Source organism: Colias philodice, chromosome 24, assembly GCF_061535455.1.
Source record: "Colias philodice isolate Cphi_HAF_F1 chromosome 24, ilColPhil1 Martin Lab GWU primary, whole genome shotgun sequence".
Lineage (NCBI taxonomy): Eukaryota > Metazoa > Arthropoda > Insecta > Lepidoptera > Pieridae > Colias > Colias philodice.
The window spans coordinates 4,838,105-5,396,133 of record NC_143109.1 but is presented as its reverse complement, the minus strand read 5'-3'; the positions used below and the strand labels follow the sequence as shown (position 1 = coordinate 5,396,133).

Genomic DNA, 558,029 nt, shown 5'->3' with positions numbered 1-558,029 from the left:
TATAGCTGGTTAAATGAAGTTCAAATACAAGCAAATTTTACAAACTATCATCATCCAGCAGTTCTTACTTCGATAAAAACGAATAGGTATGTTACTTCAGGTTATAATAATATCTTTCTATAAAACAAATTTCACAAAATCTCTTGTTTTTTAGTAATATTTAAAGCAATCATATTGAGACAGGTTCAAACTAAAAAGTATAAATTGTTTTATATATTTTAATTCTCAAGATAATCTTTATAAATCTAATCTATGCGACACAAAGTTATCCAAGTCATCCTTACAATATTATAATTATGCGAAAGTAACTCTGTCTGTTTGTTACGCTTTCCCGCTTAAACCTCTCAACCGATTTTGATGAAATTTGGCACAGACAATCTTTAGACCCTGAGAAAGAACATAGGCTACCTTTTATTGCGAAATATGTACCACGGGCGAAGCCGGGGCGGACCGCTAGTATTAACAGTAAATTTAACCCATATTGAAAGATTATATCGAAGAATAGATGACGTCAGTATGCAACCCCCTTATCAGAGACGGAACCGGGTGGTACCATTATAGTGTGAACTTATGCGTTGAATTTAAAATAGACACTAGATTCTTGTGACCTATTTAAGTGTAACCACAGTGCTTTGGTTCGACTTTCAAGGGGGAAAGGTTATTGTTATACCTTTTACGATTATATAATATGATTTGATATCAATTTATAGATTTTTTAAATGTTTTACACGAATATATAAACAGTTAGTCCACAGTAGAATTATGATCTAAATCCTCATATTATATTATGATGTCGTTACAAAATCATAGATATTTCCAAAAATTACCTTATAGTCTAGATCATATTATATAAAAATTATAAAATAGCCTAATTAACAAAATATTAACATATTTCAGGATATTGGAATCATAGAGAGGAAAACAGGAGATCAAAAACAAATGCGAAGTACATGCAGAACTACATGCCTCATACGTTTATTTAAAACTAGCGACCCGCCCCGGCTTCGCACGGGTGCAATGCTGATACTAAATACACTACAGAAAAATTGTGAACGTTGTATAGGTATAAAAATATAGCGGGGCCCGCTCCGGCCTCCGGCATCGCACGGGTATAAAATACATAGCCGAGCGGCCGCAAACGCTACGTCCTGCAATTTTTAAATCTGTAATATCTTCGAAAATATTCACTTAAATCATACGGTGTAAAGGGCCATATAGATCTATATTAAATGAAAAATGTATCCATGGTATTTAATTGGTTAAGGATTAATGCTGTATTGGTTAAAATCGCTTCGAAAATTAGCCATTATTTGTCGTAAAAAGTAAATGACAAAAAAAAGTTATTGTGGGTTATCCATAAGAGATAGACATATACCATCGCGGACTTTTCTGTAGACCTTTTCAATGTGTATAATACTTAGTACATTATTTTGATAAAACTCGTAGGGTTCAGCCTGCGTTTGCAATGTAAGCGGAATAAATGTAATTTTTTACGACATCACATTAGAAACCTCAAAAATAACAGTACTTCTCCACTACTTAATGGATCTTATTATACATATAAACCTTCCTCTTGAATCACTCTATCTATTAAAAAAACCGCATCAAAATCCGTTGCGTAGTTTCAAAGATTTAAGCGTACAAAGGGACATAGGGACATAGGGACATAGGGACAGGGAAAGCGACTTTGTTTTATACTATGTAGTGATGATAGTGATGACAAGCGGTCCGCCCCGGCTTCACCCGTGGTACATATTTCGAAATAAAAGGTAGCCTATGTTCTTTCTCAGGGTCTAAAGATTATCTGTGCCAAATTTCATCAAAATCGGTCCAGTAGTTTATTCGTGAAAACCATACATACATACAAACCTTTCCTCTTTATAATATTAGTATAGATGTCGTGGTCATATCGTAGATTTGCTCATTTCATGATATGATCGATCATTTCGTGAAATGGTCGCATTTCATGAAATGCTCGAATGTCTATTGGCCACATCATGATGTGGTTTGGGCAGATCAATGATAAGAAATCGTTTCTCGATATGGCCAACTAAACGCGCGGTTTTTTCATGAAATGATCAAAATTATTTGATCATATCGTAAAATAGTTACATTAATTATTGGTAGAGGCGCTGCAAGCGCTGTGTTTATGTGATAAGATGGCGGCCGCTGGCGAAAATTTAATTATTCGCAGTTTAAAACTTCATAGTTCATTTTATTACAATATGAAGAAAGTCATAGCAAATAATTTACGACGAAGAGGTTCGAGTACTATGGAAAATGCGGATATCTTATATTGAGAAAAAATGCGTCTAAAATCCTTTACATAAATATATTTATATATCCTATGTTATTATAATTGTTCCTTTTTTAAAAAGCGATTCGCTTCTGGCACTCGCCGGCCGCTACCGCGGCACGCTCGCTTTGCTCGCTCGGCTCGTGCGTTCTTTATTAAAGTCTAACCTAACCTAACCTAAATGTTTTCTATTGCAAAAACCATTCGCTTCTGGCATTCGCCGGCCACTGCCGTGGCACTAACTTATATGACAATAAACAAGTTCTAAAAATATTCAGAATTTTTTAATGTTTTATGGACTTTATATATTTTATACGATCTGGCCAAATGTGGATGACCATATCGTGAAACGTTGACGATTTAACGATCTGACCAAACCATGTTGGCCATTTCATGAAATGCGACCATTTCGTGAAATGGCCACTCATATCATGAAATGATCAAATCTACGATATGACCACGACATAGATACCACTACGGACATCCATCATTACTCTAACCACGCTGAAATTTGCTTAACCTGCAGATTGTTCAACAACCCTCGAGTGCAACTGATTGCTGAAAAGAAAATCCGCTGTCGCTGAAAATACGCTTACAGGAAAAGCAATAGAATACAAAGTATCGTAAGTTAAAGTTAAACCGTAAGTTTCACTAAGCTGTAACTTTATGCTCGTGGGTGTTGCCGCCGGAACCGGGTTTATAGTCTACTCTAATCGTGGAAAAGCAGGTAGAATAGCAACAAAAATAGACGCGTTTCCGTTGGTGTGTGGCGCAAGGTGCGAGCGAAGCGGTTTGGTAGCAGTGTAAGCAGGTTAGTAGAGATTAAACTTTATTTTGAGTATTATTGTTTAAAGATTAATATCTAAATGGTAGTAGTTACTTACAAACTGCTCTAAACAGTATAGTATTTGGTACCGAAACAAAAAAAAAATATTTACAGGATATCACAACCTTTCTTTTATTATTTCTTCAAAACCTTTATTTTGCCACATTACGTGTATAATAGTCCATCGAATGAGTCCCTCCAAGGGGGGTCTAGAGTGCGTGAGTTAGTAACGTAAGATGTTTCTTCGGAAACATGTCAAGAGTCCCTAGGTAATAAACATACTAAAACCCCGGGACACTAGGAGGAGCCCCGGAGTGGGGGGAAGGGGGAAAAGGACCATTTTTTTTCATTTTTCGCTTAAATCTCAAAAGCGGTACATGTTAGAGAAAAACTTTCAAGGAAAAGTTGAAAGGCCATAAAATTATCTACAAGTTGTACCTAGATCATTTTTTTCTATTCGCAGCCGTTTTCGAGCTACATCCCATGAAATGTGAAAAATTCGAAAGCTTTTTATTTTACCTAACTACTCTAATAAATTCAATACCTCCTAAACGCCTCCATGGTGGAATCTGTTTTTTTTATCAATGATAGACCTAATTATGAGCAATCTATCTGAACCGGTATCAAGTTGCACTTTTGAGTTTTTTGGAAGAAAAAAATAAAAAGATCAAGTTCAGTAACTCAAACTACCCTAATAATATAATATTTTGACAATTGATTCCTCCTAAAGGCTTCCATGGAGGAATGTGTTTATTTTACCAATCATAGACCTAATTAAAAGCATTCTATCAGTACTGGTCACAAGTTGCACATTTGAGTTTTTTGGAAGAAAAAAAATAAAAAGTTCAAGTATCGTAACTACCCTAATAAAATTCAATTCCCCGTAAAGGCCTCCGTGGTGGAATCTGGTATTTTTATCAATGATAGACCTAATTATGAGCAATCCATCTGTACCGGTCACAAGTTGCACTTTTGAGTTTTTTGGAAGAAAAAAATAAAAAGATCAAGTTCAGTAACTCAAACTACCCTAATATAATATTTTGACAATCGATTCCTCCTAAAGGCTTCCATGGAGGAATGTGTTTATTTTACCAATTACAAACCTAATTAAGAGCAATCTATCAATACCGGTCACAAGTTGCACATTTGAGTTTTTTGGAAGAAAAAAAATAAAAAGATCAAGTTCAGTAACTCAAACTACCCTAATATAATATTTTGACAATCGATTCCTCCTAAAGGCTTCCATGGAGGAATGTGTTTATTTTACCAATTACAAACCTAATTAAGAGCAATCTATCAATACCGGTCACAAGTTGCACATTTGAGTTTTTTGGAAGAAAAAAAATAAAAAGATCAAGTTCAGTAACTCAAACTACCCTAATATAATATTTTGACAATCGATTCCTCCTAAAGGCTTCTATGGAGGAATGTGTTTATTTTACCAATTATAGACCTAATTAAGAGCAATCCATCTGTACCGGTCACAAGTTGCACTTTTGAGTTTTTTGGAAGAAAAAAATAAAAAGATCAAGTTCAGTAACTCAAACTACCCTAATATAATATTTTGACAATCGATTCCTCCTAAAGGCTTCCATGGAGGAATGTGTTTATTTTACCAATTACAAACCTAATTAAGAGCAATCTATCAATACCGGTCACAAGTTGCACATTTGAGTTTTTTGGAAGAAAAAAAATAAAAAGATCAAGTTCAGTAACTCAAACTACCCTAATATAATATTTTGACAATCGATTCCTCCTAAAGGCTTCTATGGAGGAATGTGTTTATTTTACCAATTATAGACCTAATTAAGAGCAATCTATCAGTACCGGTCACAAGTTGCACATTTGAGTTTTTTGGAAGAAAAAAAATAAAAAGTTCAAGTATCGTAACTACCCTAATAAAATTCAATTCCCCGTAAAGGCCTCCGTGGTGGAATCTGGTATTTTTATCAATGATAGACCTAATTATGAGCAATCCATCTGTAACGGTCACAAGTTGCACTTTTGAGTTTTATGGAAGAAAAAAATAAAAAGATCAAGTTCAGTAACTCAAACTACCCTAATATAATATTTTGACAATCGATTCCTCCTAAAGGCTTCCATGGAGGAATGTGTTTATTTTACCAATTATAGACCTAATTAAGAGCAATCTATCAGTACCGGTCACAAGTTGCACATTTGAGTTTTTTTGGAAGAAAGAAATATTTTTTGATCGTATGGGGAAATTGTTTGAGCCAAAATTATTTTTTACTGCGTGTAACTCAGAAACGGTAGGATATAGGAAAAAATGATTTAGGTACAACTTGTAGATAATTTTATGGCCTTTCAACTTTTCCTTGAAAGTTTTTCTCTAACATGTACCATTTTTGAGATTTAAGCGAAAAATGAAAAAAATGGACCTTTTCCCCCCTCCTCCCACTCCGGGGCTCTTCCTAGTGTCCCGGGGTTTTAGTATGTTTATTACCTAGGGACTCTTGACATGTTTCCGAAGAAACATCTTACGTTACTAACTCACGCACTCTAGAACTTTTTATTCAATGGACTATAATTCATTATTGAATTTATATTTTTTGGTTTTATGGCATTCAAATGCTTTATAAATATAAATTTATAAAGAATAGAAAAAATTCGATCACGAGGCGGGACTCGAACCCGCATCCTTCGCGCCATTCCGGGGCGGATGCCTCACCAACTCAGCCACTCGTGACCCGCCCGAGTGATCGAATTTAGTCATCCGCCCCGGAATGGCGCGAAGGATGCGGGTTCGAGTCCCGCCTCGTGATCGAATTTTTTCTATTCTTTATAAATTTATAATTCATTATTTTTAACAAGTTTCAGCCCACATTGGACCAGAATAACCTTGCTTTTAACGTACCAGAAAGTGATCGGTGAAAGATAATATGTGTCCGTCTGTTTAGATACATGTTTACTTCTCTGGAAAAAAATATTGATTGTAAAAGAATATGCTGTTGCAGACGATTGATAAAACCGCTTATCGCTCACCGCCCCGCTGCAGCCTATAACTCGGACCAACAGGTAAAGACTACGCCCAGTGTAAGGTGCGGCCTGCATACACTGTTACTAATGGATTGCTTTTCATGCCCTTTATTATCGTCGCAGATTATAAATGCCTGTTCCATTACATAAGGGATGGACTGATACATTGTGTTTTTATGGATTTTGTAGGCATTTTTGGAAGTGATAATGAAGAAAAAGGAATAACAAGTGAGGATACTAGCATAGTATTATAGTATCCGTGGTGTCGGGGAAGGTTTAAGGAAAACTACTGAAAGAATGAACGCGTACATTTTATGATTTGGTTATAACGAAAGAGTTATTTTAAACCTATCTCGAAAACTACTATTTCCAAACTGTTTTAGATAATATAATAATTCTAACATAGTCTTAGAGGTTAATTACAGAAATTAACATAGTCTGTAATGAATATTAATATGACGAAACAACTATTTATATCAGTAGTCTTCGTTACTATTTGTTTTTGATGAACTTTTAACGAGTCGAAAAATTATAATCTATCCTACTCAGACTACAAGCCCGCATAGGAAAAAAATATGGGTCAATTGAACCACCAGTGGACATATCTAGAACGATAGAAGAGCATAAGATAATAAGATTCATCACTATGCCGTCACTTGTAAGCTGTCCAACTGAGTGCAGATGAGAATTCAAAAGTACAGGTAGACTCGGTAAATTTTGGTCATATATTTTTGTACGGCATTCTTAACCATCGATAGATCCATTAAAAATAATAAGAAACCGCTCAGTGCCGTACAAAAATGGTGGTCCACAAAGTCGGAATTTTTATTTAATTTCCGAGAGTTACCGGGGGTAAATTTGGTCATTTGACCATGTACGGCATCTGTGTCATACTATTTCTATACTGCTTTTAATCCATTATTCTGTATGCATACATGCAAACATAGCCATCCGTTTCTATATTATGTATTATGTGACTACTTTACCAACCTCCAAAAAAGAATAACCAAAATTATTTTAACAATTTCCTTTATAACAGATATTTAGCAATAGGACGGGATTAAAACGGTTTCAGGAGTGAAGACTGAATAATTTATCATTTTAATGTAGGATAATATCGGGCTGAGAAAATTCTCTAAATCTATATACTAATATTATAAAGCTGAAGAGTTTGTTTGTTTTAACGCGTTAATCTCAGGAACTACTGGTCCGATTTGAAAAATTCTTTCGGTGTTAGATAGCCTATTTATCGAGGAAGTCTGTAGGCTATATTATATCATCACGCTAAGACCAACAGGAGCAGACCAGTGCGGATAAAACCGCGGAGCACGGCTAGTATTCTATAAAATACGAATGCTAATCAGATTAGTGTGTTTTATTAAGCGGCATTATGAAGGTATACTTTTATTATTCGAACTAATACAATTCGTTTTATACCATGGAATATTTTTAGAATCATTTAGTTCTTAAGTCTGAAAATATTTATTGATTCTTAGTAGAAGTTTTATGCAACGCAGTACTTAGGTACCTATTCTCAAATCCATACGACATCGATGGATGGTCGGATCATACCATTTATTTACCACTTTAATATCTGTACAAACAGGAAAGCTTAGAGCTACTTACAGAAAAAACAGAGTACAACTAATTTGGTGGCCTTATAACTTACTAGCAGTCCGCCCCGGCTTCGCCCGTGGTACATATTTACGTTTTCTCTACGTAAAAACCATCCTCGTACTTCAAGGAATATAATAAAAAAAGAATTATCGAAATCGGTTCAGCCGTTCTCGAGTTATGCGCTTACCAACACATTTTGCGATCCATTTTTATATATAAGAAGATTAGTACTCTCTTCCAGGCAACCACTATACCATTACCATTATTCTGGTGAAGAAATTTTATACAAAGCATAAGTACCTACGTAAGATACGTTCTAATAATTACAGGCTATGTATGAGGATCTTTAATGATTACTTCTAGAAGAAATTTCTTACAACGCGGTATGTTAGTTAGAATATCAAAGTGTTAAATTAAATTGTAGTGTAAATTTCTTGTATTTATAAGTAAAATGGAAGTACATTTGTAAAATGGAGCTACATCTGCCAACAAACTGTTTTACAGTTTGGCAGAGTATTGTGATAATATGTATATGTGTCTTTGGTTCTGAAATGAAAATAAATAAATAATAAAATAAATGTACTTAGGTACCTATTCTCAAATCCATACGACATCGATGGATGGTCGGATCATACGCCCCTAAATCAGGTTTACGGCGCTCGTTAATTCCTTCATTAGTTAAGGTAATGTGTTGTTCAATGTCATTATGGGAAAGGTAATATGTTAGGGGAATTTAACATTGTTTTTCTTTACACTGTGTGTAAATGTAATGATTTCTATAGTCAGATAACAGTCAGAAATAGGATTTTGTATATTCGGAATGATTTATATAGAGTATAGTCTGATAACTCAAATATAACGGTAGCTAATACTATGTATCTGTCAGCTGTAGTATTACTGATTTTAAATATTCTTTCAGCAGGTGAAAGCCATATGGTCGCGGAAGAATTCCAACCAATACCCGCGGCCCCATCATTAACACAGTGGGGTTTTAGTCGGAAAGAATCCGACATAACCCACGGCTCATTCCCCGGGGCCGTATCTTTGGAAGATTTCCCCACTTTAAAAAAAAAAGGTGAAGGCCATATGTATTCCTAAGTAGTGATCGATATTATAAGGCTTTAGTATTTGCAAGGCCAAAGATTTATAGGTTTTTTTTCGTCTATTTGCAAAGCTTCAGACAGATAAAAATCTGAATAAACGTATAAATCTGCTACCTATCTATGTTATAAATCCCCTATATTTTTTTTAATAATTCAGGTAAATTCATATTATTAAGATTTATCGTTATAGATACGATAAATCGATACAAGTACAGATAACAAAAGTCTGTGCAACACAGCTGCAAAATGCATCTGCTTCTTCCCCACAACAAAACTTGAGTCCTACTAATATTATAAATGCGAAAGTTTGTGAGGATGTGTGTGTTTGTTACTCTTTCACGCAAATTCTACTGAACCGATTACAATGAAATTTAGTACACATATAGAGGGTAACTTGGATTAACATATAGGATAGGTTTCATCCCGGAAATCCCACGGGAACGGGAACTATGCGGGGTTTTCTTTGAAAACGCGGGCGAAGCCGCGGGCGGAAAGATAGTATTTTAATAAATTAGCTCTGGTTTTTGTATCTTATTTAATTAATAAATTAAACATGCAACATTTTAATACTGTTATAAATCTTTTTGCAACGTTTTTGCATGATTTCCTTATTTTATTACTTTATTATAATATAATAATAATAAATTCTTTATTTAAGAGTAACAGAGACTCATTTTACATACAATACACAAAAATCACTAATACACATATAAAATTAAGCTCACAATCATAAAATATAAAATTAACATGTCACAAATAATAATAATCAATACATAAAATCACAGAAAAATTAAATAAAAATAAAAATTAAAATTAAATTACGCAATAAATAATTAATCTAAAAATACAAATTATAAAATTGACATGTCAGAAAATATAATAATAATCAATGAAACATACATAAAATCACAGAAAAATTAAACAAAAAATAAAAATTAAAATTAAAATACGCAATAAATAATTAATCTAAAAATACAAATTATTAGGTATACAATTTAAAAAACTTCACGTCTCACCAACACATTAATAAAATGTTCGTGTATTGGTGAGTCTATTTTTTGCGATAATGTATTTAGTATTTCGTTGGGACTTGCACGTAACCGTTGGAGTATTGAAGCTGTCTTTTTTCGCAAAATGGCATGAAAATCATTAGTGTGAGCCTGCGCAAACATTTCAGACGCTGAACAATGCCTCGGCAAGCCCATCAGCATCCTAAACCCATTATTATATTGCAAATTATTGTAAATTATTTATATTCTTGATCCGTATTAAATGCTGTATTTGTACAGTTAAAAGGATAATATAAAGGTTTTATCATTTTTAGAGAAATTGTTAGTTTTAAACTTAAAGCATGCATTGCTGAAACTCTTGGCAAACATTTGTGTGGATGAATTTACGCCCGTAGCACACCTCCGCTGCAGAACTGTAACAGCGGAACCGCAGTAGTTTCGCTCTGTCTTGTCCCGTGTACGAGAAGCGAAACAGTAGCGAAACTGCCTGTTCTAACACATACATTTAACTATTTTTTATCTCTTTCTTCGCGCGGTTTCGCCGATCTCTTCTAACGCCAGCCACACTACCGCGCTCAAGCCGCTATTTGTTTGCGGTGCCGCATTGTTTTCGCGCGTGTTTGTCAAAACCGACAAAAATAAAACGCGGAACTACATTGTTTTTGTAAAAGAGTATGTAAATCATCAAAACTCTGTGGGGTCATTCTAAAAATACATATGTATATGTATAGAAACGATCTTCATGGGACTCGAGTTCTTTACATAGTAGGTTTTCTCCTAATTTCTTTCTTTTTTTATTAATCTCATGCACCCAAATTCTACGAGTTTTATGTCTTTTCAAAGTTAAAGTCCACAATAATATTTCTTCTTCCTCTGACTCCGATAACGACGACATTTCGCTTTGATCGTTGCTTCCGGACTGACTCGCATGAGGTTTCGCCGATGCCGGTTCCGCTACTCAAACTACACTTGATCACAGCGGAATTCATCTAGCGGTTCCGCGGTCATGGTTTCGCAGCGGAGGTGTGCTACGGGCGATAATCTTTTCCGTTCATACTTATGCTCTTTATTCGTGGATTAATACGTAGTACATATATTATTATTAGTCTGTGATTAAACATATAACTTTAATACCTAAAACAAAAAAATATATAATTGCAATGCCTCAATCCTACTATACTATTATAAAGGCGAAAGTTTGTAAGTATGGATGTATGGATGTTTATTACTCTTTCACGCAAATTCTACTGAACCAATTACAATGAAATTTAGCACACATATAGAGGGTAACTTGGATTAACACATAGGATAGGATTTATCCCGGGAATCCCACGGGAACGGGAACTATGCGGGTTTTCCTTTGAAAACGCGGGTGAAGCCGCGGGCGGAAATCTAGTAGTTTTATAATTACCTATACTTCAATAAAATAATCATTGCATTTTCATTGTAGAAGATATTTAAAATATTGTAGAAAATTTGTTCAGATAAGTGTAGGTACCTATCATTGAGCATGGTGACTCTTCGTTGCCCACTATTTTCAGTTATTTACTCTTTCTTAAAAATATTTAGATTAAAACGTGGAATAGCAATATACGAATATCACAGAGCATAAAAGGTAAGTTTTTCCAAGCTTTATGGATATTATTATGTTTCCCAAAAAGGCTCAAATAGTAATTTTAGACTGTTATTTTAAAGCAGAAACTTAATCATTTAACTAGGTTATTAGTGCATTTGGAATATCTCAAGAGACAAGAATACTTTTTGAATAGATATAAATTAACATTAAAGGATATGAAAGTATACATAGTCTTTCTTTCCACCACTATATTATAATGCGTGAAAAAATAAAATGCTTCACTCTAATAAATGCTTTTATATCATGCTAACTTTCTACATTATCTTCTATAATATAAAAATGAATCCCAAAATGTGTTGGTAAGCGCATAACTGGAGAACGGCTGAACCGATTTCGATAATTCTTTTTTTATTATATTCCTTGAAGTACGAGGATGGTTCTTATGTAGAGAAAACGTAAATATGTACCACGGGCGAAGCCGGGGCGGACCGCTAGTCTTATATATAAAAATGAATCGCAAAATGTGTTGGTAAGCGCATAACTCGAGAACGGCTGAACCGATTTCGATAATTCTTTTTTTATTATATTCCTTGAAGGACGAGGATGGTTTTTATGTAGAGAAAACGTAAACATGTACCACGGGCGAAGCCGGGGCGGACCGCTAGTAAATTATAAATATCTTCCTAGTTGCTAGTTCTCTGCAATTTTGCTTGTGTGTTCTTTGCCTTATCGTGCGTCATCACCATAACCACAGATTAGGTACTAATAAAATATTATAAATAATTAAATACGTAACTATAACATGTTATTCATACCATTCATGCCCTATTTATCCTGGTATCTATATTCCTATTCCAAAAGATACATTGTCCTCAAAATCCATAGCACAATAAAACAATGTCTACCCGACTATCCAACCAAGGCAGTTATAACATTCACTATTGCGCGTGCGTCAAATGACAGCCGCTATCGTATTTCAAAATGTATAATATTCTGATCAATAACACTGTATAAATAATAATCTCTCATAATGAGATCGTGAAACGTTTTTAATTGACAATATTCGTGAGTTTAACGGCTGTAAGTGTCAAGACGGATAGATAAAACGCTTAACCCTACAGTAGTCGCGTGGTCTACAGGTGTAATCCAGTGATACAAAATTGCAAATTTCTAAAAATCTAATAGCTCCAGTTTTCTATCATTCGTGTACTCTAAGTTGAATAATTGTCGCATGCACTCAGTGCAGCGCGGAGAGTCGGGTGCGTATGGTTGTGCAACAGGAGCTCCGTAAAATTCACGGCTTGGTTAGCCGAAGACCATTGTCGTGATGATTTTGGTGGCGACTTGTGAAGTTCAGATAGTAAAGAAGACCATGTAGAGATGCAGCAGTAGATGCCTATACTGGAGATAAATTGAAACCGGAAATAATATCTCCCTATAATCGCACTAAAATGAATTTAAGTGCCATGCAAGTGCCACGCAAGTGCCATGCAAGTGACATGCAAGTGGTTTGTTGATTATTTTAAATAGAAAATATATATTAATGAAGATTAATAAATAAATGAACAGATTTTATAATTTATTTGTGTTCTTTTTCTTGATTTAAAATGGTATACCCTTGTATACCACGCGACCTCACACGTCACTTTTAGATATACGCGACTATACTGTAGGGTTAACCGTTCAACTAATGCTTTGTTAGAGATAACGAATTATGCTATTGTTTTATGATTGACCTAGCTGTTGCCCGCAGCTTCGCCTGCGTGGAAAAGAAAAATTTTCATTGTACAAACTTTCATCCCCTATTTGATCCCCTTGGGGGATGAATTTTCTAAAATCCCCTCTTAGGGGACGCCTATGTTATGACATCTACCTGCATGCCAAATTTCAGCCCGATACGTCCAGTGGTTTGGGCTGTGCGTTGATAGATCACTATATCAGTCACCTTTGAGTTTTATATATATATATATGTATATAGATATGTAAATAGACACATTTATGTTGATTCGTTCGAACTAAAAATTAACTTTTTACGCAGCATAATAACACAAATAATAATAATGAGATGTGAAGATTATCCTTTAATGCACTGCAGCAGCTGAAGGTTTTTTACAAAAAAAAATCAAATCTCCCATTTCTAAAGTCGGTTAAGCATCTAACAAGAGATCAAGTGACACCAGCATGTGCGTGGAACATTCAATGTTACATTTGGTACAGTCACGGATGTACTATCAAGGTAATGCCCGCCGTGAGACATGACGTGGCATGTGTCCATTGTCACACGGTTTTGGACAAATCAAATCAAATCGATTGATTTGTCCGAATTAATTGGAAAATTTGTTAGCAGATAATTAATTTTGAAACGAAGGGTGAAAGTACACTGTAAAAGGTCTTCTATTTCAACCAAGTGAAGGAGAATTGACTGAATGGAATAGCATACATTTTTACGACGCTACACGTGGATGCTACATTTGAAAGTTACATATCGCATGCGCCTCTAAACATTTAATAAAAGACCCCTGTGCCCCGTAATTTGTCTTTTGATGTAAATTAAATCTCATAAGGTAAATGATAGAGATTTCTATTTTTGGTTAAATCGCAGAAAGAAAACAAATATACTTTTTATCATTGTTCAAAATGACAGTATGTTTATTAGGTTTTGGTATATAAATTGGAATCAAAAGTACACAATAACGTAACACAGTATTGTAAGTTCTATCTAATATTACGACAGCTACAATCATTTTATTGAAGTTAGAAGTACCACAATACATACAAAAAGTCTTGAATTCAGAAACATTATTACACAGCCTTCTCTAGATACAACGTAAGTATTTATACACCTCATGACTGTATTTCTAGCAAAATAAAAATGCACTACTACTTAGTTAAATAACTGCGTCTCGGAAATCCGATAAGTACAATAGCGTGACTCACTGTTACACATTGAAGCCGTTAAATCGCATTAAAATTGTTCAAGTGCTTATGCTAAGCCCGTAATATGAATTAATTTCTTTTGTATGAACTAGGACATGTGGAATATTGTAATTTCTGAGTTAGATTATCAATTGTTCGTTTGGTAAACGTGTTTCAATTAGGAGAAAGTTTGACGGTTAAAATGAGCAAACGAGCTGGCATACACCGGACTGAAATATATGCATAATACTTACTTACTTACTTACTTACTCCTCTGGCGCTGAAACCCCAAAGTCGGTCTTGGCCTCTGAGACGAGAACTCTCCATCTTCCCCGGTCCTGAGCGGTCAAATATATGCATAATGATATATATGTATTATAATATGTGAGATTAAATATTTAAGACGTTATAATAATTTGCACTTACTTTATGTATTACCCGAACTTATTATAATAACTTCTCACTAAATACTTACATTGAAATTGAATTTCGGTTAAATAAATAAAAACACATTTTTTTCTTAACGATTTTTATTTCAGCAAATATAGAACAGATACGATTTTTATTTCAGTAAATATAGAAGAGATTATTCCGTATAGATACGTCACAAAAATCGTGACGTATGTCAACGGGAACGAGCACAAAGCAGTTGAACCGTGGACCCAAATACAATAAAGTTCATTGGACTAAAGCTAGACGATCGGCTGCCTTCACTGTATAATCTGAATTATCATCGTGATACTGCTCTATTTAAATATTTTTGAGAGCAAATACGCTGATTACCTTAAGTCACTTTGTGGAGTATCGATAAAACCATAAGTCCCCATGGGGTTATGGGACGCTTTTGAATGTGCTTTTATTACGTAGATACTCTATAGGGACCATGTTTAGATTTTACGATTATGTGTTGTTTAAAGTTTCGTGTTTGTAATCTGTACAGTGTACACGATTATGACCAATTTTTGAGTCAATGATTTAAAAAATCCTAGAGAAAAAAATAGTTTTTAATTAGTACTGATAAAATGAATGAAAGACGAAAGTGTGTTTTTTTGTTTGTCTTTCTCTCATGTCGCACCCTAGGGACTTTGTGATATAAATTTTGTTTCTAGCGACAGTTGAAATGTATAAAAATAAGCGTAAAAGCTTAGGCGTAAAATGCGGATTATCTAATTAAGTTCCAACAATCATAATAATTTAACACGACTTTATTACATTAATAATTTGATAATACATATTAAAACTATCTCTTGACTCTGCGAACTTTGACGCCTTAGTTTGACCACGTTTGACACAGTAAACTTCGATCCTGGATTCACGAACTCCCATCACTTAACCCGAGATAAAATCAACCATTAAAGCTCTAAAAAAAGCTTTTAGTTCAAAAAATCGATTAATTAGTTTTTTAATTCATCTCTTCTTTGAGTAGTTTATTTAAACATAAAATGCATTGAAGTTTTTCCTATTAATAAAAATAGGATAGACAAAAATATATTTAAAGCTCAGTGATTGTACATTTTACTATATTCTATACACTAGGATATAGTTTAGGATATATAAAACTAATTACATTTACCGTCGTGACGTAGTAACAAGGTCAGATTCTAACGGATAACTAGGTGATTCATAACCTTGAGTGTATGACGAAATTATCGGATTTTTAACCGGAAAAATTCGCAATGAGGTAAGTGTTTTCCAATTGTTTTTGTATTGTGAAATATTATGAGAAGAAAAGAGACATTCAAAGTTCTCATGTATCAAAAAATTCAAATATATATTTGTTTCGTAATTTTGCTCTTTCGTACGTAAACTGCTACACATATTGAAAGAAAGAAAGGAAGGAAGGAAAAAAGAAAGAAAAAGTTTTTATTTAACGGAAATAATCACTTTAACATAACAATAAATAAACTACTGCATAATATTTATTGATATAACGAATGGTACCTAATAGAATACATAAACTATTATTTAATACGTTAGCAAAACCACGGAATGTAGCTAGTATTATTATATAAGATAAAAAGGTCCCCTGAGCTTTAGCTTAGCCGGAGGGAACGACACTCTGCAGACCTAGATAATAAAACAGTACTGTAGATGTATAAAATAATATAATATTTTTTATCAAATCATACTAGGGTATTGTAAATATTACTCAAGAACTATTTGGTTTGGTGTTTTAAACAAACTTTTCTGGCTACTAAGATTCATATTCTGGGAAAATAATTTAGGTGCCAGTTGCGAATATGATTACAGATGAAAAGTTATTTTGTATGTTATTTATTTAGGTAACTAATATCATTAAATATTTCTAATAGGTATTATTACAGGTATTCTCTAGGTAATATTATGTATATTTTATACGTTTATATTGGTCCGGGAGCCAGCAGCAGATTTTATGACCAAGTTCCTCTCAAGCGGTAATTAGTAAAATGCATCAAAGTATAGTATTATGAAGCCTCGTGAACGTCAGCTGGAGCTCGGTTGGGGGGAAGAGCGGTTGTAGCCTCCCGTATCAGCTGACGGTTTTTCCACCAAGATACAGCCAGCTGACATATATATTTATCCACAGTTACATATAAGCTATCATCAGGTAAATTTTTGTTTGAGAGGAAATAACGGAAAATAAATTTTTCTTTAAATTTAACTTTCATGTTCGAGACACCAGCTGACGTATAATACACCATGTTGTAACCAGCTGACTATTTTTTTTCGTTGAGATATTGGGTTAGCTACAATTTGACAAATTTTTAGCTGAGAGGAAATGAATGAATGAATGTAATTTTTTTCCTATGTGCGTGGGAGGCTACAACCGCTCACCCCCCCAACCGAGCGCCAGCTGACGTTCACGAGGCTTTATAATACTATACTCTCATGCGTCTGACGAATTATCTCTTGAGAGGAAATAATGAACCAAATTTGCACCTGGCTCCCTAACCATATATAATAACGTCATTGACTAACTTCAATTCTGTCAATTTCAGCTGCAAGTCGTAGTTAGCGGTCGTAGTTGAAAACCAGCGTTGCAGAAAGTTCCAGAAAGTTCCACAATACATGCTTATGTGAACATTTCGGCTTCTCTATAATAATTGGTTTAGTTGTATCATTAATATTAACTTATTCGTTACTAAGCTTTAGTAACGAGTGAAGACTTATTACCCGCAGTATTTATATCAGTTTTTGAACAGCTACGATGTTGGGACCTTAATCAATTCATAGGTAATATAAATAATAATGTTTTAAAAATCTGTTTACGAAGATAAACAATCATGAACTTATTGCATTCATTATTATTGCATCAACGATCTTTTTTAAGTGTACAGAGGGAATAACACAAACAAACAGGTGAAGAATAAACATGTTAAAATAATAAATATATCTTTAAAAACCACAAAATTACCTAAAACATCATTAGTGTTTTAGGCAGCTGTATAAGTGTAGTGCACACACCAGGTGACCTAAATTATCTTTATATTATTGTTCTGCCAAATACTCTGATTCTTATACTGTACCACAGATAACTTAATATTATAAAGCTGAAGGGTTTGTTTGTTTGTTTCAATGCGCTAATCTCAGGAACAAATGGTCCGATTTGAAAAATTCTTTCGGTGTTAGATAGCCCATTTTTCGAGGAAGGCAGGCTATACATATATAACATCACGCTAAGACCAACAGGAGTGGAGCCATGCGGGTGAAACCGCGGGGCGCAGCTAGTAGGTATTACATGAAAGTCTTTGTCTACGTTCTTCCATATTTAATCAATAACCTTTTGTAGTAAAAATTATCGCTATGAAATCAGCGCAATGCAGTAGAGAGTAAATAAACTTGTTAGTTGTGTTTGTGCACGACTAGAAAATATTTATCACTTAAGTTTCCAATAAAACTTTGATTTATTTTCTTTCATATTTCCGTACGCTTTTATTGTATTCGTTGCATTATTAGAACCAGTGACATTACTCATATAACTTTTCTTTATAATTCGATTTTTTATTATTATTCATTGAATTATGATAACCGCTCGTGACTAATGTTTGTGATTTATGAAATGTATTAAAATTTAAGATTGCAGTTGGAATTATAAAATATATCTATCTACAGTAATGAAAACGTGAGCTTTTCTGAATTTTTGTATGAGTAACGTAAAGCTTTGTTACAAGATTGGAAATTTATGTTGTTTTAGATATAGGTATACTATGGTTCATGGTTACACCAAAATGTCTAATGAGATTAGAGTTAAATTTTTTTAAATATACATAGTTATGACATTACACTTAAAATTTTTTAAATATACATAGTTATGACACAGGTAGGTCTTTTATTATTACCCATACTTGTTGTTGTGTATACATGTACATATATTATGTTGTGTGTATTTATTAATGAAATCTGTACCTTTATTTAATAAATCATTCCCAAAAATTATTAGAAATGCCGTCTTTATATTCTCAATGAACAAAAATTGCAAAAGAATCGTGTCCACGTCATGTAAAATGATCCAAGATGGCGATCGTCGTGTTAATTTCAATTATGGCAGTGCCAAGGTCTAACTAGAATCTCAATTGGCACAATGGCTCTTTGAATCATGTGTCTACTGAATATGTGGGTATTTGTGTCGATAATTTTGGATTTATTAGCTTTGTAGACCAAGTGTGAAGGTAAAGAAAGAGTACCTAGTGTGATTAAGGAATCCATACTAATATTATAAATGCGAAAGTAACTCTGTCTGTCTGTCTGTTACTCAATCACGCCTAAACTACTGAACCAATTTGCATGAAATTTGGTATGGAGATATTTTGATACCCGAGAAAGGACATAGGCTACCTTTTATTGCGAAATATGTACCACGGGCGAAGCCGGGGCGGACCGCTAGCAACTAAGAAATGGATTATGATAGTTAATTCTACTTATCAAAACTTTTTGTCTCTACATCGACAATTTCATTATCTGTTTAATAAATTGTTAATTCGATTAACTTTGCGCTATATATCTAGAAATAACAAACAAACATACTTTATTGTGCACCAGGAAATAAAAATTACATAAGCAAATATATAAAAATAAATAGAAGAATAACTTCATTGATAGGTAAGTATATTATATTGAATTGTGAAAATAAAGTTCATTAATTTGTTTCATTCAGTTCTATACAATTTCTTTTTGAGTTTCTAGCACGTTGATAACCAATCAAATCAAATCAAAATCAAATCAACATATGAATATCGCAAATTTAACTTATCCAACATATATGTATAACGAAGCAATTGGACTTAGCAAATAAATATTTATTAATAACTAGCGGTCCGCCCCGGCTTCGCCCGTGGTACATATTTACGTTTTCTCTACATAAAAACCATCCTCGTACTTCAAGGAATATAATAAAAAAAGAATTATCGAAATCGGTTCAGCCGTTCCCGAGTTATGCGCTTACCAACACATTTTGCGATTCATTTTTATATATAAGAAATAATTATTTTAGCGTTTAGCATGAAAGTTTAAATAAGAGCTTACTTTGTAGAACATTTTATAATTTTGTTTATTGTTATGTTAGCTTTTCAACACTGAAAAGTAAAGGTGATAAATGAAATTATCCTTTACTATAGATACATGTCAGTTTAAATTCATTTTCATCTGTTAATAGAATTTGCTTTTGGCACCGTACATAAACTAATGGAAAAACGTAGTTTATCAATTTATAAAATCTCATCGAAAGAGACGTGTGTTTTATTTTAAAACAATGTTGTAATTTTCACTTATAATACCACAAGAGCTTCAAAATTATCGGGTATTTTCCGATAGGTTCGTTGCAAACAAATGAAGGAGTCAAGTTTTTAGTCAAGGTTAAAAAATCACGAGCGCGAAGCGCGAGTGATTTTTCCTGAAAAACTTGACGACTTTATTTGTTTGCAGGGAACCTTGAGGGAAATGCCAGATAATTTTGAAGCTCGTGTGGTATTCGGGAGATTAATTTTCCGTCCCAAATGTCGGCCAATAATTTCACAATTGAATTGAACCTGTCAGTTTGACGTCAACGACCAGAGAAAATTTTCAAAAAATTATCAGTATAATACCATGTAGGTTGTACCACGTGACGTCGAATGGTGCAATTCTATTGGTCGATATTTGGGTCGGAAATATAATCAACAGTAATCTTAAACCTTTTCCTAAGTATCTCTCATATGAGAATAATATTATTCTCACACAGCATTCTTATGGATTACTTCTTATCTCGAAATACAGTTAAAAAAATAAAATATTAATCTATAGATGGTTTGTTTGTTAAATCTCAGGAAACACAGTTTCGATTTGTGAAATTATGTTACTGTTAGATAGTTCATTTACTGAGGAAGGCTCTATGCTGTACATCATCACGCTTAGACAAATAGAATCGGAGCACTGGAGGTAAAACCGCGGGGCACAGCTAGTTTCTTATATGGTGAAAGTATTAGTAAGTATAAAGGCTATAATAATTATGAAATAATTCAAACAACGTATTCTTAAAGGTTTATCGCTCCACAAAGAATTCATAACAATCAGACCACCCAAAACTTAAGAATAAGCTGTTTATAGAAATTTGAGTCGTTATACTTACTCGATAAGATATTATTTAGCTTGGTTGAATTATATCAAATATTTTTTTTAGTTTCATCTTATTGTTTGATCAGCATTGCTATTATTATGGTCACAGGCCATTTTTATAAGGATTTGTACATTGTTTGCATTTATAGTATGAAAAAGTTGAGAATTTTTTAAAGTCTATACTTATTTCTAATATTATAAAGCTGAAGAGTTTGTTTGTGTGAACGCGCTAAACCCAGGAACTATTGGACCAATTTGAAAAATTATTTCGGTGTTAGATAGCCCATTTATCGAGAAAGGCTAGGCTTTTTAATTTAGCAATTTTAATTATATAATATAATATAATCACGCTAAAGACCAATAGCAATGCGGGTAAAACGGCGAGGCACATCTAGTGAGAAAATAAGTCATTGTGGGGCGGCATTCGAATCTACGTCATTCGTAATTATTATTGATAACATAGGTGTAGTACAGGTATATTAAGAAGAGCTGGAACGTCAACACATTTACACATTGCACATGTTAGGCCGGGAGATACTGACACAAAATTTCGGGTCATTTGTAACAGGATGGCGGTCTAGAGGGGTCTTAGTACGCAATGACAAAAAGAAAAATGATGGTCAGAACGCTGGTACCGGCGGACTAGTCGCGTGGGCGTTAGTCACACTCGTCGGATAAATAGCGAAAGTCCAACGATTTGTAAAACAAAAATTTTAGAATTTACCGATAGCCCTTAACCCTTAAAGCTTTTCTGTCACTTTTTTAGTACATGTACTTATAGCCGTGTAAATCTTGAACATTCCAAAAAATCTAGAAAATTGACTACGTTGGAGAAAGTACGATAACAATCCTTTATTTTTCTCCTACATGCCAATTATAGAGAACATTTGATTCGTGTGCTAGGTGACTGTTGAATTTAGGGATTCCCGGAATTAGTGATGGTTTGTGTTTCTGGTCAATAATAGCTTTAATGAAATAGTTTCCGTGTTTGATTTCTATTGATTTAACTTTCAGGTGAGATAAACTGTAGTTTTTGCTCTAAAGATTATCAAATATTCAAAAAATTCTATAACAAAATATTCGAAATATAGCTGGTCCGTTTTTTCGGACAGTGCCGTAGATACAGGTAACTAAGAACCATTTGGAATGTCCCAAGAAACGGACGTTGCCATGATTCGTACTATAATAAAATATCACTTTTATGGGATTTTCTTGCTTTAGAGTCTTTAATTATATGTAGAATTATTTTTAATTAAGTTCAAAATGACGAATATAATCTAAGATCACTTAAATCTGTTGGGTCTACAATAGAACCGGGAGTTCCTCGACCTCCACATGCATTTCGTCTAAATGTCCTAATCATCGGCCAAATATCACTTCACATTTAGAAAAACCATTATTATCTGTATTACATGAAACCAAAGGTTGCTTGACACGAAATAATAAATTTTATTTAACATTCCATAAAACTAAATAGTGTGATTGAGCTCGAGAGGGCTCAGTTATCATTTGTTAGGTATTTAGTTAAAATTGAAGATTTTTTTGTTATAATAGATAGTGAAAATACTGCGATACAATAAAACAATAAAATGCTACTTGAAATTGTTTTCAATTGTGTTATATTAAGTGAATATTTTTGTTTTTCATTTTTATTTTATAAGCTGTATTACAGCGTTGTCCGTTTTTTGAGACAGCAATGAAGACGGGGTTCTTGGCAAAGGCCGTTTTAACGGACATCCTGAAAAACCTACTTACAGAAAATTTGTTTTATTTTTTTCTCTACTATAGTATTTTTTAATCAATAACTATCACTAAAACCAATTCTGAAATATCTGGGTACATTATATCAGGGCTTGCCGTGTTAAGGGTTAAAAAAGATGTAGGCGGTAGTGTCATGCCATACAGTTACGATGTGACTTACAGTCCGCCATACCGACGTGAATGCGTTGATTTAAAAAAAACAATTCAACCATTTGTACCGGGCTCACTTTTGCACAGGTAACCATCGTCGTGCAGCCATTTACTAAAATCGCCATGCCATACTTTTCGGACGATTCCAAATGGTCGCCATACCGCGGAAAATCTGCAAATTTTTGAATTTTTTTTTCTCGCCAAACGATTTGTACCACCCTACATTTTTTTTTTCAACAACTCCTGAATGATTATAAATAGAAGTGTGATAATGCCATACCTGTGGGAGGTGGCGAATGTGTATAAGATTTTTTTCTTATTGTAAGATTTTATTCGTAGTTTGAACGATTTGTAGCAGTATGGCACTAATTTTTCCCTCTATTAAAAGTGTGGCAAATATAATAATGGTCACGTTGCATCATATACTTTCCAAAAATGCCGTACTGGTACAAATCGCCAATTCTTTTCATTTTTTTTTACGTCTTGGCTTAAGTCTTACAATCATCCGCCCCATGTTTGCAATCTGCGATATTTTTTTCTAGGTAGAATTGTATACAAACAAACAGAATATAATGATCCCATACCGTAAAAAATTATTTTACGTATTGTACAGTCGTATTTTTGAAACGTGACGAATAAATTAATTTTCAAGTATGGCAGCACTTTTTCCCCCTACTAGAAGTATGGCAAATATAATAATGGTCACATTTTATCAAATACTCTCCAAAAATCCAAATGCAATACTGGTACAAATTGTTTGGCGAAAAAAAATTTTTTTTTGCAGATTTTCGGCGGTATGGTGGCCATTTGAAATCGTCCGAAAAGTATGGCATGGCGATTTTCGTAAATGTCTGCACGATGATGATTACCTGTGCAAAAGTTAGCCTGGTACAAATGTTTGAATTGTTTTTTTTTAATCAACGCATCGCGTCGGTATGGGGGGCTGTAAGTTACACCGGAAAAGTATGGCATGACACTACCGCCTACATCTTTTTTATGGGCTATCGGTGAATTCTAAAATTTTTGTGTTACAAATCGTTTGACTTTCGCTATTTATCCGACGAGTTCGACTAACGCCCACGCGACTAGTCCGCCGGTACCAGCGTTCTGAGTTCTGACCATCATTTTTCTTTTAGTCATTGCGTAATAAGACCTCTGTAGAACCGCCATTCTGTTACAAATGACCCGAAATTTTGTGTCAGTATCTCCCGGCCTATGTATGTGTCATATTTTGCAATTGTTTATAAATACAGGGTGATGTAATTGGTGTAGTACGAATATCTAAAAATCTATGAAGAATTTTGTGATACAGTAAATGGAAGAATTATAGACTATTTTACAGTATTTAATAAAATCATTTAATTTTTTGTTCATTTTCATTAGAAATGTCAATTTTTCTCACCAAGGTGGAAATTTGGATGATAAGGATCTTGTTAGAAAAATATAAATTTTGACTAAAATCGGCATTTTTTTTCAAAAATCAAATTACTAATTAATAATCAGAGTTATCACATTATTAAAAAAAATAAGCCAAACTATACACAATTTTTACCTACTTGATGCAATCCTCAAAGATCATGGACATAGTGTATTGCGCCTTCCACCATACCATCCAGAACTCAACCGAATAGAGTTACTATGGGGCATAATTAAAGGGCAAGTAGCATCACAAAATGTGAACTTTAACTTGAAAACTGTGGAAGAATTATTTAGAAAGGAAGCAAATGCTATTAGTCTGGATATGTTTAGTGACGTTTGGAGAAAGACGCGAGAACATGAGGAAAAATATATTCAATTAGAACCAAAAGTAGATAATTACACTGACTCATTTATAATAACATTAAGAAATTCCGACAACGAAACATCGAGTTCTTCGAGCGATGAAAGTTACAGTGAAGTAGAAGATTACGATTATGATTAAATAGATTCGTCTTCTTCTCTATAGATACTGCTTTCTGAATTGGTGGTAAATGTTAAAACTGTTAAACTGTTATGACGATTCAAAAGTGCTTCTAGAAGAAGTCTAATTGTATAAATGTTTGAGTTTGTGTTTAAAACCAATAGTGTGAAAATTATACAATAAACATGTAACACATATTTGTTAGCGCGTATTGGTAGGTATTACGTACTTAAGTACTACAAATATAATATTTCTTAGATAATATCTTTACTCGACCAAAGTCAGGAATTTAATTATTATTTGATTTAAATTGAATGATTATTAATACTTTTATCCAATTGATTATTATTAGAATAAATAATTAACTTCATCAATTGATTTACTTTTAAATTATAATTTTACAGGTAAATTATGAGAGCTTTCATAAGTAATTATATTTGCATATATAATATCTACAACGCACCCATTTTACAATTCAAGTCTAAAATGAAACTAGAGTCGCATTTATTTTTGAACATACTGTAAGTGATTTTGCATAAGTGTGAGTACTGTGAACATGCCAGCTTTCCCTAATTGACCGATATGGTTACTGTATGTACTTATTCGTTTTCCATTTGCTAAAAATAATATACAATTTTTAAATACTTACCTATTGATATCTTGCTATAAAATAGAGCTAAATTTTTTTGTAGAATTGGAAAGAGGCTTTTTGAGGCTTATGAAATTTTTTTACCATCAGCTTCTTTCTGTATGTCGTATGTGCATGAATAAAGTATAAAGTTTGACTAGGAAAAAAAGGAAGTTGACTAACTTTCAAAACCTTCGTAAAACACTATACCTAATATTATATTAAATGCCAAATATTTTGCTATAAGTAAATTAAGAATGGGGATATTTTTGTAAATTCGATACACAAAACAACTGAATCAACTGATTAAAATTTTTCATTGATAGTTTAAATAAAAAATATATTAATGATACAAGTAATTTAAGACAGACGGCGCCATACGAACTAAGTAGTGAAACTTAATCACTGCTAAGTACATAGCTTATTACTTAAATACAAGGGCATACAAAACGAACCATTAGCCTTGTAACATACATACATGCACACATCTATTTTATATACGGAGTAGTTCTGTCCGTCGGTTTGTAACAATGCATGACATCATCAACGCTAATCGTGATTTGAATCTATGGTCTCGTTCTATGTTGTAGCTAAAGTTGGAAAATTTGTCATTTTATAAAGTGCTTGTAATGTTTATCCGATGTATGAATCTATCGCAATCAGGTTTAAAATTTCAGCTAGTGTCACAATATAAGAACCATCCTCGTACTTCAAGGAATATTATAAAAAAAGAATTATCGAAATCGGTCCACCCGTTCACGCGTGATGCCGTGACCAAGGAAAACAAGGGTTTCATTTTTATATATGTTACAGTCATAGTGATTAAGTAGCTATTATTCATAATGACTGGTCATTATACATAATACCCAAATTGACTAGATAATATGATAAATTAATCACTTTATGCAGATATTATTCATAATAGCTGGTCAACGTTAGCCAAAGTAATAAATACGGTATAAAACCGACTTATTACCCCTCTCGAGTCTCGCTCTTCCGCTGCGTCGTGGCGTGAGTTCATTGTCTGCAAAGAAAGTAAGAAACGTTTATTACAACTGATATCATTCCCCAACATGAAGTTACCATCAGGGAATGTGCAAAAAAAGAGCCACATCTTGGTGGCCAAGGATTTCAGCATTGCAACTGTACTGGAGAGTGCGTTTCTAATAAGTGTAAATGTAAAAAGTCAAACCTTATGTGTAACTCAAAATGTCACAAGAGCCTTACTTGTAAGAATAAATAATAATTATGACCCAGTTATTTTAATTCAGTCAGTTCATTTTAATTTTTTAATTTTATTAAGCTTTAAATTTACTTTATAAGTGAACAGTTTAATAACTCTATAACATTGTTAATTAACGTAGGATTATTATCTATGAAAATGTTATTTTAATTCTTAAAATAATCTTTATAATTGTTACATTTCAAATAAGAGTATAATATTGCTACACATGTAGTTAGGTATGCTTAAGGCAAATTGAAATATAATTTTATAATCTTTACCTACTTGTTTTATTGCATTATCCAAGTATTTGAAGATATTATATAAAATTGCTAGTTAAAGTGATTAATTATGTGTCAATTATCACTTTATCTAAATTGGATAGACATTATAAATAATGGCTAGATAATATATATAATATCCAGTTTTATTACTTTGGCTGTAACATATATATAAGATTACAGCAAGCCTAAATAAAATAATATTTGGGAAGGATTTTCACGAAGATTTTCAATACCTTTAAGACGCGTCTTCTCTCATATTGTAAAGTATTCGAAAAAAAAAAATAGTCTAGTTTTATTCCAGGTAAATAAAGTAATGAAGTACCCGAGGCAATATGAAGGAAAAGTAGGTAAATAATAAATCACGTAATATTTAAACATTTATTTACTACAACCAAAAACCACATACATACAAGAACAATTTAAATAATTATACCATATTATAACTATTTACTAAAAAGCAGACATTGTTCAAAAAGCCTGTAAATTATTAACTACAACTAGAGGTCCGCGCCGCAGTCCAAAATCCCAGCGGCGGCGCGCCGGGTGCGGCACCCGGCGCGGCGCGGCGTCGCCGGCGTGGGCTAGTTATTTTTAAAGTTATTAGGGGGTGGGCGGGCAGTAGAAAAATCTCTCTTTAAGTTTAATAAAAAAAAATATTTTTATTAAAATCAAGTAGCTTAACTATTTAGTGATGAACATGATAATTATAAACATTGCCAATAATTTTATTGGCAATGTTATGTCAGAGCAAGCAAAGGAGCAGGTGGGCCACCTGATGTTAAGTGGTCACCACCGCTCATAAACACTTGTAACACTAGAAGTGTTACAGGTGCTTTGCCGGCCTTTTATGGACAAATAAGCTCTTTTCTTGAAGGCCCCAATGTCGTGTTATTCGGGAACACCGCAGGTGGCAAATCGTTCCATAGTTTCACCGTACGCGGAAGGAAGTTGCGGGTGAAGCGGACAGTGTTGGAGCGCCAACCATCCAGATGGTGCGGATGGAACTGGTTTTTACGGCGTGTGGTCCGGTGGTGGAACTGTGCGGCTGGTAAAAGGTGGAACAATTCCTCAGAGAACTCCCCATAGTAGATTCTGTACAGTATACAGAGAGACGCAACGTCTCTTCGCACTGACAGTGGATCGAGCCTATCGGAAAGCCTACGGTCATCGACAATTCGAGCTGCTCGACGTTGGATGCGGTCAAGAGGAAGGAGTTGATACTGTGGGGCTCCGGCCCAGAGATGAGAACAGTACTCCATATGCGGTCGCACCTGAGCCTTGTACAGCTGAAGTCGGTGGCCGGCTTGAAGTACTGTCTCGATCTACTGAGCACACCAAGTTTTTTCGAGGCTAATTTAGCCTTCGCTTCCAAATGACTGCGAAATTGAACGTCGCTCGAGATTTCAACTCCGAGGATTCCGATTTTCAGCGATATACTAAGGGGAGTACTCTTAAACCGATGTTCTACGACAAATGGGGTCTTTTTAGCGGTGAACGAGCAAACCTGTGTCTTTAGGGGATTGAACTCGACAAGATTAAGTTCGCCCCAATCCGAGATTTCTTGGAGAGAAGACTCGACTTCAGACACAAGTTTGTTTCGACTCTCATTGAGGCTTTCCTTTGAGGTGTTTGCACGGCTGGGATAAAGAGCATCCCCCGTACTGTCGTCTGCATAGCAATGAATGTTACTGATTTGTAACAAATCATGTTTATAATTATCATGGATAAAAATAATTTTGTTAACTTTTGCAGGATTTAGACGCGATCTCTTCGCAGTTAAGACTAGCCCAGCTACAGAAACAACCCTTTCATCTGGCGTGCTTGTAGCTGAGATAGATAGAAGCGATCGCGCTAATCCGGCAAGCCAAGGAAAAACAACTTTTTTTGTTCCCAGAACTTAAGAATGTTGTCCTCTACATCTCCTAAATCTGAAGGGTTAGCCGTAGCCAAATATCTCCAACACTCTTGAGCGACGTCGTCATCCTCATCAATAAATCTATTGGAGTGTTTTTTGGCTAGCTTTTGGAGTAAAACATCTGGCATCGATATAGTAGACATTGTCTACTATATCGATGTGACGTTTGTTGCCGTGTTGTAGAATGTAGACAACAACGCGTTCGTGACACATGGTTCGCGCGCAAAATTTGAACTCGGCGCCAATTTTTCTGTGACCCGGCGGCGGCGGCGGCGCGCCGGGGTCTCTCGGCGGCGGCACGCCGGCGTGGCGCGGACCTCTAACTACAACATACATTATTACACTAAGATTATCTGCTTGCAATTTTAATTTAGCATTATGTACAGGAAGTCGCTTGCATAGCCTGTTATATACATTTGTTTTACGTATGTATTGTACTATTGTATACCAATTATATCTATACTAATATTATAAAGCTGAAGAGTTTGTTTGTTTGAACGCGCTAATCTCGGGAACTACTGGTCCGATTTGAAAAATTCTTTCGATGTTCGATAGCTCATTTATCGAGGAAGGCTATAGGCTATATATTATTACGCTACGATCAACAGGAGAGTAGCCACGGGGGTGAAACCGCGCGGAGCAGCTAGTATATAATAAAATTGAGGAAAAGTGTGTCAGTTGTTTGATAAACAATTAATAGATGATAAAGTGTCCATATAGATTTAAAATTATAAGAATAGAAGGTTAATACAATATAGAAACGAATGATATCGTGGGTAGCCACGATCCTAAGCAGTTCTAGCGGTCTTTATGGTCAGTCCAACAGTATCAGTCTAATTTAAACATAATTTTAGTATTAATTCTCAGCTGTACTTACATGGTACCCTAGTTTAAATGTATACGAAATAAAAAGCGATCTAAAGGTACATTTTTAATACACACATTACGGTTTAGACTTCGATATTGAAACCCAACGTTAGGTAAGGTGAAGGCGAAAGTTTGATCGATATCAATTTCGATTTTATGAGAATCACAAAATATAAAAAAAACGATTATCCGCTTAAAATTTTGTGTGTTAGCCACAGAATAGAACAAATATTGAATTAGATAAAAGATTTAATTATATAAATTTGATGATAAAGGCATTTAAATTGTGATTAATACTAAAGAGGACACTACGACAAAAATGTTAAAAATTTAAATCAATAGGACTGTCCTAAGTATATAACAAAACTTATAAAAAAAAGATATTACACTCATTATATTTTACTGCATTAAAGCTTTTTTTGCAATTCATTCGTAATTGGCGATAAAATTTATTCAGCCATCAAAAGAACCTGTCATAACTATGTCATAGATCATAAACCAATGCAGAAAGGGTATTTCTTTGATGGTCCAACCCGAGTTTACTGCCTATTAGAGACGGCCTCTCGAAATTGTCATATTATATATCGGGTCATTGCTTTCCTTGTGTTGTCGCTCGGAAAAGGGCACAATGGTCCCTTCGTATTTAATTCACCCGTGGTTTATTTATTGACCTATTTTCGTGTTTATTTATATCATATAAGAGAAGGGCTTACTGCCTCAGTTCCTGAAATTGCGAGACCTTTAGAGCTTATGGGCATAATGCGGTTATAATGGTTTTGGCACGTTTTATTGGATGAAAAATTACAGTTTTTGTTTTTGCGGTTGTTTTGAGTTGACGTTAAAACTTTTGCATTTATTGACTTGCTCGACCCCCGTTGTACTTCAACGAGCTAAGTTACATACAATTTAGTAGGTATATAGACTTCAGAATATAACTGAAACTTTACAAAACGAATGCCCATTAATTTATGAATTATTTATTTGTGAAAATACTCTGTAATAATTGTACATTTTTAAAGATCGTGATGACTTCTAGCGAAGGTGACCTTCTCCTGGGAGAGTTTACACTTGCAGTTTTTACAACAAGTTTACACTTTTACAGAAAAAAATTAACAACTTCTGTCTACTTACACGTACAGAGAACTCCTTTAAGCCTTTAAATAATAGTATAATTCCTAATCTCGACCATGAAATATCTTTATTAAACATGTTCCTATAAGTAATAAATAAGATGTGTCACGTCTGCATAAAATCCGAGTCTATGACACATCAGCGCGGTCATAAAATGCTGCATCGTAATATTCATTTCGCCCATAAGGAACCCGTACGTTTTATGAATGAAAATATAATATTATAGTACATTCTAGGCATTTTATGGCACCCATGGCCCCGTTTGAAATATTAAAATTGTATTGTGGTGGATCGTTTTACAACACACTTTATGTTTAATTCATTGTTGTATGGGGTCGGTGAAATATTTTCGATTTTTGATGACATATTTACTAGTGATAGGCTCAGATAACATAATAACTTACTATCTATTTTTTTAGTAGAGTAAATGGAATTGAAAGTAGTATTTGTCATTTCGGGAGCTATATCACATATCAGAATCTTATAAATTATGTAAAAACTAAGAAACTCATTTTTTCGTACGATAAAAACAGATATATAATTTAATACAATAGGTGCATTATATAAAAATCAACAATCAGTTCAACCTATGCACACTAAGTGTTTGCTTTTGGCAAAACTATAAGATCAATTATAATAACATTGTGTAAAATTTTAAAATACCTCTTGTTACTAACATATAATAAATAGTATTACCATTTTTAACTAAAACAATTAAAACTAACTCAGAAATGCGTCAAGCATTGCACATTTTATAGCTACACATTAAGTACCCTCTCGGAGTTCTTCTCTATTTCTATTTATTCTTGCACATGTCTTCGAATTCCTTTCTTCTCTGTTTATCTCTTCTTTTATATGGTTTGATGAACAGACGGCACTAACACACCTGAAAGTTTGCTCACCTAGTGTTAATACAGGTTAGAGCAACAATTCAGGCCCATCAGTGTACCGAACTTCTTCTTTCTTCTCTTCTTGTATCGAACTTCTTCTGTTCTTCTCTATATCTTCTATTTGTTGCCATGAGCCGTCACAGTGACGACTGCGAAGACGCTAAACAAATGAGCGATGATTATCAGATTCATTGACAAATATTTAATAATATAAATATCTAATTATTGCTATATGCTAAATAAACATACGAAAAACAATATTATGTTTACGTACACATAATTATTACAAAGACCTCACATGCGAAACTATAAGAAACAATAAAAATAACAAGAACACTCATAAAATTAACAAGCTCACAACGATCATGTTCCAAACAGTCGTAAAACTAGGCAGTATTATGCCATTACAATAAAGCAGTTTGTCCAATCGAAACACGAGTGTCTATCTAAAAACTGAATCTACATTATTACGTTGAGCAAGCATCGCGGCGCGTAAAATGGCGCGAAAACGCCTCGCGATTTGACAGCTGTCAATTAGAACGGCGGGAAAAGAGTGATAAACGACGTTTCGATACACGGCCGGGTTCTTTTCGTCGGACCGTTAGTTTTATCGCGTTGACAGAAAGACAATCGTCTCATAATTGGATGTTTGTTACGTTAACAGCGAAGTTGTCACGTGTCTCGGACGTTTTATTTGTTGTAAATTAGTCAAACTTGTGTCAGTCTCAGCTGTTTATTTAACGAATCGATTGTGATTGTTTCTTTTGTTATTTGAAAGGAAATTGCTTTTTTAATTTAAAATGTATTTTAAAAGTTGCTGTAGTTAATTTTAAATTCTGTAAATTCGCATTTTTTTAAGACACCACATATAATTTGTGATGATAAAGATATATTTATGGTAGGTATTAAATATTATCTAGTATTCAGCTAAAGATCAAAGAGATATATAAATTAGTTAAATAAAATGATTCAGTTCTCAGTGGACACATTTAATTTGATTTATAAGGTACACACATATATTTTTTAATTTAGAAATTGAAGGATCTAAAAATTGAAAGACCCATCAGTGTAACTGTGTACCGTATAAAATATGTAAGAAATTTATTTATTTAAATTAAACACACACAACAGATCACGATCTTGTTGGGCGCAAGAGCGTAATTATATCCTTTCTTAAAATTTTTTATATATTTTCCATCTCTTCATTTCAATATATTTGGCGTATACATTTCAAATTATTCATCGATTTATTTCAATTTTATCAAGGAATCGGTAAAGTCGAATGTTTCACCGTCTAAACGCGGGAAATGAAAACGATGAGTGTGCCAAAATGGTTGCCAATAACATTCAGTTGGTTCCGTTACAAAACGTTATTAGAAATGGGAGATTTATTTTGAATATGTTTCTAAGAACCGTTATTCACACAAAATTTAGATTTCAATTTTATATTCAACTAGCTTACCGCCCGCGGCTTCGCCCGCTTTGTCTAAAACCTAATAAATTATATACTTAAACCTTCCTCTTGAATCACTCTATCTATTAAAAAACCGCATCAAAATCCGTTGCGTAGTTTTAAAGATATAAAATACATAGGGACATAGGGACAGAGAAAGCGACTTTGTTTTATAATAAGTACCTAGTGATACTGATTTCTAGTTCAATATCTTAACACATCAATAAAAAAAAAGATTTACTTTATTAAGAACATGTTAAAATATATTCCACTTAACTTTTTATGATACATTTAAAACAATGTTTATATTTCGTAATTCATGCATATTTATGTTTTGTAATGACCTATATTTGTGAACGTTTCATAAATACACCATATTTTGTATAATCTGTGTAAAATATTATGTAAAACAATTCGTTGGCAAGCTGCTCCAATGATGGAGGAGATCGATATTTAATATGGTTTATTTTGTACAAATTTATTGAATTAAAATCTGAGTTTTATTGGTGAATTTTATATTATGATTTATCAATAACGTCGTAATTGTAGCTGAGATTACGTTAGATTCATACATAAAGGCTTTGGATTAGGTTTATTTAATAAAAAATAAAAGTTAATTCATTTTGAATTTTTAAAAGTGTATGATTATTTTTGTATGTGTGTCAGTCTGTACACATGAAATTCATAAACTTTTATCTAAATTTGATTATATACGGTGTATAATATTATCAAGTAGATATGTGCACTTATTCTTCACTGCTTATCCTTTGATTTATGTAATCCTCAAAAGCATACTTTATAATTACTTATTAAAAGTATTATTATCATCACCCACTAGATAAATCCACTTTACCTTCACGAGCTTTTTATTTTTAAGACGTGTGCCCTGGTCAATGTCACAATATAAACTAACTTCCCTGCTACAGTCAATGGGGTAATTCAATCAAAATTAATTACATAATATACCCGCATACTTCTAAATTACTATCTATCATCTATTTCTACATTATAAGATATCTGCTATCCTAATTTAATTAGAAATTTAAGACAAGCAACAACGCCCGCTTTGAAAGCTTTAACCATGGTACTTTTGGGGTGCTATACACCAATAATGTGGGAGGATGTGTTTGTAAAGAACCAATCATATTGCTTCATTTAGTTTGAAGTTTGAAGTGTTTAGATTTTGAAGCGATACTATTGGCTATTTACAAACATGTTGTTCGCTACACGTCCTCGCACATTAATAGTGGAAAAGCACCCTAATTCTCACACATTTTACAAATTTTATTTTTACAGAAATATTTTTAATGATCTGATTAGTAGTTTAACGGGAATGCATAAATTCTATGTTTCTAAAAAAATGTATGCGTGTACTAGAGTACACACGTAAGAAGTGAAACTTCTTTATGACCTTAAAAATGTCACGAGTATGGCGTAACGCAAAAATGTCACGCGTACGGCGTAACGCAAAAATGTTACACTAAATTTTTGTCCAACCCCGATAAAGAAGTTTCACTTCAAAAATATATTTTCCCAACCTGTTGTACTGCATAAACACACTGTCATAATTAAATGTATCATTTAGTACTGAATCATTGCATCCGTACAGTCACGTGGTCTCCTCTGAAAATCAGTGCAGGGATACATTTTAAATACCTAAAGGTTGCTGCTTTACTGACGGGGAGTCCTTTTTACAACCATTGCTATCTTTTTTTCTGTTTTGAGTGTTAGATTACTAAGATTTATATTTTTATTATGGTGGCAAATAAAACGCTTTCTAATAACTCATAGATTTAGCAAGAAATACACGTGGCTTATTCTAAAATGTCAAATTTAGTTTAAAACTCGTTTCATACCTACCTTTTTATTTTTCAATCGCGCGCGACCGTGAACCATTTTGTTTTTTGTTTTCCAAACAAAATATGCGAAACATTGTTTGTTAAACTGTATAACGATTGTTTGTAAAATGTATTCCAATGTTCTGGAAACTTCTAAGTGTAATGTGTATTTGTTTTTCGTTGCTCTGTATTCGAATTCAGTTTCAATTGGATTGAAAATACATGTTTAAAGTGAGCTTTTAGTATTCGTATGTAAAAGTAGATTTATATGAGTTTTAGATAACTAGCGGTTCAAACCTGAGATAGGTATTATCATTTTCTATTTTAGTCAGGGTCTTAATCTATCTGGATCCCAAAAATACTAAAAGTTATCAAATGCTTGTCTCTTTTGAATTTTCTTTTCTGAAATAAGCATTGCCATCTATCTGTCTGTAAATGATATTCGGTTAAAATATACGTGTAAAGGATTTCAGGAGGTTTTTTTGCAATTCTTGGCTAATACCATGCTATGCCACATTGTAAAATCTAATACCAATTACCATAGATCTAAAACTTTTCGACAGCACCTACCTTTCTGGCTGTTTATATGTTTGTGTTTGTGTTCATGTATATATGTGTGAATGTGTGCATAAAATGTGAAACGTACTAATAAAAGTGGGATTTGATACCTACTATTAAAATATTCTCACCATTAATTATTAAATATCATAACTTACTCCTAATATGAATGCTAATTATTCTAGTAAGTCATGTCGCGCAAATTGAATTAAAATGACTCGAATGCATGTTATTTGGTGAATGTTTTCCATAGTTCAGGGCTCTGGGAATGGACAAGTGGTATTTGTAGTAACTACTGATTACGAAATGCAACTTTAATTTGGAATTTGTCAAATAATATTACGATTTTTAACCTTTGGTAAAAGGAAATGTCGATGTTTAAATAATAGAGGCTTGTATGCCGAGCACACGTGTCAGAAGTGAAACTTCTTTGGCAACATTCAAAGATACCATGACGTGATGGCATTGCCATGACGCGATCATGAAATTTTACTTACAACGCGCCTAAAGAAATCTCATTTCAAAAAATATAATAGTTGCATATTATTCCATTATCCTAATTCAAATCAAATTATTTATGTGCAAGACATGTGATTACAAAGATTCACAGACTTTTCCTTTGTAACGAAAAACTTACTTACGTAATTGATTCACTTCATGAAAATACATCTCAAAAAATTTCAGTTGACCTACTAAATTGATCAACGAAGCCAGTAGCTATCGCTAGTGTACATAAAAAATGCATAAAGTAAATTACATTCCCTTCCTATCGCGTGACTCAACTAATTCAATTACTGTATACAATATCATTTATTAGCGATATAAAAACTGCACTTCGTGAACCCAATCTTTTAGCTTACATTTTATCTTTATTACCGCTTTAATCAATTGCTTTTACTATCTTTTGCACGCAACTTCTTGGTTTCCCATACGGTTTCAAGAGACGCAGAAATACTAGTTGAAAGTATTCTATACCTATCTATTATGTATGATGTTACTTATAATTAAAATGCATACGTTTTTATACGTTCATCATTCTGTGTAAAAATCGGCAGGGGAAATATTGTACATAAATAAGATCGTGGCTTTCTATAGACAGAAAAATGCCTTATGTTTTGCATACAAAATCCACTGAAGATTTGGATACAATTGTAATAATATTTCTAACTAAGACAACTCTCCTAGTTTTAAGCCAAATAAAACGACAAATCACTCCACTTTGTGTAGGTTACGTGTGTGATTAGTATTACCCTTGAGAGCCTTTTACATTTTTATTTTTTTCACAAATAAATTGTAATTTTTGCCCACTAGTTTTAAAAAGAGATTATATATCCAAGAACATCTGTTTACTAATATAATTAGTAATTACCCTGTGCAATTTGCTTGAATTATAACTGCACTTAAGAAAAACGCATTTTTCCATTAAAACAACGAGAAAAACAATTCGCAAAGATTGTTTTGCCCTAGAAATCAATTAACAATACACTTGCCAACCAACAGCAGATGATCGTGACTCAGCTTTATCTGTGAACAAGAGATATATATATATATATAATAAATAAGATGATATGTATTATCTTCTTATATATAAAAATGAATCGCAAAATGTGTTGGTAAGCGCATAACTCGAGAACGGCTGAACCGATTTCGATAATTCTTTTTTTATTATATTCCTTGAAGTACGAGGATGGTTTTTATGTAGAGAAAACGTAAATATGTACCACGGGCGAAGCCGGGGCGGACCGCTAGTTATATATGAATATATGTATATTATCTATAGACTATATTATGTAGGTTTTGTTGGTGGTTTGTCATGTACTTATGTGCTAAATGGTCATAATGTAAGATATAGCTAAATTACAAATATGTTTACGTATATCATGTAAGTATAATAGTTGTAATTTACGAATGTAATGATCAGCCTGGTTATAAAAATGAAGATATTTGTAATAGTTAAGTTTTCAAATAAAGTTCAACCTATTTCGTTCCTAACAATCTTCTTATATTATAAATCCTAAAACAGGTCATTGATAATATAATGTAAATAAGGGTTCCTTGTCGAACTACGGAACCCTAAAAATTGTATAAATTTGCAACACAAGGACATAAGATATATTAAGGTATATTCCCGTGGTACATGTTTACATTTTCAATAGCCATCCCCAAACTTCAAGGAATATTATAGAAAAAATAATTAACGAAATCATTCATTTTTATTACTTACTAGCGGTCCGCCCCGGCTTCGTCCGTGGTACATATTTGCGTTTTCTCTACATAAGAACAATGCTCGTAGTTCAAGGAATATAATAAAAAAAGAATTATCGAAATCGATTCAGCCGTTCTCGAGTTATGCGCTTACCAACACATTTTGCGATTCATTTTTATATATAAGATATAAAGAAGATTAATTGAAAATGAGATAAAGCATAATCTGTGAGCTTTTTTTCCATTCAGTGCCTACGTATAATTGGGAAAAATGACAGGAAAAATTTAATTCGATAATCTTTGTGTTTACAGCAATTTTCCTAATAAATTAATTTCAGGAAGATGGGTAGAGTCTTTAGATTCTATTAGTCCATGGTAGAGTTTACTAACACTTTTATAAATTTGCGAAGATTTATAATATACGGTGTACATAATGATAGGCAGGTAAACAATGAAGTCATATCATATGATATCATAATATAAATATTGTTGCTTTGACCATTTTCGTGTGATGTATTTAAAACTTAATGATTTTATGCTAAGTATAAGAGTGTGTTTTCACCATAGATGTGCGAGGATGCCTAGCGAGGGATGTGTTTGTAAAGAACCAATTTATCGCTTCAAACGCTAAATGAAGCGATATGATTGCTGCTTTACGAACACACATCAACATCTCTGGTGGAAAAGCACCCTTAGTACTAGTATAAGTACCTACATATTATATTATTTTCTGTGGTATTAGTTTTGAAACCAATCATTTATAAATTAATCTATACTAATATTATAAAGCTGACGAGTTTGCTTGTTTGAACGCGCTAATCTCGGGAACTACTGGTCTGATTTGAAAACTTCTTTCGGTGTTAGATAACCAATTTATCAAGGAAGGTTATAGGCTATATATCATCACGATACGACCAACAGGAGTGGGGCCACGGGGGTGAAACCGCGCGGAGCAGCTAGTACTTCATAAAATAGTTTATAATCATAAAACCTCGTACTAAATACTAGTAGTAGGTACTAAATAATACTAAATCTAAAACTACCCACATAACATAAAACACAAGAAAAACTGCTATAAATACAAAGTTTGTAGTTTCATTTAAGATAAATCCAATTTGTCGAATGATCCTCTCTAACGCCAGTTTTCTGACGAAGCGTTTAGTGAAATAGGTCAAAAGGCTATTACGTGGACTTGCGCCTAACTAGACGTTGTTAGTTTAAAATTCATATACCTATATAGTATTTGATAGAGTTTTATTTAATTTTAAAGAGTGATTGAATTTAAGTCACTTGTCATTATTTTTATTTTTTGTGAAACATATGTTAGTAATCTCACGGTTCATTTTTGGTATCATCCGTAGGTACTTATAGTTTTTTTTATTTTTGAAAATTTATCCAACATCGAATATCGTAAACCAAAATTTAGTAAATTGCCTGACTTTTGACATTAATTTGCAAGTGACTTAGGTATTCATAATATGGGCCCTGAAACTATAGATGAATAATAGATATAAGTAATAACTAATAAGTATATTGTTTTCTATTTTACTGAATAACAAAGTCTTCGCTCTTACACAAATCCAATAAGCGAATAATATTTTCCCGATATATGACTAAAGACGTGTCGTATTTTGCGACTTATAAATAAACTAAGAAAGGATACTAAAATAAATACCTGTTTCTTTTTGGTTGATCGAATTTATGGTAATTAAGATTATCTAGTGGACAAAATTCAATTCAATTTTCTTTCCAACGACACATAATATTATGTTACACTGTATACATATCACGATTAAATTCGTAAATTCTTATTTATTTTACAAAATATAGAATACATAAACAATATTTAATATCTGCAGTGAGTCTATGGTCTGTGCTTTCATTGTAAAATGCTGAGCGGCTTTCCTTTTAGCTAGTAGGTTTTAGTAAGTAGGTACATAGTTTGTAAGTACACAGATTGTTAACTTTAATGTACCTAGCCTGCTTGCTAAGATTTTATTATTATTATTTATTATTAACTAGCTTTCTGCCCGCGGCTTCGCCCGCTTTGTCTTAAACCTAATAAATTATATACTAACCTTCCTCTTGAATCACGTTATCTATTACAAAAAACCGCATCAAAATTCGTTGCGTAGTTTTAAAGATTTAAGCATACATAGGGACATAGGGACAGAGAAAGCGACATTGTTTTATACTATGTAGTGATGATGATATATCATTTCGATACATGCAGACATTACTCTAAATACGAAGACGACCCGCACACTAAAATCTTAATAGATATACATACATTATGATTTTAACATTCCGATAATAGTTGAATCACACAGCATAAATAATTGAAACGTATTCATAGCAAAAGCTTGAATATTCCGATCGGCTCTAAATCTTAATATCTCACTGGGCGGTTAAAATAAATACGCGGTTTGACGGACACGCGCCAGAACTGACGGTTTATGATGCGTTTTAAGTTATAAGCTCACAGCGATATATTTTAAAATGTGTAATCCTAGGCAAATCTTTCCTACAATACAAATCTATCTCTTCGGATTCAATATCTATAAAGTTAATAAATGTCGTAGTAATATTTTATTGCGTTTAAATAAACTGTTGCAAGAGAAGGGCATTCATGTCAGCCGCACAAAACAGAAATATGCTATAGACGTACAGCTGCATAGTGATGCCACAGCTGGAAGACGAATGATTATAACATTAAACCTCCCACGAATTCAATTTACAAATTTATAAGTAAAGCATTTCACAATACCGTTATATTTAAAACAGCAACACATTAGTGGTTATAAAATTATCAATATTACGTATGCTCTTAACACATCAGTGAGACATCAGTGCCTGCGCAACGTCATATTAATCAAGTTAAAACACAGACAAATGACAATTATTTACGTACCTAGTTACCTTCCAAAGAAGCGATTTTTCTCGCAAATATAATAGATTATAATATGTATAGGTAGAGTGGACTCTACCTTCTACTGAAAGTTCAGTCTATCCAGAAATTCTACATTTAAAGAGAAAAATATAAATTTTTTTTCGTGTCTCATACAATGTAAACAACTATAAGCACTTGAGAACACTTATTTTTACATAATAGACTCCCATCATTTTTAATATCCATGAATATAAATAAAGCTTTTAGCATTACAATAAATACAATTGCTTCATGATTCACGGGAAGTTTTATATCGGCTTATCGTCAATCGCTCTTAACTTACACCACAGATAATGTAAGCCGAATTGAACTTCCATTAAATTTATTTCTGGAGCAAGATTAATATTTTTTGGCTGAAACTCAAAGAATCTATACGAAAGTATTATGAATTGATACGTATATTTTCAACGTTAGTATATCAATCAGCTGTATTAATAGTTTATTTCTTATAGATCTGAAATAGATTATGAAATACTCATAAATTCGAGAAAGCTCATGCCTCAAGATATTGTTTCGAAATGATTATTTATTATATCTTAGTTAAAAGTTTTTGCATAAATTTTCTTAGTAATATACATGCCAACCACAATTCTAATGAACTCTCACATAACCACGTATGACTTACATCAAATTAAAAGGTAACCTTTTCCCTATTGTTATATTATCTGCAAAGTTTTTGTAAATAGGTAGTATCATCTTTCTGTTTTAAATCGTCAAAAAAACACAAAATTTTCTGTATATTATAAATACTTATTGGAATATAGGTTATATATGTAACAAATAATAAAACTAATAAGAAGTAGTGAAGTGAAAGCAGTTTAATTTATTTAAAATTATTTATATTATTACGAAGTAACTCTACAAAGTATGATACTTATTATAATTTCAAAACTATATTGAAACTGTTACGAACTTGCATACATAATATAACTAAATTTTATGATCCGTTAATAAATACTTTTTTTCACTAGCAACCCTAAAAATACTAATTATAACGATTATAAATAATATCTAGCGCACTGGAGGCCGAGGTGTTGCCAAATTAAAAAGCAGTAATTGACAACCTTGGCATTTCTCCTAGCTCTTTGATACCAAGTGATTCAAACCAGACCTGTTTAAAAGTACTCAGTCTTTTGGTATGAAAATGTATTTGCTAGACTTCTTTAAATATTTATGCGTGTGCTTTGAAGATGAAATTGTTTTTTCCGTCTAACATTACTTTACTAGCGTTGAAAATTGAAATGGGATAGAGAATTGCTAAATACTTATCCAAGATGTATCTATAAATAATCTTTAGGGTCGCATTTTTAATATTCGTTCAGTTATTTTCACTAAAAACAATACTGCTCTACAAACTTAAGTATCTAAATCTAAAAACTATTATGATAAAGTTTATTTAAATCTATACAAATATTATAAAGAGGAAAGGTTTGATTTTTTGTTTGTTTGTTTGTATGAATTGAATAGGCTCCGAAACTACTTGGCAGATTTGAAAAATTCTTTCACTGTTGGAAAGCTACATCATTTCTGAGTGACATAGGCTAGGTTTTATCCCGGAAATCCCACGGGAACGGGAACTATGCGGGTTTTTTTTTTGAAAACGCGGGCGAAGCCGCAGGCGGAAAGCTAGTATAATAATAAAAGCGTCTGGAGATATAATTTACATGCATCTTATAATATCACTAGAATGATAAGGATTTTCCTTCCCTCGAGGGAGAATACGACAATGTTATAAATGTCTTCCATTAAGCCTAAGCCTAAGGATGTTGATAAAATATAATCTATATGCAATGACATTAGTGTGATATTAACAAGGTTTGAAATCGTTTTTCATTTCGTATAGGACAAAATTTATTATTAAGGATGTACTGGTTGCTATACCTTACCCTTGCTTAATAAATAATGTAATTAAAAATTTCATCAATTGAAAATTTCATTGATATAATCTTAATAATATAAATTGGATTGTATTTTCACAAATAAATCTATAACTTGCATTTTCATACCAAATTTCTTCTCATAAAACAATTATTACCTAATAGATACAAGATCTTGTGCCAATATAATAATAATTATCAAATTAACGAATACAAATGCAAGGTATAAAGATCACGATAAGTTAGTACGTATTAGGAAAGGTCAGATTAGATTCAGTCGTGGGCGTGAGACTGGGAGCTTGTAAGAGAATTATCTATTACTGAATATTTAATAGGTAAGAGCTTATATGTGCAATTTATGATTACTGAATTAACTAAGAATAAATATATTATAAGAAAAAGCTTTTTGGTGAATAAAATATATATGACGGAAGAAGGGCCCAAAGGCTATTTTTAAAAAGGGTGACGTCAGCATTTCTGACGTCCCCATCATCAGAGCAGACGCTCATACTCGGAGTAGAACGCCCGTGGGTATTTTTACTGCCTTTTTAATCTACGTGGAAATTATAGTGAGAGCTCCGAACGCTCCGACGGCCGGCGAGTGAATGTGCTCTGTGCCGTCGGTCGCTCGTATTTAAAGCAAACAATGACTCACAAGAATTAGTTTGCGTGTTGCCACTCGAATTTTTACAATGAATTTTCATCAGTTTTAACAAACATTAATTATTTCGTTAATTTAATTATTTCATTAGTGGTTGATTAATGAATCAACCACTTATTTAAAAAGATCAAAGTAAACTTTAGCTAGTTATAATTATTTAGTAGTTTGAGGGTAGTCGTTTATCGTCGTTGCGCCGACACGGCCATACTGACAGGCGGTGCGCGCTCTGCACCAGCCTCGTTGTAAATGTCTCGTTGTAAAAGCAGGTCACTAATGCGCTGGACTGACCAAGTGAAATCTGCTATAGGAATTTGTGTATCAGACTGCACCAGACAGTCTAGTAACAGGAAGACATGGCGGGAGATCGTGCGGAAAGCTGTGTCCGCCTCCACTACCAATGTGGATGTCTCAACGTGACCACGACCACTCTGCCAAGAGTGAATCGACAAAGAAGAAGAGAACGATTCTCGGCGTATTTTGTGTCGGTTCTCGGAGAGTCTCGAAGGTTCTCGTAGATTTCTCGGAGGTTCTCGTAGATTTTAAGTCTAACACGGCCATACTGACAATCGTACGTCCTCGTACGCCTTTTCTCGTATTACAACACTACGGTAGTTCATCTCGGGATTTCAAAAACACACTGCCTCGGCCACACTGACCTTTCAGAATACTGAACACTCCACATGACAGACACAGTCCGTTCGCGTATCATGTGATCAACACCTACTCATTTGTGATATAGGCAGATTCTCGAAGGTTCTCGTAGATTTCTCGGAGGTTCTCGTAGATTTATGCTTATCACAAAGAGAGGCGCAGCTCAGATAACACACACAATTCCTTCGATGAACTACACTCCCGTTACAATTATCCACGTAACAAACTTTTACTTTACACAACGCACGAAAAAAACACAAACGCCAGTATGCCGTTACAAAACTACGTAAACGTTAAAATTTAAAAATAGAGAGCTTGAATTCTATCCAACTTCTGATGACGGAAGAAGGGCCCAAAGGCTATTTTTAAAAAGGGTGACGTCAGCATTTCTGACGTCCCCATCATCAGAGCAGACGCTCATACTCGGAGTAGAACGCCCGTGGGTATTTTTACTGCCTTTTTAATCTACGTGGAAATTATAGTGAGAGCTCCGAACGCTCCGACGGCCGGCGAGTGAATGTGCTCTGTGCCGTCGGTCGCTCGTATTTAAAGCAAACAATGACTCACAAGAATTAGTTTGCGTGTTGCCACTCGAATTTTTACAATGAATTTTCATCAGTTTTAACAAACATTAATTATTTCGTTAATTTAATTATTTCATTAGTGGTTGATTAATGAATCAACCACTTATTTAAAAAGATCAAAGTAAACTTTAGCTAGTTATAATTATTTAGTAGTTTGAGGGTAGTCGTTTATCGTCGTTGCGCCGACATATATGTATTTATTAAATGTTTTCTTAAATATATTTGTTACATTTTCAGTATTTTACAGAGCAGTTAGAATAAGTAAAGAAGAATTACTTATACTCATTCAAAAAACATAGTAAAAATATAGGTAACTAGCCGCTCCGCGCGGTTTCACCCCCGTGGCTCCTCTCCCATTGGTCGTAGCGTGATGGTATATAGCCTATAGCCTTCCTCGATAAATGAGCTATCTAACGCCGAAAGAATTTTTCAAATCGGACCAGTAGTTCCCGAGATTAGCGCGTTCAAACAAACAAACAAACAAACTCTTCAGCTTTATAATATTAATATAGATTTAATACAATTTAATTTTAAACTGACATTTTTGCAATCGAACTTAAAACTTTCCATACTTTCTTTTTTATTTAACACATTGGTAACTTATCGTACATATACAGATAAAATATTTATTCATATCTACAAGTATTAACGATACCTTACTAATTTGAATTTTATAGACATTTTTAAACCCCCATAGTTCAAAATCAAAACAAACTATGTAACTACATAATAATTCCAAAGTTGATACAATAGCTAGTCGTGTACGTCTACAATGGCGGCCATTTGTCACTGCCATGTACCGTCCGCAGAAAACGGACAAATTGCCCGATCTACAGTACCTTATTCATGTGTCACTGGCGAATAGAACTTCAATTTAAGTTTAAATTTAATTTGGTTAATATCTTGCATTTTTAACTGACTTCAAAAAAGTTTCTATGTTCGTCTGTGTGTATTCCGTTGTGTAATAATGGTATTTGCGGAAAACGTTAATAAACGTATAAGTAATACATAGCATAAAGTTTTACATGAGTGCAAAAATACGGTTAAAAAACAGTAGATAGAAAATTTCATCAAAATATGTTTAGTAGTTTTCTTTGAATACATGATGCACATAAATCAGTGGATCGTAGCAAGGCTTCTTGACCCTTTTCTAACCGACACCACAACCGACACGGAGGCGGTCAATTGCGGTCACCCATCAAGAAATTGACCGCGCCTTGTAGTACTTTCCTTATTAAAAATTAAGGATGTTTTTTTTTAATTATTATGATGTCCTTATTCAATTACAGTTTGTGACAAATTTAAAAGAACAATAAAATACAACAATAAAAAAGGTAATAATGACAATACTAAAAATAATTGTAAAAAGAGTACTTCAAAATCATCTTTAAAAAATGTCGAATTACAAAGATATCTAAAAACACACAAGTACCTACTTGAGATTTATTTCGGGATACTTGAATACGTAAAATATCTTTGAGGTAAGAACGCAACTTTTATTTCCCTAAGGAAGGAAAATTATGTATATTTTTCTCGTGTGGAAATACCATACGGTCTACATTCGTATTTATTTATATGAATATATATTTTGTAAGGGTTAACGTATTCGTATCCTTAAAAACCACATTTTTACAAATTACATAAAAAAGATACCAATTACAATTCACTTCGCTTGCTCTGACATAAAATAAATAATAATATGTAAGTAGTTTAAAAAAACTAAAAAAACACGCTTTTTATAGAAAACCGAACTAAAAAATAGAAAATTTTTATCAAATTAGTGTATTGTCATCGGTCCTCAATAAATCTACAAAGTTTGAACGAAATCTGGCCGTTTAAAGTGGGTCAAAATCGCGCCCAAAGAAGTCGGTTACAAACATACAAACATACAGGTGAAGCTAATATAAAGCGTGTAAAAAGTATAATTGATATTTAATACCATCCATCCTCTACAATCTACGGCATCCTAAAGCTAAGTAAAAAAAAATTGACTGCGTTGTGCTCATAAAAATAGCCCGTAATATATTATTTTAAACATTAATATGCAAACCGAATTTCAAGAAAATTAATTTAGTCGTTACTAGCTGTTCCTAGCGGTTTCACCCGCATTGCTTCACTCCGGTTGGTTTTAGCGTGATGATATAATTTAGCCAAAGTATAGCCTTCCTCGATAAATGTGCTATCTAATACCGAAAGAATTTTTCAAATCGGACCAGTAGTTCCTGAGATTAGCGCGTTCAAACAAACAAACAAACTCTTCAGCTTTATAATATAAGTATAGATATACCTTTATAATATATACAAGAAACAGGAAGGAAATGTATTATTTTCGGCATCGAATCACTATTAAAATGCTTCTTTAGTATTAAAAATCTAAGGAATAAATAACACACTATTCTTAATTTCATAACTTTTTCAATAGATTAATTCATATAACCAACATGAAAAGTTTGAAACTCGAAAATTACTTCCATCGAAGACGATATATTGCTAAACTTAGTTTAACTTAAACGACGATTAATGCTCTTAATTAACGTGAGTTTACAAACAAAACTTATAAATATTGCAAATGTTAGCTCTACTTCTTCGAATTAAAATAATATAAAGGCATTTCTATTTATTTCAATCTGATAATTCTGTTTTCTTCAAGAAAAATAGTGCGACGAATAATAATAAGTTGCAGTAACTGTAAAAAACTTTTATATATTATAACTAGCTTTCAGCCCGCGGCTTCGCCCGCGTTTTCAAAGAAAAACCCGTTCCCGTAGGATTTCCGGGATAAAACCTATCCTATGTCCTTTATCAAAATATGTATCTCTATACCAAATTTCATGCTAAATGGTTCAGTAGTTAAGGCGTGATTGAGTACTTTCGCATTTATAATATTAGTATGGATTACATTTTTTACACTTTAAATAATACCAAAAAATCTTTGTTTAAACAACCTCCTGTATAATTGATCCTCACTAACTTTCTCGTAAAATAAAACTCCTAACAGGCAATATTTATGTTGATACAAGTTAATCAAAATTTTTACCCAATACAATGACATAAGAACAGCGCCTCTAGCGATCGCAACTTGAAACTAATTTTCTGTTTGTAATAAAATAATAACAAGTAACCAATTTTTTGTTTGTAAAATTTTATCAGTTAATGAACCTTCCATGGACCTTAAGGATCACGCACAGAGTTAAATTATCCAAATTGGTAGAGCTATTCATGAGTTATGCACTTAACAACATTCATTATTATTTAAATAGATAAATATCCACTACTATATTCAGCCCGCGGCTGCACTCGCTTGGTATGCGGAAAAACAGAAGCCTTATACTTATTTATAGACTAATACCTATTTGTTGAAGAATTAAATGTGCGAATTAGTAATTCTCAGGAAATCGACCATAAGAAAAATACATTGATTGTACACAATCACAAGCAAATCTTTAATGATGAAAAAATTGTAATTGTAATTGTACCTTATTTTTAAGTCAAACTTTGTAATAATTGTTATCTTTGTGCGTGTTGGTATGTTTTGTACTGTAAGTCAAAGATGAATAAATAAATAAATAAATAAATAAAACCTTCTTAAAATTGATAAACGCTTCTAAGAAATAGTTACATAAGTCATAAGTCTTCGTAAGGGCAACTTGAACTGAAACATTTTTAGGGACTTCCCCTAGTATTGAATTAGAATAGATAGATAAATACTGCTTTCCGAATCGGTGGTAAATGTTAAAAATATGTTATGAACTTATGACGATTCAAAATCAGATTCAGAAGAAATCTAATTGAATAAATAAATGTTTGAGTTTGGAATTTATTGCAGCAATAGCTTAAAGATAATGCAAAATGCATTGTTGGTGGCCAAATTATGGAGAAATGTTTTTCTCTTTGAAGCGTTTAGTCGCACCAGCTGATCTACTTCATTGAGGGTACTTTTAAGATTAGGCCCAGTTACAATTTACTTGAATTTAAAAACTTTAGTAATGATTTGCATACAAGTCTATCTAATAAACAACAAGTACCAGTCTATTAACAAAACAACGGGACAAAGTTGAAACTTAAAAGAAAAATTAAACTTACCATCGTCTTCCATATTAAACCAACATAAACTGAATTTAAAAGTAAGAGAATCAACTCCAACTCGCGAACTAAATGTTTGAACTTCATTAACAGACGCAAGTTAACCTAAAACTCGGAGCCCACGCTAGAAACCGCGTCTAATTAACGAGCGTAGGCGAGAGCGGGTGAGTCACACGCGGACACGGCTACCGATCCTCCTTCCCCCACACCACGTGTGATACTGACTACCAAATAGGAATGTCACTTCTTATAAGGCCAGTCATGGGGTGCGCGCGCATAGACAATAAACTTAAATGCTAACTCGCCCCATAAAATATCCTCATTAGTGAAAGGGCGCGTCAGGGTTTGTACACACGCCTTATTGCAGGTATGACGTCCCGGCCCTCATTTGGCGAATCATGTGTTTATTTTACTTTAAGGTCGTTTTCTTGTTTTTCTTTATCGGAGGTAATAACCGTGGATGGGGTCGCGGTAATAGAGCTATATGGGACCGCACCCCGTTCAAGTAAATGTCGAAGAAATAGGATGGTTCTGTTTATGGCGAGGCGCGGTTAGGTGGGGCCGGTCTAGATACGCCAGTGATTTATCAAAGCGAGTAATTTGTGTGGTATTGGTTTCAACCCTGTCTTTAATAGTTTGTCCATCGTTAAGATTGTGTGCACATAATCGTTGCTTTTTGGGAAATTGAACGCCGTTTGTCTTTCAATTAGACGAACGGTTCCAATAAACGGAATGGTATCTAATAAAGTTTACTGCTAACTTATTTTGGTATATTGTTATTTTCTACTTTACTCTACCTTGTTCCAATTCAGTTGTTTGAATCTCTTTATCTCATGATATAAAGAGATCTTTCCTGAAAAGATTATTGGTAACGTGTTTACCTTATGCCTTACAAAATGTTCAATATTTTCAATACATACCGACTTTCCCAAAGCAACAGCAGGTTCTCAATTTGTTCCGTTTTTTGTGGCTTTGTTTGTTACTACTCTTCAAAACCAATACATTTTTAGTTTTAGACACGGTCCAAAAAAGACAAAACACACGAATCCATAAATTTAAAATGTAACAAAAAACCTCACGAATCGTTTCATGTTTGACTTCCTCAAAGCTCCCTTTCTTTATATAACTTAAACTTTTAAACACACAATCATTATTATTTCTACACACAACAACATTAGAGCAACAATAATTCCATTCTCACCCGGGAGTCGAACCACGAACCGCGCTCCATTAGACTAAAACAATCAACGTCTATTAAAATTACTAACAGTTAATGTGTGGTACAAGGGATAAACTGATAGCGAGTATTAGAAAACTGCTGTATCTAATGGACTTTATGGACGTTATGCAAGTCAGGATGTCGCTATATATTATAATTTCTTTGTAAAATTATATTCAATTCTGTACGAAATTTTAATTAGTGATCTTAGAACTTATGCTCTGAGGCAGGCACAAAAGGCATTTTCTTTAATATGAAACGAAAGTTTCCAATTTGCCTGAAATTTGATATGTGGAAAAATCAATTATAAATCGCCAATGAAGTCATAGCCATAGGTTAATTTATAAGTAAAAAAATGTTGTAACATTGTATTCATCTAACATTAAACTTTTTAAGATATTATGTACTCTAATCACAATTCATATGACACAATAAACTTCCAATAGCACACTGCTCCGAATTATTTTGCGCATATATTTTAATAGCATTGCTTTTCTAATCGAATTCATAAATTCACACAGCTACAAGTTGTAAATTTACACGTGTTTTTGAAAATAAAAAACGCTCCAACCTGTCGCGAATACCACAAAAACCTGATTAGTTCGATATTTGTCCATGACTCACGCTCACAATAGGCTACGTTTCCACTGTTACACGTCACTATTGTTAGGCCAAGTCACGTCCAAAAATTGTTTAGTCTATGCCTATGAAAACTAAACTGAACCACTTTGAACTACTGGAAAATTCTCTAGTGAAATAAAAATTTTGCTGTATTACGTTTTTACCAGTTAATTCATTTCACTAGGTTTAATTTAGTCTAACGATATAACTTAACAAGAATATTCAACATTTTCCGATAGATCCCTAAGGATTTCGAGATATCTCTGATATCCACATTTTCCTGCGACATAATATTGACAATTGTGTATGTTTTGCTTTTAAATAGCTAAAAAATAATATAGCAATATTATTATTGAAGTGAAACTTCTTTATCGGGTTTGGAAAAAAATTTAGTGTAACATTTTTTCGTTACGCGTGACATTTTTCCGTTATGCGCCATCTTTTTCTTATGCCTACCACGCGTGATTCGACGTATTTCTGTAAAGTTGCATATAGTAAATTATTTTTAGAAAAATATGGTCATAAAGAAGTTTCACTTCTTACGTGTGTACACTAATACACGCACACATTTTTATTTAACGTATAGTCAATAGTGCGTTTTCATAATGACTATTTTGTGTAAAAAAACATCGCTAATACGTTTTATTCGAACGATATTTTCATATTTTATTGTATGATTTTTATCCTTATCCTTCAGATCCTGCTATTTCTTCAGAAAAACATATAGAATCACTAAATACCCCTGAGATGAAAATCTTAAAGTTTCCAACGAAAAAAAAACCTCCAGTTAATTGAAGGAATCATTGAAATTTATAAAGGATCCATGAATGCTAATTAATAATGGCTTTAAGGTAAAGTGAAAAGATAGGATTAATTGGATTAATTGAGAGTTGGGTTCAAAGTTAAACCTTGAATTGTTACGGTTTAAAATCGCCTTTTAAACTACATACAAAGCTTAAACAGGTTTTGTTTTTATCTGATATATGTTTATTTTACGATTTAACAACCACTTACCTATCACCACCACTATGAAAACAAGCTTACCGCCCGCGGCTTCGCCCGCTTTGTCTAAAACCTAATAAATTATATACTAAAACCTTCCTCTTGAATCACTTTATCTATTAAAAAAAACCGCATCAAAAATCCAAATTTTTATATATGTATATTTATAATTAGGATATATCGACTGGGTTGCCAGTCAAAATTTGGCCGCAAGCATTTTTAATTATTGCACGCCTCATAAGCGAAGCGTTGAGGTGGGTACTACTGTCACTTCGCGCAAAACATTTGATTTTTCAAACTTAAAATGTCTTTATGTATCATACATTGCACTTGTAAGATAATACATACACACAAATATTAAGGAAAAACACTATTAAACACTTGACCGTAATTTGAAGCTTACTTCATTGAGAAGGTACCTAGCTTTTTCCACCTATTTTTCCCTCTCTTTCCGTTGTATATATGCTATCTCTCTCGCACACCTCTCCACCAGGTGGCGGGGCGCACGATAATGTCGGGCGCTGGATGTTTTTCATTGGCGTCTAGCTTCCGCCGCGAGAAGGTTGTCTACAAGACTACAACCTTGGTGCTATTAAGTATTAAGTATTGCTTAAAGCAAGTGCTAAAAGTGTTAAAAAGTGTATCCCGTCGGATCGGTACAGTGAGTTATTTTTACATCTATTCTAATAATATTTTACTTAAAAATGAGTAAAAATCTTTAAAGTCAACGGTATAATCGTTGGACTTTATTTAAAATGCTGAGGTTTTTAATGAATCCTTCAGCAATAGTTTATTTTTCAATATGCTTAAATACTTAATAGCATGAATAAAGATATTTAAAATTAACGATACAACCGTTACATTTTACTTGAAATAGTAACTTTTCTTTTGAAATATTTCATTATGCAATATGTACTAATTAATATTTGAATTTTTAATACTGTGAGTAAAGCTATTTTAACGGTGTTACCGTTCGGCTTTACTCGAATCGTTAATATTACTTTTGTGATTATTTGATATTACTAGATATATCAAATACCCTCTCTTGTATATAGATATTTTTAATATTTTATTTCATTTTTAATAATGTGTTTTTATTACAAGGGTACAAGTGAATTTTTCGTGGAAAAATTACAATTAATACTTAGTATGGATATGAGCCAACTCAAAGCTTACAGGCATACAATCCATTGCTACGACTTTATTACATTGTCGTTATTTCGGAATTCCTATCATAGTTTATTACTAAAAATTATCGAACGAGATGAGTCAGCTCCAAGAAGTCACGACATGTCAGAACACGTTGTGATATTATTTTATAAAATATTATTTTATATAAATCGTACGGGAGTTACCGCTCAACTGAATAATGATGGAATTCGCTCATGTATAGTAGATACGTACCATGAATGTTCCACACATTCAAAACTATCCGTAGTCTATACGTGTCCTTTTATGAGTATTATTCTGATCCGTTTTTATGTGAAAATAGACATATTACACACGGCTAATTTGATTGAAAATTACGTTTCCTATGTTCAAATGATGCAACTTTTTTGTTAAAACGAGTAAGTACCAAAATTTTACAATTAAATTCTTTGGTTTACTGAACTTGTGCTGAAAGGGTTATCGTATAATAATTATCGAGATATCTTAATATAAATTAGATTTAGATACACTTATTTCAAAGGATTTACAATTCACTTCTAACGTTTTAGAATAATATTATAAACTTGTACACCTTGACAAAAAGTAAAAAATTGCGGGTGAGTGGAGATTATTTTGTGCAATTAAATATAACGTCCTACGACGGTATGGTTGCGTTCGTAAGGAATGTTAACGGATATAAAGCAACTAAATGTTACATCGATTGCATGAACAAAAATAAATATGAATCGAAGTTCATTTTAAAATTTAGTGAATTGATTTGAATTATGAATTTATTAAATGTCGCTAACATTGGAAAATAAGTTAAAGGACCTTGTTAATTGCTATATTATTTAAATGATTATTTACTGCTATTTTTATATTAGCACTAAGGTGTATTCTTGCTCGAAGCAGAATACATAAATGTGGCCACTACTCCTCGCAGGGGTTAGCCAGGTCAAATTCACCCTCGCAGGGTGTCTCTTAAGCATTTTTTGGCAGGCCCTACTTATTTCTAGTTACAAACATCCCTCGCGCAGCTGTCGCTCGCAGGGAAATGGTGCAAATATATATCGGCCCTCGCGGGGCTTTGATTACAATCGTCCCTCACGGAAAAGATGGTGCGAATATATATCAGCCCTCGCGGGGCTTTGATTACAACCGTCCCTCATGGAGAAATGGTGCAAATATATATCAGCCCTCGCGGGGCTTTGATTACAACAGTACCTCACGGAGACATGGTGCAAATATATATCAGCCTTCGCGGGGCTTTGATAACAACCGTCCCCACGGGGAAATGGTGCAAATATATATCAGCCCTCGCGGGGCTTTAATGGCGATTGGTGCAAATATACAAAGGATTGATCATTAAAATGATCATAGATATTTGCTTTTGTCAACGAGGACCCACGAAAGAAGTTTTGGATATGACCGTATCGGATCTTCACTCTTCTAAGGTAGGTAGAAAAAGGTTTTGAAATCTACTTCACAGTGGGCAGTATAGTAAATGACCTAATAAATACAATAAAGGTTAGATACGTCAAATAATGGGCGCATGAAATTGATACTTCGTATCCTAAAAGTTTACGCTTCAGGAATCAGGAAACCACCATTGGTTTACCAATTATGGAAATTGGAATTGAACAAATTGTATTTACCAATGCAAAGCCTAATCACAACAAAGGAAGGCGAGTCGGATCAAATATCATCTCGCAGATGATTTGTGGCGGTGGTTTCGAGGATTGTCACCAAGCCTTGTGTCAACGGTATGTTTGGTATCGTAATTAAATGGCACTAGCCGACCAATTTACATATACAAACATCGGAAGAGATTTTTTAATCGCAAAGCGATTGAATGTAACAAATGACGATTGATTACGTATAGTTGACCTCTCATAGGCCTATTTTAGTTGCCCGGTCTTGTAGGCAATTTATTTGACTCGTTTTTCAACCCATTTGACCTCATTATTGCACCCATGAGATTTTTCTTCGGGGCTCAAACAATAAATCGCTGAGGGATTAGGATAATCGTTTGTTAGACAAGTTTTTTGTCATCCCACCAGGATTATTATATTGTATAATAAAGTTATATACAACTATTAACGTAAAACGTTTAAGTACTCAACGAATGCTGAGAATACTGACTGTTGAGTTACATAGGATAGAGGATAAATAACGGAAAGTCAATCTTTCCAAACAAAAGCCTCTTATTATTAGATATTACTTGGAACCCCTACCCTTAACGAGAAAGCTCTGCCAAATGACTTCTCATTTCTTTGCTTTGAGGGGGGGGGGGGGGCAATAAATGAAATGTACAGGCTATACGGCTTTTAAAATATAAGTCTGGTAAGCGAACTAAACTTTGCTGGTTTAGTTCTTGCTATATCGCTATCCGTGCCTGCTTCTCGTGTTTACGGGTGAATTAAGTTTATCAATAGTCATAAATGCAATGCTATTCAGAGGATATACTGCATTTAAAACATGACAAAGTCTGGTAAGCGAACTAAACTTTGCTAGTTTAGTTCTTGCTATATCGCTGTCCGTGGCTGCCTCGCGTGTTTACGGATGAATAAAGTAATGTCCTGTCTTCGCATCCACAGCTAACTGTCCTATACTGTCATAATCTTAACACAGATTCATTCGACATAGCTCCCCACGAGCTCAGTTCTTCATTTTTGCACTCGCACAACTGTGGACAACACAAGAGCAATGCCTCCATTGGTAGCAGTTACAATCAAGGGATAACTAACCTTAGGCTAGCCATATTACGGATGTTGGAACAACCGACTATATTCAGGGCAATTTTCTTTGTTCAGTGTAACGTTTAGACTGTCGTAGCATTCCTACGGAACAAAGATGGGATCAGATCTGCATCCTTAATGCAGTTAATCGAAAGGAGATACTTTCAGACGACGATAGTATTCAAAACCCACCATATTCCTTAACATAATATTGCATAGTTAAGCTTATAATCTCTCTTGCCATTATCCTGCAGCAGAATTCCTTGGCGATAATTTATCCTCGTTAGAACGAGCGAGGGTTGTTACGATAATATGAGAAATCCTAGTCAGTTAGAGACCTGAACGACGCGATAGAGTACCGCTATTTCAGTAGTAGTAACACCTAGAAGGGTGAAGGTATTCTGGAAAGCGGAACTGAAGGCCCGGTCAGCAGCATCAGCCACCTAATAGACAGTGTTCAGTGCTGCACCACTATAATCTGCAAAATGACTCTGACGGTATGAAAATGTGGAGTACATTTTCAAAATATCAAATGATATAGTTGGAATAAAAATCCTATTTGCCTCCGTCTATCCAAAAGACATACGGAGTAGCTAGTAGTAGTTGGTTGAATTAGAATAAAGTAACTATAGTTAAAATCCTTTGTTACTGACTGGATAAATTTGGCTCTTTTCCTATCTGACGTTCATATAGCTGTTGACTGCCTAGTGTTGTGCACAAACACTATTATTATAAACTAGCGGTCCGCCCCGGCTTCGCTCGTGGTACTTACGTTTTCTCTACATAAAAACCATCCTCGTACTTCAAGGAATATAATAAAAGAATTATCGAAATCGGTTCAGCCGTTCTCGAGTTATGCGCTTACCAACACATTTTGCGATTCATTTTTATATATAAGAAGATAAGTCACGTTATGTAGTCCCGAGGCTTTCGGTATATAAGTTCTTATGTAAATCATAATTATATCTTAAAACCGAATTGATTAAAAGTTCTTGGCTGTAGTAATTGCAGTTTTGGGACACAGATAAGCTCCTTATCATTTTAGTCTCTTAAGAGTTAAGTTCAGTATATTTGTTTCCAGTACAGAGTTTATGACCTATCAGTTTTAAATAAATAATTCATGCATTGTACTGAAAGTACTAGCCATGTTTAGATTATGATTGGTGGCGTTGGCTCTAAACATTAATAGATACCGCACGGTTTGGTTTGATGTTAAAAATCTGTATTATAATTAAAACCGTTTACCTGTTTTGATATTTTATTGCCTTATTCAAGGGGTGACCTTTTAAATTTATTTCTGACCCCAAAAGTAAGGACCAAGTTCTCTTCTTGTCCGCTTGTAGCAGGTTGGGTTAAAACTGTGTGAGTTGAGACAGGTGGTAATTCTATGTAAAGATGATTCAATTGTGCTTCTACAGAGTTCTAATTGAATAAATAAAGGTTTGAGTTTGAGGTATTTTTGCCTCGTCGGGATCAGCTGTTGCTTCATTTTGTAAGTAACATCTAAATGCGTAATTGAAAGTCGTTACTGGACCTTTCGCAGATTTACGCTAAAGATAGTGAAAATTGTAGTAACTTTAACTTTTCAAGCCCAAAAGGTTAACTAAGGTATGCTTGAAACAATCTCATAAGTTCTAATACTTTTAATCATTATGATTAACTTTTTGGTTCTTATTTGATTAACTTTTCATCTGGGATTGTTAATATATTATATAATATAAAAATTTGTGTGATTTATTGGTAGGTATACTATCTGCACACCTTACTCTTTCAAATAAAGAAATAAGTAATTACTTATGTATTCAAATTCACATTGGCGTCCATATATTGTACACCAGGTGGGTAACAAACAGGTCTCAATGAAGTAAGCTTCAAATTACGGTCAAGTGTTTAATAGCTGTGTTTTACCTGAAAATAAAACACATATTAAATACTTACCTATATTTGAAGCTTACACTTAACGTCCACCTGTTGTGGATTTCGACTCAATGAAAAACATCCAGCGCCCGACATTATCGTGCGCCCCGCCACCTGGTGGAGAGGTGTGCGAGAGAGATAGCATATATACAACGGAAAGAGAGGGAAAAATAGGTGGAAAAAGCTAGGTACCTTCTCAATGAAGTAAGCTTCAAATATAGGTAAGTATTTAATATGTGTTTTATTTTCAGGTAAAACACAGCTATTTTTAACGTTCATGATATTTTTGATGTCATTTTTGTTATTTAAACTAGTTAAAAAACAGTTTAAAAAAGTTCTGTCTTGGACGTCCGTGTGTCTGTATGTGCGGATCCTTTTTCTTGTTAACACGATAGCGACCGAAATACTTTACTAATCGAGTCTTTTTTTTTCTCTTACGCTTGAGTATGCTCAGGAATAGAACCCTTTCATTTTTCAGGGTCTGATTCGATGTGGTTTAATTGTTATTAAATAAACAAAAATAATAATTAATAAATATTTATTAAAAAAAAATTATGAGGCGTGCACTTTTGGATTTTCCAAATTATTTTTTTTTATAATCGATTTTTCGGAAAACATTACGTTCACTTGTGATGAAAAAGGGGATGAAAAACAACCATAGAACAACACATCGACCACACAACCACTGGTTGTGTGGTCGATGGAACAACACGAGCGGAACACAAGGTAAGAACTAGTCTACAAGAATTATGTAGCAAGCCACGGGGTGCCAATAATATAATTGGTTCATACCGAGCCAGCAGCGACAGCACAATTACTAGCAAATTGCTTCAAATTGATCTCTTGCATAATATACTTCACTTTCTGTGGCTGTAGAACTGTGGATTTAGCAATTTGAACAAATAGTAACCTATGTAAGGTTGTAGATTTATCCGTTTGTAGATAGAACTACTAGCTAACTACTAATAAACCCTGTTTTATGTGGTAAAAGATATTATGTATGCCTGTATTGCAATCTATACTAATATTATAAAGCTGAAGAGTTTGTTTGGACGCGCTGATCTCGGGAACTACTGGTCCGATTTGAAAAACTTTTTTCGGTGTTAGATAGCCCATTCATCTTGGAAGGAATTGAAAATATAGCCTATAGCTATATATCATCTCGCTAAGACCAACAGGAGCGGAGCACTGCGGGCATAACATAAAGATACCAATCATCACATCAGCCTATTCCCGTCCACTGCTGAACGTAGGCCTCTCCCAGATCTCGCCACTTTTCCCGTTCTTCTGCATATCGCATCCACCCAATGCCGGCCACCTTCTTTAAGTCGTCAGTCCAACGCGCCGCAGGGCGTCCTACACTACGCTTGCCTGTACGTGGTCTCCATTCGAGTACATGCCGACTCCATCGACCGTCTGTTCTTCTACACACATGGCCAGCCCACCGCCACTTCAACTGCGGTCACCAACACGCCTGCCCAGCGCGGTGACTAGGGCATATCCTCCCAGATATCATAAGAAAAAGATACCAAGATAGAAGAAAATCGGGTGTATTTTGAGCTAAATCGTAAGAAAGAATCAAAAGTAGTTTTGTAACTTCGTAAAGATAAGAATTTCAGAAATGAATCGATTATTCTTTCAGCTAAATCAGAAGATACAATCAAAGAGAGCATCAATACTTCCTCTTTAAAGGTAATGCGTTTAGGTAACTCTACATTTTGGTCTAGGTATATATATAGATGTAGGGAGTATCTATTTACTTAAAATATGTCTATAATTTAATTAAAAAGTTTAATTGTCCCTTGACCTTTCTATAAACACATACTATAAAGAGAATAGATAAATAGCGAATCTATGGTGTTTCAGATTCAACATTTTATATAAGCACGAATCAGCCATGGATTTTGCGTCGGGAGATAGCCACCTCAAAGGATTATGCAAATATATGTATTCATTTAAATCAAAGCTTGACCCCATTAATCCTCAATAAGGAGAAAGTGTTTACTGAAAATCAGTGAGAAACATAGTTAACTAGCTTGAGTAGGGCGAACTGATGTTTAAATTATTTTCATAAGGATACATATTATGTACTACCAAGTACAAATTCGTATTGGTATCCTACTAATATTATAAATGCGAAAGTTTGTGAGGATGAGTATGTGTTTGTTACTCTTTCACGCAAATTCTACTGAACCGATTACAATGAAATTTAGCACACATATAGAGGGTAACTTGGATTAACACATAGGATAGGTTTTATCCCGGAAATCCCACGGGAACGGGAACTATGCAGGGTTTCCTTTGATAACGCGGGCGAAGCCGCGGGCGGAAATCTAGTAAGATATAAATACAAGGTAAACCTTAGATCCTTTTCTTAAAGGTCATTTGAATTCGTAACAACTAGCAGCTACTTATTAATTTTACCAAAGCACGTTTTATTTAAGTACTTAATACAAAATTACAAATACAGGACAGGACTCCTGTCAGTTCTTTGGCATAATATTATGATAATATAGAGTTACATATTTTGTAAAATTAAATTGTAATACTGATATGTTTAAAAAGAGCAACTATGGAGTTTCTTGCCGGTTCTTCTCCATAGATACTGCTTTCCGAATCGGTGGTAAATGTTAAAAATATATAATGACGTTTCAAAAGTGCTTCTCAAAGAAGTCTAATTGAATAAATAAATGTTAGAGTTTGAGTTTGAAAATATTATATTTTCCTTAATCACGTATTCTACAAACAAATACAATATCTTTCCTTTATAATCAAAACATCAAGACATATTACACGATCTTTTGTATACAAAAAATCCTTTATTATTAAAATATAATGAAAAAGAACGAAACATATTTAACAAGAGGCAGGAAATTAACTTTTCTACTCGTAAAACCGCAGTGACGTCACGTTACCTTTGTTACAATTTATATTTAACTTTCGAATAAGAAAAGTTTGAAAAAGGATAGAATTTTAAATTTAAATTAAATATTTTATGAATTCTTGGACTGGTTGGATATGTAAAACCAGATCGGTCAATAGATATTTATTTATCTTCGCGGATTTTTAGTTATTAGAGAACGAAGTGTGAACTATTTTTAATTCCTAATTTTAACTGGTTTGTTTCATTATTTAAAAACTATATATTACAGCTGTTATAGTCAGGTAAAGCGTCAACTTATATATATGTAGGTATCTAGTTATTTTGTTGAGGTAAGAAATTTAAGATATTCATATAAAGTTTAATTCATATTATTGATTAACTTACGTATTTTAGTACCTATATGCCAGCCACCATTTCTGGATCTGATATAAAAATAAACGATCTTTGAATATAAATCTAATAAAAACCAAAATATTTCCACAAATTTCGAGAACGACAAAACGAATGCTTTGTTAATTATAAAACAGTTCACGTATCACAAATCGGTCGAACCATTCAGTTTTGTTGTTTTTTTTTTTTAACTAGATGACGTAATGTCATTAATTTTTCTTTGTCTGTTCTCATTTAAAATGTAGAAAATCGTATGTACTTTAAAATTGATAGTCTATTATTTATTACAGTCTATCTATACTAATATTATAAAGCTGAGGAGTTTGTTTGTTTGAACGCGCCAATATCAGGAACTACTGGTCCGATTTGAAAAATTATTTCGGTGTTAAACAATAGCCCATTTATCGAGGAAGGCTATAAGGCTATATTATATCATCACGCTAAGACCAACAGGAACGAAGCAACGCGGGTGAAACCGCGGGGAGCAGCTAGTTTTCAAATCCTAATTTAGGATGATATAACCAGAAAATATAAAAGTAAAAAAAACCCTTGATTTTGATTGGCTATTTGAAAATCTAGTCGAAATTTTTTCGATGATGATGTGAATCCAAAAATATCTTTGCGAATAGATTATTAACTTTAATTTTAAGTTATTTATTGCAACAATAATAGCTTAAATGTCAATATTGACAGCTTACTTAGTCATCGGTTACGTAAAATAGATCATAATATTGACAAATTATATTTGATGTCTGTTTAGTGATTACTTATATGTAGTTTTATTTCTATTTTATGTGAAGAACGTAGATAATCATTCTTATTTTTTTTGTATGCCATCAGTTATCAATAATAATGTTTAGGTGATATTTTTTTACCTATTAAGTACTATTATTTAATTTCGGATGAACTTATTAAAATTAGAATTCGTTTAGATGAAAATAAATTTAATGAAGTAGGTAAACAGTTAACAAATTTTATGATTTTAATGTTATTTAAGAACATTACCATTCTTATTACGCACAACCGCACAAACTCGGATAAGTTCGGAAAAAAGCAGCCAAATCCATTTAAAGAATTATGTAAATATAAAACCATTTAAGGAGTTAGAATAATCAAAACAAAGAACATTAAATCTCTTTTCTGCGTGTAATTAAAACTCATTATGTAACCCCGATATGGTGAAGTCGTCAAGAAAATTTATACTCGACATTTGTCCTATGACCAATTTTGACAACTGTAAAAGCAATTATTGTAGCACTCTATGCCGTTGATATAAAGCTCATTTTCGTGTACGTAAAAAAAATAGGCGGCAAAAGAATTTTGGAAGCGTAACAGATGTAGAACATAGCGTTAAGTCCAGATAAGCAAGACCTGTCAACTCCTTTGTGTTGCTTCAAATTTGTCTAATTTCCTTGAACGGTGGGGTTCATGGGAGGTCAAGCTGGTTTGGGCGTATGTGATTTATTCTTTCTTTGTTTGAAAAAGAACGCCGTATAAAATGTTGACTTTTTTAATTCGGTCACTTCGTTTGACGATGAATTATCGTTCGTTCTACGCTGGTTCGTTGAAGGCAATAAATGGTTAATTTTTAAAACCATTTAAAGCGTGAACTTGTATTTATAATTTATGTTGGAGATAATAAAATATGTAGTTAAATACAGAGTTTTCTTGATGACTTGTAGCAATACTTTAAAAACTTTTGTTAGAAAAATCTTATCATACTTTTTAGAAATGTTTGCTTAAATATACAGTAAGTATAACGAAATTTAGGCGTAATTCAAATGGTACCTAGTTAAGAAAAGTTTGACGGAACATAAATGGATTAGATTAACATAAGGATTTTTCTTACTCGTTAAGTAAAAGCTTAACTAAGTAAGCTTATAAATGGTTAAAATATATAATGTTTCATGTTAGATACCTACCCAATTATCTAAAAAAAATTAAATCAAGCAAAAATTGTCAAGGTTTATTTATATGAAGTTGAATAAATGTATTACTCACAAGCTTTTTTATGTAAGTGCATAATAATTGTATACTGATAAATGTTTTGTCACTCATGTAAGACATAGTTCAAAAAAGAGAAACCGAACATATGTAATGTTCGGTTTTAAGCACTCATTTCAAAATCTAGTACCTACCTGATTATAGATATTATCACTTCAACAAACACTTCTACACATTGCAGTAAAATAATAATTATTACTTACTTATAATACGACCTAAAAGTCACAACGTACATGACTACCCAACTGTGCCTTACTTATTTAGTCTGTTATTATTCCATACAGATAATACTTCATTTGTGCAATGAAAGACTTCATTTATTATCAACAACCCATTCTTTAAGATCCTCCTCACTCGAACGTCACAGATAATTATCGAGTACAACCTTATTTCCTCCCACTAAGGTCGATATTTCATTAAAAACATTCCTACTCACATGCAGGAAATCTTTGCCCCATTGATGTTATAAGTATATACTTTATTCCGTTGCAATAAGATTTATTTTTCCTTATCCAATTAAAAAGACCGGTAAAGGGCTAGCTGGCAGGCAACAAAGCACTACATGGATAAATTATGTAATCTGTATTACGTGGTGATATGGTTTGTTTTTCTTTAAACATTTGTGAGCGCGGCAAAGAAGCGTTTGAAAAGAGAACACGTGCGAGCGGCCCAGTTGCGTTCGGAAACGTATGCAAATCCCTTTGTTGTCTGAGAGTTGCGTCAGTATCCTAACGGGACTGGGTTATAGAACGTGCCTGTTTTGAAAAAAGAACGTTCTTTGGAGGCTAATTCTATTTGAAAAGGATTATCATGAAAATGGAAGACGCCATTTTGAATATAAGATTGGTTCTAGATACTAACTAACATATTAAAATGACAATAAAATTTAATTGAAAGATCTTACCTATAAGAAGAAAAATATTGTAAGTAACGGTTTTAACTTTTAACTATCTTTGTTTATGAATCTCAGTATTAGCCTTCTGTTTACTAAAATGCCTTAAAATATTTATTGCCTTATCAATCGACCCAATTAAAATTTTCGTGTCATAAATTACCTGTTATCAATACTATAATTGTGACAAAACTCGGTCAAATAGTTATATTATATAATAAGCCATAGACAACCGTTGTGTATCATTTCGTTGTCATGGCAACAACGACAGTCAACAATTAACATTTAAATTGAAATACTTCTTCCCCAAGGTCTTCAAACAACTGAATCAGTGTAGTTACATATGTGGTAATATTGACAAGTAAAATAAGGCTGCTGCTGCATAGACGACAGACACATGCGATTATTTTGTCGCATGTCGCAAGAAAGTTACCAAATTGAATACTGCGAGCGTAGAGGTACATAACAACTTTGTAAGTAGCATTATAAATTAAATTTAGTCGCTTATATTATGTCAAGCTCATTATAAACTTAACATTTATTTGCACATTGCTTAAAAACAACGACTACAGTATATTAAGCAAAATATCGATAAAAGCTAGTATCTCGCACAAAAAGTTTGATGACATGTGACATCTATCAAGCCTCACTCGCCTGATGGATTATAGCAAACCCACAGAGACCCTTGTCCTGCAGTAGTTTATAATATAAATATAACACAAAAGCATAAAAAGTATTAACCACATTTGTTTGTAAAAGATAAAACAAAAGAGCAATACTTATTAATAATATTATGTACCCTTCTTTGCAAAGAATTTTAATTAGGTACTTATTTGAAAATATTACCAAAAATATTTTGTATAAGTATCCATAGAAATTTCCTAAGGAAATTACGGTTAGTTGCCAGTAAAAAATCTGCCTTAGATTCTCAAATATCGTAAAATAATATTAGATTTAGGTGTTTAATCAAGGCATTGTCTGCGCAAATCTTATTTTTCCACAATTGAGGATAATACCACAGATAATACCTTTAAAATATGTAATATGTAAGTTTAATTTTCATTTTTCGTTTACGTAAGGAAATTTACGTAATTCGTTTAAAAACCTTATACGGAAGGATAAATGAAGATAATAAATATTAAAGAAAAATGCACTTACAAATGTATGGATATTCCAATAATAAAAATATGAAAGTAATAATTGCACGCCTCATAAGCGAAGCGTTGAGGTGGGTACTACTGTCACTTCGCGCAAAACATCTGATTTTTCAAACTTAAAATGTCTTTATGTATCATACATTGCACTTGTAAGATAATACATACACACACATATTAAGAAAAAACACTATTTTTAACGTTCATGATATTTTTGATGTCATTTTTGTTATTTAAACTAGTTAAAAAACAGTTTAAAAAAGTTCTGTCTTGGACGTCCGTGTGTCTGTATGTGCGGATCCTTTTTCTTGTTAACACGATAGCGACCGAAATACTTTACTAATCGAGTCTTTTTTTTTCTCTTACGCTTGAGTATGCTCAGGAATAGAACCCTTTCATTTTTCAGGGTCTGATTCGATGTGGTTTAATTGTTATTAAATAAACAAAAATAATAATTAATAAATATTTATTAAAAAAAAATTATGAGGCGTGCACTTTTGGATTTTCCAAATTATTTATTACTACAATCGCGCCCTCAAAAAAACACAACTCTTATTATAATATATTAGTAATACGATACGAACATAGCTGTACTTTAAAAATAAACATTCGGACGAGGAATATTTCAAGCGTTTTATTTGCTGAGCCACGTCCACACTGACCGAGCTGCTTCGCGCAGCAATTGCTTCGCAAGGCTGCACGCTCTGTGTGGACCCGCCTAACATAAAATGACCCAAGTCCTGATACCTTAGTGTTTGTCCAATACCAACAGAATTAGGGGCCGTCGTACGTCGTCGTAACACTAGATTTACAGCCTGGATTAACTTCCATCGGATAGAGATAAAAAGGTGATGTAATGTGTATAGTTTACAAAATAGGTCTTTAGTTTAAAGCTTATAGTGTCACTTGATGAGTTAAATTAAATCCCTTGTACAGTGTACCGACAATCCAAATTGGAATATTTTTATCGGAACTAAATTTATAATCTTTTTCGTAAAATCATTTCAATTTATAGAAAAATAAACAGATTATTATAATACTTACAATATTATTAATGCGCTACGCCCTTCCAGTTAATCTGTAAATGAAAAATATAATTTAGTATTTCACACTTAAAATAATTTAAATGCCTCTTAAAAATAATACAAAAATAAAAAATTGGCCATAAACTAAAACACAAAAACAAAAGTAACTAAATAAATTCCAAATTCGTTAAATTTTTTTTTTCGAAATTAATTAATTGCCATCTGCTCAGGCCATCTGTCATTAAAAATCACAGACTATAAAACAGCCTACAAAAGTATAAAATACATATTTATAGTCTGTTTAATTTCATGCATATTCATTCGTAATTAAGAATCAAACATACAAATACGATTTACAAAATGATTATTTCCTACAAAAAACAATCAACATGGAGTCATGAATGTAACTCTAATTTGTTAGTACTTAGCCAAGATGCACAAATTGTCCTTAATTCAATACTAATGGTTATTCTAGGACTAGTTGACGTAATGCATCAGATATGTACACTTTAAGTTCTTCTTTGTGGCAAATGATAATATTTTATAAACTGGCAACATTTAATTTTTTTTTCAAATTTTGACGTCTATGGAAATATAGTCTATTTTACCCGCGGTAATTTCTTTTTTATTTTATTATAACTCTTTCAGTTTTATTTTTTACATAAAAAATCGTGTGGGTGTATATGTTAATAAGATAACAAGCATAATGTCGATTTTTATAACATGAAGACAGCATTTCAGAAATATGATATGTAAGTAATTCATAAATTAACTGGATACCATACAGAGTTCATTACATTGCCCCAAATTATTTTAAATTCATTTCAATTTTCAATATTATAAAGCTACTAAGTTATGCATAAGTGTAAACATTTATGCATAACATCGCTTTCGACATAATTTTAACTAAATTGACTAAAACAATATGAAGAGGATTGTCAAACGATTCCTTTTAACTGCCCATAAACAATCTTATGACTGTTCTAAATATTTTAAGTATTTCTCCGATTGTTTATACCTACTTTGAATAATTGTTATAGTAGGTACTGCCCGTAGTCTAATTTGTTAGATCTGTACTATAATGATTTCAAAACACAAATGATATTCTGTTTAAATTCAATATTAAACACTTGACCGTAATTTGAAGCTTACTTCATTGAGAAGGCACCTAGCTTTTTCCGCCTATTCTTCCCTCTCTTTCCGTTGTATATATGCTATCTCTCTCGCACACCTCTCCACCAGGTGGCGGGGCGCACGATAATGTCGGGCGCTGGATGTTTTTCATTGGCGTCTAGCTTCCGCCGCGAGAAGGTTGTCTACAAGACTACAACCTTGGTGCTATTAAGTATTAAGTATTGCTTAAAGCAAGTGCTAAAAGTGTTAAAAAGTGTATCCCGTCGGATCGGTACAGTGAGTTATTTTTACATCTATTCTAATAATATTTTACTTAAAAATGAGTAAAAATCTTTAAAGTCAACGGTATAATCGTTGGACTTTATTTAAAATGCTGAGGTTTTTAATGAATCCTTCAGCAATAGTTTATTTTTCAATATGCTTAAATACTTAATAGCATGAATAAAGATATTTAAAATTAACGATACAACCGTTACATTTTACTTGAAATAGTAACTTTTCTTTTGAAATATTTCATTATGCAATATGTACTAATTAATATTTGAATTTTTAATACTGTGAGTAAAGCTATTTTAACGGTGTTACCGTTCGGCTTTACTCGAATCGTTAATATTACTTTTGTGATTATTTGATATTACTAGATATATCAAATACCCTCTCTTGTATATAGATATTTTTAATATTTTATTTCATTTTTAATAATGTGTTTTTATTACAAGGGTACAAGTGAATTTTTCGTGGAAAAATTACAATTAATACTTAGTATGGATATGAGCCAACTCAAAGCTTACAGGCATACAATCCATTGCTACGACTTTATTACATTGTCGTTATTTCGGAATTCCTATCATAGTTTATTACTAAAAATTATCGAACGAGATGAGTCAGCTCCAAGAAGTCACGACATGTCAGAACACGTTGTGATATTATTTTATAAAATATTATTTTATATAAATCGTACGGGAGTTACCGCTCAACTGAATAATGATGGAATTCGCTCATGTATAGTAGATACGTACCATGAATGTTCCACACATTCAAAACTATCCGTAGTCTATACGTGTCCTTTTATGAGTATTATTCTGATCCGTTTTTATGTGAAAATAGACATATTACACACGGCTAATTTGATTGAAAATTACGTTTCCTATGTTTAAATGATGCAACTTTTTTGTTAAAACGAGTAAGTACCAAAAATTTTACAATTAAATTCTTTGGTTTACTGAACTTGTGCTGAAAGGGTTATCGTATAATAATTATCGAGATATCTTAATATAAATTAGATTTAGATACACTTATTTCAAAGGATTTACAATTCACTTCTAACGTTTTAGAATAATATTATAAACTTGTACACCTTGACAAAAAGTAAAAAATTGCGGGTGAGTGGAGATTATTTTGTGCAATTAAATATAACGTCCTACGACGGTATGGTTGCGTTCGTAAGGAATGTTAACGGATATAAAGCAACTAAATGTTACATCGATTGCATGAACAAAAATAAATATGAATCGAAGTTCATTTTAAAATTTAGTGAATTGATTTGAATTATGAATTTATTAAATGTCGCTAACATTGGAAAATAAGTTAAAGGACCTTGTTAATTGCTATATTATTTAAATGATTATTTACTGCTATTTTTATATTAGCACTAAGGTGTATTCTTGCTCAAAACAGAATACATAAATGTGGCCACTACTCCTCGCAGGGGTTAGCCAGGTCAAATTCACCCTCGCAGGGTGTCTCTTAAGCATTTTTTGGCAGGCCCTACTTATTTCTAGTTACAAACATCCCTCGCGCAGCTGTCGCTCGCAGGGAAATGGTGCAAATATATATCGGCCCTCGCGGGGCTTTGATTACAATCGTCCCTCACGGAAAAGATGGTGCGAATATATATCAGCCCTCGCGGGGCTTTGATTACAACCGTCCCTCATGGAGAAATGGTGCAAATATATATCAGCCCTCGCGGGGCTTTGATTACAACAGTACCTCACGGAGACATGGTGCAAATATATATCAGCCTTCGCGGGGCTTTGATAACAACCGTCCCCACGGGGAAATGGTGCAAATATATATCAGCCCTCGCGGGGCTTTAATGGCGATTGGTGCATATATACAAAGGATTGATCATTAAAATGATCATAGATATTGGCTTTTGTCAACGAGGACCCACGAAAGAAGTTTTGGATATGACCGTATCGGATCTTCACTCTTCTAAGGTAGGTAGAAAAAGGTTTTGAAATCTACTTCACAGTGGTATAGTAAATGACCTAATAAATACAATAAAGGTTAGATACGTCAAATAATGGGCGCATGAAATTGATACTTCGTATCCTAAAAGTTTACGCTTCAGGAATCAGGAAACCACCATTGGTTTACCAATTATGGAAATTGGAATTGAACAAATTGTATTTACCAATGCAAAGCCTAATCACAACAAAGGAAGGCGAGTCGGATCAAATATCATCTCGCAGATGATTTGTGGCGGTGGTTTCGAGGATTGTCACCAAGCCTTGTGTCAACGGTATGTTTGGTATCGTAATTAAATGGCACTAGCCGACCAATTTTCATATACAAACATCGGAAGAGATTTTTTAATCGCAAAGCGATTGAATGTAACAAATGACGATTGATTACGTATAGTTGACCTCTCATAGGCCTATTTTAGTTGCCCGGTTTTGTAGGCAATTTATTTGACTCGTTTTTCAACCCATTTGACCTCATTATTGCACCCATGAGATTTTTCTTCGGGGCTCAAACAATAAATCGCTGAGGGATTAGGATAATCGTTTGTTAGACAAGTTTTTTGTCATCCCACCAGGATTATTATATTGTATAATAAAGTTATATACAACTATTAACGTAAAACGTTTAAGTACTCAACGAATGCTGAGAATACTGACTGTTGAGTTACATATAGGGCATGCAGAACCGAGTCCGGTTCCAAGTTTCTGAAACCCGGTTCCAAATCGAACTCAGAACCGGGTAGAACCGGGTTACCCGGTTCTTTTATAATACTTCGGAAAAAATACGAAATTAAACAAAAGTAACTGTAAAAGTACCTGATGGACCTTTTATTTTACGCGGCAATTGTGTCTTATTTTATTAAATTAATAAAGAAACAAAATTTCAATACTTCTCTTTATTTATCAGTCTTATAAAAGTACCTTGTTATCATAATATCACATATAAACTTAAACCTTATTCATTAACTGCAAACTGTAAAGCAAAAAACCGGCCAAGTGCGAGTCGGACTCGCGCTCCGAGCAAACCTATTTTTGATAATCTTATAACTGTAAAATTTTATGTTTCTAGCAATTTTACCTGTATCTGTGTTATAAGACGTTACTTTTACCAAATTTAAAGGCTCTGTGTTCATGAAAAGTACCCAGCTGTAGGTTTTGAGTCCCATGCGAATGTCGAAATTAGCGAAAATTTTCAGCATTTACGGCTGTATCTTTTGATGCGTTGGCTTATGAGTTCGACTTAAAAGGGACCGAAGACTTGAGTATTCGATATAAATTTCAGCTTGATACCAAAAACAAAAACATGACTGGATCATTATCTGTAGCCTAATTTTTGTCAATTTCGAAGCCTAATTTTTTTTTTTGGTAATACACCCGTAGGAAACTTATAGCATTTAGGGTTAGACAACCAATCAGAGCCACTTAGACCGGACTCTCAGTGGAGTTTCGTTTGCAAAAATACCGGACCTAAATCTGACTTCTGATATATATTGTATAGATCCCAGACATCCTATAGACAGATGTTGCCAACCAGTTTTGTGGTCCCCCTCTCCCCACAACGGTAATTAAATATGGCATACAAAGAAAAAAATAAAAATTTCCAAAACATGCCGCGTGGGGTATCAAATGAAAGAGCTTATTGAGTAGATCACGAATATATAGCATACTATAACATTTCTTACACTTTCTCTAAGATTTTTTAGAAAATTTACGAAAATGGTCCATTTTTGAGTTAATTCTTTAAACCACTATAGATTGAATACTCATGAATATATTTTTTAAATTATTATTTTAAATAATTAACAATAGTCCATTGTTTACGATTCAATAGTTCGTACAGTGAAATAGTTGCATGGGGGAGTGGGGGGAGCATTCAAAGATGGCGAGTATATTTTCAAGTTTAGAAGAGGCTGATGAAGTTGAGGCTGATTCAAGAATGTTCTGCCATATTTTTCATTCTGTCAAACACAACGACAGTGCAGAGATAATTATTCTAAGCCCTGACACCGATATTTTTGTATTAGGCCTTTATTTCTGGCATAAACTTGAAAATATAGTCGCCATCTTTGAATGCTTCCCCCACTCCCCGATGCAACTATTTCACTGTACGAACTATTGAATCGTAAACAATGGACTATTGTTAATTATTTAAAATAATAATTTATAAAATATATTCATGAGTTTTCAATCTATAGTGGTTTAAAGTTAACTCAAAAATGGACCATTTTCGTAAATTTTCTAAAAAATCTTAGAGAAAGTGTAAGAAATGTTATAGTATGCTATATATATTCGTGATCTACTCAATAAGCTCTTTCATTTGATACCCCACGCGGCATGTTTTGGAAATGTTTATTTTTTTCTTTGTATGCCATATTTAATTACCGGGGTGCGGGGAAGGGGACCACAAAACTGGTTGGCAACATCTGTCTATAGGATGTCTGGGATCTATACAATATATATCAGAAGTCAGATTTAGGTCCGCTATTTATGCAAACGAACATCTCCTTGGAGCCTGCTCTAACTCTTGAGGCGTGGCACGAAAATTCGCGATGCACGTGAGTCTGACGTTGCCAGATACAATAAATTTGTTAAAATAATGCAGCAAAATATAAATAATACTTTATATTTTAATATTTTGGTCGGAACCGGGAGAACCGGGTTTCATACTATTCAGACCCGGTTCTCAAGATCATCAAAAAACCCGGGTTTACCCGGGTTTTTCGGAACCGGGTAAACCCGGGTGCATGCCCTAGTTACATAGGATAGAGGATAAATAACGGAAAGTCAATCTTTCCAAACAAAAGCCTCTTATTATTAGATATTACTTGGAACCCCTACCCTTAACGAGAAAGCTCTGTCAAATGACTTCTCATTTCTTTGCTTTGAGGGGGGGGGGGAAATAAATGAAATGTACAGGCTATACGGCTTTTAAAATATAAGTCTGGTAAGCGAACTAAACTTTGCTGGTTTAGTTCTTGCTATATCGCTATCCGTGCCTGCTTCTCGTGTTTACGGGTGAATTAAGTTTATCAATAGTCATAAATGCAATGCTATTCAGAGGATATACTGCATTTAAAACATGACAAAGTCTGGTAAGCGAACTAAACTTTGCTAGTTTAGTTCTTGCTATATCGCTGTCCGTGGCTGCCTCGCGTGTTTACGGATGAATAAAGTAATGTCCTGTCTTCGCATCCACAGCTAACTGTCCTATACTGTCATAATCTTAACACAGATTCATTCGACATAGCTCCCCACGAGCTCAGTTCTTCATTTTTGCACTCGCACAACTGTGGACAACACAAGAGCAATGCCTCCATTGGTAGCAGTTACAATCAAGGGATAACTAACCTTAGGCTAGCCATATTACGGATGTTGGAACAACCGACTATATTCAGGGCAATTTTCTTTGTTCAGTGTAACGTTTAGACTGTCGTAGCATTCCTACGGAACAAAGATGGGATCAGATCTGCATCCTTAATGCAGTTAATCGAAAGGAGATACTTTCAGACGACGATAGTATTCAAAACCCACCATATTCCTTAACATAATAATGCATAGTTAAGCTTATAATCTCTCTTGCCATTATCCTGCAGCAGAATTCCTTGGCGATAATTTATCCTCGTTAGAACGAGCGAGGGTTGTTACGATAATATGAGAAATCCTAGTCAGTTAGAGACCTGAACGACGCGATAGAGTACCGCTATTTCAGTAGTAGTAACACCTAGAAGGGTGAAGGTATTCTGGAAAGCGGAACTGAAGGCCCGGTCAGCAGCATCAGCCACCTAATAGACAGTGTTCAGTGCTGCACCACTATAATCTGCAAAATGACTCTGACGGTATGAAAATCTGGAGTACATTTTCAAAATATCAAATGATATAGTTGGAATAAAAATCCTATTTGCCTCCGTCTATCCAAAAGACATACGGAGTAGCTAGTAGTAGTTGGTTGAATTAGAATAAAGTAACTATAGTTAAAATCCTTTGTTACTGACTGGATAAATTTGGCTCTTTTCCTATCTGACGTTCATATAGCTGTTGACTGCCTAGTGTTGTGCACAAACACTATTATTATAAACTAGCGGTCCGCCCCGGCTTCGCTCGTGGTACTTACGTTTTCTCTACATAAAAACCATCCTCGTACTTCAAGGAATATAAAAAGAATTATCGAAATCGGTTCAGCCGTTCTCGAGTTATGCGCTTACCAACACATTTTGCGATTCATTTTTATATAAGTATAAGAATAAGAAGATAAGTCACGTTATGTAGTCCCGAGGCTTTCGGTATATAAGTTCTGATGTAAATCATAATTATATCTTAAAACCGAATTGATTAAAAGTAACGTAAGTACTTGGCTGTAGTAATTGCAGTTTTGGGACACAGATAAGCTCCTTATCATTTTAGTCTCTTAAGTTCAGTATATTTGTTTCCAGTACAGAGTTTATGACCTATCAGTTTTAAATAAATAATTCATGCATTGTACTGAAAGTACTAGCCATGTTTAGATTATGATTGGTGGCGTTGGCTCTAAACATTAATAGATACCGCACGGTTTGGTTGGATGTTAAAAATCTGTATTATAATTAAAACCGTTAACCTGTTTTGATATTTTATTGCCTTATTCAAGGGGTGACCTTTTAAATTTATTTCTGACCCCAAAAGTAAGGACCAAGCTCTCTTCTTGTCCGCTTGTAGCAGGTTGGGTTAAAACTGTGTGAGTTGAGACAGGTGGTAATTCTATGTTAAGATGATTCAATTGTGCTTCTACAGAGTTCTAATTGAATAAATAAAGGTTTGAGTTTGAGGTATTTTTGCCTCGTCGGGATCAGCTGTTGCTTCATTTTGTAAGTAACATCTAAATGCGTAATTGAAAGTCGTTACTGACGCTTTCGCAGATTTACGCTAAAGATAGTGAAAATTGTCGTAACTTTAACTTTTCAAGCCCAAAAGGTTAACTAAGGTACGCTTGAACCAATCTCATAAGTTCTAATACAGTTAATCATTATGATTAACTTTTTGGTTCTTATTTGATTAACTTTTCATCTGGGATTGTTAATATATTATATAATATAAAAATTTGTGTGACTTATTGGTAGGTATACTATCTGCACACCTTACTCTTTCAAATAAAGAAATAAGTAATTACTTATGTATTCAAATTCACATTGGCGTCCATATATTGTACACCAGGTGGGTAACAAGCAGGTCTCAATGAAGTAAGCTTCAAATTACGGTCAAGTGTTTAATAGCTGTGTTTTACCTGAAAATAAAACACATATTAAATACTTACCTATATTTGAAGCTTACACTTAACGTCCACCTGTTGTGGATTTCGACTCAATGAAAAACATCCAGCGCCCGACATTATCGTGCGCCCCGCCACCTGGTGGAGAGGTGTGCGAGAGAGATAGCATATATACAACGGAAAGAGAGGGAAGAATAGGCGGAAAAAGCTAGGTGCCTTCTCAATGAAGTAAGCTTCAAATATAGGTAAGTATTTAATATGTGTTTTATTTTCAGGTAAAACACAGCTATTTTATAATTAATTTGAATCACGATAAGTTCATACAACATCTAATTACATCAATCTTAACATACGATTGTTTTTCACTATTTAAGCTTAAAAATTATTTTTTTTGTAATGAACAGATTTGATTAAAAACAACTCAAATATAAGCTATATTCGTCTTTTTCTTGGTTCAACCCGGACGAAGCCGGGAAGATAAGCTGGTCTTATATTCCTCAATAATTGTATCAATTGTCAATACGTTTAAAAGTGTGAAAAAATTATTGTACTATTGCAATTTTCCATGCATAAAAATCACAATGCTAAACAAACACTAGGTACAATAAAACTATAATTTAACTATTACTCACACACCACGTAATACAATGAGTAATGTACTAATGTGTCTTACGCAATATATTTATAATGTTTTATAATAATATTATTTACGGCAACATCAGTCGATATAATATTATCTTCATAGGAACATGTGTTAACTGACCATACATTGATGTATCAGTTATAAATAAGTTATGTTATATAAATAATATAGAAACAATGAAGAACAAGAGAACTTATAATCCATTTAACTTTAATTCGTAGTCAATTTACGTGGAGCTTGAACAATTCTAGGGATAGTAAAGGAAAGATAGAAAAAAGACGTGTGGCACTCGGTGACTGCCGCGGCAAAGCTATTGCATAGCATGCCTTCAAGCCACACCTCCGTGTCCGTCGGAGTGGAGAGCGTGAGGTTTTTTCGTTACGGAATTTCTCGATTCGGTCCCCGCGCTCAAGGCCCGCGATAGAAGCTATGCAATAGCTTAAAAATACAGAATCTTATGTTACTTTCGTTTCTTTTTCAAGACCAAAGCATTGTTTTACATTTCCTAATTTTCCTTGTGTCTACCACAGTTATATGTAGATATTTACTGTGTATCGTTGGTTCAGTGTCACGCTACGGTAAGTCATCAATATGCTGACTGCGCCTTAAGCTGTTTCACCTACCTATACCAAAGACTATAACCACAGTATTACAATATTATTTCCTAGTAAGGAATCGCCTTTGATGTCGCGCGATGCCGCCGCCAGCGTAGGTACTTATGGCTGGTTCACACTTTGATTAGTGCGAGTGCAGGTGATGAGTAGTACTACGTGTGGACAGCGACTGTTTAGTGCGAGTGTTTAGTAGGCTGTGTAGTAAAGTGAATAGAAGCGTATTCTATTTTTTTGCGAGTGGACTGCGAGTAGCCACGTCCCGCGCGCCCTCCCTTCCCCCTCACTCGCAGTGTGCCTGCCTAAACACGTCTGGACAGGAGTGTTTAGTGTTTAGTGTTTAGCGTAGTGTGTAGCGTCGCGAATTTCACCATTGTCCTGCACTCGCACTAATCACCTGCACTCGCAGTTGAATTGGACACTACTCGCACTACACACCTGCACTCGCACTAATCACCTGCACTCGCACTAATCAAAGTGTGAACCAGCCATTACCCTGCCACACGAAAATACGCTAGGGTTGCAACAAATGGGAAATAAAACAATTGTGATTATTAATATTATTATGAAATCATTTATATTCATATGTACATTCAAAATAATTGCGACTATTAAATCTGATGTAATTATTTGTTCATTCATAAATATATAATTACAGATATTGCACTGCTAAATATTATTTCAAACTCAAACTCAAACATTCATTTATTCAATTAGACTACTATTTAGTAGCACTTTCGAATCGTCATTACATAGTATTTTTAACATTTACCACTGATTCGGAAAGCAGTATCTATGGAGAAGAATCGGCAAAAAACTCCATAGTTGCTCTTTTAAAATAATGTCAATAAATTTACATAATATGTAACTTATATCTAACTACATAATATGCCAAAGAACGTGGACACTTTATTTTTGGATGTTCTGAATTGTATATTATAACATTTAACTAAGTATATGCATTCACATTGGGATGTACAATCTGATTAGAAAATAATGAGGACAACATATACATATACATAGCTTTGATTTTAATTCAACAGATACAATTAATACAATCTTTCTGAAATATTCTTTCCTTCTGGGATTTCAATGTAGATTTACATCCGTAAACGGAACAGTTTGTGCGCGCCATAATAGAATATGTAAGTACCTATGTATAATAAAATTATTACACAAAAAATACGACTGCGTCGTCCTTTCGCGCTAGGTAAGGCAAACTAAGCGTGTTTGCCTTACGCGGCCCGCGTCGCCCGACCCCCCGCCAGTTCCCCTCCGTTTCTCTGCACAAGTACATTCGCTTCTGTACTGTATAGATATTGTAATACTGTGCTATAACTACTAACATACGGTTCAATGCAACTAGTCAGAAGCATACGATCGAATCCCTCTCTCTCTCTCTGTATAGTTAGTACTTAGTATTATAGTTATAGTTTATGTAGATGCAGAAATCCAAAACCGTTTATCTCGTAACGCTAAAACAATTCCGCTTTTATAATTTATAAAAACTTTGTATAACCAAAACATTATTAAAATTGCGTATGAATTCAAATACGCTTAAAATAATTAAAAATAGGTACTCTAAACTTTTTTAATTTCCATTAAATTACGTGAATATGTTGAACAGAATAACAATGCTTAATTCCTAGCTCGAAGCGGCCTAATTATTGGAACAAACAGCGCTCTTTTAACATTAAGTGGATAATTTAATGAGATAAACTGCGCCTTAAGTGCGACAGAGAGGGCGGTATCTATCTCTTTCGCACGAACAGCTGGGTTGGCAGTTCATTAATGATTTTACGCCAGAAGTTTATATCTATATAAGTTACTGAAATTATTATGAGCGTAATCCTAACCTGGTATTATACTTTAAGCTTAATTGTATTGTGGGTATAATTTAAGAGAATAATGTAGATGTCTAAACCAGGTTATGGCATTTAAAGATCGATGCACAAAACGGAGGGTAGATAATTTCTTATTTTCGTAAATAGCACGATGAACATTTAAAAAACTCCGATGTTTTATTTGTTACATTAATTATTATAGATGTAGTTAATTGGATTAGAAGAAAAAGACAAAGGAGTGTTTATCACTTAATTTCACTTCAAACTGTATTCAGTTCGCTTTATTACTCCTATTAAATTGGACTTTTGTACTAAGTACTTATAGGATAAAATTATTATTTGCTAATCTGTAGTAGTAATATGTATAAATTTTTATTTTTTTAATTTCATATGCCTTGACAGGCAGGATAAGGCAATATTCATGAATACTTGAATATTTGAATTTTAATTTAAATATGAATCAATAAAACACATCAGAACATTTCTCATCATATTTTAATAGATTATCTATATATATGTTACCGGAAATGTATGTAATCCGTCATTGTATACAATTCCTAGGAAATGTATACAATTCCTAAAATCGCACGGAAATGTGTGAAATAAATTATTTAAACACATTTCCTAGGAAATCTATACATTTCCTAAATAGCTATCGGAAATGTAAAACATTTAAGATATTGATATGTCGCAGGCAAATTGTATATAATCTGGCCGTTTACAAACGGTCGGCATTTTGTAGTAACTATGCCGATAATTCGTAATCAGAAATTTTTGGTTTGAAAAAAATATTAAAACAGCTAGCCGTAATGTAATACGGCGGATTATACAATCCGACTGCGCCAAATATACGCGGGGACAGCGGAACGAGGGGACTGATTACTTGCCAAATGAAAATTTGATTTTATAAGAATAAATATAAGTTGATTTTGTGATATTTACGTTAAAAGTTAGATAGTTGATTTTTAAAATGTTAATTAGTAAGATAATAATATGAACATAATATTATTACAATTTTACAGTATGACTGTTACCCGATTGTATCAATAAGAGCTATAATAAAAAAAAATAACAACGTGTTTTATTACAGAAATCATTTACTTTACACATTTCCTAATACGATATTGGAATTGTATACAATTCCTAGGAAGTTTATACATTTCCTAGGATATGCATGCATTAAATAGTTTTTTAAACAATATTTTATACATTTCCTAAATGGTATCGGAATTGTACACATTTCCTAGGAATTGTATACAATTCCTTGATTTCATACATTTCCGGTAACATATACAGGGTGTAATCGTTAAGTGTGCACAGGCGATTTTTCCGTAAGTATTACAGATAACAAAAAACTTTAAACTGATATCGAAAGTACTTAGCCTAATGAGTAAAATGGCCGTAATAAATTTTTAAAAATAAATCGAGAAATATCAAAAAAATTATCTTTAAACCCTCCCATACATTAAGTATGAAATATGAATATCCCGTATACATTTAATATGAAAGATTTTTAGCTTTCTTTTTCTTTTTTGGTTTTCTGCTTTAATTACTTCGCAAATTTGAAGTGGCATTTTCACGCTTTTTCCGGACATTTCCACGCATTTTCCGGATATTTTCCAGACATTTCCCTGGCATTTTCCGGTTATTTTCCGGTTATTTTCCGGGATTTTCCAGACATTTTCCGGGAATTTACCAGGCATTTCCGGGGATTTTCCGGATGTTGCCCAGACATTTTCCGGACATTTCCCTGGCATTTTCCGGCAATTTTCCACGGATTTCCCAGGCATTTTCCGGACATTTCTCAGGCATTTTCCGGGGATTTTCCAGGCATTTTCCGGATATTTTCCGGATATTTTCCGGGAATTTTCCAGGCATTTTCCGGACATTTCCCTGACATAGCCTGTAACACTTCGGGGAATGTGCAACGGCGCGGAGCTGCATAATCTCATTCCACCCTCCCCTTTCCACCACAGAACATCTCGACGCGCGCTTGGCTTCCATCCCTTCGTAGTTGATGTACCTTTTTTGCGCACAAAACGGTTTCAGAACTCTTTTATAAACCGAACAGCGAGTGACTGGAACGCCTTGCCCGCGTCTGTCTTTCCAGAAACCTATAATCCGGATCTGTTCAGGGTAAAAGTGAATAGGCTCTTTCTAGGCAGGCATGCTCATTCATAGACTGCATCACTACTTACCATCAGGTAGGATGCAGTCAAATGCCTGGCTATTGTTAATAAAAAAAAAAAAAAAAACATGCTCGGAAAATCCCCGGAAAATGCCTGGGAAATGCTCGGAAAATGCGTGGAAATTTCCGGAAAATCCCTGGAAAATGCCAGGAAAATATCCAGAAAATGCGTGAAAATGTCCGGAAAATATCCCGTATATGCGTGAAAATGTCCGGAAAATGCCTGGAAAATCCCCGGAAAATGCCTGAGAAATGTTCGGAAAATGCCTGGGAAATTCGTGGAAAGTCCCCGGAAAATGCCAGGGAAATGTCCGGAAAATGTCTGGGAAACTTCCGGAAAATCCCCGGGAAATGCTCGGAAAATCCCCGGAAATGCCTGGGAAATTCCCGGAAAATGTCTGGAAAATCCCGGAAAATAACCGGCAAATGCCAGGGAAATGTCTGGAAAATATCCGGAAAATGCGTGGAAATGTCCGGAAAAAGCCTGGAAAATGTCGAGAAAATGCTCGGAAAATCCCCGGAAAATATCCGGAAAATGCGTGAAAATGTCCGGAAAAAGCGTGGAAAATGCCACTTCAAATTTGCGAAGTAATTAAAGCAAGTAACCAAAAAAGAAAAAGAAAGCTAAAATCTTTCATATTAAATGTATACGGGATATTCATATTTCATACTTAATGTATGGGAGGGTTTAAAGATATTTTTTTTGATATTTCTCGATTTATTTTTAAAAATTTATTACGGCCATTTTACTCATTAGGTTAAGTACTTTCGATATCAGTTTAAAGTTTTTTGTTATCTGTAATACTTACGGAAAAATCGCCTGTGCACACTTAACGAATTACACCCTGTATAAAACTCAAAGGTGACTGATATAGTGATCTATCAACGCACAGCCCAAACCGCTGGACGTATCGGGCTGAAATTTGGCATGCAGGTAGATGTCATAACGTAGGCATCCCCTAAGAAAGGATTTTAGAAAATTCATCCCCTAAAGGGGTAAAATAGGGGATAGAAGTTTGTATGAAACTTTTTATTCCTTGGATGTATTTGCATGAAATTTAGCACACATAAAGAGGGTAACTTGGATAAACACATAGCATAGGTTTTATCCCGGAAATCCCACGGGAACGGTAACTATGCGGGTTTTTCTTTGAGAACGCGGGCGAAGCCGCGGGCGGAAAGCTAGTAACATATAAAAGGTATTCTAAACCAAATTCTTAGCACATTACATAAAAAGGATCATATTTTAGTAAAGGATTAACTAATACATAAAAACAAAATGGCCGCCCGATACGCGTGAAATGTCATTGACTGATGTCTATGGCTGTCACTAATTATTGTTAACTTTCAACTGTCACGCATCCCTTTTTGTGCGTTTAATTTAGAATAATATTATCTACTAGGCTGAAGATATAATAGATTATTTTATACACACTTACGTATTAATGTTATAATGGTTTTTAATGCGTATACTCTTCTTTTACTTTAAACCCAAGTAAATTATTTATAATTATGTTCGTATTTGATAAAAAAACTTAAATAATAGATTTTTTATCACCAAATGTCACATACATATAGGAAGTAGGAACCCAGCGCTAAATTAAATTCAATAATAGGTAATGATATTTTAAAATAACAAATGTTTTAATACCAACTCTTTAAGGTTTAAGTGAAAATTTATTCGCTAAAAATAAGACTGTTTGAAGAAAATTAAGATCCTAATAAAACAAGATTACATTATGAGATCTCTAAGTGTTGTTCTGTAAGAAATAAAACAAACGAACTTTACATAATTATATTCCACTGTTGTCCATAACTAGCTGTGCCTCGCGGTTTTACCCGCATTGTTTCAATCCTATAGGTCTTAGCGTGATATAATATAGCCTATAGCTTTCCTCGGTAAATGGGCTAACTTACAATGAAAGAATTTTTCAAATCGGACCCGTGGTTTCTTAGATTAGCACGTTGAAACAAATCGTTCGAATTGTGTGCTACAAAAATATGAAAAAATCAACATAACAATATTATCAATTCAACTACATTATTATGAAAGTAAATTTTATCATTTGTTCAAAAGATAAATTATAACGTGATTTGCTTACAAACTACCAAACTTAATTTGAGACATTACAATAAAAGAAACGAGAAAATTCAAATTAATATTATTATTTATGTACCAAATGTAAATTTAATTAGCCGTGGCGTAAAACAAATGGCTGCCATTCGCTCCACTTGAGAATAATATATTGTTTCGCTACGTTTTATTATTATTCCGTTATATGGGTTATGATGGACATTTCGACATTCACTTTGAATTTTGCAAGAGGTAGTTAATGGTTCAGTAGTGATAGGCGTACAAAGAGTCTGCGGTTCGAGTCTACCAAAAAATATGTAATTTAAAACAAAAAAATTATCCGTGATAGTGGTAATAATGTCAACAGATGATAAATTCTCTCCATAAGTGTTAAATGTACATAAAGTAAAAATTACAATGTTCGAATATTCCAAGAAATTGGTCAAAAAATACTTTCACACTGATTATACAAATGCTATTTACGTCACAGTTAAAAAATAATATAACATACTAACACGGGTAAATGTAATAATTACCGCATACGTCATTTCACTCATTATCTAAATTGGAATGGAGCTTGTATCATTGTGTACACGGCTTTATCTGATATCGCGTGTGTGCACAGCCTTAGTCCAGGTGGTTAACAACGGCCTCATAATTTGGTATTTTTATAACCTGTGTGTACCTGGTTTTAAGGACTTTGGTCAGATTTTGGGGGGAAAACTTACCGTCTTACCACAAAAACCTTTAGCTAAACTTTAAGCGCAGGTTCTTTTTAATCTAATTTGTCGTATTTCTCATAGACAACTATTAAAGTGACAGATCCCTGGTTTAAAGTTAAACTGTGTTTAAATTGTTTTTATATGAAATTTGGTTTGATTCAGTCACTTCAAGTACAAGTATTAGACACCTACAGAAAAAAATGCAATAATTTCGTTCCATTTTAGTAAAATATCAATATAATTTACTAATTGTGATTCATGTAAATAGTTTACAGAAACACAAAAATGTTTGCCTCCACGTACATTTTTATAGCAAATATAAATTAAATTATTAAATAATACCCGATAATATTTAAAACGATAGCCTTTGAACTATACGCATTACGCATAACTTATATTTCCTGTCAATAATTGGTATACTGTTTAATTAAACGAATGTAAAAATTATAGGCATTATATAAATAATAAAAATGCATAAATAACTAAAAATCTAAAAAAATAATTTCACTGAATTCTACATTTTGTCTAAAATGTGCAATAAGTCTATTTTAAAGTTTACTTGAGAATTCACGATGGAATTTTAAGAACTTGCAACTTTTACAAGTAGGTAGACACAATTTTCTTTTCGCTATTTTCAGAAACATAAAACTGTGTTATAAGAAATTAACAGACACTACACTGGCTAGTCTACAAACTGATTAAAACTTAAGAATTTTAAAATCGCTTAGCTTACAGTTTTATTCAATTAAAAGTTCACTTTTTATACGCGACTTTTTTTTGCAAAATCTCTTCAAGTACAGCCACTATCCTTCATAATAACGAAACAGGGTCCTTAGTAATATTGCAAACGTTAACTTTTTTGTAGTTCATAAACACATACAGTTATTTCCTAGACGCCGCATTAATAATTAATAGAAAATAACACTCTTAATGTATTTTTAAAAATATGTAACATGTATATTGCAACATGTATATTGTAAACGAAAAACACTTCTAAGTTCACTAAATTGTTATTCAACTGAATATCAATAAAAAGGCCACAAATCAAAATACAAGAAAGACAAAATTACATTTACCAATTCAAAACTAGTATATAAGCACAATATATATAGATATATTTGTAGAAATACAGTAATGAAAAGGGTGGTTATCAGGCGAAATATCGAACGATCCCGCATCGCACGATAATTGTTCACTATCAGTGTATTTAGATAAATTAAACTATTCCATTATTATTAGTAGGTACTTTTCCGTTTTTGTTAGTTTGGTAATCAATTTGTGTATTTAGTTTTTCTGTATGTACATCATCATCCATACTAATATTATAAATGCAAAAGTAACTCTGTCTGTCTGTCTGTTACTCAATCACGCCTTAACTACTGAACCAATTTGCATGAAATTTGGTATAGAGATATTTTGATACCCGAGAAAGGACATAGGATAGGTTTAATCCCGGAAATCCTACGGGAACGGGTTTTTCTTTGAAAACGCGGGCGAAGCCGCGGGCGGAAAGCTAGTTTACTATATTTTAACTTTTTAGGTATGGGGTTACACTATAATTTACAATGGTGGCCAGGAGTAACTGTTAAATACCTATATATAAACTGTCATAATATTTAAAGATATAAAGTCGGATATTACTGCAAACCAACAATAATTTGAAATAATTTTTTAACAGAAGGTTGCCTGGCAGAGATGGCTTTGAGCCATAAGGCCGCCATTTGTACATTTTGAATGGTTTTGTTGTACTTTTATTTTATAAGACTCTTGTACAATAAAGAGTAAATAAATAAATAAATAAATAAATAAATTTTCCATTATATTATGCACTTCAATAAAACCCATTACTTTGATATTACCACAGACCTTATAAAGATTACAGGTAACAGAGATAGAATTATTATAACTACAAAATATAATTTGTTACTATAAAGTATAAACCACAGAGAGTTCAGCCTACATCAATTCTACAACTTATTATGATGTTAAAGCTTATGGTAATGCCGACTTGCACCCACATTGAAAACAGGCTTTGCTTGCGTATTTGTTATCTAAATTGAACATTATTGCACGCCTCATAAGCGAAGCGTTGAGGTGGGTACTACTGTCACTTCGCGCAAAACATCTGATTTTTCAAACTTAAAATGTTTTTATGTATCATACATTGCACTTGTAAGATAATACATACACACACATATTAAGAAAAAACACTATTTTTAACGTTCATGATATTTTTGATGTCATTTTTGTTATTTAAACTAGTTAAAAAACAGTTTAAAAAAGTTCTGTCTTGGACGTCCGTGTGTCTGTATGTGCGGATCCTTTTTCTTGTTAACACGATAGCGACCGAAATACTTTACTAATCGAGTCTTTTTTTTTCTCTTACGCTTGAGTATGCTCAGGAATAGAACCCTTTCATTTTTCAGGGTCTGATTCGATGTGGTTTAATTGTTATTAAATAAACAAAAATAATAATTAATAAATATTTATTAAAAAAAAATTATGAGGCGTGCACTTTTGGATTTTCCAAATTATTTTACTCTGCAAGAATATAGTTAAATTTATGTGGTAGTTAATTCTAATTTCTAAGTATAATATCGTCGGGAACTTAAGATAATGTATATATATTTAAATAAATCTAGGAAGCCTAAATGTAGGCTTAGCACTTATTCTGTGCTCTACGTTTTATTTATATTATTGTGGTATTAAAACTCAGATATTGTTTGTTATAGGAAGTATATTTTAGAATTATAACTATATTACTAAATAGTAATTACCTTAAGGTAAAAGTTTCTTCTCACTTTCAAATACTGCAGCTTTCTTCTGGTCAAAAATTTTTCGGAAACGCTTAAGTATCTCGGTTATTATATCGATTATGAAACTTTTTAAATACAGTTTTGATATTATAGATGATAATTATATCAAATAACATTACATATATTAAGAGTTAAGAAATATACAGTAATATCAATAAATCAGATTCTTACTTTAGAATAAAATAAAAATAGCTATGCAAACATGCACTCAATAACAAATCACGTCCATGATTTTGTGCTTAATCATCAGGGTACAAAGATAAAATTTGCATAGCAAATTTTTCGTCAAAACAGTGCTCATAATTCCTTCATAGGTCAAGGTATACGTCTTCATAAAATCTTCAAACTTTTTTTCTTTAGAACAATGTATAATGCACTATTAGATAAAGATATTCCAAAAGAAAACCATAAATTATCGATGGGGAAATCAATTTAATACAACAGTATGTCATTTACAAGTACACTTATCTATATAATACAAAAAAGAGCATCAAAATACTTCAAAAACGTTCAATCGTTCGTAACATCAAACAATTCAAAGGTCGATATCAATAAAGTTAGTGGAATTCAGTAACTTCCCAACTTGTATAGCGGCTCTGTTCGTTTCCTCTATGGCCCTTATCGAGGAACTTTCAACAGTTTCTAAGCGGCAATGATCAAAAGTTATGTAGGTATTGTTCGTAAATTTTTGAAGGGAAAAAAAATATCGTAGACGGGCTTGGATTGGAAGTTTGAATCGTAGCGATTAGAACCTAACAATTATTTTTTTCGGGCCGATTTTTCAATCCTTAGATAAAACTTATTCATCGAATAACAAACATTTTAAATATGTGTTACTTGCCCACCTTTTGACAGTTTTTAGGTGACATCTGTATATTATTGTACGTAATACTTTATTGGACGGATAAGATTTAACCAAGGATTGAAAAATCAGCCCTTAATTGGAAATAGATATTTATAAATTGCATTAATGCTACCTTTTTATCTCGTTGAGTTACACTTTTGAGTGATATTTATAACTCGTTGTTAGGGAATGTATATATTTTTATACATCGGTGTTTAATATTCCCTCCACGAGAAGATAAATCGTTGTTTTCTCCTTACAATGCATATTTTTCGAATGTTTATTTTGTCTGTATGCATTACGCAGGTGAGAGTTCGAATATGGATAACTTCAACCACCTGATGTTATTAATTACAAGATTCATTATTTATTCACTAAGTTGTATTTATTATCTACACATACAAGTAATCAATACAAAGTATTATAGTTGAGGTATTGTATAACCATGCCATATAGACTCTATTAAATCTATACTAATACTAGCGGTCCGCCCCGGCTTCGCCCGTGGTACATAATTACGTTTTCTCTACATAAAAACCATCCTCGTACTTCAAGGAATATAATAAAAAAAGAATTATCGAAATCGGTTCAGCCGTTCTCGAGTTATGCGCTTACCAACACATTTTGCGATTCATTTTTAGGGTTCCGTAGCCAAAATGGCAAAAACGGAACCCTTATAGTTTCGTCATGTCCGTCTGTCCGTCTGTCCGTCTGTCCGTCTGTCACAGCCGATTTACTCGGAAACTATAAGTACTACAGTGATGAAATTTGATGGGAATATGTGTTGTATGAACCGCTACAAAAATATGACACTAAATAGTAAAAAAAAGAATTGGGGGTGGGGCCCCCCATACATGTAACTGAGGGATGAAATTTTTTTTTTCGATGTACATACCCGTGTGGGGTATCAATGGAAAGGTCTTTTAAAATGATATAAAGTTTTCTAAAAAACATTTTTCTTAAAGTGAACGGTTTTTGAGATATCAGCTCTCAAAGTCGTAAAAAGTATGTCCCCCCCCCTCTATTTTTATAACTACGGGGTATAAAATTCTAAAAAAAATAGAGGTGATGCATGCTAATTAACTCTTTCAACGATTTTTGGTTTGATCAAAGTATCTCTTATAGTTTTTGAGATAGGTTGATTTAACTGTAATTTATTATATTTGCTGCTACGGAACCCTTTGTGCGCGAGCCCGACTCGCACTTGGCCGGTTTTATTATATATAAGATTATAAAGCTGAAGAGTTTGTTTGAACGCGCTAATCTCAGAAACTACTGGTCCGATTTGAAAAATTATTTCAGTGTTAGATAGCCAATTCATCAAGGAAGGCTATAGGCTATATATCATCACGCTAAGACCAACAGGAGCGTAGCCACGCGGGTAAAACCGCGGAGCGCAGCTAGTTTAAAATAATCATTGCAAAATCTATAACATTTTAAAATACATTCATCTCAAAGTATCCAGTCCGGTTTGTTTCCTATTTACATTTGATTTATATCTCCAATCGCATAAGTAAATAATTCATTTGTAAGCAATATTTTATGTTAATGTGACGGAATAAGATCATTAGAAATAAGTTAAATAATAGATAATGGTAAATCAATCAACGTATTACATAATATAATCTGATTTAAATATACAATTTTTCGTTCATTTACATAATCTATAGCACAAAATACTTAATAGTGGCTAACTATAGGTTATGTTATAATGGCGGCTTCTTCTTCCTTTTTGATTAGGGCCTTCGGAACATTATAATGTCTATCTGTAGCCAAAAAATAATACGTTACAATTATTCATACAATAAATACTATGCTTTCTCCTTCGACCGCCTCCTTGGTACAGTGGTTGGCGCTTGAGCGTAGAACCGAGGGGTCCTGGGTTCGATTCCCGGTGGAGACGAAGAAAAAAAAATGTCTCGGTCTGGCAGGACACAGAAGGCTGATCACCTACTTGTCCCTAAAGAAAATCGATCAGTGAAACAGATGTATGAATAATGCATCTGCCCCTTACCCCACTATGGGGACACGGGACTTCACACTTTCTCCTTTAATATTTGATAAAAAAAATTCTTTCAATAAAACCATATAGCATTTGTATGAAAATTATTATTACAAGTACCTACTGAAATCCTATATCTAAATATTATGAATACCTATGTGGTTAGCTAACACACCTTTACAGTTTCGCGGTTTATAATGAAATTTGACAGCCCGAGAGACCATTATGATAAAATATTATACCTACACAATTTTATTAATATTATTTATATTTTACACCGACATCTAAAACGTCCCACGTTCAAAATCTAGAAATATATTCAAGAATGTATTTTATAAAGAAAAAACTAAAACTAAAACGAGGTTAATCCAAATTTGGAAATTCAATTCATTCTCTAATACAGAAAAATGATTTCAATTTCTACTCATCTTCTATTAATAAAACAATATTTGTACTTATAGTGTCTCTCTACACTGTAGAGAGACACTATACAAATATTGTTCCTGTAGAGTCTACAGGAAATGTTAGACCTATTTCATTCATAATCGAAACGGCAACGTTAGTTATGACTTAACGTTAACTATTGCGTCAAGTGATATATTTCATATTTGACTTTTAACAGAAGGTTACCTTAGAAAGGAAGACAAAAATAAAACTATTTGACTATCAAATATCTTAAATTCTAGGTCAAAGTCAACATGCTAGCAAATATCATATTATATATGTATTATATTCAAAATTGCAAAAAGTATTTCGTAAAATATTATTAATTTTTTCACGTGACTGTACACAAAATGTGTTAAGTTCTTTCACCTTTGCATTTACAACAGATGTTTTCTAAACTGTTAAGCTATACCATACATTGTTATATATTTTATTTATTACGGTACTTAATCCAAAAGGTAAAATAAAAGAAATACCTAGTGACAATATGATAAGAAATAATGATACCTTCAAAGTTGAAAAATGTAATAAGTTTTAAAGATGTATATAATTTAAATCCCACTCGTATTAAATGTTAAAAAAATACATTAGTCTTCAAGTCGTACAATTATAAGCATATTTCGTATAAAAACAAACAATCGTGTTTGTTTCGTGGTGTCCATTTTCATTTATAGTATTTTTCTAATTTAAAATAAATACTTACTACGCCTTGAATACGCCCAGCTACTAATTATGAAATAGGTTTGATAAAATTAACCTCTGACCCACGGAACCCCACGCCGATGCCACAGCAGATGTGCAGCGGCAGGACACGCGCGCGCTGACTCATGACTTGCGCGGGCGCAGGTATAGTTGCGTACGGAAGTGCGTTTGGTTTTATTTTGTGATGTTTTTTTTATAGGTGGTTTTTGTGTATATGGGGGTTAAAATAAAAAGGTACAGCGAAATTTTAATTCAACTTTGGAACTTGCTTTGTTATATAAAATAGCGATAAATTCAACTTTGTTCAACTTTAGGAAAACACGACCTTTGTTCGTACACTTTCTATAATTTTATTATCTATCAACTTTCGAACTTTACAGTTATGCAAGATATAACATTATCTATTGCAACATAAAACATACAATGTTATAAAACTGAGAGTCTAGAACACGCTTCAAAAACTAAACCTAAGAAAAAGATACTTATATTCCCGCAGCTATCTGTAATCTTTCTTAGAAGGAAATGTAAATTTAAAAGGTGTAATTAAAGGCATGAATGCAAAGCTATCTGTACAATCGTTTCGTTATCTATTTACATAAAGCATATTATCTCTTTTATCGAGATGTAAACTCGACTCAAGGTTCCCGAACGAATGAAACAGTACATTATTCTCATATTATAACAGTTATATGATTTTAACAATTTTGGTTTATGCAGCTGCAAAATAAGTTTGCAGAAACAGCTGCGGGTTTAAGGGCAAACAACATCTGACAAAAAATACATCCGATCAAGAAAATAGTAAACCTAGGCAATAACAGTTATATGATTTTAATAATTTTGGTTTATGGAGCTGCAAAATAAGTTTGCAGAAACAACAGATTTAAGAGCAAACAACATCTGATAAAAAAATACATCCGATCAAGAAAATAGTAAACTGCCTAGGCAGGGAGTTATAGTGTTGTTTTTAAGAAAACAACTTTTGCTACTACAGTACCGTACCATGATGTTTTAGAGCAGTATTATTGTCTGTATGTATAATTAATACAGCGCAATATTGGTCGTCAAACGCTATCGCTTTCCCACCATGGAAGTAATATATCATGGTGATGTCTTCATTTCTTCTTTTATATTGTTCAACTATTGTCTTTCTTCCTGCATTCAAGTAAAAGTGAATATAAAAAACTTATGTTTCTTGTTACATTATTGCTCAGGCACGTCTGCAGTTTGATTGATCATTGCCACAATTAGGCAAACAGGATATTATCAGTATTCAGATCTACATTGAGATAATCTGTTGTTACAAAACGACAACAGGAAGAAAACGTCAATTAGGAACTAAAGCTTTAAATCATTTATTTAATTGTGTGTCACAAAGGGTAGTAATAATTAAAATGTTAAAGGCATTGACACATTTGTAGTGAATGGATCAAATAAAAATAGGTGCTGTGATATAAAACTGATTTATTCGCGGATTTCCTGTGCAGTTCCTATGCAGTTCCGGCATTCCATGCGTCTTTAAGAAAATTTACGAAATATATTAGATTAACACCTATGTATCATTCACACTTTATATTTTGAAAAAAGTTCAATAAAGTTAACATCAAAAAACTAACTCCATATTTTAATTTCTAGGATTTGGTTATAAACGAAAACTCTATGACCAAATAAATTTAAAATTTAGTAAAATATTCAGAAATAACTTGGAACCTGTCTCAGATTCTGCACTTATACATCGTGCATTGTATCACGTCCCACGCTTATAATATTGCACCCATTACATTTTTTAAAGCCTAATCTCGACAAATCCCCACCATTGTTCGCACGTCACGTAAATGCACTAACTTATGTTCAACTAGCTTTCCGCCCGCGGCTTCGTCCACGTTTTCGGAGAAAAACCCGCATAGGTCCCGTTCCCATGGGATTTTCGGGGTAAAACCTTTCCTATGTGTTAATCCAAGTTACCCTCTATATGTGTGTTAACTTTCATTGTAATCGGTTCAGTAGTATTTGCGTGAAAGAGTAATAAACATACATATATACACATCCTCGCAAACTTTCGTATTTATAATATTAGTAGGATTATTCTCATAATAAATTCATAAATTATTTCAGTAGCTGAATACCTATTCCATTCTAGTGTCTAATGAGTCTGCATTCCCATAATAGTTTTAAGACAATTACCTTCAAATTCCATTAGATATCAGACAATTTGAATAATTAATCTTGTCGGCGGCGTAACAATCGTTATTTATTTAATTAGTATGCAAAAATTGTCGCCATTATCTTAAATAACGATTTGTTATTGTTATAGTTGGACATTAAAACCTGCGCTACCTTAAACGGATGTTGCATTATCATAAGGTATTATTGTAATTAACAATTACAGTTTCTGTAATAAAGCTGAAAATTTATAACAAAGCATTAAGAATTTATCAAATAGGTTAACGAATAAATGTGTAATAACTAACAATGACCACGTACTAATCGAAAGCGTTTACTTTGAGTTTTCTTCATCCATTTTCAAATACAAACAAAAAACGAATTAAGCACAGTTATTTAACGGCATATCCGTAATTCCCTAACAAACTTGTGTGCGCGACTGTACTCGCCCACAGGCCTCTCGGCGCCTGCTGGTCGCATCACATCCCAGTAATAATTATACTATGTAGGTCGAACGCCCACTGACGTACAACATGACCAGTTATACTGACCTCCCTTGCCCCCCTCCACACGAGTATACGCTACAACTATAGAGGAAGTAGGTACATCGCCAGGGGTCTGATTATACTGGCGTTCGTGACCTCGGGACAAAGCGTTCTTCTTTATTCAATTCTAGAATGTGATGTAAATTGGCAATATGGTTTTTTTATCTGTCAAATCGAATAGATGTAGATTATAGTGGCAAGTTGTGTGGTATTGGTACGAATGTGTTTTTAAGGTAGTTGGTAACTTTTGTGAATATCCAGTTTAAACTCGATGTAACCTTTTAGCATAGTTCTCTATGCTTTTAGTAAAGCAATGTATTTTCTTACTGTTGATCTCACATTTATTGTTATTTCATATGCATAGAATTTATAAGAACCTAACTTATTTGCAAATATGCGGATCGTTGTTTTATTACAGTTAGTTATAAAATAAATAAATACTAAGAAAAGAAAACAAGAGTAATCTCAACAAGCGTATTTTCTACTTTCAGCTAATCGGATTTAGGTTGAAAATATGTTTTTAAGATGTTTCTGCCAACACTTACATCTTCATAACAGGGACATTTATTATCTGAAGTCTGCCTAGAACAAAAAGGCCTTTGTTGGCGCCTAACAAGCATTTTACTTAATATTTATGAGCGGTCCGCGCTATACGTATAGAATTGTAACCTAATAACCTATAATTACTGCTACACTAGTACGGTTCTGTGACTTCGTTTGTATACTTGGTATTAAAAAATGTTAATGATTTGGTAGCTTAAGAAAAAAGAGGATTTGTAAGTAAAAAGATTAAATCGTGTTAAAATTAATATTATAGTAATACAGATTAAGAATACTTACTTTATTTTTAACACATTATTCTGTCACTGGCTTTCCGCCCCGTCTTTGCTCGGGTGCACTTCATTTTCCCGATACAAGTTTTTTTCTCCCTTAAATTTATTTAACGTTTTATGATTGTGAAAATAATATGTTTAGAAGTTAGAACCTTTTCCAAGGTTCTGTCTATTTATCCAAATTCAACAAAATTCATACACCAGTTTAGATTTAGAATGGACGTTACAAACAGAATAACTTTCGCATTTATATTTATTTATTTATTTATTTATTGCACGCCTCATAAGCGAAGCGTTGAGGTGGGTACTACTGTCACTTCGCGCAAAACATCTGATTTTTCAAACTTAAAATGTCTTTATGTATCATACATTGCACTTGTAAGATAATACATACACACACATATTAAGAAAAAACACTATTTTTAACGTTCATGATATTTTTGATGTCATTTTTGTTATTTAAACTAGTTAAAAAACAGTTTAAAAAAGTTCTGTCTTGGACGTCCGTGTGTCTGTATGTGCGGATCCTTTTTCTTGTTAACACGATAGCGACCGAAATACTTTACTAATCGAGTCTTTTTTTTTCTCTTACGCTTGAGTATGCTCAGGAATAGAACCCTTTCATTTTTCAGGGTCTGATTCGATGTGGTTTAATTGTTATTAAATAAACAAAAATAATAATTAACAAATAATTATTAAAAAAAATTATGAGGCGTGCACTTTTGGATTTTCCAAATTTTTTATTTATGTAGATACTTTATATGTAGATACTTTTTAAATAATTATGTCCCAGTAGCATGTCGTGCTTGCACCTATTTATTATATAATTTATTTATTTACACAGTAAACTGAGGTATATTTTAAATAATTGTCTACAATATCCTAGCCATATTTAACCAAGCTATATGTAAGACTACGTCATTAGCTAATATATTTGTATTTTTGCACTGTATATAAGTACTAAACGTATGCCTATAGAGGCGCAAAAAGAACTATTTAACTGTAAATCATTGGCTACAGACGAAATTTGGGTGATTAATTTTTTTCCTTATCACATAGACGAACAAATTTAGATGTTTTTTGGCACAGAGATAGAAGATTTTCAAAAGCATAGGATTTTTTATTATTATAAATGAGACCGACCGACGCATGCAAAAAATGCTCTAAACAATATGATGTTAAAAAAAATCGCCAAAGCGTAAAAGTCGAGAGCTCTCTTTTAACGTTTTAGATAAGGCACAAGGAAGGTTCTTATGGTGAGCAAACATGAAAAAGGGGCAATAGAACAACGTCTGTCGGGGCATCTAGTTTCAAATATGGATGTGTTAATTCATTCATTAACTTTAATATAATAATAGAGTAAAAGAGAGCTAAAACATTTTTCACAATACACCAATAAAACCTTGTAAAAATAGATACAATATCTTGTACAATCAGACGAGCTTTACGAAACTAGTTTTGTTAAACGTTCGCCACACAATGGAATCAGAGCAGTCTGTCAAAACCGTATCATAAAGGCTTACTGACTGACAAATGTTTCGGCTGACAGCCGTCATTTGTCATAGCTGGATGTTATTAAATCTTATTGTTTTCAATATATTGCGCTTATTATATTTAGGAGTCGTTTTCAAAATAATTGTACATTACTACAAAATGTTTGTCCCCCTAAAAAATCTTCGAAAAAAATATGGTTACGACTGAAATAAATCATTGTTAACGTTTTACAGACTAAACTTAAGCATACTGCATATCATTTCTGATAAAAAGCAATGAATTGCGATTCAAATTCTTACATAAATTTAATGTGAAAATAAAGTAACAAAAAAAGCTCCATACATTTTTTTATTGTCCCCTATGTGGACGACAATGAAAACCAATATTTTTATCAGAATTTTTGTATGAAACTTCCTATTTTTTTTGTATCATAATTAAAAAGCAATGTTTGAAGTGTTATATCTGATAGATTAAACTATTTAAATTCCTTAAATAAACGAAGAATTACATATTATAAAAATGTCCCTATCAATCGTTACAGTTTCGTGACACTGATTTATTGACATAATTAACCAACTTCTTGTATCACAAAGAAGAGGAATCTAACTCTAATCATTGGCAACACTGGTCATGTCACGAAAAGTAAGGTCACATTAACGCGCCGCCATTTTGTTCGTCGTCCAGACATGGAAGAAGTCCAGTAGTGTGCTGTGCAAAAAATTTAGTTACAATTTCCTAACGACGTATTCTCAACAAAAGTAAGTACATTTTGAAGAATTCACCTACCGCAATTGTAATATACTTAAATTATGACTAGAGTTCTGATTACACTTTCAATCTAATGGTAAATGTGATTATGTTTTGTGTAAAAGTATTTCTTAGGTTATTTTTTACATGTTACTGACGAACAATTTTTCTTGAAAAATGGCTGTTCGTTACAAAAATGTAAATGCCATACCAATTAAGACGATACAATAAAATACCTTAGTTTGTGTATTTGTGTTACATATTTTATAAGGGTCGGTTAAGAATATATTCAGGTTACTTGGCTGTTTCTTTTCAGTACAATACCTACCCTGATATTAAAAGTATAATGGTGATTATTTGGGTGTACAGTAGTAGGATTTATTCATTACATAAGAAATTTAGAAACTGTAATTGGAATTGATGCCGGTGCATTATATTGTCCTTTAAGTCAAGTGATTAACTAATAACTTAATAAGTAAATTTTATACCTACAACAAGAATCGATCCAAAAACGCATAGGTAGGTAGGTAGGTACCTAGTGTCATTCGCAATCCACTTACCAAACGGAAAGATAATTTTAATAAATAAAAAATAGAAGTAGGTAGGTAGGTATTTTCAAGTTTGCTTAGTTTGGGATCAGATCGTGCCGTGTATGAAAATTGTCCTGAAAAAAATATTTATTTATTTATTATGTCAGTAAATATTTCAATCAGGATATCCGAAACCGCAATATAAATTATCAAAATTTATCTCAAGCAATCTAAAAAAGCTTCGTATCGGAAAGCGCAAAGCACATTACATAAAAAAATCGCTCTCATTCATAGAAGAAATCCAAACGGAAGTAACCTACCTATATTTCTATTTCTTTACTCATTCTACAAATTTAAAACCACAAGAAATCTTTTGTAGCGACGACAAGCCAATTTATGAATATTAATTACATACGATAAATATATGTAGTTAACGAAATATAACCTTTGCGTAGTTATTTCATCTTTTATTACACCCGCACATAATAAGCCCCTACACTTTCAAACTAAATACCCAGTATCTATCTACCTATAATAAAACTTTTTCCGAACATTTTTGCGACAAAGATTACTTACCTACTGCACGAACAATTTTAATATTTGCCCTACTTTTTCCGTGTACAAAACTTTTCGAGCAAAAAATTAATACGTTCAAAATGAAATTTAAAAAAATACTTTAACGTATTGTATGACAACGTTGCCACAAAGAGTATTGTTTTTTACAGTTTTTAATCGTTTTCTTAAAAATGGCTCTTAGAGCACAATGCGAAGAGTTACAGCGAAGTCAGACAAAGATCGTTTTTGTACTTTTAACTTTGCAGCGATTTCCTGGCAAAGTATAAAAAATCGATAAGCAATGAATGAAAGCTTCTTACACTGGCAAAGAATAAAAATTGATAAACCCCACTCTTTACAAGCATCATTTATACCACAAACGGCTGTCATTTCTCAGAAACAATTTAATATTTATAGGTTTTATTAGTTTCGACCACAACACACAATACATCGTTAAATTAAAAAACATTTTCACCTTAACTATAAATTGCGGTTTAAACATAAATATATTTATTGGAGCTTTTATTAAACCCAAAAAGAAAAAAATATCGAACCATTTTCATACGTAAAAAAAAATGTAGGTAACTTACTTTTCGCGCCTTCCGCTCCGCTGTCAGGAAATTAAAAAGAAACTGCACTAGAACTGAAAGCACTTCGTAATACGCGTTTCCGAACGGATGGCGACTGAAAGGACGCGAGCGTTCCACGTCCCGCATGCAAGCTACTGATCTAATTCCGAACGAAGTACGAACCGCTTCGAGTGACGTAACGCCAGGCCGGCCATGTTGCGCCCCGCGCCCCGCAGCCGCGCCTAGCTTCCGCCGCTGGAAAAATGCACTATTTAATCAATTTCAGACGTTGAGTGGCACGGAATGTCGAAGCTTTATGGCTGGGATCTGTCGCTTTTCCACGAACTGACGAACGGAATCACTCTTCACATTATGCGGGCTTAATGTCCCGATTTTGATAGGTTTATCGCGCCTTCGGAGTGGTTTTGCAATGTTCGGTTTGAGCTCTTTTAATCTCTGTTTCTCGGTACATAACTGTTCCAATTTTTCAAGTTATTAATACTGATTTCCAATAGATAGATGTAAAATGGATCGTTTTGGATTCTAAATGTGTTGTTGAAAACAAAATTTCTATCGAGAGCAAGAATAAGGGAATCTACAGAAACATAATATTAGAGCCTCATAAAGATGACATCACATTGACTTTTTGATCCTGTATAATTTACGGGTATATATACCTATTACGGATCCTGTATAGATATTGCTGGGCAGGAAAGGCAAATATTTGATAGGGTCGTACTTAAGCCTCTATCGTACTAAATACGATAGAGGCTCTATCTCTAACCGTCATGTGAAGCATGCCCTGAATTTTTGCGTAATTTTTCTCATTGCCTTGAACATTCCACAAAATTACTGTATTATGTAATTTGAACAATTTCTTTCTGAACTATTAACTATTAATATTTATTATTTTTATACAAATATTGTGGTTTCGTGATTATTGAAAATAGATAAATTTCGCATACACTGAAAATAAGTTGGGAATCTAAGTATAAGAATATAGTTGTGCTTAAATAGTAATATGACTTAGTGCACTTCTCTTGTGAAAATATGCAGAATGCAGGATTTGCGTTTCATACTTTAATTAATATTCTCTTTCTTTTAATGCACAACTTTCTTATAATAGAGGCAGATTTCTAAAGTCCCTCGCCGAATATCCTTTCAACTAATAATACACAACGATAAGGTTGGATAATCTTTAAAAAGTCTGGATACAAAGTTTGTTATATAATGAAGCTATTTCAATAAAATATTATTTCTTTATTTTAACTATTAATTATTTATTTATTATTATTTTTTACTATTATTTTTTATATCACTAGCAAATCGGGCGAACTCCGTTTCCCCACCAGAGACACCTTTTCTTTGCTATAAACCTTACGAGACCTTTCCTATTATTTTACAAGTTACATTTTTTCATCTATAAAGTGCAGTAAATCTTAAATATATATGAGAATATCAGCCTCCGAAAAGCCAAAGTCACGGAGCGCCAAACGCTACGCAGCTACATAAAGGGAAATTTAATAACATCGAAATCAAAGAAAGCGTCTCAATTTATAAACTACTAGCTTTCCACCCGCAGCTTCGCCCGCGCATTCAAAGAAAAACCCGCATAGTTTCCGTTCCCGTGGGATTTCCGGGATAAAACCTATCCTATTTCCCGGGATAAAAAGTAGCCTATGTCCTTTCTCGGATATCAAAATATCTCTATACCAAATTTCATGCAAATTGGTTCAGTAGTTAAGGCGTGATTGAGTAACAGACAGACAGACAGAGTTACTTTCGCATTTATAATATAAGTATGGATAAATTATCAAACGCACAATGATCTAAATGATACGCTAACTGTTATAAATGATGGAATCCCCACGATCTAAGTTCTCAGTATTCATTCAATCTTCATCAGGTACTTATAGACCAATTTCCTTTATTATATTGTGTTTATTTTATTATTCAAAGTTGATGAAGCTGTTGATATATTCTAAGAATTGTCGCCTAATATTTATGAATTATTCTGTGTTTTATATTTACCTACCTACCTACATTATTAGTGATTCTTAATTTATCCATTATTTATTATTCAGTTATAGCTGTTGAAATATTCCAGGAATTCATTCTGTCGTCTAGACAATATTTAAGAATTGTTCTGGATTTCATTTAACATTTGTGTATTAATATGGGTATTAATTAATATGCTTAATTCGACTGACCGGTTGTCTTGGTCGGTAGTGGCCCTGCCTTCAAAGCCAGAGGTCATGGGTTCGATTCCCACCCGGGGCAAATATTTGTGTGATGAACATAGATGTTTGCTCTGTGTCTGGGTGTTAATTATCTAAGTATGTAAGTATTTATTTAAAATTATAAATGTATGTTTATCAGCCATCTAACACAAGCGAAAGCTTAGTACCTATGGGATCAGATCGTGCCATGTGAAAATTATCCTGAAATATTTAAAAAAAATTAACTCGTTTTTCAGTTTTAGACATGATATTATTCTATGCTTTAAAATAATGCATACTTTGCTCAGATTTTTATTTCGATATTCCACTGGTCTGACATCTTCTTTGAAGGGACACTGTGAAGTAAGTATATTAGTTATCCGATAATTATTAATTTTAATTGAAAATTTAGGAGTAATTTACTATTATCCGAACCACTCAAGGAACAAAGTAAAGCATTAAATAAATAAAAAGCTATCAGCTGAAAAAACGTAGCTGTTATTCAAAATTCAATATAAATAATTAAATATCGTGTTAAAATACGACTACCAAATCAACAAAAGCCGTAACATAAAAATCAGTTGCACTAATCCCTCCGTAGAGTACAATCGCATAGAAAATTGCTTTACAATTATAGGCAGAAACATGTAGAAACGGAGGGTATGGAAAATAACGTCAGAGCAATCAGCCAGTGATTACTCTCCGCCTACTGGCGTCTTATTGTATTGATTGAGTTGCATATACTATGGTGCAATATGTCTTTGTATTCTGAGTGTATGAAATTAGTTTTGTTACTTTAGCGATGTTTTAGCAATGTTAGCTGTATCTAATAGGTCTCTTTAATTTATATTTAGGGGAAATGGATTTTAGAACCACTAGTAGAATTATTTAGGCAATAAATATGCTATTTATTGAACAATCGTTCTTCAATTGGGTTTAAAATGAAGTACTAGATATTATTTATCTATGCAGTCGTGATTTCCCTATTTTTTATGTTTTCCAAATTAATGCACTTGTATTTATCTTCCAATTAATTTTATATTATGTTGGGAGATTCCATATAATAAGTATACCGTACAAAATTATAATCACACTATATCAATTTACTAGTTGATCTGTAAAACATGACTCATTTGAATAACGTCAAAAGCGGGCGCCATGATGCAAGATGGCGCTTGGATAAGGCGGGAAACGCGTAAATTGAAAACACGTGATGTAGCTAATGGTACATTACTTTCCCTCAGTTTGATTATTCGTGGAAATTGAAAAATGAAGAAATAAGACGTATTGATTGGTTACAGAAATATTAGTATTGTATTGAAAGAATTACCGCGGAAAACTGAAAACGTGCCTACTAATAACAATATTTTTAATGTTTTGACATCAGTAAATAATATTTAAACAACAACATAAATATAATACTTATTAAAATTATTTAAAAACCTTTAAAACAATGTTAGTAATCCCGAAACATATTAAAAAGTTTAAATAACTTTCTAAAGTAGGGCACAAAATATTCTCGATAGTGCAAAGAATACCAGGAATTTTAGCCACATAGCATGCGCTTTCAAAAATACCCTACACGCCACCAGGGGATACGAAATCCACTTTTAATTTCATCTCTAAAAGGCTTTTCATCGTTTAAGCACAGTAATATCGTTAAACCTTTCCAAGGAGCCTTTATAAAATCGGACGTTAAAAGTAAATTGGGCAGCCAAGAATTTCGAGGAAACGAGGGAATTTTCATAGAGTTGTTTAAGTCTTAATGGATAAAATACGGAGCCGAGTTGCGAAAATATTCCTTATTAGACTTTTTCGGCGATTCAATATGAGCTTAAGATTTTAGATTTAGGTATTAAATTGAATAATTATTTTCAGTTAAAGGACACAATACCTGCAGTAATTGATTTTTAGAATTGATAATAATGTTAAATGCCAGGGATCCATATACCTACCTACATGTTTTTGTGATTGGCTGCAATAAAACTGCTAATGCATATAAATTTTAGAACCAATTGCCAATTTTATGACTGTAGATAGTATAAGTATATCGTTGTAATTATATTCCGGAACCTTTAAGGGCTGATTTTTCAATCCTTGGTTAAAACTTAACGTCTTAACGTTATCAACTTAACGTTTTAAACTACCATTTCAAAAATGTATTCTAATTGTCCGTATTTGACAGTTTACAGGTGACATTTTAAAATGTTCGTGTAATACTTTATTAGACGAATACATTTTAACCAAGGATTGAAAAATCGGCCCTAAATGGATGATATCCTGCAGTATTAAATCCAAAATTTCCAGCGTGATATGTTTTAAACAAAACTTTAATAAAATAATGCTGTTCTTCCAATTTGCCCATATCCATTGCCCTAAACCTAATCCTGGCCACTTTACAGTATAAAACGAACCACATTGAGCAGTAGCTATAGAAGATAGTTGAACAAGTACTTTTAATACATAATGCAGTACTTCCAATTTGTCTCTATATCCCCTGAACCTAATCCTAACCTTTACACTTTACAGTTTAAAACGATCCACATTGAGCAGTGGCTACGGAACATTGCATCCTCATTATGTTCGCTCGTTATTGTCTTCCGCTCCACATACAATCCGTTCCTAGAGTGACCTTGCTGTTTTGATGAAACGTGTGAAATTGAATGATAACATTAATCTGGTGATTTAATACTAGTTTGAGAATTGTGAATATAAATTTTGAGAATGTAGAGAAAATAAAATATCAAAACTTTAGGGTACAAATCCAGATTTGCAGACTTCTCTAGATTAAAAAGTTACGGTTAATATATAAAATTAACGCATCAAAACTGATTTGAATTATTTTAAATTTAATAGACTACTGGTAACATCAATAAGAATGCATAATAATTTCAGATTCTTTCAATTTTCAGGTTGACTTAATGCGTGTACTTACGACTATTTGAAGAGTAGAAGTGAAGGTTAACTAATGGTTGCAATTACAAATACCACGTGTAAACAAATAGTAAGTTCAGAAACTGAAATCTTTAATGCTATTATAACCTATTAAAAGTGGCACAATGACCATATACGAATTATAAAAGACAGTTTAAGCCTACTGTAAGTTTTCCCCACTTAGATTGATCAGCAATACAATTTATAAGCACCATTAAAAAGCCTTTATTGCATCACTAATCAACCATTTTATAGACACTAAACAATACTTACATTTACTATGTACTTCACAGTTTAAATCCGTTTCTAGGAATGTTAAAAAAAACTTTTTAACTACCCCAGAGCGACGGCCTCGTAAATTCCGTTGGATTGCTACCAAGTCGCTTTACTGTTGCTATTATAGGATTAGAATTTATGCCTTGACTATATAATGACATGGAAAACTTGATACTGAAAATTGTTATTCTATAAAGTTGACCCTTGGGACGTATAATAATGCGAGTAAGGATAGTGGTTTTACATGCGGTTTTCTGGTAGCATCTAAGAAGACTTTAAAAAATGGAGGAGGTTCTCAATTCGTCGGATTCTTTTTTATGTAGGTATGTTCCCCGATTTCTCTAATACGCCTGAGACCGATTTAGAAATTCTTGTTTTGATTAAAAGAGTTATTTTTCATAGAAACCTGGAAAAATCGAAGGAATTCTTCATTTATTTGAACGTTCTAGTTCTAACAACTTGAAGGCGGTTTTTAGTGTTTTGTTTAAAAATAATTATCCGGTAGCATAAAACTTCATTTGTTGTTTAAACATAACACATTTTTTATATAACTCTGGGTCAGATTTAGAAACGGGTAGGACGAATTTGGGAAAGCTGATGTATGAATAATGTAGGAGTTAATTTTCGCTACCCTCTGATTCCATTTTTAGCTGTACAAAACGTAGTGATTTTTAAAATACTTATCACCAAGGGTAATTTCTGATTATGTTCTTTCTTATATTGTCTTGGTACATACATCTATTTTGATGGAGTAAAAAGAACAATAACAATCATATTTCATACCCAGCTTATTAGGCACTAAGCTGTGTAGTGTTTACCCTTCACAGATTTTGCTAAGGGATGTGATCTTATCTTCTTAAATAATAAATTGTGCTAGATATAAGCTCGTGAATAAGTATTTGAAATGCACATTGATGATTTTGTTAAAGGCATTAAAAGGGAGGGATTTAAATATAGATACAATTCAGGGCAAATTTTTCAATCCTTGGTTAAAACTTATTCGTCGAATAACGTATAAAACTACCATTTCAAAATGTATTCTTATTGCCCGCAATTGACAGTTTACAGGTGAAATTTTAGTATTATAGTGTAATTCTTTATTGGACGGATAAGTTTTAACCAGGGATTGAAAAATAAACAAATTAAAAGTATCTATCTCCAAAATTCAATCATGGAGGAAAACTTTTTAAATTCTCAGTCCATTAAAGTCTAATGTTTAAAAAGATGTACATATATCTCACAATGCAATAGTCAAACTTTTAAACTAAATAATGTTTTTAAAATAAAAATAAAGTTACATAAAACGCCATAACTCATAAAAAACAGATGTGACTCAAATCGTTTTTATTAAGTGCGGCTGAGAGTAATATTTCATAAATGATTTAGTGTGTGTAATATCAACGAATTTCCCAATGAAGTGGTTTCAATTTCATATAGTATTCCTGCTTCTGCATCTATTTAAATGAAGAAAGATGGTAATACCATTTCTAAATTGTCAATTGTCAACTCAAGAGAAGTTGAATGGATTTTAATCAATTCTGGATTAGGATTCTTAAGCATGCCTGTATTAGGATAATTGTAAAATAAAATTAAAACATAAACAGTTGTGGAAGTTAGCTGGTATTAATAAATAAACTTTATAAGTCTTTGTAACTACTATAACTTTCATAGACGACAATATACAGTTATCTTACTATAAACGAAAATCGAAAGATATATCAAATTTCCTATAAATAATAATAATAAATAAATAAATATACTTTATTCAGCACCATGTAAATACACGTAAAAAAGAAACAGACAATATGATTATAAAGCTAAAAAGGCGGCCTTATCGCTACTAAGCGATTTCTACCAGGCAACCTATGGGTAGGATTTTTAATTATAAGAAAGAGGTGAAAACAATAGGTGGTGCAGCAATGAAAATGAATTACAGTATATTTAAACCATATAACTACTTATATTTTAAATACATAATAATATGTAATAAATATAATTTAAGAATACCTTCTTATACATTAGAAAGAAAGAAAGAAAGAAAGAAACATTTATTTGACTCCACAATATAAAATTTAAATTAATAATGAAAACACAGATAACAAGCAGTTTCAAACAAATAAAACTGTTAAATAAACGATAAACAAGTAAACAATTAAAATAACAATAGGTAACAAATTAACAATCTTATCTCCATTACATACATATTAATATATACGTACACGGTACACATAATATACAATACATACAATACATAATATATATACCTATACAATACAATTATTAAATAAAATATAAGGATACTAACAATTTATTTGGGAGAAGAAATGGTTGAAAACTAAATTTTTAAATATGTTCAGCGATTTCGCACGTCTGATTTCAATTGGCAGAGCGTTCCAAAGAAGTATCGACTGTATATGGAAGGATATGTGGTAAAATTTTGATTTATGGGGAGGAATTTTCAATAGCAAATTGCCATATAATACAATAATTCATTCATTCCTAAAATGCCGATTATAAGATTTAGAATTATAATTCATTTCTTATTCTACTACCAAAGACGTCAAATACAAAACAAATGACATCGCTAAATCGACGCAACCGTTGTATAAAAAATAAATGTGGCTGAATTTTCTTTTTCATACAGGGAAATGAAAAGTGGAGTACCTATATCACTTGGCCGCAAAATTATTTTTCCACAGGCGCCGTATATTGAAAGGATTCTAAATAGCGGCGTCTGCGTAAAAATATTATTTTTCTCGCTTGCTATATTACCTCCTATTTTATTGAGATGCTTAGCTAGAGAATCATACTCGGTTTTGTTTTTTATAGTATTTGTGTAAAGGTTTTTTTCTATGTAACTATGTACCTATATGGTACAATGTATACAAATATTCCACATAGTTTTCAGTTTAATTTTATCAAAATTGGTTCAGTAGCTGGTACCTTACTTATATTGTCTTTTCTTTCTATGAACCCATAAATCCAATTAAAATATCATTCAATACTTATTTAAATTAATGTTAATAGGCTCTCATATCAATAGCACAGACTAATAATAATATACTACGTCAATAGGCACTTATATAACATAATCATCACCTCACCTCATCGCCTCATACATAAAACTCAAGAGCTAAATACAAAGTAATTGTATAATAAGTTTGGTCCCGCGGCTTCGCATACCTAACTGGATAAATGCTCAAAGTACTACCTATAATACTGTATAGTGTATCTGTATCTACAATCCTGCCACAATGCCTGCCTGCTACTGTAACTGTAACACATATCCATCCTCTCAACATTTAAAGTATAACAAATAAATTATATACATAAATTTGGCATAAGCAGACCACTCTCAATGAAAAAGGGAACTCAAATTTCACAAAAACATGGGGAATAAGGTTCTACATCTCACCAACATAAGGTATATAATTGAATAATCTAAACATAAGAAAACAATAGTTCTTCATTTTACTAACCAAATTCACTTATTTATCTGTAGCAAAAAATAATTCATTACCAGTACTAAATAGCATCTCCATTATAAAAAAGCGACTTATCCTTTTCAATTTCACATCAAGATTCCTTGGCTCGCCCCACTTTCTCTGATCACTTTAACCCCATGGGATCTCTCCTCCAATGAGAGATATTCTGAAATGCATGCAGTCATTTTCGCTTAGGAAATTCCTTTGAAAAGAATATTCCTGTGAACTATGTGAAAACTTTAGTTTTTGTACGTTTTTCATGCTATTACAATCTATCTTTAGTAAATGATATACATATTATAATATTATATTTAATCTGTTTTGATATAACATATTCTTTTATTTTAATGTATTATAATGTTTATCATTACATTTCGCAAAGATTGCAATGTCTAGAATGATATTATATCAATATTTAATAACACTTCTTGTCTTCGCTGAAGCTATTTAGAACGAACGACATGTTTTATTCCTTCCAATTTGGAAAAAACAGATTCAAGAAATTAAAACTTATAAAAATTGTACACTGAGTTACTGACGAGTAATTATTAAAAATTTCTAAGTCTTATTCGCTAGACCTCATTCCTCGAATGTCAGACATATAATTAAGTTCAAAACTTTTATAACTGCTCGACAATTTGACCCGTGATATAACCTAATAAAATATAGCCCATGTCACTCAGGATTAATGTAGCCTTATTCCAGTTAAATAATTTTAATGATAATTAATATTATAGATTTAGAAAATGGAAAGACACGCTTAAGCTATTGAAATTTTTGTATTTTCACGGATCCTTGGTAAGCCTACAAATTTTGAATTAAATATGTCCATTTAAAGTGTGTGTAAGTCAAGTCTAAAAGAGCCATATAAACATACATATGAAGCTAATAAAAGCATGATAAAAAGGTCCCTTTAGGAGTTAGATTTTAGATCTTAGAAAACTCATAAACTTGATAACTTTTCCTTAATAACATTAGTTAGAAACACAAATTATCGACCCTAATGAAATAACAAAGAAAACAACTGTAACCGATACATAAAGACGTATACACACAATTCAATCAATAAAACGTTGAATACAGAAGCACTATCGTAAATAATAAATTGTAAAATCCAACATGGCCGTCTGACACATGTTATTTCCCTCGTTTTTCTGCTATTATTACGTTCAAAATTATATATTTCACATTGTTGTTAATTCAAGAAGGTATTTAAAATAATTTTACATTCTTTCTTTGAAAAACAATTGTTTTATTTTAAAGATAAAATTGTAAAACATAAATTAATGTGAAAGTTGTTTCTGTTCTAAAAAAAATAAAAAACATATGGGTAGGTAACTGATATGCAGTTTCTACTGTAGTATATAATAGTATATAAAATACCTATATATGTAATAGTATATATGTAATAGTATATATGTAATAGTATATAAAAAGCTATCCTATAATTCTTTTATTTCCTAAACTGTCACAAATAGCGTTTCTATGTAAAAAGACGTAAAAAGCAACATGGCGGGAAAACGCGGGTAGTTTACACCCGACTGGGGAATACGGGATTGTACTATCAGCTTCACGCGTGACAGGTGATCCACTTAGTCGGAGCTCTAAAAGAATCAACAAAATAAAATATAAAAGACAAATGTATACGAAAAGGTAATGTAATTATTACACGTAAAAATGCAAAAATCGTTTATCTGATGGCGGAAATGTAAGTATAGTGCTCTCGAAATGCACTTATTTTACTAATCTTTTATTGGTTTACGATAGTTGAATCATGCCAGTACTTACTTTAACATCTAATCGTGTGTGCGTTATTGTGCCGTTTTTGAAGATCGAATGTTATGTTGGTAACTTAATTACACCTTTTTACTATTAGTCTACAATTTACAGCTACAATCTATAGGTACTTATTCTGTACAACAGAACCATAAAATTTGCTACACAAGCTTATAAAATAGCCCTGCATTCACGTTATAATATCTGTGGACCTTCTTCACAATGGGCAGAGTTGGGCGATTATAGGCAATCACGACAGTGTGATCGGCCGTTATTGTAGACGTTTATAATAGCCATAATGGCGGCAAGCATCGACGAACAATTGTTGGGCCAACGCTGCCAATTGTGAAAATGGCTCATATAGCCATCATGAGGGTCATTTATCATAAACGTCGAACCCGCCCTGAAAACTAATCATCTCTTATGTCGGCTAATTGACGGGATCATATTTACATAATAAGATAGATGGCACTTTTCAAGTGTTTAGAACCTTATCTGAATATTGGTTGTGCTTCGCGGTTTTGTTTGACGTTTTAGAAAGACGGATCAGATCCTGGAAATTAGCATTTTAATTTATAGTAGGTTATGTAATTATTACATTGAATAAACAGTTAACAATTGTTATTTTAACACATGGTGTGTTGCTAGTGTTGAAAAAAAAAATTAGTCAAAATGACCTATTTTGTTGAGTTATTTCATCTTTTTAGTACCTAATAAATATCATGAAAATAAACATAAAAACTAAATGCGTGTTAAAAATGTGCTTAATTTTAAAATATTTTTGTACAAACTTTTCACTAAAATCAGCATTAGAAAACATACAAACCTTACTTCCTTGCTCCCAAGTAGAGGAACCATCGCTTATCTAAATTCCATTAATCTTAACCTATAAAATTAATGAAACAATACAAACAACTAGCTTTATTACTAGGTCATAACAAAAAATAATTAAAAGGACGTCATGTTGTACCGGGGTGCGGCTTTAAGGCGCGATCATAATGGACTCCTTTGTTGAATTTGGATCGATAGCTGGCGTTTAAAAGTTGGCTTGAAAGTTTTATAGCAAAGGCTAGGTTGGATAAAGAAAGGTGTGTGTGTAGAATTTCGTTGAATGGATAGCTGAAATAAGCTGTTTTATAATTTTAGACATGAACACAATGGTGTTCCACTTTGTGACAAGGTTTGGATTAATCGTGCGTTTTACGGCGTCATACCTCATCTAAATTGTACATTGAACTCCCAATAGATGCAAAAGCTTATTGGATATGATAATATTTGACGCTCTTTCATATAAACAAACACAAACACAACTTTAGCACTATTAAGAGAAATAAATCTATAAAAAACTGCTGGTATGTAATTTGGTAAAAATGTATCTTTCTAATGGTGAAATTATATTTTAAATCGATCTTCAATATCTCCAACTTTTTCAGTCAAAAAATACAAACAAAATATTTCCTCTTCACAAATGACCGACACACAACAGATAATAATTATAATACATAAAACATTATAAACGCACCCGAATCGCTAAATGATGGGCGCGCCGGGAAGTGGGTGCGTACTCCAGCAGACAGTAGGTAACTGATGAAGCGGACATGTATACCCATTTTATATATATTTTGCACAATATTGCCCTGTTTTAAGTATGTAAAGCTTTTAAATTTAAATCAAAAGCTCTGATACTATAACATACTTGTTATGGTATGATTTATTAATGAGTAAAAAGTCCTGTTGACTTGATAATTTTCGCGTATCATCGACTTGTATCATGTTTGCTAGTGTGGACGCAAACATCACGATCATGATACACGTGTCGTAAATAATACTTATAATAATATATAATGTAATATCGTATATCGTAAGATACGGTACTTATGGTCAAAATGGGCGTCCACACTAATTAGGATACGTATAGGTACTCGATATGATACTTGATGAGTGTAATAAATTTTGAATTAAATCCGCCAGATTAAAGTGAATATCAATTGAGTCTAAAGGAGTCGGTAACATTCAAGCACACAGACATACTGATGAAGCTTATAAAAGCGTGTTAAAAACTGTTTCTGCTTAAAACTTTTTAAATTGAAATTTAAAAAGTTGAAAAATTAGTTACGTAGTTGTTTTTCTAGCATCTAAATAAATCATAGTACACTAGATTACCGATTAGCACTCCATTTTAAATTTTAATTAAATAATGAATTAAATAATGAACTGTAACATAAAAGTTTCCGCCTCCGATATTAGAAAAGTTTAATGAACAGCAGTACAGCTCCATAACTTGGTATTTATTTATTAGCCGCTGAAATCGATTCTATAGCCGATGTAAGAATAACCTGCCTATAGAAAAAAAGAACGTGTGTGCCGAGAACACGTGTCAGAAGTGATACTTCTTTGGCATTTGATGTAGTATTCGAATCTAGGCCGAAATTATCTACAAAAAAACGATTTTCGATAATAGCTTTTCCCTTTTGTTATGTTTACGTTTAGTACTTAAATACTTTTTTTTTTAAACAAAATTTTAAACATAACAAGACGTATTAAACGTGGATGCCTATACGCGCGACGTATACTATTTCGTTATTTTATATCACATGACATTTCCTGCCTATTTTCATCCCAAAAAGGATATTCATTACATCCTATTAAAATCCTTTAAATGCACACAAGCTATTAAATAATATATTTATCTTATAAACCTGCCATAAAGCAGTATGACACCTAAATCTTCTTTATCCCCTTTAAGAAAATTCCTTACTAAATTACAAAGGTATAATCGCAAAATTAAAATAACGTCTAAGTCATCATTCATGCTGATTGGCTTATTTCTTGTCAAAACTGAAACGACGTAACTCACTTCTTAGTCGAATCAATTTAAAGCTTATTTTAATGTTATTAGGGGATATTTTTGGTTGCGTGTGAAAAGTTTTATATGGTTCTAACGATTTACTTCAGGCATTTGTCAAGGGCGGGAGGAATTAATTAATTTGAAGGTAAGTAAGGGTGAGGCGTTAGTTTTATTGTGTGCTAGTGTTTACTGTTGACGACATTTCGTGATGAAACTTGTGATTGTAGATCGAGTCAGATAGTAAAACATGCGATCCCCTTGTAATTGAGAAAATGTGTGTATGGAACAAATGAAAGGGCAAAAGTTTAGTTATTACCACGTATTACTTCGAAATGTTGCTAATTTTATACAAATTACGGAAAAGTGGTTTGCATGCCATTTTCAACCCAAAACGTGGTTTCAATTAACTCACACAATTCTATATTTTACCTGTTAACTACACCAACATACTTGGAGAGATGAGTTAAAAATTATAATCATTCATCAATTATAATTTACGCTTTACACATTTCATGTAGTTCAGTAATTCTTAAATTGAACCATACCAATGTACATACCAATTTTATTTTTCAGTAAAAAACTATATTATTTCATAGTTTAATTAAAATATTATCTAAAGATCATAGAAATATACAAATAAATTCATCCCCACGGACAACATATAATATGGCCATTAAAAAATAACGCAAAAAGACTGCGCTGCGGTAACATACATCACTCCACGTCAAACATAAAAAAAGTTGAACGGAACAACATGATAGTCATTAGTGGTAATTAAACAACATCGGTACAAAAGCTATACTTACACCCGAAAACAAAACACGAACACTCTCAGCCTTAACGTAAACGACTTAAAAACTAATACGCAATCAATAATTACACGTTTCTGAACGCAGTGGCCGTTGACAGATCATTCGTCACCTCTGATTGGCTGAGCTAAGTTGCCGCCAAAAACGTTCGAATGACATATGACAGCTGTCAACTTAAACCGCCCGCTGATTTGTTATTTGACATACTTGACTCGGTTTTAAATAAACTGTGATTCATTAAAGCTTATTTTATACTCAAGTTCTATTTCAGATTTGAGTCTTTCATTCATACGTTTTCATTGTTGGTTTACTATCAGTTTTATATTATTAACCATTGAGTGTGTCACATAATTAACTCACTTCTCTGCAAATAAGGTACCAAGTGATTGAATTAAAATAAACAGAGTACGTTTATACAGTAATTATATTTTAAAAATGTCTTAATAGAATAATATCTATGAAAACTAATACTGTGCGGACTATAACCCTTCTAATTCTTTTATAAACAGTCCAATATTATTAAGTGTTTATATTACAATGAATGTCTTTTGGAATTTCTAGAGATTTCTTTTTTCTAAGAAAGCTCGGGCAATAAATTTTCATTTGTGTCCGTTTATTGTGAGCCGTTTCGTAGTAATTCAAATATAAACTGAAAATCCTCTTTGAGAATTAAAATTGATCTGGCTGAGCGGATGTAACTTGTAATTATTTATTTAAACGTTTTTTTATATATATTTTCAGCAAAAAGGAGTTTGGTATGTAGCTAGTTTATGGAACATGAAGTTACTGAAGTTGTAACTGGTTTTGTTTTAGTAAGTACATATTTATTATTTATTGTTATGCAAAAGTTCTAACCTAATTAAGCTTTATTTTCCAAAATGTGAAAATGTTGCAAAGATGCAGCACTGTGATATGGTAGTTGAAAGTACAACCACTCCAACTGAAGAATAAGCTGTTAATAGCATGAATACCTAGTTTATTTTAAGTTTTTAACAGTAATGCTATAGAAATACCTATTTGCTTTTGCAGGTTCGTCCGCAAAACCGTGCGCCACAGCTAGTATGAAATAAGCTCAAATACTACTTCTACTTGTCTGACTATATCTACGCTATACAGGGTGTAATCGTTAAGTGTGCACAAGCGATTATTCCGTAACTATTGCAGATATCAAAAAACTTTAAACTGATATCGAAAGTACTTAACCTAATGAGTAAAATGGCCATAATAAATTTTTAAAAATAAAACGAGAAATAACCAAAAATGTTACATTAAACGCTCCCATACAATTTATTTCCCATACATTTTGTATTCATAGTAGATTTTCGAAGTGACGTCCTTATTGTGCAATACAATGAGGAGGTCTATTTACAGTTTCTAAATGAACTTCCCTCCAAATTTGCGAAGTAATTAAAGCAGAAAACCAAAAAAACAAAAAAAAAGCTAAAATCTTTCATATTAAATGTATAGGTTGCTCCAAAAGTAATGATAATTGGGTATTTCCTGTGCACATAAAAATATAAAATAAATGTTTTATGCTTGCTCATGTAATCACTAAGTTATCACAGAAAAATTATATCTACAGGCCAGGTTTCCAAGTATTTACATTAATTTTAATGTGAACAGTGCGAGCCAGAATGTTTCCCGACGAAAAGAAGAAACAACGATTCGACATTTAGAGGGTGAATTTCTAAATTTTTAATGAGATCAGGATAATTTTTTGTCACGATTTGTGACCATGGGCGTTACCTGGGTTCACCATGTTTATGCTGAAACCAAGAAACAATCAATGGCCTGGATGCGAGCTTCCAAAGTGACGGTGAAGATTTTCAAAGTGAAAATTAGTGGGATAGATTAAAGCCGTAGTTTTTTGGGACGCTGAAGAAATGTGGAATATTTTAAGAAGGTAGCCACTACTACACAGGGCTCTTACTACACAGACCAAATTAAAAGATTGCGGGTAGGTTAGTAAGAAAAAGAGACATGGCAAACTTCGGTCTTGAATGTTGGTTCACCAAGACAACGCACCAGATCACAAAGCGTCAGTTGCGATGGCTGCCAATCAAAAATCGGCATTGAAAATGCTTGAACACCCACCCTGTTTTAATGTAATTGTATAGAATTTATCCTCCCAAATGTAAAAAAGGTGAAAAGGAATATTATTTTAAACGGGGAGGTATTATACCCTGTGGAATCGACTGTTTTTCTTGGTTTGACATTAGATGAGAAGCTTCAATGGGGGGCCCATGTTACCACCACCGCTGCCAAGCTCAGCTCAGCTGCATATGCAGTTAGAAGAATAAGGCATCTCACCGATGAAGAAACGGCTAGATTGGTTTACTTTAGCTACTTTCATAGCATAATGTCCTATGGAATTCTGCTATGGGGCAGGGCTGCAGATATAGAAACTATATTTATATTACAGAAAAGAGCCATACGCTCTGTATATAATTTGCGTGCTCGAGACTCACTAAGAGATCTCTTTAAGAATACTGGTATCCTTACTGTACCGTCGCAGTATATATTTAATAATATTTTATATGTACATAATAACGCTTACTTACACACAAAAGTAGGAGATAGACATTGTTATGACACAAGAAACAGAAATAAAATTGAAATGCCATTTTTCCGGCTAGCTAAAGTTAAAAATTCATTTATGGGCCAAGGTATACGCTTTTACAACAGAATTCCTCATAATATTAAAGAGTTTAGTAGTTCTAAAGGAGACTATTTTTTGTGGGCCCACCAAGACTCGGTAGCGTATAGTAATAAAAAAAAATGCGTAAAAATATAAAATTATATTATGAATTTTGAAGCTTCGTTGTTTTACAAACGAAACCGGAATCATGAAATCGAATTAAAAAGCCTTATTTTGATATCATCCCTGCTGTAGTGCTGTCAACAAACCAAGAACAATGGCCAACATTTAAAAAAAACTGGAACGAAACGTTTTTATCGATAGAATGAAAATAAAACCAAAAAGCGAAAAAATTGCCTTCAATAAACCACTTTAGAAACTGTTTTTATTCTTATTTATATGGAAGAATATGATTGATAGCGATTTTAAATCCTGTCATTTATCAAATAAAACAATTTTTTTCTACTCAGCTAAAAAAATCCGTGTAACGAAACGTTATATCTATTGGCTGCTTTGATGGAATATGTCAGATTCCTCCTGTCGTAGCCCCCTGCGTCAATGTTTGCAATGAATGTAAACAATGTTTTTTTTACCTATTTTAAAATGAAATTGCTACAACTTAAGAGCGTTTAATAATACAATTGAACATGAATAATAGAATAGCTGTGCAAATGGATACCTATCCTAATATTATGTACCTACTCCTAGTCATAAAATATCACGTACCTAAATACCTACCTACTTAACTAATAATTTCTTATTGAATCAGTTTTCCCAATCGCTAAAATCGCATCAAGGTCCAGTAACTTGAGGTACACCCACTTATATCTATTTTCTATACTACATATTTATAACCAAATCGGGTCTCTGTTTTTGCGGTACCTTCGTTGTGTCCGATTTCCGAGCTTGGAATCGTGACAATGTACCTATATGATGTTTTCTAATATTTATTTATTCATTTATTTAAATATAATATTGTACCCAATGATTCGGATGGGTCACACAACTTCACAAGACAAATCGCTCATTATCAGTTAGTTTTTATGTAGTAATGAGGTGAATGTTTGCACACGTATTTCTAAAGATTCCGGTTAAATCATGTGAAAGTAATGTCACCACTTTAATCTGGGGACTTCAAGGAACAAATTAACACACATTTCATTAATATACGCTAAGAAATTGAGGTGGGCCTATTCTCCAAACAAAAAAAATTGTCTCCTTTAAATCTTATATAAAAAATGTACTTGTCAAGAGAGCCTATTACAGTATTAAGGAATATATGGAAGATAAAAACCCATGGAGGGTTGTCGCGTGAAAACCACAGGACAGTTCTTTGGCATATTATGATAATATATTATGATATTACTTAGGTAATTTGTAAAATTGTAAATCTGACATGATTAAAAAGAGCAACTATGGAGTTTCTTGCCGATTCTTCTCCGTAGATACTGCTTTCCGAATCGGTGGTAAATGTTAAAAATATGTACTTAATGACGTTTCAAAAGTGCTTCTAGAAGAAGTCTAATTGAATAAATAAATGTTTGAGTTTGAGTTTGAGTTTGAGTTTGAGTTCTGTTTGTAAGATCTAGCTCCTAGTTAATTCTATCTCTTACCTCGGCACAAGAAACACCGTCGATATAAGAAATTTTAAGACGACAGCGAAGTGATGGCCGATTTTGAGGGGTTTTTGTAGATGAAGTCAAAGTTTTTTTTTTTCTAAGTTAAGGAAAAAAATATCGAAGTATTATCTAGTTAGAAGACTATCTAGAGAAATTCATAATTATTTTAACTGTAATGACCTTGTTTAATATTGATTATCATTACTTTTGGATCAACCCATGTACATGGGATATTCATATCTCATACTAAATGTATGGGAGGGCTTAAAGTTAATTTTTTAGATATTTCTCGTATTATTTTTAAAAATTTATTATGGCCATTTTACTCATTAGGTTAAGTACTTTCGATATCAGTTTAAAGTTTTTTGATATCTGTAATAGTTACGGAATAATCGCCTGTGCACACTTAACGATTACACCCTGTATACGGAAACATAAACAGAAACAGAAGATTTGGTTAAAGGAGACTATTTTTTGTGGGCCCACCAAGACTCGGTAACGTATAGTAATAAAAAAAAACGTGTAAAAATATAAAATTATATTATGAATTTTGAAGCTTCGTTGTTTTACAAACGAAACCGGAATCATGAAATCGAATTAAAAAGCTTTATTTTGATATCATCCCTGCTGTAGTGCTGTCTAGAAACCAAGAACAATGGCCAACATTAAAAATAACTAGAACGAAACGTTTTTATCGATAGAATGAAAATAAAACCAAAAAGCGAAAAAAAACTGCCATAAACAAACCATTTTAGAAACTGTTTTTATTCATATTTATATGGAAGAATGTCATTGATAGCGATTTTAAATCCTGTTATTAATCAAATAAAACAATTTGTTTCTACTAAGCTAAAAAAACCGTGTAACGAAACGTTACATCTATTGGCTGCTTTGATAGACGTCAGATTCTTCCTGTCGTAGTTGTAATGTTTTTAACTGTTTTTATTTCCTATTTAAAAATGTAATTGCTACAACTTAAGAGCGTTTAATATTACAATAGAATATGAATAATAGCATAGCTGTGCAAATGGCTACCTATCCTAATATTATGTACCTACTCCTAGTCATAAATCACATACCTACCTACCTACTTTACTAATAATTTCTTATTTAATAAGTTTTCCCATTCGCAAAAACCGCATAAGGTCCAGAAACTTGAGGAACACACACTTATATCACTTATTTTCTATACTATTTATAACCAAATCTCAGGTCTCTGTGTTTGTGGTAACTTCGCTGTTTCCGATTTCCGAGCTTAGAATCGTGACAATGTATGTGATGTTTTCTAATATTTATTTATTCATTCATTTAAATATATTGTACCCAATGATTCGGATGGGTCACACAAGACAAATCGCTCATTATCAGTTAGTTTTTATGTAGGAATGAGGTGAATGTTTGTACATCGTGTTTCTAAAGATTCCGGTTAAAACATGTAAAAGTAATGTCACCAATGTAATCTGGGGACTTCAAGGAACAAATTAACACACATTTCATTAATATACGCTAAGAATTTAGGTGGGCCTATTCTCCAAACAAAAAAAATCGTCTCCTTTCAATGAATTCTCGCAGGGGGATGACAAATTACGTGTTCTACATTATATATGTATTTAAAAAAAAATTTGGTCGGTTACCATGCTTCCTAATACTAAAAAAGCTTCAAAAGTAAATTCAACATAAAAAGTTTTTTCTGACCAATCAAACGCGACAGGAAACTTGTTTAGGTATATCCCGCTAAAAATTATAATCTAAATTACTTCTAGGCGTTAAAAATACCACCTACATCTTTAACATTGTCTGAAAATTTTGGTAACAAAAAATCAGATTTTAATTAAAGTGAACCGCTATATTAAAAACATCATTTGTTTTGTCGCATGCCTTCGACACCCTACGATCGGAGTAGGTACACTAATCAAGAAACCTTACATTTCTAACAAATAATTCGTCAAACTTGTTTGCAACTCGTGATTGCTTGCCTAATGAACGTACAGATAGACGTTCCTATTGTTTCCGTACTAAATTAAATTCGCCCTTACAGAAAAACAACACGTATTCTAAAGCAGGAAGGGACAAATTAGCGTACACAGATAATCCTGCCCTAAATGTATTAATTTCCTTTCTTCAGCCAATTCACCTATTGTTTCGTTTTTAAATTGAGTTATATACAGAATAAACAATTAATTTATTCGTGGACATTTGTTACTTTTGACGCTTAATCAAGCTTTTGTCTCACATTGTGTTTAAACTCACAAAATGTTGATTATTCCAAAATAATTAATTCTTAGACACAAAGTGACAGGACAATTGGCATGCAATGTTTTGAATTGTGGAAATAACTTAATTGAACAGAATACGAATCAATTTATTACGTTATCTTTGTATTGAAATAAAGGACGATTACGAAACCTTTTATGTAACTTGAAATATTAGAAGTAGTATAGTAGTAGTAGATACCCAATTGTATTCTTGAAAAAATATATCAATAAATTAAGCTCTCTCTCACACACAGTGAAATACGCACATATTAACCAATTATAAGTCTTGATAATATTTCAAATCGAAAAAACATAACAATATCCGTGTATAAAATATTAAATTAAAAGGCGCAATGAAAATATTTTCTTCACAAACATTCACCTAGAGCCATAATACTAAAATCGCATTACGACGGCTTTACTCAAATAGAATCGATTAGCGCCGTTTAAGTGGAAATAATAACATTTTACATCAATTACGAATACTTTGGATTCCTTTGGAAGTAGTGAAAGTTTTGAAATCAAATCTTTATTTGATTGCTAGATTTTGTTAGTGGTTGAGATAACAAATAGTGTTATTACTTACTAACATTTTAATTATCATGCCAGAATACGAAGAAAGTTTGAAAATAGGTAGTTTTTGCAACTACCCTCCAATTTAATAGCTCTGTCTGATCTTTTAACACGTTAGTTTATTATTTTTTTTTTTCGTTAGATTCTTACAAACCAATAGTGGAATCGAATAGGCAAACGACAAAAATATTGCATTTGATGAAAGTCTTATAGGCATAATGTAAATTAGGTTTACATTCATCACATGTAAACTCAGGTTAATAACATAAAAAATTACATATTTTTCCCAAATAATATCTATTCTAACTAAATTATAATTACATACAGACTAAAAAAACCACAATTGCGCCAATTCAGTGTAGTGCCTTGTCTAAATTGCGTGACAGGAGTCCGAGTGCGATGGTGCAATTTGTCCTTCCCCTAGTGCGAGAGAGATAGGGCGATCGTTAGCGGGACATCACTTAGAGCTGCTTGACCCAAGGGAGGTGTTATTTTCCGGCCAAAATCGATTCAAACAAATGGAACGAATCGTAATTTGGAATTTTCGTAGCACATGACTATGCAAAAATGTTGTATATTTTTGTCTCTATATTTACTTTTCAATACATACCTTATTTTTCCTACGCAAAATATGACATAGCATAATGTTAATTTTCCCTAAAGGTAAGAATTTCAGCATACCTATTTTTTGATAAACTTTTTCTTCGTCAACTTGTACGTACTCTATCATCGACTCAATTGCTTTATGTTCAAATTTAACTACAATATAGTTGTGCCTTGGAAAAAGATCTGGTTAGTATTATGGTACATATTTATTTTAGATATGTTATGAGTACCTACACATAAATAAATATGGATTTTTTCTTACAGGATAAGTACTTCACTACACGTGTAAGAGCGGATCCTACAATTGACCTCAACTGACCTAAGTACCTACCTAAGTACCTACATGTTAATATGGAGTTCAAATTTTCCAATATAATATTCTATAATCTTTCCTATAAGTAAAATTACTTGCCAAAAACTGACGAGATTCGGTAAAAACTGGTTAAAACTAATTTTAATAATATTTATACAGCCCTTCTAAAAGAAGTCTGTTTAAGTGAGTAAATGTTTGAGTTTCAGTATAAAATAAAATAAGTCACCTGCGTCCACTGGACGTAAAATATTAAATTTAATTTACTACATTTAGGCGTTATCAATTATTACTAGTTTCGAATTATATTTTAACAGCAATCACACATATGATAAAATCTTTTCGTATGAATAATTATGTTCACCATTATTCATTGAGATATTGATTTATTATTAACAATATCAATGTTTATATTATGTTGAAAATAAATGATTAGAATATTGGGTTATTTACCTTACTTTTACTATACAGAAGGATATTAATTTTATTTGTTTGGTTGTGATGATTTAGCTGAAAAATTACTTGATCGATGTTAAAAAATTCTTTACCATTAGAAGCTATATTTGTAGTAATCATATAGCTAATAAAGGCTGATTTTGTTTTTTTTAATCCCGTGTTAAACCGGGCGATCCCAAGCAAACCGCTAGTTACTATTAAAACTATCTTACTTAATTATTTTTAAGTTTTTCAGGAATATAAGACAATGGCCTGCACAAGAGTCAAGCGTGAGAAAGCACTGCACTAATTTCACCTGGACAAGAGAATAAAACGGTCATTAAAATGAATCGATATTCGCTATTTAACAGCTATAAGCCAGTCATTGTGACAGTAGGAAGGAAGCAATTTGTGGGAAATGTGCCCAAGGATGATGGATGGACGGAAACTGGGCGATTATCGCGAATCGGGTTGTCATTAACGGGTTTTACTTAAATATAGCTATTTTTGAATGAACTAGACTGAAGGACTTCCGAGTTTTGAATTTTGGACATGTTTTTTATAGCTATGTTTAAGAAAGAATAAGGTGACCTGAAGGACTTCGTGCGAGTTTTGAATTTTTTTCATTGGTTCTATAATTTGTTTTTAACTAGAGACAAATTCAAAACAATGATTATACAAATGTCAATACTGTTGATTTTCATCTGTTATGCCTGAGTTCTACATAAGCTACTTTTTTTAGAAATACACACCAAGGAAGTAAATCTGTATTAAGACAGAGATTCACGTGGTAAGACTAGTGCAAACAGCTTGCAAAAGCTTGTTACAGTATTAATAACCAATACAAGAAAGCTGTTATTATATCCGAAAATTACCCCATTACTGAAATGACCTACATTTCAGCACATTTTCAGCCACTCTTATAATCAATAATGAAAACAAAAACAAACGTGATGAAAAAAGTGACAATGAAGAATTGACAAACTTCGTCTTACGAACATGTAGTAAAGTTGTTTCTCAATATACAGATACAACCAGTAGGGAAACTTCATACAAACGTTCGAAATCGCTCACACACACAAGCAAGCCTTTACGAAGATGGTAAGGTTATGAGTTATGACAATTGACAGATATAAGAATACCCGATTCTCGTAAACACGCTTGCTTGTGTGCGTGAGCCATTTCGAACGTTTGTAAGAAGTTTCCCTACTGGTTGTATCTGTATATTGTGGTTGTATATTCTCGTAGAGCCTGCATTTAATTAGCCAAGCCACAAGCCACTTGAGAGTAACACGCAAGCTGTTTTTAATGAACTTTTTGTTGGCGCTTTCTTATCTACGAAATAGTAACTTTTCATGCAAGATTTTCGAAGAATTTACAGGGGTATAAAACTTTGAACAGGAAGTTTGTTAACATTTTTTTATGGATTTTGCGGAAAGCGAAGACTATGTAATATAAAAAATCTAATTTCCTAACCTAAAAAACTATCTGACCAAAAAAGTATAGAATAGATCATCCAATTGGAAAATATTTTGATAAAGATTTACAAGCAAATTGAGTTGTATGAAATGTTTTAAAGCGTTTACAAACAAATTATTGAACAATCAAAATGGCAAATTAATTAAATACGAGCTAATAGGTTTGTACTGTACCAATTTACACGTATTACTTGTTTGTGTTGACCAAACACGCAACCGAATGAAATGGAATTTCGTACTTTATCAAAAATTACAATAATTCCATGAAAATTAAATCCATTTTCTCCATTTATTCTCGATACCAATATTATAAATGTAACTAGCAATTAAAAAAAGTAACTCTTATCTTACGTTGCTCTTTTATTAATAAACAACATAACATCGGCTCTCTGTCCGATATATAAATTAAAAATTAGGTAATTTCGTTATTTTTTTCAATTCCTATTATAATTTAAAAGCAATTCTGACACCAGATTTTATGAAACATTCCTTAAATTTAATATCTTTTTATAATACTTTCATCAAATTTATACGTAACTAAAAACTCTACAAACACTCACACTAATACATTTTAATTACACACATACGTTATATCTTCGAGAGGAACTTTACAAGCGTTCATCAGAAAATCGTCTTTATAGTTTTAAACAAAACTTTCAGATTGTTTTAGATGTTAAAATTTCACTTTGGTAACTTTAAATTGAATATCACAAAATTTATGAACTACTTCTCGCAGTATTCTCGAACATTATCCAATTGACTAGCTGTGCCTCGCGGTTTTATCCGCATTTCTCCGTTCCTATCTGTTTTTGCGTGGTGATAAATGATTAAATACCAAATAATCTAAAGAGAAATAAATTTTCAAATCAGACCCGTGGTTCCTGAGATTAGCGCGTTCAAGCCATCAGACAAACAAACTCTTCAGCATTATTATGTTAGTACCTATAGATTAAATCTAACAATTTCTATCAAACAGCATTTTCAGTTTATTCCGCACAAATTTAAAATTCATTGATCTTTAATATCGTCTACAAGATAACAAAAATCAATTTAAAAATCGCGCAGACAATGAAAAATAATGGATGTCTATCGGACATTAAAAAGAGCAAAGTCGATGCCATAAATATTGTGAGCTAAGGGAACAAATTAGCCAAAATGAAAGGGATTTAACGATTTATTTCCTTTTACGAGGTTAACCAGGATGAATATACCTTTGTTTAAATTTATCTTGGTCCCGTATAAACAGGCGTTTTATTTGACTCGTATTTGGTGTTATCTTGTAGGCTGTGATCAGAAGTTACGATCGTGTAAATGTTGCCTATGAATTGTTTTTATACAATTTATAGAATATTAGCTTTTGACTCGCGGTTTCGCCCGCTTGGTTAAAAACTTAACAAATTATAAGTACTTAATATACTCAAAGCTTACTTGAGAATCACTATCTATTTAAAAAACATCAATATCTGTTGCATCATGCGGAAAGCGACTTTGTTAAGTATAATAATTTCTTAATTGTAATATTGTTACTGTAACAGATTCACAGCAATAGTTTAAAAGTAGGTATGACTAGGTATTTAAACATGCTAGAAATAATTTACTTAAATATAAAATTCTTCCAATAGCCCATTAGATTCGTAACATTTCAATCATTGTACCAAAAAGGCCGTGTGTATATTTTATATTCGTATATGATATCAAGGATATTATTACGACTTATATAGCAAGACACCCGTTACTATCTCTTGCCTTCCTTATACGGATGCCAAATTCCTCTTTAGATTTTTGTCGCAAATACATATTTCTAAACTTATATCCGTAATATTAATTTACTAGTTGATTTTCAAATTTTCCAATTTCATGAACCTTTCCTAACTTCAGCGTGCTTCAACTACGAACCAAATTCTAAATCAATTCCTCCTAAAATACATGTTACAATGGTACCTAACAAACTATTTAATATCCGGCACGATAATCAATTATTATTTCCTAATCAGAGAATAAGGAAATAAATTGATTTTGAATTTCAAGAGCTTTTACTGGTACTTCAACTAGGTACTAAATAAAGTTAAAAATACATGAAAGAATTTAATACTTTCAAAAATTTGAAAGATAGATTTCCAAAGAACGTTCCTCTGCATCTAATTTTTCCAAAGCATTTCGCTTCCCGCTCCTTTGGGATCAGCATTTCATTCTAACTTGGAATCGACTTTGTGATGAAATCGAATATCTATAACTGTAATGTTAGTTCAATGGAAATACCTTTTTGGTAGGGAATTGATAAATTATATTCGATTTGTGTATTTTGCCATTTTTTGTAGTTTGCCGCTTTATGGGTTTTAGGTTAGATTTAGCACCAATATGGCCCCATTTGCGAAAATTACATTCTATTATCAGAAAATTGTGTAAAATTTACAACTACTACTAGATATTTAATAAGGTACTTACAATAACACATTAAATAGTTTATTTCAAGAACACTTTTATTATCAAACCTTAAACATATTGAATACAACACATCTTAAAATATATCGAAAATATTTCTTAAATTCTCAAAAAATAAAATATAGGACAGCCTTTCCTCGAATTGAGGGGGAAACTACCTACCTTGTGCTTGAAAGATATTGAAGACCCGTACTCGCTTTTACAGAGGTATCGAATGGCCACTAAGGGACGAACGGAATAGGGTCGAAAGGGATAGTATTCTCAAGGAGTTAAGGCTACGGATAAATCTAAAAGGAACGCGAGAGAATTTTGCAAATGTGTAGGAATGTTTATTTAGGCGCAACTCAGAGGTAATTGCAATTATTCTGGAGATGGAATGGGATAAAGGAAGTGGAAATATGAAAGATGACGTCTTATTGCATTGCTGGAATTTTATATAGCTGAAAGAGTACAAAATATTTAATTACTTTTTACCTGTAAATCCATTTATTATTGTGTACATTTCTTAAAATGAATGATAAAATCCAAATACATATATTAAAAATAAAAACCTGTGAAATAAACCATTGTGTAGATAATTATTATTTAGGAGTAAATTAATATGTATATAAAATGTCCGATTGGTCTATTTGAAAATTGAATAATAAGAATACATAAGTGTAGGTAAAATCATTATAATTATGAGCAGGACAATTTTATTACCACTTCTCATCACTCAAAATGAGTCACAAAACGGAAAAATGCCATCGATTCTCATTTCTCTATCATTTATAGCTTAAGCGAATACTGAAGGAACATCGGGAAATAATGTAATTCCTGTGTCACCCTTCGGAATAGAGGCGAACGAGAAAATGAACTGAAACAGGACCAGAATATCTTGACCCTTACGATCTGTACTCATTTTGGAATCGTCTCAATATTGCCTATACTTTCATCTCTTAGGGGAGTTCAGGATACACTGGTCCTCCACCCTGATACTTGCCAAGGTCAATATTCAAGGTTATGTTTTGTCTTGGCAGCGTCTTGGAATTCGTTACGAAAATGTATTGGCTACGTATTATATTAGGATAATATGAATATTTATTTGTGAAGGAAAATAAGATGCGTCAGATGGTTAGTTGTAATAATAGGCTTTTGGCAATAATTAAATCATGGATCTGGATGACATTATATTTTGTGAACAATTTCATACAAAATATGTTCATATATTTACCTTTTTCGCAACCTATACTTTCGATAGGTTAATAGAGAACCTAACGAGGTTAACAATAATAATGTTGAATTCTATCAATTCCGAAAGAGACAGAACAATATACAGTGATATTTTAATCAAACTCGTAACACAGTTCGTGAAATAACGCCACGATTGGTCAGATAACCTCCCAGATATGAATGTTATTATTTAAACCTTTCAACAGCCTCTTCTAACTGTGTAACTTAACTTATAACTGGCTGTGCCCCGCGGTTTCATCCGAGAATAAACCACGGGCAAAAACTTCTTCATTTAGTGAACAAAATAGCTTTGAAATCCTAAGGTCCTCATCTATTTTCATTCCAAATATCATCAAAACTGTTATTTTTGACGTACAGACGTACAGATAGTATTCCCTTTTATAGTATAAGTATAAATTCAACCCAGATAATATATAAACCTGAATAAAACAGAACAAGGACTTTCCTTACGGCTAAAATATTAAATAAATCAATTTATTCAAGTGAGTGTCGTGCCAAAACGATTCGAGTCTAGAAAACTCTACCCATTTTTCTCGAAGTTTTTAAAGAACAAGATTTTGGTTTCGATCTACACATTATGGTTAAAACTAAACAGATTTAAAAAATCAATACATTTCAGCAGTATTTAGACTTACTTTTTGACCCAGATCCAAAATGTTATAAGTGCTTGTTCCTTAGATTGCCTCTTCAATATGAAAAATGGTTTTACAATAGAAAGCTGGCTGTTTTGCCTTGATAATAAATTTTCAAATAGTGCTACAGTAGCAGGTCTACAATTCATACCATGTGAGTAGAGCTGGCAAACGGCCTTGCTCTAGGTAATACTTACTTACTGGAGTGGCGCAAGGACCCAAAGTGAGTCTTGGCCTCCGACAATAAGAGCCTCCATTTTACTCTATCCTGCGCCTTCTCTTGCCAGTTTTCGATTTGGAGGATGCGCAGGTAATACCTAATAACATCTATACTATATATACTATATAATATATAATAATATTATAAAGTTTGTTTGTTTGTTTGTTTGTTTGTTTGAACGCGCTAATCTCGGGAACTACTGGTCCTATTTGAAAAATTCTTTCGGTGTTAGATAGCCCATTTATCGAGGAAGGTTATAGGCTATATATCATCACGCTACGACCAACAGGGGTGGAGCCACGGGGGTGAAACCGCGCGGAGCAGCTAGTAATACATATAACCATATTCTAGCTTTCCACCAGCTGCTTCGGCCGCTTTGTCTAAAACCAAATCACTACATAGTATAAAACAAAGTCGCTTTCTCTGTCCCTATGTCCCTATGTTTGCTTAAATCTTTAAAACTACGCAACGGATTTTGATGCGGTTTTTTATAGATAGAGTGATTCAAGAGGAAGGTTTTATTATAAATAATTTATTATATTTTAGTCAAAGCGAGCGAAGTCGCGGGCGGAATGCTAGTAATTGATATACCTTATAAAAACTAATAAATTATATACCTTCAGATATTAAAAGATACTGCATCATAATCCATTGCGTAGTTTTAATAACTCAGGCCCCGGAATCACAGACACAATAGAAAATCTATTGTGTCGTGGACCGATCGGGCCGTTCGGGGCTCAATGGGTTAAATAAATAGGCACACTATTTTTAACCGACTTCAAATAAAAGGAGGAGGTTATCAATTCGGCCGGTATGTTTTTTTTTTTTTTTTTTATGTATGTACACCGATTACTCCGTGGTTTCTGAACCGATTTACGTGATTCTTTTTTTGTTCGATGCGGGATGGTGTCGAATTGGTCCCATAAAAATTTTATTTGGATAGGCCCAGTAGTTTTTATTTTATGAGCATTTTTGTCTGTATTTGTAAATGTTGCAAGTGCAAGTTTGAAGTCGGTTGTTTTTAACGCAGTTATTGACTTGTATGCTATTAGTGATTTCACTAATCAACGTAGTTTGTTACTAACTTCACCAGCGAACGTATCTGAATTTAATATTTGAGGCGTTGAGAGGAAAGTGTTTAATTATTCTAGATTATTCTGAAATTTCCATACTTGGAGAAATTTGGCGAGCTTGAATCAGTGTTCTGATAACTAGAAAATAGTATGCATTAAAATATAATGTTATCCTAACTAATATTATAAATGTAAAAATAACGTCTGTTTCTCAGTTCTCTTCACGCTTCAACCATTGAACCGATTTGGATAAAATTTGGTATAGAGATAGCTTAAATAAATAAATAGACTGTTGTTATCTGCTTTCGCATTTAAAATATCAAATATTAAGATAGGATTTAAATAAGAAATACATATTTCGCAATATCTGAAAATTGCGAAATGTTTTGAGCTATTTCAGTGAGTTTCTTGATCCAGCCGCTTTTTGTAACGAATAGGCAGCGCACTCATACTCAGTTAAGGGGAAGTCAGCTTGTAGATATTTAAATAAATAACCTAGGATATTATATTGAACATTTTTAAATTGGGTTTTTATAATGTAAGTAATAAACAGGATTAAAACATGAAGCTATTGATTAAGTTCATATGAAGCATTTTAATTGACCGATATATCCTATATATTAATATAGGATATATCGGTCAATTAAAATGCTCTTAATAATAAAACATAATCCTTATTAACCTTGGGAACGCTTTATTTTTTTCTTATAGACAACTATTTAGTTGTCTCATTTAGTTGTATATTTTACTAGTTTTTATTACTAACGATTGTATGCACCAAGTATACAAGATCCGGTTTATAGAAAACAATTATTCATTAAAAATGTATCCTACATACCCTTAACTAGTACTGAAATAGCTATGTTTGATCCGTAGCAGGCGCGTACGCAGATTGCTTACGTATCGATCGATTGATTTACACATAGATCCCTTTTTTAACTATGAATACCGTCAAGCGAAAATGCACCTTACACCTGTAGCATAAAATCTAAAATTAAAGGAATATTTACTTGAAGATTTTTCTTAACAGCTGTTTCAATACAAGGCAATAAGAACTTTATATATATAGATATAGAGACTAATATAGCTTTGTTGTTTCCAATTCGTCTTTGATATTGGATTTACAGCCCTATTTTTATGGTGATAAAGTTAATTTGAAATATGTACGATGTTAACTTTAATAGCATGTATCGTGATTTAGATTTCTTGATGGCCATATGCTCGGATAGGTTTTAAATAGTTCATAGTTGGAAGGTATCGTAAAGAAGTCCCCTATAAGTGCTGTAAGTCATGTTGAACAAGTAATGAATCTTACTTGCAATTCTATTTCAAAACTGTAAATAAACCAGCTAAGATGGAAACGTGAATATAAATAAATTTAAATAGCTATTAGCGATATGAATAAGATTACATATTATATAAAGAAATCTGTGTTTCTGTGCAACAAATACGAAAAGATAGGATAAGAATGTTTCAAAAAGTTCATTTATGTAATGTGAAATCGCTTTGCCTTAAAAAATAAAGCTTACGAACAAAATCCTCAAAATATTTACCACCTCCTTACCTCCTCCTCCGTACCAATATATCCTGCAAAAATATCATCACATATTACACTATCAATAATTTCATAATCCTTTGCCTAGATAAAAATTAAAAAAGCAAAACGTCAGCAATCTTGACAGGCGCATAATCATTCGTGCGCGTAAAAACCTAAACAACGTGACCGTTCCTGCGTCAGTTTCTTGTACGAAAACCCTTAGAAAAATACACATTTATTCAAAATAAACCTTAACATACAACATATAAGCTACTCTTTTCCTTGTGTCTAGATAATTGTTGCACCTAGGTTGGGAACTCACGACTTAATTCTAGTCTCTGCCGTATCTATTTTATTTTTGTTCTAGACTTTTGACCTCACGATGCCTTTAAAGTCTTTAATAATTTATTACAACCTTTCGCTAATGAAATAATGCGGTACTGCGGCTTTTCTACTGTAGGTACACCTACGTATATTTTTAAAACATAAACCGTAACATATATGTTTTAACAAAGATTATCTTCTTAATATATATGTCGTGGCCATATCGTAGATTTGCTCATTTCATGAAATGGCCAACATAGTTTGATCATATCGTTAAATCGTCAACATTTCACGATTTGGTCATCGACGTTTGGCCAAAAAAAATTGGCCATTTCATGAAATGAGCAAATCTACGATATAGCCACGACATATATAAATCTCGTGTCACAATGTTTGTCCTCAATGGACTCCTGAACCACTTAACCGATTATAATAAAATTCGCACACCATGTGCAGTTCGATCCAAATTGAGAGATAAATGAAATGAAATGAAATACATTTATGTGTCCATTATATGTTTACAAAAATGTACGACAGTGAGTCCCAAACTAAGTGAAATACTTGATAGGATAGGATAGTTTAAACATGTAGGTACCACGGGCGAAGCCGGGGCGGACCGCTAGTATTCCTATAGTTTACGTTAAACATTTCCAAGAAATATTGAAGTTAGAAGAACATAATTTTTTATCATGGTAGAAAATTGATCAAACCTCCAATTAGTATAATCCTGCGTTCTATTTTAAAGTTTTTTTTTTAGTTTGTAAAACAAAAAAATGTCGCTCTTTCAATCAGCTGTCTTAAAATGCCAAAAAGTTTTCGTTTGACGTTACCAAGGACGAAAACAAAAGCTTCTGCGTTAAATCAATATTAATTTATGAGTCTTTTAGCACTCTACAATGTTACATTACAAAATTTTTTATTAATTAAAACTTTTTTTATTGTTATTAATGACTTAAATCCAAATAAACATAGGGGCAGGGGTGAAAATGGATTGTGAAGGTAATTAAAATTTACTAATATAACGCCAAACAAATTAGCTCTATTTTAGACGAAAAATACTGATTTAAAATAACGCTGTATTTGAAAATATTCAAACAAATATAACTGAATCCATAGGTTACCGAAACTATAATTAGAGGGAGTAATTAACACCGCTATTAGGCGTAAAAAGTAAACAAATTGCTTGTACATTAAAATGAACGGTATTGTTTTCCCCTCTTAAAACGGATTCTATAAACGGTCAAATTAATAGAGCATGTTTTTCATCGAATAGGGTTACCAGTTCTTGTTAATTTTTGGAACAATTAAAGATTTGAAAATTATTACAGAGCAGCTGCCATTTTATTAATGGCCTTTTTGTATTGCCTTTTATTGATATAACTCGTCGATACGATAACTTAACAATATTTCGCTTGTGATCGCACAAAATGATAAAAACGGAAGAGATTTTGACGCACCTTACTTAGTCAGAAAATAAGTATAAGAAGTGATAACACTAATATGAAAAATAAAGTGATAGAGCGCATTAACTAATTATTAAACAAGTTACACCAGCGATTAAATACAAAAAAATACTTTTAAATACGACGATAAAATATTAAATTCCTAGTTAAAGCTATAAAATTATCAACGAAAACGAAATGCGCCGTGAAACTTCCAAGAATCATAATAAATTAACATAAGATGCGAAGGATAATCGGATCGCTTTAAAACAATTTTATCTGCGGAATAAATTATTATTGTCGACGTAAATTTGAGAAATTCCGTTACGCCAACGTTTCGGAATGTTTTTGAATATAATTTTAGTGGTTTAATAACACAATAAATTTATAAAAACTGCAATGATAATTGTTTATACATTTATTTATTTAACTCTTTAATAGTTGTACAAAAGCTTTAGAACTACTTACACAATACACATAGAACAGAGTACAACTATTTTGGCGACCTTATCACTTAATAGTGATCTCTTCCAGGCAACCACGGTAAAAGGTAAACAAGCAAAATGATCACTAATTACAAACACATTTAGTGGGATGATGATAGCGTATGTTTCATAAAAATGTTATTTTTTAATGAAGATTTAAAAAAGCTTGACGTGTAAAAATTATGTTTGCTAAAACTAGAGCTAAAAGTTTAGTTCTTAACTATTTGTGCATGGAAAAAGAAGTAAATCGGCTTGGATTATTAGTAAGATCCTTTCTTTTGTAACGACGATGATGTATAATTAATTTTCTTAATTTCATCTGCCTAAATGTATACTTACTGTCTTACTTTCGTGATATAAATTACATCATATTCAACAAAGAATATTTCATACATTTACAGGTCATCGCGAATCAAACAAAAATCTTGAAACCAAATCGTGGCTACTCTACGCAAAGTAACAATAGGTCGCGGCGGTCATTCACCCGGTCACGGGGTTACGGCTTACAGTGATACCATTGTTTATGGATCCTACACCATTAGCACACTTCCTTTAGATATATGCCATCGATTGTCCCTGTTTTAGGTTCCAATTTGCACCTAACTAGTACCTAACCATATAATAGTATTTATTTTGTAGTTAATAGAGTCTTGGTTGTATGGTGACGACGACGACAAAACGACTGTAAAACGGTCTATAAGTTTGTACTTATGTAATAATATAATGTGTTTTCTAGAGAATTTATTAATTACATTGTTATTATTGCATACAGACATCAAACAAATCTTTTAAACTGAATTTAGATTAAACATTATTTCATCAGTAAAAAGCTGCATTTTTCTTGAAATACGTATGCTATATTTTTAGTCGTAAGAATAATTTATAATCCATAATTTATAATTTTCAATCCTTACTATAAGGGGTATAGTATAAAACCTACGTTGAATAGTATGTAAACTTGACTAAATTGCTGAAGTAACTAAAAAAATTAAGAAGGTTATTTGGATAGACTTTCTTTATTGAGATGTTTTCGTACCTCTTGTTATATAATATATTCAAATATTGCCATACATGCTACAGTGGTTGAAAGAATACATTATAATGCGTTAAGCGCGTCACACACGGTGAAGATACTATATTATTTTATCCTATTAATAATGACCCACAAAATTTCGGGTCAGTTGTTTGGCGGGATGATGGACAGGATGGCGGTTCTACAGGGGTCTTAGTACGCAATAACAAAAAGAAAAATGATGGTCAGAACGCTGATACCGGATACCTTAAGATACTATAATATAAAATACTAGCTTTCCGCCTGCGGCTTCGCCCGCGTTTTCAAAAAAAACCCGCATAGTTCCCGTTCCCGTGGGATTTCCGGGATAAAACCTAGCCTATGTCACTCAGAAAGGATGTAGCTTTCCAACAGTGAAAGAATTTTTCAAATCTGCCAAGTAGTTTCGGAGCCTATTCAATTCATACAAACAAACAAACAAAAAATCAAACCTTTCCTCTTTATAATATTTGTATAGATTACCGTATCTTAAGATAAAATAATATAGTATCTTCACCGTGTGTGACGCGCTTTATTCAGGGTGAATGTTGACCAACTTTTACGGAAAAGTTGTAAGTATACATAGAAACTTTTGTAATGGGTACAATTATTCGCGAAACAATTTCATATTACATATATTACTAGCGTACCTTCCGCGGTCGCCCACTTTGTCTAAAACATAATAAATTAACCTTAAACCTTCCTCGAGGACCACTCTATCTGTTAAAAAAATGCATCAAAATCCATTCCGTAGTTTTAAAGAGGGACATAGGGACAGAGAAAGCGACTTTGTTTTACTTATATACTATTTAGTGAAGCTAAGCGCTGATAATCTAGATTTTAGTCAATCTATTGAGATTGCAAACATCCAATGTACTATTTCTGAAATAGTGAATAGTTTTCATGCAATTTCACAATTTCAAAGCATTTAGCAAAGTTTATAAGCAAATCGTTAGTCGCAAGGATTAAAAGATTCGAGGTTTTCGTTTGACAGCGGGGAAATTGGAACGGATATTCCATTTATCCATATCTTACTTGCTAACTAAAATTTCTATTCGTTTGAAAAAGCTCTCGTTCTTATTATTATTCTTATATATTCTTGACTTGAAATAAAATTGTGATTGTTTAATACTTACGCTATTCTCGATTGTGTGATTTTAAGAGAGCTTTTTCTTAAAATCATTATAGTATTTTTTTAAGTGTTGCACGGAAAATAACCGTAGATACCTACATCTTAAATGCGTTTACCGCGAACCATAATATTTCCGTAGGTATCATATCGGGAACAGCTATTTATATCCACTTACTTTCCGATAGCATCGCAGCCGATCGTCGGCCGATTTTCATCATAACTTTATATTTAAAACTCGTCAGCTGCCAAACCTTTTGTTAATTTTGGCGCGCTTTACGATCGACTATAAAACCCGCCATTTTGACGCGTCGCAAGATGGCCGCGGCAAAGGGCGCGAAATAGCATTTTGTATTTTTATCGACGGTTCGTAAAATACCTTTAAAAGTAAGTGTCAACTCGTAACGAAATAGCTCGAAGGTTCGCTGAATAAAAGATACATAAACGTTATAAAAATCTATTCATAAGTAGAGTGCCATATACTACCTTTATTTCTATAAAAGTCTGTTTAAAAGTTCCGCAATCAATACACAATGTGAAATTTAATCGAACTGTTTTCAGAAAAAAAAAATAACAACCAGAACCTGGAAGATATGGCTCTGTAGCCATAAGGTCGCCCATTGTGCAATTTATGTGTATTCCATTTTATGTAATGTCTGTAATTTGGTGTGTACAATATAGTTCTCATTCATTAATTCATTCATTGAAAATTTAGTCTACAATTTTACGTTTACCTATAAAAACAATTAATCAATTTTGTTGACCAATATTCTCCCCAATAATTGCTATTAATTTATGACTATGTTTAAATTTTACCTACATTTACCATAAAAAAATGTTATTCACATTAATCATATCTACAGCCTGTACACAAACGCAGGAACAGATTTAACCTCCCGGAAAACGTTCATAAATAAACATCTGTAACTTTAATGTATATTTTATTACCATTACATATTTAACCTCATCGCTGAGACGATTTCTGTTGTAATTAAATGTACTGGACATTAAATGTTACATCCCAGAAGTAATGACTATAGAGAGATAATAGACTAAATAATTTATTGTCTGGAATGTAAATAAGAGAAAAAAATAAAAATCATATGTATTATCTTTAGTTTGGCTCCATATTTTTTACAGTAAATATAATCTATAGATATTAAAAAATAAGTTGAACAAATTTTAATTGTTGCTTCGAGTTGCGTTGTATTTCAAAATTGATTTTTGTATAAAATTGTTTATACATATTTGCTTTTCTCTATTAATGGGTATACAAACGTTTGAATGGCCTTTTTAATTAAAATTGTCTCTTTAATCCGTAATCTATACAGGGTGTAATCGTTAAGTGTGCACAGGCGATTTTTCCGTAAGTATTACAGATAACAAAAAACTTTAAACTGATATCGAAAGTACTTAACCTAATGAGTAAAATGGCCGTAATAAATTTTTAAAAATAAATCGAGAAATATCAAAAAAATTATCTTTAAGCCCTCCCATACATTAAGTATGAAATATGAATATCCCGTATACATTTAATATGAAAGATTTTAGCTTTCTTTTTCTTTTTTGGTTTTCTGCTTTAATTACTTCGCAAATTTGAAGTGGCATTTTCCACGCTTTTTCCGGACATTTTCACGCATTTTCCGGATATTTTCCGGAGAATTTCCGAGCATTTTCCGGGCATTTTCCAGGCATTTTCCACGCTTTTTCCGGACATTTCCACGCTTTTTCCGGATATTTTCCAGACATTTCCCTGGCATTTTCCGGTTATTTTCCGGGATTTTCCAGACATTTTCCGGGGATTTCCCGGGGATTTTCCGAGCATTTCCCGGGGATTTTCTGGATGTTGCCCAGACATTTTCCGGACATTTCAATGGCATTTTCCGGGAATTTTCCACGCATTTCCCAGGCATTTTCCGGACATTTCTCAGGCATTTTCCGGGGATTTTCCAGGCATTTTCCGGGAATTTTCCAGGCATTTTCCAAACACATCCGGAAAATCCAAGGGAAATGCTCGGAAAATCCCCGGAAAATGCCTGGGAAATTCCCGGAAAATGTCTGGAAAATAACCGGAAAATAACCGGAAAATGCCAGGGAAATGTCTGGAAAATATCCGGAAAATGCGTGGAAATGCTTGGAAAATGCGTGGAAATGCTCGGAAAATGCGTGGAAATTTCCGGAAAAACCGTGGAAAATGCTAGGAAAATATCCGGAAAATGCGTGAAAATGTTCGGAAAATATCCGGTAAATGCGTGAAAATGTCCGGAAAATATCCGGAAAATGTCTGGAGAATCCCCGGAAAATGCCTGAGAAATGTCCGGAAAATGCCTGGGAAATGCGTGGAAAATTCCCGGAAAATGCCATTGAAATGTCCGGAAAATATCCGGTAAATGCGTGAAAATGTCCGGAAAATATCCGGAAAATGTCTGGAGAATCCCCGGAAAATGCCTGAGAAATGTCCGGAAAATGCCTGGGAAATGCGTGGAAAATCCCCGAAAATGCCAGGGAAATGTCCGGATAATGTCTGGGAAACATCCGGAAAATCCAAGGGAAATGCTCGGAAAATCCCCGGAAAATGCCTGGGAAATTCCCGGAAAATGTCTGGAAAATCCCGGAAAATAACCGGAATATGCCAGGGAAATGTCTGGAAAACATCCGAAAAATGCGTGGAAATGTCCGGAAAAAGCCTGGAAAATGTCGAGAAAATGCTCGGAAAATCCCCGGAAAATATCCGGAAAATGCGTGAAAATGTCCGGAAAAAGCGTGGAAAATGCCACTTCAAATTTGCGAAGTAATTATAGCAGAAAACCAAAAAAGAAAAAGAAAGCTAAAATCTTTCATATTAAATGTATACGGGATATTCATATTTCATACTTAATGTATGGGAGGGTTTAAAGATAATTTTTTTTATATTTCTCGATTTATTTTTAAAAATTTATTACGGCCATTTTACTCATTAGGTTAAGTACTTTCGATATCAGTTTAAAGTTTTTTGTTATCTGTAATACTTACGGAAAAATCGCCTGTGCACACTTAACGATTACACCCTGTATATGTATATATAAAACTCAAAGCCCAAAGGTGACTGATATAGGTAGTTTTATCTATCAACGCACAGCCCAAACCACTGGACGTATCGGGCTGAAATTTAATTAAAAATTTAATCATAGGCATCCGCTAAGAAAGGATTTCCCAAAATTCTTGCGGGAACGGGGAAAAACGGGGATGCACGTACAAAGTCGTGGGTGGAAGCTAGTTCATTATAAATCATACACATTCGATTCTTTCCACCTTTTTAGCCGCACACGAATATGCTTTAAAATGCAAAAGCGTATTTTAAGGGTCTCAGCACACATATGGGATCGGAAAGGGATCGTCACCGTATCGCCTCGAGCCGTTCAGAATGGTTTGTATTAAACTCCCTACTGCAACGCACACTAATCGGAATAATAACGTAATCGCCTCGCCTCGGAACAGGCTCCGAACTTGAATTCCCGCGCTTACGGCTCATCGTCCCCGCGCTTACGTTTCTCCGTCCCCGCGCTTACGTCTCTCCGTACCCGAGCTCACATCTCTTTGTCCACCCTTTCCCCTTTCCCCTCCCGCGACTTGCCTGCTAAAGACGCCGCCATTCGCAAGGAGTATTTCATTCGTGTTGCGCGTATGTTTTATTTAAAATTTTAAGTTCGATTCAAACACAAAATAACGATGCAAAGGGAGAAACTTATTGAAGAAGTGAGAAAATATCCATATTTATATGACTTAAGTGATGCTAAATACAGCAATACTATAAAAAAGGACGAGGCTTGGAAACAAATAAGTATTACTTTAAAGCAATCTGGTAAGTACCTACTCCTATTTAATTATTTATTTAATGTTTTTCGCGTATGTAGGTATGTATGGGAAATAAAACAGTTGTGATTAATATAATTATAATGAAAAATTTAACTGGAATATCCATTAAGAATTAACATTAATATTTAAAGCTAAAAGCTACTGCCATGGAACTCGTCCGGTAGAAGTTTGAAAATATGTTTTGAACTTTTCACGTACATTAAAAGCGGTAGCCATATGGGCACCACTAATACTTGGTAATTGACTTAACAATCGGTCTTCGCCGAATTCAACTGTAATGTCCTGTTCTGTTCTGTTCGGTTCCTGTAAATTCATCTCAATGTTATATGTCCTCATCATATTGTGTAAAATGCAAGTTGTTAATACCACTTTATCTACAAACTTTGGATGCAATTTAATATTTTTGTTGTAAATCGCAAATTTTTGATATAAAATTCCAAAAGCGTTTTCAACTACCCTTCTAGCTCGTGATAAGCGGTAATTATATTGCCGTTCAGGATCTGATAGTCTCCGTGTATTTGAGCGAGGATATGGTCTTAATAAATATGTCTTCAATGGAAATGCCTCGTCTCCCACAAATACATGTGGCATTGCATGATTAGTTCCTGGTAATGGTTTGTCACATGGAATATTGAATGTGTTTCTTTCAAGTGCCTTTCCAAATGTAGATGATGAATAGATTCCGCCATCGCTGTTTTTTCCATAGGCTCCTACATCAACCGCTATGAATCTGTATTCAGGATCAACTATAGCTAACAAAACAATAGAAAATGTTTTTTTATAGTTAAAAAACAACGATCCACTATTGGGAGGTGCAATTATATTTACATGTTTGCCGTCAATGGCGCCTATGCAATTCGGAAAGTTCCATTTATTTTTAAATCCTTCTTCGATTCCTTGCCATGTGGCTGTAGTTGGTTGAGGTATATGAATTGGCATTAATTTATTTATTATTGCATTGCACACATCTATTACTATCAAACGAATAGTTGATTCTCCTAAACGGAAGCTCGATGATAAATTAGTAAATGTAGATCCAGTTATAAAGTACCTGCAACAATAAATGTATATTTAATATACGTTTTATAATACGTGTATATGTTTATGTGAATGTGTGTGTACGTACTCCCTTTCACACATACATGTGTAACTACATGCGCTTGATATAGTTAACCATGATTTATTTTATTTCAGAATCTGAGTGCAAGAAAACTTGGTTAAATCTTAGAGAGTCTCACCGACGAGCTATGAAGAAGCGTAAAACTAAAAGTGGTCAGGCAGCCCCGACGACGAAAAAGTGGACCTTTGAAGATGAAATGAGTTTTTTAGTACCTCATTACAAAGAAAGAAATACGATCTCTTCGGTTGATGATGATGACGGTTCAGATATTAGCAGTTTCTTGGGTAATGATGATTCACAGAACTCAATAAACATAATTCAGTCTCCAGAAAACTTACAAGCGGAAACTACTCCACTTTCGCCGCGTCCTGAGTCTTCTGCATCTTCAGTTGCATCCAAAATTTCAAAAAAAAAAAAACTTAATATTGAAAAAAATTCAGCGTCACAAACTTTAATGAAATATTTATTAAATCACAACGAAACCAAAAAAGAAGATGAGATAGATACATTTTTTAAGAGCATTGCGGCAACGGTTAAAAAATTTTCAGAATATAACCAAGCTGTTATGAAAAGTAAAATATATAATGCAGTTTCGGAAATGGAGTTAAAAGAAATCGCAGAGAAACAAAGCTATTATAGTTATCGCAACCCTTACATTCCCCAAAGAGAAGATGACATGCCTCGAGGTTATACCACTCTAAATAACATTAGCCACGAGATACAATCAACATCTGGCGCTTCAAACATTCATGATTTTAATATTTCAAACTTAGAAGAAAATGGCGCGTCAAATGCTGACGATCTTGATACTTCAAACAATCTTTAATTTATACAATGATTGTATTTTTGTTGTCTTAGATCATTAAGTAATGGATAACACACGCAGGCGTTTCCCCTTTTGCCGAGGTATAAGATTATTCGAATCGAAAAATCTTATGCTTTCATAAAAACTACTTGCGTAATCGATTACGAACACTCTGCGTATTCGTAAAACATCGAAAGGACGTCTGCGAGTGCTCCGCTAAAAATGCCGTTTTGCACTGTCAAGTCTTGCAGAAGCAATTCAAACATGTCGAATATTAAAAAAGATGGAATAACCTTTCATTTGTGTATATTTTTTTATTTTTTTAACGTACATTTCTAATTAAATGCAATTTCTAACAATCGTCGATGTATCGTTTAGCGATATGATCAAGACAAATAATCGAGTCATGTGTGTACTCGATCATTGATGCGGCCACACGAGACTATCATGGAAAGAAAATATACAAATTTAATCTTTATGAACTAAGCGATAAAGTTGAATTTAGAACGCGATATTGAACCGCACTCCCCACGAGACTATAAAGTGATGTAGCGAGACTATCTTGAAGAGAAAATATACAAATTTAATCTTTATGTACTAAGCGATAAAGTTGAATTTAGAACGCGATATTGAACCGCACTCCCCACGAGACTATAAAGTGATGTAGCGAGACTATCTTGAAGAGAAATTCAAATTTAATCTTTATGAACTTAGTGATAGAGTTGAATTTAAAAACTCGTCGCTTAAAAGGTCGTTAATTTTTACGACTTTCTTAGTGACGGACTGCTTTTAACTTGAACGTCGATAAAAAAATATTTTTCTAAGTATAATTTGAAATGAGATGAGAATTAATCTTTATTATATTAAAATTTTACACAACTGCATAAAAAGTATAATGTTTATTTTGTAAGTCTTGTATATATTTATTAAAATTTACGCTCGGTTACTTTTAACTGGCAGAACATTTTAATGGTACGGAACCCTTCGTGCGCGAGTCCGACTCGCATTTAGCCGTTTTTTTGTAATGTTAATCTTGTAATTATTCTATTATGTAATCTTAATACTATTATAAAGGCGAAAGTTTGTAAGGATGTAAGGATGTATGGATGTATGGATGTATGGATGTTTGTTACTCTTTCACGTAAAAACTACTGAACCGATTACAATGAAATTTAGCACACATATAGAGGGTAACTTGGATTAACACATAGGATAGGTTTTATCCCGGAAATCCCACGGGAACGGGAACTATGCGGGTTTACCTTTGAAAACGCGGGCGAAGCCGCGGGCGGAAATCTAGTCTATACTAATATTATAAAGCTGAAGAGTTTGTTTGTTTGTTTGTTTGTTTGAACGCGCTATTCTTGGGAACTACTGGTCCGATTTGAAAAATTCTTTCGGTGTTAGATAGCCCATTTATCGAGGAAGGTATATATCATCACGCTACGACCAACAGGAGTGGAGCCACGGGGGTGAAACCGCGCGGAGCAGATACTTTATTTATATGTATGTACGAATATTGCGTATATTTCAGATTTACAAAAAATCCTGCTTTAAGGCTAAGGTGGATTGAATGCTGTGGGAGAAAATCAGAATGGACACCTCGGTACAGAAATAATAAAAATTTCTGGACCGATATTTATTTTATTGAATATAATATGTGATGTGTTGAATAAATACATATTCAAATACAAATAAAATGGCGTTTTATTGTTTTTTCGTATGCATATAATAATGATGAAAACGTTACAAATGACCTGTGTAGTATTTTTTATGAATATAATATTAATGTTATTTCTAATTTCAACAAAATTATTATTTTTGTAATATCGATATGGTTACATCCCTTTAGAGCGATTGTATTATTACGTATATGTATAGAGATTTTTCTGTGTAATCGATGTATGTGTGCAAAAACATGCTAGTCTGTCCATTTTGTAATAGTTTGAGTTTGTAAAGACACAAATTATTTTTGTGAATGTGTGATAGTGTTTCAAAGTGTGAGTTACCCTCCCCGCACCAAAACCGGCAGAAAGTTTAGTTAGAACATTTGCCAGCGTGCTCCATCCATTACTTAATGATCTAAGTTTGTTGTGGCGCTATTTTTGTTTAATTGCCATAATTTTTGGATTTAATAATATAGTTTTGTATAATAAAAAAATATGTGATTTATGGGTATTTTTTTTTACCTAAACTACAAAAAAGTTGCATTTACTAAAATACTTTACGCAATCACACAAAATATATACACACATACACCAGACATAAAACGTACATCCCCTGTGCACACCTGATCGCAAATGAGGGTTGCGTTCCAAAAGAAATATTTTTTATCGACAGAGGATAAAAATTAATCTATCTTGTAGTTTCGGAACCGAGTATTTTTTTTGTACACTTAAAAAAAAGAACAATAAAATTATATAAGAGATAATACAAACATTAAAATTATAGTACAAATATTTATGTAGACCAGATTAAAAATTCCAAAATCAAATGCAATTTCTCACCTTAACGTTACAGCTAGTTTTTCTTCGGGCGATATTGTTTCTCTGAATGTTGTATTCTTCTTCCTTATACATTCATCTATAGACTGCAATATGTTATAAAAGAGATATTTCGGCATATGAAAATAAATATAAAATTTCTCTTCATCATCCATCAAATGTTTTTTTATAGTCCGAAATTCCCCTTCAGTACTCCTTGCTTTATTCATACTGTGTACCCAATATCTTTTTCTTTTTTTCTTGCTATTTTCTTTTTCCTCTTCATCAAGTGCTATGGCTATGATAGCCAACTCACGTATTGTAAACCAAGACATAACCGTGCGCTACACTTAACGTTTGGATTCAAACTGATCTGGTGCCAACCAGGTCAGCCAGGGGCCGGCGAGGCGTAAGCGCGGTGTCGCCTAGCCGTAGCCGAGTTGACGTACAGGCGCTGCTGATACGCTTTCGTTATGTGCATACGGTAGGTTGACGCCTGGTTGACAGCGAGGCGAAAGGCGTTACGGTTACGATCCCTTTCCGATCCCATATGTGTGCTGAGACCCTAATCGTACCAACTACCACACTGACCTAAAAGATAGACGGAACTATAAATATTAAATATTATTTTATCGAACATCGCTTTCAATAACCGAACGGACAAAAATGTCAGTTGTCACTATTTATTCATACTGCCTTTTCATATTGAATCTGTGACTTTTGTTTCAGGTTCGAAATTTCATGGAAAATTAAATTTTGCATCCATTTTCAACCAGGTGTGAAAAAAGATGTGTTAGTTAAAAATTTAAAATTCTGACATGGTGTTTTAGAAATGTTTATTTTAGTTTTACAACCAAACTACTACATGTACCTACTTTATAAGATTTAAGATTTTGATTATGCAATAAAATAAAAATATCAGAAATAAGTCTATCCATTGACTGTCGTATATGCATGCTTTCATATTTTGTACATGTCTTGATCTACATATTTGATACAAACATTATCGTAACAAACATAACTTCATCTTTAAAACAAAAAGTTACTAACCTAAATGAAAAGTTCGACATTCATGTCGTAAAATCAAAACACAAATCCTTACAACCCGAGCTAACAACCTACAAAATAGCATGCAAAAATTATCATCCAAGACAAAAAGCAACATTCCCAAGGCGTTAATAAAATTTCCGCATTATTCTAGCCGGCCATAACGAAACAATGAGGGTGACCAGCGAACCGAACAAGGTACCCAAATGCCGCCATGACATTCATCCTGACCTTATTTTTGACATTTCGACGCCATCTTGAAATTCGCTAAGGAATTGGCGGTAATAGTGTTTAGAAAGGTTTGCAATAAATAATGTCAGTTTAATATCAATGTATAATGAATGGGTGGAAAGTGATTTATTTTGTGTAGGCATATAATGTTAGGGCAACGTTCGGGAATTTGACTATGAAATTAAATTTTTAATTAAGCACCCGATAACAATTCGCATAAAGAACTCTATGACTGTAACAGGGAGGTGTTGGGCAAAAAAAATATCTTTGTATTGAAATATATAAGACCTTCTAACCTTCTAGATCACTAAGTCTAGGTAAATCTAGTTTATGTGACGTTGTCATCCTTAATAATAAGGTTAGAAAAACAAAAAATATCTACAACTAGTGGTCCGCCCCGGCGTCGCTCGAAGTACATGTTTACGTTTTCGCTCCATAAGAACAATCCTCGTACTTAAAAAGAATATTATACGAGTAAAAAAGAATAAACAAAAACGGTTCAGCCTTTCAGTTATGCGCTTACTAACACATTTGGCGATTCATTTTTTATACTATAGTAGCTTACTATAGGTCTACCAGAATCTGATGGCATATTTATATTTACGAAATAAAAGATTTTCATATGGCAATTTTATTTGACAACTATCAAATTGGTTGTCAAATTATTTGTCTTCTTTGCAATTGATGAATAATTTTTAGGATTTTGTCTAAAAAATCTTCGAAAATGTCGAAAAAGCCGCTGCGATCACAAGCAAGAGGTGTTGTTTATAATGTGTATAGAAAAACATTCGATGAAGAAGGGTCAAACACATCACAATTTTCAATTTTGAATATTTTATTGATAAATTGGACTTACCCGTTTTGATACTTAAAATAAAAAATATTATAAGTAGGTAACTATAATATTGTTTGTTGATTACAATATAATTTTATGAAAACTTATTACAGGAGTTTCCAATACGGCTATTCGTCAAGTCCAAGCTGTCCAAGTCAATTTTATAATGTGTGTATCTTTAATACTTACGAAAATAAACATAGTTTTAATTTATTTTATAAAAAATTATTAGCAATCTAGTTTTGATCTGCATTATCATTACATCCATATTTTTACATGGCATAATGATAATGAATATACAAATATAGGTAGGTATGTGTAAATAATAATATGTATTACATAGATAAAAGTAATATGTATATTATACATGTAAGTATGTACCTACATAATATTAAGTGGATATCTCATTATTAAGTACAGTATTGTTCACTTATGTAATGTGACTAATGATGTTGAGGACAAAATAAAAATAAGCAGTATCAAGATCGTTCAGTCCATTTTCCCTAGGGTTGCACACTCAAAATTTTGATTTCCAAATTTGCCATCAGATTCTGGTTTACCTATATTTTCTATAATTTAAAGATACCTAAGCATACATAGGGACATAGGGTCATAGAAAGCGACTGTTTTATACAATGTAGTGATGAAGATATGTACCCTACTACACTATGTACACTGCTCTACAAATGACACAGATACGACAATCCCAAAGTGATGAACAAACAAACCAAAATCCTCATTTGCGAATATATATTCCGCTACATAGAATAAACGAGAAACACACGGGTCAATCATGTTTTTGCACTGGCCTATTATTAAAGCTTAGGGTGTGAACACACTGAGGAAAAATATTTTTTTCATAACTTTTAAACTTTACTATGTACTTATTAAAAAAATGTATTTTTGAAAGAGAATTTATAAACGTATCTAATATTTATTACATGTGTTTATTCACATGACATTAGAAAAGCAAAATCTTTATTTTTATCTACTACAGTATTGGTTATACTATCTGACGCTCGTGACTTCGTCCATATTATACGAGATAAAATGTATTAGTACTTATTCTACAAACTGCTCTTTCATCCAGTAAACGATCGTTGCAGTAATTCCCTAGAGTTTGTCATGTAAAGGAAAGAAAAATAAATACACAAAACTTATTTTCCTGACATCCTAATTAATTAGAATCTGTTCAGTAGTTCCCACATAGTTACAGATAGATAAACACTAAAGAAAAGTTATTTTTGCATTAAATTACGTAACCATAGAGATTTTTCTTGTTAGAGATATTTATTCATAAAACCAATTTTGTGTGTCCAAGGATACTCAACCGTAACAACTCATAAATTCTATGCAGATATGAGAAAATCCTGTATCATTATATTTTATTGACAGAATGTAACAATTTTCACAATTTCGCGCGGTTGAATCCGCTCGAGCATAATAATTGGAGATAAAACTGTGGTTGAGAAAACTCTCTGAATATAACGAACACTCGTATGGATGTACGTTTTGAGTTATTTGAATAAACGATAGACTATTTTGAAAACTATAAACGTTGATTTGAATGGTTCTCTATTACTTATTAATTGTTGAAGATTTTTTAAGGTCTTGAATCTAACATAATAATTATCTATGAATAAATATTTAATAATAAAATTTATTATTTTATTTCTTACCAATTCTCAATTCCTTGCAGGTTTTTTTTAAAAGTCAACGTTATTATTCACAATATCTCCTTTATTTCACTTGTCCTACAAATAGACACTTTCAAATGATCATAATATTGAAAAAATAAAAAAAAACTTATAACTCAAGAAGTGCTGAACTGATTCTAATAGTTGGTTTTTAGAATTTGTGTGGAGAATAATAATAATAATTTATTTTTGCAAATTAAAATACTTTGAAAAATTTCATTATCCCAAGCGAAATAATATAAAGTATTAAATAATAAATAGCTAGTTTATATATGAAATCTATACATAAAACTGTAACCACACAATACGCAACACAAACGATGCAAATATACCGTCAAAATATATTATACATTGTAAAACATCGTATACGATTAACCTCTACTCAGATCTCACCTCCGATTTATCTTTTAACCCAGTTATTTGTGTTTTTCACAAAGAAATGTTATTTTAAGCATCCATCAATACAAAGTAGCTGAAAACATAACAATTTTATGCTTAGTGATGTGCTGATTTCAGTTTACGACACGGAAACGTTACGACGTCTGAAGGGGTCAATGACCTTTTATATTGTACTATTGAAGATAGGTATTCGTTGATTCTTTTGTATTTTATGTGATAATTTAAATGATAATGTAACTGCGTATATTGGAATATGAATAGAATAGATGAAAATCTTACAATAACATCTAGTATTTACTAGTAGATATTCGTTATTAGATAGTTTGTACACATACCTATCAACGATTATTAATATTATATATATAGATAATTAATATTATTTTATTTACACAAAATCAACTAACTCTTACTCTATTACTCTACTTACTCTACTACTACTTACTACACTACTTCTAAAATAAAAGGTATACTATAAGTATTACAAGCTGATACAGTAAAACGTTTTTCATATACTTTTTTTTGTGTGTTTTAGTTATGATGCTTAACCACAGGGATAACATGGGGATAACATTGTAATTCAGGTTGTGGCCGAAACCACTTCTCGTGATTACGTAAGAAATTATCAAAATAAACATGGCTTATTGAATTTACGAAATACTAAATTTCTCTATAAAATGAAGATTCTTTACGGCTGCTGCTAGTTGTAAATACACAATTCGTTATGATTCATAACTACATGACCTCTTCCATTAGAAGGATGATAATTGCATTTAATGAGAGATACAATATGAGTAATGTGAGTTCAAATGATGAGTTTACCAAGATTAGATACTTACTTGTTAACTAGCTGGTATTATTTGAACTAGGGGTTAAAATTAACAACGGAATTACTTATTAAAATTTAATAACAAAATTCTTATATTTATTTCGGTTTATCATTCATATTATCTTATATATAAAAATGAATCGCAAAATGTGTTGGTAAGCGCATAACTCGAGAACGGCTGAACCGATTTCGATAATTCTTTTTTTATTATATTCCTTGAAGTAGGAGGATGGTTTTTATGTAGAGAAAACGTAAATATGTACCACGGGCGAAGCCGGGGCGGACCGCTAGTTAATAATATAAATGCGGATGTTTATATTTTCCAATCCAAACTCCTGAAGCCATTTTGATAAATCCAGATATCATAGATTTAGATGAATAATTGGATAGACTAGATAAAAAGGTATAGACATAAGTTTACCGGTTTAAAGTCTTTTAATTTTCTAACATACTAAACATACGTATATAAAAATCGACTCTATGATTTGAGCATACCATATTAAATCACAAAGTCCTTGTTTTACTTTTTAAGAACTTTTAAACAACACGACGCTAATCATACGACAGATCGCATCGTTACATAAAATTTCCGATCCCGAAAGTCCAATTCGAACCGATCATTTCCATACATTATGGCTATTTACATAATATGTATACGGCACACATTTCGCAAGCGTCCATCATGAATAAAACAGACATTTTTGCAAGGCTTTGTTCCCTGAGAAACGTCATTAATTTTAAAAAGTGTGTCAGTCGGACCCCAGGCTTAAAATGTAATATAATTTCGGGAGACAAAGAATACGGTACATGATATTAGAATTTATTATGACGTATTTCGAGACGGCAATTTGTTTGGGAAAATAACGAGTGTCGTGGTGAAATTTTTCAGTTTTAAGCTCTATCTGGAAATTTTTGTATATAATAATATGTACGTGCATTTTGAAATTTGTTACGAAAATTATTTTCTTTTTCCTTTTCTAAAAAAAATTACCGTCCCTATATTTATAAAACTTTATCGTTATAATCTGTAGATATTAAATTTAGGTGACTTCTTTTTCTAAAGGGGTTGGATTATTAAAAAGATATATTGTCATTCTTCTGGTGCTTACTTTTTCTACTAGTAAATAGAATCTGTTTTTACTTTCTGTACGATCTGTATTACAAATATTTTACATACACTTTTAAATAATTTCTTAAATAAGACGCGATGAATGAGAGTATCGGTGCGCCGGCGCGTGCGCAAAGAAACAGATGTCCCGGGTTCGATGCCCGGTTTTGGCAGCCTACGCGCCGCTTTATTGGGGGCCTCTTTGGTGTATACAGCGTGTCCTGGTTTAGAGAAAAGAGGATACATATTCTAGGGTTCGTGGATTCAAATTAAAATAAAATACTTGATAATAAATTACAGCACTGTTGCCGAGAACTACCTACTAACAAAAAGCTTCATCAAAATCCATCCGTGAAGTGCGGACAACCAGATGGACTTGAACTGTAAACTATATGTAACTGAAAATTCGTGTATGTTTCGTTCTCTCAAGTACCAAAGTACGTCTGTACATACAAATATGTAGAGACAGCTTAACTTGTGATATTATTTAACATCTAATAAAAAGTAATTTAAGTAATTATAAATTATACGTTCGCTACAATAAACTATATTGTATCGATGTTGTAACTAAGAATTAAAATCTAAATAAAAAAATATTTAAATATTAAGCCTTATTATTAACAATATCCCTTTTTTTACTCACTTTAAACTGATCCCTTAACCTTTATAGTTTATAGTTCTACAACACCCTGTATATGTTTTATTTTTACTTTCAACATAAACTTGATTCTTTTGTTCTTTGATGTAAGAGCATTTACCGCCACATGGCCTGCCCGTAACAGAAATAACGTGGTCAAGCGTGTGTCGGCAGAAGTACACTTTAATTAAAATCATTAGAGCGGGGCTCCGTTAGGATAAGGGAAATATTTATAGATTCTTTTCAGGGCAAGCCACGTACTTGTAAAGTTTTAATAAAAATTCTTTTGATTTTAATAGCTTAGTTTCTACGCAACTGGGAAAGAAAGTGTACTGTTATCAGGATGAAGTCGATATTGTCATCTATGACGAAATGTAGAGCAGTTAGAAAATATGAAGATGTGGTTTTAGTTTGTGTATAAAATGTTTTTCTTTCACAATCTTACTTATTAACTATATTTAAAAAATAAATATCTTTTAAACATTGTACCTACAATTAAAACATGTTGTTGAACGAAAGACTGATTTCACTGGATTTTCATTTTAATACAAATCCTCACTCCTGAACTAGTTCTTCAAATTCCAGACTAGAAATTCGCCAATCAAGGATTAACTTAACAGTAAGAATTCCCTTCACAAAAACGTTTTTATCAGATTTATTCCGGTCCATTGTTTAATTAATTCCAACGCTATCTGCTTGGCGCCAAATCGTGATAACGCTTCATTGTCATTCTGAATACATTTTTACTTTATTGTAATTCATTTTAATGAAGCACTCTCATAACAAAACATTAATTTTTAATCGTGCTCTGTTTTGTGTTTAATTGAGTGGTAGTGTATTTTTTTTTTATTTGACTCTACAAACATTATGTTTGGACACCCTTATTGGTTGGGGTATAAAAATATCTCCTACCTACTTGTATTTTTATTAAAAACTAGCGGTCCGCCCCGGCTTCGCCCGTGGTACATATTTCGCAATAAAAGGTAGCCTATGTTCTTTCTCAGGATCTAAAGATTATCTGTGCCAAATTTCATCAAAATCAGTCCAGTAGTTTATGCGTGAAAACCATACATACATACATACATACAAACCTTTCCTCTTTATAATATTAGTATAGATTAGCAATGTACCACGACTTCGCCTGTGGTACACTGTCAAAGATTGGTCGTAGCAACTCAGAAACCTTCGTGGGCTCATTCACGACTCTGCTTATGATATCTCATACCATCACTACAAAACAGAGAAACTTTCATCGATAATAATTACTAAGCAATAGTATAAATACATAAAGTCATAAAACTCTTTTAAAACGTACCCATTAAACCTTCATTCATTCATTTAATTTTCAAAAGCCTATAGTTTTCATAACATAATTATAAAACCGTACCTCAACGCCTAGTTTTTGTTACAATGAGAGGCCTAGTTATAAAGCGCTGTGTGCAGTCGACGGGCGTAATTAGTTCACGGGTGTATAATGTACATTATAGTGTAAGTAACGTTCAGTTGAATAGATTTCATTAACATCTTAAACGAAATTTAGTTTTAAATGTACAATAAATTTCGATTGTTTTTGTTTGCACTTTTCTGTGAATATGCAACTGTGGGTTTTAATAATTGTCTATAATACTAAATAACACTAAACTTATAAAATACGAAAAATTACAGATTCGATTGTTAGCATGTTCGTCAAATCGAAAACTGCTCTACCAATTAACAAGAGATCTTCTAGCTTTATTCCGGGTCAACCCGGATAAATTTACCTCTACCTAGAGCCATTTCCTTTAATAATAATTACTTTACTAGGACAGTATGTGTCCAAATAAAATTAAATTAAAATGTTTTCTTTCCCTATCACTAATAAAACTACTTCCCGAACCAATAAATACCGCATTTCATATTGGATAATACTTCACAATGGAGCGGACAGATGGCTCTATTGAAAACCGGATAAAACTGGATATTTCCACAATGACACAGATAATGAAGTGTAGAAGTGACAAATTGTGCAATCGGCCCCTCGCTGTAATTGATTTTACCCCTTTAGAAGAGGATTTATGTCTTTAAATTACGTTATATTGGTAACACTTAAATCATGTCTAAAGTATATTTTAAAGAAATTTTGTATTACAGAAGTACTTTGATAGCTCTAGGTTAGCTCTACAAAAAATCAAAGGGTTACCGTTACAACCAAAAGAGTTGGGTTCAATACCCGGTAATATATTAATATATTTGTGCGATTATCTCAAATCTGTATATGATTTTTATAAATAAACTATTTTTTTACCCTCAAAAATTATACATTTGACAAACGGATCATAACTTACGTACATCTAAAAATAAACGGACACAATTATAATTAAAAACCGCCCTTCCAAGGAAAGTAATTAAAAATTAATAAACAATATTTACGTGTGAAGTTATTAAAATAACGGAAGTGTCTATACGACTGGGGTATCTCATCTAATCGCATTAGCTGCGCACGCGCCGCCACACGTGCGCAGCATCTGTACGGTAAACACTAGACAGGGGTTAACAACATTTTCGTACAGGAATCATTCATGAACATCGCTGACAAAAGGTATAAACCACAGAATGAAGGAGGAATGAATAGGCTTGCAGTTGTAAAGGTTTGTAGGGTAAGTAGTACTTTTTATTTTCTACGATGACCTACCTAATGAATTGCAAATCGCTCCAGCACTCTTTAAAATTATCGATTTACTACATGTATTAGTTGCAGTAAGCTTCACTTGTAAATTCCCCGGGTAAAAAGATTTGGTCTATATAGCTTTTTAATCGTTACCACAATATATTGACTTGTGATGTTTCGTTCAGCTGATTCCATGCAGCATCATAAACTTTTGCATTGATTTTTCAGGATTTAACTTAAAATAAAATGTTTAATTCATCTCTTAATGGTATTTAATGTACATACAGGTATGTAATTAAACCTCTAACACAGTCTGTCTCGAAACTAAAATCAGAACTGAACCTACAACCCTGTCAATATAACAATTACAATATGTACATGAATTTTACCATATTATGTCAATTACGTCTTGAAAATTATTTGATAAGTTTCTATGTAATAAAACCTACAAGCCTGTTTTGGCAAGACACTGTGACCACGGATTAGCATACATTACCCGCCGGCTAATTCGTGTAATTGTCACTTGTTGCGCACTCCTGCAATCGTAAACAAAAAGTACCAAGGATTGCCAACTGGGATTCTCTTTGGTAAACGTGTTTCTTGTAATGAAACAGTTTTTTGAGTAGGTATGAACTTTTAAACTAATTTGTGTATGATGTGTTTTCCTTTCTGCATTGAATGAACATTAATCTAGGACTAATAGTTATTTCTATACTTTGAATAAAACACACTATTAAGTTACATGATGTTAAACCACTGTTAAACATACTTTATTGATTTAAAACCAATTAGTAGGTAGGTATGTTATTTTCATCCTTATATACATTACCAATACACAATTGTCAACTGTGACTACATAGGTAACAGGCACAATTATTTTAGAATATAACTGGCACAATTATTTTACCACATAATATGACTAGGTATAACCTAACAGACACATCGCTCGTTTAAAACCTAATATCATGCACAAAGCTCCATACAAACATATATCACCATAATCCATAAAGGGGTTAATTTTAAGCCCGTAGAAGATGGTGGAAGTAAGGTGTCTTACTCTTGACATAAACGTAAACAAAGGGTTTTATCTAAAAGATAACCCGTTATATTAACTGGATGTTTTTTGTGTCTTATAGGAATTTCATACACACAAATCTAAATTTATGTATAAAAAAAACTTAACGCAAATAGACTACTGCTTATTATTCTGTACCTATATTTTATTGTTGAATGTAAGAAAAACCTGATTCAAATATTACTGCATTCATAATATGAAGTGTAGTTGCAACTGATGTTTAGCCGACAACAAAGAACTAATTATTGCGTACACAAGGCTGTTTTGATTAAAGCACAGGGATTAGTCAGTGCAGTTATTCTTTGATAAATGCCGAGTACCTATACATATGCAACTCTATGGGCAATCATTATTTTTACATAAGTCCGAATAAAAGATCAGCTGTAACAAATTGCAGTGCAGCAAAAATAAGACTTAATGCAGGTAAGTTTCTTAGTTTTTAAAGAAATTTATGAAATGATGATAATAAATTCAGAAACAGAAACAATCAATACAAGGTACCTATTGAAGTAAAAACTATAATTGATGATTATGTACATCTATTTACATAAAATCCTTACGTTTTTGGGAAGAATAGAAAGTTAGAATGATAATACATGTAACTCAAAAATACTATACTTGCTGCTATTATTAATTAGAAATTAATTATAAAACTCTATATTCAGACTCTTGTTTTAATTATTGAATAGCATTGTACAGTGAATGAATTGTCCGAAATATTTATATAAAATATTACCATTCACCACCCCGCCTACATAATATTAGTCACAATTACAAATTATTTCGCACATTGTTAATAATATTTCAAATGTCGCTCCAAGATATTATTTATCAAACAACGCAATAACTAATACATTTTAGAAACACGGTAAACACGAGTTTGTAAAATATTACTCAAATTATGGCTGTGATTAAGACAGTTACGAATTTATTTTAAAGCGCTTAATTATGCATAAATTTATATTATAAGAGAGCTAAATAACTCCAGTTCGGCTGTCACACAATAACTTATATGTTCCACCAGGCTCTACCAAATAAATCTAATTCCACGGATAATGATTCAGTAATTTTTCTGTGAAAATGTATCTATAAATCTCTTAAATCTAAAGACATAGGTATACATCATCCCGTACAATACCTATAATTATTTTTGAACAAAATAATATATTAAAATAGCATGTATTGTGGAAATTTTAGTCTATAAATATGCTATAAATCTATAATATAGAGTCACTTTTACGTTAAAAATATTAAATCATACATATTTGCAGAGAAAATATATTAAAACCCTATAAATTTGCTTTCTTAAATTAAAATGCGATTATGTATGCGCCGTAACAAAAATCCATTCAGAAAAGTAGCCTTTCACAGCCAATGCAATTTATATAATCTTATTACGAAGCGTTTGCTTGTTCACTACTGCCATTTTTAAAAGTGGGTCGCGTAAAATTGTTCTATAATAATTCACTAGAACGATGCACTGAAATTCTGTAGCGAATTAAAATGGTTTTAATGGAATTAAAAAGCTTTGGTAAACGGGGTTGTTATAACCTGTCTAAGTAATAAGATTTGTACATTATAATATTAGGCCTACCTAATATTATAATGTACCAATCTAACCTAACGTATTCTATTATAGCATAGGTACCTATACCTATGCTATAATTAAATACGTTAGGTTTTCTAAACTAGCTTCACTGCGGTATGTCTGATGTTACTGAAACGAACTTTGAAAAAGTCCGTAATCGCATTGGAATTTCACATAGCAATCGCATACTTAGCTTTAATATAGACAAATAAAAAGCTTAACAATACCATATTATATACTTATTATAATATATATAGTATACTAGCTTCCGCCCACGACTTTGTACACGTGCATCCCCGTTTTTCCCCGTTCCCGCAAGAATTTCGGGAAATCCTTTCTTAGCGGATGCCTACGTCCTAACATCTACATGCCAAATTTCAGCCCGATACGTCCAGTGGTTTGGGCTGTGCGTTGATAGATCACTATAACAGTCACCTTTGAGTTTTATATAGGTATGTATATAGATTATAACATATTATTTTTGGGATATTATTTGCGAAAATCGTTATTAAATTTTTGAATGTACTGTGCTTAGATTATAGGACTGTATTTTCGTTTTTCATTATTAAATTATATAAAACTTTAAATCTCCAGCAATTTCAAATATTCACACATTGAATTAATTAGAATTCACCCACAATTCACCCAACATTGCCAGCAGAATATTTTCCTTCATGTTCCCGCCATTTTGACGGGTCCGTGCAATCAGCCATATTTGATGTTATCCAAAGGCTCTGCATTGGCGACACGTTGACTCGCTCGTGATAAAAATGAGGCCAAAGGTTAGGTTTGGTATAAAATATATTATAATGTTAGATATATTATTCGTTTTTACTAATAAAGGACTTCGTAGAGTATCTGAAAATATATGTTATTTAACTATCAGATATCATTTAATATCTATACTAATATTATAAAGCTGAAGAGTTTGTTTGTTTGTTTGTTTGAACGCGCTAATCTCAGGAACTACTGGTCCGATTTGAAAAATTCTTTCGGTGTTAGATAGCTCATTTATCGAGGAAGGCTATATATCATCACGCTAAGATCAATAGGAGCGGAGTAATGCGAGTGAAACTGCGGGGAACAGCTAGTTTTTCATAAAGCTTGAATGAAAATCAAAATTCAAAACGGAAAATGAAGTAACATTATATCTTCGTATTTTTTTTTTAATGCATTCGTATTTCGTTACAATAACGTAAAGTATTGTTACGTTACTGTTACTATACATTTTAATATTTAATCATTGTTATAGAATAATAATTATTATTCTTATAATATTGGAAGAAAAAAGTTCAACTGCTGAATTATTCAAAACACGGGTAGATCATCCTACATAACTCTCACGAGTTCACTTGTTGAATGTATGGAACAACTGCAGAACATGAACGGCACATTATTATTATCTAGGACGGTGCTTCTCAAACTTACTTTGTTTTGCTCCAAGATAAAAAAAAAGATAATTAAATCTATTTTTTTATGCAACAACTTTAATATGTACTGGAGAAATCGGAATCAATATTTAGCTATGAAAAACAAATCTTCGTATTTATATAAAAATAAATTATAGTATTTCCAAAACATTGCCAAAAAAATTAACCAAAATGTTTTTAAAATTCTATATCATTTAATCTTTATCAAACGATGTTTTTCTTACGTGTTACATTATAAATTTCAAGTACTTATAGTAGAAAAAAAGACAAACCTTCACGGCTTTTATTATCAAAACTCTCCAAGTTTCCTAGATTTAGCACCCATACACACTCTTTTAGAAAGGCTGATCTATAAACTGTTCTAAAACTGGGTCGCTTGCATACGCTTTACTACAGAATTCTGAATTATACTTGTAATATGAAAACTATGCCATTATAATATAATAGACCTCTTTGTAGAGACAAACTAAAGTATGTCTAACATCCCGAGAGTATGTATTGTAATTTTCTATTTTGTTTTTGTATAAATTGTGTATTGTTCTCTATAATGTATCATTTCATAATAAGATTTTTCTTTAAAACAGTTGAACATAAGTTGTATGTACTTATATAAAGTTGTGTCGCATTATTAACATTAACAGGTGTTGCGTTTTATGAGACTTCCTAATTGAACTAATTTACCCGGGACGCCAAATACCTACATGTACAATGAATTTTGTAAATCGGCTGCTGAATACTTTGAAATAAAACTTTCGGTTAAGTAGCTTCATAAAGAGTAAATGTTGATTTGGAAAATTAAAATAATAAAAAAACAATATGAAACTTCCGCCTTTTTAATTAAATTTAAAATGTACGTAGAGCATAATGTAGGTACCCAAAGGCCAAAATGTACCTTAGTAGGTATATTATCTGTGCTTATACTCACTACGCTACGGTGTATGAATAATGACGACGTATCTGCTGCTTCTGAGTGATAATTATTAATTTTATTAAGTCTCTACTCTCTACCTATATTCTCTATATAATATAATAGGTCTCTACCTACTCTCTAACCTGGTGAAACATGAACATATTTTGATTTTTTATTCTTCATATAATAACGCACAAAGAACACCATGAAAGAATTCGATAAGGAAGAAGAATTGATTGTTTATAAGGAATAAACTGGAAAAAGACACCGATATTGAAAAATTGTAAATAGTCGGAGACGTGGCTATAGTGAATTATAAATGGTATACAAATCCAATTTCCAAATAATTAACCAAACATTTCCAAAGCAATTGCATCGAATACGAACGAAGCCCAATAACCGAATGAAATGAAATGTTAAGAGTCGTGACGTCACGCCCGGCGCCGGGCGAGGTGACGGGACGCAGACGTAATTTGAATTGGGTGCTTCAGGGTTGCCATGTGACTAATGGGAATAATACTATGGTTTGTAGATTGTTCTTTGTTTTCTAGTTTGTTCGAATTTATATTAGTTTCCAGTAAATTAACAAAATAGTGACGGAGACGACGATCAATGCTTGTAATTCAAATAAACCAGGAAGCCTTAGAAAAGTGCACCTACAGTGTATGTACATGAAAACTTTTAGGTAGATATCTTATATATAAAATTCTCGTGTCACAATGTTAGTCTGCATACTCCTCCGAAACGGGTGGACCGATTCTCATGAAATTTTCTGTGCATATCGGGTAAGTCTGAGAATCGGCCAACATCTATTTTTCATATGTACCACGGGCGAAGCCGGGGCGGACCGCTAGTTATATATACTTTGACTACACTGCTAGGACTACGTACGACCACAGGTACGAGTGAGTACGACCAATAGAAGTCTACTGAAGTATGAAAGTTACTGAACTTATCGAAAAAAAAACATTGAAATCTACGAATGTCAATTCACATCTGACAGTTCTTCCCTTGTGCTTACCTACAATTAATATTTATTTATTTGAAAACTTCACAGCTTACATTTTCATTGACTTTAATCTACTTATACCTATCTATGATACAATACGCCACTTACGAGCTTTACAATTATTATTAGACATCGGATTATATGCACTAACAAAATGCCAAAATATGCATGCAAATATGCACTAAAAAAGGCCGAAATATGCACTAAAAACGACTGATACCTATGCCTAAAATATGCACAATAAAAAATCAAAAAACCTTTATTATTTTTATATATTTAAATCAAAGATTGTACAAAACATTGAAATTTTCTTGAAATTAAGTATAGTTTTTGTGCCAATATACAATTAAGCATTTTTACCAAATTTTCGAGCGCAAATTTGTGACGTTTGTCACCCGCGAGCCCAGTGTTGCAACCTTATACCTTTCCGGGCTAAATCTAGCCCTTTTTTGGAATTCAACCCGTGTTTTAAGTTTTTAGCCCCAAAAGGGTAATCTAGCCCTATTTTGAATGGCTCAAAATTTACTTAAAATGGAGCCCATTTTGTAATTTTTTGCCATTTTACCATGCCAAAATAGGGTTTGTTTACTCGCTGAGCGTTCTGATTGGCTACTAAAGGTTAGTCGACCAATCAAAACTCCCGCTACTTAACGAAATATGAACGATTGGGGAAAAAGGCTAAAATATGCACTAACGCCGTAATTAGAGAGTTTTATGCATTTGCATATGCAAATATGCAAATGCATATAATCCGATGTCTAATTATTATCGATTATATATTTATATATGATATGATATACTTCTGTGATATAGATACTTATTTAAGTAAGTACCTATAATCTTCGTTTAAACTGAACTTGTAAATATAGGTACACAATTTAGAATAAGGATTATTCAGTAGGATTTGCGGAACTAGCCCTGGGTTAAACTTAAACTACACTAGGAAATACGGAAACAACTTTGTCTATAAAATCTCGTTTGAAACGATTTATTCAGTTACATTGCTTGTTGAACACTGCAACTGTGACATAATATATCTTACAACGGTACATTTCCAGCAATGTAAAGCAAATTTTGCTATAGCGTCTTTCAAACGTAGTTATGCATCCTTCTATATGTTAGATGGTTTCTTTCATAGTGTGTGTGCTGCAAGGGATGCAAGATACATGTGTGAGTTTAAAAGGATTTGTGTGTCATGGTTGCAGATGGGCTCATCTTTGTAATCTGAGCTAAGATCTAGGTATAGATAAATCAAGGATATCTGGTTATATGTTAGTAAATGGGTAGCGATTTCATGAAAGTTTCTCTTTGGAGAAGCTTGTCTTTGGAGAAGCAAATTTCAACAAGTTTTTTTATTAAATGTAGATTATTTTTTTTTTTTAGGTATGAAATAATTTATTTAATTAATACCTAAGTTAAAAGATGATTGTTCACATTTCTCAAGATGTTTTTGTTTCTCAAAGCGGTAGGTCAAGTTCCTGCAATCCAATTTACTTGTGGATGAACGGCTTTAGCTTCACGTCAATAAGCATTAGGTAGGTATATTATATGTATATGTATACTAGCAGCGGTTTTACCCGTATATATGTCTCCGCTCCTGTTGGTCTTAGCGTGATAATATATAGCCGATAGCCTTCCTCGGTAAATGACCAGTAGTTCCTAAGATTAATAGCGCGTTTAAACAAACAAACAAACTCTTCATCTTTATAATATTAGTATAGATATAGATATTATGTGCTATTAGTTATTACGTGGTTTCTATTTGCCGAAAATTGGGGAAATCTATCTGGAAGTATGACATATGAAGGACATATGTAATTGAGAAATTTTACAGATCTATGCCGAATATAGTTTGTTTTTTTATTATAGAAACCAGGTAGGTATAGTTTTTATTTTTTTAGTGTGTGTAAAGTGTAAATAGAGTAATGCATGAATAGGAAGATTAGGTTGTTTATATTAAAAGGTTAGGATGGTTTATAAGGAAAGGATGTGAAAATAAAACAATAACGTTAATAAAATATTTCTTTATTGCATATCACAATTACAATAATACACATTACAAAATTGATCCCGTTATATCTAAAACATTTCGATAAATTGATATAAATTAATAAATCTAAACATTATAAGCTAACATAACTAACATGATAATAATATCTCTCGTCAAATGTTATATAAATTAAATAATCATAATCACATTAAAGAAAAAAGCTTAATAAAATGAAATTACATTTTGTGACACATTCTTTGAATACAGTAGAAAAAAAAATGTGTGCGTGTACTAGTGTACACACGTACGAATTGAAACTTCTTTATAACCTTATTTTTAAAAAATAATTTATATGCAACTTTACAGAAATACGTCGAATCATGCGTGGTACGAAAGGGATACGAAAAAGATGGCGCGTAACGGAAAAATGTCACGCGTAACGAAAAAATGTTACACTAAATTTTTTTCCAACCCCGATAAGGAAGTTTCGACACTTCAAAAAGTTCTTTATAAATAGACACACAAGTAACGAAACGTTTTAGAAATTATTCAACTAAAAACCAAATTCTTTTAATGCAATACAAATATAATTTTTTGCGTGTTCGACGTAAAAGTTATTTTTTACAAAAGTCCAATTATACATGATTTGAAGAATACCGAATATTCGGATTTATCTTATAATCGATTATAACATAATTCATAAGTTAAATCACTGTTTAAAGATGGAAAAAAACTATGAGAAAAATGAATACTAGATAAGTAATATCAAAAAATATTTTAACCTAAGTACGTTCTACTGTAAATAACATAATATTGTGTTAAAATGAAACAATACAAATGAAGCTTGGTAACTGAAGCAAAGTTATTTTATAGACAAATTTCAGATTAGTTTTAAATATTTAAAACATTTAAAACTAAAAGTTAGAATAATATGAAAAACACTGGCTTGAAAATAATTATTTTAAGCAATCAAAATGACTCATATTAATTTTCGGTAATAAAGAACTATTACTACTTACTAATTTAAAAACATAATTTAAAAAAGATTACTAGCGTCATATTCGAAGTAAATTTGAGTTAACAAAAATATCCAAAAAAAATTTTCAAGTCCTTTTCAATAAAATTTAAAATTTTCAGTTTATTTAGAAACTAATGACATATTTAATATCTATAATCTACAATGAGAATTTTTATCACAAACGCTAACACTTTTATAAATATTTTTAACTAAAATACCTTTAAGATAATTCTTAAAAAATATTTTACTAATACTTTTGGAAATAAGCAATAATCTATCAAAATATTTTTATAATATTAAATTACATGGAATAAGCAAGTTTTCATTTATTTTTCTTTCGAGTAACAAAGTACAAACATAAGAAAATAAATTCGTCTAAAACACTGTTCTAATTTACTAAAATCGTTCTTATAACTACAATTACTAGAAAATAATTGATATAATAAATAGTATTTCTTACTTAATCAATGTAATATGAAGTCAAAATGCGTATTAAGATTTAAGAAAATTATATTCACTAATAATTGTTATAAATGTACTTAAAAAAACAATTCTAGTTCTATCTCTATCTTACTCAAGAGAAAAGAAAGAGATGGATGAATTCGATTCAAATAGATGTTTGAAAAGTTTGGTTTAAAATACACTTATATTAAAACCTAACAAAACAGGATTATTCCTTAAAATTGACTCTTACAGCACCAATATAATGTTAGAAGAAAAAAGTTTGAAATTATGTATGTAATTTTATTTTTGATATCGTCACTAGATATCAGATGAAGTTCAATAATTTTGGGGGCCTGAAGTGTATAACAAAAATATTATTTTTGTTTATTGATTTCTACATGGAAAGTCGACACATACATACATAAATATAGGGATATTTAACACAATACATAACCCTCGTACACGGTTAAAATGGTCAAGATTTTTACAATTTATTCATTTATCAATTACCAATACACTGAAAGGCACTGTACGCAAATATGTCGCATTTTCTATATCAAATTTATCTGTTCTAAGTCTCTAAATATATTTTGTCAAAATACTAAGAAACTCGAATATTAATCTCTTACAAGAAAGAATATTAGATGCCTATATATTTTAATTATTAAATTAATATCAGCTTATGCATAAAAGTCGTATTGTTTTCATAGAGAAACTGTTTATTATAAATTTTAACGGTTCGTAAGAAAGGAAAATATTTTTGAACTAAAGTCACTTTACACATAATTAATAAAACATAATAACTTAAATACCTCAATCAAGTACAAATCTTCATATTTAATGCTATTTTTATCATCTACAGGGTCGAAAAGGAGATGATAGTCTTTTTGTTGGTAGATATTTATTATTTTACGTAAAATAACCGATAACTACACGTGTAGTTTCAACCGCGTGACACATGTAATCTAAAGAATAGGGCATTTTATCATTTTTTTCTCAGACACATAGAAATTTGGAAGAAATGAAATTTTGAAACATAGACATAAGTCATTCTTAAAAACTACTTGACTATTCAAAGTCACTGTAACTCATATTTGACCAATGTGATCTAAACTTGAGAAAACTCATCTCTATAACCAAATTTCGATGGATAATCTTAATATATATATATATATATAAATCTCGTGTCACAATGTTTGTCCTCAGTGTACTCCTAAACCACTTAACCGATTATAATAAAACTCGCACACCATGTGCAGTTCGATTCAACTTGAGAGATAGGATAGTTTAAACATGTAGGTACCACGGGCGAAGCCGGGGCGGACCACTAGTATATAAATATAATATTAAAGATATGTTTAGATTGACATCTTCTAAATAATTTGATAACTATAGAGCCGTGGACGTAACTGACTTCAGACCTCGTACTAATATAGTTGGTGAGAGCTCTTTCGTGAATTCATCTAACACCTGTAAAAAATTCATGGCATTAATACCTTCTGCTGTATAAAAGAAAGTTAGCCTATATTAAACTGGATCTACAGTAGAATATCACTTATAAGTTATAACTATTATTTTTCTATAAATTATTTATTTATGAAATAAAAACAGGGCTTTTACTCTGTCATAACTAGTAGGATTGATTTACATCAATAATTTTCAATTGTTAAATTATTAAAGAAGTAGTATTTTTTCAAAAGATGTAAACAATAATTCATCCATTATTGTTTTAGGAGAATTTACAGCTGAAATCTTAAAAATTGTTACATTCGTGATAAAATAACAATAAGACATTTACATATTTTCAGTTTTCACTAATATCTTTTCGCTCCTGTTGGTCTTAACGTGTTGATATAAATATAGCCTTCCTCGATAAATGGGCTATCTAACACCGAAAGAATTTTTCAAATCGGACCAGTAGTTCCTGAGATTAGCGCGTTCAAACAAACAAACTCTTCAGCTTCTCTACATAGTATAAAACAAAGTCGCTTTCTCTGTCCCTATGTCCCTTTGTATGCTTAAATCTTTAAAACTACGCAACGGATTTTGATGCGGTTTTTTTTTTAATAGATGGAGTGATTCAAGAGGAAGGTTTTAGTATATGATTTATTAGGTTTTAGACAAAGCGGGCGAAGCCGCGGGTGGTAAGCTAGTTATATTTATACTATTAGTATAAATTAGTATAGATAAAATATGTGACTTTACCTGTAAATACTGTTCACAGACGATTTCGTCAGACTCATCTGCGGCCAACTTCGGCGGATCCGGCAACTGCACGAACGTCACTGCGGTGCCTTCGTCGCAACGCTCTTTTATTATTCTATTCACCCTATAGACATTAAGAGAAATATATTTAATTTTGGTTTTTAAGGATTAAATTGTTCGAATGTTATAATTATAAACATATTTATAGATAAAAAAAGACGTGTGGCACTCGGGGACTGCCGCGGTAAAGCTATTGCATGCTATGCCTTCAAGCCACACCTACGCGCCCGTCGGAGTGGGGAGCGTGAGGTTTTTCGTTACGCAATTTCTGGATTCGGTCCACGCGCTCAAGGCCCGCGATAGAAACTATGCAATAGCAAAAATAACCGCTTTGCACAAACGAATTTTTTTTTGGACAAAGTAGTGTTTTTTTTTATATTTTGTCTATGATTATTATTAGGTTTACATTATGCTACAAAAGCACGTCTGATTGAATAAATTAAGGTTTGATTTTGAGTTTGTGTTTTTTTTTCTTAATGAATAATGAATCTATTATAGCTAAGAATACTTCAAAATCCATACTAATATTATAATGAATAAAAATTTCAAGGACATAAATCTGCACTTACTTTTGCAAGTATGTCATAGGAACTCTGCCATACACACTGCCGTTGTCATAATACGAGTCCGACCATTGACCGAAATCTTCTATCACTGGCCAATCGGAAAGCTGTAAAAAATTATGTTAGGTTCAAGTGCGTATTATATAAGGGCGGCCGTACACGGACCGCTTAAAGCAGTTGAGACCGACGGCTTGAAGCCGCGACCGAGCGGTGAACTATAGTTAACTATATTCATTCAGTGCCGTACACATACGTGTATAGACATTCATTCACTGCCGTACACGTAAGTGTATAGACATTCATTCACTGCCGTACACGTAAGTGTATTGACATTCATTCACTGCCGTACACGTACGTGTATAGACATTCATTAATTCAAAAATAATTTGTTAAGTCTTCTGGCAGTTTTTTCAGAAGCATCTTATCTTAACATGATGCTTAGAAAGTATTTTTTTTAGTTGGCGTTAAATCATATCAGTTTTTTTAACGTTGCATGTGCATATAATTATTGTAAATACTCACGATATGAATAGTTGCGCTAATTCTGAGTAATTTGAGAAGCTCGTCGAGACGCTCCCGTAGCGGACGGTTTTGTCCAAGGCTCTCGGGTTCTGTAAAGATGTGACTTTGTTATTTTATACACCAATAAAAGCGCCGAAAAAACAAAACCTGTGAAAATCGATATTAATTATATGCTGGCCAAATACATTTCGAATTATTTATGGTTTAACGACAAGTTAAATCATAGATTGGAAACCGTATTAAAATCAGTTCAGAAATTTTTAAGTTCAAGTGGAACAGTATTTCATGTTTGTGTGGAATTGCGTAAAAGGTATGTTTGTGTGTGTATGTGGCGGGTTTTTACGGGTTTGCGGGTGTGAGTATGCATATAGGGGTGTGTTAATGATGGCTGCGTATAAATGTGAGTGTGTGTACGCACACGTGCACGCGCAGGCGCAGGTACTGCGTGTGTGTGGGGTGTGTGTGATGGCTGCATATACATGTGTGTGTGTGTACGCACGCGTGTCGCACGTCACGGGCGCGTCGAGCACGTGCACGCGCAGGCGCAGGTGCTGCCAGCCGCGCGCCGAGCGCACGACGGCCGCCAGCTGCAGCGCGAACAGCGCGCGCACGCTGAACGCCTCCTCGCGGGACGGACGGAGCGCTTCGCCGACCCACACGTCTATGTACTTTAGGCGGGATGATTTTCTGCAAAAATTAAAAATAAAAAGACGTGTGGCACTCGGGGACTGCCGCGGTAAAGCTATTGCATGCTATGCCTTTAAGCCACACCTCCGAGCCCGTCGGAGTGGGGAGCGTAAGGTTTTTTCGTTACGCAATTTCTGGATTCGGTCCCCGCGCTCAAGGCCCGCGATAGAAGCTATATAATAGCTTAAAATGAAATAGAAAAGGATCAGTAGGTCAGTGCTTAGATCAGGTCAGCGAACGGAAATGGATCGGTTATACGCTCCGAAGGTAAACCGAAGATTTCGGGGCTAATTTTCTAATATTACCCGCAAGGCAGGCGCTTACAAATCTGGCGGTGTACATTCAAAAATTGAGCAAGATAAAAACGATGCAATGAATTACATAATATAATTGCGAAGAAAGAGACAATTGAATGCGCGTGCGCCCAGTGGGCGTGGCTGTTCACATGTGGTAGAATGTGCACGCACACGCAGTGCGTGTAAACGCCGCTAACTTCAGTTCACTTTACAAGCATAGAAATATCATTTTCCATCAATTGTTCGGATACAACAGAGTTATTTCAAGCAATTTGTATTTGACATTAAAAAAATCTTACTATTAAATTTTAAACATCAAAATTATTAGTACCTCAAAAAAAACTAAAAAAATACCAACCTTTCCACAGCGCCCATGTCCAGCATATGAAAGTTACGACACAAGCAGATATTCTTATTGACGCACAGCACATCCGCAATGATCCGCACGTATTCGGATGCGGATATCCTTGTCGTTACGGATGTTCGTGTGGGGAAGATGATTTCGCCGTTGTCTAGATCGAATTGCTCCGTTTTGTATGGTGATAGCGGACTGGAAAAATTATAGATAGATTTAATATTATTTTGCGTTTGATTTTATAAGGGCCGATTTTTCAATGCTTGGTTAAAACTTATCCGTCCAATAAAGTATTACACGATAATATTAAAATGTCACTTAAACTGTCAAATACGGGCAATTAAGAATACGTTTTTAAAATGGTAGTTTTATACATTATTCGACGAATAAGTTTTGTCCAAGGATTGAAAAATCGGCCCTAAATATCCCAGATCGTACAGATAATGCTTCTGTTCATGACAGATCATTAGATTGTATAAAGTTACATTAGTTCGTTAAGTTAATCATAGGTGGCGGTAATTTATTTTAAGCGTTTTTAAATCTCGCTATAGTTATTTTTTTGTAAGAACATAATATTAATTTCAGTTCAACATTTTTTAGTGGTAATAAAGATCAATCTGAGTACAAGGCTGGTTTCATTTAGACGAACCCCTACAGTACTATTAATACCGCGAATCGGGAGTGCAGTGAAGGTGTCCCACAGGGGTGCCTTCTCGAACATTGGTCCAATCGAACCGGATCATACGGTCAATCGTACTAGAAAGGGGCAGTGGATCGCTGTCGAAAGTACGCGCGAGTGCAAAAGAAGACAGCAAGAACACCAGGCGGAGAAGACCAGTCAAGGGCAGCCGGGGCAGCGTGGAGCAGCCAGGGCGGCGTGGAGCAGCCAGGCGGCGTGAAGCAGCAAGAACAACTTGGAGCAGCCAGGGCGGCGTGGAGCAGCCAGGCGGCGTGAAGCAGCAAGAACAACTTGGAGCAGCCAGGGCGGCGTGGAGCAGCCAGGCGGCGTGGAGCAGCAAGGATAACTTGGAGCAGCCAGGGCGGCGTGGAGCAGCAAGGACAACTTGAAGCAGCCAGGCGGCGTGGAGCAGCAAGGACAAATTGAAGCATCAGTGGTAAGCATAAGGTGGCGTAAAGCAGCCATGGAAGGTTCCATAAATACCTTAAAAAGTTTGCAAAATGTAATAGGGAAAAGCTTAGTCAATTTTAAAAAAAGTCCCAAGGAGAGAGTAACTCGAGAATACGTCGAAGCGAGATTGGAGCTCTTGGAAAAGGATTGGGGGAAGTTTTCCGACATTAACACGAAATTATTCGAAAATTTTGATTTTGACACCATCGAACAAAAAATAAGAGATATTTACGATAACACCGAAGACGTTTATATTACATATAAAACTTTATTGAGGGCAGCATTGGGTGGCTTTAGGGAAAACTATCAGGATAATCATAGACCGAACTCCTCCGATCCACCAGTCAAGTTGCCCAAAATTAGTATACCAGTCTTCTCGGGTAAGTATTCGGAGTGGACAACCTTTTCAGACTTATTCCAATCGTTAGTTCACAAAAATAAATCATTGGACAATGTCCAAAAACTCCACTACTTAAAGGGTCACTTGACTGGTGAAGCGGAACAGTTGATTAGGCAAACGCCCATCACCGATGCAAATTATGAGCCATGTTGGCAGCTGTTGCTGCAAAGATATAGTAACAGGAAGTATCTGTGCAATTGCATCCTGCAGAGACTGTTTAGTCAAAAACGTATGAATGTGGAATCGGCTGCATTATTAAAAGAATTACTAGACACTACTTGTGATTGTTTAAATGCTCTCAAAAATTTAGACATAGATGTAAGCACCTGGGATGTTATTATTATACATATTGTTACATTTAAATTAGATACAGAAACGCGAAAGCAATGGGAATTAAATATATCTAGTAATAATTCTAAAAATGAATTGCCATCTTTTGAACAATTTAAGTCGTTTATTGAGAACCGTTTTCGTGCGTTAGAGTGTGTAGAACCAAAAAGGTCACCTGGGTATCAGTCGAATAGTACAGTACACAAACCACGAGCGTTGATCGCGTCGACTCCAAATTTAAGTTGTGAGTTTTGCACAGAATCGCATAAGCTCTGTTTTTGTAAAAAGTTTGCTAAACAAACTTTGGAAAACAGACGCGATTTTGTAGCTAAAAATAAAATCTGTTTTAATTGTCTGGGTAGTAATCACATAGTCTATGAATGTAAGAAGCCTACTTCATGTAGACTCTGTCAAAAGCGGCATCATTCTTTGCTTCATCCTTCAGGAGAGGCTGAGCATAAAGGTCAACCCACCTTGAAGAAGCATGATCATGGAAGTACTAATGCGCCTATTAGTACTGATCCAATAGTTTCATGTTTTTCTTCAGGCGAGGTTTCTAAACCAAGACAGGTTTTACTAGCCACAGCGCTAATAAAAGCCGAGTCCAAAATGGGTCACTACCTAACGGTACGTGCGTTACTTGACCAAGGGTCACAGGCTTGTTTCATTACAGAGGCCACAGTTCAACTTTTGAGACTGAAGAAGATCCCAATTAAGGGCTCTGTTTCAGGTCTAGGTCATAGTTCAACCATGATAAAATACATGGTACATTTAACGATTCAATCCCGGTTAAATTCTGAATTTAGCCTAAGGTTGAATGCATATGTATTAAAAAATATTACTGCCTACTTACCAGAGAAGGATCTTAGTACAAGTTCCTTCGACTGGTTAAGTTTAAGCGATAGTAAACTGGCAGATCCTGAGTTCAACACTCCCAATAAAATAGATGTTCTATTGGGTGCTGACGTATACGGTAGTATCATCCTGGAAGGTATACTGAAAAATTCTTCGGGGGCTCTAGTGGCCCAGAACACTACCTTCGGCTGGGTACTATCGGGAGCTATCGAATCTGAAAATAATAGATCAAATAATATTAGAGCAATGCATTTACATATTCAAAATGAAGATGATGAAATTTTGAAAAAGTTTTGGGAAATAGAAGAAAAATATAGTACAAAAAAGTTATACTCACCGGAAGAAACAAAGTGTGAAGAGTTCTATACAAAAACCACTACAAGAGATGCTAGTGGTAGATATATAGTTAAGTTACCGTTTCGTGACGAGGATCCTCCTTGTACGGCTGGTAACTCACGTGCAATAGCTGAAAAAAGATTTAAAGCATTAGAAAGAAGATTAGAAAAGGACAAGGATTTGAAAGAAAAATACACAGAAGTTATTAATGAATACTTACGGTTAGGACACATGAGGCAGGTTAAGGACAACGATAATAAAAAGAATGAAGCAGTATACTTACCTCACCACGCGGTCATAAGAAACGACAAAAGTACAACCAAGGTACGTGTGGTTTTCAACGCATCTGAGAAAAATAGCAATGGAATATCTTTGAATGATACGTTAATGATCGGACCCACGTTACAAGCAGACCTCAGACACACAATTTTAAGATGGAGATTACATCCTATTGGATTAGTCGCGGACATTATTAAGATGTACCGTCAAGTCCTTATATCAGAAGATGATGCGATGTTTCAGCGGATCCTTTGGCGCGAGAGTCCTGATAAGAATATTGAAGATTATGAACTTATAACGGTTACCTTTGGAACAGCATCTGCACCATATCAAGCAGTTAGAACACTACATCAAGTTGCTTATGACGAGGGAGCAAACTACCCCGTCGCCTCAGATAAAATTCTAAATTGTTTTTATATGGATGATTTAATGACAGGGTCAGAAAGTGTTGAAGAAGGAATTAGAATTTACAAGGAAATGAAAGAATTATTAGGAAAGGGTGGATTCGTGTTACAAAAATGGAATAGTAATAATAAGGAAATATTGGAAAGGATCAGGTCAATTGAAGGGAATGAAAATATAGAACAAACACTACATACGGGAATCATAAATAATGAAGAAAAGGAAAATTTTAATATAAAGCTTGATAGTACAATAAAAATCTTAGGACTTACCTGGAACCGCAGCGAAGATAACTTCCAGTACTCGGTGAATATCTCGATGTCGACGACTGCACCTGAAACTAAAAGGTCAATTATTTCGGAAATAGCTCGTTTGTTCGATCCACTAGGCTGGTTAGCTCCTAGTGTGGTCATTGCCAAGGTTTTTATACAAAAGTTGTGGGTAGCAGGAGTAGGATGGGACGATAAGGTGAATGCAGAAATGATGGAGGAATGGAATGCTTACCGTAGTCAGTTGTCCCAACTTACCAGAATTCGGATTCCTCGATGGCTAGGTACAAGGTTGAACGATCGACTGGAGCTTCATGGTTTCAGCGATGCATCTAAAAGTGCTTATGCGGCGGTAATCTACCTTCGCATAATCGATGCCGAAGGTGGAGTAACGGTTTCGTTGCTGGTTGCCAGAACGCGAGTAGCACCCGTCAAACAGATAAGCATTCCTCGTTTGGAATTGTGCGGTGCGCTTCTGGTATCTAGGTTGCTTGCAGAAGCAGCAGATGTACTTAACATTTCTAAGAACAATATAACGGCTTGGACTGATTCCACGGTTGTATTGGCATGGTTGAATAGCCATCCAAGCAGATGGAAACCGTTCATAGCAAATAGAACATCAGAGATTTTAACCATCATGAACCCCACTCAATGGTATCATGTTTTATCTAAGGACAATCCAGCAGATTGTGCCTCAAGAGGCGTACTACCAAATTTGCTTATGGATAATCAGATATGGTTTTCAGGACCGTCGTTTCTCAAGCAGAAATGTATTGAGTACAATAGGCCAAAAGAAATGAGCACAGATTTAGAACAAAGTGTCAAGACATTTACTGTTGCTGTAAAAGAAGAAAGAGAGATTACAATGTTAGAACGATTTTCATCTTTACAAAGATTAATACGGGTTATTGCCTATTGTCGAAGATTTTTAAGGGGATATCGCAGAAGCACAAATAAAGAGAAATATTTACAAAGTTTTGAATTGGAGGAGGCATTAGAATGTTGCATAAAGATTACTCAAAGGGATATATTTAAAGAAGAATATTTACAGTTAAGGAACAAGGGTGATATACTAAATAAGAATACATTAAAAGCACTATGTCCTTACCTTGACGATAAGGGTATAATCAGAATACGTGGCAGAATTGAAATGTCACAACTAAGTAATGAAACCAAACATCCAATTATTTTACCTAAAAGTAGTCATTTAACTCACCTAATTATAGCAAACGCTCACATAAAGACGTTGCACGGAGGGCCTCAATTGATGATTAATTATTTGAGAACAGCCTATTGGATTATAGGGGTTAGAACTTTAGTTAAACAACATGTTAGGAGTTGCGTTAAGTGTATTCGATTAAGAGCTAGCACTCAGTCTCCATTAATGGGTTCACTTCCAACAGTTCGTTGTACACCAGCTAGACCATTTTTACACAGCGGTGTGGATTATGCTGGTCCAATAAACATAAGGACAACCAAAGGCCGAGGACACCACTCATACAAGGGCTACATATGTTTATTCGTGTGTATGGCAACTCGTGCCGTTCACTTAGAGGTCGTAAGTGACATGAGCACACCAGCATTTCTAGCTGCTTTTCGACGTTTCGTTTCCAGACGAGGTCACTGTGCCAAGATTTGGAGCGACAACGGTACTACCTTTGTGGGAGCATCCCGTGAGCTCCAGTCAGCACTTTCATCGGTGGGTGAACAGTTGGAAGCGAATGGTACTGAGTGGCATTTCATTCCTCCGCACAGCCCTAACTTCGGCGGACTTTGGGAAGCGGGAGTGAAATCCACGAAGTTTCACCTCAAGCGAGTGATAGGAGAAACCACCCTCACTTACGAAGAGATGAGTACTCTTCTTGCTCAGGTAGAAGCGTGCTTAAATTCTAGGCCAATCACAGTCGATACATCAGACCCTAATGAGCCTGCACCTCTAACGCCGGGTCATTTTTTAATCGGTGGTCCTTTGTTAGGTATACCTGATGTATATAATTACTTAGATTCTAACGTGAGTTCGTTGAGTAGATGGCAACTTATTCAAAGAATGTTTCAGTCATTTTGGGATCGTTGGTCAAAGGAATATCTGTCGAATGTAATGATAAGGTATAAATGGAAGTCCAAAACCAGCGAGCCTAATATAGGAGATATTGTCCTCATAAAGGAAGATGATCTTCCGCCGATGCGGTGGATCATGGGTAAAATCATAGACAAACATCCAGGTCACGATAAAGTTACTAGAGTTGTCAGTATCTTAGTTAAAAAAAGTATTATTAAAAGACCTGTTAACAAATTGTGTATTTTATTAAGGAAAGAATAGTTGTTATATTATATTGTATTTTTGAAGATGTTTAAAGTGTATTTGTATAAGTTAAGTTATGTTATAGAAAGTGATATTGTTGCGTAGATAAAATGTTTGCGAGTAAAATGTAAGAAGATAAATTTAAGTTCATATACAATGTAAGTTTCAGTTTGTATAATTATATTTAAAGATGTCCCCTCAAGGTGGGCGGATTTTGTTTGTAAGGACATTTCCTCAATAAATGTCCTTGGTGGGCGGTATGTTCATGACAGATCATTAGATTGTATAAAGTTACATTAGTTCGTTAAGTTAATCATAGGTGGCGGTAATTTATTTTAAGCGTTTTTAAATCTCGCTATAGTTATTTTTTTGTAAGAACATAATATTAATTTCAGTTCAATTGCTTGCTTTGCTTGCTTGCATTTTTTAGTGGTAATAAAGATCAATCTGAGTACAAGGCTGGTTTCATTTAGACGAACCCCTACAGTACTATTAATACCGCGAATCGGGAGTGCAGTGAAGGTGTCCCACAGGGGTGCCTTCTCGAACAGCTTCCGTGCCGAAATTCGAAAAATCTTCTTCTACTGTCTCCATGTCACTATGTGTGCTAAATAAAGTATACTATTATTAACTAAGCAATTTAAAGACATATTAAAATTAGTAATATTACAAAATGTCAAAACAGAGTTTATACAACACAACACACACATACACAAAATATAGTAAAGTATTCCTGCTATTCCGACCTATTTCAAAAATGCCGAGAAAATACAAGTGATTATGCAAAAAAACTCACTCTCTAAAGAAATCCTTAGGCGTGACTGTGTCTCTAAAGCCCAAAAGCACAGTATCTGGTTTCATAGCACCGAGTCCAGCAAGTCTAGTTAGCTGCGCCGCTCCACTACGTATTGATTCCGCTAGACATAGTTCTACAAACGCTTTCACCTGAAATTTATATCAGAACTATAATATACCTATAATTAAAATACGAATATACAACATATCTAAATATATATAAATCTCGTGTCAATGTTTGTCCTCAATGGACTCCTAAACCACTTAACCGATTATAATAAAATTCGCACACCATGTGCAGTTCGATCCAACTTGAGAGATAGGATAGTTTAAACATGTAGGTACCACGGGCGAAGCCGTGGCGGACCACTAGTATTATATAGTATAGTAATACAAAGTAGACTCGTAATCACATTAAATTTGTGATAAGCAAAACTGCCTATTCGTGTGTTTGGCAGAGTTTTATATTGAGCGATGCAATAGACTTTGAACTTAACTATAAGGAAATAAAGTGTTAATTTCAATGAAAGTTTAATACAACACCACACGGAACTTTTTTTAGTAGTTAAATGATTACAACTTTATATCCGAATTATTTATCTACCAAAAATAATGAAGATCGGACATTTTATCAATCTATCAGTTTATTATTTACTAGCTTTCCGCCCGCGGCTTCGCCCACGCTTTCAAAGGAAAACCCGCATACTTCCTGTTCCCGTGAGATTTCCGGGATATAACCTATCCTATGTGATAATCCAAGTTAGCCTCTATATGTGTGCTTAATTTCTTTGTAATCGGTTCAATAGTATTTGCGTGAAAGAGTAACAAACACACACACATCCTCACAAACTTTCGCATTTTCATTAGTAGGATTTATTTATTTTCTATTCATAACTTACCCTCAAATGGTCGATAAGTTTCAGCCAGTACTTATGTTCAGATGCGAGGGGATCCCCACTACCGTCTAATTGACCGACTCGAACATGACCTATTACGAATAGACCTCCCTGAAAAGATAATTTAATACTATATTATAAACAATTTAAATATTAGTAGATAATGCGCTCCAATAGGAACAGAAATGGCAATGACCTTTATGTGCTATATCTTAATGTCGATTTACATAGAAATCGTGTTGAATACAAACACTATTGCTTATACAAATTATTCGTTAATTGAAATAATAGCTATGACCTTGCGATATGGCGCTGACTCGATCCTATTCTAAGTTGAATCGCATAGTACAATTGTTTATAATCAATTTTCTTTTTGATAAAATTGAAAAATCCGTGTTACTTTACTGATAAATAAAAAAAGCAAAAATATATCACATACCTTTTTCTGATCATTAACAAAGTCAATGAGCGGTGCGGCTTGTCTCGGCGAAGAAATGAGCAATAACATCTGCGGTCTCCAGAACTTGACGTGCTCTCTACGAGGGTCCAGCAGTAGCAGGTATTTGCGGACCTGGATAATAATGAATTCGATTAAAAATGCGGTTTTAATCTATACTAATATTATAAAGCTGAAGAGTTTGTTTGTTTGTTTGAACGCGCTAATCTTAGGAACTACTGGTCCGATTTGAAAAAAATATTTCGGTGTTAGATAGCCCATGTATCGAGGAAGGCTATAGGCTATATATCATCACGTTTAGACCAACAGGAGCGGAGCAATGCGGATGAAACCGCGGAGCACAGCTAGTAATTTCATAAAACGAATACGTACGTGTTCGTACCGTATTAGTATATGTATGTAGTGTATATAGTGTATGTAGTTTATGTATTTTTATAAACTTATATACTTGTATATTGTATGTGTATTTGTGAAATATGTATTATTAATAGTAATTAATAAATTTTATATTGTTATAGCACTGATATATAACTAAGTATGTATTACTTTATTCATATTCTTATTATTTATTTTGTGCCATCGCGTTCTCGTTCAACATTCCGTGCCAACAGGGTTGCCTGGAAGAGATTGCTTTTAAGCAATAAGGCCGCCTTTTTGTATGTATGTGCCTTTATGTTTCTTTTTTTTTTAATTATTGTATTTTGTTTTTCCATATTTGGAGTATATGTACAATAAAGTATCAAGTAAGTATTAAGTATCTTGGCTATTCCATCATGTACCTGGTGGAAGATCAGCGCTTGGCTGAGGCTGCCCCACTTGGGTTCAGCGGCCGCTGGGGACAGCACGTGCAGCGCCAACACCAGCGAGCAGCACGCCAGCGCCACACCGCACGCGTACGCGGGCCGCAGACAGAACACTAGGGCTGCGCAGCCCAGCAGACCGAGCAGGGCTGTCAGCCAGGAGAAGTGGCGGAATGTCGGCCTGTGGTAATGATGGCCAATTAAATTCACAGATAATAAATAGGTTAATAGGCTCAAACTCAGAGGTGATCTACAATAATTAACACAACTCGATGTTATCCTACAATAACGAATTTAAATCATTTGGGCTCATGTAGTCTTTTATACCTAAACTGGAGCAAGATTATGCCATTTTACACATGAAAATTTTTGAGGGTGCAATTTTTTTTTTTACTTCCATGACATCAAGTTCGAAAACGGTACATACACAAATTATCAATAAGAAAGACACTTTTCAATAACAAAGGTCAATAAATACAAAAATATCTTACCTAAAATTAGGTGCGGACGCAAGATCCAATCCGAGGCAAGCGAGGTTTATCGCAAAATAACTTGTCATAAAAAGCACCGAATTTACCTGCAAAGACAATTTATGATAAAATTAAGTGTATTATTTCCAGTATTCATTGTAAAAAAAAACCTCAATCAATTTTAAATTAACAAATCATAATTACCAGTATCGTACAATTTATTCAAAGACAATAAATTCAGTGTAAAAGTAATCAGAATTAGGATATTTTATGTCAAAACTGTACCTGAGCAATAGCATTCAAGGATCCAGCCATAATACCGATTTGTACTAAAAACCACGACATCAAAACTGCCATTACTGGATTACCAGACCGAGACACCATTGGACGGAGAAGAAAACCTTAAATAAAGCAATAAAAATTATTATCAACAAAATATACAGGTAAAATTTATACTAGTGTATAGTATAATTTTTACCAGTTTTAATCTTATATATAAAATTCTCGTGTCACAATTTGTAAGTCTGCATACTCCTCCGAAACGGGTGGACCGATTCTCATGAAATTTTCTGTGCATATCGGGTAAGTCTGAGAATCGGCAAACATCTATTTTTCATATGTACCACGGGCGAAGCCGGGGCGGGCCGCTAGTTATAGATATAATTATGCAATACTCAATAAAATACACTGTCAATTTGTCACGAATATCGGCTCTTTCTTAAAAAAAAATGACTCTTCACTAACAATAGGATAACTTACCGAATATATCATCTTTGGCTAAAGCCTCGAGCACTCTAGAAGCACCAATAAGATTCGAAAGTGCAGCTGAGAACGTTGCCATCAACATACCTTTAATAAAAATGGCATATTAACACAAAAATGCCTATTGGTCGATAGAAATAAATTTCATCAAGAACAAAACTCATAAGTAAAAAAATAGTTCATGTATTAAGTAATAATAATCAAAATAACTTACCAACAACAATAAACGGTGGCCACACGTTAATCGGCAACAAGTAAACATAGTTGTTTTGTAACAGTTGCCTTGAGCACGTGCCCGCAGTTAGGAGCGTTAGTGCCGCATAGGATAGTGCCGTGAAGAGTAATGCTGTAAGCGTTCCCAGTGGAATACTGCGGGATGGACTCTTTAGTTCACCTGTTGAGTGAAGTTCGTTTAGTTCGCTAAGTTCGTTTAGTTTGTTAAACATGTAAAGTTCACTAAGTTCGTTTATTTCATAAAGTTCGTTGAATTTTTTAGAATAGGGAAATGATAATAATGTGCACATTTTACTTTCATGGAAGCCAGGAACACGGAGTACATTTAATAAAAATTGTAAGTATATGAAAAATAGCTTCACTATATTATGCTTAAGTAAACTTCAAATATATTATGGTGTATTTAAAGTTATAATAATTGAAGTAAAAGCAATAAATTACATTCAATATGACATTTTAAATTGTGGCTTGAAGCGTGAAATCGTTAATTTATATGACGGTATTAAAACATCTGTTTATTCGTAGCAAAATAATTGTAAAATTGGATACAAGTGTATATGACGAGGTGGCCGAGTGGTTAAGGCGTTGGACTGCTAATCCAATGTGCTCTGCACGCGTGGGTTCGAATCCCATCCTCGTCGATACTTTTTTGTAAATTTTGAACATTTTTTTAAGAAAGATATATGTATTGTGTTATTGAATTTACTATATTTAGACATGCATCTATAGGAATGTTTGAAGTTTTTTTTCATTGTATATGTTATTAATTAAATGAGTATTATATTGATTTAAATACCAGATGTATAAAACGTGCTGAAATTCTATACAATATGATTTTTTGAAACCGATGAGGAATTCGATTTGATGAAAACTAAAAAGTTATTTTAGAATCATAACTTACAACAGCTGTGTTCTATTTACCATAAAATGAACCTTATTCCCTAGCACATACCGCTCATATTAGCACCAGCCATCACCCCAGTCACGCCGGTAAACAGGACACCGAACACAGAAGCAAAGTCCACCATTTCCCCATCAGCTGTACTGTAGTCTACCCTAGTTTGTGTTTATATTCATAATTTAAAACTATGTACAAACTAAAATGAACCTTATTCCCTAGCACTTACCGCTCATATTAGCACCAGCCATCACGCCAGTCACGCCGGTAAACAGCACACCGAACACAGAAGCAAAGTCTACCATTTCCCCATCAGCTGAACTGTAGTCTACCCTAGTTTGTGTTTATATTCATAATTTAAAACTATGTACAAACTAAAATGAACCTTATTCCCTAGCACATACCGCTCATATTAGCACCAGCCATCACACCAGTCACGCCGGTAAACAGGACACCGAACACAGAAGCAAAGTCTACCATTTCCCCATCAGCTGTGCTGTAGTCTCTACCGTAGTTCGGATATAAGTTCTCGTAAAACGTGTTAACGTTAAGGCCAGTGTAAGTGAAGTTGGTCGCGTTCACTAAGTGGTTTGTGTCCGGTTTTTCTATCTGTGAAAGAAAATTTATATTGTTATATGGCTGAGGTATAAGAGCTTTAAGGGCGTTTTTAATACACAAGAATAATAGAAAAGATTATTTCGTTTGAAACATCGTATTATTACGAATAAGGTACCTATATAGCAGAATAGTAGCCTATATTAAATTTGTACATATGAGCACACAGCAGAAGTATCTGTGTAGGTATCTATAAGCATTACTTGGGAGAATATATAGTAGATATACATTCCAACTTATGTGATAAGTACCCAAATTTTAACCAACTACCCTCAAAAAACCGAATTTAAAACTACCCGCATTCACTTACCAAAGCCGGAGCGGTGATAAAGAAGCTCAGGAACGCACTAGCCAAACACACGACCATAGTGACCCATATCGCCAGGCTGGTCCTCGCGAACAGGGACGCGCCGGCCAGCGACACGCTCAGACCGACCGTGTTTAGCACGGAGCGGTATAGAAATCGGTACCAGTGGCCGTCGGGTAGACCCGGACTGTCGCCTACTAGATAACCTGGAATAATGGATATTTAAATATCTAAACCATAAATTTAAGAAATATACTTCCATTCTTAACAAAAAAAAAAAGACGGGTTGCACTCCGGGAGTGCCGGCAGAAGTGAAAACTTGATTATTAACGTTCAGCATGTTTGATATCCATCCGTCTTACGCTTTTTCGATCAGATCACGTGTCCTGATGCGAGTTTAAGATTTTATACCCAACGCCGCTTAAGAAGTTTTCACTTCAATAAAGCTTATAAGCATTACTTTAAATAGAATATAATAAATTAAACAGCACGATTCTCAAATGACAAAGTTAAATTTGCAACAATTTGATTAGATATTTCAAATGGCAGAGATAAATTACAACAATTTGATTAGATATTTCAAATGGCAGAGATAAATAACAACAATTTGATTAGATATTTCAAATGGCAGAGATAAATTACAACAATTTGATTAGATATTTCAAATGGCAGAGATAAATTACAACAATTTGATTAGATATTTCAAATGGCAAAGATAAATTACAACTATTTGATTAGATATTCAAATGGCAAAGATAAATTACAAAGATTTGATTTGATATTTCTAATGACAAAAATAAATTCACAATTACTTACCATTAGGCCCAAAGTTTTCTACCAAAGCTTCAGTACAAGCTGAGATGCAGAGAGCACTAGACACGACATTGGCGAAGAAAAATAGAGTCCCTATAGCGCCACCGAATTCTGGACCCAATGTTCTACTTATCATAACTGTATACCGTTTTAAGGAAACAATACATCCTATTTATTAAGGAAAGCTAGTAATATATAATAGTCAAAATTGTAAAGTAACACATATTCTAATAAATTAAATATTATAAAAAACTGCGTTTTATTTATTTAAGACATCATACCTAGTCTTATATATAAAAATGAATCGCAAAATGTGTTGGTAAGCGCATAACTCGAGAACGGCTGAACCGATTTCGATAATTCTTTTTTTATTATATTCCTTGAAGTACGAGGATGGTTTTTATGTAGAGAAAACGTAAATATGTACCACGGGCGAAGCCGGGGCGGACCGCTAGTTTATAATAAAACTAGCGTTCCGCCCCGACATCGCGTTTGGTACATGTTTACGTTTTCTCTACGTATAAACCATCTTCGTTCTTCAAGGAATATTAAAAAAAGACTTAACGAAATCGGTTAAGCCGTTCTCGAGTTATGCGCTTACCAACACATTTTGCGATTCATTTTTCATATCCAGAACCATCTAAATGTTACATTCTGTATAATATTTTCTATTGGATATGTTCTATATAACCAAGGTTTAAATAATATTAAAATAACAAATTATTCAAAAAGGATACAATACACCCCACCCCCTTCCACTGCGCCATTCGTGGATATAGCGCAAATGGACATCACGGTAAAACCAACTATCAGGTAGGCCATGCCGAATTGGGCTAACGTGACTAGAAGACCTGCATTACCTATTAAATAACCTGTAAATACAAAATATTACATTTAACAAATTGGTAAAATATTTTTATAATAGAAAATACCTAAATAGGTTGTTCATTAATATTTTAAGCCCTATCTCAGAGACATAAGAGATAGACTTGTATAAAATTAAAAATAAACAATATTTCCATTTTTGAATGTATAAAATCAATTCATAAAAATGATCGAATAATAATTTATGCAAAAATAGCATTAAACTGAATCGAAAATCCTGTATTTTTAGTCCAATTAACAAAAGCTTCAATCAGAATGAAGAAAATAGATAAATACAACATTGTAAGTAATCTACAATTACAAAGTCAATGAACTCTGTTTTGAATCTTACATAACTAAATTATTATCTATAATTATGCATTATATTACAACAACACATAAAATAATTTAAGTGACACAATTAATTAATAAATTATCTAGGGATTTCAGACTTAAACTGGTTACTAACACTGTTTCACATGAATCTCTGATATATATAGAAAAAAAACCATTTATATTATGTATTATATATATAAATTACAAATAAACACTTGACTCACCCATTCGTATAAAAATAAGTGCACTGAACATCGACAGCACAACTGGACAGAACACTCCGGCAAAAGTGCCCACTTTCTTAACCCCAGGGGCTTGGGATCGAAATTCTCCAAATTCCACATATCCTGGAAAAAACACATACTTAATAATCCATACTAATATTATAAATGCGAAAGTAACTGTCTGTCTGTTTGTTACTGAACCAATTTTCATGAAATTTGGTATGGAGATATTTTGATACCCGAAAAAGGACATAGGCTACTTTTTATCCCGGGAAAATGACGCAATCCCGGAAATCCCACGGGAACGGGAACAATCCGGGTTTTTCTTTGACTGTTAAATAATTATAACACGTAAAAGCAGCGTACAACGTAATAATATCCGAATATCGTAAACAAGTATTTTCGTAGCTTCTTAACTTTATTGTGTAACTTTATCGTGTCATTTACAAAAATTAATGAAGACTTATAAATTTAAAATCAACACTTTAATTATTCAAATGACCAGTTACTCCTGAATAGGGGTTTTTTTATTAAAAAAATATATAATGCGAATTGTACAATAATAAAATTGACACAATTATTTTTTGTCAAAAAAAACAAATAAATCAACAACAAAACAATACCACTACTACTCTTCTCAACCATGTCGCGTGTTTGCAAATCGGCAAAACTATTTAAAATGATAAACACTGCGCTCGATTGACCTCAAATGATTTTCTTTGCAACCTTGGAACACTTAGTGTCACTTTTATCGATTACAGAACTATTAAAATTGGGTAATCTATATTTAATCAAGTGAAAACTGTAGGGCAATAACATTGTTTTATTTGCACAGTGCATATATTTGGAGAAAGTGTGCGGTTTTTAGTACCAGGTTTTATAAAGCATAATAAAAATTGTACCAAATTAATTTGGGTATCATTTAAGCTATCACCAATTTAATTAGTTTTGTGTTTCTTAAATAATAGGGTTTGTCCTCAAAATAGTAGATCTGTCACCAAAATGTAGTCACCAAACAATGCAAAATCAGTTCCACATTAAATCACCTAAAATCCTGAGATAAGTATAAGGTCTAGTACCAAATAAATGTTTTTGTATGTATTATAATAGGTGTGTCCTAATAAGTATATAAGCAAACTAATTTAAAGAGATCACCAATAAATCATATTATGTTACTAGAAAATTGCATTAAGTTCAAATAAAAAATTAGGGTTGTCCAGGGTTGTCATCATCGATTCAACCAAAAGATTCTGCAACTTAACTAGACTCCCAAGGTTCTAAATTTCCACTGGTACTTAGTATAAATTATATTTAAATAAAATTTTTAGCAGAGTAGTAAATAAAACAATTAAAGTCAAAATAATCAATATTTATAGTTTAAAATAATTACCACTGAACAGCGCTGGTTTAAAATAGCTGGCTTATGGCTAGCAGAATAGTAGGTAGATAAAACACTTAATTAAAGTTAAAATTGGATTGGTCAATTTTTAAAGCGCGCCAATTTGTCTCCGGCCCTTTGATCATTTTTTCATTAAAATTATAAATTGATGTATTAAATTGGTAACGAATACTATTAATTTAATATCTGAACGAAATAAAATGATACTACTGTATTGGTGACAAAATATCAAATAAAAAGGAGTCGCAGTCAGGGATCGATAATCGATTTATTTGGTGACAGATCTACCATTCTGAGCACAGAGCTATTATTTAAGTAACAAAACTGTTATTATAAGAACGAAGTTTATATTCATGTAATGCAATATAATTTTATTGGTTATCGATCTCTTATTTTACACATATATTAACATTAATTTGATAATTCATACCTGGGAACAATTTTTGTTTATCTGAGAACGAAAATATTTCGTGGTGATAGATCTATTTATTAGGTGATACAACTTGATGACAAATATAAATTTTGGTGATAGAAAATATAGTTCCCAATTAATTTTAGTACATAGAAAACACCTAACCATTGGATAATATTGTGTAGAATGTTATTGCATTTTGTCTTGAGTTTCAAACATACTTTTCGTGTTTTAATCTGTTTCGAATTTCATGTATCCAAATGAACATATGTAATTCCTTTATAAAATCACTAGCGGTCCGCCCTAGCTTCGCCCGTGGTACATACATATTTCGCAATAAATGGTAGCCTATGCTCTTTCTCAGGGTCTAAAGATTGTCTGTGCCAAATTTCATCAAAATCGGTTAAGAGGTTTAGGCATGAAAACAATGCATACATACATAATTACAAACTTTTCCTCTTTATAATATTAGTATAGAATATTTGTATTGTAATACGTACCATCTCCCGTAGGTCTAGGAGTAGAAGATCCTCTACTGAATCTCATTCTCAACTTATTAATAATACCGGAATTGCTTGAGTCATTCAGACTCGGTGACAGAGGATCCAACGTTTCAGCCATGTTTGGCTTTGTCCCTGTAATAAATGGTTTAAATGAACTAATGATCTTCTAACAATTCTTTGTGATCCAGTCTTAATTATATTCGAAATTCAACACAATTTAATACATATTAATAATTTGCAGATGATGGCCTTGTTGCTGGTGGGAATACGTTCTAATAATTCTTTGGTAAACTATCTGCGCCCCACAATTTTACCCGCATAGCTCCACTTGATAAATGGATCTAAAAGTGAAATAATTTTTTTAAATTGCACCTGTCATTCCTGATATTAGAATGTTCAAGCAAATAAACAACCACTTCAGCTTTATAATAATAGTATAATAGATTTAAAACAAGTATAACAAAAATTTTAAATTCAATCTTTCTTATATATAAAAATGAATCGTAAAATGTGTTGGTAAGCGCATAACTCGAGAACGGCTGAACCGATTTCGATAATTCTTTTTTTATTATATTCCTTGAAGTACGAGGATGGTTCTTATGTAGAGAAAACGTAAACATGTACCACGGGCGAAGCCGGGGCGGACCGCTAGTTTATTATAATTTATGCTTATAATAAATTGAAGCTTAAATTATATTCTTTCATATTATAGTATTTCAAACAATAAAACCACTTTTTAATTATTCAATCTAATTAAATAAAATAATGACTAATAAAATATTATTTAAGTCTTCTATTAGCAAATATTATTACTTGCTTACAAATATATATCTCTCACTATGGAACGCTAGTATCCTATATTATAAAGAGTAATATTTCAAGACTGTAGAGTTATCATTAACAATACATGTAAGCAGTTATAATAATCTTCTTCTTATATATAAAAATGAATCGCAAAATGTGTTGGTAAGCGCATAACTCGAGAACGGCTGAACCGATTTCGATAATTTTTTTTTTATTATACTCCTTGAAGTACGAGGATGGTTTTTATTTAGAGAAAACGTAAACATGTACCACGGGCGAAGCCGGGGCGGACCGCTAGTTATATATAAAAATGAATCGCAAAATGTGTTGGTAAGCGCATAACTCGAGAACGGCTGAACCAATTTCGATAATTCTTTTTTATTATATTCCTTGAAGTACGAGGATGGTTTTTATGTAGAGAAAACGTAAATATGTACCACGGGCGAAGCCGGGGCGGACCGCTAGTATTTAATATTAATGGGAATTCACCAGCCTACTATCAATAATTGTGAACAGCATAAGCTACATTGTATATGCACACTACATATTTATTATCTGCAATAGTAGAAACATCCATTTCCTGAAGATATAACTAAGCCACACCCCGGACACTCCATACAAAATGATCGTTTTGACAGTCACACTGTAGAGACTGCAAATGTGTGTGTTAACGCTTTATGGTTGGCACATTTGTGACTAGCGTAAAAAAAAATTCGCGTTTTTCTGATGAAATACATCCGTAAACAGCACAATATCTAACCATTTTCTACGAAAAACGATAATCACAAATCCAAAATAATAAAATTACTTTAAGTCAATTTGATTAATGTTGTCAATCTTCGTTGCGTATCGTCCTTGCAGAAAAATATGGCCCATTTTATGTCTGATCGCGCGGGGGTGAGGTAAGTTTAATTTTGGCGGGAGGCGGAGAGTGTCCGTTCTGTAGCGTTTAGCTACTATTATGTATCCTGTGACTAAGCTGTAATAATTTGATGTTCAAGTTATTTCTGTTCCTTGCAATTTAATGTTTCAAGAGTTAAAATAATAATTTATATTGTAGCATCAATCTAGCTATGTTGGAACTACCCCTTTTAATATTACTTATTATTGATGATTTCATAATTGATGATCATTATTAAAATTATTTAGAATAGACATTAAAATGTTGTATCCTCCTACCATATTATATCACAATGAATATATAATATGACTAAACGTACATATGTTATCTTTACAATTATAAATAGTAATAAAAAAAATGCTAATTATTCATTCAAATAAAAAGCAAAAGAACTTACTAAGATGTATATCACCCATTCTGTAGCTTAAGCATGAAGCAAACTGAATAGTTCAACAATGAATTGTTCCGATAATCGACAATAAGAATGCAGCTGTTGGAATAATTAAACAATCTCGTTATACCTAAGCCCACGTTATTATCATACCATGAATCTGTCGACCCACATTCTCTGATGACCTCATCTGTGCAATTCACAAAAAACACCACCGACCTCTCTGCTTCACAGGATTATTGACAGGCGTATGTATTGTATAAAAATACCTGTTTATGTTTATATCGTGTATGAAATAAAGAAATATATATAACTTACGCTGATTTTTGCGTCAAGGATGATTGTTTGAAATTAAGATTTTTCAAAACTTTAAAGCATAGTCAATGGTCATTTATTTACACTGTCTTATCGATCCAGCATACAAACAATTTGTTAGTCCACTTTGTTTTATTGTTTTCTTTCTGCTTTCGTCAAACAATTATTAAAAGTTTTGACAAATTGACAGTAATAAAACCACCGATAATCATTGTCAGTGTCAAATAATTTTGATGATTGATTAGACATTGACAAGTAATGCTTTGACGAGACAAACACAAAGCTTGAGACTTGAATCAAGCAAGGAAACATGACCTATGAACTATGAAGACAAAAAACTTTTATTTCAAAAAGCAGTAATAGTAAGCAAAGAAGGTATGCTGGATTTTGTATATTATTAAACAACGCTATAGTGAAATCCAATAAGTATTGTGTATATTTGTTGTAATTCATTAATCATACTACACACATTTTATAGTGCATTCTGAAATAGAGGTAAAATAATTTGGAAAATCCAAAAGTGCACGCCTCATAATTTTTTTTAATAAATATTTATTAATTATTATTTTTGTTTATTTAATAACAATTAAACCACATCGAATCAGACCCTGAAAAATGAAAGGGTTCTATTCCTGAGCATACTCAAGCGTAAGAGAAAAAAAAAGACTCGATTAGTAAAGTATTTCGGTCGCTATCGTGTTAACAAGAAAAAGGATCCGCACATACAGACAAGCGGACGTCCAAGACAGAACTTTTTTAAACTGTTTTTTAACTAATTTAAATAACAAAAATGACATCAAAAATATCATGAACGTTAAAAATAGTGTTTTTTCTTAATATGTGTGTGTATGTATTATCTTACAAGTGCAATGTATGATACATAAAGACATTTTAAGTTTGAAAAATCAGATGTTTTGCGCGAAGTGACAGTAGTACCCACCTCAACGCTTCGCTTATGAGGCGTGCAAAAATAAGTACCTAGAGGTTCAATTAACATTACAATATCATTGAAGTAATTGCAATATAAATCGCACAAATGCTGCAACTAGAAGCGTTTGTGGATGAAATAGAATAAACAAGTAGGTATGGCAAAATTTTATGGAACATTGGTTTTTAAAGAATTAAATAAAATAATTTGATTTTGTCTTAGTGTTTTATTGTACCCAATTACATATTCATGACAATACTCAAGATTACTCTATTGTATTTTGGTTTATTGAAATAGTGGCGTTATTGTAAGAATCTGAGACTTGATTCTGTTGCCTTAACCTAAACTTAAAAGGAATGCCTTAAATACTATATTCTATCTAATGACTCCAACATAATAATGCTGTTTCCTCGTATTACCTGTAAAAAACAAGTTGCACATTAACATTATCATTATAAATTTGATTCAGTAAATTAAGGAATAGTTACTCATGCTTCTTCCTATATCCTAAATGTTATTGACGAGACTGATGTCTATTACTGTATGAGCTATTACGCACTGTCGACCAGTCGCTGGCGACTCAGTCGCCGGCGACTGTGACTTACTATAGTTTAAATAGGGGCTTGCGCACTTAGTCGTCAGTCGTCCAGGAGTAAGTCCAGGTCTAAGACTGGTCGACAGTGCGTAATAGCTCTATATGTTGAAGGTAACATCTGGCCGTTAATCAGTCATTTTATTAAGATCCTAACTTCTTTAAAATCGTGCCATTCAACCAACGGTGAATGATATTCAGCTATTTACTATAACAGCAAAATATTAAACTATTGGTCAAGACAAGTCATTCGGATTTTCCAAGGATCCAGATCGAGATGCATCTTTCCCATTTGCAGGTGAATTATAAACTATGCCTTGTATATAGGGTATTATGTGCAATAAAGTTACAATATTATTGGTATTTCTGTGGTGAGGTTAGCTAAAGTCAGACTTTAGCTATTAAAATTTCAATGAAACTATTATGAATAAAAAATTATGAATACTGACGAACAGTTTCTTATTCACTCATACGTGAATAGTAAAGACATCAGCCAATTAGTTTATAAAATGTTATTTTAAACAGCTGCTTATCATTCATATCATCTTTTCCAATCATGGCCATTAATAGAAAGGTGTTAATATTAGAAAAAGAGATTAGGCTCTTAATTAAACGACATATTATGAATGCACAGAATAGATGAATGTATAATAATTGTCCCTAAAATTCTGCTAATCACTTTAAATACTGAAATTAAATTACGTACAACCATGCCGATGTTATTTCTTTGTCCATCTTTACATTCTTCTACCGATTCATCCAGCACAAGATTCATGAACGGATCAAAACCTCGTAGGACACCAGTCACAGCCCGACCGGCGTTTAATTTTATTGAAAGCTTTTTATCCATGAACCTGTAAAAATATAAAAAACAATCATATTTACCTACTTTCCACCGATTAAACACGCAAAGGAACAAAGATAGTATCAACAAACATGATTAAAAAAATAGTAAGGTTATGTTTGGGACGCTTATTGTTTTTACAATCTCACTCACTTTTTCAACTCTGGTGGATGAGCTTTCGACATATTTGGAATAAATGTATACGGCTTCTGTTTTAAATATGTGCGATAATCGAAATTGCGATATTACTTTGAAATTAAGTTAAAAAGTTAGGTACTAGTTCCGGGCCGCGAAAATTAAACCATAGATAATAAAGTTTTGTGCCACAGATTCACAGAATTATAAATTATTTCAGTGCTGCCAGTTGACATCTGCCACCTCAAGCATAGACATAAGTTTAAAATAAACTTCCTCATTTTAAATAATAAATTAATTTATGTTTTCTATTCTTTCCATTTAAAAATTTACAAGACACATCCAAGCCTATTGTCTCTATAAAGTTACAAATATTTAGTAGATGCTATATTTCTATCTAATATTTTATAAAAATACAATTGAGTTGCTCAGATGTGTAATTAAACTTTTTTACTAATTGATCTTAGAATTTCAAACGATAAAAAGTTGTTATAAAAATAGAACAAATTAAAGGAGTTCTATGTACATAATTATGTAGTATATGTTTATTTGGAAATTGGAATATTCTCAGGGAATATTACACTGTGCTCAATGCTGTCACATGAATGTGACGTAAAAAAAGATTGTCATCGGTGTGTTATCTGTGACTAGATAAAATGTAATCAAAGAAAATGGTATGGAACAACCATGTAAGTCAAGTGGAAAAACTTATATTTAAATTGGCAGAATAATAGTCATCCAAGATTTTCCCGTACATGCATCCCTTGTCTATGTAACAACAATAGCAACAAGTAGACAGCTGGGAGGATGGATGCTGCGATATCCATCCTTTTCTCATGTAAACAGTTGCGGTTTGTGTTTAAAATATGAATTTGTAACATTCATATGTAAAATTTGGATTTGTGGAAAGTTTGTGATTGTGATTTTGTTAAAACATGGATGAGTCCGGCATTGATATGGGATACGATCTCGCATCCCTCTTAACTAATGATTTTAATGTGGACCAGAAGATTTTAGAAGAGATGACTACGGCCCAGCATCACCAAGATTTTATGTTCTACGAGCTCAAATCAAAAGCTGTCCCAGTAACAGAAAGGTGAGTGGTAAACACGTGATCCTAGAGCATTGCAAATTTGCGACTAAATATTGCGAATATTTATAGATCTTATTTTTATACGTATGAGGAACAATTCCTTTGAAGACGTCGTTCGCGACCCTGAAATATGACTTGGCACGAACCCCAGTTCCAAATATTTGTTTACGTCCATTCTACGAACTTTAGTGCGGTTCCTTTGCTACATCATAAAACTTAACTTTCTAACCCGCAATCCTTTGACAAACGTGTTTCTTGGGCTGTATAATAAAAATAATTTGGAAAATCCAAAAGTGCACGCCTCATAATTTTTTTTTAATAAATATTTATTAATTATTATTTTTGTTTATTTAATAACAATTAAACCACATCGAATCAGACCCTGAAAAATGAAAGGGTTCTATTCCTGAGCATACTCAAGCGTAAGAGAAAAAAAAGACTCGATTAGTAAAGTATTTCGGTCGCTATCGTGTTAACAAGAAAAAGGATCCGCACATACAGACACACGGACGTCCAAGACAGAACTTTTTTAAACTGTTTTTTAACTAGTTTAAATAACAAAAATGACATCAAAAATATCATGAACGTTAAAAATAGTGTTTTTTCTTAATATGTTTGTATATGTATTATCTTACAAGTGCAATGTATGATACATAAAGACATTTTAAGTTTGAAAAATCAGATGTTTTGCGCGAAGTGACAGTAGTACCCACCTCAACGCTTCGCTTATGAGGCGTGCAATAATTACAAGCTGTGCAATGTGCGTATGTATGTGTAGATTACATTAAATATGCAATATTATGTAATCTAAAAGCATTCTTATTGGAATCTTGTAAGATTGATGTATGATTTACAGGCAGGTATTTATTGGCTGAGTTACAGCGTAACTTCCGTTAGTGAATAGTTTTTAGTTTTTTTCGCGGTTTTCGTGTTCCCGGCTCATTGCCAGGTTTTTTTTGTTAATTTGTCACGTTCAGTTACGTGCTCCGCGGGTCGAAAGAATTCGATTATGCCGATATTTTAAAGACCACTACTTTCAAAATTGACCTCCTTTGCTAAATGCTATGTCGGGGTCGACGCGGACGAATCGTCGTCACATAGATTCAACAAGTCACAAGATTGGGAGAAACATCAAAAATTACAAGAATAATAATTTACTATTTTAGTCTCAAAGTTCGATTAATAATAATTAGGTAGTTTAATACCTATGATCTAGGTTTATGAATGTTGCCGATTACCTATCGTACATTTGGTGTTTAATTTTATTAACCTTTCATTTTTCATACAATTCATCAAAATCAACTCAGCCAGCAAGTAGGTACGGTGTTATCGTAACAAGTCTAAAAACAAAACAGCAAACATTCTCCCTGGTGAAAGGTATAAAAACGTAATATTACGTTGTCTCATAATTCGCTACAACGCGCGGCATGTGGCATAATAAATAGATGATGATGACGTATAATTTTATGTTCTTCATGTACATTTGTATCAACATTAATCGGCTATTAAAACGACACTAAAAGATTACAATCGTCTGTATACAGTGTAATGTATGTACTATATCAATAAATTGACCTCCGCGAATTTTATATCGAAGCCAATTTGTCAAAGCTTCCGCGCTAAATAATTATCATTTTAAATTGAATAATTGAAATAAAATTGCTATTATTTAAAAAAAATAATATGCATAAACCTGCGTCATAATGTGCTATCATTGTCAAATAAATAAAAATTGGGTACGGTAGGTTCATTAAATCAACGCATATAATTGTATTGTATCAATGATTAGGCAAACAATTCACTGCAAACACTGCACAGAAAAACTGCTAATATTTTTATTGCTGACCATACTTTTTATCGAGCTTTGACAGATCAAGGCCATTGACGCGTAAAATCTTATTTCAAACGTTTTGTACCAATAGCCGGTTCCGGGTCCACACAGAGCAAGCAGCCTCACGAAGCAATTTCTTTTGAAAATTTTGTCATACAAAATAAGTATGGGAACCGTCAACCGTTAACCCGCTACACCGGGTAGGTACCAAACACCTATAAAAAATCAGCGTGAAATAGTAGCGTGCGAATGCTACTGTATTTCCTTCGGTGAGTGGCGGAGCTGGAGGCCCGTATACTTTTCCATAGTTACTCTTCCTAATCCTTTCCTTTACTCATTTTATCATTCCTTTTTTTATCACCTTCCCCTTTAACGTCGGCAATCCAGGCAGTAATGTCTGCAAACGATCTCGCACCTCTGCAAATGTTCATGGGCGTTTGTAGCGCTTTCCATCAGACGACCATGACGTAAAAAGAAAAGATCGATCCGCCAAGCAACTCGCTCTGTGAGGATCTGCCTATTGAAGATGGCTCAGAGAATAAGATAAGCGTTATGATATGTTAGTCCATTGAATAAAAAGTCCTAGAGTGCGTGAGTTAGTAACGTAAGATGTTTCTTCGGAAACATGTCAAGAGTCCCTAGGTAATAAACATACTAAAACCCCGGGCCACTAGGAGGAGCCCCGGAGTGGGGGGAGGGGGGAAATGGGTCCATTTTTTCATTTTTCGCTTAAATCTCAAAAACGGTACATGTTAGAGAGAAACTTTCAAGGAAAAGTTGAAAGGCCATAAAATTATCTACAAGTTGTACCTCAATCATTTTTTCCTATATCCTACCGTTTCTGAGTTATACGCAGTAAAACATGATTTTGGCTCAAACAATTTCCACATCAATCGATCAAAAAATATTTCTTTCTTCCAAAAAACTAAAATGTGCAACTTGTGACCGGTACTGATAGATTGCTCTTAATTAGGTCTATAATTGGTAAAATAAACACATTCCTCCATGGAAGCCTTTAGGAGGAATCGATTGTAAAAATACTATATTAGGGTAGTTTGAGTTACTGAACTTTATCTTTTTATTTTTTTCTTCCAAAAAACTCAAATGTGCAACTTGTGACCAGTACTGATAGATTGCTCTTAATTAGTTCTATAATTGGTAAAATAAACACATTCCTCCATGGAAGCCTTTAGGAGGAATCGATTGTCAAAATATTATATTAGGGTAGTTTGAGTTACTGAACTTGATCTTTTTATTTTTTTCTTCCAAAAGACTCAAAAGTGCAACTTGTGACCGGTACAGATAGATTGCTCATAATTAGGTCTATCATTGATAAAAATACTAGATTCCACCACGGAGGCGTTTACGGGGAATTGAATTTTATTAGGGTAGATACGATACTTGAACTTTTTATTTTTTTTCTTCCAAAAAACTCAAAAGTGCAACTTGTGACCGGTACCGATAGATTGCTCATAATTAGGTCTATCATTGATAAAAAAACCAGATTCCACCATGGAGGCGTTTAGGAGGTATTGAATTTTATTAGGGTAGTTGCGATACATGAACTTTTTAACTAACTACCGTAATAAAATTCTATTCCCCGTAAACGCCTCCATGGTGGAATCTGGTATTTTTATCAATGATAGACCTTATTATGAGTAATCTATCTGTATCGGTCACAAGTTGCACTTTTGAGTTTTTTGGAAGAAAAAAAATAAAAAGTTCATGTATCGTAACTACCCTGATAAAATTCAATTCCCCGTAAACGCCTCCGTGGTGGAATCTGGTATTTTTAGCAATGATAGACCTAATTATGAGTAATCTATCAGTACTGGTCACAAGTTGCACATTTGAGTTTTTTGGAAGGAAGAAATATTTTTTGATCGATTGATGTGGAAATTGTTTGAGCCAAAATCATGTTTTACTGCGTATAACTCAGAAACGGTAGGATATAGGAAAAAATGATTCAGGTACAACTTGTAGATAATTTTATGGCCTTTCAACTTTTCCTTGAAAGTTTTTCTCTAACATGTACCGTTTTTGAGATTTAAGCGAAAAATGAAAAAATGGACCCATTTCCCCCCTCCCCCCACTCCGGGGCTCCTCCTAGTGGCCCGGGGTTTTAGTATGTTTATTACCTAGGGACTCTTGACATGTTTCCGAAGAAACATCTTACGTTACTAACTCACGCACTCTAGACCCCCCTTGGAGGGACTCATTCAGTGGACTATGTTGTTGATACGATTTTATGTAGTCGTAATTTATTCCGTTTTAACTATTAACGATTGTTGGAGCCTGTGCATCATTCGTGAAATGATTTTTATGAAGCTCTGTTCTCTGTATATTTAAAGAAGAGTAAATTAGCATTTGAAATAGAAAATATCCGTTGATTAATGTTAAATGTGTTAAATGATGCGAATCCAGACAGCGAGTCATACCGTCTTAATAACTGTAAAAATTACGAAAATAAAAATGCTTCATTGAATTAGGTACCTACCTCGATAGAACGGGGTCCAATCCAAGTTCAGAATACTATTATTTTCACTTTTGGTAGGATAATTGACAATTATGCTGTAGGCGTATTTTTCCGCGATGACAAAACCAAAGTAAAGCACAAAGGGCAAAGCATTTATTTGGATTTTCCGCGAAACAATATTCTACAATTGTAAATTGGAATCGGCTTTTGGTCACTTAAGTACTTTACCAAATCGTTGACAAATTCTAACAATATAAATGATGCTGTCTGATATACTGACATAACAATAGACTATCAGATGAGATCATACCAAGTTTTATAAAACAAATAGCATTCTTATAAGGTCACGCATTATTATTATCGGTATCGAAGGATGTTTTGTAAATATTCGGTAATGTCGAGACGTTTACTCACTTTATATTACTTAAAAGTCTGAAAGTAAAATTTTAAGGTAAAAGGATTAGGCGTTATCCGTTTGAAGCTGTATGTTTTGATTGTGTTAGCGTTCAAACATCTCCGCATTTTACCAGTAGCGATTCTAAAATTAGGCTTCAATAAAACACAAAAGCGTAAATAAGCTCCTAAGTGATCGCTTTTAATTCTATCAAAGTTTACCTACATGACCTAGGTATACAGTTTCCACAAAACGAACGAAAAATAAAGATATTATTGAATAAGTTGCTAAAGATATTGTTATTGTCTGTCAAATTGTAACGCATTTGCGTGAAAGCAGGTCTGCATATTTTTCTTTAACAATCTCTAAAAAAAATTCTGCTTATGAACTGAAAGACTTGTGACTAGCGTAAAAAAAAATTCGCGTTTTTCTGATGGAATACATCCGTAAACAGCACAATATCTAACCATTTTCTACGAAAAACGATAATCACAAATCCAAAATAATAAAATTATTTGATTAATGTTGTCAATCTTCGTTGCGTATCGTCCTTGCAGACAAGATAAAAAGTAAAACAACTAAAACCCAACTACGACAAAAAACGACGCTGAAAAAGTATAAAACAAAAGTTAAATTGATGAACGATAAAGAAGCTATGAACGAAAAGATGTGAATTATATGCAATCAGCCCATGAATACAGGTAAAGTCACAAGCAAATGCTAGTAATATATATATATTCAAAATGTGCAAGTAAAAAGCTTTCAAATGATACCAAACACGGCATATTTATCTTAACTTTATTTTTTTACTCTGTATGTTTTGTCCGCTAGAGGGCGCCACATTAGATTTTGTGAAACCCCATATAGCCTATAACCAGCGGACAATTAAGACGCTTCTAATGATATGTCATTTGTCGAATTCTGATAAGTAGTTTAGAAGTTACGAGGGAACAGATGAACATACATACATACATACATACATATATACATACATACATACATACATACATACATACATAGCCTGTCAAAATCATAACCCTCCTTTTGCTTTGCCGTAGTCGGGTAAAAAATGCGGACCATTTTTAGCCTGATAATGCGGGGTGAGGCAAGTGTTTAATTTTGGCGGGAGGCGGAGAGTGTCCGTTCTGTAGCGTTTAGCTACTATTATGTATTCTGTGCCTATGGCTACATCTTTCTCTTAATTCGATAACATACACAGTATCATCAAGATGACTTGCATGGCAGATGATATACATTATGTTTTTAAAACATCTCCAGTTTGTAAGATGATCACGAGCTACCATGTGTTTCGATCGTGATTGGAGTCCATTGCACTAGAAGCTAGATATTAAACGTGAGTTTTGTTTTGCTAGACATTTGGGTCAACTTTATTTACTCTTCAGAGCATTTGTTTTGTCGTTAAAACTTAATAAAAAGCCCCATATTGTTAGGTATCGTAATAAAAAATAACGTTTTCCAATGACTTCATTTCAGAATGTAACTATTCTGAATTATACTGCAATATGTTTCTTTGGTTAATTTAATTTAAAGTCATTTGTTGCGTATTCGCGTGTTTTCATAGGAAATGCTTCAAATATTATTTATCAAGTCCAAATTTGTTTTCATGTATCAACATTGTTTATCTATCAGATTTCTGAGAACTTTACCTTGATAGTTACAGTTTTTGTTTTTGTTTCTTTGGTTATGGTCCAGGATCCCAGAGCCGTAAGACACAACTTATTTTCTAAAGCATATAAGTTTCGGTTCACAGTAGAGCTCCACAAACATTCAGATATTAAAAAGTACACTAGATGTTACTGTGAACCGAAACTTATATGCTTTAGAAAAAAAGTTGTGTCTCACGGCTCTGGGATCTTACTCTATTAGTAAATTGTTTGCCATTGATATTACCTTTTTACCTCGTTGATGTAGTTACACGTGGTGCAGATGATAAAGAAGAAATTCATTTTCCGAATTTACGACGCCAATTTACTGGAACGTTGGTATAGTATTTAATATACAATTTTAAACTAAGCTCTCTTCATCTGATTATTTATATAAAACTCAATAATTTATCTGAATTTGACCCATATTTCATTCATATACGTTCACTTGTCTTTAAAGTTATTAAAATTGGCACAACCAATTTACAAATAAGGAGTGTCTTAAGGAAAAAATATTGTTAAAATAATAAAAAATCTCCATGTACAAAACTATAGATATTTGTAAATATTTTAATGTTATTTACATTTTTATACTTACACATTATCTATTATCAAAAGTATACGTATGTATATATATATATATGTGTTTCAAAAGAAGAAGAAATAATATTCGCGCCATGTGAGTCCACATTTTTCATCTAGTTTTACATTTCATGAAAGAATGTGTGTTTTAGCACAATTAACATAATGGCAAGAACTGATGTACAATTACTTATGCAAAGATAGCTCTGATGACGACACCTACGCCAGATGGTGGAAATTTAGGCTGTGGAACTGTATATTTTTCATTGAAATGAAATATGTACTTACTTGTAAATTAAAGTACCTATACAGCTTTTAGAAGCGCAATAATTGAATATACCTATATCACTATCTATTCGTATTCTAATTATAATTATCAGAATATAATAAAAAAAACTAATTTAATGTAGGTTTGACTCCAAAATGTGTTGTCCATTTTCATCTCTTGAACCCTTAGGACACTATACATATTATGTTATTGTTAGTCGCCATTTTGTAAAAATTGACTTAATTTACTAATTAATAAAGACCTATAGCTTATTTACTTTCTCATTGTTTTCTAAAAGCGTCATTCATCGCCATTTCACCGCAGATAAGTGGGTGGGTTGTCAAACTCGAATGGGATTAGGGATCCGGAGCTCAATATGTCAGAACTCAGAGATATGGACGACAACTTAATTTTGGTACGAAATGTGATAATGTACCAATCATACTTAAATGTTGTTATGGTTTGATAACCTTCCATGGTTTATCTATAAACTTTATTATTGGTGTAATTTTAAGTCTGTGTAAGTGTAAATTTTAACGTCCCATGAATTCCAATGAAATTAATATCACTGACATTCAATTGTAATGAAGGAGACTTATTTAATCAAGATTCTAGTCCTTCAACGAGTAACTTATTATCTCATAAAAATACATTTCCTACTGTTTTATTTTGTTGGAATTTATCGCTTGCTATTCTATATGCTGCTCATTTACACTATCCATAAGTATTACATGTGCTCCTTAAAATATGAATTATTATGAGTTCACATAAAAAATGGGGTAAAAAAGGGACTGGATCATACAATCCAGTCAACCTTGAGCCAACCAGTGAATTTGATCCGATCAAATTAAATTGACTATTTCTTGCAAAAATTTAAGATAAATATTAAATTTGCAACCTCCAGACTACTTCAGAATTTGCACGTTGCTATCACGCGGACAAACGGCATATTTGTTGTTGATAATGTAACTATGTGAAAGGTATTACTACCGCAAAGATAATGTTGAACAGTATAAATAACATGTAGATAACGTGGAGATATTCGTGTACAATAATATACACATGAAAAGAGTAAAGAAGTAATATAAGAATGTAGGAATAAACACATGCAACGCACATTTAAACTGAAGTGTAAAAATGTCTTGGACATCAAAAATTGATCGAGCCTCTTGCTTTTACAAAATTTCCAGAGAGCACAAAGAGGTCTTTAAAACAAAACACGATTAACATTTTTTATTACATGGCAACTAGATAACGGTATCCCACCAAAAACATTTTCATGTAAAATGTTGCCAAGACGAACCCATATGACTCGCACTGTCAAAAAGTTATCAGATCTCATGTAGAGCCAAGCTTCTAACACTACACGCCCTAACTCTACAAGGCCTAACTTCACAAACTCTACACCTTAGTCAAAATATGTGGCTTGGCCATTTCGCTACATTCACATCGGCGTAAGGTGAAAAATTAATTCACTGTTCATTACTTTTGTGTTATACGATAGTTCTTGTAGTAACGAACGGCCAAGCCACATATTTTGACTAAGGTGTAGAGTTTGTGAAGTTAGGCCTTGTAGAGTTAGGGCGTGTAGTGTTAGAAGCTTGGCTCTACATGAGATCTGATAACTTTTTGACAGTGCGAGTCATATGGGTTCGTCTTGGCAACATTTTACATGAAAATGTTTTTGGTGGGATTTCATTTCTTTTTGTAGGTTGTTTGTAACAATTTTTTTTTAAGTGAAATTTTTATTACATCGTCTCAAACTTTTTGGTCTGTGTAGCGCATGTCGCGTGACGGTCGGCTGCCGAGTAGGTATAAAGCAGTGTTCGGAGTCATTATCGTACAAATACGATAATTTTGTGCCTAAGTTTCACTTTTACCGTGGTTTCATAAAACCACACAACATTTTTTTTTAACAAGGAGTACCTATACATATATATATCTAGGGGAACCAAGTTTTAGATTATTAGATTAGACCTCTAGCGTCATCAAAATTTAATTTAAAATTACAGGTCTCATACAAACTCCCATCTCCTAGTTTAAGGGGTTGGGGGATGAAAGTTACAAGTTTTATAATTTTTTTGTTGTTTGTGTGCTAATACTAGCTTACATACAAAATTTCAGCTTTCTAGGACATTAGGAAATACCTTAAGAATTTTGATGATCATCAGTGAGTCAGTGACGAAATTAGCGTTTTTTAGATATAAATAAAATCTGAAGTATAAAAGCTAATGTAATTAAAACTTAATATGTTCAATAAGTTCGCTATTGACAATATATCCCGAAAATTTTGTTTATCTAGCATAATCCAAACCCAAGTTATGAGGGTTCAAAAAAACGTCGAAGCGCTTCGAGAAAAGGTAGGTAGTGCCCGTGCGCCTCGCTTGGCTCGTCTTGGCGGGGGCACTACCGTGCCCCCAGATCCATTGAACGGAGGACTATTAGCTAATAGATAATTGCGCAGAGATGTGATATCGTATGAATGACACGTGCTCTTGTTATCAATAGAGGACCTTGTTGGAATAGCAAGTGCAGGAACATTCGCGCATTGTATAGATGATGGTAGAGTTATACTGGATATATCTATTTCATTACATCTTTTTGCACCAATTTTTATAGGAATATAAATGATTCGATTTCGAATTCAGGAGATATTAGAATGTAAATGATAAGAAGCAGTAACCCTGTTGCAATGTTAAACATCTTTCGGTTTTAAAACATAATGTAGTGCGGATATGATGGACTATTTTTATGTGTATAGAGAAACATGTATTTTACATCAATAGAAGTCTTGTTTAAAAGCCCATAGAAATCAAAATCTAGGGGACTAATTCAGTTTTCAACAATGATTAGGTAATTTGGTAAAAACATTGTATGTAAATAAACGGTAATCTTGTTTATTTCGCTGCAGTTACGAGATATAAGTGAGACCTATTGTATCTGTCGGCTAATCGTTTATTGATCAAGTGATTTGACAGGCTTCTTAGTAGTTTTGCCTTTTTTAATTTTGAAGTAGGGTTTTGAGAATGGTACATAAGAATAGGTACAATATGTTCGCTATAATTGATTACATTTTTATCCATATATTTTATTTTTTTCTATTTTATTACCTTTTAGGCGCTTGCCTAAAGGAAAATTTTATCAAAAATAATTTCGTTTTTAGAGCTCCCTGGGTCATAAAATAGAGAATATTTTTGCGACAAATACTTAATTGATAAATTATTTGTACCAATGGCGTTAGCTACTATTAAGTATTCTGTGCCAATACTAAACCTTGTCTATAGAAACCTAAATGATTTCTCAGTGATAAGTTCAAGGATGGTCTCTGTATTGCGTGGGCGCATTCAATTTTATGCTTCGTTGTTTTCATTTATTAAAAATTGAAAAGCATTTTCATAATGATGTTTTTATAGAATTATATGCTCTTACGAGTGCGAGTGGATTATTAATGTGGTCTCCTGTGTTATGATAATTGATTTAATTATTATCTGTAGTAGTAGTAGGCATTTTGTCCTATTCGTCAGTTCTATTATTTTCCCAGTTCTTTATAAAAACCATTTTGTTTTAACATACTCTCATATATACGATAGATGGACTTTCTGGCAACTAAGGTTAAATCTCTACAGATTCCTATGTAGTCCCGTAAGTTACCTGATGTAATTAAAATCCAGCTTGAGATAACCCAAACAAACATATTTGTATATTTTCCTTCTGTAATCCAATCATCTAAATACTCTTTATCATATAATATTTATTATGAAACATTGTTTCACAATTGATCTTCTTGTATGGATAATCCAAAGTTTTGTCTTCAACTAAAATATACAAGATAACCAGTTGCTAACGTCTCTTATCAGACGCAGACTAAATTGCAATCAATTGTCGCGTCGCAAGTGATTGGCCAATATCTAGCTGGTCAACAATATTGACCAATCACATCGCTCGCGGGTTAATTGGAATCAACCGTAGTGTCCATTGATTCATTATCATTTATCGTACTGCAGAATACGAAACATTTATTGGGCTTATCAGTAAACGTTGGAGATATACGTCACAGTGATACGGTTTTGGCGAATTCATTAGGTGCGTTGTTTAGCTCGATTTTATCATATCAGAGTTTGAGTCCTTGGTCATAGAATGATGTGTGGTGATCTTAATCGTTGTTAGTAATTTTATCAAATTGATTTATTGGTGATATGAAACAGGCGCTTTACAATAGATGAAATTTGTAATTTAATATGCTGTATGGAATGGAGAATAGGCTGAAAAAATTTATGATCTTTACCTAAAAAAGAAAGACGAAAAATAAATATTTTGACCCGATTGATACAGTGTTTATTTAGGGCTTAATTTTTTGTCTCATTTTTCATAATATAACTAGCTATTAATTGCCGGTATTTTTTCCTGCATGATAATCTATTTACCATCCCAAATAATAAGTCAGTTACACCCATAACATTGTAAAAATAATTTGGAAAATCCAAAAGTGCACGCCTCATAATTTTTTTTTAATAAATATTTATTAATTATTATTTTTGTTTATTTAATAACAATTAAACCACATCGAATCAGACCCTGAAAAATGAAAGGGTTCTATTCCTGAGCATACTCAAGCGTAAGAGAAAAAAAAAGACTCGATTAGTAAAGTATTTCGGTCGCTATCGTGTTAACAAGAAAAAGGATCCGCACATACAGACACACGGACGTCCAAGACAGAACTTTTTTAAACTGTTTTTTAACTAGTTTAAATAACAAAAATGACATCAAAAATATCATGAACGTTAAAAATAGTGTTTTTTCTTAATATGTGTGTGTATGTATTATCTTATAAGTGCAATGTATGATACATAAAGACATTTTAAGTTTGAAAAATCAGATGTTTTGCGCGAAGTGACAGTAGTACCCACCTCAACGCTTCGCTTATGAGGCGTGCAACAGTTACAAAGCAGTAAAAGTTAAATCTCTCGCTAATTAACAAAGTATCTGTAACTTGTGCCAAGTGTTAATTGAGCAATTATAATGTAAAGTGTCGATGTTGGTGTAATAATTTTACACTATCTGATAATTAATTGCATGTAATGCAATATTTGTCTCAATATTTACGTTTGCTTATCAATTATCCAGATGTTAATTGTCTAATAAAAGTTGTGTTTGATAAAGATGATTGTTAATTGTTATGCCATCTGATGGAAAGTGTGTCGTATTAGTTGTTCTGTCGTGGTTCAAATTAGATATAGTTTTGGGTTGGTAGTTTAAAAAATCTAGTCACTGTTGCATTTTAGCTTGTCCGTTGTATTTAGGAAATAGAGAAGCCTTATTTATGGAGACAGATTTGTATTCAATAAAATCAACTTCAAAGAGTTTTCTGTTCCTGTTATAAGGACTGTTGCTAAGAATTAGGAGGAATAGAAAAATACTATAATAATTATTTCCATGTTTATTCTTCGGTTCTACTGCCATTATTTAGTCAAATAAAATGTAGATTATGAAGCTTATTAGCATATTTTGAATGATAATGAGAACAGACGTAATATTTGAAATGTTTCACTAATCTTGAGATTTCCATATTTCCAAACAAATTCTTATCGCTTTAATTGCTCTATTAAGTGAAGCACTAATAATAATAATTAGCGTTATGCCAATTTGGATTAGGCTACTGCGATATTTTTTACTAATGAGTCATTTGCTTGTATTATATTAAAATTGGTTTCAAACTATCGTCAAGTAGCTTACCTATGTACATATAGGAAACAACTACAAATAGAATTCTAGTATACCTATTGTTATAGTTCCTACCGTGTTGCTACTATGTTATTGTGGGTAGATAGAAAAATGTTTTCTCTTACGAAAACTATTGAATGGAATTAGCTGATAACTGTTGCCGAGGAAGATTATGAGCTTGTAATATTATGTATACTTATGAAACAATCACTGATTAATTATACTCAATAGTTATATTCGTCCGTTGATAGTCCACATGGTGTGTAACTGAGAAGGAGATACGGTGCGAGCGAGATAGTTTAATATTGTTTCGGTATACAAAGTTATCGCCATTGCGACAAATTTCTGTGTACATGCTATTTTATTTATTTGCATTGTGTATCGTGATTTTACAATTGTGACGTGTAATGTACGTAAGGAATTATTGTGTGATACGTTTTTTTTTGTTTGTAAATGCAAAATGCACTGTATGTGTCCATGTGATGCAATCTTTGAAGATTATAATATTCTGGGTTACCTGCCCTATTCTATTTATTTGAATTTTTTATTCATGTTCAATATTTCTATTAACATAACACTAAGTTTTTAACACTAACTTTTTTCGGCGGTAGGCGTAAAAAAAAACTAACACGTGTTTTTAACTGCTCTTACGAATTTATTTTCAAAATAACAATATTTTAATATTAATGGTGCTTTAAACTCCCTAAAGTACTCACCAATACTTTCACAATTACTTTTTCTAATACAACAAGCACTTCACTTTAATATTTCGTCAGTATGGAATCAATTCAGCAATCCTTAGCACAAATGTCCGAGATGTTCAATAAAAAAATGATGGAATTCCAACAAGATCTACAAAAGACCACTACAACTTCTACTTTGGCTAGTCCCCCATCAAGATTGGCTTCTGATTTCTTGGCATTCCGAGCATTTGTTTTCACATCGCTTCAGTGTTTGCAGTCTCAAGTTGACGCCCTGAGTCATCTATATGAAAAACTGGAGATGAGAAACCGGCGCAAAATCCTCTTAGTGCATGGTATACCCGAGGCTAAAGATGAAAACACTCTCACTTCCACAGTTGATACATTAATTAAACATGCAAGTGCACAAAACCTTTCTTCAGAGGATATTAGCCGCTGCCATCGTATGGGTACTATTAAGGACGGCAAGCCCAGACCTGTACTTATAAAATTCCGTGACCTCAACACAAAGCAGCAGTTATGGTCGTCCAAGACAAAGCTAAAAGGCTCTGGCATCACCTTGTCCGAATTCCTCACCAAAAGCCGTCATGAAATTTTCATGGCTGCACGGAATCAGTTTGGTGTTTCCAAGTGTTGGACCAGGGATGGGATAATATTTGTGTTGGACTCAAATGGAGCACGTCATCGCGTTGAGAGTGTTGGTGATCTCAAGTGCATCCCTTCAACTGTTGCAGACAATAACAAGCCTCCTCCAAGTTCATCAGCCTCTAATAGAGACCTTGCTAAAGACATCAAAGGTGTTCCTCGCTCTAAAAGGCCAACTAGAGCTAAGTAGTCTTATTTCATTTAATATCAGGATTCGAAAGATTATGTTTTGCTTTTACTCTTAAAATTTTAATTATCTTTGTACTTTTTTGGTTAAAACTCATTAATTTCATTTGACTGTTGGCTGACTCTCAAAATTACTGTAACGTAACGGCACCGGTTTCCGACTAGCCTCCTCTATCCGACCATTTTGATTTTTATTTGATAAAACGTTTAAAATACGCGCGACATTCGTGAAACTGAAGGCTTTCGATCCAATCACTTATCGTACGTCATCTGTCCAAAATTGGGTTTCAAATTTTAACCGACATTTCGTCAATCCAAGAAAAGCTAGGCGAGGGTGTAGTTTGTATTGGATTGAATGCGAAAAAAACATAAAACGGTGAAAATAAACATTTGGATTTTTACGCTAAATACTCTGGTAAGTTTGTGGTTAATTTACTTTAAACGTTTTATTGGTGTTTTAAATTATTAATTTTAAAATATACATGCCAAGATAGCGTGTTTTTATAGGTTTTTTTGGGCAAATAATTATGGACGGAATGAGGAGCTTGTCAAAATAACAACATTCCGAAATCCGACCGAATCGGTCGGTAAAAGGAATTTCGCACTTTTTAAAAGAAGGTAATTTTCTATTATGCATGTTGTTTTGTGGAGGTTTCGTATTAAGTTATTTATTCTAAACGCTATGCTTACATACAACACCTGTATGCGACCAATGCTAACTTTAATGGATTATTTGTAATATTCGTTTTAACTGACACTCTTTTTTGATTTTTTTGTTATTCATTTACAAAGACCGGTCTGGTTTAAAAACCCTATATTTTACGTTTATGACACATAATTGCATAACTACGAAATTGTGAGATCTTTATAAGTGTACATATGAAATAGAAATGAACTAAAAATGAATATCAATTTCGGTTTAGAGGCTTTATTACGCAAATGTAGGTTTGGTCGGAATCTAGGTGCGATATATTTCCCTGTTTCCGTCCAACTGGGTTGCTTTTGCTTGCGCTGTGCTTGAGTGAAATTGCATGCGTTTATTTCAGGTCATCATCATGAGTGATAAAAAAGAGGCTGAAGTATAATTCTCATTAGCTGAAATAATACTTTTGGTGAAATGGATTTTAGAATTGGGCAAAGTAGTCAATGGGACATTCTAAATTAGTGTGGATGACCAGTGAACTACTACAGTCTAACATAGAGTTAGTTTTTGTTATTATAATAAATGCTCAAATATTAATTAAAACTAGCGGTCCGCCCCGGCTTCGCCCGTGGTACATATTTAAAATATCTCTCCATAAGAACCATCCTCGTACTTCAAGTAATATAATAAAAAAAGAATTATCGAAATCGGTCCACGCGTGATGCAGTGAAAAGACGAAACGGGTTTTTACGAATTTCCATTGTATTTCTATTGTCATAAAGTTGATTTTAGTAGAAAATATTTGGCTGGTCGGAATCTAGCTACTCAGTGGTCGGAAACACGTGTATTTGTACTCAGTCGGTCGGAAAATGGTGCTTTCAGTTAATTTCCAGTCGTGACAGTTAAAATCCAAATTTAAGTAATAAAAAGCCATTATGAAATACAATTATGTGCATATTTTAAAATATAAGTTCGTAATCTTTCATAATATCATTTTTTCTTATGACCTCTAGAGTATTTAATTTATCTTTTAAAGGATTCATTTAGCCGTATCAATCAGTGGTCGGAATTCGGTGCCATTACGTTAATAACTAATTTTCATCTTTTTGATTTGCTTCTTTTCAATTTACTAGATAGTAGATACGGTTATATGCAAAATATATTTATTAACGTACCTTCACAATATTATTAAAATAACTTTGTTTTTGTATTTGTCAACTGTCAGATGTCATGGCTTTGTCAAATGTCATAACTGTCTTAATCAAAGTCATTTCGGGTATTGCCAGTTACAATATTCAGTTAAGTTTTTGTCTTGGTTTTGTTTAGAAATTATTGATTTGTCGATATGTATAAACTTTTATATTGTTTTATGTTATTTATAACTTTTTGGCTTGTTTTTAAACTATCTAATGTTACCTACTTAATAATTGTGCTTAATTGTGATACTTTTACTGTTGCGGTGGGTACAGGGTAATCAAGCGTACCTTTAATTTTACAAATTTAAGTTTTATTTTATTCATATTTTATATATATATATATATATATATATTTATTTATTTATATATTATTATTATTTATTATACTGTATTTACTTATTTTATTTTATTTATTATTATTATTATTTATTTTTTTTTTTTTTTTAGATGTCAGATGTTAGTGTGAATTTTGATATCAATGCCGATTTATTAACCGATTCGTCGCTCTGCAGTGAGGATAGTTTTCATAGTGCCATTCCTCCTCCTCTCGATTTTTCCCTTTCCTCCTTTTTTAATGATGTCCCTAAAAATTTTAATGCCATCCACATCAATGCACAAAGTATTCCGGCACATTTTCCTGACATGCTCTCATCGTTTACGTCAAGAAATATCCATGCCATCCTTGTTTCAGAATCCTGGCTCAAACCGTGTCATCCATCAGCTGCTTATTCTATTCCTGGCTTTCACCTCATACGCAACGATCGTGTTGGGAAGGGTGGTGGTGGCGTGGCGATCTACCTCCGATCTCATATCCCGTTTAAATTAATTTGCTCCTCCCCTCAACCTCCTCCTTCCAATTCAACCGAACATCTCCTCATTGAAGTACACTTGCCACATTCCAAAATCCTCCTTGGCGTTTTTTACAGTCCTTCTCTATCCATTGATTACTTTTCCTCTTTTGAAACCCTCCTTGATAACCTGTCTCCACAATATGAGCATTTAATTTTTATGGGAGATTTTAACACATGCTTGCTTAGAGGTGACAGCCGTGCTAATAAGCTGCACTCCATCCTCAACTCCCACAACCTCCACACCATTTCCTTAAATCCTACTCACTACTTTCCTGGCTGTAATCCCTCACTATTAGATCTGATGATTGTCTCCTTACCCAACCTCATATCCAAGCATGGGCAGTGTCCTGCCGATGCTTTTTCCTTCCATGACCTTATTTACCTTTCATACAAGCTCCGATCTCCTAAATTCAAACCCTCCACTGTTCTGCTTCGTAATTTTTTGGGGATGGACAGAGATTTACTCCGGTCTGATGCGAAAACTATCTGTTGGCGTGAGGTCTACGAAGCAGAGCTCATTGATACGAAAGTGTCCTTATTTAACAAGCTGCTTGTAGATTTATATGACAGACACGCGCCATTACGACCAGTTAAAAAGAAGCACACACCGGCTCCTTGGCTTTCACCTGAGCTAAAAAGTCTGTCGTTGAAAAGGAATCGTGCTAAATCCAAACTTAAAATGGCTCAAACGGACGAAGCGCGGGCAAAGTATAAACGAATACGTAATCGCTGCAATGTATTGTGCAGAGACGCTCAACGTCGTCATATCCACAAGTCTCTTGAGAACGGTGATTCAGTTTCCAACTGGAAATTCTTGAAAAGTTTAGGCGCTGGTAAAGTGACTCACAACTCCCCTCACAATCTCGACATTGAACAGCTTAATGGGCACTTTACATCGTCTCCTTCTCTTGAAACCAGTAAGAAAAACCGTACTCTTGCCAACCTCTCCTCACTCCCTACCCCTGACTATCCTGCTTTCCTTTTCAGCCTTGTTACTGAACGGAATGTTAATAGAGCGATATTGTCAATATCATCAAACGCAGTTGGCTGTGACCTTGTTAGCCGTAATATGATCATTCCTATCCTTGACCTCATTGTACCCATTATCACTCACATTTTCAATACCTCCATTTCCACTAGCGTCTTTCCAAGTGTTTGGAGAGATGCACAAGTTATTCCATTACCTAAAAAATCTAATCCTAATTCCTTTTCTGATTATCGTCCCATCTCTATACTACCTTTCCTCTCCAAAGTCCTTGAACGTCTTCTTCATAACCAACTCACCTCTTTCCTTAATACACACAATATCCTTAGTGACTTCCAATCTGGTTTCCGTCCTGGTCATAGTACGACTACAGCTCTTATCAAGGTTACTGACGACATTCGTGCTGGTATTGACAATAAGCAGCTCACAGTACTGACTCTGCTGGATTTCAGCAATGCCTTTACTACCGTTGACTTCGACATACTGTTGGGTTTGCTGCGTTTAATTAACATATCTCCTTCGGTAACTGACTGGTTTCGTTCCTACCTTACCGGTCGGAGGCAGCGTATCATGATAGGTTCTAAACACTCGTCTTGGTGCGCAGTCTCTGCTGGTGTTCCGCAAGGCGGTGTCCTGTCTCCTCTCCTCTTCTCCATTTTTATCAATTCCTTATGTTCCCGATTGACGGCTCTGTACCATATGTATGCAGACGATTTACAGATTTATACCCAGTCTACTATCGATGACTTACCTAAGGCAATAGATTTTTGTAATAATGAATTAGCTTCTATACTTAGTTGGTGCGATGATTTTGGTCTTAAACTAAATCCTTCTAAAAGCAATGTCATCATAATCGGTAGTCCTTACCTAATTTCTGAAATCGACTGGGGTATTTTGCCTAGCATCAAAATCGGTGACGTAGTCTTGCCTTACCAAAAGGTAGTCAAAAACTTAGGTGTCCTGTTTGATCAAACGTTGTCCTGGTCTAATCATATCCAGGAATTGAGCCGTAGGATTTATGCCGCTTCCGCAACGCTCCGAAGGCTTCGTAACTTTTTGCCCATTCCCACTAAAATTATGCTAGCACAATCCCTTCTACTTCCTATTCTTGATTACGCTGATGCATGTTTTCCTGATTTATCAGTAGAGCTAACTGATAAACTTGAGCGACTCCAAAATTTTTGTATTAGGTTTATTTTCGGCCTTCGAAAATACGATCACGTTTCCATCTACAGAAAAAAGCTCAAGTGGCTCCCCATCCGTTTTCGCCGGAATCTCCATTTGTTGCAATTACTGTTCCGTATCCTTTTTGATCCTTCTGCTCCTATTTATCTCAAAAACAATTTTTCCTTCCTGCACAATGAAATCTATTCTCTTCGCTCGGCTGATAGACTCACCTTGAGTGTTCCAGTTCGACGTACTCACTTCCTTGCTAAATCGTATGTTGCCACTGCTGTCAATCTTTGGAATTCTTTGCCACTACCTATTAGACAAGCTAAAAATATATCTTCTTTTAAAAACCTTTTGCGACGACATTTTCTCACTACTGCTTTCAACTCGGCACATTAACTATGTATTTACATATTATTATCTATACACAGATATGTATATTATGTATGTATTTATACAATTTTATATTTGTTTTATGTAGTATGCATGTATTTAATAATATGTACCATGTATATAATTTATAGTTAAATAAGCAAATTGTATATATTATTAATAAAAATGTAATTGTGTTTATTCGAGTGTAGTATATTCATCTATATTTATCTTTATTTATATATCTACCTGTAGGCTGTATATCTATTTTAATTATTATCATTTATTTATTTATCTTGTTTTTTTGTTCCTTGCCTTTTTTCTTCTACCTACCATCGTAATTTCAGTAAGCTTGTTACCTTTTGCCCAGGTTGCCTGGAAGAGATCACTTCTAAGTGATAAGGCCGCCTAATAAACTATACTGTTTTTTGTTCTGTATATTAGCAATAAGTTTTCTATGTATAGTTTTATTGAAGAGTAAATAAATAAATAAATAAATAAGTTTTCACTTAGTGTTATGTTTAGAAATTAAAGACTTTTTAACGGATTTTAAACGCGATTTATTTATTCCCGACGTTTCCGTTAAAAAGTGTTTAATTTTCTAAATGTATAATGCTCGCGTAAAATCAAACACTAGAAAATACTATTAGTGTTATGTTATCAAAATCGTAATTAATCGCTTTCTTTCGGAAAATATGCTGAATTTTGACCTTGTCGGAAGAAGGCTTGACTTTGTATCAATATGTATGGTATTGATGATTGAAACTCTCTGGGCCACTTGATTTTAAAGCTATTTCACTAACCACTAAATGAAACATGCGATTGTAATTACAAGTTAATACATAAACTAGTGTCTACTTACTGGACAATGCAGGGAAAACCTACGTCAATTTTAACACCCATTTTGTTACCGTTTGATGTCTCGACACATACACGTAAAGATGTAAGGTAAACATGTGTTTGTACACACAGACTTTTCCTACACAGGAAAAGTACTATATTTGTTGAAATATAGTTAACGTAGTTATTATTTAGTAATCTATTATTTTAAGGCTGGACTGGACATCCTCCTCCTTCATTAAAAAAATGTACACACATTCTTAGAATGTTTGACGCATTTTCAGCCATTTAACTGGTTTGGGTGTTTACATCGAACCTTATGGATGACATTGGTTGTTTCAAAATATGTACAAAATTAAACGGGATGAATCAGAGAATTAAATATTATAGTGGGATAAAGTTGATGCAAGACAATATATGGTGATTCATTTAAAGTATCAATTAAAATGAATTTAAATCTGAGAACTTTGTATTCATACCAATGCATCAAGACATACGATACATATGTTCGATTTCAATTCCTAAGAACTATTTGACCTCAATTGTCACTGTAAATATGGTACATCAATATGAGTAATTGTTTAGGAGTTTGTTGTCAAGCAGAGGGGTCAGGACGTTCGTAAGGGAAGCGTCAAGAAAGGACTTTGTTTTGGTGAGATGGTGTGCGAATTGATAGGATGTAGAGATAGCAAAAAAGTTTGTTTCTTTTGTTTTACAGTGTATTTATAAATTTAATTTAATATGTGATTCCTTGAAGCTTATATAAATTATCAAAATGTTTTTAAAATTGTCGTCTTTCAACGACTTGATTAAAAAGACTTGAAAGGTAATTTTGGGAAACTTGGTAGAATGTTAATTTAAAATCAGACTGTAGGTATAAGATCTCGTCCATTATTATGTAATATTAAGGCGCAGAAAATCTTAGCTACGTATATATTATGAGTAACGAGTAATTGGCCCAAATCCAACATTCTTCTTTTATAAATCATTTTAACACCTCTCAGACGTTAAGCGTAGAACAAATGCGAAGTACCTAAATGTATGAAATTACGAGTAATGCAAAGATTTCAGAAGCGTGAAATTAGCTTGGTGTACAAGATGGTAGAATTTTAGTCAAGACAGGATGTGGCCGCGAAAAATAAATTCATACGATATGAATTTAAAAAATATGTAGGTACTTATGTTTATCTTTATCAGATTTAAGTATTATCATAACAATTTATTAACCAAATTTTAATCTGACGAGCTGTAGATATTACGCGTTAAAATTATAATTAACTTTACACTTTTTATTTTTGAAGTTACAAAGAAAAAAAATAATTATGTAGACTTGCTAAATGAGGATTGTTAAATTTTTTGTACAAACATTGTATCCAGGTAAATATTTCATGTTTCATATTTCAGTTTCATTTCATATGCTGTAGTTATTCTGGGGGATTTTTTGACGTGTAATTTCATACATTATTTGTCCTTTCAACTAATAGATGAGATAAGCAGAACCTTATCAAATCGTCTATAAAATATGCCATGCAATTCAAGACACGAAACTGAAGTTATAATTAACGCACGAATGTATGGAAATATAAACTGAACTTTTCCTTAACCGTAAAAATGACAAGTTACTGTAGGACCTTGTTCGTTGCCAAATTTTCAAGATTCTGGGTCAATGCGTATAAGGGTTTTGATAAATTTTATTTAAGTAATATAAATATTAGCGACATCAAGTGCGATTGTTGATACAGCAAATATGGCTCGTCAATTTATGAAATGTATCGATTATTTTCGCATTTAAAACAATCTGAATTAAAATAATTGCTATACATAAGGGACCATAAGCAGATAAATATGTGCAACTGCCACATTAGAACTGTTATTCAGAGATTTGCAATAACTTTTTGGGCACAATATTGAAACAAAAATAAGAGCAGAAAAATCGATCAGAGTATGTATTGGAATTTATGTCTTACCGGAGCAACACCTTTGACAGGTAGGCAACTCACGATTATCTACTCTAGGGGTAATGAAATCTACATACAATAACCTATTAGTAAGATTATAAGAACTAAATACTAGTCCAATAAATAATAATATTACAGCATATAGGAAGCAAATGTGTCGACCAACCTGTTTTGGCAGGAGCATCAAGAGACATTGGATTTTGGCAAACGCACAATCAATGTTTATTTGCAGCTATTCTCGGTACCACAGGTTCAAGGGCTAGGGCGGTTAAATAACTAAACAAACAGAATTACTAAACACGTAGAAATATTCTGGAAAGGAACTGGTGGGGCGCCTAAAGGTAAACGCTACAACTACCCATGAACATTTGCAAAGGTATCAGATCGTGCACACCTTTGCTTCTTCCACCATGAACTTCTACCATGAACATTTACAGAGGTATAACATCGTTTGCAGACCTTACCGCCTGTACAAATAGATTGCCGAAAAAGGGAAAGGATTTAAAGAAAGAATTGAAGAAAGGATTGACGAAAGAAATAAAGTAAGGGACTGGGAAGGGTAAGGAAAATGGATATGGGCTTCTGGCCGGAGTGGGGGACCATCCAACAAAAGATATCTAAGCAGTAGCATACGAATGCTACTACACTAAATATGAACCTTTCTAGACCTTTCTGTCTACCATTTGTCATAGACAGATCAAAGAAAGTTTTGGATCGCTTCCAGAATCAACACGATTATCGGCTTTTTTATGAGCAATGCCATTTTTATTGTAACGTTTGTTTTGTGGAGCTGTTAAAAGGAACTTAATCTTTTTTTAGGTTTTCCAAGAACTTTACATAGATCGCGTCATAACTATTAACTTGTAATAAACGTATCAAAACACCGACAGAACGAAATAACATAGGTATAATATATTTAATAGAACTGAGTAGCTACACTACCTCAAAGATGGCGTGGAAACGTGTGCGTACAAACTCAATTTTCAATCGTTTTAACTTATATCTCATAAACGGTAATTCATGGGGAAAAAAGACGAGAAGTATTAAGATACTGGGTTACACAATAAAAATCTTAAGCTTCAATAAACATAACATTCATTCTTTAAGTAAAAAAAAAATAAAGAGGATGCGGACCTGCGTCATTGATTTAAAATTTTAATCCATCACGAATCCTTCCTCACGAAATCTTTATATTGATAACAAAAAACTTGGAAAAAAATGCTTTTTATTTACCTATACATAATTCCAATATGTATATAAAATCCGTTTTAATCTTTTTTAATACCTGTTAAGTCTCTATATTATATGTAATTCAATCAACTATTTTAAGCTTTATCGGAAAATAAATTATTTCTGTCAAGAGTGATTAGCTGCATACAATGGTAATAAAATGGCATAAGTAGGCTTTACATTTGAATAAATTATTAATATTTAAATAGAACAAAATTTAGTTGTAATAAATAATAAAATTCAATTTAATAATACCTGAAAATTATTTCTCTAATGTCTAATTTTAAATGCAAACCTCTTCATTAGGTCATCAGCCTTTTTTTAAGTGGGGAAATTATATCAACAGCCTGCAATTATTACTGAGTTAGCACTTAGCGAGTTAAATTCCAATCAATGAACAAAAAAATTCACCACATCTTTATATTGTCAAGACGTTTGCCCCGGTTTCGCCCAGAATAAGAAATATAGCCTTTACTCGCCAAAGATGCATTTTTCTCAAGGTAAAATAATGTACAAATCGATCAAGACGTTTCTGAGTAAATTCGTGATTTAAACAATCAATAATTTTCTATACCTTTATAGGTCGAGTAGTTTTTGGTTAAAATCCCAACAAACGAACAAAAAAGTATTAAATACCTTTATAATATTTTGTACCTATAGATTAGAAGGTCAGTGTTCGATTCGCACAATAAGTGGCAATTTGATTGATCCTTGTAGATGCAAATATGGTCGATACCAAACATCCGCCCCCTAAACATGGTGATGGGTATTATACTCCAGTCAGTTAAGACAATCAATTCACAATAATTCCAAAAGTTTTCAAACTTCGGTCAAGTGAATGGTACATTGGGACGACAATAAATCTCATTTTGCAACCTTGTCCGCAGTCCGGAACTGCAATTAAATTATTTTTTGCTGTATGGTCGTGAAAAAAATTCCAAAAGTTCTGCAAACTTGGGGAAGTATTCGATATAATATTTCATATCACGTATTAAATTTGCAACCAGTCTCAGTGTACGGAACATCTTTTGATATTGAATATTAATGTTTTTTTTATTTATTAAACTGAATGAGGTTGCAAATTTGTAAATGAATCAGAATATATGTTTTCGAAGTTTGCAACCAAGTTCCAAAACTTTTGTAATTATTCCGAGACCACCTTACTCGAAAAAATGACCACGAATTAAAAATAGGTAATTATAAATAAACATGTTCCGGTCAACGAAAAAGGTTGCAAATTTATACAACTGTTCGGTATATATTTCCGATATCTGTGTCGAGTTTGCAGAACTTTTGGAATTTTTTTCACGACCATACAGCAAAAAATAATTTAATTGCAATTTTAACAATGTTCCGTACACTTAGATTGGTTGCAAATTTAATACGTGATATGAAATATTATATCGAAAACTTTCCCAAGTTTGCAGAACTTTTGGAATTTTTTTCACGATCATACAGCAAAAAAATAATTTAATTGCAATTTTAACAATGTTCCGGACTGCGGACAAGGTTGCAAAATGAGATTTATTGTCGTCCCAATGTACTATTCACTTGACCGAAGTTTGAAAACTTTTGGAATTATTGTTAAATTTTCGATTTCGGATGTCGATTCTGACTGATCTATTATTAGTGTTATCTAGTTGTAGTGTTGTTAAATTAGATATTGTCATAAAACAAAGACAAAATATTATACGTCTATATATTATGATTGTTTGTTTGTTTCAACATAATAAAAAGTAGGATTATTATTTTTATTAATATTAATATTTATATAGGTAAGACGTCTCTCTCTTTAAAATAACTTTATTTTAAAATGTTGCTAATGCAGTACGATATCAATTATTATAAAACGTGTATTTAGCCATGAACTTGTTTCTTCTGTTAAGGTGATGAATTAATTTTTCTAACATTTACGGCCCTTTTTAAACCTTCGTAATTTTTATATTATTAAAGTTGTCGTGATGAAAATTCTTGACAAGAAAGTTCAATAGTAACACAATACGTCTACCGTTTTAGAAACATGATTCCATGATATTTTCTCGATAGAAAAAAAATACAAAGTTCTCATTGTTATTTTTTTTTAATCTCTGGCATCTTCAAAATAACAAACGTAAAGTTACGACTTTTTGGATATTAACTATAAAATATACAACCTATACGTCTATCGTGTTAGAATTTTGAAATATGCGATGGTTTTGAAATAAACAAGAAATACTTGAAATTAGCGCCTGACCAGCCAATATAGCGAGAGCCGCCCTGTACCTTCCTACCCCGATCGCTGCACGAGTCATTCCCGCTACGGCCGTCACACGGGGAACTTGTGTCGCTTGCGCAATCGTAAAAAAGGGTGACAACACGATAAGACAAAATGAGACAAATGGGGACAATAAAGAAAATAAGAAGAAGAAACATAAAGGTTGGAGGAAAAAGAATGCTTACAATTGGAACAAATTAATGAAGTAAGTTGGTTTTATTTTAAATTTGATGATAATTGTATTATAGACGATGTTTGATATGTACCCCTGTTTTAAGTACATAACGAATGTGTAAGATTTTTTCATTTATAGCATAAATAATCTTTTCAGAAATCCGGAATCCAGAAGGAAAATAAACCCACTGATTGTTCACAATGTGAACCCACTCCTTCGTAAGTACCTTTATTCAGTCAAAAATGTATGTTATCAACGCTCTACTGGTTTTATCGTATGATTCCATTTTTAGCAAAAAGCAACAAAGTGCAAAGAAATAAAAAATCATGGTGAACTTAGTGGAAGTATGGTGGACGTAATATGGAATTATGGAACAGGAGCTCGTTGGAGTAGTATTATATTTTAAAAAAATACGAAAAAATTTCAAGAATTTCTTAGTAGGTGGTAGATAAGTATGTTGTATAAAGAATTTGATGTTGATATTTATTTCATTTATACTTACTACACCTGTGCGGGAAATTGCTTAGTACTAAAACCGGTTTATATTCATATTTACATAGTAATGTGAGTTTTCATTTCGAAAAATTTTGTGTAAGTAAATTAAATTGAGTTCCTGGGTGATCTGGAAACACAATTGGGCCCGGAGGATGGCGCTGCAGTCACTCCTCCTAATCACATGAACCGATTTGGAAATTTTGGATGAATATTTGTGTGCACATTTCATTGTTGTGGGATGATTGGTTGATTCGTTTTCACATTAGCTAATATTATGTATTTTTGTTGTTAGAAAGTAAACTTAATTTAATGTTTATAATACATTATTATTGGTATAAATAAGCCAGTGTTCGTCTCACATTGCTGTACCTGCCTACCTATCCTACCAGGGCCTAACTTTGTTCTGGCTATTTTATTTTGATTATTTGTAATGAATAATTACAATTATAATAGAGTGCAAAAAATAAATACATGCGTCAATATATTTTGTGTTTTTTTTAAACAATTTTTTTATTTAAAAAAATATAATTCCGACCGCGGCTTTGCCCGCGTGGAATTAGGTTATATCGTGAATCCTGTTTTATCCCACAGAAGTGTTCAGTTCGGATAAAAAGTATCCTATGTGTAAATCCAGGCAATTAGCTATATTTTATCAAAATTGGTAATGTAGTCTTGACGTGATTAAGTAACAACTAACAAAAAAATATACAAATTAACATCCAAAGTTTCGCATCAGTTTTACTGTATTAGCGATATCTTCCACTCTTGACTTTGACTGAGAAGAATTAGGGTTTATAACTTCTTTCAGAAATAGTACCTTTCATTTCTGGGCATGATGTAATATCTACGTCAGCATCAAATTCTATCTAAATCAATTCAGTAGTCCGCGTAATTAGGTACCATTTCATTTTTTCAGAGTAACAATATTTTTTGTTATTTTAAAGATTATTTATAACCTGTATTATTTTGTAATAAAGTAAACATTACGAAATAATAATAATTAATAATTATTAATAATGTCTAAGTAGTTGTTAAAAAGAAGATAATTTTGTGTTTATAAGCAAGAAAATAAAACCAATAAATCAACAATTAAATATATATGTATAACAATATTATAACTGTATGACGACTCCATACATGTTTGTCCCGAGTCGGCCAGCGGCAGCGCGGCGAGTATGCAAGAATGACTACGCGCACACCCGCGTTCGCGATAGCGAGCTATTAGACTCCGCCCGCCAAGCAGTGGATTTTTTTTTGTGTATCGTCTTAATCTGGTATTTCAAAGAACAATAGACGCGACAGCAGCTCGATCTATGAAAATGTTTGTTGTATTACGGACAGTCTATGTATTGTCGTTTTATGTTAGTACTCGCCTGTGTCGCTAGATGGCGTGAATATCAATAGCAGAAAGTATTATTCTGTACGCGTTTTTTATTTATTAAAAATAATTATAATAAAATTAAAAATATTTTTGTAACTAGGTAATCATTTCGTTAACGTTCACGTTTCAGGAAAAAAATGATATGTGGGGAATAAATTACAGTTAATGAGTGTAAAGCAATTTATTAGGTAGTTACTAGTTATCTAGCATAAAAATAGTAAATACAAATAGGTTAATCAATAATCAGCAATCACTAATCACAGACAGACTTAATGACTGGTGCTCTTGCATAATTTAATTTAAACTATTTAAAACTTTTCAGTAATTCTATTATTCCACAGTTATCAACATTGTAAACACAGCCTTCACATCATTGTAAATAGTCTTCACGTACGTCCGTCACTTTATTCAATTTCAATTGAACAATTTCTCACGCTACAATTTTGAATAGTGCGAAAATGTATTTTTTTACGTGCAAAACCGGTCGTCGCGTTTAGTATGTGCGACGGCTTTATGACCCAAATGTGGTGGCCTTAGCCACCGCTGCCTTAGCGCTTGCGCGTGCGCAGCGCCTATAAACACTTGTTATGTAATTTGTGAACCAGCTTTTTGGATTTTGGTTTTATTTTTGATTGTCAATAAGTAAGTCATATTGTAAAAACCGATGTTGATACAACCTTTATTGTTAATTTATCGCGTTCTCTTGCTTGAACTATAATATGAATTTCATAAAGATTTTCATTAGATTATTAGTTTAAAAGTGTACTTACAACATTTGTTTATTTGAAACTAATGAAACTATTCCTTTAAAAAAAACCTTGCAATTTAAGAAGATTAAATTATTTTTATATTTTTTTTATTCCAGGTAAGGATGCGGTTTCTTGATACCACGAAGGGAGCTGCTGTTTTCATGAAGTGTGTCCATCAGTCGCCTTGGAGAGGTATTTATTACTAGGTAGTAGGTACATGTTAATAACGTCGTTATAGAATTAATTTAAGTACTTATAAAGTATAAATTATAAACATGCGTAATATGCTTCGTATTATAACTTGAATTAATACAAAAATGTAAGGTTCAAAGGTAAAAAATCAGTCGTCAGTGACTGATTTTTAACTTCCGAATTTTAATTAAATCAAGCTCATAATAAAATCAGCATCAAGTAAAGCAGTTAAATGTATACCTACATTTAATCTTTATATATAAAAATGAATCGCAAAATGTGTTGGTAAGCGCATAACTCGAGAACGGGTGGACCGATTTCGATAATTCTTTTTTTATTATATTCCTTGAAGTACGAGGATGGTTCTTATGTAGAGAAAACGTAAATATGTACCACGGGCGAAGCCGGGGCGGACTGCTAGTTATGAAATAAAAATGTTGCGTAAATGGAATTTATTTAAACACACATAAAGTATGCATAAAAATCAAGAGTGATAGACCTGCCTCTTATCAGGGAGTCAGTTTCTTCAGATATCAACGTTATCTCGGCCTAGTTATCACAGGCTTTACTCAGCTCCTTGATTGTGGAGCAAATGAACAATATGCTATTGTGTTATGCGAAATTTAAATAGACATTTCCATATTACCGAACCATTTCTTAATATAGAAATAGACCAGGTAAGGAAAATATTTCCGATTTACTTCTGAAAATAGGTCTTACCTTTGTATGTCGATTTGCTACCTACAGTGCGATATTTGAATGCTTTTAAAGATGATACATTTTAGAAGGCGAATATGACGCAACTTTTGGTTTATTTGATGAAACAGAGATACTGTGGAGGAAAACAAATAAAATTCCTCAGTTACAGATTAAATAATTGCTACACATAAATGCATGTTTCACGAATAGCTTATTAATTACTTATTCAGAGAATACTTACTATAAGACATAAAATACAATTCATTACAAATACAATATTCATTTTAAAATAAGAGATTGCTAATTTTATACGAATAGCAACAATTTCTACCTCCCTAATGAACAACAGTTACATGTTCAAATCAACATGTTGCTGGCGCCACAGCCAGAGGAGCGACAATATTAAAACAAGTCGAGCAATATAGTTCATCAAATGTTTCTCACCTATTGCCTTTCATAATAATGAGGCTTATTCAAAATGTAACAGAATATTTTCGAGTATCCCAGTTACTACAGAATATTTTTTTCGAGGAGCGATATATAGAAAAGCAAACGGTCATTAACGTTGCCAATTTGGTCTGCTCCAAACAGCTGGACATGATTTCGTAGTTCCAAATAACGGTGACATCACACCTTCAGCAGCCACTACGCACATGGTATAATTAGATGTTCTAGCGACGTGATACTACGTCATGGGTTGATGCTATCGCCTGTTATTCTTGGATATGTCATACGTTTTCGTGGTTTCCAGAACTCTAGGAATTAACAAGGGCCTCATCTAATTATATCATTCTGGGTTTGTGAAGTGTGAAGTTCCAGAAATTGAAAGCTGGGTTAGTTTCTGAAGAGATCACACCGACTAATATTCTAGTTAAGAATTTGTTAGAGGAAGTGCTATAGGATATCCGAAACATTCTTGCTAACCTTTAAGTGATGAATTTGATCATAATGTATCCAGACAGTAAAATAATGGATTCTTTGTGACCATTTTACGTCACAGATCTTACTGATCGTACGTTATTGAACGAAATCGAAATGCTAGAAGTTATTTTACTAAAAGTTTATGACATACATCAAAATTAGATCCTTCATGAAACTTCCAGAGCTTACTGAAGAATAGTCTTAATTAAAAGTAATGAAACAGATCATTAAGTTAGTATTGAGCAGTGTCTTTAAAACTAACGCGACTCTTCAAATACTAAATGGTAAAATTATAACCGGCTAGTGCTAGTTCAAAGCGGTATCAATGAGCGATGATGTCTCAAATAATTTGAGCGTGATGCAGCCTGGAAGAATTAAGTCTCCTCTCAATTGTATATCGACATATTGAATGCGATGTATGAAACGTTCAAGTACTGTATAAAATTAACTGCACTTGCAGCAGTTGATTTATGAAAATGGAAACAGTGAATCAGTTCGATAATCGATCTGTCTGTCTGGTCTATTCTTAAATATGAAAATAATAATAAATACTGTTAGGTCAATTATTTCACTTTATTGAACCTTTTACAAATTAGAATATCTATGTATTTGAACTGCCGTGTACTTTCTTTAAGTTTTATTTTCTCCTTCTTCTTTCCTTCTCTCTTTAATTGAAGACAGATCATTCAATAAATGAATTATTTGACTTTTTAGTTGGTTATCACTGTCGTAATTCTTCATTACTAAAACCTCGAAAGGTCGTGGGAAAAAATCTCCATTACCAATGTTGGTTCGAACCAGTAATTCACTATTTCTATGACATGATGACGTTGTTCGACGTCATAATGTGCGGATATGTCTAATTTTAATTCCTGCGTAGTTATGCTCAATGCCGTACTACTATTTTGATTGCGGTCGTCCAATTATGCGTGTACTATTTTGACCAGTGTCGAAGATACTGTCAGTCTCCCTAAAAATATGGAGTTATTGTGAATACCTAACAAATTGTATGTATGGTATTTTCCTCAATCAAGCTTCACTCATATGCAAAAAATAATAAATAATAGGAAGGTTAATCTTAATACTATTATAAAGGCGAAAGTTTGTAAGGATGTATGGATGTATGGATGTATGGATGTATGGATGTTTGTTACTCTTTCACGTAAAAACTACTGAACCGATTACAATGAAATTTAGCACACATATAGAGGGTAACTTGGATTAACACATAGGATAGGTTTTATCTCGGAAATCCCACGGGAACGGGAACTATGCGGGTTTTCCTTTGAAAACGCGGGCGAAGCCGCGGGCGGAAATCTAGTGAAATCATAATTATATTGTTTAAATTGATGTGATTTCAAAAGAGCACCTATAGTATTTTTTCGGGACAAGGCTTTTTTTTTCTATAGAAACTGCTTTCCAAACAAGAGGTAATTGATTTATATGTAATATACTTAAGCCCTAAACAAGTATACCTGAATAAACTATTTCTTGTGTAAGAGTATTGTTTTGATTAATTTTTATTTAGTGATTTTGGGGTCTAGAAGCGGTGCTAAAATGTTTCGGTCATCTGGGCATTGCTATTCTCATTATAAACCCTTTTTTTTTTTAGTGGGGAAATCTTGCATAGATACCCACGGCCTCCGGGGAAGAGGCCGTGGGTTATGTCGGATTCCTACCGACCAAAACCCCACTGTGTTCCGTCAAGCCGCATCAACGACGGAGCCACGGGTATGTGTAGAATTCATCCGTGACCCCATCAGCGGCAGCCCGTCGCCGGGCCCTGGATTAGCATGAGCTTGTATACAATACTAAAAAATGTCTAGTATATAATATGTTTGTCCCACTCAGAGAACAAAATACCTAGAATATCTTGTCTTCTAAGGTGTCAGACTTGTAATTAAGATTGGATGATACGTAATTCGAGCTGGTATCCTTATAAGTCGTCTGCGTTTCGATCCTCGACATAAACAAACGGTAATTACAACAGACACACGTGCGAATCAATTTAGCTGTATACGATTATGTGCGGAAAATGCCGATGCTTTGATTCAGGTCTTTAATTAAATTCAATTCAATTGATATATCTTTTGTCTTGTTGGGAATAAAAAAAGTTTGAAAATCTTTGGAAGATTTTTTAAATTTCACCAAAGTAAGGCAAAAGTGGAATTTATAAACGGAGTATATTATAGCGCAATTTAAGGTATAGTTAAATAACTTGAGATAAATAGCATACAACATTCCGATGTATAATTTCTGATTTCAACGCCTGAAATAGCATGGAGTACACGGAATTGTTGATATTGTCACACACTACACAATAGCGTAGGTACTGTATGAGTTGTCTGCATCTTGTCTGTATCTAAACTCTTTAAATACAACAAAAAGTCCAAAACGACAATACTCTAATGTTCCAGCTCTCAAAAGCTCTGACGTCACAGAAGTAATAACAGTTATTACACTTACACGCAAAATATAGCTTTATTGTGAATGAAGATGATTAGACTCAAGGTGACCATCGAAGTGACGAGTTCTCGTAAAAACGTAATTTATACCCCAATGCCAGTATATCTATCATTCATTCGTTTTATTAATTTCATATTTTTCACGTTACTGTTCACTTTTTTTTTAAGTAATTGAAGATAATACAACAAACTTGTACCTATAGCATTTCTTTACCTGGTGAAGATTTACCGTGCAAAATAAACTATATCAAACTGCCTGAGAGTTTATTGTGCCAGTACATCAAGCTCACCCACAGAAAGTTTGTTATTATTTAGAAAAAGTGAAGTTTATATTACAGTTGGAATCGTAAATTGTTAATTAATGGCGCCGCGCTGCACCCATCTTAGAGATTTACGCGCGCACCTTGGTCTGGTCACTTGGATATCTCGTATCTGCGTTATTTTCAACCCCAACCGTCTGGCCGTCTGGCAGATCTCTACCAATTACGTATTCTATTTCGGAGCGTGCGCGGCTGGGACGCGACGCTTCAACTCAATTTACCTCGCGAACGCGCCATTTTTCGCAACAAACATGGCGTCGCGCGCCAATTTTGACGTTTGCCGCGCAATTTTGACGTTTTATGGCTACGATGTGATGTGATCGCAGTGTTTGGATGAGTCATTGTTTTTGTTTATCGAGTGTTAAGTGAAAGTGATAATCGTATTGGTAGTGGACAGAGATGTTGAGCTATGATGTCAATGCACTCGCCGTTGTTATTAGTCAAATTAAACTTCCTGCGTATGTGTAAGTGAGTAATTTATAGGGACTCATTTAAAAATTCAACATTTACCGCAATTATGACATTAAACACAATTTCGTGCGTCATTCTTTTTTGGCCTAGCAAGCATTAAACCATTGTTTTTAGCGATTCATTGTTGAGCGAAAAAATAAAATTTATTTTTACCGAATACCTATGTATCAATAAGATACATAGATTTTTATAAATAAAAAAATACGAGATCTAAAGTTAAAATCTTGAATTTCTTCAATCAATCATGTACCTAGGTATGATTAAAATAACTGTGGTACTTCGTTAAAATAGATTTACATACTCATTACATCGAAGTTACAGTCCTTTTTTTTCGTTGCTAATTTTGTCTTCTAGTCTAATATATAAAATTCTCGTGTCACAATGTTAGTTACCATACTCCTCCAAAACGACTGGACCGATTACAATGAAATTTTCTATGCGGTATGTCTGAGAATCAGCCAACATCTATTTTTCATACCCCTAAGTGATAAGAGTAGGTAAGGCAGAACGTATGCCGAGCTAGTTTTCCTATAAATATTTACCGCGTCTTTATTCTAGGTCGTCTTTACGTCTTGTAGTTAGTGTATTCCGTTGATTGGCATTGTGGTCGAATCGCAAGCGTTAAGGTGCAAAATCGCGTGCACGTCAATTACATGTCAAGAGGGTGATGCGACCATTCATCACGCCGGTTGCCAGGCGCGATTGTGTCTTATTGTTTTATTTTCGTGTTGATGCATTGTTTTTCGTTTTGATCAGGATTTGTTTGGACATCTTCGCATGTGTTTTCATTGAATTTGAAATTAAGCAGCTTTCGCATGATAGCCTGTTTTGATAGCGAACTTTTAGGAAATTTTTGGGAATTTTCTATAGTTCAATTAATTGCTTATAAATGTAAAGAATCATCAAAAAGGGAAAAAAGAGCCTAGACGAAGTTGTCTATACTTTATAATCCTTATCCAGGGAGAAAACATACGAGAGAGTTTGTATAGAAAAATAGCCACCGTGTTTTTCTTAAAAATAAAAATAAAACGTACGGGTAAAATCAAATTTTTGCATGTCTGTTGCAAAAAAACAGAAAAATTTATATTTTTTTACATAATAACTTTAAGAAAGTACTTATAATATGTTCTTAAAAAAGGCTAAAATTCTACTAAAACGGAACACTTCAATTTTGTTACTATAATTATAATATAATTTTGACGTGCTGTTGCACGTAAAATTAGGTATTGTATCTTTTATCATATTATTATCGAAAAATTACAGTGGGTACAATTGCCATTTTTATTAGTTTCTAAGAAAGAATTACGTAACTGATTAAATTCTATATTTATCTTCTATTCAAAATGTTCCGTCTCCACAGCTTAATTTAATTTATTAGATAATGTACAATTTTATGCCATCACGTTGATAAAAAATGCCCAAATATAGTCGCCTTCTATGTAGATATCGTAATTATAACCCATAAGATGATATATCAAGGCACTTGTTATCCCTATTAGATATAATATGATTTACTAGTTCTTTACCAAAACATTCCCTAAGACCCACTGTATCTATTTAAAAAAAGCGCCATCAAAATCCTTTGCGTAGTTTTAAAGATTTAAGCACACACAGACACGGACAGATAGCTACAGCGACTGTTTTATACTGTGTATTATTATTTACTAGCTTACCGCCCGTGACTTCGCTCGCTTTGTCTAAAACCTAATAAATTATAAACTAAAATCTTCCTTGAGAATCACTATCTATTAAAAAAACCGCATCAAAATCCGTTGCTTAGTTTTAAAGATTTAAGCGTACAAAGGGATATAGGGATTAGGGACAGAGAAAGCGATTTGTTTTTAAATACTACGTAGTGATATAAATTTTCATGTTTTACGGTTCACAAGTAACTTCTAAATTACACGTTTCTTATCTTATAAGTAAAAGGCAATGCATTATATTTTATTAGCGTTACAATGTTTTATTGTGAAACAAACTCGATACAGTTGAGATAGACACGGTTTATTTGTTATAATAGCATTTAAAATATTTTCTTGTTTATAATGCGAGTAATTTCTGTGAAAATCTTAAAATAACATTCGCTTATAAATTGGAGCTTGATAACCATATTCAAAGGAAATAAACTTTGCTTAAGGATAATACAAATAAGGATATTATTAAGGATAGCGTAGCTTTATTTTATTTTTATTGTGGTTAGGGAAGCGCTTGACCACAATCTCGCTGATTTGGCCCAAGATGACATTTACACGATGATTTCTTCAGTGCGGCTTCTTCGTAGTAAATTTTAACAGATAACAGCTTAAGGGTAATACAAAAATATACGTTCGGTGGATGGATCCAAATTTACAATGAGACAACGTGAGAAACACCAGCTTTCAGATGAAAAAAGAAGCATGCACATTGATTTACCTCAAAAATCTATGAAGTGAGGGCAAAAAATTGTTGAATTGAAAACGAAGAAAGATAACAATTTTGAAATCGGAAAAATCAGAGCAAATCTGCTAAAAATCATACAAATACACATTAAAATTCAAGAAAAGGTAAACATAGTTCGCATATACTCATTGTAGACGCAAAAACAATAACTGAAAGCATAAAAGATCAAAGAACTGGTTAATAATGGCTCGTTTAATAACCACTGTTGAGGGCAATTAAATCTTAATTAGTCGTCTAGAATTGATGGCTCTTATAGTGCCCAAGTAGACGATATTACGTCAATTGAGGCAGAATATAACAAACCTCATATTTCTATGCTTCAGTTTTCTGGGCATTTTTGTCGCATGACATCTTTAGGAGGAAAATCTTCATTTTCAAACTTGGCTAGTTTATCTTCGTCAAAGTTGTCTTTCTGTTTTCGATTTCAGTTAAAATTTGGTTCATTATCTAAATCGTACTTGAAGTTCTTATATTAATCATTTATAGGATAGGAAATCAGACTAAGACCATCATCATACATGATGATTTCTTTAGTGCGGCTTCTTGTAAATTTTAAGAGATAGGATAAAAATTATTGCTGATTTAATGATCCAGATAGGCGATTATCTTTAGTTTCACTTTTTGCTGTAATCATTAATCAGCGCTTTCAATAAAAATTGGTGTAGGTATTATTTTGTCTCGAAAATGAATTCAAAGCAGTCGATCAGGACGTGACGCATTTACTGCTACTATTTAAAGCTGACGTAAATAATATCTGTTTGGTTTTATCACTGACCTAGACCAATATCCTCTTGAACCGAAACAAACCTAGTATTTCTCCGTTTCAGGCAAGATCTAGACCATGATAGCGGCGACCATTCATTTAAAGGTTACGAGGGAAGGAAAACACTTGACGCTTGCATCACTGCTGGTAATTTTCAGCGACAATTTACCTGTTAAATACCTGATAGACATGCGCAGGCGCCGGCTCCACGCATATCAAAGGCTAACCCGTCAGTGTCACTCGGAACGGCAATGCGAGTGGTCGTCGCGGCCATACGCGTCGATAAAAAATATTTAACGCGTTGTTAGTAAATAAGCGTTGACAATTTAATATCAATTGAACTCGTCTACGTGTGTGCTAGTTTGTGTTTCACCCGTTGGATTGCTCAACGTTCCGGTATATGGTATAATTTGGCACGCTTCGCCATTGTTTATTTTGATGCCGCCTGATTCCTACATTTCAGCGATAACAGCGGCAACAACACGTGTGCTGACCTAAAGGAATTCGTTGATAAACAAAACATCCATTATATCCCCAAAAATAATATGATCCCATGAAAACAGTCGCGTACGTACACATTAATGATTCTATCAATGAGCGAAATGTACAACAATAATGGGAGTCAAGTGTTCAAGTCACATACATATTTGAACACGGAGGCTTTTATTTCTGAGCTGATAAAGTTTACATTAGTCTGTCGCCAATGTTTGGAAAAGAAACGAGCTCCAGATGTTTAATGGGAGTGTATTTAATACGTTTATTAACTTGATATGTGTACGTTACATATGCGTTGGTCGTCATTGATTCATTTTATTGCATAGCTGGAGGTTCTGGGTCAAAGTCAACTCCTGTGACTTGTATCCTACCGATTGGACACTCGGCCGGCTTTTTATTGCACTTTTTTATACGCGAGACAGGTTTAAGTGTTATTGTATTAGAATTAAATGGCCACTGATTTGTGTTTTGCTAAATTAACGGGCAGCTGACACTCAAAACACCGGTTGATCGCGGCCGCGGAGTTATCAAGTTATCAAAATTGACATACGTCTATACAACGTGTTTTTGTTTGTTTCGTACTAAACTAGCCGGTTTTTCTCGCATAATAATGCTATTTTTAAAGGTTTTCCCGCATTCGCACGGTTTACGAGTTACATTATAACTAATCGAAGTTATGTAGTTTTGTGTGTGATGGTAATGATGATGATAGTTCTTCTAATGATCAATTGACGCTTCCATAGATATTAATTGATATGAATTAATTCTAAGAAAATAAACATAGTGGTCTTATCAATTAAGACAGTTAATTACAAGTTTTATTATTTTGACGTTTTACAATCAACGTGATATTGTTATTCAATAAACATATGTCTAATAATAAGGTTTCATTTTCAGTTTTAAAGCATAAGTTTTTCATAGAGATTTTTCATTCTAAATTAAATAAATAAATGATTGCATTAATTTGTTTGTTATGAAAATTTCTAAAGCCGAAAAACAAATAGTTGTATAGGAAAATTTTCAATTTTGGCACCATGTGAGTGAAGAACTTAATTTATTGTCAGTTTTAGCACGATTTTGTTATTATTTAGGTACTAAATTATATTCTCAATCTATACTAATATTTTAAAGCTGAAGAGATTGTTTGTTTAAACGCTAATCTCAGGAACTACTGTTCCAATTTTCGGTGTTAGATAACCCATTTATCGAGGAAGGCTTCTATATCATCGTGCTAAGACCGACAGGAGCGGAGCAATGAAACCGCGGAGCACAGATAATTTTACATAAACTTGCTATCTCCGTGGTATTTATAAATTTATTCGTAATACTTGAAAATAAAGTATTGTTCGAATAATTATAGTCTTCGCCGATGATTAGCAGGTAAATTAACACCGTATTTAGGTACACTTACTATCACCAACAAACAGGTTGTGGACGACATACATTCGATTGTTTTATAATTGCAGCAACATTAAAAACGTATTTTATTGGTATTCTCGCATTCTTTACATTGATTCGTGTTTAATTTTAGATTAGAAATAAACTACATGTCAATGTTTTATTAGCGTTCAATAAGTGGCACGTCAAAATGTAGCTAATTAGCCACATTTTACATCAGTTGTCTGTTTTTCGTTCACGATAGTTGAATCATGCCACTTAGACGTGTAAATCGTGTGTGCGTTCATCGAATGTACTGTTGGTAACGTAAATACACTTTTTACTTGTAAATGTAATATCTTAGTGAGTAAAATTATACAAATTCCAGTGAGGTTTCTGAGTAATTAGTGATCTGTGTTCCCCGACGAGTACAATATGGGGCTCTTCAAGCGTAGAGTGGTGCCCTCTAGGGAAGCGCGTTCCATCTTAGACCACATCTCAGCTTATCACCACCCCACATATGATTGTGGTCAAGCGCTTCCCTATCGACAAAAAAAAATCATACATAAATATTATTAGGATTTTGTAGGTATGTCATTAAATGTGTAGTGCATATTTGATGCTATTTATAAATATAACAGACATTTTTTACATGGGTTTTTCGGTTTTCCGACTTCTGCATTTTTGTAATGTTATTTACGGCCATGTACCTAATGGAGAATTTTAATGTAGTTTTTTTCTAGTTGTATTTTTGTTTCGTTCATATATGGAGGAGGCTCTAATATATCTAAATAATACTTGTAACGTTGTTTTATACAGTTTACGTAATGACACATAAAAATTTATTAAAGACGAATTTATTATAATAAATTGTTTATCTTCTCTCTAAATTGCTTTCGTTTACTCGTACTCGTTACAAAATTGGAAATTTCCTTACATTTTTAGATAATAACCTGTTTTTAATACATGAAACAATGCATAGGTATCTAGAATATATTATTTGTCTCTATGTTTACTTTTGCGGCAGTATTTATAATTCTGCGAAGGCATTTAGAGGCTGTGTTCCAAGAATTAAGATTGATTACTCATTGTGTGCATAATTGGCTTAAGGATTAGTTTTGATCCTTTGCAATATTACTATCACTACATAGTATAAAACATAGTCACTTTCTCTGTCCCTATGTTGGTACGCTTAAATCTTTAACCCTACGCAACGCATTTTGATGCGGTGATTCTCGAGGAAAGTTTTGGTATAAAATTTATTGGGTTTTATTCAAAGCGGGTGAAGCCGCGAGCGCAAAGCTAGTTTGATATAAAATCTAAGATGGACACATGTTGGCAGGGGTCATTGACTTCGGAATTAATGTCAATTGCAGATTGACGTATAGTAGTAGACTTAATTGTTTTGCTGGACCCGTTGTGACGAGACTTTCACAGATGTAATGAAGACTAACTTGGACATATTAGTTTGGTAAACGCATCATAAATAAATAAAATATTTATTTAGGAGTAACAAGGACCCATTACAATATTATTACAACACAATACTCAAAAATTACATACAAAAAGTCACTTAAAAATTCACATTAAAAACTATCTGACTTGATGTAGACAGATCGCGGGCGTTCACAAGTCTCGATGTGAAACTAGACTATAACCACCCTGAATTCTGAAATAGGCAGTGTTTTATAGGAGAGTATACACATATTCTCTCTCTCTCTTGTCGGTCCCTCATGTCTGAGGATCGTGGTCAGCATCAGGGTTGCATCTGGAGCGGATGATTTGCCTCCACCGGTCTCTGTCCATGGCGTCTCTTACGACCGTGTAAAAAGTAGTGGCAGATGAGCTTTTGACTTGGTCTGTCCATCGTGTTGGTGAACGACCACGCGATCTTTTTCCCTCCGTGTTCCCAACCACTATCAGTCTCTCCAGATTTTCATCGCCTCTGCGTATCGTGTGGCCGAAGTATGACAAGATGATACACATATTATTCATTATTAATATAATGACAGATTTTAAGCGCTATTAATTATTATTGTTTATCACGATGTTTCGAACACTGTACAAAGATCGTAGTCAATAGCAATGAAATACCAAAACATGAAACTTTACGAAAACACCAGTGCTCTGTCGTAATAAGCTCTATGAAAATACGTGGACAGATACATAATAGCGATACAATTAGGTATATATAATGAGAAATATGACCTTGACTTGTAATGGCTGTAATATGCATTTAATGAGACGCACAATGACGGAACCGAGAGCGATTTTTCACAGTGCAAGTTCAATTGTTTTGTGTAAATAATACGTAGAAGTACTTTTACCTTTTGATGTGAAACTTCTTCAAGCGCGTTGAGAGTAAAATTTCAAGGTCGCGTCATGGAGTAAGGCGACGATTTTGGTATACAGTCCTTTTATTATGACTCCGGTTATATTGACCAACCGCTTATTATGACGTATTACACAGCGAATTTTGCCAAAGAAGTTTCACTTCTGACACGTGTGCTCGGCACACACGCTCTTTTTTTGCCTATTTTGTGTATGAGTGTATGCGTTGTAGTTTTAGTCGTTCGTAAGATTTGTTTTATCACTAAAAATTATGTTGTGAATGCACATAATTTGTTGTAAATAATATGTATGTACATTTAATAAACTCTTATTTTTTCCCAATCTTAAAAAAATAATTAACTCAATCGTGTATAATACCTACCTTGGATATTTTTTTGCAAGTGTTATACACACAAATGTGATGACATCTAAAAGTTAACAAAAACCATTATACCTATTTGAATTGTTAGTAAGTAGATTTTTTGCGAGCTTATTTATTTCCTTATCTATCGACGATGAGGGCTGAGGCGTATATAAAGTTATTTTTATTTCTATACTTTATTTATATAATTTGTCACTTTTATATTCGTTATTCTTACTTGACGTTTCGCAAAATCGCATCTAAATCGTAACATCATACCCGCATATATTTTTTAATATTCATAACTGTGCAACGTTACTGTCACCTTAACATATTTGTTGTATACGGGCGTGAGATAGGCTTCAGAACTTTATTGGTTAATAGCTTTCGAATTTTATCGTGCCAATCTTATATATAAAAATGAATCGCAAAATGTGTTGGTAAGCGCATAACTCGAGAACGGCTGAACCGATTTCGATAATTCTTTTTTTATTATATTTCTTGAAGTACGAGGATGGTTCTTATGTAGAGAAAACGTAAATATGTACCACGGGCGAAGCCGGGGCGGACCGCTAGTCTTATATATAAAAATGAATCGCAAAATGTGTTGGTAAGCGCATAACTCGAGAACGGCTGAACCGATTTCGAAAATTCTTTTTTTATTATATTCCTAATTCCTAGTACGAGGATGGTTCTTATGTAGAGAAAACGTAAACATGTACCACGGGCGAAGCCGGGGCGGACCGCTAGTTAGTAATAAATACTAGCTGTGACCCGCGGTTTTACCTGCATTGATCCGCTCCTGTTGGTCTTAGCGTGATGATATAATAGCCTATAGCCTTCCTCGATAAATGGGCTATCTAACACCGAAATATTTTTTCAAATCGGACCAGTAGTTCCTGATATTAGAGCGTTCAAACAAACAAACTCTTCAGCTTTATAATATTAGTACAGGTATATTTAGACTGACTTAAAATTAATGTTATGTTATGGTGGATAATCATTATTCCTACAGGCACTAATCCTCGGATTAATATCTTTTATATGACACATTTAACGGGACCATCTTGTTTTCGAGTTATGCGAATGCAAACATTCTTGCAAAAGTTTACGTTACTTGATAAATGATAAGTTATATGAAACTTTACGATAAGCGTATGTAACAAGCGGCTTTGTCTGCATAGTCCAATACCCAACAAATTATATACATATTAAAATATAAACTTTAAGTACCATGCTATCCATTGGTGAAAACAGCATGAAAATCGTTGCAGTAGTTTTTTAATTATCGCTAACAGACAGACAGACGCAGCGGAATTGTTAAATAATACCTATGCAGTAATGATGGTCCCTGTTCTCTACATTGCTCAAAATATTAAATAAAACAATTGTTTCAAAAAACATGCAGTTTATCCTCATAAAAATCACTTATATGTATGTATAAACAACATTGGACATGGAATTTTATAGCAATTTTCGAATGAGTCACGATTACGTAAAAATAAATGTCAATGTACTTGAATGCATCGAGAATGGATATAATGCAAGTATGTATTTTAAGATAAAAATATATGTATGAGGTAAACGTTGTACAAACGATATGGGAATAGGGATATAACCAAAAAAAAAGGGATATAACCAAACTATACTGTTTGAAATGTAACCGTTACGTGCTGGCCACGGACAATTCGCTATAGCGAAAATTCGCGCGGCGCGACTAGCGGCGCGTCTTGCGAATGAATCAAATGTATGGAAATGTACTGGGCATGCCACGCGCAGCGGCGACCAGCGAGACGACCGGCGAATTTCCCCGAGCGAATCGCGCGGCACGACTAGCGATCGAAACAAATGTATGAGTTATTACGGCGCAGGCCACGGAGTCGAGCGGCAGACGCGGCGACTACTCCCGGAGCGAACTTAATTTAAAATAGTTTGTTTTTTTTTCGCAAAAATGGAGACGGAAGCTTTTATTGCAGAAATTCTAGCTAGACCAGCTATTTGGAAGTCTAGCCACCCGCAACATAATTTTTCATCATGCCTATATTTTTCATATTTTTGGTGGAATTCTCCGTCTGTAACACGATTTCTATTTAATTCGTGTACTCCACTATATCTTCCAAACATTAAATCTTGAGCAAAAAAGCTGCTACTCTCCAAACAACGTCGAGCTAACTTTGATAAAGCTATCTCGTCTCCTCGTCTACACTGGTCGCGGCGGCGAACGCATTTGCCCGTGGCGTGCTTACCGCGCCGCGCGAATTGCCGCGCCGCCGGTCGCGCCGTCGGTCGCGCCGCCGGTGTCCGTGGCCAAGCTGTTAGATGGAATGAGAGAATACACGTTAATTGTATTCATTGTAAATTGTAATTATTGTTTAAAAAATAATTTACTATTTTGCATGTAAACATTACAATTGGTGGTTACACGTGAATTATTATTATTTAACCTAGTGAAAATCACATTACATGCATAATAATTGTTTTCTATTTCAATAAACGATTTTAGAATTGAACTTGATATTCCCGTCCATGCTTGACCAATTTTCATTTGGAAAATCTCTGAAAATTGCTGCTTATATTGCTTAAAAGATTCTACTGTCCATTGTAATTAACAAAACCCTATCAATTGTGGATTAGCGTGACCATAACTCCAAGTCATCATGGTGACCGCATTCCCTCAAATTCTAACTGATCAAAGCCAGGCGCTAAACACCATTCACAATTACTATTAGTTAAACGAACTAAATTAACCTCATAATAACGAACGCTTATTATTTCATGGGCCTAAATATTGTCTCGTAAATTTTCATTATTATTCATTAAAGTAATTACTCGCTGGGTGGCCTTCAAATAATTATCTATTGTTACTGTACCGATACATGGGCTGTTTTATGCTTGAGAAATAACTAAATATAATTTATTAAAAAATTAAATTTTAGGTCCTTGATAAGTGTACAAAGTTTGCATTAAATCTGTCCGTTTAAAGTGGGTCAGAATCAAGTCTACAAACACAGTTGAAGCTCATATTTGAATATTTCTTTTTTACTAGAATTTTGCTTCCTATATTCTATGCATTTGTATTGTGCATTACTCCATTCAAACATTTTTGCAAATTTTCGGGTATAAATATTAACTAAACGAATTTGTAGGACGATATCGAAGTCATTACTTACCTTTACACCTCATGATATGTATAATGTATGTTAAAATATGATCCGAATTGAGAACCTACTCCTTTTTGAAGTCGATTAAAAAATTAATACTCCACACAACGATTCCACCGGTTTGTTTATCATTAGAAGGAGATTCGAAAGCAAACTTATCGGAATGAGGTTAAGATCGCATTGTTTAAGACCCGTGTCAAATGGGCTGACACTTTGCGTATTTTTTGTATGTATATTTGACCGTGACCCGCGAAATGGACCAATCATAGCGGATTATGTATTAATCTTTTGCTTGACAGCCCGCTAAATGGTTTTTTCTTGGCAGGCTTTATCAATTATGTAAAGCGGGCTACTCACACACCTGCCGCAGGGACAATCTCGGTTGCACGGCAGCCAATTTGGGGTCCAATTGTATATGTACCATACCATACCATACCATAATACGTATGTGCTTTTAAATACTTTTAAAAATATTATCCCAATATTACGGGATGAATTATTATGCATAATAATAATAATATCAAATAATGTGAAAGACATGACATGAGAGCATTATTGTTAACATTTTTTTCAACATAGGTATCTAGTCAAATAAAATGATAACAGAATACAAGGCGATTACTTATCACTATAGTCATAAGTTTTTTACACAACTCTTACACAATCGGTATTAAATCTTGAGTTTTATATGACGATGTATCGTTTGTAAGACACTTGTAATTAACTAGCTTTCCGCCCGCGGCTACGCCCGCTTTTGTCTAAATAATATACTTAAACTTTCCTCTTGAATCACTCTATCTATTAAAAAAACCGGCCAAGTGCGAGTCGGGCTCGCGCACAAAGGGTTCCGTAGCAGCAAATATAATAAATTACAGTTAAATCAACCTATCTCAAAAACTATAAGAGATACTTTGATCAAACCAAAAATCGTTGAAAGAGTTAATTAGCATGCATCACCTCTATTTTTTTTAGAATTTTATACCCCGTAGTTATAAAAATAGAGGGGGGGGGGACATACTTTTTACGACTTTGAGAGCTGATATCTCAAAAACCGTTCACTTTAAGAAAAATGTTTTTTAGAAAACTTTATATCATTTTAAAAGACCTTTCCATTGATACCCCACACGGGTATGTACATCGAAAAAAAAAATTTCATCCCTCAGTTACATGTATGGGGGGCCCCACCCCCAATTCTTTTTTTTACTATTTAGTGTCATATTTTTGTAGCGGTTCATACAACACATATTCCCATCAAATTTCATCACTGTAGTACTTATAGTTTCCGAGTAAATCGGCTGTGACAGACGGACAGACGGACAGACGGACAGACGGACATGACGAAACTATAAGGGTTCCGTTTTTGCCATTTTGGCTACGGAACCCTAAAAACCGCATGAAAATCATACAGTGGGACAAAGAAACCGACTTTGTTTTATATTTTGAAGTGATGTATGCTAGTAGCGTAATTATTGTCGGCCATTTCTAATATAATATCACGTAAAACTATCGAGTTTATCTAATACATATAAAATTCTCGTGTTTGTTAAACTCCTGCTAAAATCGAAATGGCTGGACCGATTCTGAACATTTTTTTTTCAGCCCCGTAAATGTTGAGAGTTCAAAGCAGAACAACGTTCGTATAGCTATATACTTTAAAGTTAAATTACTGAAGAAAACTTCAAAGAAGATAGTGTTACATACTTCACATATCATTTTATGTAAATATTTTTTCATAATAAATACAATAATTGCTATACGGTACATATAATTTCATTTATTTTAATTACAAATAACGCTATCTAAACGAGCCACCGCCCGCAGCGCTACGTAAACGTTAACTATAAAATTAAAATAAAGGTTAATAAGCTGAGTACTTGATAATGTCAATTCATAAATCGTTTTCATTAACATAGAGAGATCGAGGCGTTTGTAAATATAGCCGGAGGGTGCGCGTGCGCCACCTTGATAGTATGCAACGTATGTGTGTATGTAATGACAAACTGGTATTAATGTGTATGTATTTTAACACTTGACTTGACGTATGTATGGCCCGCGGCTTTGCTTGCGTAGTAGGGATGGTATTGGCTAAATACAAATTGTAGAGATAGCATCATAATCTTGTCTTTCATAGTAATTATTTGTGTTTTTCTTCTCTATACATTTTCATATTCGTATGTAACCGTCTCCCTTAAGCTCAATTTGACCCACTTTACACGGATAGATTTAATTCAAACTTTGTACATTTATCCCGTATCGGTGACAACATAACAATTTCGTGAGCATGCATGTTTTTTAGTTTAAAATTAACTGGATATATTAATTGTTATTACGCAGTCCACCTTTCTATTTAACCCATCCCGACGATACTCTCGTATCCTCCAAACACTAAAGAATAAACTCATCTATTGTAACACAATAGAAGCCACATGGTGCAGATTTTGGGATAACAATAACAAAAGTGAACGTTATCGGTAAACATAATTTAGCGCAATTTATACATGCTTGTGGGCCGAGTCGTTACAGATAAATCGTGAATCATGTACATACATGCTGGAAGCTGTAAACAATGCATATTTGTATTGGCGAAAGCTGGATTGCCGTACATCTTGAAGTAGGTATATAATACCTAGTTTGATAGAGGATGCTTCATTTATGGATTTGATCGGGAATTTATATGGTCGTGAGTACTCTTCACTACATAGTATAAAACAATTTCCCTATCGCTGTCTGTCCGTCCCTATGTATGCTTATGTTTTAATGACAAAATTATTACGGCAAAATTTATAGAAAAAAATACAGCCGCCATTGTCGTCAGGACAGCTGTTGCCATAGTGTTTCCATGATTTCAAAAATTCATTCTCCCAAAAGTTGGGGAGTTGATGTAAAGTTAATTAATTTTAAAATTACGATAAAATAATTTGATACAAAATACAAATTTATTTTTGCATTTTCTTCTCACAAAAAAATTGTATACTATGCTAACCCTTATATAACAACCATATTTAAAAAAAATATCACAGCCAATTAACGCTGTCTTCGACATTTGTTATATATGTCCTATACGTAACCTATGTGTGATATCTATGTCGGGAAATGTCGTGTTTGGAAAGTCCCGAATGCGTTGTGATACAGGGACTTACTCATTGTTGCGAGGACGGTTTTAATCATGATTCACTTTGTTATGCCAGGCTAAAGTACTTTTTAACAATCTAGTTCAATAGGATAGAGATAAATATTTTATTAAGGCCTAGTTGTTAATTTATACTAGACTAGCTGCGCCCCGCGGTTTCACCCACATGGCTCCGCATCTGTTGGTATAAGCGTGCTGCGTGATGATATATAGCCTTCCTCGATAAATGGGCTATCCAACACCGAAAGAATTTTTCAAATCGGACCAGTAGTTCTTGAGATTAGCGCGTTCAAACAAACAAACTCTATATAGTGTCTGTCTTGTTTTTACATTGATTAAAGTTAAACTTTAAAAAAAATGAAATTATGACTATTTAATACAAAAATATTCTGCGAAGATGTTTAGAACTTTACGATTACGTACAATAATAAGAAACAGGTTATATTTCGGTGTCACTGCAATAATTAAATTAGTTTGGAAAATCCAAAAGTGCACGCCTCATAATTTTTTTTAATAATTATTTTTTATCAATTATTATTTTTGTTTATTTAATAACAATTAAACCACATCGAATCAGACCCTGAAAAATGAAAGGGTTCTATTCCTGAGCATACTCAAGCGTAAGAGAAAAAAAAAGACTCGATTAGTAAAGTATTTCGGTCGCTATCGTGTTAACAAGAAAAAGGATCCGCACATACAGACACACGGACGTCCAAGACAGAACTTTTTTAAACTGTTTTTTAACTAGTTTAAATAACAAAAATGACATCAAAAATATCATGAACGTTAAAAATAGTGTTTTTTTCTTAATATGTGTGTGTATGTATTATCTTACAAGTGCAATGTATGATACATAAAGACATTTTAAGTTTGAAAAATCGATGTTTTGCGCGAAGTGACAGTAGTACCCACCTCAACGCTTCGCTTATGAGGCGTGCAATAGATGTAGCAATTACACGCAATGTATTAATAGTAAATAAAGTTGATAGTAAATATATTTTATTTTATAGCTTTTGCAATGAGCTGGATCAATAAATTGGCTAATGATTCATAATAATTATCTGTACGACTCGATTAAAGTTCGACGAACCGTTGTGAATAATATTTTCTATCGTTTTTATATTTATTTATGTTTTATACGGGAATTGGTGTTAATGGATGTAATGTTTGAAGTATACATAGATATGAAAAAACGTTGTCTAAGTATATTCTGGCTGTAAGCCTACTACTACTACATGTATACGACTTTTGAGTATTGACTCTACATCTTCTCTTTGTGGCTCTAATAGAGACTCCGCCAATGTACAGTTAGATCATTTAAAAGTATAAAAAACATATTTACAACACATCTCATTAGTATAATTTAAATTTTAATTATACTTAATGCAAAAAAATAATATTTTAATGATTAATAGAATTTTAACAACACCAAATTCGTTGGCAATATGATAACTTTCATTCACATAATATTATTATACTTACTTAACTATTTCTAAATTAGAAGTTTTAAATCTATTCCAGAACCTTTTCCACAGTTACCTTAATACATAATATAATACTCAGAAAGGGTAATTTTTATAAACTAGCGGTCTGCCCCTGCTTCGCCTGTGGTACCTACATGTTTACGTTTTTTTTTTCATAAGAACCATCCTCGTACTTCAAGGAATAGATTCCGCAGCGCACACGATGACAGAATTTTTAATAAGGAATTTTTTTACACCTTGGGTTACATATGCAGCTTTCTAATGAAATAAAAGTTAAAACCATACATACATAGTTACATACATACATACATAATTACAAACCTTTCCTCTTTATAATATTAGTATAGATATAGATATAGAAGTATAAATATAGCTATATCTGGAAGTAATAAATATAGTTTCTTGCTCTATGACTTTAACTTAATGAATAGGTATTTTAACCCACAGTGTAAAGTTGATAATCTTTAATCATACGATATTAATTCATAAACCTAATTATGCTAATTTTGAGAATAAAACACTAAACCGCATTACAGATTAAATTAAATTACAGGAAATAAAGTTAAGAATTTCTTGAAATTCATATTTTATCTACTTTGTTAATATGCATACAATATATATGTACTAGTATGTATGTACAATCTACATACATAAAATTACCATCAAGAGAAGAAACTAGATAGGATTTTCCAATAGAATAATATGATTAATTGTACGTAAGCAAATATAAAAATATACAAAATGCATATAGCAAATCTGTGTGCATAACATATGATATTATTTATATTATACAGAAAGAGGGTCGCGGGTGAAACCGCGGGGCGCAGCTAGTCATACATAAAGTCTTTACTAAGATTAATATTCTTAATATTATAAATTGATAAGCCATGTAAGTAAAACAATTCAAGTGATGCGCTCTGGACAGTTTATTTTTATCGATAAGAAACGAGTTAAACCTCTGTTATGAAATTGTGACTGGACATCAAGCATATTTTTTTTATTTTCCTCCTAATATTTGGGTCATGGTGAACAGCACTATGCAGGGCATGTGTGGTGAATTATAATTATAATATAATAATAAATGTAACACCTTACTTTTACTGCTTCACTACATAGTATAAAACAAAGTCGCTTTCTCTGTCCCTATGTCCCTACTCCCTATGTATGCTTAAGGCCGGGACTCCACCAAAGCAGAGATGTGTGCGGTGTGCTGTGTGCTGTGCGAGAAGAGATGTTTTTCAGCTCGCGGGACTCCACCAAAGAGGAGATGTGTGCGGTGTGCTGTGTGCTGTGCGAGAAGAGATGTTTCGGGGCTCGCGTGGGGTTCTGCGGGTTGCAAGCGGGCGAGAGGGGGGAGGGTGACATCGCTCACTGCACGCCGCTCACATCTCTCGTCTCCACTGCGCGTCGTCCGCGCACAGCTCACATCTCCGCTTCCATCGCGACATACAAATATTACACATCTCCGCACAGCGATCTCCACTGAAGCTGAGCGGAGAGGAGACGTGTCAATAACTCAATTCTATTGGTTGTTTAAAAAACATCTCCTCTCCGCTCGTCTCGTCTCCGCTTTGGTGGAGTCCCGGCCTAAGTCTTTAAAACTACGCAACGGATTTTATGCGTTTTTTTTAAATAGATAGAGTGATTCAAGAGGAAGGTTTTAGTATATAATTTATTATGTTTTAGACAAAGCGGGCGAAGCCGCGGGCGGCAAGCTAGTTGCAAATAAATAGAGGGTCACGATTCCGTCCAAACGGATTTTTAGACAAATATGTAGTTCTATGTACCTATGTAGTTGTTGTTTTGTATGAAGTAGGAACTCTCATTACAATTATAATGATTTTAATATAAAAGCAATGTTGTAAAAACTGAATGTTTGTAATTTATGAATGAAATAAATTTAGAGAATATTATTTGATATTTTACGTGAGCTAATTTGAAAAATGAGGTATCATATTATACGATTAAAGGTGAAATTCATATATCCATGTTACTAAAGAGACTAATAAAAAAAAAGTTTAAATCAATACGTCTCCAATCCAATTGTTCATTTAAATCATTTTCTTCAAACTTTTCCTATATCCTAAGGTTGCCTGGAAGATATCGCTTCTTAGCGATAAGGCCGCCTATTTGTACCGCTCCAGTGTGTATTATTATTGTTTTATTTTGTTTTGTTTTGTGTGTGCAAATAAAGTGTTTTTTTATTTTTACGTCATCATAATTCCAGCTAATAAGCACAGAGTAATAAACAGAAATGTCATGCGTTTTATTTTATTATCAAGTTGAAATAATTAAAGTGGATTGTATAAATCGCGGCAATTTTCATATACACACCTCATTATATGCTTATATATATGCTTATATAGCTTGTAAAACACCAGTGATTCATGTAGCCTTGTGTTTCTTTCGCGAAAACTTATCTAGATAAATAATTAAGAGGTAGGTAATAGGTATAATTGTTTGACGTCTTGTCGTTGTTAGGGACGGTAATAATTGCGTCAGAAGGTTTGATCAATAGTAGGTACATCCTTTCCTACTAATATCTTAATACTATTATAAAGGCGAAAGTTTGTATGGATGTTTGTTACTCTTTCACGCAAAAACTACTGAACCGATTACAATGAAATTTAGCACACATATAGAGGGTAACTTGGAGTAACACATAGGATAGGTTTCATCCCGGAAATCCCACGGGAACGGGAACTATGCGGGTTTTTCTTTGAAAACGCGGGCGAAGCCGCGGGCGGAAATCTAGTTATAAAATAATGCGTAAGTTTGTGAGGATGGATGTATGTGTATGTATGTTTGTTACTCTTTCACGCAAGTACTACGGAACCGATTAACTTGCATTAACACATAATATAGGTTTAATCCCGGAAATCCCACGGGAACGGGAACTATGCGGGTTTATCTTTGAAACATATAAAAATAAATAATAACCAAAATCTACACAAAACAGCGCAATATTTGAAACTCGGTAGTAGCAACAAATATGACAGCATCATTACACATTGATTGATAAAAATAATTTATAGCTCGCACATCGTATGGGAACCTTCACCTTAAGAAATCGGGCCACTTGTGTAGCGACCACCCAATATCGTGACTGTTTCCATTGTAGCACGGCACGGGATTTTAATTTGATACGAAAGTTCGAACCCCATTGCAACGTTGTATAGCATTACCTTAGCTTACACTGTATAGCAAACAATGGGTATGGCAATTCGATTAAGTAGTTACGTAGGTCTTAAGTGAGATGAAAGGACAATTATTTTATAAATAAAATCTGGTTTTACTTATATTTTCAAAGAAAAGAAAATTACAATTATCAAAATTAACGTTCAATTAAAATTATTTATTTGTATGCAATGATAGTCAATTTGTTTAAAGTCCTCAATATATTAGTAACTAGCGGTCCGCCCCGGCATCGCCCGTGGTACATATTTACGTTTTCTCTACATAAGAACCATCCTCGTACTTCAAGGAATATAATAAAAAAAGAATTATCGAAATCGGTTCAGCCGTTCTCGAGTTATGCGCTTACCAACACATTTTGCGATTCATTTTTATATATAAGAAGAAGAAGATTTTGAATTATATAGTTCACACCAATGTTTGTATTTTTAGATATTTTATTTATTAAGATTTACGATTTCGGTCTATTTTCCGTGATGAAATGGAAACATATTTATTATTTTTGATACCGTTAAATTTGTATTGCCAATAATAATATATTTCTTTTAATTAGGTATTGCGATTTCGACATGCAATTTTATATAAAGCGTTCATGTGCGCCGTGTGTGAGCGTGAAGGTTATATTATTTAGTTATTTACATGGAAAAGGCATATTTTAAATAATAATTAAGAATTGGGTTGCTATTTGAAGAAGAGAAGAGAAAACCGAAACTCAATATCCAACTTGAAATGGACACTAAATAAATATCAAAATACAATCTACACCACTTAGTATTTTTCAAAAACGGTAGTAGTTTCAGAGATTTATTTGGTTGCAGTTCATAATAAGAAAAATGTATTTCAAAATATCAACTGTCTATGTGGTCCATTTTGCATTAAGTTAAACAACGAATACAGGCTTGTTACTCAGAAGTAAAAATAAATACAGTGCAACCTCGATATAACAAATCTGAAGGGAACAAATAAATATTCGTTATATCAAGTAATTCGTTGAACTGAGGTTCGTTATGTTGAGGTTAGGTTGGTCTAAAATTCGTTATAAAGAGGTCTTTTACGTTTCTGATCCATTTCAACTTGAATCTTTAACAGTAGTGACGAGCAGCAGTGTTCACATTACTTTCCAATTTAAATTAAACAAAAATGATCGTTTTACGAACAAAAGCATGTCGAAACCTGTCGCAACATGAATCACATACTATGAGATTAAGAATCATTACATTGGTTTGAACTTTATATAAAGGTTTTGGGTTGACGAAATTCGTTAATTAGAGGTATTTATACTTTTCTTGATAGTTAAAAATTCGTTATAAAGAGGTGGTTCGCAAAAAATGTTCGTAATGTAAAGGGATATTTTATATTGAATCTTATGGACAATTCAAGGGGATTACGAAAAATTCGTTAAATCGAGGAAATCGTTATATTGAGGTACGTTATATTAAGGTTGCACTGTATTAGTATAAAAGTCATCCATGAATATTTGGGGAGTTTTCAAACATTTTACATAACATTTCATATAGCTTATTATTAATAAACATTTGCAAGATATTTACGATAGAATTTATTTTAACGGATCGAAGCTGTTCTGAACAATGAGCAATTTATTTTAAATAGATCTTTAGATGTTTGATTGTTGACGCTAAGTTATTAATAATATGTTACTTAGTTTTGCAACGGGATGAATGAATTGAATTTACTTAAAACTTTAAAAATATATTTTAGTTGTAGTATTGAAGTCCCCAAGTGAGGTAAGGGGCAGATGCATTATTCATACATCTGTGAAATATTTGATCAACCTTCTGTGTCCTGCCAGACCGAGACATTTTTTTTCTTCGTCTCCACCCGGAATCGAACCCAGGACCCGAACAGGTCAGTCGTTTAAGTATTCATAAAGATGTGTAAGAAACCTACTAAATATTATAGAAGGTTTGTCTTATCACATCCAGGGCTAAAACGATGTTGATATAAGGCATGGTATCTATAGTAGGTATATTCTTTAAAATGGCCATTACAATTTACATACTGTATTGATTTTAATTTATTTAAAACCGATAAGACCCATAAGTTAATTCTATAATTATTTTCCTCATGCACGGGGATTTTCCAATACTATAATTACAACCTAGTTCACACTTAGTACTTTCTCGAATATATCTAAAGCACCGGTATTAATGCGTTCAACCTTGATAATAGCAATGTCCCCGATTCTCAAACGGTTGCGCAAGCGCATCGGGTGCAGGTGTTTACGGTTACAAACAAAATAACAAACATTGGGATACTGTTGTTGGATTATTTCAGTGTCAAGATTACAGTTACAAGGTTGGGTTAATTTTACGGACGGTGGTTTTTGATGTTGATAAACGTTTAACGTCAACAAGTTTCACTTTATTTGTGATAATGTTGTGAATTGATACGATGTTACATGTGTGTTTTTATTATAGTCCATAGACTATAGGGCTGATTTTTAAATCCTTGCTTAAAACTTATTCGTCGAATAATGTATAAAACTACCATTTTATAAAACGTATTCTAATTGTCCGTATTTGACAGTTTACGTGACATTTTAATATTATCGTGTAATACTTTATTGGACGAATAAGTTTTATCCAAGCATTGAAAAATCGGTCCACGTATTCTAATTGCCCGTATTTGGCAGTTTATGTGACATTTTAATATTATCGTGTAATACTTTATTGGACGGATAAGTTTCATCCAAGCATTGAAAAATCGGCCCTATAATAAATGCACTGTTTTATTAAAATTATTGCTCTTATTTTGCCATACATTTTAACTAGACCAAGTACCTATTGAACTATCTAGTTTCCTATAGCATTGTCGATATCTTTAAAAATATACCGGCTGAATTGATAACCTCCTCCATTTTTTTTAAATCGGGTAAAACCATGTTCATTACATTGTAGGTACACTCACCACCCGGTTCGCATACAGAGCCGCGTTATTACAGTAGTCTAAGTGAGATATTCTATAATATTCAAACATTTGAATAATATGTCGTGGTGGTGTCAGATCGATATACCAGATGCATTTGAATGAGTGATAATTTCTCGAAGGTTATCCAATACTAAAACGTAAGCAAATAGTACACGGATTTGTTTGTCATTGGTCGTTTTATTATCTGTGGTATTAGTTTATCTGTATCTAGTTTATGGTATTATTTTATACAAGTAGGAGACAAGAATATAAGAAATCTATGGAAGACGGGCCAGTTATCGAATGTCGCGATAAGACAGATAAATGTATGTATGTAGAATCAATATACTTGTTATGACAAGATAATTTTTTTGTACATTGCGTTTTTAATACGCTTTTATTAGCGTCATCTATGCTTTTGTACGTAATGTACATGTTTGTATGTAACCGACTCCTATGTACTCGATTTTGACCCACTTTAAACGGATAGATTCAATTCAAACATTGTACCTTGTAATAAGGTATTACAGATAAATAGGGCTCGTTGAATATGCTATTTTCTGTTGCAAGCTAATTAAATTTCTTTACAATACTTTACAAAACGTACTTATAAATTTTAAAGTAATATCTGTGTTATAATTAAATCGTAAACAACAAGCATTGAAGTCAGTTAAGTTCTAAATTATACGCTACAGAAATACAGTATACAAACGTGCCGGCGGCGACTCATGCGTAACTAATTTTTCATTAAACGACACGATTGCGTTGCGTTAGCTTACTGTTTATTATTGTATACTGTCGCCCTTTCGGGTACCTTGTTTTGTAATATTGATTCTTATTTTAATAGATTGGTTGACTTATGACTTGTTGTAGCCCGCGATGTTACGTGTAGCTATGTATTGAAAAAAGTAAAGTTCTATAAACAGTCATTTAACAGTACTTACAGAAAAGCGGACAAAATTTCAATGAATAATATGCTTATAATTTAATGTGATTTAATTTATATTAAATATAAGTCCGTCAGTATCTATGGTATCTAAACTTTATTGTAGTTTTTAAAATTCCAATTAGGTATTTTATAAACTTTTACTTCCAAGTCTGTTTTAACTAGTGTTAATTACCATCGGATATTATACCTTATACCGAGAAGAATTGATAATGAAACTAAATAATTTCTTTTAAAAGAAGAGGAGGCAAAAAATAATCAACGTCTGCTGGTTTCAACCGGACCCTTCACGGTTGTCTATTACGGTATACTAAATCTATATAAATAAACGAAATTTATCCTAAAAAATGCTGATACTATTCTGATGGAAAAGATATAGGAATAGGTAACATTTTTGGCAAGTTATTGAACTCGAGAATTTTCAATTTTTATTTTGATAAGTACAGTTTCCCCATTTGAATATTTAAAGAAAAGATGAATGTTATGAATGGTATGAAGACGTTTTGAAGTTAGGACGGGACACAGATAAATAAAAAGACATTCTTATGGTAGTAGCTGTATTATTATTTTTTTCCGGTTCAACAATGTTTTTATTAATTTTATTTATATCTATTGGTCTTCAGTACTCTGTATTGTCTTCATAAAAGACTTCCTTAATGACCGATGCTATCGCCGTTTCCGCAAAATAATCCATTATTTATTTATTAATTAAAAACGTATTCTTTTATTCATAAATTCGTAAATACATATCGATGTTGTTCGTATTAAAACGTATTTATAATTTGATAATTTCATACACCAATGTATTATACATTGGTGTATGAAATTAGTTTATTTTTGCGTAGTTTTTTGCACATGTTTTGTATTTTAGGAAATACATTTCTCGTAGTTTTTTTTCTAGTTTCATATAAGTTTTAAATACTATAATAATTGTTATAACGTGCTGCTGTATATGTGAAGTACCCTTATGGGTTTTAATAAGTATTTATGAAGTTTGGAAGTTACAAATAACTTTTATCAATGTTTAAGTAGAAGCTTTTTATTATATATTTATTACTAGCGGCCGCCCCGGCTTCGCCCGTGGTACATGTTTACGTTTTCTCTACATAAGAACCATCCTCGTACTTCAAGGAATATAATAAAAAAAGAATTATCGAAATCGGTTCAGCCGTTCTCGAGTTATGCGCTTACCAACACATTTTGCGATTCATTTTTATATATAAGATTTAGTATTTACATATCGCTCGGCTGATAGACTCACCTTGAGTGTTCCAGTTCGACGTACTCACTTCTTCGCTAAATCATTTGTTGCCATTGCTGTCAATCTTTGGAATTCTTTGCCACTACCTATTAGAAAAGCTAAAAATGTATCTTCCTTTAAAAACCTTTTGCGACGACACTTTCTCACCACTGCTTTCAACTCGGCACATTAACTATGTTTTTAAATATATGTATTTATACACAGATATGTATGTATGTATTTATAGTATTTTATATTTTGTTATATGTAGTATGTATGTATTTAATAATATTATATAGTATCATGTATATATATATATATATATATATATATAAATCATAGTCATATAAGTATATGTGTATGATGTATATATATTATTAATGTATAATATAATTGTGTATATTCGAGTGCAGTATATTTATCCTTAAGTATCTTTATTTATATAGTTATCTATCCGTAAATCTATTTTAATTATTAAATTTATTTTATTTAATTCTTTTTTTTGTTTTAATTTTTTTTTATCCTTGCTTTTTTTTTTTCTACCACCTACCATTGTCATTTCAGTAAGCTTGTTACCTTTTGCCCAGGTTGCCTGGAAGAGATCACTTCTAAGTGATAAGGCCGCCTAATAAACTATACTGTTTTTTTTGTTTTGTATACTTATATTAGCAATAAGTTTTATATGTATAGTTTTATTGAAGAGTAATAATAAATATAACATACTCATTATTAAAAAACAAAATAGATATTTAATAGGCATATTTTAAAGATAAACTTACTTTCTTCTTAAAGATAAACATAAAGTGTACTTATAGCCTCATAGCATCGTCACGTTTCACACTTAATAACGGTTATCCGGCTACAATTACATACTACGCACTTTAAGTAAGTTATTATTTAATTAAGGAACACTTCCTTATCCTTAACATAAACTAGACAAATCTACATTGTTATACGGAAACAATCATGTATCATTATGTGTAGGGAACTCGGATATATGAACGAAAAATCTCGTTGAGTTTACATTTTTAATACCAACTAGCTTCCCGGTTCTCGCCCGTGCAGTGTTGTCTGAAACTTACCAAATTATATCGTTAACATTTCGCGAGAAACACACTACCCATTTATGAAAACATAATGAAAATCGGTGCAGTAGTTTTTGAGTTTATCGCGAATAAATAGATGCATTATGTAATTACGTATTTATTGTATTTTCTTATGATTGGTAGTATTGTTTTGAGCGTGACCACACAAGCTGTAAAGTGTTCAAAACGTCGGCTTCATTAATTTAATAAATAATCGCATTTGAATCCCTTAAAGTCTCTGTTATTTCTAGATAATATGTAATGATTATTAATTATTATCATTGTTCCGGTACAAAATTCTTCCTCAAGCAGACAATAGGATGCCTAGGCTCAGTGGACACTTCGAAGGTTCTCTACCATCCTTGACTATAGAAAACTGACTGAAATGTAAAAAGTAAGGCCGTCGCGACCTCATTTGCAATAATTATAACGTAAAAACTTATTTGCGCTCTATTTCAAGACAAAAGACAGTTTTTGTAAAGGCCTACAATTTATAGATATGGTAATTCCATGGTAATTAGGTTTTCGAAATGGAGTATGTATGCGACTAAGGTTATAGAAATTTTTATATTGATTTTTAACTCATCTACAAAGCCCCCCGGACCCCGGTGTTATACCGGGGTTCGGTGTAGTTTTGGGTTTGAAGTAAATATCTATATAAATTGTTGCCCTTGAATTGTTCCCATCTCTGATAAGATTTTCTACATAAATACTATCTGTCTTTATATATATTGATTGGCCTTCAAACATAGTTAGGTTTAATATAATATTGCACTATACCATTGGGTCAGGTTTATACAATAATGTTTTAACTTATTTCCTGCTTAGATTAATGGCTTATGACCGTTGCGAATTTGGTAAATGTAAAATAATAACGATCTAAATCACGATATGGTTTAATACAAGTATGCAAAAAAATCTAATGTAATAGGTATATTAATTAGGCTTTGTCCAAATTATAAATTATGGTTGTAACAAATGAATTAATAAATCATATGAAATGGTCCGCCTTTTTCTTATAAGATTAAAAGTTAATAATAAGGAAACATGAACTCGTCTGTTGATTGCTCGTTGCTTGCAGTAAAGATCCATCCTACGTAGAAATAATAAATTACACCATGTGAATAATTCTTATCAAGTATGTTATACTTATTAAGAGTATTCTGGAAGAATAATAATAAAGTAGTTTCCCGCTCACGGCTTCGCCCGTCACAGTAGAGAAGTCAAAGTAAATTCGAAAACGTCAGGGGAACGAGAAATTTAGCATTTGCAGCTCACTAGCCTATTAACTAAATCCAGACACAAAAATCATATCAAAAATATTTTTACAAACAAAAAAAATAATGCGTATACAATTTCGCATTATTATAATAAGGATTAGGATTAGATATGTTTAATAGGATTTTAGATGGCGCCACGTTTAAATAGGTATTATCTAATCTCATTTTTGCATAAAATAATGAATGATATAACGAATATGAGATAACAAAAGAATTGCAATATTATTATGAATTTCGCTACTAAACTTAGGTATACCTACCTCTATTAAGTATTTTTCCACCTTGAAGCAGTCTTATTCCCAGCGTGGGAAAGTGATGGCGCTAGACGTTTTGTATAGCTTTGTCATTTTTCCACACTGGAAATAAATCTGCTATAAGACATTATGGAACTTTAAATACTTAAAAATATACACGAATATAATTTGTAACTCCATTCTAGCCAATACATGTTATTTAAATTTGAATTTAACAATTCGTATTGTATTCGGTAATGCCTCGCCTAAACTCTGCAACGAAATTAATCGTCTTAACTCTTACCAGCGCGTCATACACACACACACACACGTATCAATCTCTTAAGCTGTGTTCACACTATCTTAAGTAGCGTGTACACGCGATAGCATCGCTGACGTATAATCCGTATTCCGATTTATAACTGCATTTATCATTAATTAATTACATTAATCAGATGTATTGATTTGTTTCGATGTTCGATACGTGCGCGTCATTGTTTTTGCGTTGTATTTAAAGAAAATATATAGGGGGCTGTGGTTATATCTTGATCGATTTGCAAATTATTGTGTTAGATTACATTTCAATGTGTTTTGTTTTGTTTTATGTAATGATATTAGTCTAGTGTAGTGTTTGGCAGAAAACTAGAAGTGATTTGTCTATTTTATGTAGGATGGCAACAATTAAGTATCTTGTGAATAAAAAGTGAATGTGTTTGTGTGTATGTTCGTGTAAAGTTTGATTATATTACGATGATTAGATAACGTTACTGCACGGCTAAAATAATTATTTGTCTAACATTCGGTTCAGTACTTATAGCATTTTATATAAAACTAAACATGTACCTAATGCTTTGGGGTAATAAATAAATACATAAATCATCACTAGGTATCTATCCAACGCAAATATGCATACAAAAGCGAATTTTATCCTCCGCTTTTTAAACATCGCTTCTCGGTATCTCATCGCCGTCATAATTCCAGGAAACCCGGCGCAGATCAAACACCATACATTTTAATATTGCTGTTGTGGTTTTAACCTTCGCTAAAGTGTACACTACGCCTTAATTAAAGACGATGATATATTTTTTTTATATTTTGAAATAAAAGACTTTCTAACGGGTTTTAAACAAGATTTATATTTTTATTTTTAATTAACTGTATTTTTTTCTATTCTTTAAAATTGTTCAATTATAATACTGCTTTGAAACTTAAAATCTTATACCCGTATTTGAATACCAGCTACGGTTCGTTTGCGTGGTATTTGTTATTCCCATGTGAATCTCGATCGCGTGGTGAAGTAGGGACAAATATAATTGCCGTATGACTACCGCTATTTTCATTGAATATAATATTAAAATAGGTATATAGGTGGTCTACCAGACGTAAAACATCACCGATAAATATATTTTGAAAAGGTTTTTGTTCTACAATATTTAAGATGATACTAGGGTTGCCAACACTTCATCATCAAAATATAGTATTTTCCAAAATAAGGTGTAAAAAATATAGTACATTTAAAAAAAATATAGTATTTTGTGGGAAAAACAAAAAAAATAGACAAATATATATTTATTTTTATAAAAACTATATTTTTTAAGCTATTGCATAGCTTCTATCTCGGGCCATGAGCGTGGGGACCGATTCCAGAAATTGCGTAACGAAAAACCTCACGCTCCCCACTCCGACGGGCGCGGAGGTGTTGCTTGAAGGCATAGCATGCAATAGCTTTACCGCGGCAGTCCCCGAGTGCCACACGTCTTTTTGCACTTCTTGCACTGTGTAACAGCTTTTTGTTTAAAATAAAAGTGTCAAGCTTTGTCACATTCAAATTTTAAATTAATATAAATCAAAAGCTCATTTTTTATTAATGATACACTACTTCTGTTTCTTTCTTCTCGCCATATGCGCAATAGGTTATATGACTTAGCCATCTTAATAATTAAAAGGCGCGTTCTTATTTTTTTTAATGAAGGATTTGTTTGTAACATTTGTCGGTGTTGAAAATATAGTATTTTTGCGTACTATATATGTTTTCAACAGTATATAGTACGCAGACCCGAAATATAGTACAATACTATATATTATAGTACGGTTGGCAACCCTAGATGATACACATAGTTATTTTGAATTCAAATAGACTTTAATTTTTCCTATATATTTCCATGCACAATATATCCTCAATAACAAACACGTGCGCCAATAAAATGAAATATAGCGCATTGTACACACGACCTCGCTTCGCCCGTCACGGTGTAAACTGCCCTTACTAATTAGGAGGAATTTACGAGGAACGTACTGGAAAATTGCTTTGATAAGATTTTATTATTTGTTTATTTATTGTTTATCGAAAAAAACAATGCATAGTAAAAATATACTTTGTTAAAAAAAAAAAAACAAAGACACGCTTTAAGATAAACACATGAAATGTCCCCGATAAGTGTACAAAGTTTGAATTAAAATCTGTTCGTTTTAAAGTGATTCAAAATCTTCTAAATTACAATCAAACATACTGCAGGTAAAGCCAATAAAAGCGTGCTAAAAATTAAGCTTCTTCCCGCTGTTTTTTCCTATGCATGCAGATATTAAAAATACGCTACTATACGCAACGTATTTTGATGTGGTATTTTTAAAAGTTCTTACAATGATTCAAGAAGATTATATTATGTACATAATATATGACATGCATAATTATAATTTTTGTACCTGTGCGAGCCGGGACGGCCGTTCAATGTAAAACAAACAGAAAAGAAAAATTAAGTAAAAAATATCCTTATTGCTAAAAAGCAATCTTTATTATAGAGAGGCTTGCTATACATTTAATGAATTTTGAGAAGATCTGAGATTATTTATCAAATGTGTTTGTGAGTACCTGTTAATTTGGGCTGTTCAAATATTTGTGATGTGGAGGTTTTGCGTCGTGCTGTTGTCTGTTTTTGTACTGTTACAACGTAGTTTTAAAAGTTACATTGGATCTGATTGGTTTATTTGTTTTGTTTACAATCACTTTACAATTTGTGTTTGATTACTTTTTACTGTCTGGTCTATACAGGGTGTCACACTATTGGTATACTAAGCGCGAAGGGACTTGTAGTTTTACGTACACTGATCACGTAAAAAATACTCAAACAACAAAATTACATCAAAAAATTTTTGCAAAATTTTTCCTGAAAATTCATGTTTTCTTCTCTAGCTTCGCGCAGCCGGCATATACCGCATCTCTAATGTGAGCATTTTGTCTATGAAAACATAATCTTAAACGATAGCTCACGTGCTGGTGGCAAAGTTGGGCGGGTTGCTTGTTATGGGTGTACATAGACTTTTAAGAATTCATCTATTTCAGAAAAAAATGCGTCTGGAATTTTATATGTATTTTTTACGTACTCAGCGTATGCAATACTATAACCTCCTTTGAGCTTAGTATACCAACAGTGGGACACCCTGTATAATGTAGTGTGAGTTAAAGGGACCAAATTTTTATTTTTTATTTATTTATTTAAGGGCCGATTTTTCAATGCTTGGATAAAACTTATTCGTCGAATAATGTACAGAACTACCATTTTAAAAACGTATTCTAATTGCCCGTATTTGACAGTTTACGTGACATTTTAATATTATCGTGTAATACTTTATTGGACGGATAAGTTTTATCCAAGCATTGAAAAATCGGGCCTAAGTATATCAGGCAGCAAATATTATTTTGGAATAAGCTTTCCGCTCGCGCGTGTTATATGTCATCGAGAAAAGCCGTCTTATTTTTCTCGATATTTCTTCCATATCTTTCCCAGAAAAAAGCTAAGTAAAATAATTGCCTGTGGCCTTTTCTTAACGAAAGTAATATTGAATAGTTATCCAGTGTGAAAAAAAGTGTTCTGCAATAAATTATTTATTCTTCTTTCTAATAATTACATTTTAATATTAGACTGGATGTTCAACATATGGAACGCTTCTATGATCCATCGTCTGCTACCAACCAAAGTCTACAATTTTATTTATCGAATCGGCCTTGATTTCCCCAACGTTTTCCCAATCGCGTTATCAACATGCCGGCGCCGATTCTCATCTGACAGAGACGGATTGCAGCCTCTCAGATAAGATATGTAGCACAAATAACCTCCCGTTTATATGAATACCATACAGAGTTTGCAAGATAACATTTACAGCGGTTGCTAGTATCAACTGATTTTGAGTCGTGGGTTTTTCTGCTGTTTTCGTGTGCGAAAATAGCAAAGAGCCTGTCACGCTCTTCTGTGTAAAATTCTCAAGAATTTATTAAAAGGAATTAGGAATCGGTGCAGCCGTTCACGCGTGATAGCGTGACTATAAATAGAAAAAAATATACTTATTTATTTTTCTTGATTTAGTATTGCATTTATTATAGCATTCATTGCAATTTATAAATAATTTGGAAAATCCAAAAGTGCACGCCTCATAATTTTTTTTTAATAATTATTTATTAATTATTATTTTTGTTTATTTAATAACAATTAAACCACATCGAATCAGACCCTGAAAAATGAAAGGGTTCTATTCCTGAGCATACTCAAGCGTAAGAGAAAAAAAAAGACTCGATTAGTAAAGTATTTCGGTCGCTATCGTGTTAACAAGAAAATCCTCCGCACATACAGACACACGGACGTCCAAGACAGAACTTTTTTAAACTGTTTTTTAACTAGTTTAAATAACAAAAATGACATCAAAAATATCATGAATGTTAAAAATAGTGTTTTTTCTTAATATGTGTGTGTATGTATTATCTTACAAGTGCAATGTATGATACATAAAGACATTTTAAGTTTGAAAAATCAGATGTTTTGCGCGAAGTGACAGTAGTACCCACCTCAACGCTTCGCTTATGAGGCGTGCAATATGTAATTAAAAAAATTCAATATCACTAAAACAATTATAGTTTCCCACTGTCTGTCGCTATCAAATTAATGCATTTTCATGTGGATTTTTTAATAAATAGTTCAATGGGAACGTTTTTGGGAATGTCAGTTACCTAAATAAAAATAAGTTGCGTACTACTGGTCGCTATCAATATATCTCGTCACTTGACACACATAGTGTGTGTTAAGGTCGATCGGTTATTGTTTTAGACGGTACAGTGGCTCAGTGATTGTTATTGTATAGACTAGCATTTGAGTCTGGGGTTCGAGGTCAATTTGATGCAAAAAAATTGTGCCTTAAAAGGTACCGTATTGTTAGAGCACAAAGGGACCTATTAAATGATTAAAATTGATTGAAAGGTATCCTGGCTCAGATGGGCTTACAGGCTTCGGATAATTGGCAATTCGGTTATTCGCATTCTACTGTATGTATGTTTTGCAACACATCGAAAATATTACTATTAAGATTACATTACATTTAAAGATCTCTTACGGTCAGTCACGATGGCGCATTCAATTATGTTAAATAAGTTAGATATTCATTATTATATAGCTTGCTTAAATATGAAGTATTATGGTAACGGATCTGTATGCGTTATGATAATTTTAGTTTAGATAGGAGGTAGTTGCGATAATTACAAATACGTAAGTAATAAAATAGTAGAGATAGTGAGAGGTATTTTCATTTGAAAGGTGGTAAATAGATATAAAATCCAGCATTGAGTCTGAACCTACATTATGTGAACATTTGTTTATATTACGTACTTAACAGTTATATTTATAAAATTTTGTATAATTATTAATAATAAACTTTCAAATAATTTATGTTGCATCATGCAGCAGCAATCAGATTATCAGCTTCTTAAAGTGATTTCTTATTAAATATAAGTGTTATTTAATTCAGGTCGTAAATATATTTCAGACCCCTTGGTGATAGCTCGAATTCCGTAGGGTATCCAGACAGAACAACCTTTGCTGGGCATGCTAATAAAACTGTAATATTACACAATTTTAAAATGATGTCACGTCGTGTTAACTTAAACCTCATTTCGTTCCCAACTTAGATACAAATAAATTGTAAAACCACGAGCCATTGGTACGCGCTAAAATTTATCAATCACGACTTTATATAGTTTCATAACGTACAAGGATTTCACTTTTTGGATGGAGTATGTACTTACACAAGTACATATGTACATACATGTACATATGTACTTACACAAGTACATATGTATATACATGTACATACACAAGTTCTCTTTATACTATGGTACATACTTCATAATGTTATATACGGTTACAGCATTTCGTAGAAGAAGCGTAGCGGGTTCTACAGTGTAGCGTTTAGAAATTGATGTGCGTACATTGCTGTTATAGAAAGTGTTAAAAATATTGGTCGAGTTATTATGAGATAAATCATACATATGTTAGGTATATGTAATTGCTAAATTCTTTTTGTAACGTGAACAGTTTACGTGCTGTATATAGTTATAATGCACATTCAAAAAGCCTAGACTTTTTACAGACGCGTGTATGACCTCTAATATTTGTGTAAAGGACGAAAATCATACTTTTTCTATTTTTTGTAACTATAATATTTTTACATTAAAATGACCTAGGTATGTGAAATTTTTCAGAAAACAAATTTTACGTCTATACAAAAATAGAATAATTAGGTATGTATTTAAATAGATACTATGTCTTAGAAGATCTCTCACAACCACATTTTAATCTCGCGTGCTGATTACAGCTGCACCGGCTGAATTAATTGTACGCAGTTATCGTGACGGTGAAATTGTGTCATCTTCATGTTTTTGACATTGTAGGTTATTATTTGAAGAAAAAATTATCTTCTGTCAAGGAAATTTGTGTGAAAATTCGCCTGTGTTTGGTGTCGTAGAGAGGTAATAAGGTCTTGGATATTTCGAATATATTTTATGATCGTTTGGACAAGATATATAAATTATAATGTTAATCTACGATATGAATAATACGCTTAATTTAATTGATTTGTATATCAAATACCATTGAGAGACAAATAAAAAATACAAACATTGATACATCGAAGATAACTTGAACTTAAAATGTGCCATAGTCACTATAACTATTTGCATTACTAAAGCGTAAAAAGTGTTAATTGTTTAATTAAAAACTAATACTATCGTCATTGAAGCCGGATTCTTCATTCACGGCAATTTGCAGTTCCGGTTATGTATGGTTGTACAATTCGATTATCATTTATTTGTATATATTTTAACATTTTGATTCGTTTACTCTTCTGGATATGTTTAGTGTAGTTTATGCGTTAGTTAAAGTGACAAATAACGTAAGAAAATATGTATATGTCTGTGTTAAATACATCAGTAAGTAGTGGAAACCAGCCCTTACTTTTTTTCAAGGGAAAACTTCATTCTAAAATTGACTATTTTTCTGCTTTCAACAGTGCCACGCAGTTCTTTACGAGATTGGTTATTTCGAAGCATTGAATTTGTATTTAAAACGATTAATACTGTACTTTTTTATACATATTACTGCGAAGAATGTTTATGTTATGTGTATTTATAAATTAGGTAGGCTTATCAATTGTTTTGTCTTCAAGCTTTGTTTAGATTGCTTTCTTTGCCAAAACAACAAAGTGAAAGGAAATAAGCACATGTTATTAAAAATATTATTTATTATTAGTAGTTGGATACGAAGATCTTTGTATATTCATACTTTGCATAAAAAAATTGCTTATTAAAGCCATATAAAAAAAACATTCCTAACGTCAATGCAATTGTATTAAGTATTAAGAAATATAGGAAACAATTCGACACTATAATTGGTTAAAAAACCATTTGCGCTGTTTTCATGTTCCCAATAAGGAACTTAATTAAATAATGACTTTGTTTCGCGATAACCTTACGGACTTACGGTATATGGAATCACAATTATTCAGATTTATGACCTATGGCCACTTATTCCTCATATGTATTGCTCAATTTAATTTTACACCGTTTAAAAGATGTCGTGACGATGAGGATAGGTTAAAAAGAAAAACAATGTTTGGTTATAGTTTGCTACAAGAAATATCGTCGTCTCAACCTATATTAGTCCACTGTTGGACGTATGTCTCTCCTATGGCACGTCATTTAGCCCGATTAAAATCAATATATTATTGGTGAATTATATTCTGGTAAAAAATATTTCTAAATTAATAGATCATATCAAATAGTATTATCGTAACATACATTACATGCGTACATTTCTCTTAACATTTTCAAATTGTAACTGAGGTTTATTTATCGATACTATAACTATTTCATCCTTGACGATAAAAGTGAAACTGTATATTATACTACTGGTACTAAGTAAATATGATAAACTGTCGTCCACGCTCCTTCAGCACGATTTTTATATCGTGACGACACCGTGAAATCAGTCTTCAATAAAACGTAAAAATTCACATTTTTTAACGACGTAAAAAACTTATTAGACTAAATATCGTATTTATGTTTTATCTAATTATAATGATAAAAGTTATCTTGTGATTTTAGATACATATAATTGTCTTGATGATTATTGAATTCGAACAAAACCTGTGGTGCATTTTACGTGTTATTTAATTTGACGATACATCAGCGCTTTGAAAGGAACTTGTTTGAATTAAAATCTTAAGTGTTGCGAGTTCAATTACTTTTTGATTGCATTTTTGTCTATACCCATCCGTCTGATATAGTTTTTATAATGGGACCAGACATTTTGCGCACGAAAAATCCAGTCCAGATTGACGCAAGTGATTTTTTACAACGCGTTATTAAGATAACGGTATATTCAAACCGCTTCGTTACATCATAATTTAAATAATCGTTATTGACATTCTGATTTCAATTATCTAATGGCCAATGCGATACATCCACACTGGTTAGCTTCACGTCAATATGGCCGATAACATTTCTAGATAAAACTGTGAAAATATAACCTGTCTCCTATTTGTTATCGTTTACACATATTTAGTGTCATTCCTAATAGAATAGATATGTATACTATGATTAATTATGCGCGTACGCATCTGTGTCTATTGTACGTAATGTTTTGTTTTCTTAACTTTCAAGAGTAGCTTAGATTATCTTTATTACTGTGAAAGCTTACTATACTATTTTGTAGTCAATTTCTTTAAAGTTTCCTCTCAGACAGTTTGTATGAAAAATTGTCACCTCTAACGTGTGTGCCCGGTGATCTACAAGCGCGTACTATCGACACTTCTCCGTTTATCATCTTTGACTGCTTTATTTGTATTTTGTTTTTCATGATAATACTATACAGTAATCAGTGCCACTTGGTCGCTTGACGTGACTCGACGTAGATACCTTGTCACGCTACGTTATTATTATCAAGTCGTGTATTGTGGTGTGTTTGAAACGTTCTTTTGTAAGTAATTCAAGAACCTTAGCCGGTGCAACGATACGTCGTCACTTGTCGCGCTCTAAATGAATGGGAATATTTGCATAAAAAATTATGCCATCTGTATAAGGCTTCGAAGTCAATGTTATCTTTACGGCTCGTTCTAAAATAAGGAATACGTTACTAGCATTGTTGAAAATCTCGTAGTTCGTGGAAAATATAGTTACAAGGTTATGATAAGATGCATCTGTGACAGCCTTCTTAAATGTAATGTCTTGTGGTAAATTAACTTTTGCTAAAGTTATTTTCGCGTTCAATTAATTTATTTTTTATCCGGCTTCCTTGAATTTCATGCTTGCCATCTTAATTAGATTCTGTCGACCTCATTTCTTTCGATATGCATTTTAATACGGTTGTTTCTCGATCGATTTACACGTCTGTTAGCGGACGCTGTATAAATTGAACTAAGATGTTTTTATCATCATCCATTTTTCTATTATTTTTCATTACGTAAACAACGTGTCTGACATTTCGGGCGTAATTACTCCAATTTTTTGTAACGATAATTTTGATGACGTCTTGTTGAATATGGATTGACTAAAATATTTCAACAGTTTCGTTGTCGTCCTTTCAACAACCTTTTGTTGTCCTTTCGGGACAATTTTCGAAATCATCACTAGCACTTACACTTAATTGTACATAATTTAGTGAATAGTTTTTGGAATTTGTTTTACAAATTGTCACCGTTGTGAAGACAATCGTTAGAAATGAAGTTGTTTCGGCGAGGACGTACCATTATGTAATTTATTTAAATGCCACGAAAATTTCGGCGTTCTGCTTAATTGCTCATTTGTGATTGTTATTTAAAAACATCGCCGTGTCGACGCTTTTGAATTCGATACGGTTATGTTTTTTCGTACAGTGACTTTTTATCTTCTTAGGATTTCTAGATGTTAGATAACGAGTTCCCTACTGACCTAGAAATTACATTCTTGCTGTGTATCATGATTATTCTTATTTTCTGCTCCTTTAATATTACGAAGTACATATTCTCGGTCTCGGGGTGTCTTCAAACTTTTGAATCTTTTGAAGTTATTTTAACTCGCTTCAGGAACATAGGTTTAGTTAATCTGTATCGAGATTACCTTGAGTCGCTACTATCTCACACATCTATCAAAATACTTGACACGTTCCGTTGGACCAGATTAACAATGATATTTTTATCACGAAAAATAACACAATAATCTCGCCTTGTTTCCAGTTTCTCAACATGACTTTTATTTTCTAGTTTTTCTCGTTATTTATTGGTTTTATAGCCGCTACTTGTTTGATGCTTTGGATGCGTTTATGCAAGAGCAATATAGATAGTATGGTCCTGTATGTTTTGTAGCCTTTTTAATATTTTTTAACTTGTTGGATAATGAGGAATTTGTGACGTCACAGTGGCATACTAACCCATACATTATAGATAGTATCTTATCTATTATGAATCTTAAATGGAAGAGATTTAAGACTTAATAAATATAAATAAAATTGTGTTTTGCCTTATTTTCGACTATAAACATATTTTATTCTAATGGGAAATGAAAGAACCGTTTGTTTTTAAATAGCTCAAATATTGTTTTAAAATATTAATTGCAAGATAAATTACAGTAATTGAAATTGTCATCAACCTACCTTAAGGTCTTAATCAACTTCTAACATATGCCGCCTCATAACACAATCGCTAATTAAACTATAAATGTTGACGTTTCTAATGCTTCGATAGTAATAAAATATGATACCTGTTGTTTAATCAATGCATAACCTAGTTTACATGTAATATTAATAGTGAACGATGCACTGAGAAATTTATTAATAAAACAAGTACATAATGATTATCAGTTGTAAATACGAAAATTTAACAATGCTTCTAATTGTTATGTGTTTTTATGTTTAATAACTGAGTCATTAGTTTGAAAATTTCGAGGGAAATTTGATATTTTTGGTTTTATAGCATTCAAATGCTTTATAAGTATAAATTTATAAAGAATAGAAAAAAAATTGTGTGGTTTTATGAAACCACGGTAAAAGTGAAACTGTTCGAACGGTTCCGAACATTGCTTTGTGTAGCGCATGTCGCGTGACGGTCGGCTGCCGAGTAGGTATACCTACTACGTGACCAAGCCAACTAGACCCTTTTCAACTGTGACGTCACCCGCCCATGTCTCGGGTACAGATAGCAAAAAAAAAATATTAATAATATCACTGTTCGCTCTCCGCTATGAATAGTCTTATTTTTCCCCATTTCGAGGGCTGTCTATGAATATCAACACAGTAAAAACTTAAACAAATAACAACAAAAAACTTAACAGTCAACAACAAGCTTTAACGATTAATAATAAAAAGTACAGAAATAACTAGCGATGCGAAACATACGAATGCGTTGATGCTGCGAATCGTACTAAGGCGAACGCGGTACCTGAGGCGGTAAGCGGGCGGGGAGGCCGCATTCCACCCGAGCGTCTAGTTGGCTTGGTCGAATAGTACTCGGCAGCCGCGATACACGCGACATGCGCTACACAGACCAAAAAGTTTGAGGTGATGTAATAAAAGTTTCACTTTAAAAAATTATAAATTTATAATTTTGAGAGTAGTTTTAAATTGACTATAAGGTCAGTATTTTTCTACTAAATTACTTTTTCATACTTAATTATATATATAGAAAGGTTATTGTAATAGCTTTCTCCAGAAAAAAATATTATCACGTAAAAGAGAATGTCTCAAAAACTGTTACTGCCTATTGAATAAAAACACTTTTTCAATTCTTTTCTTAATTAGGTATCGATTCGTAATAGTCACGTACTAGGTTCTTTCTTCCGAAAATTTTATATAAAATTGACTTGCGTATTTTAAAATACAGTTATATTTTATCAATTGATAGCGATAGCGCACTGTCACTATATTCAGGTATCCGTCACGATAAGATATGTTTCAGTGATTTTTACGATATACCACCTCGGCCGACTGCTAATGATGTCGTGAACACCTAATTCGCATCTTGGGTAGTGTGATTATTGGAAATTGACAACCCTAGATGCAAAAGACGCAAATTTGTATGCAACTACTTTTTTAAATGTAGGAGCTATAGGGGTGTCAACAACTGGAAATAATTAAAGTGTTTTAGTATAAACAGAATTCGTTGTTTTGGCCTATTAGTATAAAGATAAACTAAAAGGATAAAAAACACGAAGTACCTTGGCAAAGCATTCAAGGTGCGCTATTGTTAGTTATTGTATCTTGCTGAGATATTTTATATAAAAAGGTATGTTAATTGACCCTAAGTCAGAAAACATTGAGATTTAGTGACTAAATCTAGAAGAAGAGATATTTAAAGGAATTTAATAATATTATTGTTGTGTTTACTTCGTTGTTTTTTGTACTCGTATTTCGCTTTAAGCGAGTATTAAAACTTGATTTCAACAGGATTTGTAAAGTTAATTTCTCAAAAACATCGTGATGGTTAACAAGGTATGAATTGTCTTTTAAATTCAGTATTTAATTTCTAAATGTTTTCATTTGATGAATAATTATTTGAGAAGTAATCTTATCGTTATATTATATGCATATACATAACCACTATCATTCATCAGTACATATTTGTATTCTTTCCCCGATTGTCTTTCTAAGTACTGGATGATAGGAATCACTGTGTCTAGCCTACTAACCCATATAACGTATTTACTTGATGTAAATCTTATCATATCAACGATTGTTATTTAAAAATACTTGGCTACTGGAATTTCATTATTTATGAAGTAACTTTCCGCCCGCGACTTCGCCCGCTTTGTCTAAAACCTAATAAATTTATAATTGAAACCTTCCTCGGGAATCTCTCTATCTTTAGAAATATCGCATCAAAGTCCGTTGCGTAGTTTTAAAGATGTAAGTTTGAAAGCACGTATATATACAGTTTGAATTAAATCTGTCCGATTAAAGTGGGTCAAAATCGAATTGAAAAGAGAAAGAAATTCACCTGTAAAGCGAATAAAAGCGTGTTAAAAATGACAATACATAGTTAAATTATATCATAATATATCGAATATATATATTATTAATTTAAGGGCCGATTTTTCAATGCTTGGATAAAACTTATTCGTCGAATAATGTATAAAACTACGATTTTAAAAACGTATTCTAATTGCCCATATTTGACAGTTTACGTGACATTTTAATATTATCGTGTAATACTTTATTGGAAGGATAAGTTTTATCCAAGCATTGAAAAATCGGCCCTAAATCATAAAACGTTCCAGTTCTGACCGGATGCATGCATGTTTTCACCAGTATTTAACTCCCCATTTATCACACTGTCTATCAAGACAAACACTAGATTTTATTGAATCTAGCTAGAATCAATTGCCTAGGTCATATTGTATATTGACGAATGTATACAGTATCTTTTGTATTTGCTCCCACTTTCTCATTTAATAAAATGCAATTGAAACGTCACGTGGTTTCAATTTGCATCATGTATTCTGAGAATCCTTTGATGATAGAATTTGATGCTGAACTTGATACACTATATATATGTAAAGGGCCCTCTTCACAATTGCCAGCGTTGGCCCAACAATTAATCGTCGATGTTTGCCGCAGTTACGGCGATTTTCAATAAACATCTACAACGTCCGATTATAGACAGTTAGGCCCTCTACAGTATCGGGATTGCCTCTACTTGCTCAATGCTGCCCATTGTGAAGAGGGTCCATAATAGTATCTATATGAAAACTGTATGAGCTAAATGAGAAGCATCAATCAATTAAGCTACTCATTCTTTAAGGTCCTTTTTGTTCTTTAATTCTTTCAAATTGGTCAATCATTGTTCTGTATCTATTGGTTCAATTCTTTCTATGTCTTTGAGAAACGTGTGTTTATGAAAATATTATTTTGCTTCGTTTTCCAATTTCATTTCCATGAGATAAGAGCTACTGTGTTACCATCGGTAACCGTTTTACTATCCATTTAGTTTAAATTATTAACAGCTACTTTGTTTCTTGTTTTATTGTATTTTTATTGTCGTCTGCAATATTTGCATTATCTTCGACAATTGTTTGAGCCATGTCTTGCTCTTAAAGTTTACGAGGAAGTAAACAGAATTGTGATAGTTGTTATCTTTTTTTTAATTATTGCTTTATCTGTATTCCGTTGTATACGTGTACTGAAAATCTTAATGGCATCGTGAATGATGTAATCTCACGGAGATTTTACTATAGCCTACTTCTCAAAGTCAATTTCTTGTACCATCAGCGTTGCAACGTCATTTTCAAATGTTTCATGTTGAAAATAGCTTTAGTAAATATTATCTGAGATTTTTTTTTTTAGTAATAAATAGAATAGCAGACGTTTGATCGCTATCCTGCCTGATGAAAAGCAGTGATGCGATCTATTTAGGAGCATGCCTACCCAGAAGAAGCCTATTTACTCTAGACTAATATATTCTTAAAAAATATATTTTTCTGTATTCTAATTACATACTTTGGTAAGTCGTAAGTTGTGAATCGTTTCAAAGATTTATTTTCTTTATAAATTTACGAGATGGAGTCAGTAATTTTCAATGTCTGATAATAATTAAGGTCTGATAATTTATAAAATATTTAGCTACCATTACTTTTATAATTTCTTTCGATCGTTATTAAATACATGATTATTATTTTATCAGCATACTTACGAATTTTTGTATAACACTTATCTGGAATAATGACTAATATTATCTTATTAATTATATTATACGTCATAATAGCGTATTTCTATTGTATGAATGTGGCTTTCTTTTTCAATAATTTTCTTTTATTTAGGGCCGATTTTTCAATGCTTGGATAAAACTTATCCGTCCAATAAAGTATTACATGATAATATTAAAATGTCACGTAAACTGTCAAATACGGGCAATTAGAATACGTTTTTGAAATGGTAGTTTTATACATTATTCGACGAATAAGTTTTATCCAAGCATTGAAAAATCGGCCCTTAAACATTAAAAGTACTGACATAAAAACGTTTTCCGACACTTTTTCTGTAAAAGCTTGACTAATTAAAATCTGTAAACAACAAGCTATTTTACTATATACTGCCTCATCTAAATTCATCTTTTATAATTATTATCATTCATCTTTAATATAATAATCGGTTCATATTGTATACTTAAGTAATAATTTTTATATTTTCTATAGGTACAGTAATTAATAAGTATAATAACTCTTATACATTTTCTATTAGTCAAGTAACAGCTAAGATAAGTGGCGCCACCTTTCACACATTAGTGTGTGTGTGATAGACAATGCAATTATTATTCTACGCTATGATAATAATGAATGTTTATTTGTCTATTAACATGTTGTCAGAGCTTAACTTCAAAAGGTACATGCGAAAATCTAATTCACAACACGCTATTAACAAGTTAAGGCGGATACTAAACGTGAGACAGTCAATAAATCTATACTAATATTATTAAGCTGATGAGTTTGTTTGTTTGTTCGCGCTAATCTCAGAAACCATGAGTCCGATTTGAAAAATTATTTCACTATTAATCAATTGTTAAAAGACTATAGGCTATATTATCATCACGCTAAATAGGAGCGGAGCAATGCGGGTAAAACCGTAGGGCACAGCTAGTACTGAAATATTTTTTATTGTTATTAGTATACGTTACGAAAGATATAGATGAATTAATTTACGACTGCGAGGATTTTCATTCTGTCAAATAAAGTAATGTTAATCCAAATTATCAATTTTCAGTGATTATTTTCATTGTCTGGGCTTTACTGCTCGTGCTGATGAATAATAATGTAGATAAAAACTGGAATTTACTTCCAACGAAAGAATTAAGTATAAATTATATAAAAATAATTATAGATGAGAAATAAATACTACACATATAAATAATTTTCCACGAAAACAGTATTAAATTCTCCGTTTTGCCGAAAATAACAACAAACTTTATCGCACGCGATATTTTCAACCGTCTAAGAAGGATTATGTTATAATATAGGTGCCTAATGATTGATGAGGTTATATCAACGTTATTAAGAATTATGATGATAAAAAACCACGTGAACCACGCTTGATGTGCGACGTAAATATAATATTTGTACAGAAATTACAGTGCTCTTCAGTAAGCATGTAATGTGTGACAACGATGTAGCACAAGCGCCGAGTTAATATTGGCACGACAAACAAATCTTTTCGGCTAATGGACGTTGTTTTTATCAAATAACCATTGCACGAAGTTTCCGAGACAGCTCGCTTTACTTAAATATTTAAAATTTAACTCGACGTTTCGCAGTTATCACCGACGGCCTCTTATCATAATCTTCACAATCTCAGACGTGTCGCTATGCATCATCATTCATCATCCAGAAATCTTGACGTTATTTCGACGCAAATGTGCCATTTCTATAGATTCGCCCATCACGCTCGCATGTGTTACGTTTATTTCTTACGTAACATCTTATATAACACCTTCTACCTTCAGTAACTTAGCCGTATCTACAGATTGATCTCTCGTCTCTGTTTGTTTATCAACGTACACATTTGCACGAATTTCCTTCGATACAATATGTTCTCGTGAACGCTAATAGCTTTACCTATTATCGCTAATTATTATGTAAGATAAAACGTCACCGAAACATCGATCATGTAGCGTAATCCTATATTATGTTTGTGTCGGTATCAGTGTGTACCGAATTCTCATGACGATAACGTTTTTCTTTTACAACAGGTACATTAGAAACTAAGTATTATACAGTATTATAGAGACAGTGATTTTGGAAGTGCAAGTGAATTCAGTATTATAACAGTGATATATAAAATTAAAGACGATGTGTTGGAACAGCAGTGGACCAAGCTAGTGAGGATGTCAGTGAGGTGACATTGGACGCAAGCCATTCGGCTTTAGTGTTAGTTATACGAAAACATTCCTCTGTTAAAAATTTTAAGCCAGGGCCCGGTGGATAAAGGCAAGGATATCTGCAAAATGACCAAGGGCCCTCGGAAAGTGAAACTAGTCATTGTAGTCAACAATAAAAAAGAGTGAGTATTACATTTTTATCTTCATGCCTCTCTAGTCTGTAACATTTGCGTTCTTAATAACCTTTTTTGTAGTACCAATGTACTTTTCAAGGATTTTGATAGTTTTTTTGATAGCAACTGCTTTCTATTCAAGATTATTTGCAATATCAGATGTATTGCAGACATTATTGTTATTGAATTTTATTTATCTTCGAGATATGTTAAGCCAAGTTAATTTTAATGCTGTTTTGAGAAATAAAATTAAAGGTTACATTTAATGTAAGTTATAAATTGAATATTAAATTAATTCTGCTTCATTATCTGTGGTGTTGGATTTATTAATATTTTCATATCAAATAATCAAACATCGGATCTGCATCTTATTAGTGCACCGGATGCAAGCGATTTAGCGTCTATTATCGCTGGCAATTAAGTTGATTTTACGATAACATTAGCATATAATGGCCTGTGTATTTACTCGTCCATTCATAAACGCGATTCCCATTGATGTTTAATTGATAATAACGCTATATTTATTTATAGGTACAAATACATTCAGTTATAATAGTTCAGTTTATTACGAGGTTATTTTTATAGCCTGTTAAAATTTTGCATTTTACAAGTGTGATCAACGCACTACGACAATTTCTTCTGTTTTACAACATTTATATGTTTAGCCTAACGGTTGATAAGTTATATTGTCTCATGTCTGTCTGTGTATAGGTATTATTAGGCTTCATTTATTTGTGGGTATCAATGATTTTATAGACCTGACTCAACATTGCAATATGCGAACCATCATCGCTCAATTCACGTTAAAATCAATAGAACTCGACAATACACTATGTACAAGTGTACATAGTGTCGAGTTGTAAAGTACAGTTTTTGCTACAAAAACAAGCGAACACGGAAGCGGTCAGATTGACCACGCAAGTGTCCTTCGCGATCGGAAGACGCTCATTTGCCGGCTCGCTGGATGGCCGGTGGATGCTCATGTCGCAGCGTCATGTTGTGTGATTAGTGATTTGTAATTAGTTATTGTGGGATTGTAAGATAGAATAAGCACTCAAGTAGTAAAGTTTACTGAAGTTATGAGTAATTGTGAGTAAAACGTGCTGTTAATGCTTCAGAAATTGTAAAAAAAAAATAATGAAATGTTGTTTGCATAGGCTCTCAAAATTAGTAAAATAGAAAATATATTTGTTTAGACTTTAACGGCAATTATCAATGCGAGCATGACCCAAATGCTGCGCAGGCGCGCCACAATCCAACACGCGTTCGTGTCGCGTTTAATCGTCAATGAATACGTTATCCTTAATCGTAGTACGTTACATTGCGAGTGAATCATGCGTAGCTATTGAGCCGCTTTTCGTTTGATACCATTGAAGGGTTAATTGGTGTAACCCTTGTATCTGGGAACGTACGCCAAACATGTAGATGATTTGGACGTCGGTACTCGGTTGGTGGTTTGTTGCTGGCCAGTTTGAGTATTTTTATGAGACATTCCTAATAGTAGAACAGATGTATGGGACATAATAAATGGACTCATGTTGATGGTTATCAGGCAATCCTAAGTCTTATTTTTCATTGCATATTTTTTCATCTGTGGCAAATGTTAGCCATCAACGCGAGAGATGTTAACATACCAACCATTATAGATTTGCAGATTAGGCAAAGTCACCCAGTAATTTGTCGATACAATAGTCACATACATTAATACGATGGCAACCATGCGTACGTAATGACCGGACGCTATAGTAACTGTTTACTTTATCTGTGGTACTGCGTGAAACAGTCAGTAGACCATCATTTGAATGGAGGCGTGATTACGCGTACATAGCACAGATAATGCAGGTTGGTCAAATTGGTCTATCGAGGCTAGTTGCGTAACCCTGGATTAAGTGGAGGTTAGTTTAGGAAAAGTAGTAGTAAAAAAGGAAGTAAGCAAGTATTCATTCAGAATTTTCTCACGTTAAAAAAAGGTTAATTGAAAGGATCTGCAGTTAAGGATGACAAAGCTAGCTGGTATAAAGATAGGAGAACCTATGAATTTTTTATTAAGTGTAGTGGAATTTGAAATCTAGCGTAAGAATGTTACACTATCTTTCAAAGTACATCATCATCATCACCTATGAGGGTTAATAGAAGTAGCCTATTGCTACATAATTGTTTTAAGTTTATTGATTGATAAGTAGCCACTTTTAAATTTCGATAAGCCAAACACACGTAAATTCCGAGACACGCAAATGCGGTTGTAAACGGCCAAATCAATATTTTACGACCGTCAATCGGCGATTACTCGGATCATTGGAGCAATCTGGCAAGAGGTGATAAGGCGTGCAAGGCGTTGCGTTATCGCTATCGGCTGGACTGATTTAGAGGATAGAGGAAAAATACTGGCCTTTACATGTCCTACTGGCGTGCTAAAGGAATACCTGATGGAGAATGTCTTGCCGGCTCCAAGAAGCACAGACTGCAGAGAAAAACTGCTTTCTGAAAGTGACAGATTCGTGACGACTCTTCTTTTTAGAAAATGCTTTGTGAACTTATAGTAAATATTCACTTATAATACCACAAGAGCTTCAAAATTATCGGGTATTGTCCGATAGGTTCGTTGCAAACAAATGAAGGAGTCAAGTTTTTAGTCAAGGTTAAAAACTTGACGACTTTATTTGTTTGCAGGGAACCTTGAGGGAAATGCCAGATAATTTTGAAGCTCGTGTGGTATTCGGGAGATTATTTTTCCGTCCCAAATGTCGGCCAATAATTTCACAGTTGAATTGAACCTGTCAGTTTGACGTCAACGACCAGAGAAAATTTTCAAAAAATTATCAGTATAATACCATGTAGGTTGTACCACGATATTTGGGTCGGAAAAATAATCGTGGATATTGATGATTCAAAAACGCTTCTGAAGGAAGTCTACTTGAACATTAAACAGGCAGAAATCACGGCAAGTTTAAAGTTCCAGTAAATAATGATATTAAAATATGAAGATATAAAACAAAATTATGTCTTGTGCTTTTAAGATAAGATTAAGCTCGTAATAGTTATAATATGTTGATTATAAGTGATTTCATAAACTTTAATCTACAATTTCGGTTAAGTCGGTAAAAAAGTGGTGGTTATTACTGCAGTTATAGCAGAGAATACGTTCGTCATTACTACAGGTAATAATATCCAAAAGTAGCATATCACAACGTGATAGATAAATTATCGTTGTTATTAATGTTATCTTTACAATTTTTCACCAAAATAAATAATACGAATGCCTTTTGTATATAATGCCTGTAAATGAGAATGCTCTGAACATTACAACTCATAATTTTCATTAAGATAATACTGTTGATAAGAACAATGCAGGTTTTAATGGGTTCATGGAAAATGCACGTTTAGAAAAAGATTCATTGATATTTTACATTATAATCACATAAGGACAAAGCTAGCTGGTATAAAGATAGGAGAACCTATGAATGTTATATTAAGTTTAGTGGAATTTGAATTCTAGCGTTTGTTCTTGTGACTGGGTGAGAAGGTCGAAACTCCTTTAGTTTCTTGTAAAGTAAAATAAATTTGGAAGATTGTGAAAGTAAAGGTGTCAAAAATTTCACAGGAAATTTTCAGGATTAATAGGCGCCTATTTCTTCAAGACTTGTATGCCTGATATGCTTGATTAAATAGGCGCCATCTAATTTCATTCAAAGTCGTTCAATTATGTTGGTATGGTAAAAAAATACGCATGAGATTATACCAAATGTCCTAGAAGAATGCTTTGTTATTCTCGACGAAAGAATATTTCGAAGGATGGTTATTGTCAGCAAAGATTCCTCTTCTTGTATACATGCTGGCACAGTCAGTTATCAAATTAGTGGATGAAAGAAGTTCAAAAAATTCATTCATTCATTCGGATATTCCAAACACGAGTTTGGCACGTGCGAAAGATAATCACCAATTATTACTTTATAATACCACTGTGCAGTGGGTACGATAAATTGACGTTTTTATCAGAGGCTTTAATTGAGAAAAGATTTCAGCTAATTACTTAAGATTATTCAGGCTGAGGAAAATGCGTTTGGCGTTATCTTTCGGGATTAGCGTGGATTCCATGTTTGTATAGATAAACTTAATGTACTAACTAAATGTAAGGTTGGATAATATGTCAAGATTTGTAAGGTTTTTTTATCTATTGCACGAGCCGTATGATAAAATTATGGTAGTTACGTATTTTACGGAGTAGTATTTTTTTCTGTTTGATATAAAATTTAAAGCTTTTGATTAAGGCACTTTTAAGAATGTAGAATGCATAACTATAAAGCAAAAAAAATTACTTATTGATTGTTCAGATCATTTTATTCCTGCTTATTCATGCATTGGCTGCTGTCTATTGCAAAAGGTAACGTGTATTGATAAATTCTTTAAAAAATCTTATGTTACGTGATCGAAGTCGCGAAAGTCTCAAAAATGTTAACTTGCGATAAGTTAAATTTAAAAAGAAAACTTACGCGACGTTTAAGTGTTACTTTATCTAAACACAAAATGTATCACGGTTATTTTTACGATCCATCAATTGTTCGACATCTCCGTTATCACGATACCTCTGTATCTCACGTGCGTGATAATGCTAATACATCTTAAGTAGCTTTTCAACCGACTTGAAAAAAGGAAGTAGGCAATTCGAGTTTTTGATAGTATATTTTTTTTTAAAGCTAGTGCCATCCGTGTGGTCCCATTTAGATTCTCTGGCGACAGGTTTTGTTCTGAAAATTTAAAGGCGGTTTAGTTTTTGAAGTGAAACTTCTTTATCGGGGGTGGACAAAAATTTTGTGTAACATTTTTGCGTTACGTTACGCCGCGCGCGTGACATTTTTGCGTTACGCCGTACTCGTGACTATATACATGTTATATTAAAGTGATCAGCAAAATCAAAGGGTTTGTTTTAATTCTAATTCCAGTGAATTTATAAAAATTAAATAAGTAATTACATCTATTTTTCTAATACTTAGGTGTAATAATGGTATTTATTTTTCTAAGTTATTTATGATTAACCTCACTTTTTGATTGTATTTTTCAATACACTAACACGTGGGTGGAATTATGGTATCTATTTAATTTAATAATTTATATAATATAATATATATAATTATATTATTTATATATTATATATATATTTATAAATTATTTATATAATTATAATATAATATATAATTTATAATTTAATTGTGGTATTTATTTTTCTAAAATTGTATTTAAAGTTAACCTCAGTTTTTGATTGAATTTTTTAAAACATTAATAAATCTATGACTCACGTTAACACGTGTTTGCTTGATTGGTGTTCATATATGATTTTGTGAATTCAATATTTATAAGAATAAACCTCAAACTCTTTATGTCCAATCAAAATATGCATGTGCTTTGTTTCTAAGAATTACAAAAGACCCTAAACTTTGATTACTTTTACGATAATAGCCATTGACTATTATACTGTGCCAGATGTGGATACAGTTACCTATTCAAATTGTTTACAATACAGCTGAGCCGGTCGTTCTACAGATATAATTCTCCAAAAATATTAACCAAATATGGTCGCTTAGTGCGGTACCTATGTCGTAGTAAACAATGCCGTAAAAACCAATGTTTTCGATAAGGCGGTCATATAACATTCAGCAAGGACCTTTCATTTTGGTCAATTTAACCGGTATGTTGTTATAAACGATGTCGCCATAAACGGTTTTGACTGTATTTAAATAGGTAGCGAGGAGCGAAGCGACGAGCGTGTTATGCTGGCCATACACCATACTTTCTATCGTCCAATCAGCATGACGCTGTAGCTTGATCCAATCTGCAGTTTGTCCATAGAGACCACACACACAACGTTTGAATTGTCCAATCGGCAGCAACGTTCAGTTGAAGCCATGGCGTCACCGGTGACAGACGACGATGTTTTAGCCGTTTTGGGCGTTTTATTCGTAAAAATGAAACAAAAAAAGGATTACATGCCGGGAAGCTTAGGAAGATTATTGTTATATATATGTACCTATTTAATGAGAAGTACCCAATGTGTTAAGTAATCTGGTACTTCATCTATCTCCCAAACAAATCTTATTCAAATCCGTAACCGTTGACATCTAAACATCCATATACTTTCATATTTATACACCAAGCGAGCGAAGCGCCTATGCTTCAGCTTGGACGAAAAATGACCAGAAAATTGACCAGACTGAAGTGACGATCGCATACCGCCATACACGGTCCAATCGACATGATCCAATCGCCATGATCAAGCCAAAAGAATCGAAATTCGATTGTTCCGTCAAGTATAACTATCATGCCAAATAATGCCAATCCACTCCCACACATGGTCAGTTCTAACTGATCCAATCGGTAGCGTCATGCCGAAGGGACGATAGGAAGTATGGTGTATGGCCAGCATTAGACTAACGTATTTCTGTAATATTGTATACAAGCTGTGCCGCGCGGTTTCACCCGCGTGGCTATGCTCCTGTTGGTCTTAATTACGAAGTAACTATTCTCTAATCTGTGGTCTTAGCGTGATAATATATAGCCTATAATACTCGTGGATAATGTAGCTTTCGAATGGTGAAAGAATTTTTAAAATCGGTCCAGTAGTTTATGAGCCTATTCATTACAATCAATCAAACAAACAAACAAACAAAGTTTTCCTCTTTATAATATTAGTGTAGATAGTAAATTATTTTTTGAAAAATAAGGTCATAAAGAAGTTTCACTTCTTACGTGTGTACTCTAGTACACGCACACATTTTTTTGTAAAATAATAGTTTTTTGGCTTCTGGAATTATATCTTTAACTTTGTTAGAACGTCCTGTAAAAGGTGTAAACGGCCTGTAAATAAAAAATCACTTTGACTCTAATGAGAAAAGAATTGACTAATTGTCTCGAATTTTACATTGTTCTGTCCTGTCCAGTATTTATTATAAATTTATGTAAATTTTAATTTGGTATGAAACATTAGTAACGTATACCGCATCATATGAGTCACAACCGTCACAGTAAGCTGTCCCTGCAGAATTATCTTGCCCTAATAATAATAATTACGTATTAAACTAACTCATACTAGATTAGACGAATGTCGCTATACATTAATGTATTATCTCAAATAAACAGTCGTGCCGCATTAAAACGTCTCCATAAAATATTTGAAAATTTTCGTCACCACTAACGTGAGAAGCCAATTTTTTTCTTGGAAGGTGACGGAGAACCTTCCAACGCGTGTCCAGCGTTCATCTTGTGTCCTTGTCGCGCTCGTTAAATGGTCTATCACGAACGGGGGTCTGATGAAAATTACTAAATAATACTCACAGAAGGCCGTATCGCTTTGCATCTTATGGCTTATGTAAAGGGCCGCGATTTTGACACGAGTTTCAGGCTCGCAACGGTTCACACCGGTTCGGTTTGGTTTTATCCGGTTTTGGGTAACTATTGTGATCATGAGATAGATCAATATGCTGTAGAGAAATGTGTGGGCTTTTTTATATTGAAACATATTGGTATTGGTAATGTATATTTAAAGATGTAATATTCTGAAATCTATAACTTAAATAAATGGTAACAAGTAGGCTGTATAAGTTTGAATCAGAGTTATTTTTATATCGGATTTTTGAAACTTGATAACAATTCGAGATGCTATCTAATAAGATCGATAACTTATCCCAAAAAAAACCCACTCCACGTAGTGCCAGGTCAGCAGATAATGTTTTAGATTTTCTTAATACTTAACACGTTTAATAGATCTGCGTTTATATCGTTATATGTAGGTATCTGAAGTACATCATTGTCTAAGTGGTTACTTCCTCAGCACGACTTGATGATATTATCACGCTTACACTGCCGCGGCCGGTGCAATCGGACAAACGGATGAATCTATAGAAATGCATTGCTTTATTTTATTGTTGCATTTTGATATATTGTACCTATGCAAGATTGCTATTTCAGCTTGATATATTGTATCTTAGCTCGATAAACGGGCTATCTATCACTTAAAGGTTTTTTTCGCATCGGACCCGTAAACCTGAGATGTTTAAGTTCAACCAAAACAATTTTTCAGCTTTAATATTAGTATTGATTACAATATTAGTATAGATATCATACCTGGCATAGTTTATTCGTCACCTAATGGAGGTAACACCACTCTTACGAATGGCTTCATTGACCCATCGTGTCGCAATTGATAAAATATTTCGGGCGCGTGCTCCCAAACTTGCCATGTGCAGAATTGTAATACACTTGCGAAAATTATTGTGATGCTCCAAGGATGGGGTTTTAAACAATTTAAGGGTATTGAATATGGTAGGGTTGTAACGATTGTAGAATGTTTGGAAATTGTTTGGTGTCTTTGATAAACGTCGATTGGTTGAATGAATTGCAATTTGTAATAGAATTTTTAATGCTAGATTTGATAATGCTTTGCGTATTAGAGGGTTTAAAAGGTTTTTCTGAAATATATTTCAATTAGATGTTTATAAGTTTTGATAACTTTAAGTTTTTAAACATGAGGAGAGTAGCACAAGCTCGATATCTCAAATGCCTGAATTATCGATTTCTTAACATTCTTATTCTGCGCAAAATGTGTACATGCTGTTTTGCCAAATGTTTACATAAACGAAGTTTACGAAAGTTCGTGACTGTTTTCTTTAATGAATACATAAAGAAGTCTCACTATAAATTTTACCAGAGAAAATATCAATAAATTCATTACATAATATATTATTTTTCTGGATATAATACCTATTAATGATTACGGGCTAGTTATGCTCAAACTCAAATGAGCGTCTAGAAGCGTTTTCGAATCGTATAAATACAGAAATATATTTTACCACTGATTCGGAAAGCAGTTTCAATAGAGAAGAGCCGGCAAGAAACTCTGTAGTCTTCTCAATGGAATACCAATTTAATCATAACTCAGGGACCTTTTCCCCTATCACATATTATGTATGTGATAAACTTATTTATTTATTAAAAGGCTTCTTAAACTAGTTGCCAAGAAGTTATTACTCAACGGGGAATACCATTTCCAAGAACAGGAAAAGTTATTTTAATTTATTATGTAACGTTTAAATTTTTTCCCTATGTATTGATGTTATGTAATGTTTTATTAGCGTTTAGCTACTATTATGTGTTCTGTGGTTTTATATACTAAAGGTACCGTCAAATGTGGCTACTTGACCTTTACTTGGCAACTTGACCACACCTTCCGTTTAACAACAAAATATCAAATTTTGTAGAATTGAAAGCAAATTGACCTAACGTATCGATGTTGGTAGGTTTTTAAAATATTAATTGGCAACATATTTTAATTTTAAAGCGGTAACGCTGTTGGTTCTCGCAATATAACGTATCGAAGTGTGACTGTGACTAAGGATCTTTTGCCGGTGTCAGTATTATTATGTTTGTAGAGCTTAAACTGCACATCTCAGGTGAGTACAGTTTTGATATGTTGTGTAATAAACCCTAGAGATTGATTTTACAGTGGGAACTATCCAACTTTAGGCTCATCTGTCGAAATATTTGCTTGGGCATTGATGCCTCAGGTTAGGTCAAGTTGCCATTGACGGCTGCGTGGCAACTTGACCTACGCCTAGGGTTGACACAAAAAATAACGTGACTGCATTTTTTCCTTTTTTTATCTGTTTCGAGTTTTGCATAGTAAAATCAATAAATTTGCTGTAAATTTCGGACAATCCAGATACTTATACTCTCTTTGATGACAACGATTTAGCATATTTCTAATGAAAAATAAATGTTTCCTTACCTATTAATAAATACCTATAAGTATTAAGTAATATACATATACATATGTATTAAATTTAGTTTAATAAATAAATAGTTCATTAAAATTTGTGTCTTGTTTGTGACAACCCTATCCGACATGTAATGCTTTGTATGAAATCATTACAAATCCCGTGGCAACTTGACCAGGTAGCCAGAGCCTAACAGTTTATTGTAAAACTTCGGGCTGCAATATTTAAAAAGTCGAAGAATTAAAAAGTAATAGCAACTTAGCCTAAAACAAGAATGTTAAGCATCTACCTATGAAAACTGATGTGCAAGGTCAAGATACCACATCAGTGTCAACTTGACCTGTATTACGTTTATTTGTAAATAATGTAAGATTCAATATATTTTAAAGAAATACCTAGTAAAAGTGAATGATGAAATCATTCATGACATGAACAAATCATAAAATGTTAATAAAAGTTTAATATAAATAAGTTAGCTAAGAAAAAGTAAAAAAATGTGGTCAAGTAGCCACATTTGACCGGTATATGAAGAAGTTTTTTCAGACACCGTTTACAATGTTTAGTGTATGTTGTTTTGTGGGATTTTATTACTTTCCTTATTTCTTTTACAGTAGATATTAATTAAAATTAATGGAGTGTCTTTAAGGAGATACATCTCTTCAAATACCTTTTTCGTATATTACAGTAATTACCTACTTTAGGTAAGCATTGTTTAAAAATTTGCCATAGGTAGGTATTGAACCTGATATAAATAAGCAATTTTTAGGCAATATTAAAACTATATTCACATCTGTTTAGTATCTGTCTTACTTTATAAGTAAAAAAGTTATTTATATAAATTGTTCAAAGATGGTTTTTTTTACTGATATACATAGTTTCACTAAAAGAAAGCTTTTACCTTTGACCTTTCATACGATATTTCATATAGGGAGTTAAATAAAATTCTACTTTTTAATTTAACTGTATATTTACGAATAATAATCTATTTTATTTAAAGAGCTTTCGTATTATTCCCCGAATACGTATGATATCACAATTCTCCGTAATTAGGGTTATGTATGAATTAATACAGCGTGGAATATACCTACGGTTGCCATTACCATGTACAATCCTTGACCGTTGATTTTATTGCGCTCGAAATAGTGTCAAGCCAATTTAGCCCTTAATTGGAATGTTTATAAAAGTTAATATAGTTTGAATTACGTGTCTAGTGCATACTAGAGTATTTTTCCAAGATATAATGCATTATCAATGTCTGATAAGTTTTTGGTAGATAGGTATTAACTTTTTTACAAAATGGTATAGTCAGCAAGGGAAACCCATAGTCGAGTTTTTATTTACAAATAATTAAAAAAAAATATGTTTTATATGAATATTTGTTTATTTGTATTGGTTTGCAAGCGTCGGTATTTTACGTTGGTGACGGTACTATGCGTGCCAAATAAGAATAGGACTGTCAAGACGCCATATTGTTCAGTAATACGCGCTAACTAAAAAAATCAATAAAGAAATAATATTCAGTTTAAATATTTAATGTACGCTTTGTTGGTATTTCTAATACATTTCACGCCAAATTTATTATGAATGAGTAGGATTTGATAATAAAAGCACGTATATATAAAAAAACATATATATTATTTCAGTTTTTATCAATCGGATAATATTTCCTCTACACCACTTAACACAGCGTCATCGTCGTCGTATTCTGAATCTTCATTGCTGTCGCTGTCACTGCTATCTCCGCATTAACAATGAAAATGTTAACTTTTTATGAATACTGTTTCCATACCTGTATAATTAATTTATCCATAATCCATCAGTGAAATTCAATAAATAGTATTTTTTAATGAATATAACGATTATACAATAATTAAATATAATCATGAACAATAAAAAATAATTATGTGAAAATTCTTTTTCGCACATTTTTTTGCTGGCAGTACTAATTTGAGAGTTTTCGTGTGAAGTTGGCAGCAAGCGCGGTCCTATTCTTAGTTGGCACGCATAGTACATAATAGCATATTAGAACATAACAATATGAGTCGCACGTGCGCACACGCATTTATATGATTGCCTGCGATTCACGATTAATACTTATCAATAATATTATCAAGGACCACAGCTGATTGATCTGGCATAGTTCGCCATTGGACCGGTCGTGCCGGACCTCCACTGTGAAGTGTATCGTGATTGCTAGCTTGTGTGGACTGATGGACCAAACGACCATTTATGGTTTAAAAAAGTAACAGTGGACATATAATTTTTGAAGTTTGTTCAAAAATTGCATAATGCATGTGCCAAGTGCAATGTTTTGTGAAGATTTCGTATTGCATTATGCATAATGTTTTGTAATAAATTTGGAAGCTTTGTTTTTTTTTTCTAATAGTAAAATGTCCTAATGTTAGATATAATCACAAAAACAAGACTAGATGACCTATCAATCCTATCAATCGGTATTGATTTTGAAAAGTATTTGCTCTATGCTTTCTCACAGTTTGTTTTTTATCAACCTCAAGTTAAATAATAGTAAACATAGTAGATTAGTAGAAAACCATTGTGTAATAATCCTTCTGGCCTAAAAGAGAACACACAATAAATTTCGACAAGATAAATACAACTTGTTGTTTATAAAACTTGGCTGCGCGTACGCAGATCGCGATGTCCACAGTTTCGTCACTTGAATATCAATTTGTTGGCATTGATATAAGGACGAAGAAAGTGTTGTCGAATTCTATGGGATTGCTTGTAACATACAAATTAGTAAACGGCTTAACAAATACTGAGTAAATTATTATCTTGATGTAGTTTATTGATAGCTAACTGATTAATTATCATTATTAACAATTTTCTATGAACTGGATATTAATAGATGATTTAGCAAATTGGGTAATTAATTATTATCTAATATAATTTATGAAAAGTGCCAATTTAATATTTTGTAATATATTTTTTTAACTTCAACGCGAATGAAAGTAAACTTTAAAATACCTACCTATAAAGTTAAATATTTAATTATTTAATTATATAACAGATACCTTCGCAATTTTTTCTTAAAGAATACTTACTCCTACGCATATACGGCCCTTATATTACTGAGTTATCGAATTTGTAGCTCTATGTTTACAATACTATATATGATTTGTACACATTATTGTTATACTGTATGCCCTTATAAGTGAGACATTCCTCACAAACATTTAAAGCTGCCGACTTATTTGGACTGCCTTATATGCAGCAGTTCCCAAGGTATTGAAATAAAAAATGTATACAAACAATATTATATACAAGTATCTTACACGATAAAGACATGATTATCTTTTAAGTGTTAAATTCTTAAATTACATCTATAAACGTAATCGTAATTTAATAGCTGATATTCTTCTGCGTGAAACAGATCTTTTAATATAATATGTATATAAAATTTTCATATCGCGGTCTGGGAATAGAACAACATCTATTCACACCCCTAAATGATAAGTGTGTGTGGTGTAAGGCAGGACAACGTATGCTGGGTCAGCTAGTTTTTCATAAATCTTTCCTTGTCTTTCAGCTTATTGTTTTTTTTAATTAAATACAGTCAAATCTAAGCGTTCTTACTATTTCTAAAGGTCTAGACTCTAGAATCTACAAATTATTTAAAAGGATGAGGATGATGATACACATAAGTACCTATTTTTAGAATATCAAATCTCACGCGTCATATTTCAAACACAATACTACCATTTGTTGTATGAGTTAAAATATTCTATTGTATATCGTGTCGTGTCCGCGTAGTTTGAACGTAATGTAATCGATATAACAAATAATATTTATCCTTGTGTGTATCCTTACAGCTGTAGGATTTACATGTGTGCGTGCGTCTTTTAAACGAACTGTAAATATTACAACGAGAAAATTGGTCTGTGTGTGTGTTACAGGCATAGTATTTACATGTCTGCGTGCGTCTTTTAAACGCAGTGTAATCGATACGACGACAAAATCTGTCTATGTCTATCTGTATATTCTTATAGCCAAATATTAACATGCGTGAATGAATTTTTACACAACGAATAAATCTATCGATGTGTTTGTATCCCTACAGGCATAATATCCATGTGTGTATAGTAACAGCTGTAATATTAACATGTGTGTGTATTGTTACAGCCCGCCCACATTCAAGACGCTCACGCCGACGTCACGCACACAGCTAAAGCAACAGTTGATGCGAGAGCATGCGCAGGAGCAGCTGCGCAGGGAATCTTTACAGGTGAGCAAGAGTTATTGTGTATAATTGATTTTTTTTTTCAATTTGAGCTACAATATACCACGATTAAACTCATGAAATTATTGTATGGTCACCGATCTTTGTACAAAGTTTGAATTAAATCTGTCCGTTTGAAGTAGATGAAAATCGAGTTTATATAAAAAAAGTCGGCTACATGAAAACAGACAGGTGAATCTAATAAAGGCGTGTTAATTTGCTCTTATAAAAATAATATTTTTTTTGAATCGAACGTAGTAGGATGTAATAGATATTACAGAAATGATTTATTAGATAATTATTGTTCGTTGAAAAGCGTATCTTGGCTGTATTCATTGCAATTATAACAAAAAACTATACCTTTTAGCGTTGAACAATTTGTTTTTGCAATCATTAGCGTACCCAAAAAATCAATGTCACCGCGAAGTTATTGTAACGAATGTTCTAGAGTCTAGACTGTTTATTTACAAACATAGATATCTGATAGGTATTACAATTCTCCATTACCTACATACCAAGCAGACGAGATTGTGGAATATTTTTTTATAGTTTTAAGGAGGGATAAAAAAGGGGAGGGTAATTTCTAAATACAAAAATATAACCATCATGGTAATGTCTCCATTAATAGAACTAACTCCACTGTTAAGTTTGCGAACACCACATATAAATATCTATGATTTACGGCAAATGGCCGGGTATTACATGGGATAAAAACAAACTAAATAGAACAGCCTATTTCACTCAGGAATAACGTAGCTTTCTGCTGATGAAAGAATACTTGAAATCGGATCAGCAGTTTTTGAGTTAAAAACTTACAACGCACAAATCTTTCCTCTTTAAAATATTACTATAGATAGTATGTATAGATAATAATATAAAACTACCCGCAGGCACAACAAGCAGGTCAGTTGAAGGAGAATGGAGAAGAGAAGAAGAAGTCGAGTCCAGCGGAGGTGCCGAGGATCACGCCACACGTGGAACTGCCGCCACAGGTGTTGCAGGTAATCTAGAATGTTCTATTGACTGCAATATATTGTAATGTATCTTTACATGAAAATGAAATAGAACTCCTCCTTCTGAAATATATTTTGTATCAATTGTATATCAATTTCAAAATAACTATTATTAAAATATTGTCTGTCTACCTAATTTTTGTACTGAAAAATATTACATATTTTGCCATTTAAAAACACTACTATTACATCACTGAAATAAGCAGTAGGTTTATAATTGATTAACTTTTAACAATTACATTCTGAATATATTTATATTATGAGTGAAAAGCACACAATAAAAGAATTCAATCAACATAGCTCGAATTGGTCAGGTTTTAAAGTATGTATAAAGGAGTGAAGCTATAAAGTGTAAAAACGCATCGTAAACATACTACAAACAAACTTTATCACTTTACAATACATATAAGTGTACATTTCCAACTCATAGCAGATCTATGACGCCTTGTAGGTTATGGCATTTTCGTACTTCCTGTTAACGCACTGATCTGATTAGCTACTTAGCCAACATATACTTCAATCTATGTACATGTGTCTCATTGATGAGAACACCACAATTGTAAAGATACCATATCAGTTGTTTTCCAAAAACATCAGACAACGCCGACTGTGTCATGTTGGTAAACAGGAAGAAATTTGCCTATTGATACACCATAATCTTATGACTATCATTGTAATCAATGTTGATTTCTTTTATCTATTACTACGCACGTAAATTCGACTACTCTCACCTATTACTGTATACTTAGTAAATGCAATCCAACGCAATTTTTTTTTTCATTTAAAACACTAGTTCCCGAGACAAATTCCTTGAAACAAACAGACTTATCAACTTTGTCTATATTGATAAAATTTTCAGTAGATTCTTTAGATTCTCCATCCGTTTCAATCCAATTCCATAGAGCTATCAGAGAAATTGTATGCCAAAAATACAATGTAAAATGTCCCCGTTCCAGGTGCGAACAGTTCTGGAGAACCCCACCAGGTATCACGTGATCCAGAAGCAGAAGAACCAGGTGCGACAGTATCTCAGTGAATCGTTTACTCCACAAGGCCAGGTTGGTAAATTATTATTTCTGATTTTTGGTTTTGTGGTACCGTAATACTTTTGGGTAGAAATTAAGAAGAAAATAAAAAGAACCACTTGTAGTAATTTAACTTTTAATTGAATAACTTTCCTGACAAAATGTAACATTATTTGCCTATACCAGCGCTACTTACAGGATATACAAGGAAAGTAATCAATTAAAAATAAATTATGAAAACACAATTTTAAAGAAATTAAAGACTGTAACTTTAAGAAGTCCCTATTTTCTAAATGTTTTATACTCGCATTATGTACTTCAAAGTTCAAACTCAATAAGATATTTTAAACTCAATAAGATATTTTAAACTAACAATTCGATGGATGTCCAGGTATCCTCAAATGGCCGTAGTGCTCCTGCGCAGTCAGCGCCAGAACTCAGGCGAAACAATTCGCCAGACCGAGCATCCTCGTCTGGTCTCATGAGCCCTGGCATGTGTTCCGGCGGTGGTAACTCTGAAGTAAGTATCCTGGCAATTTTTATATTGTTTATAGCATTAAGTAAATGCATTTTTTTAAATATTCAACTAAAAAAAAGATTAAAAAACTTATTCCGATGCGTGTTTCGAACCTAAGTTCTTATAGGTATTGTAAATTTTTGAATGCCGGGTAATTTATTAAATTTTCCTCCTTAAACATAAGTATTCTTTTTCATTCTAATATCTTATCCTATATTAGAATATTTGCACTTTCTTATAAAACATATCTAGTATCTACCCAAATCTATCACTGAGTATTAAAATAAGTTTGTCTATAGTTTGAAAAAGGTCAGTTTACAACGACATATCAAATAATGAAAATATGCAAATATACGTTCTAATATATCTCCGAATTCACGTACTCATATCTCTTGTAAATCTCAATCACAGACAGACGAGTTCCTCGAAGACATCCTATCCCTGGATGGAGGGGCGGGTCCCCTTTCATCATCAGAGCCAGCGTCCACCGCCAGTTCGGTGGCCGGTGATTGTGCGCTGCTCACGGATGCAGATATGCATGCATTGGCTAAGGACAGACAGAAGAAGGACAATCATAATATGAGTGAGTGTTTTTGTATGTTTTTTATTATCGTCTTTGTCAGCAATAACTTCGATGATATTGTGGTCATCGTCAGAAACAACTACGTTTTCATTATCATTTTCATCATCATAAACAAAAACATCATTATATAATGATAAACATTATCATCTTCATCGACAACCACAACGTTGTCATTATCAGCGTTAATATTATCGATTTCTCGATCGTAACAACGTTAATACATCGTAACAACATCGTGTAACAACGTTAATATTATCGACTTCTCGATCATCAACAAAAAAATCACTGTGATCATTTTCATCATCATTATTATCATCATCATCGTCGACATCGAAATCATCATATTCATCGTCATTAATATTAACCTTAACATTATCACAGTCTTGTTCTCTCAGATAAAACGTAAGTTTCATTTCATTAGTAAAGAAATAAAGTAAGTGAACTCTTATATCAGCTTAAAGTGTTTCGTATATCATATTTCTTTTTAATCTCGATACGTTATCAATCAATGTGTTTTGAAATTTTTTAGTCCCCATAGTGTTTATTTTAGGATCTCAAATATTTTCGTTATCAACATTATTTTATAGCAAGGATTAAAATATTATGAAAATAAGATTGGATATCTGGCATGATTGATTTCTAAAATAATGCGTAAATTATTAAGTAATTCTTTACTTCTTGCGTAGAAATATTTACGTACTTCTAGGAATATAATATTACTCATAAAATGAGTATGAGATAATGATTATGATAAATTACCTACTAAAGAAAATGGCCGATTGTGTATTTTATATGGTTACTAGCGGTCCGCCCCGGCTTCGCCCGTGGTACATATGAAAAATAGATGTTGGCCGATTCTCAGACTTACCCGATATGCACAGGAAATTTCATGAGAATCGGTCCACCCGTTTCGGAGGAGTATGCAGACTAACATTGTGACACGAGAATTTTATATATAAGAAGATAATAAACTTTTTCATGTATATTCGCGTACGTAGAAAGCAATATGTTGGGAAAATTCCAGTCATATTTCTTTATAATGGATACTTAAAAAAAATATACAGTCTAATAAATGACTAATATCTATTCAATTGAATTTCAGTCGAACGTCGGCGTCGTTTCAACATAAACGACCGCATCAAAGAGTTAGGGACCCTCCTGCCCAAGACCAATGATCCCTTCTACGAAGTGATACGTGACGTCAGACCGAACAAAGGGACGATACTTAAGAGCAGTGTGGACTATATCAAGTGTCTTCGTGATGAAGTGAATAGGCTCAAACAGAGCGAGCAGAGAAGAAAGCAGATTGAACTGCATAATAGGAAACTTATGTTGAGGATACAGGTAATTTTTAACATTTATTGTGTAAGGTTTAGAGGGACAGTTCTAAAGTGCAGTGTGGACTATATCAATTACCTAAGGCTCAAACAGAGCGAGCAGAGAAGAAAGCAGATTGAACTGCACAATCGGAAGCTTATGTTGAGGATACAGGTAACTTTTGCTTAATGCATTCTAAGGCATTGAGTTACTATGTACTACGTACCTCAATGTTCTAAGGTTGTTTTAGTGGTAAAAGTATACTTTATGACAATGGCATTGGCTGCAGTTGTAGTTGAAGTTAGAAGTAAGAGTATTGTGTTCAGAAAAGAACAAATTACATGAAACAAACTAAATTGAGTTACTAGAAGATTCTGATGTGAATTGAATCATGTTTTCAATAATTTTTTTATTCCCATACGAAGTATAGTTATTTTGGCAAAAAGACGTAGGACAAGTGCCTATAGTAGTTCTACCTTACCGTAATAAATTCTACCTTTATTTAGACTACGATTAGTCGTTTCCATTGATTCTTTATTTACTATATTGTCGTAACTTATTAAAAAAAGACGTGTGGCACTCGGGGACTGCCGCGGTAAAGCTATTGCATGCTATGCCTTCAAGCCACACCTCCGTGCCCGTCCCGTATTGTTAAAAATAACAATTACAGATACTAATGTTGTACATCCTATCATTTCCAGGAACTAGAACGTCTAGCCAAACTACACGGCTTACCCATAAACAGCGAGGGCTATTCCTCCCCACACGCGGAGGATTCAGGAGTTGACACTGCACACTCGGAGCCCTTCGCTTCACCAGCTAGAACTCAACAGGTGAGTGCGAACTTGAGTTGAACTCAGTGTGTGAGTTTGAGTTGGACTCGAAGGACCTTTTGTTTGGTAGATGTGTTTTAGAAAGGGTTATAAAGATCTTTTCTTGTTGGTTTTGTGAATGATTAATGTCAGGAAACCAGTAGCGAAATCTTAAATTTATAGTTTATGCTAAAATAATCAACTTTTTTTTCTAAATATTTGTAAATTGCTAACTTATTTATGCGTTAGATACCATACTACTTAAATTGGTGCATTTTAAGTACATATGTAATACATGCAATAATATTGTCATAAAAATATTTTAAGCATTTAATAAATAAATATATTTTCTAGCAAACAATGAGCCAACAAATGTTAGGCCAAGGCTGGTCGTCCCCGCACTCGACGGACTCCGGTATAAAAAGCACGCCTGAACCTTACGCCTCACCTGCTAGAACGCAGCCTGTAAGTTTATATAATCTATACTAATATTATAAAGCTGAAGAGTTTGTTTGTTTGTTTATTTATTTGTTTGTTTGAACGCGCTAATCTCGGGAACTACTGGTCCGATTTAAAAAAATCTTTCGATGTTAGAAAGCTCATTTATCGAGGAAGGTTATAGGCTATATATCATCACGCTACGACCAACAGGAGCGGAGCCACGGGGGTGAAACCGCGGGGAGCAGCTAGTTATTGATATATAGTAAAGTAGAATAAATTATTTATCCATATGTTTTCAATCCAATATTTTTGCGTGGTGTTGACTAAAATGAGAGGCCGTCTGACTTTACTTAATGTTAAACATATTTTAACAGTTTTTTTTTGTCACAGCATTTACTGAAAATTAGTGACTGATTGTGCAGAGTGTACAATATAGAAAAGATTTATTGTTACATATTATAAAGCTTTTTAAGTCAAACTAATCGTATAGGTAATAAATAATAATGTATTGGCTTGCTTTTAATATAGCTACGTTCTATAACATTCAAATATTTTCACATAAGTAAAGGCAGTTATAATAATTGGTATTCTTTTTTGTTGTTGTTTTTGAAGTGAAAACTTCTTTAGCGGCGTTGAGCACTTTTTCTGTAATGGGTATAAAATCTTAAACTCGCGTCAGGACACGTGACCTGAATGAAAAAACGTAAGACGGATGTATATCAAACATGCTCAACGTTAATAATCAAGTTTTCACTTCTGCCGGCACTCCCAGAGTGCAACCCGTCTTTTTTTTATCAAATGTTGTTTGGTGGTGTCATTCATATAACTATGATAATAAATAAATAAATAAATTATTTCCAGGACGTAATGGTACCGAAATCGGAACCAGCCTCTCTCATGGAGTTAAGCGACCCTCCGCCGGACCTCTTGAGAGACACGCCCGCTGGTGAACCGCTTTCCGCTTTGGATGCACTAGGTATTATAAGTTTTTTTATGAATATATTATGTCTAAAACAGAGAATAAAATGTTAAAATTACATTATCACTACATAGTATAAAACAAAGTCGCTTTCTCTGTCCCTATTTCCCTTTGTATGCTTATAAATCTTTAAAACTACGCAACGGATTTTGATGCGGTTTTTTTTAATAGATAGAGTGATTCAAGAGGAAGGTTTTAGTATATAATTTATTAGGTTTTAGACAAAGCGGGCGGTAAGCTAGTCAGGTATATAATGCCGGAATTAATTAAGTTGAGAGTTCGCATTTATAATTATTTTGATTTGCAATGACAGGGTAAGCTTTTATTATTTATTACTTACATTAAAGCAAAAACATACAGTTTTAACGATATTTTGGGCATACTACACATATTATTGCGTGTATATAAATTATAAATGCTCTAAAAATACGTAAAAATGATTTCTAAATACATACGTTCATGCAAGTTTAACAAAATTTATGTATTATTTTGATTTTGTACTGCTATGTTTATTCTGATATTCCAAATTTCTACCTTTACAAATAAACATAAAAATCAATACATTAATATACTAATATATTTTTTATTTCAGATGGTCTAAAACTAGGTTCATGTTCGCCGCTCAGTCGATCAGACGGTTTATCCCTCGACTGTCTGGAGCCAGACCTTTGCCTGGAGCCCGTGCCAGAACATCTGTTTAATCATAAGGATATTAAGGTAAGTTTTATGTTTTTTCTCGTGTAAATTAAAAAAAAAGTAAGAAAGTTTATTCAGCACCACACAATATTATGCCTAATAAAAATAAATTCGAGTCTTTATAGGACTATTTTATTTGTGTAGTTTGGTGTGGGTAGCATTTTTAAACATAATATGTATTAAATTTCATGTGAATCACAGGCTTTATAGGTAAGGAAATCACAATTTACATTGTATTGTAGACTATTCCCTGTAGAAACTGCTTTCCGAATCAGAAGTAAATCGTAAAAGCATGTTACAATGATTCAAAAGTGCTTCTAGAAGTATTCTAATTAGAGTGATTTAGTAGAATGAAATAGTAGTATAAATATACACAAATACAACAGACGCATGCAAGTAAGCACGCACACACACGTAAGCATACACGCACACGCACGTAGACGCGCACGCACATAAAATTTACTATACAGATTAATTCGTAATTGAGATTAAAAATTAAGATATTCCTTCCCCATATTTTTATTTAGTTTTTCTTGTGTTTTGTTTTTAACTAAACTATAACGCAAAATTAAATTTCAATGTGTAACATGTTTTTTTTTTGTTATTTTACAAACATTATTTATTATCTAGATGCGACTATCACCGCCGCCGGGTTTGCTCAGCGGGGAAGAGAGCGAGGCGGTACTCAACTTGGCGCAAATAGAAGATCTCATGGACGACGATTCGCATAATCCCGTCACGCAAGGTAATTATTTATTTATGTATAGTCTAAAACGTAAAATAAAACTTTACTTAATTATAAATTTAAGCAATAGTTACTCAAACTTAAACAAAAAATGCAATTTATGCACTAAATAAGCTGATAGTTTGGAATATTATAGGCACGAAATAAGCTGTTAGTGGAATATTATAGGCACGAAATAAGCTGTTGGTTTGGAATATTATAGGCACGAAATAAGCTGTTGGTTTGGAATATTATAGGCACGAAATAAGCTGTTAGTTCGGAATATTATAGGCACGAAATAAGCTGTTAGTTTGGAATATTAAAGATACAAAATAAGCTGTTCGTGGAATATTATAGGCACGAAATAAGCTGTTAGTTTGGAATATTAAACATACGAAATAAGCTGTTAGTGGAATATTATAGGCACGAAATAAGCTGTTAGTTTGGAATATTATAGGCACGAAATAAGCTGTTAGTTTGGAATATTAAACATACGAAATAAGCTGTTAGTGGAATATTATAGGCACGAAATAAGCTGTTAGTTTGGAATATTATAGGCACGAAATAAGCTGTTAGTTTGAATCAATGTTTTATACAACGCCGATCGGAAATTATTTGAATTGAATAAATTTTAGAGTTTGATTGTTAGTCTAGTTTTTAATGTATATTCTTATATTTAGTACGTCAATGTTGTCTGTAACATATTTATTACTGTAAAATACTATGCACCTTTTTTAATTTTTTGTAATATGTTTATGTACCACTACTAGTTTACTTCTATTTTCAATTGAATTACATAAATATTACAATTTACAGGCGACCCAATGCTATGTTCCTCCCCAACCTCCCAACTGGGCCTTAGCGCGGCGGTAGCAGATGCGGCAGACCGAGCATTACTACATATTGACCTGTCTTCGCATCATACAGGTATTTATTTTATTATCTATACTTAATATTATAAAGCTGAAGAGTTTGTTTGAACGCTCTAATCTCAGGAACTACTACTGGTCCGATTTGAAAAATTCTTTCGGTGTTAGATAGACCATTTATCTAGGAAGGCTATAGGCTATATATCATCAAGCTAAGACCAACAGGAGCGGAGCAATGCGGGTGAAACCGCGGGGCGCAGCTAGGATTAACTTTGAACATTAATGCCACGGAGGAAAGTTTTTATTTGAATTTCATGTCACAACGCCGACCGGACAGTAAATAGTAAATTATTATTTTTGGACGACGCGGCGAACACAAGCCTTAATTGAGCTTAATGTGGGACCAGGTCGATTTGTGTAATAATGTCCTATAATATTTATTTATGTCCTATAATATTTATTTTTAACTCCAATATTTTGATTACAGACTCGTCCCTACTGGGCGACAGTTCGCTGGGCGTGGGCAGCGGGCTGGGCGACAGCGCGCTGCCGCTGCTGCTGGGGCACCACCACGCGCCGCACCACTCGCACTCGCACGCGCACCACTGCTTCGACATGGACCTCGGCGCGTAGTGTGCGCCCGCCCTAATGACTACTAGACGTTTGGGGAGTGTGTACCGGCCTTAATAAGTACTAGATGTGTGGGGGTGTGCACCCGCCCTGTGTGTGCAGCGTGTGGGGAGTGTGTACCAGCCTTAGGAGAGTGTGCACCTGCCCTAATGTGGGGAGGGCTTCGTTTTTACTCGACGAGAGGAGCGTGTGCACCAGCCTCGGGAGCTGCACGAGTGTATCTGTCCAGATGTGGAAGGAGATCGTGTGCGCCCGTGTCGTACTATCCTGGGTAGTGTGTGCACACCGCTTAAAACCGCCAAACGCTCGTGTGTGTACCGCGCTTTTGTGCATCAGCGTAAAGATTAGAATGCGTGTGTACTCGCCTGACGTTGTGCACGTGCGGGGATGGTGTGCACCAACTTTATGAAATGTATACAGGTTCTTATGAAATACACTTGATCATTAGGTGTATTCACGCTCGTGTATCAACATGCACATAAGCGGTGTACACACACCCTTTTGTGTGAAATTATAAGGAACTGTATACACGACTTTATGCGGCGCATACAGTTCTTATGCAGTGTATACACACACTTATGAGTTGAATAACGTCCTATCACTGTGTGCATACGTTTTTATGGTGTGTGCACTATCCTTATGAGAAGTGCCTTAATATTGTGCTAGTGGTAAGGAACATTATTGCGTTGCGTCCACACAGATCCGGATATAAAAACTTTAATGGTGCGTTCACACTGTGCTATTTCAGAAATCTACTATTTACCTTATTGCAATATGCAATAGTACTGTATCAAAAATATATATTTTTGTATAAAAGTTGACTATTGTTAAGGACTTTGCATCATTTTATAATGTAATATAAAGTTCTTTTGAACATTATAATGGTACGTCAAAACAGAGCCAATGTATTTAGACATAAAGTTGAATTTTAATATTTAAAAACGGTTTTTGAAACGGCATAAGGAAATACGGGATTGAATCCCGTTGTTATATACATCTTCAACTTCAAGAAAATACAATCAAAATAAAATTGTTATACTTATAAGCAATAATTTATTATTTGTCGTGAATCATGTTACTTTAAAATTTCAGCAATATAAAGATATTTTATAAAATAAATCATAATATAGACCTCTTTCTATTTGTAAAATCCTTTATTTAAATTGTATATCTCATATAATTTTTTAGCAAATTTTCGTGTGCCTTAGATAAAGTTAAAAACATGATTTAACTGTTATCCGAACAAAACTGAGAATTTAAAATATATTTTTGTATTAAAAACTATACAAATGTTGAAAATATACACCGACTTATTTTAGTTCTTTTACAAAAAAGCAATATATTATTTATTAAAATTAAAAAAATAGACCATCAATTTACATTTTTATACAGTCTTATTGGATTTCTAAAACTTAAAATTAAGTCTATATTCTTATAGACTATATTTTTGGATTTTTCTATACTGAAAATTATACATGTGTTTTAAAAAAAACTTATAATAAAACGGTGCTCAAAAACCATAAAAGTGAGGTCTCACATATAAATATTTTGTATAAAATCTATTTTTGTATCAAATGATATTTTTATGTACATTGTGAATATTATAAATACCGACTTTAGATACTTAATGTGATTGAACACCAAAATATGAGGTGCCATTGTTTTAAACAATATTTTAAAAGACAATAAAATGAATTTTAACCTACTTAAAGAGAGTGCTTATAAATTTCATAACAAACAATATAAGCCTTATTGTAAAACTAGCTTTACGCCCGCGGCGTCGCCCGCCTTGTCTATAAATTATATACTAAAACCTTTCAATTAAATCACGCTATATATTAAAAAAAAACGCGTCAAAATCCGTTGCGTACATAGTTTTAAGTATACATAGGGACAGAGAAAGCGACTTTGTTTTATACTATGTACTGATATAGTGTATCAAAGCATTTTTGTGTTCCTTTTTAAAAACTATGTTTTTATAAGCACTCCTGTGTAATAAAATGACTTAAAAAATGTTAAAAATGTATTATGACATTTAAATTGTGCTGAAATGGGGTAAAATACGTAACTTAGGCATTTGTTATTATAACACAGATTGTATAGTTACCAGCTTAATTTTATTGATGTTTCACATCTCAGGGTTGCTATCTCCTATTATATGTAAGCAGTAACAATGCTAAAAGCGAAAAAATTGATAATTTTATGAAAATGAGGCGATGAACTATGATTTTATTTGTAATGTTGGGTTGTCTTTTTGCGCGTTTAAATGTTAAAAATAAACTATATTTTTATATAAGTATTAAAAATATTTTTGACGCTTGCAAAGACATCCTGTATATAAAATAACTAATGTACGGTGCTTCTCGACATATTTTGTCTGTAGAAATATTTTCAATATATATATTTTACATAGTAATATATAAAATTGTGATACATATGTTTTAGTTCAATATATAGATATTACCGAAGAGTGCCTTGATAGTAGATGTTTATTTTTAAGTATAATATTAATTTATTTGTTGAACAGAACACTAGTTAAGGTTTACACTTTGTTTAGTTTCTTGAAACGTGTTTTGGAAATGTTTTTTTTCAAACGGCCAGCACATTAATGATGTTTTAGTTAAAACTTATTAAAATTTTAAAACCATTTTGTTAAGCAATAGTTTGTTTAATGTAATAATTTTTGTATGTACATACTTATATCTATGTACGTTTTATTATGTATACAATAAAACCAGAATCCAATTTAAACGCTAAGTCTGGCCGCTATATTTATTACTGAATAACGAGACCGACAAACAATTTGTGTGTGAATATTATTAAATAATTATTAAAACTTACCAATCTCAATCATTAAGCAATCATGGTACATGTAGGCAAAGACACGGTCTGAAGCTAGTTACATGTACATTATCGAACAAACGAATGTATTATATACTTATAGGTCGGTGAGTTTCGCTGCAATAATTTATAATATAATAGAGAATTATTGTTTTCGATTTTATTATAATTTTGTCGTGCCGTGGAGTTGTGTTATTCGCTCGCTTTTTATATATTTTTGTTTCAGTACATTCCATTATGGAATTTTATTTAGTATTTGTTTAAATTATCATGTTTTATGATAAAATGTTTTAATAAGTTTTATTTTATATTTCTACGCCTTTATAGTATTATAGTTTTCAAACTAAGTGTTTTATTGAATTAATGTATTATCAGTACATTGCTATTTTCTTGGAGCGAAACGCACAAACTCAATATTGTTCTAAGTATGAATGTTATTATATTATATGAGATTATAAAAAATATTGTTGAAGTACAAAAGTAAATCAGGATTTACCAAAATATACTCGTCTTTTATTTCACCTTAGAAACTGCTTCATTTATTCCAGTTGCAGGTATTATATTATTATATTACCCAATAATTTTGGTTGCAAAAATATATTTAACTTCGAATCAATATCTAATATAATAAATTCAGCAATCATGATCATTTTATATTTTATAAACCCTTCAATATGGGCATCAAATAAAAAAACTAGGATTCTTATTAGAAATCCTACCTATTATAGTATACTACATAATAAATTGGATCTAGCAACTATCAGTTAAATACACTACATAAGTACATATATATAGATTGCTCCTTTATTTATAGAAATTAGTAGATATAATTTTTAATTATTAATTGTGGAATACGTTAACTATATAGATTGGCTTAACACGATCTGCACATAATACACGCTACAAAATCTATGCAAAACATAATTTACGACGCCATTAAAATGCCCCATTTCCAAAAAGCGAGCGACTGCGAATCGATTTCTATTTGACCATGCAAAAATCCTTATTAAATCAAGCTGTCGCTTGCATAAAACCAATCGTTAATTGTATTCAATCGGCACACTCCCTTAGAATGCACGAACTTGAAGCAAATGCATTTTTCCCCTAAAAATAAAATCTCGATTATTTTTATTCATCGAGCGCGGTAACAATGAAGCGTTTCAAATTTCGTAGAAATTTGCGTTTTTGCATAAAATGGTAGCGGCGCGTGCGACATACATTAAAATGTTTGTGGCCATCATTTTTGAGTTTTGGAAATAAAAGATATCGATTTCATATTGTATAATATGCAGTAAGTATCTAGACACAATTCATTAAAGCCAGCAAATAGCAAAAAACTTATCAAGCTCAAGCTTTCAAAACTAGAGAAAACGCTGAAATTGCAGATTAGAAAGATGATATAAGTAACATAAATCTAAAATCGTAAAAAGTATAAATTTAACCAACTTGTTCTAGAATTTTTATAAACTTTAATACAGGAGTAGTATTTTGGTACATTTAGCTAATTTCGAAAGCTTAGACAACACACACAATAACATTTAACTAAGTACTATAATTATTCTTAAATGCCCGAAAATAAATGGTCACCCTACATCCATTGTAATTGGAGTATATCCGGATTCGATTGATAAAAGCGATACATTTTGTGTTTTTTTCACAAAATTTAAATAAAGTCCCGTTTCTAATAATAATGCATTTGCATGGGTCGCTATTATGTTTGTGACCAGAGGGTGGAGAGCATTCTTTTTAATAATTGCACTTTTGCGACAAAAACTTGTAATATGAATAATATAACAGATGCAACTGACCGAAACATTTAAATGAACGATTTTGAACTATTAACTACTTTAATTAACTTTTTTCCGAAGATATATCGAATAAACATATTACTTTTCTTCAATTCGTTTTTTTAATTCATGACATGATGATTTAGTGCAAGAATTTTAACATATTTTATTGCATATTTCATGGCAAGGGTTTGCATAATTCAATAGAGTTAACTTATAAACTTGAACTACCTATTTGAGCCACCTAATCTATTCTATGAATCACACCCACAGTAGGTACACCATTTCACTATAATCACAGCATTTGGTTTAACTAACAATAAAAACTCTTTAAACACATACATAATAAAATAAGTATATTCACAGTATATTTATCACAATATTTATTTACACATGACACCTGTCAACACCACTAGTACATACGAACAAAATTCCCTGGTTATGAAGCATGATGATGCAAACTGCGCCGATCCCGGCCTCCCCGCAAGATGCTGACGTCATCAAGGAGCCCCTCATAGAAGTCCCACGGCCGATAGCTGAGGTATGTTTGTGAGTTTGTCTGTCTTGTACGCAGAAATAAAAATTAAATAAAAAACAAAAATTACAATCAATTTTAATTTTAACGTAAACAATCATTAGGCTCTACCACTACTTCCTACTATAGAATTATTTTTATGGGCAACCTTAAGGTCACTCCAGAAACAGAAAATCTCTTAAGTGAGCTGACAGAAGTGGACCGTCTGTTAATCACCAAACGTCTGCGAGTGAAGGCTGTTCTGTTCCTTCGAGGGAAGAAGAATCGCTTCTCTGTCAGAACTCCAGATCAGAACTTGGTGTATACCGTTGAAGAGGAGAATAGGTAAGTCATATTCATAAAAGGTAAATATGTAAACAATAGAGTCTCCTATGAATATAACATTATTTCGTTTTCATTAATTAAATTAAAAATAAAACTGTGGTTTGAATTTTTACTTACCTCTACCGTACATGTTATTTGAAAGAGCTTATAGATTGTTTATATCGATCAGTTCTCTGTTAGACAATTTTTAGTACTTTTATTAGTTAGATAATTCACAATACGCACAGCGAAATAAAATGGATGAAATTGTTTTATAATATAACTTTTCATTTCGCGCTCTGTGGTTACTATGAATGTACAAAGTTATAAACCTACACATCATTTTAAAATTAAATGCTCTATATATATAGGTACTACATTCGTATATTACGTAAAAGAAAACTTATTTTGAAGCTTTTTTAGTGATGAAAATACCATCTGTGGCTTTTTCTGAAAACCGTCGTTTTGAACTCGTTTTGAATCTCCGACTGTTCCTTTTTTTAAGAATAGCGAATAAACATAAATCAAACATTATCCACCGCATATAATTAAAAAAGCGTTATTTATTTCAGTTCGATAGTTTTCTATGTAATACCTTTTTTAAAAGACCCTTTTCACAGCTGGTGGGTCGGCTACTTCTGCTACGGTCTCCGACCCTTGCAGCTGCGGGTGTTCAACAGCTCCTCTGTCGAGGTGATGAGAATCAACCGGCCCTACGCCTGCACCTCCAGAGTGTTTCCGTGTCAACTACAGAATGTTGAGGTGATTTCTTACTTCCTTAGTAAATGGCTAGTTTCAGTCAAAATCAACAGGTAAGGATTGATAGTTTGTTATACATTGCTTCGTTGTTATCATGCATTTGAAATTGTTATCCACAGATTACGTATAAGAGTTCGATGTTGAAATTCTGCCAAAAACTTTTCTTACCAATAAAGTGACACAATCATACAAAATTGTCACCTGTAAAATGTTGAAAGACGGGCAATTAATTAACAATTTTTGAAATGGTTTCTTATATATTCTAAGAGCTGTAGCAAAGGATTGAAAAATGGTGTAGGTCAAGGATTTTCTCATGTGTTATCCCTGTAGAGTTGGCACTTGGCTTATTAATTATTATATTTCATACGTAGTCTTACAAAACGAATGTAAAAAAACTGCTACTGAACACATAAGAATGTTAATGGTATTTACCTCCGTCTTTATGTACCTAACTACTCATGTTAAATATTAATTATTATCAACTAGGTATGTTTTCCCTGTCTCTCCTACTGCTGGGTGTTGGCAAAAATAATATATTCTATTAGTCCATGATCATTTATTTTCATATGATTCAATTATGACGACTTTTGCCTTATACAGTAAATAGTAATACCTATATCTACGGCCTACGCACATATTATTCGCTGATAATATAATTATTAATTATAATTACAATAATTTAAATAGTTGACGCAGCTGCTTTTCCTGTGATGTCTCATTGCCGTAACTCTGACGTGAAGCTGAGACTGTATTGGTCTTCATATCTAATTATTATATTAAATTGATGTAGCCCTGTGCGTAGTGACGCACATCCATACCAAAATAATATTATTATAAATGCGAAAGTAACTCTGTCTGTCTGTTACTCAATCACGCCTAAACTACTGAACCAATTTTCATGAAATTTGGTATGGAGATGTTTTGATACCCGAGAAAGGCTACTTTTTACCCCGGGAAATAGGATAGGATTAGGAAATCCCACGGGAACGGGAACTATTCGGGTTTTTCTTTGACTGCGCGGGCGAAGCTGCGGGTGGAAAGCTCTCTATATAGGTTATGTATAAACTAAGTAGGTCAGTACAGAAGGACTAATTAGCGTTATAACTATTATTCATACAATATCTACAGTAAATTATATAGCATTTGAAATTGAATGTTAAAACTGATAGTTTATTTGAATTATATAATAAATTAATAATACTTGTGTTCTTATGTATTTAGTGACACACACAGCGGCGTCTATCCCAAACGTAAAATACTTATTATTACAACTAAACGAATTTCATCAAAAAATATTTATTTTACTATAATTATAGGTAAAAGCTCTACATTTACATTTCTAAATAGATTCACAACTACCACATATAATCTACTAGCTGTGCCCCGCGGCTTCACCCGCATTGCTCCGCTCCTATTGGTCTTAGCGTGATGATATATAGCCTATAGCCTTCCTCGATAAATAGCTAACTAACACTGAAAGAATCAAATCGGACCAGTACTTCCTGAGATTAGCGAGTTCAAACAAACCAAACTCTTCAGCTTTATAATATTAGTATAGATTTATCTTATCCGTCAGCTAAAATATCTGGCTATTAATCTAATATATGTTGTTAGGTATTTTCCCCGCCTGGCAGAAAGATTGGCACCATAGAGCAGCAGTGGGCGCCCGTGCGACCGATCTACCTCGTGAGGCGCGAGAATGGAGACGAGGCGTTTTGGCTACAAGGTTAGTAAAAATTATCAGCTAAATAAAAGTATTATAGTCTAAAAATCATGATATTAATAAAGAAAAAACCACAGAAAACAAACATAAAACACCGCCTATACTTATGTATTAAATATTAATGCTCCTTGGAAAGGTCGACATAAGTACTTGACCATAAGTTTCTTCAAGCCTGAGATACAACGTACGTCATATAAAATACTTTATATTCCTATTTTGCTACTATAAAACCGTTTTAGAGCAATATTTAATGATTTATTACATTTGAGCTTATTTATATTTGAAACACCCTAACAGTTTTAAATCAAGTATCATGCAAAACTATCATTAAATGTTTATTTATTTAGCCATCACGTTTACTTACATCGACGAATTATATCACAATATGGTTTTGAGAAATAACAAAGTAGAATGCATTAGTTAAACCATTTACAAAACATAACTACAAAGCTATGACGTCACGCTCCAGGTCCCCGCGTGACGATCAGCTTCTTCAGGGACATACAGTTCAGGATACAGCGGGCGGACGGCGCGCACGTGGGCAGCACCTGTAAGCGCTGGCAAGGGCTGCTGCATGCGATGTTCTTTGCGCCGGTCACTGATAGGTAATGGGTCTTATTAGTATTGAAATAAGGAGTATATTTTATTGTGTTGCCACGCTGGTCACTGATCAGTAATATATCTTACTTGTACTGATATAAAGACTAAAATAATTACAGTGCTGTTAGTACAATAGTTATTTACAAAATATTTAGATTACATGCGAGATATGTTTGTAGTTTTAAGAATTGAGAAGTCGTTTCACTTTTAACTTACTGTTTAATTGAGACACGAATAATTTACTTTTCAGATTTGGAGTGGCATTCGAACGGGAACTCACAGTGGAGGAGAAAGCTCTGTTACTTGCTGCGACTTTACTCATGGATTATATGTATTATGATGCTTGACGGAAAATTATATTAATTTTTTGTATGAAATCTCGTTTTATTTCATTTCGATATAAGAAAGACCCATAACACCCCATAACATGAAACACATTGAATACGGTATCATTCTATTTACAAAAAAATTGTTTTTAATCTCTAATAAATTATAATAAATCGTTTATTTCAAGTAAAATTTATTACAATCCGTGATAATTATACAAATAAAATAATAATTTCCAGAAATAGCAATAAAGGCATTATAATACAGTGAGCATTCACAAATAGGATTCTAAAAAGTTATTCATTTAATCCCTCGGATATACGACTCGGACATTAATATTAAAATAAGGGGACACCGTTCGTTATACTTTAAATGCATTTTTGCATTTCCCTATTTTATACAAAAACATCGATTCCCTTAAAAATTAATGTCCTGCACGCACCACCCCTATTTGCATTGTATTTAAACTTTTTTCCAAACGGCAGATGTCCGTGGTAAATGGCGCGAAATTTTGACAAAACGTATAATTTTCGCGCGCTACAATGACAGCTAGCTGTCAAAAAAATTATGGTTCGCGACACGAAAAAACCTAATATCGGTACTTTATTGAACCCTTTTCCAAAGGATTGAATTCAATTACACGATTCGCGTAAAAAAACTTGTAATAAAGGGGCGATTTTTTTACAAAAATCTGGAAAAGATCGGGGCTTAAATGAATGTAGGTCACTGTGTATTTAGAGAATTAAAGTTTTTATATTTTTTCGAATAATGCGGCGCGCGTCTGTCACGCGTTCGGAAAAGCAAGGGTTTAAATGACAAAAGCTGTTTCCGAAATGATTTAAGACTTGATCTCGTAACGAATTTCGTTTTTTATATAAATTTAACTTTTTGTGTAAAAATAGATTTTTTGCGATCGAGGGATAAATCGAAAATTTTAGAAATTATTCCGTGATTGATTACTTATTGTGTTAGAAAATAATATATTTTTAGTATGTATTTATAGTTTATACTTTATAAAACTGCGAATAGCTGTGTTTATGCCTCGTGTTTAATTATTGAAATAAGGTATAGTGTTAAAGTTATATGCAATAGAACACATACTCCTTTTTGATTGAAATGTCTTAGATTTTTAAACTATACAGTACACATTAATACTTTAAAGAACCCCGTGTACTGAAAATAAAGAGCGTAATCACATCATCTAAAAATGTAGCTTGATAGAAGTAAACTATGGGAAAATTATAAAAAGTTAAAAAAAAACATTAACTAAAAATGTTATGGAAATTTGCAACAAGCATATTATTATGTCTGATAGCCAAAATGTAGGCCGTTCATATTTAATTCAAACTATAGGAGGATAAAACTATAACTATAGTTAAGCACATATGAGTTTCCTTCCCCATTAAATTTTAACGTATGATGGATTGAAAAATTATTAAAAAGGATAATAAAATGCAGCGTAGCGGCCTCTGCCCGGGTTAAGTTGACGCGATGTTGACACCGTCACGGGCCACCGTTACCCTCATGTTACAATGTTTTGCCATTACTTTTTTATCATTTAACCCATTTTTCAACAATTTCTCCCCATTTTCCTATAAAACGTTTGACAGATGCGCAACAATGCAACCCTCGCGACGCAATTTTTAATGGGTGTCGCTTTTTTAATAAAACAGGGATTTTTTGTAAAACTGTTATTTTTTATTAATCTAAAGCCGACAGTTGACGCGGATATAATCTTTAATTAAGAGTGTTTTGGCGGGAACGGTGTCTGATTTTGCCGCGGGGTCGTAATTGTGTCATCTATTTATTTGTAATTTAAAATAAACATTGGTATATGATTACTCCAACGGTGTAGAAATGTAACGTAGGTATCCATTTCTATTAATATTAAACAAATATACCTACATCGCAAATTAATAAACTAAATTGATCTTTTAAGCCTAAACCTTGTAATAAATAAATATGTATATAAACAGTGCATAATTATTTATTAATGTGAAACTGAACTTAATCCGATTTTTATTTACCTAAAATACCATTCGAAAACACATAATACTTCGCTAAAACATTAATCGTATCTACCAAAAGTGAAAACACTTCATCCACACTCTATGTTACTTAAATCTGAAGTTCCCTTGAAAGAAATTAAAATTTTACACCTTATTTAGCACGAAAAATCGTTTCTTACTCACAATAACAAGAAAGCTCGTATTTTGCTTATTAATTATTATACATTTAAGTCTCTTGGTATAGAAATCAATAAACCGTCACTTGGTGGTTAGTGACGTCAACAAAACCAATAACACATGTATTGTTTTCCGCAAAATATATTTATATTATACCAGCTGACCCGACAGACGTCCTCACTTCGAGCGTACTATCAAAGGCGTAGTAATTTTTTTTTATGAGCAAATATCTTAAGAATCTCATTGAAGTTAACAAAGAAGCATTAGCGAAATCGGTTCAAGCAAATTTATTTATATATACATATATATACAGAAAAATATAATCTCAATTGTAGATAAAAATATTAAAAAATCCCAATTAGTGTACGCGAAAGTTTGCCAAATTTTTTGCTAATTTATTGCTAATTGATAATAATTAATTTAAGAAATAACTTACGCATACATTTGCATATAAAGCTTATTGCATATAGCTTATGTATTTTTCTTTCATACCCAAACAATATTTATCTCAACAAGACTTCATATAAAGACCTAATTTTGCATTTTCACCACAGGTAGAGCCACGTAGGGTTTGACGCACTTGGTGCACTTCTCAACTTGTACACCATGCTCAAATGGTGAACTTAGCAACTTGTACACTTATCAAATGGTACACTTCGCGACTGGTACACGTCTCAAATGGTGCACTTCGCAAATGGTGCACTTTTTAAGATTAGTTGAGATTTGGAAAAATTGTGTAAAAATGAAAGAATTTTTAGTTTTGGATGTTTAATTTTTATAATTATGTCAACACAATAATAATAATTAAACTATACAGAATCACCTTAAACACTAAAACATTTTGGGTCATTTTTATTTTTTCAAAAATAAAAATGTGACTCGGATATAATAAAAATAATATAATTATGTCAAAAAAAAGTAGATTTACAGTAAAAAAATATCATAATAAAGATATGATATAATATCATATTATATCAATAACCTTTGTAATATTATTATTTAACTTTTAACTATTACTAATTAAATAAAAGCTTTAAATTAAATCATAACCTGTTTCTTAAAAACAAATTAGTAAAAGTAATAATAAGTAAAACTTTGTAATTGTTACTATTTAATAATTAAGTAAATAGCTATTAATTAAATTACTTGAATAATTGGAGAAACGTGATCTTCTTCATGAAATGTTCCACCGCAATACTTCTGTCTTCTAATTTACGTAATAGTTTTTTATATTTTCGATCAAACATCACATCCTGCTGTTTACGGTTATTTCTGACATTGTGAAATAAGATATTAAGCGCACACTTGTCCCAATACTTGCTTTCCATTTTTAATTTGTGTACAAACATGTACAAGGTGGGATGTTTAGGTATTCTAGCATTTAAGCGGCGATGCCATCCTTCCAAGGCATTAGTAGTCCTATGTCCTATGTATAATATGATATTATATCATATCTTTATTATGATATTTTTTTACTGTAAATCTACTTTTTTTTGACATAATTATATTATTTTTATTATATCCGAGTCACATTTTTATTTTTGAAAAAATAAAAATGACCCAAAATGTTATAGTGTTTAAGGTGATTCTGTGTAGTTTAATTATTATTATTGTGTTGACATAATTATAAAAATTAAACATCCAAAACTAAAAATTCTTTCATTTTTACACAATTTTTCCAAATCTCAACTAATCTTAAAAAGTGCACCATTTGCGAAGTGCACCATTTGAGACGTGTACCAGTCGCGAAGTGTACCATTTGAGAAGTGTACAAGTTGCTAAGTTCACCATTTGAGCATGGTGTACAAGTTGAGAAGTGCACCAAGTGCGTCAAACCCTACGTGGGGTTTGACGCACTTGGTGCACTTGGTGCACAATATGATATTATATCATATCTTTATTATGATATTTTTTTACTGTAAATCTACTTTTTTTTGACATAATTATATTATTTTTATTATATCCGAGTCACATTTTTATTTTTGAAAAAATAAAAATGACCCAAAATGTTATAGTGTTTAAGGTGATTCTGTGTAGTTTAATTATTATTATTGTGTTGACATAATTATAAAAATTAAACATCCAAAACTAAAAATTCTTTCATTTTTACACAATTTTTCCAAATCTCAACTAATCTTAAAAAGTGCACCATTTGCGAAGTGCACCATTTGAGACGTGTACCAGTCGCGAAGTGTACCATTTGAGAAGTGTACAAGTTGCTAAGTTCACCATTTGAGCATGGTGTACAAGTTGAGAAGTGCACCAAGTGCGTCAAACCCGCCACGTAGAGCCGACCTATAGAAACTCTATTTGCTTTTTTCTTCAAACCAAAACACATGATCGTATAAAATTCCATCATAAAAATTGTACATTTTGTGGTACAAACAGTGTTCCATATTCCATTTTGAAATTACTGGATGTAAAAGTATTATATTTTTAATATATTTAGTACTAGAGGTCCGCCCCGGCTTCGCCCGTGGTACATATTTCGCAATAAAAGGTAGCCTATGTCCTTTCTCGGGTATCAAAATATCTGCATACCAAATTTCATGCAAATTGGTTTAGTAGTTTAGGCGTGATTGAGTAACAGACAGACAGACAGAGTTACTTTCGCATTTATAATATTAGTATGGATGTAAATTGTAAATAGATACTTATAGATGTTTGAATTTTCGTTACAATTTATCAGAAAGCATTGATTTAATTTTATGAAATTTGGCAAATGTATAGTATTCTGACATACTTATAATAAAAATTGATTTAAAAATGTTTGTGTATGATCAACACCTTTGTTTTTATTACCTAAAATGGTACAAGGGTACAAGGAAAACACAGGATTTATTTGTATATTTAATTTATTGAATACGGTAGAAATGTTTCGTAGTAATTAATGAAAACAAACAACGAACAGACGGATCTAGGAACATATACCGACCGCAATCGATTCGTAACATTTGACTTATATTACTATGAATTAATATTATTAAATAATTATGAGTAAGTTCAGAGGAAAATATATAATTTGTGATATTTAGTTGCGAGAGACAATAATGACGTCTATAATTATTGTATTTTACTGCAGGTATGCTCAGAATTTATTACTATAAGAGCTGATTGTAAAGATTTTAGAGCTTTACAATTTAGAGCTTGTAAATATTAATATAAAATAAAACATTCAAATAAATCTTTTTCATTCTAAAAATTTTCACCCGCGTTCCACTGCACGTATCGCGATGAAACATACATTTGACATAGCCTGTATTGTAATATGACAACACAAATGTCTTAGAGCTAGCGCGCACGAGCAACATTGTCTCCGCAACTATTTTGTCTCTCCCATCAATTGTATGGGGAGTTGCGTCGCTACGTGCGCGCACTTTCATACTAGCCCATGGGTGGAGAGACAAAATAGTTGCGGAGACAAAGTTGCTCGTGCGCGCTAGCTCTTATCATCGCGATAAGTGGAAGACACACTTTAAAAAACTTATGAGAAGGAACCGTTGATTGTTAAAACTCTATTTGAAAGAAAATTGCCAAAGCGATTCAATATTTAAAAAAATATTATGAAACAAAAATAAATCGTTCCTATTTATCATATGGGTTTGTTGGTTTCTTTGTTTGTTACGATTTAGCTCAAAACCGATATCTGGCAATAATAATAAGGCTCAGCTTCTGTGCAAACAGTGTTCTTCAAAACCCCAGTTTTCTGTTTTATTGGCAATTGTAAATTATTATAGACTTCACCTTTTCATTATATTATGAGGTTATCTTTAATGAATACAATTTAATAGAACATTTTATATAACCCTTCTGCTCTATATTGCACCTTCATGATGTCCTTTTTGAGCCCATATTTCTTATTAAATTTTGCCATACTTCTAATCAAATCAGTACCTATATGTTTAAAAGTTTTTACCTCAAGCTTTTACTACGGTTAGTAAAGAATATTAAAAGTAAGATTTTTCTAAGTAATTCTACATCTCAATTCGACATTCAAGTTTACCTTTATTTAGTTGTAATTCTTTAACGATTAATTTGAATACGAATTGATCAAAAGATAAGGCAAAGGGGACACTGAAATATTTTTAATGGAACAAATTGTATTGAAATCATCAATACAATGTACATAATGCTAATTTGCTGCCTAAAAGCATGTTAGGAAAAATAAAAAATAATAAAGTTTTCTAAAAATTCTATTATAAATGCGAATGTTTCGTGTAAAATCAAATGTTACGAAACCATCACAGTTTAAGACTAGGCTCCCTCCTGAAGCCTGAATATAATTCTCTTTATATTTTATTTAAAATTACCAATATGGACGTGCGTTCTATGGTTATTAAATCTTTTTATTACATTCTGTACCATGTGCAGATTATATAAAATATTAGAAATGTAATAGTTTATATTGTTTTTCTTTATTTCTATTAAAATAGGCCAACGCGTTCGTCCATAGTGATAAATTGAAAAATACATAAAATAATTTGACTAGAATAAACACAGATTTATATAATTAAAAAAAAATATTTCCATTTTTATACAGTCGCACGTTCAACTTAATATAAGACTAGATATTACTAAAACGAACATTTGGAATGTTAAATCGTTCAACAATCGTCAAAATTGATTTATTTTTAATAATTAACATCTGTAAAATTCAATAATGACAAGATTGAACAATTTATGTTAACTTAAAATAATGTCTTTGAGAGATCTTTGGTTATTGGAACTATAAAAATAATCTACGTATCAGTTTTTAGACGATTTGCGCTTACCGTTAAATCTTATGTAGGAAAAATTGCGCCCCAGAGACAACTATTATATCAAGAAAGAACATCGATAAAATACTTCAAAATACATGATTTCTCGTCTTGTCTCATAAGATTTAACAGATAAGGGAGCCTCCACACGGTCAATAATATAATGTCACAATTCTTGTAGTTTGAGGAAAACAAAATGCCTTCAGTATTACAATCACAAAACATAATAGTGCGACCGTAACACAGTGTACAAGCGCTGTAACCCGAGTGAAATTACATATCTCTTATCATTAGAGGCTAAAACATCTGTTGTAGTACACCTGTATCTTTTCTACACTTAACATTAATTTGTACTGTATATTTCTATCACCAGACTCCGTTGTAACTCTAGGTTCAACATTTTGTACTTTATAATTAAATCTATAAAAATTATTGGTCATCCACTCGGGCACAACGCGAAGCGAAACGATTCCGAACACAACATCACAATATTCCACTACATATACCGATCTGGGGGCGACTATTCGAATCCTTTAAAGTAAAAATTGCCGCGCTTCCTCCAAAAATGGCCCTAAAAGCGCTCTCCTCAACAGCAGGATCCGAACAGCCCCCGAGATCGTTACCACGCGTACACCTTTTATTAATTTGTTATTATTTAAAACATTATTAATATAATTTGTTGTAATGTGCGTTTGCGTTCCGGCTCCGAAGCGAGTTCGGTCTATGGTCAGGAAGACTAATAGGAAGGTTACCGAGTTGTATCACAAAATGAGGAACATATTCTGCGTCCAAGGAACTTATTTAGGAACATTTGTGATGTATCGCTACATCGAAGTCGCTTAGTATGATGCTAGCTTCATTTATTGAGAAAATATAATTTGCTTTCATGTCATAATGAATAGCATCTGTATCATTTGGCTGCACCCTGTTCATCACAAGCATTATTATCATCACCAGGCGAGCCTTAATCTCGTTTCGGAGCCGTTCCACAAACGACCTCTAGTTAATTAAATTACATCTTACGTACATACATAGGAACTTTTTTTAGAAGCTGCATGGTTTGTACAAGCTATCCTTCACAATGATCTACTAAATAATATAAATAAACCTGTCTTTAAAAAAGGTTCTTTGAATATATAATTTTCTGAACAATTAGTATCTGGTTAGATATCTCTTTTGTGATTTGGTTTATTGTAAATTGTCTCATGGTATTTTTGTTTTATCGGAATCATAAAATAGGGAAGTTATTAAAATAGGATTTGCTACCTTTTTGGCTTGGTTTTACTATAATTATATTTAGGATGTACTATATCATCAACTTTTACAATTGCTCAAAATAAAATATTTTTTTTTATATCTTTCGCTCCCTCTGTAGGAAAATATCATGATCAGATATACAAAAACAAAATTTACTTGTATCATGAGCCATCACAAAAGAGATATCTAATCAGTCATCGCAATAACATAGTAAGTAATAAATTACAATACAAATAAATTTAAAATATAAAGCTCGGCCAACGACTGCGGGGTAGGACGGAGCTGAGCTCTCCTCCCCAAAACAATTACCCGTAATAATTGATGTGTAACACAACAAAACCCGCGTGACCGAGCCACCACATTTCTAAACAGACTTTATGCTAAATTACGTTTAATGTTGATCACTGCCCAATAGTACGTATCTTTGTGCATTTGTCCCTCCTAGACAACAATATCATATAGCTAACATGAGCGCGGCCTCCGTCCGCGGCGCGGTAACGCACGATAATTACTTTGTACTTTAATGTAACTCCAAAATATAATTTATACAATAACAGCTTACGAACCTAACGTGAGGTAGATCGGTTGTCGCAGTACATATGAATACGTGTGGCACCAAGTTTGTACTGTGGTGAGAAGGGTCGGGGCGCCGGCGCGGGCGCGACTCGCCCGGCTGTCACTGTCGCCGCCGAGGCTCGCTCAGTGATCAACATCGCACCGGTACTACGACGCTACCGTGAGACCGACTCACCGGAATACGTATCGTTTAAATAATAATAATAACTAATCCTAGGGTGTATTTCTTCTCCCGATCGAAATCGACGTTTCATAAACTCGTCTCGGACCGACCCAACGTCGAGGAGATAATAAAAACCGATTCATAAGCGGCAACGTTTCATATATCACCCGTGAATATAATTCTCAATATACGAATTTAAACTCTGACAAAAGGAGGGCGGGAGGCCGCCGCGCGGTGTGGCGCACGGGCGGGCGGCCGCGGACAGCTCCTCGGGAACGATCGTCTCTCTCGGCAATCGCTCGAAGGCACACAGCGTTAAATGTAGTCAACAGTTCGGCGATCGAGCGCGCGCCCGCGGCGGTGTAGTCGCGGCCGCGGACGCGCGCGGGTCGGGCCGGCGGCCGGCGGCCGGGCACTAGGCCGGCGTCAGCGTGAGCGTGACGGTGGCGCGGCGCGTGGCCCGCCGGCGCACCGGCAGGAACACCAGCGCCGGCAGCAGGCTCAGCGCGCCGCCCGCCTCCTCCAGCACGAAGGGCTGCATGGTGAGCGGGGCGCGGGGCGCGCGCGGCACGGCCAGCAGCGCGCCGGCGCCGCCGTGCGCGGCCCGCACGTGCGCCTCCAGCGCGGCGAACCCTTCGGCGCGGAACTCGCACCGCGAGCACGAGTACGCGTCCGCCTCCATCTCCCCCTCCCCCTCGCCCCCCTCGCTCGGCTCGGCGCTGCCCTCCGGCTCGACCTCCCCGCCCTCCTGCTGCTCGTTGGCTCGCTGGACGTGTGCGCGCTCGTGAGCGAACAAGAAAGCTAGGACGTCAGTAGTGAAAGGACAATACGCGCACGCGTATGGTTTATCGCGCGTCAGAAGATCTAGAGGTCGCGGGGGTAAAGGAGGGGGTGGAGGAGGTCGAGCCGGCGGAGCGTGTTCCGCTAGTAAGTGAGCTCGTAGAGCTCGCGGTCCTCTAAAGCGACGAGCGCAAAGCGGACAAGGTTCTGCAGGAGCGGCGTTCGCCGGCGCCGGTGGAGCTGGTATTCCGTGCGTGTTGTGTTTATGCACTCGCAAAAAATATTTACTACACAGTTCCTTGTGGCATATATCACATGTAACTCCGCCTAGTTGTGTGCCACTCTCCAAAGAAATACCGTGCATGCGTTGCATATGAGTTCGCATGAAATATTTGTTGCATAGCTCCTTATTGCAAATTTCGCAAAAGCTCGATCCGGCACCGCCACGTCTCTCGTCTTGCGGTGGTGGGGAAGAGGACGGTGGTCGCGGGGCCTCATTGGGTTCGTCTGCGAGACGCTCTGCTGCCAGTTCGTTAAGTTGAGAAATCATCGTTTGTAGTTTGCGTAATTCCTCACTTGCAGAACCTGGTGACGCCACTCCTCTCTCTTCTACTATCAAATTCAGCGGACTCGTCTGACTCTCTCTAAGTACAGTTTCGAGATCTTCCCTATCTTCTTGTTCACGTTTTACTTCAGGGGGATCTTCAGTGTCGAAAGGGGGTGGTAACGATAGAGCCCGTGGTGGTGTTTCAATGTGTGGAGATATCGGCAACAGAGGAGCGGACGGTGACGTCGCGGCTAACGGTGAGTGGTCGGTCGCTGGAGACCTCTGTGGAGCCAAACCGTGTCTTCTCTCTCGATGGGTGCGCAAAAAATATTTATTGCAATACTCTTTACAACAAATTTCACAGAACGCTTCTGGATTTGTAACTCCTAATCGTCGCAGAACATCAGGTTGGAAGGCGGCCTCCCGTGCGCGCCTCGCTGAGTCTGGTGACAGGCGCCGCGGTGTTCCACCGGACTCTTCGTCCGAAGATCGCCGGGGCGGCGTAGTCTGCTGTTGTTGCGGCATGCCAGGGTGCGGTTGGGGCTCTCCGTCGTATATGCCGTGTTTGTTCGCCCGGTGTGTTTTCAGGAAGTATTTATTGCAGAACTCCTTGCAGCACAGGTCGCAGTACGCCTCCGGATTGAATATTCTGGGTGGGTCGTGTCGCGGGAGCAGACGGAACGCGGCGAGGGGGTCGAATGTAGGCAGGGTGAGTTCCCCGAAGGCGAGGGCGCTCTTGTAGATGTCCGCCATCTTGGCGTGCAGGTCGAGCGGCGGCGGGTGCGCGCGCGCGGGCGCGGCCTGCTTGCGCCGCTTGCGCCCGGGGCTGCCACCGCCGTCGCCGTCCGCGCTGGCCGACCCCGGCCCGGGTCCGCCGCAGTCGCGCTCGCGCTTCACTGCCGGCGCTACCGACATCGCGTCACCGCCGCATCTGGAATTGAGAAAGTAACCATTAATAAATATGAATAAAAATATGGACTTTGACTTTTCTTGACTTGACTTTTCTTGACTTTTCTTAAAGTCTTTTTCCTTTTCTTGGCAACCCTATTTATGCCATTCATTTGAATCTTGTAGCTTATGTCAGTTGGTAACAATACATAAACCGATTTCAAGGAAACTACAGTAAATTAAGAGAAAATACTGACTAAGAACGCAACCGTAATTTTATTGTACCTACTTATAAGTATTTTCATTCATGCATATTGATTAACTAGTAGCCAGCAAGCCACAAGTCAACTTTGCGTAGAAGTCTCTCAATATTTTTACTTGCGGTTGTTCCATGAACCAAAATTTAAATACCAAACAAAATTTCTCATCGATCAAAAACAAAAACGCTCGTTTCTCAATAGGTTTATTAATTTATTAATTTATATTTTCATTTCTAACTTTTTCAAGACAGACGTCATAATTCAATATGCTTATAAGCGAAACCATATTTATTCAAAGGAATGGGTAAAGAGTGTTTTTTTATAGTATGTAACAATACAAAACTAATAAAAAATCACAAACTAATTCTGAACTGAAACTCTACATAAACTTATAATATTAATTACAGCACTTATTTTTCAGGCATTACAACATCTAATCCCAATCTTAATGGTTACAAATAAACGTAAATTATATAATATACAATTTCTTAAGAAAATTGTATTTGCATATCAAATTTTATTTAGTTTAATATGTAATTTTTACAGTTATAAAGAAACGAAGAAATACTTTTTAAACGTTCTCAAAAAAAATAGTTACGCAACGTATTTTTTATTGGCTCTAAATTTAACAATTATTGACTATAGTATTATAACAAAATGCCTATTATACTTGAAAGTCTGAAAACGTGCCATTATTTCAAGTTAAATCTGGTTCCGTGTTTTAAGATTCACATTTATTTCTTAAAAAACATTTTCGTCATACTTTCTAGGTTCGTATTCTTTACAATATTTTCGTTGTTAACAGTTATTAGACAAAGATTTTGTTTATTTGTTTGTTTGATTGGTTGAGCGCGCCTATCTCAAGAACTATTGGTCCGATATGAAAAATATTTTCAGGGTTCTTGACAAGACCAATAGGAGAGGAGCAATGCGGGCAAAACCGCGGAGCACAGCTTGTATTAAATATTCGAATCGCATTCGTCTCATACAAAGAGCAGATGCATTTCACATCTGTTTAAATAAAAATTACTTTAATACAATTGCTATTTGGTATAGGTACAAGTATTAGGTTCTAGGTACAAAATAAATCTATGTAGAATATAATTACAATCTTTTGTAAAGTCTAGACAGCTTTGAAAGTCTGTTTCCATGATGAGAATGATTGATTGATCTTCAACAACATTGTTGAATTGAAACAAGTACAATACATTTTTAACAAAACGTCATAGAACGACTATAAAACTTATTTGGGAAACAAAAACCATTTAGCCAGTTTTAAAGTTTAAAAAACGCAATTAAAGATTAAACTAACCGATTTAGATACTGTTACTTTTTTCTTAACTCGGTGTTAATAACTAGTACGTAAAATATTAAAATCTAGCAAATCTGAAATCACTAAATAAATTAATCGAATAATTAAATAAATAAATTAGTTAATTAATTTTTCAATTGTGTAAGATGGTGCTTTCAAAAAAATATATTTAAATGATATCAATATGATCTAAAATGAACTTATATACAATATCAAAAGAAAATGTATCGATGCGTAAATGTACTGTACCTATTGTATTAATTATTTTCGTGGTTTATAATATACATCTATGATAACGGCATACACACATAATACAGATCTTAGCCGATTCTAATAAGAAACCTCACCTGTCAACGTTTCTCAAATTTAAATTATCCTCGTTCATTTGTCATAAACTTATGTCACATGCCACCATAATAAATGTTTATTGTTTACACTTTATTAATAAAACTTCATAAAACACATCACTAGAAATGTTCCATTTTCAAAATTCAAAATTTGTTTACAAAACTGAACTGTCAAAATCGTTCGATTTTCAAATTTCGCACGGCACGTGCCCGATGCCCTCTGAATGCGCGTGCGCTCAAAACTGACGTGTTTTAGGTAAAAACGGTGCAATGTGTCTTTTTTTGTAGAAAATAGCAAAAATTTCACCCCACTAGCCGGGGCACCCCTCGATTTGATTATTTCGACAGGGGCCGGTGCATTACGCATTAAGCTTGTCTTACATGCCATCGTGAACATTTAAACAACCCTTTAAAATTTGCATCTTATTGTTCAAATTTATTTTAATTATTTGTCGTGTACCTAAACCACATAGATTGAAAATTAACATACACGTTACTGAATTGAATTCCTAACTTTAAAAGCTTTTTGTATTGACAAATTAACTCCACTTTCTTAACTTCCGCAAAGCATTATGTAACTTGTATGTATTCACTATATTTTCAATAAAAAAATAGGCAATAAGTTAGTAATTATATTGCAGATCAATATCACAAAGAAATTCGAATTACAAAGCTTATCTTCATACAAAGCTGTTTTTGTAAAATAATATTTTGTTGCTACATGTAAGCCATCCCTAACAGCAAACAATACACGATGCTTTCCGAAAATTTGGAAACACTATCAAAAGGGCGCGGCAGTGTAAATACATGTGTCCCTTTCCATCATTCGACAAAACACTATTTCTGTTTCACAGCACGTAGCTTTCTTTAATATTCGCCGTCCCGTTTCCACATTTATGATTAAGAGTAATGGTGTAATAAATTTAAGTTCAGCCTGCTTTCAAATATTTTTCGCTTTTTAGGGTTCCGTAGCCAAAATGGCAAAAACGGAACCCTTATAGTTTCGTCATGTCCGTCTGTCCGTCTGTCCGTCTGTCCGTCTGTCACAGCCGATTTACTCGGAAACTATAAGTACTACAGTGATGAAATTTGATGGGAATATGTGTTGTATGAACCGCTACAAAAATATGACACTAAATAGTAAAAAAAAGAATTGGGGGTGGGGCCCCCCATACATGTAACTGAGGGATGAAATTTTTTTTTTCGATGTACATACCCGTGTGGGGTATCAATGGAAAGGTCTTTTAAAATGATATAAAGTTTTCTAAAAAACATTTTTCTTAAAGTGAACGGTTTTTGAGATATCAGCTCTCAAAGTCGTAAAAAGTATGTCCCCCCCCCTCTATTTTTATAACTACGGGGTATAAAATTCTAAAAAAAATAGAGGTGATGCATGCTAATTAACTCTTTCAACGATTTTTGGTTTGATCAAAGTATCTCTTATAGTTTTTGAGATAGGTTGATTTAACTGTAATTTATTATATTTGCTGCTACGGAACCCTTTGTGCGCGAGCCCGACTCGCACTTGGCCGGTTTTATTCTTTTAAGAAAACACGAGGAAACTTTCGCGTTATTTCGCGTATAAACAAAATTCGGGGGCCTGTTGGCGCCTTTTTTTCATTAGGCATGTTTTTTTTTGCGCAGTAAAAAGTTTTTATATTAAGTTGTGAAGTTTAATTACTTTATGGAAGTTGAACGGTGAATCTATTGGTTTGGATTATTAATTATAACTATTTGTATGATTTCTCTATTTTTATGAAATTGGGCTTTTAATGAAAGTTAATTTTTGTTTGTTGTTTCGTGTTTCAGTGCGATATTGTTAACACGTACCTACCTATTTAAATTGAGGTTATGTAATAAATAGATTATTTATAAATTGAAATTCGATTTATTTTCATTACTATTATTACTTACAAAATAGACAACATGTTACCTTCCCGTAAATATATCATTCTGTGTAAAAATTTGTTTTCCGACATTCATTATATAGGTCCACGCCCGCGAGGTGTTGCAAATGCCAAAGTCGGACCTTTTCGACCCTCGTAATCGTATAACAAGCAACTATATTGCTTATTTGTGATCTAAAGGACAGTTTAAAGCATTGTAGACGCTTTGTATTATGACATACCAATATTCTGCTCTTTTTATAGCGTGATTCGACATTTTCAATACTACTTTTGTGTTAATTATTTGTTATGTAGTTTTAAAACACGATTTTAATAAAGAATAGAATTTTATCTAAAGAATCGAATCTAGCTACCAGCATTTAATAGACTATCACATTTAATAGAATTTGAAGCTAAAAAGTAAGTTCCTCGTTTTTTTAGGTGACTGGTTAAAACTAAAAGTACTTTTAGTATCAAAAATATCAATAAAATGAAAAAAATATATAATCCAGGTAAGTATATTACTAAAAACCCTAAAAAAGTGTAGCTTTAAAATTTTAAACATTCGCCTTTAAACGCGAACATCTAGAAAGTTCCAAAGCCATGTTAAAAATAGGCATTATTTCCATTACTGTTGACCGCCAAATTTAATGTCGTGCAAGTAATTAGGCTACCAAAAGTGTCGCTTGGCATGTAACTAAACTATATTTAACACTAATAACAATATGTATCGGACTTTATAGCGATCACTGGACGCCATGTTGGTTGCGTTTTATAAGATGTCAAAATAATAGGTTAGGAAAATCGATGTTTTATAAAAATTCTTGGCTTTTCTTTTCAATTTTTATAGATAATATTAAAATAAAGGAAATCGGTAGAAAATCTTATGACTTTATCGGGATAAAATACAATTTCAATTGAGAACCTTCTATAGCTCTACATTTATTAAAAACATTGTTAAATTAAATAAATAATAATAAAATGTATTTATGTCGAAATATTGCGTAATTTTTGCAATAAGTAAGTTTGAAGGAAGAAGCAAACAGCACCAAAGGGGATGTTTTCATAATGTTGATCATAAACAAAAACAACCGCATTAGTGATGCGTGTTATAAATTCTTGAAGATATATGAATTGTTTACATAAAAATATGACGTTGTATAATAAAAAAAAAGAAATAAATAACCTACCCAGTTTGCGTTTTTAACCTCAGTAAATATTCTCTAAATTTATTTTCAATGAGCTGCTCTAAGCTGTAAATGCTAAAAAGTTGAAATTAACTGTAAAAACAGCTCTTTGGATCCGGATGAAATCTTGCACAGAGATAGATAAAAAATGCAATCAATCATGCATTGAGAAAAACAATTGTTAAATGTTATACTATACTAACTTTATACGCATAAGAAAAACACGTACATACAGAACTAAGCTCTTACCTCATTCATTATTACCAAGACATCCTTACATTTCATTCCAAACATAAAAATATAGGCCGAAATTTTTCAACTCGAGTGTTATATTTTTATGCAGTCGTTAACTTTGAAATATCGGGGAGGGGGTGGGAGGGTGGCGCAAATAAAATAAAAATAAAGGCCGATTATAGTCGACATTTTATAATGGCTCCCAAAATGACATGCGGGCGCCGGCTCGTCGGAATGCGTGGAGTAGCGTTATGTACCTAATCGTAAAAATATTCTGAAATATTTAGTGTATGAGGCTCCACTGAATTGCTGTGCGATAGTTCTGGGAGGATGAATTGTTAATAGAATGGATGTTTTGGATTGCACGGAAGTATATTTGAATATGTGAAAAAAACTTATAAATATAGTAAATAACAAAACTGCAGTTACCTCGTATCAAGGAAATTCCATTTTTAGTTTTTCGAAATCATCCCTTTATAAAGACCCAACCAATAATAACAATACCACTTATTGCAATATATGAAAATTATAATACTAAAGTATAGCAACATACCAAAAACTTTTGCAACAAAACATCAACTCCACGCCACATTCGTCGTTCATGTCACCGCATATTTATTTTCAATCAAACGAGGCGGGAGTCGAACCCACACCCCCGCGCCAGGTGCTATACATTTTATAATTATCGTTGTCAATATGATTTCAGTTCAATTTAAAAATTGATAATCAAAAGGGGAATGACGAATATGACGACGTGTGAGTTTCTGAACGAAATTTTGTATATTTTTAAAGATTTGTTTTTGTATGAAATCGATTATGATAAAAATCGATTTTAATGGTAATTTCTATTACAAAACTTCCCAAGGTTTTATTCAAAGTATATATACATGTGTGTATAGTATATATAAAGTACAATATAATTAAAAATAAAACAATTGAAAAACATGGTGGTCATTCCACATAGCTTCAAATATTTAAGGTTAAATAATAAATAGTCATATAGAAAAGTCTAAATAAATGGTTAATTTATAATAAACAGTCATATACCTAGAAAAGTCGAAATAACTCGCGTATCACAAAGCTCCCCAAAATATTTGTCCGATAACAATAATCGATGAACAATTTAGTACAATTTTAATTCCACCTTATCATGTTATCTTTAAAACGTATCGTTGATAAAAATAAAAATAATTTGGACACAAAATCGATATGGGTTACGTGAACGCTCGCGGTTTGGCCTTCGTTCTTATTTTATACGAATTCAGTTAAGCTTTTGTTAAAACCTAAATCAATTTACGTTTGTATTATTAATGAAATTGACCATTCTGGGTAAATAGTGATTGAAAAACTAGCATGTGCCCATGTGGCATAATATAACAACTGTTTAAACCAAGTTTAAGCCCTATCTAAGTAGGTATAGCTTACTAGACTTTTTTATATCAAGCAAGTCCCTTTACTTTTCAAGATGACCCACTTAACTCACAAATATACAAAATTCATCGCTACAATATAAGTATAGATTTTCAAATATAACACGGCCTTATATGAATAAAGATTTATATGAGATTGTCTTGAACGTGCGTCAAATTGACGTGAATACAAAGAAAGCACACACACACAGTTACACGCACACAATCACACCCCACCACCCTCTGTCGAGAGCTTGAATTTAAATTCCAAATTACGATGTTTTCCATTTTTATGACTTGGTAAAAATATTTCAGGATATCTATAAATATATGTTCGCGAAAATATCGTCGACTGCTACGTCAAAATCCTCGGTATAACGGAAGGAAAATGTCTACTACGGGAACAGCTGATTGTGATTATTTTTATTATTCTTAAAAGTAGCGAAGTTCTGATGTTTTATCGAAAGGCTGTTTTATGGAAGACTTTTATGGTGGTGGCAGAAATACATAATCACATAGTACCTTCTGTTCAATCAACCTAATATCAGTAATTTTAAGAAAATGATGCATTTAAATCTAAATAAGTTGTCCTTAATTAAGTGTCGTCTTCTTCTATCGTCTTCTACTGTAGTACTGTCGTCTTATTCTAACGATCCTTCCAAGATAAGGCCTCCAAAAATTCTTGGAATACTCATGTCAAATGTTTTAGTAGAATTTTATGGACTCATTATAATTATTGTAATCGTGATTTATCTTTCTTTTAACATTTAAGCCTTGTAAACTTTTGAATTAATATTAAAACGCTATTTTGTTTCATTCTTCCTTAAAATAAATACATTAACAGAGATAGGTAGAGATAGTACCTAAATTATTTCTTAGATATTATGATTTAGATTTAGAGCCGATGTTTCAATCCTTGGTTAAAACTTACCCGTCCAATAAAGTATTACACGATAAGATTAAACATTAAAATGTTACCTATAAACTTTCAAATAGGTACGGGCAATTAGAATGCATTTTTAAAATGGTAGTATCATACGTTATTCGACGAATAAGTTTTAACCAAGGATTGAAAAATCAGCCCATACTTACATTATTAAAACAGTAATTACTTAGTTTAAATTAAAATTATGTATTTAAAATTACCCAAAATGGCAAAATTAATTGTTAATGGATTATAATAAAGTAAATATATTTTATTCGTATAACACACTATAATGCAGAAATAGATAAGTACCCTTGAAATCGAATGTTCTCGTATATTCTGTCAACTAGTATCCTCATCCTCAAAGCATACTCATTTATCACTTTCGGTTCAGTTAATCCTATAATAAGAATCTGAATAAAATTATGTTAATATTTTTTAAAGTTTAACGAGATTCCTGTAAAATCGAGGAGATTCTTAAACTTCTCGAAGTTTTAAAAAATACTTTTAATCCCCGAATTTCTGTGATTTTCTTTTATAAGTAGTATCACGTATTAGTAGTAATTAGTATCTCAGATAATAATATAATACTATACTGATATTAGTATTATTTATTTACAATACTGAAAACATCTAAATATAGAATTGAGACTTCAGACTACTTATATTAATAGGATTTAGTACGAATTTCTATTTGAAGAAAATTGTAGGTTTCGTAAATATTCACTTGTAAATAGGTGTTCAGTTTATTTATTCTTATTTTTAAAGTAAACTATATAGAGGGACTATTTTCAGAGATTTACTTAGAAAAATAGAAAATATCTTATGTAGGACTGCTAATTATGATTGTAATAATATTGTCAGACTGAAATCTATTTTTATTGTGATAACCTATAATACTTACTGCATTTATATGTATTAATAAACCTCATTGTATTTATTTGGCTCTATTTTTGAAAAAAACCGATTCTAATTGGACTCTATTTAAAATGCAATAAGATTTATTTTTCTAACAAGAAGTCAGGAGTTTCAGCTCATGCTCACAGCTCAGCTCAGTCAAAAGAAATAATATTAAAATGTTTCACCGAGATAAAAGTCGTCGGAGTAGCCTAAGTTACTTAAGTTATTATTGTGGAGTCAAATAAATGATCTTTCTTTCTTTCTTTCTATTAGACAGAGCCTCTTCACTATTTCCGTCAACAAAAATCATCCAATAATATCCCTCCGAGCGACGTGAAAGACAAACAAACAAAATATTGGTAACCCCATATACGGATCACGCTTAGCATATTTTTAATTATTAAGAAGCCCTACTATTGGACTAACGTATTCAATGTAAAGTGATATTCATAATCGGATTATTTACAACAACTTATTAACTATGTAAATTCGTTTCTGACGAATATAATTACACAAACGCAAAAACGTTGTACATTGCTCTTATTATACGTTTTTGTAAAATTAAAACGAAAATTCAGACTGTGTTTGCAGCAATGTACTGTATTCAATTTTCTTTTTTAGTTCACATTTCTTATAAGAAAATCGCTGCCCATTGAAAGCTTACTTGAAAGTTTCACAACTTGACTTTAAATACAATGTAGTATTTCTAAACTTGAAGTTTAAACCATTGAAACCTAACAGTTTTAAATATATAAATGTAATTGTGGATTTGTGGGTTTTGTTTCACTTCGCTTCGTTTTAAAGATTTAAGCATACAAGGGGACATAGGGACATAGGGACAGAGAAAGCGACTTTGTTTTATACTATGTAGTGATGATCAGAAGTATATCTTATAAGAAAGAAAATAATATGCATTACCTATATAATAACTTAATTCTTATTAGACTTTCAAACTTTAGAATGAATTCGTACGAAATATAAAGAACAAAATGATAATAATTAACTTTATTTATCTATGGAAGCAATTACTTACGAAAATACAAGGTTTCACGTGTTACGTTGCTAGGGATGCCTGAATTAGGTTTCTAAATAACCTGAAGTTGCTAGCCCTAAATCATTTAGGACTGAATAGTTTCCATTGTGAGTGATATACTTCTTTAGCTAATAATGTCTGCTCTTGTTATAGATGTGAAAGTTTTTGAGGGTAGTGTGTGTGTGTTTGTTGCTCTTTCACGCAAATTCTACTGAACCGATTACAATGAAATTTAGCACACATATAGAGAGTAACTTGGATTAACACAAAGGATAGGTTTTATCCCGGAAATCCCACGGGAACGGGAACTATGCGGGTTTTCCTTTGAAAACGCGGGCGAAGCCGCGGGCGGAAATCTAGTACTATAATAGTTGTATGTAACATAATAATACTAAATGTAAATACAATTCTTATACAAATAGTTATCTAAAAGAATAATATCTAAATTTTAAAAGAGTATGTTTTAGTATTCCAATGGTTTAACTATCGTGTTTGTCGTGTAATCAAACCTGTTCAGCTTTTTCTGCTTGTATAAAAATGGTATAAAAGTATATTTTATTGCTGATCTAACGTTTAAATGTAAAAATAAACATAATTTAACATTCAATTGCACAACTCCTAGAGAATAAATAAAAATATATCACAACATAAACCTAATTACCAGCACAATCAAATCAATACAGAAGTCAACAAAACAAAACTAGTCCACATTAAAGCAATCTCATTCGTTGAATTCGTCAAAGAAAAATAATAAAACTGAAAATAGTAGGAATAAAATAAAATGATATAAAGCGAGCGAAATACGGCATACGCACGCACACATACACACTGGTCCAATTTATAATATTGTTTTCCTTAGGATATATTTTTTCACTAGTGTGGGGGCGGGTGGCCTCCCCGAACCCCGGTTATTATTAAAGACGTAGACTCACACATTCTTGGCTGAGTGTGATTAGATTAATATAGAGGGGGCTTGGATAAAACTGATGTGGCTGTTTTAATTGCCAAATGGAATAGCTGGTCGGTTGAGAATAGTATTGATTAGATATAATTTTAACTAACTAACTAATCAGAGGAAAAAAGTCAATAAGATGTTTTTAATGACGTCATGCTAATAGGACATCAAAGTTAGTCGTTTTAGATTGAATTATATTCATATTAATAAAACATGGTTGTTGTAAACAAATGAATTAAAATTTAATACCTATTTATTAAAAAAGCATTTGCAACCACGTTAAAATAGAGCATCTATAATAAGTCCTAAGAAATTTCACAAAAAATAATTTCCTTTATCGATGTTGTTAAAAAGTAAAAACCAAAAAAGCTCCTGTAGTCTTCAAACATCTTATTTAAAAGCTCTTCATGTATCTCTACATTTATTAGTTATTACAAAACGCACAATCAGTACCTATATAAAATTGAATCAAAATAATTTATGACGTCACATACGCATAGCGGAAAGGTCGGAGTCGTAGATCATTGGGTCAATAAAACAGATAATCTATAGTGTTAGATTTTATTTCAAATAACCTAAAAATAAATGAACTGGTTATAAATAAGTCAATTATACTTACTTACTTACTGGAGTGGCGCAGGGACCCAAAGTGAGTCTTGGCCTCCGAAGTCAATTATGTCCTATTCAAAATATATTGTCTTTATTTTTAAATTTATAGGACCTATGAAATAGAAATGTCTTTCCTTTTCAATTTAAGGTAAGTAAGTAATTCTTATAAAAAATAAAACCATAAAACTTTGGACCCCTAAATACATATTATATTAAGACGTAAACAGGGTTGTAAAAATTACATCACTTCCTGTTTTTATGTATGGTCATACATTTGTTACGTAACTTCTGTAATATTTTTTTATCACATAAAAATTGTTAAAACTTACTTCTCCTCGAGTTGAGAAAGTGCAATAAAAACTTTGATTGTAGAACATTTGACGACATTCGAAATGGAAAAGGTGTTGCCAGACGAGACGCGTTTTGGACGCTACACAGGGACGCTACGTGTCGGGAACGGCCGTGTCGATAATACCCACAGCGTCTCTGTATCATCTATACTAATATTATAAAGCTGAAGAGTTTGTTTGTTTGTTTGTTTGAACGCGCTAATCTCGGGAACTACTGGTCCGATTTGAAAAATTCTTTCGGTGTTAGATAGCTCATTTATCGAGGAAGGCTATAGGTTATATACCATCACGCTACGACCAACAGGAGAGGAGCCACGGGGGTGAAACCGCGCGGAGCGGCTAGTATTAGATAACATGTAATTTATTGTTAGAACTGTTATCATTGGATGATGATCATTAAATTAGGTTAGTTGATAAGGTTTTAAAGTTATATGTTAATCTGATATTACTGTTGAGTGTTGTATTATAATTTAAATTTATGGCGCAATTAAATTATATTTTTAAAAGAATCAATAAAATTTTAGGTATTTTACAGACTGCTCATAATGAAGTCTGAAAGAGGAAATTAGTGAGCTTATTTGTTTGACTTGATTCCCTGACTAAAAACCAGCCTTATCATAATTATATTGTAATAATCGCATCGAAGTAGATAATTGTAAGGTTGGCAAAAATAACTAAATTGTAAAAATGTTTATGTAATGTTACTAGTATTTAGCCCCACTTTATATTATCCGGTATACATAAGTGTCTTTAGGTATTCTATATCCATTAAGATTTCCGAAAGATCCTATTTTTAAACATTCACAAGCCATAAACTTACTACTTGTTATGAATGTTTTGGCACATGTACAATAGATAATTTTTGTGTCCCTTCGTCCAGCATACTCACCACAACTCACCATGGAATCCTGATATTTCATGAATGTCAAAAAACTGTTCTGAAATAGTGCTAAATAGTGCCCAAAGGAAAAAAATAGTGCTCTTGTACTTGCGAAGTTATAGCCATAGTTCGATGAGTATGCTGGACGAAGGTTTCGCCCAGCATACTCACCTCCGTCCGGAGAATCTGTATACGCTTCAAACATAATTCATACTTCAAAAAATAGTTCCCAAATAGTGCCAAACGGTGCCCAAAAAGAAAAAACAGTGCTCGAATAACTTCGGAGTTATAGGCTTCGTTCAGTGAGTATGCTGGGCGTAGGTTCTACGCCCAGCATACTCACCTCAGTGCGCGAATATCGAACGAGCTATAGGTATAATTTACGTCTCAAAAAATTGTACTTGAAATAGTGCCCAATATCAGTCCAATTTTTGCTTGACTTTTGACTTAGAAAACCATTAAATTTTAATGTAAACTTCTACATACTAACGTAAAATGGGGTACAGTCGTCGACACATGTTTTTGGACAAAAATATTAAACTTTCTAATTGTAGACTTCATGTTATTGGAAATAATTATGGTATTTTCTCACATGTCAAAAACTTTCGATTAAATGCATTATTATATACCTATTTTATAAATAATAATAAATGAATGAAACTTTAAGCGTAAATGAAGTCTATTACTTCAATGCATTGTGTGTTTGTCTGAATAAAAACAGTCATTTGCAGCCAATAAAATTAATATCTTGAAAAATTGTAAAAAGGAAATTATACAGTTTCTTTTTGTATATATGTTGCAGGCAAAACTTATAACCAGTCAAAACTAGTACTGTGACATAGTTATACAAATTTTTAAAACTCTTTCCAATAGTTTCATCAATGAAAGGTTTAGCAATAAAAAACATTTTTAATTACTTACGTTATTTATTACTATTTAAAGGGCCAAAGTAATCAGAATTCTAGTTAACTAGTTCACAGCTTTTGTTAACATTCATAATATAATCAATGTAAATAGAAAAAATTGTAGTTTTAATATTGTATATAATATACATATAAAAAAATGTTTAGCGTCGCGGGCGCCGCGCGTCGTAAGCCCCATACCTATTGACCGTACGTGCATCCATTACTGCCACACTATATTGAACTTTATCACATGAGGAATACAGGTCAATTCCGTAAACGTTGTGGTACCGTCCTTGATCCGGAAAATGATTATTTTGAATAATTTTGTCAGTTGTAATGTAAGCATTAATAACAGCAACTTTATTTTTCATGCATGATTTACTTCATTTGATATCTTAATCCTTCAAGCGCCGTGATCTAGACAAATATATAAAATCATTGTTCCTAGCTACCGGGGTCCCATGCGACGCGCGAAGGCTTAATCATATTATTATAAAGTATTATTAAAATAATGTGTAATTAATAATATTGCGATTCTAAAGTAAATACTCCCTTACATAGACAATATAACAAAACAAATAATTTACACAAGACAAAAATTGTTAGAAAGAAAGTTAATAATATTGTATTCGACTGTACTCAATGTAATGTATGTAGAAGTTTACAATCAAATTTAATGGTTTTCTAGGTCAAATGTCAAGCAAAAATTGGACTGATATTGGGCACTATTTCAAGCACAATTTTTTGAGACGTAAATTGTTCCTATAGCTCGTTCGATATTCGCGCACTGAGGTGAGTATGCTGGGCGTAGAACCTACGCCCAGCATACTCACTGAACGAAGCCTGTAACTCCGAAGTTATTCGAGCACTGTTTTTTCTTTTTGGGCACCGTTTGGCACTATTTGGGAACTATTTTTTGAAGTATGAATTATGTTTGAAGCGTATACAGATTCTCCGGACGGAGGTGAGTATGCTGGGCGAAACCTTCGTCCAGCATACTCATCGAACTATGGCTATAACTTCGCAAGTACAAGAGCACTATTTTTTTCCTTTGGGCACTATTTAGCACTATTTCAGAACAGTTTTTTGACATTCATGAAATATCAGGATTCCATGGTGAGTTGTGGTGAGTATGCTGGACGAAGGGACACTAATTTTTCCATTTGCCAAAAAAAATATTAAGTATCAAGTATCAACTACCAACCATGTATTACCAAGTTAGCAGCGTTCGAACCGCGACGTTCAACCGCCGCACGTCTGGCGATGCTCGCTTGTAAGCACTCGTGTTTATCGCGGCCCCCATCCATCCGTCTTGTCCTATCCACCGCAATTTATTTGTCGACGGCCTGACGGAAACTCGGACGATTTTAACTACATATTTCAGACGGACGACGTTCAATTGATCCAAAATATATTGTTTTGTTGGTCTACGGAGTTCTCCCTTTGTGTTCTTGAATGATGAAATGGTGTAATGAATTAGGTTTTTAATTTATTTCTAGGTAATGTCTTTTTACTGAATATGTATGTACTTGCAAATTAATTAAGCTTTTGGATTAAACAATACTTAAAAATATGAAAACGTTCTTGAGAATTTAAACTACACAAAATGACAAAACCTTTTTTATATAGACCATCACATGTGTCTTAAAGTTATTTAGTCGGTCAGTGGATACAAAACGCCCAAGTAATTTTCTTAGGAATTTGCTGAATTTAATTTTAAAATGAACATTATGTAATGAAATGAGGATAAATTACGAAGCGAGTTTAAATTGAAACAAATTGTTACAAGAAATTTCTTGTTATGTATAGGTACTTAAATTTTATAATGAAAACGTAACTAACTTTATACAATTCAAACTTTTTCTTGAAAATTTTATTTTGCAACTTGAATGCATTTGGCGTTTTACATAAATGTCAAATTTCATAAAATACACATGTGCGAAGTATGAATTTACTACTAAATAGTAGAATTCCATCACTATTCATTATTCCACTAGTAATGTATTTATTCCGTTCCGTCCAAATCTCCACATTAGATTTAATTTAACATAATAAACTACCCACACAAAGTAGATAATGAAGTAAATAATCTTAATACCGCGCTCATACACATTAAAACTTAACAGGAAAAGAGAGGGCGCTACTCCGTCCCTCTTCAGGGCCGACCTTTCAATTTTCGTCCGGCGTTTCTTATTTAGTTTCGCGCAAATTATCTCCAATTCTTCATATTATTAAACATCCAGGGGGGAACTAGCCCCCCCGGGGAGGGGGTTTAATGACGGAGAGCGGTCATCGCCCCCTCCCAAAGTCCGGCACTTGTTTCTTGTAAAATTTTTCCCCGATCTTTATTTTCTTTCGCTGTAGACGTATATAATTAGAGGGGTGCGCCTGTGTGCGTCGCGCTGCGTGTGTGTGTCGGCGCGCTGCGTGTGTGTGTTATACAGGGTGGTAAGTCCGGTTATTAGTTTTCTTGTGAGTTTCGGGATGTTTTTGTTAGATTTCGATAATTTCGCGACAAGCCGCAGGGGCGTGGGATCGATACGACGTGAGGAGGGGACGCTAATCCCAAATTTTTGCTAATTATTTATATGTGAGATGCGAGTTATATGTCGAAATATTAAATCATATATGTCCTTAGTTCCTAATTGGGAAATGTGTTTATTAATACAATATAAATATCTTCCTTGATCTAGTAATTACGACTAAATCACGGTCATTCGCAGTGAAATATAACTTGAATACATTTATATAGCCTTAGTCACGAATTAACATATTATAAGAAAAAGTCGTGTGTCCAATCCTTAAAGTTGCAATAATTTCTTATGCACTCAATGTTAATATTTTTCTATTACATATTTAAATAACATCATTTACGTATTTAAAACTTTACAAACTTCCTGTTTCGAGAATTTTCTTAAATAATACCTGATATTTGATTTTTCCAAGAACTTCCCTAAGAAAGTTATTTTTACATCTCTCAAAATTTCGTACGTGGGAAATTTATTAAATTATTAAACTAGATATATAATAATCTAGTTTAAGAGAAACCCACGTAACTACAAAAAAAAAACTAATCAATCAGGTAAAATTTCTAATAAATATAGAACACAAGACCAAAACCTTTATGTAATTTTATTAAGAAATGGATTGATGTTATTAAACTATGTAGGGTTTAATGCAACTACCTCTATAAAAAATATTAATAACCAGCAGTCCACCCCGGCTACGCCCGTGGTACATATTTACGTTTTCTCTACGTAAGAACCATCCTCGTACTTCAAGGAATATAATAAAAAAAGAATTATCGAAATCGGTTCAGCCGTTCTCGAGTTATGCGCTTACCAACACATTTTGCGATTCATTTTTATATATAAAGTATTAATATTAATAACTAGCGGTCCGTCCCGGCTTCGCCCGTGGTAGGTACATATTTACGTTTTCTCTACATAAAAACCATACTCGTACTTCAAGGAATATAATAAAAAAAGAATTATCGAAATCGGTTCAGCCGTTCTCGAGTTATGCGCTTACCAACACATTTTGCGATTCATTTTTATATATAAGATTTAAGGTGATGAATTAATTTTTCTAACATTTACGGCCCTTTTCAAACCTTCGTAATTTTTATATTATTAAAGTTGTCGTGATGAAAATTCTTGACAAGAAAGTTCAATAGTAACACAATACGTCTACCGTTTTAGAAACATGATTCCATGATATTTTCTCGATAGAAAAAAAATACAAACTTCTCATTGTTATTTTTTTATAATCTCTGGCATCTTCAAAATAACAAACGTAAAGTTACGACTTTTTGGATATTAACTATAAAATATACAACCTATACGTCTACCGATTTAGAATTTTGAAATATGCGATGGTTTTGAAATAAACAAGAAATACTTGAAATTAGCGCGCGACCAGCCAATATAGCGAGAGCCGCCCTGTACCTTCCTACCCCGATCGCTGCACGAGGCATTCCCGCTACGGCCGTCACACGGGGAACTTGTGTCGCTCGCGCAATCGTAAAAAAGGGTGACAACACGATAAGACAAAATGAGACAAATGGGGACAATAAAGAAAATAAGAAGAAGAAACATAAAGGTTGGAGAAAAAAGAATTCTTACAATTGGAACAAATTAATGAAGAAGTTGGTTTTATTTTAAATTTGATGATAATTGTATTATAGACGATGTTTGATATGTACCCCTGTTTTAAGTACATAACGAATGTGTAAGATTTTTTTCATTTATAGCATAGATAATCTTTTCAGAAATCCGGAATCCAGAAGGAAAATAAACCCACTGATTGTTCACAATGTGAACCCACTCCTTTGTAAGTACCTTTATTCAGTCAAAAATGTATGTTATCAACGTTCTACTGGTTTTATCGCATGATTCCATTTTTAGCAAAAAGCAACAAAGTGCAAAGAAATAAAAAATCATGGTGAACTTAGTGGAAGTATGGCGGACGTGATATGGAACAGGAGCTCATTGGAGTAGTATTATATTTAAAAAAATACGAAAAAATTTCAAGAATTACATTTCTTAGTAGGTGGTAGATAAGTATGTTGTATAAAGAATTTGATGTTGATATTTATTTCATTTATACTTACTACACCTGTGCGGGAAATTGCTTAGTACTAAAACAGGTTTATATTCATATTTACATAGTAATGTGAGTTTTAATTTCGAAAAATTTTGTGTAAGTATATTAAATTGAGTTCCTGGGTGATCTGGAAACACAATTGGGCCCGGAAGATGGCGCTGCAGTCACTCCTCCTAATCACATGAACCGATTTGGATGAATATTTGTGTGCACATTTCATTGTTGTGGGATGATTGGTTGATTCGTTTTCACATTAGCTAATATTATGTATTTTTGTTGTAAACTTAATTTAATGTTTATAATACATTATTATTGGTATAAATAAGCCAGTGTTCGTCTCACATTGCTGTACCTGCCTACCTACCCTACCAGGGCCTAACTTTGTTCTGGCTATTTTATTTTGATTATTTGTCTATACAAATATTATAAAGAGGAAAGGTTTGATTTTTTGTTTGTTTGTTTGTTTGTATGAATTGAATAGGCTCCGAAACTACTTGGCAGATTTGAAAAATTCTTTCACTGTTGGAAAGCTACATCATTTCTGAGTGACATAGGCTATATTTCATTTTCAAAAAAAATAGGCATCCTTACTAAAATTACGATAACGTAATCCAAGGTGTGAAAAAAATATCAAAAAACTACCTTACATCGCGTGCGCTGCGAAAACTATTGATGATAGAACAAAATGATATACTACATTTTTTTAGAACACACCATTATCTTCTATACAAATATTATAAAGAGGAAAGGTTTGATTTTTTGTTTGTTTGTTTGTTTGTATGAATTGAATAGGCTCCGAAACTACTTGGCAGATTTGAAAAATTCTTTCACTGTTGGAAAGCTACATCATTTCTGAGTGACATAGGCTATATTTCATTTTCAAAAAAAATAGGCATCCTTACTAAAATTACGATAACGTAATCCAAGGTGTGAAAAAAATATCAAAAAACTACCTTACATCGCGTGCGCTGCGAAAACTATTGATGATAGAACAAAATGATATCTATACAAATATTATAAAGAGGAAAGGTTTGATTTTTTGTTTGTTTGTTTGTATGAATTGAATAGGCTCCGAAACTAGTTGGCAGATTTGAAAAATTCTTTCACTGTTGGAAAGCTACATCATTTCTGAGTGACATAGGCTATATTTCATTTTCAAAAAAAATAGGCATCCTTACTAAAATTACGATAACGTAATCCAAGGTGTGAAAAAAATATCAAAAAACTACCTTACATCGCGTGCGCTGCGAAAACTATTGATGATAGAACAAAATGATATACTACATTTTTTTAGAACACACCATTATCTACAAAAAATCAGCGGCAGCATATCTCTAACTATTACAGTCATGTCACAATAAGCGTTTTTTTATTGAAAAAAAGAAATTAAAATACCACCGCTACAAAAAGCTCTTTATTTGTACCTTGGTATTAACCCTTATCAAAATAAACGATGTATTATTTAAGACTGCTTCAATATCTTTATATTACTTTTTGAATTATTCGATTCTGACAATCCATTCAAAAGATATCACGAGTTAAAAAAAAATTAAAAAATAAACTGTATTCGGCTAGCTATGCGTTGTAGGCGTCACTCGGGCAGGGGTACGGGAGGGGGGTTAAGATCACGAAATAAACTTGCCGCGCGGCTTACTCGCGCGGTCGGCTCCCTACGTGATGGACGTGTGCGGAATTTACGCTTGATAATAATTCGTTTAGTAAGTAACTAAACCGATTTAAAAAGTTCTTTTCAGAACTAAACCCATTTATATAAAACTAGCTTCCGCCCGCGACTCCGTCCGCGCGGATGTCGGTCTTCGCGTGGATGGTTTATTTCTCCATTTTGAGTAACTCTGACAATGACATCTTATAAATATCTATTGGACCCAAATACGGCTAGGCCTATAATAATACGGAACGTGTGTTCGCGGTTCTACACTCTACAGAACAACGTCTATGGATAAAACTGAAGAATTAAGATTAATTTTTTTTCTACGTATTTTTCCAGGATAAAAAGTATCCTATTTTACGCCCAGGATAATAAGGTATAATTATACCAAGTTTCATCGAAATCTAACCGTCAGTTTTCCCGTGATGCCTTCACATACAGACAGACAGACAGACAGACAGACAGACAGACAGACATTTAATGCCCGTGCGAAGCCGGGACGGGCCGCTAGTAATGAATAATTACAATTAAAATAGAGTGCAAAAAATAAATACATGCGTCAATATATTTTGTGTTTTTTTTTAAACAATTTTTCTATTTAAAAAAATATCATTCCGACCGCGGCTTTGCCCGCTTGGAATTAGGTTATATCGTGAATCCTGTTTTATCCCACAGAAGTGTTCAGTTCGGATAAAAAGTATCCTATGTGTAAATCCAGGCAATTAGCTATATTTTATCAAAATTGGTAATGTAGTCTTGACGTGATTAAGTAACAACTAACAAAAAAATATACAAATTAACATCCAAAGTTTCGCATCAGTTTTACTGTATTAGTGATATCTTCCACTCTTGACTTTGACTGAGAAGAATTAGGGTTTATAACTTCTTTCAGAAATAGTACCTTTCATTTCTGGGCATGATGTAATATCTACGTCAGCATCAAATTCTATCTAAATCAATTCAGTAGTCCGCGTTATTGATTACCATTTCATTTTTTCAGAGTAACAATATTTTTTGTTATTTTAAAGATTATTTATAACCTGTATTATTTTGTAATAAAGTAAACATTACGAAATAATAATAATTATTAATAATGTCTAAGTAGTTGTTGGAAAGAAGATTATTTGTTTATAAGCAAGAAAATAAAACCAATAAATCAACAATTGAATAAATGTATAACAATATTATAACTGTATGACGACTCCATACATGTTTGTCCCGAGTCGGCCAGCGGCAGCGCGGCGAGTTTGCAAGAATGACTTCGCGCACACCCGCGTTCACGATAGCGAGCTATTAGACTCCGCCCGCCAAGCAGTGGATTTTTTTTTGTGTATCGTCTTAAGATTTAAGGTGATGAATTAATTTTTCTAACATTTACGGCCCTTTTCAAACCTTCGTAATTTTTATATTAACAAAGTTGTCGTGATGAAAATTCTTGACAAGAAAGTTCAATAGTAACACAATACGTCTATCGTTTTAGAAACATGATTCCATGATATTTTCTCGATAGAAAAAAATTACAAAGTTCTCATTGTTATTTTTTTTAAATCTCTGGCATCTTCAAAATAACAAACGTAAAGTTACGACTTTTTGGATATTAACTATAAAATATACAACCTATACGTCTACCGAGTTAGAATTTTGAAATATGCGATGGTTTTGAAATAAACAAGAAATACTTGAAATTAGCGCGCGACCAGCCAATATAGCGAGAGCCGCCCTGTACCTTCCTACCCCGATCGCTGCACGAGTCATTCCCGCTACGGCCGTCACACGGGGAACTTGTGTCGCTCGCGCAATCGTAACAAAGGGTGACAACACGATAAGACAAAATGAGACAAATGGGGACAATAAAGAAAATAAGAAGAAGAAACATAAAGGTTGGAGGAAAAAGAATGCTTACAATTGGAACAAATTGATGAAGTAAGTTGGTTTTATTTTAAATTTGATGATAATTGTATTATAGACGATGTTTGATATGTACCCCTGTTTTAAGTACATAACGAATGTGTAAGATTTTTTCATTTATAGCATAGATAATCTTTTCAGAAATCCGGAATCCAGATGGAAAATAAACCCACTGATTGTTCACAATGTGAACCCACTCCTTCGTAAGTACCTTTATTCAGTCAAAAATGTATGTTATCAACGCTCTACTGGTTTTATCGCATGATTCCATTTTTAGCAAAAAGCAACAAAGTGCAAAGAAATAAAAAATCATGGTGAACTTAGTGGAAGTATGGTGGACTGTAATATGGAACAAGAGCTCATTGGAGTAGTATTATATTTAAAAAAAATACGAAAAAATTTCAAGAATTACATTTCTTAGTAGTTAGGTGGTAGATAAGTATGTTGTATAAAGAATTTGATGTTGATATCTGTGCGGGAAATTGCTTAGTACTAAAACAGGTTTATATTCATATTTACATAGTAATGTGAGTTTTCATTTCGAAAAATTTTGTGTAAGTACATATATAAAATTGAGTATTTATATTTATTTATTTATATATTTATTATTTCTTAGTACTTACATATTAAGTTAAATAAATTTTTTTTGTGTTGTATTGTTAGCATGTACCTAGCGATATTTCAGTGAGGAAGAGGGAACTTCCCTACTACAGGTCTATATGACTTAAAAGGGAAGTTCCAAATGTTTGTGACCACACCGCCATGCTGACCAATAAATAAATTGTTTAAATTGTTTAATGGTTTAAATTAAATTGAGTTCCTGGGTGATCTGGAAACACAATTGGGCCCGGAAGATGGCGCTGCAGTCACTCCTCCTAATCACATGAACCGATTTGGATGTATATTTGTGTGCACATTTCATTGTTGTGGGATGATTGGTTGATTCGTTTTCACATTAGCTAATATTATGTATTTTTGTTGTTAGAAATTAAACTTAATTTAATGTTTATAATACATTATTATTGGTATAAATAAGCCAGTGTTCGTCTCACATTGCTGTACCTGCCTACCTAGTACCTACCCTACCAGGGCCTAACTTTGTTCTGGCTATTTTATTTTGATTATTTGTAATGAATAATTACAATTATAATAGAGTGCAAAAAATAAATATATGCGTCAATATATTTTGTGTTTTTTTTTAAACAATTTTTTTATTTAAAAAAATATCATTCCGACCGCGGCTTTGCCCGTGTGGAATTAGGTTATATCGTGAATCCTGTTTTATCCCACAGAAGTGTTCAGTTCGGATAAAAAGTATATCCTATGTGTAAATCCAGGCAATTAGCTATATTTTATCAAAATTGGTAATGTAGTCTTGACGTGATTAAGTAACAACTAACAAAAAAATATACAAATTAACATCCAAAGTTTCGCATCAGTTTTACTGTATTAGTGATATCTTCCACTCTTGACTTTGACTGAGAAGAATTAGGGTTTATAACTTCTTTCAGAAATAGTACCTTTCATTTCTGGGCATGACGTAATATCTACGTCAGCATCAAATTCTATCTAAATCAATTCAGTAGTCCGCGTTATTGAATACCATTTCATTTTTTCAGAGTAACAATATTTTTTGTTATTTTAAAGATTATTTATAACCTGTATTATTTTTTAATAAAGTAAACATTACGAAATAATAATAATTAATGTCTAAGTAGTTGTTAAAAAGAAGATTATTTGTTTATAAGCAAGAAAATAAAACCAATAAATCAACAATTAAATATGTATATGTATTATAACTGTATGACGACTCCATACATGTTTGTCCCGAGTCGACCAGCGGCTGCGCGGCGAGTTTGCAAGAATGACTTCGCGCACACCCGCGTTCGCGATAGCGAGCTATTAGACTCCGCCCGCCAAGCAGTGGATTTTTTTTTGTGTATCGTCTTAAACAAATAGTACCTACCAAACAACATTGCGCTAATCTATGATTTTTTATTTATTGCCAATTTGTCATTTCTTACTATTAAAAAGACACCATAAAATCATACGAATTGTTTTACTTAGAATAATGAATTTCCCTCAAGACACCCACATTACAATTTACAGTACATCCTTGCAGAGTTCCATCATATTTATTCATTCCTTCAACTAGGTGGGATTTACTACTACAATTACTAGTGTACTCATAAATATGCATACGGAACCTTGTAAATGCTGACCCTTGATTTATCAGCACATAAATTAGGGTCCCGTTTGTAGTCCATTGAATAAAAAGTTCTAGAGTGCGTGAGTTAGTAACGTAAGATGTTTCTTCGGAAACATGTCAAGAGTCCCTAGGTAATAAACATACTAAAACCCCGGGCCACTAGGAGGAGCCCCGGAGTGGGGGGAGGGGGAAAATGGGTCTATTTTTTCATTTTTCGCTTAAATCTCAAAAACGGTACATGTTAGAGAAAAACTTTCAAGGAAAAGTTGAAAGGCCATAAAATTATCTACAAGTTGTACCTGAATCATTTTTTCCTATATCCTACCGTTTCTGAGTTATACGCAGTAAAACATGATTTTGGCTCAAACAATTTCCACATCAATCGATCAAAAAATATTTCTTTCTTCCAAAAAACTCAAAAGTGCAACTTGTGACCGGTACTGATAGATTGCTCTTAATTAGGTCTATAATTGGTAAAATAAACACATTCCTCCATGGAAGCCTTTAGGAGGAATCGATTGTCAAAATATTATATTATGGTAGTTTGAGTTACTGAACTTGATCTTTTTATTTTTTTCTTCCAAAAAACTCATAAGTGCAACTTGTGACCGGTACAGATAGATTTCTCATAATTGGGTCTATCATTGATAAAAATACCAGATTCCAACACGGAGGCGTTTACGGGGAATTGAATTTTATTAGGGTAGTTACGATACTTGAACTTTTTATTTTTTTTCTCCAAAAAAACTCAAAAGTGCAACTTGTGACCGATACTGATAGATTGCTCTTAATTAGGTCTATAATTAGTAAAATAAACACATTCCTCCATGGAAGCCTTTAGGAGGAATCGATTTTCAAAATACTATATTAGGGTAGTTTGAGTTACTGAACTTGATCTTTTTATTTTTTTCTTCCAAAAAACTCAAAAGTGCAACTTGTGACTGGTACTGTTAGATTGCTCTTAATTAGGTCTATAATTGGTAAAATAAACACATTCCTCCATGGAAGCCTTTAGGAGGAATCGATTGTCAAAATACTATATTAGGGTAGTTTGAGTTACTGAACTTGATCTTTTTATTTTTTTCTTCCAAAAAACTCAAAAGTGCAACTTGTGACCGGTACAGATAGATTGCTCATAATTAGGTCTATCATTGATAAAAATACTAGATTCCACCATGGAGGCGTTTACGGGGAATTGAATTTTATTAGGGTAGATACGATACTTGAACTTTTTATTTTTTTTCTTCCAAAAAAACTCAAAAGTGCAACTTGTGACCGGTACCGATAGATTGCTCATAATTAGGTCTATCATTGATAAAAAAACCAGATTCCACCATGGAGGCCTTTAGGAGGTATTGAATTTTATTAGGGTAGTTACGATACATGAACTTTTTAACTAACTACCCTAATAAAATTCAATTCCCCGTAAACGCCTCCATGGTGGAATCTGGTATTTTTATCAATGATGGACCTAATTATGAGCAATCTATCTGTACCGGTCACAAGTTGCACTTTTGAGCTTTTTGGAAGAAAAAAATAAAAAGTTCATGTATCGTAACTACCCTGATAAAATTCAATTCCCCGTAAACGCCTGCGTGGTGGAATCTGGTATTTTTAGCAATGATAGACCTAATTATGAGCAATCTATCTGTACCGGTCACAAGTTGCACTTTTGAGTTTTTTGGAAGAAAAAAATAAAAAGATCAAGTTCAGTAACTCAAACTGCCCTAATATAATATTTTGACAATCGATTCCTCCTAAAGGCTTCCATGGAGGAATGTGTTTATTTTACCAATTATAGAACTAATTAAGAGCAATCTATCAGTACTGGTCACAAGTTGCACATTTGAGTTTTTTGGAAGAAAGAAATATTTTTTGATCGATTGATGTTGAAATTGTTTGAGCCAAAATCATGTTTTACTGCGTATAACCCAGAAACGGTAGGATATAGGAAAAAATGATTCAGGTACAACTTGTAGATAATTTTATGGCCTTTCAATTTTTCCTTGAAAGTTTTTCTCTAACATGTACCGTTTTTGAGATTTAAGCGAAAAATGAAAAAATGGACCCATTTCCCCCCTCCCCCCACTCCGGGGCTCCTCCTAGTGGCCCGGGGTTTTAGTATGTTTATTACCTAGGGACTCTTGACATGTTTCCGAAGAAACATCTTACGTTACTAACTCACGCACTCTAGACCCCCCTTGGAGGGACTCATTCAATGGACTATTGATCGCTGCTGTAAATTATCTTCGACTCCATTGGAAGTATTTTGGTAAGTATTGTATTTAAAGATAGAGATTCGTTTGCAATTCTATTGAGGACTAGTGTTTTACCGCGGTTGTACCTGTCATTTAATAAGATAGTCATTGTATGTTTGCTACCTAAGTACGACTTTTCAAGCTTTTGATTGGTAAGTTGAAATCAACTGGTTCTTTAAATGACAAAATCTTGCAAAAGACATCTGATTTAAATATAGGATATATCCTGTTAATTGCGTATAATAATAGGCACGTGAGAATTTATAAAACTTATTTTTTATACTCAAGTATTTAAAGAGATGAAAATAGGGAAGTTTGAAAATTTATTAATTATAAAAGCGGCAAACCATTTATTTCCTTACCTATTTGTTTTTATTAGAAAAGCGAACAGATTTACCTTTAGAAGTAATTGAAAGTAGGTACATATTAAATATGAATAAAGTAAATAGTAATTAATATACAGTGAAAAAGGCTTGAAAGGCTCTGTCTGTCACACATACAAAAATACATCGTAGGTACATAATAAAAGTACTAAATATTCAGGAAAACACATACGACAATCAGCTCTAGGTAATAATAAATTCTTAACACACCGCCTTTAAAATAATTTACGATTTTTTCGTTTTAAATACCAAATTGTTATTCACTTAACATTTGCGGTTAGCATTCCCAAGTGATCTGATGTTAAAAGTATTTCCGTTTTTAGAGAATGTCTGAGGTCTTGCTTTTTTAGGTCTAGAAAGTCTGAAGTCGAGTTACCTGCGCCTAGTGATTGTATACCATGACTAAAGGGTAATAAATTTACATTGAAGCAAGTCATATTTATCTATGTGAAAAGTATTTTTATTTATCATGTGGTTACAGATTGAATTCAGTTATGGTAATACCACAGGTAATACTAAGTTCAAACAAAAAATACCTAGAAACAATAAAAATTGAACAATTATATGAACATAACTTTTAAGGAAATTCCTAGTGGTGCGAGTGACAACAACGATTTTTATAAAATACTAGCAGTCCGCCCCGGCTTAGCCCGTGGTACATATTTACGTTTTCTCTACATAAGAACCATCCTCGTACTTCAAGGAATATAATAAAAAAAGAATTATCGAAATCGGTTCAGCCGTTCTCGAGTTATGCGCTTACCAACACATTTTGCGATTCATTTTTATATTATAGAATTATAGGTAATATATATTTTAAAACCATGTATGTAGTATGTACATGAGTTAATACTTACGTCAGAAATTTTAATACAAGGAACAAGGCATAAGACATTATAGCATAATTTTAACTAATTTGTTTAAGTCTAGATTTAAAGTTAACCATAAACCTATGTTTACCAACAAATCAATACCTTCTGACAGGCTAACCTTACTGGTTTACATAGAAAGTAACCTTGAAATGTCGCATTTGGTATTTGGAATATAATTCGATTGAAATAAAGATTATAAAATACATATTTTCTTTTCTATATAAAGTTACGTAAATTAAAAGATTGAATCTGGGTTTGTCAGAAAAAGATTGTAATTATGTAAAAAAAAATGTGAAAATATTTTTTTTTTTGAGTCGTTCGCGTTAGGTGTTTCGATGCATGGGACATGAATAACTGAACTGTGTACATTTTACTTTATAAATTAGAAGTACAGAAGGAAATAAACAGTATTTAAATGTGGAATTACATTCGTATTTTATGGAGTTATATTTATTCATTCCAAACCGAAATTGATTTTGTTTTTCCTTAAATACACTCAAAATAAAGTATTTTACACTTTATGCGATCTTATTACTATTTTCCTAAAACAAGAATCGAACAATACCTCAAAATAGTTACGAACGAAATCACACTTCTATCGATTTCACCATAGAGACATATCCTACAAGAACATTGTCTTAGATATTAAGAAACATTTAAAGCATTAAACACACATCGTCAATCAATACTACACACACACACGTTAAGATAACCCACCCTACGATAATTAGTTTAACAACCCCCCCTCTGGATTAGCTGTGTATGTGTGCTACCCTTACTATTGAAAAAATGCGGAAAATTGGGAACCGCGGCATTATATTATATGCGCTGTGTGGATTTCTTTTGTGCGTAACGGCACAGACTAATAATAATATACTACGGTAACGGTAAATATGTATTGTGGAAGATATTTTTGCAATGATATTAATAGTGTGATTAAGAACTCGCTATATGAAAATGTTCGTGGAATTTTATGTTTTGGCTAGACATAATTTGTGAATAAAGGGACATTCAATGTTTAAAAATAAGTTCGAATAATACTGTGTACCTAATCTATCTATACATATAATAAAATCGTAGGAAAGTCAAAACTGTACATTGAATATTTTTTTAAAAGAATACATAATCCATGATCTATAATCGATATAGAAGCCAAAAACATAGTTTTTAGAATTTTTGTCTGTTTGTCTGTTTGTCGGTTTGTCTGTTTGTCTGTTTGTCTGTATGTTTGTCCAGGCTAATCTCAGAAAGTACTGCACGGATTTACTTCAAATTTTGCATGAATATTACTAACAGGTCGGGTCAGGCTGTTATATACATATTATCATGCTATCACCTTCGGGGGAGGAGCTGTGAACCTTTATTTTTCTTACGTATTCCGTGTACTACGACAGCGTACAATATAAAGACTCATGTTTAAATGTTGTTTTTGAGTAAGCCATGCTATTGTCTACCTTTACACTATAAAAACTACATCATTTAAGTAATTTTGGCAGAGAAACAGTATAATGAATCTTAGTAGTATAAAGACAAATTTAAAACAGCGCCATCTATGAGATTTCATTAAAATTAAATCAATTTACATAATATTAACGCTCCTTGGAAATTCATAATTTAAATATTATGATGTTGGTGAGTTTGTTTTTTTTTTTAAAGTTAAATAAATAATTCATATCTTCCCAGAGTAAATTTCAGGTGCGCTTATATTTCATGTGAATATACTAAATTTTTATAAGTGAGGGTAGATGTTTATTATTTGATGTTAGTTACAGTTATATAGGTAATAGACGTACTATTTGTATTCTCTTTGGGTAATAGTAGATAACAGTGATTGTGTTCATTGGTTACATTTTTAAAAATCTTCGGCTTTTTTTTAATTTTCGCCTTCTTGCGTTCCCACAAAAGGTAAGTTGAGCTTTTATATTTATTGTTTATTATTGTTTATTATAATATATAAAGCTACACTACCACTGACTGACTCACTCACTGACATCGGGTTTCTCGGAAACTACGGGGAAAGTTGGGGGGATTTCGACGTGGACGTGTAGAGGTGCGCCGAGTGAACAGAGGAAAAATATAGCGATCTCGATCATCTTCGAAAACCGAGTGGACCCCTGGAGGTGCGCAAAAACGGTGATACCTGGAGGGGGGGTGTCTGAACAAAAAATGCTCAGAACTGGTGGCGATTACCAGGGGTGGTGGAAAAATGGGGATTTTCGCGAAAACAAGATGGCCGCCGTACTTTGCCAAAATCGCCGTTTATGAATCCTTACGTCTCAAATTTGGCACACGTGCTCAGTTCGAGCCGGCGAATCGATCGGTGACCCGTTCGAGTGGCTCCGGGCCTCCGTTTCCAATTTCCATACAACGTAAAATCCAACGGCCCGCGGAAACGGTGCGAGTTGGGTGGGGGGTGTCGGAACTAAAAATGATCACCACCCTGGGACGCTACCAGGGAGCCATAGTGGGTTGCTCGATTTTGGAATTTTTCCATTTTTGGCGCAAACATAAAAACGTAAATTTTGACGAGGTGGCGCAACGGAGAAACACACCAATGATGCATTCATACTCGCCCAGCTCTCAGGATATCCAGAAAAATCCGAAATTTTGAATTTTCTCACAGCCCGCGGAGACGGTCAACGGCCCGCGCAAACGGTAGCATCTACATCTGGGGTGCTCAAACTAAACTTGTAGTAGACCTCGAGCAATTACCACAGATAGTGAAAAAAATTCAAAATGGCGGAAAAAATGGCCGCCGCCATACAAATGCTAAAATGGCCATCGCTGGTCCGATCGCGCTGAAACTTGGCACAGGGGCTTTAATCGAGCTTCACATTACGTTGGCATATTCATCATCGAGTTTCCATCGCCAGTTTCCGAGTTTCATACAACGCGAAATTCGACGGCTCTCCGAAACGGCGCCAGATAGGTGGGGGGTGTAGAACTAAAAAATGATCAGAAACATGGGGCGCTACCAGGGCAATCGAGAAATTTCAAATTGGACGCAATTTTTTTTTCAAAAATGGCCGATTTTTTGAGGCAAGATGGTGGCGCCGGTTACTTCACGATCGGTCTGAAAATTGACTTCTGTGCTCTGATCGGTCAGATTTACAAAACTGCATACTCAGAATCTCTCTCCGATCCCTGGTTTCCATTTTCCATACATCAGGAAATTCAACGGCTCTCTGAACCGGTGACAGGTAGGTCGGGGTCGCCTAAGTAAAAAATACTTCAAAATCTGGTCCGCTTCCAGGCATATAAAAATTTTTGGTAAAAAGCGAAATTTTTTTTTTCAAAAATTTTGTATGGAAATTTCCATAGTAGGAAGGGTAATTGAATAGCAACGGAAAAAGACGGCGCCGCGGGCTGCTTGCTGCCCGCGCACCGCGCAACCTCGAAGGTCGACAGCCTCCCGGAGTAGAAAATATTTATTAACTTTTGAACTACCGCACGAGCCAAGCGAGCGAAGCGAGCGAATCACGGCAGTGGCTGGCGTAAATATTCAAATAGGTAGCGAGGAGCGAAGCGACGAGCGAGTTAGGTTAACTTTTGAACTACCGCACTAGCCAAGCGAGCGAAGCGAGCAAGTCACGTCAGCGGCCGGCGTAAATATTCAAAGAAGTAGCGAGGAGCGAAGCGACGAGCGAGTTAGGTTAACTTTTGAACTACTGCACTAGCCAAGCGAGCGAAGCGAGCAAGTCACGTCAGCGGCCGGCGTAAATATTCAAAGAAGTAGCGAGGAGCGAAGCGACGAGCCAGTTAGGTTAACTTTTGAACTACCGCACTAGCCAAGCGAGCGAAGCGAGCAAGTCACGTCAGCGGCCGGCGTAAATACTCAAAGAAGTAGCGAGGAGCGAAGCGACGAGCGAGTTAGGTTACTTTTGAACTACCGCACTAGCCAAGCGAGCGAAGCGAGCAAGTCACGTCAGCGGCCGGCGTAAATATTCAAATAGGTAGCGAGGAGCGAAGCGACGAGCGTGTTAAGTAAACTCTTTAACAGTTTATTATGAAAAGTCACTGCCCGCTATCGATTTGACACCTCAAAATGATGAAATTCGGGGATCACGTTTCAAGAATTTAACCAATATTTGAATAAGTAATTTATAAACAGTTTCGACTGACTGTAGAATCGCTGTTAGCAGATGTAACAAATGGACAGGAAATTCAAATGCATTTTCAAATGACTGAAGATTTCTGCCCTGGGATGAGCCGCGAGCTGCTTGCAGCTCGCGCACCACGCACCCTCGAAGGTATACAGCCCCCCGGAATAGAAAATATTTGAATGGGAAATTTATAAGCACTTCCGATTGACTGTGGAATCGCTGTTAGCAGATATTAACAAATTGACGGGGAATTTTTATGCATTTTCAACTGACTGAAGATTTCTGCCCTGGGATGCTTCGCGGGCTGCTTGCAGCCCGCGCACCACGCACCCTCGAAGGTGGGCAGCCTCCCGAAGTGGAAAATACTTGAATGGGGAATTTATAAGCATTACCGACTGACTGTAGAATCGCTGTTAGCAGATGTAACAAATGGACAGGAAATTCGAATGCATTTTCAAATGACTGCCCTATTGCTTCAACCCAGAGGCAAAAGAGGCTCGCGGGCTGCTTGCAGCCCGCGCACCACGCACCCTCGAAGGTCGACAGCATTTCAAAATAGAAAATATTTGAATTGGGAATTTATAAGCACTTCCGATTGACTGTGGAATCGCTGTTGGCAAATAATAACAAATTGACGGGGGATTTTGATGCATTTTCAAATGACTGCCCTATTGCTTCAACCCAGGGGCAAAAGGGGCTCGCGGGCTGCTTGCAGCCCGCGCACAACGCACCAGCTAGTTATAATTATATAGTTAGACTCATGTTTTTAATTAGTTAAAGTTATGACAAAATAAGAAAATGATGAAATTTTATTTTTATCATGTACTAGCGGTCCGCCCCGGCTTCGCCCGTGGTACATATATGAAAAATAGATGTTGGCCGATTCTCAGACTTACCCGATATGCACAGAAAATTTCATGAGAATCGGTCCACCCGTTTCGGAGGAGTATGCAGACTAACATTGTGACACGAGAATTTTATATATAAGATAACTTTTACAAGACTATATTATACGCCCAAAGAAGGTCACTTTAGTTCTTGATAAAACTTTATTTGTTAGTAGCTTTTTATTAAAATTAGGTACTAATATTTTGATTTTTTTTTATTTACAGATTCAATGTTCATAAAAATTGACGATTTGCGTGAGGATGTAGTGGAAATTAGTAACCTTGCGCGTGGTCAATCAATATTCAATACATCAATACATATAATAAAATTGTAGAAAAGTGATGTCTGTACAATGAAAATATTAAAAAATATTATAATAAAATTCTAGAAAAGTGATGTCTGTACAATGAAAATATGTAAAAAAAATAGCAGGGGTTATTATTAAATCGATCTCAAACCCAAAACTGTAGTTATATTTTTTTTGTCTGTTTGTCTGTATGTTTGTGCACGCTAATCTCAGAAACGACTTATCCGATTTAGATGCGGTTTTCACTAATATATTGTGGTAATCTTCATTTAACATTAAGTGTTTATTTCATGTTAATCGGTTTGTAAATAAAAAAGTTATGACCATTTAAGTATTCACGGCGAACATTTGCAAAGGCATTCTATTGTACACTATACAGTGTACGATAAAACGTAAGTTATCTGTTATACGTTACAGTATAATTATTCCTTATAAATGTCCAGGTGATCATATCGAAAGTCCCCAAGGGTGGGGGGGTAAGCTGAGGTAGTAGGGGGGGAAGGGGTCAAATTAGAATTATGCTTACTTCTAGGTAAATTTTATACATAAAATGTCCTTTAAATTATGTCGTATTATATTTTTAACCCCTTTTAACCATTTTTAACCATCAAAAAGATGGGTGATAAGTGTTTGACCGCTATGTTTGTCTGTTTTTGCCACCGTAGCTCGCTAACAGGTAATACGAATTAGATGCGTGTTAGGCAGCATATTTTCCGACGCTGGTTCTTAGATAAAGTGTATCAAAATCGGTTCATCCATTTATTATACCTAGGTATATAGAGGTAAAAGTGGGAATGTGGGAAAAAATATTAGTTATATTTTTATCCAATTCGGTTTATCCATTTATTAGATTACAGCGGTGAAAGTGGGAATGAACAATAATCGAATGTGGTCAAATAATATACTCAAGCGGCATATCAAAATATAAAAGAGCAACGTGTTTTATCGAAATCGGTTCATCCGTTTATTACATTTAGGGGTGACAGTGGTTAGATAAATAAACCAAATGGAGCATCAAACGACAGGATATGACGTGTACATATAGGTATAATTAGATAATATGGTTTACATCAAAATCGGTTCTGCCATTTACTAGGTGTGGAAAGAGAAGGGTTGAAAGTCTGTGAAAGAAGAGGGGGATATGGGAGCGAGAGGATAGCCACACCCTGGAAATTTTGAACTCTACTCAAAGCCACATAGGCCTGGCTCTTGGCAATTTTTTTTCCTAAAGATACCACTTCTTTTGCCACTGTGATCCATTACATTTTGTGCACGGTTACGGCCCAACTTAAAAGATGTCAAGGAGCAACAAACTTATAGATATCAATATGATGTAGGAATGTAATATGGAGGTAGAGGTAGGTCTCGCTCACTTGAAAATATCACATGAAAATAAGAAACCGAAGTTAAAAATTTAAAAATTAAAAAGAAAAACCCAACGCAACGAAGGAAAAGGAATAAATAATAATTTTACAAACTTCCCGACGATCTTTAAAATTAAGTACCTTTATAAAAAAAATATAATTGTATATGATATGATAATGATGGTATGGCAGCCCCGATGACTTTGTTTTTTTTTTATTTTTATAAGTAAATATTTAAAATGGTATTTATTTTTAAAGATCTTCGGGAAGTTTGTAAAATTAGTGAAACTTTTATTACATCGTCTCAAACTTTTTGGTCTGTGTAGCGCATGTCGCGTGACGGTCGGCTGCGGAGTAGGTATAAAGCAGTGTTCGGAGTCATTATCGTACAAATACGATAATTTTGTGCCTAAGTTTCACTTTTACCGCGGTTTCATAAAACCACACAACTTTTTTTCCTTTTTCTATGCACTTTTCTTCGTTGCGTTGAGTTTTTTTTTATTTAATTTTTATTGCACGGTCTAAACGGTTTAGTTACTACGGCGTGAGACAGGAAAGATCTGAGCGCTGAGACAAACGTCAAAACGCAAAGGAATAGAATCCGCTATCGATACTAATTATTGTCTTAAGCGTATGATGTTTTGATAAGGATTTGTTCACCTTACCAACGACGACGACGACCACGAACAAAATTTTCATCCAGTCGTAATTTAACAAAATTGTGCAAAACACAATTAAAAATAAATTATTAAAATTTCCTGTCGTTCTGGTGATTGGAATTTTTATTTTTGAGATCAACGAATGAAAAATAGATTTTTCGTAGAAACGGTTATATATTATATTGTCAAAAACATCCATACAAGGAAGGAATTTATTTTTATTTTTTAGCTCAGTTTAGTAATAAATTTTACTAACAGTTCGTTTAATTATTTATGGTAGTACGTGTTTATTCAATAAAAGTTAAGTAGTAACTACCTACTATGCAGTCACTATTCCACGCGGACGAAGTCGCGGGCACAGCTAGTCTTTAAAATATAACCATAAATTGGGACAATAATTATTGTGGTGTGATAAAATAGCATGCGTTGTTGTTTGAATTTTTTGAACATAGTCTAATTGTGTAAAACACTGTATGTACATATTTACAAATGTTAGTATATCTACTTGTCTAGTTACAATAGTAGGTACAAGATTTGTTTAGTTTGGAAGTATGTAGATAGCTTTCTCTGAAATGTTTATTCTTGGACCAAGGATATCCCGAAGCTGAACCTTCTTTCATTGATAGAAAAACAATACAAGCATATCCTTACTAGTATAATAAATGCGAAAATGTGTTTGTCTTTCTTTAACGTTGCAACAGAGGGATTTAATTGATATTTTTGTGTGGAGTCTAGAGTGACATACGTGACTTTTAATCATGGTAACATATCTCATTGCTATAAAATTTCATTTAAAAACGCGACCGAAGCCGGGGGCCGTCAGCTAGCTGCTAGTATCCATACTAATATTATAAATGCGAAAGTAACTCTGTCTGTCTGTCTGTTACTCAATCACGCCTAAACTACTGAACCAATTTGCATGAAATTTGGTATGGAGATATTTTGATACCCGAGAAAGGACATAGGCTACTTTTTATTGCGAAATATGTACCACGGGCGAAGCCGGGGCGGACCGCTAGTAACAATATATTAAAGGAACGTTCGATACAATTGAATACATAGAACAAAGGCGCAAATGATATTGAGGAAAATCGTTTGAAAAGTTTAAATAATGAAGTATTATGTAGCTTACGCAAAGCATTGTTAATATATTATAACATTGTCCGAAGTTTGAGACGCGTAACAACTTGAACGGTTTCAGTGGGATTTTTTCGAGTTTACAAAACGTTTGAATTGTCCAAACAATACAAAGCTTAAACTTTATTATATACTTGTGGTCAATAATGAACAATTTTAAAAATTAACTCATTGTTATCGCTTATTACCTATGTGTTTTGAGTTTCATTTTCTTGGGTAAAGGTCAGCTTAAAGCAACACTTTTAAACTAAATTGTGAACAAATTACAAGTTCAACTTCCTTTTATGAAGCTTCATTTAATAGCTACATAGAATTTATCAATAATTTTATGTAATTTCATATCTTGAATTGAGCAAATCCACTCTATGTTATTATGATTTATGCAATGAGATGCATATCTTGTACCTGTTGTGTAATCAGCCCAAAAATGAATTGTGTACTTCAGTACATACAATAAATAATACAAATTCAGTAAATTTCGCTAACACATAGGATGTTTCACTATGACGTCCGCGCGGCGTGCCCCGCCCAATTCCATACAGATAATAAAGCCGAATTGTATTTTTATTGCTTTATTCATATACGACAAATACCCAACTGGCCCGGCCTATTTAGCAAATTATAATAAAACGATAACTACCGCTTACGACAATTTTGGATAATGTAAATATTTGAAACATACATATAGCAGATGTAATAAAAAGGTTATTGGATAATGTACACAATACCTGATCACAATTAAACAAAGATATAAACTAAGCAACACACTTGATTCCAATTAAGTTTTGTTTGTACAAGCATACACACACAAATATAGCCATCATAATAATATTTTGTGAACAAGTCGTTCATCACAATATTTTCCCAATAATGGGGATTGAACTCTCTTTCCCTGCCTCGATAGTCGTCTCAAATAGAGTCACCATATATTTACTTATGGGATGAGATAACTTACGTAGTTTGTAAAAATATTCGAATCGTTCTAGAAATTTATATATAGATAAAAGAAACGGGTTTTTTTTTGGCAGTGCTGGCAATGGTGCAGGTGCGCTACCTGATGTAAGGTGGTCGCCACCACCGCCCCGAAGAACTTGTAACCCTGGTAGTGATGACGTTTGTTTATGTTTGCCAGATTTTTCAGTATGTTCAGAATGAGAAACTTGGTATCTTCATACAAATTTGTAATCGTTCTATAGATTGATCTGTTAAAACTAGTCCAAGCCGTTTAAGTTTGCTGAAAATCTAAAACGCTTTGGTCATGGACTTTCTATTCTTAACATTATGAACGAAAAACTGGACCTGCAATGCTCTAACAATACAGAATATTAAAGGAAAACTGACCAAGTAATGTCTCAAAGATGTGTCTTGCGCCAGGAGGGTCAGAATCAGTTGGCTAAAACCTCAATGATGTTACTTCGAGATTTATCACAGACACTTCTTATCAACAAGACTCCAGGTTTAATGTCCGACATTAAGAACCTACCGTTATTCAAAAATGAAAAAACAACGAGAAACACGCACAAAAGCCAGAATCTTTTGTACTTTTTATTTGTAGGCTGAACGAAATAGAAAGATTCGATACACTACCAAAAAACATTTCGCAAACTTCATAATTGGTTTCCAGTAAAGTTTTTATGCCTTCCATTATCATTTTATTATTTATATGCAGTTTCTAATTTTTTTCGCGAAGTAATTTAGACGTGATGCGAAATTCGTGAGAGAAATGCACATAAATGCTATAAATATAAAACAATTAGGATTAAGGCCGATATTTATATTCACATATATTTTTTATGGCTATTAATAACATATTATATTTTGAATAGAGGTTAGATGTTGATTTAAACTCTTTTTTCTAAGAGGCATGAGGCCCAAGTAATCCATACTAATATTATAAATGCGAAAGTAACTCTGTCTGTCTGTCTGTTACTCAATCACGCCTTAACTACTGAACCAATTTGCATGAAATTTGGTATAGAGATATTTTGATACCCGAGAAAGGACATAGGCTACTTTTTATCCCGGGAAATAGGATAGGTTTTAACCCGGAAATCCCACGGGAACGGGAACTATGCGGGTTTTTCTTTGACTGCGCGGGCGAAGCTGCGGGTGGAAAGCTAGTGTCAAATATTTTACTGAGCAATTTTTTGGTGGCACATTCATAAAAGAATATTTTAAATTGACCCGATGCACTTTCACTAATTTTCTTATATTTTTAAAGCTACAGTAGATATGTAATATTTCATTAAAATCCGTAAAGAAGCTTCAGAATTAAACCATGTAGTTAAAAAATTTAAACACACAAGCTCTTATACTAACAAATAGTTGCCATATGGCTTCGACTCAACCAAATATAAAAATACGTATGTCCTTAAAGTCCTAATTTAACGTAAACAAGGATAAATTACAAGAATTGTAAATCACAGCATAATGATTTGTTAAATAACAGTGATTCATATGTATAATTACATAGAATTATAATTGACTAGCTTACCGCCCGCGGTTTCGCCCGCTTTGTCTAAAACCTAATAAATTATATACTAAAATCTTCCTCTTGAATCACTTTATCTATTAAAAAAAATCGCATCAAAATCCGTTGCGTAGTTTGAAAGATTTAAGCATACAAAGGGACATAGGGACAGAGAAAGCGACTTTGTTTTATACTATGTGTTGATGTTTAATTAGGAATCGACTACTTAAGGCGTTCGTTAATTAAAATAAAAAACAAATATTGGTATCTGATTTCGAACTATTTCATTAATGCCTATTGATTCAAGTACATATATACAAAATAGAATATACATATTATCATATTTACATTTAAATTTTTTTAATACCTTTTTTCCTTCTCCATGAGTTTAGGTACATCTTCATTTCACCACAGTTGTGAAATATCTTCAGTATTAAAGGGTAAGAAATACTAAGTAGAGAGACCTTTTCTTATTTTTGCTTTTCATAAAATAAAAAATAAAAATATTAAATTATCCTTGGTCAATTAACAAATTATTATGTAACATCATACGATGCAAAAAATTGTGTTACTCCAGAATAATCACAGGAAAACAATTAACAAATTACATTTTATCCGTTAACAAACGCATCACAAGGAGCTAATTATGAAATCAATTTACGCAACAGTACACCAGTATCATACGAATACCTCATTCAATCACTATCGTTTAACCACATACGTCATTGAGCCGTCATTCTATTCCAAACCCTCATGAGTCATGTTGAATCACCATTCGCTTAAAAGAAGACGCTTAGACACTGCGTCCTCACAAACAATCTGAAATCCAACCAAGTAACATGGCGCTCAAAGTTTTCCTAGTCGTCCTAGCGTGCGTCACCATGGCGACCGCTGAATGCAACTGTATAGAAGAGAAAACCAAACAAGACGTGAAGGCGATATGGGACTTCCTCATGAAAATACCAGTCGAGGAAAGCGAAGAGAGGTTCCCGGTGATTGCTGGGGAACTATCGCCTCTAATACCCTGTGTTTGTATGGAGCAGAGCAGAAAAAGGCGCAGCATAAACCCCTCACCTTTGGAGGGCAGATACAAATGTCCGGCTGGCTCCATACGATTCCACTTCTTCTGTGTGAAAATGTTTAATTACTGACGGACGCCATAAAGCGTCAATGTGTAGAAACGAATTAAACTCTCATCTGGTGTATTTACAGTCCAGTTTACCAAAACAAATGGGGGCCCAAATTGCATTTGAACGAATATTTTGTGAAAAAGTGAATTTATATTGAAATGTATGTCTGTGAAATAAGTTGTGAATATAGTTGTATATATTATTTATATGATTAGCCACAAGAAGCTTTAAATAGATAATAAATGATTTTAAACTATATGTTCTTTTTTTGAGGAAACATAAGGATGGTAAGCCCAGCCACGACAATGTCGATAGGTTTTTCCTTAACATTTATCAACTAATTTCCTTAATAATTATTATTCATCATGCGACGATTGAAATGTTCTCAAATTGGGTTTTCTAAGTTCAACTCTAGAAAATTGTTTTTAGTTTATTAAATTCAGATATCTGGATGACAAATAATTTCCAGGCATTTAGGGAAAGTAGAGTAATTCTTAGATTTTGTTGGTGTGTACGTGACAAAAAAGCAGTTGAAATAAGTAGTACCTACCTATAACATAAAAAGATCTATTAATTGATAGATATAAAAAAATCTGTTAGGTACTTTTTCTAAATGTTAATGTTAATAAAAGTAAGTACCTACTTAGTTGAGAATTTAGATATTCTTATGTAGAGTTATGAATCTTTTCAGGATTCTACATGGTGAAAACATACATATATAATATATATATATATATATATATATATATATATATATATATATATATATCTACCCAATAAAATAAGACAAGTACACGTGTACCTAATAAGTAGATAAAGTATTCAACTTTAAAAGAAGAGCTTTTGAAACATAATATTTTCAGTATCTGAACATTGTAATTTGTGACATTTTAAATGTCTTTATACTCCAGTCTTTAAATATATAAGCAAAATGGAGAAAGAGGGGATCACCACATTTCTTTGGATAAACCAATGCAACGCAATGAAGCATGATAGTCACAAAAATGAAAAAAATAACATCTAGTCGATCTAACCCAAACAGGACGGTGTCGCGATTTATTAAACCAAATTATTTTTTTTATGAATGAATGAATGAATGAAAGCTTTATTGTACACACCAAAATAATGAAATAACATTAAGTAAAATATACATCAAATTGCACAATAGGCGATTTTATATTCAAAATTTCGGCGCATGCGCATTTTTGTGACACCTAATTTTATAAAAACTTAAATAACGTGTAAATTTATAAAGAATATAAAAATAACGTGAATAATATCGCTAAAGCTTTTTCAATTGTAGTGCAGTGTGACAAGGGTTTAATTTTTAACTGACATTATACCAAAAACAAGTTTTTGGTAAAGAAATTAAATTCAAAATCTTTCATTTGAAAAATAATAATAAGAATTTATAAGAAACAAATATTTATTTTCATACAGAAGAAAGCTCAATTAGATACTTCCTAACCCTATAAAAGTTCTCTTATGAAATGAATCAATGTTAATTTCCTAAAATTTTCCAAATATCCGCCTATTATTTTGAATATTTTCCTTCTTATATATGTTTATGAAGAAAAGGAGCAATTAATAACAATACTAAATCCCAGGTTTTAGCACTATATAACAGGAAACCTACTTTATTAACAAAGGAAAATATTATAATCATATTTTTAGTCAGATTGTTATTGAATTTATGTTTTGAATTGTTTGTTTGTGTGTGTGTTTAAATAAATAAATTCTTTCTTTCAAAAATAGATGACGAGAATTCTATGGAACAACTATATTGAGATGTTTTACACATAAAGATACACTACAAATTCATACGGTCAGCATAAAAAACAGGGAAAATGTACGAAAAACTATTGAATTTCGGGACTTTTATAGTCATGTTGGGAAGCTATCAATCATAAGGTAATTGCTGACATGACAATAGCATATATTTGTGTTTGTACCGGGAATATTTGAACTTACGAACCACTGGGACCATGACCTGCCCCCGTACCCTGGGGCCGTATTGTGATCTCTTATTCCCAGTCAATTTACGCCGTCAATTGAACTGACTGGCAAATTCATATAATGATCGCAATAACCAGCCATGGTTAATTATCTCGTGTCACAATGTTTGTCCTCAATGGACTCCTAAACCACTTAACCGATTATAATAAAATTCGCACACCATGTGCAGTTCGATCAACTTGAGAGATAGGATAGTTTAAACATGTAGGTACCACGGGCGAAGCCGGGGCGGACCACTAGTGGTATTATATGGATTTGCCAGTCAGTTCAATACTGGGAACGAGAGTTGATACGGCTCCTGATGTCCTATAGCCAACTTATAGCAGTATTTTCCAGTGTGGAAAAATGACAGCGCTATATAGGTCATCAAGCGTCACTACTTTACCACAGGAAATAACACTGTTATTTTGTAACATCATGGTAACCCTCTAGCTCTCGAAAAGGTACGGAATCATCCAGGTTGGTGGCCATGTATGATACATTGAGGATATAATTCCTTGCGGAATTGTTTGTTTGTCTTCGCGTCACAATAGGACGATTTGATTATATGATTTCTGTGTCTAGATCGTGACATAGGCTACTTTTTACCACGGTAAAACGGCTAATTTCCATGGGAATATCCTTGAACTACACAGAAGCCGCTTGCGGAAGGCTTAAAGTTTTTTTTATTGAGATAATACTTTTAGTTTGAATGAGTAGTAAGTTCAGATAATTTTAACGTTTTTCATTTGTTTCTGACTTTGTAATAGGCCCTCTCCACAATCCAGAGCGTTGGCCAAACAAATGGTCGTCGATGTTTGCTGCCATTGCGGCGATTATGAACATGTTTAATGCCGATCATAGACATTATACATCATAGACATTAATGACCTCTGTCGTGATTGCCTCTACTCGCCCAACGCTGCCCATTGTAAAGGGCCATTAGATAAGAACTTTTGAAGACATTATATTATTATTGAAATGTTTAGTGATTTGGTAAAGTCTTGTATAAAAACTCAGTCTTTCATCAGTGGCTATATGTTCAGAGGGCCGCGCCGTACCTACTGTTTATTTGTCGCATCATTTATATGTATATGATAAACAATACAATATACCTACTTAAAATGTTCCTTAATCCTTTATCGAATTTACTATATACTTCAAAAATTCTCATTGTTGTTAGTTTTATATCCTGAATATCCGAACTTTTTAGCAATCTATGTCATAACTTCCTAAAGCATGAGTTGAGTTCAAATTAGCCATTAGGTCTTAAGGCTTAGACATCAAAGTTCTTTCTTTTTGTATCCTAATTGTAGTAAATTTGATACATATTTTGGCTCCTCCTGCATGAGGCTTCAGTAGATTTTTAGTACTACCCTGTAGGAAGTGAATTTATAGATATAATATATTATGTTATATTGGGCTCTTGGGCTAAGGGTCATTCAGTCCTATATTACGTAATATCCTTGCTATTGGAATTGCAACCTTAATTCTAAATGTTAAGAATGAATCTGGTCAATATATGCCCATGATATGTCCTTATGTGACAGTTATGATATGTATAGGATAATAATTGTTATTATAAAAGTCAATGAAAATGTAGATTTTTATGTATTTAAGTATGTTTATTTGGTTTGAATTGACTGTTGGGTCTTTCCAAATTATTCTTCTTTGTATTAGTACTACATTTATTAGTAATTGTTATTAAAGAAATACCATAAAATTAAAGCATATTAATAACGAATTGATAAATCTTCACATTTTTTTTTTCATAATAAGTAACTTCAAATTTTTTAAATTTAATTTTTAATTTACGATTTACGCAATTACACCATCAAAGTTGCATTTACTTTTAAATCATTCAATCATCACTCTCCTAAAATCAAATATAATAACCACACACCATAAAAGTATCCGTCAAACAAATATAAATATAAAATAATAGCCAAGTATTGTTATGGATCGGTCGAGTTATCGCAAGTCGCTGACCGGACGCTCCCCCAAATAAATGAAATTTAACAGAATGAGGGAAAAAAATCAATACCAACACTACTGAACATCGGCCACTATCGACTCTAATTTACGAGACAAACGCGTCGTATGTTTTCATCAAAATATAATACCACAGTCTAATAATAATATACTACGTATACAAATAATACTAATAGTTGTAATTATTGCTATATGTTTGACGACACATTTTCAAAGAATGGTGATTATTGACCTTTAGGAAAGCGAAGAATGTTTGTAGACCAATGTAGATCTATTTTTATACATACAAACCTGTGTATAGCCTGTTGTTATCGATGTGTTTTATAAAAAAAAATGTACACATAGAAAACGACCTTTCTTGCGTATACAATTCAATTGAAAGATTGTTCTATGTCGATTATTTTAATATGTTTTTAATTTGAATACAAACAACACAGTTAGTAATATGGCTTCTACGTTTACTTATAATAAGCCAAAGTAAGAAGGTGTTTCCTGATATAATAAATGAATTAATAAACATGTAAACTATTAATGTAAATATCAAAGAGAGTAGAGCAGTGATCACCATTAACATAACATAATCAATGAAAAATAAGACAAAATGTCTGTTCTATGAAGGCTCTATGTGGCACGTAACCAAGCTTTGATCAAATAATATTATTTCGTTTGCCTTCATATTACATTAAATTATATTTAACGAAACAAAACCACTTACATCCATGTAAGCTTTTAAACTGTTTTATGTGATACACGTGTACAAATAAACAATAATTATACTTCAAATTATTTTAATTAAATAGACATAATCTTCTTATATATAAAAATGAATCGCAAAATGTGTTGGTAAGCGCATAACTCGAGAACGGCTGAACCGATTTCGATAATTCTTTTTTTATTATATTCCTTGAAGTACGAGGATGGTTTTTATGTAGAGAAAACGTAAATATGTACCACGGGCGAAGCCGAGGCGGACCGCTAGTATATTATATATTAGAAAGAGATGTTCACTCAAATTTGCTTACTTTGGTTATGTATTTATTAGCAAATTATATTAAGTTGTTTATTAATACTTTTTATCTAGAATCTTTAATATAAAAATGAATCCCAAAATGTGTTGGTAAGCGCATAACTTGAGAACGGCTGAACCGACTTCGATAATTCTTTTTTTATTATATTCCTTGAAGTACGAGGATGGTTCTTATGTAGAGAAATCGTAAACATGTACCACGGGCGAAGCCGGGGCGGACCGCTAGTTGTCAATAATTGTACATATATAATTCAAAAATAAGTAAAATTCAAAGATTTATTGTTTCGAAATTAGAATTTGGCGGTTTTTAATATTATTTTACACGAAAATACTCCATTCTGAAATCACCACTACATCAAAACAAAATCGCTTTCTCTGTCCCTATATTTAAGCATACATAGGGATGCATGGTTTAATCTTAAAAACTACGCAACGAACTTTGATACGGTTTTTTTAATACATAGATTCAAGAGGAAGGTTTTAGTATGTAATTTTTGTGTTAGGTTTTAGACAAAGCGGGCGAAGCCGCGGGCGGAAAGCTAGTTCGTTATAAAACCACCTGTTTATAGACTGCAATTGGGCTACTTGAATTATATCTATTTCTCCAACTTTATAGATCTAATTGTATTACTAGCACCTTCTTAAAGTGCATTTAAAGATTATCGTATTACTTAAATTAAGGGCCGATTTTTCAATGCTTGGATAAAACTTATCCGTCCAATAAAGTATTACACGATAATATTAAAATGTCACGTAAACTGTCAAATACGGGCAATTAGAATACGTTTTTAAAATGGTAGTTTTATACACTATTCGACGAATAAGTTTTATCCAAGCATTGAAAAATCGGCCCTAAATGAAGTAAAGTTTAAGTTAATATTTCAATATGTTCATCACGCGTATTCGCTGAAAATATTAATTACGCAACATTTGCAAAAATAAATTAATTTTGACTAATTAAAATACGTAATATGGCAATTGGCATTTAATTTTACGACAGAAGCATGAAATCGCTATTTTGTATAATTTATGTAATAAGTAAATATTTATCTTGAATTTCATTAAAATATAAAAATCGATCAATACACAACAAAGCAACATGCTGCTAATCAATAATTATAATAATTAAAATATGGATATGGTATGAATAAAGTACTTACCTGCTACGTTTAGGAAAAAATAAATACGTGTTTTTGCAATAATATCGTTTCCATCTCTTGTAAGATTTTACGGATATCAACTAAATAAAATGTAAGTTCAAACTCGTAATTGAAACAATAAATAATAATATTCTATTAGAGGTACATAGTTAAAAATAAAAATTGATACTTAGCATAGAAATAAACCACAGATAATTAAAAATAAATTCAAATTTCGAATTAACAAAAGAATGGTTAGTTCCCAGCTGTTAAATTAAATTTATTCTTAAAATTGTAATGTCACAATTTATGTAAGTAATTAATATATTATGTGTAATGAAGTAGTTTACTAAAATTAGTCATATTATACCATAACCAGAATAAATACTGGGCTTGCCCCACATACACATTGATAAATTATTATTGTATTTACCAACTATTCGATGCATTATGGGTTACCCACATGACGTATGCTTTACATAACACGCTAATTGTGTACATTGTAGCCATCGATTTATTTTTCTGACAATATTAACCGTTAATCTACTGTAGATAATATATACTCTAAGGTTAATCTGCTTTAATGTGTTGCATCACATATGAAATTCTTCGTTTATTAAAATGGCAACACTCAATGTCATTCAATGTAAACAACGCATTGTGACGAAAATGGAACAATTAAAGATATAATTGCATACGATAACACATGCAAAGACGAGCTATATGTATATTGTATATACTTACGGGTACAGCAGACGTCAAATGTTCTGGAAATTGAGCATCCTACACCGCAGGGCCGATGCACCCGGAAAACGCACAGACAGACACACAGTCCGCCATGTTGTTCCAAACGTCAGTTTTAAATTTCCAACCCGCGAACTGTCAAACTCGATAAGAACTTGATCCAAACTTAAATTCCCGAATCGGTTTGTTTTGGTGTGAAAACGTCCTTGGTGTAATTACGCCTATCTATAAACACTATTAATGTATAAAACGGTATAAAAATATTAAAATTATGAACCATGAAAACTTGTAAATTAAAACGAAATATAAATATATACTAATAATAATAAAAACGTTCAAGCCGCTCAGAGTTCGAGCGCCTACTGACTTAAAATTTTTGGGTATAAAAACATGCTACAATAGCCTCCTACGGGATCGCACCCTCTTGATACTTTGAAGTTCTGAAGCCTATACAAAAAAAGTGCTCAATGAATCGTTACCGAAGTTTGTTCCTTCTGTGCGAAAGTTATAAAGATGAAATAATACCATAACTTTATTTCATTGTTTAAATTATTATGTAAACGCAACCCCTAACAAAAATTAAATCAGTAAGAATTATTGAATAGAAAGTTCATCTGCAACATGAATTGATGATTGTAATGTAAGTAATATAATTTTTTATTGTAAAATAATATAACTCCCACGTTTTTCTTTAAGCTAAATATTCAATTATGTTTTTATTAAATTTCAAAGTCAATGTTATTAATGATTGTTAAAAGCTGTAAGCTGTAAGTATTCTTCGTAGCTGTGGTGTTTATTATGCAGTATAAGTTACATTGAATTTTATTAAATCCATACAAAATTCATTTATCGGTATTGCGTGTATATAGGTGTATAAAATTTATAAAGTAACAATAAGTGTTAGACTCCTTTGTAACTAATAAAAAATGTCTTAATTTTCAATAAATAGTGTAAATATTATGACTGATAATTTACGAAAAGTATTGTTACTTTGTTAACAATGCTATGAATATAATGCGTACGTATGATACTAGCCTTACGCAATTTGTAAATTTTATAAAATGTATTTGTAAATTTACGGTTACCATACACAACAATCTACAAGCCACGTTCATACTAAATAGTATAACATATATTCCAAATAAAAAAATAAGTGAAATGAAAAAAGAAAAGTGAAAGTGCCAGTATCAAGGCGGTGCGTCGCATGTCCGCACGCATGTGTGCGTGTGAAGGGCCCGCGTGGCGGCAGGCTGCCGGCGGGAGGGGGCTGGGGGGTGAAATTTTTCGTTTTTCGCCCACTTTTCCGTCCCGCTCTAGTTTTTCGTCTCCCTCATTTTTTCTTCGCCCGCTTTCTTCCTAGTGCCCCACCACATGTGTGCCGGGTATAGTATAGGCGAAAACATCAGATGAAACTCATTTCCGGTAACGTTTTAAAATTGGTATAAAGTTTTATTTTATTTTTCATGTATGGTTATGAAAGGTATTTATGTATGTGTGTTATTTATGAATCGATTACGATACACTGATAACGTAAATGTCCACAAAGTTGAGAAAGATAAAATGATAAAACCTTTATTGAATCGAAATTTTTGTTCGATATAAGGCTGATTACTGATTAGGCTTAATAAGTCGTAAAATAAGTTTTGGATTTACTTATTTTAATTCTATATAATAAAGTATGTTAATTATTGAAATGTTTCAATGAATATGCTCTGATTGAACTGAAAATGAAAATGAACCAGATCGTTGATTTATTCTAACATTTTATATCAAATGTAAATTTAATAAACACAGCATATCTTATATATAAAAATGAATCGCAAAATGTGTTGGTAAGCGCATAACTCGAGAACGGCTGAACCGATTTCGATAATTCTTTTTTTATTATATTCCTTGAAGTACGAGGATGGTTTTTACGTAGAGAAAACGTAAATATGTACCACGGGCGAAGCCGGGGCGGACCGCTAGTATTCAATAAAATCTACGATTGACATATTTTTAAGTACAAATTGAAATATTTTTAAGTAATTAATAAATGTTATTTTTTTTCCCAAGAAAAAATAAATGTTTTATCTGAAAAGTTGGTATATACTACACGCCGCGTGCGGGGCGCCGCCCGACCTCGCTCCTCCATAGCGCCTTACGGCTATACAGGGTGTTGACTTATGTCATACTTTAATTTTTTAATTAAATGTTAACAAGCGAACGTGATAAAATATTAATTAAAACAATTTATTCGATACATTTGTTTGCTGTTTGTTATCAGTTTCATAAAACTTTTTATAACCAATTTGAGTGACTGAAGGTTTGGTTTCTTATTCCAAACAGTTCCTCTTATATCATTAATTTTATCTAAATAATTTATTTTTGAACAAAAGTTAGCCAATATAATCTTAAATACCCAAAAATTAACTAAATTTAAATAAATTAAACCCAACAACTAAATTAACTCAAAAAAAATTATAAAAATAAAAACGAGTAATATCGATGGTGTGAACCTAAAAATATACTTAGTATCTATCAAAAATCTAAAAATATCCAAAACTAGAATCGTAACACGAGCTTCTATATTTTCAATAATACGGCTACAAATCACGCGCTAACCATGACGCTTCCATCCACCCTGTAACGCCGCACAGAACTAGGAAACGAGGGGGTAAGTACACACGGCCCCCCTCTGGGGGAGTACATGGCAAATACGCGAAAGCAATAGGACTTTTAAAAATTCTCCAGAAATATGATTTATGTGTTGACGGCAAGAACGCCTCCTTTTCTTGTTCAAGGACGGTCTGATTCGATTTTTAAACCACCCGAGCTCAACGTTTTACTTTCCCTCTAAATTCATATTGTTGTCCCATTTAAAATGTTCGCATTTTAAAATTTTCGACCTCCTGTCATTCTCTTAGCTGCCAGCATTGTCTATTCTATATTTAATCTGTAATCATTTTATTGCGCGCCTAATTTGAAATTGGAAGTAAAAGGAATTGAAGGCACATGAATCGAGGTGGCATATTACGAGGGCAATGTCGTCTGAAAAATAATGTGTTTACCTTTTTTTAGGATACATATTGCCATGTGTTAGAGTATAAGCGTTATAAGGAACGTGTTTAGATCTTTTATATTTTCCCAGAATTATCTTGTCACCAGAATTTGTATGGATTATAACATATGTGGAATAAATAACTATATAATAAATAAATTATTCCAAAGGAAATATTTAAATCATATCTGTTTATTAAATTATTAATTGAAATGAATAGATTATTTTATATCAACATATTACGTAAGTATATTTCATAAACTTTGTTATTTCTTTTATCCTAGTAAAGATTCGAATTGACTGTATACAATTCGTTCGTAAAATATAAATAAAATACGAAAAACATTCCTTAAAAATAATTAATTTAAAAACTACATGTCGATGCAAAACTTCAATGACAATCATCGCATATTTTTGTCACAGCATTAGCATCCTCTTTTTAGCTGTCGGTTAAAATCTATCTATGCCTCAAGGACGAATCACGAGACATCACATTTTAATTATTAGAATTATTCTTTCCCTAAATATTTCTTGATAAATATTCCCCAAAACGTTACACGTGTCTAAATTTAATATCGGCAAAGTTTCGCGAACGCTCGGGTATTTTGATTTCATTCCCTCTTTATTATAACAATGAAAATAAATCAAATTCTAAGCTTATAAAAGTGTTTTTATTCTCTGCTTCTATTCTAGAAAAAAGAACGATGTAGTTATTCCATTCGTGGAAGATGTTAAATAAATTATAAGATTTAATTTAATGATAACTACTTATTATTTTACAGTATAAAAAAAAAGTTCAGAAAAATTTAGCACTTTTCAAAAATATTACAATAAGTAATTACAGTATGATTTAAAAAGCTAATAATAAATACAACTAATTATTCTAATTAAGCATGCTCTTTAAGTCAAATTTTCAACAAGTCGTCCAAAGACCATAAAATAGTTATTTTACCCCTTAATTTATGAGAAACATTATTTAAAATGAATTAAAAAAACTAATTATTTTGAATTGTTTTATAATTCTATAAATTTATAGGCTTAAAAATCTTTTTCATTGGACTTACACGTGTAACTTTTTTAACTTACAAATTTTAATTGTACACCTTTATAATAACACTTTTTCAAATTAAAAATGGCTGTATAGAATTTTATTGTTATAACAATTAGACTTTTTAATAATATAATGAACCGAACCATCAATTTGCCGTAATAAATTCAAAATTAATTAATTTAATTTAATCTTTTATTTATTTTAAAATTAATAATATATAATATGTATCCATTATAACATGCATTTTAAAATATGATATTACATATATAGGTACATTGTAGGTACATCATTATTCATTGCATTCTGGATACTAAAATAATTAAAATTTTAATTACACTCAACCTAATTTTGACATTTTAAAATAGTTCAATAGAGATGGAACCTACGATCTTTCTGATTAATAATGTACTCAGGCATGAACCACTCAACCATGGAGGTTAGGAAAAATTTTATTAATTTTACAAACATACGAAAAAAGTTATTTTAATAGTGTTAATTCAGTGCGAGACAACTATAAATGTAAGTCCATAGAAAATGTCTAGCCAGTCTAAAAACGTATCTAATCCTTCTTTTAAAAAATCCTTGTTATACTATTTTAGAGGTAATTAATAGAAAGAGTTATTAATAATTAATAGGTAGTTGAAAAGCTCAAATCTTACGTACTAGAATAGGATAGGTACACCCCCCCCACGAACAGATAAACGATAACCCCGTCTCATGACGTCACTACCCCACTCCAAACATAAAAAAGAACCGGCAAAATATTATATATAAATATTGAAAAAAACCGAGACACGTGTAAAGTTTTGAGTGCCGAAATTAATTCGGCGAAAATGCGTGGGCTTACATACTTGTTGAGTTTCGTTATTTTACGAATATTATTTAAACGATTACTTTCTCATAATTTGGATAAGTTTGCAAATTATGCATTTACATTTTGTACACGAGTAGGGGATTAGTTGCCCGGTTTCGTCTAGAAATAATATACGAATATTTTTTTTTTCGGTCGTTTTTCCTCCTCGCGTAGTTGTGTTCATATTCATTATATTCCATCCTGTATCTAAGGACTTTTTTTTCATAAAAATCTACTCATGCTGACAATGAGTGCAAATGTTTTATATCAGAAATCGAAACTTTAAAATGTTTCTTATTGAAATTGATATGTTTGGTTTTATGGCATTCAAATTTTTTTTATTAATATAAATTTAAAAAGAATAGAAAAAATCTATCACCAGGCGGGACTCGAACCCGCATCCTTTCACGCCAATCCGTGGCGGACGCTTGACCAAAACTCAACCACCCGTGTAAAATGTTTCTTATCAGTTAAATTTTTTTGAGGTAAAACATGAGCTTTATCAATAATAAATTTAAAATTACATTATTATATTATTACTTATTATTCATTACAACTATTCGTTTTACTTACAATGCGAATTTTACGTCATATACCTAGCTAGGAGGGTAGTCGCAGATTTTAATGATGTAACTTCGATGCGTGCTTGACCCAATTGTTATTTATTAATTCAGAGCATGAAAAATACGATAATTTTGATACAGTTCCTTTATTTCAATTCGGTAAGTTAAAGTTCAACATACAAAATAGGTATATCATCCCAAAATTTCCACATTTGATGTATAATTTTCCGATCATCTTCAACTCAAAACACGTGGTAATAAAAAAAAATCAATTTCTAATCACCTTCTGTTCCCGACTAGACGAATAATAAGTAATCTCCACATTCAAAGAAAATTATTTACAAGCATGCTTGCTTGAGAATATTAAATTCCAAATCGATTCCACAGTTCGCGTGAAAGAGCAACAAAAATATCCTCAGACATAATCAATGTAACACATGTTTCTTACTAAGAAATAGCTAATATTTCCAATGAACTATTTCCACAAAAACCTCTCACAAAACCAATAAAGAATAAAGATAATTAAGTATATATTATGATGTATAATCGAATTTCTCTTTAAAATTATGAAGCTGCCAACTTCGACCTTCAGTGTACACGTGCCACAATAATTCAAGCTTTTCTTTTCTGTCTAAATTGAAAAAGGTTCTGTTTTATTAATTTCCCGGTGATTTTGCTCCGTAACAAGTATCTTTTAAAGTTTTATGTGTTACACGTGGATGGAAGTTTATTTATATTATTATTCGACCTGGCTTTGCTCGCTTTGTGTTACATTTTTAAGCATTTTTATCCTATGAACGTAATAATACTGCTAATATTTAAATGAGTGTTAAAAATTCAGCTAATTTCTGCTTTGTTTTGTAACTAGCTGTGCCTCGCGATTTCACTCGCGGAAATAAAAGCGTGCAGAGTGCTTTCATCTACTTTAAAGCTTATTAAAAAAAATCCTGTTTTCGAAAAAATTTTCTTGCTTGTCCTATAATTATTTTTTTACAAATTTTCCCCAAATCGGTGATGTATTTTCACAAATTAGGATTTGGTGCCCTAACACAGGATGATAAAAATGAATTACATATTTGACTTACATAGGCTGTCCCAAATTTGGTGTACTTTGGTGCACATCAATGGACGCAAATTTTGAAAAATTCTTAAAACTCTACGTGTACAGCCCTGACTGACAACGCGCCCGCGACTTTTGCCATCCGCACGCGTGTATTTTCATTTAAAATTATGGTTTATTAAATTGTATTGATTGTATTGATGTTATAAAAAGATATATGTACATTTTATTCGACTTTTCATAAATAAGATGTATTGGTCGAAAGAAATGTATAAAATTGTTAAATTTAGTTGCTCGTTAGTAATTACTAATTAGCCTAAAATTGTTTCTAATTATTTTACACTAGCACGCTTCTTATAATAAATGCTGTATAAATAAATATATTTATCTACTCTTGGGGCCTGGGGGTAGAGACTTACAGAATCCCTTACAGTTTTAACTGGATACAAAGAACTAAGATTTTATTCTACTTTTCAGTACCATACAAATAAGACGTTATAAGTTATAAACATGTATAATAATATGAAAATCCTTAAACATAAATATAAATCAAAACTACATTCATATTTATATTCAAACAAATTACATTTAAAGTTCGCATGCAATAAATTACCTACCCTACATTTTCCACCCCCTATTGAAAAAGTTTGTAAGGAAACGGAGATATGAGGAAATTTTTAGATTTACGCTATAAAATATTACCGACGATCTTTTAAAACATATATGTACATTGTACGTAAATGGCGGACTTTTTATGAAGCAATTTCATTAATAATAATATGTAATAAGTATTTTTTAACAAAAAATAAAACCACACTTAAATTGTCAGAACTGAACAGGCTTTCAAATAAAAGAGTATCATCAAAATCGGTTCACCCAGTCGAAAGCTCTGAGGTACCAAATCCAAAAAAAAGTACCTACTTTTAATTGAAAACATGTTTTTTTGAAGTCGGAGGAATATGTAAGAAGCTTCATACATTCTTAAAAAATATTGGTTAGTAGCCAACCAGGCTAACAAGCTAGCTTACATATAACCGATGTCAAGTGGCAGTCCGATCGCCCATCAAAGCACTGACCGCGCTCTAGTATGCTTAACCTACTAATCACTATCATCACTACATAGTATAAAACAAAGTCGCTTTCCCTGTCCCTATGTCCCTATGTCCCTTTGTACGCTTAAATCTTTGAAACTACGCAACGGATTTTGATGCGGTTTTTTTTAATAGATAGAGTGTTTCAAGAGGAAGGTTTATATGTATAATAACATCCATTAAATAGTGGAGAAGTACTGTTATTTTTGAGGTTTCTAATGTGATGTCGTAAAAAATTACATTTTTTCCGCTTACATTGCAAACCCTACGAGTTTTATCTAAATAATGTCCTAAGTATTATACACATTGAAAAGGTCTACAGAAAAGTCCGCGATGGTATATGTCTATCTCTTATGGATAACCCACAATAACTTTTTTTTGTCATTTACTTTTTACGACAAATAATGGCTAATTTTCGATGCGATTTTAACCAATACAGCATTAATCCTTAACCAATTAAATACCTTCAATACATTGTTCATTTAATATAGATCTATATGGCCCTTTACACCGTATGATTTAAGTGAATATTTTCGAAGATATTACAGATTTAAAATTTGCGGGACGTAGCGTTTGCGGCGGTACCGGCCGGCCGCCCTATTATCTATTTTATATATGCGAAGCCGGATCGGGCTGCTATGTTTTTATATACAACCTTCCCAGTAGTGTATTTAGTATCAGCATTGCACCCGTGCGAAGCCGGGGCGGGTCGCTAGTTTACCATAAAGTAATAGCAGTAATAGTAGTAATAGTGGTCTCTTTATAGCAGACATATCATATAATGAGATATTTCAAATTTATTAAATACCTAGGAACTATAAATACTCTATTTATGGATACTAGCACGAACACTTGCTAAATCTATGCTCTTCAAGTCTATCACTACTTTAAAATTCATCAAAACTTGCCCAGCCGTTACAGCGTACAGGAGTAACGAACACTCAAAAATTTTCCATTTAAAATAGCAAAATCCTCTTTTCCTTCGTTGGTTAAATAAAATTCATGTATTCCGTCTATATCTTGGAAGTTAAAAGCGACGCACGTGGAAATATATTCCAACTTCGCTTCATATAAAATGGAATTTTATTTCGCGGAGGCGACATTATAGATTTTATTTTTGGAGGACAAACTGTCTTTATTATAACGACGAATTCCATCCACGTGTTCAATTACAATGATCTAAATTATAATTTACTAGCTTGCCGCCAGCGGCTTCGCCCGCTTTGTCTAAGACCTAATAAATTATATGTAGGTATACTAAAACCTTCCTCTTGAATAACGCTATCTATTAAAAAAACGCATAAAAATCCATTGCATACTTTTAAAGATTTAAGCCTACATACATATAGGGACAGAGAAAGCGACTTCGTTTTATACTGTGTAGTGATAGTGATTTAGTAATCAATCGTAATATTATAAATATTAGTCTTCAAGATACAATTTTAATATGAAAAATCTGTCCTCCTCGAGTCTCGACACAGTGGCTAGAAGTGAGAAATATCGAAAGCTCAATTCCCGACGAACCACGTAGAATACAGGTTATATTGAAATAATTATTCGCTTATATTAGGTATCTATAGAAAATCGATCAAGAAAATAAATGAGAAATTCATCTGTCCTATACCACAACACAATCCACAATCTACAAGAAAAAATAGGACTGACTTAATATTATAAAATATATTAACACATAAATAGTGTATTGACTAAGTTTGAAATAAAATAAATAAGTGCCAGCGTCATATAATAATTTGTTTGCAGGTTTTTGACAAACAAATTCACGTAAATGTGAACTTAACGAACTTCGACGAATCTCTACAAGTTGTAAGTCAAAGGAAGCCAGCGAACGTCACTATGGTCAAAAGTCAATATTAAAATCGATAACAAACTTTCTTATCTTACTAGAGTCATAAATTTAAAAATAACTTAGGTATATTATGCTAGAGTTTTAAAAGCAGTAATATTTGCAAAAAAGCAGGACTAAAGTAAGTATGGTACGTATAAAAGAGTAATGGATAAAAAACAAACTTTGTTTTAATTATAGGTAATATTACTACTTATACTGTTTTAATTATAATATTACCCTGTTATTATATAAAAAGAATGTTATTAGTAATCTGTGGTAATCATTTAAAACTACTAAACAAAACTTAACTACTATCCTACTACACTAAGTACTATACTAACTTACTATAACAAAAAAACATACACATCTAAAAAAACAATAATTGAAACACATAACATTTCATTGTACAATCTCTATTACATAAATGATAAAAGCTCGTCGCCTTGTTACCTGTATAACAAACAATTACAAAACGTAACTTTTTAACAAAAGTTTTTGTAAGGAAAATCATGATTTTGTATACGACATGTTTTATTCAGTTTTAGTTTATATTTTACCTATTTTCGGTTTTTATAAGATTAACAGCCATTGAAAACGACTTTATTTAAAGGGTATCATTTAAGCTATCACCAATTTAATTACTTTTGTGTTTCTTTAATAATAGGGTTTGTCCTAAAAATAGTAGATCTGTCACCAAAATGTAGTCACCAAACAATGCAAAATCAGTTCCACAATAAATCACCTAAAATCCTGAGATATAAGGTCTAGTACCAAATAATTGTTTTTGTATGTATTATAATAGGTGTGTCCTAATAAGTATTAAAGCAAACTAATTTAAAGAGATCACCAATAAATCATATTATGTTACTAGAAACTGTGCTAGAAAATTGCATTAAGTTCAAATAAAAAATTAGGGTTGTCATCATCGTTTCAACCAAAAGATTCTGCTACTTAACTAGACTCCCAAGGTTCTAAATTTCCACTGGTAGTATAAATTATATTTAAATAACATTTTTAGCAGAGTAACTAACTAACTAGTAAATAAAACAATTAAAGTCAAAATAATCAATATTTATTGTTTAAAATAATTACCACTGAACAATCAGCGCTGGTTTAAAATAGCTGGCTTATGGCTAGCAGAATAGTAGATAAAACACTTAATTAAAGTTAAAATAATCAATATTTATTCAATTTTTAAAGCGCGCCAATTTGTCTCCGCCCCTTTGATCATTTTTTCATTAAAATTATAAATTGATGTATTAAATTGGTAACGAATACTATTAATTTAATATCTGAACGAAATAAAATGTTACTACTGTATTGGTGACAAAATATCAAATAAAAAGGAGTCGCAGTCAGGGATCGATAATTGATTTATTTGGTGACAGATCTACCATTCTGAGCACAGAGCTATTATTTAAGTAACAAAACTGTTATTATAAGAACGAAGTTTATATTCATGTAATGCAATATACTTTTATTGGTTATCGATCTCTTATTTTACACATATATTAACATTAATTTGATAATTCATACCTGGGAACAATTTTTGTTTATCTGAGAACGAAAATATTTCGTGGTGATAGATCTATTTATTAGGTGATACAACTTGATGACAAATATAAATTTTGGTGATAGAAAATATAGTTCCCTTATTTAAAATATATCGAGGTATCAATTTTGTATAATAATTCAATTTGAATACTTAATATATAGCCTTAAATATGTAAATATTACAAAAAAATAGATACACGTGATGAAAATCAATTTTTGAAACAGATGTAAAGCGCATTTACTCACTAAGAAAGAGACATTAAAACATCTCCTTAAATCTAATAATCCAACAAAACAAAAAAAAATCTACGTAAGTTGCTAAAATTAACCTAACGCCTATAAAGTATGAGAAAATTTAAAACAAGATAAATCATAAATGTAACCTCAAATCAATAAAATCGTAACCCTCGGAACACACATTTCAATTAAGAATTTTTTTCTACTACAAAATAAAGCAGCCGGACAATAACATGATCACTGAAAATCTTTGCCCTTGTATCTAATAATCTTGCATTCAAAATAAACAACATTATATAACTTATAAGTTATAAGTTATAACCTCTGAACGCGTCCATCCATATACTTAGGGCGTTTGTCCACTACAAGGAATTTTACGGTCCGGCATTCCGATTTTTTACGGTCCGGTATGGCACTCCATTAATCTATATACTAGCTTGTGCACTATACGTAATTTTACTGTCCGACATTTTACTTTTCCCTATTCCGGATGGTTTTTTTGTCTACGAGTCACTGTAGGTATAATTGTTTTCGAATGCCCACTTGCTTGGATTTTACTGTTTTTACTGCATATGCCAATTGAAAGCAAGCTCTTGTTTTACTTTCTTTTAGTTGGCAATGAGATTTGAGAAGTCGGTATTGTTATTTTATATACATTGACCAAGCATTGACCTATAATTATTATCTAAGTAAGTGTTGGTAAGTTAAAGTTCAAGTGGGAATAGCATTAGCTCCTCGTCACCGATTAAAATAAATAAGTGAAACACGCATTTTAAATCTCTTACGGAACTTTACTTATTATTATAACGAAATAATATAATATTTCACCTTCTATATTTTTTACTCGTTTCTTGTAAAATGCAAAAACAATCATTTATGATAGCATTATACCGCCAAACTTCCTTGAACTGTACCGCACTGATCCGAGTAAAGACGGACAGGTGCACAAGCAATTCATCGGTTTTTTCATGCCACACCGGACCGTAAAAAATCGGAATGCCGGACAGTAAAATTCCTTGTAGTGCACAAGCGCCCTTAAGCATTCTTTTTTCAAACTTTTAAAACGCGTTCCAAACATTTAAAAAAGGAATTACAATGAATCGAATAAAACAAGCGCTGACGGATCGTACGAGCGTATATCCTGAAACTATCTCATCCCCCCCGCCGCCCCTACCACCCCTCGCTTTCACGGTTCTAATTTTTGGGGAATTTGGGGCATATTCGTAAATATGAAATGGAAAAAATATTTCGCGGTTAACGTAATTTTACGCTTTATTGCAATGAGCCTAGAGTCCGTTTCGTATTGACAGACGGTTGGAAAAAAATTACTTCATATGTCGTCCTTAAGACGGAGCGCCTCGCGCTACGTATGTGTGTTTTGAACAGAGATGCTGTGGAGCGACTGTTATTGTGTTATTTTTATTTGCATGTGAAACAAATTATTGTGAATTTGCGTGTTCATAATCTTTGATTATCAGATTATAAACGTAAGTTTAAAAGCAATTATCATAAATCTTGTAGAAAGACTACATTATTATTATTTACTAGCGGTCCGCCCCGGCTTCGCCCGTGGTACATATTTACATTTTCTCTACATAAGAACCATCCTCGTACTTCAAGGAATATAATAAAAAAAGAATTATCGAAATCGGTTCAGCCGTTCTCAAGTTATGCGCTTACCAACACATTTTGGGATTCATTTTTATATTATAGATTAACAATCTATAAGGTTTCTTTGAACAATGTGCATAGTAATTCGTCAATTAATTAGTTTTTTTTTTAAGAATTTTCTCAGGCTGTGAAATATATTTCTATTTTAATGTTAATTTAACTTTTATTTGCTTCAATATTGATGAGAAACGTTTATTTCAATAACAGGGAAAAAATGATTTCACATTAAAGAGCAATTACTATTAATGTGAAATATTTTTTAGTATATTACGTAGTTACTATGTTAGTCTAAATATTTGGAAATGTTTCATGGGCCACACATAAATGCCGCTATTGGTATAAAATAATTTAAAACATACAGTTTTCAAAATTTCATAATTCATTTAAATTTTAAACATACCTACAGATTTAATTTAATTTTTTTTATATAAGTAAACAGGACACATCAGACCAAATAAAACATTATCAAAACGCAATTACTTCACAATAACAACTTTCAAATCATTCTACGAACATTTAAACCAACACAATTAAAAAAAAATGTATGCGTGTACTAGAGTACACACGTAAGAAGTGAAACTTCTTTATGACCTTAAAAATGTCACAAGAATGGCGTAACGCAAAAATGTCACGCGTACGGCGTAACGCAAAAATGTTACACTAAATTTTTGTCCAACCCCAATAAAAAAGTTTCACTTCAATAATTCAATACACCACTCCATTCACGTCATATTCCATCAACCGGCAATATATAGCATACGATGTAGCTATGCGAAGAAATATATAATATTTTCCTATATGTTTGTTCCATCATTTATACTTTATTACTATACAGGGTGTAATCGTTAAGTGTGCACAGGCGATTATTCCGTAACTATTAGAGATATTAAAAAAACTTTAAACTGATATTGAAAGTACTTAACCCAATGAGTAAAATGGCCATAATAAATTTTTAAAAATAAAACGATAAATATTTAAAAAATTCACTTGAAACCCTCCCATACATTTAGTATGAGATATGACTATCCCATGTACATGAGTTGATCCAAAAGTAATTATAATCAATATTAAACCAGGTCATTACAGTTAAAATATTTCGCTAGATAGTCTTCTAACTAGATAATATACTTCGATATTTTTTTTCCAAAACTTAGAAAAAAAAACTTTGACTTCATCCGTAAAAACCCCTCAACGCGGCCATCTATTCGCTATCGTCTTAAAATTTTTTGCTAAGACGGTGTTTTTTGTGCCCAGGAAAGAGATAGAAATAACTAGGAGCTAGATCTAACAAACAGGGTGGGTGTTTAAGCATTTGGAATGCCGATTTTTGAATGGCAGCCATTGCAACTGACGCTTTGTGATCTGGTGCGTGGTCTTGGTGAAATAACATTCAAGCCCGCAGTTTGCCATGTCTCTTTTCCTTACTAACCTACCCGCAATCTTTTAATATGGTCTGTGTAGTAAGAGCCCAACATAGTGGCTACCTTCTTAAAATATTCCACCAAAATTATTCCTTCGGCGCCCCAAAAAACTGCCGCTTTAATCTATCCCACTAATTTTCACTTTGAATTTCTTCATCGTCACTTTGGAAGCTCGCATCCAGGCCATTAATTGTTTCTTGGTTTCAGCATAAACATGGTGAACCCGGGTAACGTCCATGGTCACAAATCGTGCCAAAAAATTATCCTGATCTCATTAAGAATTTAGAAATTCACCCTCTAAATGTCGAATTGTTGTTTCTTCTTTTTGTCGGCAAAAATTCTGGCACGCACGGTTCACATTCAAATTAATGTAAATACTTGGAAACGTGGCCTATTGATATGATTTTTTTGTGATAACTTAGCGAGTACATGAGCAAGCAATAAACAGTTATTTTATATTTTTATGTACACAGGAAATACCCAATTATCATTACTTTTGGATCAACCTAGTACATTTAATATGAAAAATTTTAGCTTTTCCTTTCTTTTTTTGGTTTTCTGCTTAAATTACTTCGCAAATTTGAAGGGAAGTTCATTTCGAAACTGCAAATAGAGCTCCTCATTGTATTGCACAATGAGGACGTCACGTTGATAATCTGCTATGAATACAAAATGTATGGGAAATAAAATGTATGGGAGCATTTAATGTAACATTTTTGGATATTACTCGTTTTATTTTCAAAAATTTATTATAGCCATTTTACTCATTAGGTTAAGTACTTTCGATATCAGTTTAAAGTTTTTTGATATCTGCAATAGTTACAGAATAATCGCCTGTGCACACTTAACGATTACACCCTGTATAGCCGAACAACTATTCATAGCCCATAGGAACAAAGTATTTGTCTCTGATCCGCGTATGTGTGCGTGTATATGCGAGTGTGTGTAAGGGAGGGCTCAATTAAACATTTCCTTAATAAGAACTGAGAGATTTTCGCCGTATTATTATTATTTTTCGATATCTTATACGTATTAGAAATGACAATTATTCAAGATTGATATACACATTGTTACAAAGAAATTTGTAAAAACATTTCAGAGATGATTTCAGTAAGCAATAGATTTTATAACGCTTCGGATTTGAAATGTTAAAATACTCGAATGAAAGTTAATTTGTATCTTTTAAAGGCAAGGTATTTAATATTTGTACAGTAATACTACCGTACTTAATTAAAAATATTTTACTTTTTAAATTCTAAACTTTTATAGCACTATCTATAATATCTAACTTGTAATAATCAGTAAAGAACATGTGAGTTAAGCAACATAAGTCGTGGTCAGGTTATCGATGGGTAACCGCTAGAATGTACGCTAACTGCTTCCATGTTTCAATATGTGGGCAGTGGGAACTTAGTCCCGAATGTTTTAAGACCAGCGAATTATTTAATTTATAACCTATTTATTCCATATTTATTCATTCGTAGTTTTAGACAGTAGACAACTGATCAGCCTTTGAAAAAAAAGAAACTTATAGAATCCAATTTTTGTATATTTTTTTTCTTGTATAAAGTAATTTATTGCATCTTGCTAGTTTCTCGGAGCCTGTAACAAATTCAATTAATTTTAAAGAAGAAAATATTCGAAATTCATAGGTAAGTAATAGATTATAATAGACAAAAAACAATATACTTTAATCATCAAGCTCTTCAATTAAATTAAAGCTGACACTAATATTGAATATAATATATCCTTAATGTATCGTTTAGTTTAATATAATCAAATAACTACATACAAGTACTGCAAGTATGAAGTACTATAGTCTGTGCTATAGTCTATATTTAACAGGCAGCTCGTGAAAATCTGGATATCATATAATTTTTAACTAGAATTTTTATATCGCTTAATACCTTTATAAAAACTCAGGTATTTAAATAGGTAAAAAAACGCTGAAAACTCAACATAAAATTATTTTGAACTTTGAAGTTTCAGAGTAGTATTTGAAATTAGATTCAGAAATGATTTGCGATTAAAAAATACGCCATCTAGTGATAGTTAAATGTAACTAAACATGACGGTTGCATGTCAAATAGAGGACGGATTATATGGGTTTACAAAACACTCGCCAGATGGCACTGTTATCAATTAAATTTATAGTCATTACCAAGAAGCTTATGAAATCCCAGAAGGAAACAATATTTCAGAAAGATTGTATTAATTGTATCTGTTGAATTAAAATCAAAGCTATGTATATGTTGTCATCATTATTTTCTAATCAGATTGTACATCCCAATGCGAATGCATTACTTAGTTAAATGTTATAATATACAATTAAGAACATCCAAAAATAAAGTGTCAACGTAAATAATATTTAGAAGTGCAATATCTGTAATTATATATTTATGAACAAATAATTAGTTACATCAGATTTAATAATCGCAATTATTTTGAATGTACATATGAATAAATGATTTCATCATAATATTAATAAGCAATTGTTTTATTTCCCATTTGTTGCAACCCTAGCGTATTTTCGTGTGGCAGCGTAAATACCTACGCTGGCGGCGGCATCGCGCGACATCAAAGGCGATTCCTTACTGTAGGAAATAATATTGTAATACTGTGCTTATATATCTAATACACTGGAGATTGCACTATGACCATTAACTTGTAACAAGAAAATATGACGTTGAATGACGCCTGTATGTTTTTTTATCCCTTTCACACCAACTTGCCAAGTTAGATGTGAAAGGGATAAAAAAACATACAGGCGTCATTCAACGTCATATTTTCTTGTTACAAGTTAATGGTCATAGTGCAATCTCCAGTGTATTGATATAAGCTTCTTGGTCATTACCTTGGTCATTATACTCATTAGTCATCTCTGAGCTCTGACACTTCTTGAAAAGTGTCAGTCTCTTCTATCAAAAAAGCTCAAGTGATGAAACGTTTTAAAAATCTATAATACCGAAAAACCAAGAGGAAATATTATAATATGATATAAAAATGTAAATAAGACATCGGACATCATGCATTTAACGTGCATCCATTCAAAATATGCAAACAAAAAACCTAGAACCAAAAGAAGAATGGATGACATGTCCTAACATTGAAACAGAATTCCCAGGATTAGCGTATCTTTGTGAATTAAATAAACTGGTCGTGGCCAAAAAATCTGATGCTTTACATCATCTATTTGGCGATATACATGGAGGTTACACAATTTACAATGGAGAAGGACAAAAGGTATTTCTAGCAGTTGAAAAAAAGGTAAAAAAGAAGATAGAAATAAAAATATACAATTTTTACGGCAACGAAGTTATAAATTTGGAAAAGCCGGGAGAATATTGCATTAGCCGGTTCCTTATATGTTCCCCACCCGGCCAGTTTATTGGGAGCGTGCGAAAAATTAAATGTTTGAGAAAATTTTATATCAAAAACGCTCAAGGAGAAATAATCCTAACAATGAAACCTAGAGGTATATTTTGTATATATGACATATTCCGTGAGGATGTAAAGATTGGAAATGTCATTAAAAAGAAATGCGTAAGAAACGCTGAAAATAATGACATCAATATTGTATTTCCTATGGAAATGAGCGTCGAACATAAATCTATATTGCTCGGAGCCTGTTTTCTTACTCGTTAAAAAATACAACGTACCTACGACAGGTACAGGTATAATTACTTAATAATAAATATTATGTTTTTTCATGATATCATGAAAACCGTTAACTGCTCTTTGTAATAAAATTAAACAATTTAATATTCTTATATTTTGTCCTTTGCTTTTTCTCCTAATAAGTATTTTATCGCATTTGCCCGTTTTGTTTACCTATAAAATTATATTGATTCGTACCTACCTAGCTGTCCCAACAAACATTTTTGTACCTTACTCTATGAAAATATCATGTTATTTACTTGATGTAAGTATGTGAATGGATTCATCACATTAAGTAATTAGCACAAAATATCGAAGGAAGTTTGAAATAAAAGAACAGAATAAAATTCAAAATTATGTTTATTAAAGAAAATTAATAGCAAAAATCAGTCTTAACAATCATAACCTAATAAAACTTATTGTATTTTAGAATATCAGTGTAGTAAATTAACGTTTCTTCTTCTTAATTGGAGTTTTTCCTTCCTCCGGCCCATTCTGGACTTCCTCGTCACCTTGAATCTTCCTTCGAACTGGCCCGGTGTGTGTTATTGGTACCGACCTCTCTCCCTTTTCACCTGAAGTTTTCGGAGCCATTATCGTCAATACTCCATCAGAAGACAATTTAGATTCCACCATTTCTGGGTTACAGCCTTCTGGCAGAAGATACCGACGTTTGAACTGTCTTGAAATATATCCATGTTCATCTTTCTTTTCTTCGTGTTTGCCTTCTACTATGATATGGTTATCTGCGGTTTTGACTGATATCTCATCGGGCGAAAAGTGCTGCACATCCAGATTAACTTGAAATTTATCCTTGTCCGACTTAATTGTGGAACCGACGTCACGGGATAACGCTGACAGGTTACGCCAAGGTCTCAAATAGTTGCGAATTGGACGATCGAAGACATCTGTTAAGAAATCATCTGACGCTAAATCCAAACCAAATAGCTGATCGTGAAGTCGTCTGGGCCTCAACTCGTAATCTAATAAATAAGGTAATAGAGCCATTTTAATAACACTGTGGTACACAGCACACTTGCAACTTGCAAGAACTTCGAAGCTCGCTCAAGCTCTCAATTCAGAATAATAACAGCGCCGAGGCAAAGCGTCGCTTAAATATAGTTAAAACATGGTTTCCATAACATTCGCGAAACAAGTAGAATATATTCAAGAACGTTATTTTATACAGAGCCATCTAGCGTCTAGTAGCTATACTTTAAGAAGATATCTGTTTTTACAATTGGAACTCATATTACCTCTGCCCAATAGATGACGCTCGAATAAAAGTATACTCAAAAAATATATAACTTTATGGTTTGTACTAATTTATATAATAAAAATATAATAATTAATTCCGTAAACATTAGTTAGTTCAAGAAATAATAATAAAAACTAAATGGAAAGGATAATAACAACATTTTCTATGGGTAATATTTAAATGTTTAGAATATAACGTAGAGGGCGCTTTAGTAATTTAGTGAATTTAGATAAATCACAGAGATAAATAATTTATACATTTTGAAACCTGTAAAGTGTAATGTCACAGAATATTCAATAGTAGCTAATTACGGCCTAACGCTAGTATCTAATTTATAAATTTAAACAATGTACCGAAATGTTTTTATGTATTTAATTTAAATTGTTTGAAACAGACAAATGATGAAAAATTTTAGTGATGATCATCCTTATTTGTATACGTAGTATCACAGACTAATAATAATATACTACGTATACAAATAAGGATGATGTAGTATATTATTATTTGTCTGTGTCCTTATCTATAAATCATGAATATTGAATCATGATGTAGGTATAATTTTTTCGCGCCAAATTCCATGACAAGTAGGTAAAATTAGTTCCTGGAACCTAGGTAATGCATAAAAGGCACTTATATTTTTGTATCATTGACCGTTTCACTTAGTTAAATCTGTAGAATCGAATGAGTTCAACGTTTCATTGATAACAGACTACGATAACGATATTATGAATCACTATAGAATTTTTAGGTTATATGCTTGATGTAAGTATAGGTATGGCACGTTTATGTCTGCTGACCAAGACGTAAAGTTCATTATTTCCGGTCTTTGCCGGTACAATTTACTATGCCGGTGTATGCCGGTGTACCTATTTTCTTATCAGAATTTAACTTAAAAATTTTAATTAGATTTCAAGTTATTTGTAATTGATCATTTTTTAAGTTTTTATAACATGCTTTGTCTATGAATGACATTTTTTACGTGTTTTTTACTTACTTTAAAAAAGTTAAGTAATAAAAAAATACTATGTAGACTAGGCCTATTTGAGTTAGGTACTCTTATTTTGTTGCCGTGGTTGCCTCAGATCTAAGCCTCAGATTATTAATTATTGCAGGTTTAGTAATGTACAAACTGTAGGAACTTTATAAGAAGTAATTTTATACCTACCTAGTAGGAAGCTAGTAGGTTATTAAAAATGGATCAAATACATCGAGATAGTATGTAAAATGGACTAATAGAATCTAATGTAATGTGTAGTACCTAATGAGTAACTAAGTGTAGAAATACAAATTTTTGAGTCCAAAAACGAATAATCATAAACTTTTCATATAATGAATAATGCTTGTATCGTAAATACATTATAAGCAAGTAAAAAGTGCATACTGTTCAGAAAATCAATATTCGTAGAACATATTTCTAGATGTACTTTTCAACGTAAAAAGGCAATTCGGAAACGACTAGCGCTTATAGCGGCGAGAAGATAAACCATTTACCGGATACAGTTCGAAAGTTCTAGACTTAATTTTATTTTTGTATAAATCTTGAAAATAATGAATGAAAGCTGGGTTGAAGCAAACAATTTTATTATTATTTATTATTATCTACTTTTTTATATAACAAATAATTGCTTATTCCATATAAATAGTGCGATTAACAATAAAATCTATAGAAGGTTCTCGAACAATCCAGAACATTCCGTAAAGATATTGAGCGTAAATTTGGGCGCCATCTAGTGGTGAGTAGTCAAACAACAAAGTTAAAGCATGTGTTGTAAACATTTTCTGTAAAAACAACAAATATTAATATTGTTAACACAATTCAAGTGAATACAATTTAATATAAAAGTTAGGTACAACATGGGTACAACTAATCCAAAATGATGGAAATCCGTTCAGCCATTTTTGAATTATAAGTGGAATATGCATATAAAATATAGCACTATACATTTTGAATACACAATATATTATGTATTTTGTCGTGTTCAAAACTATACAAGAATAAAAACCGGTGGTTTATGAAATACTAGCTTTCCGCCCGCGGTTTCGCCCGCGTTTTCAAAGAAAAACCCGCATAGTTCCCGTTCCCGTGCGATTTCCGGGATAAAACCTATCCTATGTGTTAATCCAAGTTATCCTCTATATGTGTGCTAAATTTCATTGTAATCGGTTCAGTAGTATTTGCGTGAAAAAGTAACAAACACACACACATCCTCACAAACTTTCGCATTTATAATATTAGTAAGATAAGATTATAAAAGTAAATGTTATCATGTTATGTACAAAATTTAAATATTACGTAAAGAATAGTTTGTAATTCGATTAATGTCAAATAAGATGAAAAAACAATTTAGCATGTGTAATTAAGTTTTTTATAGTTCAGACAAAATTTTAAAATACATATTATATTATATTATTATCGATTACCCATATGAGATAAACAATTTTTTTTTGTTAATCTCCTTTAAGTATATTATATTACAAATATGAAATAGCTAATAAATAATAATGTACATTGTACATACACTACTTATACATATTACTTAAATTGCGTGATAGCTGTCAGTGGCGAATTGTACAAATCATTTTTTTTATACATAGGTGTATGGGTGTATCTATAATACTACTATAAAGACATTTTTCCTGCTAATAAATGAATTGTATGTCATTTCTTTTCATTATTAACGCTAAATGTATAGGTAAGTACAATAATTACAAACGTTGATCTTATTCTAATATTATCTCAAAGACAAATGAATAATATCACTTCTTTGTATAAAGTCATGTCATTCAATTAACAATTTACTGAAAAAGGTTGAGCTCATCTGGAATTTGCCCCACAAAATCGAGAAGTTTCTATTCGATCACAGATGTCGCCCGTTTTGCAAAGCTATAAAAGCGAGTTTATGCTACGAGCCGGCGTCATTTGTGAAATACAAGCGAAGTGATTGTACTAGTGCTATTCGCTGCGAAATTATACCACGTGTATTCAATTCAACTGCACGCCGCATTGATAGTTTTAATAGAAGATAATTTAAATCTAGTCCAAAATGCCTGAAGAAATGGAGACAGCGCCCGCGGAGGTCGAGACCTTCGCCTTCCAGGCGGAGATCGCCCAGCTTATGTCATTGATCATCAACACATTCTACTCCAACAAAGAAATCTTCCTTCGTGAGTTAATTTCAAACTCATCTGACGCTTTGGATAAGATCAGGTATGAATCTCTCACTGATCCTTCAAAATTGGACAGTGGCAAGGAGTTGTACATCAAGATCGTGCCCAACAAGAGTGAGGGCACACTCACCATCATTGATACCGGTATTGGTATGACAAAGGCTGATTTAGTCAACAACTTGGGTACGATCGCTAAGTCTGGCACAAAGGCATTCATGGAAGCCTTGCAAGCCGGCGCTGACATCAGCATGATCGGTCAGTTTGGTGTAGGTTTCTACTCGTGCTACTTAGTCGCTGACCGTGTCACTGTACACTCGAAGCACAATGATGACGAGCAGTACATGTGGGAGTCGTCTGCGGGCGGTTCCTTCACCGTGCGCCCAGACCCCGGCGAGCCCCTCGGCCGTGGTACAAAGATCGTGCTCCACGTTAAGGAGGACCTCGCTGAGTACATGGAAGAGCAAAAGATCAAGGAAATCGTAAAGAAGCACTCTCAATTCATCGGTTACCCGATCAAGCTTGTCGTTGAGAAGGAACGTGAAAAGGAGCTATCGGACGACGAGGCTGAAGAGGAAAAAAAGGAGGAAGACAAGGAAGATGACAAACCTAAAATCGAGGATGTCGGTGAGGATGAGGACGAGGACAGCAAGGACAAGAAGAAGAAAAAGAAGACTATCAAGGAAAAGTACTCTGAAGATGAGGAATTGAACAAAACCAAACCCATCTGGACGCGTAACGCGGATGACATTACACAGGAAGAGTATGGTGATTTCTACAAATCCTTAACAAACGATTGGGAAGACCACCTGGCCGTCAAACACTTCTCTGTTGAGGGTCAACTTGAATTCCGCGCCCTCCTGTTTGTCCCACGTCGTGCTCCATTTGATCTCTTTGAGAACAAGAAGCGCAAGAACAACATCAAATTGTATGTGCGAAGGGTGTTCATCATGGACAACTGCGAAGACTTGATCCCTGAATACCTTAACTTCATCAGGGGTGTGGTCGACAGCGAAGACTTGCCATTGAACATTTCTCGTGAAATGTTACAACAAAACAAAATCCTTAAAGTAATTAGGAAGAACTTAGTTAAGAAATGCTTAGAACTCTTCGAGGAGTTGGCCGAAGACAAGGAGAATTACAAGAAATTCTATGAACAATTCAGCAAGAACTTGAAACTTGGTATCCACGAGGACACCCAGAACCGCAACAAGCTGGCTGATTTGCTTCGTTACCACACGTCTGCCTCTGGCGACGAGGCTTGCTCTCTTAAGGAATATGTATCTCGCATGAAGGAGAACCAGAAGCACATCTACTACATCACTGGTGAAAACAGAGATCAAGTAGCCAACTCATCCTTTGTCGAGAGGGTTAAGAAACGTGGCTTCGAAGTAGTCTACATGACAGAGCCTATTGATGAGTATGTAGTACAACAGATGAAAGAGTATGATGGCAAGAGCTTGGTTTCAGTCACAAAGGAGGGTCTCGAGCTTCCCGAGGATGAAGATGAAAAGAAGAAGCGTGAGGAGGACAAAGTCAAGTTCGAGAACCTCTGCAAAGTTATGAAGAACATCCTTGACAACAAAGTTGAGAAAGTAGTTGTATCCAACAGGCTTGTTGAATCTCCATGCTGCATTGTCACAGCGCAGTACGGTTGGTCAGCGAACATGGAGCGTATCATGAAAGCACAGGCTCTCCGTGACACATCAACCATGGGATACATGGCTGCCAAGAAGCATCTTGAAATCAACCCTGACCACTCAATTGTTGAGACGCTCAGGCAGAAGGCTGAAGCTGACAAGAATGACAAAGCTGTTAAGGACTTGGTCATCCTTCTGTACGAGACAGCTCTTCTTTCATCTGGATTCACCCTTGATGAGCCCCAGGTGCATGCTTCTCGCATCTACCGCATGATCAAGCTTGGTCTTGGCATTGATGAGGACGAACCAGTACAAGTTGAGGAAGCCACCGTTGGAGATGTGCCACCACTAGAGGGTGATGCTGATGATGCATCCCGCATGGAAGAAGTAGATTAAACTATTTCCCGCCTATTTTTAACCATTTAATGGTACATTTGTGTTTTGTTTGTGCACTGGTGTACAGCCAAAGACTGATTTAGTTCAAATTCCATTATTTTAAAATAAATGAGTATTATAATAATACTTCTTTTGTTTTCATTAAACCTGTAATATTTTTAACAATTGTAATGGATGTCTATGTAATATGTTTCAAATAGCTGTAACGTTCCAATTGTTAGATATAAGATTCCAACATGATTAAAATATTATTAAATATTCAAAATATCTTTCATTTCAACATTTCCTAACACATACATACATTATATAGGTACATATTACTTACAATATAATTTATCTAGGTATTATTACATACCTCATTTCTTTACATGAAAAGTGAAAAATCTAATTCTTTATTTTTCACATTACACTCATAAAGACAACACGTCTTGCAATAATTTGGAACTACAGAAAACAAGTTGGCTATAACTGAAAAGTTTCATCACAAACATTTTATTGTACCTAGATTAGCGAGGTAGGTTATACATCACTGAAAGTATCTATCACAAAAAATGTACATTCGTAATTTTTATATTAATTATGCTGTACCTACCTATGCAGGATCAAGGAGGTGTGGGTGTGGTACCTATTGTAAATAAATAAATAAATAAAAAACACTTTATTGTACAATGCACAGATAAACAATACAATAATATACAAAAAGAATCTTCACCGTACAAATTGGCGGCCTTATCGCTTTGAAGCGATTTCTTCCAGGCAACCTTGGGATATAGGAAAATGAAAAGATTGAAAAAGGTAGATAGTGCATATACAAGGAGTGAATACAAATAAATATAATAGATATGAGTAAGTTATAAAATTACATATAACGAAAGAAAGAAAAACGTGCAGAAGAGGATATTATATAAAAATTTCAGGTAGAGAAATAGGTAAAACAGAACAGATGCAGAATGATTATGAGGACAGATAATATTTTTTAATTGCAGCTTTAAAACTATTCAAAGTTTGCGCTTGCTTTATTGCGGTTGGTAGGGAGTTCCACAATCTTACGGCTTGCACGGTAAAAGATGAATCATAAAATTTGGAGATGTGAGCAGGCATACAAAGCGTAAGATTGTTAGAGGAGCGCAAATTACATTCATGAGACGAGCCCATAAATATAAATCTCTTTTTTAAGTAGGAAGGAGTTCTGGGATCGAAAAGGATTGAGTACAGGAGGGACAGGAGATGCGTATTCCGGCGAAGGCGGATAGGAAGCCATCTGAGTTGTGAGCGGAAGTCTGAGATATGGTCGAACTTGCGAAGACCAAAGATAAATCTTATCGCAAAATTTTGGAGGCGTTCTAATTTGTTTAAGTGCTCCTCAGTAAGGTCTAAGTAGCTTGCATCAGCATAGTCGAGGATAGGAAGAAGCAAAGATTGTGCGAGCAAAATTTTCGTGGATATGGGCAAAAAATTGCGCAAACGTCTTAGCATTGCAGCAACACCAAAAATCTTACGACTAACGAGATTAATTTGCTCTGTCCAGGACAGGGTTTGGTCGAGAGTAATACCAAGGTTCTTTACAGTAGAACTGTAAGCTATTTGAACCCCCTCAATCGAGATCTTAGGTAGATCTGCAACAGAAACTCTGGAGATGTAATAAGGGCTACCTATTACGATTGCTTGGGTTTTATTTGGATTTATATTCAGTCCATATTTATGAGTCCAGCTTACAATAGTCCTAAGATCTTCATTTACACATCTTATTTCTTGTTCTAGACTGTCTATAGTAGAATGCCTATAAATCTGAAGATCGTCTGCATATAGATGGTAGAGAGAAGATATATTAGAAGTTATGGAATTGATAAAAATACTGAAAAGGAGGGGTGACAACACGCCGCCTTGCGGAACGCCAGCAGTAACATCACACCAAGAGGAATACGTATTATCAACACGGATACACTGCCGACGTCCTTGCAAGTAGCTACGAAACCAATCCAACACTGCAGGAGATATATTAAGAGAACTAAGCACAGCTAACAAAATATCAAAATCAACAGTGTTGAAAGCATTAGAAAAATCTAAAAGAGTGAGAATTGTTAGCTGCTTATTATCCATTGCTAGGCGAATATCATCTGTAACCTTGACAAGAGCAGTGACCGTGCTATGTCCAGCTCGGAAACCGGATTGTAGAGGATCTAGGAGGGAGTTTCTCGTTAGAAAAGAGCACAGCTGCTGCTGCACCATTTTCTCGAGAATTTTAGAAAGGAAGGGGAGAATGGATATTGGGCGGTATTCGGAAAAACAGGAAGGATTGTTCTTTTTAGGGAGTGGGATAATATGAGCATCCTTCCATGCTTGAGGGAAACTAGCGGATGAAATAGAGAAATTAAGGATGTGTGATATGATAGGAGTGACTATGTCAAGGATAGGTAAAATCATAGCCCGGCCAATACTGTCACAGCCCATAGCATTCGAAGCAATGGACAATATGTTCTTCTTAATATCACTGTCAGTGAATGGTACGAAATTGAACGGTGGAAAATTGGGAGTTGGCAGAGAGGAAAGAAAGTTAATAGTATCACGTTTAGTGTTACTATCTAAAGGAGCAACGGAAGAAGTGAAATGTTTATTTAAAAGATTAATGTTAGTACTAAGAGGAACAGAATTATTACATGACTTACCAACCCCAAGAGATTTAAGAAATTTCCAGGTATTTGCTGTGTTGCCGTTCTCAACAGATTTATGAATGTAGCGTCGTTGTGCATCTCTACACATCATATTGCAGCGATTGCGGAGCTTCTTGTACTTCTCTCGATTGATGTCAGAGTTGTTACTTTTGAACCTGGCTTTGGCAAGGTTTTTCTTATGAACTATAGATTTCAGTTCATCAGTAAGCCAGGGAGCAGGAGCATGTTTAATTTTGATAGATCTAATGGGTGCATGTATATCAAATAACTTTATTATAGCTGAGTTAAACACTTGAACTTTGGAGTCAGCTGTGTCCGATGAAAACACAGAAGACCAATCTATTTTCCTGGCATCTTCAAGTAGACGCTCGACATCCATTCCACGAAAATTACGCTGCAGCAGAACCTTGTGCTTCTTTTTAGGAGGACGTAGGAGGTATGAAAGGAAGATAAGATCATGAAAGGAGAAGGCATCAGCGGAGCATTGTCCGTGTTTTGAAACATGGTCAGTGGAAGAAACAATGATTAAGTCTAGGAGAGAGGGATTACAGCCAGGAGCAAAGTGGGTAGGATCAAGAGGAAGTAAATTTAAGTTACAAGAGGATAGAACAGACGATAGTTTTCTACTGCGTGTGTCATTTTTCAAAAGGCATGTATTGAAATCGCCCATAATTAACACATGGTCATACAGAGGACGTAGGTTTTCTAAGGTTTTCTCAAAAGTAGGGAAATAGTTGAAAAGGAGAGAAGGAACGTAGAATACACCTAACAGGATTTTGACATTGGAAAGGATAATTTCAAGTAGGATGTACTCGGCCGCATCATCTGGCGGTGGCTGGGGGGATGTGCTTATGATGGAGAATGGTATATTATCACGTAAGTAAATAGCAACTCCACCTCCACCACGGCCGATGCGGTCGTTACGTATTAAGTTGAAGCCAGGAAGGGAATAGCTAGTGGAAGAAAGACAGGGTTTGAGCCATGTTTCGGAGATGAGGAGGGCGTGGATAGGAGTATTGGTAAATGATGCAAGTAAATCATTGAAATGAGCCGGAATACTTTGGGCATTTAAATGGATAACATTGAAATTTTTTGATACATTGGAAAATACCGCGGCAAGCGATTTGTCTAGAGCAACATAATCTGTGCTGAGGAAACTATCATTCAAGCTATTACTCGAACTTTTTATACTATAAAAGGAATCACTGCATTCGCTATCACTAATTGAAGCAATAGTTGAATTTAATCAATATAATTTTATAACTAAATAAAAAGTACAATCGTAATAAAATAAAATTAAAATAAAAAATATATTTAAGTAAATAAATAATAAATATGTGTATAATAAATATATTAATAATATAAAAATTAAAATATATATATATAAATAGTTTTCCTATAACCGCCAGCAGCGCATGGAATAATGAGTAAATCACATTATAAAAACATACAACGGAACGGAACATATTATTAATTATTAAAAATGGCAACATTGACAACCATGATTGACAATAAAAACTGAGTTTGACAACTTTGACAGTTCACAATCAAAACAAAACAAAACATTGAAATGTCAATTGACATATTTTATGATTGAAATTAATATCAAAGTCAAGAGTGAACAAAATACAAAAATACACGTGAATAGAGGGTAAAAGAATAAGGAGCTATAATACCACAGCTTAAATAGAATTTTGTGAAGTGAATGAAATAAACAGATTAATAACTAGAGTAACAAGAATGAAATAAGAGGAAATATTATAGTACGGGTGCCGTGGTATAACCTCACAGATTTGAATCACCTTAAATTTCACTTTTTAACACGCTTGGGACGTGAGCCGGCTGTAGCCTTGGTGTCTTTAGCATTGTTGGATGCAGCAGTAGATTCCTCCGAGCTATCACAGGCGATTAAGTCAAGATCTTCGGATGAAACTACTATTGTAATAAAATTTCTGAAAGTATAGAAGGTAGGTAATTATGTTCAAGTTTTTGAGTTTATTCTTAACATACAAATTACAATACAGAAATACATATTGCACGCCTCATAAGCGTAGCGTTGAGGTGGGTACTACTGTCACTTCGCGCAAAACATCTGAGTTTTCAAACTTAAAATGTCTTTATGTATCATACATTGCACTTGTAAGATAATACATATACACACATATTAAGAAAAAACACTATTTTTAACATTCATGATATTTTTGATGTCATTTTTGTTATTTAAACTAGTTAAAAAACAGTTTAAAAAAGTTCTGTCTTGGACGTCCGTGTGTCTGTATGTGCGGAGGATTTTCTTGTTAACACGATAGCGACCGAAATACTTTACTAATCGAGTCTTTTTTTTTCTCTTACGCTTGAGTATGCTCAGGAATAGAACCCTTTCATTTTTCAGGGTCTAATTCGATGTGGTTTAATTGTTATTAAATAAACAAAAATAATAATTAATAAATAGCCGCGTCCAGACCGACCGAGCGCGGCTCGCGAGTCCCGCTCGCGAGCCAATAGTTCGGCCGGTGTGGACGGCGCTCGGGCTTCCTCGGGCGCACGTTGGCTCGGCCGAGCGCCGCTCAGCCCCGAGCCATGCGTTGTCGGTTTTTGGCGATGCTCAAAGGCGGCTCAGTCTGAGCTGCTCGCCCGGTGTGGACGGACATAACAACGCTCGCGAGCCAGAATCAAAAATGGATAAAGAAGACAGTATTCGCTTAATACAACTTTACGGAAGCTTCAAAATGTTATGGGATTCGAAAGATCCAGATCATTTAAATAAAAACAAGCGAGTTCCTGTTCCTTTAACAAACTGTTACCGTATTGGTTTCGGTTTTGGTACAATTTTTTAATCCAGATTTTTTGTTTCTTTTTTCTTTTTTTTATGATATATCCAGACAACACAAGCGCCGCAGCAGCTAATAAAACGTGGTTTTCCATCGTTATACGGAGATAAACTGAATGCTCAAACCGGCTCACCTTGGCTCGCGAGCGCGGCTCGGAACTTTTCACAAATAGCTCTGGTGCCACGGCTCGCGAGCAGGAAGTCTGAGCGCGGCTCGCGAGCCGCGCTCAGCCGGTCTGGACGCGGCTATTAATTATTAAAAAAAAATTATGAGGCGTGCACTTTTGGATTTTTTTTCCTTTTTGTACAATATTAGGTAGGTACTGTACCTAGATTTGATAAAATAAACAATAATTATGAATTACCTACCTATTCAGTTCAAGATCAGTTCATAAACAATGTATCTTATTATCTTTTGACTCTTTGTCTATAATAATGTTAAGTATAAATAATGCCTTAGAATAATGCAGTCATGAGTCATCTATAGGATGCTGAATCATTTTACTTTTGTGTCGTCAAGAACTATTGCGTATTAAGTACTTTAAAATACAAAACTGAGGTTGGTAATAATTAAAAATTAAATTAATTCAAAAACATCACAACGAAGTGTCATGTGTGTAGTCCCCTGTCCCCTTAGTTGGGTATGGGCATGTATGGGGTAGATGCATTATGAATACATTTATGTTGTACACAGAACACTGATCGATTTTTTTTAGTGACTAGTATTAGGCCCTGCGCAGACGGCACACTTTTTGTGCGATCGAGTCTGCGGCGCACAAAAAGTCTGCATGGCGCGCAAAAAGTCGGTCGCGGATTTTTCACAGACTCAACGCACACGACGCACATCTTCGATCATTTTGTCGGCAGAGCTGTAGGGACGTAGACGCTATGGAAATCGTGCAGAGATCGCGAAGTATTATTTTGTACATGAAGTACAGTAAAAGAAAAAGAAATACATAATTACGTCCACCCCTAGCAAATGCAGATTGCCGACTAAAGTGTGCGCCGTCTGCGTTAGCGCGCGTTGAAGCAAACGTTCAATTCTTTTCACACACTTTTTGTGCGGAGCGGCGCGCCGCGCCGCGGCGCGGTGCGATCTGCCCGAATTACACGGATTTTTTGTGCGCCGGACTTTTTGCGCGTCGTGTGCGTTACTGCATATAATTTCATAGGTTCTATTTTCACAGACTAAAAAGTGCGTCACGGATAGTCTGTCGTCTGCGCAGGGCCTTAGTGATCAGCCTTCTGTGTCCTGCGCTCCTGCCAGAACGAAACATTTTTATTTTTAACACGTAATAGCTTCACCTGTATCATGTATGTGTGCATGTTAGTTGTAACCGATTCTTTTTTATTTTGACTTAACTACTTTAACGGAAAGATTTAATTTAAACTTTGTACCTGTGTTTGTACTCTTATCAAGGTCCGGTGACAATGCAATAATTTCTTGATTTTATCTTATTATCCTGAATAATAAAAATAAATAGAATTTATAGAAACAAATATTTTTTTACTTTTTAGTTGATTCTATCATCTATTTCTATTTGTCCCCTTCGCCGGGAATCGAACCCAGAACCCCTTGGTTCTACCACCTACTACTACTACTACTACTGACGCGACGTTTCACCGGTCTGAAACTATTTGTGCCAAATTTCATTCATATCGGTTCAGTAATTTAGGCGTGACGAAGAAACCGACAGTCAAGAGGTACGAACTACGAACTTTGATACGAGTTAAAATTACATACCTATATGATATTAGCACAACATTGGTAGGGATAATAGTTAAAATATATTATAATACTAGCTGTGCCCGCGACTTCGTCCGCGTGGAATAGTGACTGCATAGTAGTTACAACTTAACACACAATTATTGAGTAAACACGTCTTGAAACACGTACTATCATATACAACTAAATTATAAGTACTTACACATTATTATAAAGTTAAGAAAAAAAAAAGTGTGTGCGTGTAACCTTTACGCGCGATTGAAGTAAAACTTCTTTGGCGTTGACGACATATATCACTGAAATGATTAAATATTAACTTAAATAAATAAATATTATATTATAATTTAATTATATTTATTATTCATGTGCTTTACAAAGATTATTTAAATGTTATATTAATATTATTCATTCGAAACAGGTAATTGAATGTCATCATAATTTCTTACGTACGAAATTATAGGTTTGTGGTAACTATAATGTGAAACATAAATTTTACTCTCTAAATTTGCTACTTTTCTTGAAAATACAGCATCTATCGTTGTACCGAAACGCGTTGTTGAATGAAGTCGAGAAGTATTCATAGATAAATCAAATTTTTCTTCTAAAAAATCAATTAACGGCTGAGATTCCTGAGAGCGAAAATTAACATTAAAATCTCCAGTTAGAATCATCGGTAATTCATGATAATTACTATTTAAAAGTCGAGAACCTTCAATTGTGAAGTGAAGTAATTGCTGATGAATAAATTTTATGATATTTGTCAGGCTAGTATTTGTAGAAATATAAATAACAACGATAATCACAGGTTGGTCATTCGTATTAACACATCGAACCAAGGCGATGTCACCAATTTGTGAAACCTCATCGGAAATTTGTGATAATATAGTTGGTGAAATATTTTGAATTGGTGTTACATTGTTCAGTGTATCTGTAGATGAATGATATACAGCTACTCCACCAGCAGTTGAGTTGGGTCGTTTGTATTGGGTAACGCATTAAAAATTTTCAATAAGAATTTGTTCGTCATTTTTCATCCAAGTTTCGGAAAATAACAGCAATGTGGACCTTTTTAATACTTTATCATTCAGATCAGAAACATGAGCACGTAAACTTTGGCAGTTGAAGGAAAATAGTGTAATGTTACTCTCATTTACAAGGTTATATAATTCTTCCTGTTGTGTTATTAGGCGAGAATTTGAAAGTCTTTCAAATTCACACTGTAAATCAACTATTCCCCCTGGACGCTTTCTTCCATGATAAAATTTGTTGTCATCGGTGTTTGAGACAATGAACAATCCATTTATATCAGTTACTCGTGATAATGCTACATATAACAGCTGCTGACTGTGACTTTTATTGTATTCATAAACGATTTGATCAAAAGTACCACCTTGAGACTTATGTATTGTAAGCGCACAAGCAGATACTAATGGAAAGTGATTTCTCTTTGCAAATATTGTCTTATTTCTATTCATTGGTACAGATGACGATCTTCGTAAAATTGGGACTGCTGTTCTACTAATGTTTAGAGTTTGAATATGATGGGCAGCTTTTTTCCTAATTTTCTCTCCTATCTTATCAGGAAACTCAAGCCATAAGCGTATGATGTTATCACTGTCATCACGTTCAATATACACTAACTTTCCAACACAACCGTTGGCTAAGCCATCAGATACATCAATATTGGTTGTAATAATGTAAAATTTGTTAAGAACTAATATGATTTCATAAGGCGATCCTCCTGTATCAATAACTGACATTTTATGAAATTGTTGGCGTACATATGCTTCTTGTTCAACTGAATGACAACCTATATACATATCTGTTGCTATGGATACTACTTTGTCTTCAGCAATATTTAAAATAGATTGATTATAATCCGCAACATGTTTATTTTTATTTTTAATTTACTTATTTTAAAAGTAATAAATAAACAAGTATATTTAGAGATTTTCAAAAAATTTTGCAATTTAAAATAATGTTTTTAAAACTGTTGAATTTTTCATTCACTTTGCTATTCACAATTGATCCGTTTGAAAATTTGAAAATAAATAATCCTAATTGATTATGATATTTGCCACTAGCTGGCGTATAAGTCAAGAAGCGTGTAGTATATGACATATACTTACAACCAATCAGAATTATTATTTTTAAATGGCGGAAACTACACAGCGTTACTTCCGTCAGAAAAAAAATCTGAGTTACTCCCTAGTCGCGCCTGCAGCAGTAAGTTTTACTTCAAAAATAAATAATAACACAAAAGAACTGTTAGTAAAATTTATTACTAAACTGAGCTATAAAACTTAGGTACAGAAGAGTTCAAAATTGCCAGGATGTGGTTATTCTCCCGCTCCCATATTCCTTCTACTTTCACAGACTTTCAACTTTTCCCTTTCACCCCTAGTAAATGGCAGAACCGATTTTGATCTAAACCATGTCTAATCATACCTATATATTATGTACATGTCATATCCTTTCGTTTGGTACTCCATTTGGATTATTTATCCCCACTATCACCCCTAAGGTGCCCTATATGTAATAAACAGATTAACCAATTTTGATAAAACATGACTAATTGTAATTCACACGTCATTTGATATGCCGCTTGATACACACGTTATTTGACCACATTCGATTATTCATTCCCACTTTTACCGCTATAAATCAATAAATGGATGAACCGATTTTGATTAAATATGCCTCATCATACTTCTCACGTCAGGTCATGCCCTTTCATTTGATATGCCACTTGGGTATATTCGACAACTTTTATTCCCACTTTTATACCTACATATTATATCCAATAAATGGATGAACCAATTTTGATAAAATATTATGTCTTATTGTACTTTACACGTCATGTCTTTCATTAGATACGTCACTTGAGTATATTTGATAAAATTTATTTATTTATTCCCACTTTAACCCCTATATCAAATAAATTGATGAACCAATTTTGATATAATTTGACTTGTTGTTTCTGACAGGTCGTCTTTTTTCATTTGATATATCACTTGGGTATAACAGACAACATTCGTTTTTTTCATTCCCACTTTTACCCCTCTATATAATAAATGGATGAACCGATTTTGATTAAATACCTATGCCTCATTATACTTCTCACGTCAGGTCATGCCCTTTCATTTGATATGCCACTTAGGTATATTTGACAACTTTTATTGCCACTTTTATCCAATAAATGGATGAACCAATTTTGATAAAATATGTCTTATTGTACTTTACACGTCATGTCTTTCATTAGATACGTCACTTGAGTATATTTGATAAAATTCATTTATTTATTCCCACTTTTACCCCTATATCAAATAAATGGATGAACCGATTTTGATAAAATTTGACTAATTGTTTCTGACATGTCGTCTATTTTCATTTGATATATCACTTGGGTATAACCTACATTAACAACCTACATTAACAACCTACATTAACAACTAAAATTCGTTTTTTTCACCCCTATATAATATAATAAACAACTAATGTAACAAAAAAACGCATCTAATTCGTATTACCCGTTAGCGAGCTACGGTGGCACAGACAGACACGCAATACACACATAGCGGTCATAACACCCCTCTTTTTGCGTCGGGGGTTAAAAATATAATACCTACGACATAATTTCAAAGACCTTTTATATAGAAAATTTACCTAGAAGTAACCATAATGCTATTTGTGCAGGTTTTAGACTTATGAGCAAATATCTAAATAAAGGTCCTTTGACCCCCCCTACTACCCCCTCAGCATAACCACCCCCCCCCCACGCTTGGGGACTTTCGATATGATCATCTGGACATGTCAAGGAATAACTTTAGCGTATAATTTACGTAATAAAGTAATTCATGTATAGAATGCCTTAGCAAATGTTCGCTGTGATTACTTAAATGGTCATAACTTTTTTATTTATGAACCGATTGACATGAAATAAACACTAAATGTTAAATGAAGCTTACCACAATATATTAGTGAAAACCGCATCTAAATCGGATCAGCCGTTTCTGAGATTAGCGTGTTCAAACATACAGACAAACAGACAAACAGACAAAAATTTTTTTAACAACAGTTTTGGGTTTGGGATCGATTTAGTAATAACCCCTGCTAATTTTTTTTTACATATCTTCATTGTACAGACACCACTTTTCTAGAATTTTATTATATGTATTGATGATGATGATAGATAGATAAAGTCTACCTAGAGACTAGAGTTGACTGTTAGTAGTCAGAGAAGCAAAAATGATATTATTTACTATCTACATTGTATTGGTATGGTATGTTCAATCAGTAGATATCATTTTTACTTCTAGCACAGATTAGATCTTCAAGTCGCTAAAAATTTTGTTTATTTTTCTATTAGGAACCTAACTAAGTAGGGACCTACTCCGTGTAAAGACAAATACAATAATTTTTAGGTACATCTTAAATTTATAAGTTAAGTTAAAAATGTGTATACTTAAACTAATAATTATGAGATAGTAATTTCAATGTTTTAAAAAGTCATAACTGTACCTAGTACCTACCTACTTACTTAGCTAATTAGCACTTTATTCTATTTGATAGAACATTTTGTACCAAATAATCTTTGTACAAACAAATATGAATCATTCCCACCTGTGTATAGTGTATGTATTGTGTTTTATACGTGTGTTAAATTCGCTGCATGAAATCTCGAATATTCGAGACAAACTTACTGCGCCTGTCTGACCTTTATAGCAAATGCGCTTTAAATCGATAGACTTCGACGCGCAGGTGTACTAGAACATGCTAGACCGGGAGATACTGACACAAAATTTCGAGTCATTTGTAACAAGGATGGCGGTTCTACAGGGGTCTTAGTACGCAATGACAAAAAGAAAAATGATGGTGTGAACGCTGGTACCGGTGGCTTAGTCGCGTGGGCGTTTGTCGAACTCGTCGGAAAAATAGCGAAAGTCAAACGATTTGTAACACAAAAATTTTAGAATTTACCGATAGCCCATAAAAAAGTAGTAGGCGGTAGTGTCATGCCATACTTTTCCGGTGTGACTTACAGCCCGCCATACCGACGCGAATGTGTTGATTTAAATTAAACAATCATTCAACCATTTGTACCAGGCTAACTTTTGCACAGGTAACTATCGTCATGCAGCCATTTACGAAAATCGCCATGCCATACTTTTCGGACGATTCCAAATGGTCGCCATACCGCCGAAAATCTGCAAAAAAATTTTATTTCGCCAAACTTTTTGTACCAGTATTGCATTTGGATTTTTGGAGAGTATTTGATAAAATGTGACCATTATTATATTTGCCATACTTCTAGTAGGGGGAAAAAGTGCTGTCATACTTGAAAACTTAATTTATTATTAATTTATATAAGTGAAGATTTCCAACACATAGATCTTTGAAATTTTGTATTTATATTTGTTGATCCTCAAACTTACAGGAAAAATAAGTGCCATACTGTTACAAATCGTTTGACTTTCGCTATTTTCCGACGAGTTCGACTAACGCCCACGCGACTAAGCCGCCGGTACCAGCGTTCACGCCATCGTTTTTCTTTTTGTCATTGCGTACTAAGACCCCTGAAGAAACGCCATCCTGTTACAAATGACTCGAAATTTTGTGTCAGTATCTCCCGGTCTATGCAGCTTCTAGAAAGTCTAGATTTAAATGTCAAAGGGCGCAATGAAATTTTGCTTTATTTAAACGAAACCTATGATTTTACTAGTAAATAGATGTAAGTTGCCGAATATTATAACGACTTTATTTGAGTTTTAAATATGCATTTTAAAATATATTATACTTACTTATATAAAAAAAAATATATATTGTGATTTTAATATATTTTAAAAGCCTCATTGAATTAAAATTTAATCATGTCAGTAGTAATAGTGATTTCAAAAAATTGGGATACAAGCTTTAGTTTTTTATTTAAGTAACTATATCGCTTATTAATGAAAACATAATGTACCTAATGCGGTACCTAATTGTTTTTCCAGTAAATTCCTGAAGATTGAATAAATATTGTTATTTGTTACTGACTTTAAATAGCAATCATACGCTCTTATTATCATCAATACATATAATAAAATTCTAGAAAAGTGGTGTCTGTACAATGAAAATATGTAAAAAAAAATTAGCAGGGGTTATTACTAAATCGATCCCAAACCCAAAACTGTCGTTAAAAAATTTTTTGTCTGTTTGTCTGTTTGTCTGTTTGTCTGTTTGTCTGTATGTTTGAACACGCTAATCTCAGAAACGGCTTATCCGATTTAAATGCGGTTTTCACTAATATATTGTGGTAAGCTTCATTTAACATTTAGTGTTTATTTCATGTCAATCGGTTCATAAATAAAAAAGTTATGACCATTTAAGTAATCACAGCGAACATTTGCTAAGGCATTCTATACATGAATTACTTTATTACGTAAATTATACGCTAAAGTTATTCCTTGACATGTCCAGATGATCATATCGAAAGTTTCCAAGCGTGGGGGGGGGGTGGTTATGCTGAGGGGGTAGTAGGGGGGGGTCAAAGGAACTTTATTTAGATTTTTGCTCATAAGTCTAAAACCTGCACAAATAGCATTATGGTTACTTCTAGGTAAATTTTCTATATAAAAGGTCTTTGAAATTATGTCGTAGGTATTAGGTATATTTTTAACCCCCGACGCAAAAAGAGGGGTGTTATGTCCGCTATGTGTGTATTGCGTGTCTGTCTGTGCCACCGTAGCTCGCTAACGGGTAATACGAATTAGATGCGTTTTTTTGTTACATTAGTTGTTTATTATCATCATCATCATCATCAATACATATAATAAAATTCTAGAAAAGTGGTGTCTGTACAATGAAAATATGTAAAAAAAAATTAGCAGGGGTTATTACTAAATCGATCCCAAACCCAAAACTGTCGTTAAAAAATTTTTTGTCTGTTTGTCTGTTTGTCTGTTTGTCTGTATGTTTGAACACGCTAATCTCAGAAACGGCTTATCCGATTTAAATGCGGTTTTCACTAATATATTGTGGTAAGCTTCATTTAACATTTAGTGTTTATTTCATGTCAATCGGTTCATAAATAAAAAAGTTATGACCATTTAAGTAATCACAGCGAACATTTGCTAAGGCATTCTATACATGAATTACTTTATTACGTAAATTATACGCTAAAGTTATTCCTTGACATGTCCAGATGATCATATCGAAAGTTCCCAAGCGTGGGGGGGGGGTGGTTATGCTGAGGGGGTAGTAGGGGGGGGTCAAAGGAACTTTATTTAGATTTTTGCTCATAAGTCTAAAACCTGCACAAATAGCATTATGGTTACTTCTAGGTAAATTTTCTATATAAAAGGTCTTTGAAATTATGTCGTAGGTATTAGGTATATTTTTAACCCCCGACGCAAAAAGAGGGGTGTTATGTCCGCTATGTGTGTATTGCGTGTCTGTCTGTGCCACCGTAGCTCGCTAACGGGTAATACGAATTAGATGCGTTTTTTTGTTACATTAGTTGTTTATTATATTAATATATAGGGGTAAGTGGGAATGAAAAAAACGAATGTTAGTTGTTAATGTAGGTTGTAGGTTATACCCAAGTGATTTATCAAATGAAAATAGACGACATGTCAGAAACAATTAGAGCGTATACGCACTATGCGGGTAGCCGCATTGCGGGTAGCCGTCCGGCCGACCGCAAGCACAATTATGTACGTGTAATATTCATTTCTATGCGCACTGTGCGGTCTGCGGTAGCCGCATCGCAGTGCGCATAGAAATGAATATTACGTACATAATTGTGCTTGCGGTCAGCCGGACGGCTACCCGCAATGCGGCTACCCGCATAGTGCGTATACGCTCTTAGTCAAATTTTATCAAAATCGGTTCATCCATTTATTTGATATAGGGGTAAAAGTGGGAATAAATAAATGAATTTTATCAAATATACTCAAGTGACGTATCTAATGAAAGACATGACGTGTAAAGTACAATAAGACATATTTTATCAAAATTGGTTCATCCATTTATTGGATAAAAGTTGTCAAATATACCTAAGTGGCATATCAAATGAAAAGGCATGACCTGACGTGAGAAGTATAATGAGGCATAGGTATTTAATCAATATCGGTTCATCCATTTATTATACAGGGTGTCCCACTGTTGGTATACTAAGCTCAAAGGAGGTTATAGTTTTGCATACGCTGAGAACGTAAAAAATAATAAAAAAATTCCAGATGCATTTTTTTTTCAAATAGATGAATTCTTAAAACTCTATGTGTACACCCATAACAAGCGAGCCGCCCAACTTTGCCACCAGCACGTGAGCTATCGTTTAAGATTATGTTTTCATAGATAAAATGCTCATATTAGAGAAGCGGTATATGCCGGCTGCGCGAAGCTAGAGAAGAAAACATGGATTTTCAGGAAAAATTTAGCAAAAAATTTTGGACGTAATTTTTTTTAAAAGTATTTTTTACGTGATCAGTGTATGCAAAACTACAAGTTCCTTCGCGCTTAGTATACCAATAGTGGGACACCCTGTATAGTAGAGGGGTAAAAGTGGGAATGAAAAAAACGAATGTTGTCTGTTATACCCAAGTGATATATCAATTAATGAAAAAAGACAACCTGTCAGTAACAACAAGTCAAATTATATCAAAATCGGTTCATCAATTTATTTGATATAGGGGTTAAAGTGGGAATAAATAAATAAATTTTATCAAATATACTCAAATGACGTATCTAATGAAGGACATGACGTGTAAAGTACAATAAGACATAATATTTTATCAAAATTGGTTCATCCATTTATTGGATATAATATGTAGGTATAAAAGTGGGAATAAAAGTTGTCGAATATACCCAAGTGGCATATCAAATGAAAGGGCATGACCTGACGTGAGAAGTATAATGAGGCATATTTAATCAAAATCGGTTCATCCAATAATTATTATATGTAGGGCAAAAGTGGGAATGAGAAAAACGAATGCTGTCTGTTATACCCAAGTGATATCAAATGAAAAAAGACGACCTGTCAGACACAATTAAGTAGTCCAATGTTATCAAAATCGGTTCATCCATTTATTTGATATAGGGGTAAAAGTGGGAATAAATAAATAAATTTTATCACATATATTCAAGTGACTTATCTAATGAAAGACATGACGTGTAAAGTACAATAAGACATATTTTATCAAAATTGGTTCATATAGGTATAAAAGTGGGAATAAAAGTTGTCAAATAATATACCCAAGTGGCATATCAAATGAAAGGGCATGACCTGACGTGAGAAGTATGATGAGGCATATTTAATCAAAATCGGTTCATCCATTTATTGATTTATAGCGGTAAAAGTGGGAATGAATAATCGAATGTGATCAAATAATATTATCAAGCGGCATATCAAATGACGTGTGAATTACGATTAGTCATGTTTTATCAAAATTGGTTAATCTGTTTATTACATATAGGGCACCTTGGGGTGATAGTGGGGATACATAATCCAAATGGAGTACCAAACGAAAGGATATGACATGTACATAATATATAGGTATATGATTAGACATGGTTTAGAATTTAGATCAAAATCGGTTCTGCCATATTTTACTAGGAATGAAAGGGAAAAGTTGAAAGTCTGTGAAAGTAGAAGGAATATGGGAGCGGGAGAATAACCACATCCTGGAAATTTTGAACTCTTCTGTACCTAAGTTTTATAGCTCAGTTTAGTAATAAATGTTACTAACAGTTCTTTTGTGTTATTATTTATTTTATTTCTTAACTTTATAATAATGTGTAAGTACTTATAATTTAGTTGTATATGATAGTACGTGTTTCAAGACGTGTTTACTCAATAATTGTGTGTTAAGTAGTAACTACTATGCAGTCACTATTCCACGCGGACGAAGTCGCGGGTACAGCTAGTTTATTAATAAAAGTTTATAGGTCCTTTTACTTGAAAATTAAACGTAAGTAGTTATATAAAGTTCATGTCATATTTCATTTATAAGTACATACTTACTGTATTATTTCCATATCCCTAGATGTACTTTCAACTATTCATAAAAATTATACCTAAGCATTCCCTCTATTCTGAGCCGGACGTCTAGAAATCTATACTAATATTATAAATCTGAAGAGTTTGTTTGTTTGTTTGAACGCACTAATCTCGGGAACTACTGGTTCGATTTGAAAAATTATTTCGGTGTTAGATAGCCCATTTATCGAGGAAGGTTATAGGCTATATTTCATCACGCTACGGGCAACAGGAGTGGAGCCACGGGGGTGAAACCGCGCGGAGCAGCTAGTTTCTAATACACGGTTAGCTTTACAAAAATACAAAGCAGCTGATACTTATAAGTTATAATATATTGTAACTTCATAAAATTCATACATTATGTTTTATCAAAATAGGAATTTGTTTGTCTATGTCTATTGTACCTATTGCTGTAAATAATTGTTGGCTTTCCTTAAATAAATGAATAAATTATGACGTTCTAGAAAGTTTCGCTTTTACTAGTTATCTAGATACGGTAGGTACTTCATTAATATCAAGAATATGTACGAATTGAAATATGTATACCTATACAAAATAAAATATTTGAATATTGAGTGGGTGTTTTATTTATTGTCTATCTCTAGTCTCTACGGATCAAATAAAAACATCTGTAAGTTCCAAATAAAATTTAATTTGGTTTTATAACTACTACCTACCAATGTACAGTTTATCTATAAAGTTATATAAAGAAAATTTACGCTAAAAGTAGGTAGGTACTTAATAAAATCCCATTTTATATTTTAAATTTTCAATTTTTATTTTAATTTTTAAATATTTAATAAAAATAAAAATTGGGAGAAAATTTAATAAAAAAAATGTAATTAATCAGTGCGAAGTAGATTGCATCTAATCCATGGACCTAATCAATAAAAATGCACATTTATCAACTAGGTATTATTGCGTGATTATAAATTTTAAAAATTCATTCTGTAAAAATCAAGTAGACCGTAAGTAAGTTACATGGTTACATTTAGGTAAATATTTTTTAAATTCACTTTTTGTATTATAGTATAATTGATGTTTTATTAAAAATATACTTGGAATGTAAAGATTTAATAATATTATAGTCTAAGATATTTATGTCCTAATATCTAAAAATAAATCAATCTTGGTGTTTAGTCATATCATTATTTTCGTATAAGTAACTTGGTCGCGCCGAAAATAACTTCTATTGCAAAATTATAGAGGCCGCTGTGTTTATAATATGATGTTTTAAACAATTGTATAATGATACAATGTGCCAAATAGTAAGAAAAATAAATAAAAGCAAAGTTATGGTTTGTTTTCGATGCGTAAACAATGTTTCCATCTCTTTTTAAATTCCAGAAAAATCTTGAATGTTCCAAGTACAGCTTTTACGAACATGAATACCTGTAGCACACATTGGCAGTCTATTCATATTATACGATCATTTGTCTCTTCTACCACACGAAAAATGCATAAAGCTATCTCGTTCTAGCAAGGATTATCATTGTGTGTCACTAATAATAGTGATGCCGTCCTAAAAATTTCAAACTCAACTTTGTAATGTTGAATTTTATTAGATTTATATTGTATCACTATAATTTAAACTGATTGATTATTTTTATTTGATAACATTTCAACATAATTTATACAATGTACACTCTCTGTTACAAGTATATTACAGTTTAAATTGCAGTTGGGAGGGATGTTTAAAACTAGCGCTATCTGCTACTTTTAGGTTTTGGGTAGCAACCGACAAGATACGAAACGCACCCTTTGGTTCCATTTTATTTTTATGTATAGAAAGCAATAATGTAGAATGTAGATGTATTTTTTCAACTATATTTTTAATTAATACTTTATAAGAAAAATATATTTCCAGATTCATTCTTTTACCAAACAAAGTATATAACAGTAATTCAAAAACAATAATATATTATATACCAACGAAAAATTTATACATGCACTTAAATATTTTAAAATTTTCCCCATATTATGGGAAATTTGTTCCATTCGATATCCCTTTTTACATTTTGACCCGCCCCTCTTGATGACGTAATGTGTTGTGATTGGTAGATAAAGCGCGTTCTCGAATGTTCTATGATATCGTTTATGCTATTGGTCGTTCTAGTACTACGTAGAGAATTCTAGATCATACATTCGCTTGAATATATAAGCGCGAACTGAGCGCGGGAAGTCAGAATAATTTGAAATACGATACAGTGAAGACGAAGAGTTCGGTGAGAACCGAGGCGAATATTATCCTGCGATATAAGTTTGTTGAAGAGTTATTGTGTGATAAAAGTTATATAATTCAAAATCAAAATGCCCGCAGTTGGAATTGATCTTGGTACAACATACTCTTGTGTTGGAGTTTGGCAACATGGAAATGTGGAGATCATCGCAAACGACCAAGGCAACCGTACCACACCATCATACGTTGCTTTCACGGATACAGAGCGTCTGATTGGTGATGCAGCGAAGAATCAAGTGGCTTTGAACCCCAACAACACAGTTTTCGACGCGAAACGGTTAATTGGACGCAAGTTTGATGACCAAAAAATTCAACAGGACATGAAACATTGGCCTTTCAAAGTCATCAATGATTGTGGCAAACCGAAGATCCAGGTTGAATTTAAAGGGGAAATGAAGCGATTTGCACCAGAGGAGATCAGCAGCATGGTTTTGGTAAAAATGAAGGAGACAGCTGAAGCATACATTGGATCTACAGTTCGAGACGCCGTCATCACAGTACCAGCCTACTTCAATGACTCACAGCGTCAGGCCACCAAGGACGCCGGAGCCATCGCCGGTTTGAATGTATTACGTATCATCAACGAACCCACTGCAGCCGCGCTGGCGTATGGCTTAGACAAAAACTTGAAGGGCGAACGCAATGTTTTGATTTTCGATCTTGGTGGCGGCACATTCGACGTATCGATTCTAACAATCGATGAAGGATCACTGTTTGAAGTGAAATCGACGGCTGGTGATACACATCTTGGAGGTGAGGACTTCGACAATAGGCTCGTTAACCATCTATCAGAGGAGTTCCTACGCAAATACAAGAAAGATCTGCGTTCCAACCCACGCGCGCTGAGACGCCTCCGCACCGCCGCCGAACGCGCGAAACGCACTTTGTCATCTAGCACTGAGGCCACTATTGAAATTGATGCCCTTTATGAGGGAATCGACTTCTACACCCGCGTTTCACGTGCTCGCTTTGAAGAATTAAACGCTGATCTCTTCCGTGGTACCTTAGAACCAGTAGAGAAAGCTTTGAAAGATGCCAAAATGGACAAGAGCCAAATCCATGATGTCGTACTCGTCGGTGGGTCAACTCGCATCCCTAAGATCCAGACACTGCTACAGAACTTCTTCTGCGGCAAGAAACTCAACTTGTCCATCAACCCCGACGAGGCTGTGGCTTACGGCGCTGCTGTACAGGCTGCCATCTTGAGCGGCTCTACTGATGCTAAGATTCAGGATGTGCTCCTAGTCGACGTCGCACCACTATCTCTCGGTATTGAGACAGCAGGAGGAGTCATGACTAAGATCATCGAAAGAAATAGCAAGATTCCCTGCAAACAATCTCAAACATTTACCACCTATTCTGACAACCAGCCCGCTGTTACCATTCAAGTATACGAGGGAGAGCGTGCGATGACAAAGGATAACAACCTCTTGGGCACATTCGACCTCACTGGTATTCCACCAGCACCTCGAGGAGTTCCAAAGATCGACGTCACTTTCGATTTGGACGCTAATGGTATCCTTAACGTGTCTGCAAAGGAGAACAGCACCGGTCGTAGCAAGAACATTGTGATTAAGAACGACAAGGGCAGGCTATCGCAGGCGGAGATCGACAGGATGTTGTCAGAAGCGGAACGCTACAAGGAGGAGGATGAGAAGCAGCGACAGAGGGTAGCGGCGCGCAACCAGCTCGAGTCCTATGTGTTCAGCGTGCGACAGGCGCTGGACGACGCTGGAGCGAAGTTGAGCGAGGATGACAAGAATTCTGCTCGCCGCGAGTGCGACGAGGCACTGCGTTGGCTGGACAATAACACCTTGGCGGAGCAGGAAGAATACGAACACAAGTTGAAGGACCTCCAGCGAGTCTGCTCGCCCATCATGAGCAAGCTGCACGGAGCTGGAGCTGGAGGCATGCCTGGCACTGGTCCACAACAACACGCCAGTGGACCGACTGTCGAGGAAGTTGATTAAACCAAATATCCACCTAATTTATTTTTGTTTTAAGTGATCTGATCAGTATTGTGATACTACGTTTTAAGACTGATAATTTATTTGGCTGCAGTGTGTGATCATCTGTTGATTTAAAAATAAATTTAAGTTAAATATAACTTGGTTGTTTTATTTTAATAATTAATACTGTATTAATAAGTACTGAGTACACACATGGACCCATTTGTCCATGGTACACATAACAATATAACACATACATATATAACACAAAAACAGACCAAATTCAAAGGCTTGAATTAAAATATAATAGTTAACATTCTTCTCATTTGTACAAGTAACACTAATTATTGTGAACCTAGTTGCAAAAAATATATATATTTTTTTATTTCAATTATAAATATTTTCATGTTATGAATTGAAGGCTGATGCAGCTTCCAGGATCATTCCACTAAAAACAGCGTTTTCATATGGGTAATTATTTATTTTTGATACACATCTTTGAAACATGATAAACAAACACAATCGTCAATAACATTTTTTTTCAAATCTAATTTTAATTTCGCGCCCTCTTACATTTCGTATACAAAATATAATATTTTGCACTATATTTTGTGCTATTACCCACAAGATGGCGTTAATTATTAACTTGAAAACTTTGTCGGACGCCATCTAGTTCCTATTTTACGAACTAAAACAACAATAATAATTATGCTATTACCCGCCAGGTGGCTACAACCATCGTCGATTTTGATTTAGAACATTTTGATGATTACAGACATCGTATTATGTGGTATTCGTCATTACTGTACTTTATAATCTGCATTAGATAAATGGAGGGAGATAATTATAAATAAAATATAATATAGGGTCAACCGGGGCAAATGCAACTAAAAAATAACAAGTTTCAAGTTTGATCGGTTGCAGTTATCTCCTTTTATATTTGGTCATTTATTTGACCCATTTCGTGATTTTTGTATTTATTCAAGATTATTTTCAACCAATCAAGCAATACAGTAGTCTTATAAATAACTGGTAGTGAGAATATTTCCTAAAATTGGTAGAAAAAGTTACATTAACCCCTAGTCGGGGGTAAATGCAACTAACTGCCATAGCTCTTCTTCTATTTCATATAAAACAACGAATATAGAATATATTTATGAGATTTCATGTTATTCATAGGATTTTGAACTGGATTACCGTGTAGCAAGGACGAGTTTTCAGGAAAAATCTTATTTTTCTGATTGTGGGGCAAATGCAACTATTTGTTAGAGAATTAGTGTGGGGAATGCAAAAAACTTATTCATCGATATATTTTTATTATTCTATAGATATATACAATAACGTTATCTATACAATAACGTTGCGATCGTAGATGGCGCCGCATTATTTAGAGGAAAAACTCATGTACCTACTTTGATTTACCACTTTAAATCGCAACAAAAAAAAATAACAGTATACTACCTACTAAGTCAATTTTAGTTTTTGGTCAGAACAAATAATATTCTTTGTGTTAAATATTGTTTAAAACGTAAACCAAACAAAATACGTTTATTAGCGTTTACTAAAAATTACTTGAACAATCACAGAACTATCCTACCTATCGTTTTTAGTTACTTATATTCTTTAACCACGCTTTATCTAATTTGAATTTTACTTATGAACCCGTCTCTGGGTATAATATCGAAGAAATAATCGATGGTTCTTCTTTAATTAATCATAAAGAAAGTATATTTTGACTACCAAGAAGGATACATAATAAAAATATCGACACTGTCACATCACTAGTGTTTTTAGTTTCATACAAAAATATAAGGGGCTATTGTAACTAACCTCACAGTTGCAATAACCCCACAGTGAAATTTTCATGAGGCAATTGTAACTGCATCAATAACACAAAATAGAGTCAACTAACGCACTAAAAATATAAATGAAATATGCTTAACGGCTTGTGATAATCGTGTCCAATCAAAAACACCTGCAAAAAATCACTCCTAAACAATTTTTTTGTCTGCAAAACTCGACACCTGTTTTTACGCACACCAACTTCAAAATAGCGGTTTGACACAATGGCCTATCAATCAAATAGTTTTCATCGTAGGGGCACCATCTATTACTTGTAAGATTTATTAGTCGTTGAGTTATTGAATCATAGGTGGCGATTTATTACAACAACTCTAATAAATTAGTTATGATAACTAGTTGCAATAGCCCCATAGTTGCATTTGCCCCGGTTGACCCTAATAATAGTCTCATGATAGTGTTTTGAGTGTAGATTCATGCGCAGTATGGTATGAATATGATGGAAAGTGACGAATATTCACATAGTATTTTTTTTATGTATTTTGAATGTTGATTGGGTACATGGTTTTATCCAGAATGATATAATAATTAATTAAACAGCGAATAGTATCAGCTGCATAGACCTACTTAATATAAATAGTTAAAATAAAATAATTTTATTACATTTGAACTAGCTTAATTATGACATACGGTCTACATATTATTACTTATTACACACTTATTACCTCCAATCAACCATTTTTTAAATATTTATTGATCTGAGCCCTAATATAGGTATCAGCTGGCTATGTTTCAGAAGTCTGTGCCAAAATTAATATATTTAGTCGTAAAAGTCGCGTTTAGCTCAATGTACCTAAGAAAATAATTGTGCAGTGTCTACTCGTAGATATTTAAACATTTATAATTTTATTCAGATTTCAGAACTGAAAAAAATATAAAGTACCTAAACCTATCTATAGTATTTTTGAACGATGACTCAAAATGGCGCGGAATTTAAAATAAATAATAGAAAGTTTTTTTTATTCTCGGCGTGAGCATGACTTGTTAAAACTGAAAAGTGTAGTGTGGTGTAGTATTAATAGAAATACACGTTCATTATTAGCTTATTATGTCCATATGATCTACTAGTCTACAGTTCTTCACATTTTAGCCAGTAGGCTAGCAATACAAAGAACAAAAGTTTCGTGAAAAAAGTTATCCGAAATTAGAATTTAATAAAAGTTAATCACCTGTCAACACTTGGACAAAAATGTGAATATATTGTTATCGTTGATTAGCTACGAACAAACAGGACTTAATCTAATCTTATTGTCGAACAAATATCGTTGACATCAAAGATAATAAGATTTACAAGGATTTCCTTTGGCTAGAGGGTAGACGCATTACTATTGTTAATGAAATTGACAAATTAATTATGTTTGTGTTATAATTATTTAAATATAAAATGGAGAAAGTGAGTGATGAACATAGGTATAAGCCTTTTATAAGACAGGTATGTTTGATTTTATTTATTTTATTAGTAATGTTATAATTTCTGTTAATTACAATTTTGCTTAAGTAAAATAATTTCTTCGTTAAAAGCGACGCATTATTAGTACTGTTTTTTACTGTTATAGTTAGTAAAAGTAAATTAATATGTTTCATACATGAAACTAAGCGTTTCAATGAATAAATTATAAAAATTTAAAAATATTTTATAGATATCAGTAAATTACTTATATCCACATTATTTGAACTATATTATTTGGTGACATTATAAGAAAACAAGATTCTATACCTAACAAATACGCAATTTAGTTTATGGATAAATATACCTACTTAATAAAACATTTACCAATTAATTATTTTAATAAATATTAAATATAAAGTATTGCATGAAAGTGGTAATTTAAATGAAATTTCGTTTGAATCTTAGCTAAACAGAATAGCAACCTACACTTATCTATAGAAAATTTTAGATTTACTTCCTATGACTTTGTTATGATGATGATTATGATGATCATAAACCTACTTGGTATTAAATATTTCAAAATGAGTAAATAATTTATAAAATGTAGCACAGAAAATATAAAATCATTTATCGATTGTCTTACAATATTAAAATAGAAGAAACGTTTATGTGTTAGTATCTATATAATTATTCTGTAAATCTTTTTTGAAGAATGAAGGATAAATTTTCCAAATGCGTATTTCCAAAAGTAAAACAAAGATAAATAAAACTCTAGTATACAGTAGGTTCACATTTTTTTTTTATTCAAAAAACTGTTCAGGCATTTGACCGCGATCTCGCCTGATATGTTAAGCGCAGATGCAGTCCACTTGGTTAGCATGCCTGATCAGAGAGGCCATATATGACTGCAGTACTCGACACACGACCGCACTTGGGCTTGGTATAATCTGAGAAGTTGGTCAGGTGTGAAATATCGCCTTACTTTAGCCAAAATGCCGAGCTTTTTTGCAGCCAATTGCGCTTTTGATTCGATGAACTGCTTGAAGTTGAGGTCCGATGATACTGTGACACCAAAAACATTCTAAATACATTACATACACATACATACATTACAGTACATACATTTTTAACCTAATATTTATTCTGCCCACCAGAGACTAAAGAGCAGTAACAGCCCTTTTGTGATTTTTCGTTTTATTAGTGATTCTGAAAGCGGGTTTCTTAAGCTTTCTATTGAATTAACTTACTTATTTCTAAGACTATAAGAATGGTTTTTATTTAACAGTTTTCACTTACTGCAAACGAAAAAAATTAACAATTTGGCGTGATTTCCCAACTAAAATACAGTATAAATTATACTGCAGATTAAATTTTAAGGTTTCATAACTAAAATGCAGTAAGCAATATAATTTTACAGTTCTTTAGATAGTTTTATATTTCTGGAAAAAAATAAAAAAAAAAATTAATACGCAGTAAAATTTACCGCCATACAAGCTATTTTTACTGCAAATTAAGAAAATACAATTTATTGTCACGAACTCCCAACTAAAATGCAGTAAAATCAAAGCTTGTCGCATTTTAGTTGTGAATACTTAACATTCTTTTATCATTATAAACTGACTAACACGCAGTAAAATACAGCATTACTGCAGATTAGTTTGGATAGCATAATGACACAGATATGATTATTCCTAGCTAAAGTGCAGTTAATGTTTTAAATACTGCAACTGTGAACTAGCTATTTTTCTTACTGCACTAGTAAATTGAACACTTTTTTCTTAAAAAACTAACTAAAATGCAGTATTTTTTTGACCTTACTGCATGTTAGTTGGGTTTCTTGACAAAATAACTGATCCAAACGCAGTAATAGGGCTTTTTGCTGCATTTTACTAAGTTTAAAATGGTATTTTTTACAAAAAAGGCTATGCAGTAATAGGCACCAAAAAGAATAAATGGCCATAATAAATTCAGTTATTAAGATATATTTTTTTTTATTGCTTTAACGTGTGAACCTATGCCTTTACAACCTTTCTGCATTCAAATTTTTTTGCTTATCATTCTGTTGATTTTTTAAAATCAATTCTTAACTTTAAATGCGTTTTACTCGAAATCGTGATTTTGCTGTTACTGCACTTTAGTGTATGGTGGGCAGTATTATAGGCCCTCTGAACTAATATATTTTTTACATAATTTTAAATTTAGCACTACTAAACTGTTTAATACAATGTGGAATTATGTTGTAAAAGCATAATATAGGACCTTGACCCATAAACGAATTTATTAACTTTATCTAACCGGTAAAATGGCATTTCAATTTTATTTCTGTTCCTTGTGCAGTCCAGTCCAGTTATAACAGTGTCTATCTCCTACTCTTGTGTGTGTCACAGTGTGTCAAGATCCTAATACCTAGTATGTTATTTTTAGTTTTTACACGTGTCCTTAATTATATCTCAAGTACAATATGTATAACAATGCCAATTGCCATCGAATCAGATGGTCAAAGATATATAATACAAAGAATATTATTTCAAATCTTAATAAGTACTAGGTAAGGTAATATAATAAAACTGATGAATTTGCTTGTTTGTTTCCCATGTTGAACTCGCATCAGGAACCACGGGTCGGATTTGAAAAATTATTTTACTGTTAGATAGTCGAGGAAGGCTATAATATATATCACGCTTAGATAATTAATAAGAGCGGAGCAATGCGGTTAGAGCCGCGCGGCACATCTAGTATAAAAAATTGTCTCCTAGAAACTTCGTGTAAGTAATTTGTTATCGATATGAATGTGTAATATTTTTTATGATAATGAATACAATAATTATATAAAATATTGAAGTCAAGGTTGTAGCCTTGTAAACAGTTGCTATGCGAATATGCGTACAAGAGATACGCATCGTATTAATTGTTAATATTATCGATATTAATGGACAAAGTATTGCGCAAGATATCTAATAAAACTAATATTTAAACGTTAATACAATCTTATTTTCTACCTTTTGGTTAATAGCACGATTGACAAAAATACGTAATAATACTGACGTAATAATCTGTAATTATTAATCACTAATACTTAGTATAAAACAACGTCGCTTTCTCTGTCCCTACGTCTCTATGTATGCTTAAATCTTAAACTACGCAACGGATTTTGATGCGGTTTTTTTAATAGATAGAGTGTTTCAAGAGGAATTGGTTTTTAAGTATATAATTTACTAGCTTTCCGCCCGCGGCTTCGCCCGCTTTGTCTAAAACATAATAAATTATATACTAAAACCTTCCTTTTGATTCACTCTATCTATTAAAAAAACCGCATCAAAATCCGTTGCGTAGTTTTAAAGATTTAAGCATACATAGGAACATAGGGACAGAGAAAGCGACTTTGTTTTATACTATGTAGTGATTATGTTTTAGACAAAGCGGGCGAAGCCGCGGGCGGAAAGCTAGTTATTATATAAAGGGTGTTTGTTTGGAAGGAAGGAAGGAAGGCGCAGCGATTTTATAATATGATTATTGTGTCTCAGGATAAGTCTGGCATAGGCTACGTTTTAGCATGATTCTGTGGTTTTAGTGAAGTATCTCATTCTCATTCATGATCTTATAAGATAAGCGAAAACTTACAAAACAAAAATTATTTGACATTAAATTTGTAGTGACGTTTAAATAAAATAAATGTTTAAATAAAATTACGATCTGACCCCATACTAAGCTTTCGCTTGTGTTATGGAATCCAGATGGCTGATAAACATATACAGATATATAATTTTAAATTAATACTTATATAGCTAATGAACACCCAGAAAAATAAAATACGAACGTAATTGATAACATCTGAATCAATAGGAAATGTTTTAAAAGTTTATTCGTTTGAGGAAGGTCGTACATGTCAAATGATTGAAATTTTTTAAACATTTCAGGATGTGTCAGCTTCTTTTATTCATATTTATTATTTACCTATGTTTTAAACAATAATATATGAAATACAAGCTTTCCGCCAAGTTACTCCAACAAGAACCCGCATAGTTCCCATTACCTTTCCTGTGGGGTATACAAGATACAACCCTGTCCTATCTATATCCTTTCTCCGGTCTCAAGATATCTCTGAACCCATACAAATCGGTTCAGTGGTTTAGGCGTGAAGAAAAGACAAATTTTCTATTTTCGTTTGACTTTATTTTGAAGGCTATTGTGGGATGATAATATCTGTTCTGTGGCATTGCGAAGGTCATGCTGATTAAATCTTATACTTGTAATATAATCCTTCTTATCTACACTTGTCTTAGTATTAAATTATTCGTGTGTTTGTTTATCCATTTCTACGTAACAACTTCCACATGTAGCACAGATACCTATAATATATAGAAGTTTTTAAAATCATTAATCTAATATTTCATGAAATAAATAATCTTATCGTCGGGATGTGTTGCATTTTTTAATAATATACCTGTAATAAAGTTTTTTATCTAATATTGCTACTGTAGTTTCAAGTGTGTATTTATAATAACTTTTAGATATCAATGACCGTGATCGCTGATTTTAATCAAAACGTGTATCAAATGCGTCGATTTGTATTATTACAATGTGATCTATTGATAGTTCTGTACTTTTTTATAATTATAACTCTCTAATTCAGTGTTTTATATATAATTTAATATCTGTCTGAGTGTAAAGCATTCGTTTCTACATTTAAAACTTATGGAGTTAAATTTTGCAGTTTAAAAAATATTATTATCAGTTATTGTCCTTGTCATGTGGGTTGTCTAGCAGAGATCGTTGTCATCGATAAGGCTGTGTTATAATATATTTGGTCATTAATTGATTAAATATGATTTCAGTGTTTCCTGACCGCCAGCGTTGCACTAAACATAGTAGGACATGGCGGGGTCATCGGTTTCTCCGCTATTTTGATACCAGCTCTGCGTCTGCCTGGGTCACATATAAAGGCCACGCCTAGCCAAGAATCATGGATTGGTAAATATTTTTCTTAATAATAGCTAACTTTTTTTAGAAATTTTTTTAGATAACTTTTGTTTTTGAAGTGAAACTTTTTAGGCGCGTTGAGAGTAAAATTTCAAGGTCGCGTCATGGCAACGCCGTCACGTCATGGAGCAAGGCGACGATTTTAGTATCTTTAAATTATGCCAAAGAGGTTTCACTTCTGACACGTGTGCTCGGCACACTTGTCTTGTTCTTTTTTTATTAACTTAAGAAAAACGACTCTACATTGTTACTCTTTATACACTACAAAGTATTGCCTATCTAGTAGTAAAACAACACTACCTACGACAAATTTAAAGAGCAGTATTATCATTGGTATTTATCTTCAATGGTACATATTAGTAGATGGAAGATTTCTTTTTAATTTTCATTCAATAGTTACATACACTACTAATCGACTAATCAATAGAATATTTGTAGTACTTATGGTACGCTCGGACGCTTGGCAAGCAGCCCGTGCGCACGGTACAAACAAATAAACACGGGCGCATGCACAAACAACATGTTTACATGCTTGTGCTCACTGAATGTAACTTTGAACGCAAGCGTCTGAAGTCTGAACGCGGAATCACTACATATTATAAAACAAAGTCGCTTACTCTGAAAACTATGCAACCGATTTTGTTGCGGTTTTTTTATTAGATAGAGTGATTCAAGGGGAAGGTTTTAGCATATTATTTATTAGGTTTTAGACAAAGCGGGCGAAGCCGCGGGCGGAAAGCTAGTAAGATAAAAAAAAAAGATATATACACGCGGCATATTCATAGCGATACCTTCGAAAACGTTGTGAAAAAATTGATGATGACGTGCACTCTAATCTACTAAATAAATACGTCGAACATTTCGTCATTATTTAAAGTTGTGATTTAAAATAACACCTGTATTTCAAGTAGGTAGAGATAAGAGATATCGATTACTAAGCTGTTATTGTCCATTATTGCTAACCACGCTTATCTTAAACCTGCAAGTCTAACAATGCGATACTAACATTTTCTGAGTTGACGATTTTGAAAATATTACAGATTTGTACTATGCAATTAGATATTATGATTAAAATTTTAAGTAAAGCTCTGAAAAATTCACCCTACGTTTATTTTCGACTCTTTGCGTTCGGCCGTTTTAGAGATTAGCTGGAATAAACAGACACAAAAATGGTAAAAACAACTTTTTTGTGTATGTACCGTATTTAATCATACATGTAGTAAAAACGGTTATTTCAATATGACAATCAGACACTACAATTTTATTTATTGTATAGATGTATAGATTATTACATAAAAATATTTTAATTTCAGCATCAATCGTCGGATTCGCGTTGATCATGGGGAATTTCATCATCACACCTCTGATGGACACCCTCGGCCGAAAGAAGTCACATCTCCTCACCATCCTGCCCATTTTGACAGGATGGTTCACACTTCTAATGGCAGACAGTGTGACCTGTCTCATAATAGCAAGATTCCTTCAAGGCGTCGCTATGGGAATGCTGGGGCCTCTAGGATCTATCATCATTGGTGAAATGACGGACCCGAAGAATCGAGGAGCATTCTTAACTAGTGTTTCTCTATCCCTTACAACCGGTGTTATGTTTGCCCACAGTTTAGGAACATATTTCAGCTGGCAACAAAGTGCTTTAATATGTTCATTCATCACATTCACTAGCTTAATTCTCATCATATATAATCCTGAATCCCCGTCCTGGTTAATTTCCAAAGGAAGGTACCAAGAGGGTGAAGAAATTTTCTTCTGGTTGCGAGGAAGAAATGCCGAGCAAGAAGCCGAATTAGAAAACATGATAGCTGCACAGAAATCGTTACGCAAGTCCAGTATTGCAGGACAGAATATATCAAGAAAAGAGCGTATCAAGGGCTTTTTCATCTATTTAAAGGATACATCTAGGAAACCCGAATTTTACAAACCTATAACTATTATGTTCTTTATGTATACCATGTTCCAATTTGCCGGTATCAATGTTATTAGTTCGTATGCGATGGATATTATCCATCAAGTTGTAGGACCAGAAGCGAACGCCAAAGTATTAATGGTCGCTTTGGATATTGAAAGACTGATCTGTAATATATTGGCTGTGTTTTTAATGAAGACGATGAGAAGACGTACATTATTATTTAGTAGTTCAGCGATATGTGTGATAGCGTATTTAGGTAAAAGTTATTATGTGTATGCAAGGGCGAATAACTCATTGCCCTTCGAAAGTCAATGGGTGCCGATCGGATTAATAGGATTGTATATGTTTTCATTGACAATTGGTATATCATCTATTCCATTTGCGATTTCAGGAGAGATTTTCCCATTGGAATACCGTGGATTTGGAGGAGGTATTAGTGTTTTAGCTTTATCTTTCAATTTCTTTGTCGCAGTTAAATGTTTCCCAGTTTTAACGTCAGCGGTTGGTTTGTCAGTAACTTATTTAATGTATACAGGAGTAGTTGTGAGCTGTCTATCAGTTATATATTTCATGTTGCCGGAAACAAAGGATAGATCTTTGCAGGAAATCGAGGATAGTTTTAGAGGTATAACGTCAGCTGACCGCAAATGTATAGAGCCTCTAAATGGTGTTCAGAGTAATGAAATGCGTAGATGCAGCTCGCATATACTGTATTAGTTTTAAAGTTGTGATATATTTACTTGAATTATTTATTTTTATATTACTATTATACAACGGTCATTGTAAATCTCAATAAGGTGAACAAATAAAAGATTTTATTCATTTCGTATTGTTTTATTTATACTGAATATAAAAATATCACAAAAATAGAATATATTGTTTCAAAATAATACTATTCTTTAAATGCATATCCATTTAAATCGTAAATTCCTCCTAACTACATGGCCAGCTCTATAAGCTGAAAAGCGTTTCCTTTTATTCCTGTGTTCCTTCTCAACCTCCCTCTATGTTCTCCAGTTCCAACATTTTATCCTTTTCGTGAGGTTCAGTTTCACCAATTTCACCTTTTGTGCCTTTGAAATAACATTCAATTTCATATAAAGTTTTGCCTTTCGTTTCGGGCAATAGGAAAAATAGGAAAACGCCGCAAATAGCAATACATATTCCATACACACAAAACGTTCCACTGACACCAATCTGTCTGAATGATGTTGGAGCTGTTTTCACAACAACGAAGAACATAATTGACAGGAACATTCCCGAAATTCCACTACCTAGAGATCTATAAGCTAAGGGAAAGATTTCGCCAGCGATTGCCCAAGGTATTGGTAAAATTCCTAACGTCTTTCCAAAAATGTATATCAAAGTCGGTATCACAGGCGTCCATTTGTACTCTTCAGGTATATAACCGAAATCTCTTAAGTACAAAAGCAAGGATGTCGTAAATAGTGCAATTACACTGATGTAGACACCCAGAAAGAGGACAGTTCTTCTGTTCATTTTGTTCACAACGACACATGATAAAATGGCCGTTAGAAATCGTACCATGTCCACCATCAGCATGCTAGTACACGATTCAATCGCACCCCCTGTCACTTCTTCCATCATAGGTACTGTATAGGACGGTACAACGGTCATACCAGATATTTGGAACAATATAAACATATACATCATTATCACAGTAGGCTTATAAAATTCAGGCTTGCGCATGATTTCGAAGAACATTTTAATTTTAGACTTCTTCGACGGTGCTGAGGTTTTCTTCTGGCTGTCGAGTAGGACTTCTAATTCCTTTTCGGAATTTTCATCGATACCTCTGAGCCAACGGAATGCTTTTCGGCATTCTTCAAATTTGCCTTTAGATGCCAGGAATGGTGCGGTTTCTGGTGATAAAGAGATCAATAATAGAGCTATGGCGTAGAAACTTCCGCAGGCAACAGCAGCTGTTCTCCAATACAGGAATGTACCAAAGACGTGGGCTACTAACATTCCTGTAGCGAAGGAAAATGCGATAGTTGCTAGGAAAGCTCCTCTGTGTTTTGGCGCGGAATATTCAGCGATGGAGACAGGCGCGGCGGCTGCTTGCAGTCCCATTGCAAAACCCTGTAATTGATACACAGTTTCAAATTAATCAAGTCTTAATATTTACTGTATTGTGTAGTTTAAGTTAATTGGAGTTTAATTTATGTAGGTATATCATTATATTTCGAACATAATACGGACAATTAATAGCATGGGTATTGGTCACGTTTTTGACATGAAACTGCTAGTGTCATCTTATTATTTTCAAGGTCAGAGTCATATGTTATATAAAAAGGCTAATTTAAATTCAACAAGTGTAAAAAGTTGCATACAGCATACAAATTATAAATCGACGTGAAAATATCGAAGTAAATTTTGGGGATTCCGCATATAATTTCCTACATTTCTAAACGTAACATTGAGAACTTACAAAATAGTTAAACATTAATAATATGTACAAATTAATTTAAGCTTTAAGCTTTCTATCTCTATAGGAAAATCGGAATAAGGAAAAAATAACCCGGGGCACTGTCCAGTCCAATATATTTATAGTGTTTATTACAAAGAAATCCTCGCCAATCTATTTGTTTTCCGTACTTTGCACGTTAAATTAAAACGCGTATCATAATGGTATCATATAAATTGCCGCGTACGGCGTAGATCTCATTGAGTCAATTTTGCCATTTTGACTCGAAACCATTCTCAAATGACGCAATTGACCTAAGTCAATCAGAGATAATGGAGCACACGATTCAAAACGTTTCGTCAATTATATGCGAAATAAGTATCGTCTGTTTGTCCGTGACAATGGCAGATTTAGTATGGGAAGTGGCGTCATTTATATTTTTAGGGCATCGACCACACCTTTTAGATACAAAATAGTCCAATAGACCAAATTAATAATGACATGTGTAATGTGTATTGTATACCTCTAAACTTAGTCGATTTTAGAGCTGTTGCGTTCTGTAACATTGTTTTTTTCGGATTTGAGTAATTAAGGGAAATGTTCAAGCAATATTAATAAATAATATTGCTTGAACATTTTTAAATTCGAAAACGATTCGATTTTTGGTGTTTTAAATTCTAAAACTCAAACTCAAACCTTTATTTATTCATTTAAACTTCTTCTAGAAGCACTTTTTAATTGTCACAAACGATTCGGAAATCGTTGAGATAAACTGATTAGTATTTGGAATTATTATTTACCTGTAAAGATCTGCTAACAAGTAACACAGCGGGGTCTTTAGCAGTAACCAATAGGGCCCATCCACACAGCGCGGGCAAGCAGCTCAGCTGGTTGGTGAGGCGACGGCCTAATTTCTGAAGACAAAATGGCGCCATGACGATCCCGGATATCAGCGCTAAGCCCAGGATTGATGCTGGAAGGATAAATTAGTAGGTCGTAATAGCGCAGGTCATAGGTACCTACTTGAAAATAAATAATGAAATGGCGTGGAATGAGATAATGGTAAGATGATGATGCTTCACTAGCATCATTATACATAATATAAAATATGAACAACGTTAAAATTATTCAGATAATATTTATATTCGTAGTTCGTAACTACAAATTAATCATATAAATTAGTATGCAGTACCTAATATATAGCGAAAAGAGTGGAAGTAATAGTAGTAGTAGAAGTAAGAAAAATAACGTTGCTATAGATGCACGTTAGCTTAAAGTAATTAAAAATTTTGGTAAAGTAAGAGGCAGTATAAACAATTCATTGAATCTACTATGATAGGTCAGAAGTGAAAGAACTGTCTGGGTTAGGCAATTGGCAATTGTAATTTATCCAAATTTACATGTATAGTATTATTATTATGCGCCATGTTATGATGTTAACTATTATTAACTCTTGAAGTCAAACTTTATTATGCCGACGAGTACAGACGGGCGTGTAAAATGTATTATAAGTTTATAACAATAAAATGATAATGTTAATTTTATATCACTTATAGCGGATAAAATTAGAACGTGTTTGTTGAGATATATATGTAGAATTTTGGTCGGGACTTATTGTAGGTTGGCATAGTAACGTAACCTAATATTATAATATCTATCTTAAAAGTTAAATATGCAATGTAGACGTTCCTGAGATGTAAAATGAAATAATTTGGAAAATCCAAAAGTGCACGCCTCATAATTTTTTTTTAATAAATATTTATTAATTATTATTTTTGTTTATTTAATAACAATTAAACCACATCGAATCAGACCCTGAAAAATGAAAGGGTTCTATTCCTGAGCATACTCAAGCGTAAGAGAAAAAAAAAGACTCTATTAGTAAAGTATTTCGGTCGCTATCGTGTTAACAAGAAAAAGGATCCGCACATACAGACACACGGACGTCCAAGACAGAACTTTTTTAAACTGTTTTTTAACTAGTTTAAATAACAAAAATGACATCAAAAATATCATGAACGTTAAAAATAGTGTTTTTTCTTAATATGTGTGTGTATGTATTATCTTACAAGTGCAATGTATGATACATAAAGACATTTTAAGTTTGAAAAATCAGATGTTTTGCGCGAAGTGACAGTAGTAGCACAGTATTACAATATTATTTCCTACAGTAAGGAATCGTCTTTGATGTCGCGCGATGCCGCCGCCAGCGTAGGTACTTACGCTGCCACACGAAAATACGCTAGGGTTGCAACAAATGGGAAATAAAACAATTGTGATTATTAATATTATGATGAAATCTTTATTCATATGTACATTCAAAATAATTGCAATTATTAAATCTGATGATTTGTTGATAAATATATAATTACCGATATTGCACTGCTAAATATTATTTACGTGGACACTTTATTTTTGGATGTTCTTAATTGTATATTATAACATTTAACTAAGTAATGCATTCGCATTGGGATGTACAATCTGATTAGAAAATAATGAGGACAACATATACATAGCTTTGATTTTAATTCAACAGATACAATTAATACAATCTTTCTGAAATATTGTTTCCTTCTGGGATTTCAATGTAGATTTACATCCGTAAACCGAACAGTTTGTGCGCGCCATAATAGAATATGTAAGTACCTATGCATAATAAAATTATTACACAAAAAATACGACTGCGTCATCCTTTCGCGCTAGGTAAAGCAAACTATAGTCTGTCCACTATAAGAATTGCTTTTTGACAGCTCGACGGGTGATACCAGAAGTGATGTCTAAAAGATTATCGATTGTGATACCATTTCAATTAAAAATTCAAAATATTATCAAAAATGGAATTAGGTACGTAAATAATAATTACAACGTAAATGTACTAATAAGATATCTATACTTATAATAAATCTGTAGAGAGGCCAATTCTGTACATGAAATATATTTAAAAAAAAACTATGAAGGGGTGATAAGGGATCGCTACTGATGCCAAAAATGCAATCAGTAAAATTTTTGTCCGTCTGTCTGTCTGTCTATCTGTCTGTCTGTATATTCGTTATAGAAACAAAAACTACACGACGGATTTTAACGAAATTTGGCACAATTATTCTTCATACTCCTGGGCAGGTTATAGTAAAAGAATCATGTAAATCGGTGTAGAAACACCAAAGTTATACATGAAATACGCTATAAGTCATCGCGCGTGAATTACATGCCATAAGGATTATTTTTGTGTATCAGTTGCCGCGTTCGACGCGCTTCGCGGCGGGAGCTTTATAAAGGCGGCGGGTCCGCACTCCGCACCCGTTTCGCGTTGTCACGGCATCACGTGTGAACGGCTGAACCGATTTCGATAATTCTTTTCTATTATATTCCTGAAGTACGAGGATGGTTCTTATGTAGAGAAAACGTAAATATGTACCACGGGCGAAGCCGGGGCGGACCGCTAGTGTGATAATAAGACCACATATCTATGCATTTTATGTTAAAACTAAACTAAACTAATATTTTATTATTTATTGGTTTCTACTTTCTATCTTACAATTTGGTTGTCTTTATGTTTAAATGATATAACATATTAGAAGAGTTTTTCTGTATCGGATATATTTTAAAGAGTATTTCTATCGATTATTATAATCTATCGACCCATCATTGAATAATTCTGTGTAGACATCACTAAGTGGGCGGGGCCGGTCCATGAAGTACAATAATCTCAATAATTATTTGTATGACATTATAACATAGACAATACAATCCTTCATAGGCGTGGAGCTGTCAAAAAGCAAATAATATAATGGACAGAGTATAAGCGTGTTTGCTTTACGCGGCCCGCGTCGCCCGACCCCCGCCAGTTCCCCTCCGTTTCTCTGCACAAGTACATTCGTCGCACTACTGTAGGAAATAATGGTAATACTGTGGTAGTAGTCTGTACTCTGTAGTACCCACCTCAACGCTTCGCTTATGAGGCGTGCAATATACCTTTACATACTCGGAGCAATTATTGTTAATTGCTCCGAGTTTACATAGCTATTGGTTGTACTAGAACTAGATCATCGAGAATATATATAAGAACAATTAAATAATGCACTATCATATTTTGTGTGCACATGGGGGACCCTTTAAGGCTCCAGTTATAAGGAGCTTATAATGTTTAAAATACGTTTAACTGATACAGGATGTTGTTCTAACAGAATTTAAAATTATAAATTTATAAAGAATAGAAAAAATCGATCAAGAGGCGGGACTCGAAACCGCATCCTTTCAACGCCAATAAGTGGCGGATGCCTGACTAACTCGGCCACCCATGACACATTTCGTGATCGATTTTTTTTATTTTTTTTTATAAATTTCACACTCGATATACAAACAATCTATAAATAGAAATACCTATGTAATTAACATAACCATAAAGTATAATAACGGGTCTTATGATTTACGATTTGCATATTACATAATATTACGTAACATAAAAAATATACCACGTTGAACAGCGGTTCGATTAACAGATCACAGAATGCCTCGTTATTATTAATTATGACTACCTATCATTTTGTTTTTCAAATTGTCTTGTCCTTGATGAACACAAGAATAAATAACTCCTCTAAAATATTAGCAGGTGGTCTTTAGTCTTTACATATAAACAAGCGTCTATTATTTATATTAACGTAGGTAATTTGTTCGTTTCTGTTGTTACAAGGAAGTCATCATTATGGTACCTACACAGTTTTTGTAATACAATACTTTGAGTTGAAGTAATAATACACTTGAATCATTACTAAGAATTATAGAGCTAAGTATAAACAAGGAATGATCGTAGTGAGTTGGATTACAAAAGTTTTATCAACATATTTATATATTATATAGATGGGAAAATGCATTTATTTGAACAATATTTGAAGCTGCACGAAATAGATTACGTTTCCAAATCTTAAAATTTAACAATATTTAATTAAGGTAGGTAATTGTCATAAGTTTATTATCATTGACCATGGTAGACGTCACTTTCAGCTAAATACTGTGTGACCTTCCAAATGCTTAAAAAAATAACTTCGCCCGGCTTGAATATCTTAGATGACCAAACAAGATAGTTCATCAATGAAATGAAATTAGGAATTCTTCTAGACTTGTGATCTTCCGAAAAATTGTCTGGTCATGTTATAAGACTGGTCATATGACCATCATAAAATATTTGTCATCATATTGGTAAACAACACGTAATTAACATCAAACACGTCACAAATGTATTTCACCACTATTTCACCAGGCCATCACTGGCTATTTTCGTCTATTTCAGACGATTTAAGTTTACAGGTAGACAGGTCTATAGTAGATTACAGGAATAATCTTTATGTAGTATTATATCCTGTCTAGAAAACATAAAAAAGAAACGTGTTATTTAATGATGCAAAAGTCGATTACCTACTAGATAAATAAAAGAAAAAAAAAACACTACACAGTTAAACTCGTTATTTTATTATGTTGTTATTGATCCTTGATATGTGTAAACAAATTTAATAAAAGTCCGTATAAAGTGGGTCAAAATAGAGCCTAAAGGAGCCGGTTACATACGAACATACAGGTGAAGATAATAAAAGCGTGTTATAAAGAGACTAGGCTCAATTAACATACTGACTAATATCACAGTATTACAATATAAATAATATTGTAATACTGTGCTAATATTATGTTTGAGAACGCACTAGTGTAAAAAATGTGTGCGTTTAGGTACTAGTGTACACACGTAAGAAGTGAAACTTCTTTATAACCTTATTTTTCAAAAAATAATTTACTATATGCAACTTTACAGAAATACGTCCAATCACGCGTGGTAGGGATAAGAAAAAGATGGCGCGTAACGGAAAAATGTCACGCGTAACGAAAAAATGTTACACTAAATTTTTTTCCAACCCCGATAAAGAAGTTTCACTTCAAAACCTACGCGTAAAAGTATACTAACCAATCCAAGACTCATGTTCTGGAGTGAGACGCAGCACGGAGTCTGGCTGTCGCAGCTGCTCCAGCAGTACTCCAGGATACGCAATGTTAGCACCCGTACCGATCATGTACATCACTATTCCGCTAACTGCTAGGAACTGTAACAATGTTTAATGGTATAAAAAAGAGCGTGTGGACGAGCACACGTGTCAGAAGTGAAACTTCTTTGACAAGATTCAAAGATACCAAAATCGTCGCCTGATGATAATACTTAATAATAATAAAATAATAAAAATCAATCACACAATTGCACTATCTCAAGAATATAATTTGTAGGTACATTGATTGTTTATTGTCTTGACCCAAAAACATCTGAAATTGCATTTTGTCGATATCATTTCGCGACATACATTTGCTCGACAAATAAACAATAATTTAGCCCAGATTATATTAATAAATATATCCTTATTTTATTTATAAAATACATATAATATCAAAGACGTTGAACAAAAAATATTCAGTGATTTCCGGTTCCTTTGGGAAATGACGACACAAGGTATGTGTCGTCATTTCCCAAAGGAATTCATTTCCTGATTACTTCAGTATGCCTCAAAATTGTTTTTACTTTAACTCGGGTTTTACAATATTTTTTAAAATTATTAATAAAAATAATATCAAGCTATATTAATTTATAATTAATTATGTATTATGAAGCTGCATTTCAACTAACAGGTTTGCAATGATATAATATGATGATATTTCTAAGACCTACATAACTACATTCTTAATTGTATTATAAATTCCTCCGTGTCTTAGAAAGTAGTGATTAAGAAAGAAATATAGAATATGCTTATATTATTAATGAAAGAATTTTTGAAATCGGTCCAGTAGTTTATGCGTGAAAACTGAAAACCATGCATACATTCATACACAATTACAAACCTTTCCTCTTTATAATACACTAGCGGTCCGCCCCGGCTTCGCCCGTGGTACATTTTTCGCAATAAAAAGTAGCCTATGTTCTTTCTCAGGGTCTAAAGATTATCTGTGCCAAATTTCATCAAAATCGGTCCAGTAGTTTATGCGTGAAAACCATACATACATACATACAAACCTTTCCTCTTTATAATAGTATAGATAATATAGATTATGTTGTTTCATTTTGCATCAACCGTGATCAATGATCATCCTCACTATGTTTAGTTATAAATACATAATAGTGTAATCATATCCCATAATTTTAAATAATTATAAAAAAATATATTATTCAATTTAGCATTTAAAAGTTTCTCAAACGAATTTTTCTAATGTGGAACTAAATTAATATCCTTTCATTTAAATAAATTTAACTACAAGAAACAACCAACGTCTCTTACAAGGAAGTAATTAACACATTATATAGAGAAAGTTACATTGTGTTTTTTATATAATAGAAATCTCTAAAAAAATGTTTTGCCGAGTTATCTTTAGTTGTTTTAATTTAAGTTGAGAGCATATCTCAATTCGATATCAACTTATTATATTTGCGAATTCAAGTTTATAGTTTTTTCCTGATCATTATTTGCGGTTATTTTTATTTCGTTGATTCTAAATAAAGAGTAAAATACATAAAGAGCAGTACATTCATTATGATTCATTATATTTATTTAATAACGAAGTTTACGTAGTTACATACTATAAAAAGATCGAAAATAAGATAAAAGAAGATGAATTATATTTTCCCCTTTCGTTCCGTCGTAATTGTTTTTTTTTTTCAAAATTATATCACTTATAAAACCTTCTGTGGTCCTTACAAACATTTTTACTTACATAGAATCTCGTTTATTTCATATTCTTACCTGTCTCAAAAACGGAGACATTTTTTGCTTGATGTCGACGCTTTCTGGGCCCGTGGTGTCCAATATTTTACCGGCCATGTTTGCAGCTACCAATTTATCGAATTGGCATTCTTGTCAAACGAATGGAGTAATCTGTTGAGAAATATATATTTTATAGGGAATATGTTGAAAGTATAAAAAAAGGGAAAATAAACTAGCGTAGAGGTGACTAGATTTGATATTTTTTTGCTTCTTTGTTACGAGCTACATATTATTATCAAGATATGCTCTACATCGAAGTCGTGCTTTATGTGCGTCAACAAACTATGGATCTGCAGACATGAATAATGCGTATCAAGATTAGATGTAAATAAGAATAAACATTATCAACAATATGGTCTGTTCCGTTGAATTAAGTGAAGGAAGTCACAATGACATTGTATAAAATAAACTTATTCATGTGAAGGTTAATAAATACTATATTTTATTTAAAAAAGGAAGTAAGAAAGAGCTTATTAACATCTTAAATACCACATTAAATACATATTATGCTGGCAGTATAGCTGGTAGTATGAAAAAGGTTTATTAATTGTATAATGACTCTACATTTCCATAATAGAGTAATACTGTTTAAGTAATTACAAAGGATTTGATACATTTTTGCACCTGCATCTTTAGTAGGTATTTGCGAACAGATTGTAGTCGGGCTATTTTATATAAGGTGCATTTTGACCTTAGGGTAGAAAATAGCAAAGCGGTAGCGGAACTTTACTATGACATAATTAATATGGCTCAAGTTAATTACCTTGTCTGGTACGCACCATATTCTGAGATATAATTAATGTTATCAGAGAGATCTATTGATTGTTAATTATATACATCTGTTCCTTGTATAGCTGAGTCTCATTTCCTGCCATTCTGAGTCTGATATAGTGACATGTTTTTTGTTTCATGTAACGTATTGGTTGTATTGGTTAAACAAAGACATATTGTATTTACTGTTCCTAAAAAAATTAATTAGTTATTTTAATTAAAAAAACACTTGCATATATCCTGCACTTAATTGACTTTTAATCAGTATGAAACTTTTTGCGAACAAAAAATTTGCATTTGGTATTATTGATTTTTTAATTATTTAATTAACTGTACTGTTATGTATGTTATACATAGGTATTGCTCGTATCTTTCACTGCCAAGTTTGTCCCACGAGGGAAACTTGTCTGTCAAGTAATGATGAATGTGCGAATGTGTGCGAATATGTCCATGTGTGTGTCTAGTGACGTCACACATCGGACTCTAGGAGAAATCGTGTTGGTCTCATTTTGATGAATGAGGCAGACTTTTATCGCTTTCATAATATCCTTCCGCATTATAATAATTTATCTTACGGCTAAGACTGGTTTATTTTAGCGATAGTTCTATTTTTTGCAATTTAGACCACCGTTAAGTATGTAACTTTTTTTTAATATCTACCTACTTCAAAATACGAGTAGGTAGGTGCTCAATTAGACTGTATTTTTTGGTTTTGTTATCTCAGAACTTTTGGCTGGGTGAACCGATTTTGATGATTCTATTTTTATTTGATAGGCCTTTCATTTTTTCCAGTTCTAACCATTTGAAGTCGGTTTAGTTTTTAACCATTGATTTTTCGAATTTTGAAGCAATGATAGTCCGGGATACATCGCCCATTTTTGCAAGTGATTACTATCAAGCTAATTTTTCGTGAGTAGCTTTATTTTGATGAGATGCCCAATAATTTCATGTACGAAACTCTCGATTGTGGTAGCTTACAGAGGTAACAAGGATAAAAAATTTTGATTTGACGGTTCCCAAATATTTATTACGCAATTTGTAGGACAATATGTCTGTTGAATTATATAAGTATTAAATAAGTGAAAATAAAAAAATCAGCTGGTTAGTAATCATTTATGATGACTTCGTTATCGATACACATTGGAAAGGGGGACTCATTTGATCAAACCATAGATTTTGTAGGACAAATATTTTTTCGAATAATTTAGATAATTATCTTGAGATTGAACAAAAAAAAACATTCAGTTAGTAATTAATATTTGAGAACCATCAAATCAAAATATTTTATCCTTGTTTCCTCTGGTAGCTACCACAATCGAGAGTTTCGTACATGAAATTATTGGGCATCTCATCAAAATAAAGCTATTCACGAAAAATTAGCTTGATAGTAATCACTTGCAAAAATGGGCGATGTATCCCGGACTATGATGGAAAGAGCGCATTTCAAATAACTGATATTTATGTAGACGTTTGCATAAAAATTAAATGTACGTATACCTATTTAGACGTCAATAGTAATTTAATCTGCTTTGTAAATTATTATATCACGGTCGCTTATATCAAGGGTCACGCTTCCAAGAACACACACAATAATATTTATAAACTTGGATTTATTTTTATTTTAAGTCTATTTTAAGACTTCATAAATTTCAAGCGCATCTAGTGTATTAAGTAAAAACCATTTAATCGATAACACTGTTACATCATATCAAAATACAAATGGGAAAAATATCCTATCCTAAGGATACTTTTACTTTAACTTCATACATTTCCTTTCCATCAGATTGCCTGGTAGAGATTGCTGCTTAGCAATAAGGCCGCCTCTTGTACAAACTATCTTTCCTTAGCCTTTCTTATGTATTAATGTTATTTTTGTCCTATTTTAGTTTGTGCAATAAAGAGTTATAAATAAATATTCTTTATTTTTTTATTAAGTTTCGTAGATAGTAATATAAATTTTTATCATCCCTAAATATGTCAGGTTTTATATTAAGAATAATTTGGAAAATCCAAAAGTGCACGCCTCATAATTTTTTTTAATAAATATTTATTAATTATTATTTTTGTTTATTTAATAACAATTAAACCACATCGAATCAGACCCTGAAAAATGAAAGGGTTCTATTCCTGAGCATACTCAAGCGTAAGAGAAAAAAAAAGACTCGATTAGTAAAGTATTTCGGTCGCTATCGTGTTAACAAGAAAAAGGATCCGCACATACAGACACACGGACGTCCAAGACAGAACTTTTTTAAACTGTTTTTTAACTAGTTTAAATAACAAAAATGACATCAAAAATATCATGAACGTTAAAAATAGTGTTTTTTCTTAATATTTGTGTGTATGTATTATCTTACAAGTGCAATGTATGATACATAAAGACATTTTAAGTTTGAAAAATCAGATGTTTTGCGCGAAGTGACAGTAGTACCCACTCAACGCTTCGCTTATGAGGCGTGCAAAATGGAGATACTCCGGAAAATATTGCATAAGAAATAATAAAATAATATTTTCCGATATATACCAGTTATGGCTGATCTATAGAGGATCAAAATAACTTGTTATGGAAATAAGCGATACAAATTATACTATTTATAGAAAATGATTTAAATATTTGTGCCCTTGATCAAAAATAGACACGTAAGAATTACTCATTCCTGGGTCAGGAATTCCCTAGTTCCTAACATTGAACGTTTCTAGAACATTACAAATTCGATGAAATTTTTGAATAATTTATGAGAATTATGCAAACACAGTGCATCAAGATCTATTCTATAGTTTTTATCTCGGACTTTCTACTAGAAAGGAGATACCTAATCTATACTAATATTATAGTATCTAGTTTGTTTGAACGCGCTAATCTCAGGGACTAACGGCCCGATTTGAAAAATTATTTCGGTGTTAAATAGCCCATTTATCGAGGAAGGCTATAGGCTAAGACCAACAGGAGTGGAGCAAAACCGCGGGTAAGACCGCGGGGCATAGCTATATAGTTCTATTATATTATGTCTGCACGGGATTTCACTCGGGGTCTTTTAGAACGAACCAAGGGCGAAGTAAGGATTTAAATCGATAACCATTCGTTCTTGTGACCTAAAATCGTATAGAATCTATAGCAATTTCTTCAACCCTAATATTTACTTTCTTCTTTAACATCGTATGCGTTGAATATGTATTTTATTTCGATTTAGTTCACCTTGTTCTGACGTCAATAGTCCCTTAACAATTTCTTGGATGAACAGAAATGCGTAGGTTGCAATAGAAGTGCGTTAATGAAGACCCTTTTGTATTCCTAATGTCACTCACATTATACATTACTTGTTCCTTGTGTATGTGATTTTATTCAAAGGAGTAGTAGGAGTAATTGTGAATGAAGGTCGCATATTATATTATTATGTTATCTTCATCGTCTGGTTTCCGTCCTTGACTTCAAAAAAGCTAAGTTTTTGGAGTGTTCTTTTGCTTGGCCTTTTTATCGACTCCCGCAGGCAATTCGTAGTTTTATTTAGTTGTAAGTAATTATATAAATATATAAAAAAACATTATTTTGTTCATTTGATAGAATGTATCAAGACGTATGGTTTATGACCATTTAATGTGATGACTATTGTTTTTGCATAGTAATCTTTTTAGTTTGTATGCACTGTGAGGTTATTTTGTTATTATACCACATCAAAGGTATAATTACAACCATAATTTGAGGTAATTTCAGTAGCTTAATGTAGAGATGTTAGGTAAATGGTATTTTTAAGTTGTCGTTTAATGAAAATATTCATGACTTTTTCAGGTAACTTTATTGTAAACATTTTAGGATGAATATATGAATTCGACATGGAAATAGTCTGTGGTTTTACGAAGTTCGATTTCATAGCGAAGTTGTTCACGTATCTACTTTTTGCTAATTGTTAATTATTATAAAATAAATGTTTTAATGAATAGGTACTGTTTATCTTAAATTGAATGAGTCATAAACTTTGCACATTGTATTTGGTTAATCGGGGCACATTGGGGGAATCAACGCGGATGACCATTTAGATAAAAATATGTTAGGTATGCATTATCGTAAAATTATTTATTGTACTCAGACACATTCCATTTTAAGTATTCTAGGTTTGTACTCTATGATTTATAACTATTAATTGATAATTAAGATGGGTGTATTCATTTAATTTTCTTAGTACTTAAAGTTTTTGAATTTTACAAATGCGGGAGGCAGTCCAGAGTCCAGACTTCGTATATTATATTGCATTGCATGCATTGTTATCGAAGCTGATTTTAAAAGTTTTTATTTCATTTCTCAGAACCAGCTTTGAAGGTTATGCTTGGTATTTTATTTTGAAAATGACTGATTGTGGTGTAAGTTACTTTGTTTGTATGAAGTGAAGGTTTTTTTTCTCTTTATTTAAGGAGCTTAGTCGGAAGTCGATTATGTCGCTCCGTATATCCAAAAAAACATTAAATTAGCTCTGATATAGGTACATAAATTCGCTTAGTTTAAACTAGCTTAGCGTAGATATTTTTTTTATTATACTGTAATCTTTTTGTAGTATTTTTTACTAAAATACTACGAAACTGCTGTGATCGAAAATTGTTCTTGCTTTCTTCTAATAAATTCATGCTATTTTATCAAATATTCTAGAAACGGTCTTAATACATTATTTTGTTTCATAATGTGATAGGTGTCCGGCTAGAGGGCAAATGTCTTGTGGTTCATTAAAACAATATACTTAGGTACCTATATTATTTTGAGTGTCAATTTGATGATACATATATCTATTAATAGGTACTAATTTATTATAAAAGAATAAGAATATTTTCTGCTAAATAAAATTAAATAAAAATATTGAAAACTGCAGCAATATTTTTTATGTTAGATTTATCTTGTACTGCTTTCTTATCAAATTGTAATTATTGTTTGATTTTTTTTTGTACTTCAATCATTAATCTCTCGGAAGCAAACTATACCCTTTGGAAGACGAAAAAACGAGTTGACTACTATAAATCACGCATCCACACTTTTTTTTAATTCATACAAAACCGTATAACTGAACTAAACCGTACAAAAGAAAGCAATACTTACGTTGTTTAATAAACTTTAAAACATTTTTCACTCAATAAAAAGCCAAACGGACCCACTTCGTCAATGGTTTAAACCGCACTGTAGTCTGTACGTGAACTCTGAATTCGAAGCATGTTCAAGTCTCCAGTCTCCACATGTGTGAGTGTATTCCAATATATGTATGTGTGTGTGTATGTACGGATTTTTTTACGAGCAAAAATAATCGTGTACAATGTACATACAATGGGTGCTTTTTGCATATTTATTATTACACCATATACCTATTATCGATTTTTATCAGTAAGTTGTAAATTCGTTGGTAACAAATATTAGAGGTTATATTCCTGAAACCGAACCTATACGAATACGGGTATCGCTATCGGGTATAGACCGCACGCTTGCACCTAACCTAACGGAGTTGTCACCTGTGTCTGCTTGTAGCAAGGAATATAGAAAATGCTTAAAACAGTCATTCGTTGTTCTCATCAAGTTGGTAGGTATCTCGAGCTAAGTATATATTAAAAAAAAACGTCTTCTCAATAATAGATAAGTGTCTACTGATTAAAGTGGTAAAGTCAAGTTATAGTTGCAAATAAATATTAATGGAAGATGCTACTCCAATTTTTGGTATGAAAAAGGATGAACTTAAGCCTGGTTAACAGCCTTGTTGGAGACCTTATAAAGTATGGATGACTAGATTTCCGCCCGCGGCTTCGCCCGCGTTTTCAAAGAAAAACTCGCATAGTTCCCGTTCCCGTGGGATTTCCGGGATAAAACCTATCCTATGTGTTAATCCAAGTTACCCTCTATATGTGTGCTAAATTTCATTGTAATCGGTTCAGTAGTTTTTACGTGAAAGAGTAACAAACATCCATACAAACTTTCGCATTTATAATATTAGTAGGATTGTATTTGTATGATACATATTATGTGTGAAATAGAAATTTTTTGTAAAAACATTTATTTATGTTGTGCAGATCCTAAGATGAGATATAAACTATGGAATAACATAAAGCTCATAATATTTAGTGCACTATTTATGTGTGTTTGTGTGCGCTAGAATAGGAAGCCACTCAAGATACCTGAAGCATTATTATGCTGAGGTATTCCACAGCACTGATTTTCAGTGACCCCCTTACGATAAAGTACTTACTAGTTAAATAAAAATTATTCGTGGAGTAACTATACACAAATAAGATACCGTAATATTTTAATTTTTATATGTTCATATTACCACAAACATTATTTTCATGAAAGTATTATACAAACAAGCATAGTTTATCAGTAATGATAGATTGATGAACAGTAAATATTTCCAAATGATAACTCAAAATCATATGCTATGACGTGCACAAGTGCTAAAAAATACACAAACAAAGCACATACCTACAAATAGTATTAGCAGTAATGCAATCTAATCAATAAATAAGCGGAATCAACCTACAATTAACTTATTAGATGTGCCCCACGGTTTTACCCACATTACTGCGCTGCCATTGGTCGTAATAAAAATAGCCTATAGACTTATATGAAATACTGAAATAATTTTACAAATCGAACCCGTAGTTCCTGAGATTACCGCGCTCTACCAACCAAACAAACGAACTCTTTTCTTTATAATTACAATATCGTTACCTGCAGATTACAGCTGTTGACCTCAGATTTTAACAAGTTTAATTATTTATTACTAGCTGTGCCACGCGGTTATACCCGCTTTGCTCCGCTCCTGTATAGCCTTCTTCGATAAATAGCTTATCTAACACCGAAACAATTTTTCAAATCGGAACAGTAGTTCCTGAGATTAGCGCGTTCAAACAGTAACAAACAAACAAAACTCTTCAGCTTTATAATATTATTAATTAGTATTTATTATAGATAATAATCAAAGCGTTTTTTTTCTATGCAACAATAATTGATTGTACCCGTGATAACATTGCATTGTCTTGTAAATACCTACTGCGCTTGAAAGCTCACCCAGATTTACAGACATTACAACATAACCTTTCGAAAGGAACCCACAAATCTCAACACGTGATTATTGCACAAGAGTGGATCTATACTATTATTCTAGCTGAAGGTAAAAAGGCGCGAACTGTATGCGTTACCTTGCTTTGAATTATTGGTTTATGCTACATATCTATTTGTATTATTGCTGATTTTGGGAGGGGATTGTCTATGAGTTGCCAAGGAGAGCAGAAATCTTGATAAAGAAGATACAGGCCCATATTATGACCTCTTATTTCCAGACAGTTTACGCCGTAAATTGAACTGACTGGCACATTCATATTATACCATTGAGTTACTATGTTATTATGGTATAATACATTGAGTATACACATAGTAACTCAACGTAATACCATAATTATTAACCATGGCTAGTTACTAGTTATTATTCTGTGCATGCATCTTCTATGGATTACTTTATGAGGCGATGGACTTTGGGAAGAAGCCGCAGATATTTTATATATTTTTATTTTGTAATTGATAATAAATATAGGGTGAATTATATTGACCGACTGTTACGTAAATAATATAGAGCTAAATCAAAGTTCAACACATCGCATGAAAACTATTGAAGAATATTAGGTATATAACAAATACCTATACGGATATTATACAGGGTGTAATCAGTCGATTATTCCGTAGGTAACTACTATTACAGACTGATATCAAAAAACTTTATCTGACTATTACCACACTATAACTGATATCGAAAGTACTTTACCTAAAGAGTAAATTGACAATAACTTTTAAAAATATAACGAGAAATATCCAAAAATCATACATTATAGTTATACATGAATATCCAATACATTTATATGTAGTAAGAAAGGTTTTATTTATTTTTTGTTTTTTTTTTTTTGCTCTAGTTACTTCGCTTTTAGGGAAAGTTCACTTTGAAACTGAAAATAAAGCTCGTCATTGTATTGCACAATGAGGACACAGAATTACAGCTGATAAGGACGTCACTTCGAACAATTGCTTTGATAACAAAATTTATGTGAAATAAAATGTATGGGAACTGCTGAAAATTTCTTTCACTTTGTCTATAGATTATACACATTATTTGTCTATAGATATTATTATATTAAAATAAAACCTTCATAAAGTTTAATATCGAATACGAAATGGATAAGTAGGTACCAATTTCATGATGAACATTATCTAGATTCTAGCTTAGGTACCTAATTAATATGTTATTAATTGGTACATTACAGGAAAGATGAAATAAAACAAAAACTTTCTCTATGACATTTATTTGTAATAATCTTAAATAATTACAGAAAACAAAAAATACAAATTGTGTATTAAAAATTTGGTAACGTAAAATAAATCGTACATTATGTTATCAACAGTTAGTATATCTAGTATTCGTTATAATAATTTATATTAGATAATTTTATAGACTATAATAATCTTTGTAACAAAATATATAAAATTAACCTCAAATGTAATAAACTATGACTAGCTAATCATTTTCAGGGTTTGTTGATATCGATTGATATGTATTTAATATCAGTACCAAGGGTACGTTTTATGTCAATAACTTAATATTAATTTTGATTTTAATTAGAGACTAGGACATTATCCTTAGATAGAGTGAGCTAATCCTTATAAAAAAATGATTAGCCCGTGCAGTGTGCATGTTTAATAATACACTAGAATGTTATTGATATTTTGTTCTTTCATATCAAAATCAATTTTTAGATGAAATACCGATTTTTAAGAAAAATTCAAACCCCAAATTTTATTCGACTTATTTGTTTTAAACTTATGAAAGTAGAGAAAAATATAACGCACTTTGACTGTTGATTAAATGCTAAAATATACTTTAAGGCTAAGGGATCTTAGATTTAATCTTAGCATAATTAAGTAAATAAATTAATTAATAGGAAACTTATGTCAATAAGTAGCTGTTTGCGAAATAAATTTTAACATCAGCTGCCATATTTACTGTTAAATAATTTCGAATGATTTTATTATTTTGGTACATTTATTTATCGTACACTTTTCCTCTGTCGCATCACGTATTGTTCATAATTCCAAAAATTGATTTAACCATGGTGTGTAATCACCGTTAAATGTATCATCACGACTTTTATTTTAATAGTCTGTGAATCCTTTTGTTTGTCCAACGCCATCTAGTGAGACGGGTCTGTAGTAATCTTTCATTTCGCCCCAACCGCGCGGCGCCACATTGAAATTCGGACCAGAGACAAGCGGTAAGCGCGGGCTTTTTGGAGAAGCATAGACATCGTTTAATTTCGTCGGCGCTAAAGGCACTGGGATTTCGACGTTTTGTAGAGTAATTGTTGGCGGTGAGACTGGGAACGGTTCCATTTTCGGTATGTTCGATGTATGTTTTAATGCGGATTTGGGATATGTTTTTTGGTTGCGGAGACTAGACGGTGGACGGTACGGCGTGTCGTGGTTGGCGACCGGTGTCGGCGTAGAGCACGAGTTAGAAGTGTTTCTTCCTGAAATGTTAGTTGTCTCTAGATTAAAATTTATTCTCAACTAGATAACGATTAAAATCATGACGTTAATTAGTTAAATCTTTAGATTTCATGGATTTGTGAAATAGAACCGGAAAATTAGGGCTCAGCGAGTGGAAATCGAAATAAAAAACGAATTTATGATAACTATGAAAGTTAATAATAATCAATGCCTATCTAAAAAAATCTCCTCGTTGGAGGCTTCAACATCTCCTCAAAAACCCCCAGAAAATCAAAACATATATTTACATAACATTAAAAACATATATTTACAGATAAAACGAATCATACCTCGTCCTTCATGCACCCACTTGACGGAGCGCTTCTTCCTATTCACATACATGCTCTGCCCCTTGGACATGTGGTTGCTGGAGTCAGATAGCGACTTGGAGATAGCACGAGCGAGGTCCATCTGCTCCTTGACTGTGGGGTGCACGCCTGGCACGTAGAATGCTGATGATGCGAAGGTTTTCTCTGGAAATTTCGTTAGGAAATTCTTTATTTCCTTCTAAAAGTTAATGATTTTACAGAGGACAATAAAGATAAGAGAAGCGAAGGACCTGTTTATTACTACTAGATTCCAGAAAAAACAGTAAAAGAAGTCTCAAATGATAATTACCCCAGCTCAAGGAAAAAGCAACATAGGATAGGAAGAAAAGTTTTTAATATTTAACATTATCACTTTTGTTACGAATAGTCTAAACTCTAAAGTGATGACAGCCGTAAAAAACGCTTGTGTTAGTGTTTATTGTAACAAAATAACTGGGTCAGATAGACAGCTGGCGGATGTATGTTTAGATCTTTATGCTGATGATTACAAGGATTCTATGAAAACTGCAATACATTTTAATTAAATCTGATGACCTAATTTATTCAATAAACACTTCTGAGTATAACCTCCAGTTCAAGGCTGACTCATAACTTTGAACTGAACTTGGGTTCAAGAGCGATAAGATATGACGACAATGGCAAAGGAACTATAGCTGATAGCGCACATTTCGAGCCAAGCTATACGCATAAATGCATTAATTATTACGTAGGTTTAGGGTATTGATTAGATAGTGTTTCTAACGTATTTATTCTAAAAGAATTTAAATAATAAAGTAGGTCTTAATTCTTACAACGAGCTAAAGGCCGTAGCAAACGCCTTGATAAAATAATAAAATGAAGGCGATTGCGTCAAATAATGTTTTCTAATGCCCACTGTTACCAGAATATATTAAAAGCGTATGGTTAGAAGTTTTGGCGCATTGGCGAGTTGCCAAAATGCACCAAACAAATGGACAACAAGAAACAAACATCGGAAATAGAGCTGGTCATTAATAAGATCTATCGTCACAATACAGCCATGAACCATGGAGAATTTAAACTGTACGCATTTTGAAATGTCTTCGAAGAAGACGTAACTGCGCAGGAAGCTTTAAGAGGAACTATAGTTGAGTCAGTTTATAAAGAACTCTCAAATGTTGTGAAATATTTGTTATTTGTTTCATAGTAATACGAATTACCAATTTTTTTCAGGAAAACTTCTATCCTGTCAACTTTCACCACACATCATTAACAACTGTGGGGACACACATATGCAATTCGCTGACCGAGCTTTTGTATATGTGTGCGTCCACATTGTTTCCCCGACGCTTTCTACATTTTATTAGAATTATTATTTTTGGAGTGTATAATTTTTTTGAAAAAGGGGGGGAATAATGTGGGGACACACATATGCAATTCGCTGACCGAGCTTTTGTATATGTGTGCGTCCACATTGTTTCCCCGACGCTTTCTACATTTTATTAGAATTATTATTTATATTTAGTAGTGCTTAAAGGCTAGTTCTAACAACACATATATTGTGAAGAGTAATAAAGTGATTAAAGGAAAGGCATTATTATTTGGGCAACCTTGGGGGCAGCAGCACTACTCAACAACAACCATTAAAACTAGGTCAGTCTACTATTAAATCTAATGTGGATTTAATCGTGAGACATTTCATCTTCCGTATGTGAAGAGCTTACTTAAGCATTATTTTAACAGAAACTCATAATAACGAGTTGCCAGTTTGTTCACAGGATCTTATCACAAGCTTGCAACCTAAAAGCTTAATCCTTGACGTCATCTCTACAAATAAGCAGAGCCACTTCAAGTCTGGTATCAATCTGTCTGCCACGCTGTCTGACATTTTATAATCTGTCAGTTTTAAAATAAACTCTTCCTGGAGCGTGGCGAAAATGATGGACATATCGACACAATAGGAGCGGAACACGAGCGGAACAAATGTCACATGGTAGTAACAGTTTTAAAGCTGTAATGAAATATTATGAAAATGCCACTGCACAACTAGGAGCTTATAGAATCCCATGTCATAGACAATTTAATACTATAATGTTCTATGAAAATAAGTTAAAAGTCTAAGGATATGAAATAAAACAGAAAATACTACAAAATGTATAAGTTATAGTAGGTATTCCAGAATAAGAAACTGAACTCGTAATGATAATATGCAGTAAAACTCTTTAGGTACGGTAGTATATTGTACTTTTTAATTAATTTAGGTATATTTTTGCATTTGCACACAAAAAAAAGTATTCCAAGGTTTGGTAACTAGACAACATTGGAAAAAATCTTACCGAATTTACGATCTTTCTTGATGATATGCTCCTCTGCATCAGGCGCTGGTGTAAATATCTTGTTAAGGTCCACTTCCTTATCACCCACGATGATTGGTTTGTTTTCTAAGTCTTCCTGAAATTGTTATGATTAATTTTTAGGCATTTAGTTAAAATTGTGTTTTGATAGATCTACTACAGTCTATACTACAGTCTACAATTCTATGAAAATTAACTACACTACCGTCACTACCTATGTTTTAAGTGTGTCTACAATTTAAATTATATTTAGTTTAAAGTGTTTGGTTTGGTTCGTAACTTTATATTATGTACTTAGAAACGTTACTTTATAAATGTCCTGGATAAATGTGTAAAAAGGCTAAGTTGTGAACTTCCAAGACCCAGATATAGGGATATAGCAAAAGTCGATGTTAATATTCTCTTGTTTCTTTATATAGTCACAAAATATTTGAAATAGCGAGAGAATTGTCTTCTAATGCAACAAATTTATTAAAATTAACATAAGCAAAAATTAAAAAATATAGATAATAATTATAAACATATTTTTTTATCTACTTTTTAAGTAATAAAATTAGGTATTTAATTTTGTGAATTGTTTTGTTTGTAAAGTGTGGCATTGCTGTGTAATTCTGATGTCATTTACTGTACCTACATAAAAAAAACTATCGTCATTGCTCATAAACGCTTTGAATTTGATGAAATGCAAATAAACATAAAAGAATATCGTTCACAGCGGTTCACAGTCTGCTACAAGACATTTTTATCTATTTAAACACAAAAAGAACAAGAAAATATAGTTTCGTAAAATAGTTTAGGTAGGCACTAACTAAATAGGAGAAGAAAGAGAAAATACGCATATTTTTATGCGATTCACAATTTAATTCATACTTAAAGCAGTATATTACAATATACTGTGTAATTTATTAGACATATTTAATCATAAATTATGTAGAATAAAAATTATTTCTACCTTTGCTTAGTTAGTAAAATGAAAATTCATGCAAATTCCTGTCACACTTCGATTTTTTTTCAAAATAGGTACTGTATAGTAACATTTATTACATTACCAAGGTAATGAAAATGAATGTAATTAAAATTATAATTACAGGATGCGTTCGTTGTTATAAAATATTAACAAAACATAAAACGTGTTAACAATTGTTAGTAATAAATAGCAAAACAAACAACTGTTAAAATTTAAATAATTGCAGTGTTAAAAATAAAGTAGTATAAAAGTATTGTACAGTAAATTAAGTACCCTTTACTTCTACACAAGAGAAAAAAATCGTATATACACGGGCTTTTGCCAATAATGTCAAAATGACCGTATTTACAAAATGGAACTAATGTTTTTTTTTTTTTTTCTTACAAGAGGTTCCTCCGGTGGCGGTAAAGTTGCATCCTGCGAAGGCTCTGCATCGTTCTGTGTCAGTGATAATTTTCACTAAATTAATTTATTTTTTATTACAAAAAAAAAACTTCGCCAATGGATCGTTCTAATAAGTATATTATGACTTAAAATTATTTAAACAAAATTACTAAATATTGAATATGTTGATTTATCAAATACTTTTTTTAAGATGATACTTTACATTGAAATTACCTGCATAATCTTATAAATTTTATATCTTGATCAACATCTAGTTAATCAATATCGATGATCCTTGTTATAGAATTTTATTACATTTTTTAAATTAATTAACATCATTTTATGCATGCTTGCTGCCTGTCGTTTTGTAATCTGTATTTAGATTGACAGTAGTTTTGGCGCGAATCCAAGAGCCAAATATGCCGGGTAGCGATAAACAGCAATCTTAACTTTTTGTGTTGTGGATTGAGGGCGGCACGTCTGTTGAATGATCCATGAGAGAAATCTGAATTTTTCTCGAAACATCTCTTTTGTTTTTGAGTCTTTAATTTATGTAAAGTACGATCGGTATGCAAAAGTCCGTACATTGAATTTTAAAAGATGTAGTTTTTGTAGCGTTCGGGGGTTTTTCCTATTTTTTTCTGATGAAGGCAAGATATCTAGGAGATAATGAAAATTTCACGCTAAAAAGTGTTTTAAAATTATAACAAATCTTAATATGTACATCCTTAAAAATTAATATCAAGAAGAATACTTACCTAAATGTTAATTATTTAGCAATTTTATTTTGTAAAATAACGGCTGAACAATTACATTTTTTAAATATATCTCAATCGTAAATCAATATTCATATCATCTTAAATTTTTTCGGTAACCTCAAGTACTCAGGTCATTGTAACTCTTGTACATTGAACGTAATTAACCAGGCATTATTTTTAACAGTGTTGGCGTTGGGTTCGATGCCCGGTGTTCAGTTCAGTCCTAGGTCGCACTTAGTAAATAAAACAGGTGGATAATTAGGTTAACGAAAATTATGTCGATGTCTAAGTACATAAAATCACTAGCCAATATCAGTATATCATAATTAGCTCCAGCTGTTATTAGATATATTAATCAACGTCTTATTCAATATATGAAATAGGTTACCTACGTCGAAAGAACATGGTCGGTAAATAAGATGTCGTGTTTTGTTAATAATATACTATAATAAAAAAATTACGGCCTATAGGTCTATTATAATAAGATGAAAGCCCTAGTAGAGAATATAGATAAATGAGACAATTTTTAAGAAAAGCTTACAAAGGAGATGTAACACATGGTCCCTTATCTTTTCCTCCACGAGGAATTTCATTTACCACATTATGCGAATATTTGTTAAAAAATGCATTTATGAAATACACATGCATCTTTACTTATAGGTTTTATAATTAGGACTACTTATAATTTTCGTATAAACGTATATTTTTCCTTATTCACCAAACTTCTTTTCGTATACTAATCCTCTCTTATTAGTTATTATTTTTTATTAAAAACTTAACAAACTTTCATCGCGATATCATCACGTTCAAACTAGATATAATTAGGTTACTAACATGACCTAATCCTAAATGTTTGCCAAGGTTTGTGATCATTAATCATTCAAAATAAAATTAACTATTGTATATTTACATACATAAACGAATTAAGGCATGTTCATAATCATTGCCTTGTTTGTAGTGAAATAATTACCTACATATGCGTATTTTATGATTTACTGCAGTGCAAACATTTTAAATAAAAGATAACTAAATTCTGAGACAAAAGAAATGTTTTAATGAAATAATTACGCTACGTTATCTGAATAGATCTAAAATCTACAAACCACGTTACGATGTAAGGGAACATTTTCAATTGTACAGTCATGTACATTGTACAGTCGTTTAACAGTATTTTATGTAGATGGTAATGAGCTAGCCTTTACTGTTAGCCAATTACAATGATATTGGGAACATCGCATCCTTACATAGTGTTGATAAATAATTTCGATCACTGTTGTCATGATTCCGCCTACATAAACTATTGTCTACGCTTCAAGGTTCTACTAGAATCTATTTTCACCAGCTCTGGAGACGCGCCAGAAGAAACTGCAATCTCTATAGTCTTAATGCTTACAACATATTAGTAATTAATTCCTGAACCCTTTGATGTAGGTAAATCAAATGTTGTCTGTCCGAGATTTTGGCTTCCGTATTCAACACCAGTGTTTGGGATGATTCATGGGCTAGAAATTTTTTTTCAGCGTGGGTTTTACATCGTTTGTTTCATGCATATATACCTCGATAAGAAATTTGAATACATTATTTTGAATTCAATAAAGATAACGCTACTTTTTGAAATCGATGTCATTGTTTTTGTAAACTAGCTCAAGCTATAATTTATTTGTTAATTTGTGCTTTAAAATTATATTAGGTAGGCTATAATATACATACATTAAATTAATATCAAATATATAAATAAATATACGTAATAAGGTGATATGTAGCAAATATAAATATACCATACAATAGGGGATCCAATACGCCTCCTTGCAGCACACCCGGTTAGAAGCTTATAACTAATTGAAATAAATCAACTTACCCAACTTACAGGGAATAACTTATAACTGAGGTTCGTAAGGAATTCCTTTTTTTGAGGGTCAAACATGTCTGAAGGCTTGAAACCACGCTTTGTGATGAGGGTGCTGTTCACACTGGAGGAGCTTTTGACGTCGTCGAAGGCGTCCTTGTGGACCACTCGATCATTTATCTTGTGGATACTCGACATTTTGTTGGAGGAAAACTGACTCTCGCTTATCGTCATCATTTTCACTGTTTGCGGTTCACAAATGTTTTGTACCGACTATGACACTTTAGTGTAAGATTTTCCAATATTCGAGAAACACTTTACTGAATCCGCCCGTTGTCACTACAATGTTACATGTAATCTGACGTCAATATGAGACACATAGAAGACATGACTAATTATTTCTGTGTAGTTGTGCCAAAAATTGTATTGTTTTATTAATTTATACCGTATCCTTCTTATAATAGAGTTTAAATTGATAAAGTAACGGAAGAATGGTTAAGATAAATCGCGGCTTTAAAATTCAGATCACTTACACTACTTAAAATTTCAGAGCATAAACTATGCAAAGGAATTTATTCACTTGTGTTAAAGCAATAAGGTGCAGTATGTTCTACAATATTTTTTACAGAAATAGCTCTAAAAACCGTTGCCAGGCAAAATACTTCACGTGTTCTGTTTACGAAGGCAAAATTCGCTCTAACGGCGTTTTTATGTACGTTGCTACAATATATCGAATCAAATAAACGTTATTCGCGTAAGTAATAGCCTTCATTTGTTCTTTTAATTTTAACAAAGTCATAATATTCGTAATGTTTATATGAATCATCAATGCGTCTAAGTTAAATCAATTCATTAATTGTTTAATACTTTATGATGACATTTCATAGAATCAGCCTTAAGCCTAACAGTAACTATACAAAGTTCAAAAAAAGCTTTCTCGAGCGAGAAATTATTACTTATTTTGAAAATAATATAACTAAGTAAAACCTTAAAAAGTGTACAATAACACTTTTACTAACGCAATAGGCAATGTTTCTTATAAATCCATCGTCAAAAAGATAAATACGTCCCATACAACTTTTATGAAGCTCGTATAATTCGAATTTAGAATTACAAAATTGTATTTTTAACTGTTATTTTTGATCACGTATTTCAAATTAAAATATCGAAACAACAATGTTTTCTAACTTGAAGCCGCAGTTACGCTCGCATCCGTAATAATAATGCAAGCTCTATTTTATCAAAATCAGATAAAAGAAAAATTAATATTATTTTTCAGATTTTTTAATGCTTTTCAAAGCTACACAGAAACTAAAAAAAAACGAAATATCTCATACGTTTCGTCAGATTACAATAGGCTGTCAAAAAAAAGTAACGCCTACAAATTCAAGCTAACACAACACAAGACAAACAAACAACACTATGACCACCGATGTGTGTATCACGCGAGAAGTTTTCTGACTAACTAAAATAAGTCTTAACACATTGCATAATGCGCAGAAAAGCTTCGTATGGTGTATGGTGCATATAATTTCTTGGTTTTTCCAGACATTTCCAAGTTGATTTTCCGAGATATGTATCTATAGGAGAGCTTTATATAACGGCATATTTCTTTTATGCAGGATAGACGTAGTATGTAGCCATATATCTAATAAAGAATAAACGCTATATGATCTATGGATCGATATTATTATTTTCATTCCCAGTTCGTCGTTATTATTATCGCGATATCATTCGTAATTATGTCGCAAAGTGCGTGTAGATCTTAAAGCACTAAAGAAGCTAACTTTACACTGTAGAGTTAGCTTCTATTAGTGCTTTATGATCTTATTTTACTACTATAGCAGAACCAAACAGTGTAGGATAAAACACCTTACTTTCTCTTTCCAAATTAGTTCTGAGTTTATAGATATACTCATCCTAGTAGCAAGGCTATGAGAGACACCCTAACACGGGTTGGTTGCCAGAGTCTAAATTTGTCTCGCGGCACCGCCCGCCTGTTTCGATGTTTCGCCATCGCTAACCGAACGTCTATTCATATTTACAGATTTGCTGAAATAAATCTAACATCGTTTATTATGAGATGTAAATAATAATTTTGGTAAAACTACGTGGTTTTAAATTAAACATATAAGGTTTTTTATTTTAAATGCATCTGATTAAACCGTCTTTTCTACCACAAATTTGTAACTCATCACTAAATAGTTAATGCTTCTGCAAAATAATGAAATATTAGTTTGGGTTAAGAAGTCGTAAACAATACTAAATACTCATTCCTCAAATTACATCGCAAACCTATTTCTCCACTCATTTACAGTTTATATGATGTGAAACTGGAGTCTATTCTAAAATTAACTGTTTAATTTAAAACAAATTTTATGATAGCACTAAATCATACCATCAATACAAATGTTAGTGCAGTTATGTAGTTTTTACCAAATAAAAATCAAACCCAAAACTTTAGATACATACTTATCTACTCATAGTATTGTAATCTGAATATATTAAGTACCTACCTATTGTAAAAAAAACATAGCAATGAGCAAATCGCATATACCCAGGTTTGGACCATATTCACCTACCTACTTATTAAATCAAATAATTGATAGATTATTTTCACAAATCATTTCCGTGCCAAAATGTGTTCAATTATTTGAATGTTAACCCAACTATCGTTTATACTGAGTAAACAAACTGATCTACGAACATCGTTTAATAATAAACGTGCTTGCTCTAATGTTTTGCGAAATTGCTGAACTAGATTCCTATTTAAATTGTCTAATGAACGCATTTAACGAGTCGAATAAAATTCAGGGTCAATGAGCATACTTTTTTCTTGTGAAATATAGAATTTACTCGAATTGTTTAGGAATCTACAATACCAAAAAGTAAGTAGTTAATATTCGCAGTATAATATATGTAATACGTGGTAATACTTCAGACTATTTAATTCCCATTACAAGAACCTCCTACGAGACTTTCTTGACACGTTTATTAACCAAGTTTAGCTCATCAAACTACATAACATTGTCGGTGGTCCAACCACAGAACTATATTATATAGTTCTGTGGGTCCAACGCTTAATTACGTTATGGCTCTACATTTATACTAATATTATAAAGCTGAAGAGTTTGTTTGTTTGAACGCGCTAATCTCAGGAACTACTGGTCCAATTTGAAAAATTCATTCACTGTTATCTCTATCTATAGCATCACGTTAAGACCAACAGGAGCGGAGTAATGTGGGTAAATCCGCAGGGCACAGCTAGCCAAGAATATGGATACAAATCCTGCGCAACATACATATCAGGAGACGTGACTGTATTGTCAGAAAAATGACACACTCACCTGGATTGAACCATGACTCATATATGCATATGTAACACTTTCTTTTACTTTACATACATGTCAACATGTTTGACCTTGACAACCCTAATTCGCTTAAAAGAATAGTGTTGTACCCGTTAAATGTGGCTAGTACATTATTACTTTTGTATTATGTCTGTGAATGTGGTGTATGTACACTGTGCAATGTACATGAGAGAAAACGCGTCTAAAATGTAGTGCTAAAACTTTAGTTAGATATAATAAGGGATAAGTTTGAAATAAAACATACAGTAAAATAAACAAATTTTAATTTATTGATAATAATAACTAAAAAAAATATTTTACACAATACATTATAATTAGTATTACACCACTAAGAATAATTATTTTTAAACATATCAAAGATGTGGACTAGCAAATAAAAGTTAACTTATACAAATTCATTTATTTTTAGTGTATTTCGAAGGAAACTGTTTTACGATTCAATCATATTATCAAGTTCCTAATCATTAAGACGATATATACCACTGAAACCTTATTTCTAATGAACACTGAAAAATGTTCAATGAACACTTGGATGTTTCGCCGCGTCACGTAACCGACCAATGGCCAACGCTCTGCCGTGTCGCTCTGTTCACTGAAAACTTTCCAACTGTCAACGTATAATTTCATGATGATTTACTTTGATTCCTTCGTATTTATGTAAGGATTACAATAAGTTATACAGTTACAGGTTAATATATGGCAGTCCATGTAAAAGTGAGAAAAATTGGTCTGAATAGAAAATATAAACCGAATAGGAGCCATCATCAAACTATTCATTAAATATCATATCATATTAATTATAATATATTATACATAATAATGCAAAACCGTATGTTATAGTACATCGATCTGAAAAGAAGCCGTTACAGTAGAAAACAACTTTTATTTTTAAAAAAGTCTTATATCCTAGGCGTACATCTAGCAGACCATAGCTTATTCCATTTGCCAATTATTTATCTGTCCAACGCAGTGACAAGATGGCCGCGGTACGGCGGTTTCCCGCCAATACTGTTGACAGTAATTGTTATTCGATTGGACAGATAATACAACACTCACAATGCGAAACACTCTTACAAAGATAAATAGATGCGTGTGTTTTGCTCAATGAAGGGAGGGTGAACCCAGAAACTAAATTGTGCGTGGAATTTTAAAATATCAGAAAGTTTGTTGATATGCCCGTATTTTACAAAAATCCGCGACTGTAAAACATTTAAAAAAACTAATTTGTGTGTTCAGTTCACATCGTTACGCGTCGTTTGTGCGAATGATATTTTGAGCATGAATTTAAAACTATATGTAAGTAACGGGTTTTGTGCAGAAATCGGTAGCAAGTAAACAGAGTTCAAAGTCATTGAGGAATAAATTTCATCTTATCGCGTCTGCCTTATAATATAAACACCTACATATTATATTGTAACCTATCTAAGACAAAGGCTTAAGTTAAAAAAAAACAATAGCGCGACAACCATCCATCGACGAAACAAAAGAAGCCGTCATAATAAAACCTTTGTGCTTAATTAAAAAATCAATACTGCCACAAAAAGGTTACATTCCTCACCGAAAGTGTGAAAACCACAACAAAACATGAGTGATCTGTTCCATATTAAATAGCAACACAGAATGTTCAAGTTACAAATGCCTTAATATTTTAAACCCTTATTTCCTAAAAATAGCTTAATCTAGGAAAATGAACTCGGGACGAGCGATGTTAGTGTCCCGTTGTATGAACAAAATGTTGACGATTGTACATAGATCTTGTATGTTGATTCGAAAATGTTGTGTGATAATAAGTACTTCGGTGAAATGTACCAGATACACATATAAAACTTTAAAATACATACTACGTTTACCGAATTACGTAACGTATAACGTTTTACTATGTGAATATTAGTAAATTTGAAAAATTAAAAATGGTTGATCGGCTTGACTGATTACCAATTGAGTACAACTATAGTTGTTACATTCATAATATTGTACATTACAGTGTAAAGCGTGTTTAATACAATGATCCATTTTTATCGAAACTTAAATATTTAATCAATAAAAAGTTAATAATTGTGATATTTTAAAGCCGACTCGGTCGTGTCATAAATAATATATATATATTTTGGTAACAGAATATAAAATATGTCAATTATCATGTTACAATAAATTAAAATTGTTTATAACAAGAAAAAAAAAAGAATAAGTTAAATGTACTATCGTCAATAGAGATCTTGTATGACAATCTCAACTTTACGCTATTTTAGATGTAGCTGTTTGTTCGTACAAATGAAAAGGACAGATTCCTTTGTTTGATTAAAACACAAAGAATCTTGGGTCTCATAGTCGTCCAAATGACATTTTTTTTGTATGTCTGTCTGTATTTTAATGAATCTTACATAACCACATAACGTCTTTCTCATTTATCCGAACGAACGCAATCTATAACATGCATCGTATAGGATACCACGTGACCACTTACCTAGGAAATACAAGTACACGACAAACCATAAATTAGCATCAAGATTTTATATTATCCATTACATCAGATATAGCGACGAAAACAAAAAAAAAATCTCATTCAATAAATTACACATTGTTACATTAATAATTAATATTTGGTTCTTTAGGATTTTCTCAATTATAAGTAACTTTTACATGACATACTGTAGATAGTGCGTTGAAATTATATCTGAAAAGGGAATTATTTATAGATTATTATTTTTGCAATCAGCATTTATGAAACCGAATTAAAATGAATATAAGAAGCAATAACATATGGGGATTGGGGGTTTACAAAAAACTAATTAGGAGGATTGTAATGTTTCTATATTATAGCATACATCTAAAAATAAATAATTTCAATTTTCAACTACAACTTAGCAAAATTATAATTATGTTAAATATTAAATAAACGGGAGTCGAACCCACAAGTGAAGAGTTGTTTTTATTATATAAATTTGTGAATAGATTAATCGATAAACTCACCGAGTCACAGAAAAATAAAACAGCAGCGTTCGCCGTCTTCACAGTTCAGACAGGTTCCAAAATGGCTACGCTAACAATAATAATATTACATTACATACAAATATATCGTAAACAGTGCAGACATACTCATTACTACCCACCAGTAGTTAAATGCTTTCATTTTGTTAAGAGATTATCATCTATGTATACAAAATAAATAAAGCGAAAGTGCGTAATTAATAATTCCCTGTCTTTTAATTACACGAAATTTGGTAACAGGGCGTTTTTTACAGAACATAGTATAATAGGGATAGTTGCGCACCCCCGAAATGTAATTTATGAGAATCGAAAGTTTTAGAATCGCCGTTTCGAATCGACCGCCATTTTGAAGAGACATGGCGCCATTTTGCGTTCGTCGATCGAATAAATTCAAATTTCACTGATATAATATATGGAGCTGGGCATAAAATGTGGACATTTTTACCGTCTTTAGGTATTCATCAATTTCAATTTTTACTTGAAACATCGATTTTTTCAATCGATTATAGACGATAAAGCGTCCGCATTTTGCGGCCAGCCCAATCGAATCGATATATTTGCATCGGGGTGCGTTTTAAAGGGGGTAGGGGACGTTTTGTGGGGGGGATGTTTTGTGGGGGGGATATTTTAGCGTATCGGGACGATGTTTAGTTCCAAATGCGCAGGAATGAGTCCCAGGAGCCGGTGGCTACGGCCATGCCGTTCTCGGTGACGCCGAGACAGGACACGCGGTTGTCGTGGCCGGCGAGGATTCCTAAGGGAAAATTATAATTTAGTTTTTTTATAAGTTCAAAATCGCTTATTACATTTGTTAAATTTTAAATCGCTTATTACATTTGTTAAATTTTAAATTACTATTAAAACATACGATTTTTCCATTTATAATAAATAATAATACTAGCTGCTCCGCGCGGTTTCACCACCGTGGCTCCATTCGTGTTGGTCGTAGCGTGATGATATATAGCCTATAGCCTTCCTCGATAAATGGGCTATGTAACACTGAAAGAATTTTTCAAATCGGACCAGTAGTTCCCGAGATTAGCGCGTTCAAACAAACAATCAAACAAACTCTTCAGCTTTATAATAGGGTTGTGTTCTGTTATTCAAAACCATATTTATTAGCTTTTGTAAACAACCCACTTGCTTGCTTACACTTAATTTAGTTACTGCCTTACGTTTGCCATATCAACTGGTCTTTATTAATTGCTTCTTTTGCGGTTGTTGCAGATTTTATACATCTTCTAATAAAAAAATCAGCAGCCGACTTGTACAACGAGCAACGAGCTTGTGCAACTAACATAGAGTAAGTGCAAGCTATTCTCAACCTTAATACCAAAGCAATAGAGTACAAACCGGCGCGCTCGCTCTTCATCGAGTCCCACACGTAGCAGTTGACTTGGAAAATGTGCCTCTTGTTAACAAGCGATATTCGACTTTAAGACCTAAGCAATAGAGCACAAAATGGTTCACAAACCGGCGCGCTCGCTCTTCATCGAGTCCCACACGTTGCAGTTGAAGTCGTCATATCCGGCGAGCAGCAGCCGGCCCGACTTGGAGAACGCGACGGAAGTGATGCCGCATATGATGTTATCGTGCGAATACATCGCGAGCTCCTGGTCCGCGCGTATGTCGAACATGCGGCACGTCGCGTCGTCCGAGCCGGTGGCGAACGCGAAGCCCGACGGGAAGAACTGGAATTAAATAAAATAAATAAATATTATAGGACATTATTACACAAATCGACCTAGTCCCACAGTAAGCTCAATTAAGGCTTGTGTTGTGGGTACTAGGCGACGATAAATATAATATTTAATAAATACATATATAGATAATAACACCCAGACCCAAGAACAAATAATTGAGTTCATCACACAAATATTTACCCTGACCGGGGATCGAACCCGGGACCGTCGGCTCAGTAGGCAGTTACTTTACCACTGCGCCAACCGCGTCGTCAAAAAAAAATTAAAAATGAGTTAATTAGCAAGTACATTGTCAGATAGGAAAGTGTATGTTACACTTTCCTATCTGACAATGCTGTTTTTAAGGGATGGTGATATTTTTCTTCTATACAAATATTATAAAGAGGAAAGGTTTGATTTTTTGTTTGTTTGTTTGTTTGTATGAATTGAATAGGCTCCGAAACTACTTGGCAGATTTGAAAAATTCTTTCACTGTTGGAAAGCTACATCATTTCTGAGTGACATAGGCTAGGTTTTATCCCGGAAATCCCACGGGAACGGGAACTATGCGGGTTTTTTTTTTAAAACGCGGGCGAAGCCGCAGGCGGAAAGCTAGTATATAATAAATTCTAATAGTTGCACTGCCACATATCCAGTGAACTGGCCACACTTCAGTCCCGTCCCGCTGTCCTCAATGCCGCACGCGCGTACTCGCCCATATGCCGGGCGAACTAGCCGCACTCCCCCGTGCATCCGTGCACTGGCCGCACTACCGGCCCACACTCACCGTGACCGCGTTGATGTCGCTCTCGTGGCCCGGGAACGTCTGCTTGCACTGGCAGTCGCGTATGTCCCACAGCTTGGCGGACGCGTCGCACGCGCCCGACACGAACGTGCGCTGGTCCGGCGCGAGCGACAGCGACATCACGTCGCCCGTGTGCCCCGTGAACTGGCCGCACTGCTGGCCCGTCTCGATGTCCCACAGGGCGCTGCACACACACACAATAAATAATTATCCAATAAGAGTTCCCGGTTAAGTGTTGTTATGTTCACGGGTGAAATGTAGCCGGTAACATTCCCAGATAAAATGTTATCAGTAATGTTACCAGATAAAATATTATAACCAGTAATGTTTCCGGAAATGTAGCCAGTAACATTCCCGAGGAAAATGTAGCCCTACTAGTTAGAGAATAATCTTTATCCGTATCAAATTTAATTCACATCACCGTTCATGCTTGTATCTGTATCTGGTAAGTACCTTGTTCCATACTACAGAAAACTTTATATACATCTTACACAGCAAATCACAAGTTTACTAACAGAACATTTATCCTAAAACTTCAAACTATTTTAACTTCATATGTAAAGCGTCACTAACCAAGTCATATCCCCGGAGCTGGTGAGTATCTGGTTGTCGTCGAGGAACCGGCAGCACGACAGGTAGCCCGAGTGGCCGGGCAGCTCGCGGGACACGCGCACGTTGCCCTCTCGCGTCTTCAGGCTGGAAAATAAACAAATAATGGTACAATATACAGGAAACTGTGAAAAAAAATCTTTTTTGAAGTGAAAACTTCTTTAGCGGTGTTGAGCACATTTTCTGTAATGGGTATAAAATCTTAAACTGGCGTCAGGACACGTGACCTGATCGAAAAAGCGTAAGACGGATACCATTCCAAAATATCAAACATACTCAACGTTAATAATCAAGTTTTCACTTCTGCCAGCACTCCCGGAGTGCAACCCGTCTTTTTTTTTAATTCATTTGAGACAGATTGTCAAAATGGTCAAAAATGGAAAGGATTTAGGTTATTCTGTTAGAATACAATGTTAATGTATTGTTACATAAAATAAAGGGAATCAAACTTTTTCAATATTTAAAAACTGATCATCAAAATATGTAGTCACAAATGAAAAATACAATAAAAGTTAGAAGGATGAATAACAAGTCTGTAAAAATCAAATTTAAAACGGCTATATTTTCTGACAAATCTTTTATGCATGTCTTGTGCTATCTATGTATTTATCAGCAAAAAGGTCAAGGATACAATGACATGTTTACATTCTAGAGTGCAAAAATTTCTTCGTTACGTTTTTAACTGAAGTCAAATATATGAAATGCTACTCAATTTAAGGATAGTGTTTCACAACTTAAAACAAAATAATACTGTAAAATTATTGATTGAAATTACTATTCATTTTCCTTTTATCTTGAAAAGGACGACTATGTTTACTGTCAATTTAATAACATAAGTCACAACTTAGGGTACACCAATTCGTGATGTGGCTGTCCCACACGGCCAGCTCTCGTCCTGGCTGACAGACAACAGCACTCACCTATAGATCGAGCAGATGTTGTCCAGCCCGCCGCACGCCACGTACGAGCCGGACGGCGCGTACGCGCACGTCATCACCCACGACGAGCGCAGCGGTATCGCGTGCACCTTGTTCGTGGTGTGGCTGTCCCACACGATCAGCTTGCCGTCCTGGCTGGCGGACACTAGGTTCCTGCGGGCGAATTTACATTTTTATACTGTGACAATACACCCCTTGTGGCGTATAGGCCATACATCTGTTGCACTGATCGATTTTCTTTATGGTATACTGTGACAATATCTTGTAACAATTTCACTTTATGGATAACGTGTTTTGTGTAAAATAAAAGCTGAATGCATCATCTCAGTTATTGAAATTATCGTAATAATATTATATCAAAATTCAAATTCAAATTATATTTATTTGCACAAATATAGTTACAAATTACAGATGTTTTGTCTCTGTCTCATCTTTTAGTTGATAATAGTTTCATGAGATGTATGTTTTTTGCTATTTTCGATAAAATTGCATTAAATGTAGTAGGTAGTTATTATATTATCCATAATTTTCATTTATATTACCATCAAAACCGATCTAATCAATTAAAATCAAACCAATGTGCCACTAGACTTTATCGTTATCATGTTTTAAAATTGAACTAAAAAGCACCGATAATAATGCTTTAAAAAGGTATTGCTATTAATTGAATACACAACGCGAATTAGTAATGCAAGCAGATAATGTTCCAGCAACAAAAGCAGCTGATACGAGCGTAACATTCGACGAAAACAATAATAATATAATACGCAATCAAATAATACCGCGTCATGTTCACAGAAACTGTGCCGTAAGTCATGAATTATTTTAAGATTTTAGCGAAATAGATTTTATGCCACGCCATAACATAAAACGTGAAACTAGGAAAATGTTCCAATATTTCGTCATTTTGTTTCAACTGAGACTGTATGTAACGTGTTTTGAAGTGAAGGTAGAATTGAAAATAATTAAACCAGAGAATGTACTGACAAACTAGCTCTTAACCCATATATTCAACTCTATATTATCTTTCTATGTTACCTTCGATACCAACAACGAAACTGCTACAATATACTAGCACAATATACTGCTATAAATTCCACTCTGCCTACAATTCATAAAATATACAAATGCAATGAAAACATGATCTAAGAACTGGGCTACAATTCGATCACATAATTAGATTGGCCCTTGAACCAAAAACAGTACAGTACACTCGGAAGAAATAAACAAACGTTCTTATTAACAAATTTCACTACGAAAACATATTTCCCAAAGGAACGTGTCCTCGGGCACAAAACGGCTTGATAACATTAACATAATGGATTAGCGTTATTACATCCCTGTTGTTACAAACAGGCTTATTACAAACAATAGTATTGCTAAAATTGTAACTAATTTCTGCACAAAACAACTCCATCTAGATATTTTGTGATCTTTGTCATCTAGAAAAGTGTTACATCATCCTTGAACTATTTATTGGGGCAAATGGAATTAAAAGTACAATTGAACCGATAGTATGAATCAATATTAGTATATTTTTTTAAACAATTTGCATGTTTATCTTATATGACCTTACATAAAATATGGACACATGGAATTGGCAAGCTATTGAACGTTCCTATTAGACCTGACCGAGGTAAAACGAAATTAGGGTACAATATTTAGTAATATTTATTGTCCTCCTTATTTTCTCTGATCAGGTTTCATTTATTTATTAGTTTTTTTAATCCTTGTGGAGACAAATGCAACGTACAAAAATCATTAAATTCAGATCAGCCGTTTCTGACTCATAAGTTACATTAAAACAAACTCAACTTTCTTCAAATAATTAACCGCACTTTCTTTTACTTATATGTATTAATTGTTCACTGTTGTTAAATGTATGTCGTGTCGTATGCCCTTTTGGACCATTGCGGGGTGGTCTAAAAAATCTTAGCCTATTCTAAAAGACTTTTTTATTTTTAATGTTCTACATCGCGGGTTTTTTTTATTAGAAGGAAGTACCAAAAAACTATTCTAAAATACACTGGAACTGTTAAATAGTCTGCCTGGTCATATTATGTATAATTTTGAAAATATAGTACTAATTTCCAACCAGCCTACAATTCATCAAGGTTACAAAGTCTTACAAATCTCTCGCTATATCTACAATCGCACCAAAATAAATCACAAAGAAAAATCAATCATTGAAACAGGTGTGCTATTGTGATTATAATTTAAATGCAAAACATAAAAGTGACAACAATTCCGCGTAAATCTATACAAAACTTTTTAAATTTACTTTTGCGGATCTGAACACTATTATATTCCATGAAACAAAAACTCCATGATCTATAAATAGGTAGTTCAGTGAATTTTGATATTCGCGAGCATTGAATGTTATAAATCCATCGACGACTTCCAATTTCCTCTTGTTATCTTCTTTCTTATATATAAAAATGAATCGCAAAATGTGTTGGTAAGCGCATAACTCGAGAACGGCTGAACCGATTTCGATAATTCTTTTTTTATTATATTCCTTGAAGTACGAGGATGGTTCTTATGTTGAGAAAACGTAAATATTATGTACCACGGGCGAAGCCGGGGCGGACCGCTAGTTCAACATAAAAAGCTGGCAGATAATCATACTACCACCTACAAATATTACAAACGTAAGTTTGTAAGAAATAAGAATGCATATTTGTTAATCTTTGATGCTAAAACTACTGACCGTATTTTCATGATAATGGCAGTAATGTAGCTAATATCACCAAAGTGTGTACAAATACCAAAATAAGACATAAGCTCTCGAAATATTGCTTTTGCCGGGTTTTTCCACGGGTAAAACCGCGACAGAGTTAATATTCTAATAAGGTTCGTTCTAGTGTCGATAGAACGCAACTTACGGTTACAGTATTGATTTTTTATGATTCCGTTATGAGGGGCGCTTATGTTTCATTTTACTTTGCAATATGTGGAATACTTAAACGACTTGGATAAGTAAGTACAACGAGGTTATGGGAAAAAACACAGTGATCGATAAATTATGTATTTTTTAGTATCACTTGCATGTGTTTTTCCACATACCGATTCACAGTTTTTACGATATTACGCAGCGATTATTTGCTATGATAAAAGTGTAAACTGATGATGTTTACATAGTTATATTTCACAATTTTAGGAATACAATTGTTTATTTACTTATTTTGATTCATGTTCATTGGTTAGGGAGCCAGGTGCAAATTTGGTTAACTATTTCCTCTCAAGAGATAATTCGTCAGACGCATGAGAGTATAGTATTATAAAGCCTCGTGAACGTCAGCTGGCGCTCGGTTGGGGGGGTGAGCGGTTGTAGCCTCCCACGCACATAGGAAAAAAAATACATTCATTCATTCATTTCCTCTCAGCTAAAAATTTGTCAAAGTGTAGCTAACCCAATATCTCAACGAAAAAAAATAGTCAGCTGGTTACAACATGGTGTATTATACGTCAGCTGGTGTCTCGAACAGGAAAGTTAAATTTAAAGAAAAATTTATTTTCCGTTATTTCCTCTCAAACAAAAATTTACCTGATGATAGCTTATATGTAACTGTGGATAAATATATAAGTCAGCTGGCTGTATCTTGGTGGAAAAACCGTCAGCTGATACGGGAGGCTACAACCGCTCTTCCCCCCAACCGAGCTCCAGCTGACGTTCACGAGGCTTCATAATACTATACTTTGATGCATTTTACTAATTACCGCTTGAGAGGAACTTGGTCATAAAATCTGCTGCTGGCTCCCGGACCAATGACTTATATGCGTAGAAAAAAAATCAATAAGTTTAATCATTTATATATAATGTAGCATTGCAAGTTGCAACCACATAAAAAATTAGGACTAAATTTAAACACTGACGAATATTATCTATGCTAGTTTCCTCTAAATCATTATAATAGCGCACATTTCCAACCTCCATTTCTTTCCTACAAATTTTCAGTAACTTTTTGTTCAAAAAGTTCGCTCACAATAAAAACTGCTAGATACAACGTTGGCAGTTAACACGGTAGATATCCTCTTGTAACCTAGCTACATTGTTTAGTATTTCGTACTTACAAATGGTGACTAATTAACTACTATTCTGAGAATGTGACGTATCTAGATAGAACCTTCCGGATATTTATTTGTTACATTAAATACTTCATTTGGTGACATCTAGTAAATTTCACTACTTTCAGTTTTTTTTCGGGTAATTACTAATTAATACATATTTACTTGCGATCTGGCTTACATCATGTAGGACTTGTAATTTTATTATTATTTTCCTTATTTTGGAAATAAACAAATGTATGGAGGTAGTTATATTTTTATTTTAGAGAGTAAGTAAAGTACTGTAGTATAACATATCTTTGTATGCGAGACAATAAATAGATTTATTGTTTATTCAAAACTTTCAAAAAAAGAAAGTAGACAGTTAAGACACTTCAGTTATGTTCATGATTTATATGCGTGTCTTCTAGGCAATCAAGGCAATAGATAGCTTCCAAAAAAACAAATGTAGTAATTATCATCAGCCAAAAACATATAAATAATGTTATCACTCACCTCGAATCACTGCCCCAGTGCATCGCGTAGATCTTGGCGAGGTGTCCGCGCAGCGTCCTGCGCGTGCGCATCTGGATCCGCCCGATCGGCTCCAGGTTGGCCGTCGCCTGCGCGAGCGACGTGTCGCACGCCGCCTTGCGGGCGTCCTGTATTTAAAAACACATGAGTGATTATTTTATTCAATCCAGTTCACCGATGGTCAATGGTGAAACTTTGTAAGGACTATTCAAAAGTACTTCTCGGAGAAGCCTAATTGAATAAATAAATACATATTTGAATTTGAGTTCCTTCGAGGCATACCACGTCCATGACACTTGAAAATATCAAATTTATCAGGTACCTACAGTAAATAAAAAAATATAAACAATGTTACCGTTACCTAAAAAATAACTCTGTGATATTAAGCGATTATTGTGTCAGTCAGTTTTTCTATCACTGCATGTTTACAGGAAAGTATAGAAGTTAGGAACATTTCATTTTGACATTAGTTTCTTAACATCCTTTATCTCGGATAGTCGGCCTTAGGTACTATACACAGATACTAAGATACTTTTGTATACGCGCAATTGTGTGTGTAAATCCTATTCGAGCTAAAGACAAAAGCCATTGTCATCTGCTTGATTTGATAGGGATTTCGCATCCGGGTTGAGGTCGATCGAAAGTACGGAATGTCGCTTCTATGTAGGATATTATTTTTACTTTTTTAATATTTGCCTATCTAATCTAAGCCATAAACGTGTAGTTTATTTATTAGCCGTGTAACTATCGAGCAATGACGAGGGCTAAAACTAGAGCATAATACAAATTGCCTTTTACAACCACACAAGCTAAAGGATTAATTTTTATAAAATTGCAAATTTTTTCTTTATTCGCACGAACAATGTAGCTGATTACCTCTTAACAAGGCTTAAGCACAGATAAGCAACCTCATTTATAATTCTTCTCTAAAAGCAGCATTTATAATGTGCTCGGACGTACTGTTACGTTTTGAATGGCCATTTTATACATACAAACATGGAAATATTTAAATCTCTACTCTAACAGATTACTGATATAAAAACAAAAGCACATAGTGCATTTCGCACAAAATGGGTTGATACTTTTTGCTCTCAGTACATGTACCGCGTTCATAGCTTAAAATAAGCTATGAGGAAAAGGTTGCAACATTTAGCGCATTTGATTGCATAGCAACATTTCTCATCAGGGCTATCTTATTCAGTAATTCGTTAAGCAAAGAAAGTTTAGACGTCCCTGCCATTCTAAAGGTACTGCTATCAAAAAACAACCAACGATATCGTCTAGTATATTTTTATAGTTAAATGACTTACGCGTATGGCATTTTTAAGGGTTTCCGCCTCTTGGCGCAGACTGTCCAACTCATTCATTGTGCCGCGCAGCTTTGTATCCTCTCTTCACTACCCGGTTACTCTTGCGCGCCTCCCGCTACGCACTCTGCACCAGCCTGGTCAATAAAGAAACACTTTTTTAGAAGGCTGACATAAAAACAAGAAGATAAGTATTTCTTAATCATTGGAAACTTAACATTAATTTCTATAGGTACCTCTAGAGGGTCTTATTACTAAAATTTCTTATTGACTAAAGTTTCATTAATTCATGTTACATAGTAACTTCGTTAACATTTCTATACCTCCACTTTTTTTTCGATGTGACCTATAAGGCTAAAGCAGATAGCTGAACATATAGTTGGAAAACCCGCTTTTTCCTACATTTATTGTTTTGATATACCTAACTCGGATAAAATTGAATAAACAATAATATATTTGTTGTTATGTCAGTTAAATATTAGACTTTTTGCCTACTTTGGAAATAACGGCATGCTTAATATCAGACTTAATGAGATTGCTGATAGAAGGCGCTTCGGCACGGATAATCTCGCGCTAATACGAACCACTGTTCCAATAAACAATTACTGTACCAATTCCACTGACCCAGACCGCTTGAAACACCACATCGCTTGAAAAGCACACTTCATCACAACGCAAATAGCGAATAATTTTAGCGAAATATCAACGGATTACTGAACATCCATCCGCCGCTAAATGCCGGTGGTTTTCGCTGCACAATTGTGAATTAAGTATTATAACCACTTCGAAAGTTCTATGGACGCGAAGTAAAACTAGTTATTCATCATTCGTAGCCGATATCGACGCCAAATACGGCACAATGTGGCATTGATGCATAAACCGTCATCACGCTATAAGTATGTACCTCCACCTGCCGAGTACAAGAACCTTTCCTTCCTATGAAGCGCCGCGCCTTTGATTTATCAATTTAAATATCTGCTAACAAATGTTCCGCACGATTGGAGTTTTTTTTCTTTCGTTAGTACAAACGTAACACGTGTAAATACTTGGTGAACGTGTGTATCTTTATACTTCCTCTATCTGTATATCTAAAAATTGGTATACAATTATTTACTAACGATTTTATGCACGCCTATATGCATAGTATTGACTGGCGATGACATATAATTTTTTTACTGAAACATACACAGAACATTTTTTTACTAACAATATAGGTACGTATACATCGACCTCTGTTTATTAATTGGCTATAATTGATTAAATTTATAAAATAATATGTTATCGCACGACAATAACCTTATATGTATAGGCATGAGACATAACAAATAACATCTATCAATAATAAATTCAGTTTAGAGACCAAAATAAGTAAACTACTCTAGTTTTCATTCCTACAGCTACGTGTTCTAATAACAATAATCCAATGGCATTTTATCAGTCTACAAAAGAACTGTACACAAAAATGATATCGTAACGTGAAAATGAAAATTATAATATTAAGCACATATTAAATCTTATTTACAATAAGTAATTCTCGTAAAATTAGGTGATCGGTGAGGAAGGACGAATCAAAAAAAAATGGGCACAAAACAAGAGCAGTACAAGCTAATAGAAAGTACATATTATATTATCTGTGGTAATACTAATAGATTACAATTAAATTTTGAGACTCCGAATAAATGTTGTTTTAAATCCTCTACCTGCTCTTAAAACTAATACCTACCTATTTTAAAGTTAACCAAGATATACGAATAGGTCCAATTTAAATACATAATACAACAATGTATCATTGGAAGAAAACATGACATGCACACTTTGCGTGCACAAACAAGAAAAATACGATGCCCTTTCTACATTATAATCTAATTCACATCGATTCAATGCAGTTAGCCAATTTTTACATTCAATATTTAAGTCCTTAGTCTACTTATAAGGTTCGTGCTACATTGGTATGAAAAACAATAATGTCCATTGTCCTTTACAACGAGGATTTAAATCTTTCCTTGTTTACATTCGCAACGAACATCTTCAATCGTCGTTACGCACATACGTATGACGTTTTATCTCCAACTGTATAATTGTTTACACCTCTTCCTTATAATACAAAATAACAACTCGGTTCGCAAACTAATCGACATTTATATTTTTAATAATTACTCCATCATATTATCCTATCCTATGAAATCAACGGGTTTATGTATCCTGATGAATGATCCAGGCAATGATATTTAACTTGACCTTTTATTGTTATTTGCAGCGAAAGGTATTTAATTTGTAGTTGAGACTTAAAAATAAAATATAATCAAATTATGACGTTCATTATTTTACATGAACCTCGAGGAATGAGGATGTAATTAAAAAGCAATGTACGACAGAGCATTCCGGGCGGAAAATGAAGATCCTTTCTGTGAAAAAGTGCATATCCCGTGTGATTTACTCCGTCTGTGTCGGTATAATTAATGGAAAATATTGTATAAATAAAATAAGAAAATACATAATATAAAATGATAATGTGAGGTCGTTTTAAAAAATATTGAAAGATAGGTAGATAGTGAGTTAATTTCGTGTAATTCAGTCCGAATCAAAATTTGTAATTAGAATTGGTGCATCGTTAGCAGAAGTTTAATTCAATTTTAAAAAAGTTTAATTTAATCCATAAACACCAATCCTTTAAATTCGTGGATATTAAATTGCAATGTGCAAAATTGTTCAATCGCTCAACACAGACTCAATTAATTCGACAATCAGTCGCATCAACCAAATAGGGCTCGCAGCACACAATCCATTTAGAGATGAATTATTGCGCGTCTAGACTTTACGTCAATCTGATGTGAAAGAATACGAACACTCGGATTGTAGGTCGTTACGCATGAGCACTCGTAATGCTCCATCTTCGTCTCGTCTTTGAAATGAGATAGACAGAGGGTACGCGTGAACATTGTGCCGACTGCCGACCCGTCCGCGCTAACAAGCAAAGCGAAGCAGCAATGGTATATTATGTATAGGGCTATCCATTTGTTAGTACTGTTTAAAGGACATTACTTTAAATTAAAAAAAGTTTTGTTGCTAATCACGGAATACATGGATACGATTTTTGCAAGTTTCGTCAACTTCTAAAGGTATTCTTTTGAAGTTGAAAATATTATGTAGAACTGAAAATGATACTAGTTCCGCTATGAATTCTCTGCGATGTTTATTTACTAAAATAGCAATAACAAATATAAGCACATCAATTATGGCAGTTTATTTTTTGAACAACTTCCCTAGGATATTATGGTTGGCAGCCCTGGGATGCTGAGCTAACAATCTTTTGATTTTCAACGCATTTCACACCTTGGTTACGTAAACAAGGCCGATGTATGAAATGCTCAGATTCAGTTACGTCGAACTCTATTGATACCAATATTTTGTTGAATGACTTTAGCCAATTTTAGAGGTAGATGTTTTTTTTTCAAAGTTTCAAGTCCTACAAGTGTAGTACCAAATATTTCGCTTTGTTGGTAGTTTGGCTATAGATATTTAGATTAATATGTTAGCCCGGTCACTCACTTGCATGCCAACATTCGTAAAATATACAAATGTTTGCTTCTGTATGCTTGTTGCTCATTTATGGAAAAAAAGCAAATATCGTCTACACTTGTGGGTTGGGTTATGAATATAAAGGTACCTGTGAATGTACTACTAATATTTTACAAGCTTTTTATAACAATATCATTTGAATACTGTATCATATAATCCACAAATAGTTCCATAACTATACAATCTTTATATGGACAGATTCATGGATTGAGATGTTTGAATTTTGATTACTTAAGAATACATTCAAGATAACAACTAATGATCCAAGTTATAATGATGTGAATGACGATAATGATACTTGATTGTATACAAAATAATTCTACTTGTAGCTTAACAATGCAAAGTAGATGTCAAGATAAAATTGTAGGGTCACAAATCACAATGTTAATCGCTTGATAATTGCTTAGTTAAAGTGTACAAAAACTAAGGCATATCTAAATAACAAATATAAAGTTAGAATTTTTAATAATTTCCTTAAAATCGCAAATAAAATAATCTAACAAAACACAAACAAACAATTAGACCGGGAGATACTGACACAAAATTTCGAGTCATTTGTAACAGGATGGCGGTTCTACAGGGTTCTTAGTACGCAATGACAAAAAGAAAAATGATGGTGTGAACGCTGGTACCGGCGGCTTAGTCGCGTGGGCGTTAGTCGAACTCGTCGGAAAATAGCGAAAGTAAAACGATTTATAACAGTATGGCACTTATTTTTCCTGTAAGTTTGAGGATCAACGAATATAAATACAAAATTTCAAAGATCTAGGTGTTGAAAATCTTCACTTATATAAATTAATAATAAATTTATTTTTCAAGTATGACAGCACTTTTTCCCCCTACTAGAAGTATGGCAAATATAATAATGGTCACATTTTAGCAAATACTCTCCAAAAAGCCAAATGCAATACTGGTACAAAAAGATAGGCGAAATAAAAAAATTTTGCAGATTTTCGGCGGTATGGCGACCATTTGGAATCGTCCGAAAAGTATGGCATGGCGATTTTCGTAAATGGCTGCACGACGATGGTTACCTGTGCAAAAGTTAGCTTGGTACAAATGGTTGAATAATTGTTTTTTTTAAATCAACACATTCACGTCGGTATGGCGGGCTGTAAGTCATACCGGAAAAGTATGGCATGACACTACCGCCTACTTCTTTTTTATGGGCTATCGGTAAATTCTAAAATTTTTGTGTTACAAATCGTTTGACTTTCGCTATTTTTCCGACGAGTTCGACTAACGCCCACGCGACTAACCCACCGGTACCAGCGTTCACACCATCATTTTTCTTTTTGTCATTGCGTACTAAGACCCCTGTAGAACCGCCATCCTGATACAAATGACTCGAAATTTTGTGTCAGTATCTCCCGGTCTAAATGGATTTGTAAGAAATCTGATAAATGTGCAACATTAAATTATTAAAATTTTATATGTAACAAAAAGTAATAAGTGATCGGTTTCAATTTTTTTTATCTAATTTAGATAACTGATAAATAATAAAAACAACATAATTAATTATCTTGTATATAAAATAAGTGCACATAAAACAAAACAATTAAAATATTTAATTTCGCATAGCCAAATTTTCTAAAGGTAAGTTAATTCGGTTCTTTTTTTTACATATTATACATAAGTAATTAAATCTTATAAGAGTAAATAATTAATCATTCAATAATAAAAATAACTATTAATGAATAACTGAACATTATTAGTTAACAATTACCATCCTTTATATATTATTTATCAATCAATATTTGTTCAAATGAGATAATTATATAAATAAATAATAAAATTATCTAAAGATTGGAGATACTGTCATGTAATCACAAAGACTATAATCATATTATTATCCAAAGTGATCATAATCAAGTTTATTATTATTTGTTTGGCTTATACATAAATAACTAATATAAAGTTACTGTAGCAAGCTGTTTTACACAAAGTTTTAAGGTCCACCCTATTTTATTTGGGGCAAGAAGATATTATTATTGATGCCAGGTACTTTATTAAAATAGTAAATAGGATGTTTCATACATTAGTTATGGTTGGGATACCACAATACATAGAAAATTTAAAGTTAACAATTCTATACTAATCTATACTAATATAATAAAGCTGAACAGTTTGTTTATTTGAACGCGCTAATCTCGGGAAATACTGGTCCGATTTGAAAAATTCTTTCGGTGTTAGATAGCCCATTTATCAAGGAAGGTTATTGGCTATATATCATCACGCTACGACCAACAGGGGTGGAGCCACGGGGGTGAAACCGCGCGGCGCAGCTAGTATAATATAATATTATAGCTATTTAATAAGGAAACATACTTGGTGACCAGGAATACTACTCATTTTGATTCACAATACACATGACCTATAGAAATACCTAATTCAATATATTTTAGTATTTTGTAATAATACCAATAAATATGTATTTCAATTTAAAGAACAAATTTTTCATTGTTCACAATGAAAAATTAACAGAATCTGTGTCATTCTAGTTTTTCATTATTCAGAGCACAAATAATTCATATAAGTACTGTATGATTCCAAAGTTTTAGTTCTGCATTGTACTTATATGGAAAATATTCAAAATACACATTATTATACCTAATTAATTTAGTAAAAAAGTTTTAAACCTAAATAATTTAGTAACCATTGAGAATTAAATAATCAATTGATTTTACTCAATTGAATTCATCACTGTTTTGTTATATTAACATTAAATTTATACATGAAACTTTAAAAATTTACACCTTCCTTTAATTTACAGAAAAATAAGTTGTATGGTCAGTTACAATTATCATTTTTTTCTAAGAGTTCATGCAAAACTGTGCCTACATGCCAACTTTGTTTATAAGGCAACAGGTATACAAAGCTTAGACTAATTGGGCTAAACCACTAGCACTTCATCACTTGTTCAAGTGCCTATTGGTTCTTGAGAACAATTAACTATGGGCAAAGATTTATAACTGATAGGTAAAGTGTGGTCTTTTGAATAATTATTTACTTAATGATTGTTTGCAGTATGGTTTAAAAATGTCTCACCTTCAGAAAAATGTCTAACACCTAAAATTTTAAGTTTTGGAGTAAAATCTGACAAGTCTAGATAAAACCTTATTTTTACCAAGAAATGATATGCTTTTAAAGCAAAATGATGTTATTCTATATTTGGAACAAGATACATATTAACAATTATTTAACATGCCACATAGAACATACATAATAACATATGATGCAAATAAAGTTATCATTTAATTTTATAATACAATCTTAAATTTCCTTTTTTTTATTGTTCAAATATTCCCCTAAGCACATTTTCACAATCTACTTAGGCTTACATATTCATAATTTTCTATACAAACAAAATTTATACATAGAATTAAAAAAACAACTCATTCTTTGTGGTTCAACAACTGCGACAAGGAAGACTGTAGGTGCTTCTCAATTCTCAGTACAATCAATCAATATATTGTATTGACTCATTTTATTTTTGCATTAACTTCAATATTGTGTTGCTATAAGTATATGTTTATAATATAAACCTTTCAAAACATTCATATACAATAATTTTTCATTTAGTTATAACTATTGATACTGAAAATCATGAAATAGTGCATATAAATATTAAATGTTAATGCAATGGTCATATGTGATGACTATGTTATACAAAATAATTGATATGGCTAGTACATGCAGAAGTAAGAAAATAAGATATGAAGAAATAAATTCCAGATCCATACATTATGATATATAACTGACAGTCTATCAATGATATTTGTATAAATGACGGTTTACATAGTTTTAAAGCATTCAATTATAACATGAATAGCCAAAATCACAATACCAAGAAGCAAGTTTTAAATCACACACAGATCTCTATAATAATCCAAAAAACAATGATATTGCAAAAAAATCAAACCAAATGAGTCATATTATACTGTCCCAACATATTTTTAGATACCTATATGTTGTTATTTCAGTTTTGTTGTTTCACAAATTAACATAGATGAAATGATATGGTAGTTGCTAATCTGGATCTGTTAACATTGTCCTGATAAGTACAAACAATAATTTTATAAGCCAGTTGTTGCATACAATTAACTTGAAATTACAGCTTGTTTAAATTAATATATCAAGACATTTACACAATACATAACAAGACATTATTAACAATTTAATAACTTATATTGAATGAAATAGGTATGTTTGTTTTACAAATTATTCGTTCTCATACTTATATTCAAAGGCAGAAAGAGATGACCTATCTGTCCTTGATTTAGTTCAATACACACACTTTGAAACTGAAAATTTTGTATTTTTGAGCATCTAGGATCATTATATCAACACTGGTTTTTGGCAACGAGGGAAAAGAAATTTGAGTAAGTAATCAGTATTCAGTATCTCCTTTAGTGACATATAGTATATTTTATGTACACCTATGGTCTTCTTAAAAAGATACGCTCAGCAACTTGTGAAATATATCATAACAATTAAGATCTAGTATTCAAAAAGTTCAAAATGCATTAACTTTGGAATATATGGACTTAACTATTGAATTTTCGTGGAAAGCAATAATTGATTATGACTAGTATAAATTAAACAAATACTGGTGATTAATATAATCACTAACACTGAACAAGTACTGAATAATGATTTTGAATAAGGTAACATTAAGTTATATCTTATTATTTAAATATAATTATGAATTATGTGAATTAATAGAAAGATTCCAACTTATATGTAATGATCATTGCAATTTTTACTGCAGTAGTCCTCACATTAAATAGAAAGATAATACAACTAGCAGGAAAAAATATAATTAAAAGGATGCATGAAATCTCAATACCTGATTAACGATTATTCTGGATTATGCATATAAAATGATAATATCAGTGTGTATAATTTGCTCCCGTTTATTTTATCAAATTAACTAGTTAAAAGTGCAGTTTGAGTCTTGTACAGTGTCATAATCGTTTGTAACTATATAAACGAACTATTAGTGAACAATTTAATATTCAGTGTACAGTGTAAATACGAAATAAAAGTATAAAACCATTATAAAACATTAATGTACGACAGACTTTGAAGTGTTAAGACTGTTTACGATAAAAACGCGTAAGCGACGCTGATTTCCTGGCGCTTACGACGTTTTTGCCGAGGCTATAAATCAGAACATCGGGACGGCAAGTACAGAATTATATTGCTTTGAATCTACTTATACCACTAAACGTATTTCTAAGGTGCATAGCTTGAAGCGCTACTTTGTCAAATTTTGGACTTGATTCATAATCGCTTTGTCATGTCTACAATTAATTGTGCCGGATGTATGAGCGCTTTTAAAAGCCGAGATGGCCTACAATGTTATAAATGCAATCTTTGGTTTGATCTTCTTTGCGCGAATATAACAGAAAGGCGTTTCAAATCAATGAATGCTAAGACTAAAAGTTCGTGGATATGCCCTGGATGTTTAATCAAAGAACCTAAGTTGGATAACACGAATACGCCGGTCCGAGCGGCAAGGCTGCCTTCCCCATCAGGGGATTGCGCGTTTCTTGGCCAAGAAATGCAACACGCTCCGGCTGAGACAGATAATAACACTTTATTAACCGATTTAAAAAGCAGTTCATTGAGAGAAATTATTAGGCAAGAAATAAGTCAGGCTCTTAGAGAATCGGTTAAGTCCCTATTCAGCGAACAGTTTAATAAAATCAATAACCTAATAGCCGATTTTCAGCAATCACTTACATTCTACAGCGGACAATACGATGATATTAAATCAAAACTTGAAGAAAAATGTATTATAATAAATAAATTGGAAAAGGACAACGCTTTTCTCATGAACTCATTAAAGGATTTGAGAAGAGATTTAAACTCAATGGAACAACATGCACGGTCTAATAATGTTGAATTGCATTGTGTGCCAGAACATCGCTCAGAAAATTTGATTAATACAGTTCTCCAACTCAGCAAGGTCATTAAGTGCGACATAAAAGATACCGACATAATGTATTGCTCCAGAATCGCTAAAATGAACCCAAAAAGTAACAGGCCACGATCTGTACTCGTCAAATTTGGCAGCCCTCGCATTCGTGACACCTTTCTTGCAGCTAGCCAGCAGTATAATAAGAACAACAAAAAGAACAAATTGAACTCTGCTGACCTTGGTATTGCATCAGATACACCCTCACCTATCTACATAATCGAACATTTATCACCGACTAACAAAATAATTCACGCTGCCACTAGATTGAGAGCAAAGGAAATTAACTACAAATTTGTATGGGTGCGTGGTGGTCGAATATTTATGAAAAAGGACGAGGTGTCTGAGACTATTGTCATAGGAAGCCTGGAAAAATTGAAGTCGGTATCCTAATCGGGTATTAATATTATGTTTATTGACAAGATTTATTGTTATACTTTTTATTTTCGATTCTATCAAAATCTATTACCAGAATACAAGAGGTTTACGTAGTAATTTAGTTAATGTACGTCAGCATATACAAAACTCAGACTATGATGTCTATGTCTTAACTGAGACGTGGCTGCACGGTGGGATTTTTGACAATGAAATTTTCGATAACACATTCACTGTATATCGTCGCGATCGTGAATCCTCCAATATCAGTAATCATAAGAAATTGGGGGGCGGAGTCCTCATTGCAGTTTCTAATAAAATTTTGTCAAGACGTATGTCAGATTGGGAGAGTAATTATGAGGATGTATGGATTGCTATTGGTTCCGGTGGCGATTTTCATGATTCTATGAAGATATGTGCTGTCTATTTGCCGCCCCCTGTCACCTATAATATACTAGATAATTTTCTTAGCAACTGTAGTTCTGTCATTGATGGATATTCGTCTGGTTCTACGATTCTTCTTGGTGATTTTAATCTTCCCTGCATTGATTGGGTATACGACAATACAAACTTCTTCTTATTTCCTTCTTGCTGTGGTTCTCGTTTAAGAGATCGTCTGGTGGATTTCCTCACTTTGCATGATTTCACTCAGCGCAATGGATTTAAAAATTCTCAAAGTAAAGTCCTTGATTTAGTACTCTCAGACATTGATTGCATTGATATAACAGTATGCCCTAGTCCTATAAGAGAAGTTGACAGGTACCATCCCCCTTTAGTTATCACACCTAATACTAAAATTACCAGAAAATGTAAACCGAAGCCCTCATATCGTTACAACTTTTTTAAAGCAGATTACAATACAATAATTAACACTCTCAACTGCATTAACTGGAAACATGAACTGAATTTAACAGAGGGAATAGATGTTATTGTTGATAATTTTTATGCTGTTATCAGTAATGTTATTAAACAACATATACCGATGACTTTTCGATACCAAGGTGGTTATCCTCCTTGGTACTCAAATCATCTTATAAAAGTGCTTAAAAAGAAATTAAAACTACGTAAGAAGGTAAAAAAATATGGTAATCCGCTAGACGTTCTTGAATTTAGTTATCTGCGTAAGGAAGGTGCCACCTTAATTAAAGTTTGCTACAAAAACTACTTAGACAAGATTGAAAAGGCGGTTAAAACTCAGCCTAAAATTTTTTGGACTCATATTAAGAACTTGCGGAAAGGCGGATCCACTTATCCCTCGCAGATGGTTTTGAATTCAGAAGTCGCCAACAATCCTACTGATATCGCTAATTTATTTGCAAAGCAATTTTCTTCTGTATTTGATCCAACACATACTTCACCCGATTATTCTTCATCCAATGATGTTTCCCTTATTAAAATCACAAATTCTTTTAACATATCTCAACATGCTGTCTACAGAGCACTCTTAAAATTAGATAAGTCCAAGGGCGCGGGACCTGATAATATACCGCCTTTTTTCTTGACGTCTTGCGCTCGAGCTTTGTCCTTGCCACTTTCGTATATATACAACGCCTCACTTGAGAAGGGAATATTTCCGTCAAAATGGAAACTGGCTCGAATTGTACCCATATACAAAAATGGCAAACGTGAATTGGTTTCTAATTACCGTCCAATTTCTATTCTCTCCACAATGGCAAAAGTTTTCGAGTCCCTTGTATATAGCCATTTATATTCCACTGTCCAGAGCGCTTTATCCATCAATCAACATGGTTTTGTCAACAAGAGATCTACGAACACCAACCTAGTTGCCTTCATAAGCGATGTGTCAGATGCCGTAGACCGAGGTTTCCAAGTTGACGCTATCTACACCGACTTTTCTAAGGCATTTGATAAAGTCAGCCACCGCATATTGGTTGACAAGTTGAAACACGCCGGAATTACAGGAAATATTTTGAATTGGTGCAAGTCTTATTTAGGTGGAAGAAGGTCGTCGGTAGTTCTGGATGGAGTTCAGTCCGAGTATTTCTTAGCGACATCAGGAGTGCCTCAAGGGTCAACCCTGGGCCCATTATTTTTTAACATATTTATTAATGATTTGCCTGATATTTTCCAGCACAGTACACCATTTTTATTTGCTGACGATTTGAAATTAATTCGTCAAATAAATTCTCGTGCTGATTCCGATTTAATACAATCTGACCTGGATAGACTGACTAATTGGTGCGAAAGAAACGCAATGTATCTGAATTGTGGCAAGTGTTACCAGATATCTTTTACTCGTTCCCAAAATAGAATACTCTCCAAATATCACATTAAGGGTAACATGCTAATGGAAGTGTCTACGATTCGCGATCTGGGAGTGCACTTGGATTGTAAGCTACGTTTTATAGAACATTATGATGTTGTCATCGCAGCGGCGTACCGTTCTCTTGGATTTATTCTGCGTTGTTCAAAGGAATTTAAAAACACCTCTACTGCTCTACTTCTTTATAATAGCTTCGTGCGCACTCGTTTGGAGTATTGCAGTATAGTTTGGAACCCCTGTTATCAGATTCACAAAAATAGAATTGAAAATATTCAGAGGAGACTTGTACGCCATCTTGCTTACCGAGCTGGTATCGCAAGATCCATAAGCTCTTATGAAGGCAGGCTTAAACACTTTAGCATGACATCTCTCGAATCGCGTCGCACTATAGCTGATCTTTCGTTCTTATACAAATTGTTGAATAACGGTCTCGACTGTCCAGCATTACTTAGTAGGCTCTGTATCAATGTACCGTCTAGACTCCCCCGTCAACCCCGTTCCCTCCTGAGTGCGCCTTCATATAGGACAAATCTTGGCAAAAATTCACCCATAGTGAGACTCTCCCACGAGTATAATAAGCTCACGAGTATCTCGGGAGACATAGACATCTTCGGTCAATCATTAACGAAATTTAAATCGTTAATCCTCAAAATCTCTTATTGAATGACTGTAAAAATGTTATTGAATTCCGACAATTATTTTTGACAATATTGTTTTCACATCGCTCTACATCTAACATTTTTTTTCTGTGTATAATTAAAATATTATAATAAATTATTAATATTTAGATAATAGTAAATTATTTAGATTAAATATTAAATTCAATCCAATTCTGAAGTAATGCTGTATGTACCTATAATTAGTAGCCAATTTAGATTAAGACTTTATGTACGATTATTTATATAATGTTACAAATTGAGTTACTGTTGGTGCATCATAAATAAATAAATAAATAAATAAATAAATAAATAAATAATGAGGGAGCCACTTTCAATCCATAAGCACACACAAGTCAATAATCGTTAGTCCTTAAGAAAACGCCTTTTTATGGAAACGAAAAATTGTCGTCTTTTCCTTCTGATAAAACTAACAAATTGTAAGCAATCTACATGTGAAATATAATCGCAGTTATTTACGCCTAGTACGCGTATAAAAAATACATATTGATAAGGCTAACGTCCGAATCGATGCTGCTTTAGCAACAGGGCCGTGCCTTTGACTGATATATATCTATACCGTGTTATATAGCTCATAGTACGCTAGTTTCCTCACAAACTCGCGACATCCTCCTATAATGCGGGCCCTAAAGCAATCTAGCCGAGCTCCCACATGTAGAAATTGATTACTTTACCCTAGATAAAATGTTTCAGACATGGGTGTACATACCACGCATACAGCCGGCGACCATTGTCGATATCGCTTATTCACATACGACACACCCTAACATCTTAAGCTAAGCTGTACTTAATATAAGACGATTATTATAAGTAAAGCCGTTGTAAGAATTAAAAAACAAGAATTTTACCCCACAGTCAGCAATTCTTTTCTTTGGATCCACCAGTGGTTTTCAGGCGCTTCCTAAAACCACTATTAAGACTGGATTCTATCCTTTTGGCACATTTTGTATTTTTACAACAACACTACACTGAACCAGGAGTTAATCACAAGTTTTTATCACGGACTTTTCCACCATTTAGTGTTTCATACACCCTCGAGCTCAATCCTTTTCACGGCCATTTGCAAATTGCGTCAAAGTTCCTTAAATCCTATTGGTCCGTTCTGCGCTAATGTCGTCGGATTCTATTGCGCCCTCTACAGATGATATAAGAAACTAAACGCAGTTACAAAGTAATTTAAGCCTTGTTCAGTTCAAGTAGGGTTTGGAACGAAACATAACTTATGCGTTTATGTCCTTTCTATAGATACAAGGTAGGGTGCGGTAAGGCTTTTTTGAGAACCCCATAGCGTGACGTCAAACTGGGCGTGAATTACAAGACGCGGTCGATTTGAAACCCGTATTGGTACTTAATTTTAAATTTGTCCGTTTGAATAAAATATAACATAAATAAATTATTTCATTAATAGTGATCATTTTTTTAAATTTTACTTATTTAGTAAATATATTAGAAAGATAAATAATTTTAGGTAGGTGCTTAGGGTAGGTGATACAATATTATTTAATAACATGGCATAGAGTATAAAATATTAAATTATTTATTATGTATTAAAACTAAAGTGTAAATTAATCGTTTCTTTTGTTTATTTTATAGTTTATTGATAGTTGCATTAATTCATACTTAGATTTCATATAATGCTTAGCATCAGGAATAGAAAAATTTACCATGTTATCTATATGCATTTCGTGCGTTAGCGTTCGTTTAAAAAAAAAGTTATTTTACAACAGCTATACAGTGGACCCTAGTGGACCCTTGTTCTATATTATATTTAATGCATTTATACTTTTACTTTTACTTAAAATCGATGTGATTCTTATGGATATTGGTCTCAAGTCTCAACTCTCAGGGATCACAGAAACTTGTTGCATTCTAATCTCATCGGAGATGAGAAGATAATTAATATTCCTGATCATTTTTGTTCATAATCTTTCATAGCTTTTAGTAATACATATATTTAATTTCATATCAATATATTTTTGTGTGTCCAAAAAATCATATAGGAAAGAAGGGTAAGAAGGATGGCGAGAAAATTACTGACAATTAAAAATAAGTTTTAATGAAAATAAGGTTTAGTTGATTATGATCAGCTGGTGATTATTGTTTCATTTAAATCATTATTGTTTCAAGAATATTTTTAATAACATTTTCTTTTTTCTATAGTCTTTGCTCATTCATAACAAGTCTGTACTCTCCTGCGACAGCTGACTTTGACAACTGTGGTTCATTGAAGTCTTGAAGTACTGACATTTGTGATTTGTCAAAGTAGGGGTCGACCATGGGTCGACAGACGACAGGTTGAGTCACGAATGTTGTGTTTATTTGTTTGAAAACCAGGCGACTGTGTAGTTAAATAAACAAAATTAAACAAGAATAATACGCAAGTATTCATTAATTGATTCAAGTTAACTTAATTGTGCTAGAAATTTTAAAAAATTGTCGCAGTTTTGTAAATTATTTAAGTTCTCGCTATCCTAATTTGATTAGGGTAGTTAAAGAAGAAGTTAAGTGACTAATGGTGTAGAGAAAAACAAAGAAAAGCCTTCAGATTGGTAAGTAGGAATTTTATTTAAACAATTTCAACGCATTTATCGAGTACCTACACAATATGCGGTAGTAGATGCAAGAAAAACATTCATTTTATTGTTTCTGTAATCACTATAATTACTGTTGTAGGCTGTGACGCTATACTCTTCATTGCATTATTATATCATGTAAATTGTAATGCATTTTATTTTTAATAAAACGTTGTACCTATATGGCGTAATTTTCAGATTTACATATACTTAAAAAAATATTGAAATCAATTAATAAAGGGAACCAAATGAAATGGTGCTCATACTGCGTAATTTCATTTAAAAAAATATAGATATAAGAATGAGTAATAAGTAATTAGCTAATTAAGTCGAAATACGATTATTTATTACATATTTTTTAAATATTTATATTAATGTGTACACACCTACTTACATTTATGCAAATAAAGTAGGTATGAGAGTACAAATAAAATATTTTTTTTGAAGAAATATAAATTGAACTTAAGTTTCAGTTTATTTGAAATAGTAATATTTACAACTCAAAAGAATAATAATATAAACAATAATGAATAGCATGCCACTCAGAAGAACAATGTAGGATAAAAAAGAGACTTTAATAGTTAATTTTTTATCTCCATCTGCCAACATATGCATAATAATAATTAATAAAATATTAAATAGGTATAGTCTGTTGTAATGATTAACACAGACAACAAAGAGCTTATCGTAACTAAATGACAGTGAAAAAATATCCTCACATTTTTAACGGCATTTATCTTTGTGTTTTTAATGGAATTTTTGTGGTAAACAACTATATTTTCATTTTCTTAGCAAAGGAAACTCCCTTCCGCCAACTTAATTGCTTCACAATATTTGTTTCTGCAAACATTCTGTCTCTTAAATCATCATTTCAAAAATGTATGGTCGTAACAAAATATATTAATTTTTTTTTTATGCAATTCCAACTATTTAATCAATGAATTTTAATATGAATTTACTTTACATTACCCATTATTTATTTTATATCTAGTTATTTTTAGTGCATGAAAAAAATATTTATTGATACTTAAAGAATTTGAATTTGTTTCTGCAAAAGAGAATTTTTTTTTGCAATACAAAAACATGCTTTTTTATATTTTTTATGTATTGGTATGCCTATTGAGCTTTATTTTTAGTAGTATTATTTAAAATATTACTCATAATACACTAATATTATATTCTGTAAAAAATGGTTTTGATTTATTTCAGAATATATATATATATGATAATGAAGATTTTCTGAAAAAATCCCAAAACAACATTTTTTTAATTATTTATTCTTAAGCTCTTATACAAATATTTACAATATTTAATAGAAAAAACCATATACATCAAAGGATGAAGAACTAATAGACTTTTTAGGAGACAAAAGATTTTTTAATATATTTTTTTGCTAGAGTTTGACATTTAAATAAGTGGAAGTAGTTTGCAGAAATTTGCTTAGTTATTGTGTTCATATCATCTATATGGAGCCCCGTTTTTTGAGCTTGCCATGTATTTACTAAAAACGAGTAAAGTACATATTTTACGCAACAGTTTTTCTGCATGATTGTGATAAACACGTTTCTGCCCTAAACTAAACCAGTTTAGGTTCTATTACAAAACCTGTGTCCTTAATTCTAGGATTTGATTATTTTGGATATCAAGTGAAGGGAACTGCTGAAGGTCTGCCGTTTGTCGGCGCAAGGCTGGTTTTTATAGCTTACGAAATGTTAGAAAATATTATCTTAATATTTTTTTCATACTTCACAATTAACACAGGTTTTCATGCGGGTTTAAGATGTTAATAATAATAAGTATTTAAGAAGGTTTTAATCCTTCACGAATTTTGTCAAGTGTTCCTAATCCTCTGTGTATCATATTAAAGATAAGCCCACATTAGCATCGTCAATATGAGGAGACCTTTATTTACCCTTGACCCATAGGTTCGTAATACAAATTGTGATCCCGCATTTCGTGTGATGAGTTTCGCTACGGACATCGTTCTGGGACATATTTCCTTTTCGTAATCAAATTTCTATAGATTATCCTGAATCCAATACAAAAACTAACCCAACAAATCCGTGTTTATGGAGAACATACTATAATATTATTACAACAATGCGTAATATTGAAGATAGCGTTAATTAAAGCCAATAAGATTGCAGAGTATTGTATTTATTTATTCTAGATGAAGTTTTCTTTGTTTTATTCGTATTTGTAATGTGTGAGACGGTTGCAGAAATGTGCGGGTAAAATTCTTTTAAGGGCCCTCGGAAACGGGAAAAGGGCTGGGACTCACGCTCGAGTGCGTTTGAAAATGTCGTGCATGCAAAACAAAAACATAACGTTTCTTTCTCATTAAAATAACAGCTGTTTTAAGTGCTTAGTGCTTTAGAGCATTAAACCAACCTTAGTGCATACAGGGACAGCATTAAGACGCAATGTTTTACATTGGTTATTAGAAGGGTAAAGTGAATGCTTATATTTTGCAAGCCATTAGGCATTTGTTTGCGATTTCATAGTTCGAGTGTCGCTTACGTTGTGTTTATTTATTTAAACGCAATAGTGACCAAACTTTCTGCTAAATTTAAAATGTATTAGAGTCGGAGAATAAATCCGGCTCTCTTCTATTAAAAATAGCTTTCCGAAATAGTAGTAGTACCTACCTTGTTATTATGTAAAATGACAATTCAATCGCGCTCGTCAAGTCTCGTTGAATGATTTAATGTTTGAGATTTCTTTTATGTTGGTTGTCCAACGAATTTCTAGTTAATAAGTTATAGTCTCCTTCACTTTTAGGTGAATTAGGATTGATTAATTCTAGTAGCATTCACTTTATTAGTATTTTGGCAAAACTATAGAAATCATTGTCAATGTTCTACACTTCAGTGTTTTTATTTTTTATTTAACGATCGTTTTCCATTGAGTTGAAACTGAGATAGAACAACAAGATTCCATATATTTCTTGAATGTTACCATATATTTCTTGAACCTTTATGTACCTAGTTAGTTTCATTATATAAAGTATAAACTATTAAACGAACTACTAAAAAATAAGTATAAATATATGCATTATTGCTCCTTTTATCGTTTTTCTACAAACTTGTAATCAAACAACCGATAAACTTGAAATTATTGATTGATATAAGAAACTCTTGATAATTGAAGTTCTTGTTACTATGTTGAACTGGTATACGAGTATTGGCTTCCGGATTTATTATAGATATGTACATCGTAATCTATTACATAACGTATTGTGTTGTATTTAACATAATTATTATTGTTGTTTATATAAGTACTCGTTAGGCGTTCTACTATTTATTTGATTGTGTGCCAGCTATCAAAATTCTCATAGCTTTAATTACACGAAAATAAAAAAGTCTTATCATAATGTAGTTATTTGTAGTCAATTATTATGATTATTTATTATATCTCTGATATGTAGTTGCGTCGATAAATAAATCTATTAGAATATGCTAGAACTTTTATTTTTTTATTTATATATAAATAAATAAGCAGGTTTATTCAATCAAAAACGGTAAAATTCCTCATAAGGCGTGATGAAGGTGTGGACTGCACATTCCTATAGAGTATAGACATTATTATAGTCGTATATAAGTAAGTAAACATACCTACAAATATATATTATCTTCTTTAAAATATTACCTATTCTTATTTATTTATAACTTTACTATAGGGTCAACCGGGGCAAATGCAACTAAAAAATAACAAGTTTCAAGTTTGATCGGTTGCAGTTATCTCCTTTTATATTTGGTCATTTATTTGACCCATTTAGTGATTTTTGTATTTATTCAAGATTATCTTCAACCAATCAAGCAATACAGTAGTCTTATAAATAACTGGTAGTGAGAATATTTCCTAAAATTGGTAGAAAAAGTTACATTAACCCCTAGTCGGGGGTAAATGCAACTAACTGCCATAGCTCTTCTTCTATTTCATATAAAACAACGAATATAGAATATATTTATGAGATTTCATGTTATTCATAGGATTTCAAACTGGATTACCGTGTAGCAAGAACGAGTTTTCAGGAAAAATCTTATTTTTCTGATTGTGGGGCAAATGCAACTATTTGTTAGAGAATTAGTGTGGGGAATGCAAAAAACTTATTCATCGATATATTTTTATTATTCTATATATATATACAATAACGTTATCTATACAATAACGTTGCGATCGTAGATGGCGCCGCATTATTTAGAGGAAAAACTCATTTAGGTACCTACTTTGATTTACCACTTTAAATCGCAACAAAAAAAAAATAATAGTGTACTACCTACTAAGTCAATTTTAGTTTTTGGTCAGAACAAATAATATTCTTTGTGTTAAATATTGTTAAAAACGTAAACCAAACAAAATACGTTTATTAGAACTTAATCAACCGTTTACTAAAAATTACTTGAACAATCACAGAACTATCCTACCTATCGTTTTTAGTTACTTATATTCTTTAACCACGCTTTATCTAATTTGAATTTTACTTATGAACCCGTCTCTGGGTATAATATCGAAGAAATAATCGATGGTTCTTCTTTAATTAATCATAAAGAAAATATATTTTGACTACCAAGAAGGATACATAATAAAAATATCGACACTGTCACATCACTAGTGTTTTTAGTTTCATACAAAAATATAAGGGGCTATTGTAACTAACCTCACAGTTGCAATAACCCCACAGTGAAATTTTCATGAGGCAATTGTAACTGCATCAATAACACAAAATAGAGTCAACTAACGCACTAAAAATATAAATGAAATATGCTTAACGGCTTGTGATAATCGTGTCCAATCAAAAACACCTGCAAAAAATCACTCCTAAACAATTTTTTTGTCTGCAAAACTCGACACCTGTTTTTACGCACACCAACTTCAAAATAGCGGTTTGACACAATGGCCTATCAATCAAATAGTTTTCATCGTAGGGGCACCATCTATAACTTGTAAGATTTATTAGTCGTTGAGCTATTGAATCATAGGTGGCGATTTATTACAACAACTCTAATACTTAAATTAGTTATGATAACTAGTTGCCATAGCCCCATAGTTGCATTTGCCCCGGTTGACCCTACATATATATACTATACACTTCTGAGATCGACGGTACTAAGATGTACGAAATGAAAAGACTTTTAGCCAAGCAGGTATCGTCTCCTTCATAATCTTCTTATAATATATATATAAAAATGAATCGCAAAATGTGTTGGTAAGCGCATAACTCGAGAACGGCTGAACCGATTTCGATAAGTAATTCTTTTTTTTAATATATTCCTTGAAGTACGAGGATGGTTTTTATGTAGAGAATACGTAAATATGTACCACGGGCGAAGCCGGGGCGGACCGCTACTATAATATATATTTATGTATTAATTTCATATATTTTAAGCACTCCTCATGCCCTATATGGGTAAGGTATGTTATATACGTAAGCCATCGTAAAATTTCAACAAGCATTCTTATGTTTATACCCTTTATAGGAAATGTTTATTGTTTTAAATGTCGTTGTGGAAGTCAGGTTAATGAAGACATAAAGTTTATAATTATGTAGATAAAATCCATTTAATTACGTGTAATTCTGTTTTACTTAAATACACGAGAAAATAAATTACGAATTGTAATTTGTCTTCTTATTGTAACACTAGCTGTGCCCCGCGGTTTTACCCGCATTGCTCCGTTCTTGTTGGTCTAAGCGTGATGATAATATTATATTATGCCTTCCTCGATAAATGGGCTATCTAACACTGAAATAATTTTTAAAATCGGCGCAGTAGTTCCTGCGATTAGCGTGTTCAAACAAACAAACAAACTCTTCAACTCTTCAAACAAGCTTTATAATATTACTAGTATACTAGAATATAAAGATACATTATGTTTTAACATGTAGTAGATAAGTAAGTGCAAAATTGCTTGTTTTGTTGACTGACTGACTGACTGACAACCAAAAGTTCTTGGAGCAATAAACCTAAAAAGGTTGACGTGAGTTTCCTTAAACAAAAAGGTATACAAGGTCACACGTGTTTATTTTTTTATTATCATAATTTATATTGTCTAGCGAGTCATTATTGTCGTTTTGTGTATTTGATTTTTGTATGTTTTTTATTCAAGAATGTTAATCGTAAAAATAATAGAATAAATATTTTAAAGTAATTTTGCAAACGGATTTCTTTTGTAATAGTAAATAAATCAAAGTAGGTACCTAACTAATGATTTAATTTTAATAGGTTCGACTGTAGGTAATGTATGTAGTAACTTCAGTAACTAAACAGTATAAACTTCTTTTGTAGAATCGTTTTATGATATCCATGCATCTAGAGTTATATGTATGTCTATATTTTCTATTAAGAGTTATAGTTCAAGGTGTTATTAAAATTAAATTTTCTATTTTAAAGCCTTGACAAAGACAATAAATAAACAATCGATCTAGGTATGAAGAAACCGTTACAATGGTTACCTTTTTTTGACAGATGCACTCTATAACGTTCGACCTAGTTTATGGGTAGGTACTTACCTATAATTACCTATTTATACATCTATTTCTATATAATTATATAAAAGAAAGTTTGTTACGCCACTTATAACGCACTAGCTTTATGCCCGTGTCTTGTCCACATTGTCTGAAACTTTACAAATTACATATACATAATATGGTAAAAACTTTCTCAATAACGACGCTATCCATCGATGAAAATATAATTAAAATCGGTGCAGTAGTTTTTGAGTTTATCGCGAAAGACGTGACAGATGACTTCGTAATGTAGCGAAGAACGAATTGTAATGATTTTTGGTTTATTGCCTTTTTTCTCTTCGTAGATAACAATTTACGTTTAAATATTTAAACTGAACAAAAAAATATGCACCGGAGTCGAGCCGGGGCACTCAGATAGTTATTTACGATTAGAATGATGGTGGTTGCGTGGTTCCGTATTCACGGTCCCGTGACCGCTATCATTAAAGCAATGTCTTGTCCGGATGTATTCAGCTTATTATACGTAAGTACTTAGATGCATTCGTTTCCAATTTGGTATCATGGGAATGAGACGTTTCTTTTGGTAATTGCAGGTGCACTTTCTGAGGTGAAATATTATATGTAATACGATATGTCACTGGTTCAATGAAAGCTGGATTATCTCTTGATTATCTTGATCTAGAAAAGAAAATATTTGCGGCAGTTTCAGTTTTTTACTAGTAACTCATAGAAGACTATAGATTTACTCAATGCAAATAGGTAGGTCTTATATTTAGTTTCTTCCATTCTTTAAAAAGATCACACAATTATAGGTTTTGTTTATACAAAGAAAGCATGAGGTTTTAGTCAACGTTACAACAAATATTTAATTAAAACATCTATAATTTGTAACTACATTCTTGCAAATAAATATAATTTGAATTTGTATATAAAATTATTCATATTTCAATACTTGTTCAGAAAAATATGACACACCTGCTGAGTAGATTAATTTCACCGGCACGTAGTGTCGAATGATAAAACTTCGCTGAAAGGTTTCATACATCCATTAATCAAAGTCCATTATCTTGTTCGAAAACGCACATAATGGTATGGAGGAATTACTCACTGCTTTTTGCATTTTCTTTGTGTCGTGAATATCATATTAGCTGACTTGTTCGAATATACAGGTATTTTTGAGGTTCCTTATAACAAATCTCTTTGATAATTTTAGTGGCATGACAAACAGCAGCTACATGTGAATCCGATAATATTGAATCTTGTAAAATAATCATTAATATTAGTTTGGTTGACAATACCATTTCGTTGTATAGGTATATAATATATTATTCATATATGAAAATTCATTATTTACTTCAATTAATATCCCCATTATGCGCGTACTTATGAGTTAAATGACAGCAGACAGGTATGCGTAAAAATTGTACTTAAATAAATTCGAAAGGCAATTTTGTTACTAACCGAAATTGAAAGTACAAACAGTGAGAATAGAAATCGACCAGTAGATCAGAAGGTGCTAAATATTATAACGGCCTACATTTAAACAATAGCTCAATAGTGAATAGTCGACACCAATGAGAAAAAACTCGCTTAAAGTTACATTAACCTCGATGCTATTTGTGTTTATTTGGACATTCACGTGCCTCTTATATAAGGAATTAGAATTTATAATTTAAAACTTAATATCACGGTGCATTTACATTAAACGAGCGAATGCTCATTCTAACCCCACTATGTCAAATTCTTTAGTGTAACGCTCTAAACGCACTATGCGGGTAGCCGCATTGCGGGTAGCCGTCCGGCTGACCGCAATCACAATTATGTACGTAATATTCATTTCTATGCGCACTGTGCGGTCTGCGGTAGCCGCATCGCGTCAGCCGGACGGCTACCCGCAATGCGGCTACCCGCATAGTGCGTATACGCTCTAAACAGGCGTAGAGCATTCTTTCGTTGTTCGTAGTGCGTTATTGAATACGAGTTTTCGCTAACATAGATCACGAAATAATGATCTTGCTCTAGCTCTATCTCTCGTTCGTTTGATGTAAATGCACCTTAAACTACCTAATTTTATTAACTGTCACTTAAATTTGTCGGGTCGAAATGAAATATGACTTATGAGTCTTCTATAAGTTTTTAATGTTAAATTTGATACTGTTTTGCTACGTTTTTTTTTACCTCAACTGATTTTCCTCTAAGTTCAAGAGTTTGACTTTAATAATTTTAATATCTTTATTACTTATATTCGTTATGCGTATAAAATATGAGTCATACGCGGTTTGTAAAAAGTACATTTATATTTTATCCAACAATTTTAACCATAAAGATATCGAAATTGTGTCAAATGTAACGCTTTTTTATACGTTTCTAATCTTGCGAATAAAAGTATAAAACACGATGAACGGTTAGTGCAATTACTCAGTAAGGTATTAACGGGATACTGCGACTTTCTATAGAGATGTAGCGACGTATTTATCACCTTTCTTGATTATCTAGTAACCGCAAAGTGGTTGCGGGCTCTTTGTTGTATGTTGAAGTTGTATTATATTTTGAACCAGCTGCGCTCCGCGGTTTTACCCGCGTGGCTCCGCTTCTGTTGGTCTTAGCGTGATGATATATGTATAGCTTATAGCATTCCTCGATGAATTGACTATCTAACACTGAAAGAATTTTTCAAATCGGACCAGTAGTTAATGATATTAGCGCGTTCAAACAAACAAACAAACTCTTCAGCTTTATAATATTTGTAGGTATACATTAATAGATAGAGGGGATTGTATTTTTCTTTTTTTTTTGTGATTATTAAAGACCACTTATTTTTGTCTTTAAGAATTAAGATCTCCTTTGAAACAAATAGAAATACTCATACAATTGAGTATTTGAATGAAATTTTTTTTTGTGATAAATGGAAAGATTATATATTAGTTTTATAACAAAACTGTTTTTATTTTTATTTTTTTTGCAATAATTCAAAAGTTATTTCAAAATAAAAATTAGTCTTTGAATCCAGTACCGAAGACACGCCGACAACTCCCGAAGCGTCACCCGAGCGCGTGTGACGTCATAATGTTAGTTTTCACTCATTGCAGTTGATAGAAAAATAAATATAGTTTGAAAAACTAAACAGGATAATAAGATAAATTCATGAAATTATTGTATTGTTACCGGGTTTTTATAAGTATACAAAATTTAAATTAAATCCGTCGGTTTATAGTGGGTTTAAATCGAATCGAAAGGAGAATTGGTTACTTACAAACATATGTTTTAAGCTGATCCTGGCGATTCTTATCAGGATAAAAGGATAAATTTATGATATTATTGTATTGTCATCGGACCTTGATAAGTGTTCAAAATTTGAACAAAATCCGTCGGTTTTAAGTGGGTCAAAATCGAGTCGAAACTTCGAAAGGAGTCGGTTACATACAAACATACAGGTGAAGCTAATAAAAGCGTGTTAATAATAATAATAAATACAGTGTTTTGATCTATTTAATTTTGTTGTCATTATTAAATTACATATTAATTACTAGCGGTCCGCCCCGGCTTCGCCCGTGGTACCTACATGTTTAAACTATCCTATCTCTCAAGTTGGATCGAACTGCACATTGTGTGCGAATTTTATTATAATCGGTTAAGTGGTTTAGGAGTCCATTGAGGATAAACATTGTGACACGAGATTTATATATATATTAAGATATTAATTGTTAATTATATTATTTAAATTTATATTAAAAATGGCGAACCTCAAAAGTTATCGTTTTGTACCATTATGTACGAATACTACAAAGGCAACTCCTGACAAAAATCGGTGATCATAAATTGTATATCAACATCAAGAATATTATTTTCGTAACTAACTAACTAATTCGGAACCAACAAACAAATCGTATCTTAGCAATAAATTTTCAATATTATTGTCTAGTCACGTGTAATAGCCGTAAACGATATGTACTGCAGTTAATAGCTATCACATTATGACGTCACAATCTATGGTGACCAGTCATGGCGCGTTTGTAGTCACGTGATTCTAATTTAAATTTCATCAATTTTTAATTGCTTATAATTAACGGAAAAAATTTTTTTTGAATTTATTTGCATTAAATATCAATATTATTAATAATAAAGTTTCAAAATACATAAAAAAAATCAATAATTTTTTTTAATTCAAATACTCAATTTTGCAAAATCTCGCGGAAAAGTTAGATCTGCTGATAGAACTTATCCCAGAGTCGATATTTAACCAACTGGAAATAACCAGCATAATATTAAATGACTTGTAATCGAATAATGTACCTATATCCTAAAATAAAACAAAATTAAATTTTAATTTTAGTTCAATACAATAAAAATATAATATAATACCTATTACCTAAATATTATGTTATACCGCTCCATGCAATTATAACGTATGTTAAAGAAACAAATTAAACACATAATAGTAAAAAAATGTATTAAATAACAGTGTGAACTATTTTTGTTATTTATAAAATTTCGTCCAAAAATAATTTTCTCACGATTGTCGCAAACTTGCATTGTTTTATGAAAAATATTGAATAATAAAGATAAAATCTTTGCGAACATATTTTTTACATAATTTACTTTGAATATAATATGTTCCCATATTAATATTTTGCCACATACATATTATGTCTGTTTTTATGCATTGTTTATGCTCAAAACTAAAGTTTTTTTAAACAGGCTTCTTCCTAAAGCACCTAGATAAAATCGTACTACTGAAATTTCTACTAATTTAGTAGTTAATTTCTTCCAACAATAACCATTATAAAGATACATTAAACATGGTTTTTACACGATTGTGTCAGTATTTCCAGAGCATGGCAAATCATGGTGTGTAACAGTGTGTAAATCGTTACCTAATCGGTAATCTGGTTAATTAAAATCTCATCTACCCACAATCTGACACGAAAGTTCTCAACACGAGTTTGACACACTGACATCGTTATAAAGGAATGGACTATCTTTACAATGGGCAGCGTTGGCCCAACAAATGATCGTCGATGTTTGCCGCCATTACGGTGATTGTGAAATGTGACTAAACTACATAGACCGATCATAGACATTTAGGTCCTCTACAGTCTACACTATTGTGATTTCATCTACTCGCCCAACGCTGTCATTTGTGAAGAGGACCCATTATTTTTCAACGCCTTTCTATTTGTTTTTAAATGTACATTCAAGTGCATTTAGCAGGTTATATACAAGAGTAGGTACAGTTATGAGCAGAAGTCAGAAATGTCAAATGACTGTAATTTGTAAGACTTGAGGTCTAACTGTACTTTGTACGATAAGTACTCGCATGATTAAGGTTTTAACTGTACCTTATAATCGCTGAGCACGTTCACTTATAAAATATTAAATAAATTGCAGATCATACATTCCTTTGTATAATAATGCATCATGCTCTTGTACTTATAAAATAAGTAACATTGCTTCTTATTAATCGATATATAATTCCAATAATTATACACACCTAAATCTTTAATTGCTAAATATCTATGCGGCAATTAACACAGTTATAAAGGCCTAAGGCCAATATGTACACTGTGCGCATGCGCCTCTCACTTTGATACTTGTTGGTTTTCTCGTTCATAAATATAGGAATAGGTTTATGTAAAGGCTATAAGAAAATATGAGGAATATTTCTGAATATGATGAGTTTAAAATATTGTTACTATTCGCTTAAATATAGAGGTTATAATTTCATCCAAATCGTTCAAAACTATTTTTCGTCACGCCACAACCACAAACATGCTTTCCATAAACTATTAACGAAAATGCTACACGTTTACATATTTAGTTCCTTTGTAATAGTTTCAAGTTGTGAAGGCAAATAAATGAACTTTTTATTTTTATTTTAAATTTATTATTTAAAGCATCGCGATAATAGATAAATAAAATAATTCATACTTAGATCTAGTTAAAATAATTAAAAGTCTTTAATTTCTGAATGTTTAAATGTTTTCCTAAAACATGCCAAAGCCATACTTAGTTATGTGTTTATTTATTTATAATATATACCTTACAGCTAGTGATACAATTTTTGAGATGAATAAATACTAAGTTACGCCAATTAAAAGGTACACCAATAGGTAGTAAAAATAATATACGTATATAATATAATTTATTAAATTGTTTCAGGTGGTGTTATCCTATTGTAAGTAATTGAAACCCTATCTTATTCATTATCATTTATTTTTAAATCGTATTTGATATTGTGAATTCAAAGATTGCTTCTTTTTGTTATCAATGCTGTGATTACGTCAAAATTTTATCTATCCCTTTATGAATTTTATAATTGGTTTCTAGAAACTTTATTATTTTTACATTGTATTTATAATTGAGACGTTTATAAACTTGATATAATTATTGTTGTTTAACTTATCTTCTGGCGCCGTAATTAATGGCTTCCCTTGTAATAGTTTGAGTGTTGATTTAACGTTTGTAGGTTAGGTTTCCAAATAGGGATAGACTAGCTAGGAAAGTGATCATTATTATTAACAAAAGCCTATAAAAAAATTTTCGCCATTTAATCATTGATACAAATGAAAAGTGCAATTTCGTACTGCTTACGTACTTCCCTTATTACTAGTGTTAGCTGCTTTTTAGTATTCGGTTATTAGTAAGGTTCTCAGTATCGTCGATACTCTTTTGTACTTGTAAAAATTTAAAATACCCAAAGTTAAGGTTTTAGTTTGAATATTTACGTTTGCTCAATTCTAGTAATTTCCTAACACAATTGACCAACTATAGTTTGGTTTACATAGCACGTTTATTATTTGTATAGGATATTGCAAACATCCCTTTAGTGAGGACAATTGTTACAACTTCAAAACCGCTTATTGAATATATGCGTCAATTTTTTTAGTCGTTTAACCTTTGTCCTTTAAAACATGCATTTGTATAAGAAACTAACAAACCCGGCGAACTCCGTTTCGCCAACAGAGACACCTGTTCTTTGCTAAAAGCCTCACGGAGCCCGAGACCTTTCCAACGAATGCAAAACCGTGGAAATCGGTTCGTGCGTTCTGGAGTTATTGCGTCAGGAAGGAAAACCCGACTTATTTTTATGGGCGTATTCAGAAAGAAAGCTTGAAACTTATAAGCGCTTATCGGCGCTTGTCATATTCATATATTTTCCTGCGCGGGTTACCAGCTCTGACAGGAAAATATATGAACATGACAAGCGCCGATAAGCGCTTATAAGTTTCAAGCTTTCTTTCTGAATACGCCCTATATATAGTAGATAAATAATTGTTAGCAGTAGTTATTATATTATATTATTGTTTTATATTATATTAATTATTATATTATATTATAGTATATTGTCAAATCTATACTAACTAATATTATAAAGCTGAATAACTGAATAACTAATATTAAAGAGTTTTGTTTGTTTGTTTGCTTGAACGTGCTAATCTAAGTAACCAATCCGATTGAAAATCCGTCCGCTTTGAAAAATTATTTCGCTGTTAGTGTCCATTTATCAAGGAAGGCTTTATATCATCACGCTAAAGGTGCGCAAACCAATAGGAGCGAAGCAATGCGGGTAAAATCGCAGAGCACAGCTAGTCCAAAAGATAAATCTATGTATGTACAGTGAAACCTGGTTAAGTGAGACATCAAGGGACCTGCAATGTCGTTTCACTTATAGAGGTATTCCACTTACCCAGTGTCTCAGATATACAGGTATAAATAAATATCTGTCTCATTTACAGAGGGGTGATAACGATTGTAGCTTTCGTTTTGACATTTTTCAAATAAACATCTGTATGATAGTAAAGCGAAACTAAAACTGAAGGTAATTGAAGCTCAAAATTTGTACTTACGTACTTGGAATTACGTGTGGAATTTGTGGGTACAATAAGAATGAGTAAACAAACAATGTTATCTCAGTTACAGAGGTTTATGCATATAAAATTTACTCGCTGTCTCAGTTATAGAGGTAACTATGATGATAAATCGAAAGAACAAATCCCAGATATAGAGGTTTACCTCGTCCCACTAACAGAGGTAATTCAGTGCCAAAGTGTTGGGACCTCAGCATGAGTTCCAGTTATGGAGGTTTCTCACTTATCCAGGTCCCACTTAACCAAGTTTCACTGTATTTACACTCTTGTGCAATTTAAGAGGCATAATATGGCAATCGTTTAGCAAATGCGTATATTTACCATGACCTATGTAAATTACTAGGTACTAAGCTAATCATTCTGTAATGCATCGTTATTTAAGAAGAATTAGTTTTTTTTATTTTCGTGTGATTATTTTCTATTGATATTGTTTTCAGGTATCGAATCCAGACACAACAAATCGTACCTGAAAATCTTTAGTATCTATAACTATAACAGTTTTGCAGCGATATACGTAGACATTAGATTAAAGCGTTTTTCATTTCTTTTGCTACCATTTGTTGGCTTAACTGCCGGTAAACCGTTTCTTTCCATAACATTATCTATGACTTAACATTATTTCTTTACAGCGACAATTTCTGTCTTAGCACAAAAAACTTTAGACGGGTGACGGGTTTTGTCGTATTTCACATAGACAACTATTAAAGTGACAGATCCCTGGTTTAAAGTAAGACTGTGTTTAAATTGTATTGTGGTAATACCATTTATAGACCGGACTCTCAGTGGAGTTTCGTTTGCAAAAATCGCGGACCTAAATCTGACTTCTGATATATATTGTATAGATCCCAGACATCCTATAGACAGATGTTGCCAACCAGTTTTGTGGTCCACCTGCCCGCACCCCGGTAATTAAATATGGCATACAAAGAAAAAAATAAAAATTTCCAAAACATGCCGTGTGGGGTATCAAATGAAAGAGCTTATTGAGTAGATCACGAATATATAGCATACTATATATATTTCTTACACTTTCTCTAAGATTTTTTAGAAAATTTACGAAAATGGTCCATTTTTGAGTTAACTTTAAACCACTATAGATTGAAAACTCATGAATATATTTTTTAAATTATTATTTTAAATAATTAACAATAGTCCATTGTTTACGATTCAATATTTCGTACAGTGAAATAGTAGCATGGGGGAGTGGGGGAAGCATTCAAAGATGGCGAGTATATTTTCAAGTTCATATAGTATATAGTTATTTTCATCAAATCCACCACATAGCTCACTTATATTATATTACGAACTATTGAATCATAAACAATGGACTATTGTTAATTATTTAAAATAATAATTTAAAAAATATATTCATGAGTTTTCAATCTATAGTGGTTTAAAGTTAACTCAAAAATGGACCATTTTCGTAAATTTTCTAAAAAATCTTAGAGAAAGTGTAAGAAATGTATATAGTATGCTATATATTCGTGATCTACTCAATAAGCTCTTTCATTTGATACCCCACACGGCATGTTTTGGAAATTTTTATATTTTTCTTTGTATGCCATATTTAATTACCGGGGTGCGAGCAGGGGGACCACAAAACTGGTTGGCAACATCTGTCTATAGGATGTCTGGGATCTATACAATATATATCAGAAGTCAGATTTAGGTCCGCGATTTTTGCAAACGAACATCTCCTTGGAGCCTGCTCTATTATGTTTAAAATTAAAAAAAAAATATTACAATCATAACTAAATATGTTAAGTAATAATATGCACTTGGTAGCCATTATCGTAATTATAGATACAGGTTAAACTTGTAATATCAATGAAATGATTGCGATTGATACGTAATTTGATGATAAGATAATTCGTGCGATCTCTGAAATTGAAATAACAAAGGTCATTTTTTAATACGTAATGAAATATGTATATATCTATACATATAATACTAGCAAACCGGGCGAACTCCGTTTCGCCACCAGAGACACCTTTTCTTTGCTATAAACCTCACGGAGCCCGAGACCTTTCCAGCGAATGCAAATCCGTGGAAATCGGTTCGTGCGTTCTGGAGTTATAGCGTCAGGAAGGAAAACCCGACTTATTTTTATATAGTAGATATTATATCATTACACCTAACTGTGATATATACACTAAGTTTTTATATGCTTCGAAGGTATGGTATTAAATAATCTTTTGTCTTTTAAGTGTTGACGTGTTTATCGATTTTCCACGTTGTTTTCGTAATGACTGTTTTGATCTTCAATGCACGAGTACTTCCAATAGTTTCCATTAATAACTTCTATAATCTATACATTATAATTTATAAGTTATAATGTTAATATGTAATATAAAGCTGAAGAATATGTTTGTTTGAAAACGCTAATCTCCTGTTTACAACTGGACCGATATCAAAAGTTATTTCACTGTTGTATATATGTAAATTGTACGTGATCCCTGCTTGCTATAGGCTATATACCACGGGCGAAGCCAGGGCGGACCGCTAGTTGTTAAGATACCTTATTAATCTTTATATCAAAAAGCCTATTTGGTTATAGTGAGCGGAAGATTGCACATCCGCTAGTTATGCTTGGATTCACGTCATTACGTTATTTCGTATCTATTGCGGAGTTTTAAGAAATCGATCATTGTCTGAAGAAATGTATGGAAATGTAATATTATATGTATGTGTAATATATTGTATTGTGTAACATAACAGCAACTAAAACAATTGTTTCTCTTTTTAGGTCGTAAAGAAATATTATAACGGATAGAGCAACTAATTTCATACTCAGAATGAAATGAATGTTTTGAAACAATATCTTTTCTTGGATTCTAAACTGCACCCTCGCAGTTGATCCAGTAATCGTTTTTCTCACAAAGTACATTCACATATCACGCCACAATTATTATTAAATCATAAATAAATACATAAATGAATGTAAGTAGGAACCTATGTATGTTTCCGGGAGTGCGAAATCATAAATAATATCTACAAATCCAATCTCGTTTCATATGCCGTATTTCGTAATATTACACGCGTGATATTTGTTTTGTGAAAACCTATCAATAGTGTTGGAATTTTGAGGCTTTTTAGACTTTACCTTTATCAATTTTTGTATCTACTAATTTTCTATCCTGTTAATGTCCACAAATTGGGACCCTTTAGTAGGAAATTAGGTGGGTATTTTTTCCATACAAACGCTTTCCTTTTTTACAGAATTTTAAATATACAGCTTTTTAGACCAAAACTGTTCTTGTCCTTTAAGGGTGCTATAACAGTTTTTTAACAAAAACCGCTATTTTACGGTACAATTTTAACTCAAAGCACTTACACGTGAGAACAAAGTAATATCTTAATTTAAAGATAATATATTCAGTTCTACGATCATCTTATAAAAATTGTACGACGTCATACAAAATTGTCACTGAAATACGATTTTCCCAGCACAATGATCGCATAAAATGCAAAAAAATGGGGTCTAAACCGGTACACTTTTAAGAAAATTAAAAGCCTAATCTATCTTCTTACCTATAAATTATTGAGGGATATATAGTCCTTTATAGATTAAGATAATTTTTTTGTATCTAAATCAAAATTTTATTTCAATTATAAGCTAAATTAAAAATACTTGTCGATTTCTTCATACATTTTGCTCTCGCGGGTCGTCAGACCGCGCTCAGAAGCGCTCTTGGAAGGACGGGTGTATCGCTCCTCGTCCCAAAAATAAAAACGAATTAGAAAAAGATTATTGTGCGTATACTGTCGTTTTCGTGATTTGAAATATTTGATACTTTATAAGAGTAAACTGTATAAGTTTCATATTCCAGTTATTTGTAATTTAAAATTATGTTTTAAAAATTATGTTGACTGAGATCCTCTTTTTTTATGGGTTGTTGAACGGATTGGTGGGGTAAAGCAATTTGACAAAACTTAAATCCAAAATGGCGCCGACGAAAATTTGCCATCTTTTCGTCATGGGTGTCATTTTCATGGTTTTTGAGGTAGCTATTAACCAATATGAGGTCAAAAATAAAATCCAAGATGGCGCCGACGAAAATTTTACATCTTTTCATCATGGGTGTCATTTTCATGGTTTTTGGGGTAGCTATTAACTAATATGAGGTCAAAACTAAAATCCAAGATGGCGCCGACGAAAACTTTACATCTTACCGTGATGGGTGTCATTTTCATGGTTTTTGGGGTGGATATTACGCAATATGAGGTCAAAAATAAAATCCAAGATGGCGCCGACGAAAATTTTACATCTTTTCGTCATGGGTGTCATTTCCATGGTTTTTGGGGTAGCTATTAACCAATATGAGGTCAAAAATAAAATCCAAGATGGCGCCGACGAAAATTTTACATCTTTTCGTCATGGGTGTCATTTTCATGGTTTTTGGGGTAGCTATTAACCAATATGAGGTCAAAAATAAAATCCAAGATGGCGCCGACGAAAATCTGTTTAGTTTACTTCTTTATTATTAAGAAAATTACACCTATGACGACAAGATGTCAAATTTTCGTCGGCGCCATCTTGGATTTTGGTTTTAACCTCATATTCGTTAATAGCTACCCCAAAAACCATGAAAATGACACCCATCACGAAAAAAGTCAAATTTTCGTCGGCGCCATCTTGGATTTTGGTTTTAACCTCATATTCGTTAATAGCTACCCCAAAAACCATGAAAATGACACCCATCACGAAAAAAGTCAAATTTTCGTCGGCGCCATCTTGGATTTTAGTTTTGACCTCATATTTGTTAAGAGCTACTCCAAAACCTTGAAAATGACACCCATGACGAAAAGATGTAAAATTTTCGTCGGCGCCATCTTGGATTTTAGTTTTGACCTCAAATTGGTTAATAGCTACCCCAAAAACTACCCACACTTGATAATGTGTTTGCTACGTAGGAAAAGTTCAGATTTAAGAGTATCCTAGGTAATGTGTTATGTGACGAATACCTATAATTTATTTCATTCCGACTATTTTTCGGAATAACATACATTTACTAAGAATTGTATACAATGCCGGATTTAATACAGTGCCGGTAACATCATATGTATGATAATAATTCTACATTTCTTAAAAAGCTTTGATATTGTATACAATTCATAGATTATTATTCAATGAAATAATGATGTAAAATAGTCACACTTTTTTAAGTTGTTTGAATATACTAACATACTTATTAGGATCGTACCTACTAATAAAAGTAACAAAATGAATTTTTAAAGTTCCTAGTAATCTTCTGGAATCAATTTCAATAAAAATACATAATATCAAAAATTAAAAATAATATCAAGTATGAAGATGGTCTATAAAATGGAATGCGCTATGTTTACGTGAGCGTGATATTGCCGCGAACAAAGTTACGTCGTTAGATACCTAAATTTGAGTAACGCAGATTTGTGACAGCGTCCTTAAGGCGTTAATAGGGGCTAGCGACCTTGACGACGATTTACAAGGCGGGATCGGGGGACCGGCGCGAATCTACCGTAGTAAAAGTACGTATAAAAATTATTTAAAATGATATTTGGGTATGGAATCAAAATTTAATACAACCATGCCCTGTGTTTCAATTTCATTAACACACTGTAAAAATACTACAATAATTGACGTTATATTGACTTAGCGTTTTGGTTTAAAGTCCAAAAATCGACCTCAGTTCATGATTTTTTTCCAAAAAACCTGATTGTAAAATAAACAAATTAAAACAACCATGCCCTTTATCATATTCGAAACTTTAATATACATTTTTTTTAGATATGTACATTAAGAATCTAAGAAGAAAAACGGTTATAACTAGAGTTAATTTTCGGTATTCAAAGGTCATTCTACCCGATTCACGCCTTTGAGCGCTTGGAGAGTGACAGCGATGTTTTTTTAAATTACTAATTGTCAAGTGTCTCCCACCGCTTCTTTCGGCCTCCTATAGGATCTATTCAAGTTTCTAAAGTGGTACATCTCTTGCTAAGGTTATGAAAGCCTGTACTTATGAGAAATTTCGTAAACGTCGTGCAGATTGTCGTAAGATTAGACGAAACGCGGATTACTGCATATATTCATAATGTACTACGAGATCAAAGGTAACGCGCTTTTTATTGCCTTAATAGTTTTATCCTACGGCTTCCCACGCTTAGAGAAATTAGACTGTCAAAATAGCTTTAACCTTTTCAAAGCTAGAGCCTTTTCATTGGGCTGTCAAATTCTGAAAGTAAACATAGTGTTAAATGAGACTGCAGAGTTCAGCGATTGACCTGTTTAGCTTCACTCTACTCGTAACATAGATTTCCGTTTTTCGTTACATACATTTTTAATTTTAGTTGGATCAAGACATATACATCATCAGTTGAAAGGAAACAGTCATATTGTAATAATATATTATAGCTTTTAAGGCTCGTACTTTTTTTTGTTTAACACGTTCGCTGCGGCACAGATATATCTGTACTTTCCATTACCGCGTTACGGGTCGTTTTAAACCTTGTCCTATACCAGAGATTGTGGCGGCACGAGGCATATTAAACCCCACCGCCCGTAGGAGACCAAAATCCTTTTTTTGGCGCCAAATAAGACAAAGTGTGCGGCTTTTGTCGTGATTATTATTAACAATGAGTTCATTAACCTAAATCTACCGCCGCCCGTGGTTAGATTAGTTAGTTTAGATTCTATGGGTAAAATAAAATGTGGGGTCTGATGTACCCCATACCGCACTGAACAATAGCAGTTTTTCATATAATTTAGTGATGGGAAAAGAAATATCGATTTTATTTAATTGTATTTATTTATCAAACTTATGGATGTTTTTTATTAAAACAGGCCAAACCAGAATATTGTTTGCAACCAGTGCATTCTGTGAGAATTTCCTTTACTTTTTTTGTCGGCCTCACGACTTGTTAAGAAGATGCGGAGTTTTTCGTAACATCCTACACATCTCCTCTTCTTTGATCCCTTTAAGAGATGATGTGCCTTGTTTGTTGGCTTGTTGACTTGGGCAAGAGTTAAATTTTGATGAGCCATACACCGATTGCCGGGTGTTTTGGATTTGCCGCTAGTTGATTCAATGAACAAACACACTAATAGTAATCATGATTATCAAGCTATTTGAAGAAAGTTACTCAACATGTCACATTCACGTTTCTATTAACGATATTTATTAATTAGGTACCTGTATCCACATTCAAGTCCTTCTTTGTAAAAGCTTCAATAAGTTGTCCCACAAATAGTCTCGAATGCGTTGCACAACACTAACCGCGTGAAGCTAGCTTAGGGTGCGGTACGAGGTGCGCGGTGGTACGAGGTGTTCGCAACCTCGTTCCGCACTGTGTTAGAATTTTTATTTGTTCAGTGCGGCACGAGGTCTAAGAAACCCGGTATTAAGGTCGGTATACCATTGAACTAGGAATCAATAGCACATCTCAGATATATAGATATCACTTTCCTACACTGAACCAGATGGAAGTTATGCCTCCCGCACGACAGAGAAGTTTAAGTTTTTTCCTACCGCTATAACGACGAGACACGGACAGGGTGTTCCAAGCCCTGTTTCGCAGCGAACGTGTTAAACCTGATTCTAATCAAGTATGTTCGATGTCTATTTGTCCAAGTTACAAAGAATCCAAGTGGCGCCGTTATTGCGTAATTCACTAACAGACACACAAACTTTCACATCAACATAATTAGTAGGAAGTTTGATTAATAAACAAATTGTGTAAATCATGTCATATAACAACGTTTCGGTGGCGCTTCGACGTCTGCACAGCTAATGTCCATAACAGGTATATTCCGTATATTCAATAAGCATGGCCCAGTTTCGTTGCACAACAGTGACATAGAGGCGTGCGTCATTGGAGACGATCGTTACGAGCTGCGCCCGCGCACAATGATGGTCGCTTTCGTTCCGGCTGTAGGGATGTTCTAGGCTAGGTGTGTATCGATGGAAATTTATTTAAATGTTGATTTAATAAATTGATAGAGAGTGAATTAACTTAGAGTCAATACCCTATAATTGTATTGTCTTGTATTTTTTTAGGCAAAATAATTTAAACCTAAGTTTTATATCCAGGATGCAGTGGAATTTTTTCATTTAATTTAATTCCGTTATATGCACAATTTTTTTATTTAGGTAAGAAACTTTAACTTTGAAACGTTTTTTAACACAAGCCAATGCAATGGCAAATATCTTCCTAATATTTTATGACCATGCGATAACATCCTTATTAATGTACAATGATTGCAGTATGTTTCTGAGTAAAAAATAATATGTACAATGGACTTTATTATCAATAGAAATAATAATGTATGATAATTTTTTGCGCTGTTATTCTGTTTCCTCTGTACCAGCGAACTTTAGAACTATGATAACGATATAAAATACGTACAATGTCATCCAGTTGACGTATAGAACGATGTGATTGGAATTATGTATTTATGACTAGTTACTGCACGCGATTCTGCTTCAATGAGCATCTATACATCTTATTTGTATCAGTAGTTTGAATATCGTATTGCAGTGTGTTACTTGGAGTATTTTAAAGAGGTACAAAGCACAAAAATACTGTTTTTATTATATTTTTAAAGAATAAATTGCACTTGATTTACGGGAAATTAAACCTAAAGATAATTCAGCGTTATTATAAAATCTTAAAATTTATTCTATTAATTAATTAATACATTGTTGATAGTGATAAAAGGTCACCTTTAAATTCGAAATAAAAACGTGTTTGTTGTAAGATATAGGGAAATATTAAATAATGGACAAGTCGGTGTTGGTTTATTCAGTCGTGGTTCCTTAATATTCACCTTTATTACACCCACTGATATAATATTGAACGTTAAATAACGTATCTACATCTTCATACTATTTTTGTTTTAGATTTTTTTTTATTTAATGATTCTAGGTACATATTATTATATGTCTAAGTACACATATTTATACGTGATATTCTATGTTCGATATATGTATTGGGAAAGCTTTAGACATACGAAGGCAACCGCACTTATCAGTTTCTAAGAAATTATTATTTGGAAATCAATGAAATTTTATTTTATTCGTTTAATGGCAACTTTCAAAACAATTTGAGCAATTATAGTGCAATTTGGTCTCGTTGCGTGAACATAGATACTTAAAATTTTTACGACACACAGATTAGATTAGGTGTAATAACTTAATTGTTACAAGATGTTTTATATTTTAAAAAGCAATATAAATTAACTACCATTATAATGTAATTCGTATGTACTATCATTTGTTTACAAAATAAATAAAGTTATAATACCCACGGAACCCTAGATGTTATATTATTGTGATATTTCACGAGATTAAAATATAACTTGTTAGTTGTTAGCTGTTTTTATATTGATAAATATAAGAAGTTCCTTAGCAACGCCATTTATAATTTAAATATAAATATAGTAATATAAAAGATTCAAATATAAATTATAGTGTTTATTTTCCCTTTTTTGTGTCATAAAAAGGTCATAAATCATGTTTTTCCGTCGTCATTGGTTCACGTAAGCATCATATTGACGTATTATTATTTATTATACGTCCTTAATTATTCATTGGCGAAGATTTATCCCCAATAAATGCAGGTTAATGGTATTTAACTTCCTTCTTTTCAAAAAGTATGATGCATTTTGCGCCTAAGTGTTTACCCAATTCCCAGTATATTGCATTTTTCCGTCCAGAAAATGTATTGGGAAAACACCACCGTATTACTGTATGATTTACTAAGGGACTTCCTTTTCTTTGCTGTGGCCTTAATTAATACCGTGTGAACTACGGTAGGAGTAATTGTTACGCTGAAAACTAATCTTATATCCATGGGACCAAAGTATAATTTCCATAGGATGAAATCATTTTCTTCATTCGGGTAATAATGTGAAAAACCTAGTGGTTTAAGTAGACTTATAAAAGGGGCTAGCATAATATAGGACGGCTTGCTTCTTATCTTTATTATTAGGAAGGGTATCAAGTTTTAGAAATAATAAAAGCTAGTTCACATCGGCAAGCTCGGCGTCGTATTTGTCTTTTGATGCTTGTAAATGTCATTTTACGTTGTAAATATATTTTGGATGATTTTTGTTGATGTATGACACTAATTATTTATTTATCCATTTATTGTAACACACCATTTAACGTTACAATGTCCAGTATATATAGTTGTATAGATGCGAGGTAAAGTACAAACCTTCATGTCTATAAGATTTTTGGACTTCATCTCCAAACATAAAGCCTAATTCCTTAATTCTTAAATTAAAAGAGCAATCCAAACCAATATTTGTTTACAAACGTCTACACACACCTTAAAAAACCTTTCAAATCGGTTTTATACTGAAAATGTAAAACGCTTTCTCATAAATAGCCAAGTGGCTTGTTTGTTTGATCTACTTAACAGCTAAATCGATACTAGAGCGAAGGTGTAGTTGCTTTTTCTATCGAGTGCTTATGAATTGTCTGCTCCAGTTTAAAGTCGGTCAAGCGAATATGATCTTAATTGAAAAATATTATGAATTAGATTAGATATTTTCTGCTATAAGAATCAGACATTGTATTTTACTCTTTCTTGAAATTGTATATTTGTTTAGATCATCTTGATTGCATAAACTTTAAACATTGGTAACTGTAGGTAAGTAATGAAATGCAAATATAATTTTAGCGGAATTTTGCTTGCAAAAGGTTTATCAAGTTTATTCTGTACTCATACGCACAAATAGCCAACCAATTGGGATACAAATGTCTCTTAAATATTTGCCCTACTTATGACCCTTTATACATTATCATAACATAATTATTATATCACAGTTACTTATCGATATGTCTTTATCGCCGCAGCACTTCACTATGAGTCCCGGTGTTATGAAATGCAATTTGTGAAGCTTTTGCTTTCCTTTATTTGCTATTGCGTGGTGCAACAGGTCAGTTTAATATAAGACGATATACGACGATATACAGTTTAATAAATAACATATTTTGTGATTCTTATTTATCTTAAATTTTAAATCAATCATACAAATTTAAATAATTATGTAGGTAGATGTACTTTGAAGAATCCAAAATATATATTGCATACCCCGAGCGCATAAAAATGTCAGAGAGGACAGCCTAGCCTATGTTACTCGTGGATAATGTAGCTTTCGAATGGTGAAAGAATTTTTAAAATCGGTCCAGTAGTTTATGAGCCTATTCATTACAATCAAACAAACAAACAAACAAAGTTTATAAAGTGTAGATTATTTTGTAATCAGGAGTTGAAACCGAAATTCAATGATATAATACAAAAAAATACAAATATACACATAAGTCTTCAAAGTTACTTGTAATTTGTGAATAATATGAATTTGATATCCACAATAATGTTCCATGTAGCAACCCACTTCCACACCTACACAATTTACACCAACAAATTACGTCGTACAAGAGATTTATGTGTCCATCTAGTTGATTCGAGATTGAGCTCGTGTATTGCTGGCTCGATGATCAACACTCACAAAGGGATTTCCTGGACTATAGAGGGCTTTGGATCGTTCCTAGACCTTCAGATGTTAGAATTAGATTTAAATATCATTTCATTAGATTGAGAAGGGCTTTTAGACTTTTATTCCATTGGGAAATGTAGTACTGTAGTATTTATTAGTTGACTCCATGAATATTTTTTTTCGTAACATAATAATATGGTTAAAATCTTTCTTAACATGTTCATCAGGTTAAAATGTACAAACTACAATGTTTATCTTTCTCCCTTATAAAATAGTATTTTTTTTTGGAAGCAATACAGTTTGAAGACTATAAAAAAAACGATGATTAAGTAAAATGTAAATGTCTCAGCCTATCCTATACTCAAATTTTATCCTTACATGATACATCGTCAGTCAAGGCAAGGAAAATATACAAACAGTTTTGCGTCCTATGTTATCATATTTTGTTGTGACACAATTGCACACAATCATACGTCATAGGTCACCACGAGTATACAGTATAATATTATAGTATATAGTACTAGCGGTCCGCCCCGGCTTCGCCCGTGGTACATGTTTACGTTTTCTCTACATAAGAACCATCCTCGTACTTCAAGGAATATAATAAAAAAAGAATTATCGAAATCGGTTCAGCCGTTCTCGAGTTATGCGCTTACCAACACATTTTGCGATTCATTTTTATATATAAGAAGATTATTATTAGCTATTCCTATTGTTATAACCCCGGGGCACCGTTGTTGAACCCGCTCCTATATTGGTATTAGCCTCCTATAGCTAGCGTGCGCTACTATTAAGTATTCTGTGCTATAGCCTTCCACGGTAAATGGACTATGTAACAGTGAAATAATTTTTCGGAACCATGGTTTTTGAGATCAGTGCGTTCAAGCAAACAAACAAACACACTCTTCAGATTTATAATATGAGAATGGATATTTTTATGTACCTAATACAATGCGTATTGCAATTTGCAAGGAATAAGTAACAGAGTACTAAGGTAAAACTTATAATAATTGTTCTCTAATTATTCATTACATTTTTGTCATTTCGTTTTTGTAAAATTATCACGGGTTTATGCGACATCCAACCTTTGAGTTGTGATAACATCGCCCTAATTATAAAAACAACTCTCTCGAACGTTCAACCATGTTTATTATTATAGAGTTTAATAACATCCAGATGGATTGAACAAAACTAATTTTGTATCGATTTTAGAGACTCGTTGTTATTTTCTATTACATCTTATATATAAAAATCTTCTCACATATAAAAATGAATCGCAAAATGTGTTGGTAAGCGCATAACTCGAGAACGGCTGAACCGATTTCGATAATTACTTTTTTTATTATATTCCTTGAAGTACGAGGATGGTTCTTATGTAGAGAAAACGTAAACATGTACCACGGGCGAAGCCGGGGCGGACCGCTAGTTATAAATAGTTTTGTAATAATGCGTGTCATTGGATAGTCGATGACGTGACAAATATCTAGTAAGCCCTTTCATACCCTTTTGGGTAAAGCTCTATACTTATTGTAATTAAATTGCTTTTTTAGGTGTCATGTATTATATATACCTTTTCAAAGAAGGCAACTTGCCAATTCTGGTATTATGTTCGTGCAAATCACTCGGAAATTACCCCAAATCGACTCCTAAACTTGGCAGAGAAATCAATACCCCGCAATCGTTTCATTTGTATAAAGAACTTGTTTATTCTGAGGATTTCCAGATACACTAATAGAACTGTGAAGTTCACAGATACCGATGCGTTCAACCGTAGTTTTAATTCTTCGCATATAATCCACATTGTGAGATAAACATTGTTTATACATGTGATATAGTATGATACATGTTTATTAATTGTGTAAATAGTGACGATGGAATAGTAAATAAATGGGATTAATAAGCTTTGTATAGTGTGTAGAATACAATAGTCCATATTGACGATAAATTTAAAGGTCGTATGTATTATTCTTCATTAGCAATTTCATATATGAGTTCCTTAAAACCATTTGGTGGAACAAAATCACGTTGGGACTAGGGAGGGAAAAACAAAACTAATATTTCAGTATTTGTAGGTGAAAAGAAGATGGTGTATCAACTATCAATCTATTCAAAATATGGAGGAATAAATAACAAATAGCATACAAATATAAGAGCAGATGAAAGGAATCTGTTGAAAGAGGACACACGGATAATGAAAGACCGATCAATAACCATATTCAAATGGTGTTGACGTTTTAGGGTCCTCAAACAAATGCTCAAAAATCTCTCCTTTTAATGGACTTTTATTGTAATGTTTTAAAAATATGAGTGATACTTTGATTATATTTTATGAGCACCGTTTTGTTTTATCCGGGTTAAAACTTATGTCAAATAAAGAATAGGCAGCTTTCTTCTGGTGAATTTTCAGTTTTAAAATAGTTTAAGATCCAAAGATTGCTTCTACAAATATACTCACAAAATAATCCTCTCAATATGTACATGTTTCTTGTAACGAGGTTTGCTAATTAATATAACCTCAAGTTCAACTTAATACTTGGAAAAGTACAGATACCTTAACAAAAACTGAAACGTGCGAGTTTAATGCGCTGCGCCTGATTGCCTTCATCTGCCTATAAAAAGAGACGGATGGCACAGAATAATAACAATAATGTGCTATATAATTTATTGACGCAGCTCATTGATGGCTATCAGTCATTACACTACGTAACTCGACATATAGGGCGAACAAAAAACAAAAATCATACACAATGCACACACATATTTACACACAAAGTGAATTTATTTAAATCGACATACAATTTTCTCTCTTATTCGGTGCGTGGATAAGGCGAAAATTATATAAAACGTTTTTGTTTATATTGAAATGCTAAGTATGTACAGATTATGCCATGATTCAGCTGTAGAGTGTAGAGACGAAATCATAATCAGTCAGTGAAGGAATGCCTCGAGATACAGACGTTTAGCTGGTTGTTTTATTAATCGTAGGTCACTAGATATTTAGACAAAATTAATAGTTTGTGATTTGAGTGATTGTGCTAATGTTGTGTTTTATTGGATTTTAGTTGGTGAGTAAATTATCCTTCAAATTTCATAATTTAATTAATAACTTATTAATTCTGTTATTTTGAGTCAAGGTTAGCGAATCAACTTTAAATATTTAATATTAATCAAACTGTTCGGTTACATTTATATTGCTATGTTAAAAATGATTATATTTAAGTAATAAATTATAATAAGACTACAATACAGGTTTAAGGGTGTTTCTACATGGTTGATTTTATAATAAGAGTCGGAAAAGTTTTACAATTACGTTATTTGATTACTAAATAGTTTCCAATACAAAAAAGATGAAATTATTGAATTATCTTACTTGTAGGTACGCTCAGCCACTTTCTACATTACGGGTTTTTAAAGAGAGAGTGCTTTGAAAGATGAAGTCGGTGAAAGTTGTTGTTTTCGTATCGTATATTATGTTAAATTATTTTTTATTTCTTCGTAACATTGTAGCGAACATAGATTTGGTGTTTGCAAAATTTCTAGTTATGTAATAATGAAATGTGTTCGTAATAATTTCGTAATTTATCAGACTTTGTAATTAATTAATCTTAATAGTTTTATCTTATTTTCGAAGGGCGATTATACTCGCTGAGGTAGATACGTAAGGTATTTAAATAATAGTATCAATCATTCTTTATATTAATATATAAGATCGTTAGAACAGGTAATTAATAATTATGAATTATCAATTATTAAGTATCATTTGAGAAAATTATTAGCATAATAGATACCTACTTATGTATGTTAAATCTATACTAATATTATAAAGCTGAAGTGAGAACGCGCTAATCTCAGGAACTACTTGTCCGATTTGAAAAATTCTTTCGGTGTTAGATAGCCCATTCATCGAGGAAGGCTATAGGCTATATATCATCACGCTGACCAACAGGAGCGAAGCCACGCGGGTGAACCGTGAAACCGCGGGGCGGAGCTAGTTATTATAATAAGGGTCAATGTAAACTAAGGGTCTTCTAATTAAAACTCTTTCGGAGGTCGGTTATTAAATAAGTGGATCAAGATTACAAAATACTTATCATTTGCCTAGTTATCATAAATTAGTGTTGTTAGCAATCGACCATTTCATAATACAACGTAACATCTCTGTTATGTATGAATGTATGTCATCTTGTGTTAATTCGTTCTCGCTTCGCTTCGCTTTTGTAAAAGGCGAAATAAGTCATAAATAAATATTAAAAAAATAAATTTATTACATATAAATTTGTATCTAGATGTCTAGGTGTGTATTCCTGATATGAAACATTATTTTTTAATTACATAAAAATAATTGTTTGTTTACAAAAATGTAAATACCGATGATTTTCTTTGTTCCTATTGTTCAAGTAATTATTTATTGAAATAATATAAAGTTGAGAAGAAGACTTTTTATCACTTTTTTTGATATCTTATACAATTATTAAAGATTATAGAGGTTTTATACCTAGTTTTGAATAAATAAATGTTTACGTTGTTTATGTTTAAAAATTAACGACATTTTAATATCGTTCCTGGCCTTAAACCAATGTCAATGAATCTCTTTGAGGTAACGAAAGTGTTGTTACACAATACTTCACTTAACTTGAATACTTAATGTGTGGAGTTTTAACTTTAATCGAAGCTGAAGCGATCAAAGTATGAACAATTTATGCAAATGATTATTATATTTGATATGCTTTGCAAGGATCGTTACGGTTATTTTTCATTGATTAATTTATATTTTGTACAAAATTTTATCATGAGGATTTTTTGGAATGTTTATAACGAATCTGAATCTGTGTTATAAAGAAGAACTGAATGAATGAAAACCAGTATTATAAGCTTTATTAATATAATTTTGTTAATCATTCTGAATATAATTAAATAAACTTTTTTTTTGTACACTCAACGAACGTAACTTGAAAATAATGACGTCTTGTCTCCTGACATAGAAGTTATTGTTTTAAAATAATTAGACAATGTGTGAGCATTCAGATTTACTTATATGTACTTATTTAAATGCCTTGTTTTTGGAAACTCGAAAAGTATGTTGTGGTGTTAATTTTTTAAAACGAACTTAACTTTATTCGTCATACGTGACATTTTCAGATAAATATCGTGTTTTTAATGAAAGGCAATAATTTACGTATATGATTAAATGCGACATCCTCAATGTAATACATCGTTATCGTGAAGGTCGTAATTAAAGCAATTATTGAGATAATGCGTTTAATCCGCGTTTATTGTTTTCTTTTGTTGTCAACAATGTGGAATGAGGATTTGGTTTCGCTTTGTTGAGGTTGAGTAACCAATTGTATGATTACTGTGGTTGTTTATTTTTAGTCTTTGTCTCACTAATAGAATATGTAGGAGAATAAGAAAAAGAACTTTGAATAATGTCGATTAGTGGTTGATAAACAAAAGGAACATTTGTAGCAAGATCGCTAATTATTGATCTTATTAACTAATTCGGTGATAATTTTTTTTGACGTGACAACGTCTTATAATTCGATAGCCGGCTGCACGCACGAAAAAACATGACTCATGCGGCGTTACCTCGCTCTGAGGCGTTCCATGTAGGCTTGAAGTGCAAGCGACAGCGCGGAACGAGCGACAAAGAAGCACAATAGGCCGTTGTCACGTTCAACTATCGTCAGTAGTTAAGTAATTTTTTTATAAAGGTACATCTATAATACAAGTTTTTGCGAAAATTCTTCTCATATATGATATACAGTATAGATAATTATTATGTTCGTGTGTGGTAGTTACAACAGGTGAGAGGTGATGCTTATTTGACGCCTTTTTTCCGGCAAAAAGGGACCAGAAAAAACATCTGCACTGACATACGGTAGACGGGACTTCTAAAACAAAAGTCACGCATTGAGTTTCCAAAAATCCTTTATCCTACATAATATAGCTGTGCCCCGTGGTTTTACCCCCATTGCTCCGTTCCTATTGTTATAAGCGTGATGATCATATAATATAGCCCAAACCTTTCCCGATAAATGCTAGGTAAATAGTTTTGCAAATCGTACCCGTGTCTCGTGAAGTTAGCACATTCAAACATACAAATAAACTCTTCAGGTTTATATTATGTATTAGTATAGATAAGAGACATTGCATTGTTTTTCTGCCGGCCTTTTTTCTAATTCAACTTGAGCTGTTTGCGGATGACCATACTTTCAGGAAAGATATAAGAGGGATTTGGCTTGACTCTTATTTACTAAAAGCTTATTCGGTAATGTAATACTTTGTATTTATTTTTTGCAAATATGTATGCAAGGTTAACTAATAAATCATATTTTGAACGACCTCCATTATACATTAATATTTAATATTAATTTTCTTTGTCATTACAAAATTATAAAAACAGTTGAAAATCCTATTATACCTACTGAATATTTATTTTGACGGAAAAAAGCAATCAAATGCCGTTATGTATGTAGGTACCTACCTACCAAGTGTTTTTAATTTTCAATGCATCGTATTTTTATGTTTAAAACTATAGTAGGTATTATAGTAAGTAGAAATATGTATTCAGATAATTATGTAGAAGATTTAAGTAGAAATATGTATTCAGATATTTAATCTTTGATAATTATTTTGCTGAGAAAATGCAGTCTGTATGAAAATATTCCACCCCAAAGTAAAGCGATGTTCATTGAACTTGGCTATTTATTAAACGATCCTGATATTTATTATTCATAAAGCTTGTACAAGTAAATTTTAATGTTATTTTCCATTGCCTTTCAATAAATATATAACCTTACAAAATGTAAAAAAAAACCTTCAAATTTTTTTGTATGAAACTGTTACGAAATACCTATTACTTATGATTTACCTATTCAGTATTTAATTTTTTGCCAATTTGAATACTTAAATATTTACTGTAAGTTTTTCTTATAATAATATTATCAATTTAAATAATGTTACAGTGAAAGGTCACGCGTCGCAGTAAATAAGTTTATGATTTTAAAATCACAACACTTAATATTTTTAATTTACTTTTGTCATTTAAATGTCCAATGAAACTTTGAAATAGATTATTTTTATAGTAGAGCCATTTTAATAGGCAACATTTGACAGTTCAACAAAATTCAACAACGTAACCTAGTAACGACGACATAGAATAACATGATATTTCGTTTTGTTAGAACTGCACATTTGCTTAACTTTTTTCAATTACGATTACATATTTATAATAATAATGACCGATACAACTAATTTTAGGATTTGATTTTACTGATAGACCATTCTAAACATAATAAACAATTTCTGATTTAAAGAACTGACGTCGCTACAATTTTGTGTCAATAAACCTTTTTTCTTTTTAAATACCAGAGACGTTACTCTAAAAATCAAAATCTGACATCTAGAATCGAATGCATTGATTACTTGGGAATAAAAATAAAAAAAATGATCATAAATTATTGACATGTGTTTCAAGTTCGATTGACAAATGTTTCAAGTCCGTATCGATTAATTCACTTTAATCGATGTTTTTAAGCAGGTTACCACCCTATGAAGATAAAATTGATAGACGTCAAATGTTGCCTATTAAATTGGCTCGACAATAGAGATATGTATTTTGAAATTTCGTTTTATAAGGAACTCCCCTAGGCCACGGATTAGTACTATATATGTAATTATTTTAGGCCACGCATTATTAAATAGTTACATATTGGGACCTAGTCTAAAAATTTAAAACTTATCACTCTTTGAACAAAAGTCTAAAATATAAAGACAAGCGTCTTTATAAGAGTTTAAGATATACATATTTCAGACGCATATATTACATTTGCACATGTTCACATCATTATCATAGTTATTAGAGAGGTCAAAACGATCAAGTTTCTTAGTAATAACAATAATAAACGCCAGTCCTTTGTTTTGATGATGAGTTGACGTTGCCGCTTACATAATACATAATGCTTCCTATGTACAATAGAAATTATCATATTCTAAGGTTCATGCTGAAGAGTTTGTTTGTTTGCTTAAGCGCTGTATCAAGATTGCTTTAATTGGTTTACGTTATAAAATACAATTAAAATGATCTATCATTTATTTCTCCACTATTAACATTAAAGAAGATGTGACAAAGGCGTCATTAGTACATAATTACGGGTTCCACAGTTTTGTATGTTTGTTCGTGGATATCCATAAGACTGATGAATAGGTACGTATATTTTTACATAAGAGTACCTACTTTCCACGTGCTTTTGAAATATGATACTTAAAAAATATAATATGGCCAACAAAGAACAACAGGATTTTGTTGATATTAGATTGCATTTAACAATCAAACTGAGACTAATGAGTGTTCATTGCACGCTATAATAAAACGAATACAATGACCTAAGAGTTGAATAATGGATAATTACAACTTATAAGTTGTCTGATGTCTCTTATCCTCCTCGTAAGTACTAAGATTTTTTGTTTATTTATCTGGGTATTATGTTTGCTAGGAAAACGTGCGAGCAATTGAAATATAAATATACCCACTCTATACTGAATACCTATTATAAAGAGGAAAGTTGTTTATTTTTTGTAACGATTCATATTTTATGCCTAATTTTTGTTCGATATTAAAAATTATTTTACCATTAGAAAACAACATCTTTATTGACACAGCAATATTTTTATCCCGTTTCAGCCTGGACGAAGCCGGGGCAACCGGCTAGGCCAAAATATACTAGCTGCAGTTCCCTGCTACGTTTCGTCTATGGCACATAAACGCTATATGGATATGAGATGAGGAAAAATCAAGGGAAAAATAGACAAAATATGGTGTCAAATTTAGCGAATCGAAACGCTACGGAACTTTTTGAAAATTAATACTCTTGATGTTATCTATCACAAACAAACTAGAAAAAAAAAATGCAAAGGCAAGGCTAACTCTAATTTAAATGGCATATATATTATATTAATGGTAAATTCAAATGTATAGGTACTTTGAATTTGATGGTCTATGAATTATTTTTATTACGCACAAGAACATAGATTTCTAGAGGACATTTACCTGTTTTGGTCAATGTCTTAGATTTAGGCCAAACAACTTCTACAAGAGATTAGTAAAAATTTACATCAGATGCTAGCAAAGATAAGTGATAAATTGTTGAATATTATGTAAAATTATGCACAAAACAATTATAAAAACGTTGCAATTAATATCTATACATATTGAACTAGTAGCTGCACCGTTAGAATGTTCCAGAACAATTTATCAAAATATTAAGGTCAAATAGTTGCATATGTTATTTTTTAATTTAATCAACTTGTAATTTTATGTAAATTCTTATTATTATAGTTTAATATCATTGCTCTTTATCGATTTCGCATTGAAGAAGTATTAATTTCAGAATTTGACCTTCCTGCCGACCGTGAACGTAGGTACCTACTCATTCTTAATTTTGCGTTTAGCTTTTAGTTTGTTTTATTGTTAGTTAATTTAAGTGGTACAGGGATTAGCAATGGTTTTAAACTGTGAGGAATATATGTAGGGTAAAAGTGGGATAGATGCCCCACTTTTTGAAATAGCCTCATAATTTTAAAAACATGAATCTTATACGAACACTTTGTATGAATATAGCTAGGTTAATTATCTGTTTTGAATTACTATATATATTTTTTATCCTATCATTTATAGATAATGTGTAATAAACATTTTTGTAGAACACCTTTTTTGAGGATAGATGCCTGCAGAGTGGGATAGATGCCTTACATACTCTATAAACGCGAAATCTAATAAAATTTATATGATAAACCAGCAAATGTCATGTTAACATAGTTGTTCTGTTGTCCAAGAATATACTTGCGCTCGCACTCCTTCTTTTCTTTTGTATTTTCGTGGCGTGGTTCTCCTACAATCAGTATAAGGGCAGATCATTAATAAGTAAGTATACATAACAAAAAAAAGCAAATTAAACGAGTAAAATCGGTTAACATAGAGAAAACCTCTGGCGCAATCAGGTAAAAATATAAACGGTACCTGTGATTGTCGATAATAACATATACATAATATGTATTGAGGGATAGATGCCCTTAGAGGCCCCTAAAGGCATCTATCCCTCGAAAAAAAAGGGGCAACTATACTTTTTGATAAGGATAGCTGCCCCAGTATTTTTTTTATTAAATAAAAACAAAAGAGCCACTATTTTCACTTAGATTTGTAATTAATGAACCAGTGTATAGACATAATAAGAAATATAGTGAAATTTATTAATGCTTATAAAGTTATGCAAAGGCAAATATCAACCTTTTTAAATTTTCGCCGCGGATATTACAACACGTACTAGCGAAACACGTCTTCACCAAACAACAGCTCATGCGTACCCGAGGTGCGGGGTGATAGGAGCTCCTATTTAAATCATTAATCCGTAGTCACGACTCTGGGAAGTGAGGTTTTTTGAAAATGAGGCATCTATCCCGGTGCGGCATCTATCCCACTTTTACCCTATACTATTACCGTAGTTTTACGTCCTGAAAGGTTTATTTTCGTAATAGCTCTCCGCCCGCCACTTCGCCCTTGTGGTCAAAGGAAATTCCCGTGGATTAGCTGTTCCCCGCGGTTTTTTCCGCTCTAAATATAGCGGATTTGTATCATCACGACCGATCTTGCCGATAAAACCTTTCTCGATAAAAAGACTATATTACAGTGAAATAATAATTTTTCAAATCGGACCCGTATCTGAGATAAGCGCGTCAATCAAGCATGCAAAGGAACAAACATACTCTTCAGTTTTATAATATTAGTATAGATATACCATAAAAACTCTGGTCGTGTTCGTCGTGTCTAAACTTTGGTATTTTGATTTAAGTTAAAAGTTAACTTAACCTGCTTTATAAAAATATACAATCGGTTATAAAGCTTACAAATTAACGTCTTTCATATATGTATAGGCAAAGTTAAAACACGTAAATAATGATAATATGTTATGTATTTAGACTTTGCTAATGTGCAATGTGCGAACCATTTATCAGTAGCACACGTATATTATCATGTAAATTCTAAATAACACAAACCGATTCATTCAAATATAAATGAATTGCAAAAAAACCTTACACCCAAACAAGAATGTTAGAGTTATTATCTCCTTAGCAGATATGCAATATTTTCCTCCTAACATTTAAGCCTCAAGTTAGGTCTTTCCTGTACTGTATCTAAATTTCCTCTAAATAACCTCGGTGACATATAAGTACTTGACACTTGATTTAGTGATATATATCTGATGATTTTTAAATACCTTCCGCGTCACCTGTTTTGAATTCACACCACTTTGGCAGGCTGTAAAAACTAAGATTAATTACAATGTAGGTACGTGAGTAATATTATTTGATTTGGGGACATGTTTGAGAATGAAGACGGTTTTTACGATTGATGATTAGTGATTACCTATTATTAATACGTTTTTGCTTTCGCTTCGCTAGTCACTGAAATTTGTGTATTTGATAAATTAGAGAGTGGTTTTATTTTAATGTTAACGACATGTCATTTGCGTAAATTGTTACTAAATTATAAGATCATGGAACATTAGCAAAGATTTAGATAGATTGTTTGAACAAACGCAAAAATCTTTAAAACATATATACGTTTTGGTAACATTTATCATCACTACATAGTATAAAACAAAGTCGCTTTCCCTGTCCCTATGTCCCTATGTCCCTTTGTACGCTTAAATCTTTGAAACTACGCAACGGATTTTGATGCGGTTTTTTTTAGTAGATAGAGTGATTCAAGAGGAAGGTTTATATGTATAATAACATCCATTAAATAGTGTAGAAGTACTGTTATTTTTGAGGTTTCTAATGTGATGTCGTAAAAAATTACATTTTTTTCGCTTATATTGCAAACGCAGGCTGAATCCTCCGAGTTTTATCAAAATAATGTACTAAGTATTATACACATTAAAAAGGTCTACAGAAAAGTCCGTGATGGTATATGTCTATCTCTTATGGATAACCCACAATAACTTTTTTTTGTCATTTACTTTTCACGACAAATAATGGCTAATTTTTGAAACGATTTTAACCAATACAGCATTAATCCTTAACCAATTAAATACCTTGAATACATTGTTCATTTAATATAGATCTATATGGCCCTTTACACCGTATGATTTAAGTGAATATTTTCGAAGATATTACAGATTTAAAAATTGCGGGACGTAGCGTTTGCGGCGGTACCGGCCGGCCGCCCGGCTATCTATTTTTTACACGCTTTTTATTAGCTTCACCTGTAGGTTTGTATGTTTGTTTGTAACCGACTTCTTTGGGCGCGATTTTGACCCACTTTAAACGACCAGATTTCGTGCAAACTTTGTAGATTTATTGAGGACCGATGACAATACACTAATTTGATAAAGCGTGTTTTTTAGTTTTTTTAAACTATTATTTATTCTGTAGTGTATTTAGTATCAGCATTGCACCCGTGCGAAGCCGGGGCGGGTCGCTAGTTTGTTATACAATTTATCCAATTACATATAAAACTATGATTCATTTGTGTGACAAGTGAAGGGTGACATTTTAACCTGTCGTTTGTAAATCCTCGTTTAATTTAAGGCTGCAGTCTAGCAAAATTGCGTTTTCAACAAGTTATTTGACAATTTTTTCCCGGCTAATGAAATGATAAACTGAATTTTTTTTTCTTGTTTATCAATTAGTGTTATATACGCAATGCGCGTGAATTTTTTCACATTTATAAAGTTACTTTATGTTACCTTAATCAGGCCTTCAAGATAAGTCTATTTCCCCCAAAGACATTTCGAGCTAAGTTTGTGCACTCACTACGTTGCAACCGATTACAATTTACACAATCTGATCAGCGCATTATTATCCTTATATAGTCGTTATTAAAAACTGCTGAACACAATTGCCGAAAAACTTATGATTTTCTTAATTAGAACGTTATAAATTCATTAAATTTCCCATTTTTTGCCTTACAAAATCTATTGATAAATACTGCTAAAAGTTATTTTTTCCATTAATTTATTCGAGTTGGTTGAAGACCAATGAGTATTAATCCTTTAAAAAAAGTTTTTTTTTAATTTTGATAATTCCTTAAATATTAAAAAATATTTAAAATAATTAGGAAAAATCCTAGCGAATTTCTTTAGTCGCGCTCCTTGGGCCGGAGCGTTCTGACGTGTGCTCTACGCTCGATTTTCCTTCATACCGAAGTGAAAGTTGCTCTACTTCATTAAATTTAATATTTTTGTTAATTGATTATTTTTATCTTAGTTTTGTGCAAATATTCGTATTTTTAAACATTTGATTTCGATATGGAAAATAAACGAAAAAAATACGCGTGTAACTACTAGAAAAAAAATTATCTTCGAACATAAAGTTAATGAAACCAAATAGATTGCAAAGGTGATTGGCAACAATTTCTTTATTTTACGGGGTGTCAGTAAAGGGATGTATATTTCTTTAAAACTAAAGTAAGCTCATAAATTTTCTTATAATATAATTTTTTTGAAGTTCCAAAAATGTTTATTTTTCGTTTGAGAAATACGAAATATAATATAAACTTGTATTGAGAACTTGAACTTCCCAAGTTCATCCGGGGAAATCCCCATACGGGGAAAATGATTTGTTTACTCCAAAATTGATCCGAGGTGTTTTAATTTTTTCTTCTAGTCATTTTCAACGTAGCGGCATGTTGTTTGATTATTAATTTTGTAACTTAAATACAGGATGTTGGTTTTATATTCTGATCTTACAGACGCGCTGACAAATTTAGTCCGCCATTTCTAGTTTAGTCTACCAACTCTAAGTACCAATATTAAAACGAATGGATTATCATCACATCATCAAAACTCAGATGTAATGGAAGATCACAATAACATAGAAAATTCAGTGGGTGTTGAGAACTAAACAAACACAAGTAACAAAGACGCGAAGAATAAAAAAAGAGGACGAAAACGATAATTCGTTGATGCTTTTGCTTTTCGACGTATTGTTAGGGTACATCACCAATCTGCAAAAAACAAAACTGATGATTCCCAATTGCTGATTAAAAATGAAAAACAAATAATCGACAACAGTGGTGAAAATTTGCTGATCACAATGAAACATCCTTCAGTGGTAGCAGATTTACTCATTTAAAATGTATCGGTGAACAGCGTAAAGGAGAGGAGGACAGGAAAACATTATGAATGTGGATGGTGGATTGTATACAGGTTGTAATCGATAAGTATGTGCAGGCGATTATGACGTTATTATTGCAGGTATCAAAAAACTTAAAACTGATATCGAAATTACTTTACCTAATGAGCAAAATGACAATAATAACTTTAAATTTATAAAGAATAGAAAAAATTCGATCACGAGGCGGGACTCGAACCCGCATCCTTCGCGCCATTCCGGGGCGGATGCCTGACCAATTTATATTTTTCTTTCTATTCTTTATAAATTTATATTTATAAAGCATTTGAATGCCATAAAACCAAAAATATAAATTCAACAAAAAAGGTCGTGTTCCATCGTTACAATATTGTATTCACTGAAAAGTGCTTCATATTGGTTGAAATGGTTGTTAATCATCTCAATAGATGGCGCGCGGTGTGTCCCTTCAGACACATAAAACTGAAAGAATAGAATAAATTCGATTGCTCTGGCGGGCACAGTATTACCATTATTTCCTACAGTAAGGAATCGCTTTTGATGTCGCGAAATGCCGCCGCCAGCGTAGGTAATGACGCTGCCACACGAAAATACGCTAGGGTTGCAACAAATGGGAAATAAAACAATTGTGATTATTAATATTATGATGAAATCTTTATTCATATGTACATTCAAAATAATTGCGATTATTAAATCTGATGTAATTATTTGTTCATAAATATATAATTACAGATATTGCACTGCTAAATATTATTTACGTGGACACTTTATTTTTGGATGTTCTTAATTGTATATTATAACATTTAACTAAGTAATGCATTCGCATTGGGATGTACAATCTGATTAGAAAATAATGAGGACAACATATATACATAGCTTTGATTTTAATTCAACAGATACAATTAATACAATCTTTCTGAAATATTGTTTCCTTCTGGGATTTCAATGTAGATTTACATCCGTAAACCGAACAGTACCTAAGTACCTATGTATAATAAAATTATTACACAAAAAATACGACTGCGTCATCCTTTCGCGCTAGGTAAAGCAAACTAAGCGTGTTTGCTTTACGCGGCCCGCGTCGCCCGACCCCCGCCAGTTCCCCTCCGTTTCTCTGCACAAGTACATTCGTCGCACTACTGTAGGAAATAATGGTAATACTGTGCTGGCGGGTCACGAGTGGCTGAGTTGGTCAGGCATCCGCCCCGGAATGGCGCGAAGGATGCGGGTTCGAGTCCCGCCTCGTGATCGAATTTTTTCTATTCTTTATAAATTTATATTTATAAAGCATTTGAATGCCATAAAACCAAAAATATAAATTCAATAATAACTTTTTAAAAGTATAACGAGAAATATCTAAAAAATTTACTTTATACACTCCCATATCAAAAAGGGAAAATGGGACTAGTAGAAGTTAAATGTCTAATTCCGGCAAAAGACATGAATGCGGAAGATGCGGTTAAAAACAATTAAATATTTGAAATACAATGCAAAAAATAACACTTTTGTCATTATAGATAAGAATCATGACTATTTTTTCTAAATTCAGGGACAACTAAACGTTGCAGAAGCAGAAGTCTGCTTATTTGCTGTTTGGACTGGAGTGAATCATTCGTTAAAAATAGAATATATAAAAAAGTATGTAACGTTTAGGCAAAATAAAATGATGGACCATTATCAAGATTTTACATAAATTGCCTACTGTCAGAATTGATTGATTCGAGACTTCAGCATTCGATGCCCATCAAGGACCCATCCTATATCATTCAAGCGATTAAAAAAAAAGAGATAAATCCAGTGCAACCGATAAAGCATCAGAATGCTAGCAAAAGATTTATTAGGTTTATCAATATAAATCTATATATTACACATAATATAATAAATCTGTAGAAGACGCGAAGACTGACATCCGCGCGGACGGAGTCGCGGGCGGAAGCTAGTCAGAAATAAATATCTTTTGTTTTCATTTAACACAAACATTACATTTTTTTTATTATATACAAAATTTGTTTATCCGTTTTATTAGTTAAACTGAACAACTTTCACTAAGAAACTTAGGTCGAAAAAAATGTATAGAGTTCTGCATTTTGTATGGAAAGCTTATTTTTTTTTATATTTCGTCCAAATTTCTTTGTAAAAGTTGATCAGTTATATAAACATGAAGTTGAAGATATCAATAGAAAGTATTCGCAAATTTTGTGTACTGATAAAAAAAAATCACCCGGTGTAATTTTCACGAAAATTGTTTCAAATTGTCATTTTTGGTACTTATTACGAATATTAAATTATGCATACGAATGATTTAATTTTTAAAAATTAAGTGGAGCAACTTTTCCTTAGTACATTTGTATTATTTACATATAGGATGACAGGATGCATTTGTTTGCACTACTAGACCAAGCCCTTAAGACATTTGCAATTTGAAAATGTTTTTGTATAGATAATGCAATGATAACACAATAATAATGATTAATTAGGGACATTACATATTATTTAATCAGTTATTAATAGTGTTGTAACTTGGTAAATTAAAAATTTAGATATGACATAAAGTTTTGAAAACATTTTTCCTCATTTATTATTTGAATGAAAAAACCTTTACAATAAAATCGTATAAAACAAGTTATATGTATCTGTATTTTATCAAGCGTAAATCACAAAGCAATTGCGATAATAGGTTCGAATAAATGTAATAACCGAGGCATTGGCTGGGTCATTGATGTAAGTGCTCTTGCAAACTCATATATACGTGTAATATTTCATATTTTCATTATATTATTGTGTTGTATTTTTAAACACACTGCTGTGCCGTTTTCGTGGACGAATCCGCGGGCAAAATCAAGTATTTCTGTAGCTAATATGTTCTGAACCTATATTACCGAAAAGTTTCATTCAAATCCGTTTAGTAGTTTTTTCGTGACAAACATACATACATCATCAAAAACTTTCGTATTTATCATATTAGTAGGACTAGCTTTTCGCCTATATAAAGCCCTTTCATGGAGAAAACAGAATGAAAATCGGTGGAGAGGACTTTTTATTTGTGTAGTGATTTTATTAATATTTTCAAATACGAGTTTCTTTCGGTGTTTTTGAACAGTTAATGCTCCGAACTGGTTCAAAGGCCTTGAAGGTGGGTCAAGGTGACAATGCTATCATGGTTTCCTGCGATATGCTTCACTGTTAAGCTGATATGCTTATGTTGTTTAGGGGATTTGTAAATAAAGTTGGATGGATTATGATGTGTTATGGTTAAAGGCATGAATTGGTGAAATTTGTTACAGTTATGTGTGCACGTGGTTTTATTGAAGAGTGTAGACTGTAGGGGAAACGGTAGGCTTTTTTGGTCCATATTTTGAAATAAAGCATATAGGGATATTTGCAAGAGATCACTGACCACTAAAAATAATATTTACGTGTCAGGGGACTTTGTGATTTTTCTGTATTTTTAAAGACATCAATAATAATTAATAACTACCTTCACATGGGACCTGTGATTATTGCATTTTATAAAAGAATACACGGAAGGAAGACTAAAACTTGGCAAATTACATACTTAAGACAACATTTACAGTGATTTCTATCAACCAACCATAACCTTGCTTTGAAACAGAAGGACAAATCAATAATCTTTATGCTTTATTTTGGTAGACCGTATACATTAAATGTACCGGTTATACATTCTATAAATCTAACAATATTTTTTCTAAATTGGAATCGGTCAGGAGGTAATTTTAATTTATATAATATAATTATATAAACTACTAGGTAGCTGTCCCGGCAAACGCTGTTCTGCCGTACTCTTACCACAGGGGTATGAAAAATAAGTACATGTTGACCGATTCCCAGATCTACCCAATAGGCGCGAAATTTCTTCACAATCTGCAGTTCAGCCGTTTCGGATGAGTATGCAGGTAACTAATATTGTGACAGGAGAATTATATAATATATAGGAATAGAGATTTCTATCTTTTATTTTACATTCTACGTTTATTGAGGTGGTAACGCCAATATAATTAAAATAGTAAATGTAGAAATTAAACGTTTATTGTTTGTGGTGTGTTCCTTCATCCTTCCCTACATACGAGCACAACCAATCATCGCGTGGTCACTAACCACGTGACACGTCCAATAAGACGTGAACGCGACGTGCTTGTCGACGAGTCAGTCGAGTTCGCTCCGTTCCTTCGCGAGGTTCGGGACTCGGCCACCGCCGGAGAGCTTCCACGAGGCTCTCTAGATCATCAGGCATTGTGCCCTTGTAACACCACCGGGGTATCCCGTGCCCCGGCCCTTGGTCGCGCTCACCGCCGCGTGTGTGTTTGTGTGGAGTGTGGGACTGGACGCCGTTCCTGCCCGCCGCGAGCTGGAGGACCCTGACCGCGTGGCGGCGCGTGTGTTCTGGACGCTACTCCCTCCGACGAGGTACGTGCCGTGTGTATCCTGTCTATCCCTCTTTGCTAACACCACGTAGATCTGAATACAGTCCACTTTCATATCGAGAATATATTTACGTATATTTTTATATTGGCGCGACCATTGAGTGGTACCTTCGACCCGGATAGTAACCATTGTTTGGTCATTCCGTTTATAGCCTGATGATTCCACCGCCCTTGTTAGGATACTCATTGTGTAGGACCTAATAAGCGATTAGTAGTATCTTCAATGCGAAATACTATTTAATATACCGCATATAATAGAACGACAATGCGTCTTCTACTATTCATATAAAATATATTTTAAACCCGCCCTTATTAGGATACTCATTGTAGGCCCTAATAAGCGATTTAATAGTACATTCATTGTGAAATAACTATAATATACCGCATAGATCGACATTGCGTCATCTATTATTTTTTGCTTAAAATATATTTTATTCCGCCCGTAACATTAAGTTACGCGTATATTATTATTAAAATAGTTAATTAAAACTATATTCATATCGTTTATCCGCAGTTATAACGCTAAAATCATTATAAATCGAACATATTTCATCATATTTATTTATCCGCTACCCGCGCTCGAAATTTATAACGTTATCTAGGTCATTCCGCGATCCGCTGTTATAATCCGACCATATTGAAAATTCATACTCTGTTCATATTATGCTTGCGTCGCTGACCTACTTTATTTAGTCGTATTACTTGTTATTGTAACTTGTATTGTAACATTCTCTGTTTGAATATATACTTTTGTTATTAAAAATGCCGCCTAAGAAAATGACTAAGTTACCTGATAGTGACGCTTCGGATGTTAATGATTCGGAAGATATAAATGATTCGCAGTTATCCATGTTATTAGCTAAACGCGAAATTATATTCGAAATGGTGCAAAGAATTTATGATTTGTCTTTGAACATTCAAAACAACGCTGCGCTTATGGAAAGTTTCCTTGACGAGTCCGCGCAGGTAGAATCATTACGCGATGATTATAAACAATGTTTAGATGAATATAATATTCGTTTATTATCATTAATTCCCGCCGCGAAACCTGATTATAAAAGCCTCGTTGCATTCGAGTCTTTATATAGCAGGATTAAAAGAATTAAATCGCAATATTCGCAACCAAGTCCGTCACACGGAGATATTAATAATTTGCATAAAAATAGGCCTAAATTACCGCCTATCGAATTAGTACCATTTTCGGGTGATATTCGCTCATTTCCGCTGTTTCTTTCGAATTTTGAATCAGTTGTTCATAACAATCCCGGCCTTACAGATGCCGAGCGTTTATATTATTTACTAGGTAAATTAACGGGGAAGGCCACAACTGTTATAGCTGGTATAACCCCCTCCGCTGAAAATTATAATTTAATATTACAAACTTTAAAAGATAAATATGATGATAAACGTATGTTGGTTTCCGCGTATTTAAATCAAATGTTTGATTTTAAACCTTTGCATTCTCCGTCCGCAACAAACTTTGATTTATTTACTGATAACTTTATTAGCGCAGTGCGCGCCTTACAAAATATAAAGTTAGATAATATTACAGATTTAATGATTGTTCATATCGCGTTGAAGAAGTTAGATTCAGATACTGTTCGCGCTTTCGAGACTAAGTTTGGTAGTGAAATGCCTACTTTTGATAACTTAGTTCAATTTATTCAAACTCGTGCGAAGGTATTAGAACGCATTCATCCTTCCACAAATTCGGGAATAAATAAACCGCCTCGAAAGTATAATAATTATAACCGCAGTTCAAATAATATCTCGTCTGCTCCGCCTAAGTATCAGTCTTACGTAACAACCGCTGATTCCGCATATAGTTGTCTTTGTACAAATATTACGCATCAACATTTATTTAAATGTTCAAGTTTTCACAAAATGAGTCCGCAGGAACGTTTGAAATACGTAAAGGATAGAAACGCGTGTATAAATTGTCTCAGTATAAAACATCGAGTTTCTAGTTGTTCGTCTAATTTTAATTGCCGCATTTGTAAATTAAAACATCATACGATGTTACATTTGAAACGCGAATCGTCCATTCCCGCGCCTGCGTCTCACCCCCCGCCGCGCAGCACACCGCCGTTGCCTGCGCCGTCACCGCCGTCGGGCGAATGCCGCCCTGACGTAATTGCGCTATATACCGCTAGCTATACAGCTGATACTGATAACGCATTTCAATGCAACGCGCCCGCGAATAAACAACATACTATTTTATTATCAACCGCTGAAGTCGTAGCTTATAATTGTAAAGGCGAACGGCTTGTTATTCGCGCGCTTTTAGATTCCGCTTCGCAAAGTCACTTCATTACGAATGAATGTTGTGAACGTTTAGGTATTAAACCGCAGAAAACCGAACGTACTATTATTAAGGGGTTCGGTGGTTCAGAAAAAATTGTAAATAGTAATTCCGTAAATGTACAATTTTATTCGCGTCTTGACAACAACATATCTTTTAATATTTCACCGCTAGTTGTTGATCATGTTACGGATTTATTACCTACCGCTGTTATAGACACTTCTGCCTTATCGAATATTTCGCATTTACCGCTCGCAGATGAGAGTTTTGGTACGCCAAATAAAATCGATTTATTAATCGGTGCTTCTCTGTTCCCTCATCTGCTTCTCCCCGACGTAGTTCATGCATCTCGTGACTCGTCGGCGCCCGCTGCATTGCGCACGGTGTTAGGCTATGTAATAATGGGTTCAGTACCCACCATACCTAACATACATAAACCGCCCTTGACGTGTTGTCACGTTCAAGAGACCGCCGCTATTGACTCATTAGTCAGGCGTTTCTGGGAGCTCGAGGAGCTTCCTACCGCACCGCCCGTTCAACATCCCGATGATGTTGAATGTGAAGAATATTATAAATTAACTACAACCCGCGATCCCGTGAGTGGCAGATATATTGTTTCGCTTCCATTTAAGGATGATTTCTACACTCTCGGTGACTCATTTAATATTGCCCGCAAGCGTTTCATATGCCTCGAAAGAAAGCTACAGGCTTCACCTAAATTAAGGTTGGCATATGATGACGTCATAAAAGATTATCTAACGAAGAATTATATTTCACCCGCGCCTCCGTATGATCCGCGTGACCCTACACCTATTTACATTATACCGCATCACGCTGTTCTGCGCGAGGATAAATCGTCGACTAAGCTGCGCATGGTTTTAGATGCTAGCATGCCAACTTCTGGAAGCCAGCGTTCATTGAATGACCTTCTGCATGTTGGGCCGAATTTACAAGGCAATTTGTTTACAATTATTTTAGGTTTTCTTCTCCACGCGATTGCCATGACCGCCGATTGCCGCCAACAGTTTCTGCAGATATTCGTGCGTGAGTTTGATCGTCGTTTTCAATGTTTTTTATATCGTTTCAGCCCGCAGGATCCGCTGCTTCTTTATCAATTTAATCGAGTTTGCTTCGGCATCAAGTCTAGTCCTTATCATGCACTGCGCACGGTAAGACAGCTCGTAGAAGATGACGGCGCGAAATATCCGCTTGCGAGTGGCATTGCGTCTTCCTCGTTGTATATGGATGATATCGCCTTCTCTATTCCCACGGAATGTGAAGCAGTTTCCGCGTCGCAGCAGCTCATCGATTTGTTTAAGGGAGCTCAGTGGGATCTTATTAAATGGAATAGTAATGGCAAAAATGTGTTAGATAATCTTCCCGCTTCGCACAAACTTTTACCCTCCGCGGTGGAGTTTGATAAGACCATGCAACATAAATTACTTGGTCTGCATTGGTCTACTGTTGATGATTGTTTTCATTTTAAAATTACCGCTCCCGCCGATGTGATGTGCACTAAGCGCTCCATCTTGTCAATTGCCGCCCGTCTGTGGGACATGATGGGCTTCGTTGCTCCCACAGTCGTGTATAACATCCCATCAGATAATTTCTACCATGTTTCTGGTATTGAAATTCCCGCTGACATTTTTTCGCGTGGCATTACGCCACAAAATCTCGTACCGCACCCTCTGTGGATCCACGGACCCCAGTGGGCTCGTTCGGACCCATCTGATTGGCCTCTTAGGAGTCTCAATGGTGAGTCTATTGCAGACATTCCCGAACGAAAATTATTAGCGCACACTGTGTGCCCGCCTATAAAGCATTGCGCTTTATACGATACCGCCCTTCGCGTCTCGTCGCGTCGTGTATTTTATATTTATAGGTTCCTTATGTTATTAACCCGCCGCGGTGTTATGATGACCGTAGAGGAACCTAATTTCGCTGAGAATAAAATTATTCCCGCCCTGCAAAATAAATATTTTGCAGAGGAGTATTATAATATACTCTTTTATAAATTTTATTCGCAGGCTCTCAACCGCTTGAGGCCTTTTATTCGCAACAGACTCATCCTCATCGGACGTCTAAGCGATTCCGCCCTGGAATATGCACATAAGCATCCAGTGATATCACCGCGCAATGATCACGTAATTATCATGATCATTGATTATTATCATATTAAATATATGAATATTATAACGCATTTGTTTCTTGTTATTTTAAATACCGCGCTTTTACTAGCATTACCCGCGCCGCAAGTCAAATCTGATCACGTCAGTTTGCTTGATAGGCATTCGCTACTGGACAAGTTAGTTCAGTCGTTTTGGAAACGTTGGAGATTGGAATACTTACACGGTTTGCAGGTTAGGCAGAAATGGAATACGCCTTCCACACCTATTACTCCTGGAACGGTCGTGGTTGTGATAAATTATAATACACCGCCCCTAACCTGGCGTTTAGCCGTCGTAGAGAAAGTACATCCTTCAAAGGACGACGTCGCGCGCGTTTGTACAGTTAGAACCGCCAAGGGAACTTACCTTCGCCCGGTCGTTCGTTTATGTCCGCTTCCAAGACAATAGTTATATCGCATTAGTATATTACCGCAGTTAGTTAAGTTTAATTTTAAGTTTTGCACCGCTTTCGTTTATAATTTCTTAGTTATAATACCGCCGTGACTTTAGGAATTTTTTTATACCCCGCTCGCTTTACGCGATCCTAGAGTCATAGAATTTGTTAGTTGTAATACCGCCGTGACTTTAGGAATTTTTTTATACCCCGCTCGCATTACGCGATCCTAGAGTCATAGAATTTGTTAGTTATATTTCCGCCGTGACTTTTAGGATTTTTTATTATCCCGCTCGCATTTTGCGCTCCTAGAGCCATAGAACTTGTTATTTATATTACCGCCGTGGCTCTTAGGACTTTCATTAACCCGCGCGCATTATGCGATCCTAGAGTCATAGTTTTTCGCTGTATCTTATGATTGGTTTTAAATGGTGACCCATTTAGGGCGGGTGGATATGGTAACGCCAATATAATTAAAATAGTAAATGTAGAAATTAAACGTTTATTGTTTGTGGTGTGTTCCTTCATCCTTCCCTACATACGAGCACAACCAATCATCGCGTGGTCACTAACCACGTGACACGTCCAATAAGACGTGAACGCGACGTTCGTGTCGCTGCAGTCAGTCGAGTTCGCTCCGTTCCTTCGCGAGGTTCGGGACTCGGCCACCGCCGGAGAGCTTCCACGAGGCTCTCTAGATCATCAGGCATTGTGCCCTTGTAACACCACCGGGGTATCCCGTTCCCCGGCCCTTGGTCGCGCTCACCGCCGCGTGTGTGTTTGTGTGGAGTGTGGGACTGGACGCCGTTCTTGCCCGCCGCGAGCTGGAGGACCCTGACCGCGTGGCGGCGCGTGTGTTCTGGACGCTACTCCCTCCGACGAGGTACGTGCCGTGTGTATCCTGTCTATCCCTCTTTGCTAACACCACGTAGATCAAAATACAGTCCACTTTCATATCGAAAATATATTTACGTATATTTTTATATTGGCGCGACCAGAGGTATAAAGTTATAAAACGTAATATATATAAGGTACCTACATAAAAAGTAAAATACTCGACTCCATTAGCAGTAAAATTTAATGCTCTATCGTTGATTGTTATTCATTTCCTTGTGTTAGTTTTCACTACTTTTTAGTACTTAAAAAAATTTTTTTTTGTTAAAATTTTTTGGATATTTATTTTATTTAAGTATCGTAGTTATTATAATAAGTCAAGGGAAACTAAGATACTTTTTGGTTTTCACCGTTTTTATATTTTTTTTCGTAAAAAATTATCATTTGTAGGTTTTTTATTTTATTTGTATGGTATCAAGATTTAATCAAGGGGAAGGATACATTGCAAGATGTAACTTGCGATGTTATCAATTTGAATCGTATGTATAAAACGTATTAAAGGAATAACTCTCGTTAACATAAGCATTATTATACGATAAGGAAACTGGATTTCTCGAAATGAACAGAACCACGTTGTATACAGTTTATTTACGAACAATTTACATGGATTTATGACTTCTTGTAATGTTGCGATTTGCGAATGATGTCGTGACAGAGACTTAATACGAGACTATTTTGAGGAAAAATATTTTATTTATTAACTTATATGATAATGGTTAGGGAGCCAGGTGCAAATTTGGTTAACTATTTCCTCTCAAGAGATAATTCGTCAGACGCATGAGAGTATAGTATTATAAAGCCTCGTGAACGTCAGCTGGCGCTCGGTTGGGGGGGTGAGCGGTTGTAGCCTCCCACGCACATAGGAAAAAAAATACATTCATTCATTCATTTCCTCTCAGCTAAAAATTTGTCAAATTGTAGCTAACCCAATATCTCAACGAAAAAAAATAGTCAGCTGGTTACAACATGGTGTATTATACGTCAGCTGGTGTCTCGAACATGAAAGTTAAATTTAAAGAAAATAAAACCGGCCAAGTGCGAGTCGGGCTCGCGCACAAAGGGTTCCGTAGCAGCAAATATAATAAATTACAGTTAAATCAACCTATCTCAAAAACTATAAGAGATACTTTGATCAAACCAAAAATCGTTGAAAGAGTTAATTAGCATGCATCACCTCTATTTTTTTTAGAATTTTATACCCCGTAGTTATAAAAATAGAGGGGGGGGGACATACTTTTTACGACTTTGAGAGCTGATATCTCAAAAACCGTTCACTTTAAGAAAAATGTTTTTTAGAAAACTTTATATCATTTTAAAAGACCTTTCCATTGATACCCCACACGGGTATGTACATCGAAAAAAAAAATTTCATCCCTCAGTTACATGTATGGGGGGCCCCACCCCCAATTCTTTTTTTTACTATTTAGTGTCATATTTTTGTAGCGGTTCATACAACACATATTCCCATCAAATTTCATCACTGTAGTACTTATAGTTTCCGAGTAAATCGGCTGTGACAGACGGACAGACGGACAGACGGACAGACGGACATGACGAAACTATAAGGGTTCCGTTTTTGCCATTTTGGCTACGGAACCCTAAAAATATTTTCCGTTATTTCCTCTCAAACAAAAATTTACCTGATGATAGCTTATATGTAACTGTGGATAAATATAAATGTCAGCTGGCTGTATCTTGGTGGAAAAACCGTCAGCTGATACGGGAGGCTACAACCGCTCTTCCCCCCAACCGAGCTCCAGCTGATGTTCACGAGGCTTCATAATACTATACTTTGATGCATTTTACTAATTACCGCTTGAGAGGAACTTGGTCATAAAATCTGCTGCTGGCTCCCGGACCATAAAAATTAAAATCGAATCTAAAATAAGCATCTGAAACTAGTTGTGAATAGTCTAACATTTGCTAATAGGGAAATAATATTTATTCATATTTATTTATTTTATAAATAGACGAATAAAATTATAATTAATCTGTCGTTGAAATTAAATGTTGATTCTAAAATAAGCATTTGCAACCTGTTGTGCAAAATCTAAAATTAGCGAATGTTAACTAATTATATGTGCATAATTTTACACCCAACTTTATCCTTAAAAGATCAAGAAATAAATTAGTATTGTCCGGTTTAAACTTGAGATGCTCTACACATTTTAATTGATATTGTAATATCCAACACTGTATGTAATTTAGAACATGCTAATTTTAGTTCATATTGTACATTATTTATTGAGTCTTCATTTGATCCTGCGGGAACAATTTCCATTAAGTATATTATATGTTATTGTACCTAAACAAACCTTTTTATATAAGTTGTAACATTGATGATTGCAAACATAATAAATGATGATGATAATAAGCATTATGTGAGTGAAGTGCAGGGTCAACAAAATGACGTTATTTGCATTAACGTCATGGAGTTCCTCAAGGCACAACTCTAGGACCTATACATTATTTAATAGATGACATTGTGAGTCGTGAGATGTGAACTATTTTTACAACAAGCTTATTTTATAAAGTCAAGACTATTTCCATGATCTCCATTATTCATGCTTTTATTGTTCTCATCATTAAAATTCTATTAACAATGATGACTATAATTTAAAAATCATTATAAACTCTGTTTTCGAATATCCTTGGTCACGGTATTTTTAAATTCAATTTTTACTTTTTGTTTATCTCCATGTATGCAATGTCGTTGTTTTGAAATAATACTTCTCAATTATAATATTAAATTTCTGTAGAGGTTTTCATGAAAAATAAGCATTTAAACTATGAGCAAACCACTAATCTGATAAAAATATTGAGACGGATGTAATAACAAAGATAATGATTAATGGCGATATCGGAGTACATATTTATTAATGAAGTACATATTAAAAATATTGAATCTCAAAATGCTTTGAATAAGCAGCGATTTTAAACAGATATTTATATTAGATAGACACCATTAATGGAATCTGACAGAAAAACACTTTGATGTTTGATTTTAGGATAATATGTAGGTATACGTATTAGGAATAGAATTATGAAAATATTTGATTGATTGTCCCTTTATCCATTTAAATATATAAATAGCTTTTCGCCCGCGGCTTCGCCCGCGCTTTCAAAGAAAAACCCGCATAGTTCCCGTTCCCGTGAGATTTCCGGGATAAAACCTATCCTATGTGTTAATTCAAGTTACCCTCTATATGTGTGCTAAATTTCATAGTAATCGGATCAGTAGTATTTGCGTGAAAGAGTAACAAACACACACACACACACACACACACATACTCACAAACTTTCGCATTTATTATATGTATTAGTAGAATCTACTAGTAAGTTAAAATTTGAAGAGAAAATAAATTAGGATGACCGATGTGCTTCGATTGCAAATGTATAAGTGGGACAACATGCGAACGGCACCTACCCATTTGAGATTGTATTTATTAGCGCCGATCCTGCGCAGGTACAGCAGCTAAGAAATTTTCTATCAGTTTGAACCTCAAGTCACGTTCGATTATAAAAACTTTATTTGAATGTATAATTGTATAATTGTACTATGTGAATGCAAAGAGCTGCTGCGACCGGTTGTCACTTAAGATTTTTTACATCTAAATTATGTATTCATGCGTCAGTAAAATCTTTTGTATTCGCCACTGTTGGTGCTAATTATTTTTTTATCGCAAATTGAAATTCACAATAACAATTGTACCTTGTTATTGGAATAGCAAAAACTTATTGCCACCAAGAAGGCAGATTTGTATTCGTCGAGTTGTATGAAACTGATGTTTTACGTAAATCATGGGGCTAAAAGGTTACTTCTGTCTTGTTATTTATTACTTATTAGTACATTTGGGTATATCCGTTTGAGGATCATGTAAAGGTTAAAATTTAAGGCAAGTGCAAATAGCGTTGTTTGACACTTTGAATGTGCCTTTTTTAATGCGTTGTTTTTATAACAAAACTTTATTATTTTCAAATAGAATAATCGTTTCTGTGCCCCGCGGTTTTACCCGCAGTGCTCCGCTTCTGTTGGTCTTAGCGTGATTAAGAAGCCTTGATAAATGTGCTAACAACGAAACGATTTTTGAAATCGGACCAGTAGTTCCTGAGATAAGCGCGTTCAAACAAACAAACTCTTCAGCGTTATAATATAAGTATAGAGTATAAATAAACTGTTAAAATTATTAAACCATCACGAAAAGCCTTGTCACATTAACATCTAGTGAGTTAAAACACGGTGACTAATGACCATGAGGAAGTCGCCTTCACAATATAATTATTGTTCTGACTATGCGATGTGTGTAGATATTAATTAGTGTTTTGAAAAGAATTTATAAGTACCTACTAATTATGAATATGTTTCCTAGTTATTATCTGATTGATTAATATTAATTATTGAAAGGAATATTCTTAAATATGATAAAATGAGTGATGAAAACTTTTTTCTACTTAAAAGATTAAACAATTTAATAGGCGATTTTTTATAAACCTTTAATGCAATAAGAATATTGTTAAAAAATACTGTTGTCTAATAATTTAATTTTTGTTTGTTACAGAAACATGGACGAGATGAAAATGCCACTAACAGAGAACACAACGTGAATTTACGTAAAAAATACGTAACTTGAATTCGAAGCTCCAAATTCAAGGAAATATAACACTTAATTTAAGGGAATAAGGTTCAAAATGCCAGCGATATTGACGAAGATACGCGAGCAAGCGTTCAGGGTGCAGCCAACGATCGCTGTAGGCGTCGGGGTCGGGGTGGCGCTCGCCGCGTGCGCAGTGTACGGCACAAGGGAGAAAAAACAGCCGCCGTGTCATAATAATAATAATTATAAAGTGAGTGTTTTTAAATTATAACATGAGGCCAGAAATGGCTTTGTAACTTGTAAGGGTGGTTTTCCACTGAGGATGCGTAGCGAGGAATGTGTTTGTTCCTCCTAAAGTCCTCTTCCCTCCTCTTGTCCTAAAGTTCCTCGTTAAGATTTACCGGATTAATGGAATCATATTCCTACGACTACTATACCTTACTATATAGAATTTAAAATTATGATATTAATAAAATGTTAATAACAGGGATATATACAAAAATATACTTTGATATATTTTCATTTTCACAAGTATATTTATAGAAGCAAGTATAATTAATATTATTATAACGTAGGTAATTAATTTTGATGTATGAAATTCTTATACATCATATTTAATCAACTAACTGCAGTTTACAATGACCTAAATTTTATTGAAATCTAAATTGCCTAACATCCAAAGTGCATGTTAAATGCATAACGGTATACTGCGTAAAGAAAAAATAAATAAAAAACAAAAAATGGCTGCCATTCGGATGTTTGCATATAAATCATTATGATGACGCAACGATAGTTACTTGCAAGGCTAATGTAAGTTTGCGGCTTCACTCGGTTGAGCAGGAATGTAAACTGATCACGTTTGTTTTATTTTTAGTCTTACATCACAGTGTTTATAGACTATATAGTTTATGTTTATAGATATAGGCTGTATTGAAGACTCCCTTCGTATTCTCCACAATCGATGGACAGCGGTGTTTATGTTTATAGATATAGGCTGTATTGAAGACTCCCTTCGTATTCTCCACAATCGATGGACAGCGGTGGAAAATATACATTGGGAGATAGTTGGTGAACTTGGAGAGAAAGATGAAGCGTACGATATATATTTTCATCATTCAAGGACCATTTTTATGTATAGCTTCATTAAAAAGGTCCTTGAAGGATACCCACTAATGATAATTGCCGGAAAATGTCGGTATATATCCATCTGCGGAGTTGATTTATCTCTATGACTTGTTGCACACATTTTCGAATTTATAGCTCTCTTTGTATTGATATAATTATATTTTCTCATGCTTAGTACAATTAATTTCGTACGCTTTATCTTCCTCTCCAAGTTCACCAACTATATCCCAATGTATATTTTCCACCGCTGTCCATCGATTGTGGAGAATACGAAGGGAGTCTTCATGTATTATGCTGTTAAGGATTTGGATTTGAAGATATTAGTATAAGCCTATCAGCAGTTCAAAAGTATAGGTTGTATTATAGGACCTTGATAAAATTATAGTTGATGGTGTCAAAAGATAAACAAAGATTTTTGTGTAAGCATAAACTTTTGTTGTTATTGTTTTTAAATATAACTTCTAAGAACTATTGTTGTTCACTTTTGGGTTCTTATTTAAAACTTTTTTCTTTCATACGCAAGTTCGGTTATTTCATAACATTCACAACAATTGTATTGTTAGATAGAATACTGAAAAAGGTCCTCCTCATATTATTAGAATAAGATTAAACAAAATTTTTAAATAAGACATTTTATAACACAGAAATTCAAATTACATTTCTACTAGAGGTCCTTAAAGTTTTCAATAATAGATTATATTTTATATTAATTCATATAAGCAAATAACATTCCAGGTAGCCAAAAATGGCACACTGCAAAATGTGGATAGCGGCAGTGCAGAAACCCAAACTTGCGGGGGGAGTTGCGGGGCGGAACAGTGCGCGCTGTGTCGAGGGGAGGTGGATACGGATAATAAACAGAATATTGTAAGTACTTGCTGGTAGTTGAATGGTTAGAAGAGATCCATGGTTTTACCAAATAGAATGGAGATAAATTAAAAATTATGTTCAAAATGTTGAAGATTACTCATGTGCACGACTGACTTATAAGTTGGTATAACCAATCTGACTTAAAAAGAGTGCATATTTCTTCATAAAACTTTACTACGCAATTGGGGAGTACTCGCGAAATCTCCAGATTTATTTTATGCTACCATTGAACTTAAAAATATAAATAGCTATTTCAAAATTCTACAAAATTTCCAGGAGGACGCCGACGACACGCAATCCATAGAAGAACACGTACCAGGTCTAAACCTGGAGTTCCTCCGGCAGCTGATATCGCTTGCCAAGATCATGGTGCCCGGCTTCCGCAGCCATGAAGTAGCGTTGCTCACTGTGCACACACTCTGCCTCTTCTCGAGGACCTTCCTGTCTATATATGTTGCGTCGCTGGAAGGTTCTATAGGTAAGATTTATTGAAATTTATTGTTCATATTTTTTTGGTCAGAAGTCATGTTGTTGATTAAGTAGTTAGTTTTTTAGTTTGAACATGTTTTTTTCTTTATTCAATCAATACTGTTATTGTTTACATCTTTTGTATTAATTTAAATATGATTAATGTTCTATGGTCAAACGTTGAATCTAAATTAATAGGAATATTAAGTTATGGAAAATAATTTGAACTGTTTTTCTTTATTTCACTGTAAATGTTTGAATCTATTAAATTATCTTCCTTTGTTATTTTCCAGACAATGAAATAACAATTTTTATGTTTATTTCTTACACTATATACGTAGTTATGTTATAACCCTGTGCAAACAATAGCAACGATTAGTCATGGTTTTATATCCATAACTGAAATAAATAATGACTCATTTGTTAAGGAAATAATAAATACAACATACTGAGATAATAACTCTTTCTAGAAATATAAGCATGATAACGTAATGTATACCTATAGTATATTCTAATGTTATTTGTTGGTATACAATCACTATATTGGACGTTGTCTGACCTTTTAGTTGTCTCTGTCACTTTAAATACATTTTTTGTACCTACTTGAAAAATGTAATTGAAAGAAAACATAAATAAACGCTATACCCAACAACACAAGCTAAAATGAACTCTATCTCCTTCCAGTAAAGCACATAGTCCAAAAGGACATGCGAGCGTTCGCCGCACTGCTCCTACAATGGTTCGGAATAGCTGTACCGGCCACTTTCATCAACTCAATGATAAGATACCTCGAAGGAAGATTGGCTCTTGCCTTCAGGACTAGATTGGTAAATCATGCGTACGAATTGTACTTCAAGAACCAGACTTACTATAGAGTGGCTAATTTGGATGCTAGGATTGAGAATGCTGATCATAGGTGAGATATTTTTTCGTTATTTACTAGTGTAAGTTTAATTTGTTTCTAAATATTCACAATACCTTTGCCTTTTCTATATTTTCATATAGAAAAGGCATTTAAAAGCAGCATATGTGTATGCCCAGGTTACTGATAAGCCTTCATTCGATATTTGTCATTGTTTTTTTACTCTTATTACAGTCTAAATTCAATATTATATTCACCCTATAGTATGTTTTACACCAAACAGGATATAATTCCCTACTATGCCAATCATAAGTCAATTAATAACCCAAGTAATTTTTACGTTATATAGTTTTTAAACTTACTCTTAACCATTATGCATTATGGGTATAATGCATTTCTGTTACTCTTTACACCTAACCTATTCGCCCCGGCTTCGCCCGTGGTACCTACATGTTTAAACTATCCTATCTCTCAAGTTGGATCGAACTGCACATGGTGTGCGAATTTTATTATAATCGGTTAAGTGGTTTAGGAGTCCATTGAGGACAAACATTGTGACACGTCACACGAGATTTATATATATTAAGATAAAGCCATAAATCGTTACTTTACAAGAAAAAATTAAATTTTCAGATTAACAGAAGACGTATCAGTGTTCGCACAGTCCGTTGCACATTTATACAGTTCACTTACAAAGCCGTGCTTCGACCTGTTACTCATTGTGCTCACTCTAGCCAGTTATTCGAACAAGATGAAGGGCAATATATTCCTTGGTGAGTACCAAAAAGTATTAAACGCTTTTTCTACTTTCCTTTTCTCAGGGTTATGTTTTGGGGCTTATAGGGCTGCTTTATGGGTTGGTTTATAAATAAATCTATACTGTTCCTGGTGAGTAGGAAAAAGTCTTATCTTTATCCCAATAGGGAAATTTGATAGTGCTCTGTTTTATAAGTCGATTTATAAGTTACTAGCATTCCGCCTGCGGCTTCGCCCGCGTTTTCAAAAAAAAACCCGCATAGTTCCCGTTCCCGTGGGATTTCCGGGATAAAACCTAGCCTATGTCACTCAGAAATGATGTAGCTTTCCAACAGTGAAAGAATTTTTCAAATCCGCCAAGTAGTTTCGGAGCCTATTCAATTCATACAAACAAACAAACAAAAAATCAAACCTTTCCTCTTTATAATATTTGTATAGATAAACTTCGATATAAGCTGTAATTTGGTCTGATATGAAGTAAAAGTAGGGAAAATAATAATCAATTTATAATTCAAAATTCTTTATTTACAAATTCATGATAAGATACAATATGATATAATACAATTAAATGTATGTATGCCAGTGATTTTGACAAAAAAAAAACCATTGGTTATTTCATTTGCCCAACATACATACTAGTTAATAACTATATTGAAATATAAATTTGATCTATATAAAATTGTTTTAATTTTCTTCTTCAGGTCCTGGTATAGCCACAGTAGTGATATGTCTAACTGGTCAGCTACTCCGACTATTGAGTCCAAGGTTCGGTGCCCTGGCTGGTGAAGAGGCAAGAATGAAGGCAAACTTGCGTCACGTACATTCTAGACTGATTGCACACGCGGAGGAGGTCGCTTTCTATGGAGGACATAATGTAAGTTATCTTGTTAAAAAATAGGGTACAAGTAAAGTTCCTTACAGAAATTATTATTAGTAACAAATTAAAGATCAACAATTTAGTTCTTCAGTAATAATTCTTATAAAACTTCAGTCAGGCTATTCGTTTTTGCTCGATTTTCACAGAAATGATGCTGTTATTTTGCCATTGTCTCGGTAAATAGAAAACTAATAAACATGTAGACGTTTCCAAATCTTATTATTATAAAACAAAAAAAAAAATGAAAAAAAAAGACGGGTTGCACTCCGGGAGTGCCGGCAGAAGTGAAAACTTGATTATTAACGTTCAGCATGTTTGATATTTTGGAATGGTATCCGTCTTACGCATGGAATATAAGGGCTAAAAAAAAAGAAAAAAAAAATCCGTCTTACGCTTTTTCGATCAGGCCACGTGTCCTGACGCGAGTTTAAGATTTTATACCCAACGCCGCTAAAGAAGTTTTCACTTCAAAAATTGGTAAAAATAAGTTCTAATTACATTCTTGAAATATTTTTATTATCATTTTTAAACTGTAATTCCAGGTGGAACTCGGCCAATTGCAATCCGCGTACAAACAGCTAGTCGCCCAAATGACGTCAGTGTTCAACAAGAAGCTGTGGTACGTGATGCTGGAGCAGTTCTGCATGAAGTACGTGTGGTCCGGCACCGGGATGGTGATGCTGGCGCTGCCCATACTCACCGGCAAGCGGCTGGACGGTGAGACACCAACATTTGGTTAGGTTTCTTTTGGCAGGACCTGGCCAATGACGTCACAGCTCAACAAGAAGCTGTGGTACGTGATGCTGGAGCAGTTCTGCATGAAGTTTATGTCTAGATTAGAAATCTGCATCTAGTTATTATAATTTCACAAAGTAGGAACTTTGGTCTTTCTGTATACCTGTAGAATATTTTTTTCTTTTCCTGCACATTTTAAAATATCAAAGTAAATAAATATCTCTATAATTTCCAATTTAAGCTCATTAAAAATAGTGATTTATGATCTTTTAAATCACCATATAAATTTAATACTCATATTATTTCAGGTACAAGCGGTGAAGGCATAAGTGCAAGAACGGAGTACATGACGACGTCACGTAACCTATTGAATTCTGCAGCTGATGCCATCGAGAGGCTCATGTCTAGTTATAAGGTTTGTAACAAAATTAAAATTACAATTATGTACATTAAATTTCAAAGTACATAGGTAAAATTACTAATTAAACATAAAATTTTATTACAGAAGCTATTAAAGTGTCCTATTTATGTCACGGGAAATAGTGAAACTATCTGTTGCATTAACATTTACCGGAGTTACATTCTTACCACTAAGCCTGGGGTTGGATTTGTTCATTTATATCGCGGGAAATAGTGAAACTATTTGTTACATTAACATTTACCGGAGTTACATTCTTACCACTAAGCCTGGAGTTTGATTTGTTCATTTATATCGCGGGAAATAGTGAAACTACACATGTAACATTAATATTTACCGGAGTTACATTCTTACCACTAAGCCTGGAGTTGGATTTGTTCATTTATATCGCGGGAAATAGTGAAACTATCTGTTACATTAACATTTACCGGAGTTACATTCTTACCACTAAGCCTGGAGTTTGATTTGTTCATTTATATCGCGGGAAATAGTGAAACTACACATGTAACATTAATATTTACCGGAGTTACATTCTTACCACTAAGCCTGGAGTTGGATTTGTTCATTTATATCGCGGGAAATAGTGAAACTATCTGTTACATTAACATTTACCGGAGTTACATTCTTACCACTAAGCCTGGAGTTTGATTTGTTCATTTATATCGCGGGAAATAGTGAAACTACACATGTAACATTAATATTTACCGGAGTTACATTCTTACCACTAAGCCTGGAGTTGGATTTGTTCATTTATATCGCGGGAAATAGTGAAACTATCTGTTACATTAAGGTTGATGTTCCGACCGTCCCTCCATACATTTTTGATTACCTCTAAACACTTAACACAGACACTATTTCTTTAAAACTAATCATTTTATCACTTCTCTATAATGAAATGTGTGCGCGTTCGACCTTTTTAATCAATAATTTACAATATTTACTTAGAAAAACAACAGTAAAATACCGGAAAAATTTGACACTTCTACAGTAGTGTGCGTGACTTTTGCCAAGCGAAACACGACATAAAGCACGACATCTAGCGCATAGACTATATACTTATTACAGATCTAGCGCGTCAATGTCTAAACGAAAGGCGATGTTTAGACATTGACGCGCTAGATGTCGTGCATTCGCGTTCGTTATCTTATGCATAATGAGCATAATTCTAATAAATCAAAGTTCTGTGTAAAAATTGAGTAATTTCATTTCCAATCGTTCAAAGAAAATAACAATAAAATAAAATAAAACTAATGACCTTAGAAACTATGTTTTTTTTTATTTATTACTCATTATTGTTCGTCCGTCGTAGGTCTGTAAACTGTATTGTACACTGAAGGTAAATGGTACTGTAGGTACTTTAGTTCGGCGTCGTCGCTCGTCGGCTTGATATAAAATTACATTCTTGATTTCATTGACACGCGCTATGATTTGCGCGCGGAATTTCTTGTGTTGTGAATTTATTTTTGTATGCTATGCATTTTAATTGATTCAAATTGCAATGTTTCTCTAGTATGCATTTGAGACTATATTATTGTAAATTGTAATAATTGATCGTGGGTATAGTAATTAATTATTCTAATAACGCAATTAGTAATATATGTATTTTCGGTGGGATTCAAAACAAAAAATTGGCCCGTGATTTTTATGAAATTTCACCACATTGCAAATCACATCAATCATAGTTCATACACATGTATGACGAAAGTGATTAGTATTGTGGCTAACATTGACTCATCAGTTCATCACTGAAACCAGTGATAAATCAGTACCTATATCATATTGTGTTTGAATATTTTTAAACAATGATATAAGTATACAATTATTATAAATCGGTAAACTATCAAAGTAATCACAAACTTGCAAACATTGGTAAAATGTCCAGTAGTTTATGAGCCTATTCATTACAATCAAACAAACAAACAAAGTTTTCCTCTTTATAATATTAGTGTAGACAAACACTATGAATACGATCACGAATGCAAATTCGGGGATTTTCTAATTATTGCTAAATAATAATTGAATTCGTTTTGAAATACTCTATAATTTTTAGTGTATAAATAGACATTTATAATGTGGTGCTCATTTTTTTTGTACTGCTAACGCTATTGTAGGTATCTATTTTCGTTGTTTTATTTCAAGTGAACACGGCCATACAATTTTGTCACGAGCCGCCTATGATTGTAGGTACTTTTGTTAGGCTCCTTCGTCGTCCGCGTCGGCTCGAAAGTTCTTGATTTCATTGTCACGCGCTATGATTTGCGCGCGGATTTTCTTGTGTTGTGAATTTATTTTTGTATTATTATTATTTTTTATTTATTTTTTTATTTTATTGATTCAAATAAAATATTTCACTAGTATGCATTTGAGACTATATTGTATTATGTATAATTTATCGTAGGTATAGTTATTCTTATAACGCAGTTATATTTTCGGTGGGACAATTTGACCCGTGATTTTTCTGAAATATCACCACGTTGCAAATCACATCAATCATACACACGTATGACGAAAGTATAGTGGCTATAATTGACTCATCAGTTCATCACTGAAACCAGTGATAAATCAGTACATATATCATATTTTATTGTGTTTGAATATTTTTTAAACAACGATATATACAATATTATTATAAATCGGTAAACTACCAAAGTACTTCCGAATTTTCAGACAGACAAACAAGTAGTTTGAACACGCAGTTTTCTTATACTAGTAGCAAAAATCAAAACCATAATATTATGTTTCCCTACTATATTTTACTAAAAGTCGAGTGCGTCGAAATCGTAAATAATAATATGTTTTTCACCTTCCTGGTTATTTTCCCATAGTAAATAGTGTTTTAGGTTTGTTGTTGTAGGTAGGAATAATAATAATTATTCTTACATGTTGGTTATGAAATGTATATTGAAATAATTTACTTTTACAAATCATTAGTGATATAAGTTTTGAGTGAAAATGCTTGGATCAGCATAATATTATATGGTACTTCAAATACATGTTTTGATAAAAAAAACAATAGTGTAATAAAATAAAACTGCGTTTTATTGTAATCAATGTTGACAATTTTAAATTCCAAAATTATTGATCAATAAAATAGTTTACACCAACAAATATAACTTTTATTTTTATAACAATCGTTCATAATATAAACCGTAGCAGGTGGCGTTTTGAAGTTCTGTCTACTCATACAGAAAAATGGAAAACTTGTTTTTTTTGTAAACAATTTATTACTCATGTTGTTTGGCAACTCGAAGCGTGGTCGTCCGTCGTAGGTACTTTTGTTCGGCGTCGCGTCGTCGTCCGCGTCGGCTTGATATAAAACATTCTTGATTTCATTGACACGCGCTATGATTTGCGCGCGGAATTTCTTGTGTTGTGAATTTATTTTTGTATGCTATGCATTTTAATTGAATCAAATTGCAATATTTCTCTAGTATGCATTTGAGACTATATTGTAATAATTGATCGTGGGTAGGTATAGTAATTAATTATTCTAATAACGCAATTATATTTTCGGTGGGATTCAAAACAAAAAATTGGCCCGTGATTTTTATGAAATTTCACCACATTGCAAATTATATATTATACAATTACAATTACAATTATTATAAATCGGTAAACTATCAAAGTAATTACAAACTTGCAAAATATGCTTTTCCGAATTTTCAGACAGACACACAATTTTATTAGTTTGTTTTAGCAAAGTAGGTACCTATACCTATACGCTTACGTCGCGCGTCGCGTCGTCGAAAACGGTGCGCCCAGAAACAAACATACCTACCTAATTCAGTTACAATCCTTTTTTTGTTCCGTAATTTATTGTATTTATTCTAATACGATTTTTTTTATTCGTCGGCCAGTTCTACTAGGTATAAAAAGATAAAATTGAAATATAATTATTGTAGCGACAGCCATATTATGTTACTATGTTTTCGTAAATATGTTTTTCACCTTCCTGGTTATTTTCACATAATCTTATTCTTATATATAAAAATGAATCGCAAAATGTGTTGGTAAGCGCATAACTCGAGAACGGCTGAACCGATTTCGATCATTCTTTTTTTATTATATTCCTTGACGTACGAGGATGGTTTTTATGTAGAGAAAACGTAAATATTATGTACCACGGGCGAAGCCGGGGCGGACCGCTAGTATATATATATAAATGAATCGCAAAATGTGTTGGTAAGCGCATAACTCGAGAACGGCTGAACCGATTTCGATAATTCTTTTTTTATTATATTCCTTGAAGTACGAGGATGGTTCTTATGTAGAGAAAACGTAAACATGTACCACGGGCGAAGCCGGGGCGGACCGCTAGTCTAATATAAAAATGAATCGCAAAATGTGTTGGTAAGCGCATAACTCGAGAACGGCTGAACCGATTTCGATAATTCTTTTTTTATTATATCCCTTGAAGTACGAGGATGGTTCTTATAGCTAGAGAGCTAGTTAGTTTAGTTTTAGTGCAGTGGCAGTGTAAATGTTGTTGTTGAGGTTATGTAAATTTAACACTTTAGTTAACTACCAAGATATAAAGAAATGAGGATAGGACACAATAACTATTGGTTGAGGTATTTATAAACTCATAATATACTTTTAAAAAAATTTCTAGAATTAAATTAGAACAGCTGATTCAAAATAGCCTAAAAAATCTTAATAATAATAATTACGCTTCACAGCAAGAAGAAATGTACCATATGTACCCGCACAAAGTCGATATTGTGTTGCCTACCGTTCGACTCAATGGCTAGGGTTGTAACTACCTTTAATAATTATTACCAAACTAATAAACCGAGTGATGCGAAATAACCATAATTCTTTTAGAGTTTGATAAAATGATCAGGCAGGTATTTTCTTTAATCCTCTGAATTCTCGGTTACTAAATTGTATCGTTGAAATTATTCTTAATCGCGTAAATTTAATAAATAATCATATGGAAAACACTTTTCATTTGTTTTTTTACTTTCACGCCCAACTACTATACAATAATTACGTTGTTTCGGTATTTTGACGAGAAAACGCAGGAAACATCCGTTGTATCATTTTAGATAGATTGTATATTTTGTATCTGTAGAATTGAAATCATAGCTATGTATATGTTGTCTCCATTCTTTTCTTATCGGATTGTTGATCCCAATGCGAATGCGTCACTTAAATTTTATAAAAGACAATTAAGAACATCAAAAATAAAGTGATACGTAAATATTTCACAGTGCAATATATTATGTAATTAATAATAATTATATATTTATGAAAAAATAATTACATCAGACTTAATAATAGCAATTGTTTTGAATGTACATAATATGAATAAATGATTACATCATAATAGTAATAATCACAATTGTTTTATTTCCCATTTGTTGCAACCCTAGCATATTTTCATGTAGAAGCAGAAGTACCTACACTGGCGGCGCGGCGGCATCGTGCGACATCAAAGGCATTGCCTTACTAGGTAAGTTTATAATGACTCATTTCTTTTATTATATAATTTACGTTTTACTTTTACAGAATCCGATTCAATGGATTATGAAGACGAGTCACACAACGCCATACGATAGTGATGATGAATGAACATTTCAATAAATGCATGCGTGTTTTTTTATGTTGTTTTGTAATTGTTAATTGTTTCTTAAATAAAGAAATAAACTAAATATTTAAATGATGATTTGTTATTTGCAACACAACTTTATATTTGAGATTCTTTACAAATGTATATTTAGTTTTGTATCATCAAATTTATAAATTTTATTCCATAGTTTTCAAAATTAAATGTAAATGACCATAAAAACATTAATAAAGTAAATCATTGATGTAAGGTCAGGGAACGTAATACATATATACATCTGACCATGTAGAAGCTAAGTCTTGTTGACTGCTGAAGTCTGTAAAGTTTTGTTGTCTGCTGAAGTCTGTACGCAATGAAAATGTCTGCCGTTTCGAAAATAAGTTTTTAAGACCCTAATAAATAAAATATATGAATGGCAGATCTGGTCAAATACTTTCAAAATTGTATTTTTTTCAGCACTTTCATAAGTGTCTGCCAGAATGTTATCCGCGTGATAATGGTCTGCCATTGTTATTTTCCGATAGTAATAATAATCTATTTTCAAATATCAAAATGGCAGACGTGGTCAAATGGTTTCAAAGTTCGCCAAAAATTTCCACCTGTCTTACCTAAGCGCGCGCCCCGTCCACCACTCTGGGCTTAGTGACTCCTCATCTCATGTATAGTAGGTATAGGGGAATCAACACACAAAAATCCAGGTCTGGTCAAATACATACAGGTAGCTTTGCGCTAGCTCTCTAGCTATTACTTCTTATGGAGAGAAAACGTAAACATGTACCACGGGCGAAGCCGGGGCGGACCGCTAGTAAATAATAAAATAATAAATAGTGTATTAGATTTGTTATTGTATCTTGTATACCTACGAATAATTATTCTTACGTCTTGTTGGGAAATGTTCAAATACCTACCTATTGAAATAATTTACTGTTACAAATCATTAGTGTTATTAGTTTTGAGTGAATAGGCATGGATCAGAAATTCAGAATATAATATGCTACTAACTACTCAAATACATACATGTTTACACAACAAACACCACTGACCTCTATAACTATAAGTTATAGAGGTCAGTGACCGTCAGTGACAAACACTATGGATACCTACGCTCGCGAATGCAAATTCGGTGATTTACTAATTATTGATACCTAGTCATTGAATTCGTTTTGAAATAGCCTGTACTTTGTAATTTTTAGTGTTATAGACATTTATAAAATGTGGTGCTCATTTTTTTGTAATAAATCATCCCGAACGCTATTGTATTTTCGTTGTTTTATTTCAAGTGAACACCTATACAATTTTGTCACGAGCCGCCTCTGGCCTCTGGGTGAAATAAACAAGTCAAATGATTTTTGTTCTAATTGTATTTTGGTAGTAGTTTGTTTAGAATTTACATTACCATTGTTTAATTTTTATTTTGTATTTGCAGTAAAATAAAAAGATGAAAAACTTCATTAGGTATATTGTACGACACCTCACTCTGAATCGCGCTAGCGAAATTTTTTCGTTACAGAGCACATATACAACTTTCGGACAATCTTCATTGAGGCCGGCCGGCAAATCGAGTATGTCGAGAAACTTCACTTATTCGATGGAGGTATTCTACCTTCCTTCCTCCACAGTTGTGGGACCCCGACGTGCATTGAACACGCAGCTTTCTGATACTAGTAGCTAAAATCAAAACCACAGATATGTCTGTGATCAAAACCATAATAATATTTTTACCTATTATTTTACTAAAAGTCGAGTGCATCGAAATCGTAAATATGTTTTTCACCTTCCTGGTTTTTTTTCCATAGTAAATAGTGTTTTTGATTTGTTGTTGTATGAATAATTATTCTTACTTGTTGGTTATGAAATGTATTTTGAAATAATTTACTTTTACAAATCATTAGTGATATTAGTTTTGAGTGAAAATGCTTGGATCAGCATAATATCATATTTGCTACTTCAAATACATGTTTTGATAAAAAAAAAACAATAGTGTAATGTAGGTAATAAAATAAAACTGCGTTTTATTGTAGGTAATCAATTTTGACATTATTTATTTCCCAAAATTACAATAAAATAGTTTACGCCAACAAATATAACTTTTATTTTTATAACAATCCTACTTCCTACTAATGCGAAAGTTCATACATGTTTCAAAAGAAAAACTTTTACTTTTACTATTATTTCAATTTATCCGGTTTAATTAAGACTTAATATTGATACATATGATCATTATAAATACAAATAGGAATTAACAATATAACGAATACGTGGCACAACTAAAATTTTACCGATACCACCCGTGGAATGACCACGGGTGGTATCGGTAAAATTTTCCTCCTTTGTGGGTCATTTGTAACAGGATGGCGGTTCTACAGCGAAAAAAGAAAAATGATGGTCAGAACGCTGATACCGGATACCTTAAGATACTGTAATATAAAATATTACTAGATTAGATAAAATATTATAGGTAGTATCTTCACCGTGTGTGACGCGCTTTACATTCACGCCATCTAGAGTTAAATCTTTATCATTTTTGTATACGTCTGTGTGTGTAAACGACCCTGTATGCAATGACAGATGTTAAAACGCATAATTTTACCGAATTGGGTGGATTTTAAGGCAATGATATAACATATTTCAATAAAATATAATATTCAGTAACCGCCATGACTATTCCTAGGTTTGATGACTATTCCAATTACGCAAAAACTCAAATAAACTAGAAATGTAGAATTCAGCGCCATCTAGCGGGATATTGGCTGGGAACAGATCGTTGCAATCACCTTAACATTTACCGGAGTTACATTCTTACCACTAAGCCTGGAGTTGGATTTGTTCATTTATATCGCGGGAAATAGTGAAACTATCTGTTACATTAACATTTACCGGAGTTACATTCTTACCACTAAGCCTGGAGTTGGATTTGTTTACGGGAACTATTGAAACTAGCGTAGCTGGTGGTAATAGGTAGCTAGGCTAGGTAGCTGGTGGTATAGAAAGTCATTTATACATTAATCTTCTTGCATTTCCTCTACCGCCAGGTTGCCTGGTAGAGATTGCTGTTTAGCAATAAGGCCGCCTTTTGGGCAAATTATGCTTTTGTATTACTACTTCTTTTTGCATACTATTGTTTTCTCATATTTTGTTCAATAAACAATTATAAATAAATAAAAATAAACAAATAATATCGCAGGAAATAGTAACGTTAGCGGGCTACGCGACCCGCGTGTCGGACATGCTGGTGGTGTTCGGCGAGGTGGCGCGCGGCAAGTGCGTGCGCGCCGTGCACGTGGCCGCGCCCAGCGCGCACGGCTTCCAGGTCACCTTCCGGGACAAGCAGCCGGTGCCGATGGGTGAGTGGGGTGTGACAGACAGACAGACACGCGGACATGCTGGTGGTGCTCGGCGAGGGTTTGAGTGGAATTCTAAAAGATATAAAATTAGGACAATAAAAATAACTGTATTCGCAATTATGGTCAAAAATTGTCCGCAGGAAGTCTGCCTACGCATCTAATAGGCAGAGTTTTGTAATGAGCGTATACTGAATTTATATTTTTGGTTTTATGGCATTCAAATGCTTTATAAATATAAATTTATAAAGAATAGAAAAAATTCGATCACGAGGCGGGACTCGAACCCCCATCCTTCGCGCCATTCCGGGGCGGATGCCTCACCAACTCAGCCACTCGTGACCCGCCCGAGTGATCGAATTTATTCTATTCTTTCAGTTTTATGTGTCTGAAGGGACACACCGCGCGCCATCTATTGAGATGATTAACAACCATTTCAACCAATATGAAGCACTTTTCAGTGAATACAATATTGTAACGATGGAACACGACCTTTTTTGTTGAATTTATATTTTTGGTTTTATGGCATTCAAATGCTTTATAAATATAAATTTATAAAGAATAGAAAAAATTCGATCACGAGGCGGGACTCGAACCCGCATCCTTCGCGCCATTCCGGGGCGGATGCCTCACCAACTCAGCCACTCGTGACCCGCCCGAGTGATCGAATTTATTCTATTCTTTCAGTTTTATGTGTCTGAAGGGACACACCGCGCGCCATCTATTGAGATGATTAACAACCATTTCAACCAATATGAAGCACTTTTCAGTGAATACAATATTGTAACGATGGAACACGACCTTTTTTGTTGAATTTATATTTTTGGTTTTATGGCATTCAAATGCTTTATAAATATAAATTTATAAAGAATAGAAAAAATTCGATCACGAGGCGGGACTCGAACCCGCATCCTTCGCGCCATTCCGGGGCGGATGCCTCACCAACTCAGCCACTCGTGACCCGCCCGAGTGATCGAATTTATTCTATTCTTTCAGTTTTATGTGTCTGAAGGGACACACCGCGCGCCATCTATTGAGATGATTAACAACCATTTCAACCAATATGAAGCACTTTTCAGTGAATACAATATTGTAACGATGGAACACGACCTTTTTTGTTGAATTTATATTTTTGGTTTTATGGCATTCAAATGCTTTATAAATATAAATTTATAAAGAATAGAAAAAATTCGATCACGAGGCGGGACTCGAACCCGCATCCTTCGCGCCATTCCGGGGCGGATGCCTCACCAACTCAGCCACTCGTGACCCGCCCGAGTGATCGAATTTATTCTATTCTTTCAGTTTTATGTGTCTGAAGGGACACACCGCGCGCCATCTATTGAGATGATTAACAACCATTTCAACCAATATGAAGCACTTTTCAGTGAATACAATATTGTAACGATGGAACACGACCTTTTTTGTTGAATTTATATTTTTGGTTTTATGGCATTCAAATGCTTTATAAATATAAATTTATAAAGAATAGAAAAAATTCGATCACGAGGCGGGACTCGAACCCGCATCCTTCGCGCCATTCCGGGGCGGATGCCTCACCAACTCAGCCACTCGTGACCCGCCCGAGTGATCGAATTTATTCTATTCTTTCAGTTTTATGTGTCTGAAGGGACACACCGCGCGCCATCTATTGAGATGATTAACAACCATTTCAACCAATATGAAGCACTTTTCAGTGAATACAATATTGTAACGATGGAACACGACCTTTTTTGTTGAATTTATATTTTTGGTTTTATGGCATTCAAATGCTTTATAAATATAAATTTATAAAGAATAGAAAAAATGGTTGTTAATCATCTCAATAGATGGCGCGCGGTGTGTCCCTTCAGACACATAAAACTGAAAGAATAGAATAAATTCGATCACTCGGGCGGGTCACGAGTGGCTGAGTTGGTGAGGCATCCGCCCCGGAATGGCGCGAAGGATGCGGGTTCGAGTCCCGCCTCGTGATCGAATTTTTTTCTATTCTTTATAAATTTATATTTATAAAGCATTTGAATGCCATAAAACCAAAAATATAAATTCAACAAAAAAGGTCGTGTTCCATCGTTACAATATTGTATTCACTGAAAAGTGCTTCATATTGGTTGAAATGGTTGTTAATCATCTCAATAGATGGCGCGCGGTGTGTCCCTTCAGACACATAAAACTGAAAGAATAGAATAAATTCGATCACTCGGGCGGGTCACGAGTGGCTGAGTTGGTGAGGCATCCGCCCCGGAATGGCGCGAAGGATGCGGGTTCGAGTCCCGCCTCGTGATCGAATTTTTTCTATTCTTTATAAATTTATATTTATAAAGCATTTGAATGCCATAAAACCAAAAATATAAATTCAACAAAAAAGGTCGTGTTCCATCGTTACAATATTGTATTCACTGAAAAGTGCTTCATATTGGTTGAAATGGTTGTTAATCATCTCAATAGATGGCGCGCGGTGTGTCCCTTCAGACACATAAAACTGAAAGAATAGAATAAATTCGATCACTCGGGCGGGTCACGAGTGGCTGAGTTGGTGAGGCATCCGCCCCGGAATGGCGCGAAGGATGCGGGTTCGAGTCCCGCCTCGTGATCGAATTTTTTCTATTCTTTATAAATTTATATTTATAAAGCATTTGAATGCCATAAAACCAAAAATATAAATTCAACAAAAAAGGTCGTGTTCCATCGTTACAATATTGTATTCACTGAAAAGTGCTTCATATTGGTTGAAATGGTTGTTAATCATCTCAATAGATGGCGCGCGGTGTGTCCCTTCAGACACATAAAACTGAAAGAATAGAATAAATTCGATCACTCGGGCGGGTCACGAGTGGCTGAGTTGGTGAGGCATCCGCCCCGGAATGGCGCGAAGGATGCGGGTTCGAGTCCCGCCTCGTGATCGAATTTTTTCTATTCTTTATAAATTTATATGAGCGTATACTATTAACTTAGAAATTTTACCGCTACGAAATAAGGTATAAATTTAAATTATATTTGACAAAAATATTTATTTCTAATACTATTTGTATAAGTTAATGCACACGTATATAAAATGTCACTCGAACTTACTTGAACGATATCTTTAAATAGGCGATTCTAAATCTAGTTTTTTTGTATACATATATTCAATTAAGTATTTCAATGAAGCATACAAAGTAAAAGGGTACTGACGTCAACAAATTTTTTTTTTTTCATTTATAACTTTTGTTATATTGCGTCTGTTATCTGGATGCTGCAACTGTAGAATTTTGTAAATACATATTTAATTGAAAATACATATGTACTTTTAATTAAACTTGAATATAACTATTTAAGCCAAATTTATATTTCCAGGCAAAGTCACCTACACGAGTGACCTATCAATTCGCCTTCGCAACGTGCCCATAGTGACGCCGACGTGTGACGTAGTAGCTAGCGGGGTGACGCTCGACCTGAACCCGGGAACGCATCTGCTTATAGTGGGTCCTAATGGATGCGGCAAATCGAGGTAGGTTTTTGTTTAAGAGTGATGATTGAAATGTTTTGGTCCTAATGGATGCGGCAAATTGAGGTAGGTTTTTGTTTATAAGTGACTAGCCGCTCCGCGCGGTTTCACCCCCGTGGCTCCTCTCCTGTTGGTCGTAGCGTGATGGTATATAGCCTCGATAAATGAGCTATCTAACACCGAAAGAATTTTTCAAATCGGACCAGTAGTTCCCGAGATTAGCGCGTTCAAACAAACAAACAAACAAACAAACTCTTCAGCTTTATAATATTAGTATAGATGATTGAAATTTTTTATTTGGCTGCATATTCAGTGGAATAGATGTTTACATAATAATTTTGTAGTAGGTGATGAAATTTGAATTAGATCGGATGTTCGAAATAACGAATTTTTTTTTTAATGTTTGAAATTTAGTTTCATAGCATTGAAATGCTTGATAAATGAGATATTTTTAAAGAAAAAAGTTTCGTCCCGGCAAGGCGAAAGACGCAGTTTGAATCACGCATCCTGAACGATTTTTTTTTCTATTCTTTAAAATTTTCTTATTTATGGAATGGTTAAAGACTGCTTCGTAGAATGACAATGTTTCATTTAAAAACTCTTTATTTTTATTCAAATAGATATAATATCATAGATGTTTTTGTTCAAATTAAATTTGCTTATGCTATTTGATGACTTAAACCTGTATTTTAAGTGTCTATAGTGATTTTTTTGAAATGAAAACTTCTTTAGCGGCGTTGAGCACTTTCTCTGTAATGGGTATAAAATCTTAATCTCACGCCAGGACACGTGACCTGATCGAAAAAGCGTAAGACGGATACCATTCCAAAATATCAAACATGCTCAAGTTTTCACTTCTGCCGGCACTCCCGGACCATGCAACCCGTCTTTTTTTTTTTGTTCAAAATCATGTATTATTATAATCTTATCTAATTATTATTTTAATTATAATTAATTTATCATATTATTATAATCTCGATGTTATTGCAGTTTGTTCCGCATAATCTCCGGTCTGTGGCCGGTGTTCGGCGGCGAGCTGAGCGTGCCGCGGCCGTGCGCGTGCGCGCACTGCGCCGGCGAGCCCAACGCGCCGCCGCACTGCAGCGCCAGGCCTGTCATGTTCTATATACCGCAGAGGTATGGAATATTGCTTGTTTGTGTTGTATGTTGTAGGTGTTACGCAGTTTAATAAGATTTTTTCTTGTCTTTTTAAATCACCAATAATTTGTTATATTGTTATTTTCATTTTTTTTATTTATATGTTATTATTTGTATCACAATTTTTTGTAATTCTCTATTTAGCGTGTGTTAAAAAATGTTATTCATTCCTTCATTATGACTTATATCTTGAGTTTAGTTTATTTTATATGTATAAGGGTTATTTTATATGTATGTCATATAGGATTATATTTTTTTGTGTGTGTGCAGGCCGTACATGTCGATGGGCTCGCTGATCGACCAGATCACGTACCCGTCGCGCGCGGGCGAGCACGACGCGGCGGCGGAGGCGCGCGCGGCGCACATCCTGCGCGTCGTGCGGCTCGACGCGTGCGCCGCGCGCCACGGCGGCCTGCGCGCCGTGCGCGACTGGCGCGCCACGCTCTCCGGCGGCGAGAAGCAGCGCGTCGCCTGCGCGCGCATGTTCTACCACAGGTGAGCGTGACGTCACACGGGTCACGTGTGAAGGAGGAGTGTGACGTCACAGGTAATGGTGACATGTGAACGACGATCTGCATAAGTTGTACGATAACGGAGTGAGTAAATGTAACGTCAAATCATAAAGGACGTCGAAATTTATATGCGGCTTTATGTTTTACGACTGGTAAAGTATGCATCACAATTAACATCACTCAAAGAGTACGTATACTTACAAAATAAAAAAAAAACAACTTGTCAAATATAAGAAAGCGTGCCACAGGAGACATCACGAACGACTATGTGGCGACGTATATTTAAATATTGGAAACTCGTGTATTCTAAAACTAAATTGTCACTTCCAGACCGGTGTACGCACTTCTGGACGAGTGTACGAGCGCGGTTTCCATGGAAACGGAGGTGGTTATGTACGAGGAGGCCATCAAGGAGGGCATCACGTTACTTTCCATCACGCATAGACCCAGTGTATGGTGAGTATCTACCGACTTAATTTTTAGATTTTTTATAATGTTAACTGTTTTTATTTTTAATGATTTTAAAGTTAACGTTTCACTTATTAAAGTTTCACTTATTAAAATATATTGTTACTGAAAATATCTTAAAATTTTAATTAAACAGTTTTTAATATGCAAATGCTCGATTTATAATTTTATATTCATATGTAAAATCTACTCAAAGGGTTGCAATGAAGAAAAAATAAAATCGTGTTAAAAAAACAAATTAAATTTTCATATTTTATTTCAGGAAATACCACACACACGTCTTAGAATTCGACGGCGCGGGAAGCTGGTCTTTCCGGCCCTTGGAAAAGGACGCGCCCGCCATTACACCCTTAGCGCCGGCGGCGATCGAAAACACCAAAACTAATACAATTACTGAAGTTACTGAGAAACCAAGCGAGTGAACATACTTTACATCATACGGCAGAAACAACGCCATCTATATTCAATAATGGGAACTTGAAACAGTTATTTGTAATAGCGCCATCTATTGTAGAAAAGTTAAAACTGTATAAAATTTTAAAACAGCGCCATCTATGGACGGCAGGATGGTACTCTCAACTTTTTTATTTGGCGCCATCTGTTACAGTTGTGGAAAAATTTATACACACTGCAGAATTATAGTGAATTTATAATTATTATTATTATATCCTAATTATAATAGTGGTGGACTGGTGGTGTAAATTTTAATGTGAGATTGTGCGACGAGATTATGTACTGTGTGAAAAATCATATTGTACAGCTTTATAAATGTATGAACTTGATCTAGACAATATGCGCATGAATGGCTAAAAGCTGTATTATGAAATAATAAGCATGTTATGTTTATTATGTACACGTTATTGAGCGTAAGAAAAACTAAACTGTTACCTGACACTTAGGTTTGAAGAAATGTGATAGTGATTTTGTGATTTAGGTTAATTTTAAGTACTGATAATAAATATGTCCGATACTTGTGGAATATTATCTGATTAATGATTTGTATGGAATAGATTTTATCATTGCACGGAGAATAATTTTTGGGTTTTGTTCATTGTTGAAACTTTTCAATTTGTAAAATATTATATAGTATAGAATTTTCTTAACTAAAATTGTCTTGTAAATTTTGCAAAGGTTTTCAAAAAATACCAGTGCGGTGATTTTGAATGAATCATTATAATCAGCAATCCAAATAATGTTATTGTTAATATTAATTTCTATATATTATTATTATCATAAAGTAAGGAATGAAAAATTTAATGAGAATTAATGAATGTGGCTGTTTATCTTTTTTTATTGATTTATTTTAGAGATTTTTATACAATATTGTCAAAACTGTGACATTTTTATTTATTACACCAGCATACGTATAGTAAATGTGAATATTTTTGTAAAATAGATAAAAATATTTTGTATGGTAATGTGCAGTGATATCGCGGAGAGATAAAATAAATGGGGTTTTATATGAATGAATTGAATTTTTATTTACATCCTTAAAATTCTTACCCAATATGCACATATTTGACCAAGTGGCAATTATCTAGCTCATGTACCGTGCGGACTACGGTAAAACTGGTAAAATACCTACTATTTATTTTTAGTCTTTGGAACATGGATAGTCTAAAATGGTTTAAACTCTTAGTAAATCGTAAGACACGGGTTCGAATCCCGTCTCCCGATTGCGTATTTTATGCTCTTAAAAATTAAAAGAATTAGTAAAAATCAATTAAATTAATTTCTTAATCAATTTAGTGGCTTTTGATTCATTATGATTATGAGTTTTTCTTTAGAGAAGTTACAGTTTTTATATTTATTCTAGATTTTAAGACAAACAACAGTTTAAAGATTTTATTTTAAGCTGACTAATCTAAAATTATTTCGGTAAAACTATTATGAAATGAATTGACCGCAACTATAGTTATAAAATTCCGTCAGAGCAAAATTGTACGTCATAAAATTATCCTTAAAAAAGGCATCAATACTAATTTTCCTAAAAACCACCCATGCAGGGATATAATGAAGATTTCTGAAATTCGTTATCATAATATCCTTATAAAGTCACACAGCTCCCAATCTGAGGTCTATCATTTTCTGTTTTATTTAAAGTACGCTAATGTATAATGTTAATCGATTAAAACTAAAATTTTATCATAAATCACCCAAAATAAACCTCATGGAAATCAATGAATTATATTTTGAGATTACCGCGAATAGATAAACATATGCGGCAGTATATTTGTTTATATGATGCCTTTACTATCGACTACAAACCTATTTAGTAAATAGCACACCTAAGTAATATGTAGGTATTTAATACCTAATATCAAATCTTTTATATTTTTCCGTTTTCGGAGCGGTTTTTTTGACTTGGTTATTTTCACAGATCACAGAAAATCTCTATGGTTATTTTATTTAATATTTTTTAGTGTATTTTTTTTATTGTAAAATAGTTACTATGGCCACTTTCTGCTCCTTGATCTACATGATAGTTACCACTTACCACCCGCACTGAAGTTTGTTAACACGAATCAAACGAGCCCAAACTCGATAAAGTTGAGTCAATTACTAAGTTCATATGGCCACCTTCCGATTCCATCATCAAATCAGCTCAATGTCATGATCATTTTTCATCGCTATATAATTAACATACGTATACAATATTTCAGCAATCGCCAACTGAGAAGTGAATCAAAGTTACTTGCTAGTGATAGATTTCAATTATCATCGAGAACAGACAAATTTTGGTCTTATAAAATAAATAAAAAAGACGTGTGGCACTCGGGGACTGCCGCGGTAAAGCTATTGCACAGCATGCCTTCAAGCCACACCTCCGCGCCCGTCGGGGAGTGTGAAGAGGTTTTTGGTTACGCAATTTCTGGATCAAGGCCCGCGATAGAAGCTATGCAATAGCTTAAAACTACTGGGCCTACCCGAAATAAATTTTTATGGGACCAAATCGAAACTATTCCGCATCAAACAAAATAAGAATCTCGTAAATCGGTTCAGAAACCTCGGCGAAATCGGTGTAAATACTTTAAAAAAAATATAGCGACATGTCTGTGATACCGACCGAATTGAGAACCTCCCGCTTTTGCACGCCTCATAAGCGAAGCGTTGAGGTGGGTACTACTGTCACTTCGCGCAAAACATCTGATTTTTCAAACTTAAAATGTCTTTATGTATCATACATTGCACTTGTAAGATAATACATACACACACATATTAAGAAAAAAACACTATTTTTAACGTTCATGATATTTTTGATGTCATTTTTGTTATTTAAACTAGTTAAAAAACAGTTTAAAAAAGTTCTGTCTTGGACATCCGTGTGTCTGTATGTGCGGATCCTTTTTCTTGTTAACACGATAGTGACCGAAATACTTTACTAATCGAGTCTTTTTTTTTCTCTTACGCTTGAGTATGCTCAGGAATAGAACCCTTTCATTTTTCAGGGTCTGATTCGATGTGGTTTAATTGTTATTAAATAAACAAAAATAATAATTAATAAATATTTATTAAAAAAAAATTATGAGGCGTGCACTTTTGGATTTTCCAAATTATTTTTTATTTCCACCCCGTGTGATGTTTGATCTAACTTTAAAGATAGGATAGGCTACTTATGAATTAAAATGTCAAGAAAGATAAAATTTAGATAAACTCTATACTACTTGATTTTTAGATGGTTTAAATGTTCTCTAAATCTTTAATGATGTTAAAGTTGTCTATGAATTGTTTGTACATTGTTTTAACATTTTTTACTAAATATAATAATTGAAAAAAATCTTAGATGTAATTAATTAATCAGTTTCAAATGAGCAAATGCTCGCTTTATAATTTTACTAGCTTTCCGCCCGCGGCTTCGCCTGCGTTTTTAAAGAAAAGCCGCATAGTTCTCGTGGGATTTCCGGGATAAAACCTATCCTATGTGTTAATCCAAGTTACCCTCTATATGTGTACTTAATTTCATTGTAATCAGTTCAGTAGTATTTGCGTGAAAGAGTAACAAACACACACACACACACACATCCTCACAAACTTTCGCATTTATAATATTAGTAGGATATTCATCTGTAAAATCTTCTCATAGGGTTGAAATGAATAAAAAATTAAAACCTTAATAATACAACTAATTCAATTTTCATATTTTATTTACAGGAAATACCACAGTCCGCACACACGTTTTAGAATTCGACGGCGCGGGAAGCTGGGTCATTTTCAAAATATTTGTACATCACGAAATTGTCAGTAAACTGTTTCGTTAGGAAATGTCAGGAAGTTGTAAAAGTAAGGCTGTATTCAGAATAAGGTAATATTACATATAAAAAAGTAAGAAGTCACTAGTTAAAAAAAATATATATTTTTAGTTACAAAATAATCAACAAACAATCAATTTTTATAATTCTCTGTTTGCTTTTCCTTTTCTTTTCTTCTATCATTAGCTTCTTTCCATTTTTGTCTTCGAGCTTCTTTTTCACTGTCATTAAGATCTGATATTTTTCTTTGTCTTTGTTTCACTTTCTCGAGCTGTTTTTTCCTTTTCTTTTCATATTTTTCAGGGTTTTGCTTTTTTAGTTTTTCAATGTATTTTTTTGCCGTTCGGCACCGGTTAGCGGCATTCTGAAACTAAAAAAAGCTGTTGGATATATGTATTTTGAATAAAAATAAAAACAAAAGCATCACTCGTGTGGGTGGAAAAGCGATCAACACTAAATGCAATAAGGCAAGCGTTATCCCATCAGAAACCACTTGTAAAATTGGAGGCCAAGACTCACTGATCCGCTTTCACTATAAAAAAGTTATCAGATCCCAGGAAAAGTCAAGTCCCTAAGCCCGACTTTACTAACCCTACATCATGGTTTAAAAAGTATGGCCTGTAGTTACAAAAAAATAATCTTGAGAGATTTATTGTTTTTCTCCTTTATTTTTATTCGTTACATTAATTTAACACACATTTTAATATCTTATTTTCATACTTTACACGTGAGACCACAGCTTTACCGTCTACAATTTACTGACGTCAGTAAATGTCAAGAAATTGTTCGTCAGTAACATGTAAAAAATAACCTAAGAAATACTTTTACACAAAACATAATCACATTTACCATTAGATTGAAAGTGTAATCTGTTACTCTAGTCATAATTTAAGTATATTACAATTGCGGTAGGTGAATTCTTCAAAATGTACTTACTTTTGTTGAGAATACGTCGTTAGGAAATTGTAACTAAATTTTTTGCACAGCACACTACTGGACTTCTTCCATGTCTGGACGACGAACAAAATGGCGGCGCGTTAATGTGACCTTACTTTTGGTGACATGACCAGTGTTGCCAATGATTAGAGTTAGATTCCTCTTCTTTGTGATACAAGAAGTTGGTTAATTATGTCAATAAATCAGTGTCACGAAATTGTAACGATTGATAGGGACATTTTTATAATATGTAATTCTTCGTTTATTTAAGGTAATTTAAATAGTTTAACCTATCAGATATAATACTTCAAACATTGCTTTTTAATTATGATACAAAAAAATAGGAAGTTTCATACAAAAATTCTGATAAAAATATTGGTTTTCATTGTCGTCCACATAGGGGACAATAAAAAAATGTATGGAGCTTTTTTTGTTACTTTATTTTCACATTAAATTTATGTAAGAATTTGAATCGCAATTCATTGCTTTTTATCAGAAATGATATGCAGTATGCTTAAGTTTAGTCTGTAAAACGTTAACAATGATTTATTTCAGTCGTAACCATATTTTTTTCGAAGATTTTTTAGGGGGACAAACATTTTGTAGTAATGTACAATTATTTTGAAAACGACTCAGCTGGTCTTTCCGGACTGTGGAAAAAGACGCACCCGCCATTACACTTTTGGCGCCAGTTGCAGCGGCGATAGAGAACACCAAAACCATATTTTATACCATTATTGAAGTTGCTGAGGCACCAAGCGAGTGAACACGCTTTACATCATACGGTAGAAACAACGCCATCTATCTATACTAATATTATAAAGAGGAAAAGTTTGTAATTATGTAAGTATGTATGTATGGTTTTCACGCATAAACTACTAGACCGATTTCAAAAATTTTTTCACCATTAGAAAGCTGCATCTTCACTGAGCAACATAGGCTATATTGCATTTTCAAAAAAAATTAGGGATCCTTACCAAAATGCAATAATGTATATGCAATATGCCTTAGTAAAAATGCTGTCATCGCGTGCGCTGCGGAATCTATTGAAGATAGAAGAAAATAAAAATTTTCTACGGTATTATAGAATGGATCAATATCTACAAGAAAGTCCGCGAAACCATATGTCCATCTTCAGTAGTTATGTTACTACAACAACTTTTTTACGTTTTCAAAGTAAATAGAAGTACCGACAGTAATCAAACCATGTTAACCATACACATATATTAATCCTTATCCCATTAAATTATGTTTTATTATAGACTGTTTCAATACCAGCAAAATACTTTTTAAATAAAAAAATTGGATATTCCATTCAAAAGATATAACTAAATTTTAAAAGTGTAGGTATAATGAGCAGCCGTAGTGCGGGACGGGGTGAAGGTGATTTTCATGTCATTAAAAATTAAACCTATAGTCCGACGTCCGTTTTCACTGTCACGATATCGCTATCTATGCGGGTGAAATATTAAATAACGGAAATAGACAGTTATTTGTAATAGCGCCATCTATTGTCGAGAAGTTAAAACTATTTCAAATCTATAACAGCGCCATCTATCGTCGAAAAGTTAAAACTACATAAAATTTATAACAGCGCCATCTATTGACAATAATGGGAACTTGAAACAGTTATTTGTAATAGCGCCATCTATCGTCGAAAAGTTAAAACTACATAAAATTTATAACAGCGCCATCTATTTACAATAATGGGAACTTGAAACAGTTATTTGTAATAGCGCCATCTATTGTCGAAAAGTTAAAACTAAATAAAATTTATAACAGCGCCATCTATGGATGACAGGATGATACTATCAACTTTTTGATTTGGCGCCATTTGTTACAGTTGTGGAAAATTATACACAATAATTATAGTGAATTTTTTTAACATTCCATCTGTAAGCAGACCGAAAAATAAAATAGATAGAAACATTTTGTCTACCATTTGTAATGATTTTATTAGTGGGGGGTATACGAATTATTATAAGGTGTATACGGATGCATCCAAACACAATTATGGTCTTGGTGCCGCCTTTTATGATGAGCAGACTCTAGAGTTTATGAAGTTTAGAATAGCTGTGATAGATAATGTTAATATTTCAACCATGCATCTAGAGTTACTCGCCATTGTTGAAGCCCTGTCCTATGTCTACTCTCTTAATACTAAAAAAACGGTTATATACACTGATTCAAAGAGTGCCTTATACCACTTGGCTCAATGCACCTCTTCAGCAAGAGGTCTCCCTGTAGCCTATGAGGCTTTGAAAATAATCTATAATTTTCAATTAAGTAAAAGAGAAGTCATTTTGCAGTGGATTCCATCTCATACGAACATTATAGGCAACGATAAGGCGGATGAATTGGCGAGATTAGGTGCTTCTGACGGCATGGTTTTGAATATTATACCTTTCTTTACAGAGTATCTACCATACCTACAAGGAACGATTCAGAATTTGTGGAAAGATTACTTTGATCGTAGATCTAGAGAGAAGGGTATCTGGTATAGAACCATGCAGTCGGAACCTTTAAGATGTCCTTGGATCTGTAAATGTGATTTTAAAAGACCCGAAATTGTGATTGCTTTACGTCTTCGCTCCGGGCACATTCCATTGAATCAGTTTAAATATCTTATGCGTAAATCGAATACAATGAATTGTGCACAGTGTGGAGTGGTTGAGGATGTTTATCATGTCTTGATGGAGTGTGTCCGGAACCAAACTGAACAGAAAAGAGCCCTACCAGATGACTATTTAACTAAGGTTGGATTTTGTAATAGCTGTCTAGCATTCCCGATGTCGGACAATGCAAGACAGCTGTATAAGCTAGGTAATGTGTATTTAAATCAGAGCTAATTACATGTTTTTGAGGACATACGGAGCGACATAATCGACTTCCGACTAAGCTCCTTAAATAAAGATTAAAAAAAAAAAATTATAGTGAATTTATAATAATTATACCCTAATTATAATAGTGGTGGACTGCTGCAGCTGGTGTAAATTTTAATGTGAGATTGTGCGACGAGATTATGTACTGTGTGAAAAATTTATAAATGTGTAAAATGATGAACTAGACAATATGCGCATGAATGGCTAAAAGCTGTATTATGAAATAATAAGCACGTTATGTTTATTATGTACACGTTATTGAGCGTAAGAAAAACTAACTGTTACTTGACACTGAGGTTTGAAGAAATGTGATAGTGATTTTGTGATTTAGGATAATTTTAATTGATAATCTTTATATATAAAAATTTTAATCTTTATATATAAAAATGAATCGCAAAATGTGTTGGTAAGCGCATAACTCGAGGACGGCTGAACCGATTTCGATAATTTTTTTTTATTATATTCCTTGAAGTACGAGGATGGTTTTTATGTAGAGAAAACGTATATATGTACCACGGGCGAAGCCGGGGCGGACCGCTAGTTGATAATAAATATGTGTATGGAATAGATTTATCTTTGCACGGAGAAAATTTGGTTTTGTTTATTTATTGTTGAAACTTTTCAATTTGTATAAAATTAAAATTATACAGTATAGAATTTTCTTAACTAACCAAAACTGTCTTGTAAATTATCCAAATGTTTTCGAAAAATACCAGTGCGGTGATTTTTAGTGAATCATTATGATCAGCAATCCAAATAATGTTATTGTTAAGATTATTAATTTCTGTATATTATTATTGTCATAAAGTAAGGAATGAAAAATTTTACGAGAATTAATGAATGTGGCTATTTATCTTTTTTTATTGATTTATTTTAGAGATTTTTATACAATATTGTCAAAACTGTGACATTTAGGCCCAGTTTCATCAAGTTCTGTTAGTTAGTTTAACACGCTGTTAACTCTTTTAACGGGACATCAATGTAAGGGAGTGTCCCACCATGACCTAATCGAGGATTAGTTTCCTTAACACGGCATTATATTTAACCCGTGGCATAGAGGCTCTTTAAATTTTTAACAAGCGATTAGAAAAAATGATTTGAAGTTTTCTTGCTGTCAAGATGGACTCTGCATACTACCTATTTTATTTTTGTAAATGAAGATGTGTTGGATGATTTGTATAATTTGGATTATATAGTGCGACCGCGACGGCCCAGAATTTATAAAGACGTCGTCATTGTTTCGAAGAATATGATGATGTTGATTTTAGTACAAGATTTCGTTTATCAAAACAATCGGTTTTGGAAGTATTGCAATTAATTGAAGATAAACTCGAATAACCGTCGGATCTGTAAGTAAAACTATCTCGTGAGGTAATATTTATATTTATGTGCATAAAAGGTTCCTTCCTACATACTGTATTATTTTCAATTAAACCATAATAATCCTGTGAGTCATGTCAAATCTAGTATTGAATACCAATATAGGTACTTAAAATGTAAACTTCACCACTACTCAGGTAAGGCTCAGGCCTCCTCATGATTATGAAATGTACTTATCTTAATTTTAAATTCTGTTTTAGGAATCTATCAGTTTCACCTACAGACCAACTGCTTATTGTAGTGCAGTGCAGTGATGGCTCAGTGGTGAAAAACATTGTGAGGAAACCGACATATATCATAAGATAGCGTGGTGGATAATGACCTGATCCCTTACCGTGTTTAAGTTTAAGTTAGCACTACCAATCCCATGTCCCAGCAGTGAGAAAGTATATGGGCTGACGATGATGATGATCCTAATTTAATTTAAATGTGACATTGTTATAGAAATATGTAATTTTTCATGTTACCTAAATAAATAAAACTTGTGTTTTTATAAAACATTTTTATTGTACCCTTAGATTGTACCTATCAACATCATTCAATAAATAGGTTATAACAACTAGATACTAGGTTATTACAAACAAGAATTTACTATTAATTTACTTTAAATGTATCTTGCTGCTTTGTATTTATTTTTCTTGTTTTAATTGCTCTTCTAGTATGAGATCTCTCGCACTTTCCTTCGGACTCCGAATTTTTTTTCGTAATTTCAACCAGATCCAGTTTACCTTCGACCAAGTGAAATTGAACCGCGATTTTTCTTCAACATTATTGTATTTATTCAACTCAAAATAAAATTAAAATAACACAAGAAAAATCACAACAAAACAATCTCCAAATAACATCAAACATTTGTAACCATGGTAACGACCAAATCGTTTGACATATAAACCAGCAAACGTAAAAGTTTCTACATGATTATTAAATTGTATACTGTGTTAGAACATTTCAATTTAGTCTGATTACCAAACATGACAGTTATTATACAACTAGAACAAATAGCCCCAACGTGCGAAACTATGGCATTATCAACTATGACATTTTGTTTCGGGCGGTTTAAAATACGAATGAATGATTCGTGAGTCGCTCAGTTAATGGTCGATTTGATAATCGGCTGTTAGATTTCCTTCTTGGGACCTGTAGAGTTGACAACGATGTTAAAATACATGTTTAATTTGAAGCTCGATTAATAAATGTCTGATTTAGAAAATAATGGTGAAATTGGGTCTTAATTACGTTTATAAACACCAGCACACATATTATAGTAAGTGTGAATACCATAGAAATCTAAATAACAAGACACATAGAAGGGCTATAATGTCATAATTCGTATGAAAACCGCTGTCGCCAAAATCAACACATTCAAACCGAAAGCTAAACAGTACACACAAGTAAACTAGGTATGCCTTTTATTGGACAGCTTGATTTTAGTGAAAACTAACTTATCTATTAAATTAAGCTTTTGAATATGTATCCTAACGCACGAATTTACGGTTTATTTTAGAATAACATCCCTAAGTATATGAGACTTTTTGCTCCAATACGAACGTGATAATAAGAATGGTCGACTGTGTCATTCATTGTTATTTCGATTACTATGGTGACACTCGTAATACTTGTAAATATTCTATAATTTTAAGGAAAAACGGCATTATTTCTAAAAAAAAATATTTTCCGATGAAATATTATTCCTTTATAAGTATAACTACAACTTGTGGAAGAATTTCCGCAATGGGAATTGCTGAAACACACCATGTACATACACTCATACGTCTCCAGAGCAACTGAACAGTGATGAATGCATTGGTGATGTGCAAATCACCTGAGTGGCGACAAGGTCACGCACGCTTACGACTTCTAGTGTCTTGTTATTTAGATTTCTATGGTGAATACTTTTGTAAAATAAATAAAAATATTTTGTATGGTAGTGTGCAGTGATATCGCGGAGAGATAAAATAAATAAATGGGTTTTATATGAATGAATTGAATTTTATTTACATCCTTTAAATTCATGCTCAACTGTCGAATGTCACGTGTCAAATGTCACGTGTGTCGAATTTCACGTGTGTCGAATGTCACGTGTGTCGAATGTCACGTGTGTCGAATCTGTAATGAAAAAATGTTGTATAGTAAAAGTTGTTCCTCGAAAAACAATCTACAAAAACAGTCTAATATCATTTCTTCGTAAAATGATAAAAAAAAAGTTTTATTGAAAAATATAAATAGCTCTAATTTCTGAACATTTTCGCTTATAACTTTTTTATTTATAGTTCTACGACAAAAAGTTACTGAATCAAAGTTGTAGAGAATTTAATTTGCAGCAAATAATGTTACCATTGCTATATTATCAGATAAATAGTTTAAGGGATATATCGTTAAAACCACAGACATGTATATTTAAGTAGACAACGCAAGTACCGCGATCTGTATGAAAACCAAGCGTGTCATATTTTTTGTACTGACCTTGACGCGTTATTACGTCACGAGCGCTTTTTAGTGATGTTAATTTCATTTTACGCTAAATCGATTAGGCCGCCACTCGCGCGGCGATTCTAGTATCGTCCTATCCCATCGAAGTAAATCGAAAGAAATCAGATCAAACTAGATCTATGTCTAAGAGGTAGTCAAATAAATGAATCGTAATCGATTACTAAATCGATTCAAGACAGAAAAATGATAATTACCATAGACAGAGGGATGATAAAATAAAGTTATAAACCTTTTAATATTCTAACAAGTAAACTAATGTGTTTTAGCCTTTTCTTACATATGCCCATTGAGTTACCATGTACTACGTACTAGAGAGGCCTTCGAAAGAAAGTAATGAAACTGTCAATCAATCAATCTTTATGTCCCGTTGCATCGATCCATTTTCCTTTTATGTTCGGGTTACTTGGAAAACTGAAAAAACAAACATAGTCTAAGCAATAAGGAGTTTTCTTAAAAAACTCCCAAGATGACACTTTAACTAATGGCGTCCATGTCATAATATTTATTTTTAGTACCTTTGTATTAAAATACTTAAAAGTTCTAGGTCAAGTCGTATTAAATGACAAAAAAAATCTATGCCTTTTTTTCTGAAAAATTGCTCCTTCAAATTATCATTTTTCTGTTCGATTATAAAATCGATTAGAATCGAGAACTGTTGCATCAAATGAACATCACTAACCACAAAATTGGACAGAAAAATGAGAACAGAAAAATGAGAAGACGCTATTCATTGCTTGTTATCATACGACGCGATCTTTACCGTGCCAAGTAAAAGCCGCAATGTATTCCGAATCATTTCGTATGATTTGGTATCCGTGTTTGTCACGATCGTTTTCCACAGATATTCTTTATTTGATTTTAAAATAAATAGTGCATAATATTCTGATTAGAAAATTACTTACCGGTGGAAGGAAACATCTATGCTAACTCGGCCACTCACAGCTGTGGAGTTTCTACAGTTTATAACGGCGCAATTCGGCATTTTACTTTATTCAGCTTCACGTCTTTCCTTGGCGAACTGCAAGCGCGGACTGAGTGTAGGCCAGCGTCAAGTAAGTTTCATAACCTTAGCTTGGACACGGGAAGTACAAACACTCGCTTAGTCTATCTTGATACATGTCTGTGGTTAAAACCATTTCGACCGCTATTTTCAAGATGGCGGCCATGGGACAAGGGTGG

General features: G+C 33.1%; 14 protein-coding genes, 4 long non-coding RNA genes, 1 other non-coding gene and 1 pseudogene across 34 annotated transcripts; 11 read left to right on the top strand and 9 right to left on the bottom strand.

The window, feature by feature from the left end:
* Nucleotides 1-133,612: 133,612 nt before the first annotated feature.
* On the bottom strand, nt 133,613-135,336 carry LOC149477726 (uncharacterized). Its single transcript, XR_016317570.1, has 2 exons — nt 135,143-135,336; nt 133,613-133,700 (listed from the first exon to the last, which is right to left on the bottom strand). It is a non-coding gene; the product is annotated as an uncharacterized LOC149477726 (long non-coding RNA).
* Nucleotides 135,337-135,628: 292 nt separating this feature from the next.
* On the top strand, nt 135,629-138,108 carry LOC149477725 (uncharacterized). Its single transcript, XM_089710284.1, has 2 exons — nt 135,629-136,129; nt 137,338-138,108. The coding sequence occupies exons 1-2, from the start codon at nt 135,997-135,999 to the stop codon at nt 138,087-138,089; spliced, it is 885 nt and encodes a 294-aa protein (XP_089566410.1). The 5' UTR covers nt 135,629-135,996; the 3' UTR covers nt 138,090-138,108.
* Nucleotides 138,109-159,011: 20,903 nt separating this feature from the next.
* Nucleotides 159,012-183,822, bottom strand: LOC149477723 (solute carrier family 12 member 9). 2 transcript variants are annotated; one of them, XM_089710212.1, is made up of 21 exons: nt 183,320-183,549; nt 181,215-181,349; nt 178,904-179,026; nt 178,217-178,351; nt 177,483-177,617; nt 176,670-176,872; nt 176,149-176,353; nt 174,827-175,006; nt 174,610-174,699; nt 174,136-174,251; nt 173,872-173,957; nt 173,360-173,561; nt 172,563-172,694; nt 172,127-172,234; nt 171,229-171,377; nt 164,134-164,325; nt 163,292-163,479; nt 162,793-162,881; nt 162,277-162,377; nt 161,648-161,771; nt 159,012-160,912 (listed from the first exon to the last, which is right to left on the bottom strand). In XM_089710212.1, the coding sequence occupies exons 1-21, from the start codon at nt 183,336-183,338 to the stop codon at nt 160,832-160,834; spliced, it is 2,793 nt and encodes a 930-aa protein (XP_089566338.1). In that variant the 5' UTR covers nt 183,339-183,549; the 3' UTR covers nt 159,012-160,831. The 2 variants fall into 2 exon arrangements, with proteins under 2 accessions (XP_089566338.1, XP_089566339.1); XM_089710213.1 differs by lacking the exon at nt 183,320-183,549 and adding an exon at nt 183,632-183,822 and having other exon boundaries at nt 159,013-160,912.
* On the top strand, nt 175,406-175,487 carry TRNAS-GCU (transfer RNA serine (anticodon GCU)). The gene has a single exon. It is a non-coding gene; the product is annotated as a tRNA-Ser (tRNA).
* Nucleotides 183,823-184,762: 940 nt separating the features above from the next.
* On the bottom strand, nt 184,763-186,309 carry SNRPG (small nuclear ribonucleoprotein G). Its single transcript, XM_089710398.1, has 3 exons — nt 186,146-186,309; nt 185,855-186,002; nt 184,763-184,975 (listed from the first exon to the last, which is right to left on the bottom strand). Exons 1-3 carry the CDS (start codon nt 186,175-186,177, stop codon nt 184,925-184,927), a joined length of 231 nt encoding a protein of 76 aa, XP_089566524.1. The 5' UTR covers nt 186,178-186,309; the 3' UTR covers nt 184,763-184,924.
* A 472-nt stretch (nt 186,310-186,781) lies between these two features.
* On the top strand, nt 186,782-291,784 carry Mitf (transcription factor Mitf). Of its 4 annotated transcripts, none has more exons than XM_089710249.1 (15): nt 224,115-224,653; nt 264,529-264,839; nt 278,738-278,840; nt 279,725-279,835; nt 280,804-280,905; nt 281,264-281,392; nt 281,801-281,972; nt 283,075-283,316; nt 283,991-284,122; nt 284,456-284,566; nt 285,404-285,518; nt 286,114-286,238; nt 286,848-286,962; nt 287,758-287,868; nt 288,298-291,784. In XM_089710249.1, exons 2-15 carry the CDS (start codon nt 264,784-264,786, stop codon nt 288,441-288,443), a joined length of 1,770 nt encoding a protein of 589 aa, XP_089566375.1. In that variant the 5' UTR covers nt 224,115-224,653; nt 264,529-264,783; the 3' UTR covers nt 288,444-291,784. The 4 variants fall into 4 exon arrangements, with proteins under 4 accessions (XP_089566373.1, XP_089566375.1, XP_089566374.1 ...); XM_089710248.1 differs by having other exon boundaries at nt 224,115-224,660; XM_089710250.1 differs by lacking the exon at nt 224,115-224,653 and adding an exon at nt 256,674-256,799.
* Nucleotides 201,821-203,416, top strand: LOC149477721 (uncharacterized). Of its 2 annotated transcripts, none has more exons than XR_016317581.1 (2): nt 201,821-202,103; nt 202,196-203,416. It is a non-coding gene; the product is annotated as an uncharacterized LOC149477721 (long non-coding RNA). The 2 variants fall into 2 exon arrangements; XR_016317580.1 differs by having other exon boundaries at nt 202,183-203,416.
* Nucleotides 212,241-510,655, bottom strand: LOC149477708 (uncharacterized). Its single transcript, XR_016317552.1, has 3 exons — nt 510,633-510,655; nt 320,727-322,811; nt 212,241-212,553 (listed from the first exon to the last, which is right to left on the bottom strand). It is a non-coding gene; the product is annotated as an uncharacterized LOC149477708 (long non-coding RNA).
* LOC149477720 (uncharacterized) lies at nt 212,817-214,742 on the top strand. Its single transcript, XR_016317559.1, has 3 exons — nt 212,817-213,392; nt 213,519-213,580; nt 213,655-214,742. It is a non-coding gene; the product is annotated as an uncharacterized LOC149477720 (long non-coding RNA).
* LOC149477718 (phospholipid scramblase 2-like) lies at nt 293,490-297,356 on the top strand. The gene is made up of 6 exons (XM_089710462.1): nt 293,490-293,609; nt 293,758-293,927; nt 294,527-294,668; nt 296,280-296,391; nt 296,858-296,993; nt 297,239-297,356. The coding sequence occupies exons 1-6, from the start codon at nt 293,517-293,519 to the stop codon at nt 297,333-297,335; spliced, it is 750 nt and encodes a 249-aa protein (XP_089566588.1). The 5' UTR covers nt 293,490-293,516; the 3' UTR covers nt 297,336-297,356.
* LOC149477717 (uncharacterized) lies at nt 306,670-308,496 on the bottom strand. Its single transcript, XM_089710467.1, has one exon. It carries the CDS (start codon nt 308,494-308,496, stop codon nt 306,670-306,672), a length of 1,827 nt encoding a protein of 608 aa, XP_089566593.1.
* LOC149477716 (phospholipid scramblase 2-like) lies at nt 371,808-372,566 on the top strand. Its single transcript, XM_089710457.1, has one exon. It carries the CDS (start codon nt 371,962-371,964, stop codon nt 372,550-372,552), a length of 591 nt encoding a protein of 196 aa, XP_089566583.1. The 5' UTR covers nt 371,808-371,961; the 3' UTR covers nt 372,553-372,566.
* On the bottom strand, nt 373,012-373,664 carry LOC149477715 (protein lethal(2)essential for life pseudogene; annotated as a pseudogene).
* Nucleotides 376,725-379,288, top strand: Hsp83 (Heat shock protein 83). Its single transcript, XM_089710098.1, has one exon. It carries the CDS (start codon nt 376,867-376,869, stop codon nt 379,021-379,023), a length of 2,157 nt encoding a protein of 718 aa, XP_089566224.1. The 5' UTR covers nt 376,725-376,866; the 3' UTR covers nt 379,024-379,288.
* On the top strand, nt 398,448-400,615 carry LOC149477713 (heat shock protein 68-like). The gene has a single exon (XM_089710106.1). The coding sequence runs from the start codon at nt 398,580-398,582 to the stop codon at nt 400,476-400,478; it is 1,899 nt and encodes a 632-aa protein (XP_089566232.1). The 5' UTR covers nt 398,448-398,579; the 3' UTR covers nt 400,479-400,615.
* Nucleotides 403,222-411,434, top strand: LOC149477712 (facilitated trehalose transporter Tret1-like). The gene is made up of 3 exons (XM_089710268.1): nt 403,222-403,749; nt 408,543-408,678; nt 410,001-411,434. The coding sequence occupies exons 1-3, from the start codon at nt 403,702-403,704 to the stop codon at nt 411,326-411,328; spliced, it is 1,512 nt and encodes a 503-aa protein (XP_089566394.1). The 5' UTR covers nt 403,222-403,701; the 3' UTR covers nt 411,329-411,434.
* Nucleotides 411,335-426,770, bottom strand: LOC149477711 (facilitated trehalose transporter Tret1-like). Its single transcript, XM_089710269.1, has 5 exons — nt 426,678-426,770; nt 420,806-420,937; nt 418,990-419,125; nt 413,840-414,012; nt 411,335-412,714 (listed from the first exon to the last, which is right to left on the bottom strand). The coding sequence occupies exons 2-5, from the start codon at nt 420,881-420,883 to the stop codon at nt 411,605-411,607; spliced, it is 1,497 nt and encodes a 498-aa protein (XP_089566395.1). The 5' UTR covers nt 420,884-420,937; nt 426,678-426,770; the 3' UTR covers nt 411,335-411,604.
* Nucleotides 429,909-439,217, bottom strand: LOC149477710 (uncharacterized). 9 transcript variants are annotated; one of them, XM_089710113.1, is made up of 6 exons: nt 439,166-439,217; nt 437,771-438,088; nt 435,146-435,199; nt 433,777-433,891; nt 431,444-431,626; nt 429,909-431,134 (listed from the first exon to the last, which is right to left on the bottom strand). In XM_089710113.1, exons 2-6 carry the CDS (start codon nt 437,984-437,986, stop codon nt 430,761-430,763), a joined length of 942 nt encoding a protein of 313 aa, XP_089566239.1. In that variant the 5' UTR covers nt 437,987-438,088; nt 439,166-439,217; the 3' UTR covers nt 429,909-430,760. The 9 variants fall into 9 exon arrangements, with proteins under 9 accessions (XP_089566239.1, XP_089566237.1, XP_089566238.1 ...); XM_089710111.1 differs by having other exon boundaries at nt 439,132-439,207; XM_089710112.1 differs by having other exon boundaries at nt 439,169-439,207.
* Gbeta13F (guanine nucleotide-binding protein subunit beta-1) lies at nt 441,367-468,013 on the bottom strand. Of its 2 annotated transcripts, none has more exons than XM_089710282.1 (9): nt 467,777-468,013; nt 454,034-454,167; nt 452,706-452,851; nt 448,125-448,295; nt 447,169-447,291; nt 446,578-446,779; nt 445,583-445,799; nt 444,091-444,862; nt 441,367-443,794 (listed from the first exon to the last, which is right to left on the bottom strand). In XM_089710282.1, exons 2-8 carry the CDS (start codon nt 454,088-454,090, stop codon nt 444,756-444,758), a joined length of 1,023 nt encoding a protein of 340 aa, XP_089566408.1. In that variant the 5' UTR covers nt 454,091-454,167; nt 467,777-468,013; the 3' UTR covers nt 441,367-443,794; nt 444,091-444,755. The 2 variants fall into 2 exon arrangements, with proteins under 2 accessions (XP_089566408.1, XP_089566409.1); XM_089710283.1 differs by lacking the exon at nt 467,777-468,013 and adding an exon at nt 454,642-454,862.
* Nucleotides 469,184-546,378, top strand: Abcd1 (ATP binding cassette subfamily D). Of its 2 annotated transcripts, none has more exons than XM_089710241.1 (15): nt 469,184-469,477; nt 524,231-524,516; nt 526,127-526,258; nt 526,538-526,739; nt 527,414-527,645; nt 528,225-528,364; nt 529,049-529,221; nt 529,767-529,941; nt 530,268-530,374; nt 539,131-539,290; nt 542,624-542,777; nt 543,765-543,911; nt 544,203-544,427; nt 544,775-544,900; nt 545,175-546,378. In XM_089710241.1, exons 2-15 carry the CDS (start codon nt 524,361-524,363, stop codon nt 545,332-545,334), a joined length of 2,289 nt encoding a protein of 762 aa, XP_089566367.1. In that variant the 5' UTR covers nt 469,184-469,477; nt 524,231-524,360; the 3' UTR covers nt 545,335-546,378. The 2 variants fall into 2 exon arrangements, with proteins under 2 accessions (XP_089566367.1, XP_089566368.1); XM_089710242.1 differs by lacking the exon at nt 469,184-469,477 and adding an exon at nt 498,235-498,385.
* Nucleotides 546,379-558,029: the final 11,651 nt, after the last annotated feature.

Excerpts from the sequence above, each read along its gene's own strand:
- LOC149477725 (XM_089710284.1), top strand. The coding sequence starts at position 135,997 with ATGCAAAGGGAGAAACTTATTGAAGAAGTGAGAAAATATCCATATTTA. Across the intron at positions 136,130-137,337 it reads TATTACTTTAAAGCAATCTG|AATCTGAGTGCAAGAAAACT; the intron begins GTAAGTACCTAC and ends ATTTTATTTCAG.
- LOC149477723 (XM_089710212.1), bottom strand. Across the intron at positions 174,700-174,826 it reads GCCACCGTTTATTGTTGTTG|GTATGTTGATGGCAACGTTC; the intron begins GTAAGTTATTTT and ends TTTTTATTAAAG. Across the intron at positions 163,480-164,133 it reads GACATGGGCGCTGTGGAAAG|AAAATCATCCCGCCTAAAGT; the intron begins GTTGGTATTTTT and ends TAATTTTTGCAG.
- SNRPG (XM_089710398.1), bottom strand. The coding sequence starts at position 186,177 with ATGTCGAAAGCTCATCCACCAGAGTTGAAAAA. Across the intron at positions 186,003-186,145 it reads CATCCACCAGAGTTGAAAAA|GTTCATGGATAAAAAGCTTT; the intron begins GTGAGTGAGATT and ends ATATTTTTACAG. Across the intron at positions 184,976-185,854 it reads GAAATAACATCGGCATGGTT|GTAATACGAGGAAACAGCAT; the intron begins GTACGTAATTTA and ends TGTTTTTTACAG.
- Mitf (XM_089710247.1), top strand. The coding sequence starts at position 187,063 with ATGGATGAGTCCGGCATTGATATGGGATACGATCTCGCATCCCTCTTA. Across the intron at positions 284,567-285,403 it reads CACCTGCTAGAACGCAGCCT|GACGTAATGGTACCGAAATC; the intron begins GTAAGTTTATAT and ends AATTATTTCCAG. Across the intron at positions 285,519-286,113 it reads TTCCGCTTTGGATGCACTAG|ATGGTCTAAAACTAGGTTCA; the intron begins GTATTATAAGTT and ends TTTTTATTTCAG.
- LOC149477718 (XM_089710462.1), top strand. The coding sequence starts at position 293,517 with ATGATGATGCAAACTGCGCCGATCCCGGCCTCCCCGCAAGATGCTGAC. Across the intron at positions 293,610-293,757 it reads TCCCACGGCCGATAGCTGAG|GTCACTCCAGAAACAGAAAA; the intron begins GTATGTTTGTGA and ends GGCAACCTTAAG. Across the intron at positions 296,392-296,857 it reads CGAGGCGTTTTGGCTACAAG|GTCCCCGCGTGACGATCAGC; the intron begins GTTAGTAAAAAT and ends GTCACGCTCCAG.
- LOC149477717 (XM_089710467.1), bottom strand. The coding sequence starts at position 308,496 with ATGTCGGTAGCGCCGGCAGTGAAGCGCGAGCGCGACTGCGGCGGACCC.
- LOC149477716 (XM_089710457.1), top strand. The coding sequence starts at position 371,962 with ATGCAAACAAAAAACCTAGAACCAAAAGAAGAATGGATGACATGTCCT.
- Hsp83 (XM_089710098.1), top strand. The coding sequence starts at position 376,867 with ATGCCTGAAGAAATGGAGACAGCGCCCGCGGAGGTCGAGACCTTCGCC.
- LOC149477713 (XM_089710106.1), top strand. The coding sequence starts at position 398,580 with ATGCCCGCAGTTGGAATTGATCTTGGTACAACATACTCTTGTGTTGGA.
- LOC149477712 (XM_089710268.1), top strand. The coding sequence starts at position 403,702 with ATGGAGAAAGTGAGTGATGAACATAGGTATAAGCCTTTTATAAGACAG. Across the intron at positions 403,750-408,542 it reads ATAAGCCTTTTATAAGACAG|TGTTTCCTGACCGCCAGCGT; the intron begins GTATGTTTGATT and ends ATATGATTTCAG. Across the intron at positions 408,679-410,000 it reads TAGCCAAGAATCATGGATTG|CATCAATCGTCGGATTCGCG; the intron begins GTAAATATTTTT and ends TTTTAATTTCAG.
- LOC149477711 (XM_089710269.1), bottom strand. The coding sequence starts at position 420,883 with ATGGCCGGTAAAATATTGGACACCACGGGCCCAGAAAGCGTCGACATC. Across the intron at positions 419,126-420,805 it reads TGTCTCCGTTTTTGAGACAG|TTCCTAGCAGTTAGCGGAAT; the intron begins GTAAGAATATGA and ends ACATTGTTACAG. Across the intron at positions 414,013-418,989 it reads AGAACATGAGTCTTGGATTG|CATCAATCCTGGGCTTAGCG; the intron begins GTTAGTATACTT and ends TTATCCTTCCAG.
- LOC149477710 (XM_089710113.1), bottom strand. The coding sequence starts at position 437,986 with ATGATGACGATAAGCGAGAGTCAGTTTTCCTCCAACAAAATGTCGAGT. Across the intron at positions 435,200-437,770 it reads TCAGTTATAAGTTATTCCCT|AACGATGCAGAGCCTTCGCA; the intron begins GTAAGTTGGGTA and ends TCACTGACACAG. Across the intron at positions 431,627-433,776 it reads CAAGAAAGATCGTAAATTCG|AGAAAACCTTCGCATCATCA; the intron begins GTAAGATTTTTT and ends CGAAATTTCCAG.
- Gbeta13F (XM_089710282.1), bottom strand. The coding sequence starts at position 454,090 with ATGAATGAGTTGGACAGTCTGCGCCAAGAGGCGGAAACCCTTAAAAAT. Across the intron at positions 448,296-452,705 it reads CACTGGGGCAGTGATTCGAG|GAACCTAGTGTCCGCCAGCC; the intron begins GTGAGTGATAAC and ends ATTCGCCCGCAG. Across the intron at positions 447,292-448,124 it reads AACATCTGCTCGATCTATAG|CCTGAAGACGCGAGAGGGCA; the intron begins GTGAGTGCTGTT and ends TTTATTTTCCAG.
- Abcd1 (XM_089710241.1), top strand. The coding sequence starts at position 524,361 with ATGCCAGCGATATTGACGAAGATACGCGAGCAAGCGTTCAGGGTGCAG. Across the intron at positions 527,646-528,224 it reads ATTGAGAATGCTGATCATAG|ATTAACAGAAGACGTATCAG; the intron begins GTGAGATATTTT and ends TTAAATTTTCAG. Across the intron at positions 539,291-542,623 it reads CAAGCAGCCGGTGCCGATGG|GCAAAGTCACCTACACGAGT; the intron begins GTGAGTGGGGTG and ends TTATATTTCCAG.